Below are 542,907 nucleotides of genomic sequence, written 5' to 3' on the forward strand. Positions count from 1 at the left end.
CTCATCAGTTAACTAAGTGGTGTGGTGACGTTTGTCATTTGTGAGTCTTTGCTTAAAGGACTCAGCAAGGAGCAGGAGAGAAGACCAGAAGCCCATGACATGACAAATTACAGGGTTTTAGAAAACTGCTAAATATCTAGTGAATGTGGGGGGGAGGGCAAAAGTCAGATTCATATTCTGATTGGCTTAGGTATTTTTGAGTCTTCAAACTTGATCTTTTCTATTCTCGTAAGAAATTCTTTTCTTTGATCAAGATTTTCTATTTTCAATTCATGTACATGTCCTCTGCCAAACTGGTTAATAAATTCAGCGATAAGAATATTTACTGACATTTATTTAGCTCTCACTGTGTGCCAGGCCTTTTTACATGCATTTCCACATTTACACCTCTCAACAGTTCTGTAAGGGAGTGACTAATTACCATCCGCATTTTAAAGATGCAGAAAGTTTAAGTAACTTCCTCGAGGTCAAACATCTGGTTAGTGGCTGAGCTGGGTTTGAACCCAGGCCATGGAACCCCCGAGTTGTTCATAATGTTGCTAATTTAGGTACCACTCTCAAGCCAAGAGAGCTTGTTCTTATTGTTCTTTTTTTTATTTAATCAAAATGCTTTATCTGAATATAAAAGTCATATATTTGGTGTAAATTAATACAAATTTAAACAAATCTTGATTCAAACTTGTTCCAAAAGCTATATATGCACCTGATAATATAAAGGCAAATAAATCTGAATACCTCTATTTCAACAGAGTGATGCCCAGAGGCTGCTCAGCTAGAAAACGTTTTATGCTATCTCTATGCGCCCTAAAATAACATGGGAAGGGCGAGGGAGACGGAAATTTTGACTAACATTCTCTAAAGAACAATTTTAAAAATATAAATTACTTTATTTCCAACATAGATATGTATGTAACTTCTCAAATACAGAACCTGGCACAACATAGTATGTGTTGGATAAATAAATGGATGGACTTTTTTTTTTGCATCAGTACTTTAAGAGAACACACTGAAAGTTATTTCAGACTATAATCTGCTTGACACAGTAGTGTATTGTTCTGATGATCATTTCATAAAACCACCTCCAAAACACTGTATATTTTATATTCAGAAACTTGCTTTCATTGTGTCCTGTCTGAAATCTTATAACCTTTTCCAAAGAATGCCTTGTACTTGCGCTTTGCTCTGAAAGTTTGACAATGTTCTTTGGCCAAAAGCAATAAAGTTCTGATTTGGCTTTGAGTTTATTAGGCCCGAGCCTAGCCCTCCTGAGAGGGACTTGTCTCCAAATTGCCTTCCTCCATGGGTGGTGCTCCTGCTCCCATCCTAGCCCTAACTGCTCACCCAATCAAAACTTCAGGCAGTTCTAGAGTGTCACAAAGAACACCTAATAAACCAATTCACCAGGCAGTTAATGGCTGATAATAGCTTTATGTGTGGCCCCTCAGTGATATGTCTCTGCCACTTAAAGACTCTGACTGGGTATTGTCTTAATTCAGATTAGTTGTGGCTCACAAGGGCTGTGGCTGAGGGGAGTATGGAGGCATGGAAGTAATGCAGAAGCCCTTCCCAGAGCTTCTTTGTGTTCTATAAAGATCTATTCAAGCTATAAAGAAAAACAGCGTGCTGGGGCCAGCCTGGTGGCACACTGGCTAAGTTCGCACATTCTGCTTCAGCGGCCCAGGGTTGGCTGGCTGGGATCCCGGGTGCAGACCCAGGCACCGCTTGGCAAGCCATACTGTGGCAGGCATCCCACATATAAAGTAGAGGAAGATGGGCATGGATGTTAGCTCAGGACCAGTCTTCCTCAGCAAAAAGAGGAGGACTGGCAGCAGATGTTAGCTCAGGGCAAATCTTCCTAAAAAAAAAAAAGAAAGAAAGAAAGATAAAAAGAAAAACAGCATGCTTATAAAGAATTAGGCACAAAGGGAGACTAGACCTTGTGGTCGGAAAGGCCTTCTGAACCTAGAGAGTCAGACACCCCATCTCAAACGCCCCTTGTAAGTTACATCTTTGCCTCAAGGTATCCTTTCAAAAAAAAATCACTTTAAAATGGCAGTTGTCTGGAAAGATTATACATTGACGTAAATAGTGTCACCTAGCAAACAGCCATCTTGAGAGAACACAATAGATAAATTTGCCAACACAGTGGACATAAAACAGAAACTACAAAGCCAGGTGTGCAAGAAATACCACATTGCCTTCTTTTCTCTAAACCCACTTGTTTCAGGCAGAGTCTAAACAGGAAACCTTCAAATATTTACTGACAGAGATAATTGAACGCGAGGAATTGGTAACACAGGTAATAGAAGAACTCAGAAGCTAAACAAGGGTTGGTGAGGTAATCCAGAAATTAGCAAGCGCAGCCTCTAGCTGGAGAAATAAAGAAGGCAGCAGGGTTACTGGAGCCCAGGCGCCGGGAGCCTGGCCAGCCAGGTAGGAGCTGCTGCCAGAGGAGAGACAGCCACTGCCAAAGAAGCCATCTATGGCAGGGAAAATGTACCAGAGATTCTCCTCTCCCCCTGCCCTCCAATATCCTGCCAGTGCCTTCCATTTAGCCAAACCTAGACACCAGCTGCCATGAGAGCCAGGGAAACAGGCTACAGGGGTCAGCCCCCCTGTAACACAGGGGCAAATAGGGGAAGGGCACAGAATGTGAATCCCGGGGAAAACAGGCCCCAGATCAACACATCATTTTATTTCACTTTCAAGTCTTCAGTCTTTCTTAAGGTTTTTCCCCGCTCCCTTGGGTAGGATCAAAGTTCCAAGAGCATACGCCATGCCAGGTCACAGGTAGGTGGTAATGGCAGGGAGTAGGAAGAGGTCCTTTGGTTTATACTCATCTGTCCACAGAGGTTTCTATTGTCCCTTCCCAGAGCTGCCACCTACAGCTACAGGCTGCAGTACACAACATGTCCATAGATGGGATGGTCACTACCCTAAACACCTACCCTAACACTTGGTCCCTCCATTCAGCTCTTTCCTGTTCCAGGACCACACTTGGAGCCAGAGAATATTTCTAAGCTGTGGGACCATCCTGCTAAGCCTCACATTATCACTTATTTACATTTGGGGTCCTATATCAAATATAATATAGGCAGGTTAAAAGTAAAAAGATGGAAAAAAGATATATCATGGAAACATTGTTGAAAACAAAGCAAGAGTAGTTACACTAATATTAGACAAAGTGGACTTCAGAGCAAGGAAGATTACCAGAGATGGGAAGGGACATTATATAAGGCTAAAATGGTCAGTGTACCCAGAAGACCAATGTATGTACACCAAACAGCAAAGCTGGAAGAATGTAAAAGACAGGCTGATAGAACTAAACAGAGAAATAGGCAAAGATACAATTATAGTTGAAGACTTCAACACCCCTCTGTTAACAATTCATGGAAGAACTAGACAATAAATCAGCAAAGATCAACAACACCATCAATCAACAAGATGTAATTGACATCTATGGGACACTCCATCCAAGAACAGAAGAAGGCCCAATCTTTTCAAAGCCCATGGATATACCAAGAGAGACCACATCCTGGTTCATAAAACAGATCTTGACAAATTTAAAAGAATTGAAATCATACATAGTGTCTTCTCCAGCTACAATGAAATCAAACTAGAAATCAAAACCAGAAAGATAACAGGAAAATGGCCAAACACTTGGAACAAAACAACAAACTTCTAAATAATCCACAAGTCAAAGAGGAAATCTCAAAAGAAATCAAAAAATACATTTATTTAACTGAGTGAAAATGAAAATATGACATGTCAAAATGTGTGGGACACAGGTAAAGCAGTGCTGAGAGGGAAATTTGTAGCACTAAATGTGTACCATAGAAAAGAGGAAAATCTCAGATCAATAATCTAGGCTCCTATCTCAAGAACCTAAAAGAAGAACAGCAGAATAAACCCAAAGCAAGCAGAAGGGAAGAAATAAAGATAAGAGCAGAAATAAATGAAACTGAAACAAAAAAAGACATAGAAAATGAATGAAACAGAAAGCCGGTTCTTTGAAAGAATCAAGAAAGCTGACAAACCTCTAGCAAAACTGACTAAGAAAAAAAGAAAGAAGTCTCAAATGACCAATATCAGGAATGAAACAGAGGATGTTATCACAGACCCTGCAGATGTTAAAAAGATAATAAGGAAATACTATGAACAACTCTATACTCATAAATTTGACAACTTAGATGAAATAGACCAATTCCTTGAAAAATACCCACAACTCACCAATATGAAATAGTAATATGAACAACCCTATAACTGTAAAGGGAATGTAATTTATAATTTTAAAACATCAGTTTGGATCCCGGGTGCAGACATGGCACTGCTTGTCAAGCCACGCTGTGGTGGGCATCCCACATGTAAAGTGGAGGAGGATGGGCACAGATGTTGGCTCAGGGCCAGTCTTCCTCAGCAAAAGAGAGGAGGATTGGCAGCAGATATTAGCTCAGGGCTAATCTAAATAAATAAATAAATAAATAAAACTTCAAAAAAAGCAATTTCTGGGCCTAGAGAACTCTACCATACATTTAAAGGAAAATTAACACCAGCTCTGCACAACCTCTTCCAGAAAATAGAATAGGAGTGAACACTTCTTAATTTATTTTATGAGGCTAATATTATTCTGATACCAAAGTGAGAAAAAGACATTATTAAAAAAGAAATCTAGGGCTGGCTAGGTGGTACAGTGGTTAAGTTTGGTGTGTTGTGTTTCAGCAGCCCAGGTTCACGAGTTCAGATCCTGGGTGTGGACCTCATCACTCATCAAGCCATTCTGTGGTGGTGACCCACATACAAAATAGAGGACGATTGGCACAGATATCAGCTCAGGGCCAATCTTCCTTCAAGCAAAAAGAGGAAGATTGGCAACAGATGTTAGCTCAGGGCTGGTCTCCCTCACACACAAAAAAATGGGGGAACTCTACAGACAAATATCCCTCAAGAATATAGATGCAAAACTCCTCAACAAAATATTAGCAAACAGAATTCAGCAATATATTTTTAAAAGTATATACCGTGACAAAGTAGTGAGTTTATTCCAGGGGTGCTAGACTGATTTGATATTCAAAAACCAATCAATGTTATTCACCATAGTAACAGACTATAAAGGAAAATTTGTGTGATCTCATCAATTAATAGAGAAAAGGCATTTGACAAAATTCAACACCCACTCATGATAAAACACACACACACACACACACACACAAAAATGGGAATAAAGAGGAAGTTCCTCACTTTGATAAAGAGCATCTATGAAATAGCTACAGCTGATATTATACTTAATGGTGAAAGACTAAATGCTTTCCCCTAACATCGGGTTTACTCTTACCACTCATTTAAATGGTGTTGGAATTTCTAGCCGGTACAATAAAGCAAGAAAAGGCACACAGATTGGAATGGAAGAAGTAAAACTGACTCTATTTGCAGATGACTGGATTGTTTATCCAGAAAATCCCAAGAAATCTACCAAAAAAACAAGAACAAAAACAACAAAACACTCCTAGAATGATTTAGTGAGTTCATCAAGGTCACAAGATACAAGATTAACATACAAAAATCTAATGTATTTCTATGTAACAGTAATGACTATGTGGAAACCAAAATTAAAAATACAGTATGACTTACAAACACTCAAAAAAGAGAACTATTTAGGTATAAATGTGAGCAAAGAAGTAAAGGACTTGTATGCTTAAAACTACAAAGTGTTGATGAAAGAAATCAAAGATGGAAAGAAATGGAGAAACATACTGTGTGTGTGGATTGGAAGACTCAACCTAGTAAAGATGTCAGTGCCCCCCAAATGAAACCCCAAGAGATTTAATTTAATCCCTATCAAAATCCCCACAAGGTTCTTTTGTAGACACAGATGAGCTTATTGTATAATTTATATGGAAAGACACAATCCCCAGAACCGCTAAAACAATCTTAACAAAGAATGAAGTGGGAAGACTCAGTCTACTGCATTGTAAGACTTACTATATAACACTGTTGCAAATGAGACCAGCGGAACACAATAGAGAACCCGGAAACAGATTCACAAAGATTTACCAAACTGATTCTCCACATAGAAGCAAAAGCAATTCAATGGAGGAAAGATAGCCTTTCCAAGAAATACTGCTGGAGCAATCGGACATCTACAGGCCAAAAAAAAAATGAACTTCAACCTAAGTCTCACACTTTATACAAAAATTAACTCAAAGTAAATTATGGACTTAAATGCAAACCATAAAACTATAAAACTTGTAGAAAAAGACAAACTTAGACACAACATAAACAGCATGATTCATAAAAGGAAAAATTGGACTTAATTAAAAGTAAAAACATTTGCTCAGCTAAAAATCCTAAGAGGATCAAGAGACAGGCTGAAGACTGGGAGAAAATATTTTCAGACTGTGTATCTAACGAAAAAAGTAGTATCTAGAATATATAACAAATGTCTTAAAACTCAACAGTAAAAAGAGCAAATAATCCAATTAAAAATAGGCAAAAGATATGAAAAGATATTTCACTGAAGAGGATATATAGATGGCTAATAAGCACATGAAAAGATATCCAAGATCATCAGCCATTAAGGAAATGCAAAGTAAAACCGCAAGGAGATACTACACAACTATCATAATGGCTAAAATAAGACATAATGACAACACCAGATGCTGGTGAGGGTGTGGAGAAACTGAATCACTCATGCATTGCTAGTAAGAATGTAAAGTGGCCCAGCCATTCTAGAAAGCAGTTAGGAAAAACACTCTGGAAAAAATTAAACATGCAGCTACATAGGACCCAGCAACTACATTCCTGAGCATTTTATCCAGAGAAAGGAAAACTTACATTCATCCAACAACCTGTACGCAAATGCTCACAGATTTCATAATAATAATTCTCAGCTTTATTCGTCATAGTCAAAAACGAGAAACAGCCCAGATGTCCTGCAGTGGGTGAATGGTTAAACTGTGGCGCATCCAGACGGTGGAATACCACTCAGCAGTAAAAAGCAACAAACTATCGATACATGCAGCAACCTGGATGAAGCTCTGGAGAAGTAGGCTGAGAGAAAACAATCTCAAAAGGCTATAAATGGTCTGATTTCATTTATGGAGCATTCTTAAAATGAGGAAATTATAGAAATGGAGACAGATTAGTGGTTGCCAGGGGTTAAAGGAGACGGAAGGAATGGGGTGGGAAGGAAGTGGATCTGGCTGCAAAGGGTTACCGTGAGGGATGCTCGTGGCTGAGTGTTCTGTATCATGGTGTGATATTGCACTATAGTTATCAATGGGGAAAATTGGGTAAAGGGTACAGGGGATGTCTGTATTATTTCCTATAACTGCATGTGTACATAGAATCATCTCAAAGTAAAACGGTTTTAGAAATTGGAGAAGTATAAAAGCAACACATCTGCATATTTAGAAAATATCTCTAGAAGTATACCCAAGAAGCGGAAAATATTAGTTGTCTCTAGGGAGGAAGACTTGATGGCTGTGGCCCAGGGGTGGGAGGTAAACCTTTTACTGTATATTCTTTTGTGTGTTTTGAATTTTGAACTATGCAAAATTAATGCCTATTCAAAAATTAAATTTTAAGTATCAATTTTAAAATTCCTCAGCCAATCAAAGCGTGATGCTTTCCAACTGTTAACAGTCTTAATTAGTCTGTTAACTTCCTATTCAGAAATTACGTGAAGTGGCTTTTCTTACCTTTCTAATCGTTTAAGTAACCTATTGCAGTATGGCAACTTCTTCTTCTTCCCAGACACTTAGCCAAAATCTTTATTTTTTTAAAATTATGATTCACTTCTATATACTCATTCTTTTCCAGAATAAAAAGGAGTTCCTGGAAAAAAAACATTGTTCTTATTTGTTCCTATTGCTGTGAACTATTTGCACATTTATGGATCCGCTGGAGCAGGCTTGACATCCTACCTTGCTATGGAATTACTTTACAAGATACCATGTGATAAAATAGAGACAGCATGGACTTTGAAATCATACAGTCCAGGATTTCTAGCCAGATATTGTTCAAATTATTTAACCGACCTAACCCTGCTTGTTTCCTCATCTATAACACAAACATAACACTATCCATTTTTTCCAGATTGTGTTGAGTATTAATACAACCTGTATACAGTGCCTGAGATGTGGTAGTGGCTCAAGAGCTAAAATTATTGAAAGAAAAGTTTAGTTGCAAAAAACAGAGGTCCACCAAAGTAACTAAGGGTGGGGTTATTTTATGGACACACTTCTCAGAAAACAAGGGCAGGAAACAAAGTACAGGTGACCTTGTGGAAACTTACAAGTCAGCCAGAGCCTAGAGTCTTTCTCTCTGTCTATCAGAGGCCTTATGGTCTGTCTCTTGTTATATTCGACTTCTCCTCCAAGAACAATATTGGGGATAGAGACTCCTGCAACAGGGGAAGCACAGGGAGTGGGAGTCTGCAGGAGGGGCACCTAACCTCACCTTGAAGAAGTCACTCTTTCTTTTTTTTTTTTTTTGAGGAAGATTAGCCCTGAGCTAACCATTGCCAATCCTCCTGTTTTTGCTGAGGAAGACTGGCCCTGAGCTAACATCCATGCCCATCTTTCTCTACTTTATATGTGGGACGCCTGCCACAGCATGGCTTGCCAGATGGTGCCATTTCCGCACCTGGCATCTAGACCCGTGAACCCAGGGCTGCCAAAGCAGAAGGTGCGCACTTAACCGCTGCGCCACGGGGCCAGCCCCGCAGAAGCCACTCTTTAACATAATACCATGATGATGCTCTTCTTGTACAGAGGAGACATCTTTAGAATATTGGAGACATGAGGGAAGGTCATCTTTTCTGTTATAATATGGCAGATGCATATTGTTTTCTGTAGATCCTCGTGCTTCTATTTATAGTCATTGCTGGGGAAATGTTTTCTAAGGGTACCTATGAATGTATGTTCCTCAGCACAATATTTAAAACTGTAGTTCTCTGCCTTCTTCAGCGATCCATATCCCCCTTCTTGTTCAGTTTGTCTTGAAGGTATTTCTGGCATTCAACCCATTCATTGAATTGCTCTTGTTTAGCATCTGTTTCCACCTCTAAAATGTAAGCTCCGTGAAGGGAGAGATTTTTATCCCTTTTATTCACTGCTGTATTTCCTAGCATCTTAAATGTTCCTGGAACATATTAACCAATTGATAAATGTTTGCTGAGTGGATAAAAGAATTCCTGAACTTTACCTCCATTTTCTCATTCATCATAAACAGAGACTCTTCCTTTGTTGATTAAATATATCTCAGTCCTTCAGAAATCATATACTATATTCCAGTAATTCTAGATTTACTTCTCAAATTTCCTTTCAGAGTTGTCCTTCTGTGGTCTTTAAACTTTTCTCCATTTAATTTTTTGTTAACTCAGGATATCTGATGAAAAATCACTTCCACAACTCTGGACCACAAATTATACTTTTTAAAAATTTAATGGCTGTACAGTTGTTAGGCCGTTGAGTCTCAACTCCAAACCCACCACCCTTCTTCACTCTGCTGTGCAATATTTCTGCTTTGCCTGGTGAGCTCTGCCAGTAGGGGGCACTAGAGGGAGACTGGAAAACAGGAGGAGGTAGTAAGGACTGTAAAACAGGAGGAGGAAGTAGGGACTTGCTGCTTCCTGGTTTGCTTTTTGGGCCACCTGCCAGTGTCAGCACAGTAAAACTTCCTCACCCCAGTAGCAGGAGTCGTTCCAGTTTTCAATTTTTCCCCCACCCTTCCCACCACCAGCGCTGCCAACCTCCGAGGTCTGAGTCCAGCTCTCTGAACTTCCGGGTTCCAAGAACCCCAACTACCCTCCTTCCTCCCTTGGTCACCCCAGTCCTAGGGTGTTTCCTGTAGTTTCTGACTCCCTGTTACCTCAAGGTTCCCTTTTTGCCTTCCAGTCCCCATGAGCACCAGCAGTTAAAATGAATTGTACCTTCTCCTTTGCAAATCTCAGAGAGAGAGAGAGTCGAGTCTGAAACAGGAGGAAGCTACCACATAGATTACACCTGGGACACACAAAGTAGCCCTACTCGCAACATGTAAACCACCCTTAATAAAAGCGACCGCAGTTCTCACATTTCCCTCTCTCCTTCTTATCTTGGGTAATTTCTTTCATTACAAGCAAACTTCCAATGTCAGAGAATTGTCAGCTGCATAGCCACCTAGCCAAATAAGACAACAAATCAATCTGAGCCCATTTGAACAGGTGTGTTCCTATTAAACCAGTTGATTAACGTTGTATCTACAAGTGCATGCGTGCACCTTAATTGAGGACGGTACTAACAAAAGCCACACTTCTGTAAGACATTAAACTGGTGCACATTAAATCAAACTTCTAAATATATAGGTGACATTTCCTTGATGTTTCCATATTTCTGTATTGCTTCCATAGCTACACGTGTTAGATGCATTTCTGAAATACTGTAGGTAAAGAATACATTTTTAAGATACAACTTTTACTCTAAGTTTCCAGTTGCCATTTCGAAGTCCTCACAATAATATGTAATAACTCTCACATTCACTTCCCAAAGTATGCTGCCCTTGTCGATGTAAAATTTGCATGTTCTTAGTTCTTACTTCAAACTATAATTTAGTCAAAAGAACAGTCAAATCACAGAACTTTCATATGCTCATTTCAATAATAGTACACATATGCTAATGTGCACCACACAAGCGATTTTCATGTCTTAGACTCCTTTTAATTCTACAGGATTTTTATATTGAAGTAACCATCCTACCGAAGTATGCAGCAGAATTCATGACTAGAAGACTCACAGAGACAGAATGATATGGATCCCGATGTTCACTAATCTTAGTCTCATTACATTCATTTATGAAAAAGATAGACTTATTATAAGACCGGACTCTCCTTCTTCTGTTGTACATGACAAAAATTTTGAAGGGTTGTTGAAATGTAGGTAATTATGAAGGATAAACTTGTATTCAAAAAGTATCATACACTTTCTTTTCTCTCATCCTATGCTATAGTTTGTGATTTTTCCAACTATAAAGATCAACTTATCCATTCCCTGGAAAAATTCAGTACCCAAAGTCACACAAGAAGAATTTGGAGTAGAAAGTCCATTTAATCACTTCTCAAGGGAAATATTTCTTCCTGGTAGAGAAACCAATTTGATATGAGAAGCCTGCTTATTTAGGATTTGGGTAAGAACTTCAGATGCCATGATAGGTTTGGGCAGACCATCCAGGTCCCTTTGTTGGCCCGTTTGGACCTCTCCTTCCTGGGCAGTGCAGAAGACAACAGCCCTAAATTTTTCCCAAGTCTGAATTTTCACTCTTCCAAGCTACCTTTTCTGTTCTTTGAACGTTTAAGTATTACTTAGAAAAGACACCTGAGTGTCTTATTATGGAGCGAGCCTCTCTGTATTAAGCTCTTTCTTAACATCTGACTGCTTCTGGCCTTGTAAGGAAGTGGTACCTCCACCCACCACAATTTAGTGAGTTTAATCAACATGTTATCATGGTAAGTACCATTAGCAAACAGTCGGGTGGCTGTGACTTCCTTATAAGGCATTGTGATTTTGCACTATCACTTTATTGATTATTTTTGAAACTTAAGCCCATCCTTAATGACTCATCAGCCCAGAAATCATAAATCTGCTGTTTGGTTCCTGTGTTCTTTAGTAACGTAGCCATCTCAGAGACACTACATTTTTAACCCTATCGTAGTGACCAGGCAAATGAAAACTTTTGTTTCTCAGTACTAAATCATCAGAGTCAGACAGAAGAATGGTTCTTAAAATTATACTGTGTGTGCTTGAGGTTGGTCCTCAAGTCAAACCTGGTGTGTGTGTGTGTGTGTGTATAAGCGGGAGGCTGAGAGAGGAGAGGAGAGGAGAGCAAGAGAGAGGTTGCTGATCGTCCTTTCTTCTCTAAAACCTAGCATACCTTTATCATATCTCTGTAGTCACAATTTTTGTTCTTGCTTTTCCACAGCTACAAATCCTGGACTAGCAACTTTCTTTGTTCGTACCTCTTGGGAACATACCTGTGACATACAATCAATATCTTCATGGTCCAGATTCTTTGCTCCCTCGAATCTCCTAGCCCCCAGGATACTCAGCACAGGATTGCCGAGCATGGAGCAATGTCTCACCAATCTTTGAGGTCTTGTGGAAGGCATAGGTCAGCCCCATAGCTTTTTTTTCTCTTTTATCATTAACATCATTCAGGGCTGATGCATAGTAAGTGCACAATAAATGTTGAAGGAAGGAAAGAAGGAAGGAAGGAAAATTTTGCAAATTATTTGGCAAAAAACTGGGCACTTATGTTTTAAGACACGGTATAAAGAGATCTGAGGCAAGGGAATCCCAATACTTAGACTATCAGAAACAAGACTTTGCCATTTTATATGTGTGGGGTTGGGGGAGGGCCAGGAATACTAACACCCATGAGATTGGTGATGGTAAAGATGATGGAGATGATGATGATAATGATGATAATTCTTACTTAAAACTTACTGATTTTTAACTGGAGGACTTAAAGAAATGAGACAAGAACAAAAATATTGATTGGCTATAATAATGTTACTTACAATTATTTACAGGAAATGCTTGCTATCTAAGCCAGGTTACTTTGTAATATGATAATGACGACAAACACTATTAAATGTATAATATTACTTTTATTATAATTTTATCCTGTTAGAATATTAATCTGTATCTACTTCTTCTTAGTTGTCATGTAGTACGATGTTATGTTCATTTAGAATGTGGCATGCTTAGGACTTTAAAAGACTAAAAGTCTTTAAAAGAATCAAAGGAAATAATGCATCTATTTGCAGAAAAATGTATTTTCCCTGGTTTTGTTGAATAAGTTGCTACTTAATTATTCATGTCCTCAAATCAGATTGAATTATCTTTATAATCAGCCTTGGAAAACAAGTGCTGTTTTGTTTAAATTAACAGGCAAATTGATAGCTTAGAAATGTAACAATTTCTTATAAATGATACATACACAGATTATCAGAACCAACACAAATTAATAGCTGTCAGTGCAGAGGGGGACATGATTTGCTTTTTCTGAAATTTACAAAAAGTTTTTGGGTAAGACCTGAAACCATAAAACTTCTGGAAGAAAATATAAGCAGTACATTCTTTGACATCAGACTTAAAAGGATCTTTTTGAATACTATGTCTACTCAGACAAGGGAAACAAAAGACAAAATAAACAAGTGGGACTTCATCAGACTAAAGAGCTTCTAGAAGGCAAAGGGAACCAAGATCAAAATGAAAAAACAACCCACCAAATGGGAGAAAATATTTGCAAATCATATATCCAATAAGGGATTAATCTCCATAATATGTAAAGAACTCACACAAATCAACTATAAAAAAACAAGCAACCCAATCAAAAAGTGGGCAGAGGATATGAACAGAAATTTTTCCAAAGAAGATATACAGATGGCCAACAGGCACATGAAAAGATGTTCACATCACTAATCAGGGAAAGACAAGTCAAAACTATACTTACGTATCATCTTATGTCCATTAGAATGGCTATAATCATGAAGACAAAAGCCAAATTTTGGAAAAGTTGCAATGAAATAGGAATCCTCATTCACTGCTGGTGGGAATGCAAACTGGTGCAGCCACTGTGGAAAACAGTATGGAGAATTTTCAAAAAATTAAAAATAGAAATACCATATGACCCAGCTATCCCACTGCTGGGTATTTATCCAAAGAACTTGAAATCAACAATACAGAGAAATTTATGCACCCCTATGTTTATTGCAGCATTATTCGCAATAGTCAAGATGTGGAAGCAACCCAAGTGCCTATCGACTGATGATTGGATAAAGATGATGTGGTATATATATACAATGAAATACTACTTGGCCATAAAAAGGGACAAAATCATCCCATTTGCAACCACATGGATGTACCTTGAGGGCATTACGTTAAGCGAAATAAGCCAGACAGAGAAAGACAAACACCATATGATTTTGCTCATATGTGGAATATAAACAAACTTATGGACAAAGAGAACAATTTAGTGGTTACTGGGGGAAGGAAGGTGGAGGGTGGGCACAAGGGTTGAAGGGGCACACTTATATAATGTCTGACAAATATTAATGTACAACTGAAATTTCACAATGTTATAAACTGTTATGGCCACAATAAAAAAAAATTTTGTCCTTAATATTCTTAAATTTTATATAATATGCCTAAATGTGGCTTTTTCTTTATTTCTCATGTTTGTCACTCTATAGTTGTTTTCACACTGAAAAAGTTCATCTTTAAGTTTAGGAAATATTAACCCCTCTCTGTTTTTATTTCTCTTTCTTTCTGGGACTCCTAATATCCAAATGTTAGCCCTTCTACTTATCGCCTCCATATTACTTAGCTTTTCTATTTTCCATGTCATTATCTTTTCATGTTTCCTTCTGGGAGAGTGCCTCAGTCAAATTTTCCATTATATTAATTAATTCCTCAGCTGTAACAATTCTACTTTTTACCTCTCCTCTTGTGCTCTTTATTTCAACAACTAAATTTTTTTACACATAATATTTCTCTTTGGTTCTTTACTTACATTTTTTATTATTGTTTCATATTGTTAATATCTTTCCTTATCCATTTTAGTATATTTATAATGCTTACTTTGAATCCTTGTCTCATGAGTTGTAAAACTTATTCTTTTGATGGACTCTAATCCAGCTTGCCGTTTCCTTTTGAAATAGCTGTGCTCCTCAGATATCTCCTTATTTTAACCTATCAGTTAACATTTCTCTTGGGGTATTCATTACTCTGTCCAGCAACTTATGGAGGAAGGCCAAGTGTCAATCTCCAGTCTGGCTCAGATGTGATGACCCTAGATTGTTCATGGGGCAGGAGGGAGGTGTGAGCCTCAAAGTGGAAGGAGTGCCTTAAGCACCAGCAAACTCTTAGTTTGTGTCACCGATCCTGGATCTTTGGGTGAGGAGGAGGGGAAGAGAAGAAGTGACTATCCAAGGCCTATCAATCTCCACATGTTTTTGAAGCTCCTAACCAGCTTTTGTGCTGCCAAGATTTTACACCTGCATCTGTGTAGATTCTGGCACCATAACGGCCCTGAGGCAAAGTAGAGAATAATGGTAGCCAGAGTGGCATGCCCTAGACTAGGGCCATCATTCCCTCACACAACAGTTCCATACAGCCCTCAGTCTTCCCAGGAGTTTCTCAGTTTCATGTCTACCTTAATGTTTCTGTCTAGTTTCACTGGAATTGATCTTGGCAGGGTGGGGTGGTGATCTTGTGGTACAGTAGTAGAGTGTCTTGGTAGGATTGGAAGGGGTGATTAAAACTTAACGTACTCAAACTCTGTAGAAAATCTTTTGTGATGCTCCAAGGGCTTCATGAAAGTTATTAAAATTTTGTATAGGCCCACAGTGATAAGAAGATGCCTGACTGCAATGTGCTGATAATAGCATTATGGAACTTTCAGGAATGTAAATGGTATTCCATGGTAAAATATATTAAAGAGAGAGATTGGAAATGGTAATTGAATACATACCACCAAAAAATCTTGCTGTATGTTTGTTTTATCTCTTCTATCTGAGCCACAGGAATCTGTTGTTTTTCCAATCTAGACAGAGAAAATTCTTTAAGATAGCATCATACAGTATGATCTGTTTGTAAGCCACACAGCACCCCAAATTTGTCTGGAAAAATTTGCTTTGGCTGCTCTGACACACAGCAATGCCAACGCCTTTCTTCCTTTATTAGTGCAGGGCAGCTAAACTTATGCTTTGAAAACAAGTAATCCTCAAATCTCGGTCGTTTCACACCATACATGTTAATTTCTCCCTCATGTTATAGTCACAGTGAAATGCTGTGAAATGCTCTTCTTCATATCGTCATTCAAGGACATAGTCTGATGCACCCTCCACCACCCAACACATGGCAGGGGAAGAGAGTGAAAGGACGTCTTATATCTGCTCTTCTGTGCCTTGGCACTGAGGTGGCACCTGCCCCTGATGCTCAAAGCTCATTCGCTAGAACGAGCCAAATTTCCACATCTGCCTGCACGAGGCCTGGAAAATGTTGTTTTCTATGTACCTGAAAGGAGAGGAGAACTGGATATTGATGAGCACTAGTAATGTCTACCGCGTGTCTTAAACGCCATGTCAGCACGTCAGTGATATAAGCTTGGTTTCCCAGATGACACATTGTTCAGATTCTCCCCTTGTTTTTCTTATTCTTCCTTTTCTCTTTTTTTTCACTAGATTACTTCTTCCTCATCCCTTATAAATGTGTTTCCCAAGGTTCATTTACAGCCTTATATTACCTTTCTTAGATACTATCGTTCTTGAAGATTTAAGAATCCTCCACCATGGTGTCTCCCATAGTTCCTTAAGTACAGAAGTTTAATAAGTATTGAATGATTGGTGAACTAATTAAATATCAGCTTAAAGCTAAACAGTGATTTTAGAAATTGTATATTTAGTGAACATGTTTAGCAATCTTTCACACCTAATAGTAGAAATCTTCAGGCTTCTACCTCCTCTTCCTCATATTTCTTCCCTCTCCACCTTTTTTTCACCTTAACATCTTAACTTTACTATTTCAGAAAGTATTAATTCTACAGTGAGCTCCGTCCCTTGATGAACCAGAGTTTGTGAGTAATGAAAGCATGGCAATATTTAAATTATGAAAAAGGAGACAAGAAGAGAAAAGACAGTATTATATTTTATTTCCTGGTATTAAATCATAGAATGACTATCTTCATTTTTAGTTGTCTCTAATTAGTGTTACACAAATAATGCTAACTTCATTGCCAAAATAATTTTGGAGCAGCATTCATTTTATTTAGCATCTTCAATTAGAAGCTATTCAAAAGTGGTGTTTTTAAACAAATAGTAGCAACTTCTAGGGCTAGAGGACCAAAACAAACTGATTTTTAAAATATCACAAGTTATTTTTATTAAAAGCCTTTCATGTGAATATGTAGGTAATTCCAGAAACAAGATTGCTCATTGATTCATTTGGGAAAATGTTTATTGAACACCAACTGTGCTTTAGGCATCTTGTTCATAAACTGACTTTGAAACTCTGATGTCCAGATACCAATGAACAGATTCCAAAAAAATCTATCTAATCCCCTTAGATGGATTTAAATTCGTACATTTCTCTGTGTGTAATATGTCTGTGTGAATATATATACATAGACATATGCATCTGCATCCATATCTGCATGGAGGGGGACAGAGAGAGGCAGACGATCAGGGCTGCTATTCTTGCTGGTTGTCATTGGGTTCCATGGGCTAGGAACAACTTTTTTCTTGATTTTCTTTTTGGTATTTAGTCCAAAAATGTATCCAAGGGAAACTATGATTCTATATGGAATTAGAGACAAAATTTTCACTCTATGCCAAACATTTTTATAGAAAATCTTTTTTACATAAATCAGGTTCATTTTCAACTAACATATATTGAGTGCCTACTCTGAATGCCTACCATAGTGCTAAATGATTTATATGTCTTTTATATGTTTTATAAAGAGCCAAAAAACAGTACCTGATATACAAAAAATACTGTGTGTCTGCTATTATGAATTTTTACAGATTTATTGAAGTATAATTAAAATACAACAAATTGCACTTATTCAAAAAGTATAATTTGATAAGTATTATGTACACCCTTGTGAAGCAAGATAATGAGGATATCCATGAACTCCACAAGTTGCCTTGTGCCTCTGTCATCCTTCTCTACCACACCTCTCTGCACCAGCACCCCACCCCCAACCCAGGCAACCAGTGATCTGCTTTCTGCCGTTAGATTTGTTTTTGCATTCGAAAATTTTATATACATGGAATGATACAGTATGCATTCTTTTTTGCCTGGCTTCTTACACTCAGCGTAATTATGTGGAGACTCATTCGTGTTGCTGTGGGTATCTATAGTTTGTTCTATTTTAATACTGAGTAGTATTCCATGGTATGGATAAATCATAATTTGTTTATCCATTCACCAATTTATGGACATTACAAATAAAGCTGCTATGAACATTCATGTTCAAGTATTTGTGTGCATATACTTTCCTTTGTCTTGGGTGGGTATCTAGGAGTGGAATAAGTCATATGATAGGTATATGTTTAATTTTTAAAGAAGTTGTCAAACATTTTTCCAAAGTAGTCATACCATTTTACATTCCCCCCAGCAGTGTATGAGGGTTCCAGTTGTTCTGCTTCTTTGCCAACACTTAGTATAATCAGTATTTTAATTTTACTCATTTTAACAAGGGTGTAGTGGTATCTCGCTGTGAGTCTAATTTGTATTTCCCTAATGATGTTATGCATTTTTCATATGCTTATTTGCCATCTACATGTCTCTGTCGTGAAGTATATATTGAAATATTCTGTAAATCTGGGTGAAGATTATAGGAGTGTTTATCCTTTATACTATTTTATTTTCACAATATTTTGAAAGTCTGAAATTTTTTTCTGAATAAAAAGGTAAAAAATTGTTATAAATGTGGTCACAAATTATTATAAATATTAACAAGTCATCTTTAAGGATATTATATATATATAATATTAAATAATAGTTTAAACCCAAACAATGTTAACAAAGATCAAGAGGCGGAGGAGGACAGGTATGAAGAAATAAAAACATAGAAAACTTCTCATCTGTTGAAGTGGACCGAGTCAAAAAAGTCAGCTTCAATCTTGACTTGTATAATTAGAGAGCTATTCATTCAACACAAGTACCAACAAGAAGTGAAAACCATTTAAATCAGTGCAGGTGACAAAAGAACCGTGTTCCTTATACAGAAAGGCAAAGAACACAGGACATGGCATCAAAACATAAAAGTGAAAACCTTAAAGCAAGATGACAGACCAAACAAACATTAGAGTCACACAAAGATCTCTTGAGACCTGGGAAAATGTTCAAAACATAATGTTGAGTAAAATGCGTAAGATATAAAATCTACTCAGACTGACCTCAATTATGTTAAACACACGCATATATATTCAGCATAGAAAAAAGGATGGAAGTAAGCACATCAAAGTAGTTGTCTTTGGATGGTGGAACTGTGTATAATTTTTATTTTCTTAATTATAATTTGTGTTTTTTCAAAATTGTCTGTGGTAAGCATGAAATACTTTTCTACCAAAAATATGTTGTTTTTTAAAAAGAAAAATATAACTTTCCATCTCTCCCTGTTTCTAGAGCTAAATCTGATTAAATGGTGCATGAAATGACATCAAGACCCTCTGCCTAACATTTTTCATGAAAAATGTAAGTCTGCCCCACGGGCAACATTGCTGAGGTAACAAGTTTTATTACTTAAGTTGTTTTACCTGGAACGCTATCCCTCACATCAATTTTAGTTTCATCTTGGGTATATAAAAGGTCATATCAAGAAGTTACAGGAGTAAACATTAATGTCAGCCAGTTTTGATTAAAGTGGAGAACTTTCTCCCATTTCAGAGGACTTAGAGGAGGGGAGTTTTCCTTCATATTTACAATTGCTGTTTGTACTCTTAAATGCTTTGGGATCACTGCCAGCAGTGTCCCCTTCTTCTTTATGGATTCACAAAGGCAGCAGAGAGCAGAGATTAAGAGCATGGACTCTGGAGACAGATGATCTGGACTTGAGCCCTGGCCCTTGAGCAAGTTAGTGAATATCTTTGTGCGCTAGTTCCTCATCTGGGAGATGGGGATGAGAATAATAGTGCGTACCTTATAGTTATTTCGAGAATGTAATGAATTAACATTTGTAGCATGCTCTGAACAGTGCCTGGTATATCGTGAGTGCTATAGAAGTCTTAATTGAATAGATAAAATTTACTCTAACTAAATTATAGGCTATGGCACTTCCATCTTCCTCCGGTCTTTTGTCTCCCATAGTAACATGAAATACTATTTCTGTATCTTGTCATAGACAGAATTGGGAAACACGTTGTCTTTCTCCATTGGGCTCCTGATCCCTTTTGACCTCTGAATCTTCCAGATATAGTGATTTTCAATCCTTTCTTGATCCTCCATCACCTCATCAAAAGCCACCTTCCCCCATGGATCTTGCTTCCCTGCAGCCTTGCTCTCTGCTTTCCAGAATCATGGCTGAGGATAGGCTCCACACTAACTTATTTTCATGCCATTCCTTTGCACAGGGCCTCGCTGGAGACAATGTCTCAATCCTATGTATCCAGATGGTGTGACATAGGACATTGCTCAGAGGGATTTTAACAAGTGTGCTGAGAGAAAATGTGTTCTGAGCTCCTATAAAGTCAGGAAATATGCTGGGTCTAGCAAAATTAACCTATGCAATTTCGAAGACTCTATAATATGCTAATGTGTATGTCCTAATGGGGAGGGCAAAGTGTGCAGCGTTTCTCAAACTCATTTGACTAGTGGAAACTTTTATTTTCTCCTTATATTCTTATAAACTCATGGAAGAGTTGGCAGAACACCACTTTGAAAAATGCTGCCTTTACTGAAAGGAGGGACACTCTGTGGTGAAAACATCCCACAGTCTTGTGGGAAAGAAATGTTTCTGAAGGCACCATTCAAATTATACCATTTTGCCTTGGTGGCCAGAAATGATTCGACACCAAATGGCGGAAGTAATTCAATCCCCTCATTCTGCCGCAGGCCTTCATGCATGCACTCATTCTACAGATACTTATGGGGGCCCGCGACGCGCCAGGAGCTGTTCCTGATGAGCACTCCTGCCTTTGTTTCCATGGTTGCGACCACACAGTCTTACACAGTAGCTCACAAGGACTATGTGCTGAAGACCAGAAAATATGAATCAGACGTTCAGGTAAGAGACTTTCTCCTTCCTTTGGGGCTCTAAAGAGCAGAACTAGCCCCTAGATGTAGATGGATGGTGAAGGAACTAAAGAGTAGTGTGAGTTCCGCTTGGTCCACTCTTCACGGTACACTCTTTTGGTGTCCTTGGCAGCCTTCATTCAGTCTTCAATACAAGAGCTGTACAACTTAGAGTCCAATACGATGCAAGGGCTGATAATAAGAACAATGATGAAAATAGAAAATATTTGCTATGTTAAGCACTTTATATATATTAAATCTACTTTCACTCTACTTGAGGGGCTAAGTATTTTCCTGCCCTGGGTTGAAATCTCAGGCAGATCCCATAATAATTTTTAGAATCTTAATAAGGTAAGTCCTCTAATCTCTTCTAGGCACAAGAATATTCTCATTTTAATAATTAAAATGTTCAGCTCAGTGTAATAATTGTTCCAAACTTTCTTCTGAGTTAGCGCTCCTTCCCTGTCCCAGCATGGGCAGCTCCTCGTGTCCTCACTACAGAGCTGGAGTGATGGTAGGAGAAGCCAGAGACAGAAAAGCTCTACTTGGCTGCACAGACACCACCTCCAGGACCCTTCCGGCCAGATGGATCCCCAGGACCGATTCTTTCTCTGTGAAGCTCCCCAAAGACACTGCTGCTGGGGCCCTTACCTGTGATGCTGGCAATGCCTCACCCCAACTGGTCTTCATGATTCCTCCCTCATGCCCTGGGCATCTACTTGGTGGTCTATCTCCTTTATGATGTGAGTAATTAAACGAGGAGACCATTCTACTGAGGTGGCTCTAAGGCCTTGGTAGCCTACATAAGCAAACAAAAACCTAAGCCAAAGTCAATTCCTGTAAATGCATTTGTTTGTAGAAAAGGAAATTTAAGAACAAATAATCACAAACAGCCAGCTGTTTTCCCAAATACGGCAACCGCTTAAGCTATAGCCAATCAATAAGATCCTTGCTTTGCTTCCAGGTCTGCGCTATAAGAGCCTTTCTCCCGACCTCCTGTCCACACAGCACTCCTGACCACTTCCGGTTTGGCACTGCCCAGTTCCAATCGATGTTTGCTTAAATAAACTCCTGAAAATTTTAATGTGCCTCAGTTTACCCTTTAACAGTGGATATCACATTGTCCTTTCGGATAAGGATTCTTAACATCCTTAGAGTTCACCTCTGGTCCATGAGAAACATTTGTGCTTTTTTGCCAGTCAGCAGTAGAAGTGTATTGTGCCTCCAGTGCAGCTCTTTTCTTTCAGCTCTGCCACCTCAGGCCTCAGCAGCCACAGCCTCTCACACAGTCTTTATGTGCCTCAGCTGTAGGGGCTCACCTTATGCCCTCCCAATGATTCTCTTGAAAATCCCTTTCTCATTTAGGTAACGCTTCCAGAAGAAGCATTACCCACTCTTCACTACGGTGGGGCTGCCTGGTCCTCCAACAACTTTCTTCACATAAATTCTCTTTAAAAACAATCCTTTCTTTCAACCTATGCGCGGTAGGTACTGGGCTTGAAGTTTGCAGTCATTGATCACTTTTTTTGCAGGTACTGCATCAATGGTCTATTGAATACCTTGCTACAAAACGCAGAGATACTTTGAACTTATTGCTTTGTTCCAGGTCTTTGGGGATTTGTGAAAACTGAAGTAGAGAGTGTCACTTTAACATCCTGGTACACAACCAGTGTCTGATTTTAAATGACAGAGGTTCTCTGATTATTCACTAGATTCTAGTGACTAGGATATAACCATCATGAAAGCAAGGATTTTTGTCTTTTTTTTAAAGGGCTATATATTCCCAGCTCCTAGAATAATGCCTGACACAAAGTAGGAGCTCAACGAAGTTTTGTTAAATGCACGTGTCATTTTACACATAAGTAAACTGAGGCTTAGAAAAGGTAACTAACTTGTCCAAGCTCATTCAGCTAGTAAACCATGGAGCCGTGATTTGAATAATTAGTGACAGAAAGCAATTAATGGTAATCATATGTGTTGTACTTAAGCTTTTCTTTTAAGTATACTTCTGTGATGTTATATGGAACTATTTGCACAGAGGTTTAAAATTCATCTTATTTTCATGGAAATCTTCTGGAGTTTGGCCACCCTGTATTTCAGATACTCATGCTCGTGCATCATTCTGACTACATAACTGAACCTTGGATGGCCACACTGCCATCTGGTGTTCAATATATGAATTGCAAGTTGAATGTCCCTGTATTATAGCCTTTAGGGTCATGGTTTTCTAACCTTAACATTCGTTAACTCATCTAATCTTCACAATTACCCTACAAAAGAGATACTATTTGCATACCCATTTTATGGATGATTTATACTGTGGCGGGACCAGGACTTGACCCCAGGTTTCTAGCTCCAAACTTTGCTCTTTATTATATTCTACCACTTCTCTGATATAGGAGCATTCAAGACTTTCAGATTCAGAAACCCACTCCTGAGTAAGCCATATAACTATTTTAGATAACCATGGTATGTAAGAGGGTAGATTTGACTAAAATATGAATCATGCACAGCATACAGAAGAGTTATTCATACCTATTTTCTTCCTTCCTTCCAAGATCAAGGTGTGGACAGGTTTGGTTTCTTCTAACGGCTCTATCCTCGGCCTCCAGATGACTGCCTTCTCACTCTGTCCTCGGAGGGTCTCCCCTAGGTCTATGCATGGTCTGTGTCCTAATATCCTCTTCTTATAAGGACATCAGTCATATTGGATTAGGAGCCACCCATACGACCTCGTTTTATCTTAATTACCTATTTAAAGACCCTGTCTCCAATAGTCACATTGTGAGGTACTAGAGTTAGGACCTCAACATATGGACCCAGGGGACACAATTCAGCCCATGACGATTATATCCCATTTTAAGAGAATATTATAGGGGCCGGCTCCGTGGCCGAGTGATTAAGTTCGCGCCCTCTGCTTCGGCGGCCCAGGGTTCAGATCTTGGGTGCGGACATGGCACTGCTCATCAGGCCACGTTGAGGCGGCATCCCATGTGCCACAACTAGAAGGACCACAACTAAAATATACAACTATATACTGGGCGGATTTGGGGAGAAAAAGCAGAAAGAAAAAAAAAGATTGGCAACAGTTGTTAGCTCAGATGCCAATCTTTAAAAAAAAGAAAAAAAAAGAGAATATTATAAATCAACTCACTCTATTTCAGTTAGGCTAAACATCTTAGGATATCTGCTTCCTCACTGTTCTACAGCCTGCTTGTTGTCATTGTATGGGGTGACTGGTATCTCTAGCAGCTGTCTAGCTGATGCTTCGAGGATGAAATTCAAAATCACTTTATTATTTACTCACATCATTTTTCTTCCTCATTTGTTAGTATTTTACTACTAATTTAAGTGAGAAAAATTATAATCTGGGGTTTCACTAACCATAATGAAACCTACTCTTTAATATTTATTATCTCCAGTTCAATAAACACTATGCAAGAATGCATGTGATATTGTTATAAAACAATGAACCGCAGGGAAACGTTTGCCTCATTACTTTATAGTTATTCCTTCTAAAGTTAATATTTCACTACCTGAATGGTTTGGAAGAGAACAACTCTCCTTTACTGAATCAGGAAATTTGATTATTACACATCATTAATCTAATGTCAAAGCACATTTAAAAAAAAATGAGTAGGTCAAACATTCTTAGTGAGACCAACTTTTAGTGCTGTACTCATTATTTTCATAATGCTTATATCTCTAAAATGCCTTGAAATTTACAGGGCATTTTCACATAGTTTTTTGTTTTTTAAAAAATTCTCATAATTACTATTTGAAGTAAGTGCTCTTACTCTCATTTACAGATGAAGAAATTGAGGCTCAGAAAGGTTTTTGTAACATATTCAGGGACATAGTTAATAAGCAGCAGAGCTAGGACTAACCTTGTGCCTGATTCTAATCCAGAGCCAGCCAGCCTATTTTAAAGGCTTTCCTAATAGCCATGCTAATGTCAATTTCTAAATTATCTTTCTTTCCCAAGAGATGCCTTCACGAGAAAAGAATTTCATGGTCAAATATATATGGGGAACACTGTCTATTAAATTCCCCTTTGGACGAATCACAAACTTATCATTTTTAAAGGCTGCGAGGTCTCCTGCATTAATGAAGCCTATTTAACTTTGTTTAATCTAAGCGTATTCCCAGATTTAATTAATTATTGAACTTTCCCCCCCAAGTAATTGCTACTAACATACAGAGGACCTGCGTTAATAACTGTTCTAAATGAACAGCTTATCATCAACCATTCAAAAAGGCCTTGTGCTACTATACTACATGTGGACAGGCTGTATTTCAGATGAAAGTTTAGCAAAAATTAGAGAAAGAAAGAGGTCTTGAAAGAATAAAAAGAAGTATATGCTTTTGTTTCTTAGTTCTTAGTCAAAAGGACTTGCTACACTATAAATACTGTGAAAAGAAGACCCATTTCTAGACTCTTTTGTGAGACGTGGAGTGCAGTCTACTATCAAAAGTATGTGTTTGATGGAGAAAAACAGCATTAACTTCTCAAGTCAGTTTTATGAACTGTCAACAATCTTTTACCAGAAAATTGAAAAAATTAAACCTATTTTTCTGCTTAGCAAGTAGCATGGCACTGGGGTATTCTGATGCAGAAAGATTGCTTGGAAAACTGCCATTTGTTTAAGGGACTTTCAGTTTAAGGGACTTCTCAACATTATCACTCAAGGACTTGACCAATGTCCCATGTAGAATTTCTTAAAGGGCCACATTGATGCTAATAATGTACCAGAGGGTCTTCAAATATTTTAGAAAATAAGTTATCCTGCAATTGGGGAGAGGAATAATTACTTTCTATGGTACTTTTTTGACTTAAAAAATCAATTCTCTTTTTTCTCTTTCTGTTCAGCCTCATTCACCTACTTTTATTGATCCAAGCTCCTTGCTCAGAACTATACAGTAAAGAAATTGCAAAAGTCAGGCAGTGTGGGTAGAAACGGATAGGGTGATATAGATCATCGTCAGTGTAACGAAAGCACTGGGACATTTGGACAACCACAAACACAATCCACCACGCAGATGCTTTTTAATCTGACAGATTCTGCTCTCCTCTCCCTCCACCAAAGTGGAACAGAAAACTGAAAGCTAAAACTTCTATGACACCACATTTTGGTCAGGTCTTTTGGATGAATATTCCATGCTGGGCACCAGATTGTGTTCTTAGCTCCATGAATCTTCCATGAGTGATTAACTCTGCTTGTGATAAAAGTCCAAAAGAATTTTGAACAATTCGATTTTTCTCTAAACATTTAGTTCTTGCCTCCATGAAGGCTCACATGTACACACATACACACACACACACAAACACAGAGTTTACTAAATTATTGCCCTTTCCAAAAATGCTGTTCATTGGTAAGAGGATTTGAAAACCCAGCAGCCAGACAGGAAGTCTGAAAACAACTTGCAAACCATCAAATTATAGCAAACTTGGATTCAATCCTATAGCTTTGAATCCTACTACTCTCATCCCCGAAGATCAGGAATTTCACCTTACTGGTGAAATTCAACTGGTATAGTGGAAAGAGACATTAGCCTATTGTAAACTGCCACCTTTGAATTGCTCTCACAGTGAAATTTTTACTAAAAGTGAACTTGTATCATTCGAATAAATAAATCCTAACACTCGCTAAGGCTGAAATGTCTTAAATGGCCTTTCATCTTTTCCCTTACATTAGCCTAGGGGTATCTCTTCAGCTGTTCTATGGTATTGAGGAAATAATAGTATCTTATTCGTGTGTGCTTTACAATTTACCGAGCGCTCTCCCATGTATCATCTTATTGTTGCTTATCATAAAAAGCCTGGTAAACCAGAAAAAGTAGCTGTTATTGTCATTTTACCTATAAGGCAACTGAGGTTAAAGGAGGGTGACCAATTTGCCCAGCGTCACATACCAGTAAAAGATAGGGCTAAGGCAGACAGGCCTCCAAGATTTTCATCCAGTTCCCTTCCCATAACCACAATACAGTCAAAGAGTTTAGATGTAGGCTGGATAAATAAAAGGCAAAACCGAGCTCTATTTCTTGAATGAAGAACTCCTCTCACCCAGTCAAGCTACCAGAATTTCTGTGCACTAACTAAAATACTTCTTCTAATTTGGAAAATACATTGTCAATAATTGCCTCATGAATTACGAAAACCAAATGATATTCCCTGAGAACTACAGCCACTCAGCAAGGTTAGAAAGTTAACTAATAAACAGTGAGAGAGCTCGTCATTGAGAGATGGTTCTGGGAGACAAAAGTGCACAGGAGTTGGGGCACCCGAATTCTTTTTCTAGCTTTGTCACTGACTTACTCTGTTTTCTCTGGCAAATTGTCTGGATGTCATTTTCCTTATCTGTCAAGTAAGAATAATAATACATGCCCTGCTAACCTCCCAGGGCCCTCTGAAAAACTTGGTAAAGTAACTTATAATGAAGTTGAAAACAGTATGCCTCTATCCAAATGAAAGGCCTGTAGTTGAGGTCCTTGACCAGAACTTCAGCTTTTTAAACCATGTGAATAATAAATAGGCTTAGCCTTTTTTAATTGTGTATTTTATTTCTGGTAAAATGTGTAACATTCATAAAAACATAATTAAATAATTCTATGTTGTAATGGCTGCTCCCAGCAACTCTGATTTCGCTTGTACTTTTCTTTTTAATAAAGATGGCTTTGAAGGTGAGATGTATCCTCAAGAGAATTTTTAATGGCTCATCTGCAGTTTGAGGAGAGTGAAGCAAGAATCAAAAATTGGGCAGATTTTGATCCAAACAGATTTTGCAGTAAGCTAGTCCCTTCAAACTGAAAACAGAAACAGGAAAGCTAGAGATCTATTCTGTATAGTTTTGGCAGTCAACTTTTTAGTACTGCAAGTAGGACAATGAGGTAAGGAAACCATTTTCCCATTCATACTAGTGTAATGTCTTTCTCTATAAGATTCCAGACAGGTGTAATAACTTCGTACACGGATTACAAAAGGCTGTTAGTGAGAGAACTCATTTTTACTATAATACCACTTGCTAAGCTCTAATTAGGTGCAAAAAGCACTGTTCAACTTTCAGATCTCTATCTGAGAAAGGCTTGAGGGTGTGTGATAAAATTTAGAAGTGATTTGATACATAGAAATTTTCAAAACTAGAGACTTTTTAAGGGTGGAAAATGGCAAATAATGGAATTAAATTTGTTAAGGAGTTTATGGAGCAGGATATTAACACCAAATGGTCTACTTCACTTTTTACTTTTTAAGCCATATTTATAGCTACTTTAAATTTTATTTATTTACTTTTACTTTATTTACTTTGCAAAAAATTTTGATATTTGGAATGAATATCATGCCTTCATCTGAATTTGGGTACTGAGACTCAGGTAGATTTAAAAAACTTGCTTATCACACAGATAGCAATGAACAGAATTAGGAGTCGAGATCTTTCTCCTACCCCACGTTGTATCCCTTTATAACTTTTGACCCCATAACTCCACTTCTTGTAATTTACTGCAAGGAAATAATTTATCAGAAGAAAACAAGCTGATTGGAAAGAAGAAGATGGAATTTAAGCACACTACAGTAAGGGATATTTAAACAAATTTTGGTAGATCACTGAATAGACTATTACACATATTGTAAAAATGATGAGATTTCCCATTAATGAAAGCTGAACTCATGCAATTTATCTACACCTCCTTCCCAAACCACTCTAAAAGGACAAGAAAAGAATAAAAAATAATAAACCACAGAGTCTGAATGAAAAGAACATCAGATGAGAGATGTCAACAGATTTTTGGAAAGAAGAAAGCACACAACATTGTGTTATTGGATTTGAAAAGCAGAGGCAACTGCAACTGCAGTCACTACAGATGGGGACACCAAAGAACAGCAAACCAGGCACTCCAAGAAACGCCAGAGGGCTTGGGCATGTAGTACTGGGGTGGCAGGATGGGAGGGTTTTGGGGGAAATGCTGTGTAGCAGATGCCAGTGCTTTTCTATTCAACATCTATTTCTCACCCAGCCCCTTACATGCTCACCCTTCCTCCTTCCTGGGGTGATGCTGAGTCCTTTCTGCATGTGACCACGAGGCCATGTGATTCAGAGGAAGACAGGGGCATAGCTTCTGGGAAACACGGAGCATGCGCAGGAAAGCAGAGGAAGCAAGTTTAGGGAGAAGTCAGCCCAGATTGGAGCAGAAGAGCAGGAGATTCTGTTAATGTGAGTTCTGCCTGGCAGCACAAAAAAGATTATTTGGAGAGCACTTTGGTTTTTAGAATGTTCAGTTTAGTAAAGTTACAAATTAAAAATTCCTAGGCGCTTAAGTTGACTTGAAGATAACATTATTCTCTTTGTAACTTTAGCAAATTTTAATCACTTTCGAGGAATCCTTTTATTAGCATTCAGTCTCACGAGCTTGGTTCATGATACTTGTTTAAGCATTTTAAACGCTTTAAATGTCTACAAATATTCCAAAGTGCTCATATAATTCTTATAAATCTAATAAATTAAGTGTGATTTCAACTTAAAATTATACATCTTCAAATTGGAATCATAAGTTTCAGCTGTTAAATCCAGTTGACCAAGTTTTCTTTTTTATAATCACATTGGATAAAAAAAATGCAGAGATTCCTTAACACAAAAAAATATTGTTAAAGTTTGATTCCCTTAAATATTCCTCTACTTAATGCTAAATCTTCTCCAGGTTAAAAGACAATTCTTTCCTACTAAGAAAAAAATTGTTACCCACCACCGAAATATTGGCGTTACCATTCCATGTCATTTTTGTGGCCACCTTTTCAGCTTGTTCAAAGTTTATGTTCAGAGAAGACCTTGTCCTGGGCAAGAACTGGATTCTGGCCTTCTACATTGATAGGACTTACTGAGCACTGTTTATAGTCGCTATATTAAGCACTCTGTGACATAATGAAGGTTTTAAGTAGTTTGCATCTCTTCGATTGGAAATTACATTACGTAATTTTTCTGTCTACTCATAGAAGTCTTTGAGCCTACCACCTCCATCTAGCTGGCTACACGACTTGATTGGATTTAGCATTTCTTTGGTCCTTCTTAAAGTATAAATATCTTCCTGCCTAACTTTAAAAACTGAACTTTATGAATGCTTCATTCATTTCAAATTTTTCCTAACTGACAGGACCACACAACTCTTAGGAAGAGTAAGATGACATCGGATTGATTTCTGAGTATCTGCCATTGTTTTTTTCTAGTTTTGTGGGCCCACCCTCTAAAGTCATTTACTGACAAGAAACAGAAAGGAGATATTCAGGAGGAAAAAAATGGAACCAGAGGTTATCTGTTATGTTGAAAATAATATTGAACTCTGCTTTCATATCTACTGGAGAATTTGAAGAACTTGCAATACGTATACTGAATGAAAACCAACAAAACAATTAAGTCCAAGAAGAAACAAATATTGCATAAGGAAGGAAACAAACATAGGCTACTACTTGGCTCAGCAATAACCAATATTTACATCGCCACTAATACTGTAAGCACTGATTAATGATTTAACAATATTATAATATTAGAGGGCAGGAAAAAAGTAGAATTTAGAAAGTTAAACTCTTACTTGCCATAACAAGAAATCAATTGATAAATCAGAACAAAGATGTATAAGATTATTATATAAAAATGTGGAGGCAAATATCTAAAGAAAAAGCTAGAAAACTGGTAAGGAGTTGCCTTTAGAAAATGAGACTTGGGGCAGGGGTGCATAGAGGTCAAAGAAAAAAAGAGGCCGGAAACTGAAGCTCTTTTGTTACATTTTTAGTAACATTTGACCTAATGTGTATATATTACTTTAAGAAAAATTTTAAATAAAATGCCAGAATTTTAAAGTGACAATTATGAACATTATAAATACTATGTAACATGGGAAAATGTCATCTAATATGGAGTGAAGAACCTACGAAAAGCAAAATTGTATGTTTATGGCACAATGATTACAACTACATAAAAAAGCCTAAGAATGATAACTGGAAGAGACCATGGAAAATGAAAAGTTTTATTAGGGTAATGAGATAATAAATGACTGAAAACATTTTTTTAACTTCATATTATATTATTAGCTTGACATCACCACTTTATTTTGAAAAGCTTTTACAGCTTACAGAATAATATTTTCGAATACACACTTTATTGGGGATTCATTTAGGATGAAAACCATCCCCGTCTCCAGTAGTTTATACTCCATTGTTATGAAATTCTTTAAGCCTCCCAGCCAGCGCCAGCCCAGGCACAGTTATGAAGTCACCATTTTTTGCCTTGCCTACCTTCCCCTTTAAGTGCCTCTTCCTGCCCCAACCTTATTCTGTTCCTTATATGCCACAATAACACACCACCATCTAGTTCCTCAGAGAAGTCTCCTAGGATGCCAACTGTCTCCTGTGGTTTTCTCATGGGACTTACATGTTGCCGTTTTTTTTCAACTACAAGATTCTCTTCGGTGTGATTTTCTATTGTGGGAGTGCCCTAGATTGTGAACGTGTCCCCGTCACAAGTTTTTGCATTAGCTTCTTTTTACGGACCTATAGGGCTTATCAAGATGACGAGCAGGCAGGAGACTTTACAGTCCTGATTCACAGACTGGGCAGAGCCCTTCCTGCTCTCCCCTTTATGAATGGAGCCTGGTTCCAGCAACTTGCTATGCGTATAGTCTGCAACCTCAACCCCTATTCTACCTCAAGAGTACCCTTAACCATAGCTCACGTTGACCAAACAAATAATCCCTGAAAAATCAGGGATTGAGATCCCCTTTGAATCCTTTGAATGGAAAGACTTCAAGCTTGATTTAGCTGTTGATTTCTTTTGTATCTCTGATACCTTCTGGTTTTAATTTCTTGCTTTTAAGCTGTTATATGCACTTCCAAAATAAATATTTTATCCAGAATTTTTAAGTGTTTGGAATGGAAGAGTTAATTACTCAGTCATTTTGCCATGGACTCTATGATTGCTTTAGAGCGCTTGGTGTCCACCAGCCAGTGAATTCCCTGAAGAGGGGAAATAGGACGTTTCATACTTGTATCACCAGGGCTTAGCACAGTAGCTGGTTTATCGAGGCACTCAGCACACAGTTGGTGAAGGAATGCCTGTTCTCTGATGACTGTGAGAAAAGCATTTGATTAATTATGGGGCTAATGGCCAGATTAATGAGGTAGGCCTTCCCAGGACATTTGCATTTTAAAAGGGGCTATGTATGTGTTTCACCAGGGAGTTCATTGAGCTTTCTTAATGATTTTTTTCCCCATAGGATCTCCAATGTTGACATTTCAGGTGCTAGATCTAGCAAGTAGGGAGATATTTTAAGCAGATAAATTCCTCTCAAATTCCCACGACTTAACTTGGCAAGCAACTTTTCTGCTTATGGAGTAGTAGTCTTCTGGCCCAACTCGGTAATACTGAGGTCATCTGATTCCTATGGAGTTACTCCACTTTCTTACAGATGGTTGTTGTTGTTGTTGTTAAAATGAATTATAACCACGTGTTATGATAAAATGATATGAGGTCTACCCTTTCTCATAGAGTGACACAGATTTAATTGTGGTTGCAGCATTGGTCAGAATATAGAGGGCAGAAGACAAGGAAAAGAACTTTCTTAGAATCACAACATTGTAGACTGTAAGAGAGAGGTCAGAATCCAGGTGATCATTTTACAGATGTTGGTTTAAACGACCAGTCAAAGGTAACAATGCATATGTAGTAGGAATATGGCACACAGTCTATACACTCAAAGATTTCCCCTTACACTCATCTGCTTTTACACAGTCTATAGGACTACATAATGCATATGCATACTGGTTATACATTTTTTTCTTGATGCAAAAACATTTACATAACTATATTTCATTTTGTTTAGACTAATATGAAAAATAGTTTGCATTTACAATATCAACCAATATTCACAACTAAATGCATTCTGGGTAATAAAGGGAAGCCATTACATAAATATTTTAATGTTGATAATTCTCAAAATTACCATTATGAATATTGTAGCATTAACTGTATTAGCAGTAATTTCCTCAAAAGAGCATCTGGGAGCAAGAGGGAGTAGTAATGGTCATCAGTACTGTTAACTTTTTTCAGTTATGTTATCTACCTAAATTAGTGTTCAAAAAACACCTGTTGACTATGATGAAGAGGGAGGGAGTGATAGTAGAAGGGAGTTGGTGATAGCAGAAGAAATGGTTAAGGTTCTAGAATTCGGAGGAAGAAGGGAAGGAAAAGCAAGTTTATACACATTTTGTGATGAAGGGGCCTCATGCCAACCCTGTGGATGCAGACAGTCTGGAGCATCGTTAGTCTCTCAGATAGCCAGTAGCAGAACTGAGATTCAAACCCAGCTCTCCTTTCTTAGTCCCTTATTCTATCCTTTATTGGAATGACTTTGCTCTTTCCTCAAGAAGCTTTGAAAAAGTGTAGAGAAAGCCATTATAACCAGGCAGTTCAATATACGTGTTTTTACATGCACACGTTTCGTTGCCAAAGATGGAATTAAAGCATCTCTTCGGTGCTCTGTCCTCCTGCCCAGCCTGTGGACTGAGCACATGGCGGGATGTCAGTCACGTGATCCCAAGCTGGACATTTACTGTTTCTTACAGAGACTTCTGAAACAACTCCATGCTTTCCATGAGTTCTGACTCTCTCAATTTTCACATTTTTAAAGTGATTGCATTTCCCACAGGGGAAGCAGACTCTGTTCTCTTCCAGTCTGAGTACTATTGTGTGCCTTATTATCTCTTTGCGGCTTTTCCATCTTTCCCACTGGGAGGGAGGTATGGCATATGGAAGTTTCAAAAAGGTTTCTAAATGACCAATGAAGAATCAGTTATTCACAATTGTGGTGAACTTAGGACTCTCAGGTCTCATTTTATTATCGCGAATTTTGAGCCAGGCATTATAGGATAAATTGGCATTTATATGTATGGTGAAATAGACAGTCCTTAATTATTGGGCTTCCAATTTCTTCACATCAGCAATGACGCTTTTTGACAACACAATAGTAGACCTCATGTTCTTTTATTCTCTCCCCCTCTTCTTCTCTCTCTTCTCCTCATTTTTCCATCCATCCATCCATCCATCTACCTTTATCGCTGAGCTTTCTATTCAGCATTGGCTAGCTTGACAAAAATCTAATTTTTAAAAGGAGCAAAACACTTTCAGAAGGCACACTGGTTTTTTTCTTTAAAAAAATCATCCTCCCATGTTGAAGCACCTTACATAGAATGATAAAGAAATAGCTCACTTTCCTCACCGAGATACATCCTTATAAGTGCTTTAAAATGAGTATCTAAACTGTACATCCATTATCCCACCAGGGTCACACAACTGTATCATTCACACCACAACAATATGAGACAGATGAGTGGGAGGGCAGGCTTGAGTTTATTTTGTTAAATATTGCGGGTTTTTATTTTTTAACCCTGCTTTAAGAAGGACTCTATTGTCTTATTTTGAAGATTTTTTAAAAGTGAAAGATGCCAGAATAACCTTGATTTTTTTTCTTTTTTTTGGTTTGTCAGATTGTTACTGTGCAGGCTGTTCCCGTGATAACAAGAGTAACCATAAAAGAGTATTGGGAGCTGTCTAGAACATCCTTGACTGCAAAAATGCTGAAATACCATTGAAAACAGAGGCCTGGTTGGCATTTGGACTATACAACTCTATCACAACAAAAGAATACAAATAATGCTTCAAATTTGTCCTTCCTTTTACAGTTTACCAAATTACCATTTCATTTGATCCGGACAACACTGCACTGTAGGCAGGACTGGCATTGTTAATGTCATTTAAAAAATATAACTGTGATGAGAAGACATGGGCTTCTTTTCTTCTTCCTCCTTCCCCTTTCCTTCTTGTCAAAGGAAAGTAACAACAACAACAAAAAGTGATGCCCAGTTTGAAAATGAAGGAGAAATCACTTCTCAATAAAAAAATTATTCCCAAATAGGAAATTAAAATATAAATTGTCATCAACAAAACTAGACGACACTTGTAACCTCCACCACAACATATGAGGAAGAGCTGAAAAGTGCAGTCAAGGTCAACCAGGAAGATGGCTAGAGAGGATGCTTACAGCTCCTGGTCTCAGATAAAGTCATTAGACCAAAAGACTCCAAAATAAATGGCATAATCTGAGGCGCAAAACCAACTCCTTGTCTGAAACAATGGAAATGGGGTGAGTGTGGCAGCAGGGAATTTTCTAGCTACTGCCTGGTACCACAGAGTAGCAGGAGAAGCAAAGCCAAAGGAGGAAATAGAGACATCTCGCATTTACAAGAAGCAGTCTGCAGACAAGGTGCAGGGGAGGAAAGAGACTCCAAAGGTTAGTGGCCCTGCAGCTGCCAATCTTTGTTCGCTGGAGAGAATAAAAGGCTAAAGCAGCTCTCTTAGACCCACAATCCTGCCACACATAGCTTCACTGTAACCCAGAAAGAATTGTGTTAGCCCACATGCTGCCCTACCCACCATATGAATTTATATCAAATAGGTGAGCCAAGAAGAAACTTACCTCATTTACAGATGAGTGGTAACTGAGAATGAAACTGCACAGTGTTCATACAAAAACACGCCAAGAAAAGGAGGAAATGAACAGGAGAAACAGTAGCAGATAAAACCATTCAACAGAAAAAATGAATCCACCGAGCACATGACATATGTGACCAAATATAGTATCATAACTCAAAGAACTTAAGGAAACAAAAAGTTCATACAAAGATATAAAGTCATCAGAAACACCACAGCAAAACAAGCAAAGGAAGTGGAAAGCTTTCTTCATCTTGACTAACGAGGGGTTCAAAATGTAGCATTTAAATTGACTAGCACGTAACAAAGACACAAACATATTCATAGGTATACAGTTAAACACAAGAAGAACCAAGGAACTAACACAATCAAAACTAAAACTGTGCAGTAGAGAAAAGGGTATAAAGAAGTATACTAATTGGACATTGCTCATAGCTGGGAATCAAAAGCAAATTAAATATATAATTCAAAATCACACTTAAGAAGAAAACGACTAGTCGAAAAAAGGCAACTATAGCAAACACAGATAATATAATGCAAGTGCAGCGTACATTGTTCATTAGTTATGTGTTACCCATCCCTCTGCCCCTGCATGCCCCCCTCCCTTTCCTATCAGAACCCTGATGTTGGTCATATGTCCATCCTTTCGTCACACAATCACACGCCTTAGGTTAGTGGTTAACTGAGGGTGACTCTGCCCCCTAGTGGACATTTGGTAACGTGTGGACACACTGTTGACTCAATTTGGGGGTATGCTACTGGCATTTAGGGTAAAGGCCAGGATGAGGACACTGGTTCCAGGTCAATGTCCTGGATGTGAGCTTTCAGGCCCTACCATAGGCAATTACCAAGGCTTTGCCTGGCAGCTTCATGGGGGAACGCCCTCCCCACACACAGTCTTCCAAGGCAGTTGCAGTCAACGACTCAGGCCCCCAGGGGCCAGCATGCTGCCATGCATATCTGCATTCCTAGCCGAGGCACTTTTATTCGGAGGCCTCCTTATCAGGGGACCTTGGCTGCAACATTTTTCAGACATCTACTTATGGGCTACGGGAAGAGTGAGGGCTTGACCAAAAAGCTCTCCAGTTTTTTTCCACTCCTAGCCCTTACTCATCTCTCTGCCCCCAGTCCCCTGGGTTCATAAAACGCAGGAAACTTTTGTTCAGTGCTCCTTACCATCCTTTAGATTTTAGTTTCATAAATACTTTCGTATAATTTAATGTTCTTAAATAGAAAATGTATTCGTGAGACAATTTCCCACACCTGCACTGCATGTCATTTGATTGACCCTTGCTCAGTGCCCTTCCATGGTGGGGGAAAGGGAACAGTGAAGAGCCAGAATAACTTTCCTCTTTGGCCTCTTGCTTATGTTATTACAGTAAGTAAATAAAGACTTGTTATTTTCATTTTGGCTCATTGTCTTGATTGACACCAATCCTTGCAACTTGGCATAGGGATACTGCCAAACATCCTACAACGCGCTGACAGCCTTCCACAATGAAGAATTATCTGGTAAAAAATATCAACAGTGCTGAAGCTTTTGGGATAACCTGACCCCATCACCATCTCCAGGGCCACTGAGTTCATGAAATTCTCGTGGAGAATGTTATTCATCTAGGTGTAGACATATGACCAAATAAGTTAGCCCAGTCACACTGAAGTGAAAGACTCACTATTCCAGGGTTGAGAGAGAATTTTCCTCAATTTTTGTTGTGTTGGACATAAACAAGGAAACAGGTAGCCCTGTCACTGGCAGCCATCTTGCAAACATGAGGGAAACAACTTTGGGATAGCTTATACTATGCTAGAGGGGAGAGGGAGAGAACCTGGGTCCTTGATGTCATAATGGCTGATAGAACTGTGGAGCCCACTCCTCCTTCAGACCTTCAGAAATGTGTAATAATAAATTTCCTTATGATTTTAAGCCAGTTTCAATTGGAGCTTTTCTTATTTGCAATGAAAAGTATTGTTACAAAAAGATAAAAAAACTAAAAATAAAAACAGAAAGCATAACCTAAAAGCAAAGATACAGTATATATATAAATAGACTAATGTATTAAATAAGAGGAATTCTAAAATTGAAGCACAAACCAAAACCCACTATATACTATACTAAAATAAAATACCTAAACAAAGTGACGCAAACATAAAAAATTTAAAAATGGATACAGGTATAATATGCAGATGAAAGCCAAAATAAAACACAGGTCATAATCTTAGTATTTGACATTTTAAACTATAGGGCAAAAGCATCCAATGAGATCAAAAAAAAGATATTGTTGTAATGATAAAGATAAAACTCACAATGGAAATCTAACAGTCGTGAATTTATATGCAACAGGAAACAGCCACATACTATATAGAAAAAAGTAAAAACTGATAAAAAAAGGAGAAACTGACAGAAATCCCTAAGTGGGAAGTTTAATTTACCTCTCTCTCAAGTCATGACTAAGCATGTGGACCAAAGGAAAAGCAGGTTACAGAAAATCTAAATACATTTAACTAATTAATTAAGATATAATTTATATATAGTATAATAGATTTTAGATAGCCCTTCATTCTCTGAAAAAGAGACTAGAACGTCCACAAAAATTGACCCATATAAAGAAAACTTTACATGGCAATAATTTGGTACCCATGATTCTCTACAAAGGGAGAGCTGTTTCTACTTCGACTCCTTATCAGAAGAGATTCCAGAAGTAGTGTAAAAATTGTCCCCGTGGGCAAGAACAGCAGCTGTTTGTGAAAGCTCCATGTACAGGGGAAGAATTAGAGAAGCTAGAGAGGGAACGGCTGGGCCACCACAGAAGTGATCCTAACTTTAGAACAATAAATACAGGTAGTCTACATTATAAAGATCAAGTGATGTAAAATTAATGAACTCTATATGTAAGGCAAACTTTGATAAGCACACAAGACTGAGAACTTTATACCAAACAAGGTACAGGACAAAAATGTAAAGCCTTAGTTCAAACTGGCCTGAAGCTAGATACTAGTAGGCATGTAGATCAGAGTCAGCAGAACCTGGAGGGAATCTGGGCGGCCCTGACCAAAACAGACTTTTCTCTTGTCTATAGTTTTAATTAGATATTTCTTGAAGAACTAAACATTTAACTTTTCTCCCATAATTGCCATCTAAAGCCCGTTGGCTCCATGTATGTTAAGCACACTGCTGCATGTTCTCTGTCCTGTTACTGTCTTCCTTCTGCCTCCATTTCCTGCTTAAAGGAAACATGAGACTTTTCTCCTGAACTCGATTGGTAGAACATCCCAAAAACATTTGCTAGCAGTTGAGAACGGACTATGAGAGCTTGTCAGGACCAGAGCAGCAGAATCTGCTGGCACTAGACTTCAAGGGCAAAGTTAGCTCTGAGTTCAGATGCAGGGTGTTTAAGGGTGAAAAGATTGAACAATGCACTATGAAGACTAACATCCTGGGATGACTGGGCCATTCCTCAAACTGGGCTTTCTCAGCTCTTTGCTGGTTGGAGGATTAGGTGGCAAGAAGGAATCTTCTAGTATTTAAAAAAACAAACAAACAAAAAAACATACTTTCTCAGGATAAAGTGAGAAACAGATGCTTCAGTCAAACTTCCACTAAACAGTGGTAACTATAATTTCTTGCTCTGATATGAAAGACTTTTTTTTCGTTCTGGAAAATGATTCTAAGATTCTTGCAAATAAGACTGTCCAGTTTAGTGACTATAGTGAGATCATAGTTCTTGAATAACAATGGAAAAAGTGAGTTGTACTGACCTTTCTAGTTAATTTCCGTGGAAAGCAATATATTGCAATATGTATGGCCAATAACAATAAATTGTATTTAACAATCTAAGACAAGCATTGTTTAATACTGAAACAGTTTTCCTCATTATTTCTACTTTGAAAGCTAAAAGGAAGTAGATCAAGAAGAGAAATAAAAAATTATTTGCCATTTAAGTCACTCTCTGATTCAGGAAATAAAATATTTTAATTCAGTTCCACTTAAAAAATAAAAATAGTTTCCTTACTCCCACAATGAGCACATTAACCACATTTCCACATACAGAAAGCTTAGATACAGCCAGCTGTTTACAAGACATGTCTCCATATAATACATTTACATTCATGTGAAGTATACGAACATACAGTTGTATGTATTTATGACTTTTGCATCTGGTACCTTCTAAAACTAACACGTAATATACTTATTTTCTAAAAGTCAGTACATATATGATGATTTAAGGTTAGGAGAGTCTCTTTTGAAGAATTTTAATAGTTATATTCATACAAGAATTCAATAATTTTTCTAAACATAAGCTTCAAACTAAAGCTTTAGGAATGTAAGTTATCTGACCGGCAATGCACAGAATTCTTAGGTTGTGCTGTTTGGTTTACGGTTTATTTCAAGTGGTCTGTAACTATTTGTGCATTAAGGGAAAAAAAGCACCAAGGATAATAAATATTTTTTCACATCATAGGTAAAATCATAACACAATGATCTTAATTTTCCTTCAAAATCTAATCATTTGAAAAGAGCATTTATTTCAAATGCTTCATATTTAAGCTTTCTTAGTGAGATCAACTGATACACCGGAGATAAGAATGGAAATGGTAAAAACAGGTGCTATACATAATATCTACTAACTACAGAATTCAGATATTCTTCTCACGTTGACGATTTCCATTTTTGAACTGAGTTCCTTAGATGTAAAAAGAATTCTGAAAGTAAGCATAACATTTATGAACTTGTCAACCATATCTCTTAAAAGGAAACTCTAAAGATGTCTTTCTTGCCAATATATGAAGCAAAATTTTCCTGATGAGCAAAAGCACCTTATGGTAAGGAAATATATAAAGAAAATATTTTCTAAAAATTAATATACAAATTTGTGTGCATAAAAGTATAGTTATCCCAGCTGTATATGTAATAATATTAAATAATGCACAATAAAAAAATTCGAAGCACTGATTGAAAAAATAACTCATATGCTAACACTCCAGTTATTAAATATTGCAGTATATGTAACTGTAACAATTGGGAGAAAAAAACGCTTTCTAATCTAAATGGTCAATGAAATCTCTTTGGAAATATACCTATTACAAGTTCCCAATATGTAATCCTGGCCATCAAATTTCAATCCAAGCTATAGTTTTTCACAGCCAACATGCAATCCCATGAAAATGAAAGTGTGTACAGAGGCTACCTCACAGATTCTTCAGTAAATAGCATCACTGGTGTGACAGTGGTACAGGCCAGCTGAGCTTTATGTTCCTTTTCTTTACCACAGGCACATGGTAAACACCACGTTAAGAATGACAGATCTTCATCACCATAAGTTTTGCCATTTATAAAATGCTAAATAAACATTGTTTTCAACATTTCCAGATCATGACGAAAGTTCTGTACCTACATATATACAAAGCATTCTCTAGATTTAACCTATTTTTTAATGAAGACAGAGATGTATAAAGAGAAACCATAAATTACTTGCTTTGACAGTTTTCAGTGAACGTTTATTACACGTCTTTTTCTACTGAACACATGATTTTTATAAGTATAAGGAGTTCCAGCTTCTGCTAAAAAGATTTCATTTCTTCTTCCCAGTGCTTTTTTTGTGTTCATGCATTTCTGTTTTGCTAGTAATACTCTTTCTCCGAGATGAGGTATTAGGAACAACTGCACTAGAAGGTCCACTGGTGGCTGTACAAAAAAATAAAAACTATTGCTTAGATTTTCACAAGCAATCCAAGTTCAAGTAATACTGCTAAATAACAAAATAAGTCATCTTGTGTTAGAATTGTGATGTAAATGAAACATTGTAAACATGTAATATAGCATTTTTAACTTTTTACTTTTTAGAATTTGACACCAATACAGAAAAGTAATGCCAACGGGCTGTGTTCACAAATTTCTCTTTTCACTTTACATTCTTCTTAGGAGACTAATTTTTTTCATCATTTTTAACTACCATCTATTATGCTAATGACTTCAAATTTATACTTCTGGCCCAGGCCTTTTCCCTCACCTCAAGATCTGTATATTGTGTATATCCTACTAGAAATCTCTACATAGATATCTCACAGGAAACACAAACTTAACAGGTTTAAAACTGAACTCATCATTTTCCCTATAAACACCTATTTTCTCCTATCATTCCTATCTCACCATTCTCTAAAAAGCTAAAATGTTAGGCAACTAGAAACGTTCTTGACTTAGGACTCATCCTTCAACATCCAAACCAACATCAAGCCCTAATGAGTTATCAAAAAGTTATTCTAAACCGAGTTACATTCTGGTATGGAAGGGTAACCTACAGTCAGATCAACTGTCCTGCAGGTAACAAGTATAAACTCTAGATAAAATAGGAAAAACAACTACCCAAAGACACTGAAGAGCGAATAAAAGCAGGCATATACCGGACAAGAATCAATACTTGGAAGAAGGAAACAACATGGGATGAGTCCTCCTTGCCCTCTCTACCCCTGCCCTTTTTTAAAGCTTTTGGCCTAAGGACAGGATCCAGTCTGCATCATGTGGAATAGCTAAAACTCCAACATAAAACTCAGTCTTACTAGCATGAAGAACCAGAAGACAAGTACTAGGGCAGTTATAGTTTCTGGAAAGTCAAGAGAGAAATCCCAAAAAGGAGAGCCCTCAGTTCTTTGTATAAACCCTGATCCAAGTTATGGAGTGAGCAGAGTGAGCTCCAAGAAGTCTAGATAAGGCTAAAAGAAGTGAAGTGAAATTTGAGCTGCCAACCACTTCAAGGGACACAGTTTTGCAAACTGAGCTCAGCCAAGGTTAACTCTTTGCTTTAAAAAAACCAAAGCAACCCAATACTCTTTGGAGGAATATAACAGAATCTAGAGTTTCTACAACATATCATTGACAATGTCTAAAGCACAATAAAAAATTACTCAAAATATGAAAAAGTAGGAAAACATCTTTCTTCTTGAGAGTGGGTAAATTGACAGACTAATCCTGAAATCAGCCAGATTAACAGGGACAAGAATTTTAAAGCAACTATTTTAACTATACTCAAGAACAAAGGAAAATATGCTTATAATGAATAAAAACATAGGAAATCTCCAAAGAAAAAAAATAATCAACAATACTGTCTAAAATTAACGAATAAATATCTGAAATAAAAATTCACTGAATGGGTTTAACAGCAGAATGGAGACGGCAGGTAAAAGTGAACATCAACCAGGATTATTACCTAAAAAAAAATCCTAAGCATGCCATAGTCCAACAGCTGAGAACCAAAGAGAAAGGGAAAACATTGAAAGCAGGCAGAGTAAAATAACCCATTAACCACCACAGACATGGGAACAATTCAGATTAACAAAGACTTCTCATCAGAAACAATGGGAACCAGAAGACAGTGGAACAACATCTTTAAAATACTGAAAGAAAAAACTTTCTTCCCAGAACTTTTCCAGCAAAACTACCTTTCAAGAATGAAAGTGAAATAAAGATGTTTCAAACAATAACAGACCTGCAGTATAAGAAATGCTAAAATATTCAGGTTGAAAGCAAATGAAATTAGATGGAAACAAACACTTAGAAGAAGGAATGAAAAGCATCAAAAATGGCAAATATGTGGATAAATAAAAGACTTTTTTCTCCTCTTAATTTCTTTAAAATACATATGACTGTCTAAAGCAAACACGATAACATTGTATATCGCTCTTACAATATATGTAGAAGTGACATATATGGGTAACTTTGTGTAAAGGATGGGAGGAGGGGAAGGTAAATGAACCTATACAGTTGCAAGGCTTCTACATTTCACTCTAAGTGGTATAAAATTAATTCTAAGTAGACCACGGGAAGTTAGAGATGTATATTTACAGTTACATTAAAAAGATAATACATCATGATCAAGTGGGTTTCATTCCAGGGATGCAGGGATGGTTCAACATCCTCAAATCTGTAGCTGCATACACTGATTATTTAGAAATGTACAAGGTTTAAATCTCTTTAAGATACTGTGTCTGATTTATAAGGCCTGGTAATCTGACAAAGCTATAATCAGGTATAACAGATCAAATCAGTGGTATAGAGTGTCATCAGAGCTCTTGTTTTGAAAATCATATAAATACATCATCAGTGGAGGGGGTTCGGCTATAGTATAATAACAATAGCAGCAAACATTTAGTGAGTGTTTACCATGTGTGCCAAGTACTTCATATGTTACTGCATTCACTTCTGACAACTTAAAAAACGGGTACTATTTCTCTGATTTTATGACTATGAAACCAAGGATCAGAGAGGTTAAGTAACGTGCCCACGGTCATATAGCTAATAAGTAGCAGAGCTGAGATTTTAATCTACACCCCTCTGACTCCCAAGCACAAACTCTTAACCAAAAGAATATTTGAGAGGACTAAAAGGAGGAAAAGAATGAAGACATCTGCACTGAGGAGACAGTCAAAGCCTTGCAGCGATATGGAATTGAAGTTATATGGAAGAAAAAAGGCATAGGGTAAGAAAAAAATGAAGAGTTGATGGTCCCTGTCTGGGCTAAGAAAGTAGAAAGAAGAAGAACCATCAAACAAAAAGATAGACAAATCAGATAAATGGAATGAACACCAATACAGAGTAATATCTTGGAGGTCAAGATAAGAGAACATTTCAGGAAGGATCAATGACACAACCAATTATGCCAAGAACTTAAAACAGAAAAAAGCTAATAAAAGATCGTTGAATTTGGTAGTCATACCTTCAGACTGAGAATGGAGATACTAAAATACTGTAAAGAAAGAAAAAAAATCTTCATATATAAAGATGCCTAAGCTCAACAGAAAAACAAAAGAAGACAGTCCATAAATTAGTTTGGAAAAAAGTGTAAATATGAAACATATTTTATTAACAGATGCAGGGGGAGACAATCAATAGAGGAAAAATACAAACATATCAAAAGGCTACAATGATAGATTTTTAACCCCTAGGATCATTACACTCTAGGAGGATCATTACACCTCCTAGAGTGCAATGATCCTACTTAAAAACAGATTTTACACTTAAAAAGCAAGCTATTAATATCTGTATCTAATTGATATACAGAATATACAAATTCCCATACACTTCTAACCTGGTTTGCTGCTTGCTTTAGTACTCTTTAAGGTAGCTGGTGGTGTTGGGAGGATCTTTGCAGGTGTATATGTATTTAAAGATACTTTTCGTCTCATTACTGGACTGGAACGTGAAGTTGTAGAGGCTGAAAAAAAAATAAACAAACATAATAATTCAGCAATTTCCTGCCAATTCTATCTTTACATTTTAGAAGATTTCTTTTGACATATTTAGTGGCCCTATGAATACACATAATAACAGGAGAAGACAGACTAGGTTTGTAGAGTAAACTCAGCAAAACCATCTTTGCTATAAAAAGTTCTCTAATGCTCTTGACCAAATAAATGTTCTGTTTATATTGAAACAATTAGCATTTAACAGTATTCACCAAAGGAATACCAACAGGAATAGAGCAATAGACTTAATTTTATTCTGTCCTGATAGAAACTCAGATTCTTAAAGGATGGCAGAGAACTGACGGCATAGTTTTATTGCTAGTAACAGAAGACAAAGAATCCCAAATTGTTTCTCTCAAAAATACCAAGTAGCGATTCAAGGACAGTTCATCTGTAAACACAATGGTCTACTAAACTATCATATTTAAGAATAAACTAACCAGATTACAAGTAAGTAGGTAAATCAGATTGTCTCCCTGTCTTCCTATATTACCCAGCTGAGATTCATTTTCATGCAAGGGAATTTTAAAGACATTTTTTTCTCTTTCTGATCAAAGTGGGGAGACTGAGAGGTGTGAAAAGGAAAAGTAGGGATAATCTTAAGTATGGAATCCTCTGGGGAACGATAGGCCAGAGTAGGGGAGCTATTGGCATGAGTTTCTGGATCCTTCAACAAAGAGAGGTGGGGAGATAACAAAAACAGATTTGCCTATTTTTGCAATTTTGGAAGAGGACTTGAGAGCAATAAAACAGTGTGTCTCTGAAAAACCATTATGTGGGACAATTATGGCAAATGTGCCTTAGGTGGTTGATATCTACACTATAGGAACATAAATTCCACTGGCAGAAGCTCAAAGTAGTCACTAATGAAATAATCTAAAAGTGACGAAAAAGTCCCTAAAACATCATATGAAGCACTAACTTCACCATTACTCAGCTCTTTCCTGCTTGCATTTTTTTATCCTATGCTGTTAACTTCTACCTCTAACTTACCCAATTAGTATTTTCACATCTTTTCCCCGAATCTGATCTTGTCAGTGCCCCACTGTAAGCCATCTACTAGTTACCACATATTGATTAATTTTGTCCTAGGTGAGGAAAAAAACTTTCTGAATGACAGAAGATTAACAATGTCTTCTCCCTTATTATAAACACCACAAAATCAATATAGTTCTATATTATGATGCTACTTCCTTGACAATTCAAGAAATTAAGTATAAATAATGTAAATATACTGAGATTACTAAATATTAATTCTGCAGTTACACTATAAAATACAGGATTCAGATACTTCCATCATAATTGGCACCATATTTTCTTTAATATTCAAAAAGAACGAAAAAACGATACACTTTAGAAGATCTGCTAACTAACACTAACTAGTTGATTTCCTCAATAGTGTCTTTCTAATATTTTTCTTGAAACCGTAAACTTTTCTCAAGTGAAATCTTAAACAAAATGGATCAAAGCAGACACTCCAGTTGAAGCAGCCATGGAAGACACAAGATTTAACCATTCAGCATCCTTCTCTTCCTCATGGAACTTCCAAAAGCTCTTGGGAATAAAGACCAACAAACTGAATTAACTCCAAGGTTTATCCAATTCTGTGAATTGCATTAACGACATTTACTTTCTCATTTAGTTTCCTTAGTAAGTAATGACATGAAATTTTAAGACAGCTAGAGGGATTGGGGTACAACTTGCATCCACAATACAGAGAAGAGCTAATCAGAACTGGAGAAAGAATTTAACATCCTCAATTAATGTAACTCAATAATACACTCTGGTGAATTGAATTCACTAACCACAGAAATGAAGCCTTCATAAAATAACAGCACCACAGAAAACCCCTTGGAAGATTATCTTTTCATAAATATCCCACCAAAATTCTCTTTCCAAAACAAATAGACATCAGTACTGCTGCTATTACCTTTAAGTCATTCACTGAAAATCTTCTAAATTCTAAATAGCATTGTTATCTACCCTAAGTTCTTATTTACTAATTAGAATCTTTCTTTAATCTCTGTTTTAAGATTACAAATCTCTGCTCCAAGGAAGCAGTGAAACATCAAGTATAAAAAGGAGTAAAAGGGTGAATGAGAATTTATTCAGGTTCTCTACTGCATTCTGGGGAGCAGGACTATCCATTCTATCAGCTAATAGAGAATAAAAGGAGATGAACATCCTTCATTTTCCTGACTTGGACTTGAAAGCTTGGAGAAGTTATTTCATCTGGAGTGTTATCAATTCTCAGAATCAGGCACATTCATAAGCAAATTCTGAAATTCAAACTTATTTCCCAAAACCATTCCTAAAGTGAAATATTTTAAAAGAGTCACACCAAGATACCTATCACCATTGATGATTGAAAGCAGAAGACAATGTGAATAGAACTCTCTAGAATAATACAGTGTGGTAGCCCAAGAAATGGAAGAGAATAACAAGACATGAAAGTGGCTTTCATTCCAAGACCTCCAATTTTAATCTTAGGAGAAATACATTTACAGCATTCTCCTTACAAAAACGAGAATGGTACAGAGAAAGTCTGTAGCTTTCCTAAGAGATGACTAGGACTAGCAAGACTCTTAACTCTAAGAAGAACACTCTCTCCCAAAACTAACGTTTCCTAAACTGGAAATTCTAACATGCCAAAAGATCCTATAGAGCTGAAAATGACAACAGCCAGCTGACTGCTCACATCTAAAAGGGGAGCCTTGAACAATTCTCAAGACAATGGCCCTAGAATAGAGCTACAAGATGCATAAAAGTGTTACCCAAAAAAGTATTTTCTCAAAAAATAAACTCTGGAAAATCTGGGAATACAGGTTTCCTTACAGAAGAACCTTAGCTGTTTATATACTAATGTGACAATATCTCTCCAAAGGGAGGTGGGATAGGATACACACTTTCCAAAACATACTTAGCCATGAACCCCTTTTCTTCACACACACAAATTAACCTCTTCAGAATATTTTCTGAAGAATACCATTTGAAAAACATTGTCCTAATTTGCTCTCTTTAGCCAAGAGCTCTTTCTGAATCAATATGACTTACTTACCAAAAGTAGTGAGGGGATGGGCAGGTGTGCATGTGTAGGTTAATGCAGACTGATATTTTGTAATTTTTAAAAAGTTTACTATAAAATCACATACAGTAGGAACGTGAAAAAAGACTGTGACTCTCTATTATGTTGCTGACTTCTATTGCTGGGTCTTAGATTTTTTGTTTTTCTTTTCGTAAGAAAAAAGTTTTCTGGGAGTCAAGAAAAGTGGTGCATTGCATATTCCACCAAAGAATTACAAATAATATTCTTTTTCACCCCTTTCTCTCCTAAAACTCTATTCACTACCACTACTTGAGTTTATATTTTTGTAATTCTTTTTATATTCAGATAATGTCTACTGCCCCCAAATCAAATAATAATTTTTCCTACAAATTTCAGGAGTCTTCCGTGGAACTTCACTTGATGGAGAAGCAATGGAGGCAAGAAAGTCATCCACCTGCTTTAAAGACAGGGCATTGTGAAGAGTTTCTAGAGGACAAATAGATGGCACCATGGAATACAATTCAAAGCCTGGAAAAAAAACAAAAATGAGAAAAAAGTTGGATATTTAAAAATCATTATTTAGAAAGGAAGAAGACCATTACTTAGAACTGGACAGTTTAGGTCTTTTCAATCTATCACATGCAAACACACGAATCTCTGAAGTCATGACACCAGATGCTATGCAGTATGCGGTTGGAACAAGATGTGACAAAGATTTGATTTTAAACGTAATCACATAGTACAGCATGCACACAATTTCATTCTATATTTTGGTAAAATCTAAGAATAACACTTAAAGAAAACAACCTGGGGGAAAGACAGAAAAAATACAATTTTTCAGTTTTTACTTTTTAAAATCAGGTCTATTTGACAGGTGAATAAGGGGATACCAAGATGTGTCCCTGATGCCAGGATGCTAAAGGTAACTTCTTGTTGAAAAACAATTACGTAATTACGCATGAAGAGTGATTTTAAATACTTTTCCAGTCATACCAAGGCCAACCACACTCTCTAGTGCAATCCCATAACATTCATTCATTTATGCTGAAATTAAAATTCCAAAATGTATTTCACCTACCTTTATTGAATTAACACAGTAATTCTATTGGAAATTGCTAAGCTGAGTAAAGTCAGGCCAAGTAAAAAGCAAAATACAAAATACAAATATGTTTGCATTCAACAATGGCACAAAAATTTCATGAAACAAACCATGCTGATATGTAATACCATCAGTGAAACAAAAGCGCTTAAACACAGTTTTAAAAACAAATACAATATAGGTTCTTTGCTTTTTATAAAAATTGCCTGTTCATTTAAACTTTATTCAACTGAATGGCTTTTAAAATTGCTTCATATACAACCAAAATAACAAGTCTTTCTGCATCTACTTCCAAAAATTCAAACTAATTTTCCTCCAAAGGAAATACTTTTGATATGTAAATTAAGGTTGTATATGAAATCTAATATTATTAATTAAAAAGTAAAAATTAAACTCTCTTCTTCAATAGGCATCTGCTCATTTTTAATACTGACTGATATTTATTTAATTTTGGGAGGAAATATTGACCTAAGAACTGCCTGAGTCTTAGCTGGAATAGGGAAACTTGGTTAAAAGAGAATCTAATCTTCCTATGAAAAGAACCAAAGGATTTACAAAACCGGTATGTTTGATTTTCAGGTACAAACCACAGCATGACAGAACATTACATATATTTAAAAAGAAAAACAAAAGACAACTAGAACCATAATAGCAGCTAAAGCACCTACGTTAAGCACTAAAGAAATTAGGCTTGCACAAGTATTGCATTTTTTTAAAGTACCAGATTCATGCAAATAAGCGCAAACCCTTTCTTTGCATTACAATTACACTAAACTTAACAATATGGTTTTTTATCCTTTCCTCAGAATATTTACAAGTCTTTTGAAACAACTATTTTCTTGCATTTGCCTGTTAGATTTTACAACAGGCAAATGACAATATAATTGAGTTCCTCTGGACTATGTTTTTTTCCATTTATCTTTAGTAAACTTTTTCTTTAATGCACAATGAAAGGGTTAGCGCAGCAATTTAAAAAGCCACCCTGCTGTCATGTTTAGAAGCTATAAAAACATACCACTGGAGCCTAGAAATTCCACAGAGGAAACGGACCAGCACCTATAGAGGTGTAGGTGTTCTGCACAGAGGCCCAGAAAATAAGGTAAAGCACTGTCAGAAGATACTTGTTTCACCATGTTCCTTGAACTAAAGATGAAGGGAGGGTAAGTCCATGATATGTGTTAAGATGGAAACAACATGAAAGTTAGGGGAAATAAAAAGTGAAAGAAAGAGTCAAATGACAATTCATAGGACAGATAAGACAACATAATATATAAAAAAAGAAAAAAGAAATCTTGAAAACCCAAAAGAAGTATTTCTAGAGTTGAAAGGAATGCATTTTACATGCATTAAGTCACACAATGAGTGGAAAATCCACATTTTTTTTTAAAGCCTAAACCAAAGGAATATAAAATTAGTCTATTTTCTGTTAAATTTAACAAAAGCATTTTTGTTCTTTTGTTTTTTAGCTTCAGTAAACATAGATTTCTCCTACATAAAACTTGCAATACTGGCTATAAACACATAAGCATTCTGCACAAAAACTATAGTCAGTTTTAAACCTGCAATGTCTCTTCTGAGAATTGTGTGACTTCTGTTTTTCTTGTGACTTCAGTTTTTCTTCTAGAGGTTCTTATGCATATGGGTTCTTTAGAAGCTGCAGCTGTATCAAATAAGGATCTTTTTCTTCTTCAAAGAGTAGCATTTAAACAGCTACAATGAAGGGAAAGCACATTAAGCTTTACAGCTAAATTTTCTCTCGTGGAGGATGAGATCTTCTTACTCCACCTTCAAGAAGTATTATGAAGTGCACTGTCATTGAGCTGTGCTGTTAAAGGGTCCGGATCGGGGAGAATGACTATAAACTTGTGTCCAATCCTTTAGCTTCATAAATGTTTTTGAAAGACCCGACTTGAGTTTTTGAAAGACTTATTTGCAGTTAAAAAGAAAAAAAGTTCCAGGAATAAAAGTACCTTCAATCTGAATAAAAGCAAAAATTTGTATGTTTTCTTTTAAATTCTTTGATCTTATTATGTAAAAATGATCAGTAAATACTCCCTCTTGCCCCATAAGAACAAGCCATATGTAAAGAAGCTGTAATAATGCAACAATTCAGTTTATAAATAATGGCCACGAAACACTTTCCTGTTCAGCCTTGAAAATTCAATTTAATTGAATCAGCTTTCTAGATTTTTAACTTAGTCTTCTTCCCATCAGGAGTTCTCCAAATTTTAATAAAAGCAGTGGTACCAAAAGGAATTGGTCGCTTAACAGCAAACCATACTGCCACATGAGGACAAAGTGAATGCTGGGTGAAGTTTTCAGAGTGCTCCAGATCGAGTCGGGTTTTGCTTTAGACACAGAGCCAGGGATAAAAGAATGTTACACAGTGAAATCTGCACTCCCTGCTTCCCAAGAATTTTTCAAAGATACATCTTATTTTGCTATTTGACAAGTGTGGCTCTATAACTTTGTTAAACAGCTCAATAAAATAAACGTGATCAGAAAAGAAATCAGGCATGAAAAAACATTAAAATTATTAAGAATTAAGAAGAAAATAAAGAATATCAGTTGTTATATTTTTAAAATTTGTATAAACTGATCACTTGAGAAATTAGATGGAATTTTCAGCTGCTAATCTAGTATTAAAACTCATCATCATTGTGGTCATCTAAAAGTTTGATGAGTAGTATTAAATTACTGTGTAAATTACAGCTAAAAAAGGGAGCTGGACAGTATCAGTACTTTGGGTAAATAATACGGTGGAGTCGTATGCCAATTGAAATTAAGGACAGAGAAATGATGATACTGCATATCCCACATTTTGAAATTAAAAAAAATAAAAAAGGATGAAGCAGGGAGTATCTTTTAAAATAAAAGCAAAACGTACCATTGGTTGGGTGTCGAGCAAATGAGATAGAAAACCTTTTAACAGCAGAACCGCGTGTGGCGTCTGAGAAAGAGAAAAACAGGTACCTGAAATTCGTAACAGCTACCAAAAGAAGGACACTTAAAAAAAGAGGGAAAAACAAATATATAAGGAGGTTAGAATTAGGTGACATGCAGAAGGGACAATGAGAGAGGGTAATAAGCCAAATACTGGTTAGAAGAAGTAAAATGGCTTGATGATAGAGGCAGTGTTTAATGAAATATACAAAAAAAAGAAAAGCAGGATGAGCTGGCAATTCTAGTAAACCCATGTTTTACTGACTAAAGTAAATTTGTAGATACATGAGAAAAAGTTTTAAATAAAGCTAATTCTGAAAGGGCTAATAAATACACTTATTAACAAAAGGGATAAGCTTCCACGAGTCTCAAAAGACATTCTGAATATTAAAACTGAAGGTATATTAACAATGGTGAGAGCATCTCCTTCAACTAGTGATCCTAACATATTCTCATCCTAGAATTATTTTTATAAAAAATTGCCAATATGATATTTTCTTCTACTTATAAACATTCTATTCACATCATTTTATTTAGATCAATACCAGTAAGTAAAATAAGGGTTAACAATGAGCAAATGTTGAAAAGATCAAAGAAACATTTATTCTTTGTAATATAGCTTATCAACTATCTAAAAGAATACACATCATGCAGTTCTAAATTTCACATTTCAGAAAACTACTAACTGAACAAGTACCGTAAGTCTAACTACAATTAACTGTTTGATGAAACATGATTCCAAGCTGTGGATAGTAAAGCACTGATAGTCATTTAGGCAAACGGTGCTAGGATTCCACTTGTATCAGTCAGTGGCCTTAGGCTTGCCTTTGAGAAATACTGTATGTTCATGGGTGTGTGCATGGGTGTAGGTATGAATCTGTGTGTGCACGTGTGCACATACCATCTATGCAGCCAGAAGAGGTCAGCTTTTTACGATGAGTACGAGCATAATCCTGTAGGTTAGGTGCGCTTGAAGAACCCCCGAGCACCGAGGTGCTAAACAGGCCCGCACAGTGAGACCCTGATGGGAGTTAGAGAAAATACATACAACAACGGGTGTTCTTCCATTCACATTGGGAATTCATGCAGCATGCAATAACTTGGCTCTTACCACACATATTTGGCAGTGCCTTGAACAGGCTCACAATTTGCTTGTAACATCAATTTTAATACAACCACTACTACCATTTATCATATGCACAAATGGGGGTATTTAACACTGGACGAAACGTTGTCTTTGAAAAAATAACATGCCCATACAATAATTAGACATATACATATTAAAAGCATTAAAAACACTACCATAGAAATTAATTTAGGATGATAAAGGACTCTGTCAATCATTTTGCATGAGCAGACAGATGAGGTCATATAAAAAAACCTCTCCTAGCACAAATTAAGTCATATTAAATCAATATTTTTGAATGTATTTCTGTAAATGAAGAATCTTTTCTGATGCCCTTGAATTAAGAATTATCAATATATGTTATGAAATAAGGCAAATCTAAGCTTACTTATTTGTGAGAAGATCAGGTAAAAATAATTTCTTTTAGGTCATCCAGGCCTAAATCACTTTAAATTTCCAATACTTAAATGACTTAAGATCTTAAAGATCCCAGTGAAATACGTTATTTGAAAATACAACACAGCCAATATAAATTGATGCTTAATTTGTAGCAAAAGTCTTTACATCCAAGCAAAACTTTTACCACTGGGTAAGGATTAAATCAGCTTCCATGAAATACATTATGATACATGAAGGAAAGAGTAATATATATACACATATACATATTTCTGGCAAGATACTGCGGGAATATTAAAAGCTATCAACATAAGCTATATGTAATTAACTAAAGAAAGATCTTCAAGTATGTTGGCATCAATGGACAGTTCATATACTGAGTATAGAGATCATAATGCATACATAGCTGAAACATAATGAAATTTACTTATGCTTTTATTAAATCTATTTAGACAACTATTTACAGAAAATAATATGCCATTACCTCATATAGTTTATCAACAATGAGCTTAAAACCAAATATGTTTAGAAAGGTCTTTTTCAATGTTGCTTTGTTTGAATGTTAGCCAAGAGCTAATTATATTCTATAGGTCAACAAAGGGTAACAGTACCACTGTGCATTAGTTTTGCTTTGGTTCTCCTTAAGAGATGACAGAAAATTAATATACCCAAACAGGATGTGAAACACTACCACTTACAATGTTTTTTTAATCGGAAAAGTAGGAAGTTCTTTTTTGTATGCAATAGCATATTTTCATCTTTATCAATTGGGAAAAATGAAAATTTAAACATGCTGGGATTTTAATTTATAAAATATAAGATTAAAAGCTAGAATTGGCCATTGGACTAAGTAGTTTACATTATAGGCATTCAAAAGCATTATAAAACAAAATTAAATGTTATTTCTTGTTCATTTTATCAAAACTTTATTGTATATTTCCAGTTGTATAACTCAAAATGAACATTAAATAATAACTAAAGCATAGCATTTGGTCATGCTTTCACCACTGAAGAGTTTTACATGTGTGCAAATAGTGAGTTTAAGAAGATTTGGAATACAATTTCCTTTAGACCACATACCTACAGTAGGGTTCTGCTTCTGTTCCACAAGAGTTCTTGGTGTTCGCAGGTAATTAGCATTTTCAGATACAACCTGCACAAGGAAAGCAAAATAAATGAGGTAAAACAGTAAAATAACTTCAAAAGTCATTCTTCATTTGCAGCCTGTTCCAGACAGACAAAGGTTAATAAGCTGTATGATAATTATTAGTAGAAATACATAAAACATGAAAGATCATGCAAGATCCCCTTCTGAAGGGAGTCCATTTCATATGAGGTCCTTGCAATGAAGTGGTGAGAAGCAGGCATTCAGAATGAAATATCATGTATGAAACAAGACAGATGAAAAGAAACAATAGACTGATATAATTTCACTCCCTCTTAAAAGAAGCCAAATTCCCACTCTTATTAAACAGCTCCTGTATTTGAAGGGGGGAAAAAACAATCACAAACAAAAGAAAAGACAGACAGAGACTGTTGAGGTCACCATACAATTACTGATCCATGCACGGGCTTTATCAGAGTAACCTTTAAATATTCACAGCCTTAATGGATACCATAATCCCTTTTCCTATAATCAAATGCATTATATTTCCAAAAGGAAATTGCTGAAATTCTGGGAAAAGTCATGTGTAACAGCAGACCTTCCATTGTAAAAAAAACCAACCAACCAAACAAACAAAAAACATAGTATTTTAAGTTTCCAAATGTCATCACAGAAAGTCCTTCTGAAGCTATTTCATTCTGACCATATTTTTGTGGGCACACATACATTGCCCCCCCTTATCTTAGAGAGAGCATTAAAATATCATACAACTCAGAAACTATCATACTGTATGTATCCCTTAAATCAGACAGTTCCAGATAATGGAAAAGTGAGGGACAGAACGATCAGTATTCGATGTATCCTGCTAATTAACACAGAGCCACATCAATTTTGATATTTTAAAACACGTTCACATTCTCAGCAAATTCCAAATGGAATCTAATTTTTCAATTATGAGGGAAAAGATTATTAAATTTTCTTACCATCAAATTATGTAATTTTGTTTCTCAATGTTTTAAAGGACAACTAAGCCAAAGAAAGATTTCTGTCCTTTTTAAAAAATTTTATTAACAAGCTAAAGTTCCAGGAGTGTACAATTTATTAATTTTTAAATCCTGGATATTTAAAACCCTCCCAGTAAAAATGCTAAACACATGCAATGTAAGCGGTTTCCTTCCCTCAAATATTGTCAGATATCACAAGCATTTTTAAATGAACTCTAAATTTAAAAACAGAAGGATTTACTCTGATGTAAAATATAAGGGATTAGATGTCCTCAAAGACAGCTGTTTGTTGCTCTGAATGCGGGGAGGAAAAATGTTTAATGAAGTAAAGTTTAAAAACCTGTTGCCATGAGCCAAAAATACTGGATGTGAAAGCCAATGATTTGGGGGAGACAGGGGAAGAAGTGATTTGTTCCCCTGATCTGCGTCTTCGACGCCCAGTACCCACACCACTGGTATAATGCAGCCAGGTACCAGTACCCTCTGGGCTAGACACACTCAGGGGGCTCTCTTCCTGGAAGTGAGAAAAGGGGGCAAAAAAAAAAAAAAAAAAAAAAAAAGCAGAGCATGCAAAGTTAGATACAACAGAGCCAAATGATCAGAAAGAAAAAAAAATACAGTTTGTTTGCATTTGCTTATCAATTTTTTAAAAAAACTATTAAACAGTAATTTGGGAGCTAACTATTTCAATATTTGAGAAATTGATAGGAATGACATAAATCTAATTATATGTGCTATTATGAGAATTACCTTATTATCTTAAATATACAAAATATTTATACTGCTTAATAGTTGTCCCTTCTCTCTTAAAACCAGAAAGATTTTAACAATTTTCTATCGTAGCAATTTTTTAAATATGGAAAATATTTTGTTTAATTTTAGATATTCAAAAGGCTTTGTGTGATATTGAGTAAACTTTTCAATCCAAAGCACTAAAGAATCGTGCAAACAGTTGAAGAGATTTCAATGTATATAACAGAAAAGAAAATCTGTCTGCCAGACATAAAAAAAAAATTAGAGATCATAAGATGGATTCAAATTGCACTTGTTTACACTTCCAAGCTATCTACTTGTTTATCCCCTCCAAAGATTATTTATAGAGTTCAATAGGCAAAACATGCAGCAAACATTCTCATTTTCCATGTTTGCATGTTCAGGTTTCAGACAGTGAGGAGAGAGTAAAATCTACTTGCACAAAATGAAGAGAATAGTCTTTTTCTCTGTGTGTCTTTTGGAAGTACAAACTTCTGATATCCATGGAGATGGTGGACGCTGGAAAAAGTCTTCAAGGTTTTACTTGAATAATTTACCTTATGGAAGTAAAAGTTTAGCATGGCATAGAAATAATCTCTTGAAAGCAACTATTTAAGTATTTATGAGAAAAAAGTTTATAAATGTGTTCTGCGTTTTAAGAGTTAACAAAGGGCAGTGATTTTGTTGAAGATTTTACAAATACAGATGAGTTGCAAAATGAAGACTCAATACATTTGGCTCTATCAGTGTTATAGGCTTTTTGGAGAACAGAAGAAGGTTTAATGGTGAAATTCTGAACAATTTGATTAATTAATCACAGATTGCTTTGTTCAACGACATCAAAATCACTGCCCTCACACAAATGGTAGTTTAGGTTATATTAATATGTCATTTCCTGATTTTCTGAAATTAAAGATACCTGAACATAACCCCATGTTTCTCATTTTTAAATTAAGCTATAACAGAAGAAATAATCCCCAATTCTACAGGTGTTAATCATCCTCTTTTATAATTTAAAATATCTATCATGTTCACAGGAACACTAATTAGTATACAATTTCCATTATAAAATTACAACAATCTATTTTATTTATGGATGTTTCTATATATATAATTATCAAATTGGGGCACATATATATTTGGAATGTGAGAATCATTAGGCACTTATGTTTGTATAATTTGGGGCTATAGAAATGAGCATAATTCTTTGTTGTTTATACTCTTACTCACCAACTGCTGGATAATGTTATAACTAACTCTTAAGACTTGGCATATTTAATTATCAACAAAAAATATTTTTCTAGTATAAAAATTGATGGTTCTTTCTATCTTAAAGTTAAATTCTTTCTTTATACTTTTAACTCGAGCATTTAGAAAACATTTATAAGCACTGATCTCAATCAGTGCTGGGAGAATCATACTATAGAGAATATAAATAACCCAAAATAAAGGTATTTAAAGTATAAAAATGTACACAGATGTTAAAGATTTACTTAACAAGCTTCATTCCAACTATTCAACTTTCCTTTTAAACATCATTTTAGTAGTTATTTAAATGTTATTCTATTAGTGAACATAAGAATTAGCATGTAATTTAACTGTAGATCATAATACAAAGGTAAATTTTTCAACTATATCATCACATTTTTGAATTCCTATACTGACTTCTGCCATCAGGCTAACAACTTAGAATTTCATAGTGTGAGCTACAGTGCGACTGGAACCAGCTGTTGCTGAAGCACCTCCGGCGATTCTTCTCTACTTTAACCAAAAACTATTCCTGATCCATTAAATCAGACTTTCAAAAAAGTTCTTTATTAGAATAACCTAAAGCGACAAGACAAAAAAATTGGATCAATTCTTAGAAAGGCCTTATTTTACAATTTCTATTCCATTTTGTTATGAAAACTATACATAAAGCTCCAAATTCTAAAAACTAATCTCTATATTTTCTAACTACCTCTATATTTTTTAAAATTTGAAAAACAAAGTTGACAATTAAAAATCTGGTACGTTCCCAAACTCCTTTATTAAAGCTGTATTTTCTTTTCTGTTTTATTAAAATATAGTCAGTTTACTTTATGAAAAACATGCGCTCACATATACACATACTTCATTTGTAGCCATCTTCCTAGATCTTGGAAGTGGAGACTTCCTGTGTATATGAATTGGCTCTGATACCATAGGTTTGAACAATATCACAGCTCGATCAACCTCATCTTTTTTAGAAGTATGTGGTTCGTCATCATTATCAATTTTAAAAGATCTCCTGCCTTCATTCTGTGGGCAAAGAACACAACATATAAAATTCAGGTAAAATAACAATCTCTTCTGATGGACAAATTCAACCATCAATTGGTATAGTCACTTGAACTACATATCCAAGTTTGTTTATTCAAATGAATATTAACTGAATTCTTACAATAGCCCAGTATTATTCTGAATATTTTGGGACAGATGATAGAGTTCTCAACTTCAAGAAATACATATACTCTATGGAGAAATTAAACAATAAAATGACAATAAAAAGCCATTAAAAAAAAGTGCTTAATTAAATTTCATCAAATGCCCAAATAAATAAGCAATAATAATAAATGCCAGCAAGAAACAGTAGAGCTCAGTTTTGTTACACAGGAATGAACCCGAGCACAAAGTAAAACGGCATCTGAATTTATAAATTTTAGAGTGTTTAAATTCTATTCCAAATATTTCTAACAAACGTGATGACTGCATACGTAAATAACAATCATTTGACGACTCACTAAACATTTAATGAGTGTGTACCACATGCCAGGACACACATGAATAAGACACAATCCCAGACTGCAAGGATCTCACACTATGGTAGAGGAGATAGAAAACTTAAAAAAACTTATACCCTTCTATAATAGAATGGATAAACTGGGGCATAGTCATACAATAAAACACATATTTTAAAGCAGTAAGAATGGACAAACGAAAACTAAATAAAATTACATCAATGAATCTCCCACACATAACATTAGCCAAAAAGAAGCCAAGCAGAAGTACATAAAAACCCTCATCAAACTAAGAGGTATAGAAAATAAAGAGGAATTTCTTTAACCGGATAAGGGATATCTAAAAACTTGAAACAATCATCACAGTTAATAATAAATCATTGAAGGACAAGTGTGCCCACTATCACTAAATCTACTCAACATTTTACTGGACAGCTGTCGTTATTCAGGGATACGATCATAAACATAGAAAATCTAAATGACTATGGATAAATTATCAGAATGAATACAGCATGTAGTAAGATTACCAGTTATAAAATCTTTATACAAAAATGAGTTAAGATTCAATATCACAAAAACTAACAGAAAATGAAATTTAAATAAACCATTTACAACAGCATAAAAATACAAAGAATTTAGGAATTAATCTGACAAAGAAGTACAAGACATAAAAAAAATCTTAAATTTTATCAAAAAGATATAAAGAATAGCTAAATAAATTCAGAGATATATCAAGTCCTTGGACTAGAAGATTCAATACTGGAAAAGTGTTATTCTCTCAAAATTGATCTGCAGAGTTTATGTAAGCTCAATCAAAATCACAGAAAGTTTTCTTCGGAACATTACCTTTCGCTTTAGTTTGGTAATGAACAAGGATGCTTAGTGTCAACGCTTCTATTCAACACCATACTATCCAAATGGCCAAGATATATGAAAAGGTGCTAATCCTTACTCGTCATGAAGAAAATGTAAATTTAAACCACAATGATATCACTACATACCCCCGAAAATAGCTACATTAAAAACAATGATCACACCAAGTGCTGACAAGGACATGGCAGTATCTTTAGAAAAACTATTTGGAAAACTATCTGACTACATCTTTTAAACTTGAACATACACATACCCTATGACCTAGCAATTTTACTCCTAGATATTATTTCCAAAAGAAATGTGTACATATGTTCACCAAAAGACCTGTATAAGAATGCTCATAAAAGCATTCATCTTCATAGCTTGAATTGGAAACAAATCAAGTGATCATCAAAGTGGAATAGATCAACACATTGCACTACATTTATTTAATGAAATCCTACATGGCAACAAAAATGAAGAACAAATTGGATGAATACCACAAACATAATGAAAAAAAAGAAGTCAAACCTACCCCCACCAAAAAAAAAAAGCAAGCATTTTGTGATTCCATTTATATAAAGTTCAAAAATAGGCAAAATTAATCTATCATGCTAGAAATCATGATAGTAGGTAACTTTGGGGAGAAGACAGGGAGGTTGTGATAGGGAGGGGCACACGTAGGTCTTCTGGAATGATGATATTGCTCTGTCTATGACCTGGCTGGTTGTTTTACAATTGTGTTCATTTTGTGATATATCATTAAGCTATATATTTATGATTTAGGTACTTTTATCAATATGTATTATAACTTGGTAAAAAAGTTTTAAGTTGTGTACATATTTAATTTTGTAAGGTTATTATAATGACTAAAATGCAATAATGCATGCCAAGTGCTTAGTAGAGTGTTCAGCATGGACTAGTCCTCAAGGAAATCTACAACCAAAACCAAAACCAAAACTATAGTTATTCATTCTAAATAATGCTCTTAAAAATCCAAAGACTCTACATAGACAGTAAAATTCTAATATGCCTAAAATGTTGTCTACTCAAATCATATGTAAGATAAATTTAAACTATCTTGCTAATTAGTAGTTGAGATAAGAATTACAGTACATAATAGAAAATTCTTACAGAAACCTCATGAAAATCTAGAACTGTAGTAACCAAGTACTGAGAGTTTCACCTTAATTACCTCTCTTGAAGCTGGTCTATATCCATAGCCAGATGGTAAATTTTTGTCTTCTTCACATCCTTTGGCTCCTGGACTAAAGTGTAATTCAACATGAAATCGTTCCTCTGAGGAAAGATCCTAAAAAATATTGTAGAACATTTTTAAATCTAGAAACTTCAAGCTATTTATTTACCTCTGGTAACACATGCAAATTGAGAACTCCTTTACCTTGTTAGGATCCTCATAAAGCATGATGACAATCTGAGTCATGTAGTTGAGCTCATTGACAACATTCAAATAATCCATAGCTCGTTTCCACTGTTCATCCTTTGATTCCTGAACAAAAAGTGTAAGGTAAGCATTTCCTCATATTGCATTAAAGTCATTTTATTTTCATTATGGTATTTGTTTAATCCTGAGTGATACCACACAAATTAGATGAATACTTATATGCACAATCTGTCAAAATATCTCCACTATATTTGTGTCAATAAATTACTTAAGCTTAAGTAAATTATTTAAGAAATCTCTTACCAGTAGTATTAGAAACTGTAGTGGTAACTTTTTTTAAATAGCTTATAGAAAGCAAAAATAAAGTATCTCTTGGAATATGATACCCACTATTGAATTCTGAGGATGAGGGGCAGTTGTCAACCTTAAGTCCCAAAGTACCTATAGTATCATGCTTCATAAACAGAAGACTATCCTGTAGGAGTAGTGCTATTTTTCCCACCATCATATAGTCCATAAATGGAACACACGCCTATCTGTAAATATCCCTCATTACACTGCAGTGATATTTTCAAACACTCAGCAGGAAGAGACATATGTAGATTCTATTAATCTTACCATCTCCTTCACCACTCCTCCAACTTCATTTAAAGAATCATTGGTCTTTAAACATGTAATTATACTGCATCAGAACTGAAAGGGATCTTAGAGAACACGTACTACAATTCTAGGTAGAAAATTCTATCTGAAAAGGTAAAACTACTCAAGTACATGTAAAGTCTATAGTCAATAGTCAACAGGGTCTACTTAGACCTTATGTACATCACAGATAACCTTCCTTCATTTCGTATATGTCATAAGCATTACAAATATATAAGAGCATCCAAAATTTTTGTTATACAATAAGAATATACAATATTTTGGACTTGAGTATACAAAGTACCTTGTTTGAAAAAATAAAATTTGGTATGTAAAAGCCCAAACTTACAAGACCACATGCTGACTACTTACTTAAAAAAACAAAATTCAGCATATATTTCCTTTTTAAATTTAGACATTGTACATCCCTGAGGAAGCATTCTCCTTTTGAAGCTTTTGGAACAGTAAAGTTAAATCAATTATCATGTAATTTGTATAATTACATATATTCTTACCCTCATTTCAACAAATGGCTATTCATACCTCTAAACACTCCAATGCCAAGCCAGCTATTCCTACTCAAAGCAACACCCTAGAGTAAAAATTGCATCTGTGTGTTTGGTGTGTCTGCCTGTGTCTGTGTTTAGAGAAAGGATGCATGCAAAGATGTATAGTTACGCATCGCTTAACAGGGATACGTTCTGAGAAATGTGTCATTAGGTGATTTTGTCCCTGTGTGAACATCACAGAGTGTACTTACACAAACCTATATGGTATGGGCTATTACACAGCTAGGTTATATGGTGGTGCAGTGTGTGAATGTATAAGTTTTTTTCAAAATTGATAAGATAAAACATAAATTAGCATAGCATTGCATTTCACTAGATGTAAATTACTAAATGATGGGTTTAAATTAAATGCTAAAAATTTTCAATAGGTGAAAAGATCTATTAGACTTTGTGATACTACATTATTAATTAGAATGTCATCTAATATCTAATTCAGTGTTGTAGCTAGAGATTTTGCTAGGTCTGCTCTAATGAACAGATAAAATTAAATAATATATTGCAGTATTTTCTGGAACAATCAATTTACAAGAATCCATAAAAATCTTTTTTTTTATTAAGGCTCACTAAATATATTCCCTGAAATCTTGCTTATAATCTTATTTCCTTAATACCTTTTGAAGAAAACCTATTATGAATATAATACATTTATATTTATTTACCTAGTCCACACAGAAAAACGAAAAATTTCAACTTGGAAGAGACTGAACAAGACTTTAAGTATGTTAGTTACAGGGTCTTAATAAGGATAATAAGAGCTGGAATAATGAATTGTAGTTCAAATAAATTAATTTTCTTAAAATTACAAAAGAAGATATCATTTTGGTATAGACTTTAATTTTCACTTTAGCAAAAACACATATTTTCTTTTGTCCTGGAAGCACAGATTTGTTTTTTTGGAAGCACAGATTTTTAAAAGAATGGAGTTACTCAGCTTTCATTTTAGAAATGCAGTCGAATGCAATATATACTCAACAAGTTCTGGTTCTACTGCCACCACTCCAGTCCTAACCATATCATCTTTCTTCAGATCATTGCACAGTTTCCTAACTGGTTTCTCCTCATATCACTCCTGCCTAGCTATTGTCCACACAGCAACTAAAGCCACTCACTTCTCTGCTTAAAACCTTTCAATGACCTCCTAATCCTCTGAGGAGCCCCAAGGCACTGGCCCTCCAAACTCATCTGTTGCCACTTTATCCATCACTCACATTATGCTCCAACCAGAGGCCTCCTATTGGTTCGTATATCCTCCATGTTCTTTCCACCTTCTAAATAAGTGCAAGAAGGTCAAAGGGGACCATTTAAGAGATATAGCTCTCCTCCCTAAAAACAATTCCATCATTACTACTGGATATATAAACTTTTGCCTTGCTAAATAACTGTCATTTTTTTTCACTCACTAGTTCTTTTATTAAAGCTCCACTAATCCACATATGTATGCAAGGGATGTCACTTTGCTATTCCTTAATGGGACAGAGAAGAAATCAAAGCAAGAGGAAAGAACATATAAATTGGAAAATTTGATGGAAATAGACCACTGAAATAGTTTTATGGTAACTTTAATAATAGCTATTCATCAAGGCCCAATAATAAGACTGTTTAGAATAAAAACACATAGACCAAATCCGTTATACATTTTACTTTCCTTTATTTAAAAAGTATATAACAAAGCTGAACTAATTTTCTTTTTCTTTTCTTTTTTTTTTTTAAAAGATTGGCACCGGGGCTAACAACTGTTGCCAATCTTTTTTTTTTTTTTCTGCTTTATCTCCCCAAACCCCTCCTGTACATAGTTTGTATATCTTAGTTGCAGCCCCTTCTAGCTGTGGGACGTGGGACGCTGCCTCAACGTGGCCTGACGAGCGGTGCCATGTCCGTGCCCAGGATCCGAACCATGGGCCGCCGCAGCGAAGCGCGTGAACTTAACCACTCGGCCAGCGAGCCGGCCCCTAATTTTCCTATAAAGATCACTTTTTTTTTTTTTTGAGGAAGATTAGCCCTGAGCTAACTACTGCCAATCTCCTCTTTTTTGCTGAGGAACACTGGCCCTGAGGTAACATCCATGCCCATCTTCCTCTACTTTATATGTAGGACGCCTATCACAGAATGGCTTTTGCCAAGTGGTGCCATGTCTGCACCTGGGATCCGAACCGGCAAACCCTGGGCCGCCGAGAAGCTGAATGTGTGAACTTAACTGCTGCGCCACTGGGCTGGCCCCTGAAGATCATTTTTTATAGATGTACAAGAACCCCAGCCGAGGTCCCAGCTTACAGCCCGTATCAAATACCAGACATGAGAGGAAAGCATTTATGATTCAAGCCCCAGTCACTACTGGACTGCAACCTCATGAGAGACTCAAAACAAAACTCCCTAAGTGATCAGTCAAGCCTTTAAACTGAGAAATAAAAATAAAATGACTATGTTTTGCTTTACACCAATAAGCTTTAGTGTAAGATTCATTACATAACACTAGATAAGAGGCACAATGTCAACCAAACACCAAGTCCTGTCAATTTTAACCCCCAAATAACTCAAATTCATCAGATTCTCTTTATCTCACTGCCATCAGCCTATAACATCACCTAAAATATTTTATATTATCACTTGCTTAAATGAATCTTCTCCAAAGGGAAGAGAACATGTCTTTATCCCCAACATCTACCATAGAGCTTGGTATATAGTAGACCCTTGATAAATGATGAATTATTAAAGTTGCCCAATAAAAACTGGTGTTTGTGATTTGGTTACAAATTCAAGGAAACATATTTGTTAAGTAGACTGGAATAATTTATTCTACTTACATTGCATAAGGCACCATAGCGAAGAATAGATAGTAAAGAATGTACATGACTTTCGCTGGTGAAATATAATCTGGTACGGACATGACGCTCAGGAGACAGAACACCTCTGGAATACCTAAAGTTAGAAGCAGACAGTGTTAAAATATAACCATACAGTCAAAACTTAAGTTTGAAATTATTTTGTAAAATGGAATTTAATCTTACTAGAAATTAAAAAAACATAAGTAAACCTATCACTCTTCCAACCACAATTGAGGAGTTATCTTAGTAGATATTCCTCTAACATGAAGATAACTGGAACTAACTGGGACCTCTGAGATTAGTCAAAGAAGAGCTAACATTAGTCAAGTTCACTGTAAAGAGGTCATTCTAACCACTCTATTAGCAATGACAGAAGCTCACAGACATTTATGCTGCTGAATGGAGTACACACTGATGCCCATGTGAATGATGACACATATCCCCTTTCCTTGTTCACCTCAGTTTTTCCCCCAATTTGGAGCAAAAAAGGAACCTTGGATGAAAGTTAACTCTTAGGAATACCTAGGTAATCCTTATTTCCACAGTGTGCCAAATGACACACTCCTGCTTTCTTCATAGAAATGTTAAAAACTAATTTAGATTTGAAGTATGTAAAAATAGATGCCTATAGTTTAAATACCAGTACAGTCTCTTACACAGGATGGAGTTTATTTACAGTGTCATCATCTTGTGTCCTCTGAAGGTCTGAGCGAATTTTTCTAACTAGAGGAGTACAGTAGCCTTTGGCAATCTCCAGTTTTTCAGCTTTAGTTATACCATATTCCTGAGCAGAAAATACATGATATTAGAAAAAGAGTATAACCACAAAGAGCTCTAACAAATGTACTGCTAAGTTAAAGAATTCTAGTGAGAGACAAATACTTTTATTAAGCCTTTTTTGAACATTATACAACATCTAGTTTACATTTCTGCAACTGCAAGTATACTACTCCCAAAACTATTAAGTATAATTGGAAAGATTTTTTGGTGGAACTTTGAGTTTCTTGGAAAAAGCAAGTAATTTCTGAGGAGGGGAGGAGGAATGGATGAAGCAATCTTTATGGACAGTAGTTCAACTCAATTGGAAGGTTTACATGTAACAATCCTAAAAGAAAGATGGATTAAGGACACAAACACTGACGCACAAAACAGTCAATAAACATACGGTAAGAAATATAAATTGAAAGCATGAGATTTTCTCTATCCAAATGTCAAAGAATAATAAGGCTAACACATTACTTAAAAGCCTTTAGCCAGTACTTTTAAAGCTTTAACTAGTGGTGAGCAAAAAATAGCATGAAATTATCAAATTTAATGGTCTATAATCATTACCAGTTAATTAAATTTATAAGGAATTACAGTCTGAAGTGTCAAGAAAACATAGTATTATAATAATAATAAAAATTACAGTTCAGAGGGGTAGATTAGAAAATGACCTGATATTTAAAGAGAAAAATCTGTGGTGTATGTAGAAGGGAAGGGAGGGGAATGAGGAAGAGAGCAGAAGGTAGGGTCGAAGGATAGAGAGGGAAAGAAGGGAGAGTCAAGAGAAAGAGGGAAGAAATAGGCCTACCCTTTCTCTCCAAGTTCATTCTGGGATATCTGAATTTAAAGGCTACTTCCTGCTATCAGTTACTTCCCAGATGGCAAAGTCAGTACAGATAAGAGATCTCAAAACCGCCTATTAAAGAAAAGCTGACAGATTACAGAATGAAGACCTATGAAAATGGAACTTCTTGGGGTCAATTACCTTAAACTAATGTTTGGATGGTTCAATAATCTCACCAGCAGAAATGAATGTGAATTGGGAGTGCAAAAGGGATATATATGTAACTGTCTATGTGTAAATAAAAGGAAAATGTTGAAATTAAAAATCATCAGGGGATTATAAATCATTATGACCTCAATAAAATTATTTTTAAAAAAATCATCTGGGGAAATTTGTTGTTATTAGCAAGGTGTGAGGAAACAGGTACTCTCATACACTGTTCGTCTGGAAGAAAATTGGTAAAAGATTTCTGTAGCTACAGCAATAGTCTTGAGTGCATGTAAAGACATGTATAAAGACAGTGAAAGAAATTAAAAGAATCCAGATTTCTAAATAGGAGAAATTAGTTAAATAAATTATTATTACATCACACCATTCGGCCATTAGGAATAATGATACTTATTAGCTTTACTGATATGCAAAGAAGTTCTTGATGCTAAGTGAAGGAAAAAAAAAAATCAAGCTGTAAAACAGTATGCTTTTCCTGGTTCCATTTTTGCAAAGAATACATTTGTTATATATACGAAATTATGAGAAAAATTATATCTGCATGAATTTAAGGGAAAAGGCCTTTAAGAATTTTCCAAAACACTGAAATATTTTTCTCTAGCTGGTAATGTCAGTGATTTTTTTTTGCTATATACATTTTCTCATTTTACAACAAAGATATATTACTTTTGTGATAAAGAAATCTTTCTCTTCAACACAGTGACATATTTTGTCCATCTGCCACCACCAACTAGGACAAACAATTAATTGTTAGATATCCAAGTTCTGATACGTAATTACAATATTTCTGCCATAAACAGAACTGATTAACATACCAGATGAAGCTATTTGAAAGCTTATTATGTGGTGATATTTAACAAGCATCTCATTGGACTTTATATGGCAAATGCTATTATAAAGAATTCTCTGCATTTCACAGCCTACAAATTACAAAGAAAATGGTCTTCAAACTTCAATAAATGTGTGCCATCTCAATTAAGAGAATCTTAATACCAAATTTAGTCTTAGTTCTTATCTACCACAATACCATTGTCCACCATACTATTGTGACTATTTTAAAGTATCATTTTTAAACCAAGGCCTCTATTTTTTGAGAAATGAGACTACTTAAAAAGTGAAGAGTTGACTCTATCGCAGCAAAAATACCTCTCATAATTAAAATCAGTTTGTTAAAATAACTAAAAAGTAATAAATCATGTTTGTCATAGTTAAGCTTAGATATGATTAGAATTACATAATTCGCATAGTATATATATGAGAATTAATCAATTAAGAGTGGAAAAGGAGTTTTTAGAGGCACAGCAATACTGTGAAGTACACCAGAACACATATACATTTTTCTTGCATGGATAGTGGTACTCTTTTAATCTAAATTAGTATATTTTAAACAAGTCAAAACTTTACAATATTTGACTGAGTCATCAAGTCTCTAAGCTTGCAATAGTCTTTATTTAGAACTAAGTGCAAAATTTTCATTTTTTCCATTACAAACTATAGTCTCATTACAATTACTGTAAATATGTTTATAATTTTTAGTTACTTGTTCAGTGATTGAAAATGCCTACATTTTGTCCATGGTTTTGGATTTATGAAGGGTAAAGTAACAAAGCAAAATAACACTTACTGAACTGAATTAAACACTCCATTAAAAAAAGAACAAACCCCAAGTTTTTGCCAGAATAAGGAATATCAAACCAAAAAGTTATAGAGGTAAATCCCAAGTTGTCCTCTCAATTTATAACCTCAGAACTCTAGGAAAGCACATAAAAAGATCTCTGCTTTTAAAGTTATAAATTTACCAAAATTTAACTATGAATTTACCAAAAATAAGACACTGATTCTTGGAAGCTTGGCATAATGTTGTCTGAAGAGTCCCGAGATTTCAAAGATAAATAATTTATCCAAGAAAAATAATTTTGGAGATGTCTTCAAATAAGTTCTCAGACTTATTTGTGAAAATCTAACCTAATTGCATCAAAAGACAATTACTGTAACAGAGACTGAGAAGAGTTGAGCATGACGAATTACTTTAAAAGACACAAATAATGTCTCAAATCTTCCCTAACCATTCTTACCTTTGGTGTGTCTTCTAATTATAATACTTTAAAAATTCATTATAAATATTTAGCTTACAAAGAAATGGTAAGAAATTTCCTTAGCTACATAAGCAATACACCTGAAATATACACAAAGTAAGTAGAAAACCCCATTGACAACTGAGTATTCTTTTGAGCCCAACTTTTAGAAACCAACTTTCCAATCTCATTTCTAGAACAGTTAGCATACGTAACTAAGAAGGAAGAGGTAAGAGATTAAATAAGCCATGCAACAACAGACGTGATTATACTAACAAATCATTTGTGTATTTATTTAGCCACTGAGTAGGTCATACATTTAGATAGACTGACAGCCTACCTTGAAAAATGCACATAGCCATCATAAAAATTTAAGAGGGTCTTATGTTTACAACTTACCTGCTAAAAAGTATACTTTTAAATAATCTTCACTGTAAGAATAGTACAACAGGATGCACTGAGCCTGGACTAACGTCAAAGCAATCCAAAACAATGAAAAAGATCAGGGTCTTATTTATGCTTCCAATGCAAACTAATTATATGTTTACCGGAATTAACAGCAACCATTCTCAGAATCGTTAATAAGAAAAATCTGAATGAATCTTCTATCTTGAATTTCATAACAAAGATGGATGCTGATTCAGTAACTTTACTGAATGAGTTATAATCAAATAAGTGTCAACTCAATGATGTAGCTAAACTTGAGTTCTGCACAATTTAGTGTGTTCACTTTGATGGTAATCTTAAAATATCTTATCTGTTATAAAAAGAAAACCTTTTATTGTGTGAAACAAAATTTGTTTTTTGCAGAATAAAACTTCTCCTCCATTTAGAAAGCAAAAGAAGTTGTCAGAGAATAAGTCCTTGTTTTCTAAGTAAGTGTACAGTGAGGCCCAAAGACATAGTCTTGAAGTCTGAGATATTTTTATCCTGTCTTTTAAAAACAATTCCTGTTTGCAAATCACTGGTTCACATAATATACCTAAAATTGTCTATATTATATATCTGACCAAACAAATAAGTAGTTGCTCTTTTATGCTGTAAGAATAAGCTTATCTTTAACATGTATACAAATAACTATAAGAAAGTTGTGTACTGTTCAAATTCCCAGTTTTCCAGTCTGTAGTTTTTCCTGGACTTTCTGTGAATATTAGAAAAGGGACATTGATATTATTTTAACCATTTTTACATATGAATATTTTTAAGTGAGGTTACTTTTGTTCATAATCTTTATACTTTTCAAGTATTTCATTCTTTCCTGCTTTTCAACTTTGGTTCACAGTTGGAATGTCTGATATACTCCAAGATCCCCTTTACAATATCCAAATAATCTTTTAGTAATTGAGTTGAAAAATGGCCCCAAAAGGGCATCTGGAACTATTTTCTTCTAACATATCCCTTATCTCAACTTGTCTTGTCACTTGCCTCTTTATTATCAATCTGATTCTCTGCCTAATTGCATTTCAGTTATTTGAATTCTGGTTTCACCCTTTATTTTTATTCTTCTATAATGAAAATACCCAGGACGCACCCCCCCCCCCCAAATAACCACTTACATCTTGACCTCTAAATATTATTTTCAAAATATGTTCACATAAAGGGAAAAAACTTGCAAAATTTACACAGGGCCACAACTACCTTTTCCTCCCTCTCTGCACACATTTCCATAGCATAGAGCCGGTAGGTGCACAACAGGTGCCCAATAAATACTTAATTGATTTATTCCATCCTGTTTTCAGTTGTTTTGATTGTTACTATATTGTTCTTTAGGAGTATCAATTCTTAAATTTTAAAAAGCCACTACAATCAAATGATTAAGAAATCAAATAATGATTTAATATAACAAAAAGTTTAAAATGTAAATTCAGAATTACTTACTTTCCTTTTTAAAGTTACGGGTTTTTTAGGGACATGAAAACCAACTATCTTTTATCCACCAACAGACATTTTAAAAGCATCCATACAGCACTTTAAGAAAATTGATTCCTAGAAATCACTTACCTGAGGGATAACAATATCTGCTAAAGCTTTCGAAAGTCTATATAATTCCATTGTGTTTTCTAATTTCAAGGAACCATTATGCTGGACATCATATTTTATACAGTCATATATGTCAGGGATTTTACTAATGTCATATCTTCCATTCTTTGTTTTAAAGTCTTTCTCCAACTTGGACCATCTACGTAGCATAAGCTCTAACGTCTCACTATGGTAAAGCTGAATATCTAAAACAACATAATATTTTTAGTATATTAAACTCAAAAATAAGATTAAGAATATATATTAAAAAGTTGATAACTGGAAACTTTTTTAAACATCAAAGGTAAGATTGTTAAGAAACTAGGAAATGTTATCACAGGCATATACTATTAGCAAGCATATATTTTGTAGGCTTGAATAAACGCATAAACACATGGGTTAGGAACTGGGTTTATAAAAGATTTTTCCATATGTTACATACTTCAATAATAAGAAAAAGAACTACAACAATTATAACAAAACTCTTTTAAGCTAATACATTTTCAATTCTGAATTTTAAATACCATCATTTTAATTTGATTCACATAACTAACAGAATAGACAGACTGTCTTTAGCAGAAAGGAACCTTAGAAATTAAACAGTTCAAAGGATCAATTTTTACCAGTAAGAAATCCAAGATGCCAAAGTTGCCCAAGTTATTAACCAAGCTAGTCTCAGAGCCAGAGCCCAGATCACCTTCCTTTTGCTTGCTCCGTCTTATTATGCTTCCTATTTGCTGCTTAACTGTATGGCAATGCTACATAATTAATCAAATGAGTGTTTTAGTATATCTTTCATGCTACCACAGATAAAAGCAACTCTAACTTAGCTTTTATTCTTTTGCAAGATATATATTAATTCATATTACTCCTAGATATAGTATGAGAGTCTTGATTTCTTAAGATTGGTGCATCTTATTTTAGGATATTTATAGTAATTAGACAGTAAAATTTGTTCTATGCTCTAAGAAAAACATAGTATTTACCTGATGATTTGGGATCTTCCATTCGATGTCTGATTTGAGAAGTTAAACTTTGTATCAATGAATAAACTTTGTCACAGGTCTTCACAGGATTTTTAATTAAATGCATTGATTTGATAAGAGAAATGCTTCCAGATGGAGTAAGCTACAAATGAGTAAAGTACAAATATTATGTCTGGTTATGCCCAATTGTCCAAGAGAACAACATACAAAATTTTCCAGTAGCTAGAGAATAATTCCATACCACAAACTAAGATAACCTCCCAAATAAGTAATAAGATCAAGGAGGAAGTAAAAACCTCAGAATTTCATGTTAAAAACATACTAAACTTTAGCAACATTAAAAACATACTAAACCTTAGCAACATTAGATTATCCACAGGAAAGGTTTAGCAGAAGTACTCTAATTTATGATGAGATTTTATTCTAACTTACAATGACAATTTGCTGACTCACTTCATATGTACAAATATGGTTCTAACCATTTGACACATATTTACATGCAATAACCCCAAGACTCTATTACTATCATCATCTTTTTCCACATAGAGTACTTAGAGGTTAAGCAACTTGTCCAAGATCAAACCACTAGCACATGAAGAGTGGGATAAAAAAGCAAGTAGTCTGGCTATAGAGCTGGTGCTCTTAACCACCATGCTAATGCCTTTGTGATGAGATTTCCCCAAGTCAACAAAAGCCATTAATGACAACAGTTTCAAATTTAAGTTTTGACACTTAGCTTGTTAAGTTATTTAACCCCATGAAATAAGTTTCTACAAATATAAAAAATGTAAAGTGGAATTCTGATTCTTATTATGGTAAACTAGGTAGCTGGGACCAATCTAACCATTGAAGATAAGTAAAGATCCTGGGCAAAGAACTTCTATACTTCTGCTTTAAGGAATCTGAGAGATAAGATGGTAAAGAATTACATAATCAAAACTCATAGGTCAGTGATCCAGAGAGTGATCCTGAATAGACAGCAGAGGAGTGGAGTAAAGCATTAATAGCCTTGTTAGGTTAAAGAGTGAAGTCCAAGGTTCCCAAAGGTGGAACTCTGGTAAACTCTCTGCATTTAGGGTTCAAAAAAATGAGGGTGAATAAGAAGCAAACCAATCCACTGACAAACTGCAGACCAGGTTCAAAGAAACTGTTGGCCCAGAAAGATCTGTTCTCAAACTGGATTAAGGCAACCTTAGATTGCTGTGTCCATAGGTACATAGCAGGAACAAATAAAAAGCCTTAATGGAAGATGATAATATAATCTTAAGCTCATTTTATTTCCACAAACAAATAAAATATACACCCATAATTAAAGATATTCAGGCACACAAGAAAACAGGACATCATCAATGCCAATAGGCAGAACAAACAACAGAAACAGAACCAAAGAGACTCTAGGTGTTAGAATTATCAAAATCTAAAAGGTGAGGAGACTTCCTATGTTCAAGAAGATAAAACATCAGAAATCATCAAAGAACTACAAACTACTAAAAAATGACAATGAATTATACAAAAAAAGTATGCAAATAGAAATTCTAGAATTGAAAAATACACTGGCTGATTTTAAAGCACATTAGATATAGCCAAGACAGATTTAGTAAATTGGAAGACTGGTTATGAGATGTTATCCAGAATAAAGCATAGAGACAAAAAGGATGAAAAAAACCAAAAGGATAAGAGAAGAGAAAATTCTAACAAATATATTTTAGGAGACCCAGAAGAAGATAACAGAAGCAATATTTTTTTTTTTAAAAACTTTCCCAAACTGAAATCACAGATCCAAGAATCCTAATAAACTACCAGCAAGATGAATTAAAAATCAATCTACATGTAGACATACAATAGAAAAACTGCTGAAGACCAAAGATAAAAACAAAATGTTAAAAGTGCCAGAGGAGTTATTTAAAAAGATTATCTTCAAAGGGGCAACAGTAAGATCAACAGATGACTTCTCAAGGGAAACACTGGAAACTAGAAGATAGTCAAACAACACTTTCAATGCAATGAAAGAAAATAAATGCCATCCTAGAATGCTATACTCAGTGAAAATATCCTGTAAGAGTAAAGTTGAAATAAAAACATCTTCAGACAAACAAAACATAATTCACTACCAGTAGACTGATACTAACAGAATTACTATATTTTTCTTCAGACAGAGAAAAATGATCTTAAATGGAAACTCTAAAATTCAGAAAGAATAAAAGGTATTTAAGAGGGCAAATTAATGGGTAAAGCTAAATGAATATTGCTTGCATAAAAGAATAATAATAAGTGATATACTGTGAGGTTTAAAACATACGGAATTAAAATAAACAATATAAATAGCACATAAGTTGCAAGCTGGAAAAATGTTGCAATGATTTTAGGCCCTGCTGCTAAATGTAAGGTCCAAAGACTAGCAGCATTGGCAAGAACAGGAAGTTTATTAGAAATGCAGAATCTCAGCCCCTTCCCCCGATGTGATGAATCAAAATCTACATTTTTAACAAGATCCCAGATGCTTCTGATGCAAGCTAAAGTCTAAAAAGCACTCTAGAGTCCCTGCATTGTCCAGGAGGAGAGTAAAAACATGACATAAACATTCGACTTTCAGAAGTCACTGAAGCCTACTGTTATCTCTAGGGTAACAACCAACAAATAGTAAAGTCCAAAACAATTTTCAAAGTAACAGAGAAATAAGTAAATAAATAAAAAGTAACAATTCCAATGAAGCATGAGAAAAAAATTAAAGCAGGCAGTACAAATATATAGCACTTAAAAAGATAAAAGATTCATATATAAATTTATCAGTAATTTATACTATAAATGGGATAATTGCCCTAAGATTTTCATGACAAATTTTTTGAAAACTATATGCAGATTTTAAGAGATATACCTAAAAATATAGTTTCAGAAAGATTGAAAGTAAAAAGATATACTATGAAAACACCAAATAAAAGGAAAAAAACTGTTGTAGCTATATTAATCTCAGACAAACTAAACTTTGAGGTAAAAAGCACTGATTGAAATCTATCAATTCTAAATTTGTATGCATCTATTAGTCAACCCAAACGAGTGATATATATTTAAAAAAAAAAAAAGTTGATTTTATTCTAGGAACCAAGGTAGCTTCATATCCCCCAAAATCACACGACGTAACAGATGAAAAGAAAATATGACAAAATTCAATAACTTTTCATGATAAAAACTCTCAGCAAAATAGGAACAGAATGGAATTTCCTTATTCTGAAAAAAAGTAGCTATGACAAAATCTACAGAAAACATCACACTTAATGGACAAGTGTTAAAAGCTTTCTCTTTGAGAACATGGACAAGAAAAGAAACGCCATTTTAATTCTGTTTTGAAGGTGCTAGTTTTTGAAGTAAGGCAAGAAAAAGAAAAAATGTAAGGATTGGAAAGAAAAAAAATCTGTGGATATGCTGTAAAGGATCAAAAAAATCTCCAAATTATTAAGTTAATAAATTAGTTCAATAATTTATAAAATAGAACACAGGTCAACTCTTATGGACTTCGGTGGGAGCGTAAACTGGTTCAACGACTTTGGGAAGCAGTTTGACATGACCTACTATTACCAAAACATAAGCATACTGCGGGTCACAATAATTCCACTCTGAGAATATGCCCAGGAGAAAAGCATGTTGATATGCACTAGGAGGCCTACAAGGACTTTCACAGCAGTATTAATCATAATAGCCCAAAATTATAACAGTAGTAGAAAGCATACATAAATTGTAGTACATTCATAAAATAGAACACGGGTCGACAATCTATGACCTGCAGGCCAAAGGAGGCCTGTGGCATGGCCCATTAGCTAAGAATAGTTATTACTTTTTTTTTTTGAGGAAGATTAGCCCTGAGCTAACAGCACCACCAATCCTCTTCTTTTTGCTGAGCAAGATTGGCCCTGAGCTAACATTCGTGCCCATCTTCCTCCACTTTTTATATGTGGGACGCCTGCCACAGCATGGCTTGATAAGTGGTGAATAGGTCCGTGCCCAGGATCCAAATTGGTGAAGCCTGAGCCGCCGAAGTGGAGTGTGTGAACTTAACTGCTGCATCACTCAGCCAGCCCCAGTTTTTACATTTTTAAACGGTAGTCAAAAAAAAAAGGAATATGCAAGAAGAGAACATGTTACCTGCAAAGCCTAAAGTATTTACCATCTGGTCTTTTAAAGAAACAGTTTGCCAATCCCTGAAATAAAATACTACATAGAAACGATTAATAACTAACTAAGGAAATTCTCAAAAATATAGATGAGTTTCACAAACATAGTATCGACCAAAAGCAGACAGACATAAAAGAAAGCATTTTATTATATGAAGCTTAAAAACAACCAAAATTGAGACTAAAGTAGTCAGAAATGCATACTTATCCAAATAAGTATTCTGGATATTATAAGGCTACAAAAAAGAGCAACATAAAAATTCAGTACAGTAGTTACTTCCAGGAGATAGGGAAGGGGCTGCAATTGGGAAGGGGCGCACAGGGGCTAGAGTTATTTCACACTTCTACTTCTCCAGGGGGACAGCGATTACATGAGATTTGCTTTATAATACAATAAGTTCTAAGTTTATGGTTTACACATTTTATGTGTGCATAATATTTCACAGTGTAAAAGAATTTGCTAAGACTCACCTTTTCATAATCTTCAGCAGTAAAATCCCTGTCTTTCTGAAGTATTTCATGAAGTCTTGCTTTCACACGTTGCTGACAACTGCTCAGTGAGTCACTATCGCTATCCAAAAGACCATTCATATTCGCACTTTTCACCATTTGAACAAGAATGGGTGTGAGCTCTCCTTCTAGAGCTAAGAGCCCCTAGATATATTTTAAAAAGCCAACACAGATTTAAAAATTAGTATGTGAAATAACAAAAAGTATCATCATAATTATTGATACAAGCTGAATGTCATAAGGTATAAGCTATTTATAATATATAAACTGTATTAATAATAAAGTTTATCACTGGCAGTCAGGGCTTTAGTTTGAAGTTTCAAATTTGGAATTTTTAAATACTGCCTTAGTAAAAATCTTTTAAAGTGCAATATTAGATGAAAATTCTAGAAAACATTTATTTATACCTTTGCAAAAGCAGCTGCAGTCATCTGGACTCGACCTTCATCAGAGGCATATATTTTGAGGTCATGTCGGTAGGTACTATGTAATCTAAGTAAACCACAACCGGGAAATCCTGCATAATCTCCTGAAAAGAAATCCTCAAATCACTTAAGCTATATTTTTACCTCACTGTATTTCTATAAATATTTACTAACATCCTCGAAATAAATGAGGATTAGAAAATACAATGTATGAATTTCACCCAATTAAAGAAACCTCAAAATTTACCTTGACCTCCAGGATACATACACCTGAAAGCTCTTCCAAGTTCCTCAGCCTGGACTCTGCCTGCAGGGGTTAGTTCTCCTCCCCATTTTAGAACCAAAAGCAAGGATGGTTCTTCTCTTCGGCTGTCTAAGACACGTGAATGGATAAAGCAAACGTCAAGTTTATTTCTTTTAAACAGACATGTTTCAAGGTTAATTTTTTCTTTGTGCTCTCTTCTGCAGTGGAATATGGCCCTTATGTAAATTACTTTGTTCCTTAAACATACCCGTCTTTCTAGGCTGTTGCTTCTGTCAGAAATACCCCTTGCTCCACCTGTTAAAATCTTAGTAAGATTTCAAAATCTCTTCCACACTTTGGGAAGAAGGCTCTTTTCCCAGTTTTCTGAAAGGAAGTATTGCCTCTCCCTTCCCTGCTCTCACAGTGGTATGAAAGCCACGGCATTTGTCCAGTATATTTAATTTAGTTGTGCTAGGTAGCTAGATTAAGCACTCCTTGAGGACAGGGTCCAGATCTTGTCTTTATAGCAAGGGCCTCCTGCAGTGCTGTTACATAAAAGATACTGTTAGCTGAGGTACAGAAGATATACACATTTTTATGATTAGGAATCAGAAATTTGCATAATTTTTAGGTAGATGTGAGATGACAGAGCCTAATATGTATTACAATTTAAATTTATGGGTGAGATATACAATAAAATGTAGCCAAGAGCAGCTTTTTAAATTTGGAATTGTGGAATCTCTGTATGTCCTAGATTAAAGTAATTTTCTCAGACATAGGAGAAGTACCATAAGTGAATGAGTTTCTATACTTAATTTTGACTTGCCCTTTATCACAGCCTAAGATCTTTGTTGGGTTACAGAAAGAAAGACAATTTAAAAATAAACCATATAAGCGCTAAAGAGTTTAATGATAATTCATTAACAGTGATAGAAAAATCACCCTTTCCCCTGGGGTTAGTTAGCAGTTGTATGTGCTCTACCATGTAGGCCAATACTAATTTATGGAAAGACATTTAATTGGCTTTTTAATGACAGTTATTTAAAGAATGTTTTTGATCACAGACATTAAGATATAGGAAATTAATCTGCACTGTTATTAATCACAGATTGTGATAAGAGAGCAACATGTCAAATTTTAAAATAAATATATAAAGGTCAACATAATCAAACTTGTGTTTGCAGTGAAGATAATCACTAAAATTTTGCTACTATAAATAATGCCATTGATCAATCTTTCCCTATCTGATTACTTCCTTGGGGTAGATTCTTCTAAGAAAAATTAAGGTCAAAGCATATGAATATTTTTTGAAGTTCTGACACATACATATATTGCCAAATTACTTTTCAAAGAGTTATTTCAATTTATACACCTACCAGTAGACTGAAATCCTGTCTCATTAGCATTCTTCATTACCAGTTTGAAAAAAGAATAAAATACTTTGCCGATGTCATAGGCAAGAGTGATTGATTACAAATACTGTTATCATTATTTTATTGTGCATCTGCATCTCTCCATGAAACGGCTCCTCCAACCCCTGCCCATTTTTCTTTTGAAAGGTAGATAAATTTATGGACTTTTGTGCTGACTGCTCTTAGGAGACTAATTTTATTTAAGTGCTTAGTCTGATTTATTGGGTGGAAGAAAATATCCATTTTAGAAACACATTGATTGTATATTTTTTCATATAGTCTTTTCATACTTTTTGAGCTTTATTCTGTATACTCTGCCCTCTTATACCAAAAGAGGAAGAAAGGGACCCATTAAGTAACATCTAGTTATAAATAAATAAACTTTCTCAAACAACCTCAGAGTAAAAGGGAAGCCAAAAGCAGTTTTCAAAATAATAAAATCTATCCTTTACTTAAAGGATACAGAATCTATACTTTATTTAAAAGATAGAAGGCACAGTTAACAAAACTCCACTTTACTTTTCCTTTATTCAGCATGCCAGTCCGTAAACTATTAGACAGAACAAAGCCCAAAGATAATCAACGATGAGTAGCAAGTCCCTACATGTAATTAAAACACAACAGGCATTAATAATGACATACCTTCCTCTTCACTAGATGTTTTAGGACAACCATGAGGGAGATAGGTTAACTGGACCTTACGATTTATTCCAGAAAAATGGCCATACCTGAAAAATGGCAAGGAGAATGGACAATATTCAGTAAGCGTTCAATGTGAACTCCTAAAGAAAAGCTCAAATCCATCTTAAATATTAATGTCCCCTTCTGTTTGTAATTACCTTGTTGAATTCTTCAAAATATACTAGCAGAAAATCTGTACCATAGCTAGTCATTCTAACCCCATTAAAAATGAAAACACAAAAAAGTTTCTCTACAAAACTTAGACAATTTTGAAGATATGACAAAGTATAGAAATATATAAAAACATAAATGTATGTGTGCTTAAAAAATAAAGGAAATAGGGGGCTGGGCCCATGGCCTAGTGGTTAAGTTCGCACACTCCACTGCAGGTGGCCCAGTGTTTTGTTGGTTCGAATCCTGGGTGTGGACATGGCACTGCTCATCAAACCACGCTGAGGCAGCATCCCACATGCCACAACCAGAAGGACCCACAACGAAGAATATACAACTATGTACCAGGGGGCTTTGGGGAGAAAAAGGAAAAAAAGAAAATCTTTAAAAAAAAAAATAAATAAAGGAAATAAGATTGTAAGTGGCCAAATTACGTAAAGCTTATAACAGGAATACTGGTGGTACCAATTTCACTTGATTAAAACATCAACATTGTTTTTTATTCAAGCAGCACTGAATCTGTGGTCATGTTAGTAATGTGGCCTTCAGTCTAAGTAGCACTTTAGAGGAGATCCAAATTTTGATCTTCTCACCAAAATTAAAAGTAAAACTAAAACAATAACCTTCAGTACAACAATCTATTTTCACACTGGTGAAAATAAAAATCTCATTAGAGTTTCACTAATTTCTCTTCAGCTACAGTGATAAGAGCAAACAGATCAAACTGTGAAGGAAATTAACATGAAAAGTCACACATACCAAAAAAGAGTACTACAAGTAGTTAGCAAAATTAAGGATTTAAAAAAGATACTCACATCTCTAACACGGTCTTAAGTTGTTCAAGTTTTGACTTGTTTTCTTCAATTTCAGAATCATTATTTTGCCCCAGCTCCATAAGAAGTTGTCGTGCAATATCCAGCACTTCCTACAAAATAAATTAATAAACAATTGAATTTTTATATAACTTTTCCATTAGCAATTTAAAACTCAGTAAGAAATCAAATGCACTTGCCTGTAATTGTTTTGGCTTTTTGAGTTTTAATTTCCCAGATTTATATCCATCACACTTTTCAAAAAGATCAAAAAATCTTGTAAAAAAGACAGAGCACTGTTAGTTGTTTGCAATAATTAATATTACCACCATATACATAAAAAAATCAGTTATAATAAATGACAGATATGGAACTCAGGGGTCTAGGGATTTCAAATACTGTGTGTCATCTTTTACTATACCATGTTGCTCCTCTACTTTGAATGATAAAACTTAGTATTTTCCTAAACCATATCAAACTAATAATCACTAGATTATTTTTAAAAGTTTACTCATGATGGAAATTGAACATATGATTATAATACAAAATATATTCTCTGAAGTCACTATATACACATAAATATTTTAAAAATACATTTCCACACATATTTAATAGCTCAGGTTTTCAAATTTTATTATCTCCAAATCAAATACCGAATAGAAATAACATAAACTTTCATTCCACCAATTTTCTTCTGGAAGGTTGAGAGGTTAATGACTCTCAGAAAGCAATGTAAGAGAATAATAAACTAAGATTAAACAGCACACCTTTACAATAATAAATGAAAGCCTGGTCAGAGTGATGATCATCTACGGATACTGCCACAATAATTTTCAGATGCTGATATATACAATTATTTTAAATGGGTTTTGTTTGCATCCAGTGGTTTAAATATTAATGGCCATGAAATGGTGGTAAACAGCTTTTCTATATATGTATTAATCAAAATAGCTAATCACCTATCAGAAATCTTAAATTATCTCCTGAGTGTTAAATTATTCCCCTTAAAACATACTTTTGATGCCTCACTTCCATTTTCATTTTTTGTTTTGGTGTTCGATCCCCGTGACGTATGACAGCTATGACACATCTAAGTTCCATCCTAAAATAAAAAAAAAATATGTTCTCAATTTTCTAACAAAGATTTGTGTTGTATAATTCAAATTAACGCAACATCTCGTTATTTAAAGCTATCTTTTACCATTTCAAGATCTTCCCCATGAGAATAGTACTTGTAACAACCAGTCCATTTTATCAAATCAAATCCTAAAAAGAATTTAAGAAGCTGGAGGGGGAGTAATATTAAGCTATACAATATCTGCTTCTTCTCTGGAAATAACTATGCTAACTCTGAGATAAAAGGAAATGGACTGCAATCCCAAAACTTGATTAAATACTTGTCCTGTAGATCACTATAGACTGAGAGTTCAATAAATCCAAACAAAATTAAGCTTTATTGATAGGTGCTATATTTACTTTGCCCATGTAAGAAGAACAAGTATTTCAAACTCAAATTACTAGAGGATAAAACTGTCCTAGGAAGAATGCTAGGGTATAATTTAGTGTTTGCCAAACTGAGCCTCGGAATACAACCCTGAAGGATTTTAATAAGTTATCCCCCAAAATTTGTGTTAAGTAAGTTTGGAAATACTGGTTTAAAAACAAAATTAAATATTTTTGGTCCTCCCTCACCCTAATCAGGACTTGTTCAGAATACTTAAAATGATAATGTAAATCTCTAAGCTGTAAATATGAAGCATTTGGTAAGTTTCAAGTAGTAATTTTCACTAGTTGAATGTTATGAAACACTTTGACAATATTGGTCTAATTAACCTACCTCAAGATATAATTATATTTTTTCTTTACATGCTGAGAGCACCAAAGTTGTGTGACCACTGACTATGAACCTTTAAGTAATATACCTGTTGGCACCTCCTTTATTTTTATAGCTTAATTCAATAGTTCTACAATTATCCAAGCATTTTCCAGGATTTTATTTGTAACAACAGAAAAGATTTTTAGTCTAGACGGACTCCTATAAAAACATATAATCTATTTCTCTACCTGCAAAGTGAATCATATACAACATACACAATAAAGTGTCTAATAATCATTCAGAAATTTAACCTTTATTGTAACAGCATAGACTGATGGGGAAAACCCAAGCAGTTTCTAAATTAAAATATTCAAACTTACATAGTTCCAGAAGTAGTTGGTACAATTGGGATATCTTCAGCTTCTAAGGGTATTGACCATGGGATATGAAATTGTGGAGCAAGCTCTCGCATTACAATATTGCTTTAAGACAAAAAGAAAAAAATTAAAAATTAGTTCATTTTAGAACAAAACTGGATATTTAATGACAAATGATAGAGAGCCATAAGAGTGAAAGTCAAAGTATCGAGTGATGATAACAGCACATAAAAAGCAACCTAAAGAATCAATCCTGATCAAGAAAAATTAGATCAGCAGTTCTAAATTGATGTATCAGAACATACTAATGGGATGTCATGAATTTGGAATTAGTTACTTATTTACTTTAGTTTTAAAAACATAAATCACACTGGATTCAAATAAATCACTATAATTGCATCATATCTACTTACATAGATTCTGAAACCCAGGACTGTCTCCTCTGCGTGGCCACTGATCATTTCTTACTAGTTTATTGATCACCTATAAAGCTATTCTAAATACCATTGCTCTTTTTTTTTAACAAATTTCTATTATATTTTACTAAAATGTTAACAGTGAAGACATGCTTAAATACATAAAACATTTTTTATTTTATTTAAATTTAGCATTTATTCATGCTGACATTTAGTAAGCTCTTCCAAATTTCAGGTTAAGGGTAAGTTCACGAATCTTTGAAATATACTATAAAAGCTGACTCCAATTATTAAAATACATTTTAAAGCGTAAGTTTCTTATGGCTTTGTCATTTTTACTTTGAAATGGTTTAAAATAGCTTGTCTTGTGAGTCTTCTAAATCAAGGTATAAGAAAACAGGTCAAAGAAAATAAAGATGGCATTCTCATATGCAATAATTTCTCTTACATTCACCTGATAATCTAATGAGATTATCTTTAAGTAACACATGCTTGTAGAAAGCAGCATCATTCAAAAGAATCCTGAATTCCAAATATTTCTATTTTACTCTGGTTACTTATTTTATGAATGTTAATTTTGTGCCATTAAGTAAAAGAATGAAATTTTCTGAACTATAATTATATAGCAAAAACTTCAGAAGGGACCTGCCCAGTGGCGTAGTGGTTGGGTTCACGCGTTCCGTTTTGGTGGCCCAGGGTTTGCAGGTTTGGATCCTGGGTGCAGATCTAGCACCACTCATCAACCGATGCTGTGGTGGTGTCCCACATACAAAATAGAGGAAAACTGGCACAGATGTTAGCTCAGGGACAATCTTCCTCAAGCAAAAAGAGGAAACAGCTGATAGCTCAGGGCAAATCTTTCTTGTAAAAAAAAAAAATTTAGGAGCAAAGTAATCTAATAAATCAGCTGTTTTTATTAATAATCACTTTATAAATCACTGCTACAGCATTCCTAAATCTATGAAGTTAAAATTCTTTTAAGGCTTTATCTATACTGGTCATAAACTAATCTGTCTTTGATAACCCAAAGTATAAGCCAGGATTTGGCATCATCTTTGGGGATGTAATTTTATGAACACTAATTTCTACTCTAGAGTGCTTACACAAAATCTTATCATCTGACATTTACAATTATTTGGTTTCTGAATAAACAGTGTTCATTAGCTATAACAATGGTAAAGAGGAAAAAATATAGAGAAAAAAATTCTTACCCAAGTATTTTTGCACAATCATCATAATACTTCATGGAATTTTTCACAAAACTGAAGCCATTGACATCACAGACATAGGACTGTCCATTGGCCCGTAACAAATCAAAGCCACAAACTGTTTGCTATTTAAAATAAATTATAAACTTTAAAGTACCATTTGAATTAGGATTCACAGTTTTCCAGTCTTATTGGAACATATCAAATTATATAAATGGCTAAAAGTGTACTACCGGTTATTAGTTTACTTCATAATAAGTAAAAAATGAAAGAAATTACTTACTTATAACCTGAATACTCTGAAAATATATAACACATGCCATATGATTATTTAACTTTCTTACTGTGAAGCAGATGTAGAATAAAGCTTAAGAGACAAGAGAGGCCACAAACATAACATATGGTATCAAGAAGCTCTTCAGTTAGCATTTCATTAAAAAATAAAAGTAAAAAATTTTAAAGACTTTGATAAACTTTGTGCTTGTAGAAATTATATCCCTTTAATCTAAAAAGACATATCTCAAAAGAAATGTCAAATTATCCCTATTAATCTTTTAAATCCTGACAACCACATCTTTTAAACCCCACAACTACACCTGTGAGCACCCCAAACAAATTTACTTTATTTGGGAGAAGAAAACAGTTGAAAGGTATGAATTTCCTGCTCAGGCTCCAGGAATTTTCTAATCTTCTACATTTTCTATTCAAATCATCACATATTACTACTATTACTACAATGTGATTTAAGTCTGGTATTACAAAATTTAAATGACTTATATAAAGTTATTAAAATACATTTTCAGGCTAATATTCCTTCTGTAAAAGAGACTTCAAATTATTAAGACACAAAGAATTTATTATTTAATAACCATTAATATACACCAGTCTTTAAGTTACATATCAGAGGCAAGGCTTCCGAAAGGTAATTTATCCTTAATTAGATGCAAGCAGTACTACTCCTATTTAAATCTTTACTAAACGGTAGTAAAAACCTAACAATATAGATTAATTGAAGGAATTAGTCAAATGTGAGAAGTAAAAAGTTTTCTTTGAGAAATGTATTTGTATTGCTTTCACGCACATATTTTATCACAAAATAGGACAAAGGATCAATTGCCAAGGCTAGAAGACTACTGAGGAATTTTTATTCAACAAAAATATCGTTTATCAATTCTATGAGTAAATAATACTTGTAACCAGTTTTGTTTTTAATATGCTAAACAATACCCCTAAAAACTGGTTAACTCTACTGTTCTAGTTAAGTTTTCCTCTGTAATTTTAATTTCTGAATAAAATGGACAAAGTCCCTTTTATATAATACAAAAAGAATATAGAGAAACAAAGGCCTTCATTTATTATACATTTTTATTACTGGCACAATAAGAATCCTTTGAAAAGTACATAACTCATTCAGATGTACCACTCTCATTTTCTCAGCTTACTTCTCCAATTTTAAGCCCAAATCTCTTTTACTCAAAAAAGAGAATTAGAATTCCTTTTACAAAGGTCTATATGGCCTGTATAAAATTCCTTTTACAAAGGTCTATATGGCCTGTATAACATCTTACCTTAAACGCAAGGCAGACTTTCCAAGCAATTAATTTCTCTCGTGCATTAAGAATAACAGGGTATCTTACTTCTTTTCCTTCACTATCTCGTTCCACCTTGCCATCGAGTGCTGGAGATTTTCGAGCTTCGGCATGGGCATAATCTGGACCCACTGTATAAACCTTTCATGGAAATTAAACGTATATTTTATTTAAAAATATCTATATAAAAATACAGCAGACAACAAATTCAAAGGAAAGAATAATCAATAAAAAATACTTTAGTTTCCAGACTATTCTTTCACACATTTTTCCATTTTACACGCCAAAATTTTCAATACACTGAAAGAGGTTATAAGTAACTAATTTCATGGCAAAACTGGTAAAGTGAGGTTTCATTCTTTACAGAAAGTTATACCAAGCATTATGAGGAAATACTAGGATATAGATGATGTGATCCCTCTCAAATTGCTTTTAGTTTAACAGAAGAAAGGTACAAATAATCACAAAAACATTTTAGATGGAAATAACTGCCAAAAAAAAGATTAAAAAAGGAGTGGGGGGAGGTGAGGGACAGCATGAATTCAAAGGCAGACAGGAAACGGAAAGGCACTCTAAACAAAGGTAATAAACACAGACGGAGGCAGACGCATGAAACAGCATGACATATTCAGGTAAGAGTAAGTTATTTGGTATGGTTTACACTGTAAGAAACAAGGTCCATAGGACAGAAAGAAGGCAGATTGTGAAATATCTTGTATGCCAGCCTTATGAATCTGATTGTTATCCTGTGGTCAATGAGGATCCACAAGAGAATTTTTAAGAAGAGGTTCACGATCAGGTTTACACCCTTAGAAAGAACACTCTGTGTAGACAGAGCCTGGTTGAAGGTAAAGCAATTAAGACCTTATTTTTCACCAACAGAAATCACAAATATTTTTATATCACACTACAGTTGCTGCAGATCTCAAAAAACATTTAAGTTAATCAATGCTTGGAAACTGAGGTGGCTATTAGACCCTTTACCCACTATATTTTGTTACTTAATGTCCTTTCAAAGAAGCATACATATTATTGTATCACAAAATTGGTTTTTAAATATTTTGATAACTACACTTCTACAAAATTTGTCTCCTTTGTAATCCTGTATGTTTTATTTTAAGCATTTGGGAACATTATTCTAAAAAAAGGGTCCACAGGCTTCAGATTGCCAAAGGCATTCACAGTCCAAAAGAGATTAAGAATCTCTTGTTAAAAAGAAAGAGATACAGAGTAGAGGTTAGGGATAGCTAATTAAAGGGTAATCTCTTTTTCTGAGATCATTGGTAAACTCTAAATACAAAATTAAAATATACTCTGATCAATCTTACCTTAACATCAGTACCATCTGTGGGCATAAACTCTTCATATATATATGAGCCTGTTTTCCGTACATTGCTTTCTGGGGAATAAACACTACTTCTACTGCCAATCTGAAAATCAAAGATGTCCATCAATATGACAACTACATTATTCCCCTCATTTTTATAATATAACCCTTTAACCATCTATTTCCATACTAGATATTTCCAAAAATTTTTTCAACCCACAAATATTTAACAAAACTTACTATGTAGTTGATCCTATGTTATTTTCTGCTCTAATTGTAACTTACGTGTTAAACAGCATAAAAAACAATGAACACTAAGAATAATGTTTCTAAGATTCAACCATGTTGCTGCATGTAACTCTAGTTTGTTCATTTTTACTACTATAGAATTTTCCATATATAGTGTATGGTATAAATACACCATAATTCTGTCATTCTCCTATCAATGTATATTTAGGTTGCTTCCTAAGCTTTAGCTAGTAGAACAATGTTGCTTTGAATATTCTTAGAAGTGTCCCTGTGGCACATGTGTGCAAGAGCGTTTCTAAGGTCTATACTAGAAGTGGAATCGCTAGGTGATAGAATATGCTCATATCCAATTTACAAAGATAATGCCAAAATCTTTTATAAACTGTTTTAACAATTTAGTTTCTCCAGCAATGTATAAGAGTTCTCACTGCTCCATATCTTTGTCTATATTTGGTATTGTCAGACTTCTTAATATTTGCCGCTCTCATGGATTTAAAATTGTGTTCTTACTTCACATTTCTATGGTTGTTTGTAAGTGTATATACATTTTTAAACCTGATATAATGCTAAATTACATTCCTAAGAGGCTATACTAATTTACATTTCTGCCAGGTTGGATTTGTGCTTGTTTTCTATCTCAATCTTTTTGATCTTTGCTAATCCAAAAAAGTAATTCAATGTTATTATCTTTTAGACTTGATTTGCATTTATTTTACTATCGGTGCAATTTTGAGCATACTTTTATGTATATAAAATTTATCAGTATTACTTCTATGAACTACCTATTTTGGGGACCATTTTTCTAAAAGACTGCTGATCTTTATCTGAAATTTCTTTTTTTTTATTATTTATTTTTTTATTTTATTTTTTTTTCTGCTTTATTTCCCCAAATCCCCCTGGTACATAGTTGTATATCTTAGTTGCAGGTCCTTCTAGTTGTGGCATGTGGGACGCCGCTTCAACGTGGCCTGACGAGTGGTGCTATGTCCACAACTAGGATCTGAACCGAAACCCTGGAGCACTGCAGCGGAACCTGCAAACTTAAACACTCAGCCACAGGGCCGGCCCGTTTTTTTTTATTTTTATTTTTTATTTTTTTTTCCTGAATTTCTTATATAACAGATACATAAATGCAAAGTAGAAGGAAAATCAAGTAATTTTCTTGGTATTCTGTAGGTACCAATTTTGCATAAACAACACTGTGTAACCAAAACAATGCTTTGCTTTTCTAACAAAGTATATCAACTTTATTAATTTATCTCTAAATGATACATTCTTATTTAAATGCAGTATTATTAAATACTTGATTGCCTTTAGTAAAATTCATACAACAATGTATCAAGAACAACATTCACTAGGATAACAAAGGTTACCTTTCGAAAAAGCCTTTGACTTCCACCACCAGCAGACGTTGGATAATAAATGTAAACATTGTGATCTTCCGCACTGACTGGCTTTTCTACAAATGGCTTTTGGAAAACCTCTCCATTTACTTCTACATGATCTTCCCCTTCAATCAGATTGCATTCTATAAATCAAACATAATAGCAAGAAAAGTTACAGATTGTACATTATCTAGATATAATATTATTGAGGATTTTTATACTAGAATATTGATTACAAAGAAAAGTAATAGTGGATAATGTACTGATTTGATTTGAATCAAAACTATTTATGCAAACAACATTTATGATATATCGCATTAGGAACTATAGTTGTTTTTCAAAATCTTATGGACCTGCCATTTCACCCTATCATCCCACAGAATTCAAGGTGAGATACGAAATGATGCCAATAGGAAAAACTGAGAAATAATTCCATAATGCTATCATCTTCTGAAAAACATATGGGATCATTCATAACATAGATGCCATAAAACATGAAACTATTTAGTTGGAAAAGTAACCTATATGCAGAGTAAATAAGCGATCCAACCGGGAAGTCAATTTTTCACCTTGAGACAAACAAGAAAAGTTTCCTGTTACAGATAATAAATGCTTTACCTGGATTTTACCAGAAGTTTCTTTAAGGTACAATCAAGTCATCAAAATTCACGAAAATATTATCAGAATCTTAGATCTTAAGATAGAAAAGGCTTTTGTAGATTAAGTTATGTATAGTTTAGGAGCTATGTTTTGGATTACCAGGAAAATGAAGCCAAAGGTATTTGAAAATACTAATAGATAGTAATATTTCAAAATTCCTAGTCATTAGAAATTTAATCACAGCATCCCAGCATGAAGTTACTAAGATGTAGTTCAACAGTCATAGATGAATCACTTGTTTACCCCCAATCAATACAAATATTCAAATATGTAATTTAAAAATTCTTTGATTCTCAGAGATACGTCAAATGTAGACCAAACAAAAATAGGACATACAACTCCTAAATTATTAGCTAGCCTTTTAGTTTGTAGTGTCACATTTTAACTAAATATAATGCATGTTTATTTGGATCATTAAAAAAAACCTGAATAGAACACTATGGCTTCTTTAAGTACATGGGAAGTGGTTCAAAAGTATGTTGTGTGACAGAAGGTACCCTGCTTACAATCTCTTACTCTTACCTTTGGGATTATTTGGGTCGCGGTTCAAAATTGCATAACGAGGAAGTAAGATACCTTCAGCTTGAAGAATACTATATACTTCTCTCCTGAAGGAAAAGGAAAACATCCTTATTATTTTATTGGTCTATTTCACAATAAGTATATTATTGTACTGTTCATAAAGTATATTACTACTGTTCTACCACTAAAAAAGGCATGTATACTCTTTTTATTTTTTAAATAAACAAATTAAGTCATTTAAAATATTGAAAAAAGGTATTCTAAGGAAATACTCAGCAATTAGAACAAAATTGTATGCACAATACATTTTGTGGAATATTAAAATACTAATTTTTAAAACTGGGAATGTAAATGTATAAGAAAATGGTTAAAAAAAGTTGCTATACTGCAATGACAGAATATTACCTAACCATTAAAAACCTTATACTCTACAAATTTGGGAAAATTTTCACAGTATTATAAAAGTGATCCTAATTTTGTAAAATGCAAATATATGTATGTATTGCTTTCTATATGAAAAAATATGGTAGATGTAATGGCAGAGTTAAACACATGTCTTTATGCTTTTATTTTCCAAACTTCTTGAAATGAATATGCATTTATATATGTGTGTACATATTTATATTTATAATATGCAAACCTAGGAAAAATGTTTTAAAATTTTAGATATTAATAATGTTACTATCTGGAAGAAGAGAAAAAAATAAGAGAAGTACAAAAAAACTATAAAGCCTTATCTCTATAAAGCATTTTAATATATATAACCTTATATTGTAATGCTAACACACAAATAGAATGTTGGTGAAATCAGAAAGGTTCTCATCAGCGTGAAACATCAATTAAATCAAATACACAAATACATTCATATTTTACAATTTCTCTTAGAAATCCCTGCTTCTGGCCTGTTAAATGAATGCAAAGATATATAGCGAAATATTTTTCAAAATGGTTACACTTCACCATTAAAAAAAATTTAGTTAAATGAGTAAAGCCCTAATTTCATTATCAGTCACATGATAGAACAATTGTTCATAATTTTTAATGATTTAGTAGGCTCTGGAAATTAAACCTGGTTTAAGTCTTTGTCCCACTACTTGCGGAACTACTTGTAACTTTGGACAAATTGACATTCCTGATTCTCAAGTTTCTACATCTGTAAAACTGTGTATAAATACCTATATCTAAGTATCATTTCAAGGATACCATGAATTAATGTATATGAAAACACCTGATGTCATGTCAGCTTATAGATACTAAATAAATGTTAATTTTCCTTCCTTTAATTTAGTCAACTTCACCACTCACCTATCTTGTATGAGATACTGCATATTCAAGTCATTGATTACAAATGGATTCCTGAGTTTTGCATAGGCAACTGCTTTGTCCAGTGGAAATCCTAAGAACACATATTATTAACATATTCTGTACAATCTTAAGGTAAGTTGACATCTATAACTTTACCAACTTGAATTTACACCACTTCCCATAAAAGATTAACTTCATCATGCATATAACTGCTGTCTATATAAAGCATGGAATAAAACATACATAAAACTTGATTTAACTTTAGCTATTAAAAAATCCTATTTTTCCTAGTTAATTTGATTGATAAGGCACAGCAACCCAGTGGTTATATAACCAAATTTAGAGCACTGACATGTTAGTCACTGCCTGTTTATTCAGTCACTTGACAGAAGGTAAGATTAACTCATATACAAACAGAAATCTATACACATAAGTGTATCACAGTCACCTGATGATTTTTAAAAAATATATACAATTCTTCTTAAGTATTTCGATGCTTATACATATAAATGAGCTGCTAATTCAAAGAATTTATGCATCTTTAAAAATAGCAGCAAAAACAAAAATCAATTCATACAACAAATACACTTAAAATATAAAATATATGAGTAGAATCATGCTTGCTGTTACTAGGTCAATGTTAAGATATCAAAAGTTAACTCCCTCAAATTTCTAGACTTTGGTAAAGTTACTAATTACAATGAAAACAAATTGAAGGGCAGATATAGCAAGAAGAAATCCAAAAAACAATCTAAAGAATTTTAATGATTATACTTCACTCTCTGTTTTGACACTAAAAATCTCCAATCTTATCCATCAATACATATTATTAAGAGAGGCAGTGTACCATGGAGGTTAAGAGCATAAACCAGGGTTCAAATCCTGGCTCCATCTTTCACTAGCTATGTGACCTTGGGCAAACTTAATTTAACATCTCTTGGCACCTGATTCCTGGCTATAAACGGATATTATACCAATCTTCTGTAGTAGAGCTTTTGAGGAATTAAATAAGAGTGTATATAAAACAGCACAACACCTGGCATAGTAAGTGCTCAATAAATGTTAACTATTATTATTCCTTTAATGACAATATTTTAATGAAGGAAAAGGGTAAAAATCAGCAAGCACGCATAACTTTAGCATTTAACTATAGCACACTAGAGTACACCTGTAAAGACACTGTATTTTGTAGTATTATCAGAATAATTAGTAGAGGAAATACTAAAGTATATTGAATTTAAAAAACAAACAGAAAGCTACGTCAGTTAAAAATTTACTGCTAAATTCCTGTTAGTTTTTAAGATTTAAACAGAAGTACTCCATACCAAGAATCATTGGCCACAAATTACAAACCCTTCAAGTTTCATAAAGACTCTCAGAAGAATTCAACACTTGTAAAGACGTTTCAACGTCTATGAATCGAAGCCTCCTAACAGGATTCAGCAAATTGGAAACAGCTACACAGTCAGTTCCTGCTTTTGTTGTTGTTGTTACAGAGGAACTTTTTCCTTACCAAGAGGTAGCACATGGGATGTGACCTTAGATAGCACCTAGTTCCTACAGGCAAACAGCTCTTATTGGAAGAACCATATTGTAGTAAGGGAAGAACACCTTACCCTCAAGGATAAGCAAATTTTAAGATTCTCTGAAATGAGGGATTCAGTCTGTAAGGACCAGGGTCTTGGCTTCTTTATGAAATAATGAAAATCAACATAGGCTATGGGAGCACAAAAAGTCTCAGCCACGTTCCATCCCCTTCTTGCTGATGGAGATGCTTCTTGGACACCTAACTAAAGCGAGACTTTAACACAGCTCAGGACTACATATTTTGAGAACAATTTAATATGAATACATTTATAATTGAGCACACATCTTTTAAATTATAGTTCTTAGTGAGAAATCCACTTAATTCACAGATTCTTCTAACTTTTCAGGTATACACTTAACAATAAGTTTGATTAGTGGACTTTACTATGAACTAATACTTTACTATCAAGTCATACTTAAGCTTAATTGACATTTCAGTTTGATTTATAAATGATAGCAAGTAAAATCTAAAATTCAAATATTGAGTTCGTAAGAAATAAAGTATGAATATGTGTATGAGGAATGATAGAACATTTTCTACATGGCAAAAGCATAGGGGATTAAAATACTCAAGAATTTATCCTAAGAAATTTAGAGTTGAAAACAAAGATATACATTCAAAGAGTTCATCACAACCTTTTTTTTTAATATTGAAAACTGGAAACCACCTGTTGGCTATCGGTTAAATATGTTATAGTATATCCACACAACGATACACTACAACGCCATTAAAAATCAAGTTTTTGAAGAATGATATGGAGGGGAAAAAACCTCATGATATAATTAGTGAAAAAATTAAATATATATTATAGTACTAAATTTGTTTTTATAAAACAGACAGAGGGGCCGGCCCAGTGGCACAGCAGTTAAGTGTGCACATTCTGCCTTGGCGGCCCAGGGTTTGCCGGTTCAGATCCCAGGTGCAGACATGGCACCTCTTGGCAAAAGCCATCCTGTGGTAGACGTCCCACATACAAAGTAGAAGATGGGCATGGATGTTAGCTCAGGGCCAGTCTTCCTCAGTGAAAAGAGGAGGACTGGCAGCAGTTAGCTCAGGGCTAATCTTCCTCAAAAAAAAAACAAAACAAAAACCCACACATAGAGGGGCCAGTCCACTGATGCAGTGGTTAAGTTTGCATGTTCTGCTTCAGTGGCCCGAGGTTTGCTGGTTCAGGGTTTGGATCCCGGGTGCAGATCTATGCAATGCTTATCAAGCCATGCTGTGGCAGGCGTCCCACATATAAAGTAGAGGACGATGGGCATGGATGTTAGCTCAGGGCCAGTCTTCCTCAGCAAAAGGGGGAGGATAGGTGGCAGATGTTAGATTGGGGCTAACCTTCCTCAAAAAAGAAAAAAAAAACCACATAGGCAAAAAGACTGGAAAGATATATATCGAAATAACATCACCTATCTGTGACAGTGGGTGAGTTTAAATTTATTTTTCTATTTTACCTAATATTCTACAATTAATATGTATTAGTTTTATAATCAGAAATGATAAAGGAGTTTCCCTCCCCATTCTTTAATACCTTTAGAATGGAAAGAAATAAGACAATCGCATAAAGGCCAGTTTTCCACTGGTTCATTCAAAATAACATCCTCCTCAAATACTACTACTGTGATGTATTTAAATAAGGAGATCCGTTCAAGAATTTCCTTCATTGGTTTGGATTTGGATTTCTTTGCCATGGAACATATTCCAACCACAATCTGCCTTTCCGGTGGCTAAAACAGAAAAGAAACAAAAACTCAGGTTGACTTCACAAGAACTCCAAAGTACAGCAATCTTACATCTTTCTGAGAAGTAGATGAGGCATGTCATGAATCAATAAAAGTAACACATCAACCAAAAAAGGCATTTTTCAAAATTATGTCATTGTTATAGTAAACAAGCTTTCTACAAAAGTGTGGAAAAAATTTTAAAACAAAAAAACTTTCAGATGTCGTTACTATTTTCATTCAGATTTCAAACTTAAACAAGTACTCCTTCTTTAACTGTCTCTAGCATTTATTTACCTTCCTCACACTAGAAAGGGGCAAATAAGGGCAAGATTGTATCTAATCTAAGTAAAAAGGCCAATAAAAGTGAGAAAAAATTATCTTGCCTAAAATATGATGTTGTTCTGACTACAAAGCTATACAGTATTAAACTATTTTTGTAGATTGAGCTTGAATATTAGGTGGTCACCAATGACAACTTGGAAGGAAATTTTGGAGAAAGCCACATTGCTAACAGAGGTGTCAATGTTCTTTGACAACCTAATCGTCATACTCGATATTCCTGTTTAATGGTGTTGGTCATCTCTTGTACCCACGTTACAGCTCAAAGGCCATGATTTAGCCTGAAACTAAAAAAAGCAGGATATAGAAATAATAACTTATGAGTAGCTCAAGGGTTTATAAAATTACTTAAGATTCATTCTGAGGTCTTTGCAGTTAGGTGCTTAGAGTTTTATCGAATATCTAAAGCGTGACCAGTTTTTCATTTCAATTCTCTCTCCTCCATGATATTTTATATATTTCCTATGACATTATAATCTTGCTCAAAAGTATTTTACCAGACTTTATGTTATTATAAATCTAAGAATAAAATTGGATATAACATCAGAATTAAATCGTTATTCTTCTTCAGCTGAGAACTATATTTCTTCACTGCCTCCTCTAACTCATATGAAATTTAGAGTTCAAATTGGTATTGGATTTGACTGTAAATCAAACAGACCGTAAATCCTAACCTCCCTGGTTAACCTGTAATCCTATAAAACCTCCCTTTTATGTTTCCTTACTCAATTTTTTTCTGATCAAAAGCCTCGACATAGCTCATTATGATGTTCCTAAAGTAGATTTCTCCAAATAAAAGAACTCAACCTAACATTTCATGCTGCTTTACAGTTAAAATAAAAAGACTAATATGTTAAGTTTTGTTTACTAACTATAGATCTACTCAATGAATATCTGTTCATTGGCTAAGATAAACTGGAAACATTCAAGTTTAAAATGTACAAATAAACCTATATTAAGACAAAATTAGAGAACATTCCTATTAGGTAAAACCTCAGAAGCATGAAAATAATTTTTTAAGCAGATCTAAGTTATTTTATTAGATTTAATGTCTAAAATAGAATTTACATCTTTGAAATCTTAAAAACAGGAGAATGATCTGGGACAAATCATTTTACCAATCTATAGGTCAAATGAACTATATCAAGTTCCTCAAAAGTGACAACTATGTATCCTGAATGCAAACTCAATATAATTAGTACCAATATTCCAAGAACTATGCTAAGTGCTAGCGAGTTAGATATACAGAAACAACCTGTTCTCAAAATACTTTGACTCTAAAGGGGAACACAGTATTGATACAGTACATTATGATACATGGAATACAAGTATAGATGTCAAGGTATAGAAACAGTACTGAGGAAGAAGTGTTTGAGTTTCTCACGGAGAAAAGAGCAGGAGAGGGGGAAGAGTGAACAACACGAAATCTGAGCAGGGTTTTGAAGAATGAAAAACAATTCATAAGGCACCCAAAAATAAGGGCATTTCATAGAGATGAAGAAGTACCTACAACAGCATGGCGGTGTGGTACAATGGGATGGAACATGAGGGGAAAAAAATTTGATATTGCTAAAACATAAAGGGTAGAAGGGATGAGAGACAACTACAGTTCTAGATATAAACGAGAGAGAAAAGTTCTTATACGTAAGAAGGCTGGACTTGATTTAGCAGTAGTGTTCACAGTGTGTTCAGAAGACCCCTAGAGAAAAAGGGCAAGGGTAGCAGAGCCTGAGCCCGTAGTACTTTCTCGTCTAAGTCAGCCAGAGAAGCTCTGCTTTTATGTTTTACTTACTGGACTTCTAGATAAGACTTAAGATGAAGAAAAATTTTGGCTGGTAAGATAAGCTTGAAAATCATTATTTTTTTCCTGGGGTGAAGTGGGTGGGTAGGATAGGTTTTAAATGAGTGACAGTTTGATTTGCATTTCAGACATGTGTAACTGCATTGTGAAAAGTGTTGGTAAATAACTATGAAAAAGAATTTAAAGAGTTATCTAATAACTATTTTTGGTTTGTTTTTATTACTTTTACCAAATATAAAGGTTTTCGTTTTTTGTTTTTTTTAAAGATTTTACTTTTCCTTTTTCTCCCCAAAGCCCCCAGGTACATAGTTGTGTATTTTTAGTTGTAGGTCCTTCTAGTTGTGGCAGGTGGAATGCCGCCTTCAGCATGGCTTGATGAGTGGTGCTATGTCCGCACCTAAGATACGGACCGGCGAAACCCTGGGCCACCGAAGGGGAGTGCAGGAACTTAACCACTCGGCCATGGGGCTAGCCCCAGGTTTTTGTTTTTAAAACAAAATTCTCTTTCCAATTGGAAATAAGAAAAACAAATATATTATAAGTTTATATTTTAAATCAGTTCTCAGAATAAAGCAATCTCTACTTATAAAGGGAAAATGATGATGAAAAAGCAAAAGCTTGGGCTAATGTAACTATAGCAAAACGAACATAATAAATGTGTGTTATTCCTAAAGATCCTGTATGGATATACACTCTAACAGATGACATCAGAAAGAGAACAAGACTTACACACACACACCTGTAGATACCTGAGTAGCCTCTCCTTCTGACCACACAGTTTAAAGACTACTGAATAGTTAAAAAACAGGGATATCCTCATGTCAACCACCACTTGTGCTGACAACATGACAAACCTAATGAGGCTGGTTAAGTAGTCCTTCTTTAGTATCTTTAAAATTATTTCCTTCTACTTCTTTATCTTGACCTATTTGTTACGTCCTTTTATACACAAGAAAAGCTTTTGATTTATAGCCACTTTTTCTACCCAAGTCTGTGTCATGCTAGGCACATCACTGAAAGATACCAAAATAGGCCCATTAAACAACTTAAAAGTCTAACCCTCAACTGTATTTCTTCATACACCATAGATTCAGTAATGTTACTCATGAAAGAAAATATGCTTTTTCAGTTTAAAATATTTCCAACAAATTTCTATGTGAGAAAAACATCTTCACAATTTCAGATAATAGTATTAATTCACGTTAACAGTGATCAGTAAAGTCTATCTCTTACTGGTCTTCTCTCACCAAACAAGCAAACACTTACAGACTCATCCTCTTCCTCCTCATCTTCATCTGCATGGTGGAAGAAATGTCGATAATTTCCAGGGTTTATTTCTGTATCTTCAGGCCCAACAAAGAATCTGGGGGCTTCACTCATTTTTATTTCATTTGATAGAAATATAATTTAAATGTGCTATACTAAAATGGCTTCTAAATAAACAGCTGCAGAAGAAAGCATTCTCTCTATACTAGCTGACACATAGGTCTGCTGCAGCTTGCTTCTGCTTATACAGCCACTTGAAAATTGTGATGACAGTTAGTTGGCAAACATTCTTTCCTTCTCAAATATCATTGCTTCATTGTTGATGCAGCTTAAAAGACAAAGACAGTAAGGCTATTGCTTTCATGAGTTGATACAGCAATCTTTTTACCTAAAATGAAATGAAAGAAATAATTTTGGAGACAGTACTTTAAAATATTCATGTAAAAATAATTTTAAATGACACTTGTAAAATCAGTATCAACAACTTGACGCATACCTCCAAAACACATTTTTTCCATAAAATTAAGAAATTAAGACTCTGATCTTCAGTAACATACATCTTAGCAATTTGACAAATTGATACAAAATAACAACTACACACTAAATTTCTCAAGCCCAAAAATATCTAACAAATTAGAAGAAAATTATTCAAATTATAACAAAATTATGTTAAAAGCTACATCCCTCTGTACATAGGTCAGTAATATCTGAATGGAATGGAAAAGAATAAAATGTAATGTGGGTTTAAAAACCATTGCCAGCTATACATTAACCTGAAATTATATTAAATCAATTTTAGAAAGGCTTCAATTTATAAAAGTTCAGTTTGTAAACAGGTTTTTTAAGGAAAATAACCATTTGGCTTTCTGGTCTCATATATTAATCAACAAAAGAAGATCAGAACAAAAAGTAGATTTCATTATAACAGCAGCTCTCAAACTTTTAGAAGTCAAAGACTCTCTGGCAAATCTAATAAAATCTATGGGTCCTCTCCTCAGAAAAAAAATGCACATGTGCACTAAATCCTACAAGCAATTGTTTGTCATTGACTGACATCCAAACTCTTCCACATAAACCGATGTCCATGAACATCAGTTTAAGAATTAACATATAACAGTGATACAACCTCAAAATATTTTTTACTAAAGCTGTTTACATATACGTGTTCCTTGCTCATATTAGAACTAATTACCTACCAAGACTACATATCAAATGCTTCCTTTGATTACTGGTAATATAAGAAATTACTTGATCAAATATTCTTAAGAAGAGTTGAATGATATGCAAGATACAATTGAAAAGCATAACTCCAAAAGTCCTATTCCTAAAGATCTAATTCTAGTTTAACTGGGGGCTTCCTATGAAACATGAAAACTAGTTTACCCATCCAGGCTTGATTTTATCCATCTTTATAATTAAAATTACACAGTGTTATGAAATTTAAAACAGTTTGTGAGTAAAGAATAAAAGTAGAAATAATTCATTTTACAAATCAATGCCTTCATGTGTGTGGTGACGGACTGTAATCAGTCTTTGGGCGGTGAACATGATATAATCTACACAGAAATCAAAATACAACGATGTACACTTGAAATTTATATAATGTTATAAACCAACGTTACCACAATTAAAAACTAAGTAAATAAATGCCCTTCACTCCTACTCCCTTTGCACTGTTTTATATATACAAGATGCTTGCTGAAAAAGAACAACAAAAGCTTTCAATTGCTATAAAACTTGATGGCAGCGTATAAGCTGACCTCAGTTCTGGTTTTGTTATCAAACACCCTTTGGTTTCTTTTTACTTTCTTACTCCTCCCATCTAAAAACAGCTCTAATATTTCAATAGTGGGAAGGGCACAACTTTTGGAGTCAGATATACTTATTTAAATCTGTCACTATGTAACAGGCAAATTATGCTAGTTTCTCTAGGTCTCAGTGTCTTCATCTGTAAAAAAAGGGGATATCATAACACCCTGTAATTCCGTGACGACTGAGTAGCTTAAGTGTTTAGCATATACTAAACACTCAATAAACCTCAGCTTCTACAGGCACTCTATAAACCAAGCTCCTAATGTAATGTGCAAAACTAACAGAATGAATATTGCTGATTATTTATTGAAGTGAATATATTTATTCAACAAATACTTTTCACTTGTTATAGAAGGCACAGTATTGAGTGCTGATGATATAAAATCACAGTAAACATGGCCCTTTTTCTCGTTTTATAAATGCTTAAAGTACATAACGTCCATCATTTCATTATAATTAAACCAAATACAGTTTATGCATATAGCATTTCCACATTATTCAACATTTTGATCAAACTACATCCTTGGTCATGAATTCCAAAATATGTAATTATTTAGCCTTAAAGATATTGCATTATTCAAACAACAGACTTGAGTCTGTCTTCTGGGATGCTTGTAAAAACTCATGTTACTAAACCTACCACAAATTTTCTGAAGCATTTCCTAACTAGAGAATCTATATTTTAACAAATGGATGTGCGGCCAGGTTTGGGAGTCTCTTTAAATCTGTGCCAAAGAAAAATACTACCTAACCCTGATTTCTAAATTTGAAATTTGTACCATGCTACTAAAGTATCCACACTCAAAGCAGTGGTTCTCAAACTTTCACAAGCATCAGAAATCACCTGGAGGGCTTGCTAAAACACTGAACTAAAAAGACTGGGAGTCGGGGTCGTTAGTCTGCTTTCCTGAAAGTTCCAAGGTGATACTGATGCTGCTGGTCAGGGAATCACACTTTGAAAACCATTGCTCTACACTTTGACAAAACTTAGAAACTTTTCTCATAATTGCTCAGCTCTGTGTCCTTAACTAAGTTATTGAAACTCTCCAGTCACCATCTGTAAAATGGAATGATAAATCTCATAGATTGTTTTGAAGATTAAATGACAATCAGACACCAGAGCAATTAGCACATGGTAAGGACTCAGTAAATGTTAGCTGTTTATATATCATGTTAGCTGTTGCTCTAAGACAGATTTCTGAGCTAAACTAAACTGGCACAGAACAAATACAAACAATTCCATTTAGAATGTACCTATTCACCTCCCGTGTAATGAAGCCACAGAAACTTCTCTTTGCCACTGCTGCTGCTAAAGACCTCATTAAACTTTTTTTCCAGTCTTACCACACTGCTTGAGACTCTCATGGACACCAGTGCCTGAAATAAACAGTCATCTCCTTCACATCTTTAATGGTCATGGTCAAAGCTACCTAATTCTTAAAACGACACCTTGGATCATCCATCGGTCCAATGTAGTGTTCAGAACCACCTCCCTTACCTAAACTTAAAATCTTTGCAAGCCATCACTGTAGCCCTTTCTATAGGTTCTCAGGAGCCCAACTATGAACTAGTAAATCTCTGCTCCCCAAATCAGAGAAAATAGGAGTCCCAGCTTCTGCTGCTCAGCCTGAACACAGACACACAACCAGTTTTCCTGAAATCCTAAAAGCATTTTCCAGTGGAAACACTTAAAAATGGTGACTCCTTTCCAGGGATCCATTACTACAGCTACATAATAGGTTATTAAATAGGCTTCTGCAGGGTGGCAAAGGCAGCCAAGCATCATTTACAAAATTATTTATACAAAAAGGACCATGCCAAGTTCCACACAATTTTCACATTAATTTCTTTCTTTCTTCAAACATTCATGCAATATCTTTTTGCTGAGTCTGCTTTTCCTTCTAACTGGAATTCACTACTCTCCTTGAAAGTTCCTATTTCTCCCTCAATAACCAACTGGGAAGTCCTCAGTGAATGCTTTTCTGACAACTATCACACCTCTGCCAGTCCCAAACACACATCAGCACCCTCTCTCATCTTCTATGTTCCACAAAGCATTCTGGAGTATCCAAATTATCTGTTTCCATTAGAGTTAGGGTTTTTCCTCTCCAGCTTTTTATTATGAAAAAATTTCAAATATTCAGAAAAGTTGAAAGAACAGTTCACTATAAACACCCATCTACCCAGCAACAGACTCAACAATTACTAACATTTTGCCATATTTACTCTCTATTTATACATACACATACCACGTTTGCTGTACCATTTGAAGGTTGCAGACATCAACACATTTCCTAAATACTTTAGTATGCATCTCCTAAAAAGGACATCCCCCTACATAACAATATCATTCCCACTTAAGAAAATTAATAGTTCCATAATACTATTTATATGTAGTTGGTTGTGTGGGAGCTTTTGGAGAACAAGGACCTACTTTATCTATCTTCCCAGCACTTACTTGGTGCACAGTACCTACTTGGGTGATCAATAAATGTTCTGCCAATTGTCCAGTTTAAACAAATAATAGTTTAAATAAATAAACTGAACAATTAAATAAAATGAGAATAATAATCTAATATACCTCACGGAATTGTTGAGGTGTATGGGAGATAACATGTAAAACACTTGGCACGGTTAATGGCAGTTATCGTTATTCTGTTTGCCTGAAACAAAAACTTTATTTTTCACTGAAGAATTTTCAAAAGCAAAACAAAACCCTATGCCAGTGTGGAGTAAGGATGCTGGGTGCTAAATCAGCCACATTTCCTATCTCCACGGCTAAGCCTCCCAGCACGCTAAAGCAAGACTAGTGTTACCCACACGACTACAAAGGTCGCAAACTCCCAGGAAGTCGCCGAGAACCCAGTAAGTGAGATGCAATGGTCGCCACCTGGCTCGAAGCGCGCGAGCAGGCAACCCTCTCCAACCGCTGAGGGGCGGCAGCGACCTGCAGCCTCCGTCCTGACACTGGAATGCTGCAACGCGTGGAGCCTTTGTTCTTTGGCAGTGGGGGTGGAGGCGCAGAGGAGCAAAGAGATAAAGACTGAGGAATGAAAATAAAAATAGCCACCTCTGTCCGCAGCAGTGCCCAAACTCGAGGTTGCCTACGCGGGTGGAGCGAGCTCGCAGCCTGGAGTACCAGAAGCAGCTCGACAGTTCCCTGCCAGCTGAGCTGAACCCTCTGGCTTCTCAACCCCAAGAAATGAAATAGGGAAGCAAGGGAGGAGCAGGAGGAGGGGAAATGAAGAGGCGACAAGATGCTCCGGACTGTGCTGTCACTCCTCCACGCCCACACTGCCCTCCGCTCCGGCGCTGGCGCTCAGAGGAGTGCGTGCCGAGGCGCCGCACAGCCGCCCGGAGACCAAATCACCGCCCAGCAAGGGCCGCCAACCTGGGGCGACCAGGTTCCGCGTGTCAGGGCTCCTTCGGGCTCGGGGCTCTCACCTGCCACGCTGCGGTCGCCACGCGAGCTGCTGGAGATGGCCGAGCCCTTGCAGGTCTCGGCTTCTCCGTTAATGCCGGGGGCGGTAGGGAGGTGTGGGTCAAGAGACTCCAGCTGTGAGCGTGGACGTGGGTCTCCCCTCTTCAGCAGCTGCTGAAGGACCACACAGAGGGACCTCTGCACCGCACTACTACATCTAGCCAAGCTTGGGCACGCCTCTTTTTCGCCCGCCTTCGGTCTCCCACGCAAACCTCACCGGGCGGAACAACTTCCGGCAGAAGCCAAACGATCCACTCTAATTTTCCGTGACCCAAGCGCTCCAGTCCCCATAAGTACCCACCTCTTAACGGCACGGGTAGTTCCGCTTCCGGCAGCATCAGATAAGTCGCGAGAGGAAGCTTAAATTCTGTCGCTTGCATTTAGGACCACTTCGGTGAGTGGTCGTTCTGGTGTGCTTTGTCATACCTAATGATTTTTAAAGTGAGGCGTGACCTGACAATTTCAAAACCATTCGCGTCGCCTAGCCTAAGGAAGGGTGGAATTGACTCCGGATATTTGCGCAGGCGCCCGTGGGGCGGGAGGGCCTTGCTAGGGCGTTGCGGTGTCCCGAGGCAGCTGAGCAGAAAAGGGGCGAGTTCAGTTGTCGGGCTTGGGGAGATGCCGACTCGGTGGAACCGGGTTTTACTTAATGGTCGTTTTCCTGCTTGTGCTAAGTTTAACTGGACCTTGCCCTTAAGAATTAGTTAATGGGCCAACTAAACGCTCTGTTAATGCTCCCTCGCAATTAATGTAGCGTCCGAGACTTTGAGCAAATTCAAAAGTTGATTGCGGCACTTGGCTGATACTAAAGGATTCTCCCCCTTACTTTATCACAGTTGTCATTTAATCTGAAATATTACGCTTTCCCCCAAATTAAAATCTGTGGAGGGGAGAAACGCGAGCTCAGGGAGAATCTTGTCTCGTAGTTTTAAGGGAAAAGGACACTATCTCCGTGTGGGTTTTTATTGAATGAGAGTTTCTGAACCAAAGTAGACATAATTTTCAAAATGGAAATTCATTTATCACATGGGGCTTTGTGTGTATGCGTATGGAGATGAAGGCATTTTAAACGATTTTGTACGTTGAAGTGAAACATTGTAGAGAAATGTCTACTGTATTTAGATTTCCCAGTCTTTGGCCTTACGTAAAATTGTGTTCTTCCATATTTCAGAGATTGAAATAGAATAATTGAGAAGTAAAAATTTTGATCCCAAATTAACATGTTTATTGAAATATTAACAGATTTTAAGTTGGAAGAAATGCGTATTATAGCCTTTTAGAGGCTTAAATTGGTAGCCATGATGGGTTTTGCCCTTAGTGAAACAGTTAAATCCTGATTTTAAAGTGGTGACTGTCTTTATTGCACATACAGGATAAAATTACTAAGGGAATTAAATAATAAGTATTTACACGAGTATTTATTGATTTTATGTGATGCCGTACAGGGACATTGTGTAAAAAGCTCAACCAGATATGATCCTGACATTTCCTCTTGCATAACTGGAAGTTGCAACGTGCGACCTTCACTATCTTTCTTACTCCAGTGTGTTTTAATACACAAGCAATTATTATTTTAACAAAACTTATTGAAAATATGCGCATATCCAAAGAAGGCCTAATATAATCTTCATTTTTATAATTCAAACCATTTAACTCTCCCAATCATTTAATAATATTTGGGTATAGGAAGATAGTTTATTTATGTTGGTTCCAAATATTACAGCTTAAAACCATTTTCTCATATTAAATACTTAAATAGACGGTTTCCAGGGAACAAATGGTGAATATACTTTGAAAAGAAAAGACTACTGGTTCCTTAAGTTATTACCGTACGTAAATAACAAATATTAGCAGCAAACTTTAGCCATCTACTTAAAAGCTAATTTTTTGTGAACTGATTTTTCTTTCTTACACAGTTTTTCACTTGTCCTTGTCATCTGTCATTACTGCCAGAACTAGAAGCTTAGACTATAATCTCATTATAAAGTATACAACTTTTGAGTCTTCTGGGTTTTGTCGTTACCCATAAAACATTATAAACATTGCAATAAAACATTAGTTACAATTAATGAAAGGAATGAGATTTTTAAGGCTTTTTCTTTATACAGATTTTGAGAAAAGAAAGGGTTCTGTGTTACTTTGAGCGGCTTCATATGGATGATAATACTTAAATATTTTAACAGTGATTATCTATTGCTTTACCATTTGCAAAGCACTTTTCAAATCCATTATCTTAGTGATCCACATAATTGTGAAAAAGGAGGGATAAGTATTGTCCTTTTTCCAAACGTGGATACTGAAGCCTAGGTATGTCACCCCCTAGAAATTCTGACTCCTAAAAGCCTTACTACCTTTTTAAGCACATCCTACTTGTAGTGCCATGTATATGCTAGAGAAGTTATGTTTTCTGAAGCGAAGTAATAGTTATCTTTGGAACACGTGGTCTTTTTTAGTTCAGTGCTCCCCCTCCTGTCAGGAAATGCAAGTAATTCTTTATTCATTCACAAGTAGTTGAATGTCCACAGCATCCCAGACACCGTGTGAAACAATGTAAACATTAAAAATTAATAAGACCTTCTCATTCCTCATTTATAATCTATTTATTACAAAAAACACTTTATAACTTTTCTAGCAGAGGCCTGAACCAAGTATTATGAAAGCTAAGGATGACAAATAATTATTAGTGTAGCAGGGGGAAAAAACGTGAAATTTGAAGCAGCAGAGACCAAGGTTCAGATGTCAGCACAGGCACTCTCTTAACTGTGTTGCCTTGAGTAAAATGGATAATTTCTCTGAACCTCCATTTTTGTATCTACTCAATGGATGTAAGACTCGTACCTACTCCATAGGATGTGAGGATCATCGCATAAAGTACTGTATAAAGTTCTCAATTAAAGAATTGCTTTTGTAGTTATTTAAAAGATTTCAAAAATTTTTTAAAAATTATTTCCTCTCCCTATAGTTTTGGCTTTTCGAGATGTCATATACATAGTAGCAAATAATATGTTAGCCTTTCGTATCTGGCTTCTTTCACTTAGCATGATGATCTTGAGATTCATCTGTATTGTTAGGTGTGTTAGTAGTTTGTTCCTTATCAATGCTGACTAGTATTCCACAGAGTGGATCTACCACAATTTGTTTATCCGTTCACTAGTTGATAAACATTTGGATTGTTTTCAGGTTTTGGCTCTTATGAATAAAGCTTCCAGAAACATTCATATATAGATTTCTGTGTGGACCTATACTTTCCTTTCTCTTGGGTTAAAACTGTTTTCCAACATATTTGCACTAGTTTGTATTTTCGCCAGCAATGCTCTGCACCTTGGTAGTACTTAGTATTCTTAGATTTTCTTTTGTTGTTCTTTGCCATTTTGATGGATGTGTAGTGGTAGCTTATTGTGGTTGTAATTTACATTTTTCATTGTCTAATGGTATTGAGCATCTTTTCGTGTGTTTATTTGCTAACCATATCTTCTTTGATGAAGTGTGTGTTCAAATCTTTTTCCCATTCTTTGAATTGGATTGTTTTCTTATTATTGAGCTTTGAGAGTTCTTTATAAATTCTGGACACAATTTATTATAATGTGTACTACAAATATTTTCTCAAACTGTGATTTCTCTTTTTATTTTCTTAACAGTATCTTTATAAGAACAAAAGTTTTAATTTTTTCTTTTATGGATGGTTCTTTTTGTTTGCTGTCTAGGAACCTAAGCTCACAAAGATTTTCTTTTTTGTTGTCTTCTAGAATTCTATAGTTTTAGATTTTATATTTAGGTCTATGCCCCATGATGAGTTAATTTTTACAGATGGTGCTCATTATCAATTGAAGTTCATCTTTTTTCATTTAGATAGATAGTTGTTCCAGCATCATTTGTTGTAAGTACTATCCTTTCTCTATTGAATTACCTTGGTACCTTTGTTGAAAATCAATTTGCCATTTCTATGTAGCTCTGTTTCTGGACATTCTATTTCTGTTCCATAGATCAATGGCTATCATTTTGCCAATACCACACAGTTGTGATTACTATAGTGTTAAAGGAAGTCTTGAAACCAGGTACTGTGAAATTCTTCAACTATGTTCTTGTTTTTCAAACTTTTTTAGCTATTCTAAGTCCTTTGGTTTTCCATGTCAACTTTAGAATCAGCTTGTCAGTTTCTACAAAAGAGCTTGCTGGGGTTCCAACTGCGTTGCATTAATTCTGTAGATCAGTTTGCAGAGAACTCACATTTTAGTGAGTTTATCCAGCTTTTTCTCTTTGTTAGGGTGGAAGTGACTGTTTTTCCAGCTTTCAGCATTCTAGACAGAAGATTATATTGGAATTCTTTTCATGCTATTTCAGAAAGGAATAATTTGCTTACATTGTTGAGTATTATAATTTACCAATTTCAAGCTAAGTTAACCTTTTTTTTTTTTTTAATACTTTTTGGTGAGGAAGATTGGCCCTGAGCTAACATCTGTTGCTGCTCTTCCTCTTTTTTTTTTTCCCTCCTCAAAGCCCCAGCACATAGTTGTATATCCTAGTCATAAGTCATTCTAATTCTTCTGTGTGGGTTGCTGCCACAGCATGGCTTGATGACCAGTGTGTAGGTCCGTGCCCAGGATCTGAACCAGCAAACCTAGCCCACTGAAATAGAGTTCACGAATTTAACCACTCGGCCATGGGGTGGCCCCTAAGTTAATCCTTTGAAGTCTTTTTCTTATCTGGAAAATGGGAGGTTGAATCACAATCTCCAGGCTTCCTTTCAGTTCTTTAGCCAAGATCTAATTTTTCTGTGCATGATGTGATATATTTAATTTTTCAAAAATCTGATCATATTTCTTTACTTCTTGAAAATTAAATATATTTGTATTATCCTTTGCTATGTTATATTTCTGTGAAAGATGCCAGGGAATGGAAATAATGAAATAAACTGACCCTCCTGTTAATAATAATTAGTCTTTCACATTAGAAAGCCTTACTTCATGAACTTATTGGAAGCTAGAAATACATATCACCAAGCATGATGTATATGATTTAAGAAGTGTAAAAATTAATTTTGCAAAGAGAAAAATCAAATAGGAAACCTCATTCTTTTGTGAAGTTACCTCTTGCCTTTTTTCTTTATTTAGGAAGTGCTTGGAAAACAGAAATGAGGAGTTGACCTTGTAGGTCCTTTTGCGTTAGACACTTAGAGAACTTGGTGAATGTTAAAAAAGTGAAACACCCATGTAGGGACTACCCAGATCCCACCTCCAGATAATGAAATAGATCATTAATCATACTCCAGAAGCCCCCTTTCTTTCCTTTCCTAGTCACTACTCTTCCCTCATCCCCAAACCACAAGTATGCTTTTTAAAACTTTATATTATAATCTGGTTTAAACCACAAATTAGGAAAGGAACATAATCCCCTAATTTCTCTCTGGGTATATGTGTTTGAAAATATAAAAATTAATTAAAATAAATGTATAGGTGTTTATACTAATGTGAAAATTAGATTGATTCTATAAAATATATTCATTATTATCTTCAAGACTGCTATGTTCATAGGGATATAAGGACGTATAAGTATGGTCCATTCCTAAAGGATATTATGGTGAATATAACTCTAAACTTGACCTTTCCTTCCTCCTTTCCTCTTCTCTTAGTGGAAGAGATCAAAAGACTAATGCCTCTGTTTGTGAGTTGGATCCTGTTCCCTACTGCTGTCTCAGGAACTTTCTTCCATCAGTCATAATTTCTCTCCTTCTTGTTTCCAGTAGTCTCTAGAAGCCCTTACCTTAGCATAAAGCTTTTCAGGTCATTCTCTTCTTGAAAGCAAAACAATCTCTCTTTAAAAATTTTTTTAATTGTAGTAAAATCACATAACATAAAATTTAGCATCTTTTTTTTTTATCATGAATGATATCAGGTAGGAATTCAACTTTTTATTCTAAATTGATAGTCAATTTTTCATAAAATGCTATTTCTCTATTAGTTATACCATAAATTTTCATATATAAATGTTTGTTTCTAAACGCTCTATTCTTTCATGAAACTCTTCTTATATTTATATTAATAATATACCATTTTATTACTATAACTTTATAGTATAACTTGATATCAAAAAGTTGCTTTTTTTAATCCCTGAAACATTTCCTTGGCTTCATTTCTCTATATATACTTACAGAGAAACTTTAGATTCAACTTGTTAAATTTTATTTTCAAAAAAGACATTGGGATATTTGTTGATTCATCTTAACTATTTCTAAGTGTACAGTTCAGTGGCATTAAGTACATTCACATTGTTGTGCAGCCATCAGCAGAACTCTTTTCACCTTACATAACCGAAACTAGGTACTCTTTAAACAGTAACTCCTCCATTACTCCCAACCCTCTAGTGCCTGGCAACCACCATTCTACTGTCTGTCTCTATGAATTTATCTACTCTAGGTACCTCATATAAGTGGAATTATACAGTCTTTGTCTTCTTGTGACTTGGTGACTTGGCTTATTTCACTTAACATAATGTCCTCAAGGTTCATCCATTTTGTAGTATTGTGTCAGAATTTCCTTCCCCTTTAAGGCTGAATAAATACTCCGTTGTATGTATATACCACATTTTGCTTAGCCATTCATCCATCTATGGAGGCTTAGGTTGCTTCTACCTTTTGGCTGTTGTGAATAATGCTGCTATGAACCTGAGTGTCAAAACAATCTTTTAACCCTACTAGAATGTAACTCCATAAGGGTTAAGAGGATATGTGTTTTGTTCGTTATTGCATTTCCAGTGTTGTCTGACAAGTAGCAGGTAGCCAATAATATTTTTTAGATCAATGGATGGGCCTCATATTTGTCTCTAGCAACTGTCTTGTAGTTTCTTGCCTTCAAACTAAATTTAAGCTTACTAAATTCACTTTCTTGATGCCTCTTCATTCCTTACCTCATTGCAGACTAGTTTCCACCTGCCCTGCTCTACTATAACTATTGCCAAAACACTAGACACATTTTACTTCTTATATCACTTAACCTCTCCTCTGCTTGGCACATAAGAACTCTTTATTCCCTAGGCTTCTGTGGTTAGAACCTCTTCTAGCTTTTTTCCTATCTCTCTAGCTATTCTCATGCCCATGAGGGATTTACAATATGTTTGGGAGAGAGACATATAAATTAGTAGGCTCAATAAGATGTAGATTTTATAAAAGTTGGTACATGTTACTGTGAGTTTACCAAGAAAGGTGTGCACAATTCTTCAGTTCTGCTTGAGAAGAAATAGATGTGGTCAGGAGAGAATCATAGGTGAGTGAACTCATTAATGTGAATGTTAAAGGATAAGGATATGTACACTGCTCTTCTTACTCGGTACACTTTCCATGAGCTCCTTCCTCCACTGCCTTTACTTCATCTACCGTCCACATGCTGAGTTCATCCGTGAGCTGAATACAACATGTTCAATGTCATCTTTCTCCCTAAGCCAGAACTTCAGAAGTGATCCCAGACTCTTCTTTTCATACACTCCACACATCCAGTCAGTCACAGTTATCAAAAATATCTATCCATTTCCACTAACACTGCTTTGACTCAGAATTTCATCATTTTTTCCTTACTTAGGCAGTAGTCCCTTAATTGACCTGTACTGGTCTTCCTATCTCTTCTTCCCAGTCTATATTTCATATTGGTGAAGAATGGACTTTGTGGAATAGAAATATGATATATAACTCCTACTTATTCTTCAAAATTCAGGTTATCCCGGGTGGGGGTGGTCAGAGAAGGCACTCTGTATGAAACAACACCTAACCAGGGTTTTGAAAGATGAGTAGGGTTGGAGAGGTGGGGATGAGTTCTATTCCAGGCAAAAGTACCAATAAAAAGGTGTGAGCACACTGCACAGAATGGTTGAAGAACTATGGAGATTTGTATAACTGGAGCTTAGAGTCTGGGTCAAGAATGCCAAGAGATAAGTATGGAAGTATTGGTAAAAATCAAATCTTAAAAAATCTTGTATACTGACTGAAGTGTTTAGATATCGTCAGGAATATCAGAAGGCCATTATTTCAAGTCAGGTTAGTATTTTGATAAGACTTGATTTTAGGATGACCTCTGTGGCTGCAGTGAGGAGAGGGACAAAACTAGACAGGAGAAGCAAGGTCAGATACAAAGTGAGTCTGAACACAGTGGCCCTGGAGTGAAGTCCAAGCTTCCACCTCATCCAAAATGCTTTGCCTCCCTCCCTAAGTGCATCTGGGTGTCTGCACATCTGTTTTAATACTAGTTTTCTTTGCATATTCTGTCATAACACCATTCTATACTGTATAAATGCTGATTTACTCCTCTGTGCCTGTCCTTACACCATAAGCTCCTTGAGGGCAGGGATTTCCTCTTTGATAGGAATACAATAACTTTGTATTTCTATCACCTAGTACATATAACAATTTAAGGACTTGGTAAATGAATGAACAAACAAATAAAAAGACATATGGATGAATGGGCAAACAACTATAGTGGAGGGTAAAACACGGAAAGTTCTACAAAGGTGCAAAGAAGGTCAGTGGAGGTCAAGATCACTTCAGATTCAGAAATCATGGAAGACTTGCTTCACTGAGGAGCTAGAGCTTGATTTTGAGAGATGGGTAAGACTTAATCAGGTAGAATTGGATTGTTATGCCACTCAAGGGAAAAGTGATGACATAAACCAAGGTACAGAGAATGGTTGGGATTTGGCCAAAGGCGTATAAAGGAGACTGTTGAGAGAAGAAGCTGTAAGGCTTGTGTTGTGCCAGGTGGTAGACACTAGGCTAAATAGTTTAGACTTAAGTCAGTAAGCAGTGGAGATGCCCAGGGGCAGTCTCATAGTGTCTACCCTGTCAGGTAAATCATTTGGAAAATAAAAATGTGCTAAGGATGATTGATAATCTAAATAAGTTTCAAGGTAACTATGGCAAGCAAATAATCACCCCTTTAAGTGTTCTCTTCTTTACTGAGCCAAGCCAGCTGACCCTTATAAAAAATATAAGGTGAGAATAACACACTTGTGAAAGGACTTGTGAAATAATGAAAATATGTAGAAGTTTTCTGACTTTTATGTTTTCTGCCACTAGAAGAATCTCTCCCTTGATGATGACAAAAATAAGAAACCAAAAACCTCAAAGAGCTGTCTTCAAAATTTTGTTTAGTGATTTCTTCTACTCCTTGACCTTTCGTACTATAGGCTTACTCTGAGAGGAATGAATTACTCTATTGTGATCCATTTTCAATTATTCAAAAATTAAGGGCTGGAAAGTGGAGAGATTAATTTCAGTAAATAGACTTTCTGAAGATGAATCTGTGTGCATGTATTGTAAGTAGGAAAGCAAAGACTGTCCTAATGGCACAGATGCTTGAATGTACTGAGGGCTTCATTGTGTATTGAGTAATTAGATAAAGATTTTCTGGTATCCCCAGTGCTATAGACTGAATGTTTGTGTCCCCCTAAAATTCTTATGTTGAGATCCTAACCCCTAATATGATGGTATTAGGAGATGGGACCTTTGATAGGTAATTAGGTCATGAGGATGGAGCCCTCATGAATGGGATTAGTGCCCTTATGAAAGAGAGGGTAGGGAGTTCCCTAGCCTCTTCTGCCATGTGAGGATGTAGCAAATGGGCCCTCTATGAATCAGAAAGCAAGCTCTCACCAGACACTGAATCTGCTGGCTTGTTCTTGGGCTTCTCAGCCTCCAGAACTGAAAAATAAATGTTTATTGTTAATAAGCCACCCAGTCCATGGTATATTGTTATAGTGGCCTAAATGGACTAAGACACCCCAGAGAAGGAAAATGGGGGGAGGGGGATTGTGGGAATTTAGAAGAGAGAGATTTTTAAGTATAAGAGCAAAATATGAACATCACTGGTTTATGCAGACATTCATGTTTTCCAGTGGCGAGTTTTTTTCTGTCAGTTGCAATTACCTACAACCCTCTGTGTTTTGGGACGTCTTCTTCCTCTGAGGTATGAGACTTTGGTCTTTTGCTCCTGGAAGCTTTTTAGAGGCCTGAAAAGACTTCCCCTCCTCTTTTCTTTTTAAGGTCCTTCGGGAGATTTTGCAACCTTTACTGGTCTCTGAAAGGAAGGCAATAAAGGATTTTATCTTTTTTTTTAATAAACCTCATCTTTCTACAGATATTATGCTCCCAGCTGGCTTGGATGGGATGTTCAAGGATTTCTTTTAGATGATTTAGAACATTGATGATACCAAAAGCCATTAAGGGAAAACAATAATTTGGAGTCATATATAGTATGTTATAATATTAAAGAATGTAGACCACAGTGATTTAATCTAAACTGAGAAAGGGCAGGTCTTTCTGTGCCTTGCACTTGGGAGAGCTTGTGTCGCTATAGCCTAGAGATGAAAATAGGACACAGAGAAAAATGATTTTGGCTTGTTTGTTGGTTTGTTTTTTAACAGTTGAGGAGGATTAATACATAGCTAGAATGACAGGCAGGCAAATGTAGACTGACATAATCTATATCCCCTACTTGAAACCACATGAGCCTTCCTGAATTGAAAATTGATGAATCTCTTCGTCTCTTGGCAGAGGAAAGGATGACATGAAAGTAAAGGCATCAAGGGGTCCTAAGTGACAGATTGGGAAGGAGGGGGGTTAGTGTTTCACCACAGATAGTTTGAAAACACTTAAGATTTGGGGCAACATGAAACTGGAAAACAATAAAAGCAGCTACAGGACAGGACTGAAGATACACATGGTAAAATCTCTTGATGCCTTTACTATTTCCAATTAGGGGTTATTATGACTATAAAACGTCTGTGAACATTTTTGTACACACCTTTTGATAGTCATATGCTCATTTCACTGAGATGCAAACTTAAAAGTAGAATTACCACCCTTTGGGTAGTCATATGTTAGTTTTAGAGGAAACTGTTGCTTTCCCAAGATGGCTGTAGCATTTTACACTCCCACGGACGATGTGTGAGTTTCATTTGTTACCTGTCCTCACGCCGCCTCGTGTTGTTTTTCATTTTAGCCTTTCTGATAGTGTGTAGTTATAAGTCATTGTGGCTTTAATTTGCATTGCCCTGAGGAGTAATGGTGTTGAGCACATTTTCACTTGCTTGTTAACCATTTAAATATTCTCTTTTTTGAAGTGCCATGTAAGATTTCCCCCATTTTTTAAATTGGGTTTTTATCCTTTCCTTTTTGATTTGTGGTAGTACTTTATATATGCTCCGTATGAGTGCTTTGTTAGACGTCTATATTAAAGATAGCTTCCCTCAGTCTGTGGATTACCCCTTTCCTTTCTTAGTGGTATCTTTTGATGAACAGGTTTTAATTTTGATGAAGTCGAATTTGTTACAAATTTTTTTCTTTTATGGCTAGTGTTTTTTGTGTCCAGTTTAAGAAATCTTTGCTTTTCCCAAGATTTTGAAGATCTTTTCCTATATTTTCTTCCAGAAGCTCTATAGTTTACCTTTCACATTTAGGTTTATGATTTGTCTGGAATTAATTTTGTGGAAGATGTAGGTAGATGATCAAGATTCATTTTTTCCTATACAGATATACAATTGTTCCAACATTGTTTATTGAAAAGACCATTTCTTCCCCCATCGTATTGATGCCTTTGTTGTAAATTAATTGACTATATACATGTGAATTTAATTATGGACTCCCTGTTCTGTTTCATTGACCTATTTGTCTATCCTTATGCCAATACTTTGCTGTCTTATTTACTGTAGTTTTATTGAAAGTCTTCAGTCTGATTCATTCATTTCTGAGATGTTTTAGAAACTGTGAATAGCTACATTTGTTTGATTTGGGGTTACATCCATCTATTATAAAATGAAAAAATTCATATATTTAATATTTGATTGAAAGTGTATTAAACTTAGAACAAACTAATGGGTTTTTTTAGGTTATGCTAGGACAGAATTAGCTTTGTAGAACCTTTGCTTTTAAAATGTCATATACTTTATGCTAACCTAAGATTAAGGGATGTTAGAAATGTACTGATATTCTCACTGGAAATTATCAAAAGATCAGAAAGATTGTTATTGACTATGCCAAATGCTCTATGATAGGGGAAAAGACTTAATTTAAGCCATAGTTCATAGGCACAGTCTATTCTGCATTATTCTAACATTCCCTCTGCAGTGATGTGCTCTTTTAGCCTCATCGCTGCATCTTCTAGTCATCAGAAAACATCCTTATTGTTTTTAGAAATTCAAAATTTTAGGCATTTATATTACTCAGTGTCCTAGCAGGAAATAGAAGATATACCTTGCTGGGATTTTAAAGAAATTTAATAAAGCTCCTATTTACAGACATATGGACAGGGTCAAAGAAACCAACATGGCATCTGGAGACTAGCAACAGCAGGACATAGTTACCACCTCTGGGGCTAGAGCAGCAGGAAGAAATGATGTTACAGACTTCCAGTGAGAAGTAGAGACATGGAATATGGGCTACCTGACAGGAGCTATGGTTGTAGAAGGTTGCAGCTTAAACCAAGGAAGAACTCAGGAAATAAATATCCTGACCTCTTTTTTCTGCATTCTGATTGCCTGCTGGTGCCTCCTTTTGGACAAGTCCAACCAGAAAACTATAAGTGCAATCTGTAAGAGTCAGTCTCCTAGGGCATAGCAGCAGGGAGGAAAAGGCCAAAAATGGATCTGGATGGGTGGGGGTGTTGGCAAACAGAATAACTAGCACAGAATAGTTCCTTTCAACTGAAAATATGAAAGAGGGTTTTTTCTTCTTAAAGTAGTGGTGGCTTCCTATATTACTTAGGATCTAAAAATAGAGAAGTTTTGCTTTGGCTAGTGCAGCCAGATTTTTCTTTATAACATACAGAAAGTACGCACAGGACCAAAAATCGCTTCTGTTCAAGAAAAAGCAGCTTATGTGTATTTCAGAAGAGTGTATGAGATCTAGCATAGCTAAACATCTTCTCTGTCATTTATCATGTGAACATTTTTAAAGTGTATCTTTCTCATAAATGATTTGAATAGTTTTTTTTTTGCATTTTGCAATGACCATGAATATATTTAGAAGTAATATAAAACTACATTTCTCCCCTTATAACTTATCATTTATTTAAATGTCACATCACAGAACCATTCTATGTAAGTAACATTTCAATTGATGATAATGAGAGACTTTAAGCAAAATTTTTTTGAAGTGTTCTTTTTCATTTCCTTTTTTCTCCAGTATGTGGAAGTTTTTCAGAATTTCTTATCACATGGAAGGAGACAAGATAATTTGTCATGATGTATCTCAAAAATAGCACTTGAATATTTTAGTTCATATACAGCACACTGTTCCTTTTCTGTACTACAATTATCTCTGTCACAGATAATATTCTGGGAATGTGCAACTCATTTGTAAGGAGAAATATGACAGAAGCCTGAACTGAAATAGCAACTGAATTAGTTTATCATTTAAATTATATCTTTAAATACCTTTTACCTAGGTTCACGATGGTCCGTAGTGGAAAAAATGGTGACCTTCATCTTAAACAGATTGCTTATTATAAACGAACTGGTGAATATCATCCAACTACTCTTCCCAGTGAGAGAAGTGGCATAAGAAGAGCAGCAAAAAAATTTGTCTTCAAAGGTAAAATTAATGCCCCAAATCATGAGTATAGAGTTAATAGAGATGCTTCTCTATGTGTGTTCCATGTTTAATTCTGAGAATTTCTGTAGTAGTTGGCTGTTGCTTAACAATTATCAGTTCAACTGATGATGCCACTCAGTCAAAAGCAAAATAAAAATCACACTGAAGCTAACTGAAGCCCAGTAAGCATGAAAGGGCATTTAAAAATCACAGACAAATGATACCATGAGAAAACCAAAACACTTCCCTAAATTAACCTCTCCTGCCGCTGTCCTCAGATGGTTTCTACTCTAATGGTGCACTTTCAAGCACTCACGTCACTATCAGTGAAGAACTTATCTGATGCTTAATAGAAAATGCTGGCAAAGTTAACTTGTTTGTTTACTATATTTATTTCTGTGGTCCCCCTCCCCCACTGCTATTAAACATTCTCAGAATTACATTTGTTTTTGAACCCCTGAATGGATTAAATCTTTGAAAGGCACAGTGAAATATTTCTCTTGAAAGATTATGATAATTTTTCCCTCTCTCTCCTCCTCCTTCAAAGAGGAAGAAAAGTTTGGGATGAGATAAGCCGGAAATACAGTCACCAGATAACTAAATGAATGTTGGTGTTGTGAGTGGGAGTTTTGCCTATAGGTACAGAATCAGGCTTCTTCAGAGCAGGTTAAGAAAATTCTAAGATAGTAAGTAAATACCTGCTCATTTCTCCCTGTGTACACCCCTTCCAATAACTCCCTTATGCTTAAGAACAGGCACACCTATTACCTCTTAAACTAAAATGAGCATTCATTCATTTATTTAATCATTTACGTACCAAATGTTTACCGAGTTCCTACTGTGTGCCAGTCATACTTTAGGCCTTGGGGATTCACTGATGAATAATATAGATGAGATTCCTGCCCTCAAGTTGCTTACCTTGTAATTCAAATAAGGAATGTTCCACTCAGCATGTGCTTAATTAAGCATATTAGTAGCTTAAAGGTGTATTCTGGCATTTGGATAGTTCCCTCATCCGCACTGGAGAGCTGCTGGTTCTCTGTCTGCCCTGGTTGCTTCCCAGCTGTCGGTTCTTCTCAGGTCTCCTCCAAAAGAAAGCAGAATTGCCGTGAGGATTAAGGTTCTCCCACTTTCTGACTTTACCAACCCCACCTCCTACTCAAATTTAGAAAAACTTAAGGGAGGTGGTGGCTTACACAAATGCATTTATGGTGAAATACTGTTTCGGAAAATTTATTCCTGAAGTTGCTTGTCTGTGCATAATCCATTTGCTAATTCATGACATTTTTAGGAGATGCCTGCAAGCATTTTTCTAGTTTGAGTACTCCCATTGAAAGATAATTTCATACTCCTATAGTTATTATTATGTGCTTTGATGAACAAGCTAGCTCTGCTTATATTGATAGCTACAAAATTATAGCAGTTAGTGCTCCTCCTACATATCTAGTAAGTAGCAGCTGAGGACTTGTCAGATTGTATGGGAGCATGATTACAAATAAATATTCTGTCTTAGAGGGAAAAAAGTTTTTAATAAAAAAAATCTTCTGTTTCGAAGATAAGGCTATCTTAAAACTATATAAATCTCTAAAAATTGCAACTATATCTTTTTGGTATCGTTTATTCCAGAAAAAAAGCTGTTTTATGTTGGAAAAGACAGAAAACAAAATCGTTTGGTAATTGTTTCAGAAGAAGAAAAAAAGAAAGTCCTAAGAGAATGCCATGAAAATGACTCTGGAGCCCATCATGGCATATCGAGAACCCTTACTCTAGTGGAATCCACTTACTATTGGACTTCTGTGACCAATGATGTCAAACAGTGGGTATGGCTTATGTATTTAGAATATTTTGAATAATGTCTTTGTAATAGGTAAACAAATTCATTATTGCTCCTGATTTACTCTGGGTAGCACCTCTCAGTAAGTACTTTTTGTATGGGTTTTTAAAAGGAGTTTTATTTCCCTTTAGAATTCTTCTTAAAATCACTAATGTGTAATTTGGACTAGAACAAAGCATTATTTAAAGATTTTAAAATACCATATTTAGATTGGAGATTTTTTTGATCCAGATTTTGATCACTGAACTCTTTTGTGTAGGCAGAATTTAAAGGGGAATGAAATTCACCTTTGACTAAATCATTCCTTTTTGATGGCAGTCATCTTTTCTTGACAGGAGAATGTGTTCATAATAAGTCAGGCCCAGGGCGTGCTCTCATCTTTTATGCCTATTTCATCTTGATATAGAAAATGTCAAATATGACAGAAACTCAGAACCAATTAAATGCAAAATCAAGTTGTGAAGATGATGAAATCAGTCTGAGATTTGTAACTTAATAATCCATTAGGACCTTCAGCTTCTTCTAATAGAAAATTCACCTAGGAATTCTGCGATTCTTGCTAGTAGGTCAACTGATCTCCACTCTTTCTCATGTACTCTATATGGCACATGGTAGGAATTCCTTGGTATGTATGTCAGATCCCTTCAATAATTGTAATAGTGCATCAAAAAGACTGTCATTTCAGGCATAAAGAATTAAACCAACTTTTAACAAGGTATCTTTTATGAGTGCTCAGTTTATGAGTCTATGCAGGTATTCTAAAGACCTCGATATTTATATTTGCCTTTAGAACGTGCCACACGTTCCTTTACAAGCATTCAGTGAAATCTTTGTCATTAAGAATGGGTATGATTTTTGGAAATAACCGGAGGTTATTTGTGCATAAGTTGGAAAATTAAAATTTTGATCAAAAGTAACTGTAATGCAATAAGATCATTTTTAAAATTTTCTTCAGGAGTTGGTTTGAAAGTAGTTTCCAAAGGGGAATTCCAGAAATATGTTGAGCAATGGCAGCATCCATAAGTTGATCAGTTGATCTCTTCTCACGTAAATGAAAGCTCCCTGACAGCATGGGGTTTGTTTTTGTTCATTCTCTTTTCCTGGGACCTAAAGGAATTTCTGGCATCTATAAATATTGTTTGAATAAAATTATGTTTTAATAAGTATTATTGGAATAGGTAAATGAATGAACTTACTACAGTGATAACTTTAAAAGAAAAAATCTTTTCATTATGGAAATTAGTGTATATTCATATACTGATTTAAAATTTATAGCAAACTTGTTTTAAGATCTATTCATTTAATAAATATTTATCGAATATAAACCGGAATTAATTCCACGTGAGTAATGCTCCTTAAGATGATCATTGAATAGTAATAGCAAGTAATATTTGCTATTATTTTCTGAATAGAAGCTTTTATTCTATTCTGAGAATAGTCCAAAAGTTTCTCCTTCAAAACGCAAAGTACTATTAACCATTTTAAAGTTTAGATTTATAAGACTGCTTTTATTATGTTGACTATATTAACATTTGTGTATCCTTTCTTTATTGTGTGCCTGTTTTATAGGTATATGCTTGTCAGCATTGTCAAGTGGCAAAAAATACAGTTATTCTAGCACCCAAACAGCACCTTCTCAAGGTGGAAAATCCATGGAGCATAGTTACTGTTGATCTAATGGGCCCATTTCATACAAGCAACAGAAGTCATGTGTATGCTATAATCATGACAGATTTGTTCACAAAATGGGTTGTGATTTTGCCTCTATGTGATGTTTCAGCATCAGAAATTTCTAAAGCTATTATCAATATATTTTTCTTATATGGACCTCCTCAGAAAATAATAATGGACCAAAGAGATGAGTTCATTCATCAGGTAAGACAAATAAACTACCTAGGTCTAGGAGCATATTTTACTCACCTTTCGGTGCCCAGCACACCTGTGCATTTTAGGGTGCTTAATAAGTTTCGATAAATTTCTACAGATATAGAGATTTAATATTGTATAGTACAAACGTAGTTGGACTGGAAATTAAGGGACCAGAATTTTAGTACTTATTGTGCCACTAAGTATTTGTAAACCTATCTTCAGGTTTCCTCAAACTAAAATAAGGAGGTTGGACCAACCAAATAATCTTTGTTTACTTCTAGCTTAAAAATTCTATGATTGATATGTAGAGGGAGAATTGACTACATAGAGAAATGCATCATGTTCATGAATGAGAATATTCAATATTGAAAAGTATGAATTTTTTCCCAAATCAAAATTAATTTATGTAATTAATGAATTTCTAATCAGCATTAAAAAGGAGGGAGCTTTTTCTCTTGTCCTGGGCTTTTTCCACATTAAAGTTAACCTGAAAAAATAAGCAGTCTAGAATATATACGAAAATTCTAAAAAAGGAATATAATAACTACTACCCTTAAGGCATATTTAAAAATTTTTATAATTGACAGGGTACTGGTATAAGAAAAACTCAGAGGGAGCTGGACTGTCTTGGTTCACAGCACCTTTGATATCTCAGTCCGAAAGAAATTCTAAAGTTATATTTATTAAGTAGTTAGGTCTTGTGTCAGGGAGTCCCTAAGATTATCTCCAGGTTTTATGGTTTACTAAGAGTACTCAGCAAATGGTTATACTCATGGCTAAGATTTAATATAATAAAAGGATGCAAAGAAAAGGCTCCTGGGGAGAAGTCCAGGGGAAACCAGGAACAACTTTCCAAGATAGCATCTCCCAGTGGAATCACACAAGACTGGTTTAATTCTCTCAGCAAGAAGTTGTAGCAGCACATGTAAAATGTTATCTACCAGGAAAGCTCATTAGAAGCTCAGTGCCTAGGATTTTTACTGGGGGCTGGTTACATACACACACTCTGCCTGGCATGTGGCAAAATTCTAGACTCCCAAAGAAAAGAAGGTGTTCAGCATAAAGTGCTGGTTCGTATAAACAGTTTAGGCACAGTGAGCCACCCTTATCAGTTAGGGAATGGTGGAAACCCTCCTGAAATCCAAGTTCCCGGACACTGGCCAAGGGCCAGCCTTGTAAGCAGGCCTTTCAAAGGATAGCAGCCCCAGGTCTGCTATGTTAACTGTTTTGTGCACAGGTCCAAACAACTAAATAAGTATTTACATCCTAACTACTTAACCGTTAAAAAAAATAATACTCATAAATTGAAAGAAAAAATATTTTTATTTCATTCTTAGGTAAACACAATTACTTACTAATGGGATGTGTGTATGTACCTGTTGACCACTACTCAATTTCTCAAACCTTGGGATGAAACTGAATGCTCATTTCCTGTTTTACATTGATTTTTACAGAGTTGCTCTTTATCACAGCATCTACTGAAAAACAAGTTCTGTAAAGATAAGACATCAAAAGGAATGTAGCCTTATCTAATGTTGAAACTGTAAACTACCTTTAGCTAGTAGTTTTCAAGGTGTCCAGTAGATGTTAAGGGGGCCCCTTGGCAGAGTTTGGTAAGCCTGGTTAAAATGATAGAGCTGGCATCACAAATGAGTGGAGTAGGGAAGGATTATTTAATAAATTTAGTTAACAATTGGCATAGGTAACAGCTTCCTAATTGACTTTTTTTTATAATCTCTAGAGATGGAGGTAACATTCTAAGCTTAGGAACAGTGATATGAATTTCAGTGGAAAAATCACTAAATTTGGCTGCATATAAATTAGAAACTTACGTGTGGTAAAATAGCCAAAACATATAAAGGCCAAGAAATAGACAAGCAAAAATAAAGCAAATCCATGCAGGAAAGGGCTAATGTCTTTACTATAAAATATTCAAACAAATTAAAACATTTAGTCAATGGCAAAAACATAATTTGCAAGAGAGAATAAAAATAATAAACATGGAAAAATGTTCAAATTCAATAGTAATGAGTAATGCAACTTAAGACCATTTTTTGCTTATCTTATCAGCAAAAATAGTAATAACATCAAATAGACTCTAGGTAAATTATATAGCCTTCCATTACTGGTAACATTATAACTTGAAGCTAACTCTTTTGTAAAGCAGTTTGCAAAAAGTCCACTAAGAGCTATTTATATTTTTGTCTTTTTGTTAGCAATCCTATTGCTAACAATTTTTTCTAAGGAACTTATCCAAAGAATAGAGATAATTTTTTTATGATGCTATTTACCACAATGCTATTTATATTATTCAGAGACAGGAAACAACCTGAATATCCAAAAAAAGGAAGTATTTCAGAAAAATATGTCTAGCCACATGATGAAATATTTGTTGCCATTAAAAATGATGCTTACAAGGAAACAGAAGTAACACGAACAATGTTTACCACATTAAGTTAAAAATTTAGATAAAGAATTTTATTACATAATGTTATATATACATATATTTACATAGATAACTGTGTAAAAGATATATAAAAGTAAAATAAAAATCCTTAAGATTACCAAGGAGTTTTTTTTAAAGAATGATGAGATTATAGATTTTTACTTAATTTTTGAGTTTATATGTGTTATTGTTCCCCCCTTTTATAGTTTTTAGTGATTAAAATATACATAATCATTTATTGCTTTGTGATATAAATTGCTAGTTCTTAGCAATAACTCATTCTCCTAGCCTTCCAAACGTAGAAGGCCAGCCTTCGAGCCTCCTGCAGGTAGACAAGGCCAAGGAACTAGATTTAGCCAAAGAAATTAAGTGGATAGATGTGTGCCACTTTCCGCCTGAGGTAGTGAAAACCTCATGCTCAGTTCTTCAGTCTCCGTGTCTTACTCTTTCTCTGGGGGGTTGACTGAATATTCCAGATATTACGCTGTAAGGTGGTGGAATTTCTCTCATCCAGGATTGTTCACCTAAAGGGGAACAGTTGCCTTGGAGAGACTGACCTCCAGCTGACTTGCAGAAGCAAGCAGTAAAACTGTTGCGTTAAGCCACTAGGACTTGACTGTACTTGGTACCTGCAGCATAATCTTGCCTGCCTTGACTGACACAGCAGTGGTCTGCAAAATGGGACGTGTAAGACAATCCAGTTTGTGGGAATGGCAATATTAAAACTTCTATTCATATTTCTTTTTTATCTAATAAGAAAGAAATGAAGATTTACTGATAATGTGTGCAGATTGATAATAGCATCCTGAATCAACAAGGCAGATTGTTGTGTGTCACACCGGTATGCGAAGGTATCCTGAGAGAAAAGTGAACATGTAGGCATCTGCGGTGGTTCCCTCACTCATTCTTTTGTTTTCAACAGTAATTGAATTTATGGATATCACCTGGTTTTCACCAGACTACTCCCCCACAGAATAGCCAGGTAGCTTAATTTTCTTGCAGTGAAATACGATAATACCAATAATGCGATCGCCTGTCAACCACAAGAAAATGATAGAGCTGACACTTCTAAACTTCTGGTACTGGCTCTTTCATAGACACATTAATGAGATGAAAACAAATATGAACAAGTCAGATCTGATGGGAAATTGGCCACCAAAATTCAAAATTATCAAGGAAACTATTTGAAATATTGATTTGCTTCCACCTTTATTAATGAAGAGCGTCACCCTAAGTACGTAGAGTGCTTCAAGATAGTAGATAAGGACAATATGAAGCCCTTATGAATTGCCAGTAGTTTTTGCAGTCTACTTAAAGTCTTGTGATAATAAGCCCAAGACTGAAAATTTTACGAAAGGTAACAATAAAAAGCCTCTGTATGAGGTTTAATGATATCAAAAAACTAAAAAGCACATATGATTGAGACAGTTTGTTCTATTCGCTATGATTTAAATGGCTTATATATTACACAGAAAGCATAATGGTGACGAAATAAAATGTTTTCTTTTGTCAGCAAATACTGACAGAAAATGCTACTAAAGTGTTGAAATAAGATTAGAATATTTTACACAATGTGGGAGATTTGTTACACAGTTGGATGAAAATACAGATGTTGCCAACACAGCTTAGAGTATTTGTTAAAGTGTTTCAATAAAATGCACAAAGAACTTTTTGTAAACCTCTCAAGGAAAGAGAATAAATGTTTTCAAAGGAAAAATTACTTCTTTAATTTAAAAAATATGTCTTATGGAAAACCAAAATTGTAACCACTCATGGAATATCTGTTTTGATGGGGAGAAAAAAGGCTGTTGGCGTCAAGATAGTAAGGTAGGATCTCACAAATGGACTCATTGGATCATTTCTAGGCAGTCTCTTGAAGCAAAGAAGTTGAAGGCTTTTCCAGAGGTCAGTAGTTTAAAACCCTTGATTATGACCTTGGATTAAGGCTGACCCAAATGACACCAATTTCTGGGATTTCTTTTTAATTGCTTTTAAATTAAAAGGAGGCAGCCTAAATTGGCACATATATTAGCTAGGAATTGGATTCAGCTGCAAGTAATAGAAAACTCCTGTCTTCCTCTCGATATGTAAACTCCAATAGGGGTTTATTTTATACTTAGGTAAAAGAAGGCCAGGCTGTCCAAGGTTGGAAAGGTAATGGAATGTCATTGGGAACCCATGCTTCCAGCTCTCTGCTTCTCCATCTGTGAGATGTGATTCTCAGTTTTGTGCTTACAATATGGCTGCCAGAGCCCATGCCACAAAGTCTACATTTCAGAAAGAAAGAAGGGGGAGAGCAATGGGCAAAAAAAGCTTGCAACAGCTGAGTCTGCCCAACAACTTTTAAAAGCCCAACTTCCACTTTTTGGCTAGAACTTTATCATGACCACCACTACCTGCAAGGGAGCTTGGGAAATGTGATTTTGTTTTTATTCATTTTTTCCTAATTTATTAGCTTTACCTTTTTAGTTACTCTGATACTACTTGTCTTACAATTAAGCAACAAGAAATATAATAGTCTTCCTTTTTTTTGTTTTTTGAGGAAGATTAGCCCTGAGCTACCTACTGTCAATCCTCCTCTTTTTGCTGAGGAAGACTGGCCCTGAGCTAACATCCATGCCCATCTTCCTCTACTTTATACGTGGGACGCCTACCACAGCATGGCTTTTTTGCCAAGCGGTGCCATGTCCGCACCCAGGATCCGCACAGGCGAACCCCAGGCTGCCGAGAAGCGGAATGTGAGAACTTAACTTCTGTGCCACCGGGCTGGCCCCTATAATAGTCTTCTTTTAAAAATCAAGTTGATCAGCCAAAAGTTTACCCAGTTAAAACTAATAAGAAATAAGTCTGACGAATAAGGTAGGAAAAATAAGTTATTTTACATTTAACAGGCTTACTGTTGGAAGTTTTCTAAACTTGTTTTGACTTCTTTTAGGCCTTGCACATACTAAATACAAAAACAACAATAATGGTAACATTAAATGTTATAAAGTGCTTACTACTTGGCCAAGAATTGTTTTAAGTGCTTTACAAACATTTACTCAGTTAATCCTCGAAAGAGTCCTGGGTAGAATTTTCCTCATTTGGCAGTTGAGGAAACAGGTTTAGTGACGTGGCTATGGTCACATAGCTGTTAACTGGATTATGTGACTTAGTGTTTATTTGAGAAACTGTCTACTGAATTAAAATGTTATTTGAACACAGAGTTGGTGTTAAATTCTGTTCTTCCATTTCCTTGTTGTGTGTGTGTCTCTGGCAAGGCACTTAACCTTAAAGCTTCATTTAGCTTTTTATCTTCAAAATTGGGTTAATAATGCCCCATAAGATCGTTGTAAGCTATAATGACAGTAATGTAAAACATTGTGTGTTGACTAGCACATAATAAGGACTCAATAAATGGTGATCGCTGTTTTAAACAAAATATGTATGTTTTTATATAGAATGGCTATGGTGAATGAAAAAGGCAAGATTTAAATTCTTTTGAAAACTTAGAGTCAAGGGAAAAATAAAATACAAATTTTAAAGTCAGCTTTGTTTTATATATTTTGCAGATCAATGTTGAACTTCGTGGATTGTTTGGCACAAAGCAAATTGTAATTTCTCATGCCTCCCAAACTGTGAATCCAACTGAAAGTACACCCAGCACCATCAAAACGTTTCTCTCCAAGTACTGTGCCGACCACCCAGACAACTGGGACGACCACCTGTCAGCCGTTTCATTTGCCTTCAATGTGACTCACGTGGTATGTGCCTTTATACAGTTCTCTGCTTTTGAGTTATGACTATTTCTTGGCTAGACAAATGTTTTATTAAAAATTGTTTATTTTCCTTAAAACAGGAGTCTACTAAAAACACACCATATTTTCAAATGTTTAATCGAAATCCTTGTGTGCCTGAGACTTCAGATATTCTTCGAGAAGTGGATGGTGATAATACAAGTATGTTTGCCAGAATTCTAGGTGCAATTAAAGAAGCTGATAAAATAATGGAGAATAAGACAACTTCAGCAGACCAGGTGATTCTATTTAATAGAAAACTATAAAAATCTATGCAGTGATTTTTTTAATTTCAGCATATATACACACACAGATGCACTTAACACATACATGCACATACGTATGTTGTTAAACCAAATTTTTTTCTGTCAAATTCTGCTTGTCTTGATTAAACAGTATTCTTATTAGCTGTGACATTCTGAGAGACAATAATGGGAAAGCCATGTATTTTGGAATCAAGTAGGGCTGAATTCAAATCCCTAGTCTTATTGCTTTCCAGTTGTTTGACTTGGGCAAATTACTTAACCTATCTCAATTTACCTTCTTTGTAAAGTTGGGATAATAATACTGACTTTGGAATATCATTTTAAGAATTAAATGGAATTCATGCCTACTTTTTATAGCATCTCAGTAAATAACCATTTTGTTATAATATTACTATCTGCATTTACCTTCAAGAAACTGTACCTCTTTCATCCTTTTGTTCTCTCTCTTTTTTTTGTAGATGGAGGACAACAATTTTGATGAACTAAATAAAAGCAAAATCATTGTTAAAAAGAAACCAAAGCAATTAAATCCATTTCATCTAAAAGTGGGTCATGAAGTTTTAAGACAAAGGAAGAATTGGTGGAAGGATGGTCGTTTTCAGTCCGAATGGGTTGGTCCTTGTGTCATAGATTATATTACAGAAAGTGGATGTGCAGTTCTGAGAGACAACACTGGGACTAGACTTAAAAGACCTATCAAAATGTCCCACCTTAAGCCGTATGTGAGAGAATCCAGTGAACAAGGTAAATATCTGTCACTTCTCCACATTTTTACTTTCTTTGACTGAGAAGTTAAAAATATAAGAAATTCTCCCTCCTTTAGTTAGGTTTTCTTTTCCTTTCTCATTTTTATAAAATTTGGTACAGTTTTAGATACCAGGTGGTCTGATTTATTAGAATGTCTCTTCTGAACTGTCAGGCTTGTAAGAGATTTTATTTTGATTTCTAATGCACTTTCCTTACACTTTTCCACAGTTCATGTGGGAGATAATGAACCTGTTCCACAGAAAGAAGAATTACATCTTCTCTGTTTTCACTTTTGCAATATTTTATTAGTCACTTTGTGCCTCATTTTAGCATGAAAAACAGCAATTAAGAAAATTAATGCCCAAAACAAACATACTATCCAGAATCCTGTTGTGAGATAAATATATTAGGGAACTTAAAAAATGTGATTAATTTTTAATAATCTATTATTGCATCATAGGTCATGGTGGGTACAGGGGAGGGTACCGAGTGGGATGTGCTCAGAATGCTCGAAGGTGCTAAAAGAAGTGATCGCACCCTAAATAAGGTTGTACTTGCCCCAAAATATGGTTTTGAACAGTCAAGATATTGTGATCTCTCTAACCCTTTCTTTTCATAGACTGGAGCTAAATGACATCTTCCCATAGCTGTCATATTAAATCCCACTTTACTGAGACTCTTTTATTTGGTCCTATTGTATCTGCTCCCTAAAATTTCTCTGGGGTAGATAACTGAGAGGGAGTTAATTGGTACCTTAGCCAGTTAATTTTGCCTTTTCTATAGAGAAAGATAAATCATGCATATTATTTGAATATGAGTAACAATTAATGGAAGATACAATTCAGTACATTTTTAAACAATATAAACAACTGAGTTATTCAACAGGCTTTTAAGTAAATAATAATTACAAAAGCAACAACAACAGATACCTACACATACCCTGTTTTTTAGGATATGAAGCCCTTGGTGGCTGCTGAGTAACAGCTCAACTCTGCCTCTGATCTGTGTCACTACTGTTGTCTTAAAAGCTTTTAGTGCCTTTCCTTATGCTGTGACAGACCCACTTGCTCTAGTGGTAAACTTATCTTGGACCGTTCTAATTCTGAAAGCTCACAGTACCTTCATTCTCTTTGTTAGATGATGAGTGTTTTCATTCCCCAGGTGCCTCTTCTCAGTTCTGAGCTACCCTTTATAATTTCTCCCTTCTGCAAGTTAAGTAGAAAAAAAAAGATTATACCTGTTGTCCTTTCTTCTTTAGCCTGATTCTCCCCTTAATCTTTAGCATTCAGGATTTGCTCCCTTCTAATGTGTTAACCTTCTTTAATTAATACAGAATTTACATATAAAATGTTGCTGTATCAGGATCTGTTTCAACATTTTGCGATTTGCTCTTGCCAAAGACTTTCTTAGAAAAGAGGCCAAACATTTTGCTACTCCTGCATATTTTGGAATCCAGTTGAGTAGAACAGTTTCTAAACAGAGACAATATAATTTTTGCATCATGCTTGAATTCTCTGCAGATATTTCTTCCAGTAATAGGAAGGAAATTGCAATATTAGTACTGGTTTACATATAAGGAACCTGAGATTGATAGGTCAAATTGTTTTTTCTGGTTAACCGAAGGAAGTACCGATCTGGCCTTCCTGCGATCTAGGTCGTGATTACTATTTGGTTCTTTTGTGTTGCTCTTATTTGCAGAAATTCAAAACAAATGTGATTTCTGCCATCTTTTCTTCAGTATCATATATTTTCCTGAAAATGTTCACCTCAGGAGCTGATTTTAAATAGTCCTTGAACTGAATTTAAGGCAAACAAAATGTGTTACAATAAGCATCCCGTTTTTTTATTTGACGTAAATTTGGATGAACTTTAGCCAAAAGAACTATGAGTTTGTCTGTCTGTGCTTGTCAGTGCTACTCTTACCAGCCTTGAGATTTCGTAGCTGTATTAAAGACTCACTGTCCAAAGCAGATATGCTTCTGTTGCCAACTTCTTATCCATTCTTATCTAGAACATGATGTGGAGAGAGCACATTCGGTACTAGGTCTGTAATTTTCTCATTGCTATGTTAGGCAGGCCTGTTTGTCATTTTGTCTAGTTTAATGCCAGGCACCTTTTCAGGACGATTTTAACAAGAAATTTTATGGCATACCATAGTGTCTCTTTGCAATCATAATGTTCCCCTTTGAAAGGAAAAATGTTATTGACCCATTATTGTATCTGACATAGATTTTGAGTAGTTTTATGTGTGTGTGTGTTTGTTTTGTTTTGGGTAGGAGTTATTGTGATAGATTTGTGTCTGCCTCCTGTAAAGGTTTGAGTCTGATTTTCCTTCACAGAAAAACAAGTGAAATGTTTTTCATTATTTTGTAAGTTTTCTATTGCTGCCATAACATTACCACAAATGTAGTGACTTAAAACAACACAAGTTTATCATCTTACAGTTCTGCAGCTTGGAAGTCCAACATAGGTCTCACTGGACTAAAATCAAGGCATTGGCAGGGCCATGTTCCTTTTGGAAGCTCTGGAAAAGAATCTGATTCCTTGCCTTTTACACCTTCTAGAGGCTGCTCACATTGCTCGGCTTGTGGCCCTCTTCCTCTGTCTTCAAAGCCAGCAGTGGCGGATAGAGTCCTTCTCACAGCGTGTCTCCCCAACTTCCTCTTCTTCTTCTCTCTTCCATATTTAAGGACCCTTGTCCTTGGGCCTACCCAGATAATCTCCCTATTTTAAGGTCAGCTAGTTAGCAACCTTAATTCCATCACTACCCCAATTCTCCTTTGCCATGTAAGATGACTTATTCCCAGGTTCCAGGGGTTAGTACATGGACGTCTTTAGGGGACCATTATGCTGCCTACCACAGTTATGGTCCACATGCATGAAACAAAACAAAGCTTAGTCCTATATTATCCAGCCCGTGATCTTGGCTTTATTATTAATATAGTTTAGACAAAGAGCCTCCCTTTGGCCTCGTAGTTATCTAATCTCTAAACTAATAATTCAGTTCTCTGTTAGTATTGGTTACCTCTTATAATGACAATTATATAGTATCAAGTTATAGTTATTAGTTGTTATTTTATCATGAGAAAGGATGTACTAGTGTGGCAACACATTCTGATAGTTTTAGGATTATCAGGCCATACATAGGATTACTCTAGTGACCCGCCTGCAGAGTAAGAAAACTAAGAATTCTGAAACTTTGTACTTTTCTTTCTATTTGAAGAAATAAATTAATCTAAATCAGACTTTTCTGAGGCTTTGATTTTAACTTTTCTCCGTAGGGAAATTTAAAAATGTATTTCTCAATGTCATTATTTTACTCCTTAAAACTACAGAAGGAGAAGTATGTCAAAACTGCTGAAAAAATTTCCTGTAATGTCTTGAAAATATCTCCATTTTTAGGAAAGTAAAAACTTAATTCATGCCTGAGTGGTTAAGTTCACACACTCCGCTTCAGAGTCCCAGGGTTTCGTCGGTTCGGATCCTGGGTGTGTACCTAGCACCACTCCTCAAGCCATGCTGAGGCGGTGTCCCACATAGCAGAACCAGAAGGACCTACAAATAGAATATACAACCATGTACTGGTGGGCTTTGGGGAGAAGAAGAAGAAAAATAAAAAGATTAGCAACAAATGTTAGCTCAGGGTCAATCTTTAAAAAAAAAATTATTCCATCTGGTCAAAACTGAAATAGTACTTTCATCAAACAGATGTCATAGTCATAACTAAATCAATAGAATGAGAAAAGAAAAATACTTCAGTAAAGTCTATAGTGTAATGTGACTGAGTGGAGAAGTCCTTTAATATGGTGTTGGTTTACCTCTGTCATAATCTGTCTTGAGGGCAAAAATCTGTCTTGTTCTTTTCTATATGTCTAACTCAGAATTAATCTGAATCAGTACTGTCCTATAAATGTATAATACAAAACTTATGTAATATATAATTTTAAATTTTCTAGTATCCACACTAAAAAATTACAAATAGTTGAAAATAACTCTAATAATATATTTTATATAACCCAGTGTATCTAAAATATTATCTCAACATGTACATTAGGCCTCAAGAATCTTTTTTCTGGTTTTCTTTGGTTTTTTGTGCTTTTTTGACGTTAAAGAGCATTTCTCTTTCTTCCAGCATTTACCGGACCGTAGTAGGAGTTAAAACATATTTGACCTTTCTGAATGAATGAGAATTTTGTTTTTTTCTACACAATCAATGCTGAAATCTCCAGAGTAATTTTCCATTGCATATAAAGTAATTTGTGTAGAATTTGCCCTCTATGGTTTTATTATAATAAAGTACTTTAAAGTTTATCACTCATTTAAAAGAAAAAGTATGTGTGTGTATATACTCAGATATATATGTGTGTATAAATACACTTATATAGAAGCTCTCCTCTTACAAATGAGGTTGGTAAAGTCCATTTGTTTCTAAGTCCCTTGTAACTAGAAGATTCTTAAGCTCCAGGTCTGTGAATGCATTTCCAGCAAATAAAAATGGTAACTTCTAAGAGCTTTACATATATGCATATTTTCCCAGTTGATATATGTTTCCTAGACATATTTTTCTAAAATAGACCTGCTTCATCTGTTTGGAAAAAAAATTTTGAGATAGAAAACTTCCTTCATCAAAAATCTCTGTAAGAATATTTGGAAATACCTTAAGTGCTGTGGTACGTGCTGTCACGGATACTTTGCAGCATTGTTCAGGCCTTGAATCTATGGACTTCTCCATGGCTTATTAGAAAAATTTCATCAGCAACACTTTCACCATACCTAACCTTTTTAAGTTCACTTATAAACTACTACCTAGCATTCTCCGGTATTAACAGGCCAACAGCAAACTTTGGTGTTAAAAGTCTAGCAACACATTCGAAAAGTATTTCAATTTCATTGACCATTTCTCTTCCTTCTTGCTGCTATTGCACATAGCACTTCTCATGGGCTACATGATTTTTCTTTATCTTTCATAATTATGCCTCTTGTCCAGCAATTCATCCCATACTAACATAACAAAATTCATTGTCTTACCACCTTCAATTATCCATATTTTTATTTCTGTCATAAATATGTGTATTTCTTAACAGCATTTTCAATGTAGTTATTACTTTTGCATTCATAAGAATTGGTGGGATTAAACTTAGAAAACTTCTCAAAACTAAAATACCAAGAATACTTTGATGAAGAACCAAATAGGCAAAACTAAATGTCCTCACAAGCCCGAGTCCACTTGTGCCATCTGTTGGTAGAGAGCGTAGCTTGGATTCATCTAGTGAAGTTTGTAAATTGAAAGTTCTTAAATGTATAAAATTCTGGGAGTGGAATAGGCCCAAGTGAGCTTTTCACATAGTATGAGGATGGCTAGAGTTGGCTCATGTTCCAGAATATTTGTCTGCTCTGAGAAACTTTCATTGATCTCCAATTTAAATGGGCAATTAATCTTCCTTTTGTTAATTCTCGAACTAAAATTTGAGGACTCTTTAAGCTATTAAAATCTTCAAGAAAATCTGTTAATGTTTTGGGAGAAAATCCAGAAAGAGAAGGCAGGATCCAGGAGGTTAATCAGCTGTGGTGGAAGAGTTCCTTGTAATGAATTAAATGTCAGGTAGGGAGGAATCCTTTTATCTACATTAACCTTTATTTATAAAGATGCTACTGCTTTATCAGTTTAACATTCACTTTGAGCATTTTTTTTCCTTGTAGTGATGATAAATTTGCTCAAAATAGAATAAAATGCTGACAAGAGAAATTTCTTGTCAATATTTCAGTATGGAGTTAGCTACACCTTACAAGTTTATAAGTATTTTGTATTAAGTTAGACTTAAATAAGCTGAGCTTTTAAAACTACTTTACTGCAGCCTACCTGCTTACACATTCCTATCATATAAGACTGATTCTAGAAACTTTATCTTCATTTTAGTTTATGACTTTATATTGTAACAATTTGACATTATTGTCCTAATATGGGTTCTATAAAGATTGGAAAATTATCTAAAGTTGTAAATGTAAGGATTCAGTAATTCTTTTGTTAAAATATCTTTTAAGACCCCATTAATTCACCCAAAAATGCTTTGCAAAAGCATATTTAAGGATACCAACATTAAAAATATAGTTTTATAACTTTGTTTTTAATCTATACCATAATCCTGAGCCCCTTCCTTGCCCACACCTACCAAAGACAGGTCAAAGAAACAGGAAAACTTGACTCTTTTAAAATCCTTGGTCTTTCCTGAATTCTATATATATGTACTGTCAAGCTTATATATCATTTTACTTATTCTTTGGCATGTATATTTATTTAGTAGATAGGAGAACCCACCAGAAGTTAAACTTGATGGTTAATTTTTATTACTTGGAATTTTGTTCCACATTTAACATTGTTTAATTCTTTTTAATGATGTTTGATTATAATTCTAAAAGGCAAACTTATGATGTTTCTTCCTTCAGACAGTCTTTATCTCCTGCAAGGTTCAGTAGTGGCAGATCATGACTACATTGGATTGCCTGAAATTCCAGTTGGAGCATACCAAGCCAGTATTCTGGTAGAAGATGCAACTATTGGTGTAGTCGAGAATGAATTACTGACATCAAGCAAGGATCGTGAACTACTAGAATACAGAAATGCCAAAATCTCTCCATTGATAGAGGATCATAGTACTCTTGAAAAGCAGACTTTCAGTCTTTTGGACTCTTCAAACCTTGAGTACTTAACTTAGCAAATAACGAAATTCATTTAAAGTTCTTCTTTAGAATTATAACTCCTTGAATCTTGATATCTTTTCCATTAAAAAAGGTTGTATAGAAGACGTATCTTTACACACTCTTAGTGACAAATCCTAAAGGTTTATTTTATAACTATTTATTTATGTAAAGTTGTGCCACGTTTGAATGTCAGTGCATATATATAAAGGCAAAGGAAGTATATAATATATAGAATTTACTTTTTCTTCTAAAAAGAGAACAGGCAAAGCATGCTTGCTTCTTAAGAAGTAAACTAAATTCCAGCTCAGAACTCTCAAATCTTTGTGTGGTATTGATCCATGTTTTCAGTTTTAATTTTTTTTTAATATTCCCCCTTTTAAAAAATAAGTTTGAACTACCTAGAATGAGATTAATAAATATTTATTAAACCATAACAATGAATTAAGTGAAACTTCTTTGTATCATTGAAACTTCTAAACACAGTATTGTAGGAAAATATTTAGAGTTGTTTAATGAGGTCTTACAGGATACTGGTACTTTTACCTTGTTGGACAGGCGTAGGATTAGAATCTGAAACTGTATGTTCATTTGAAAACATTTGTGCATTTCCATAATATGTATTAAAGCCAAAAGCATCCATTAATAAGATTTTTTCTGCAATCATAAAAAAGTAAATAACGATAAAATAATGTCAAAGATTTTCAACTATAATTCCTATGATATGTTTATCTTCATTCAACAATATTTGTTATAAAGCACTTTGAAGCATACCGTGGGAAAATCAAAAGATGAGTCAGATGTGTGCCTCATCCTCATGAGGGACTTACAGTCTGGTGAGGAATATAGACCATATAAGCCATGTACAATGCAGACAAGAAGTTACTTGCTACATTCCATAAGAGAAGGACAAATAATGTACTTAAGGAGGCAAAAAAGAAAGGTTGTTTATGAATAGGAAACTTAGGTTTATGCTTATGGAAGAAGGATCATTTGAGTTTGACCTTGAAGAATGTATAGGATTTGGTGAAAGAGTACAAAAGAATTAGAGGAGAAGAAATGCAGAGAAACAGAAGAGTATTGTAATGATTCACAAAAGGGCAGGGATTTTTGTTGTCCACAGTGCCTTGGGCGTAAAGTGAAGTAGTGAGGAACAGATCAGGCTGAAAAGGGAAGGAGGAAACATTGAAGGGCTTTGAATAGGATTATGGGTTGAATTGTTTCCCTCCCTCAAATTCATAAGTTGAAGTCCTAACCTGTAATACATCAGAATGTGACCTTATTTGGAAATAAGATTATTGCAGATACTAACGTTAGTTAAGGTGAGATCGCAGTGGATTAGAGTGGGGCCCTAATTCAGTATGACTCATGTCCTTATGAAAGGGACAGATTTGGACACAGACTCAGGGAGAATGCCATGTGAAGATGAAGGCAGAAATTGGGGTGATTCTTCTGTAAGCCAAGGAATGCCAAAGATTACCAACAAACCACGGAAACTGTGAGTGAGGCGTGGAACAGATCCTTTCTCACAGCCCTCAGAAGGAACCAACCCTGTCAGCACCTTCGTCTCAGATTTGGAGTCTCCAGAACTGTGAGAGAGTAAGTGTCTTTTGTTTAAACCACCACATTTGTAGCATTTTGTTACAGCAGCTCTAGCAAAGGGCTAAATTATTTTTTATTTTCTGAGAGCTATTGGAGGTCTTTGTATAGGTGTCATGATCAGAACTTGTTTTAGGAAATTTAACGTGGCAGCTAGTAAAGAATTGATTGAAGATGAGGGAAGAAAAACATGAGGATTAGTTGATAGGATTTGCAGCGATGATGAGTAATAGAAACCTGAACTATTCTGGGAGCCTTAGTAATGAATGGAGCATATCTTAAGATCTACAGAGTATCTCACATATTTTATGTGTCAACCATACTGAACAGTGAGCGTGATACTGAAAATGGAGACCTATATTACAATTACTAATTTAAGAAGAAAGATTTAAATTATGTTTGATGTAGGCTAAGTGATAGTGATTGGGGGAAAGAAATCAATCTAGGACCTTGTCTTATACCACAGACCACATAAATCCAGATAGAATTCCAGAAAGAAACCTTAAGAAAGCATGGTTGTCTCAAACAGTGATACCTATCTTGCTTCCATCAGCAGGACAAAGTTCATGATGGAGTCATTTTGGACGCTCTCTTTGGTAAATATAAGTAGTAATTGTCCTTTTCTTAGCTCAAGTGAAGTAACTTTCAATGATTATCTGACTCAAAATCAGCCTCTTTCCGTTATAAGAGGATAATTAGTGAGTCATTTTAGAATGACAATTTCTAAGCATTTTTTTAAAAATTCTGCCTCTCCTAAATAATTTCTCATCAAACAGACCTTTATCCTGTGTGCATCAGTAATGTTGGGCTATGCTGTGCTGGGTCTACAAACAATCCTCAAATCTTAGTGGCTTGAAACAACAGCGAATCCTCTTGGTTCATTAAGGGCTTGGTTCCATTTTCATGCTCCCTCCAAGATGCAGGCTGAGGGAGCCTCACCCTGCCACCATGGCAAGGGGAGAAGATGGTGCACTGAGCACCAGCTCTGAAGAGACTTGCTGTGAAGTTATGCACATCCTTCCCACTCACATTATAATGGTCAAACCTAGTCACACACTGCTCATGGGTATGGGTTTCTTTTTGTGGTGATGACAATATTCTCAAGTTAGTGATGATGGTTGCATAACTCTGAAAATACTAAAATCCACTGAATTGTAAACTTTAAAAGGGTGAATTTTATAGTTTGAGAATCATCTCAATAAAACTGTCATAAAAAGAGTCTAAACCAAAGCTTACCAAAAAAACTAGCCTCATAGCCACGCCTAAAACCAAAGGACAGGAAGTACCATCCTACTATATTCCTCGAAGGAGGAAAAGCAAAACATTGGTGGATAGCTGTAATAGCTGCCGTTTTCACCTTTGTTTGCAAGTTCTGTTCTAGGCCATGTATGATGAAAGTTATTTTTACTTCCTGATAAATATCCAGCATAAGCTATTCAAATAAAATGCTGATTTTATTACTGAAATCTCAGGATTCTAATGTAGAGATTCCACATACAGATTTTAAGTAAACAAATACAGAAAATACCCACCAATTATATACACACTCATGGTCCTGTCTTTAATGTTTGCAGGACCCAGTCAAGAGCAAAAATGAAAGTCCACATGCCATATACCTAAATATTTAAAAGGTGTAAATCAAGCTAACAAGCTATTCCTGCCTCAGCAAATACACCTTCTTAAGTTTACTAGAATTCTTGGACTTCTCAAGCTTTTAAGTTTGGGCAAAGTGGGGAGAGCTGGTCTCAGAGAGCCCTCTGTGTCCCAACGCCATCCTCTCCCAAGAACAACCTACCCCGGCTCGTGTAGACACACCCCTTCCCAGCTCAGGCCTTTGCAATGTGCTCTCCAGCTTTCTGTCCACCCTCCTGGGGCAGACCAGGAAGGCTTGGAAGAAGTTCTCCAGGGGAGGAAGGGCATGTCCATGGGCCTTGTGGTCTTCTCACCCTGCAGGGAGGGACATATGCTTTAGTGAGACCTTCACCTTCAAGCAAAGGGTCCAGAGTGGGTCCCTCTTGCCTGGATTTAAGGGAGATTTTCTATAAGATAAGTGTATAGTAAAATTTGGACCAAAAAAATCCAGACATGTCTTTATGAGGTTTTGTATGCCATCTTGTGGTATTTTTATGAACAGTTAAAATATGACACAAAAGGAAATTGAGATGCTGAAATACACAATAAAGAAAAAATACATTTTGAATAGTTTCCTGGTTTGAAAAGTTATTTTTAAATATCATGATTAACATTTCAAGTGTAAAATTTTCTTACATTACCATCTAAAAAAAGTAAGATTTATAAAAGAAAACTTATTACATGTTTGGCTATGGGATTGATTCATATACTCAACATGTATTAAACACCTACTGTGTCCCAGGTCCTGTTCTGGCACTGAGGTTACATTAGTGAGAGACAGAAATCCCTGCCCTCCTAGAGTTTACGTTCAATAGGGTGGTGGAATAGTGACCGGTAATTCATAATGACTACATTTCTTTACTTACATCCAATCTTAAAGTCTCATTGATAGCCTTTTGCACAGACATCTTGTTAGGATCCCTACCTCAAGCTTTGAAAAGCATGAGTATTCTGTTCCACTTTTTTGACTGTGTAGAAAGTTGTAACGTTTCATTCAGAGGTCTAAAAAGGACTGGGTCACTTCCAGTTGGAGTTTCTAATCATTATAATTAATAATTAAAAACCAAAATAAGCATTTAAAAAGCAAACTCGTTTCCTACGAATGCATTTATTTGAAAGGGAAATACTGGCTCTGTGTAGTGCTGCAGCTGATATTTAGCAGGCGAAGATCAGTTCAATGCCATCAAACTAAAAAGTATCTAAATTGGCAGTTTGCCCTGAGCTTGAGGCTTAAGGCAGATGATTCTTCTGCTTCTTCTAACCCTTCGACGTCCTCCTAACCTCCTTCCTTACTTCCTCAACCTGTCCATGCCACCTCCTTTGTGTACCCACCCACAATCTTGTTTAAAAGTTAAGGAGCACTGGATCCAGGGGACTTCCTTTTCTGACCACGTCATTGTCCAAACTTTGAAGGTCCTTGTGAGGAGCAAACCATGAAGAGAGCCATTTCCTTGGCCTGCTGGGTAGCTGGAGGAGACCAAATAGCTGATGACAAGCTCACTCCTCTCTTCTACATCCCAATGAAGCTCACTCTCTTAGTTCCGAAAGAAGAAGCCCTAGAAATTGAAGTGGAGAATGGAGGAGAAACCAAAGGAAAAGGACTCTGACTTCTCTCCTTCCCCTCTACCATTTTCATATGGTAGTGGAGAGAAAAATACAAAAAGATGGGTCTCTTCTTCCAATAGAATGTTTTCCTATTGCATAGTAATGTATATATCACAGTCTACAGTTTCTGGGCAGTATTTTATTCTCGGTTTTTGCTCTTTCCGTTTAGAATTCCATCCTGACAAATATACACATATATTATTCATTTTTCAATTTTATTTGGTAAATAAACAGTGATAAAATAATCATAGTGGTGGTTTATATGACTCAGTCACAGCCAGAAGCAAATCAGTGGCAAATCTTCCTAGGCTTTGAGAATAGGACTTAGAGTCAGTCCCCTATTAAGCCATACTGATCACAGACTATGTTTAATAATCACTCATTTTACCTGAGCTAGATAATGTGTTATGGGTTAAAGGGCTAATGGTTTCTTTTTATGTAACATGAAAAGGAATAAAATCCAGAATACATTAAAAAAAAAAAAGCCTATAACTCAACACACAAAAAGATAACTCAATTTAAAAATAGGCAAAGGACTTGATTATATATTCCTCCAAAGAAGATCTACAAATGGCCAATAAGCACATGAAAAGATACTCAACACCATTCGTCATTAGGGAAATGCAAATTAAAACCGCAATGAGATACTACTTCACATCGACTAGAATGGCTCTAACAAAAAAAACCCCAGAAAAATAACTAGTGTTGGTGAGAATGTGGAGAAGTTGGAAACCCTCGTACATTGCTGATAGGAGTGTAAAATCCTGTGGCCACTATGGAAAACAGTTTGGCTGTTCCTCAAAAAGCTAAACACAGAATTACCATATGACCCAGCAATTCCACTCCTAGGTATATACCCAAAGGAACTGAAAGCAGGGACTGAAATAGATACTTATACATCAACGTTTATAGTAGGATTATTCACAACAGCCAAAAGGTGGAAACAACTTAAGTGTCCATCAACAGATGAATGGATAACAAAATGTGGTATATACATATGGTAGAATATTTTTCGGCCATCAAAAGGAACGAAGTTCTGAATGATGCTACAACATAATCGAACCTTGAAGACATTATGCTAAGTGAAATAAATCACACACAAAAGGACAAATATTGTATGATTTCACTTATATGAAACATCTAGACTAGGCAAATCATAGAGACAGAAAGTAGATTAGTGGTTACCAGGGCCTAGAGGAAGGGAAATTGGGAGTTAATTCTTAATGGTTGCAAATTTTCTGTTTGAAGTAATGAAAAGTTTTGGAACTAGATAGTGGTGATGGTTGCACAACATTGTGAATGTAATTAGTGTCACTACTGTACACTTCAAATGGTTAAAATGGCAACTTTTATGTTTTTTATATATATATTTATTTACCACAATTTTTAAGACAATGTAATATACCAAAAACTCTTGTTATTCACTTTAAAGAGGTGAATTGTATGGTATGTGAGTTATATCTCAATAGAGCTGTTTAAAAAAATTTGTGGGATGCAGCTCAAATTGTGCTTACAGGAAAATTCATGACTTACGCGCTCCCATTGGAAAAAAATAAAGGTTATAAAGTAATGAGCTAAGTATCCAATTTAATGTGATATAAAAAGAACAAGTGAATAAGCCCAAAGAAAATAGATTTGAAATCATTAAGATAATAGAAATTAATGGAATAGAAAATAAACATAAAATGACCTGATGAACTGAACCAAAAGTTGCTTATTTGAAAACACTAATAAATTGAGACTAATCTAGCAAGCCTAATAAAAAAAATAAACCTAAAGAATTTATAAATAAACAATATTGTGATATAAAAAGCATCAGAACCACATATATGCAGATATTTAAAAGACAGAATATTACTTTATTCCAATAAGTTTGAAAGCTTAATAAAATGGATACATTCTAGATAAATTTAACCTGTAAAAGTGGTTCAAGAAAAGACAATAAGCCAGATGATTTCGTCAAACATTTATAACAAAATTTAAGGAATATCTAATTTTAATCTTACACAAATTATTCCTAGTGTAGAAACGGAGGAACACTCCTTAAATCTTGTCATCAGGGTGGCGTAATCTTGATAGCAAAATCTGCAAAGGATAGAATGAGAAAGGAAAACAAAAGATCATTCTCTCATGAACACAAAGACCTAAAAGGAAAATTATCAAACTGAATCCAGCGGCCGAGAACAATATTCTTTATAACCAAATTGAGTGGATCTCAAAAATGCAAGTTTGATTTAATGTTAGAAAAGCAATCATACAATTAACAACTACAATTCTGAGATCTGACGAGAAAGAAATAAAACACACAAAACAGTTTTAACTGAAGACAATTTAAGGAACTGTTTAAGGAAAGATTAATGGAACCCACAAGGGATGGTGGGACATTTGGTGACCAGCAACAGCCAGAAACCTCTAGGCCTGAAGGGGCAAGGAGAGGAAATGCCCAGTGAGAGATGGGATTATGGAAGAGGGTTTAACCATCAGTATTTGTAGCCATAGAGGAATGCAACCTCTGCCAGAACCATAACAGTTCAGAACTGTGACAACTGCTGCCCAAACTGTGACCAATGGGGAGTACCACCCTCCCATCTCCCGCCAATGCCTCTCATTTCAGCCCCCATGGGAAGCCTGGGACAAGGGAGCTTGGGGATGCAAGCAGTAAAGATCAGCATCCTAGGAAACAGAGCAGAAAAGGGCAGAGAAGGGATTTGGGGGGGGGGGGGGGGTGGGGGCGGCAAGTCGAAAATAGCAAAACCATATGATCAGATGTTAAAAAATAAGTTACATAATCAGCTAGTTGGCAAATGTTTTCTGCCAAGAGCTATCTAGATAGTAAATATTTTCAGCTTTGCAGGCCATACAGTTTCTGTTGGAACTTACACAATTCTGCCATTGCTGTGTGAAAGCAGCTATATATACTAAGCAAATGGGTGTGGTTGTTTTCCAATAAACTTGTATTTACAAAAGTAAAAATTGTTGTTTGGATCTGGCCTGTGGGAGCCGTAGCTCATCAATCCTTGATCTAGTAGATACAGAAAAATATTTGCTGTATGTTAACATTCATTTGAAATTTTTAAAAAATCAACTCTTGACAAACTCAGGAGGGTATTTCCTTTTCCTGATAAAGTGTACGTGATTAAGGAAAAAAATCTATGGTAAGCATTTACACTTAATGAAGAAAACATTGAAAGTATTCTCTTTAAGATCATGAGCAAGACAAGTATCACTGCTATTATACTGGAGGCTCTAGGCAGCATATTAAGACAAGACAAGAGGGAGTCATAAGAATTAGAAAACTGATCTTATCTTCAATAGTTATAATTGTCCACATAAAGAACTAATATAAATCAGTATGAACAAAGATAATATAAAAACGGGCAAAAGTCTTGAATGGGTGCTTAATAAAAGAGAAAAGCCAAATGGCTCCTGCAAATATCTTTTACTTACCCCTGTATACCAACTCTCCATTCTTCTTCACTCTGTGCTCTGCCAAGGATCCTGGCTTCTGTGGACTAACATCAGCAGGGTTCCCATTCCTTCTGACTTCTAGTGGGATTTGGCCAATGGAGATTCCTGGCAGAAGATCAGAAGGAGGAAGGAAAATGAAGTTGAGATATTTGTTCTCGTTGTTCCCTTCCTCACTGTGGTGGTTTTCTTTCAACCAAAGACCCTGCTTTACAAGACTCTATTCTTCTGGGTTTCCAGTAATTTCTCCCTCTTCTTGTCCTTTTGGATCTAGGAATGGAAACAGCTCTATTGCTGACAGTCTGGGTCCTCCTACACCCCATATACTTGGTCCCTTTGATTATCCTAACTTGTCATTTCTTCCTTCTTGGAATCCTGATACAGCCAATAAGCATATTAAAATATGCCCAATCTCATTAATAGCCAGAAAAAAATACAAACTAAAATCATTATTAGAGGTGATTTAAACCCTACCAGATAGGGAATAATTAGAGATATTAGCAAGGATATAGAGAAGACAATATAGTTATACATTATTGGTAAGTGTATAAATTGATAGAACTATTTTGGAAAAACAATTTAACATTATATAGCAAAGTTGAAGATGCACCAGCCTATAATCCAGTAATTTTGCACCAGGTTCAAGAATATGTTTATAGGAGGAGTTTTTGTAATAGCAAAACATTGGAGTCAAAATAGATATCAATAGATAGTATCATATTCATACAATGGAATACTATATAGCAGTTAAAATGAATAAATTCCAGCTACAAAAAGAACCAAAAAGCATGGATGAATTCAGGAACACAATAGGGAGCAGAAAAATCAACTTATGGAGGAAGGTAACACGTGGGCAAAGTTTTGAAGAAAGTGAGAAAAGGACCCATGTGTCTACCTCAGGGAAGAGCATTCCAGAGAGAAGAAACAGCAAGTGCAAAGGTGATGAAGTGTTTCTGTGTCTGGTGTTTTGAGGAATAGTAAGGGACCCAGGATACTGAAAACACAGTTAAGAGGAATATAAGGAGATCAGAGAGGTAAGGGGTAGAATAAATTGTTTCAGGCCTTGTAGGCCATTGTATGGACCCTGTTTTTAGTCTGAATAACATTCAAGCTCACTGAAGATATTTGAGAAGAGTGACATGATCTGATTTGTTTTGTTAGATAATCGCTCTGGAAGCTGGAACGAGAACGGACTGAGAAAGGGCAGTGGAGGACTCGTTAGGAGGCTGTGGCAATACTTCAGGTGAGAGTGGATGACGGCATTGGTAGCAATAGAGGTGGTGGAACTGGTTACTATCTGTTTTATACATATATATAATTTTTTTTTTGATGAAGATTAGCCGTGAGCTAACACTTGCTGCCAATTCTCCTCTTTTTGCTGAGGAAGACTGGCCCTGAGCCAACATCCATGCCCATCTTCCACTACTTTATATGTGGGATGCCTACCACAGCATGGCTTGCCAAGCGGTGCCATGTCCACACCTGGGAACCAAACCAGCGAACCCCATGCCTCCGAAGCGGAACGTGCGAGCTTAACCGCTGAGCCACTGGGCCGGCCCCACTATCTGTTATATTTTGAAGCTAGATTAGACAAAATTTGCTGACACTGGATGTAGGCATTTAGAGGAAGAGAGGAGTCCATGATGACTCTAAACATTTTAGGCTTGCAGACCTGGAAGAAGGATAGAGCCGCGGCTAAGTGAGATAAGGAAGACTAGGAGGAGCGGGTTTGGAAAAGAAAAGAGAAGTTCAGGTTTGATCACGTTGAGTTTGAGAATCTTACCATACATTCAAGTGGAGGTATTCGGTAGATATTTGAATATAAGAGTCTGGAGTTCAGGGGATGCGATTTCAGTATTCATCTATGCACAGTTCAGAACTCTCCAAAATAAAACTTTAATTAATATGTTCCCTTTGGGGGAGGCCAAGGCGTTCTCTTGGCTGCAGAGATCTGCGCTTGCCGTTGACCTGCCACACTTGTTAATCATTGCTGAGGCAGCAATCCAGAGCATCTGGTGATTGATTAGACAGCCTCCGTGGCATTATTTATATTACCTGGCAGAGCAAACAGATGCTCTAGCAAGTTTCCTAGCTTTATGAATGACAACAGCAGAGCATTTGTCCCTTTTCCCCCTTTTGATGGATGTAGCTAATGCTAACAGCACATTTAAGGGACTACAAATAGAGCAGGCAAGTTCTCAAGAATTGCATTCTCATCTGCCAGTGGAAACTGAATGAGGCAGAACATGAGTCTCTGCTGTAACGTATGATTTTGCAATCACATAGTACTTTGTCTTTGCTAAGGAATTTACAATCCAATGTAATTTATATAGATTTTCTGAGGTTGTTCCAATATCACTTTCCTTGTTTTACCTCAATTGGCAATTTGAAAACTGGAGAGAGGAGCACTTTTTTTTTTCCAGAATAAGCATCAGAAATTTTTTGGAATATCTTCTATTCCACCTCACAAACTTGAAGTCGTTAGCCCGTAATTCTAAGACTTCCTTTGAATTTCTGTCAGTGAATAATAGAACTGAAAAGTCTTAGCATTGTACGTAATTTTACTAAGATACCTACATTATCAAGGTCATTGGGATAGAGGGCTTTGCTGAAGCAATATGACATTTCATTTCACTCAGAGGAAGTTGTGTTTGGTTCCAGGGGCGAAGAGTTTTATTCCAACTGTGATGTATGTCTGGAAAACTAGAGGAGACAGAGTGGGCACTGAAGGCAGTGAAGAAGCAGAAAGCTGACTATTTTCTGTTCTTCACACACACATTCAGCCCTTTCCATACTAGCTTCACATCTCTCCCTACTGGGAGGCCTTCTATCCCTCAGGTTTTGAATCTTAGAGACTGAGGCTCCCCGAGCTGAGGCTTCCTCAGAGGTAGAGCGTAGATCTACCTTAGCATGAGGGATTTATCCACGGCAAGAGGACACCACCAGGTAGGGAGATTCTACACACAATAAAAATTTTCCCATATCTGTGAGACTCTCCCTAAGCAAAGAAGGCAATGTTGCAGGACACCGTGGGGAAGGGTATACAGCTGGCCTAAGCAGGCCATCTACAGCGTGTTTTCACAAGTGTGAAGCTGGGCGATTACTTAATGAGGCCCTTGGTAGTAGTAGGAATGATTCAGTATTTGGAGGAGCCAAGACTCAATTTTGGAAGCCATGAAGGCATTTTGGGGCACAGCAGCATTATGGTCCAGCTGTGACTGGAAGTCTTCAAGCCTTGGGGATGGACGATGGTTCATCCGTCTTGAAAATCATTTTACAGTTTTTCTAAAAAGAGCTTTCTTGAGATATAATTCACATACCATAAAATTCATTCATTTAAAATGAAAATTCAATGGCTTTTAGTAGTCACAAAATTGTGATTTTAATCATTTAGTACAGAAACTTTAATTGTAAACTGCTTGAAACCAGCTGTGCTGAGGGGTGGCAGGAGAGAGGGGAACAGAGCAACACCTGTCAGCTGCACTCTCCTATTTCATACTGTATTCTGCCCATCATCTGGCCTCTGCTTCCATGGGATCTGTGCCCACCTCTTTGTAATCTTTCTCCAGGGCTGCCAGGTCCCCCAGGACCTCAGAGAAGTCTGCTTCCTCCATGACTTCCCCCATGTATCAGGGCACGAATGTTCACCTTGCATAGGTGAGATTGAACTTATGGTCCAGGCGTGCCCAGGCCTTGGTGAGGGCAGTGGTGTTGCCCAGCATACACATGGCCCACTGAATATTGCTCATGTTTCCCCCAGGGATGACAGCTGGGGGGCTGGTAGTTGATGCCCACCTTAAATCCACTTGAGCTCCAATTCACAAACTGGATGGTGTGCTTGGTCTCGATGGTGGGGACAGCCGCGTTGACATCTTCAGGACGGGTCCCCCCATACAACATGCAGCAGGCATGTACTTCCCATGGCAAGGGTCATACTTGACCATCTGGTTTGCTAGCTAGAAGTAGGCATTGGTGGTCTTGGCCGCTGACAGCTGCTTGTAGTAGACATTCTTGGTTGAGATGACCAGGCATAGGTAGCCAGGGGGAAGTAGATGTGGGGGTAGGGACCAGGTTGGTTGGGAATTCCATCAAGTCCACTTTCAGGGCCCCATCAAATCGATGGGAGGTGGTGATGGTGGACATGATCTGCCCAATCCCACAACTGAGGTCAGTGTACATGGGCCGTTGGACAACCAGGTTGTGCCCACATATGTCGTAGGTGGCTTCCTTATCTACCATGAAGGCACAGTCATAATTTTGTGTATTGTGTGAGTGGTCAGGATGGAGTTGTAGGGGGTCCACTATGGCTTTAGAAACATGGGAGACTGGGTAAATGGCAAATTTGAGCTTAGACTTTGTGCCACATTCTACCAAGTGCTGCTTCATGAGCAGAGACACAAACCCAGAGCTGGTGCTGCACTGAAGCTGTGGAAGATGAGGAAGCCTCACAGCCCCATGCAGAAATCTGCCAGTTTTTGGATCCGGTCCAGGACTAGGTCAATGATCTCCTTGCCAATGATGTAATGGCCTTTGGCATAATTATTGGCTGTATATTTCTTCCCGGTGACCATCTACTCTGAGTAGAAGAGCTGCCTATATGTCCCGTGTGCACTCTATTGACTGCGGTGGCTCCAGGTCCACAGACCCTGCTTTGGGCATGTGCTGGCTAGCCCCAATCTCCCCGAAGAATGTCTTGAAGGAGTCATCCCCACCAGCAGTGGTTTTGTCACTCGGCATTTGACCACTGGGCTAAATTCCATGTTCAAGGCAGTACAATTCCCAGGAGGCATTACCAATCTGGACTTCTACCTACCACACGTGGACAAACTTGCACTGGCGCATAGCGGTCACCACCTGACTGTGCACTGTGCTCCCACCTTCTCTCAGTCTAAAGCCAAGTGCCCAACTTTGTTGTTTATTTTTTGGTTGAACCTGATTTTAATTTACTCTTATTTCTTAAAATGGCAATAGATTAACAAAATATGCAAATGATTTTGAATAACACTATATATGTTTATTTTTTGCCTCCTAAAGTGCTCATGTTAAAAAATAGCTAAACAATTTCATGATTTCCTGTTCTCTGGTTAGAGAATAGTGACTCTGTCAGCGGAGAGGACATAGATACTGTCAGTATCTGACACATGACGTTCCAGAAATTTTCAAATACCTAGAAGCTTGGCATGATGCAGAAAAAAAATTGGATGACTAGCAGCATATTAAATTATTCTTCTTGAAAACAGAGCCATCATTCACTGAATAGCTCCTCTTTTATGAGTGCACAAATCCATGCAAATTTTTACTAAGTTTTACCACCAGATGTCAGCCATTCACTGTGTTGGTTGTAACTCTCTGAAGAAATCTTTATGAGGAATGTACGTATGTGGCTCCTTCATCTATCCTTCCCTCTGTCTCTCTTTCACTCCTTCCCGCTGTGACTGCCTACCAATCAATCATCTATTGATCTATCATCTATTTATTTACTTATAATGCACATATCAATTCTAATCTATCTAAATAATAATAGGGATATACTAGGTATTTTAAGGCAAATACAATAAAGAGTTTAAATATTTACATATAGAAATATGAAAATGAAACTAAAATGTTTTCTAAACTTTGGTCTGGAATTCACGCTCTTTTCAGCTTATGAACTTCCCGACCAGTGTAATATTTTGCCACCTTTGTTTTATAACATACTTACAACTGTCACCCAGAACCTTTGAATTTTGGAACTTTTATTAGATTCTTGATACTCTGGAATTATATTCTTACTGGAAGAGTATCAATACTTGATTTTAAGAAAGGCTCCAAGGTGATTAAAAAACTAATTAATCGTTGGAAAACTTTGCAAAGAGAATTTTTCCCTACCAACAACTTGTTTTATTTTTTTTCTATCAAATGCCTTCTTGAGCATTAACACATACCTTTTATGATCCCTCACTCCAAACTTTGCCTGGCTCTACTTCCATCACTGAGCTTAACACAGTAAATTTATGCTTTCTTTTCCCTCTAGACTGTGAGCTACTCGGGTTTAGGAGCTTAGCAAGTGTCTATTGATGAATGAATTTTATTCCCTAAACATGGACTGTACCCAGATGATAGAGGATTGTTGGTTGCCTACTCAGCAACCATTTTCTTCTATCTTTCCTTCCCACCCAAGTTTTGCTTAGGTATCTAGCACTTCTCTTGTGGAGCAATGGGACTTCGGGCAAGTTGATTCCACTCAAGCTTCATGCACAGGCCTGAGCGGTCTAAAAATTCTCCCCTTCTGTTTGTTAAGGATTAGCTCAGAAATGATCACGTGATGCATGTTAGGGAGAATTTTCTTAGAAATTTCAAGGAAAATGTTCCTCATTCCTGAAAGACGGGACTACAAGGAAGACTGGTGGATGAATCTTTGTAAATCCATTTTCATTTTTGAAAAACAAATAAAAAACCTAATGTTCGTATGTTGCTCAACCATATAAATATGGGGAGACTAGGGGAGTCTCTCTCAAATTTTCAGCCTCCTACTACATCATCTTTCATATCATGAAGAAAGAACATTCTAGAGAATGAACCAACACAAAGGAAAACAGCTGGGAGAGAGAGAAAGTCTTGATGTTATCCTTTGTGTCCCTACAGCCTCTTACCCTAGGATTTTTATGAGCCAAAGAGCCAATAAATTTCTCTCTTATTTTATGCGTTTATAACCTAACGAGATAAGAGTTTTGATAGGGGAAGTCTGTCTAGTCAGTTGGAAAAATGTCTAGAAGCTGAAAGGGCAGTAAGGGCATGGCCATTTGAGAAAGAAGTTGAATATGGCTTCCTTTTGGAGTGAAGACAGTGGGGAGAGTTGGTGAAGTAGGGGTGAGGTAGGAGTGAGATGAGGCTGGAGAAGTAAGCAGGCCTCTGGGATAGAAGTCTTCTTGGTGTTCACCTTCTTTTCTGAGTTGAAACAGAAAATCCAGTGCCTTAGTGAAATTCTTAAAGATTTCTCTGAATTTTATGACTGTTGGGAACTATAACAAATTGGAATTCATCACAATTAAAAACTTTTCTTTGAAAAACAAAGTTGAGAGAATGATAAGATAACCCATATACTGGGATAAAATATTTGCAAATCAAATATCTGATAAATGACATTTGTCCGATGTAAATAAAGAACAACACCCCATTTCCTAAGAGTTTGGACTAACTTGAGATTTTGTTACAAGTATAAGTTGTTCTTTTCTTTGTCCTGTTCAATAGAGAAAGTAATTTTTTTTTAACTTTTACTAACAGGTCTCAGTTAAACCAACATATATGATAAAATCAAGTATATTAAATGCAGTTAAGTTCAAATTCCTCCTTTGGTTTTGAAACCCTTCTTGTTGCACCAACCTGCCTTTCCAGCCCACCTACCACTGCTCCCCTAACCTGCTCTGAGCTCTAGCCCTGCTGTTAACCCCTAATATGACCAGCATCGTCCCTTAGCCTGCCTCTCCCTTTCTCAGCATCACCTGCCTTATGAAAACTCAGTGCTCTTCTATCTATCAGCGGTTTGATAGCATTTTGCATGTACTTCTCTTATACTTTATACTTCAATCATTTATAGGCTTATTTTAGCTCCCTTGCTAGATTACAATCCCTCAAGGGCAAGACTGTGCTTTTTTTATCTTCGTATTTGGCATGTAATGAAGCTCAATCAGTACTGTTGAATGAATCCTTTGCCTTTCCATATTTATTTTTTAATTGGATTATCTGAGTACATAGTTTATTACAGATGTGAGAATTGTGGTTGCATTTTTAAGAAAGGAACACTTCCCTTCTAATGGTGGCCAACCAAGGCTCAGAACAAGGTCTTAGAGATTTGTAATGCTTAAAGATTTCTGTGAATTCTGTGACTTCTGGGAAATATAATAGTGTAAGAGAAAATAAACTGAAAAATTAAAGTGCCAGAAGCTCAGTCAACCTAAAGAGGTATTGGGATTAGTATAATTAGAGTGATCAATTCCTTTCTTTTGGCCTCTTTTTTTTAAAAAAAAATTAATATGTGTAACAGAGTACCCAGCCAGGGATTACATTTCTGTTTTTCTCTTCTTCAATAAGAGAAAAAATATACACACCACTCGAATGTAAATCCTAGGACAGCTGGGCTATTGCCCTTCAAAACTCTGTCACCAGAACTTGAGTTTTTTTGCTTGTTAGACATTCAGAAGTGCTTACTAAATAACAAACAGGTGTCAAAAATCACCTTTGAATCATGGAAGGAAGCTTCCCTGGCTAGGTCAGGTTGGGACACTTAACACTCAGCAAGGAGTCTCTCTTAGAAAGAGATTGAGGGCCAACAGCCAGCCCCAGTCTCTGGTAAAGAAGGGCTGATGGATTACTCACAGTAGCCGAGATGCGGAAACAAACTAAATGTCCATTGACTGATGAAGGGACAAGAAAAATGTGGGATAAACATACAATAGAATACTATTCAGCCTTTAAAAAGAAGGAAATCTTGCCATATGTGACAACATGGATGAACCAGAGGAAATTATGATAAGTGAAATAAGCCAGTCACGGAAGGACAAATTTTATGTTTCCACTTAAAGAGATATCTAAAATTGTCAAACTCATAGAAGCAGAGTGTAGAATGGTGGTTTCCAGAAGCTGAAGGGAGGGAGAAGTGGGGAGTTGCTATTCAACAGATATGTAGCTTTAGTTATGCAAGCTGAATAAGTTCTAGAGATCTGCTTTACAACATTGTGCCTATAGATAACAAAACTGTATTCTACACTTAAAATTTTGTTTAGAGGGTAGATCTCGTGTTAAGTATTCTTACTACCCTCAACAAAAGAAGAAGAAGATGGGCTAAAGGAACTCTGTGAGTTTTGAGGGTTTAAGAGGAAAAACGGACCTCTAGTGTAGATTATAGGGAGGGAAGGCGGGTAGGTGATGGTTCTGCATCTATGAGACATAGAAATAAGGATCAGCCCTGACCCAGGACTCCTGGGCCTATCAGCACCTGAGAATGTGGCTGTGTGTATAACTACAAGTGTCCAGTGCTAAAAACTTTGGCCCTCAGAGGCCAAGCAACAACTCTCTTAGGACTGGAATGGAGAACAATCTTCAACAGCAACATCATGAGGCAGCAAGAAGGAATCACAGCATGGATGAATCAGACTTGAATATGCTCCCGCTGTGTCTGCAAACCTGCTGATTCCATGCCCCATATTCCCCTTTTGGATTAGGATTTTTCTGACCACTCCAGAGAAGGAAAGGAGGGAGAAGCCTATCATCAAAAGGCTGATAGCTGGCTTTCTGTCAATAAGAAAGGTAAGACTTGAGCAATTAAGTAGCATGATAAAAGGTATTTGACCATATTTGTACTATAAGTTTGGGGAGCATGTCATATTCGTTATAAATAAAATGAGGGAATTCTTTTATGCTCTTGAGTAGATGCTGCCAATATTTCTTGGGGTAAGAGTCAGTAAGACTCCCAGTCATTTTCAGAAGAATGCCAGCTAATATATGAAGACAAAATGATAGAATTAGAAAATCATCATTTAAGAACTCCCCCAAAATTATGGACTCAGGAAAAGATCATCAATGGACACCAAAACCATTGGGCAAAACATTGTTAGGGAACAGGCTATTCACATGGTCTTAAAGTGTTCTCTCTCAGAAATACTTCTAAAGACAAAGTGGAAATGAAACACACGTAGTGGAGAGATTTGTTGGACACCATCTTACTTAAGTGATCAACTTTAGCATCTCCAATAATGGGGCAAATTGACATCACGTGCCTTCTAATATGAGCGAGTGGGAGGTAGGCAACATCACAGTCATGAATCAATCATGAGGAAACAGATGAAGCCACACTGTGAGACCTTGTACAAGACAATTGGCTTGGACTCTTAAAAAAATGTTTTTGAAGAAAAAAATGTCAGGGGAATTACTTTAGATTAAAGGAGACAAAAGAGATGTGATAAATACATTGTGTGAATCTTAATTGGATGGTGGATCAAAAATAGAAAACTCCAAAGGGCATGTGGTGTCATTGGAGGTTTGAATGTGGACTACATATTGGTTGATATTAAGGAACCAATGTTAAATTCTTGAGTCAAATAATGGTTTTGTGGTTATGTAGGGGAATGCCTAGTTCTTAGGTGATACGTGTTGAAGTGTTTAGTGTAAAGGTTATGATGTCCTCAACTTATTTTCAAATGGTTCAGCAAAAGTAAGTAGATTAGAGGGAGTGTGGGTGTGCATATGTGTGTGCACACGTGAGAAAGAGAAAGCAAATAGAGGAAGATTCTCATCTCTGGTGAATCTAAGTGAAGGGTATGTGGTGTTCACTGTAATAGTCTTCAATATTTCTACAGCTTTGAAATTTTCAAAGGAAAAAGTGGAGACAAAAGAATAATAATTTGCTTGTGTGTTTATTTTGAAATGAACTGGATTGATGGAACCAAAGGTTTATCTTTTTACAACTAAGGCAACTACCTCTTTTATTGATTGGAAGCTTCCTGTTTACGTCAGCCTTGGTTGAGTGGAAATCACAGTATAAATACAACTTTTAGGCCTCAAATCTCTGCTCTTGGTCCTTTGTATATTTTTTATTGTCACTATTATTGTGATAAGTCAAAGTTGAACATTTCTTTTTGTATTCAGTATTGTTTGTGGGAATTTGAGGCTATCTTGATTTACACATAGGTATGACAATCATTCAATGTCCCTCTTTAATGTAATAAACACCACACAAATAGCTATTTCAGCAAACCCCTTTATCTGAGAAATACTATGGTTAAGTGGCTGTAACATAGCAGTAGTGAATATCTATTTTTTATTCCTAGAATCTACCCTTATTCAACTGGCAATGGTATCTGAAGTTTTCTTGGGGAAATGAATTTTTTTTTTTTGAGGAAGATTAGCTCTGAGCTAACTACTGCCAATTCTCCTCTTTTTGCTGAGGAAGCCTGGCCCTGAGCTAACATCCTTGCCCATCTTCCTCTATTTTATATATGGGATGCCTACCACAGCATGGCGTGCCAAGCGGTGCCATGTCTGCACCCGGGATCTGAACCTTCGAATCCCAGGCCGCCGAGAAGTGGAACGTGAGAACTTAACCGCTGCACCACCGGGCCGGCCCCCGGGGAATGAATTCTTTAGAAATCATTAGTGTGGTTGCTGTGGGAAGTGACTCTGCCCTGGTTCCACGCATCACACTTTCCCTGCCCAGAGTGACTGAGGTTAGTACATGTGAATATCAGGCCAGTTAGTCAACATAGTGGAACACTTTAGAAAGAGAAGCTAGCTATCTCAGAGTTAATGCTGGTAGGATTTAAACCTAGACCTGCTAGTTGCCACCTTTGTTACCACATATGTGGAAAGTCTGCATGAAAGTGAATCCTATATAGAAGAAAGCCAGACTGACGGACGGAGGGAAGCAGAATCCTGATAGCATCATTTGAATCTCTGGATGTAGCCATGCCTGGGTTTTTCAGTTATGTGAATCAATAAATAATAACTTTTTCTTGATAAATTATTAATTCTTATTATTTTCATGATTATTTATTATATCATCAATTCCTAATAAGTAAGAATTGTTCTTAAACCTTCTTGAATTGAGTCATAATTTATGACTAAAGAAGTCTGACTAATACAATGGTATATAAAATAATCAAATCTAGGGGCTGGCCCAGTGGCGTAGTGGTTAGTTTGTGCACTTTGCTTTGGCAACCTGGAGTTCACAGGTTCTGATCCTGGGCACGGACCATCACTCGTCAAGCCATGCTGTAGTGGCTTCCCACATAAAAAAAAAAAGAGGGAGATTGGCACAGATGTTAGCTCAGTGACAATCTTCCTCAAGTAAAAAGAGGAAGATTGGCAACAGATGTTAGCTCAGGGTCAATCTTCCTCACCAAAAAAAAAAAAAAAAAAAAAAAATTCAAATCTAGAACTTGAAATTTCTGCTCTTTTTGATCTTAACCCAGTGTTCTTTCCAAACTCAATTTTGGTGATGACTGGGTCATACTATTGAATAACACTGTCTCCTTATTTAGCAGTGAGTTGTAAGAACTAGTATAATTGTGTCATTTCATCCACATGCATGCTTATCCCTCAGTTCCTGGACAAAGTATTTTCTTAATGACATAGAGAATGATATGGTATAGTAGAGGAAATAAATAGAGCATTCTCAAGTGCCTGGTTTATTCATTTTAGGAGAGTACATATGATGAAATGCATTTTTGCTCAAAAATGGAGAGTCCTGTCTTCTATTGTCAAATTTGTTTTTATAAACTCTTGTCTATTTCCTATTCTATCTTGGTACATCTTAACTTGAGCACTTTATTATGAAGTCTTCATTGGTAAACCCCTTCTCTACGATGGTACGGTGTGTACTCAATTTTAGAGCACAGAAAATACCTGTCCTTGTTTCGTTCCTGTAGTTTGCACATATGATTGACATCTTTGTGCTTTGGTGTTTCAAAAATTTTAAGGCTACAAGGGGGAGTACATTTATTATCATCAATATATTCTCTAGAATGAATATGCTCCCTTAATTAAATCATGATGCTAGAAAAACATACCAGATAGCTTTGGTTGATTCTTGCCTTTAGATGTGATTAAAAAAATGTCTATCACGATGATCTGCGGAAGACATCACTTGCATTTTGCCTTTGATGCTTTTTTAAAGAAGATTATAGGGAGGCCCCTAGTAGCCTTTCTATGCATCTAAGTTATTTCCCCTGGTGGGATACTCACTGTTAGAGGACTAAAGGGAGAAGCTGCTGGTAGGTAAGTTCTGGCCCTGAAGGTAACTTGCATCTGAGTTTTTTGTGATCTGGGTTTGATGACCTGGGATTAATGACTTCTGGGCCTAACCATTACTCTACAGCGACCACATTTTTGAGAAAATGGTCTTGTGTGCCTAATAATTTGTTTTAAGGCTCAGCTATTCTCTGTAGGACTGTGTTTTTGGAGATGGCCCATGCAATACCTGGATCCAAATCACCAGGGGTGCTTCTTAGAAATGTAGATCTCTGGGCCCACCCAGTGTAGTGAATCAGAAACTCTAGGAATGGGACAGTCAGTTTTCTTAAAACAAATACCCCTAGTTAATTCTTATACTCACTGAAGCCTGAGAAGTAATGCTATCGGCTACATCCACTTTGACTTACATCAATTTTGAGCTACTAGGTAGGTGACGGTCTGGAGAATAAGCCCTAATACTAAGACTATGGCTTCCCTTGTCATTCAGCTTCTTAAATATTCAATTATATAACATCTGAGTGAGAGTTTAAAGATGAATGGGAAGTTCTGACGAAGAATATGCTGATTTAATAAACTAAGGAAGAAAGCTTAGAAGATTTTATGCATATGATAATTCAGGGCCAACTCAGTGAATGATAAAGCTATTCTTTTAACTCTCCCAAATAATATTCTCTAGATAATTTAATGCAAAAAAAAATCAGAGCACAGCTGTTTACCTTTGCCTTTTTACTAAGTTAATTATGCCTATTTTAATTATCAATTTAAAACATTGAACAATTAAGGCACTCAGATCTTAGTACCAATGGTCATATCAAAACATTTCAGACCTATTTTCCCTCTCTAAGAATCTGCAAACTATAATTTATGTGAAAATCTAGCTATACATTTGTAGTAACAGGCAAAGTAGAACAGCCATTCTCAAAGACAGGATTTTCAACTCTGCCTGCGCGTTAGAATTACTCTGAGAAATTTAAAACATGACCTATATCAATATGTTACTGTAAGCCGACTAAGTCAGGATCTCTGGAGGTAGTGCCCAATTTTTCTTACATTCTACTGTGATTCTACTGTGAAGCCAGGAATGGGATCCACTCCTTTAGGCACTTCCCAGACAGTGCAATCTCTGACTGACTCAATAAACGATGTTCAGCTAAGAACAATAATCCATAGAGAGATTGCCTGAAGTCAATGCAGTTCATTCATTTCCTGTCTACCATCTTTAATTAAGCCAGGTTGGTAGAATAGGGGGGGGGCGGTGTACTAGGACAGGATTGTAACACCCCAGCACACTTTCTTTTTCTGAATTTCCTTATTATAATGCTATTTGCTAATATTAGGCATATCGTGCCACATGCTATATTAAGGAACGTATGTAAGAGACTTGCCAAAATGCATTTGTCTCTCTATGGATATTGTTGAAGATTTTAATTACACAACTTGGTGCTATCTTTCAGAAGATACAAGGGAGCAAATTTTTCTCGTCTTACTATTAGGAATTCTAAACTTTAATGGATTCATGAATTATGTAACGAATTAGGTTTTATTTAATGAGCCACTAGAAAGTTTGGAGCCAAATTTTCTCTCCATGAGCAGGTGTCATAGGAATTATTCCTATATTAATTTTTCCATTTTTATCCTTGTTGTACTTTTTTCTTTCTCACCTCCTTATAATTTATCATTTTGACCTATTTTTTTTTGCATCCATTGAGCCATTGTAAAATTGTTTAGGAATAAGATTAGGTGTACAAAACATTAAAAAATGTAGCTAATGGAGATGATGATCAAATATTGCACCAAAAAAGATGGCTTTAGTGCAAGTTAACTAATTTACTCAATGTAAGAAAACTTGAACAGCATCAAAGCCAACCTGGAAAATAAGTGTCTTGCACTAATTCTGACGTTAAAATAAAAATATGTCAGATGCAGTGAGCAGGCACACCTACATCAGAATAATGATGTTGTGATTCTACCTTTACATATTTACCACTGATACAGTGAAAGAAGCAGAAAAGAGTAGTCAGAGGGAGGAAAAATGTATCTTCATTTGAGAGGGAAGATCACAGGAATCAAAAAAAGATCAAGTTTGTACCTGGGGAGGATGCTCAAATAAGAAGGTGAGGTGAACATATGAGAAGTGATAAATCTTTCAATCAGATTCTCTTTGCTATCAATTATGAGGGGAAAAAAATCTGGGTTACGTTTTTTAAATGACATAGCTGGAAGACATTATATTTTTGCAAAGTAGCCTGCATTGTTTTCATGATTGGTCAATTACATCTCTGATATCTCAACTACTAAGATGCCTGCACTGTAAGTAGGCATTTTGAAGAAAGGGCTCTAGAGTCTGATTATTACAAAAAGGAAAGTTATCAGGTTCTTACTAAATTGCATTGATGGATTATGAAAAAGGTGTTTTAAAAGTAAATTTGTAGTCACTATAAGAGATGAATATTTCTATGAATACACAGGAATTTAGCTGAAATTATTCTTTAAAAAGAAAACTATGAGTAGTAACCTACACTGATGAATTTATTTGCATATGTAATTTGAGACACAGGTTTCCTCTCAGCTATGATCACCTTTTATTCAAGTATTTACCTTCTGATTGATATACAGGCAAACACTCTCGTTGAATCATCAGAGAGCCTGATTTTACACATGTATGTAAGCTCTTAGGCTGGTTTTTAATTTGTATCAGCTACATAACAAAATATCTTCTTGATTTTAATACAATACAACACATTTCTTTTGGTTGAAGACATTGAGTAGGTTTCACTCAATCTGTGGTTTATGTAATTATTACAAAAGTATACAAAACCCTGGACATATGCAAAAATTGGCAAAATACACTCTGACAGCTAATGCTCTGAAAACACTTTATTACACAAATTACATTCAGATTCTGAAAATAGTGTTCTAACAGTGTAACCATCTAAAAATAAGACATCCCAAAAACACACCAACTAAAGAAGAAAATTTAAAAAAAAGAATTTAAATAGAGACTTTTTTCTTTCCCTTGTTGCAATATAATGTTAGTGATTTTAAAAAAATAGAAGAAGATTTAGCAGCTTCGTCGTCGTGTAGCACAAAGTTTCTCTTTACTGCCACAGGCTGAGAATGCTGAACAGGAAAGGCACCAAAGAAAGACACTGGCAATGGAAGTGCTATTGGGAAAAGACTGTGTCCAAGCAGAGAATGGGGCTATTTACACCTACAGAAAAGTCTCAAAATGTAAATGAGCAAAGCTTCCATCATTAAATTAGTAACGTGATGGAAGAAGAGGACTGTTTCTCTATTCTATGTTCAGATAAAGACAATGGCACTGTTATGAACTTTTAGGAAACTCCTCAACCAGAAACAGAAGCCAACTAAACCAAAACGAAGTAAATAAAATGTGTACAGTCCCACACAGACTAGTACAGTTTACAATTAAATACACAAAACTCTAATCGTGCTAAAGGGAAAGGAACCTGGCATTCTTGGTAAATCTCATCAACTAAATCAAAGCCCAGTTTTCAGGAGGAGGAAGGTGCAGGTGCGGGCAGAGGTGCTGAATATTCTTCTTCTGATTCACTTCCGTCATCCTCATCTTTCTCCTGGTCACTCCCCTCGGTGCTGAGCCGGTCAAACCCTTTCCGACTGTAGCCTTTACGGCTCGCAAAGAAATTTCCGAGGTTTAAGCCTCCACTTCCTTTTCCTGAAGAAAACAAACAATGACATAGAATTGAGGTAAAGTTTGCACAAAGGATTCTCAGTTTCCTTGTAAGTTCTTAAATGGTAAACAAAGTTGGAAGGTGGGGATGGGAAAGGGTAGATATTAGTTAAAAAATAAAAAAAGACTGACATACAGAGAGACTTATCCTACAGAGTTGGAAAGATATTACTCCATAGACTTGGGAAAAAACAAAGCTCCCCAGGATTATGTGTTTCTGCAGGATTATTTCAGATTCACTTTTCACCTCCTGCTTTGTCCAGGCTCTCTGGAATTGGCATCCCATGAGCAGCTCTTCATTTCAATGACTTTATGGAAAGGTCATCTTCACTCTGACAAGTACTGACATGCTGACAGGAGTGACAGGAAATTTACTGAAGACAAATGAAGCCAGATAAAAGGCAGGCGAAGAGAATTAGATAATATAGAATGGCAAGATGGGCAAAATGAAACTAGGAAATTTGCTGCCGTAGCCACGCCTTCGGTTTAGTTTATGGTTTGCATTCTGTACTTAAACACTGGGGGATGCTATGCTGAACACAAGGAGTTTAATTTTCAGAGAGAAAATAAGAAATCTCTCCTTGCTCTTTAAAAGACATGAGCTTGTTGACTTTGAACCAAACGTGAACGATTCTAAAAGGTCACAGGCATACCTCTGAGTCTTCCCAGTACTCTTCCTGAACTTGCCTCGACTTTGTGTTCAGACTCTGCTAGAAAAAGACGGCACATTTCAAAATGAGTCCCAATCACCCTCCTCAATCCATGGGCTCAACTTTCAATACAAAATCAGGAATTCATAAATGATAACAAGGCCTGGCTCTTGTCTGTATGCAATTCTAAGGAAAAAGAGGCAACATATTATTGTGATGTCTATAAGGGCCAGAGCTGGGTTTGACACCTGCCTGTGTCTCTTACAGGCTGTCCAATCTCCATGAATTACTTCTCTGAGCCTCAGTTTTCTCCTCTGAGACAAGAGGGATCACTGACAATCCCTATCTATCTGTAAGGTTTAGATGGGCTACTGTATGTGACGTGCTTAGAACCGTGCCTGGTGCATACAGAGTAAATGCTCAATAAATATTAGTTATTTTTATTAGGACAAAATTAAGTTATCAATAATTTGTAAATTTGGAAGCTTTGCTTAGTACAAATATTGGGAATATTTGTCTTAGGCTTTAGTCTTTCTATTAAGAACAGTGCGTGTCCTGCTTGAGAAAGCTTTCGATCCATGTACGTTATCTCCCCGTTATATAAGACTTAAGTGAAGGCAAAGGACCTGACCCCGTGAGGGACCCAAGTGCTCCTCATGGGGCTGCCCATCCCCATGAAGGATCAACTTTCTTTCCTTATAGGGAAGCAGAACTCCTGATGGACTTCACTTCATTTCTTCCCTTGCTGTATATCTCTCTGCACTTTTTGCCCTGGCTTCCAACATTCCTTAGGGGAAGCAAGGCTCATGGTTCTCCTAAAAGTCTCTAACCAGGAGTGAAGGCAGCATCCTGGAGAAAGCTAGCAGGTGGACGACAGAGGGAAAGCAGAGGAGTGCGTGGGGAGAGACAGGCAAGCAGGAAAGAAGAATCTGAAAAAACTGTTAGAAAGCCAACAAATTAGACTGTAAGTTCTACAAGGATGCAGGACAGTCTTCAGTTGGTTTTGCATCCCCTGTGCCTAGCACAGTGTCTGATGTGGAGCTGACATGTATTAAGGGTGTTCTGAATAAATGGAAGGTCTTTTATGAGGGTTACTAAAAACCCTCAAAGATTGGATAAGATCTATCAAGAACAAATGTTGAAAAAATATGAGAGGCTGATCTACTTTTAGAATTAAATGCAGAGATTGAGCCATATGGAACTGCAATTTTTCTAAATAAAACATGATTGAATAATTTCATATTGTTCATAGTTTCATAATTTCATATGGTTTGACACGGGTCTCTGCCTGCCCATCACATTCCTGTAGACTCAGAATTCTGTAACAGTGCCATGTCACACGTGCTTAACAGCAAACAGGAGAGACTTGCCAGCCACTCCTCGACTCCCCAGCCACTCCTCCTTCCAGTGTGAGTTGATTACCAACATTCCTGCTACCTGCCCCCAGGCGCCACGTGTTCCTGATATTCTGTGTGTTTATTACCGCTCTTACCACCCTCAATTACTACTTTCATGTGTCATCTATTCTGTGAGCTCCTCTTAATTATTCATTCTTCTAACAACTATTTATTGAAGCCCTAGTGCCAGGAACTGTTATTTGTGCTGAGGATACCTCAGTAAACAAGTAAACATACAAGATTCTTGCTCCTTTGAAGCTTCCATCTAACTCCATGAAGATAATGACTACATTTATCTTTGCTCCTGCTTACCACAGTTCCATACCCATAACAGGGTCTCAATAGAAGTCTTTTTTGGGAAGAGTTAACTGTATTTTTGCAGAGCTTTATTGACTGCAGATGAAAAACAAAAGAAAGTCCTAGAAAAATTTCCTTTCACAACGTATTAAATTGAATCGTCTGGTTTTTGTTTCTGTGTCATGGCTTTGCCGTGGGCACTGAATCCCCGCCATGGCCGCCTTGGCCTGAAAGAGGATCAGATGCTGTTTCTTGATCAAATGCTACCTCCCACCTTGGTCTATGGATTCCATCCCAGACGCAGCTGTAGACTCTTGCCTTAGGACCTGGGGACCCAGCCAAGGGACAGCTCCTGAGATGTGAGAATCATGGGTTGGATTATTTGTTTATTTATTTGGATGCCCTGAAGGGAACTCAGCTCCTGGGTTCTATACTATAATAATGATTTACTAAAATATCGACTCCAGTATTGGACCCTGCCTTCTTTGGTTAGGGAAGGCCAAAAGCCAAAATTATGACTATTTAAAAACTACCAAATAGTTTGTTATAGAATAGTTGGTTTCCTGAGAAAGCTAAGGTTTAAGACAAGTATCTTTTATGTCTTCTTATGACTTTTATTACTTTATTACCAATGATTATTCCTCACAATCATTGGTGGTATTAATTGAGTACTTACTAGGTGCCAGGTACAGTGATAAATACTTTATGTACATTATTTTACTTAATCCTCACGTGACCTTGTGAGTATTTTATCTCCACTGTATAGAGGAAACTGTGGCTTAGAGAGATTAAGTAACTTGCCCAAGGTCATGTAGCTAAGAGCTAGAGCCAGGACGAGGGGGGAAATTACAACTCCCAATAACTGAGGCAGGTATGTTGAGGACTGGGCTTGTTTCTGATAGCAGGGGTCTCTGCCTTCCTGACCCTTCAGCTAATTTCTACTGACTCTACTTATCTACATAGTTTCATATGGAGACATTAATTAGGCTTAAGTCAATTGCTAAAAGGCAATATTAAAGGTTATATTTTAACCTAACTATCCAAATTTCTAAGGCTTCGGATATATTTTCTACTGTGATACTAACTACAGACAGTATTTGGAACATAGACAATAACGTCAAAAAAGGTAGAGAGCACTTAAGAAGAACACTGATAAAAATCACAACCGAAGTTTGAGGATAAGGTCAAACACTCTTTCAAAGGTAGGTTCCAAGTTCAAGGGGCTCATTTTACTTGCCTCCAAAGGCCCTTGATTTTTTCCACCGAATAAATATGGCAATGGCCAGCAGGACAACCACCGGAATAACCAGAAGGGTTGTAATGAGAACAACGGGCACTCCCGAGCCTGGCTCTTTGATCAGTTTCTGTTTCTCTTGCATCTTCTGCAATTCTGAGGAGGCGGGTTTGTTCTCCATTTTGGTTTCAACAACTGCCTCGGATTCTTCAGGGAAAGAAGAGTTCACAATATTCAACTGACTCAAAGATGCCAAGACCGCCCCCTCCCACCCCTACCCAGTCAGATCAACAAATGCTCCCAAAGAACTTGTTGAGTTAATGCACGTGGGGCTCATGTTTCAATAACTGAATCTATCAAGCTGGCAGCAGGTACTGTGATTAGAAATTTCCACTGAATGGTTTTTCACCTTAAATTGATTTTCTTTGGTTCTATGCTTTATTCCCTCTTTAGCGATAATTCTACAAAAAATATATCCTCCTTTCATATTTTTTCAAAATTAAAATCAACAGGCAGCATGGTGTACGGGACAGAATTGGTATGCACACTGGAGTCAAACGAATCTGGGCTCCAATCCCAGTTCTCCTACACAACAAGCTGTATAACTTTGGGCAAGTTACTTAAATGATCAGGCCCTTAATAACCTCATCTGTGAAACTGTGATAACAATGCCTCCTTCATAAAACTGCTGAGTGTAAATGCTGTCATCAAGAAGGTGCTTAATAAGCATTTGCTTCCTTGTATCTTTAGTTTATGAATCTCTTTCAATAAATTATTGGTACATCATATGCACAATTGCAAGATTACAAACTGGAAAATGGAACTGTGTCCTTTCGAGGTTCATTTCTACAGTTCCCAGGAAACTGTAAGTGCACACGGATGCACTGTATATCCTTTGGTTGTTGATGAAAATAACTTAGACAACTATTCTGTGATATTGGCACATACTGGGTAGATATCAGGCCTAAAGTACTGTTGCAGAAACTGATGCAATGAAGTCATATAAGCTGCTGCGGGGATCTTAATAACTACTGACTTGAAAATGAGGTTGACCCCTGAGACACTCTTGTCCCAAGAAACCTGTGTGTGTTTGTACAAAAATCCTAGTGTGCAAAGGTCAGTAGTTACAACCATCTTTGCCAAAAGGCTCACAAGGTTTCTGGAACTTCAATTTCTTGGTGTGCCCTTCTGCCCTGTGGTACAGAGTACATCATACGGCCTCATGGAAATTTTGATAGAATGACAGGCAAAGGTGGTTTAACATCATCAGGAAAATCTTCGGTTAATGTTTAACGTGGGTAGACACAGCTTAGCAGCTTGCTGGAACACATCTCCAAGGAATCATTTCTCAAATTACTTAAGATACTGTAAACACAATTTATAATACACACAAATGGAAGTGTTTGTGTGCCTAGAAGTTTGGAACTCTTTGCTTCAACGTTCTGAGCCAGCCTCCTTCATGGTCTCAATTATATCTATTGAGCACTTACACTGTTTCAAGCATTGATCTCATTTAATCAACACACCAAGCCTATGAGTAGGCACTATTATTATCACCATTTTACAGATGGCCCCATGGTCTTCATTTCCTTCCCTGGGCTATGGTTAAGGGGAGACCGTTGTTTGTCTTCTTATGCCCACTGGAGTGGCTCTTGAAACTTCAGCGGGAGAGAAGGAAAGGGATTGGTTCTGAGAGCTACATGGTTCAAATTTAACCTTTAGTCTCAGTTTCCAAGAGGAATATAAGTGCGATCTTACTCTTCCTGACTGCTGTTTTGTCTTTTTCTTCATCACTGTATAAAAGGTATATAAACTGTTCTGTATTTAAGCTCATTCTATATTTAAGCAGGAAAATAATAATAAATAAATGACAAGAATGAAAAAAATATAGGCCAAAGATGTAGATTTGTGGTCAAGAACTTGTTGCCTTCGAAGAAGGGTTTGTTTCTATTTGAAGGTGACTATAACCAGAGTAATTACATAGCAATTTCTACCCATTATTTAGTAGGTTTCCCTACACCTAAGACAACGGCTATATCAGCTCATATCTAGTTTCCTTCACAAGACAGAGCCAGGACTGGGATCCATTAAAAGGAAAGAACTATGAAGTAGGTGATAGACTACAAGAATCAGTTTAGCATTCATAGAAAGTGGGCTGAGAATGAGGTAATGAACTTGCTGAGATACACACATTGTGCTTTAGAAATTCTTGATTTCCACACCCCTTCTGGTACTCAGAGTGTCATCTGCTAAAAATACTTGAACATTCTAACTTTGGAACCAGCTGAAGTATGTTTAGATTTTAAAAGATGCTCTACGTTTTAAAGAAAGAGGATAAAAATTTTAAATTTCTCAGTCTAAAAAAAAAAAGCAAAATTGCTGTTCTTCTCAGGAGCCTTTGTAAGTGGAATAAAAAGCCTGAAAAATAGTTAGCATTTAAGATTCTAAGAATTTCACTCAAAGCATAAAGAACAATCCTAATTCTGCCACTTCTACTTTTTTTTTTTTTTTTTTGTGCTGAGGAAGATCTGCCCTGAGCTAACATATGTGCCAATCTTCCTCTATTTTGTATGTGGGTTGCTGCCACAGCATGGCTGCCAATGAGCGGTGTAGGTCTGCGCCCGGGAACCGAACCTGGGCCGCCAAAGCAGAGTGTGCCAAATTTAACCACTAGGCAACAGGGCTGGCCTCACTTTTACTTTTTATCCTAAATTCTTTAACTGAAAACCCTGGCAATCTGGAGCATCCCTGATGAAGGAGTGAAGAAGCTCTAACATTAGCCAGGACCCAAGACTTCTGGAAGATAGGACATACCCATATGACATTCTTCTACCATATAAGATGCCAGATGTATTCCATCTAGAACAAAAATGCTTCAAACAAGCTCTTCTGGCACCTTTGCAGATAGTTAGAGGTAAAAATAATTTTGAAAAGCTGATGTATAAGAAGTTTTCTTCCTTCTTCCTTAAAGCAATGCATTTCTAAAGGGAGGCTAGGTGCACTGCTGTATGAGCTCACACATGCGAGCATGCTCAGATCTCTCTCCCCTTGACAGAAGGGGAGAAGCCCAGAGACCATTTGGAATTGGAATTACTAGGACAGGAGAGGAGGGATAGTTCTAATAGCAACACAGTGATTATTGCCCAGTTCATCACAGAACTGAGGGCTGAAGGTTTTAGATGGCTTCTAGCATGTAACATTTTAGAAGACATGAAATGTGCATATAGAACCAATGAGATTACTCTTTTTTTTTTTTTAATGCGACGTGCTTCCTCTACAATGTGTTGTTCTCTGTCAGGCCTAAGACGCTAACTGCACCGAGAGTTTCTTTTTATTTTCTTGAGACTGATTCGCCATCATCTTTTATTGTAAGTGGTGAGGGAAGGGGGAACCCTACGCTTTTGATGGGATATTGGCATATCTGTTTTATGCCTGGTAACTTTGTTTGAAAATTTAAATCCCTTTCATAAGTTTCTTATCACAAATTCTCTTATCCCTGCAACTCCCTGAGAACACAACACTGGTTCTGAAACCCTGTTATTACTGATCTGTTATGTGATCATTCACAGTGTGGATGAGTATCATTGGAGGTTCCTCGAAATTGGAAATTTACAATGAACTTGATCTACAGGGCTGTTAAAGCCGGGATGGTGTTTCTCCCCTTTTTTGATAAGAAGTGCTTTAAATTAAGCTTCTGGGTTTTGACAAAAGATAAACTCTTGGAGATCCAGCATGATTTATACTCCTTTTTGTAATAAGAAAGGTTTAATGGGAGTCATATGGGTTCAAAGCAGAACAGAACAACTTCATGTGAGTTTGGATATTCCTAACTAGTAAAATGGGACTGTCATGACAAAATGTTTCAATCAAATTTACTACTTGAACTTCTGGGTTCTGCCACAAAGTTGGGAGGTTTTCCAACCAAATAGACTCAGTGGTGTGCACTGATGAGAAAGGAAATGGCCTACAGGAAAGCTTGTTCATTCTTCACTGGCCAGTCAAGATGAGGTCAGTGGGGTTGGGATGTTCTCAACAGGTCAACCAGTACAGTCTAGAATTTTTTGGTGGATCTGTTTAAACAGAATGGTTCATGTTGAAATCCCAGAGGTTTCAGACTAAACTACAACCATTCCCAACCTGTAGTTCTTGGAAGAATTTGTGGTGAATGAATTGGGGGTATTCATCTCCCCTCAGCAGTACAGTAAGAGCAGTTAGGGGCACAGGATTTGGTACCAAACAGACTTTAGTTTAAAACCCAGCTCTACCACTTACCATCTAGTAATGGCTTGGTAGTAATTCTGATCCTCCATTCCTCATATGTAAAATGGGGATAATAGTAATTATCACTTGATTGGCGTAAGGATTAAACGTGATAATTTTTGTATAGCCACAGTTTGTGCTCCATAAGTGACAGCTATTATTAATAACAATAACTTTCCCAATATCTTTATTCCAGGACAAACAGAATTTATCAATAATTCTATATATAACAATGATAGAAAAATAGGGGATCAGGAATCTTCTTCAATATAGTAGTGTGCTATGAATGCCACTCAGTAGTGTCACCTGGGTAGAATCTCTACAAATGCCAAACAATTGCTATTTATTTATTTTATAATATTGTCTTACCCCTTTCAACCTTGAGCCGGCTATATTTTCTTATCTGCCTACATAAAATCCCTAAGCTCCCCCTTGGTTCTTGCTTCTTTTCATCTTTTTTCCACCTGCTTTCATGAGAAAGGAAAACAAGTAAGCCTAGGGTTAAGTCTGAGTATCTAGGTGAATCATTTGTAAAGCAACTAATAAAGGAATCACTTTGCTACTTAAACATTAGGAGCACTTCTAGTGAGTTCTTAACCATACATGACCATGTCAGATAGTAGAAAATAGTAGAAATATTTCTGCAGATAGTAGAAAATCTGTCTGCAGATACAGAAAATACGCAAATAGAAGCTGATCCTAGGAAAGGGAGAAAATAATCCGACTGAGATTCCAAATGAACCCAGTGGCTGCTTCTCAGTAGCTAACACATTTCCCCATTCCTAATAATATATACCAATGATATACTTATTTCTATATATGTGTATGGATATGTATGTGTACACACACACACTCCTTATAGGCTCTAAGTGTCTCGCAGTCAAGCAGTTTCATTTCCCTTGAACCTGCTAGAGTGCCTTACACAAGATGGCCCTCGGTAAATGATGAGGGTTGAATGGTGCAAAGATAGGAGCTTAGGGAGCAGCTAATCTTTTCAGTTCCTTATAGTATTTACTCATCAAAGATATTTTTCACTCCTTTAGAGTAGAGACCATTAAGAAAGGCCTTTTCCAGTATGCTAGACAGTATTTTTCTGCTTACCTGGGGTTAATGTACTTCCTAAAGTGACTGACTGACTTTTTTCCTCTCTGAAATGTCTCTGGCCCACTCATTACAGATTTCTTACATCCTCAATCACTTTCCATCACTTGAAATCAGTGAATTTGAGCTCATTATTACTACTCCATTTATCAGAAAAAGCAGTGGCAACATGCAGGTTTAAAGGCTCAGTACATAGCAGAAGTTACGGATAATTTACCAGATTATATTTTATTTTTAGCCTGATAATTTTTTAAGTGCAGTCAAGAGCCATAAAAGAACTCAACACAAATAGCCTTGGGTTTCAGTGATAAGAGTAATCTGACCAACCTTTGATTTCCTGGACCTCAATGCCAGCCTTTTTAACTGATCGATGCTCCACTCCTGTAACATAGCACAGCAAGGAGACAGGAAATCAGAATCCCCAAAAAGAACATTTGAAAACTTAATTTTGATATTAACTTTACTCAGTAGAAAATATTTCCTTAACTTACCAAATACATTACAATAATAGAAAACAATTTAATACAAAGCCCTAATAATATTTCAAAGGTCTTCATCTTTAGAGTGAGCTTTTCCTTGTGGAGTTCATAATACTGTATTATTTCTGAAATATCAATTAGTTCTGTTTTCATGTGGACATAGACTGATTACCAGTTCTACTATGTTTCGATTAATAGTCTTCTAGTTGACATAAATGGATCTGATTAGTTAAATACTAGAATGCAAATACATAGGACACTTATTAAGCCTTTGATGGTGGTCTTACTGTTCCAAAGGTACCATTTTCCAGATTTATTATTTGGTTGCACTCTGGACTATGCAGAGGACTTTTCTATTTTGAAGCTGAATGCTATATTACAGCACTTGTCATCAGGGGATGTATCAAACCTCTTGGGAAGCCTTTCCAAAATATACTTATTATCATTCTTCCTTTTTCTATAGATCTTGAGTGGGGCCTGGCCATATGTATTTAAAAATCCTCTCCAGGTGACTCAGATATTCATCTCTGTTGAGTACCAACCACTAGGGTGGTATAAAGAGCCTCAGACTGGAATCTTAATGAGTTCAAGTATTATATTCCTATCTGCAAAATGAATAAATTGGCTAGATTTCTGAAATCTTTTCCATCTTGAAATGTACTTATTCATTTTTTTATTCTGAAAGCCTGGGTTTAGTCATCCAGTTGGGAATTATCCATCTCTCTCTTTGCTTTCCTGTCTGCCCACACCTACTGGTTCCTCTTTGTGGGGGAGCCACGCTTGCAAGAGGCATGCGAAGTTACTGCTGGAGTAGAATAGCCCACGATTGCGCTGGGTCTTTATTACAAAAGAGCAAAAGATACTCAAAGGACAATTCTGAAGATAGCAATTATCAAATACTTGGGCTCCAAGACCTGTATGGCATCTGATTAAAGTTTTTGAACTCTTGATTTCACTTTTCTTTGTTATAATTTGTATTTTTCCCTTGTGGTAATTTGCATTTTTCCTTGTTACAATTAATATTTCTTATCTTCCTCAAGTCCATATGTCCTTATTATTTCTCTATCTAAAATGGCTTACTGCAGCTCAAATTTATCATCCTGAACTCTTTTCTTTAACTGTGTCTTCTCCTATGGAGCCTGCCATATTTTCAAAGCATCTCTGGACATTGTGGTTTGTGGCCTACTAAGCACTCACTGCTCTTCAACTTAGAAAACTTACTTTTTTTTCATTTGCTGAGGAAGATTAGCCCTGAGATAACATCTGTTGTCAATCTTCCTCTTTTTGTATGTGAGCTGCCACCACAGCATGGCCACTGACAGACAAGTGATGTAGGTCCACACTCGGGAACCAAACCTGGGCTGCTGAAGCGGAACACACTGAACTAACCACTAGGCCACCAGGGCTGGCCCAAAACTTACATTTTTAGTATGTTATCAGAGGCTAGGTTAGTATACTTTTTAAGAATTAGAAGTAATGTCCAAATTGCATTAGAAAATCCCCAAATTAGCTGGCTTGATCCTGACAGAGAAACTCTTCTGTTCCCAGACATACTTTCAAGTGACACGAAAATAGCAGTTGAGTATTTTGAGCAAGCTGAAGCCTAAAGCGGAAATTCAGAGTGCTTCCTGTTTGGGATAACACGTGTCTGACACAGAAGCTGGCAGGAAGATGCTCAGCAGCTACTGAGAGCTGAAGAGCCACATGTGGCATGATGCTCATGTGGAAACCAGTCAGCCCCCTGCTTTGCCAAAGCCATCTCCTCCCTCTGGAACTAAGTTGGAATTAACACCAGCTTTCAACGTAGTAGACATTACTTCAGGCATCAAGAATTTCCTGTGGAATATCTGTGGAAACAAGGGGATAACTGCCAGGAAAAAAGAAGATGTTTCTCTCCACTTCTAAAATTAATTTAATCCCCCAAATTAATACCAATAAAACTAAGGAAAAATGTAGACAAAAATACTGTACAAAGCATACTTTCAGTCGAAGTGAACTTCCACACGGTGTTGGTGTGAGCATCTCCAACATACACAGTCCCGTCTTCAGATGCAGTAATGTCATGAGGCATGTCAAAGTGCTGCCCAAATGAGAAGCAGACGTTAGAGGGGAGCCTCTATTTGAATTCTTCATGAAAAGGCAGAAAAACAAAGCAAAGCACACCACAAGCAACAAGCATATGTATTACACCAAAGAAACAATAATTTCCATCAAACCAACTCTAGGCTAAGGAAAATCATGCCGTCATTCTCTGGGCACTCACTCTGCCAGGCATAATTCTGTGCATTGGGAAATGCTAAGGGACCCTCATCACTGACTTTCAAGACTTCTAAAAGGTAAACATGTACAAGTAGATTATTTGTTTTTTACAGTCTTATTTTCTTGGGGCTGCATTATCTACCTATTTCTTTACATTTAGTTTTAAATTTCTTTATATTTACTTTTGCCTTCATGCTTCTTCTACGTTTTAATCACTACATTTAATAGAATTTGTGTTTTAATCTACACAAGTAAAAAAGGCTGAGTGTTAACTTTTGTTATTATTCCCACGAAGCTTCATGTGCAACCTTAACAACTATTTGTACATTACTGATAAGAGGAGTCATTTCAAAGATTCCCAGCATTTAGATTATTTCCAAAATGCATCCTAGCAGATATGCAGCAACGTGGGGTTTAATACTCTGAAGCCCAGTGTTTGCAATATTTTCCGTAAGCAAAGGAAACAAATTGAGCGTTACCTCCAAGTACTTCCTCAGGTTTTGTACCTACTTAGACACTTGGTGTTTCTGACTGTCTTTCTTCATGACATGCTTCCATTTCAAATCATCACCATCTCAGTCATGAGGACACAGGAGATAGGGGTGTACTTTATGTGACTTTCTCATGGTCACCAAGCTAGCTCCTGGAAGAGCAGCCTTAAAATGCTGTGCTGCTGCCATTTCAATCTGTCTACTGGAGCCTCCATAGGTGCCTCATGCCTGCCAGTTGGCAGGACGTGGATGATGTTTTCATCTTCGAGGCCAGCAGGGCTGCCTGAATACACAGTTCTCAAAAATATGACCACTGAGTATGAACAGGAGCATTATGCCGACTGTGGGCTTATCAGCCAGCATCTGCCCACTCCGGTTTGCTGAGTACAAAGGGCGCTAATGAGGCAAACTACTGTTCTTAGCCCCCGTTAGGAGGGGCACAATCCATGCTTGGAGATACTATCACGCTTTCAAAAGCAGCAACAATTTTTCACATCGAAAAGAAAAATGAGACAGCCTTGCCAAGGAGGCTCATTCCTTCATAGTCTCAAATGAGCTGTGACACATGTGCAGGACAAGGACAGAGGGCCAGAAATCAAAATGTTGCCTTGTTGAAATCTCACAAGCCTGTCATTAAATGTTCATATTTATTTGGGGTTCAGCTAATGGGTGGCAACAGACTTGCAAATTACAGGCAGCTCCTCTTCTATACCAAAATGTTCTTGGAAACTGCTTAGTAAAATATATGGTTGTAAAGTGCTTCATATTTTCTGATAGGAAAAATATTATAAAAGGTGGGGGGATAAAGGTGAGGGAGGAATGTGTGAACTCTTCATGAGGTAAGGACTTTGCTTTAAATAAATCACACTATATCATCAATTCAAGGCTACAATAGCGATAAACCTCTATCCGTGGTCCTCAAACTGATCCAGGGAGACAATGGTTCTGTTGGAAATACTTTGGGGCCATCGGAAGGGTTCAGGCGGAGGCTCAGAGGATGGGACTTTGGGACCTCCTTTCCTACTGCAATCAGAGGCACCCAACTGTAGTCTTTTTAATGAACTATTCTACTGCTTTGTCATTTGAAATAGAAAATTCTGTTGCAAGCTTTGGGGTTTCAGAGTTGAACAGATTGAAAGAACTTCTAATCCAGGCTTTGCAAACTCTTCTCTTGAGGTACCCCTCCCCAGAAAAATAAAAGTGACAAGAAAGAAGAACGATGGCATCCTCCTGGGGCATTTGGTGACATAGCCCAGAGCAACCTGCCCTCAAAATTTTCTAATTTTGTCTTCGAAATTCATAAGGAATTTGTGTTCTCTGTATCATAACTATGTTTACTTTAACACAAAATCATGTTTGAACTTACTTAATATTAAGTAAATAGTTCTTTAAGAAGTCGCACCAAGTTTATGTTGTGGCTTAAAATATCCTTTGGCGTACCAATGTGTACCTCAGGGGATTAAAAGGCTACACACATTTTATAGTTAGAAAGACCTGGGTAGCTTTGGATAAGTAATTTAACTTATGTGAACATTTCAGCTCAAATATTGTCAAATATTTCCATTTTAATCTCCATCTTTAAAGCTGGAAAAACAACACGAATCTGGGCTTACTGTTCTTTTCTTTCTTTTTTTTTTTTTCGTGTGGAAGGATGGGGATCATTTCCTTCTTTTTCCACATGAGCTGCCTTGCAGAAGACAGAAGACAAAAAATGCCAGCCTGAAGGGTGTGTGTGAGAGCAGACGATAAGGACTCTGAGTTTTTCCTGTGATTATGGGGGAAGAACTTTGGGGGTCAACTGTGCATCTTTTGCCCTCACAGCTTTTTGACACCATCTGATAGAACCATCTTCTTTATTGTCCTATATCTCAGCTTCCCTGCACAGACAAGAAGATGGAGCTCATACATTCTGACATAAAAACGTCTAAAGAATCTAACAGAAGAGGGAGAACTGAACTATGTGAGGAGATAACTAGTGGACAGGCACAAACAGAGGCATAGACACATTATGTAAAACTTGACATTTGACTTAGAAGAAGAATTGCTTCTTATATAGAAGTCAACACATCATATTATTTTCTTCACCCAAACTTAATCTTCATGACGATAATCTAATTAAATGAAAATTCTGAGAGATTCATAAACTGATTTCAGTATACTGAGTCAACACAGAACAAACCCTTATGTTTTGGTGTAATACCAAGTCTTATTTATTGACAGGAAAAGCAAAGTTCATCCTGAGTTAGACTCTCTTTTCCAGTTTGCTGCATTGACCCATATATTGTGACTCATTCATTGCTGAATGTCGGACGAATGCTGATATTTAGGCATAATGCTTTCTGAAATTTTAATTCAGGGCTGTTCATATTTTCATGAGAGAAAGGCTCATTTAGAATCTAGCCTCTTGCTTAGCACTTAGTTTTGATTTCTAGATGCATATTTGAATTAAAAGTTAATATCCTGGTTGACACAGTATGTTATTATTAAAAGAACAACCAAGGCAAACACGGCACTAATAAAAGTGAAGACCCGAACGATGGTTAAGTACCTCATTTTCTTTATCAACAGACAGGAAGAGGTTCGCTCAAAGGCGCAAAAACAACGAAGATCAGCTAATCAATAAGGATCTGAAACACTACTGAAGTAAAATATATATGATCAATGTAATAACTTCTTTCTGAAGGGCTACTATGATTTGATATTTGATTGCTTATTGCTTTTCAGGTGAAATACTTCTGTGAAAAGTCCTATTTGTTTTATATGAGTAGAAACTCAAGCAAAGGAATTTGTGTTGGAATCTTTAGTTCAAATTCAGTTGGTCCAACTCAGATCCTGTAACTTTTGCTAAAACTCAACTGAGGAAGAGGCTTTGTCTTGTTCTGTTCATTACATCCTTAGTACCTAACATACTCGAGGTAAAATAAATACCTTGAGAATGAATTTTGATAAACCCCAGACTAGCTGTCAGTATTCTAACAGACTAATTTCTAAAATAATGAGGTATTTTAAAGTTTTTTTTTAATTTAGCAAATTTGGTGTCTTAAAGAATACTATAAATGAGTTAAGAGTATGGAGATACACTTTGTTCAGTGGCTTATGATAGCTGTATTTTGATTCAAGTAAAGCCAATAAATCTTTACATGTCTTGAAAAATAATTTTATTTGCAGTATTTTAGCAGGCTGAGTTTTCCAAAATAGATGTACAACAAGCACATTCAGGCAGTGTATGTGAACATTCTGATCCTTCTGGCAATCATATTTCAGGCAAAGTAAATTGAGGAAACAGAAGGACTATGAGCATATGAACCACAGTCACTGTGTTTGTAAAAAGCACTGTTAAAATAAACAGTGGTAAACCATTTGTGAAGCCAAAACTAGCCTTTAGTTTCTCATCTAAACCAAGTCTTTAGGACTTGAATAAATTCCAGGAAGTGCTATTTTCAAGTCTTGTTGCTCAGTGTAGTCATAGCATAAAAAAAGCAAACAAGATTTCTGTTGGATTTAAGAGAAGTATAAAAGTACAGTTTAACATATTGTGGTATCTTCTCTAGTTGGAAGAAACTAGAAAAAGACATTTTTTTTGGTATTTTAGCTACAGTGAATTTAAACCTGCTACGGTGTGCAAAGTCTCCTAAGAACCCTAGAACTGCATACAGTGTTAATTTGCATTGGAAGAAACTGATTTAGGAACAGACAAGGACATTTATTCTAAATAAAACATAGGAGTAGGGCACTCCCATCAACCTAGCTAAGAAAGTTGTCATTTCTCCTTAAAGTTTTTCTAAATTCAAGTACAAATTGAATGCCAAGATTCGTATTTTAGTTTTATTCTCAGGAAAATGTAAACCTAGGCAATGTAGGTAAATACCTTGCGCACTGGCTTGAAGACATCTATAATTTCCCCACTGGAAAAGTTCATCACAAATCCTTGTACTGGTTTTTGGTCCCCAAAGTAAGGCTTCCCATTTACGGCAAAGAGCAAACCTGTGACGACAGATCCAGTTAAACTTTCTTTAAAATATGGAGAAGACTGGCCTTCAAATATATGCATGTACATCACACAGATAGTGAATGTAGGGTGACCTGGTCCCTACAACTAACAACGAAAGTAGAACAGAAACTATCTAGCAAATGTCTCTTCCTGAGTAATAAGATGAAGAGCAAACAAGTTATGGGACTAGTCTCCTTGTAACAGGAAAACCAGAAGCTGCAAGGCCTTCCACTTCGGAAGCCAGTAGAAATCAGGAATGCATAGATATAGATATAGGCAATAGGAATAAGAGACATAGAAAGATAGATATCACAGGCATCTTAAATAGCTGTTAGGAAGAGTCAGGTTATTTAAGCTAATCATTTTGGGGTATCAGATCTTTAAAAAAAATATGTAATGTCTGCTATAGCTACAAGGAGAATCAGAGAAAAACATGCAAAGAAAGTAAGTGAAGTTATAGTATAAATAGAAGAATGATCTTATTTTAAACAACTGAAGTTAGAACATGTGAGATGCACATTTTAGATTATCAAAGACATATTTTTTCCGAATTAAAAAATTTAGACCATCTTTTTTATATTAGTTCCATGAATTCTCTTTGTAGTAAAATTACATTTCTTAGTATAGTAGTGTTTATCCAAAATAATGGAAACTGTGATGTTTTGGTTAAATAAATACTTCAGATGATTGAATACTATGTCTTAAAGAATTAAAACACAATAAAATATACACAACACTAAAGTGGTATTGAAGATCTTTGTATCTTTCTTTAAGGATTTCAGGATAGGGTTCTTTAGCATATCATACTAAGAAAAAAGACAACACTATCAACATCAATTACTATTCTGCAATATTGTAGAGAATTCCAATTATAATACGCTTTGTCTTTTGCTTAGATTCTGTTTTTAACTAGATAACCTCTCATCTTCTCTCCTGATGTTTTTCTCTTCATGTTTGATTTATTTTTATTTGTTACAAACACGATCATCTTCTTTATCAAACAAACGGTCTTGCCAAATTTATTCTTTGAACATGAGGTAAAAACCAACATGAGAATTTCTCTTTCAGTGACATTAATGAGAATCTTTTATTACCTTTTTACTGATTTTGGGAGGAACCAAACTTGCTCCCTATCCACTCACCTGAGTCCCTTTATTCCACATCCTAAATAAACTGGGAGCTACTTAGGAAGATAGTAGCCATATGCAACTTTAACAAGAAACAAATAGTATAGTGATGACTATAAATAGACAATGCTACTTTAATAAAGGTATAGATATATTTAATGAAATGTATTGCAAAAACCATATGTAAATTTTAGAAATATATTTTCAGTTGTTTGGTATTCATGATTTAAAGAAATCTTATGCCATTATTTTGTAACGTGAATTAAGTGGATCTTAAGTTTGGATTATTTTTCCGATTTTCTTCAAGTCAAGAAAATCTATTCTGAAAATGTGAAAAACAATTCCAGATTTTATTTCTGGAACTGATCATTCTTCCTGACATTTAGACACACACTTTACTTACTTTCCATATTTACTTTAAAAAAAAAAATAGCCACCACTTTTTAAAAAAATGTGAAGCAGAAGTATTTTGAATACTGATTTTATCAGACACACACCATCTGTTGATGATGTGTGAAGACATAATGTTAGCCATTTATTAACTGGAGAAAATGATCATAATTAAGGAAAAATGGAAATCAATGTTTGGGAACAATTTTTTAATTCATTACAAACATTTGTTAAATCTTTTCAAATTCTTCGTTATTTCAAAGATATATAAAGAACAATGGCACTTCAGTTGAAAATGATTTACAATGAAGTACCAGTTTTAAAATATTTTAAGATCTGATATATAAGGCATCTTTAACCCTTTAATAAGAAAAAATTCACAGAAAGAGGATATTACGATAAGACAATTTTTAAGGATAGAGTATAGTATGACAAAACACAAAAAATAAATTAAGATGAAATACCTGGTATATACGAAATTGCAAATACATTTCTTCCAAATGATGCATGCTTAATCTCTCGCACAAATTCTTTGGTGTCAGTTTTAAAACACTGGATCCGACCATTTTCCCGGTCGGCCACACATAATTGGCCCAAATGAGGCACAAGGGCCAAGCTGTGAGGAACCCTGAACTGGCCTGGTTTAGGATTGCTCTCAGAAGACTCTACAGAACAAGGAAAAACCTCAGGTAAACCATTTGTAAAATCACCCAAATCACTCTTAACGTTTTCTAATTTTTCAAATTCATGATAGTAAATGATTAAATACCTGGAACCAGTGGAAAAATAAGGTAAAGCAGTTTATATGTTTATTCCATAATATCGCTTACCCATAAACACATTGCAGATTTTCTCCCTATGTGGATAAAGTATTTTTTGGGTAGAAGCATTCTTTTCCCTCTCATAAGACTGTGTTTGTGTGTGTGTGAAGAGCCGACTGGATTCATTCGGAGGCCCTGTTTTCCTCACTGCAGGGGACAATTACATCCTCAAGAATGTGAGGGGTGGCCATTCTCTTGTCCTAGTGATACTGGCTAAGAATTACAATTAGAGATCAAGAGTCTTACTGAGTACCTTCTCCCCACTGTGTGATGAACCTTCCAGTTGGTGAAAACTGCACAATCCGACTGTTGCAGTAACCATCTGATACAAAGATGGTCCCAGTGTTTGGATCTACAGCCACATCGGTGGGTTGACAGAAGTGATTCTGGTCACTGCCTGGTTGCATGCTTCTTCCCAGGATCAACAGAGGGCCTTCTTTACTGTTTGGATCCAGTTTGAACACCTTTTTAAAAAGGAACAAAAGCCTTACCCACTTTGCATGAATAATAGTGACACACACCTACCTGCCTAAGACCACTTTCACAGACAATTAGAGTAAGTTCCCAGAAACGTATTTAAAAGAGGATACTTTTTAGAATGGGTTGCGACTCTAGAAATCATCTGGTGTGATCCCTTCATTTGATAAGTGAGGCCTATAGAGATGAAGTGATCTGCTCAATGTGGTCCAGGTAGTTAGTGGTGAAGAGAGACTAGTACATGGATGTCCTGTTCTACCCACCCCGACCCTTCCTTTTTGTCTTTCCTTAGCTAATAGTGCCATGCTCTCCAGATAATACATGAGCAATAAATGTTTACTGAGATGATGTTTGAAGAGTTCTGTAACTATGTCTTTTGAGTTCCAGTTTCTTTTTTTCTATTTTTCTTAGTTCTTTGCCACCTATTCATAAAACAGTATTAAATGTGACTTGTCTTTTGAGGGAAAGACCTTATGACTATTCTGTGATTAAAATATAACTTCTTTTAAAAAGGACAAAAATTTGATGTATTATATATATACATGTATGTACTAGAGACCTTGCCTCAATTTATAGAAGATTAAGGTGGCTTAGGAAAGAAAATATAAAACACAAGGGACAAAATAGAACTAAGGCCTGGGGACAAACGAAAGAAAAGCAAATGCGGAAAGCCAAGAAGGAGGTGGTGGGCCTTACGGTCATGAGAGTAAAGCTTCACATCTGGCCCTAAGCTTTCTGCCAGCCCACAGGAGAAGGGTAACTTGATCATTTACATAGTAGCTATCCTAGCAGTGGGTTCTAAAACAAAAATGTTAGATGTGACCTCTCCATTTTCTTGTTATAAACTTACTGGGTCACGGGAAAAGACCCAGACAACTCCAGATCATAACTCCATAAAATTCTGTTTCAATAACTGCCAAATGGAAGATTACCTGATGGAGAGCCACGTCTGTGACCCAATAATTTCCATCTTTGTCTACGCTCAAGCCATGTGGCAAGTAAAACCTGCAAAATAAAAATAAGTGTCTTAATTACATACTGGTTCCCAAAGCACAAATAAGAGGAATTTTTTGGCTAATTAATCCATAAAGGCAATATAAATTTATAAATTGATAAATGTATACCTGCATTACTATAGAAAAGATCAAAAGAACTGTCAAATGAAAATACTTGTTATAAGAGAGACCTCTTTGTGACAAATCTTACATGGTATTTAATCATTTTAAAATCTACAAATGAAGCCTATATACAAATTACAAATATTTATTATAAAGTATGGTATCTTAGAATAAACAACACAAATAACACCAATTTAAACACAAGCCCTAAGATCATAAATATTAACATCTTAGAATGTGCATGTGCATAAAACAAATTGCCTAGAGAAAAATAAATGGATTTATGTAGTTTGAATAGTTTAAATATACTCCAAGGTAATGTAATGCTGCATTAATATAAAATATTAAATATATGACTCAAAAGCTTTAAGAGTGCCTACTAAAGACAGTAGAACCCAAAGAAAACAACTTTCAGCAGATATGGGCTGTGCTCATCTAAGCAAAGTGAAGTGGTTTGCTGCATAGTCATTACAGAAGGTTAATCTATTTAACAAATCAATTGGAATGTTCTGGGTAAGAGAACTGTAAACTAATGTAGACAGAGGCTCACAAGCTTAAGGAACTTGGACAGGCTTAACAGACACAGGGACAACATCTTACTTAATGTGGGTGTGGTCAAATGACACTGGACAATCCACAAGCTATGTTTGTCAGACTGTAGCCTTAACATGGTGTTGGCACCACACATTTTTTTTTTTTTCCAGGAGCCAAGACTGTAACTCCCTGACCTTGACTAATTAACTGAACTAGATCTCTGTTTGGGAGACTGACTGTGAGGGTTATGATTTGCTTTTGACATCGACACCCCACTGTTGGCCACGTTGATTTAGCAGCAGTTGCTCTGTTTTTCCCTTTAATTCCTTTCTGGAATGGGAATGCTTCTGATTAATGGGTAGAACACGAAAGAGACAGGTTCAAACACACCGAGTTGTGGAGCTGGTATTAGAATTTGGCTCCTGATTCACCATCTTAGAATCCTATAAAAAATCTAAGTATTACCATTTCCATAAGCAGCTGCATTCAAAGCCGACGGCCTCCCCCCTTCAAAGAAGCTGCTGTCCCTGTGCCTAAGCAGATGGAGTAGGGCATAGTTTCTGAAGCTGCCAGGTTAAAATGGTTGAGGACACTGTAAACAGGTGCCCCGTTCTTTCAATGACCATGAATATCAGCCAACTTTTTTTTTTGCCAAATGCCATCTAGGAATAAGACCAAATAATGAGTGGCTTTCAAAGCCCAATTACCTATGCATGCTAAGGAAAGCTAAAAATGGCATTTATTTAGTCTTCACTTTGAGATAGGAAGAGAGAAGCCTTTTTTCTTAACGATGACTATTAAATGAGTTTGCTTATATAATTTTTCTGCTGAAGAATTTTTTTTTAAATCTTCAGATCTAGCTGACCAGCAACGCACTTCAATAGCTACATGTAGCAGGGACTCTCTGGAGCTTGACTACCTATTAGAATTGCCTGGGCAGCTTTAAAGTACCATTTTGATGCCTGGGCCCCACCTCAGACTAAATCTGAATGTAATGCTTTTGAAGCTGCCCAGGTAATTCTACTGTTCAGTCAGGGTTTCGAACCACCCATTTAGAAAATGAAAGATAGGATGGCCCAATTAGTCTCCTGCTTTCTTAAGCTGCGCTTTCCCACCACTACTGTACAACACACTCTTTCTAAGACCAGACCCAATGACACACCTTACACCCAATACATGTAGTACAAGCCTGAATGACAATATAAGTGATTTAACTCACAGATTTTTTCCACTGGACTGGAGGACTGCAGCATTATTTGGATCTATGACAAGAATAGTATCTTCTTCAATTGGCCCGAGTCCTCTTTGCTGGTACACAAACTTGCTGTCAAAAGAGCTAAAAAAAAAAATGCATTAAAATAGAAAATAAACCAATGAGAAACTCCAATGAACTTGAGAAACGCAGACCACTCACTTGAGATTCTAAATACAGAATCAAGGGAAGAGCTCAGATGTATCTGACTTCACTCTTTGTCCTTGATGGTTCAGCGTCTTGGATCACACACACACCATTGGCCTGTAGAACTGTGCTGCTCAGAGCGGTCAGCAGAGCAGCAGCAGGAAAAGTGCTGGAGAGGCAGGGTCTCAGACCCACCGGATCTGAACCTGCACTTTCACAAGATCTCCAGGTGATTCACATTCACACGAGCGTTTGAGAAACGCTATCCTGAACTCTCTAACTAATTTTTTTTAAAGCTCCTCAAAATATTTCAATTCCATAGTTACTTTCTTTTAAAATATAAAAGAAAACATAACATTGTTTAACCTCTGTAATGATAAGGAAAATGTAAATGATAGGAGGAAGGGTAGTGATCAAAAATATGTTTGCTATTGTACTTGCTATAGGTACAAAATGCAAATACATATTATAAGGATATAGAACAGAATGTTGAAAATATTTCAAAAATATAAAACATAACTGATTCTTGAAACAAAAATATGCTGAGACATAAAACCTTTTTCATGTAACAGCTTTTCTATAAGTACAAAACGGACAACTATGTGATAATTAATATAAAACTAAAACAAATATGGCAATTTCCGCTTTTTAACTCTGTACCTTGCAGGTTATTATAAAATATTATGAACATATATATTTATATATATGTATTTTTTTCCATTTATATTTCTATCTAAATTATTAGTTTTATCTTTCCTAAAATTGACAACTATCACAGACATTGTACTTATTTCAATTCCTGTTTGGAAATTATTTAGGATAAAGGACAAAGATAAATTCTTCTAATCTAAGGTTATGTAACAGAGAGGTAAATATACAAAGCACCAAGAGACCAACTTATATTTTCAAAAATAAAGAACTGGATCAGCACATAGTTGAACCATATGTGTGTGTGCATAAAATATATATATTTTGCCAGAAGAAGTCAATGGATGATCAACGAATATTTCTGTAAAATAGAATTTCCTTTACAGAATCAGACAAGGATGTGAAAACAATCTATTAATATTTTGTAGTTCAACCGTATAAGCAAAAGAAGAATCTGAATAACATTAAATATTTATGGAGATATATTTGCAATCTAGACAGGCGACAGATTGCTCAAATCTGTCATACACTTATTGATTAATTGGTTGATATTTTTATGGAACTTATGTAGAGTACCACTAGGAGAAAAAAGATTTCAAAATTACATTTTCTTGCCATTAAAAATATATATCACACAATTACTTGCGCTTCTTGACTTTACAGTCTTCGGGGTATATTTTTCCTGAAAGATAACAATAAGTCCCTGAAGTAGTTCTTATTAATGACGCACTCAATTGAATACAAAATATTGATTCAGCTTGTAAGCTAAAACTTAAGTAATACTTTACATATGCCATTATGTGTAGTTAAAACCACACAGCAGTACCTAGAAACAAAATACATAAGTTTATGAAATGGAAGTAACGTCACTAACAAAGCAGATTTTATGACATTCATGGGATGATTATTAAATTGAAATGTGAAATTTTATTGGATAGAAACAATGTAAGAATATACAAGGTCTTATTAAATCAGAGTAAAGGGCAAAGATGAAGTAACTCTTTCTTAATACTATGAAACGCCAGAGTTTGCCCTGTATCTGAAACTCTATTTCAATATGAATTTCTGTACTAAAAACATAACTATTCTTCTAGAAGACAGAGTATTGGAATCAACCATGAATGGTCTCTATTTTTTTTCTAACTTGTCTGCGATATTGGATAACATAAGTCCAGCATGTCTAAGGCTCATAGTATGCTAAAAGTTCTACATTCATGTGAAACAGGATGAAGTTGCTTCATTTATGATCTCTTTTAAGGCTTATATTCCTCATTATTCAGAAACATTTCAGTGCTTTGTAATGGCAATCTAAATAATGTGAGAATAATGCTTTCCTTGACCGTAAGGAGTTAAAATCTGTTTTCTCTTTTTTTTCAGTTGAAATTTTGAGATAATTGTAGATTCACATGCAGTTGCAAGAAATAACATGGAGAGATTCCATGTACACTTTACCCAGTTTCCTCACTGATAGCACTTTGCACAACTATAGTACAATATTATATCCAGGATGTTGATGTTAATATAATCCACGGATCAGATTTAGATTTCCCTTTCCCTTTTGTATTTCCTAAAATTTTCATTTATTCTTGCAGTTTATTTGCTTGGGCATGGAATATACTAGTACATTACTTCTCTACTCCACCCCTACCTAGGAGTTAGTAATATGGAAAGTTACTAAATCCTCATCACTTACTAAGTGCTTTCCACTTCATATGTAGATAGTGTTCTGATTCACCATTGACAGCTAACGCTAGTGGCAGTCCAATCATATATCCTGATAAAACTGGAGCCTATCAGACCTCAGCACACCTAACTCCACATCTCCTCTTATTTGCAAAATGACAAACCATACAGGAAGCCTGGAATATTTACTTGCTCATGATTTCCCCAAGAAATGGGTTGGAGTAATTCTGTAAGATAACTGCCCCTTTGGTTTGTCTTGTCATTCACTTAAATAATCTCCATCAGCCCTAAATCTCTGGTCCGACTATTTTAGGAAATACATTCTTATGACTTATTGATGGGGAGAAAGTAGAAAGGCGATCCCATCCACCGCACCAGAAGCATACATTGAACTCCTATAAACTTAAAGCATGTTTTTTATAGCTTCAGCTTATTTCTCCAGATATTGGAATATTTCAAAATGTAAACTCTAACTTAAATTACTCACTGGCAGCCATGAAAGTTCAGGGTCAAGGACCTGAAATGTTGGTCTTGGCTTCCAAGAAAACAAGCTCCCTTAAGGAAGAAATATAAACAAGCCAGACCCACAGTCCTTACGCCAGTCAGGTCGAATGAAGATGTTGCAGCTGATGAGCAGGTAAGGGAAAAACATCCTTTATCAATGGTACTGTTCTGCACTGCCCACAAATGTAGAAAAAAATGCATCAAGCAGCTGATGCTTTACTGTCACAAACACAATTTGTGTGTGGGTGTCTATACTTACAATTTAGAAATGTCAAGTTTCTAGTGGTGGTAATAAATAGTAAAAAAAACTAATTTGAGCATCATCCTCTTTTATTTTATTATCCACCTTTTGGTGGTATTACAGTAAATTGTGAAATAGAAACTGAAGGAACGAAGAGGAAAATACGTAACAAAACTAAATAAGCTACAGAGTGAATAAATCAGATTTTTACAATAAAAAATTGGATACTTAGAAAATATCAGATCTCTCAACTTATCAAGCTCTCTCTCTCAGTATCTTATTACAATGTAACAACCAATAATTTTGGTTTCTTTTAGGGTTTTTTGCTATCACAAATTACCCTCATGTCATTAGTGTGTACAGAGGGCATTTTATTTGATGCTTAAGATCAGCAACTTTTCCTATCTTTACAGCTTTATGATTATTATTCATAGTATTCCTACACTTCGTCTGTATCCATTAAGGATCTCAGTGATTAGGCAAGTTCTTGAATTTAATGATTATAGAGAATCTGTTCATTTAACCACCACCTCTCAAAACAAAGAAGAAAAAAATAACACAAAGTAAACAAAACATAAAAAAACAAAAACCAAAGATGACACTCTACTTATATTAGCATTATTTAAACATATTAATTTACTTCAATAACATAAATAACAAATAATAAAATAATAGAATTCTTTGGAAGATTATAGCTTTAAAAGGAATTAACTACAACAAAATAGGCCCAACTATTTCACTGAAAATCTTTTGTGATACCCTTTGATAGACATCTATATGTTTAAACTGACAGCATCAAGGGATATTCGATCATTCAATTGATTGGTGGACCTAGTCCTAATCCTTCCACTTGGGATAGCTGGAGCTTCAGGCAATGAACAGCTGGCCGCTGGTAGTTACACGCAGCAAGTAATAAAAGAAATTGATGTCTTTTTCTTAAATGGGAAAATCACACACAGACACACATTAAATCTGTGAAATAAAGTAGTTTATAAACTCTCTTATAATTCAAAAAAGGTAACCCTTGAACAGTTCACAAATGGATGTCAGATTACAGAGCTGGATACATCGTTGCTATAGCAAACTGTCTATGCAGCGTTCTAAAGCAGCTACCCCACATTTTACGCTGTGGAGAGGTCTTTATTTCAACCACATTTAACTTTTTACAGGATATAATAATCCCCTGCACATTTCACACAGTGCCTGGAGCTCTGCTGATTTTTGTTTGCTTCTCTGAAAAAGCACTCAGCCGAAAAGGCTGAACAGCAGCCTGTGGGCCGGAATTCATCAGTTCTTTATTTTAGCAGTTTGAATGCCCCATTAATGATTTTGCACATTAGCAGCTAATCAAACAGTTTAGATAAGGCTGAGAAGAAACGCTTTGCTATACTCACACAAACAAAAAGAACTAGAGTAAGGAGAAAATAAACTTCTGGGCCATCAATCAAAATTAAGGGAATGCAAAATAAATAACAGCAACTGAAGAAAGAAGTAAAATATAATTCTCTAATTATACAAATTAAGAAGCTGGAGAAGGAACCATAGGTTTTCAAGTGAGAAAATAAGTGGACATGTACCCTCAATGTTAGGAAAGCAAAGACATATCATACAAAGGCCAGAGACTTTAAATGGGATATAATTTAATACTATGTTGAAAACACTTCTGAATATATATACACATTCCAAAAAATCCCTGTGAGGAGGAAAAGAGGTGGGCAGTCAAAGAAACCAGCATGACTATTTACGGCCCTGATAGACCTAGCATCAGAGACATCACAAATAGGGATGAAAAGAACAAAGAACCAGGTATGACACAACCGGCTCTGTTCGGGCCCCGAGGCCCCTGGGGACAAGTCACTTAACAAAGTGCCTTTTGTTACTCAACAGAATGAGGCACTTATTAAAGCCCTCATTTTTTGGACTAGGGTATTGAGAGTTAGAGAGTTCAAATGTCTTGATGCAGGTCTCAAAGCTAGGAAATGGTAACCAAGATTCAAACCCAGGTCTCCTGTCTTTGAAAATGTGGTTTTCTCTTACAAAGACTGACCTCACTAGACTGGAGAATCTCTTTGCCAGTTATCAAATTTACTTGGATATGTAGATGAGATGGAAAAATAGTCAGATAACCAAGAAAAATTAGAGAAAGTAACAGAAAACTGGAAGAAAATGGCTCAAGTAAAACGGCAAATGGCAACAGGAGAGAGAAAGGCAGAATATGGCAACATTCTTTTTCTAGAACTCCTTACACTGTTGTCTCAGATATGAAGGTACTAAGGTGCCACTCAGTCACCTTGAGTTCTGTTTTCCAGGCCCAATTAACTCTTAAGGTATGAACGAAGTTGCAGATGTAGAAGCAGAACCTCGAGCTGATATCTTAACTGAGACTCTGGAAAATTAATGAGGCAATTCTGAAACTGATTTTTCTGAAAGTTAGGAAGCAGACAGGTTTCTGAAACAAGAGATCTTGGCAAAATTCCATACAGCATTGATGAAGAGACAGTTTGTGAGCTCTTTGGCGAGTAGGTGGGACAAGGTTCCCAGAAGACCACATCTTTAAGAACAAAACTTGCTAAACCAACTATTCAACTACTAAAATTTTATAAACATTTATGAAGATATGAAAGGCATGCTCACCAAACAGACTTAAGATGTGGCTGGGAAGGACAGCATATTCTCTGCTTAATTAAGAATAAAATAATGTCTGTAAATTGAAGCAAGGCTAAATCTAATGAAGTGAAATGTTATTGGAATAAAATCCTGAATTCAATATTTTAAAAACACTGCATAAGTACAAATTTCCAGTAAAAAATTGAGCACAATTTTATGAAATACATTTGGAGATCTTAGTAGATTATAAATTCAACACAAGGCTGTTGAAGAAAAGTGAATACAACCTTTTTATATTGACAGATACCTAAAATACACATCAAATACAGTAACTGCATTGCTGGTCAGATAATACATTAGGTGCTGTGGCCACTTCTCAACCAAACACTTTAAAGAGCTGAGAAACCAGAGCACCTTCAGATGAAAGAATCATGTCAGCATGAAGACTGGTTGAGGGCCTGGGGGATATTTGGTCTGGAGAAGATAACAGTTTCTTCAAATATGCAAATAATTGACATGGATAAATGGGAATGAATTCATCCTGCATTAGGCTGTCATGAAGCTGGAGTTATAGGACTCAGATTTGAGTTTAACATAATTAAGAACTTTATAACTTCTAGATGAGTCCCATAATTAGAAAGTATGTCTCATATCTAGGGAATTTCTTGGCACGGAAAGAGTTCAAGCATTGGATGACTGTGGAAGATTTTTTTTAAAAATTTTTTTTGAGGAAGATCAGCCCTCAGCTAACATCTGCCAATCCTCCTCTTTTTGCTGAGGAAGACTGGCCCTGAGCTAACATCCTGTCCATCTTCCTCTACTTTATATGTGGGACACCTGCCACAGCATGGCTTGCCAAGTGATGCCATGTCTGTACCCGGAATCCAAACTGGCGAACCCTGGGCTGCCGAAGAGGAATGCGCGAACTTAACCACTGCGCCACCGGGCAGGCTCCTGTGGAAGATTTTGTAAAGAAAGAGAAGTTTGCATTGGGTGGGAGGTTGGAGATGAGCTCTCTGGTGGACATTTGCTATTCTGGGTGCCCAATGTCTACTGCCCTATGTTGTGCTAAGGGAACTTCAATTTTTCTTTAGTTGAACCAACATTCTGAGCCTTGCTCTCAGCCCATTTGCTTTGGATGATGTCAACTCCACTCTAACATTCCACGGACAGAACAAAAAACTTACACTAAGCCAAAGAGTGGATTTAATTCCTCTGCCCACAAGGACTGGTTCAGGGATGGAGGAGACAGGACCTAAGTCAGACCAAAGAATGCTAAAAGACTCAATGTCAGGATTTTCTGTTGAGCTATCAGGGACATAGACTATCTTTTCTGTGAGACAAGTGCGACAATGTGATTCTGAAGCTGCAAGGCAGGAGGGGGATCAATCAAACCCTAGGAATGGAGCCAACCAGGAGAAAATAGATTGAGAAGTGGATCCTGGTGATGTCATTTGGGCTACCATACGCTTGAAGTTTTCACTTATACTAACTACTAAAAGACCTCTTTTCTTAAGCCAGTTCATTTTGCGTTTTCTCTCTTTTTGGTAACAGAAAGAATCCCAAGTGACAGTGACTTCCAAGATCCCTTCCAACTCCATGTGAAGAAATGATAATTGACATACAGGAAACAACTTTTAACATCTAAAAATCAGGGGTAAAACCCACGGTTTAGTTAAGTGGGTTTGTGATGTGAGTCCTGCAGAGTAGAACCTCAACCACAGCTGAGATTAAAAAAAGAATGGCCAAGAAGCAGGCCTTTGATAGTGGCCTGAGTTAATAATAATCCCTAATTAATTCTCAGTAGTCAAAGCTCTTTTGATATCATCAAATCAACTGCCTTTAATAAGTGCTATTCTCTTCCTTCCTACCTGATAGCTCTGATTTTAAGACAGAGACCCAGGAACAGCTGTTACTGAGGCAGGAGCTACTGAGCCCCTGCTGGGGGGCATTTAGACTTTAAAGAGCTCTAGCTGACAGGCTGCCCTAACACCAGGGCAGACAAAAGGCTCTTTAAGTTTCATTACACCCTGCTGGTAATAGGCATTTCCTATTTCAGAGAGAAGAAGCTTCTTAAAGTGGCCATACTGAAGTAAGGGGCAGACAGCAAGGAAAATGGAAATCAAATTGAGAAAGGGAGTGACAATCATCTTTCAGGAGGCTAAGTGGTTTATTATTATTATTATTTTGGTTTTCATGCTTACTTAGCACGGTTAAGTAGAAGAGTAAGGGCTGATCAGGGCTATCAGGAAGGAAAGAAGAGAATAGTACTCATTAAAGGCAGTTGATTTGATGATATCAAAAGAGCTTTGGCTACTGAGAATTAATTAGGGATTATTATTAACTCCAAGAACTTTCTGATGCTTAAAGAGTGATCACCTCCTAAGAACCAGGGGCTTCAGGGTCCTTAGATTTGATTCAGAGCAAGCTCTGGTCTTAGGGAACCTACAATTATGTGAATACAAGAGATATCAGGATGGGAAAGATTCCAAGGAAAATTAATATATGATTTCTCACTACTCCATCCAAACAGTGGTAGTGTAGGGGATCAGAACTTGCCACCCCAAAAAGAGTCTCTTTGGCTTGATTATTTTTAAGGACAAAGACTCTGAAAGAAACTTCGACCGTCTCCCTAACTGCCTAAAAGAATTGAAGACAGAAGGCCTGTTCCAGGAAGGAGGTACTACCATAAAATAGCTATAGTATAATACAAATGAGGTATGATAGCAAGCCCATTTTTATCAAAGTTCTGTCTCTCAGGTCACATTGTCTATAGATGGATCAGCAAACACTTATTTATCAAACATCTGCATTTCCATCTCCATGTAAATTGCCTTCCTCCCTCTAAAGTCCCAAACCACTACCCCCAACATCCTCTGTCTTTAGCTGAAGATGGTATTTAAGGTGGTGGTTTTGGCCATTCTGGCAAGTTACTCAGTTTTCCTGGGGTTCTCCCATGTATACATGATATTAAACTTTGCAATTTTATAAAATATGCAATTTGCATGTTATTAAACTTTGTTGCAATTAAACAGTTGCAACAAGAATGCAATTTCCACTCAAACTTTAATTTCCATTGTCTTTCACCAGCACATCATAAATTCTACAGGAAGATGCTTTTTCTTTGTAGAATCTTTGGATATTTAACGAGGGAGAAGAAAAACTATCTACTTTGTCTATTTATATGTGACTTATGCATGTGGGAAGGATGGTCATGCATGACCATTCAAAGAACAGAACCCACAAATCCGAATCTATTTGCCTAAAAATTAACTAACAGAGTAATCCACTTGTAGTTCTCTTCATGAATAATAAAGCAAAGAGTGGTTGAAAGCAGAGATCTGAGTGCCAGAAGAGAATTTCCTCACAACCACGGATTGCAAAGGATGCAACATCGCCAACAGGCAACACAAGAGAGGCAGAAGGAAAGAGAGATAAAAATATTCTTATATCTGAAAGATAAAGATAAAGAAGAAAGAAACAGATTTAATGAGTTATATTAGCACTTCTGCTCTAAAGAAGTCTTACTTTTTTTAAATTGAAGTTTAGCTCACATAGAATATTATGTTAGTGTCAGGTGTACAACATAGTGATTTGACATTTATATACATTACGAAATGATCACCACGAGAAGTCTAGTAACCATCTGTCACCATACAAATTTATTACAATATTATTGACTATATTCCCTATGCTGTATATTACATCTCATAATTTATTTATTTTATACCTGGAAGTTTGTGCCTCTTAACTCCCTTCACCTATTTTACCCATACCCCCACCTCCCTCCCCTCTGGCGACCACCAGTTGGTTCTCTGTATCTATGAGTCTGTTTCTGTTTTGTTTTGTTTGTTCATTTGTTTTGTTTTTTAGATTCAACATATAAGTCTTCCATTTTTAACAACACTCCTTTGTTGGTGTCATTTATCAGAGTAACACACCAGGGCTTTGGCAATGAAACTGGAAGCTATTTACACATAATACTAGCTATCTAGATGAAAGCTAGATGCCAGGAAAAAGCAGTTCTTCAACTAGGACTGCCATAAAAGTCACAGAAAATATTCTTATGTGGCTTTTGTTTCATAGTCTTGTGTCATTTCCTATCCCAAGCTGGCCTTTACTGATCCCTTTTTCTATTAAATGATTCCAGCCTCTGCTGTTTACTTGGAATGAATATCACATTAAAATGGAAAACTGGACTTTGTCCAATTTAGTTTTAGCTAGCAGAAACAGTATCAATGGGAGAAAATGATGCTGCAATTTTCTCCTCTGGTAAAATGTGGCTAGAAATCCATCCAGAAAATACAGCAATATTCATTAAAATGAAGAAAATATACTACAATGAATAGTAATAGTTTGCTTTTAAAAGCACTTGTTAAAATGCCATTAGATGCTCAATAATGAACAAGATGATGTAACAGAGATGTATGAATAGGAATGCTGAGTTCAATTGTTTGCTTTGAACTCTGAAGTGTTATCTTTCTCAGATTCCATTTTCAAGTGTGACAACTGGAAAAGACAATTAAATAGTAATGAAGTTGCCAATCTAGTTTGAAATGCGGATTGAATTCCGTTTTCAACTGCACAAAGAAAACTACATACATGTATAAGTGACTCAGCACGTGCAGCATAAGTTTGATCAACATCTCTGAAAATGGAGGAAAATAACAGCTGAATTATATACATGGGTCCTCAATTTTCCAAATGAGATCCTGTAACTGTACTCTTGAAAGGAGATTTGTTACACTTAATTATAAGATACTTGAAAATTTACCTTCATATGTAAATTTGTGATAAAACAAATGAAAAATGGATATTCATTACTCAGGAGAATTAAGATAATCTGCTAAATTTTGGAGCAAGCTTTTAGGAACAGCATCATGGGAATGTGCTCACAGTCCTCTAAAAGGCAATATCCCAAAGTGCATACGTGGGCCAGCTCTGGAGTCAGATGGATAGAAACTGAAGCCTGGCTTTCTCACTTACCAACTGTGAAACTTGGGGCAAAACACTTACCTTCTCTTGGTTTCTTCATCTGTAAACTGTGAGTGAGGATGACAATAATAGTGCCTAACTGCTGTGAGGCAATTTATGTAACCATTTTGAACAGTGACAGGCCCACAGTAAACACCCAATAAATGTTAGACATTTTTACCAAAAATCTCTATAAGAAAATGGAAGATAGAATGAAAGGTTGTAAAGAGAAAACCAGAGGAAAAAGCAGGACTATGAGTCCTAGTGTTATTCTTAACTTTGGTGCTCATGAAAAGAGCAAATTTGAGTAACAAAATTAATCTATATGAAAATGTGAAGGCCAAGGTACTGACTACTGCTACACATAGGGTGGCCAAACTGTTCCTACCACAATCTCCAGGACGCTCATCGTTATCACTGCCATGGAGCAGCCTGACGGAAAAGGAGAGTCCAATGGCCTTAGAATGGTTCTGTACCATTCTAACAAGGTGCCTTATTGTAGTGAACTAATAACTTTTCCTAGTTGATCATTTATCATGATGCACTTTCTTTGAAGTCTTGAAATGTCTCAGCAATGTAGTGTCTTAACTGCCTTTTATATTATTCTCCTTAGGAAGGTGGAGGTAGCTTCGAGGAGGAGGGAGAAAAATGATAAGTAGGCAGACTCACAGATTGTTATTGCATTCTGTCCATAAACTAGTTCCTGAAACCATTTTAATCATTTTAAAATGCACAAGACTTCCCCTCTGGTACTTATCACACTCATACGTTAAGAGAACAATTATGTTTTGCCCATAAAAATCAAGTTCAAAAAGAACCTTGATAGTTCTCTCACCATTTTTCTTGGTGTAATGAAAAGTGATGCATGCTATTTTTTTTTTTTTTTAAGGAAGATTAGCCCTGAGCTAACATCCACTGCCAAGCCGCCTCTTTTCGCTAAGGAAGATTGGCCCTGAACTAACATCTGTGCTTATCCTCCTCTATTTTATATGTGAGACGTCTGCCACAGCATGGCTTGATAAGCCATACATAGGTCCGCTCTTGCGAACCAAAACTGGCGAACCCTAGGCTGTGGAAGCAGAGCGCATGAACTTAACCACTATGCCACCGGGCCGCCCCGTGATGCATGTTGTTTTTATTTTCATTTACTGGTCGAAGGAAAAATATTACTTACTTTCCATCCCAGACATGGTCACCTCTGTGGAAAATCACCAGGTTATTCTGAAGGTCCAGAGCCACCCCAGAAACCTGGCCTGGTAACAAGTATACTCCAGGCCAATCCAGTGCCTCTTCTACATGGAAATCTAAAAGATAAAGACATACATTTAGTGTAAAAGGGAAAGCCAGTATAACCTCACGAAGATTCACAATGGTTATAAGAAACTCATGCAGTAATGTCACTAGATGCAAAGAAAAAAAAATAAAGCCGTGCTCTACATACAATATACCGCATGCACATGCCAAGTAGCTTTCGGAGCTATGAAATAAAGTGACTGTGAACTTGTTTCCTGTTTATTAGATGCCTGTATAACCGGCTTCCCCTTAAGTCATTAAAGAGCAAATTTGAGACTGCCTTCTTCATGACAAGATTCTTATTTTAAATCAGTATCTTTGGAAAATATGGCAACATGGATGACATCTTTCTAATACAAAGCTTTCAAATGTTGTAAATAAATAGCAACCATGGGCAATAAGCCTGTGTGTGTCTGTGTATCTGTCTGTCTCTCATCTAAATTCTGTGTAAATTCTGAATGTTGACTATACATTAGACCCTATAAGATTATTGCTTATCCCTTGTACAAGGAACTATATAACATACTCATCCCATTTCTCCTAACTTCAGTGTTGCTGTAACAATGGGAATGGAGAGACACTCTCTCTCACTGCTTGTATTTCACAGTGTCCTAACAATAGAAAGGAAAAATAGCAGAAACTTTGTGACCGAATGATTTCCAAATTCTTCTAATTTCTGATCAGAATACGTTTATCCTTAGAGAATACCAAGGTTCATTTGTGCTGATCCCTTTTATAAACACGCTCACGAATAAAGAGGTTTGATGTATGGGGTAGCTATACTGAGGATATAAAGCTCTGAAGATATTGTGCAATCTATTGTATCAGCGTCAATATTTCTGTCTCTCTTGAATGTTTCATCTCAACAGAGATGCTGAGAAGTAGAAAAGCAGCAATTCTAGCCTCATTTCTCCTTTCCACCCTCTGGAGGATGTGGCAACATACAGTGAAATCCTCAAAGTTAGGCATTAAAGACTGGAGGAAGAAACGGAAGCACAGGGCTTGTCTAATCAGCCTCTGAAAACTTCAGATGAAGTCGGTGTGAGGATAAACACTTTTAAATAATTCTCTCAACTACACAAAAGGAAACAGTACCTTTTCCCTCCAAATATTTTTACCTTTGCACATTGAATTTTTTTCTTTAATAAAAATTAACAAAACATAGCACAATCAATAGGATGCCTAGATCAATTCTGCCCACAACCTTTGTTGAAGCATTTTCAGCAAATACTCCCTAAGCGTATTGTCTATGTAAGGCATTATGTTAGATTCTGGGAACGCAAAGAAATAAAACATGGTTTTTGGCTTTGAGGAACTCATAGGATAAAATGAGAAAAAACAGAAACCAAATACTCATGACACAACGTAGTGCAGGAACACAGGAGAGTGTCCATGATCCTTCCTGAGGCGTGGCTGGGAGAGGGTAGGGTTAAGGTCAGACCTGGGAAGTTTCCTAGAGGAAAAGATATTTGTGTTTGCACTTAAAGATAACAGGGGGTTCATCGAGTATAGATGTGGGCAGAGAATATTTTGGTCAGAAAGAGTAAAAGCGAGCATGTTTATAATTGCAGAATGTGTTTCAAGATCTTTAAGAAATCTGGAAGGGATATCTGTATATGTCAGGTGTAGTTTGGGGAATGAGAGCAGGATTAACAGACCCAGAAATCTAGTGTAGCCTGGAAAATGTATTGTATATTACACGAAGAAGTATGGATTTAACAATGAATGAATGTAGTTCTCAGTTGTGCTGTCTTGATCTATACTTTGATTAATTTTGAGGCATGCTGCAAGTACTTTATTAGTAGCAGCAAAGCCCAGAGTTTGGGAATGATTTACTTTTGAAATATATTAGAGCACATGAGAATGTCATTCTCACTCACGTGTGTTGTGATATGCCTTCTCGAGCTGGAGAGAAGGGGGGCAGAGTTACAGCTGGCGTGCCTTTGCAAACAATTCTAGGCACAGCAGTGGATGTGAATGGGGCTGCTCAGATGAACAGCATTCATCATCTATCACGCTTGTCTTAACAGGAAAAAAGGACGCAAATTGCTGCTACCGGCGATTGGGAGCCACTGAAGGTTTTTAAGCATAGGGTGACATAATTAAAACTGTGTTTTTGAAAGTGAACTCTGGAAATAGGGTATAAGCATAATAATTAGAGATGTCTAGATAGATCAACAGATGGATAAATCATTCCTCAAAGAAAATGTTTTAGATTATTTGAAAGTTGCTTGAATCTCAGGTTGTACGTCATTCATTCTCGTCTCAGTTATAGCTAGTCCATTTGGTAGTCATCATTCTATACCCATTTACCAGCTCCTGAAGATTCTAGATGGGATTCAAGGGAACCTCAAACCTTGTGACAATATAGATATTTAATTGCTTTCACCAGATTCTCAGAGACCAGAACCACTACAACTAGATGGAATTTCTTGAGGACTAGAGATCATGTCTTATTCCCTATTTTGTCACCAAGTCTTGCACAAGGCCTGGCCCACTGTAATAGCCTAATTAATGCACTAAACTGCACTCTATGCTCCAGTTTCTATTATGCCATCAACTAGCATTTAAACATCCTTATAATTTCATAATTCACTTGTGCTATTTCTTTTTAGCCCTAGCACTGTGCTAATTGGCTAATTATTTTCATTAAGGGCAATAAACAAATATCACGTTTCTGGAACCTTTCTATTCAGTGGTCTACCACCAGGTAGAGGAAGCTAGGTGCTCATAAAAGAGCAGAGATACTAATTCTGATAGAAAATATGCAATGGCCAAAATAAATATATTGTTCTGGGGTCAAATGTGAATTTCATAAAGTACTGAAAATATTGATTAAAGAACTGAATAAAGAACTTTAATCTGGCCATGAATGATCCCAATTATCACTGACCTTAGATTGGTAAGCACTCCAAAGTCTGCACAAGGTCTTGACTAATAGGTTATTAACAACCTATTTTGTCACATATAAGAATCCTTTTAGGTTGGAAATTTTCAAGAAGGAAAAGTAGAATAAATATCTAGGACATATTTATTAAACATATACTTTCGGTGAATTTTCAAAACAGTTAAGGTGGTATGTAAGGAAATATATAAGCAGGCTAACACTATGAGCAACTTGGCTGTTCCAATACTGAGTGAACGCAAAGGAGAGCTATTTTGTGCCTGGCAAGACTGTTTGGAGAAATTATATTAAATTATTTTTAATTTCATTTAAAAATATGACTGCACACTTATTAAGATTACCTAGGCAAAATTTCAAAACTTTCGGAATTTAAGCCTCTGTGTTAACTAGGAATTCTAAAATAGTTAAAGGAAAACTGAGTTCATATCCTCTTCTGTGAATATTAGCTCAGTTAAGTGATGTTTTTGCTTCCAGTGTCACCATTTTTTCACTATTAGGTAGTTAAAGGCTATTCCCTTTAAGATTAAATGATCAAGAATCAGTGCAGTCATTTAGGACTAGTGGTGTACGTATATGGAATTAATACTGATGTTTTTCCAATCCCTGCCCACGTCTACATGAGAATCACAAAATGCTAGAATAGTGTTGGCTCATCCCAGATCATTTTCTCATTACACAGGAAAGAAACAGTAGGCTTGGGCCAGACTTCAGTCATCAATATCAAGGATGATTATTTTCTAATCCGCAATTAAGGAATATTTCAAATACTTATTAAAGAAATTGTATGATAAAATGTATGTGGGTTCTAACTTAAACTTAACATTTTCAATCAGGGACAAGTTAAAAATTCGAGTTCAGATTCCTCTAGCTTTTACTTAAGAAGTGATTCAGTATATGACTAATGTTGTAGACTTACAGTTTTAATTTGAAAATTCAATACAAATCTTGCATATGACCCTCAGCAAGCCATTCCCAACTCTAAGTATCAGCTGCTCTAAATTCAGATATCAAATGATAGGATTATTTCAGAAGAATCTTTGCATTCACTATAAATAAAAGGAAATGTGCAACCTCATATTCTGCCAAATATTTAGGAAAAAAAGTTACTACTTTCAGAAAAAATCAAACATTACTATTAAAATTGTACCAATAAATTACTTGAAGGATTTATTTAAGCTAAACTTTTCCAAGAAAACGATTAATGTTAGTAATCAATGCTGCTTTCATATGAAATTATTAATAAGCATTTAAAAGGGCATTCATTTATCTGTGTTACATAAAGACTAATAAAATCAGATAAAGTTGAAAAAAAAAGAATTCCAAACCCAGAACTATGACTTAACTTGAGTGTAACAAATTTCTTCCTATTTAATCTTAAGGAAAAGATCCTGATGAAAATCACAAGAAGACTTCAACAACAAGAACAAAATGTAATGGTTGCTTTTTCTGCACTTGTAAATTCTCATCTAGCGATGAAAAGATGCCTTATTTTGGTCGGGGATTGTTATTCATCAGAAGTGCCAGCAATAACTATAATTAACTAAAACTATAGGAGAAATATTTATACCTAAGTCAGAAAGAAAACAAGAATTAATTATAATGTTTCACTTAATGGGAGCGAAGTGAGGAAGAGACGTAAGACAACTAGGAGCTCAGAAGCATTCACAGAATTTCTTCTCTTTTTAAAATTTAATTGCAAATGAGATCTTCATCTTGGTTAAACTGTTTGGATACTGACTGAGAAAGTATGATCAAAGGTAATCTATTCCTAGAGTTCTCATGATTGTAGATGAGGTGATGGGATGATTGGACAAAACCAGTCTATCTATCCATCAATCATCTACCTCCCAATCTATAATTTTATTTACTGTGAAAAACAGAATAATGAAGTGATTAAAAATCAAGACTTGGAGCAAGTCTGCCTGGCTTTAAATCTTGGTTCCTTGGGCTGTGGCACTTTGGGCACTTGACTTAACCTTTTTATGCCTCAGTTTCTTCCTCTCTAAATGGGTTTATAAATAGCGTTGTTATGATGATTAAATGAGTTAATGCATCTAAAACACTTAGCCTGGTTCATAGTAAGGGGTATGTATGTGTTTGTTTTTATTATTCTCTTCCCCTCCAGAGATGAAAATTCAGCCCACTGATTGCCTTATTTTACCCTGGGAATTCTATTGACCCTAGAGGTAAGCATATGAATGAAATATGTTAAAAGTATGGACACTGAGTTAGGTAAAAGTTGTCCATAGAAATTAAGTGAAATCTAAATGTATGATAAAAATATTTACAGACCCTGTGAGTGCTCTTATCTGACGGGAAGCAGCACACAAATGCATATTTTCTGATGTCCAGAGGTGTGCAATATATGCTCAGTTGGGCTTCCATATGCTAGCAAATAGTAGTCCAGTCAAACTTGCTAGTGAGAATAGCTATCTGTAGTTTTAAATTTATTTTCCAACGAGTCTAGTTTCCAGAAGGCTACTAGAATAAAGACTAAGGTTTTGTTTCTAATCTATTAATGCTGTCTTAATATAGATATCAAACCAATGGTGGAAATCAAACTATGTTGTGTAAAAAGGAATGCAATTGCATCTCAATTTACCAAGATGAATATTTTCATACTGTATATCATGTATCACACGATCACTGTAAGTGATCAGAATTGAAGAGCCACAAACTCTCATTATGACAGAACAGTGCTATGTCATTTTCTGAATGTATCAAATTAGAGTGTCAAATTTTGCAGCATGCCTACACATTGCAAGAAAATTCTCTCATGGATGCTGCTTAAGTTAAAGTAGATAATATTTGGTTCTACTACTTTGGTGTTTAAATTTTTGAAATATTAATCCAATGTGACATTGATGGTAAGAATTATTATAATTATTAACATATTATAATATTTATTAAATGCTTTCTATGTGCCAGAAACTGTTTAAAGCATTTTCCATGTATTATGTGGAATACATGGAAATATTATTTGACCCTCACTTTAACCCTATGAGGATGGTACTGTTATAATCCTCATTTTACAGATGAGAAAACTAAAGCCCAGAGAATCTTTTTAAAATCTTGCTTAGGGACCACATAATAAGTGGTGCAGCTTGGATTCAAAGCCAGGAAGTCAAGCTCCAGGGTCTGAAGAGTTCCACATCATACTTCCTCCATGCAGTGGTTTTCAAATTTTATTTGGGCCAAATGGAGAACCGTTCCAGGGCAAGCTGTATTGTGAGTATACTCGTGCATGCACACACGCGTGCTTGAGCATGTATGGTGGGAGGCTGTAACTACTACTTATGCTTGAGGCATGCCCTTTCTAACAACAGTTTGAAAACCTCTGGTTTAGACTACAGCTGAGCCTGTCCAGGAAGTTTCTCTGTTTCTAACGCTGTTTTTACAACTATTGGGAGGAGAGTTTTCAGAATAGATTCACCAAAAGTTATGAAGATAAGATCTAAAAAAGAGGCTATTTTCAGATGTTTGCACTCTTAGAGACACACTGAAGACACCATACTTAACCATCTTGTTCCTGGGAATGCTAAAGACTTTCTCAGCTCTGCAGAGCTGGAAGATGTTATTCTATTGCGCTCTTCATGCAGCTTGTGCCCATTGATACTCAACTCATACTGAGGTGGAGAACTCAACTTTAAAGGCAGTTGCCAGGGGGTGGCACCCAGTGGAATTCAGACCAGTCTAAAGGTCCACAAAATGGTGTTGCTTTTGAAACCCTCAGGTAGTGCTGGGCCTACCACACAAAGTCACACCTGTATTTCTGAGTTGATGCAATAATTTCACCTTCAAATCCTCAAATCAGCTGGATGGGAACCATTCCCATACTGCAGTTCCAAAATAAGGGTCCGTTAATGAAATCTAAAGTGCTGCTGAAACCGCCACTGTATTGGGTTGTGCTAGTGCCATGAAGTGAGGACATCAGCACAGGGTCCTGAGTGGAAGCCTCCAGCTTCTACGCAGTGAGGGCCCAGAGCTCCACGGAGGGTATCTGAACTGGGCTAGCAAGTTAGCCCAGCTGATCGAGCACAAGTGTATTGAAACGTAAAGAACTAGAAGGTGCATATCAGTCCAAGCTTTAAATTCAGACTCTGCGACCTCAATCAAATGGGTTAACTTCTCCAGGTTTCAGTTTCTTCACTTGAAAATTAATAATAGGTCTCAAAGATACATGAAATGAGTAGGAGCTATAAAAATAAACAACACAACAGCCTTATATTTTCTTTTAATAATAATCTCCTATGAAAAGCTACTTTCTTCTTTGCAGCTAATACTACTCCTTATAGCAAATTAGGCACTTAGAGAGACAGATAATTGCTCCAGATCATCAGGGTCCCATTCTGAGCTTCACCTGGAATAAAGAAAGGGTATGAGAGAAACAATGGAAGACAATCCATCAAATTTATTCCCCTTGCTCATAGTCTAGGAAATATACATGGATTAGACTACTAATAGATTTTATCAGGGCAATACGTGCTAATAACTTTCTACTTTCTGTTTTGCAAGTGGAAGCTTCCTGTGGATAGGTCTTCGTCTGGCTTACACAAAGTAATGAAGCATCTTCAATTAAAGTTAGATATTACATTGTGTTATGATCAACAGTGAAAGAAACTGAAAAGAAAAAGACTTTTAGAAATAGCTTACCTAAATATGAGTTTTGCTATCTTGCATTTAATTTTAAAAAAGGTTTTGAATCAGAGTAGTGAAATAACACTAAAATAAATCATTTCAGAAAGAAAATACATGCACATTTCCATTCTATAATTAGGATTTGTGCTATATGTTTCTATGACTCATTATTTTATTTACTTTGGTGGCATTCACTCATGTATTTAAAATGGAAGGAAACTTCCTGAACCAGATCCTGGAGAAATATTTTTTTTCTTCTGGGCACTACCATTTTGACCACCCCGGAAGGTATGAGGAGATTTGGCAAGTAAATGTATTTCGGGTATTTTAAGCATTTCTTTCTTTGAAAAACTAAGTAGGTTTCAGGGATACAACGCCTTAAGTCAAATTATGATTTTTACACTGACACTTATGACGCCTATAAGTCATCATGTCATTATTCCAAATCCAAGAGCAACAAAGAGAAGTCATGGAATAAAGCATGCCTCAACTCCAACACTTCACATTGGAATAGAATTGGATTCTTACCCAAGAGGCCCCTTTTGCCTTTTACATTTCCATGTTGTTTGGATTACAATTTACTGTCCTTAATACAGAGGTTCAGACAGACACTCCAGTCTATTTATGAAATGGATAGGGACATGATAAACTGCAGATTTCTAGGCACCATACTCAGGATATCCATTCATTTCTTTTTTGGTAGGATTCAGAACTCCAGATCTTTCATAAGCACCCCGGGTGATTCTAGTGCAAGGAGGTCCAGGGACCACCTCTTGAGAAACACAGTTTCGTTAGATGAATTTAGAATGAGTTAAGTGGGGCTGATTCTGTTTACATATGAAGAAGTAAAAATCTGGGTTCCAGTTAACATTTTACAGAGACTATTAGGCCAGTCCCAATGGACAATACTTGAAACTTCTGTGTGAGCAAAAGAAAGTGCATGCTAATTTTTTCAATTATAAATAAAAATCTGCTGGGTGTTGAATAATTTATGGCTTCCTGCAAAGCTGTATTTGAAAACATCAAGCTGGCAGCCTGCGCCATTCCAGCCCACACATAGACAGCTGCCATGCACGCATATCCGTTACTCTTTTGGAGATCATCTCCACATGCTGTATTATCTGGCTTTCCACATTAGCAAGTAACGTGAAACACAATCAATATCACAGAGGCCACAATACAATTAAAAACAAAGGGAGGCATCTATAGCTTGCTGGCACAGAAACCTGAAGGGAATAAAGTATTGTCCTCTAATTATGGAAGCCAATCCTGGTTAGAAATAAAGATAAATCTGACAGTTACTGACTTGCAGGAGGTCCCTCCAGAAATAACTATCCAACTTTCCAATTAAGATAGTAATTGATAATGGAACTTAAGAAATCAAAGTCATAAAAACGGTTACATTTTACAAGTCAATTAGATGAGAATGTCTGAAGTATAAAGATTCTTTTGAGAGAAATTTAATTACCTTAAAAGAAGATAGTGTATAAGCATTTTATACACTGTGACTTTATATGTCAGGTTTTGAATTTTCAGTTTCTTTCCATCGAGTAAAACAGAGAAAGTTGATTTGGTAAGAATTTGTTACCCTGAACTGCATATGCCCTCTCCAACATAATTCAAACATTTTCAGTCCTAGTAATTCTGGCTCACAAATTGAACAGAATTTATGTAGTATCGGACCAAAACAAAAACTCCTCAAAGGTGGTATCTGATAATCCAAATCTGAGTAACATTTTTTCTAATGAGAAGTCCTTTTTTATTGATGAGTTTTTTTCACTCATTAATTTTTATTCCCTTCAGATTTTGCTAATGTGGATTGTAGCATTTCATATTGTACTCTTTAAAAAAAGCCCTAAACGCACCTCCTGTGTGTTCTGGTTCCCAGGTGCCTTCACCAGGTAGGGGCTGCGGTACTGAGATAACTCTGCTCTCTGTTGGCCTCAAAGTAGATTCTAGTCTGTGGAATTTGTGAATTCTGTCTCTGACAAGAATAGCATTGCCCCTGTCCTCATGCTCTGCACTCTCTCTGGCATCAGATCGACCGAGATCCTTCTTTTGGACTACATTTGCAATCTCAGCTACCAGGTCTGACTCTGATTCTGCCTTTTCTGTAGGGTTATATTTATGCACATGAACAACATCTTCCCTTTCTCCTAGCAGCTTGGAAAGCAGTGAATAGAAATCACCTGTGGAAAAAAGAGAAGAGATAAGGGGTGGAGGGTTGATAAGAGTGCAAAATTTACAAAATTTTGTGCCTTAAAAATCAGTGAGAGAGAAGGTTGCTCTCAGACTTTCAAGGATGGGGGAGAAAAAAAGAGATGATTTTCCAGAACAATGAAAAAATAATATGCTTCACATTTGATTTGATATACCACCTGTTTTGTTCTGTTATCTCAGGAGTCAACAATGCTAGATAACCTCCATTAATATGTTAGTAGAGACAAAATAATGCATATGTGATTGCATGGCACATTTCAATAAACTGTCACAGGATAATTGTACTGGTTTGGAAGTTAGAGTTGATCAGATTTCTAAAATAAAATATTATCAACAGTTATATCAGAAAACAGCTATCTTTACAGGAAAACTCTTTGAAGTTGTCTTTAAAAGTCTATTAAAGAGTAATCCACAAGAAATTAAATATATATTCTTGAGCAGGTGCTGTAAAACACACAAGAAATCTACCAGATATGCATCTACTTGGCAATTTGAAAACCCAAGTTTTATTATTATTATTTTGTTAGCAGTGCTATTGTAAGTAGTTCCAGTTGTTTATTTTAAACAAGAAATGAACAAATTCCAGAAAAATAATTTTTTGAGAAAAGAATACTTTTTCTCTTTTTAAGATTGGCACCTGAGCTAACATCTCTTGCCAATCTTCTTTTTTTCTTCTTCTTCTTCTCTCCAAAGCCCCCCAGTACATAGTTGTATAGTCTAGTTAGGGGTCCTTCTGGCTCTGCTATGTGGGATGCTGCCTCAGCATGGCCTGAGAAGCAGTGCCATGTTAGGGCCCAGGATCCGAACTGGTGAAACCCTGGGCTGGCGAAACCCTGGGCCACTGAAGCGGAGTGCGCGAAATTAACCATATGGCCACAGGGCCAGCCCCGGGAAAAGAATACTTTTAGATCAGTTTCAAACAAAAGAGAAGATTTGCACAAACTAATATCACTGAAGTAATTCATCACTAAAATGTATTTCATGTCTTCCTGTACTAAGAAGTAAACTTGGATATAATAATCTAATTCCATCAAAAATTATTTATAAAATATTATGACAGATGTAAAATATGACTATGAAAAGTTCATGAAGCATTTTAATCCTCATTATTTACATCTATGGCTTCAAATCCATTTACATCAATTGTGTGAATGGGAAACATATTATTCTCAGTGGAAACATAAATTCGCTTTCCTAAGTCAAACTCAAAGGTAACCTACAGCTCTGCCTTTTCCTCACCCTATTCTAAGTGCTACTAATGAAATTACTTATGACTATGGGGTCTGATTGCTTAAGTTTTAATTACATTTACAGCATGACCATATAATATTTATAAAATCTTTTTTATGACCATTAGGAAATGAAAATGATAACTGGTTTAGCCATGATACATTCCACTAAAGAATATATTATTAAGAAATTGCTGCAAGGGGATATGAAGTCTTTCCAAAATGATGCTAAGAGATCCTGTCATGTTTACAAATAGTCTTGGTTTAATGATTCAAAGTAGGTTTTCAATTCTTGCCCATAAAAGCAGCTTCTCCCAGGTGAAATCTTCAATCAGAAAATAATTACCAAGTAATAGGGCCAATCTCAGTAAAATGAACAAAGCAAATTATAACTCAACCACATGTGTTAGGCCACAGTGGCATTCTGCCTCACAGAAGAGAAATTAATCCATTACTGAGAAATTCTCCTACCCCACACACTAAACATAGTTTAATACGCTGTTGTACAATGAAACATTTTATATACAAAATAAAACACAAGATTATTTCAGGGACAGATAAAAAAACATCACCTTAAAACCTGAATCCATGTCATTATGCTAACATTGATGGCGGAACACAGGCTCAGAACTATGCACGGTTATTCAGGTTTGTCAGCAAAAATCTAAAAGCTGTGATAAAATACTAAATGCAGAGCACTCCAGATCCTTTGAAATTCTCATTTGCAATTATCATTGGGGTTAGGAAAACAAAAATTTGGCAATGTAACAGGCTTGGCTGCACACAGATTGCACTGGCCTTGTGAGACCATAGCTTTAGAGCTGCAGCATCTCATCTACAGAGGTTACATGTGAGAGAGACAGACCACTAGATGGCTATCTCTTACATTCTTACGCACAAACTAGAAAGATTTTTTTTCCTCTTCTGGCGTATTGGATATATGGAATACCGAAATGTTAACCATTTTTCTTAGTCATATTAAGATCTTGATTTAGGAAATAAACCTAACCTTGAGTGCAATGGATGGAATAGAATATAAATGGAGGAAGTTGGATGGTCTCTACCCGAGTCTTACCTCTCAATATTCCTTTCTTTCTTTTCAGTTTGTTACAGCCAGATTGGACTTTTACTTCCTTGAATGTCAACTCTAAAATGTTGTTTCTTCTTCCTGGGACATTCTCTCCCCAGAAATCAACTAGTTCCTCAACTTTCAGATCTCACTTAGGCATCACTTACATCCAAGAAGCCTTCCTTGACAATGAAATTAGGGACCTTTGCTATGTGCACCTACAGCCCTCCACTCTTTCCCTGAATTGTTATTACCTAATGTCTGGTCTGTATTTCACACTAATGTTCAAATCCAACCCTGATACTTCATAGCTGTTTTGTGCCTTTAAGCAAGTTACTTAACCTTATAAAGTAGATTAACGATAACTACCTCTAAGAATTGTTTTGTGGATTTAAAGAAGATAGTTAATGTAATATGCCCAGTCCAGTGTATATCATAAAGTAGGTATCACTAAATTGTAGCTATTATAATTACTAACGAAAGAGATATAAACTCTAGTGGCAACATGCATCTGCTTCAATCTATTGTTTATCTAAAAATTTACACATCAGTTCCTATTTTGTATTGAAGTATTGGGATTTCCATAATGGAAAACAAGCCCCCTTTAAGTTTACAGCCCTCTATTTGCTCAAGTCACTATGGCTGCCATTGGGATTTGCTGCCTGGCTTTGCCAAAGGAGGTTGTATCTGCACTTGCTCTCATTTGTTTTAGTCTATGTTTGGAGAAAGAATTATCCCTCCTCCAGTGTTCTGGATGCCAGCCCTTCCAGTGGCCCCCAGAGCCTTTGCTACCTGCTTTCTTTTCTTTTCTGTTACTACCTCTCTGCAAAAGACTTAACTCACAGGCTATAAACACTCACTTTGGGCTTATCTTCAGTGGTCATGGAGGCAAGAAGAGATCCTCTGACACAGTATGTCTTTCAAGCTTTCCCATCTTTCCTCTTCCTTTAACAAGTTCCAACGCTGTCTAAAAGAGTTTTCTGTGATAATGGAAATATTCTGTACCTGTGCTGTCCAATATGATAGCCACTAGGCACGTGGGGCTACTGAGTACTTGCAACGTGGCCAGTGCGACTGAGGAACTTAATTTTTAATTTTACTTACTTTTAATAAATTTATATTCAAATTTAAATAGCTGCATGTGGTTAGTGTCTACCATGTTGGATAGTGTAGGGCTACAAGCTGCTCTATCCTTCCTCACATGCTTTTCTTTCCCTACATCAAAGGCATTTGCTTTCACTTCCCACTTCACCCTTGTATGGCTTCTGCCTGAGTTGCTCAAGAGCTCTTAGTTGCCAAAGCTAACAGACTCTTCATCTTGAGCCCCTGGTGGCATGTGGCACTGTTGAAAGTCCCTTCAGAAACTCTCTCCTTATAACACTGTTCTTCTCAGATCTTCTCTGCCTGTCATCGTTGCTTCCTCCTATTCTGACCCACAAATGAAACGTTGGTGTCTTCTGAGGTCTATCCCAGGCTTACTTTTTTTCTCTGGCTATGACCTCTTCCTACTAAGTGATCTCAGCCACTCACAAGGCTTAAGCTGCTATTTCCAGACAAATACTCCCAAATCTGAAGCTCTCCTAGTACCAAACTGGTATATAAAACTGCCTTCTGGAAATTTCCACTTGGATTGGATGTCTGTTTTATAGGAATTTTGAACTCAAGAAGTCTAAAACAGAGCTCTTAATCTTCTCCCCATACTTTAACTTTTTTGTAGTGTCTTTCTCGGTGATGAAACTCTTTTGGGTCAATTAATCCAGAAAACTGGATTTGTCCCTCTCTCACTAGTGAATCACAGAATCAACTGATTCGTCGATGCTGATTTGTCAACATCGTTTTTTCCCTCCCTACCACCAGCACCCATTTGAGATTCTTATCATCCTATGACTAGCATGCTGAAAGACTCTTCTCTTTCCTCTAAACAGATCCTCATCCCTGCCTTCAGTGTCAAAACCTGTTTGGAATGGTATAAAAGCTGCTCTACATTTGTGCAACTGACTGGTGACCTCTGGTAGCCCGCTTTCCCTGGACACTCCTCGGTTATCTCACCTTTTCCTCAGCTCTGTCAATCTATGTGTTTCTGGGTGGTAGCCTCTAATTCTTTCTGGATCCCACTGCTAAGGGAACCACATCATTTAGTCCCCAAACTGGGGCACATTTGAGAAGGAAAAGGGTGTTGTTAATATTTATACTAGGCATAAACTGGTACAGTCCTGGAAAAATTCGGATGTATAGTTATCCTACCTATTGTTGACAGAGATAACATATAAAGAAATACTTTTAAAACTACAAATGACAATAATAGTAATAGCCGCTAATATTTTTTGAGAGCTTAGCATGAATGTCACTTTACTGAATGCTTCATACCATTTAACATGTTTAATCTCCATGAAATACTTAGAGTCCTTACTTTGGATGAGGAAACTCATGGCACAGCTGGTAGGAAACTGAACTGGGGTTCAAAGGATACAGCCTGATTGAGGAGCATCCCTTCTAACTGATAACTAGACTGGATTCAGGTTCCCCGCTCCTTTCTGTACTGGCCAATATACTCTTTCCTGTGAATTCGCCTCAGACCTGTCAATCTTACTATATTTAAAATTTTTTTTCTTTTTAAATTAATAGTCTTCTGAGCTCAGGTTTTGGGTTTATTCTTTAACCAAACAAGTTTATTTTTGTCCTATCCTGGCTTGTCTTCTTCTTACAACAAAGGATACTTATAGTCAAGTCCATACATACATACTACAGTGATTTGCACAAAACTGGCCTAAAGAAAAATGACTGATTTTCTTTGGTCTGAAAAAATAGAAGAGTTTTCTGTTCTTTTCAATAGTTTTCACTTACCACTGGCAATATACCTTACATGTATGATCAAATTCTATAAAGATGTTCTAAAAATGTCTTCTGTACATTAAAATTATCTGGGAAGGGACAAGTGGTAAGGTATAAATGTGATTTTATACAAAAAAATAAAAACCTCTCATTTCTCATTCATTGTTATATTTCCAGGGATTAGTATTGTTCCTATTATAGCAGATATTCAATAAATGATTCTGGAATGAATAATTTGTTACAAACGTCACTCCTTGCTTTTGCATCAGTAAAGATCAAAGTAGTTCTTTGATGATTTTAGGCTGCAGTGAGTACTGTTTCTTTCTTTTCCTCACTCAAACTTTGATTCTCATCTTATGAAATGCAGACATGCTCTAGGCTTTTAACTAATTTGGCTGAGTGGGTTTGGTATATGGAAAATACAACTGTAGTAGCAGCTAATGTGTCAGGAAAAGGAACACAGCATAGCACAAGAGAATCTAAAATACTACTGATTAAACGCTAGCTTTGTAAGTTGTGTGCTTGTATTAACTACTGCAAGGCTCAATGCGCATTTTTCTATTTAGTGGGGTCACTCACTATTCCCTGCCACCAGCATGGAAATTTCTCTGGTTTACTTTCAGGAATATGGTGAGATCACACCAAAATAGATGGAAACTTACATTGAAAAATTGGCCCCTGAGTTGTTTTATATTTTTAATAAAATGCTTTAAGATTATTGAATGAAAAAATAAGTATTTCCACATTTAGATAGCAAAAAATCTTAATTGTGGCAGGCATTTTTATTTTAAAAAGGATCAAAACCTCTTGGTAATCTTTCAGAATATAAACTCCCATTTCCCACACAAATCACTAGTGCTTCATTACCTAAAACAAACAGCTCTTGTTACTGCTGATTGCTCTGTGATTTCTATGGTACATGCAGAGTAAATAGGATGCTCATCAGCAGTTTAACTACTGACAAAATATGCCAAGTAACCAAGCTAATGAGGTTACAACCATGCAACACAACTGATTAGCAAGAGGAATACGAGAAATGGAGAAATAAAAGCATTTCTTTTTAGATTTTAATATTTTGGCTTATGACTCCATCATAGCTGATGGTTAAAGCTGATTTGGTTTATTTACTGTTTATCTGTTACGAACCCAAAACATTTAATCTACTAGTCTTAGAGAAATAAAAGACCTGATCATGATGACCAGCTCAAGGATCACAAATAAAATGAACTTTATCATTTTTCCCTCTTAGAGGACTCATCTGATTGAAAAACAATCAGAAACGGGCTTTTCTTCTTTTTTTAAGAAGATGAGACAAATATAAAAAAGAAGTTAGGAGATGATGGCTTTTGCACCTATCAGGCACACAAATCTGTATCAGAAAGCTCAACCACATGATAAACGATCATTCACATCTGCCTATTCTGTTATTAGAAAACTAATTCAAAACAGCATCCGCTCAGCTTCCCAGAGCCTTGAGGGGTATTTAGAATTGTGTTTGATAGATGAGCTCAATAAATAAAGACTTGTGAGCTGCTCATAAATCATAACAAACCGATAAATTTGTAGTGAATGGGAATACAAACAAGAACTGTATCTTCTTTAACCAGCAAAGTGGCATTAAGAGTACTCGGAATTAGCTAAGAAGATGTTATTACAATCATTGGTACTTTATTAGGGGATGAAGGGAATATCCTATTTTGAACAAAGCAAAGAAATAGAAATTTTAGCCACTAAGCCAAGCCTTTGTTTCACTCCTCTCATAAATGGTTTACCAACTGTTACTTTAACAAGCTTTAACAGTAGACTACTGTCTTTTTACCTTGCAACCTTGTTCCCTTGATTCTGCTTATTTGATAAAACATGCCAATGGTAATTCACTTTTGTTAGCATAAAACCACTGTGAAATTATTCTGTTTCACAGAAGGTGTCTGAAGACCTTTAACTATCTGGGGTCATGGAGTGTTTTCCCTCTACAAATTGTATTTTTGTCATATTCTCCCTGCCTTGGGAATATAGTAGCTCATGCTGACCTTTGAGTAGAAAGATTGATTACACGAGGGCACAAAGACTACAATGAGAAGAGTTTGGAGCAAACTGAATAAAACATGTTAAAGGTTCTTTCTGCAGCAAAATAAATGCTGTCCAGAGCATAATGCACAATAACAAGGACATCTTGGTATTGTAGATTTGGACTTTCAATTCTGCCTTGAGTTTTTTTAAGACATTGAATCTTCCCAATACAACTGACATAAATTTCAATACTACATCTATTCTTTGAATTTTAAAGGAGAGAAACACTCAAATTCAGAACTCTTAAATGTAGTTGTATAGATCCTTGCTTGCAGCTGGTAAGGCTTTTAGTTTCGGCCCATATTCCTTGTGTAAACAATGTTAATAGAAAGCTCAGGTTGTACCTTTGGTGTAGTGAACATATAGAAGAAATCATAATGCATAAGAAATAAAAAGAATGTACAAAACATGCTTTGGTTTCTTCAAAGTGCCAACCACAACATATAAATGAGGGATGTGTGTGTATGTCTGCTCTGGAAAACCTCAATGCCACTGTCCTCATTCTGCATAGTCTCCTAGGATTCATTTCCTCCACCCCAAATCACTGTCTGATTGGGTTCTATTGTTTAACTTATTGTACTTAGCATGTACATAGGTAATTCTTTACTTACAATGTTTTCAAAAGATGGTGACATTTCAGTTTGTTTTGAATATCCCTTAGTATTTTTCTGCATGGAGGCAGACAATCAACTCACTCACAGATAAGCTCAGCTATAGGCAAATAGGCTGTTTTGCAAAGCAGTATGGGCAGGAATACACACATGCAGCCATTAAAAATTCCACTTGCCAATAATTTTTATAGTTGGGGAAAATATTCAAGATATAATACGGTTAAAAGAGAATACAAAACTGTGCATACGTTATGATCTAAATACTGTCAAAATAATGTGCCTATATGTATAATATATGTTTCACGCACAGATGTCTGTATACACCCATATTTCTAGGGATTATGGGTGATTTTATTTGTTTCTTCATACTTTTGTAATTTCCATATCTTCTACAATGAATATTATTTTAAAAAATCAGTCAAGCATTATTTTAAAAAAATTCCTGCAGAATTAATTAAAGCCTCATTAAAATGTTTCCCCTTGCTGCATGATCCAGGACAACCTGATAGGTCGAGCTGTCATAGAATGAGGCTCTTCTGGTGTCTCTGTGATTAAATCTTTTGAGATAGAGTCCGAGATACATTTGCTTTATACCAAATTTTGTTCTAGAGAGAGCAGATGTAGACATGGATACGGTGGAAGGTCAGCATGTTTGTGAGGAAGCACAGGCTGGGCCACATGGATTCACACGACTCACATGTCTCTTTCAAACTCTAGTTAATTTCCAATCAAGATTAACATTCTGGCAAAAATTAACAGCTAACAATTTTAGTGATTAGAATTGCAAAGAAAATAAAATACTTATATTTCTCCTGGAGAAACTGAGTATTAGATAAATCTGTACTAAATAGATGACTGGTCTGCTTTGAATTTTTTTCCTCCATGTTGGTACCTACCAGAAGTAGTAGTAGTAAGTATCTACTACTTCCTGTCCATTCGTGGCAGTTACATTTGTTTTTTTTTTCACCTTACGGAATATGAGTATGTCTCTTTCTTTTTTTTTACTATCTTAATAAAGGTCGTCCCTTCTTTCCAACATAGCATTTATTATATATCTTGACCTTTATGTTCCTATCTGCTTTCCAATGTATTAAGATAAGAAGTAAAAAAATACGCACGTTGTTTGCATCATTTAGGTAGAACTACCTCTATTAGTTTGTTGATGGGTAGAGAGCTTGCCTTTGAGGGCATGTCCTCTAATATTTTTGAGTCTTTTCCTTCCTGCCCCTCAACAGTTCCATTTCCAATGGGGGTTTGGCATCTTCTGTGTGACCAACATAGATGCCGTCTGTCAGCTTGTGGCTAGCACAACTGAAATAATTCAAGGCTTTTATTTATTGGGGATTTAAAATATTAAAAGAATCAATACAACCTGGAGGACTACTTGAATGTAAATAGTTTTGCCCATAACAGCAAAATAAGGCAAAGTGTTAAGTTTAAGGGTTTACTTTAAAAATCAGCATATATGGCATAATTTATTTGAATAATTAGAGCCCTTCTATTAGCTACTTGGTCAATTTAACTCCCTAGGGAATGAATACAAATAGACATTTGGGCAAACAAATATCTCTGAAAAAAATGGGATACTCTCTCAGTAATGAGTAGATTTGCCCTGTGTATTGCAAGGAAATAGATGGATCTCATTAGCAAATCAAATGGACTCTGTACAAATATGCATTTAATATATTTCTATATTTCTCTATAGATTCTAGGCCAGTGGTCCCCAAAGACCACTAGAATAATACACAGGCTACACTGGTCATTGAAATGGCTTTTGGTGAGGTATTTGTCTTCATATACATTCTGATAAACCCACTAATTTCAACTTACAAATACCACAGCCTATTTTCTGCAGTATAAAAATTGAGTCAAAATAATGCTTTTTTTCTTCCCAAGTTAAATCACTTTATAGCATTTTTATAAGTAGAAGGAAACAGTAACTACAGGAAAATAATTTCTTATGAGTCCATAGTAATTTTCTCTGGAACCAGTAAGACTTTGGGTATATTTAAACTTTTTAATACTATATATATGTTATCAAACAGGAAAGGGTAAATCAATGGCAAAATATGAAACTATTTTAAATGATTTGGCTTGTAGGCAGATATGATACCCCCTAAATCCAATGATCTGGAAAGAACAGGTTAAATCTAACATTTAAGATTCCTCTGCTAACAAAACCTTTGGGCTTCTCATCTTCCAGAGTTTTCAATGTCTCCCTTGATCAACTCAATTAGCTTCAAAAGGAAACACAGTCCACCCTCAGTTTTCGTAGAAACTCACCATTTCACAAGATGCACCTACTAATTGGTGGTCTCATTCCATGCGATATCACATATGTTCATATTAGGAAATGTATTCTAAAATGCCTCCAATTATTTCCACGACGTACATTTCAAACAGTGTGTGCAATGTCAAAATAATTCATTTTAAGTCTGAACAAATTTCAGTAAAATTATATTAAACACTGTTAATACTACATATTTAGGCTGCAATTACTGACTTCCTTACAAATATATACACAGAGTTGATAAATTTAGCTATTTTAAATTATATTCAATAGTTTAGTATGAACCATTTAGTATAAACTAGTATGAAATCATCTCCCTTTTTCGACTTAAACACAAAAATAGAAACAATTTTGAGCTAACTTGTATTTTTTTAAAGACCACTTTGTTAGAATGAGATGTTATGAACTATAATTTATATAAATTACATTTATATTATATAAATTATATACAATTTATATAACTTAAAACCTGTTATATCACAGTTTACCCTATTCCCCTTTCAGAGTGCATTTTTTTCTTTCAAAAAGACTAGATACTTTAATTTTGCAAAGACTATTAATGCAAGAGTGATACCTCCGACCTAGACCTAAGAGAATACATTTTGAAGATTTATAATAGTGGTCTACAATATCCAAAGAGTCAGAAATTTCTCTATGTTGCTAAAAGAAAAATCTTACCTATTTCCTGTACACTTTATGTTATCATTAGAAATGTGTTTGCATTAACATTAAACTAACATTTCAAGATATATCACACGTAGGCCAAAAACGACTCGATGAGATAACATACTCGAACACCTAAGACAAAATACTATCTTCCAAACAACTGGCAAGAAACCAAGATTCAGGGGAATAGTTTTTCAGTGACAGCACATGCAGTATATGCCACAAAGCATCAAGTATCACCACTTCAAATAAAGAGAACAGAGGAAGAATGATGCTTTCTTAGCTCAGCAGACAGCAACTTAACACAAAATTACAAATGCCTAAGACGATAATCCCTCCTACCTTACTGAAGGCAGAGAAGAATGACTTAAGAGAGATGCAGGTTTAACTCTTGATTTCTTTTTTCTTGAACCTCAAATATAGTTAATAAACACATCATACAAAACACACAAGAATTCAAATAGTAAAGGTCATAAGATCTCAAAAGCAGCCCACTGATTGTTTCTACTAATTCTATTTGCACTTCTTTGCACTATATTTAAAAGTTACAATATTAAATAAACTAAAACAAAGACAGAAAAATCTAATGGGGCTAAATTACACTAACGACTTTTACTTTCAAAGCTCAAGTGCAACAATTGATGATTTTCTCATGAATTACATATTATATAAAAACAGCAACACATAGGTTTGGAGACTGATAAAGAAAGTCCTAAAATATCTCAATAACTTTAAAGTTTGGTTGCCTATTTGGGTAATGAATAATTTTACAGGCCTAGTTACAGAAGTAAGCATACATACCCTGTTCTAACACTTCTTCTTCTTGTTTTGGCTGTTGTAGTGAAGTCTTATCTTTGTTCTCTGTTTCTGTAAAGGGTTAAAAAAGTCAAGCATAAATTTGCAGTATGTATTACATACTTTAAATAGTTTACTGGAAATATGCCATCAATATATAAATATTTTCAGGGTCTTATGTTTCATAAAAACAACAGTATTAAGAATTTATACGGTAGAAACGCTCTAATTCTCACACAAACTCCAGCACAACCACCTTTACCAGTCTTCTGACTTAATAACTAGATCAACTACTCTTTCAGTAATATATACACAACACAGAATTTTAAAAATGCTTTAAAACTGCTTGCATTTGTTTTTTGTTTTTTTAAAAGTGAATTTATTAATATTTTAAGAACATTTTAAGGCACATTCTATAAATATATTAGGAACTTAAATAAATGACCTGACTGCTATGTTAACATCTTTCATAAAATTTCCAATAGAAAGAAATAAGAAGTTGCTCTGGCATTTTAAGATTGAACTTGTAAAACTCAGTAGTTTCAGCATACTTCATCCAATAAAATGGGATGTGGATTTTTGAAATTTTAAACTAAAGAAACGACAATCAATATGACCATTTTGCAGATGAACAGCAATTTAAAGAACTCTTCTGAGAATGACACCAAAAAGGCCAACACTAATAATGCCTCATAAATCAAGAATCATTCTGTGCTTGAAGAGGCCCATTAAACAGATAATTTGGGGTATGGTTGGACATGATAACCATTTTCATTGGCAAACTCTAGGAATCCTTAGAACATGCTGTATAAATTCATAAATTGCATAGTCGTTACCAGTCATGGGAGGAATGAAATGGAGAAACCAGAAAACATGAATTAAATGAAGAAAGATCTACATTTATGGAACTGATACCAAAACTAATCTGTTTCATCGCTAACTGGGATTTTTCACTTTAACTGTTTTGATGAGGGAACATCAGGAAGGGAGCTAGGGTACAAAAGAGGGAAAAGGGAATCAGATTATGTGTTCATGTGGATTGTTTGACAGAAGGAGGACGATTTTAAATATTAATCATATAGTCAAGTGAGACACATAAGAAAATATAAAATACAAAATCCTATGTTCCTTTAAATTCAACACCAATTTTACCTTTGTGATGTCCATGCATCATAACCATGTCGGACTTCACAGGAATTGGAATATTGGCCTCTGGGGGGATGGTTCTGAACATTTCTGGAGCTACATTCTGGGTACAGGTCATGAAAGAAACTGCGTGCTTGGCTTCCATGTAATACATAATGTATAAGTTGCACATTTCATCACTAGATGTGCCACTGCAGGCAAAAAAAAAAAAAAAGTAGACACAACAAATCAGCCATTCACATAAAACACATTCTTAACGCAAGAAAAATGCAACCAGTAAATCTGCCAGCCAATGGATTCAAAGGTGGAAATACTGTGCATTTATTTTATAGCTTTCATTAAAAGCCATCACAGTTTTCAACATCAAAAGCACATTGTCAAAGGCATATTTCCACTTAATAATGGAGTATCCATTTGCAGTCACTCCATGGTTATTACCAAATACCGCAGATGGAAATGGCATTTAAGTAGTAGCGAGATACTTTCTTTCCTCTTCTACATCCTTTTATTCTTGAATCCTTCTTTCATTTGCTAAAACTCATGGATTGGGCAAAGTTTTTTTCTCATGGGAAATCTTAATTATTTACTTAACAGTAAAATTCAGAACACTTCAACAGAAATATCATATATTATTTACAAGTCTTTAAAAATGGCTTTTTCCATTTAACCCTGAAAGCCTGAGATCTTGGTTTTGGTAGCTGCCTCCTTTCTCGTGGTCAGATAAATCAAGAATCATGGTTGATACTAAGACATTATAAATGTGTCCCTGACAGCTGACTCGGCACCTTGGCTTCTATAGTGAGGAAGTGATTAAGCAAAGAATACCTCAGGAATGATAGAAAATAAAATCAGCTCTCATATCTTCTAAGGGCTCAGACCTGACTGGGGGGGGGGGGGTGTGGAGGTGTGCAGTACAAGTGAATGACACAATGTTCAAACTAGATTTTAAAACAATGGGATGGCCATTTCCAAGAAAAAAGTTCCAAATAATATAAATTATGCCTACTAGTCTATTAAATGACTTCCTCTTCCTCAATTCACATGGGTTACTATGTATCGCATTCTCATCACTATTATTAGGAAGGAATTATTTAGGTACACCTTCACAAACTTTTATATACTAAGGGAGTTTGGGTAAAGGAACATTTCCTTTTTAGTATTAGTTCTGACAATTTTTAGCAAGCCTTTACTAATAAAAAAACAAGCTATGAAGTGGACTATTTACTGTACAGAAATACGTCAGTGTTGATTTTTCCAGCAATGTCATGCGGCACTCACTTCCTCTCCATAGCAACACTAATGACATCAGTAAGGGAAGGAAAAAAAATAAAAAAGTTTTTCTAAACAGGAATGTGGTTTCTCTAAGCTCTGAAAATGGAGAGCCCCTGAGAGACCACAGGAATGAGCCCTTGCCATAAGCAGCTCTGTGTATGCTTTAAAAAATCATTTGGCTTCTCGCTCTCTGAATCTGATACCTGTCAGCGTAATTGCCTCTCCCATGAAATATAAGCAAATAGTGAAGTGAAATCCCAAACAAACACCTGTTCGCCACACATATCTTCACGTGTCAAAACACCATTCCTAAGAATTACATTTTAACAGCCTTGGAGTAGCTGCGAAAATTATGTGCAATAAAAGGAATGGCTGGTGCCAAAGTAATAAGCCAGAGCCTCTCACCATATTACCTCCCCTCCCCCCATTCAAAATGAGGAAAAATGTATAGATCAAGAGAGAGGAAAGGAATTTAAGTGTGGCTGTAGCTTAGAAAACTTAGAATCATTGTGCAGGGAGAGAAAGCAAAATAATTATGCAAGCTTCTCAAATTAATGAAAGGAAAAAATTTAATAAATGTATATAACAATAATTGAAGCTGGCAACTAATCCTTGGACAGATCTTTCCATATTTTACTGTTTAAAAACATCATGCCCATGTTCATGTCTAAACACATGTGATTTTGTGAGACAGCCTAATCAGCTCATCAATATAGTTCATTTAAGGTACTGATTCTACCATGCAAAATTGAGCTGATCAAATAATTTCAGAATCTTTGCTATCACAAAGAAAATTTCATTCAAGAGCTGAAGAGAAAGAAAAGAGTCATACTTCACTCCTTTCCATCTATACTTGAACTTGTAGTCAAGGTAACTCTGAGCTCCTATCTGACAGAGAAACTAACATCGCCTAAACATGTTAGGACTCAAATCATCCTTGGTATCAGCAACACACTTTGCCTATTTCATTCCACATTCATTTTTCTTTCACTCAAAAAAAAAAAATCTGACTTTAAACCAAACTGCTTTCTGTATTCCTAAGAGAGAATTCCTACACATCTATCCTTATTTTCCATAGAGCACAACATATGCAATTCACCTCTGTCAATCTAACGATTATTAACATGAGAAAGTATAGGAGATTGTGTCCACATGTCTGCCCTGGCTCTGTCGAGCAGCCCTTTAAACATTCCCTAATGCCAATATGATTTCCTAAATGATGACTACTGGCATCACTTACATTCTAAAATCACAGTGGTGCATTTCCTTCATCTCCATCCATAATAAAGTGCTTATGTGATAACTATTTCTTTTATACCAGCCAGCTTTAAATCTAGACAAAGTGTGGTGAGCCTGAAAATAGCAAGCCCTCAAAAGCTATTTGTTGAATGAAAGAAGAATGCATAATCTATCTTAATAAATGTTTACAACCTATTACGGCATAACCTGTTACCCCTAATATATCATACTGCTGAGTCAGGTCAATTTTACAAACTCAACTGATTATAGCATTTCACAGCATTTCTGAAAAATACTTATATCTATCTGTTTATCTATGTATCATGTTCTATGAGGGTCTTTACAAAAATATATTATTTCATATGATAAAGATATGTAATAAAGATTTAAGAAAGTACCAAGTATTCTGAAATGTATAATTAAAAGAAACCATATATTGTCGGACACCATGACCATGTTTCAGCCAGTGATACTGCACTTTGATGATTCCCTCATGCCTGGCTCCTGCCCCTTACACTCAACAGATGCCAGGCTGAAAAATAACCAATGGTGAGTAATACTAATTTTGGAAAGAAATATGAAAACTCCAATGAAGGTATTTCACAAAACTTTGAATTGTTTCTTAAGAGGTTTCATGGTGCTTTTAAACTTATACATTAAGGAGTTATTAATCACATAACTTTATATTTGCATATAATACACTTTAAAATGTTGCTTAAAGTGCTATGCTTGGTTTCGATGAATATTCATTAGACATTCTCATATGTACATGAAATAACTGGTTCCAAATGAAAAATATGACACAGAAAATTGATCAAATAGGTAAATATGGTCTACCAATTCTCAAGAATTAATTTTAAGTTTTAGCATACAAACTTTTAGGCAAATTAGCTGACTTAATCAAATTGATTTTTGTTGGGGCCGGCCCCGTGACCGAGTGGTTAAGTTCACTCGCTCTGCTTCAGTGGCCCAGGGTTTCTGCTGGTTCGGATCCTGGGCGCGGAAATGGCACTGCTCATCAAGCTACACTGAGGCGGTGTCCCACATGCCACACCTAGAAGGACCCATAACTAAAAACATACAACTATGTACTGGGGGGATTTGGGGAGAAAAAGCAGAAAAAAAAAAGAATATTGGCAACAGTTGTTAGCTCAGGTGCCAATCTTTACAAAAAAAAATTGCTTTTTGTTGTTGTAGTTTAAACTTGACTAAACACTTGAAATAAATTTAGAGAAGTGTCATGTTGCGTATAAAATATATAATGTAGTCAGGCACAAAATATTGCTTCTTCATATATTAACTGGTATTATGTTGTCAGTATACACACCGGTGCAACTGTGTCTAAGATATATTACCATATTTACTATTTAAAAAGAAATATTATATATATGAATTTAAAAAGGTACCATTAAGTAAATTGATTAATATGTCTTGTCTTAAACCATCTATTTTTTAATGGTTGTATTTTGAGATGAATTGCTTGTCTGGGAAAATCGATCCTTATTTTTTAAGGTGATTTTTATTAGAACTATGATTGTTCTATCCAAGCAAAGTTTTCTCCAGTCCTAAAATTTCTACCTTAATATAGAGTTAAGCTCGGATTGGGTGGAAAAATCACTCAACTGAAAATTTTCCCAGTAGGATACAATTTTGCTGTAAAACCTAGTTTTCAGGTGGCTGCATAATAAGAAGGTTGAAAACTTGAAGCTGATGGGGCCAGCCCAGTGGTGTAGTGGTTAAATTCATGCTCTTTGCTTCTGCGGTCGGGGGTTCACTGGTTTGTATCCCGCACGCGGATCTACGCACCGCTTATCAGGCCATGCTGTGGCAGGCATCCCTTATATAAAATAGAGGAAGATGGGCACAGATGTTAGCTCAGGGCCAATCTTCCTTAGCAAAAAGAGGAGGACTGGTGGCAGATATTAGCTCAGGGCTAATCTCCATCAAAAAAACCCAAAAAACCAAAAAAACAAAACCCTTGAAGCTGATGGTTCTTCCAGTGTCTGGAGGGGGCATCTACTGGCCCCATAAGACCTTTGGATAAGTGGGATTTGTATCTAAGTCAGCTTCATGCTCAGGATTCAAACTCATGCCCAGTGGGAGTGCATGTTTGTGTAGGTGAGTTGGGGATTCAGTGGGAAGGGAGGAGAGGGAGAGGAGATTTACAGAGTATCACTTAATTTAATAGACATCATAAAATACTAGCTTTCTTTTTTTACTGGTTAAACTCTCAACTGTGATTCTATAGTACCCTATGGAAGTGGTATCTATCATTTTACAAAACAGATGCATTGCTGTTACTACTTTTCTAAAACTAAAAAGCATATTAAATGCTATAGGAATGCTAAGCATTATTATGAGGATTTTATTAATATTTAAATTTATCCAAACCTGTCTTATTAGTTTATCATTCTACTGGAAAAAAATTGCTTCTTTAGTATAAATTAAGTATTCAGAATATGGACTCGCCAAATAACGTAATTGCCTATAACTTCTTTCTATTTCATTTGTACTACAAAATGGATTTTCCTTTAGCCCACATGAGATTTACAAAAAGACAGACTGGTATAATCATTTGGATGTATTATTTTAAAGCAAAATGCATACTTTAAAAAAGATTAGAATTATTCTGGACTCATGAAACTGAAAGAGGCCTCCAGAGATCACTCTGGCCTCTCATGCTGGTCCTGTAACAAGTCATTAACTTCTCCGGTTGATATTGCCTCACAGAGGATTCTCAAAGGACAGCATCTGGCCAACTTACAAGGCCCTCCTGCCCCCCATTTTAAAGGGAGCTCTAACCAAAACATTCTACTTATTCCACACTTGAACTTGTAAACTAATACATACGATGTGTTGAAAGGGATTTTTTTTACAATTTTGTTTATCTATTTCAAAGGTTAATAAAATAACCCATAGCATTTATGTAAAGTTCCTCGGGCTCTACACTAACATAAAACCAAGGTCAGCTGATCAATACCCTGCGAATCCTATTACTTCATGTAGAAAGACTGTGAAGAAGTGAATTGTCAGACTCTTTCCTTCAAATCTAATTAAGTCTACTTTGTCAATCTTTTCTTATTACCGTTTTGTGCAATTCCATAATTTTATTGTTTTTCTCAAATTTCTTGTCCAAATTTGTCAAATCTATCAAAAAGCAAAGCTGTTGGAAACATCTTTTTTAATATAAATTGATCATTTTTTCTATTCTAAACATATATTTTCTACCTTTAGCCTCAAAATTGATGCTTATTAATATAAAAATCCTTTTAGACTGACATACAAAATCCTATTCCACCATCTCAAAGGCCCTTTTTTTCTGTTACCTACATCAGTACCTTTTCTTTTTCCCATGACAGCCAACAGTTCTTCTTGTCATCATACGAATTACCTCCAGTGCATCTAATGCATATTTTCAGATGCCTACTTTCTATAATTTCTCTTTGATCAAAAGATAAAATGGTTTAAAACTCCAGCTTCCAGGTAGCATCAGTAAATATTTTATAACCTAGTTTAACATGGAAAGGAGGCTTCTTGGTTCTTTCTAACTAACAAGACGATAAGAAACTATCTTTCATTTTTAATTTAGGCATACCTTTTTTGAAAGAATTCACAGTGCTTTGAAAATTTTACTTATTTCAAAGAGGCTCAGTATTTTGAAAATTATTTCAAAGTCCAACATCCTGTTTTGCAAAAGTGCTGCATCTTATCATCCTCATTGGGTAGACAAAATAACTAGAAAACATTGAATACATATAAGTTTCAACAGGCAGAAAAACCCATGGCTCTGAGTAATTAATGGACACCACCAAATGCAGAACCCATATATCTGCCTAAATTTAAACACAGGGCTAAAGGACATTTGAGGAAAAACAATTCACAATCATTATATTTTTCTTTATTAAAGTGAGTCTGAGGAAGTAATATGCACTCTTGAGGTAAGTATAATATAGAGGTGTGATACTGAGGGTCTTGAATAAGCAGGAAGAAAGGAAACGTGAAAAAATAAGCACATGTTCTCGAGTTTACCCAAATCGATCAGTTCTAAAATGATACAGTGCTACATACTTTCTTGCAATTGTTCATACTGGGAAAAAAATGTGGAATTCATTCATAAAGATAACTGTCACCTATAATCATGCCTTGTTCCAATAAAATCTTTTTCTATAGTGGAATTTGCAGAATCATACCCAATGTGCGTGGCTTCTGTCCTTCCTTCACCAGTGAACACACATCTTGCTGCCAGTATGTCACCAAAACTGACATCTACTGGGTGTTCCACAGGGTAGAAAGCCTGCCAAGAAGACAAACAATGATTCATTAAAAGGATCAGTAAAACCCAGAACCACATGCTTTAATAACTCAAGGCTTGGAACACCGTGGGTAGAGGATGAAGACACACACATACACACAGTTCACCACCACATTTAGAAATATTAAGAGTATCAATAAGAAAACCATCAAGTTGGAAGTTGTAAAAAAGGAGGCTATACACTGCTTGGATATACAGTAAAGCTCGATTTAGAGATGCTTAGCGGTCAGAGAAATTTACAAGGGTTTTATGAGGTTTTTTTAAATTACTATCTGCTGAGTAATATTTTTTCTCTCAAACTTAAACTAGACTCTACACACCTGTGGCAGCTGGGGGCTCTGACGTCCAATCAGTGTCCACTGTCCATTTCTTACTCTGTAGCCACTTACTACCTTACCTGTAATGAGCACAAATGATAATCATGTAATAAGGTATTAGAAAAATAAAAGGCATTATTTGCTTTCCCATTTCAAAATAAAATGTGAATATTTTCAGAACCCCCAATGCTAGCTATTTTATGAAAACAGTATGATGAAAAAACATACAGAATTTCAAAGTACTGTGCAAACTTCTTTTAGTGAAACAGATTTAAGGTCAAATATAATTTACATTTTACATTTATGGAAATGGCAAGCACAGTGGTAAATATTCATAATTTAACATGTAGTTTAAAGTTCTTACCTAAATGGTGAGTGTGAACTCTATAGGCAAAAACATGCATTGGGTACTTTTTATAATGGCATGAAAGGTCAGAATTCACCACTGTGAGAAATGAAAACACAGAAAAAAGTCACTATTCAAGTGGAAGATAACATCATTCTTGTCTAAAAGTATGTTTAGAGTATTCACAGGATGCTAGGCATGGGGGTTTGCCTATGAAGTAAACATGCGCTCATGAACTCAGCAGACATTAACCACTTATTGTGTGCCAGCCACTTTACTAACACGAGTTAAGAACCCTTTGTCCTCACATTTTAGTTCATTCATAGACAAAATGACTAGGGCCAAACCAAAATACCGTGTCAGTGAAAACATAGGCTTAATTTGTTACTTTTACCAGGGAATTTATGCAGTTGAAAAAGCTTGAAATTTGGTTTTTATTTTTAGAACAAAAGGATCTTTGAAAAATTGGTCGCAAACACCTAAGATAACTCAACTGACAGTGCCTGTTGAAAACGGACCATTTCATACTCTCCCTTCCTTATAGTCTAACACATAGTAGTAATTCAATAAATATGTCTGATAATAAGCAAATGAACAGTAACAATGACTATACTTGTTACTAACTTTAAAAGATTCCCAGTAAAAATAAATGGGTAATTCAGTAGCCCCCCTTTGTCAGGGGGATCCGTTCAAGACTCCCAGTGGATGCCTGAAACTGAGGGTAGTAGTGAACGTTGTATATACTATGTTTTTCCTATACATACATATTCGAGGTGCGACAGCAAATCTAGCACACATTTCTTTTTTCTTCTTCACAATTTCACGGATAGAAGATTCATCCTCACCGTAGTTCTTAGCAACCTCAGCATATGATTTTTTTCTTTCCTTATTAAGTTGAGAACTTTCACCTTTTCACTTAAAGCCTTCTCTTTGGCATATTCAAACTGCCAGCATCACTACTCCTGAGCTTTGGGGACATTACTAAGTAAAATAAAGGTCACTTGAACACAAGCACTGTGATACTCCCACAGCCAATCTGATAACCTAGACAGCTACTAAGTGACTAACTGGCAGGTAGGGTATACAGCATGGATACATTAGACAAAAGAATGATTCACCTCCTGGGGTGGGACGGAGTTGGACTGCTCAAGATTTCATCATGCTACTCAGAATACGTGCAATTTAAAACTTATGAATTGTTTATTTCTGGAATTTTCCATCTAATATTTTTGGACCATGGGTTCACAGCAGGTAACTGAAAGCATGGAAAGCGAAACTGCGGATAAGGGGGGACTACTGTACTTAATATGGCACTTTCATCGGAGGGTCACATACATCAGTAAATAACAGTATACTTATTCCAATAGCTTTTTGTAAGTTTAGGAGAATCAGCTATTATTATCCTTATTAAAATGGGGAAATAAGCCCAGTATATCTACATTAAAAGACTGGGTCGGTATTGCATTTGCTAGCTTCTTGATTTTGAACCTGATATTCTCTACAGTAGTTCATGCCACCGTATGTTATGATGTTTGTCTTTGGCATCTAAGGAATGGATGATTGATTTGCACCATACTCAAGATTTATTCTTTAATTTGTATAACTCACTACCTACTCATGGGCTTAATTCTTAGCATCTCAATAAAATAATGGAAATAATAAACCATTGGCTTGAAATAGTACAAAAACCTATTTTAAATCCAAGGATAATAAAGAATTGGTTTGTTTTTTCAGGGACTCAAAAATATTGGCCATTCAAAAATTTATAAGAAATATACTGTAAATCCATTCCTATAGATTAGTTGTGAGGTAATGGTAAATACTCAAAGATAATTACTCACCTTTCTCTCCTGCTGGTATAACAGTGTCAAGAGCCATCATAAGGTACATGCCAGCAATTAAAGGCTGTCTGCAGAAAACAGCAATATTTATCTCAATGATTTGAAAAGGTAAAACTATTACCTTGGAAAAATAAGATATACTTCAATACACTGGTCTGTAAAACATAATTCTTGTGAAAATTAAAACAAAATAACATGGAAAAAGACATAGAATATATATATTTTTTCCTAAAAATAACTTATTTTCTTGGGCAAATAGGTAAACAGACATTTTTACGGCACAGTGAATGTGGGAGGCAGTCTCTAAATGGCTCCTGTGTGATTAATTGTATGTGTCAACTTGACCAGGCTATAGTGCACAGTTGCTTGGTCAAACACTAGCCTGGACGTTCCTATGAAAGTATTTTTTAGATATGATTAATATTTAAATCATTGACTTTGAGTAAAGCAGATCACCATCTACAGTGTGGGTGGGTCTCTTAAAAAGAAAAGGCTGAGGTCCCTCAAAGAGGAAGGAATTCTGCCTCCAGACTGCCTTTGGACCTAAAACTGCAACACTGACTCCGCCAGAATTGCCAGCCTGCCAGCCTTCCTTACAGATTTCAGAATTGCCAGCCCCTATATTCGTGCGAGCCAATTCCTTAAAGTAAATGTCTCTCTCTTTCTGTGTCTATGTATACGCATATAAAAAGCATCTATTGGTTCAGTTTCTCTGGAGATCCCTGACTGATATGGCTCCCACTGATTCCTGGCTCTGACACTGATGCCCTTGTCTAATCCTCTTTCCTTGAGCGTGGGGTGGACCTAGTAATTTCTTATTTCTAACAAACAGAATACGGCAAAAGTGATTTCATTTTTTTATCATAGGAGTCACAGTATGAAAATTTGTGGCAACTATTTTCTTCACTTATCAGACTTGTATATTATTCAGTAACTTCTGAGACTAGGCTGCAAAAAGACTCTGGCTTCCATCTTACATGCCCTCTCATTTCTCCCTTGCTTGCTGTGATGGACACCAGCTGCCATGTTGCGAGCTGCCCTGTTTAGAGCCCACATGGCAAGGAAACGAGGCAGTACCCCAGCCAATAGCCAGGAAGGAAATGAATTCTGTCAGTAGCCATGAGAGCCATCTTAGAAGTGGCTCCTCCTGGGCTGAGCCCCTAGATGACTGAAACCCTGGCTGAGACTTTGACTGCAGCCTTTGTGTGAGACCAGCAGCCACGGCACTCAGCTAAGCTGTGCCCAGCTTCCTGACATACAGGAAACTGAGACAATAAATATTTGTTGTCTAGGCCACTAAGTTTAGGGTAATTTGTTGTATAGCGGATTTCCTACTTTTAAGTTCTCAAAGATCTTAAAGTTGCCACTCCACTAGGATAACTGGAAGTACTTACGGCAGGCGTGTGAGGTGTAAGGACACACCAGAACAGTCCTTGTGATTATCTGAAAACATACAAAATTCACATCTTAAATAGGAAAATGTGAAAAATAGATTTCAAACTAATAAATTTTTTTTTTTTTTTGAGGAAGATTAACCCTGAGCTAACTACTGCCAGTCCTCCTATTTTTTGCTGAAGAAGCCTGGCCCTGAGCTAACATCCATGCCCATCTTCCTCTACTTTATACGTGGGACGCCTACCACAGCAAGGCGTGCCAAGCAGTACCATTTCCGCACCCAGGATCTGAACCGGCAAACCCCGGGCCACAGATACGGAACGTGCGCACTTAACTGCTGTGCCACTGGGCTGGCCTCTTAAACTAATAAATTTTAAATGATTATAACTCAATACTCAATAATTCAATGTTCCATTGGGCTCCAAACAACTAGCTTTTCTACTTTTCAAAAACTGAAGCAGTACATAATTTGGGCTTTTTACCATTTTTAGAGTCTGCAATGTCTCAAATTTATGTGTAGGAATCACCTTCTTGGGTTTCTAAGCCTGGCTTATTCCCACCATCTAAACAGAAACCTGCTGCTCATTCTTTTTCCACCCTAACGTTGTGAAAAGCTCTGAGTATCTCTTTATCTTTGCCAAGGACACTTCAGAGACGGCTTACAAATCCTCTCTCTCCCTTCTTCCTTTGCCTTCCCCAAGTCGAAGGTAAAAATTTAAATTACCCATCGAAATTCTTATCTCTGTTGAACTTGCAGATCTCTCACCACGTAGACATGACTATACTCCTTCCTTTGATTTCTGTAGATGTTAAATGCTTTCTACTTCACATTTTATTCTAAGTCATTATAAAACTTAATATCTCAATTTTGAGAGTTGATTTTAATATAAATAATTATTGCATGTTTCTGTGTGCAAGATTGATAGATTTATACTAGAAATTAAGAAGTGAAGTGTACTAATAAATAATAGCAGATGGAAGGGGTTTTTTTAAGAGAATTTTTTTCTTTCAGATGTAATTCTCATGAGAAAAGCAAAAGTAGTTTCATATAGAAATACATAATAACAGGTAACTTAACTAACAAGATATGTATTTTAATTTATCATAGATAAAGTTTAGAAAGAAAGTATAACACATCATATTTAATACTTTGGTAATGAAACACAAAGGAAATTTCTCTGTATAGTATCAAGCTAGATCTTAACAAAGATAGTACAAAAATAAATTCAATGATAAACATTTTATATTTAATCAGTTGGGGGGGGTTTTTGGTCATTTATAAAGTGATCTCTAGCCAATCTCCTAAGTCAATTTCAAAGAGGTGCTTTTCCACAATAATTTCAGTGAGTTCTTTTTTTTTAAATTTCAATTGAGTTTTAAAGAAATAAGGAGAAAAAATAATAATAAATAACAACCACAGGTTTTTCTTCATTTTTGCCTATGCTTTTAAATATAGAAAAGATAACAGAGTACTGCTTTTTAATTTATTTAAAAAAATTTTATTTTTGAGAACAAGGTTTCCTAAATGTAATGCATGAGATTTAGTAAATATTTAGTAGTATTTAGTAAATACTACTTTCAAAATGATTAGCCAATGACTTTACCCAGAATTATATAAATATCTCAACTGATCAAAAGAGAATGGTGGAAAGTATACTCTTCATTCACACCAAATGGATTCTAAACTCCAGAGACTCACCTAATTAGTTTAGTTGATTTCAGGAAACATTTCTCATGGGTATAAAAGACATCATACCTATCCTATAAGGTTATTTTGAGAAATGATAATCATCCACTCATTCAATTAATATTTATTGAGCAATCACTATATTCAGGCATGGTTCTATACAGTGGGAATACGGTGAAAAATAATATATTCAAGTTTCCTGCTTTCATGGTGCTTATGTTCTAATGGGAGTGGAGAGATAAGGAAATGGGGTAGGAGGGATAGGGAAAAACAAAACACCAAATATATCAACAAGATAATGTCACTCAGTGAACTCAAAAGGATAATGTGATTGGGTAGCTATTTTATCTACTGTGGTTCAGGAAGGATGGAGTGGCCATTAGGCTGGAGACCTAGGCTGGCCATCAGGCCAGGCAGAGTGTGGTAAGAGTGTGAGTTTCACTCTCTCTGCAAAGAAGCCACTGGAAGATTTTAAGCAGCGGAGTGACAGGATCACTGCTTTAGACAGGATAATGTCTAAAATATATATAAATATACTTTATGCCAGTTCATCTGGCACTTACAGATTAGTTACTAATTAGTGAATGTCAGGTTTTGTTATTTTTTGCTTTAATTAACAATACTGAGTTTCCCTCATACAATGTCCATTCAAGCAAAAGGGTCAACGTGCAATGAGAATTGTCTCTTGGTTTTACATTACATCTTTGCATTGAAAGAATCAAGTGAATCACATTTTGATATCCAACTTGGCTGATATTCTTTACCATGACTTAAAAAAAATTAAATGGGAGAAATTAATAAATAAGTTAACACATTTCAGGAACTATTAAAGAAGTTTATCATTAAAGCTGAAATGGGTCACTAAATTAAAAGGAGCAGGAAGGTTACTAAGAGTAACATGCCAGCTATTGACAGTAACGGTGCATCCTCTTGTTAGATAATGTTCTTTATTAGAATGGTCCAAATTGAATAGCTTTTTACTCAAAAAAAAAAGAACAGAAATAAGTTAAAAACAAATTTTAATTTAAAGACATGTTATACCCATACTTATCAAAGTTTTCTCCAAATTAAGTAATGGCCATTGCTACATGAGTGTTGTCTATTTGCTTCCCTCCAGAGTTTTAAAAGTGAGCCACGGTCTCACCACTCACTCCACTGAAATTACATAGTACCAGGTTTTCATTTGATCCCACATGTTTATCAACTACATGCCACATCCTATAAGAAAGTCAAGGACATCACACAATAATAACAAAACAGCTAAAAATTCAAGTAGTAATATGAGACGATCAACACATTCTGGAGAGAAATATACTGAACTTCTGACTTACATATTATAATATAATGACTTAAGGGAAAATTGAATTTGAGAGACTCTAAGTTTTGCCTTATAGAATGTAAATCTTAAATGGGCAGAAGGCTGGTGAATATACAAAGATCCAAAGTGAAAATCTCGCTTGTTTTACAAAAAACTTCAGAAATCAAAATATACAGAAATTTTAAGTGAAGAGATACACATAAAAACCACACCAGATAGAGTTTCTGAGTCATGGCTGAAGGAATTTGTTTACATCAAATTTATCTGGTCAATTTGATCCATTGAATCATCAATAAACAAGGCATTTCTAAAAACTATGCTGTGGGTGTGCGCGTGGGTGTATGAGCATGTAAATAGGCTTTAAATTATGGAAAACACTTTAGATTATCATCATTATTTAACCATGGGGTGACAGAATACAATTCTAACTGTGTGATTTTAAGAAAGTCTGTTATTTACTAATGGATAAATACACATTTTAACAAAGGCATTTTAGTTGAACCAAATTCTAGAAGTTATCTCAATGTAAATACTCATAAAGTATATTTATATACATTTTAGACATTATTAAGAGTCACTTGTTATTCACATATTCACTATTTCAGAATCAAATTTTGTTATTATAAATGACTGTGATCTCTTAGTATGACTTTCTACAGTTTGACCTGAAGAGCCCATGTGCTTGCATATACACAGAGTGAGAAGTTCCAGCAAGAGCAACTTGAACTCCTTCAGAGAAGGTGGGCTAGGGTCTGGAGGGCTCCTGGATTCACAGCTATTCCTACAGCAAGTGGCAGCTTTGGAGAGAAGCATATTTCAGCCTAGTGTTTGGTGTGAAGACTATGATCTTCTAACTCCAACGTGATCCTTGCCACAGTGATGCATGGTTATTTCCACAACCTATACACTGATCTTACAGCTGGTGAACTCAGGAACTTCAGCTACTTCTGCATATTTTACTGATGATTTCCAGTGTGCTATGACTTTGCCTGCCCTTCTATTGTAACACAGTGCTTCAGCCACAAGATATGAAGCCTCATAAGAATTAATTCATTTCAATTCACTTGGCTATATATGAAATCTGTCTCTGACATGCATCATCACAAAAATGGATGGCACTTAAAAGGCTTATTATCATAAAGAAATAACATCAATGCTTCCTTCTGCTAATATTTTACCACATAAGAGGAAAAAATGAAATCAGAACTGACATAGTTAAGAAATTGTACAGAAAATGAACTCAGAATATCAAAATCTATCCTAGCTGAAGAAGGTGTCCATAAAGACTGATTCTGTGACTAGAATGAAAGAAAACAGGAGAGAGAAGAAGAAATAGATGGAAAAGTCATTGCAGGGCAGAAGCAGAGAATGGATCTCATAGCTTAAAAAAAGATGGGACCAGTAATGAGTCAAATCACTAAAATGGGCTGAAATTATAGGATTGAATTTGTCTGAATGAAAGGTAGACTAGGAAGTGGACTATTCCTCTGATTTATATTTCAGTATAAATATTGTGCATTTCCAATGTACAACATGTAAGATTCACTGGGTGGAAATTTTGGAATTAATCTGGGTATTTTAATCACACACAGTTATCTGACCATAGTGACTTAAAAGATCATCATCAGTTTTCAACCAGGTGCTCACTGAGTTCCTTTGTCTAAAATGAGTAGGATACACAAGGTTATCTATTTAATGCTTAGTAGATTAGTATTTATGATCAATATTGATCCCCCTAAGATAAACTGCAGTCTATAAATGAGATAATCTCTGTAAAGAACGTAGCTAATAACACAGGAATAGAAGAAATGGGGAGAGGAACATGGGACTATTAAATGAGTAAAGAGATGGTTTAAAAAAAGGAATTAGCATTAAAATGGTATGTTAAAGATATTGCACAAAATAGATATTCTCAAAATGGGAACAGAAATGGTGATTTCAGAAGGGTCTGGACTAGGTAAACACAGAACAGAGTCACCAGTGAAATTAAGAAATTTTAGCAAGACATAAACACCACGTTCTGGCTAAAACGAAAGTCTTGGCTTATGGACCATAGGACCATGAAGAAGCTCATAATGCATTGTTTCAAGGTCCTTCTATGACTTTTAGTATTAAAGTTCCCCTTAACTAGACCTAAGACAATCTGCTTCTTTCTGAGTTCTGTGCCAGAAGTCAGTTCAACAGGATCTTATGTTTGTAGAAAAGAGAGTGAGGCCATTTTTATATTGATATTGAAATTGTTGTTTTAAACTACATTTGTTCACTAATCCTGTACTACCGTCATCATGCAAAAATCCTGACAGCTCTTCTTTCCAGGTAGCTTAATTTATCTTATTTTAGTTTTCTTATTCCAAAGTAAAGCCATTCTCTTCTTCATTGGACTGGGCTGTAGCTTCACTCTCTCTCAAGGTACACTGGTGAATACTTGACTTTTAGCCATTAATGTTCTGTCTATTTACAGAGGATCAAACCGACATTCCTGTTAAAGGGATCTTTCATGATTGCTGTTCTCTTTCAGTAAGACATAATTTTAGCATAAAGGATTTCAAGATATGGAGATGAAATTTCATAGGTATTTATGACATGGAGAAGCATATTTCATTATATGTCATTATATTCTATTATAATGTCATATGTATATAATGGAAGCTTTTGTAATGGTGAAGCTATTAACAGGGAAAAGTTAAAAGAATTATTTTTAAAAAGAAATGTAAAGTAACAAAGTCTAATAATGCCTTAGCAGCACATCACAGCATAGAACAGTACTGCAGTACTGGTGGTTGAGTGGTAAAACCTATAAAGAGTAGTCTGATAATGAAAGAAACAAGTATTTCCAGACACTGGATGAGACTTGAAAATAGCATTCATTCAGAACCTAATCTTGAACAAGATGAAAACTGGATGACCACTCCACATGGGTCTCAGCTTACCCTTTTCGAGAAATTGCTCTCCTCTGCTTAGGCAGAGATATATAACCACAGTAAGGTATTCTATCAAATATATAGACTCATAGAATTTCAGAACTGAAAGGGACCCTGCAGATGATGGAGTTCAACTCTTGCTCTTTATAGATAGGGAAAAAGAGGCTACAGAGATTGAGTGTTAGCCAGAGCAATTCAGCTAATTTTTGACACACGTGGGTATCAAATCTAATTCTCAATGTTAGTATTTAGTAAACATACTTAAAAAAAAAAGATTTCTATTTCTCAGAGACTTCCAAGGCATTTTATCTATGAAATATCCTGAAGCTAAGATAAAGGAATTAAGCAAGAATGGATAAGTAACCAGTGGTACTAAGGACATCCATTTAAGTAGGAAGTTCACTTCTCTTAATGGGAGATGAATGCATGGGATATGAGGTTATCCATTCCAAACTATTTAGCTTGCTTTTCTAATAATAGCTTGTAGTTCCTGCTGGGGTTCATAGCTAAGTAGTAAAGTAAGTATGTGGAATGATGCATGATAATAACCTAATACATCTTGGATCCTTAGAAGTCTGTCAGTTTCTCCTAATCTTTCCCTCTAGAGATAGCTCTCTACACTTCATGAGCTCATCTTGTCCTGGTTGTTTCCTACTTCAATAAAAGGATAGGTTAACCATTGATCCTGAGGGAAACAATGTATTGTTATAAACTAAATCCCACTAATTGGAAAAGTCCTTCAGATAGACAGTGGTAGAGTGGATTTCAATTCACTACTCTCTCCTAGGAAGGTAAAGGTGGAGGATAAAGCACACCCATTATCTACTGTCCCAACCACAGTTTGGGATAATGTATCCTTTCCTTATGGAAATACTGAAAAAGCATGCCTGGAACCACTGCCAAGTCTTATGAAAAATAGAGAAGTAACATCTTCAATATCAAAAAACGAACTTTAGAAAATTTATAAGCAAATAGTTATAAACTGTATCAAATCCTTCTACCCTCTCAAAGTCTTCTCAACATAATTTAAAGATACCTTTTGGACTTTCTCCCTCTCTTGAACAAACAAAAATGAATCAAGGATATCACATTACACACCAATAATTTTGCAATAATCTATGTACATAGATATTGTAATAACTCTTGTACTATTAAGCTGCTATATCTTTACCTTATAGTTCTTTGTTCTAAATTAACAACAATAAATTAATTGGACAGATGATGTTTTGCTGAGATTAAATCATCGCTCCCACGGTGACCAAAAACAGGAGATTACTTGGGGATTCATTTCTAACGTCAGGGAAAATTTCATATAGTCAAAATAACTGGGAAAATCCTTTAGGAGAGTGGAGAGTGAGGTCTCTTAATAAATCCAACACGGCCAGTTTCCTTAGCGTTGGAACAGATTGCTGTCAATTGTTTCGGTTGGGCCACGTTGTTAAAAAAAAAAAGTTATTTCTATTCAGTTGGACTGTGCTGTTATATTAAAAAAAGGTTATTTCTGTACATTTGAAACCCTGAACAGCAGAGAGATGGACGCCAGCACAAGAGACAAATAGGAAACAGTGGCAGGCACAGCAGATTGGGGTCATCTCATGTTCACTGTGGGCACAAGCACGCTGAGTGGAAGCCTGGTTTTAATGAAGTTAAGACACAGCTCCTTGATTGTTTTTTTGGTACCACCTGGATTATAAATTCAGGTCCTGGTCACCTGACAGTACTCAGTAAAAAGATGATCCTTCAAATGAACCAGAAAATGCATACATTAAAGTTTTTTATTAGAGTTTCTTTAAAACAAAAACTGAGTCATCAAATTTCTTGTAGAGAATTCACAGATCCCTGAAAGCATATTTTCAGAATATCAGGACTCTCCAGTTACAGATACACTGATATAAAATAGTCTCTAGTCAAAAAGCACTAACACTTTAAGCTGTCACGGCAAACGTGTATCTGCTTAGCAAATATAACTGAAATCGGGGCACTGTTAATATATGATACAAACTGCACAGAAGTTTTCCTGGAGGCTGTTGAAAGCTGGCTTAGCAGATGAGCTTCGGTGCTAAACACACCAGCACTATGGAAAAAAAAAATCTTCAAAAAAGAATTCCTTTTGAAGCTGTCACTGCAGCAAGTTCGCCTCATTTGATTTTGTATTCACTGCTATGGGACTAGAAATTACTAGCTTCCATTTGTCCTGTGGCAAGGAAGAGAAAATGCATTTATCCATCCTGCAAGAAGACGACTTTCACAAGTGACGGCCTGTGCGGTTCCCAGAAGAGATCAAATGGAAGGCAGGCAGGCAGGCTCACCAATGTGCTTTTATAATCGCTGTGTGTGTGGAGGATGTTATGGCACGACTAATGTCAGAGTACTTTCCTGTTTCCATCTTTTATGAATGCAAAAAAAAAAAAAAAGAATCGACAGCCAGGCTTACGGTCTACACTATTTCTTCTCTCAGAATTACGAACCTGCTCCAGAATCATACTTCTAAGGAAGTAAAATGAAAAGCCAAAATCCACCAATCCTAGGTAAATACAATATTTTTTAAAACATGGCACTGGGTTTTCAAATTATTGATTGGTTTTTGAACTTTCTGTTGAACTATAAAACACAGAAAAGTGCACAAATCGGAAGGTACAGCTTCAGGAATATTAACAAACTAACATAGACGTGGAGCCAGAACCCAGATCAAGAAGCAAAAACTCTCCACTTCCGTCCCCTTCCTGAGGCCTTAAGGTTTAAATCTTTATGTTTATGTACATAACATATTTAAACATTTGTCTTTCTGAAGGAGTTGTGTTTTGGCTAAGACCAGGCACATTTAACTAGCATGTCCACTACCTTCATGGACTTTGGTGGGACACTTTTAAATAATATACCCACTTACTAAAATTATTTATTTTTTTAATTTCCCCTTTCTCCCAGTGAAAAGTCCTATCAGTCACTTTTTACTTCTGTATCTCTGTTTTTAATATATATTCACTTCTAAAATGATAATCTAAATTTCCTTTTGCATTCTCTCAATTATTGTCTGTTCTCTCCACTGAAGGCAGAATATACCTGCAAAAGTATAGGAACCACAGAGAAAGTACTGGATAAAACAAGTAATGGAATAAAAAGGGATTTCAAGAGTTTTGACCAAAGAAACTGTTTTAAACGCAATTTGAAATATAAAGCTCAAAGCATGTTTCACATATAAAATGCTCTAGTATAAATTTTTGAATTGTCTTGAGGGTATGTTTTTATATATATATAAAAGGTTTATCTTTCACTCCCTTTGGAATTCTCAACTATTTTGTGCAACAAGGTGTTTTCCCTCTTTTACTTTAACTGAAACCTCTAAATGCTCATGAATGACAAAGAGAGGATAACCGAGCAGCAACACCATCCTATTTTGTTTTGAAAACAGAAAATTTATATTCTGCAAAAGCTGTAATTTAATTGGAAAATATATTTTTTGAAGCTCAAACAAAAATCAGTGGCTACATTTTCAACCCAATTATCCTCATCAACTTAAAATACTATTGTAGGGGCTGGCCCCGCGGCTGAGTGGTTAACTTGTGTGCTCCACTTCAGCAGCCCAGAGTTGGCCTGTTTGTATCTCGCCTGTGGACCTACACACATCTCATCAAGCCACACTGTGGTGGCATCCCACACGGAAGAACCAGAATGACCTACAGCTAGGATATAGAACTATGTACCTGGGCTTTGGGGAGGGGAAAAAACAAAGAAAAAGGATAATTGGCAACAGATGTTAGCTCAAGGCCAATCTTCCTCACTAAAAATAGCATACCTTTTAAAAAAAATACCATTGTGTATTGTGTTTTGGTTCTTCAAGGAAAAAATAAATCCAAAGTATCTAATTACACATAATTATGAACGCTTGAGGTTCTTGCTATTAATGAGGGAATGCATTTTTTAACAATATAGTTCATATATTTGATTTAGCATTAATTTGCAGTCATTCAATATGTTTATGTTGCAACATGGTATGAGAATTAATAAAGTAATAGTTATAAAGCACTTCTGGATTGTAGTATACAAATGCTAGTAGTAGTATACAAATGCTAAATATCATTACTACATTAATGGAAAAACACTGAAACCCCTCAGTGACCCAAATTATCTCTCAAAATTCCCTCAGACCTTAAGCAAGTCTTTACACCGTAAGGTAAAGGGTCAGTGCAGAAGGGTCTGTGTTTACAGGTCCGACTTTACTCTCCTTTCAGTTACTAATAGGTGGTACATTACATGTAAGTTGGGAAAACAAGGAAAAGGAATACCTGTGAAGAAATGGGGCTAGAAAAATGTAGGTGAGGAGAAATGTCCCCACAAGAAGAAACACTTTTGAAAGTTTTCAAAGATGGAGAAAAGAAGAATTAATACGTAAAGAGAAGAAATGGAGAGCAGGATGGTTTCCAAATTGGATGAAGAGGAGGGTAGTGTTTCTGTTGGAAGAAACTGGGAGGTTAGAAGGATCTCTTCTGGGCCTAGAGGAGGTTGGATTTTATTTTTCTAACACAATATTTTGTAAATATTATTAAATGTTATATTTGAATGGTTTTCATCAAATGTCTCTTGGTCATGTATTTATTTAGAGTATCTTTTCCATTTTGCAAGTAAGACAGTCAACTAACATAAAAAGGAATTAACAGTAAATGGGAAACGGAATGTGCATTTTTCTTTCAGTTAAAAATGAAATGTTATCTGCTGTTAATTTAAGTGGATTAATTAGCTGATGGCTATGTAGCCCTGACCAGCTTCAAAAAAGCAGTTAATAATTATGAGTGATTAAAAAAGCATGAGTTGCAAAGGGGCAAGTGAAGGTAAAGTATAAGGCTTTCTCGAGAAACAACTAGAAAATAAACACAAAATGTGAAAAACTAAATGGTATAACGAAAGCTTTTTTCTAAAAAAAGGTAACACTTTTTAAGCTAAATTTATTTTTAAATTTAAGTTAAATTACTTTTTATTGAAGCTAAATATTATATTGTTCAATGTTAAATCACTTTTAAAAACACAACCACCACATTTTAAGGGATAAAGAACATTCTGAATATATTCTTTAAAAAAGAAATGATACTGCAGTGCTTTACATATCTTCTCATAACCAAATGAATGAAAATGTAATTCCTGATACTTAATGACCATATTTAGGTATTAAAATAAACAGGTGTCCCATGGAATGAATGAGATGAATAAGGATCATTAGTCTTCCATACGGAAGATGATTAACGAAGTTGAAATGCAGGAAGCTAGAGAATCAGGGAGCTCACATTTATGTCAAGAGATTGGCGACAGCAAAAAAATACTGCAGGATAATAGGCTTCTTTGGATCATTTGAGAGGTACTGAATAGTCCTAAAATCATTCCTATGACTCACATCAAGCTGCTTGTGTGTAATGAAGGTTAGAGAAGAACATGAAGAACATCCGATTACAATTATTCTGAAATCAGTGGGATTATCAAGCAACCTGATTTAGAAATAGCCCTACATGGTAAGGGAGGTGGATTACTTCATGCTTCAGAATGAAAAGGCATAAATGAGATGAGGTAAAGATCTCCAATCTTTATTCATATTTATTCTATTGTGCATGAATGAGCTCATTCCTCTCTGTTCCTACAGGTTCAAAGGACTTTTAGAAACACTGACTCCATTATTTGTTTTATATAGTTGGCATGTGAACTTTGGCACATAAGGTAACTAGAAATTCCACACAAATTCAATTCTTTTAGTTTTTAATAGCATCGGACTAGTAGCTATACTACCGTAGGCAACTCACTTAACCTTTCCGACCAAATGGAGGACTTCTGTGAAACAGAGGTCTGGGCTAGAGGATCCCTTCTAGTCACACGGTTCTCATTCTATCATCCCAAAGACTCAGTGTCTGGCGTTAAAAACAAGTGCTTTACAAATGAATTAGTACACAACACATAAGATCTATGGTTTTTACTCCTTTCTTTTCAGTAGAAAAGAAAAAGAAAAGTCATGGTTTCCTTTTCAACAATGTCTTCTCAGCCATGTTTCAATCTCAGCCCTTAGGCTTGAAAAGGCCTTAAGAGGCTATAGAAAAAGTGAAAAAGTTAAGAATGAAAAAGAAAATTGATAGAATAACCAGATAGTAACTAAATGCATGTTCTTTCAAAGCTCCCCTTTTCTTAAGAGCATTGAGATTTAATTATACTTATTCTGGTAAATCGCAAATTATTCTGCTCGTGTCTCATGCCCCAGGAGATGGCCCTGACACACCTACAGTAAGGGGAAAAAAAATGTAGAAGTAATTTCAATGGTTACTAAAGAAATTTGAGCCTCAGTTGTCAAACTTTAGTTTGCATTAAAACCAACCCAGGAGCCGGTTAAAATTTCAGAATCCTGGGCTCATTGGTGTGCTGGTAACAAACCGGCTCTGAAAAAAACATGCACTTGTGTGTACATATAAATTTATTATAGTTTTTATTAATATAAAAATGTGTGGCACACAATTTATAAATAATAATAAAATATATAATAGTCTTTATTGTAAATTCCATTTAACCAGTTGAATTTCACAAAATTCTTTTGTTAACTTTTGCTGAACCAACCCATGGTTGTAACTGATGAGTGAGTAGTTCAGACATGAATGTTTGTTGATATTCTTGTTTATGGAAACAACAAAGACATATGTTGGAACTGCACTTGCTAGTCAACAATGTCAGCAAAACCTTTGCTGTATTGGATAATAGTTTTTGAATAGTGGAAGACTATTTCCTCAAATTTTTGGGCTATTCACAATAATCTGCATTACTAACATCTTTTCCACCATTTTCTTAAATCTAAACAACCAACAAAATAATTTATCACCGATATGCAGAATTTGTCAATTTCCATGGCGTCAATTTTCCTACCACGGTTGATTTCAAGCTACCAATATGACATCACCGAACACTGGGTTGGGAAGACATGAGCAGTTAACACATCATTTCAAAAATAGTATTCCCCTATTTTTAGACAATAGACGTAAACACCCTCAAGAGCACAGATAATAGTAAAATGCAGTAAAATAATTAGGAGATGATGATTTTTGAGTTTTTACTGCCTTTATTTTTAATGATGGCTATAATTAACAATCAGCTCACAAAGTATCTGAAAATTAACAGTTGGCTCTCGTGAGCAAACATGAGCCAGCTTCAGTGCACCACTGGCTAGCCTCTACTTTCAGTGTATCTGATTCCCGGTTAGAACGAGGAATTTTCATTTTAAAAAGCACCCCAAGGAGATTTTGGTGCAGGTGGTCCTCAGATCCAACCTTGAGAAATCCTGACTTAGACTATGTACTTTAGAGGTAATTCTACTAAGACCTTCCAGCTAATTATAATCTTTTTAATGAACAATAAGAGGAGTTCCTTTGTTTAAGTAAACACTGGGCAAAATTTTTCAAGTGTGAAAGCATCTAGCATAGGTAATGACATGGGGCTCTCACATTCACTGTGGACTGTAAATTGGAAAAACTGTTTTGTCAGGTAATTTGGTGGAATCCGTTACGGTTTAAACACTCCATGACCCAAAAATCCCATTTCTAGGAATCTCCCCTGCAGCCACAATACATGGTTACCGAAAACATTTCTAACATTAAAGTTCACTGCGGCATTGCTTGTAAGAGCAAAAAACTCGGAACTTAAACGTCTTTATTAGGGAACAGGATATATAAATTATAGTATATCCACCCAACAGATTACTAGGCAGCCATTATGAATAATGGAAGAGCTTTAGATGTGCTGCCTTAGAAATATGCCCAGGGTAAATTGTAAAATTAAAAAAAACAGCAGACGCAGATCTGTGGAGAGTGTGATCTGATTTTTGTCCAAAAAACAAAAACGTGCATATATACATATCTGTGGTTTCTGTGTGTATATGGAAATATTGGGAGAAGCACGTGAACAGTTGGCAGATAAAAATGGTAGTTACCTGGAGGTCAGGGTGGAGGGAGAATGGGAAGTGGGATTGAAAAGGGTATTATACATTTTTTTTCTTTTTTAATCTATATACCTTTTCTTTAATGGCTTTATTGAGACATAATTCACATACCATACAATTCACCCCTCTCAAGTGTACAATTCAATGGTTTTTAGTATATTCACAGATATGTGCAACCATCACCGCATACTATAGATTTTTGAAATAGTAAAGTATGATGAGTGATTTATTTTTTTACTTTTCTTTTTAATGTTTTTCTGTATTTTCCAAAAGATGAAAAATAAAGTTTGGGAGAGATTATTTTAATGGGAAACAAATCCAAATGCAAACAACAGCCTCCATATTTGCAATTTCAAAGGAGATTCTTAAACATGTAAAGTAATCCAGGATGTTTGAAAATACATAGGTTTAAATACCCCGATCCACAGTGTCCCTCGCTTTGCAGAGCAGTGAGTAAAAGCAGGCTTGGCATATCTCTCTGGAAAGCGTGCAGGAGGAAGCTCCTCACAGATTTTGAAAAGACACCAGAGGAAGCAACGGCGAGCAATCTTCCGCCCAGTTTCCCACTATCTCCACGATCGGGTATCCGGGAGCCAAGAGCACTCCAATGCTTACACTGAAGTCAGAGTAGTCTGCTTTATACTGGAATGAAATAATTTTAAGTGTAGCTGCCTTGCCACTGATCTATGCTCCATCTTGTTCAAAAATGCATTAGCAAGGGATTTTTCCTGGGCTCACAATTTCAAAGCTTTTCCAATAGCTTCCTGGCAGTAGTCTTGTAAGAGGCAGAGATGCAGCAGGAGTCACAGTGGAATCAGAATCCCTCTGGAGTCCTCTGTTTTCTTTTCTGCCTGCCATTGTTCCATTCCCTCACGCTCGCTCTACTACTCCTTCCGTTGTGGTGAATCAGGAACCCCTGTGTCTGTACGTGTATGAGTGTGGAGAGTGTATGCATCAATGCGCGCCCTAGGTCGGTAACACTCCCTGTCTGGAACTAAGCTATTCAGAAGCCACACCTAAATGGGTCACAGCCAGAATGGAATAACACCAAGAGGGCAAGGAGAAATCAAATCTGAAGGTCACCAAGTCCAGGCACTAGTGTTTCCATGATTTTACTCAAAAAGGGCTTCAATTCAGAGTCTGTTTGTTCTAAATTTACAAACAATTAAAGGAAATGTAGCTACCTAGATTCCACATTTAAAGCATCAATTTAGAACAAGGGAGAAGGATGCTTATAGGAAATCAATCTGGCAACATGAAATGTCTTTCTAAAAACTAGGTGTGGTCTTGCCTGCCTCTCAACCTCCTCTCTCACTGCACAGTCTGCGTACTGGCTCACGTGATTACAATCACTGTTTTAGTTTTACTTTATTTGCCCCCGTTGGATGGTGAGCTATTTGTTCTTACTCATCTTTGCCTCCATGCAGTGCTCTGCTTGAATTAAAATGAACTGGAGTGGTAGCTTGACAACAGAGGAAGCCTTAGAAAAGCAGACAGAAGAAGGCAACAAGCCCAGGAACACGTGAAAACTCTACTCCTAAAATTTTGAGGGAAATCATTGTGCAGTTGTTGATATTCAGGATGATATCTCAAAATTATGAAGAAAAGGGGAAGGGGGATAAGGGGGACAACTAACATTTATTGCCAGACTGCTCTATGTTGGGCACAGCTGTAGGCATTTAACATCCACCATCTATTTTAATGTCCTAAGACATGTAACGTATTTGGGAAAGATTTCTGTCCAAAATGATTTAAAGTTATAGTACTTAAAGAGTTAAAAGCTTAGCTTTCTGGTAGACTTGGCTATTGAAGATGATTAATACTCCAAGGGTTCTAACTAGAGGTTTATGATCTGATTTTACTAATAGAACCCCAGAAATGTAGAGATTAAACTTAGAGCTCGTGTGAGTGGAAAACAGGATCCCCAGGTTTCGTGCATCTCATTTAGAATATAAGTAAATAAACACCCACTACAAGGAACATGAATCTTTTAGCTATAGTCCTAGAACATGCTAAAATGTAGGTGTACTTTGAGGGCTGTGACGGAGGGATGGAAGCACGCTCTGGATGTGTGTATGGTATGCGTGTGTGCTGTGTGTGTATGTGCATGCGTGTGTAATCTGCATCCTCGATAATACCTGCTAGTTTTCCTATATGTACCAAGTGCTTAAGGCCAGTAAGTAGTTTCTAGCTTGGAAATTTTGCCAACTCAAAGACAGTCAGAGCTTATGCACTTGGGAGGGGATCCTCACCTCCATTTTTAGAATATCACTTCCAACTTCAGTTGGTGACTGCATGGGTTTTCCAGTTTGAGAAATGAGCTATTGTTGGAGACTAGTAAGCTAATGCCAGAAATTCTGGAAAGAAGAGGCTAGTTTTCTTAAGATTCTCCTGGGCCAAAACATCCAGAAGAAATGTGGTGAATTTCTGCAACAATCTCAGGAGAGATTTCTCTTTGGAATGAGACTTTATTAAAAAAAAAGGTGGCCAAAAAAACAAAGGACCAGGAGGAATCCCTAGCTCCCACTATTCAAATTTCCTTAAGGGCAGGGTTTTGGTCTTGTAGTTTATCTTTCTGTAACTAAACTATGAATAACAAACTGCTGTGGAGAACAGGAAACAGAGCCTAACTAGGAAACTTCTACTGGCAACGTGACAGACGTGAACACAGTACAAAACTATGTTTAGACACAGAGTCTAAACATAACGAGGAATTACAACGCCCTTGAAAAGTAACCAACATACTCTTTATATTATAGGCAACTATGACAAAAGGTTGCATTTGGGGGAATTTACATCACCCTGAAGCCTTTCATAGGGGCTATAATGATACTAGCGAAACCAGCAAACAGTTCGCCACAGATGATTAAGTAGCTAGGAACTAAAGTTTTTTTCCCTTTTTGCAATTACTGAATACAGCTTTCAGTTGTTCCCCCACTCATTGTTTACTGTGCTGCTTAGGCAATACGCTACCTGACTCCCCCTGGGTTCCCATAGATAACATCTCCCTGGAGCCTGGGTCACCACGGTAATGGGTGTGTGAGCTATTTTTCAGGAATTAGAAGCCCTTGTCCACCTCAGGCCAGTTGAGACCACCAACCCATCAACTGGGTCCTCGCAGATGTCTGATAAGTGATTTTTTGACATCAAGAGGCTAAAAACTCCACCCTCAGATCATGCTAATGCCACCATTTTGTGAACATGTGGCCTTTGAAGAGGCATGAAGTTTGACTACACTTGTGCAGATCAACTACCTCATCGCTCCTCACCTCCAATCATCTATCTCCACACTTCAGACCACCTTGCCCCCTATACCATAAATATCCGAGTCCCCATTTTCGAGGAAGCGGACTTGAGACTCATTCTCTCACTTCCTCATGTGGCTGCCTTGTGATTAAACCCTCTCTCTGCTGCAATCTCACTGTCTCGGCGTTTGGCTTTCTAGGCAGCGGGCAAAAACGAACCTGGTGAGTTACACTAGCTAACACTTGTTGAGTACTTACCAGGTACCTTTACATGAACCATTATGATCCCATTTCATAGATAAGGAGGAAAGCGAGGTTTAGAAACTTGGTGAGGGAAACAGCAAGTGCCACTGCCATGCCATCTGGTCTTAGAGTTTGATCACCCAACCCTTGTACTATGCTATTGCTTACATAGGAGATACTCATTTCTAATTAGATTACATTCTGTTTTCTATGGAATATTAATTTATAAAAAGCGAAGAAGCCTACATTACAAAGAAACCTCATTCTGGCTTCCTGAATCCCAATTCTGGCTCACTCTGGCCACCTAAAGCCCCAATCCTTTCTTCAAAAGGCTAGTAGCTTTTCCGCACACTCAAGCCTGAGGCTGAAGTGAAAATCGGATCAGGTTACTTCTTGGCTGATAAGCACTCTGAGTGCTTTCAGAATTAAGTCCTAACAAGGATCTTTAAGATCTGGTCCCCACCTTTCACCTCTCTTCTCATTTCTTGCCACTTCTCCCTTTGCATTTCACACTCCAGTAACGCCAAATTACCAGGAGTTCCCTGTGGACGTGAGGCTTTTCACTCCCCTGTGTCTATGCACATGCTTTATCTTTGTCTGGAATGTGTCTTCCTCCGGCCCCTGCCTACCTGGGGGCTCCAGATCATCATTTGAATCCTTGCTCTGGTTCCACCTTCTATGAAGCCTTTCCCAGACGATGTCCCTCTCCCCTTCTAGGCAGACCTATATGCTCTGCCTTTCCACAGCCTCATAGCTGGTATGCATTTCTATCACTGCCTGTAAACGCAATGTTTCTGTGCTTGTCTCTCATGCTAGAATATACCAAACTCCCGTGGGCAGGAAGATTAGTATACCCGGCACTAGCACAGGTTTCACACTATGATTGACAGGGCATTGGCTGTTTTTAAATGATGCTTTTACAGCTTCATATTCTGCGCAATTTCCAAAACAAACAAAAACCGAAACCAAACATTTCATGTAACCCCACAGAACTCACTTTAAAATCACATCCAATCTTTTCCTACTGCTAGAGATCCCAGGCCAAGATGTACCCAGCTGGCTCCAGGCTATGTTCTCTCTAGCACTTGACCACATTCCAACAAAGTTTTTAGAAGATGTTTTGCCTTGGCTGTGGGTGCTTTATTAAGGAAAAGTCCTAGGCTTCTCAGCTCTCTAAAGCCTTCCCTGTGTGGAAAGATGCTCATATCCTTAAGCCAAACATTTTCCTGCTTTTCAGTAGAGTGCAGTAATTTCCTTGTAGTGTTAGTCTGCTGTCGAGCTACACTTTATCTACTTAAAAGTATCATTAGTAGTTTTAACATCAAGTTCAAATCTTCACTGACACTAATATGATTATATAGGGGTTTGTGTGTGTAAAAATATATACATATATAATACATATATAACATGCATATTTTCTAATCATTAGAGGATATGATGATATAATTATTTTCCACTTCTAGGTGCATCTGGAGATAAGTGTGTGATCACCATACAGAACCTTTTTACAGTATAAGTCACCCCTCATGGTAAATCAGGCACGTGGAGATTTACATGAACTCTTTTTTGTCAGGAGGCTCTGAGTGGGAATGTAGCACACTGACAGGTCCTGAAGGACTTAACATAGTGCTTCTATGTGTGCAATTTAAAAATTATAAAGATCATGTTATAACATTCTAAAGGAAAAAACCCACACAATCCCGTCTTTCATGCTTATTGACTGTTTCCTTTTTTTCCTCGTTCCTTATAATCCCTGGAAACATACAGCATACACATAGTTTTACGTAATCTGTATAAAATTTTATGATTTGCTATTTTTGTTGTTATATCATTTTTTAACTAGTCTCCTATTAAGGGACATTTGTTAACTTTCCAGTATTTCATATTAATAGTTAATGGTGCATAAATAACTGTGGGTAGGTAGCTCACTTAAAAAAAAACAAACAAACTCTTTCTTTAGGATAAAACCCTAGAGCAAGATTTTAATGTTCTATATAAAATGTCTATAAATACGGTAAAGTTGCTTTCCAAAACATTGCCTTAATTTATAAAGCCCCCCAAACTGTACCAGATTCATCCAAAACCTGGAAGTCCTGGGTTTTATAATTCAATCTCCACTCACCCCAAATTTATTAAATGTAAAATGCTCTCTCATTGTTTTAGTCAGATTTGATATTTTCCCATGCGTTTATTTAAGCCATGTATAGCTTAAGGCACAAGATAATATCTAATGTTACTGAATGAATTACAGGGTAAAATTTTTTGTTTACATTTTTATTACATTACTATAAAGTTTATGAATTACAGCACTAGTAATCTTTTTACCTCATACCTCGCACATATCTTCTTTCAGAAAAATGGTGCTCAAAAAAGTGAAAATTGAAAAATTGCTATATAAAGTTTCTCATCTGTCTCTTATAGTAAACAATAACTACATATTTATATATTAAAATATCAGCACTATTTATTACCCCTAGATTAAACATAAATTAAAAATGAAATTAATTCCTCATCAGTAATAAATTAATTTAAATGAAATTATTACAGTAGTATACTAGAAACCAGTACACATCGCCCATTTTCCCTGGGTATCAACGCAGTATCTGTTAGGAGGTACTACAAAGCTAAGAGGAATTAGGGTGGAAAGTCTAGGCCAGGATTCTATAGAAGGATGGAGAGTGGGGACAGGCTGTGTGTGTGGGTATGACCAGCCACTTTAGTTGTGGTGGTTTGTCTTTTTCCAAAAATTAGACTCTTGTGAATGCTTTGGAAGTCAGCAGTCTTCGAATCTGCCTGTTCCACTGACCCCAACATGGGAAATTCTTAGAGCAGATATTTTTTTCTTTGTTTGTCAAACACAAATATTATTTATTCCTTTGTTGTCAACAGAACCTTATCTCAGCACTACAGACAGTTAACAATTTAAGATTAGTTTCTGTTCCAAAAATGGAAAAATATTTGTATATAACTCAAAACATATTTTTAATATAAAAACAAGTTTTATTTGGAAGTTAGGTTTACGGGCTGGTCCCCAGGAACTTGTTTAACTGATAATATATCTGACTGCAGTACTCATTATAACTCTTCAGTTACATAAAATTATTCTTCCCAACATCTTTTTCAGAGGGAGACTGCATTTACTGTCCCAGTACTGAATGCCAACAATCTATGGAACCTCTCACCACATGGGCGATCTTTGCAAAGCCCCAGAGGATATTTCACTTCCAGGGATGGACATGTACTTCTAGACTTAGTTGCCAGATAGAAAGTTAATGTGTCTGGAGAGGGAAATGTATCAGGTTAGTTAGTAGAATATAATGTTAAATTAGAGAACTTGGGGGAATATGTATAAGTCAGCAAAACAGAGTGAAAAAGCTGACAAACCAAGGAGAAGACTGCCTATTAATATTTACACTCCCGTGAACACAAGTGTGAACCTGGAATGCAGCTGGAGTTTGACTAAATGCAGCAGAAGGAATAATAAGCACCAGTCTCGGTTGCCTTGGGAACAGGGCCCCTTCCTCATGTTAATGCTTCTATAATAAGAAAAGGAGCATCTAAATGAACTGCGTAGCAATCACGGATAGAGCAACAGGTTCTAGGGGGGTGTTCAGCAGTGTCTAAGGAGTAGGTGGGGTCTGTGCATTAGTGCAGTGGCGAATGGACAGTTCATGAAATGGAAAATTTAGTTTACAGATAAAGCACTGACATGAGCCTGAGTGAGAACCTCCCTGGTATTGTAAAACTTGTTGACTCTCCCAATGGCTGTCTTATAGTAATGTAAATAAATTACCAGTCCTTATTCTTTCTGACAACGCTGCTTGGAAGGAAGGGGCAGGCATATAAGACAATATATTGGAAAACAAAAGAACTCTAATGTCAGCATAAGAGAAAGTACAGTAGGATATGTAAGAGAATATAACTTTCAAGATAAAAGTCATCTCTTCAATCATCCCCAAATTAAGCGAATCAAAAGCAGTTGTTTCCTAGTGGATAGAGAGTGTGGTCAATTCTTCATTTTATTATCTGTATAATAGTGCATATATTTTAAGCAATATAGTATTAAAAGTTGTGCTTAGTTCTAACATTTCAAAACTTACCTCTAAAAGCACTAATATCCCCATAGTGTACTTGTAGTACGAAGTATTTACTTCCAGTCTCTCCTCCAACTCTGAATCCAACACCTAAAGATTTACAAAAGAAAATAAATTAATAGTTTAGAAATGGAAGTCCAAAATGGAGCTAATCTCAGGTTGCTGATCTATGAAATCCAAAGGGAAATAAAATAGCATATAACATATGAAATTATATGAAAATAAAAATAAACTAGGCATTCACTGAAAATTTCTAATATAATCTATCACTCCTTCTCAAAGTTCTCATAGAATTGTCTATATAGTTCCTACTTCAGAACCAGAGTAATCACTTACGCTTTAAGATAAAGGACAATTCACTGATTTTGAAAGAAACAGAACAAAATAAAACAAAACAAAATTCTGTCCTTGTAGGTTATATACAGACATACATAAGCCCATTCTTTAATTTTATTATTTTTATTTTCCTATTGAATATATGAAATAGACCTCTTAGGAGCTTCTCAGAGCAATTACTTTTCTTCCTGCATGATAACAGGTACCTGCAAAAATGTCATTGATGAAGCCACTTACCAACTGGATTACAAAGTCCAGTGTGTCAATAAATTTTTGGTATCTGAAGGATTCCTAATAGTCTTACTACTAATAGAATTTGCTAGCAAGCTAAAAAAAATCTATAGAGAAAATATCCATAGGCAGAAAAAAAATTTTTTTCTATCTGTTCCACTAATGGATCTTAAAAATGTCAACAAATCCATGACAGACCCTCCCCCGCCATTAGTTTCCAAATGTGTTTGGCAGTGGCTGCCTGGTAAAGTAAAGAGAGGATTCTGAGGTTCATTTGAAGCAAAGCAAAACAGACATCAATCAGAGAGCTGGCATGAGCTAGGGAGGCCAGAGAGGAACATGTGCATCACAAGACACCATCCCTGAACCACGGCAGACCTATTCTGAAAGAGAACTGCCCATTCCCTTTGATATTAAGACACATCAGGGAACAAAAGAGAGTCTGGCAATTTACTCACACACTGGAAGCTATGAACAGTTTAGAGGTGAAGTCAGATAGCCAGCTGAGGTTTGGCATCTTATTAAATACCCAGGTTCCAGGACTATAAAAAAAAAAAAATCTGTTTGCTGAAACAGCAATTTATTTAATTCCTAGCTCTCTTGGCTCAGGAAATGCTCCTGCTGTCAAGAACCAATGTGCCTTAGGCCAAAGGTGGCTTGAGGTATACTTGGCTGTTTTCTACCTAAACTGTTGTGTGGGCAAATTACTTACCAAAGAGGGACAGAGAAAGAGTAACTACCCAAATGAAAGCTTTCACCACAAAGCTGGTGATACAGGTATTATTTAGTGTGAAACTGCAAAATGGAACTTTGTCAAAAACTGTTGGAAAGAACATCTAAGAAAAAGTACTTCAGAATCAGAAATTATGTAGTTTAATATAAGACTATCCAAGAGGCTTCAGACGTACCTTTGGGGAGTCTGGTAGGGGGAGCATTTCTTGCCCAGGCATAGAGAATATTGGCTTTGTCTGTACAGACCCCTTCATCACAAAACCTGAAGAAAAAAAGAAAGCAGCTATAAATGAAGATTCAAGTAGTAAAATTCATAAATCACTCACGATGAGGGGAAGGGACGGGGAAGGTATTTGAAAGCAAAGTAAGGAAAAGTACGTCAATATATCATCATTATAGTCATATCAGCTCTAAGATCCTAATGAAGACTAAAGCAAAGAAGAATTTTACATGTGAACAAGGCACACATAAAGGCAGACTTTTTGTTTGTTGCCTGAGGTGAAACAATCCTGTGAGGGAGATGTACAATTTATAATTTGATATGTGAAATATACTCTACGTAATCAGGTAGAAAAGTAAGCATTACATAGAGAGTGCAGATAAACCAAAGCTAACACAGTGGAAATCTGGAAGCGGACTAAAAGAAACGTCATACACGTTTCCCTGTGGGGAATCAGTGTTATCAATAAAACTTTGGCCACAGCAACAAAGAGTACACAGTGCCCACGTTCAGTAGGGAAAACAATAGAAGCATAGCCCACTTACAGGGTTCTTGGCGTTATGACTACTGGTTGATGACTATTGGTTGTGCCATTTGTAAGTTGTTTTATTTTGTGCAAATCTTAACCTTACTGAGCCTCAGTTTTCTCCTTTGTAAAGCAAGGCTAGTTATATTTACCTTATATACTTACCTTATATTTATATTCTAAAAATCAAATGAGATAGAAGTGAAAGCACTTTACAAACCTCAAAGCACTATATCAGGGTAATGCATTATTTAACAAAATATTCACTTTATCTAAAGATTCACTGTTTAGAGGCAATGTTGTAGGATGAAAGGAGCTCAGGCAGGAAGACATATCTGGAGTGGAATCCCAGAAACTGCCCTTAACAGCTGCGTATCTTGGGCATGCTATGCGTCTTCAGAGGCTCTTCCTGTGTGGAAGCCTCTCTGATGGGGCTGCGGTAACATGTGTGAGACACCCAGGATGGTAACTAGCACACTGGTATCTACACTGAAAGATCCAGTTTCATGAATGGTAAACTGTCTGACTCCAAACTACACCTTTTTTCACAATGCACTATATCTCTTAGTTTGTTCTGTTATAGAATTGGATTTGTTGAAAACACTATTAGGTGACATTTTTAAATTGCATTTATATATTTGTGTTTGGGGAAACTGGCACCAAGCAAGGTCAGAGTCAGGAGTTTAGGCAGATCTGAAATGTCTGAGGACTTTCAAGGACAAGAACAAATACAGCTTCTTGGCTAGGAGGTTGGCTCACATAGGAGAAAATGTGCACTGTCCATGGCCTGGAAGGGAAGTGAGGGTAGACCATGCTGGCTTCCCAAACAGGTTAAAAACTGAGGCTAGAAACCCGGAGAACAGCCAGGCCTCAGGTAAGAAAACTACCGGTAAGAGGTACCTTCATACTCAGAGACAGGGACTTCTAAGATGTTTCCTGCTTATAGCGAGAATGGTCTGAGAGGATAGGCAGTAAGTGCAGACAACTGTTATCCGTCTGAATACAGGGGTGAGGGACTGGGAACCAGGAGGTCCCTAAGGTTATGATACTGGCTCAACACAAGGTTGACCTAAGGGAAGCCATACTGTAGAAAAGAAACCATATTGTAACTTTGAATGACCTCTGATTAACTAACCCAGACACGCTCTGTAGATTTCATGGCTCCTCCCAGCTGCTCTAAGTTGATAACTTTGTTCTTCTGAGTTCCTTAGGAATGTGATAAACCCCGGGCAGAGAGTCTATGTTGATAGCCATCATCAAGGACAACTGAAAGATCAGGGTATAAGGGCGTTCCTCTGGTCTCTGATGCATATCCCATAAAAAAAAACCAAAAGACTATCAGGAACTAAGAACAGAGTCTGCCCCTACCTGGAGATCAGATGGAGGCCCCACTGGTATTAGGTCTGTTTTTCAGGGACTGTTAAAATTTTGGTTGTCTATACTTCTTATCCTTCTAGTCAGATTGATTATAAAATGTGACTTTAGATGTTGTTCTGAAACTGTTGAGCAAGCTATAAAATTCTAATAATGCAAAATATCAACCTGAAGCCAGGAACAATAGAATATTTCCAAATGAGTGCTAAACAGTTTTATTCCTCTAACCCAGATCTACACCCCAATTCAGCAGGAGGTAGTTAGATACAGTCATCACCCCAAATTCCTCAAGTATGAGGAATGACCAAGGAACAGGAGGGATTGAAACTGGAAAAAAGTTAGCCATTGATAATTAAGTAGCTAGGAACCAAAGTTTTTTTTCCCTTTTTGTAATTACTGATTATAGCTTTTAGTTGTTCCCCCACTCATTGTTTACTGTGCTGTTTAGGCAACAAGCTATCTGACTCCCACTAGGTTCCTATAGATAACATCTCCCTGGAGCCTGGATCACCATGGTAATGGGTGTGTGAGCTATTTTTCAGGAATTAGAACCCCTTGTCCACTTTAGGCCAGTTGAGACCACCAATCCATCAACTGGGTCCATGTAGATGTCCAATAAGTGACCTTTTGAAGTCAAGAGGCTAAAAACTCCACCCTCAGATCATGCTCATGCAGCCATTTTGTGAACATGTGTCTTATGAAGAGGCATGGAGTGTGACTACGCTTGTGCAGATCATCAATTACCTCATCGCTCCTCACTTCTAATCATCTATCTCCACATTTCAGACCACCTTGCCCCTTACCCCATAAAAATCCCTGAGTCCCCATTTTCAAGGAAGCAGATTTGAGACTCATTCTCTCACTTCCTCACATGGCTGCCTTGTGATTAAAACCCTCTCTCTGCTGTAATCTTGTCGTCTCAGTGTTGGGTTTTCCAGGCTGCAGTCAAAAAATGAACCCGGTGCAGTAACAGTTATGGTCAGTAAATGCTCTTGCTTCTACAAATCAGGCTGCAGAAAGAGACTGGGTAATGTGCAATGTAAAACACATCAACCAGTGGTTTCTTACTGTTCACTGTCAAGAACAATATACTTAGGATGAAGGATCATTACCATGTAAGATTTGTGTCTGTGACATCCTCGTGCCAAGTGTGCTAAAAGGCTTAGGGTATTGGACAGTGCCCAAAAGCAAAATTTTCCTCTTTCGCCTCACGCTATAATAGTTTAAGAAATGAGATTGTCAGATGTGATGAACTTTGTATCTCACTGCTGTGAGCTACTAAAATTTAAAGATCTGGGTGGCAATTTTCATAGCTTTCAACAAAGATCATAAATATACAAGCGCCTAACATCAATGTGATGACAGTCTTAGGTTAAACAAGATAATTGTTTCCTCTGATAGGGAAGTCAATTCAGTCTATGACTAGAAAGAATCAGAATGAAATATAACAGAGAAAACTGGTTTAGCAAATTTTTGTAAGCTACATATTTGATTATGTCATTTGCTGGCTCAAAATTTTTCAAATGCATCCCAAAAATAACATCAAGATAAAGTCCAAACATTGTAGCATAACACATAAGGCCTTTCATGATCTTGGGCCTTGTTATAGCTCCAGAAAAAGCCCCTTTTTCATCATGCCAAGCTGCTACCAGTTTCTAATCCCTCGCTTTTCCACTGTTCCCTCTGCTGCAAAACTCCTTCCCCAGCTGTCTGAAGCTCCTTCCCCAAACTTGCACTCACCTTCTCCTTCAAGGTTCACTTCCAGTCTGCCTCCTCAGGACGCTTTCTCTGAGCCCCACCCCATCCAACTTCCACTCTTTAACCACAGAACTCGTCCTAAGCATCAGCTGACTTATCTCCTCTCCAACCAGACTATGTGCACTTTGAGGTTTGGGGTCTTATCTTTCATCCTGTACTCCCAGCACCGGCAGCCCTGCCTGGCATTTAGTAAATATTCAAGACGTGTTCGGAGAAGTTAACTTGTAAGTAAGTTTTTAACTTTTCATATATAAACACTTAAAGAATTGAATTGGCCTGAATTTTACTTTACCAAGTATAACAACATTTTTCAAAATTTTAGTTAAAAAGTTTTAGGGGCCAGCCCTGATGGCCTAATGGTTAAAGTTTGGCATGCTCTGCTTTGGTGCCCTGGGTTTGGTTCCCGGGCACGTAACCACACTACTCGTCTGTCAGTAGCCATGCTGTGGCAACATCTCACAAAGCAGAACCAGAATAACTTACAACTAGAATATACCACTATGTACTGGGGCATGGGGAGGGGGAAAAAAAAGGGAAGAAGATTGGCAACATAAGTTAGCTCAGGGTGAATCTTTGCGAGCCAAAAAAAAAAATGTTTTAACTAAAACACTAAATAAAAATAAATTTGAATTATTATTTGCCTGGTATTTTGTACAAATCAGCTTACCTTCACTCTCATAAGAACACTGCAAGCAGGTTATACATTACAGCTGAATAAGCTCAGAGAGTTTAAGTAACTTCCAAAAGTCACACAGCTAAGCCATGATTCAAAGCTCTGGCTGTCACATTCCCTTATATCTCTATTCACGATGCTGATTTATGGGCAGAGAAGGATTTTATATGAGATAAGCTTTGATGGCTACTATCACATCTGAACTAAGTTGAAAGTTGTATATGCAATGGTGAAATCAAATTCTAGATAAAATAAGTTCTTTTGACTTATTAGCAAAGAGTCAATGATTTTAAATGTTATTCTCTCATCAGGTCTGGTAAAAAACAAAAAAAAGAGCTTCAAAAGCAAACTTTGGTTTGATTTTTAAAATCGTGTTTTATAATTTTTTAAAAAATATATTAAACTCAAGACTGAGTAAACAATGATTGACTGGAGGGCCCTGGGATATTTGAAACTAATCCTAAAACTTAATGAGTGAGAGGACTAAATGAAGAAGAGAAACAAGAGGCCAAGAAAAATGAGTCCTAGACTGGAGGATACAATGGAGTGGCAAAGAATTTTTGGATAAAACCCCTGCACTTTTTCATTTTCAGATTTCCATTTCCCTCTTTAAATGAAAATAGAATCATATTTTCTCCACATAAAATGACCAACAAGGTGGTATTGCATACTTTGGCTTTCCAAAAAGAATCCTACAAAAATAGAGAGGATTTTTCCTATTCTTATTAATAACAAGAGTCTTAAGGCTAGGAAGCAAAGTAACCTTTGATCAATGGCTGTTGTAATTTCAGGCTTCATCAACCAGGTTTCTTATTCTTATAATTCTAGCAGCTTCTCCTAAACACTCCTCCAGATTAAGCCAATTAATTGTGAAAAGATTCACAGAGCTCCCTCGTGGTATCTTAGTATTCATAGTAAAAATGATGAGAATTAACATTTAAAAATAAAACTCTTTTAGATTCTTGGACCTTTGCTATAGAACCTTTCCACCTCTAATCCATGGGGAAACCATTCAGATGGCATGAATATTTTCAGACTATGCCAGCCACTGAAAAGTGCTAGCCTGTCAGTTTGAATTATCCAAATAAAGCATGACTGACCGTTAAAGTACTCTCTGGTTGTATCTGTTAAAGGCTACTTAGAATCCAAGGTTACTCAGGCAAGATAAGAACTGACAAGTCATTTCTGCTTTTGGCAAAAAAAAAAAAAAAAGTTTTTTTTTAATGAAATTGTCATGCCCTCAAGTTAAGTCTGTAGGGTCTTAAATTTCAATTTTAATGCGTTAACTATCTAACAGACCCACAGGAAAATTAATCCAAAGTTAGAAAGTTTCTTTAAGAAACACAACAGAAAATCAATGGTAGACATGGAATATCCTTAACTTTCAATTGTATGAGCCCGTATGAGTCAGGTATGCAAATTTCATTAACTGCTCTATAAACCCACAGAACATGTTTTCCAATTCAGACAAATCTGATGTGAATTTCAAAGCAATGGTATGCATTAACATAGTAATTAGAAGGATACTTAATGGGAAAGCTAAATAAGAGTGGTGATTAAAAGGCACCAGCCTGATAAACAGCACTACAATATCCTCTCCCTCCCACCCCACCAACCACACCATGAGATTAGAGAGGCCATAAAGTTCCCAAGGGCAGAGGGTGTGTCTGTTTTGTCCACACCAAATTCTCAGTGCCAAACAAAATGATTGGCACATAGTGGATGGTTAATAAATATTCTATTAATAAATAAATAAGGATGATAGCTACCATTTATTAAGTACTACTATGTGCCAGGCACTGCACCAACCACATTACTTACTTCTCTTCACTTACTTTTCGTGATGACCCAATCACGAGGTATTACTAGCTCATTTTACAGATGAGGAAACAGACCAATATAGGTTAAATAATTTAACCAATGGTTATCACAACAATCACAAGTCGTAGAGCTGAGATTTGAACCCAGGATGCTCTGATATCAAAGTTCTGGCTCTAGATTAAATGTTACAGCACTGCCCAATAATACTGTTACTCTGTTTAACGTAAATACTAGACTTGTGAGGACAGAATAATGTTCAAAATTATGTAATGTTTGTTTCTGTTAAATTGTCAAACAGTTACAACCATGCCATTCTGTTTCATAAAAGTGACTCTACCAAGAATTTGTCAGTTGCTAAGGGAACGCCTATCAATATTTCTAATCCAGCCACCTAAAAATCAGCCAAGGAATATGATAATTGGAGACTAGAAGTTAGAACAAGATGCTAACTGTATTTTAACGAAGATCCTTTATACTATCCTGATATGCAGTATAAGAATCTATAACAGTATTAAAGTAGAAAAAGGAAATGGATACAATTAATTTTAGCCCAGCAGAAATTTATGTCTCAACTTTGCTATACACTCAAAGACACATTTTATTGTGCTTAAAACAAGAGACAGCACAGATTTTGGAGACTGTGTTATTTCTATTTATACACACAAGAATGTTGAGTATGTTTAACTTTGAAAGTTTCATTATGGCAGAAGAAACAAAGAGGGGACTTCAGAAGACACACTGTGAACCTTGCTGTATAGTGTATAGATGACAGGTAGCTAGGATATGGAGAGGGTGCATAAAGACAGCATATGCAATACCATTCTCAACCAAAGAATCATTATCACCATAAGAGAGGCAACAAAGCTGTGGTGTTATCTGGAAAACAACATCACCTAAAACAACAGTCATTGAAATGAGCAACCAAGCAGGATGTCACATACAGGCTTCTATACATATATATATTTATATATGTTAGCTACTTTTCTCTTTCCCCTCATCAGCATCTGTAACCCTGTGGAGATAGTGGCATTTAAGAAGACACAGCAGGTGGTTAATAAATAGAAGCAGTTGAAAAGGATTTAAGCTAAAGCTTCATAGGATGGGAAAGCACTACGGCTTTAGCTGGAGAATGATTCCAAGTTACAACAGCTGGAAATAGCCTCATTTAACCAGCTGGGAGCCTTCTTTTCAAAAAGGATCCAACAACCTGTAGAGGCCATCTTTGATTTGTAAAGAGTAGTTAGTTATAAGCGCCATTAGAAGTAGTTTTCAAAGCCAATATTAATTACTAAGACTAAACATAATAATTTTAGCTCTACGTAGAAGATCACGTGCAAGGCAGGATACATACGAAGCCCATTTACTTTAATCACTCGATATTGTGAACACAGTCTTGGTTTGCCTTAAGCCCTAAGTCCTGTACTCAGCAGAATAGAAAGTGGACAAGTCTATACAATCTCACGCTACAAAAAGAGAGCTCTCCAGAATTCCCTCAAATGCCCAATTCGTATGAACAAAATATCACGATTTTCAAAGCCTGAAACTCTGCATAGCTAACCACTCATTTTTTTTTTAAAAAAAGATTGTTAGAGTAAAAATAGAATAAAGGTAATCATAGAACAGATAAATGCAATGTTTCAATTTCCAAGATCTCCTAAAATTTACCATCTTTTAGTGGAGAGGAGTAACAGGTTTTTTATATCTAAAATACCCAGTTTTCAGCACTTCATTTCCTTACTGACCCCCAAAAGCCCCCAAAAGCATCTGCTCACTTATGGCTCATATTCAGCCAACAAAGCTGGGGGACTCAGAATTGCTACACTTTGCATTAAGTGTGCAAGCACAGAGGCCAACAAATCATGCTATTGCTATGCTCGCTCCAATCTTGGTGTTATTACTCTCTGTTGGTCCCCAGATGCGGTTGTCTCCTCCTTTAAAAGCCTGGGAAAGAAGGTATGAGGGTGACATCTGACAGGTACTAATGCCTTCTTGAGATGGCCCAGCAGAGCCCGTGCTTTTCCATCAGCTGGTCCTTATTTGCATCCTCAAGAGGTATGTTAATTTGGAATTGAGCACCAGGCCCACTCTAACTATAAAGGGACCACCCCACAGTATATTAAAAGGCTCACATCAATGTATGCAATTTAAATGCACACGCATATAATTAACTAGACACATTACCAGTGTGAGCTGCTAATCTGGAATGAGACACAAAAGACTGGAATATGTGGAGAGGAAAAAAACTTTAAAATTAAAATGGCTGCATAATGAAAACTGCTTCATGCTGCGTCTACTATTTTCATGTAAACGTAATATAACTGTAAATATATTTTAATGAACAGTAGAAAGAGGCAATTACAAAGAGCAAAGGAGGGCAGCACAACCCTGAAACATCATCAGAATAGCTCTTTGCCTTCATATGAAAAGTGCTGCCTGAAGACAGGGGATGAATTATAACTTCATAATTTCAGGGGAAAAACGTTTACTTTATTAGAGACACATCTCCATTTGCCAACCTGCTGGCAGTGAAAATAGAACATTCAAGTGAAAACAGGAGGAAATCCTCGCCACCAGAAAAGAGAGGAAATCCGAGCTTGATGTTTTGATGTTAAAATATCCTATTAGCTTTTCCTTCTTTCGCTAAAACAGCTTTGTATTCCCAAAAAGATTTCCCTAGAGTGAATGAGTTCTTGATATTCTTAAGCATCAAAAACCATTATGGGTATCAAAACCAAAAATAGATGTGAAAGCTTGAGAATCTTCATTTAAGTACTGTCTATATCTTGGAGCAACTGAAGAAAAGATATTCAACCGTAAAATGAGTGTGATAAATTCCATGGCTCAAACATTTTAGAAAAATAATGCAAGGCTTTTGACACTGACAGATTTTTGTTATTAGTAGTATAACTCAGGTGGGAGGATAAGAGGCTAGCAGTTGGAAAACATCCGCTGACTGTCTCCAGGGCTGAGCCTGTGTGGCTCTGTGGGTAGGGAGCAGAGGATGTTTTTGTGAAGCAACTGAAAAGTTCAGCACATGAAATATCCTGTGAGCTCTAATTCTTTAAAGACTCATGGATTTGCCAATATTGAGAGAGAAAAAGTCTACATCGTCTTTAAAAGGAGAATAAGGCTGGACTGTGAAAGTCAGAGTCACCAGAAAAGTTTTACTTAATGCGTATCTCCCAGTTTGCAAATTGAACAGATCCTACATATATATATATATAAAAGATCCTACTTTTAAATGTTAAATGGACACTTTGGTCTTGGCTAAAAGAAGATGAATAATAGTATCAATTATCATCCTTGTTTATTGTTATAAAGTTAATTATAACAAACCTATAAAGTGGGAATATGGGTTGCAAGGCAGATTTTAAAAACCCATTTAACATAACATGGGTATAATGTCACTAAGAATTCTAATTATTCAGTGATGCAACTGAATGGCAAAATGCTGCTTGAGTTGATTCAACCAGTACACATCTCCAACTCCTTATAATGATGCCTTTCCAATCTGACTCAGCATTTGCACGCAATTTATATTCACAGAATTATGGAATTTCAGAGTATAGAGGAGTTCTATAAATGATCAAGTGATAGTCTCTTCATAAAATGAAGAAACTGAGGCCAGTCCACCTGGGATAAGTAATTTACTGAGGGAATGCAACCAGTTACTTCACTAGTCTTTCACTCTACTATCTATACTGCTTTTTTGAGTAATAATTTTAGCAAAATAATATGCATAGCAATTACTTTACTCAAAATTGCTGTTTTCACTTTCACTTACATTTTTTTTTTTTTTTTTTTTAGGATGATTAGCCCTGAGCTAACATCTGCCACCAATCCTCCTGTTTTTGCTGAGGAAGGTTGGCCCTGAGCTAACATTGGTGCCCATCTTCCTCCACTTTATATGTGGGACGCCTGCCACTGCATGGCTTGCCATGCAGCGCCATGTCTGCACCCGGGATCCGAACCAGCAAACCCCGGGGCCGCCAAAACATAATGTGCGCACTTAACCGCCGCACCACCGGGCCGGCCCCCACTTACATTTTTCTTTGACTTCTCTCTCTCCCCAACTTGGAAGTCTTTTGGAAAATATATTTTATAGACTTAATTTCAAAATAGTATATTTAAGAATGTTAATATTTTAAAAGGCCCAAAAAGATGTTTGCTCTGATATTCTCTTAACATGAGAACAGTAAACTAGGCTTAGTTTGTTTTATATCTTTTTTCTTCACAATTAGAACCATAATAACATTTAAGTGATGTTCTATTTTTTCACTCATTCTCTTTAACCAACGTGAAGCTAAAGCAGGTTTTAAAAGTTTACATCCCTTCTAGCTGTTTTCACTAATTCTAACCCAAAGGTAAATACTGCTAATTTCAGAAGAAATATTTTTTAAACATAAAAACCAAAGGATGTGATTTGCTGAATAATATTCAGAAAAGCTGTCACAGAATAATCTTTTAATCTCAGAATTTTATTTGCAAAAATTTACTGAAGAGCAAAAACTGGAATGTTGATATCAGAGTACTAACTGTGCTTTGCTGACTCCATTTTTATATAAACTCAGTCCTGTGCGTTCCTATGTGATATGCCCCTTTATTAAATAACTTAAGCCTATTAACAAATGCTTTGATGGTACTTGCTCCATGGAGATTTCCACTAATTGCCCTGTGCTTTTAACAGTTCCAAATACATATTACAATTGTTTATTATAAAAATGACTAGAGAGCAGTTGCTGCGTGCCTTGCATTAGCCTAATGGATATTAGGATGCACAGAGAAAGGTCTATCAGTCTACGTGATTATGCAGGAACAGGACCACAAAACAGATCCCTTCCTGACGCAAAGCAGGACATACTAGTCAATTTGGACTGTTCAATACGTCTGTGTATAGGTGCAAAACGTGAGGCTTAAAATGCCCAGTTCTTTTCAAAGTTCACTGATCTTCATGAACACCAAAGAACAAAATAAAAAAGAAGATCTCAAGCCATAATTATGCTGCAAGCTTCTGGGGATAGAAAACATAGCTATTTATCTTACAACCTCCTATAGCATCTGCTGCAGTTCTGGCATATAACAGGATTTTAAATAGATATTTATTGACTGTTCATGACATGATATTAAGACTCACCACAGTGATTAAAATAAATTCTAAAACTGCAACAGATACTTGAATAAATTGGAGGCATTGTAGTGAAATGGAAATAACTTTGGATTTGGAACCAGATAACCTAGGGTTCAATCCTGGTCTGACACTAACCAGCTGTGTTACCATGAGCAAGTAACCAAATCTCTGAGTTGCAGGCTCCTTGTCTGTAAAGTGGGGATAATAATTCCTGTTTTGCAGATACAATAGGATAAAACAAAATGTGTATACAGATCACCTGGCAGTGTCTGGACAAAGGAGTGTTCAATGAACACAGCCATGGTGCTCTTTGGGTTGAATTACGAACTTAAAAAAAATAAACATCAGCCTATCTATTAGCTAAATTTTCAGTCTTTCTTTACAAGCCATCTACACCTTGAAACACTATCTCTGACAACAGACATTATTTATTAAGTCAGTGACCAAAGACTGATGGATGTACTCCATAGCAGATGAAATAACTGTGATAATCAAACCATGATAACCACATCACGCTCGTTTCTAAAAAAGAAATATTCTGTCTATTTATTAATCAGTTGTGAAATATTCGCACAGATGCACTTGTACTTAAAAAAACCACACACACCTTTTCTACATGCCTTTGTATTATCAATGCATTATACCTTACCAGTAACTTCCAGTGGACGAGGGCATATTGCAACCAAAAAGTAACATATGATGGACAGTATCCATGCTGGCACGAGGTTTGAAGTCAACTGTTAGGAGAAAATGATACATGCATGTGAATACAGGTTACACTTCTGTGCACAAATGTCACGAGAGAACACATCATTCAACAGTTTGAATAGCTGTATAACAAAGATGCTTTGATGCTCTTATGTAGAATGCCCTGGTTGTAAAAGTTATCTTATTCCTTAAGATGAGTATGATTTGATAATTGAATAGTAAACTACTATGTAAAAGAGAAAATAATAATTAATAGGCCGAATATTACACATACACACACATTATTTAATGGGAGATGCCTCTTAAAGTGATGAGAGCATTATTATGTGTGTATAAAATGAAAGCTCCAGGCTCTATCTGCAAGATATATTTCCTTCCAGATTTCAGTAGAGTGCTGAGTATCATAAAACACCGCACAACATTGCACTGAAACAGAAGCCACAGTGACTGGTCAAAATGCGAACAAAGGATTCATAACACAAATTATTACCACCTTAAAATAACAGGAGTCACTGACATGTGATATGGAGAAAACAATTTACCAGAAAAGTGGAAAACGTATCTTTACAAAAACACAGAAGAGGGAAAATTACAGTTCTGGATGAGCATTGTGCACTTGTTAAAGGCACAGTGAAACTTACACAATGTCATTTCTGTTTTTCTCCTAATAATAGAGGTTGAAAGACGTTAAAATAAACAAAAGTCAGTTTGGAGGTAAAAAAAAAATTAAAGATAAGTGATACTATTATCTATGGTCAGTATTGAGTATGGCTCCTTTTCTGGCTTGGGTTTGGCTCATCCTCTTTTCTTCAGCATTCAAAGTGTTGTCCTACCAGGGCTGTTTAGAAGTCACCTTTCCACATAAAAATGCTAAATACCCTCAAATGATCTTAAGTCTCAGGTGCGTGCAAAATTGCATCTTTTAGCTCTTTTTGTCTGCCTGATAAAATTAACAAAACATCATTTATTGCTAAAATAAGCATCTGAGATATGAGTATTTATAAAATAAAAAGATGTCCTACATCAAATGATAGCACCATGACTTGCAAAGTGTGGTTGATCAGAAAACATGGGGCACCTACTATGAGCCATCTTGACTCACGACTTTCAGGGGAAATAAAAACCTTCCATTTACTGCACTGAAAATAAGAATTTAAAGCCTAAAAATCACATCTTGAGATTTTCATATACCATTTAAAAAACTAACAAAGAAAGGATGGCTGAAAAATGGACTTGATATAACTTGAAGCATTGTTTTTTATTACCAAGGATTACAGTAATCCTAGAAGATCGAAGAAGATACTTTGGAAGGAAAGAATCAATTGGGAGTTGCAACAGTTCACAAATCATAGAAAATCATATTGTTACCAAGCCTAAGTTTGTTAGCAAGAGAAACAGAAGGAAGAAGAGGGATTCTGTCTCCATAGACTCATTTTCCTCCAGCTGAGCACAGGATTTCCTTCCTCCCTTCCAGAATCCTCTCAGGGGATCATTCCTGGCAGAAGGAAAATTGAAAAAACCCTGAGGTGTGAGTACCTGGCCTTCATTTGTCTTTTATTTACTTTAAATTTATTTGGTATGTGATACAATTTGTTAGCTTATATTCATTTTTATTAAACGGCTTACATCACTCTGTGGACATCTACAACTTTGGTCTGACTGAATCCACCTCCCACTCTGTTTTTTTTTTTTTTAATATCACTCTGCCAGTCCATGAGGAGTTTATCACACAAGAGGCTGACTCCTCTGCTTTTTCAGAACCTACGTGGATGATCACATGGTTCCATCTCCCTTAGATTTCTTTTATTATGGGTGGATTATATAACAGATTTCCTAAGATTCAATCATTCTGGGAACTTTGGTAATAAACCAACATGGCCAAGTGCATTTTACCAAGAATTAAACTGTTGGATGCAGAACAATCTGAGTTTGAGGTGTCACCTAAAAATCCAGATGGACTATCCAGCAGAAGATTGGAATTATGTGACTCTTGTTGAAAAAAGAATTACATGTTTGAAAATCACTCAAAAATTGAACTCTGAAGCCATGAGGGTGGACAAAAGCACGAGAAGCGAAATTAAGAACCATAGAGAAGGCTCAGGACGGAGTTTTAGGGAAAATCCTGAGCTGTCAGGATCTGTGCAGGAGACTCCAACAGTGTCTTTTGTATATTAATGCAGTGTGTGTACCGCTGTGAAAAAAGGCAAAAAATTTTTTGGAACAAGAGTGGGCTGTCATTAAATTTATAAAATAAAATATTAATGAGCAAAAGATTCAAGTAAGGACAGGGAGGAAACCTGTGGGGAGAGGAAGAGAGCACGAAGACAATAACATACAATCTCCATGGTTTTTCTTTAGGAAAGAAAGCCAAATATTTTGCCTGAGCCCCTGCTTATGCAAGAGGATCTTCTCATTGTCCTTTGTAAAGGGCAAAAAATTATTCCAAGTATAACTTCTCTAGCCATTTTTTGAATTTTTTCTCATTCTGACATACTATTTTAAGAACTCTTATTTGCTCCACATTGAACTTTCACTAGATATGTAATTTAGTTTCTATAATGACAAACAAATCAATATCTTTAAGTGATGGTAAAAGGACATTCCTCAGAGTTCTCTCTCATAAAAACTTACTCTCACTGACTCACACATTCTTCTAGAAACTCAAGGTCTAATTTAAACGTTAAGTAAATTATTGGTACAGGGTGAAAACAAGCAACTAATCATCTTTTTCATATCGTAAAAAGAGTATATAGAAGTTTATATAATTATAGCTCAAAGTGAAATTCACTGCAGGTTGAAATGAAAAGCCCCTCCAACAAAAGGAATATCATATCAAAATGTAAATCTAAAACAAACAGTGGACGCTACAAAATAAAGCAGGATTTGGACAATTTCATTGAAGGGCTTGCCGTCAGTGATGGGGAGGGGTCAACTGGGAAAAGATTAGGTCGACAGGTTCATTTCCTGGGTTTGCTCCATTCCTGCTTATTATGCCCGGCTTTTGCAAAACAAGACCCCACCCCTAGTGAATAAGAATAAGGTCTGTTGAGCACAAGATACATACATGACTATGCTGGAGATTTCAACACTACACAAAACAGAATGTGGAAAAATACTTAAAATCACTTCTTAGAAAAATTCCCCCTTCTTTCTTTTTCTCCCATCATACACCAAAGAAATAAAATCCAAGGGGAAGAGAGCCAGAGGATAATAATGAAAACACTATATTTAAGGGCCAATTCTGACAGGCAGAATAAACAAAGTCAGCCTTAGGATGGCGACAAACAGGCAAAAACACAGCCTTGTGGGAATACTATATCTGATAAGATTAAAAGCGCCACGACTCTTCTGACTCAATAATAAGATGACAGTTGCTTAAGTGGAACTGGTACTTCAGTCTCAATGGGTGTTAACAGTTCAGATTGCCTGATGTATAAGATCAGAGAAAATTTTACAGGCAAGTAAGTGTGAATAAGTCCTGGGAACCAAATACTTTTGAAAGACTAAGACTCCAGAAATAGTGACTCACGCACATTAATTAAAAGGAAATATGATGACACTGAAAGTGCATAGGTTGGACGATTTCTCAAAGGATAATGTCACCTGAAATGAAAGACTTGAAAGTATGTGTGTGGGTGACATATTGAGTAGAGAGATAACTAGGTCTATTTTCCGGAGTTCAAAGCAAAATTTGTTGTAAGTGCATGAGGTTGTTCAGGATTTATGGCCTCTTTTAGCTAACATCAGACTACAATCAGAGCCATAAAATTCTTTAAGAATGTGACCTAGGAGAGAACTTCATTTAGCACTTGGCTTTCTCTCCAGTTTTCCTTTCCAAGAGGATATCCAGGTCTGCATGTCAATTTTGATGTATCTGCCAGATCCAGGATGTGGAAAGATTTCAAAGAACCCGTGTAGTCAAGTGGAGGAACGAGTGATTTAGGAGATATCCATGTACATATAACCAACCCTAAATTACCACTGGAAATGGGAGGAACACCCTTTTTCGGTAAAGATACACAGTAGAGGGATATTATAGACCACGAATAACTAACCTATTGAACAAAAATGAACTGACTTGCAAATACAAGTTTGGATCTCCAGAACTTAGGCATTCTAGAATTGTTGCCTGTATATATCATTAAAGACAATTATTAACTTTGTTTCTTTTTTCCTCCCAGTGGAATCATACAGCAATAATAGTTTATTTCGTATACTAGGGATATTTTTAAATGTTTTTAAACAATTTTCACGAACAATACTTTGCAGTTAGTGTTATGCATTAGAATTACCCTTTGGAGCTTGTTAAAAATACAAGTGCTCAGTCCATCTTAGATTAGTCCCGCCCCTTCCCCCATCAATATCTCCACAGGTCATTCCAGCCGAGTCTATCCATGAAAAGTTTCACAGGTGAAATCACAGGTGATTCTGATTACAGTCAACATTTTTAGTGGCTGAATATATTCTATATCAGCATAATCAGAGTTTAGTTAACTCATCTTAGTTGCACTGCTCTTTTCAATGTACAGGATAAACAGTAAAAGCAAGGTTTCTTTTAAAATAAACTTATGAAACGACTTTCTCAAGGTAAAAACTAGTTGATCCTTTAGAATTGTTTTATTAAAAGATCAATGGAAGCCTGCATCACATCATGCAATTTTAGCCGTATCACCTAAAATTGTTTTAGGGCTAAGGTCTGAGGTAGGCACACAATTAGAGCCTCTGGTGATTACGTTCATGTCTATGATAGAACTGGTGTTCTAATATTGTTAGAGCTTTCAAGCCATATTCAATACTGAGAGAATAAAGAGGCGTAAGGTTCAAGAAACAATAATGTAAAAGAGTTTTCATAATTTAAAAACATTACAGGCTCAAAATCTTAATACCACTCCCATAAACATTTCTTTGTTTCCAAAAGATAAAGATTATACTTCAAAAACCATTCATAGGAACTGAAGATAATGCTCTAAATTGCCATTTAAGTGTAGGCTATGACCAACCTTAATGGTCATACACCTGCAGTGGGGCCAGAAGGTTCAGATAAATGTAAAGCTCACAGCAGTTTCGTCCATTTGGCAGCATGTTAAAACCCACAGCAATGGCATATTATATTATCTTTCACCAGCTTTCCACATGACCATAAAGCAATTCTACTCTAAAATAAGACCTTTTGCTTGAACATTTTTAATCAGAAAGTTTAACAGAGAAATTGTCGTTAACTCTTGCTAGCATGGACAATGATATATGATTCAGAAAGAATCCATAACGAGGTTTATGAGGACTTTAAGCTGCTGTTGCCAAATTAACCAAGAAATATGACACTTGAGCAAGCCTATAAATTGAAGGCAAATTCAAAATAAAATAATCCTTACCTCTGAATAAAGGAATTTCAGCATAAAAAAGAATTAAACTTCCAGATGATATACCTTTTAAATTTGAACTTTTTGGTATATGCCAGAGCCAACTAGATAATCAATAAATAGACTTTATCTGCCAGGCTATGCAAGATAAAACAGCATAAGCGTCATTAAGCTCTTTTTCGTAATGTCATCTCTATAATAATCCTCTATTAATTTCCCACAGAATCAACTCCATGTCCCCGCTCTTGCCTTTTAAGGCCATGCATAATATTGCACCAGTCTCCTAGGCCACCACATTTCCAACATGACAACCCCCAATGTCCACTCTTCACTCACATGAGGCAGCCTCCTCACTTAATAACCACAACCATCAACACTGTCTTAGGGCTTACCCTGGGCCAGGCTCGTTTACTTCTCACAACGATCCTAAGAGTCTGGTCCTTTTCCTCTCAAATAGATTGAAGTCGTCCCTACTCAAAGAGCTGAAATGGCTACTTCAAAATGACTGTCAAATGCCATGAACCCCTCTCCACTAAAGGACATTTACACATCAAATCTGATTCAAACCTGGGCTTTCTGAGTTGCTCATTTTCCTGGGAGTGGGGGAGGGGGTAGCATTTTGACATTATTGCATTAACACAGCTATGTCAACACGTCAGTTACTTTTCGGTGATCTCTAGTTGTATTTAACTGAAGACATTCCTCTCAGCTTTATAAAATATAATGAAATGGTTCCTACTCCTCCCCCTCCCTTTTTTATTTCCTGAGTAAACCCTGGGGGTTATTACTTTGGAAATGTGAGTATTTAGGTGACCAAAAGATGGAGGACACTCAAGAAATACTCCAGGACAGAGTACATAGCAACAGCTTCTCCTTCATGATTAGGACCAAGCAAATTAGGTTTTAGCCACTCCTCAGAGACCTCTAGGATAGTGTATCTTATTTGTGCTATCTCAGCTCTCTCCAAGTAGCTTCACAAAGAAACTACAACAGCTTCCGAGGACACCTGCTGGAAGGTACTCAACAGTCATGTGGAAGACAGAGACTGAATTATTCATGTCGGAGAAAATCCTAGGTGAAGAGAAAAGGGAAAGGATGTGCAGTCAACTAATTGGAGAGAGAGTGATTGCTTGGAGGTGGGGACTCATATACACGCACAAACACACACACACACGTACAAACACACACACATCCTTCTATTTACTGCTGTCAAAGCCATAAAGTATGGATATATGAGCACTGTACCCTGCCAGACCTCGGTCTTTATAGTCACACTCTGTAGTGACCCATAAGAATGATCAAAATTAAATTGTTCCTGCAGTTTTTGAAGTATCCCAACATCGCTGGATCATGTACTTTGTTTAAGAAAGGTCACATTTGGAAGTATTCAGGTCTAATTGTGCTATTCTCCAGGAGAAATTGTTCTACATTCAAGAGAGAAGTCCAAGAAAATGAAAAGCAATGAATCATTAGATTAATTTCATCTATTTCTAAATTCAGTGGCTTCTATGTCATTTGTATAGCGCAATGTGATAGATAGGGCCCTGCCATCATTCACTAAGGAAAAGACACATTTATTTACTGGTCATCCATGTGAAGGAAAGCAAGTGGATGAAGATGACAGTCAAATTTCTTGGCTGAGTGGGCTGCTGTCAGAGCCAATTCCTCTGAGTGTCTGTAAAACACCTTTTAGACAGCATCACAGTTCGGTGGTCAAATGCAGATTTTATCATACCTTCACCCGTTCCAACTCTGTGATTTCTTGTCAAAACAACAAACAAAAGCAATGCTCTAGGGAAAGCTATAATCTTGTTCAAAATATAAAAATTATACTTATCTTCATTATAGTATTTCCCCAAATACCTACTTTAATTCACATTTAACAATTCAATACAGACATATAACACATCAAGCACGTTGTGTGTGCTCATATGTAACAAGACAGGCATATGCACATATAAATTCCATGACAATTGTGATGGTATCTTCTCAAAATTAAGAAGCGTGTTTATCTAAAATGAGTTACATAATTAGTCACACAAGCATAAAGCCAAAATTATGAATTATTCAAATGCAGCTTTGGCTTTTAACGCCATCAAGAGAGCTTGTTTTAGTCCTAATAAGCAATCTGAATTGTACTCTACCTTTTACGATTTTTTTCAGGAATTTGAAAAGCAAAAGGAGAAAGTCCTTTTCACATACCATAACATTTGTATTCTTGTCTTCTAGAATTCTGCCAGCCTGTGATTTCCTTGAATTTGTATCATACCTCACATCCCTGTTGCCTAGTCCAATAACTAGCACACAGCAGAATTTTAAGTTTGCTGAATTTATGAACAAGTGGCTTTGCTTAAAAAATAACTATTCCCTTATCTTCAAACAAGAGTATAACTTAAAGCAAAAAAGTAAACTGATTATTCAACATGTTGCCTTAGAAAATGGCCAAACACTTTCTTACTGCTCACACACGTATTAAGCAAGTAACTATTGAGTCCCTACCACATCCTGTGGCACATATCCTGCTGGCATTCAAAAATTTTAAAGACACACATAATGAAAGCAGAAGGGAGAAAATGATAAGTGTTTTAAGAAAAGAATGAACAAAGCACTATAGGTCTTTACAAGTCTTCATTTTCAACCATATCTAATCTTATGATCAGGCACCCTGACACCCAGAATTGGGGACAATCCACAAAAAGGCTAAAGCTTCATTCATGGAAAAGCCTTGGTTACCCCACAAGGAAAACTTTCACTTGGGAATCTGCAAAAGCCATGTATGATCACCCTCCCAACATACAACCTATATATTCAAGCCCTTTTTCCTCTGCGAATATTCAAGTCTTCATGTGTATTTTGTAAGATGGTTTGAAGTTTGTTTTACTTTTTGGCAGAACTGACCAGAGCGTTCCCAGTAGGGAGTGAAGGTAAGGGAATGAAAGAATAATTGTGTTTGATGTGAGGACGACAGAGAAGTACTGTTGCTGTATTTCAGTTCCATCTATCCACTTGATAACTTCTTCCCTCTCTCCCCTGTAACCACTATCCTCACACCCAAATCTGTTATGATTTAAATGGCATACAAGTCGGGTAACACATAGCTAGTAAAAAGCTTGGGCATGTCCTTACCCTCTCCAACCCTCTGTTTCCTTTTCTGTAAAATGGATTAAATATGCTTAGTGTTCAGTATCTTGGTGTCTGGCAAGTCCTTAGTAAAAGATGGCTGGTGGTGGGCTAATTATATGCACAAGGATTCTGTACAAACTATTGTCCTAACACTTGATTAAATCACAGACGTAGATGTCCCTATCTCTGTTTCTCTAGGTATAAAATGGGGCTACCTACAGGATTGTCCTTAGAACTAATGAGATAATACATAGAAAATCGCCCTTACTTATTCCCTTACAAAATGATTCATTGGTACTTCTCTTTGGTTTTCAACTTTCCAGTTCTAATTTGCCTACACCTAAACTTCTGTGGTTGCAGGATCATGCAAACAACCACCACCACAAATCACCTGGGGGGTAGTATGTTAAAGGACTCACACTGAAGATGAAGCAACCCTGTTTTGAATGGATGACAAAATCTTTAATACTGCAATCCTCTCAGCAATAAAGAAGAAATACTGAAAATAGTTACTAATCTTATAAGATCCTTTAAGGACCTTAGAACTTGGAACACTTTAATCTTAAAAGACAGTTACATAAGAAAACGCAGAAAAGTTTAGCACCCTGGTTCTAATATAGCACTTCATGTGTTTTCTGTGAATATTTTTCTTGACCGAATATATTCACTTGTACTTCTCAATTTTAAATTAAGCGAAGGCAAACACATTTGTATAAGGAGAGGAGTAACACATTCCAGGATATATATAGTCCTTAGAGTGACCAGTTCTGAAATCATATACTACCACTAACTTCCAGAAACAAACCAGTTACCTATTAATGTGAGACCTGGAATATTGCTCTGAAACATGACTACCATATTTACACAGGTGTGGAGAGTGGCCTTCTCTTTGAAACAGGAGGACTCAAGTCTACCCCTGAACTAGGACAAAGAAAATATAAAATTAGTAAAGAAAAAACTTCATGTAAAATTCCTTTTTTATGAGTAAATATTATTTTCCCCCTAGGCTGCCACACACTCGAATGTGAAATTGAGGAAGTCTTTATTGTTAATATTCCACCCTTCCTAACTTTTTTCTTGGTAATGTTCAGTTATTATACAAAGTAAAAATAGTTAGGCAATGCTCAAGTTCCCAAGGTCTGGCTTTCATTTTTTAGGAATTAACTACAGAGCAAATTTTGTTTAGAGAGTGTTGTTACAGGTTGTATTTTCTGTCATGATTGCCACCAAAGTGTATGAAAGAAAATAATAAATGCACATTGCTCTGGCTTTGCAGGTCTATAACGTATATTCCTGTGGGGAGTACCTCATGAAAATTCATCCTCAGATGGCCCCAAGGCTACTGTAGACATTTTACAATTCACATAATAGCCATTTCAGACTGCCCACTTGAAGATTAGTTTCAAGGGACCCAAGTATAATTCTCATTACCCTCACTTTCTCTCCAAAATCAACATCTCAAACCAGAAAAGTGAAGGAGGAGGAGAGAGATGACAAATCAATGAATAATTTGCCAATCACACCTCTTTCCTAAAGAGTTAAAAGTCTGTCACAAGGGATGTTTAAATTCAAACAAGAGAGATGAAAATAAATGGTGCTTCATCACTTTTCTTATCTGATTTAAAGGCTCAGCTGGGGAAGGCCCTGACATTTAAGAGTTCTCTTATTTTATAATATAGACAACAGGACTGATGTTCCTTCCTTTCTCCCTCCCTCCTTCCTTCTCTTGTTTCCTTCTCTCCTTCCTTTCTCTGTCCTTCCTTCCTTCCCCCGCTTCCTTCCTTCCTATCCATCTACCTGCCTGACAGGCAACAATCGTACATTCCCCGATGTTGATTCTAAGTGCAGTCGATTGATAGCATGAACCAGGAGGTAAATATACAGTCTGTTGAGTGGAGCGGAATTAAACACCTAGTCACAGACAGAAAGCCAATACTCTGCAAATGGGACCACACGGTATCGGGGGACATTGACCTCTGCATGCAACTCCTTAACTACTACTACTCATGAATCTCTCCAGATACAGTTTGTAATCTTGTTTCTCAGTAGCTCTCTCTAGTTTGTTTCTGCATTAGGCATGATAAATGCATTTTAGAAACTGACAGTAAAAGATTAATAAGCTATGACCATCAAAGAGAACTTTTCACTTATTTCAAATAGCTGCCCTCCCTTCAACTGCCCACCCCCAACAGCATCCAATTAATACTTACTCACGAAGGCTTCCTCATCCATTGGCAAACGCATCGACATGCAGAAGTACGTATCAGACTGTTAAAGAAAGAAAGATACAAAATCTGAATTAAATTGTTGCCGGTAAAGAATAATAACTAGTGAAAGCATGGCCTCTATGGTCAAAAAAGAACTACTGGTCCAGTGAGGTGAAGTTGCTGCCAAACGCTGGGTGTCAGGTGAATGGAAGGGCTAAGTCTAGAACTCAGGTACCCTAACGTTTTTCTAAGACTCTTTCCTAAACAGCTTCAAATCCTACTTGTAAAACCAATTATCATGAGCGATCTTTCTAGTATTGTCATGGTTAAGAGGCAACGTTTTAGATGCTTCTATAAGAAGAGTGAAACAATAATGCATTTGATTTAAAAATGGTAGGAGCTCGTTTTGACCACCTTTGCTATTTCCATAATTAAATATTTAATTCCCTGAAATCACTTTGTGACTGTCCAAAATATTAATTAGAGAAGTACAATGAATAAAAGTTGGTCTTAAAATATATTATTATATTTTGGTTGTTCTCCATTATTTTAAAATTTTTATGCAGTACACTGAAGAAATCAACATTAATTCAAGTTATTCTTTCTTTTCCAGTTGTTAGTTATAAGAGACTAATCTCTTGTCTATCTAAATGGCCATTTTTCCACTACGAAATATATTAATATCAAGAATTTTTAGTGATAAAACTTCCAATTTAAGCAGAATGGGGTTCTGTTGATCTATGCATTCCACTTCCTTAATGGAAATCCATATGCGGTGAAGTACATGCTATGGTTGATAATATACCCAATACAAATAGAGACTGAACTCATTTAATAATTCATACTTCACGGAGTGTCACTGCATAGTGCTAGAATCAAGAGACACCACAAACATGGGTAGAGACCATTTGGCTTTCTCCAAACCTACTGGTTAGCACTGAAAACCTGTGAAATTTGCATCATTTTTTACTTCTGAGTTGGGTGGGAAGCAAAGAGGTTCAAATATACACCAAACGAGTATCTTAAAATTTGAAAATTTACGGAAATATGATTCAGTCCTCATTACTACTTTGTATATGCAAACTGGTTTCATTTCTGAAAAAACTTTATAATTACTTAGATTCACCCTTATTTTGATAAGAAGGAATGGGCTGGGAAAGGTTGAAGGCTGCACAGTAAGGAGGTTAAGCCACATAAATGCTTAGAGGTGTGAACTGTGTATCCAAAACCCAAGAACTATTTTGGCAAAATAATGCTCAGAGATCTTACAATCACACACAAAACTGCTCATAAATATTTTTCCAAGCTCTGAATTACCAGTGTTACAAAACATATCTACTCTGTTCTAACGTAAATAATCATAAACTCAAGATTCTTTTCTATGTGATCATCCTGAGCTATGAGTAATTCAGCACTGGAAGATATTTAGTGGCTTCAATAGCTGCTGCTGCTACTATTACTATTTCTAGTCAACAATTATTGAATGCTTATTATGGCCAGGCGTGGTTCTCAATGTTTTATTTGTCTTATACCTTTAATAACCAAAACAATCCAATGTGGTAGATAGATACTACTATGAACTCCATTTTAAAGACGATAAGAATAATAACTACATTTATCGGGAGCTTATTATATGCCAGCATTGCTCTAAGCACTTTACATGTGTGCACTTAATCTTCAAAACACATTCCTATGATGGTAGATACTAGTATTACCCCCATTTTACAGATGAGGAAACTAAGGCAAACCAAGGTTAAGTAACTTTACAGTTTGTTCCAGCCAAAACGTGCTAATAGGTAGATAGGCTCCTAAATCCCTTTCTCAGTTACTTTAGAAAACTGGCAATTATAAATCTTTTCTCTGCCTCTTTGAGATGTAAATCTTCTACCACCCGGAACTGTCTTCTCACATCCAAGGGGAGAATTCAGCTCTTGTTCTCAGTTAGCGGATACCTTGCTCTAACTCACATCACTGTCTCCTGTCATAAAGATAAGAGAGGTTTGTTCTTCCTCTGGATAAGTCTCAATTAACAAACCCAGATGGCCTAGTCACGGGGACCAACTCCCCTTAACACCTGTCAGAGCCTCTACCTTAGCACCTCCCAAACTTTGAAAGGTCTCTTGCCTCTTGTTTCGGCAAAGTCGAACTCAGTTCACACTAGACCCCCTTTCCTATTACAATAGTTATTACTGAAGAAAATCTGTCCTTATCACTTTAACTAGTGTCCACCTGGTTTACCCTGGACACTAGCAAGTGCAGCAGCTGCGATCTGAACATAGGCAGTCTGACAAATGCATTATAGATCATTAAAAGCAATGTGAACAATTAAAGACTTAAAAGCAAATATAAACACAAAAGTAAATTTAAAGTAGCTAAGCATATATTTATAACAAGAAAGGATCCAAAGGTTGCAACAAAATGCAAACCAAACAGAAGTTCTTCTAAATCTGGACTTACAGTTTTTGGCTTTATTTTATCTTTGAGTTTATTATAAGCTACCTCAAGCTGCTTTTGGAAAAGACAAGTTATAGGCATAAATAGATATATCAAATCCAGGAAGTTGGTTCTTTTGATAAAAAGAAAAAAAACTAAGCACAATGATTACATATACCGAATAAAGGAAACTACTATTTATACTCAGAATTGATCAGATCCATATTGTAATTCTTGCTCTTATCATCAGCTGTGCAATTTAAACTGACAGAATAACTTGGAAATGTCTTTTTTCTATCAATTTATATTTCTTGGCTTGTAACTTCTCTAATGATGAGAATGTGTTCAGATTTCAACTGTTTCTTTCCTGTTTTGTTAAGAAGAGGTTTTTTGTTGTTGTTGTTGTGAGGAAGACTGGCCCTGAGCTAATATCTGTGCCAATCTTCTTCTGTTTCGTATATGGGACACCATCACAGCATGGCTTGATAAGTGGTGTGTGGGTCTGCGCCCAGGATCCGAACCCGCAAACCTTGGGTGGTGGAAGTGGAGCATGCAAACTTAACCATTATGCCACCAGGCCGACCCCTAAAGACATATTTTTAATTAAAAAAAAAAAAGGAAGAAGAGATGAGGAAGATCCTCTGCATAATAACCAGTACCCTGCAAAATTGTTTTGGGAGAGCAAAGTCTATATTAGACATTGTATCAATGGTCTACCATGCGCCATCATCCTCTGATTTAGGATTTTACTTATGCCCCATTTTCAAGATAAAGAATAATTCTGTTAGAAGAAAAGATGGTAAAACGTTTTTTTTTCCTAAAAAGGAGCACATTAAAAAAATACAGTGTGCATCAAATCAATAATTAGCCTTTAGCTGAAAGCTCTGAAGACCACAGTTCAATAGAACAGAGAATAGCAAAAGGTAATTTATTCTCTTCTCTCCAACTGTAAAAGGGATCAGTGATTTTGTTCTGGAGTATTCTGGTACCATAGTTTGGTTTCTAGAATTAAGTCAAGAGCTCAGGATCTAATGTAAAGAAGATATACTCCCAAGGGGTCATTTACACGATCAATTGGAGAAGCCAAATCCTAAAGATGACTCAGGGCCAAGTTCTGTCTCCCTTAGGCCGGCTGAGGATGAACAAGCACTTTTTTTGTATTACTTCATTTTCTTCTCACAGTTACATTGTGAGTGGGTCTAATGGGGCCTATGTCTTTTTTACAGAAATGGCAACTGACTCACAGAAAGGGTTATTGAGCTACTACCTAAGGCCACCCAGCTAGTCAGCATCACAGTTAGGACAAAAACTCTTCATGTTTATGCGTTGAAGATCATTAGAGATAATTATACACCTTTCTTGCCATTAAATTTTAATCTAGATAAAATTGTGATTCTGAAGAGTCTTTCAACCTTCACACCTCTGTTTTTCTAACTATGAGACTAAATCCAATATTTTAAATAAAATTTAAGGCTCTTCATAAGTCAATGAATAATGTGGTGTTGTTTTTTCTCTTTTTACAAGATATGTAATTTGTTGAAGAATGAATTGGACAATAGCCTTTGGCAACTATTAAAAGCTCATTACAGGATGAGGAAAGATAGATTCTTTAGGTGATTACAAAATACTGTTTCATTAATGCATGTTAATTTCTACAGGAGGTCACGAAGACTGGAAAGTTACCTCAAATTTAAATTCCGGCTGTAAGCAGTCGTCAGTTTAAGAATTTAAAACTATAATAATGTGTAATCACATAGTTAACTACAACCAACCCTGTGATTGAGAAACTCTTTTTTAAAAAAGGAAAGCCTCCTGAGGCAACAATATCAAGAAAACCGGAATGACGCATTTCTCAAAGTAATAAAATCACTACATCATTGATATGAGCAAGTAACCAGCTGTATTTTTCCTTTCTGCAGTATGAACACCAAGAATACTATTTAACAATACTCTGATTAGATAAATATAATCCTGCAACCTCTGTCATTTAACAATACAAAAAAAATTCAAATGATTTAAACATACTGTCAGTACTTAACATATGATATCTTGCAAAAGGGAGAATATTTTTTGATCCTTCTACTTTATTCTGGAAGTTTTCCATCATAGTTATTTTCCATGATAATGCCACCAGGTAGGAATTACAGACACTGTTTTAAAGATGGAAAAACTCAAGTCCAAGAAGGTAAGTAACTTGTTTATGATTTTAAAAAAATTCTCAAAACTGATGAAATGGAATTTGAACCCAGTTCACTAAAGCACTCCTCTTTCCACTATACAAAGACAGTGACTAAAAGGTTGTTTTTCAAATCTTTAATATTTGAAGGGGAAATATCAGTTCTTAGACACAATTTTAGTTGTTTGCTTAATTAATGGGAGAAATAAAGGAATCAAAGACATAAAACTTAACAAGAAGTTTTAGTCCAAGTCCTCTAAACTTTCAATAGCACCTGAGAACGTTTCTTGAAACCTTGTTGACAACCTGCAACTAGATTAGAGCCACAGCTATTTAATTTTGTCATCACTTTGTTTCTGCAAAGTAAAACTATTTGAAAACACATCCATAACTCAGATCAATGTTTCTCTCTACTACATTCTGAAGACATAAAAACAGCACCTTACTGCCCATTATAATAGTTTCTTCATTTGAACACACTGTCCTAGAAAGGATGCTTCTATAATTCAACCCAAACTACCAGTACAACCTTTCACAATTTTCCATATATCATCGCCATGAATCCTCTTTGCCTCTCTGTGGGAAGAACACTGTATCTGAGCTGGGTGCCAGGGGACTGTCTGTAAAATACTGTGAATTCAAACTGCTAACATAAGGCTCAGATGTATAAAAAGGGAGAAATAACGTGAATCTACGCAGTCTTGTCTCCCAGTGTTATGTGTTATGGCACATCAGCCAAATCTGAATCAAGAGGGATAGGATATTGCTGATGCCTCTTTACTGCTGCTATTGGGAACTCGCCAAGAAAAGCACATTTTTCTGACAAAAGAAGATAGTGTGGTAGACATGAAAAAAAATTTGCTTATTACTAGAGAACTCCTATTATATTCTATGATTACCCATTTAAACCAAGAATTCTCATGTAGACAATAGTGTTCAGTAACATCTTGCTTACATTATTTAAGAAAAAAGTATTCTTATTTCGATTTAGTCATTTGTGAGACCGAGATGCAGTGGTTTCTACGGAGTAAGTAGTTAATAAAATCAACTGATATTTAAATTAATATGGGACAAACAAAACCATCTGTATACTATTACATGTGAAAACTGTGCACATAAAACCAGTAATTTTTGTTCTGGGAAACCAGAGGTACCATTCAGATTCGAGTGTGGAGCGCTACGATTCGATCCTGATTGCATAATATGCTCGTTGCCCTTTTATTGTTCAGGCTTAAAGAATCCCCATAGGCGACCTTTCTTAAGAAGACTATTCAATGCATTGACATGAACAGGTGTACAAACAGACAACATGACCCAGTTTTACCTGGATATGGCCCTTTTGCTTATTTCTGTGGCTATTTGCAAACTGGTTGTTCTCTGTAAACAGGCCATAACCCATAGAAATTTTATATTGCGTATAATCTGGGCCCTGGTAACTTTTCTCAGTCATCCCTTGTTCAATAACTAGAGCAGTGGGAGCATCTCATGGTGGCAATGGTGACTTTGTGCCTTAGAGTAGTTGCTCAAAAAGTAGGTAGTAACTTCTCTGCTAACCCAGATCACGCACCCTTTAAATCCGATCCAGACTAACCATGAAGGATCCAGAAAGCCCGACATTTTCACCCAGTACTCACTCTGGGTTTAAACAACTTGAGTTCTGCAAAGAACTAACGGAAATCTCTGGGACTGACAGTAGTGCTGCCAGACCATAAGAGAAAAGTCCAGACAGTGATCAGACCTCTTTGACATGAATTTTGGTTCTGAGAGGAGGAAAGCAATAGGAAAATTATTTTTCAAAGTTTTCTTTTAATCGACCCACATAGATAGAATCAAATTGCTATTTCCCCAAGTAATTTTAATACATGCATGGTAAGCTTATCCTGACTCAGTGGTGTCTGTACTTTCAACCTCATCCTAGAATAGAAGAAAGCTAGGGCAAAGGAAAACTATACCAAAGCATAAGTGATTTTCTGGAGCGAAAAATTCAGGTTTAAAAAATCCACCTCAGGCCAGCCTGTTGGCACAGTGGTTAAGTGTGCACGTTCCGCTTCTCGGCAGCCCAGGGTTCACTGGTTCGGATCCCGGGTGCGGACACTGCACCGCTTGGCAAAAGCCATGCTGTGGTAGGCGTTCCACATATAGAGCAGAGGAAGATGGGCATGGATGTTAGCTCAGGGCCAGTCTTCCTCAGCAAAAAGAGGAGGATTGGCAGTAGTTAGCTCAGGGCTAATCTTCCTCAAAAAAAAAAAACAAAAAAAAACGAAGCTTTAAAAAAATCCACCTCTCTGAAAACAGAACTTAAAGATAATTACAGATAAAATTCCTGGAACTGTCACTTTTGGTTGAAGTCTATCCCAATTTCCCTTTTCCTGTTCCTATCTCTTACCACATAAATAAAAGATACGTTGCCTATTTACATTTATTAAGCTCTAGAAGAAACAGTCATAGAGAAGATTTTATGTTAAAATATTCCTAAATGACAAAAGGGAGTATTCTCCAAAATGCTTCATTCTTCTCCTTACTATTATGCTAAGCTCCCTCCCGACCAACTTTTTGGATGTTTATCCCAACCTAGAATGTAATCTTGTTCTAACAATGTCTGCTAGTATCCTAAGGATTTAGAATAATATCTGGCACACTGGAAGCTCTATAAATATTTTTTGAATTTTGCTTGTACGTTCTTCTTTTGGTGGCAGTAAACTCACAGTTTAAGAAACCTGTACTGTAGATGCCGCCTAATTAGGGTTTTATACAGCATCACTTTTCCATATGAATTTTATCCTTCAGTTGATTCATCCCCGAATCCCATTTGCATTTTTAAACTATAATTACACTGTGGCTGATGATGACAAGATTCTCAATGCCAAGTAGTTCAAATGGAAGCTACTTTCCTGGCAAGGGCTCTTCTTTGGGAATTACAAATCTGTATGAGCAAATGACGAAGGAAAAAATATTTTGGTGAGGGAACATCTGTCTTAGAGCTTTCACACACCTTCACTTAAGAGTAAACAAAAAGGAGCACACTAATAATTATCTACAATTAATCGCTTGTGCACAACAGGTGGTGACAGTGACGGGTCCTCCTTGGCTTCCTGGCTACGAGGAGTCATGTCAGGGGAAACTACTATTCTGAACAGAGGTTGCTGATAAGCTCTGCCACTCACCTTTCCTAAGCTTAAGCCAATGGTTTTTGTTTTTCATCAAGTTTCCCTGAATATGGAAGCAGTCAATTCTCTGAATCTCATGCCAACATTAACTAGTCACACCCATGTTCCTCTCTCTTAGCACAGATGACTGGAAACTGACTATATTTATCAAACCTGCTTGAAGACACTTCAGAACAGAAAAGGCCCCACAATCACTACTCTGAACACCGCATTTTTATGCTAAGTGGCTTATATTTGATTCTGGGACAAAATAGCACTGTAGAAGAGAAGTTCTAGACTTGAAATGTCTGTCAACTACTTTACTACTTGAGTAGCATTCTGTTCTCTTGGAGTTTAAAATGAACCATTAGAAAACAAAGTGGTCTACACAACTTCTGTTCTTTCTGGGTCTATTCTCATGTATCTGGCCATAGTCATCTATACTTTCCTTACCTTTAAATCTCTCTTAATGCCTGTGTAGAAATCCATTCTTCCACCCATTCATTCATTCATTCAATAAACATATATGTTGAGGAACTCCCATGAACCAGACACTGTACTAAACTCATAAAACTGTAAGAAAAAGTAGACGTCTTAGTCCTCACAGAGTTTACAGTCAACTAGTATAAGACAAATAATCACACAAGTATGTGTTAAATTTTACTGTTTCAAATGATACACAGGAGAAGTATAGGTTGCTACAAGAGCCAGGAATTCAGGGGCAATGATCTTGGTGAAGGGGGGTTTGCAACGTTTGAGGCAGAGGAAACAGCATTTTCAAAGATCCTGTAATTAGAGAGAACTTGGTTTGACTGAGAAAAACAAAAGCCAATACATATGGACGGGGGTGGGGGTGGGGGGAACATGTTTTACCTTGGACTGGAAAAGATGCGGCACATAATGCAGGGACTTGTTGTCTATGTGAAGGACTTTGGTTGTTTTGTTTTTCTTAAGAGCAACAGAAAGCCAATGAATTTTTCTGTAGGAAACTGACACGGAGGCTAGAATTAACTAGATGAGACCAGTACAAAGGCCATGTAGTTGTTCAAGAAAAGTGATGACACTAGCTTGAAACTGGGTGATGGGAGCAGAGAAGGATAGAAGAGGACAGATTCTGGAGACATTTAGAAGGGTAAAATAGACATGACTCAGAATGGATTCAAATGGAAGGTAAGGAGGCAGTGTTGAGGAAGATTCCCAGAATTTTGGCTTGTATAACTGAATGCACTGATGTCAGCATTCATTGACATAAAATACAAGAAGACAGGCTTGAAGAAGATGATGAATTTGGCACTGGATATGCTGAATTTAAGAAGCTTTTGAAAAAATCTACATATAAATGTCAAATGGGCAATTGGGTCAAAGGTCTGGAGTGCAGAAGAAAGATTTGGCTTAGAGATATAAACTTATATGACTTGAAAATTGAGTGGTAACTGGGCAGTGTGGATGTGGAGGAGGCTACTTTCTGAGAGCAGAGAGTAAAACAGAAAAGAGAACTGACAGAGCTCTGAAGTGGTTGGTCAAAGAAAGAGCAGCTAGGGAGTTTAGAGAAAAGCCAGGAGAGTGTTATATCATAGAAGCTAAAAGAAAAGAATGTTTCAAGGAGGGCGTAGTTGATAATGTCACTAATCAAAATCCATATGTTAGCAGTGTTCTCATAGGGACGGCTACAATTCAATACCAACATTTGGACATCTACTTTTTTGTTTGTTAATATCCTTAACTTATTTTACGGAACTTGGTTCTTCCCTGTAGCTCCTCCTACAAGGACTATGACTGTGGCTACTCTGGTCTCACGACTCAGGGTCTTCTCAAGGCTCTGTAAAGCTCCAGCCAAACTCACTGCCCAAGTTACCTGCAGCCTCTCTAGTGCCGTCATCCACACTGCCTCCCAATAAAGAACACCTGCAGCAACAGTACATAGCAGAGTCACCAAAACGTTCTCCCACCAGCTCTGGTGGTGATGGTCTGAGGGCCTAGGGCCACTTGGGAAACAGGAAAGCAGGAAAGAACATCAATGAAAAGAAAAATGAAAAAACAAACAATAACAACAGCAACAAAAACCAGACGAAGATTTAGAAGGTTGAAGAAAAAAGATGGGTCAATGTCAACTAAAAAATTTCCAAATATTCAAAATAAAATAATATAAGGAAAAATTATTTGAAGCAATACTGCTATTATATAAGCTCCAACAGAGTGTACTGCCAGAAGTAATGACTCTCTGTGGGTCCTGATTTCCAACCTGGGAAACTACTGTCCCATAGACTAGTGGTGTCAACACAAATCTAGGAGTCTGAATGCCTGATTTACCCTGTCAGCACACAGTGATTTTAATTTCTTGTAATGTATTAAGAACTAATGAGGTGGTATACTATAAAAGTGCATACTTTTCACCTAAAAAAGTTAGAAAAGAGCAAATACTACAATTTTAAAATGGGCAACTTTAGTAATCCAACAGGCTTTAGCATACTTGTATAAATGTTACAGATCTGGACAAGGCTTCGATTCTTCAGGTATTACGTATTTGTAAGGAGACTAATATTTTGAAAATATTAAGCTATTGTATTCACATTCCTCTCCCAAATAAATCACAATTGGTTCCTGAGAAACCATTCTGGTATTATGGCCCCAAGGAAGGGGGCAGGGCTAATGCTAGCTAGGAAAGGGAGAGAACACCGCATGGCAGAATACCCTTCCAGACAGGAACAGGAAATAAAAGAAAGTCTCTGGCCAAGGGGAAGTCAATTTCATAGTCACAGATGAGTTGTCAGGGTTGATACCAATTAAAGGAACAGAGTCCATGGACCACATTCACCTCTTCCACTGCCCAAGGCCATTCATGTAAGATCACCCCTATTCATATACCCAGATATTATCCTGACAAATAAAAAATGGAGAGGAAGGAAAACAGCTCAATCAAAAATTGAGCTTATTGTCTTGAATCTGAAGAGAGTGAGATACTTTCAACTGATACTTTTAAGGTTTTCTTCCCTTGCCACCCAGAGAGTCAGGGGCTTAAGAAGATAAATTGAATCAGTTTTAAAAATTAAAATCTTTATTTTCTTTGCATACTTTAAGAATAGTGTGTAAATTGTGACTCTTCACAGACAAGCAAAGAACAATTTGCAAATTAATGTACTATTTGCACTTTTAGTATTTGTTACGCACTGATAACTGGCATTAGCAGAGTGTACAATTGCCTGATAGGTTTCCTGTGGAAGAAATGTAAAGCATGAAAATAATCTTGTAAAGCTCAAATATATTTACGTACTTATGGCAACTATTAGCAGAATTTTTCACCTGAAAGATGATTAACTTTTTATTTCATTGCTAGTCATGCTTAAAATTGGTACAAAGATTCCAAGAAAGCAAAATGGTGACGCATAGTTAGGGTTATGAAACTGTTTATCAGAAACAGTCCTTTTGCCTTAGAGTGAATTGAGCATACGGTCACCAGGACATATCACAAAAACCATACCACCCCACATATATGTGATCTCAGTCATATGCAAGAGATCCTAAAAAATGTTTATGATTACTGAGAATGAATTTGGTTACAAACTACAGAAGGTCAACTCAAAATGGCTTAAACTAACAGAGATAAAGTCTCTCACATAATAAGAAGCCCAGAAGTAGGACAGATGCAGGAATGGTTATTTCATCCAGGAACTCAACAATGTCATCAAGGACCTAGGTTCTTTCCATATTTCAGCTTTGTCATATTCAGTATATTGCCTTTCATCTGTAGGATTCTTTCTGCATAATGGCAAGATGGTTGCAGCAGCTTCCAGTATCATATTCTCACAAAGCAATTCCCAAAGGCCAGCAGAAGGAAAGTCTCTTCTTTAAGTTCCTTTTCAAGAGTGAAACTTTCCCAGAAGCACTTCGCCTCCAGCAGAATCCCCTCCACATCTAAATGGCCAGAACTGTATCACATGCCTAGCTCTAAACCAATCATTAGCAAGGGAAAAAGAATTACCATGATTGGCTTAGTCTAATCAAGATTCACTTTCTGGGTTAGGGAAGGCCAAGGCTGGAACAAAAGAGGGGTTCAGTTAGCAAGAAAGAAGGGGAGGAGATATCTGTAGAGTAGGCAACCAATAGGTCCTGACAGTACATTTCTGAAAACAAAACCCAAACCCTCATGATTCTAAATTTAACCAGTGGTAGATAATCTTTGGGCAATACATTTCAATGTATTAATGTGCAATGTTCAGAATTTTTGGAATCCTTGTCTTCTTGTCTAATAAAATAACTATGTCAATTAAATATATACTCAAGTAGACATTTCTGCTGCATCTCTTAGCTAGATGCCGAGACACACTAAGATACAAGGGCCAACAAGAGATAAAATGCCAACTCCCAGGTCAGCAAGCCTGATGATCTTGAGGGAAATAGAGATGGAAAGCCATTCAATTCTAAGATAAATGAAGACAACTGTGGCTTCTGAAAAATGAGACTTTTTTCATCAAAAGAAGAGGTACAACAGGCACGGGATACTTATGTTTAATGATGAAGTCATATATTTAAGTATAATGATCAACGGCAAAGTCATTCTGCTTCTCTCCACCTCTCTCACAGTGATTCCGTGACCTATTCATTTTCCTTAGATGTCTAAGTCATAAAGAAAATATTACAACAGATTTGCATCCTTTGCCTTGAACTTCTAACAGGAACTATAAAATCAAATATAAAAATATTCTTTGGAACGCTCTTTGCTTTTCCTTTGCACATCATAAACATCTTTGTTTCAACATTAGGGAGTTATAACAAAGCTCCTTGTTTGCTAGTCTGTCTCCTGTTACTGGACTGTATTTTAAGGGCTGGACCCTTGGTTTACTTTTGTTTGTATTCCCAAAGATCACCTGGCACAAAAACTGGGTATGCAGTCAACGTTGGTTGAATTAGTTTTTAAATTTTGTTAGGTTACATGACTAATAATCTTCCATAAAGGGCCTATTCTTACAGAAATAGCTCCAGAGCATTGAGTCATTTTTTCCTTTAAGGATTTTATTTGTGCTTATTTTTAAGACTACCAAAGCAAATTTATCCCACTGTAATTTTCCAACTTCCATTGAAAGACAATATTAATAATTCAAGCAAAGGAACGATTCTATAAAGGTTGTCTTCTCTTTGTATCTAAGCTCCCAGGGGTGGATATTTGTCATATAGTTAATGGAGTTATTATAATGAACCAAATAGCTGTAGAAATTGCAAATGTCTGTTTTCCAGATATGTTTTTTACTTGTCATCAATTCATTTTGCATTATAAACATAAACACTGCACTTCAGTATTTTAAGCTAGCTTGGAAAATTCCTAATATTAAATGAAAAAGTAAATTCAATGCTTTAAAATCAGCTTTATTTTCTTATGTTTTCTCAGACTTACACACACACACATAAACACAGACAGAGAATGATAAGAACAATATAACTAAACAAATCTAAATTATCATTACATGATTACGTTTCCATAGTCAGTGGCCCTTAGTAGGTGTTACAAGAAAATCTGACCTTTTATATACAACAGTTATTCAACATGACCTGTATAAACAATATAAACTGAATTTAAGACTGATCATGTAACTTGTGGGGTAAAGTTTTTTTAATAGAAGTATTTACACTGACAAATTCATAAGGAATGACACGATTAGAATACTCAGCATATGCAACTTCTAATGAATCTAGGCAATGATCATCTAAAGAATCAACCGTGGCTGCTAAAACCAATAGGTGAAAACTTGATAGGAAACTTTATAATGGATTAATCAATCTCACAATTCCAATTTAATAAGTAGGATTAAAATTACAAGAAGAGAGACAATCAGACATTACATGCCTCCTGTTGGTAGCATATAACATCACCTATGAAACTCTTGACAAAAACTTGAACCCAAATCTAATCAAGCCTTTAGATGTACCAGTACAGGAAACACAAAAGACAGAGGGACATGTTAAATGATATTCTAGTGATGCAACCAGCAAAACCTAGAATGCAGAAAACTCTTTAGAACAAATACCTTGTTTTCTTCACAAATAAATTACAAGGAAAAAGAAAGAGACAAAAAGAATTTCAAGACTCTGTGTAAAAGAGAGATATCAACCAGATTTACCCCATGGACTACATTTAGATCCTGATGCAAACAAACCAACACTTTAAAAATATAACAATCAGAGAAATTTGACACTTGACTAGATATTCGATGATATAAGGGTAATAATGGTGATTATGATTATGTTTAAAAATGAAGTACTTATCTTTTAAAAATACATACTGAGATACTGTAAGCGAGATGAAATGAAATGATTTCCAGCAGATGCCTCAAAATAATTCAGTGTGTGTGCTGGGGGAGGATATAGGTAAGGCAAGATTGACCATGAGTTGATCATCGTTGATGTGTATGTGGGAGTTCATAACATACTATACAAGACTTTTAATTTTGTGTATATTAGAAGTACAGTTTGTCCCTAAGAATCTTTATTACCAACCTGCCAACCAATTAATGCAACCACCAACAAACTGAACAAGTATACATTGATTCTATATACATTTTTCTCCCGGGACATAAAAATAGATACAAAAAATTCTCTTCCTTCAGAAATTTTAGACTCTAATGAAGGAGATAAGCCTACCATAGGAAACAGTGAAGTGTTAAGCTTTGGGTTAAAGGCTAGAAGAACGATGGGAGTTCAGAGCAGGGAGAGATCAGAAGGGAGGGCATGGTCCTGGATAGGACCTGTCCGGGGGCAGAGAGGGAAGGCCTTTTGTCTGGGCCCAACATTCAGAGGGCATTTTCCCCTAACAATCTTACACAGAGAGTGAGAGAGACAAAGAGGATTGAAAAAAGATGACATTTACCTTACAACTTTCAGCTTGTGTTCAGATCCCACCACTTGTAATGCACAGACTTAATACATTTTACAAATCTTGTAATTTTCTTGGGAATGGCACTGTATATTGCACTGTATCATTTCTATAATGAAAGTATTAATTTGTTATATGTAATATTTAAAATATATCAGTCAAGGTTCCTTTAGGAAACAGAAGGCACCAATAAAGGGGGCAATTGAGGAAAATTTAACCAAGGAACCAAGGACAAAGCTGTGAGTGAGGTTAAGGGAAGCACATAATGGATGTTGAAACACCCTAGGGATTTATAAAGTAGCAAGCTGTTACCACTCAAAGACATATTAGGCAAGAAGAGGAAGAGTTATCAAAACCAGAAACTGCTTTCGCCACAGGAGAAGATGACAGGAGCTACGGCATAGGGAGAGAAACCAGTCACTGTCAACCTAGTATCCAACAGAAAAGGAGCCAAAGAAATAAATACTCTGACCTCATCTTCTTGCTTCCCAGTCTTCTGCCAGTTCCTCCCACTGACTAAAGCCAAGTGGAAACCAGCGAGCAACAGAGCTTACTGATGGCATCCATAAAAGTCAGCCTCCTGGAGCCCGGAGTGGGCTGGAGAAGAGTGGAAAGTACATCTGGAGGGGCCAATGGAGAATATCCAGGGTGTAGAATACATCCCTGCTTTTATACTCTTGCTTTGGCATTTCCTAATATTTAAAAAATGATAAAATGGAAGCCTCAAAAATAAAAGGAAGCAACCTAGGCTTCTCTTAGCATCTGAGAGGCCCTAAACAGAGAAGCTGAGTCTTCACGTAGGAGGAGAAGAATTCAGATAAACAAAGGTAAGAGGAAGACCCTCTGAGCTGAAAAATTAGTTTAAACAAAAACCAGAGATGGGAGCAACCATGGCGGAAGCAGAGACAGTGTAGTAATTAGACTAAAAGGCAAAGAGTGACATTTTTAAGGAGGTTCTGAGAAAGGAAACTGGATAGACTGAGCAAAGCCAGATAATGAAAGGGTTTGGGAGATAAGAATTTAGATTTGATCTGTTTAGATGTGACGTTAGTCACGGCAAGTAAGTGACGTGTAGGGCATGAAATCCTGAGTGGTGTCCTTTAGGAACAACACTTTGATGGAACTGAGAATGAGCAATGAGGATACAGTGGGAGGCGGAAGGCAGTGGAGTCTGGAACCAAATCAGGATGTGTTGCTATCAACCTGGGTTAAGTCCGTACGGGAGAGCAGCAGTGGAAATCCATCCATTCATTCAGCTATATGTCCCATGTGTCTACCCATCCCGTAAATGTATACTGAGTCTACTACTGCCAGACCCTGGACTAGACAGGTGAGCAGAAACAGATGTGTTCCCTGCCCTCACATAGTCTGCAGTCTGGAGAGGAAACAGGGGCATGAACTGAGTAACAACAGGAACGAACGTAAAGGTGCGTTTGTGAAGGGTCCCCTGAAAAAGGCATGAGGTGCTGCGAGAGCTTTGACAGCTCTCTGAAAGGTGGGGGTCGGGGTGGGAGGGATGGGCGAAAGGGAGGTGGTCAGGAAAAGCTTCTCTAAGAAAATGATGCTCAGGCTGAGATCTGAAAGCTGGGAAGGCATTACCCAGGGCAGACAGGAGGCAAGAACAGGCACAGCAAGGACAGGGCGAGGGCAAAGCCTGGAGAGGGAGTGTAGGAAGCACAGGGAATGAAGGGAACCAGCGTCGCTGGACAGAGAGGAAAAGGGACGAATGTGAAAGACATTCCAAAGGAAGAAATAAAAAGAACTGTAGACAGAATTTATACTACTAAGGAAGTAAAACAGTCTAATGGGGTTCCAACAGTTTTAACCAAGATGAGATGTTTAACTGCCTACTGAATCTGTTATTTGCTAATGTGCTTTTGCCTTGACCAAAGAACACAACCAATAAATATCTATTCTCAGCAAATATTCACTAGGCACTCTGCAAGGCACTGAGAATATAGCCTTAACTAGATAAACAATCGTTATTACATCATAGGGGTCATCAGCAAACTTGCTTTCCTAAACGTACCCAAGAGCAGAAGAAACAGCTAAGCACAGATTCAAGGAAGATCTATTAATCATTGAATACTTACTGAGTGGCTTCTATGTGCAAGCCACAATACAAAATACTGTGCAAACAGCATCTTGTCTGCAGCACAGGTAATGAGCTGGCTTCTTTTAAATATAGATTGTGATTTTTTTTGCTCAGTATGAGAATAAAGTGACAAAAATATGCACGAAGATGAATAAGATGGAGTCACTGGTTTCAGAAGCCCTTTAGTGTGAGAGATTTAAAACATGAAAATGAGTCGCTGTGAGCGACAATAAAATAGGTCTGTAAGAGTGGTACAAATTATTATGGCACTTGGATCAGATCAGTCTGAGGGAATCAGGAAGGTTCATAGGGAAGGAAACACTTATTCTGTAACTTAATAAATGATGTCTGATTTCACTCGGTGAAGATACAGGGCAAGGAAACTATAACAGGCAGAGACAATAACATCAGGAGGTTCCGCGGCTCTACCTGTAGGAACAACAAACAGACAAAGCGTGGTAGAAAACGGGAGAATTCAGGAAGGAGCAATGCAGGGAACAGAAATTAAAGTGACTCTGATGGGGACCATAGGGCAGAGAATTGAAAAACAAGAATACGGACTAGGAAATATATTTGGTCAGAACGAGGAGTTGCTGAAGATTTTTGAGTAGGAGAATAGCATTATCAGAGATGATTGTTAAGAAAATTATAGGGACTGAGAAACATCATAACATAACAGTGAAAAAAGCACAGGGTCTGAAGCCAGCCTGCCTGAGTTAGAGTCCAGACTCCCCCACAGCTACGACTAGCAATAAAAAGGAACAGACTACTGATCAAGACAAGTTCAGGGGCGAATCTCAAAAGCACCATGCTGAGTGAAACAAGCCAGATGCTAAAGACTATATACTGTTGTGATTACGCTCATATATAAATCTAGAAAAGGCCAAACTACCATGACAGAGAGATCAGTAGTTATCAGGGCTGGGGGATGAGGGAAGGAATGAAGGGAGCACAAAGGGGCACAAGGGAACATTTTGGGGTGATGGAAATGTTCTTCATCATGTCTTGGTGGCAGTTACAGAACTGCATATATTTATCAGCATTCATCGAATTATACACTTAAAATTAGTGAATTTTTATTTTCTAGTAAATTATATCTCAAATAAGCCAATAAAAATGAAAAAATCATGCAAGCAAAAAGTTAGCAGTTGAAATTAAAACAATGAACTTAAGAACATTTCTTACACAGGAAGAGCATGGCAGCAGGGGACTCAACTTGCGATAAATGAGGAGGCGTAAAAATACTACAGTCACTGGTATGTGCGTGTTGTGTGTGCGTGTGTGCACATGTGCATGCATGTGTGTGTTTGGGAGTATTGGGAAGGGGCAGTGAATACTCTGGTATGAAGATACTTTCCTTCCCTTAAAAAAAATTTCTTTCAACTAGTCTTTATTGGACACCCAGCATTGTTTCTTAGGCCCAGGGAGTACAATAGTGAACAAGACAGACAACTCTTTTCTCTCAAGGAACTTACATTCTTGACAGTACATCTCAAAGAAAGATAGAGCGGGGATGATATTTCAATGAAGAGACATGAAATGGAGATTCGTTCCTGGGGTGATGAATACTCAGGTGGAATTCAGACTTCTTCTGACCCACGGAAGTATTATTGTAAACTAAGGCTAGCTAACAAGGCTCTTCGTTGCAATACACAATAGATTAGGTACATTATAGTGACTGCTGTATACTGGTGTCACAATGGTGATGTAAGATTATTTCATAAAGGCCCAGGAAAGAAAATTATGTGGCAGATTAATATTTAGAAAGGTAAGAGTTGGAAAAATCATTTCAATCTTGTTTACATTTCAATATCCTGCAAAATTACTTTCAAAAATTTTATATTTGCCTGAATTAACTCTACTAATACTAAAAGTGTGCTGATATATTTGGATTTCGCTTGTAGGTTTGAATATACCTTGAAGAAAAAATTCACTCTCAGTCAATGATTTCCTGCACTGACTACCACAATGAAGAGAAAAGGTCATTCTTAATTGAATTAATGTTCTCCTTCATAACAGAGTGATTCACAGGTTTGCAAATCTCTATTCTCTATAAAGTTCTTAACCGCAATAAATAGGTTCTGGAAGATTTATTTAAAAAATGGAAGGGAACTATCTTGGATTCATATATCTGTGAACTTTTTTTGGACAACTGACATTTCTGGATCTTGGGGAATATATGTTGAGGAAAGAAGGGAAGTGGGGAAATAAATACACGGTCTTCCAGTAAACTTGGGGTCTTCCAACAGCAGCAGACGTGAAAGCATTAAACAGCGCTAGATTTGGCTTTTATTTGCTTCTGTGGTGCTTCAGATCTCTCTGGCTACAGCAGAAAGTTTTCAGGTCACCGCAAACCAAAGTGAAAAAGGAATATTGTGGGTAGTAACTGTATGAAATATCTTATTTATTTCAAGAGACTGCTGCCATAATTGATTGAAGGACAAAAAGTCCCCTTACACGGAGCAGCCGTGGGCTTCCAGACCCATGCTTACTGTGCTGATTGAATAAATGATAGGTAGAAGATGGAACAGTATATACCTCTGGCAGAGTCAAAGAATTCATGTTGAGTAAGATATATTTTTTACTCTCAACTCTGAGCTATTTAGGGCAGGAACTTAATTTCCTCACCCCTGAGCACAATTTTCTCCATTTTGTTTTATGGAGCGGTTATGACAGCAGAAAAACAATACAGAGACTATTTGTTAACTTCTAAACTTGTTTGACCCTACTACAGTCACCTCTTTAATACTTGCATTTCCCCAGGCTACCAATCTATCTTCTTTACATTTACTGCGTCTGCCTTCAAAGTCTGAGGCACGGAGTTGAAACCACATCAGTAAAATATCGGTGAATATTGCCTGAGCATTTATGAAAAATACATTAAGGAGATAAAATTAATATTTTAACATATCCAAAATGGAGAAGCTAAATATTATAACTAATAACATCAACTGTAGAAATAGTGAGGTAAACACAGAATTTGCATTTTCACAGCAAAATGATCATTCATTTGGAAGCAAATAATTTAACCATAGTTCAGTACAGCTTAGGACATGAAATAATTTTTATTTCTATAAGAGTGAAGGCTGAAATATTTTAGTGGTATTTTTCTGCTTGTATTTAATTTGGTGTCAGTTTTTGTTAAGAGTCTTTTGTTTTGTTTTGGATTCTATTTCCAAAGTAAAACATTTAAAAAGAATCAAGAAAAGCTTTTTCAGTTATACATAAAATTATTAAATACAGTGTTGAAGTGTTAACTGTGTGCACATCTGAATCTATAAAAGGAAATACTCCAATCTCTCAGAAACATCATTTGCCCTTTGTAAATCGATGTTGCCATGGCAAATGTTTTCACTTAATACTGGATTAGCTGAGGACGGGAGTATGACACAATGTACAGCAGCAATGTACTCTCTATTTTTATATACCTTCCTCTTTAAAACTGCTCTCAGGTTTGCTGGATGGGGTGACTTTTGCATGCTAAGACAGAGCTACTCCTTTAATGTTGTCCCTTTATACATGATTAAGGAGAATACATTATCTGTGAAAAGCAATCGGTGCCTTGAAAGAGTATGTTCTGCACTTTTGCTTAAAGAATGCAACATTCACGGGGAATTGTTCCAAATGCTCCTTGTGAATAGGGTTATTGAAATATTAATTCAGACTTCATAAATCTGAAAATAAGTGAAACAAAGAGGATTCTTCTGGTGGCTAATAAGTGCAAAGAGAATCACTTTTCTTGCTAATGTGGACAGATATGCATGGTTGCCTTCCACAAATATCTTTAGACCGACTATAACAGAAGAATGACCCCCTACAAATCTGGCTCTATTTGTTTCCAAGCATGTACCAAATTTCCCAAGTTCTTTAATTAATCAGGCTCTCTTAATAGCACTGCTGCAAAGCAGAGGAATGGGAATTAAAAATTTATCAATTAGAGGCATTGTGTGGAAAACCCCTCTGAAGATTTCTAGAACATGAGGGGTTTATATCAGAAGGGTAGAAGATCCTTTTTGTTGGTATTCTTTTTATTCGTGATATTGCTTATTTATTCCATTACTAATTTTTAGCAATTACAAAATAATAGGTGATCTTTTTAATGATAAAACAACTTTGATGTATACCAAAAAATCTGCTGTCATCCTCCTCCATTGCTACCTTTCCAAGGGAACCAGTGTTTACACCTTAATGTGCCTCCTTCCAACTTCCAACTTCTCCATGCCCATACCAAAATATACAACCAGACAGACACATATATATAGGGATTTTGTTACTATTTATTTTTCTTAAGAAGGGATCACAGTCTGCACACGACTCTGCACTTTGCTTCTCTCACTTAATACACAATGACAATACTTCTAGGGCAAGACACATAGATCTATCTGTCTTTCACCTATTGCATAATATTCTATAGAATGATCTCTCACAATTTTAAGGATACGAGTACTGTTACTTTAAAAGATAATTCCAGATAACTTTCCTAAAAAGCTTGCGGCAATGCACCCTCCCACCAACAATGTATGAGACCGTTCATATCTTTTCATCCTTAAAAGCTCTGTATAATATAGCCATTTTATTTTTTGCCAAATAAATGGAAGAAAAAATATGGTATCTTGTTTTTTCCTTTAATTTTAATTTCTATGATTGTTAACAGGGTTGAACTTTGTTCATTCTGTTACTTTTACATTGAATTTCTTCATTTACTTTTGTTTTGGGTTGCTTGTCTTAGCAGTAGTCTTTGGGACCTCTCTTTTTTACATGGTGTATTAGCCTTTTTTCTGTCATATGTGTTTTTACTCATACTCAGTCTGTTCTTGGTCAAATACTTCTCATTTTTAAAAGTTTGTGTGTGTGTGTGTGTATACGTGTGTATAAATATATATATATATATATATATATATATACATATAATCTTTTTACCTTTCCAGTCTCTTCTACAGTTAGCAGTCTGTTCAGTATTTTAAAGATCCTTTTAGGTCAATTTGGATGGCTAAGTATTTTCTAGCGAATCATCCATTTCCTCAACACTATAAAATTTACCAACACAGAGTTGTAAATAATAGTCTAACATTTTTCCTTTACTCTTTCTAATACTTAATAATGTATAATTTTTTGCACTTTTTATCCTTAGTTAGGCTTGCCATGAGCTTATCCATTTTAATGAATGTTTCAAAAAAATGGTTTCTTATTTTGTTTATACCTTTCTATTTTTAACCTATTTTAATAATTTCAGCTTTTATCTTTATTCTTCCTTTTCACCAATTTGACTGCTCTTTTCCTCATTTTTTAAGTGAATATTTATATACTTTTACTTTTATTCTACTTTTTCTCTATAAAAGAATTTAAGGCTACCAATTTTTCTCTGATTACTGCTTTAGCTGGGTCTCATGGGGTTTTGTTATCATGTATGTTCCTTGCCATTACCCTCTAGATAACTTATAACTGCAATTTTTATTTTTCTCCTGGTCTCAGGGGTTGTGTAGAAGAAGGGTCCTTCATTTTGGGTAGGCAAGTTTCCCATGACATCTTTTCATGGTCTATTTCTAGTACTATTGGATTATTATCAGAGGATGAGAGCTATAAAACTCTAATTATTGTAATCAACTTGTTTCTTAATGTCTAGTTATATGATTTTTAAATAAATGTTCTATATAGATTCAAAAAGAATGTATATCTCTTCCTAAATTGTAAAATTTTCTATCTATATAGATATTAAATTATATTTACTATATGTTATATATTAAATTATTCTGTTGATTGAAATATTCAAATGCTTTATACACTTCTCTTTTGAAGTCTATTTGATACTACCAATAACCCCTCCATAATTGTATTTTAATCAACTTTACTTTGAATTTTTGTTTTATATGATTGGCAGTGATGGTCTTTGGTGCCTAAAGGTATATAATCACTCTCTTAGTAAATTGTACCTACTAGGGTTTTTTTTATTATTATTATTGCTAGATTCTCTCAAAGACAAAATTATGAGCTGAGGTTCTGATTACTTCATCTGTTTACAGCACTATTTCTAGAATGGTGCTTTTATAGGGATCTAAATACGTTTACAAATCTCTCTTTCTACCCATTGAACTACACTCTTAAAATCCTACTGCCTCCACAAAGATGTTCCTAACCAAGCAAGAGAGAAATGCAGATTCTGATCTGCTTCTATAATGTGCTTTACAAAATTACGATTGCAGTGCTCACTAAAGTATTGTTGTTGGAGTCATCCTCTGCTTTCTCAACATGATCCTCTGTAATTCTTTATTTCAACAATTCTAAGATATTATATTGTTCTTGCCTTCACTCATGTACTTCAGGGCAGAAATAACAATAACTAAAATTTCCTGAGTGGCACTGGGCTTTACACATATTAATTCACTTAACTACAATCCTATCAGATGGGAACTATCATTCTCCCCATTTTACAGAGGAAGACACCGAAGCTCATTAAGGTTTAAGTATCATCTTGCCTGAGATTTTGCAGCCAGCAAAAAAGAGGCAGAACCAGAGTTCTGAATTGTTTTATACCTACAATCACTTATAACAGGAATGAGGTATGAGAGAGGAGTGGAAAGACTGCAGGAAAAATGAAGAGCTTTAGAGGTCGCTCTAACGTTTTTGGTTTTAAATGTGAGGGGGCTGGGAAGCTCTTAAAGGGCATTTGGAGAAAGGTGATGTGATCTGACTTCTGTTTTAACAGAATTCCTGTGGTTGCTGTATGGAGCACAGACGCTTGAGACACAGGGTATAAGGCAGATGAGTTAGGAGAGCTATTGTAATAGTCCAGGAAAGAGAGGATGGTGCTTGGGTCAGAGTGGGAAGATGGGTATGATGAGAAAGGAATGGATTCTGGATATATTTGGAAGGAAGAAGCAATAGAATTTGCTAGCATATTGTTTATGGGGTGTGAGAAAACAGAGCCAAGAAAGACTCTTGCGTATTTGGCCTAGAGGAGCTATAACACAGGAATTGTCATTTACTGAGATGCAGAAGCCTGAAATACAGTATTCCAAATAAGAGAACTCTTGTTCATGACCATTTACTTATGAAAACTGAATAGGTAACTAAGGAACAAAGATCAAAGTGCTGTTAACCTTGCATTGGTATTTTTATTCTCTATGTTCTGTAAGTCAGAGACACAGTTCATGAGATGCCAAAGGTTAAATCCATCTATTAGCCTACATGGTATATGCAATGGTTTCGATCAGGAATCAGGAGACTACAGCCTGTGGTGGCTGCCTGTTTCAGTAAATAAAGTTTCTGATTGGAACACAGCCAAGCCATTCATTTACATACTGTCTATGGCTGCTTTCCAACTACAGCAGTTGCAACTGAGACAGTATGGCTAGCAAGCCAAAAAGATCTACTACCTGACTCTTTAAAGAATAATTTGCTTAGATTTAGAAAGGAAAAATTCAAAATTGTGTTAAAATCAGCTAAACCAGGTTGATTGCAAGGTGTCTTTTAACAGCCAGGAGATAAGGACTATCCTACCAGAATTCAGATTAGTAGCACTTCTTTCTAGATGGACATGACAAAATATAAGAAAAAAGTAATTCAAGGATTTAGGATGGAGCCAGTAACCTATATTTTGTTTGTTTAACAGAAGGAAGCTTGTATTTTACAATATATGTGTAATAAAAAATATAGATGTGTGTGTGTACACACACCTGCACACATTAAACTATATATAGAAACATTCTCTAGGAAACACATAAGTCATTAACAGACTGGCAGCACAGAATTATGAAATGAGCATAGGTCTCAAATTCATATAGATCTGTATTTAAATCCTTGTTCTTCTATTTTCTGACTATTTGGCTATGGACAAGTTATTTAATCTCCCTGAGTTTCAATTTCTCACATAAAAAGTGGGAATAATAGAACCTTGAACACAGAATTTTTATGAGAATTAATGAGTCATTGCTTGTAAGCTGCCTAATTCAGTGGCGTTATATAAGGAGCACTCAATAAAGTGTTTTCTCCTTTAAAAATACGCTAGAAAAAGCAAAACCGAACAAAAAGAACTCTAAATCTTATTGAAAAAATAGGTGGTCATAAGGGAGTCACTTATACTGTACTTACTTTTTCTAACATTCTCAAGTATCATGTTAATTCACAAATATCAAAAAGTAATCGAAAATAAAAGTCTCCTTTCTGTTTCTCATTTTTAATAAAGGGAAAATGGTCGATACATATTTGCAGCTGTGAACCCAGATTCATGACATATTTAGAGTATTCTAACAGAGGAAAACAGTGCTAATAGTTCAGTCATATCTTCCCTAAGTGGACATTAAAGAGGTTTTAGTGAAAATAAAGAGCAGGCATCATAACTTAAACAATTAGCAACGAACTACATGCGACTTCAACTGGCCATTTACAACATCCACTTCACGTTTTCGTATTCTACTTAACTCATATAATTGGGCCTTGCTGATGAAGCAAGAAGAGAATTATACAGATAAATACAAGTTCAGATGAAGTATCTTAAATGACACCAATCCTGAGCTTTCAAAATAAAAAAGTGGAAAAAATTTAATGTGAGGCAGCTAAGTAAATAAAACAAGGGCCTGGTGACTGTCCTTGCGAATAATCATCGAATTTTCTTTGCTAGTGGCTTCTCCATTGGTAAAATGGGTAATACCAATTCCTCAGTTTGGGAGGGGGAAGGGTATAGCATTTTAATTTCTTTTGCTGTTCTCTTTCCAAATCTTGGAATTTAATAAACATTGCCTAAGTCTTTCTAAATGAAAAGCAAATGCTAGTCCAGAATTAGCACATTTCTTTTTTTTTTTCCTGCTTTTTCTCCCCCAGTACACAGTTGTATATTTTAGTTGTGGGTCCTTCTAGTTATGGCATGTGGGATGCCGCCTCAGCATGGCCTGACAAATGGTGCCATGTCCGCACCCAGGATCTGAACCAGCGAAACCCTGGGCTCCCAAAGCGGAGCACACGAACTTAACCACTCGGCCACCAGGCCGGCCCAGGACATTTCTTGATTTTCCTCCTTCAGTAGCAAGCAAGATCACCATGCTCCTTTTATTTTTTGTGAAGGGAGAGAAAACTAAGAATAGAGGAAAAAGAAACACTAAAAGTCATGACTCATTTTCATTCTGAGACGATGGTTTAACACAATCAATCTTCACCTATGGTCTTTTTCTTGTAGCAACAAAAATACACTGGTGCAAGAGTGGCTACTGGAGCCACCACTTCTGTCTTTTCACACTCATGGCCTCACAATTCTTCTTCACATCTTCCAGGCAGTTCCTCTCAATTAAATGGACTTGCCTCAAAAAGTAAACCCATGTGCCATGTTTGTTCTAGTGCACAGACTGTATTGGAAGAGGGTGAAGCACGCAGTGGCAGACAGGTCAAAGGACTAGAGACGCAGGATGGAACGTGGCCACGGACCACAGAGAAGGAGTCAGGGAATCCACGGGGGTTCAAGATGCACAAACTCTGAAGTCAGGTGAGGCTCTTCTCTGGGCATTTCCTAGCAATCACCTAGCTGCTTCAGGAAGAGCTTGGATGAATTTTCTCCTAGGAGTACAACAGATAATGTTCTCCTGGTGTCCAGAAGGCTGCTGGTGCCCACAGATTAATTTTCTCCTCTTGTGGAATGAGGCTTAACCTGAAAGTCACGCTAGCCTGTCAGGGGAAATGAAAGAATGAAGAATGGGAGAGTGGGGTGTCTCTTTTCCTTTCCTTTCCTTTTTTTTTTTTTTTTTTTGGTGAGGAAGACTGACCCTGAGCTAACAGCTGTGCCAATCTTCCTCTATTTTGTATGTGGGACACTGACACAGTACGGCTTGATGAGTGGTGTATAGGTCCACGCCTGGGATCCGAACCTGTGAAACCCAAGCCACCAAAGTTGAGCGCACAAACTTAACCACTATGCCACCAGGCTGGCCCCAGAATTTTTATTTTTTAGAAATGCAAATATTGGGGCATTCTAAACTCAAGAAAAATAAGGCACTACAGCAATTCTGCATTTAACTTGTATATTACCTCTTTGATAAATAGAAATCCTATGCAAATGCTATTTATAAGTGATGTTACGATAATGGCTTGATATTTGAAAACTGATTTCTTAAACAGGTACAGTAAGAAAAGCCTATGGGGGCCGGCCCCGTGGCGGAGTGGTTAAGTTCGCACGCTCTGCTTCAGCAGCCCAGGGCTTTACCAGTTCGACTCCTGGGCGCAGACATGGCACCGCTCATCAGGCCATGCTGAGGTGGCGTCCCACATGTCACAAGTAGAAGGACCCACAACTAAAAATACACAACTATGTACCAGGGGGCTTTGGGAGAAAAAGGAAAAATAAAATCTTTAAAAAAGAAAAGCCTATGAAAGCTGAATTCTTATCACATGATTATATATGCATTGTGCAGGCAAGGGGAAGCTCTTCCTTCTTCTGTTAGAAAATGAAAAAGTTAAAATATCTTGGTAAAAATTTTCTAATGATTATTCATATTTAAAGAAAAAAGCAAAGAGAAACACTGTGGGAAGCTTTTGAAAAAATTTCATAGGAGTATTTTGTTCATTCTGGTTTTATTTCAATGACTATACCCTTTCATCATTATTTTAAAACAAGTGAAAACTTAAGACTCTAATTTCAGGTTTTTCAACTTGTTGCTCTGGGGTATCTGATGCGATCTTTCAACTCAGAATTGTTTCATTTCCTGGTGTTGCTGGTGATAGATAATTTGTGTTGAGGAACACAAGAGAAGGCTGCTTTCTAATTTCAAAGCTTGATCTCTGACACTTCAAAAGACAAACACAGAATGAGACAAGAATTTGCAAGAGGTTCAGAAAGGAAAAAGTGAATTCCTCCGTAGTTCTCAAACTGCTTCCAAAATATGGGAAGAAAATGATTACACTAATGACAGCCTAACACATCCTGATGGAAAGAAATTCAATTATTTATAGTTTCAAGATACTAGGTTCAACAGAAATATTTAATTTTATAAAATTATATTTTTTACAAATTAGTTTACATTTGTACGTCCTTAAGCCAAGACTGCAGAGGACCTAAGCTGAACAAACAGTAATAAACAAAATGCTGTGTAAACATAGGATTTGAAAGGACTTACATCAGATAAGAGTGACTTTTTCATAAAGTTAATGTACAAAGTCCTCAGCAAAGTGAAGAAATCCACGCTGATTTCAAACTAATATAAAAAAAATTAAGGCTCCATACTGATGCAACTGCTTTTGATAATTTCTTTTCTATACAGCGTAAAAGATATAGAAGAACATTGAGAAAAACATATCCATACTCAGTGTTCCTTCATTCTCCGATCATAAGGGCCATTTTTAATGGAAATAACTTCTGAAGAATAAGCACACTGAAAGATTTGCTTCCTTGCTTACTTTTTCTAGGTTTCTCTTGCCCAGGTTTTTACTTCTATTTGTCTTCATTTAGCTACTTTCCTCTTCTTCAAAATTATTGCAATGTCTTACCTCCTCCTTGAAGTCATTACTGAGAGCATAACGGTTGGTAATTTCTTTCTCATCTTAAGGTTCATTCACATTTCCCTCAACACATATATAATAGCAATATGAGTTCACATTTTCTGAGACTTACCACGTGCAGGGCAATTGAACATGCCGCTAGCATAACTACTCTGCTCAGTCCTCAGAACAACCCTGGACAGGCACCATTATTCTCCTGATCACAGATGAAGGAGCAGGACTAGCTGGTTAAGAAACACACCTGAGTTGACACGGCAAGAGCTGGGACAAGAATGCCGTCAGCCTGGCCCCAAAGCCTACATTCTAACCCAGCTCGACTTAGCTTAGATTGAGACGATAAACCTTATGTAAAATCATTGTACTTATGCCTCATTTAGTTTATTTTAAAATCAAACCCCCATGGGATAGTTAACACATCCAACTGATGATAGCACCTTACTATGACCATGAACTGGCAGTTTATCTAATTGTTTTGTTTGTCAATATGAGAGTTGGCAACAGCAAAAGCCGGAAGAGTCCCTGGTGAGAAAGGGAATCAAAGGAGGAAGAAAAAGTGCTAAAAGAAGAGTCTCTAAATATCACCTCTTCACAGCTCTGCTAGATTTGAAGCCAGTGCCATCAGACACCAGATCTGCTTACTTTCCCTCGATTCCAGGCTACTCAAAAGCTACTTACTCTTCTCCCTCATCTTCCCAACTCCTGAAAAAATACTAATTAATGAAAAATGTATGAAAGAGGATGGAAATAACTTCTTAAAATTTCAAGTCAGAGAAGAGAAAGAGTGCACACACTTTGGTTATAAAATTGATATTGCAATAGATAATAAACTACTTTCCCCAGACTATCCAGAGCTCGTTTAATGGGAGCAATTTTACTTATTTATTTATTTTTTTAATTTTTGGTGAGGAAGATTGGCCCTGAGCTAACATCTGTTGCCAATCTTCCTCTTTTTACTTGAGGAAGATTCGCCCTGAGCTAACATCTGTTGCCAATCTTCCTCATTTTACTTGAGGAAGATTCGCCTGAGCTAACATCTGCTGCCAATCTTCCTCTTTTTACTTGAGGAAGATTCGCCCTGAGCTAACATCTGCACCAATCCTCCTCTATTTTTTATGTGGGTCACTGCCACAGCACTGCCACTGATGAGTGGTGTAGGTCAGGGCCTGGGAGCCAAAGTGGAGTGCACTAAACTTAACAACTAGGCCCCAAGGCCAACCCCATTAATGGGAGAAATTTTTAAAGGCTGTTCTGAAGTCCACAGTATGGCAGAATGGACTACAGCTCTGAGGCCTGACATGACTGGCTATTCTTTGGTTAGACACTAATGTAGACCTGTATTTCATCTGCAAAATTATGGAGTTGTAATATCTATATTATAGCTAAGGTTCTCTTCACCTCTATCCTGCGTCTGTTTGCTTCTCTATTTCAGCCTACTTAACAATCTCAAGTTTCCCAAGGAAAGGATTTACATCAGATTTATTGAGGTATCTTTCATTATTGCCAAAACTTAAAATGTATTTTATAAAAAAATTCTGTTGAGTGAATATGTCTTTAACCAGCTTGGTCTGCCTCAGTTACCAACTCAAGCTCTGAGTCCTCAGTTCCTTCTTTCTTTAAATTTGTTGTTCTTCTTGACCTTCTGCCATTTAAAAAAAATATATGTATTCTAACTCCTCAATGCATTTCCTTGTTTTTATGTTTCCTCTCTCTTTTTTTCTTCTATGATTTGTTAGATGTTCTGCTCTTCATAGTATAATTATTGTTAATTTTTCCCCTTTATTTTTGTTCTTGATCATTCTAGTCTCTTGAATATTTTTTGTCACTCTTTTTATTCCCTTCCACCTTTTCTTTCTTTCCTCTAACACTTTCTCCTTTTTCTTTCCTTGCCTTTTTATCTCCTTTCCTCTTAACGACGTGTTTTAAATTCAGTTTCATCTGCATTTTAAGAAAAGAATACTTTCTTCACCAAAAGTGCTCCTGGTATCACAGCTCTAAGCTCCCTCACCAAGAACGCCAAGTTCAGGAGGAAAGGGGTTCTGGGGCTTCCACATCCTTCTCTTCCCGGATTTACTCAATGGGCATATAACTATCATTTCTCACGAAGGGCTACAAGTATATGACCTATATGTCAGCCGGATCAAGTCAGTAAATACTCATGGCATGTGATCTATAGAGAGTGATGGAGGAAAGCGGAAGAGACATTCAACAACCAGTTCTGAGCTGATCAGGCAGAACAACTGAATCTCTTACTCAGTTAGGTAGTTTCAGCTACAAGTCAGAGAAAACCCAACTCAACCTGGTGGAAACAAGAAAGGCTAACATAACTGAGAACTTCCTGAGTAGCAATGTCACCAAGTCCCTCTCTCCTTTCAGTCTCTCTGCAATGCCCTCTATGGCATTAGTTTTATTCCAGGCATGGTTCCTGTCACGAACTCAGAAGACCCGAGAACTAAAGACAGGTCTTTTGCTCACATGCAGCAGAAAATTGCATCCACAGCAAAGGTCCTAAGATTTGATTGCACTGGTCTAGGTCACACACATTCTTGTGGAAGGGGAGGTGCTACGCAGCCATTTGCTAATCCTAGGCCATGTGCTCCCCCTCTGGATCCTTGGTAGACAGCTCCCGGGAACCACATGGTATCCGGGAAGGAGCAACAAGGGATTGCATGCTGGGAATGCAACCAGCAAAAGTCCACTGCATGAGACAAAGCACAACACAGATAGTGCAAAATGACGTCATAATTTATTTAATGTATGTTCTTTTTCCATGGAGTTATTTTGATAATTATAAAATTATAAAAATGAGTTATAGCCACCAGAAGGACCTACAACTGGAATATACAGCTATGTACTGGGGGGCTTTGGGGAAAAGAAAAGGAAGAAAAAAAAAAGAAGATAGGCAACAGATGTTAGCTCAGGTGCCAATCTTTCAAAAAAAAAAGAGTTAAACATTTTATTTTATGAAAATGGAGCTCCTCTACGCTCTTTTATAATCAATTCCTCTAGGAACTCTTTCTGAGAATATTGACCCGAACACAGTTACCTATTAATATTATTGTTAAGTAATTTAAATGTTATTACTGTGAAATTATGAGAAGAAAACACAACAGAATAATGTATCACAACAAAAAACTATCTGAAAAAATAATATTCTTAACGGGAAAGACTGCTTAGAGATCAATTAATGGATTTGTTGTGTTTTTTTTAAGTAATATAAAGTCAGTTTAAGCAATAGGGGGAAAAATAACTTTTAAAAGTGAGAAGAGACAAGAAGAAACACACTTCACAAGTGAGCAACTGCCATTCTCTCCTATTCCCAATCTCATTACACTTCTTTTGACTAAATACTAACTAAAGAGCTTATGGAACTAAAGGCCAGAACACTAACAACTAAACATACAGAAAAGTCATCTTAGTCATTGATCATTTGGGGATGGGCAGGGGTGGGGGGTGAGGGTCACTTTTACAATAGTGAAGTAGTTCTTTATAGATCGTTAGATAATACACAGGAACTCAAATAAAGGAATGTCAATCCTAGTCCCCCCACAAAGGACCATGTGTATTTTCCAGAGCTTCTAGATGTCAGTTTCAAAGGAATTCTCCTCAATAAGTAGAATACTTTTATTTTCTCAGTATTTAAAAAAAAGAAAAGAAAAATAGAATGTTCTCTGCAACAATGAGTCATCAGCCACTGCAGCTCTGTGACACCCAGGTCTGTCCATGTCTCTGCAGCCCTTCAAAGGAAGACGGCTATCTTTTCACGGCATGCATAAACCCCTGCACTGCCTGGCTGCACAGCATAATTAATTCTGGCCTTTTTATGCTTAATGAAACACCTTGCACACATGACAGCAGTGGGTTTGAGCTTCTTGTGTGTAACTAAAATAGGAAATCCCTAGCAACAACCTAGTTCTACTCAAAAGGCTCTATAAGTCATGCTTTTATGAGGTCTGCCATTATTTCTGCAAAATATCTCTCTTATCACAAGAAAACCGTGCTAAAGAAACCTCACAATCAACCACCTGTATGAACAGTTTTCTTAACTTTTAAAAGTGTAGAATGTTTTGTTTTTCAAGTTCTTGGCAATAACCACATGCTTTTATTTCTCAACTTGTGGCTGTGAGAGAAGGGTATTTAAACAAGGTAATCTCTTAGATGTAACTGCTCGATATCATTCCCCTTTATTAGAATAATTTTTCAAATATTAATACATACTTACATGCTGCATTACAGAGGCTATTACTCCACTGAGAATTCCAAATCATAAATATTCAAGGTTCCATTTCAAAACACAAATAACAATTTGAGCAAACTTTTTAAAAAGAAAGTTAACTGAAAGACTTACCTTGAAAGATTTATTCCTCTTTATAACACTCAACTATTCTGGCCCTATCTGAGGAGTCTTGAAAGCAAATGCCTACTTTAAAAGAAGTTACTCCTGCTGTAAAATCACTTTCTTTCCTTTAATTATGGATTGTATACAGAAAAGTAAATAATGAAATAGAGAATTTCTCTCACCTGTTTAGGTGTGACTCCAGGCATGCGAATATCCAATGCAAAATCTGATGAATCAATAGGAATGACTGGTCTGGTGGTACCAAGACATTCATTGGAAAATGGTCTGGTAGTTTCTTTAAACCTTAAAAAAGAAGGTAATTTCAATATTTTTGAACATAATGGAATCTTGACATGAGAAAAAAAAAGGAATTCTAGGACTTTGAGATTAAAAATTATTGACTTAGACCCAATGAAAAGATGTGATGACTATATAATGCTCTAAAACATACTCAGAGTTGCATTTGATTGTCCAAAAGCAATATATGCCCAACTTGTAAACAAAATATAATCAAAGCAACCTAGCAGGCTACATTTACAACTTGATTCAATAAAATCTTGTCAAAATATATACTTGTTTCTAGTTAATGAAAAGAGAGAATTAATAAATTAGAAATTATCACTGGCCTGCCAATATTCTAATGGCAAAAATATTAACTAAGACCCAGTAAAATTTTTGCAACTATTTTATGAGTGTCCAGTATTTCTAGTCAGAAACAAAAAAACAACAATAATATTGCTAAAAGGCAGAGTTGAATGGGGGGGAGGAACGACTGTGATGTGAATTACAAATATACAAGTGCATAAATATTTAATATGGTAATTATGAGGAGTGTGTATACAGCTCAATGTTTTCTCCTGATCTATGACAGTCCATGATCTGCTTCTCCCCATCACTTGTCTTGATATTTTATTCTTTGAGCTGTTATAAACAAGAAGGCATTCAAGTCTAAATGACTATATTGCAGTTTCTGAAACATTTCCCCAAGAGGGAGCGATTAGTATTGGAAATCACAACTTCTAATTGGAGTTTCGAAAGCCAGTGCAGCTTGGTTACAAAACAGTGGGCTTCTTCTGTCAAGGGGACTTTACAAGAACTTACTGTGCTAAAATTCCAAGTCGTTTCAGCAAAGTAAATCAACCTTGTATATTTCTCCAACACTCTGGTTCGTAAAAGTGATTACCTTTTTCAACAGCATGCACAGAAACCATCCAAACAACATTTCGCCTGTTCAAAAAAAAAAACACAAAACACCCACCTCTTAAAGACAGAAAGTGGGCTTCTGAAACCCAAACAGCTGCTCTGAAAAACAAGGAGGAGAACTAGCAGGCTACGAAGGCCAGCCATGTCCACGCCGCTCCGGCCCCGCCGGGAGGGGACCGGGCAGCGCAGCGCTGGGCTGGGGCCGGCGGTCGGGCAGCGGCAGCTACTTCATGGCCGGGGCGCGGCGGGCGTCCTGCGGCGGCCACACACCATCTGCCTGCGAGAGCAGCGAGCTGGACGAGGCGAGGTGCCTGGATCACGAGCGGCAGGCAGAAACCCGTGGGAAGGCGGTACTTTTGTCCGGTCGGCAAGCGGAAGCTTTCCTCCCTCCAGAGCAGCTATTTCGCCCTGGTGCTGGGGCTAGACGTGCGGGTTCCTTACGGCTCGGGAATGACAGGGGCTGTGAGGCATATCACACAAACCCGCGTCAGTCATCATTCAGAACCTGCAAAAAATAGAAGCAGATAATGGATGACTAACACATTACAGCATTTGTCCTCAGCAAATCCCAGTTGAGGTTCTTTAATACAATAGTAGTTTCACAAGCTTGAGCCCAAGCCTGGAAAATGCTGGTCTGTTGATCTCCCTCCCCTACGACCAGACCCCAAGATTTCACAAACCCTCACTGCCCCTGTTCTACCTTTTGCTCCGTCTTCCTCCCTCACACCCACTCTCTTCTTTTCTTTTCCTACTTCTTCCCCCCTTTCCCTCACATCCGCCCCCCTCTCTGGATTTCTTCTCCTTACTTCCTATATCACTCCTTTCTATCATCAAAAACGCGCTTAATACCTCTGCGGAATGTAAACAAAGTTACTCACACAAATGACAGGCTAAGGCACAGGAAAGAAAACAACTAAGAGGCAGAGACAAAGCACTTGGATACAACAGTAATCAGATAGAAAAAGACTTGGAGAACAAAGGCATCATATATATGCATCACAGAGCTACAGATCTAAAAGGAAGATACCGCCCCCCCCCCCCCCCCCCGCCAGGAATGATCACCACAGAAGAAATTGCCAAGTTCTCAATTATTTTAAAACAAACCCAAATGTACAGCTAATGTGATAGATGAAACGTAAATGCCTATCTAAAAATCCTGCATCCAACATACAAAATAATAATTTCTTACTAATAAGGCATGCCTCCCAAAAGACATTCTTTCCTAAAGTTTGGAGATTTACAATGCAATGCAATGAGAAACAGTAGGGAGAATCTCAGCTAGCCCCCAAAGGACTTTTATCACAAACCGTATGATGGAGAACTTCACATTCATATAAATGAGAGGCCATGCAGAAGGAGTGCAACATCTCAACATTTTATGAAGAGGACTCAACTAGGCTAAATGTTAAAATATGCATGTTTGACTTGTGGTGCTGAACATATTTCAGACTGTGTATCAAGTTTGTAAATTTTAGTCAGAAGGCATTATTTTAAAATGTATCATTTGCAATGTAAAGATACCTCCAAAGAAAAAGATTCTTTAAAGGTTTATTTTAATCACTAATTACAAACATTGTCGGGAAATCTCAAATAAATCCATTGGCCAGATGAATAATGGTAAAAAGCAAAAATTAGTAAGATGATATAGAAGTGCTCCATAATAATACATTAGCCTCTAAATTATCCTCTGGAAGTCACAAGATAGTGAAGCTAATCTAAAAAAAACAAAAGCAAACCAAAAAAAAACCCCGAAACTAAAACAAAGAAAAAAGCATGAACTAAAATTAAATGTGAAGACTTCATGGTCAATGCTTTCTAGAAGAAACAGACCTTGAACCAAATATAAACATAACATGATTGAAAATCCAGCCAACCCAAGGATGCTTGAGGTTCACCAGCACCCAAGGACCACAGTTAATTTACATAAGCAATGACATTTTTAAAAGACTGATGATATTTGTTTGAACTTTCCCTTTGGCTTGCTCTTTGAACTTTCAGCAACAAAACCCTTCAGCTTTGTCTGATTCCAGGGGGTAAGGGAAAGAACTCCTTATGAGGGAAGAGAAACAGTTGGCCTGAAGGCTATGCTATTGCCTTTGCTAGCACCAACGTATAATCTCGTCTAATGACAACACTTAACACTCCCCAAAGTTCTTTTTTTAAAAAAGAATATATGTGAAGAAAGGATTATATTTTATTGTTTCATGCAGGACAGGATTCAAGGACAGTCCTTCCAGCTGGCAGGGAGATTTGGTATTATACAAACACTTGAAAACAAATTTAGTATTAAAATTCTCTAACAGGAACGCATCCTTAAGTACTAGCCTTTGAAAAAAAATTCCGCTTATCTCTTTGATTGATTTTATTAGCTTTGATGTCCCTAAACCGCCCACTAAAAGAAAAGGGAACTGAAGTTGTGGGTAGAAGCAAAGTTGATATTTGCAGCCATGAACAGAACAAAAGGGCTTAAAGGAATGAAAGCTAATTATGCCTCTTGGTTCTTGATGCCTCGTAAACAAAATCCAAGTCATTATATGAAGAAAATCATGTCTAACTATTTCATTTGTTATTTTACAATTCCTGATAACTGTGGAATATATAATATTAAAATCTCGGTAGTCTTCTTATTTAGGATTTTTAAAATTCAAAATATATTTCCCTGAGAGAATTGATTCACTCATCCAGAAGACACACCTCATTTCATATTCTGTACAAAATATTGTAATATATGTTGGGGTTTTATAAAATTAAAAGAGAATATAGTCCACTAAGGGAGATGAGGACTTGATATAATTAATATTAGGTATGTTTAGAATGTATTAGAAAGGACTCAGGGAATTTTGAGGAAGGAAAGATCATTTCAACCTTCAAGAAGAGGGTAATAAAAGCGAGAAAGGTAAAGCCGTCCTCAGTGGAAGAGGTTGGAAGGGGTTGGGTTTCCACTGTGGGAGATGGACATGCGCATTCCATGTGCAGGGAAGGGCAGGCGAACAGAAGCCCAGGTGGGGAGCAGAGGATGTGTTTGAAAAACAAGCAATAAATGTTCTGCCTCCCAGACTCAAGCTGCACACTCAGATTTACTACTTTATTTGTAATACAAAGCAAATATTCTGTTTACATATCTATAAATTCTTCAGTAAGAATGATATATAGTTTATACCTGTAAGAATATTAATTCCAGAAGCAGTACTATTAGGCAGTAAGTACAGCCTAATTAGAGGACCATAAAACCAACTTGGCTTTTACAAAGTGGGCAGTCCATTTCTTCTAATTTTCATTTGAAAAAAGAAAACAAAAACAAAGTTGAAATTTGTAATTGGTCAAAGAATCAAATAAAGATATTGGTCATTCATTCATTGATCATTTATTCAACAAGAGAGAAACAGTATGGTATAATGGCTAAAAGCTTGTATACTGAAGAAAAACCGCCTAGACTCCTGGCTCCACCAGTTCTTAGTCTTGTGAAACTGGGCAAGTACCAAGCCTCTCCTTGCTTCAGTTTCCTCATCTACAAAACGGAAATAACCCTATTACCTATCTCATAGGGTTGTTACAAGGAATCAATGAATTAATAGCCTTGAACCAGTGCCACACACATAATAAACGTTTGTTATTACTGTTGTTGTAACAAATATTTACTGAGTGCCTAAGACTATCTTAATGCTGGGGATGGTGATAATCAGGACAAGCTCCCACTCTTATAGCAATTACTTTCTAGTGGGAGAAAAAACAAATAAAAATAACTGCTAAATTATAAATTCTATTATCTTTTAAGGAGATTTTACGTGCTTTCCTAGAATGACTTGCGATTAAACTGATTAAAGGATGCACATCCGTTCACATAGCAATTAGACTCTAGGGATTTATTTTTGGGCAAAAATTGAACAAGGCCACAAATATGTTTCTAAGGATATTTACTAGCATTGTTCATATTAACAAAGAACTGGATGTTTATATAGCAAAGAACTGGAATCAATTTAAATGCCATCAATAGGAGATGGTAAAAACATCATTTTTGTTGGACACAAAAACTTGAATACTATGCATACCTTTTAAAACGGACAAGATGCATCTATTTTTGTGGGCAAGGTCACATTCTATGACATATTTTTTTCTTTTTGCATAATCTTAAAAAATGTTTAAACAATCTCAAACTTACAGACATGTTGCAAGTACAGTATAAAGAACTCTTTTTCTTTAATCATTTGAAAGTAAATTGGTGACCTGATGCCTTATTGCCCCTGAATATTTTAGTGTATATTTCCTAAAGTACATTCCACTACATAACCACCATACAGCCATCAAAATAAAAATATCCACACTGACACATTACTATCATCTAATCCTCAGTCTCCAAACTTTGCCAACTGTCCCAGTAATGTGCTTGAGAGAAGAAGAATCCTGTTCAGAATCAAGCGTTGAATGTAAAGTTGTCATGACTCTAGTCTTCTTCACTTTGGAGCAGTTTCTCAGTCTGTCTTTAATTTTTATGACCTTGATCGTATTGAAGATTACAGGCCAGTTATTTTGCAGCATGTCTCTCAATTAGAGTCTGTTTCCTCTCGACTAGATTCAGGTTATTTAGCTCTGGCCAGAATATTGCAGAAACGATGCTGTGTTCTCACTGCATCTGTGTTAGCTGTCCATTCCTGCATATCAAATCACCCCAAAACTTAGTGGTCGAAAACACTGAACATTATCTTGCATAGTTTCTGAGCATCAGGAAAAAGAGTGGTTTAGCTAGGTGGTTATTTCATGAGGTTGCAGTCTCTCATGAGGCTGCAATCAAGATATTGGCAAGGGCTGCAGTCATCTGACGGCTTAACTGGGGCTGGAGGATTTACTTGCCAAGTGGCTCACTCACATAGCTGGCAAATTAGTGCTGGCTGTTGGCAGAAATGTTTCCTCACTATGTGACCCTCTATGTAGGGCTTCTTGAGTGTTCTCACAACATGGCAGCTGGCTTCTGCCACAGTGAGCAGTATCTTTTAGGACCTAGCATCAGAAGTCACACACCATCATTTCTGTAATATCCTATCAGTTACACAAGTCAGCTTCATTCAGTGTGGACAAAGACTACCCACCGGCATGAATACTAGGGGTGAGGATCATCTTCTTGGAAGCTGGCTGCCTACCACAACATCTGATTAGATGGCATGCAATTTTGATTTGTCTCATTACTGTTGATGTTAACTTTGATCTTTTGATTAAGCTGGTGTCTTCCAGGCTTTTCCACTGTAAAGTTACTATTTTTCCCTTAGTAACTAATGCTATTTCTTTTGGTGGAGAGGTTATTTTTGACTTTATAAATACTCCATTTTTTAGCAAAATTTCATTTTATTAATTTATTACATCATAATAGACTCTTGGTGTCCTATTTTATTCAATGGATTTTAATGTCATTAATTGTATTTATTTATATTACTTACTTTGACTCTCAAATTGCCTCAGTTGTGGCCCCTTCAGGCTAGGTTTTGTGTCCTTTTGACACGCCCAGCATCCTTTAAGCACTTCCTTGCTTTTTGCCTCCTCTCCCAGCTGGGCTCAAAACCCTGCACCAGGCCTTTCTCTTTGTGCTATCTTCCTCCCACATGGTCGTTGTTGACACTTTACTCTGGGCTGCCCACACACGTGGATGCCATCTTCACCTGTTTGGGCTGTGACACCCCATGCCAGGCCATCAACCCTACCACGCTGATGCCCTCCTTACTCCACATGTGCTCCAAAGCCCATGCCAGGCCACTCTTCCTGAATGCCTACCTTGCTCTGCCCCATATAATACCTTTAGGACTGAATAGTTTAGGAAGAGAAAAGAAAGACATTAATTTTTAAAAAATCAAATTATAGAACAGTATACACATGCATTTAAAAATCTGAAGTAATATAACTCAACTGTATTTGTATTGGTTTTCTATGGAGATAGGTAGAAAAGAAAGGGGAACTTTCACTTTCCATTTATACACTTACAGTCTTTCAGTTTTCACAAGCTTATATTACTTCTGTAACCAGAAGAAAATAGGGATATATATATTTTCAATATTTTATTGAATGTGGCTCTACAGATTTCAATTTATATGTTAATTTCTATCTGTTAGGTGATGTTCTGAAAAATGGATAACTCTCCTTCTTTTGCTTGGCAAGAACTTTAAAAACTAAATTTTATGGTGGTTATATAGCTGTAATGCAGGGTTTCTCAAGCTTAGCACTAGCAACATTTTGGGCTGGATAATTTTTCGTTGTAGGGGACTGTTCTGTGCATTACGGGATATTTAACAGCATCACTGGACTCTACCCACTAGACACCAGTAACACTTCCTTCAGTTGTGACAACTAAAAATGTCTCCAGACAGTCGCCCTAGTTGAGAATCACTGTTGAAATATGTTTCATTAAAGATGAAGTTTAATTTGTAAATCAAATGTGATGTAATTCCCTTGAAATATATACAACGAGACATATATCGCTAGGTAAGTGTTTGCCAATACGGAGCTTCTAAAGAATGGGAAAGTAATAATCATAACAGCAAGTAACATTTATTGACTTATACACCGGGCATTAACTTTATGCATATTGTCTCATGGAATTTTTAAGACTTTGAGGCACCGGTTATTATTCCCATTTTATAGATGAAGGATCTAAGGCTTAGGAAAATTAATTAACTTGCTCTGATTATACAATGGTAGAGCAAGGATTCAAATCCTGGCTTATGGAATGCAGAATCTGTTCTCTTAACTTATATTCTTCAACACAAAACAGACTTTGCACATTCACACAGGATGTTTTCTTCAAGTATAACAAATAGGCAAATCGTCCAACTATCATTTTATTGTAAAATAGTAATAGCCAATGTTTATTGAGCAATTACTATGTGCTAGGCACTGTGGTAATAAGCATTGTACATAGATTAGCTCATCTGAATCCTCAAGGCAACTCTGTGGAATTCGTACCACTATCGTTCCCATTTTACTGAAGTGGAAACTGGACACAGAGAATTGGTAACTTGCCCTGGGTACACAGCCAGGATATAAACACAGGCAATCTGACGCCACAGTTGAAGCCCTTAGCTACTCAGCTATAAATGTCATCTAGTCATTTTTTCATTCACATATTAGGAAGCACTGACATTTCTTCTACAACCTTACTAACATTACTTATTTCACTAACTCAGAAGTAACAAGCTAAAGATCTACGATTAGGGTCCAAATCTGGTCTAAAAGTAGGTTTTGTTTGGCTTGCAAGAATTTTTCCCAACTCCTCTCCTGAATTTCAATCCTGAGTAAACATTTCAAAATGAAAAGATTTCACATAAAGAGTCTCTTGAAGTGTTGTAAAATCTTGCATCACTGGACCTACATTTCCACATGGCAATAGTTATCTGAGCCAAGTAGCATCTTCCTTTTTAGACAGGGTCAGCAATCTAAAGACTGCCACAGTCCCCACTGCTCCCTATTTACTCTCCAATCCTCAGGCCAGGAGTAACTGTTGAAACTGCCATTCATCACTGAGGTACAACTGTCATCATCTGTCTGTCCATTTGTTTTTTATACATTTGGCCAGCTTATGTCATTAGTGTTGTGATCCCAGAGATACCCTTTTTTTTATGTAAAAGGCAAACTTCATCCTATATGTAGCATAGAGTTTGACACATTTAGATATACTAAGTTGCTGCTGCTTCTCTTTTTTCCTAAGGCTCTCTTCATTAGCAAGACACCCAAACTGAATGGCATTTCCTGCATGTCAATTGGTTTGCGACTCATCTCTTGTAACATGGAGCCAATTTGAGGTATCCTTCCCTTGCAAGTCAAAGTTGGCTGGGTACCTATTAGAATATATATGTTAAAAAATCTCAGGGGTGCCATTCAGCATATGATTCTACAGCAATAAGAACTTGCCAAGAGTAACAAATTTTATTATATTTTTTTGCTTTCCATGATCAGTACCAGATGCCCTTTAAATACGTACTTTAGTCATCAAATTGTCCAGTCCTGTAAATACTTCCATGGGGAAAAAAACAAGAGACATTATTCTTAATTAGATTTCTCAGCTTTGACGAATACAAATGTTACTTCATAACACATGTATCTAAATTCAGGGCTAGCATATTTTAATGCAAGATAAAACAGATCCCTGAGTTCCAATCAGCATACGTCTTTTCATTCTAAGGACTGCACTGGTAAGTTCTCAGGAGACTAGTGCACTGCACAGAAAAGCATGAACTATTACGGATGAAGTCAGAGCGGTAGAACGGCTCCTTTGTATGCTAGTCATTTGCCCACCAGGTATCTTATTTATTTATAAGCTCAGAACGTCACATAGAATTTTGTTTCAGAAGTAGAGCACAAAGCACTCTGTAGCCATCACCTCCTTTCTCCTTGAAACAGACTTGAGCAGGGAGGAGCCGGTCATCAGCCCCGTCCTGCAGAGACATTTAGCGAGGCGGAGAACCCTCTGTGATTTCTCTCCCAACTCGTGAGGCAAGTCAGAGATGAGGGCCTAAATTTACTGGCTATCTCCTCAATGCGCCACTTCACAAATCAATACACTCTCTTTTTCCTCTTCAGTGAAGTTTTCGAGGAACTAGTTTGAAACTAAGACCCAAGACCTGACTAAATTTCAAATGTCTGGTTTGTTTTTTTTCAATAAAGTGCGAATCATTGAATGAGCCACTGATTTAGATATGGAAAGACCTTTCGTATTAACTTTGTAATGCTTCCTTTGTGGGTCTCTGCATTATTTTCTTCTACTTTTAAGAACAAGTTGGTCTAGAATGGAGGGTGGGAGGGTATTGCATTTAAGTGCAAATATTTAGTGCCAGGCACCGGCTTTAGATGAATGTGGTCCGAAAGTGGGGATCTGCCTTTCCTACTGTCTTTCCTGCAATTAATCAACACATTTTTTTTATGAGATGTCCTCTTTTGCAGGGATTTTTTTCCCTGTTTATGATTTCACATCGTTAGGTATAGTTATTCCGGAAGCATTTTAAGACATGTTTTGTTAAATGCCTCCCAGTGACTTCAGAGGCAGGAGCTATTAACTTCACATGAAACCTGGCTCAGATCCATAACACTGCAGTTACAAAATAAGTATTCTTTTTCCTGATAAGAAAAAATCTACAGGAAATGTCTAGATTTTCACTCCAAAATAACTCTTGTGCTACTCACACAGAAGCATTTTCTCCACAGCAGAATCAATTTCAAATGATTCTTATGTTTTCCATTTCCAATGTTCAAATCCTTACAATAAAATGCCCATAAACGTACCCTTTTGTATTATAAAAGTTTTGCTATCCTTTTCTTTAAGCCTCTCAGCTGTATAATTACAGTACTTAAAGTGGAATCTATAATCATATAATGCTATTATATAATTGAAAAACTTATGGGAATTTTTCTTAAAGATCACGAAAGAATGTCAAAATATTCTCTCATTTATATAATTCTGCTCAATTGAGTTTATAGTAACCTAGAGGGAGTGTATAAAATATACTCCACAAACTGCCCCTCAATCCATCTTAACTATATAATTTGAAAGTCATTAACAAAAGGAACACAGTTGCTTAAAAACATTTTAATGTCTTTTAGTTCAGGCTAGAGAGGCTACAATAAAATTTAGCTTAATCATAAGAAGACAATTTGAATTTTTAAATATGCAATTCAACATTGAAAGAAGTACAATGTACTGAAGTAGCTTATATTCAGATATTTTAATTTCTAGTCTATAGTAATAATAGTTTTCTTTGATCTGTGTCCCCAAACTCCCCACGAATGATCAATGAAGAGCTTCATAATTTTCTTCTGGCTGAAAAGGATCAAAGCATTCTCATGTTTGCTAGAACTCTTTGATACTGCTACACAAACAGGTGGTGAATTTATTTCATAGCTATGAAACTGGTTCTTGCTGTCTCGAGCTTTGGAAGAAGTGGGTTATTTTAACAAGATGCTTATGGACTGGCTTGCTCTTCCCCAATTTTTAATCTTCTTAACAAGGTTTCCCATAGCGATTTGCACTACACCCTGGAACTGAAACGAAAGCTGAAAAAAGATGAGGCCCATGATCCTCCCGGCTTGAGAGAATATACCGAGTGTGGTCCCAGTGGTATCATTCCAAGGAACCGACCATGCCCAGTTGATTTTATTTGCCTTCTCTCTCCAATTATTGAAGGTATATGCCCGAAACTTGACTTATATCATAACTAAAAGTTGAGTTTTTAGGTCACAGAAAAATGTGGAAAAGCCAAAATGTGTTTGCCAATTTTAACAAAAAGAAAGCAACCCACAGGCAGTATAATATGGAGAATTGGTTCCCATCTTTGAAGTACAAAAATCTCTTCTTAAAATCACAAGATTTCATGGACCTATACACTATAATAATGTTATTATTAATAATTAAAGTAATATTCAATAATTACTGAGTATGTGCTATATGCCAGGCAGCATTTTAAGTACTTTTTCCTGTATTATTTCATTTAGTTCTCACAACAACCTACGATCTATGTATAGTATCATCTCTATTTTACAGATGAAGAAATAGAGGCACGGGGAGATTAAGGAACTTGCTTGACATTGACATTGGCTGATTTCAGAGGCAAGAGCTATTAACAGCCAGGCTACACTTGATGGAAGCTGTACTTCTGGGATTTGTTTATTAAGAAAACATGTAGAGCCCAAATAAACTATTGCCGATGCAGTAGTGCTTTTAAATGAATATGTGGTATTTTATGCCACTTACAACTAAAGTCCATAGTACGCGTAAGTGGAAGACATGTTCACATTGCACAACTCTTGCCTCTTGCCAGTGGTTCGAGGTTTCACCGCAAATCTCCCTCCCCCAGTGGGTTCTGACCCAATAGGTGGAGACCACGGTATAAAATGGAGGGTGCAGACTTGAACTTAAAATCAGAAATCATGGTTCTAAGTCCCATTTTAGGGATTCATTTCACATTTCTGGTCTTTGCTTCCCTCCTGTATAAATAGCGGGTATTGATAACTGCACTAAGGGGTACAGGGAGAAACAAAATACTCTGACAAACAAATTCTGAAAAGAGTGAAATGCCATAGAAATATAAGTTCTTATTAGTGATGCAGGTTCAGCTTGATCAATCGATAAAATTTTAAGTATTCCTTTTACTTTTTAAAATTTCACACTATTCATTCTGAATCTACTAACGTTCAGAGTACTATGATATCTTCAGATGGCAGAGAGTGTACAATTATCACTGAAGAGTAAGGAAAAAAACTGAAAAATCCAAATTCAAACACTCTTCCTAACACTAAAAATAAAAGCAAAAACAGTAACTGTCATTCAGCAAAAAATCATTTGAAGCGCGCACCACTGATCAGGAATAACAATTTATATTTCAAGGGAATTACCAACGTTCTGCCAAGATTATTAGGAAACATTTATTGGGTACGGGTACTGGCACTGACAGGTATTGTATGTCACTGCCTTAAGTTTGTGGTACAAGACTTAAGGAAACTAGATAGAAGGCAGGCTCTCAGAACCAACAGCCCAAAGAAACCAGATGGAGAGGTAAATAACACGCATTTGTATTCCAAAAGCACTTAGATACTTTCTGGAAAAAAAGAAATATAAAATGGTAGACCCAATTAGGTGCTTGGGATTTAAACGTGACAAATAGATCCTTCTAGTAACACTTGCCTATGTCTTTATAAGAGTATTGATAAGAAATGTAAGTTATTGTTACCAAAGCATTTTAAAGATGAAATGTGCTATATGACTAAGGACTACACAAGTACTAAATGCTATATGAGTAATCAGTTTTACTACTATTTACTTGATTCTATTGAATTTAATATATATTCCGAAAAGAGAGATTATGTGAATTGCTTTGCTGAAAGATGGTTCTTTTGGAATGGATTTTCTTTTTCAGCTTTTGAAACAGAATTTTAAAAGTTGGTAGATATGCACAAATTTTACTTTTTAAAAATTTGCTTCCCATTATAATGAATATCGATTATCATAAAGTTAAATCTCTCTTTCAAATAGTAAAGAAATCATGCAGATAAAAAAACTTTGGTCATGATACAGCTAACTCATGACAATATATAAAACTTGATAAAGCAAATTACTGGATTACTTCCAGTCCAGTAATTCCACCGAAAGACTGTTATCTCTTTTGAAATGGCATATTCCTAAAGATTTGGTAAATATAGAAACCAAATAGAAAAAATAGGACCTTAAGCCTTTAAATGTAGTATTCGTAAAGGTGCAACGCTATAGATTTCATAGCGATCATATTTATTGTTACTTTAAAACACATTAAGGTCATCATCAAACATTTTAAAATTCTATTGACAAAATAAAACTATAAAATAATCAGTGGCTCCCATAATCAGCCCTGAGGTACATCGGAATGTACTTAAAAGAAGCTGATCATTTTATCTTTCAATATGATTTTCAGGGAAATTTATGTCTCTATTAATGCATTAAAAATTAATGACCCATGCTTGACTGACCGGTCGTTTCCACCAACGTAATGGTTGGCAGCTGATCGCTTTGTTGATTCAGGGATGGATACCAACTGGGAAGGCAGCTTCTAGATTGGTCGTGCTGGTATACATCTAGAAAATACCGTACTTATTACTGCTCTTGTGGCATGGTGGAATTTGTATTTTATTTTATGATATCTTCATCCATGATTAAAGAAAAGATAAACTGAATGACAGAAATGAAAGAATGATATTGTTAAATATGAGTGAAGTTAATTCAAACATAATGGGCAAATATACTTTATTTGATCAGTTAAGTCAAGATTAAGAAAAAAGGTGAAATTTCTTCCTCTATAAATAGTAATATAGCATTAACATGTGCTGTCCTTGTCTTAAACTCAAAGCCACAGAGCTGTTTTAAGATATTAAAAAATACTATTAATTGTTTCACTCTGATTTAGCCAAATTAACATTTTAAGATGGCCTACTTTATTTCTTGTCCCCAAAACTTTGTAATTGTCTTGTTATCTTTTCATAAAATATCAAAAATTTGCTGGCTATCAAAGAGGTCAACATCTTTTATCAGTAAGTTTTATCTTAACCAAAGGCTAATTTTAAAGAAGAAAAATAAATGGATTAAGCAGTATTAATTTGCCTAAAAGAGAATAAAACTGTCATAAATTTTCCTTTTCATTTTGATATTTAAATCACTATTGGTATTACATTATAATGAGATAAAGGTTCATTAAGGCAGCCTTTGTTATGTAAAAACACAACACACTAGAGGAGAAATTCTTTATTGAGTTACAATTACCCTCCAAGGATACAGCAAATGAGATATCATTAAAATAGTTAAGTTTAATTATGCAACATGTTCCAATACATCCTCAAAATACATATGCACACAACCTAAGCATTTCACTCACTCCGGAAAACTTCTGAATCTTTCTCCTAAGGAGAAGGTCAACATTAATAAAATTATAGAAAAAAATCTCAGGAGAAGCAATCACGCTTTTATGCACATAAAACAGTATTTTCTAAACTAATTGGAGAGAGCACCTGACTAATGAGCAGAGTTCTCCCCATACATTCAGCTAAGGTTCTCTCAATTCCACATTCCTACTGCTCCATGCCAACCCAATCAGCACATTACTCTTCTTTTTGCCTTCCTTTAATGGAACTTGCTAATTTGAGTTTCCTGTTTCTTCATATTTGCCTCACAAATTAAATTTATTTGAACCCAAGACTTAACGGTAGTCAATGGCTGCTGCTGCTCTTCTTTCTACCTCTACATTTCTTTTTTCTCTATTCTTCATATCAAGATTTCCCAAGGAAATTTCTGATTTCTGGAGGGCACTATATCTGCTGTAAAGGAGACACACCTCAGTTTCCCACAACTAGGTAACTAGTGTCCCAGCTGGGTAGGGAAGTTGCAAGTACTGTCCACATATTGGAAATGTGAGTTCCTTTAACCAATGAAAGGGGAACAGAAGTGAACTGTGTCAATCCAAGCTGAAGATTTCAAAGCCTTTGCCGTAATTCACTGCACTTTTTCCCTCTTTTCCTTCTCTGTTCCCTACAGAAATACCCCGCGACCCCTTCTACTCAGTGACCGGAGATGCTCAGAGGGGGGCTGCTTCATCGGCCTGAGCTCAGACACTCCCTGAGGAAGGTAGAGGGCAAGAAAAGGAACAGCCCCGCGATAGGGACTTGAATTTAGAAATTACCCAAAAGTTACTTGAAAAGAGAATGTTAAAGCAGAAGAATCTCTAACTCTAATGGGCAAATTTAAGTACTTTGCAACTACCCAGGAGGATGGGGGTTATGATAAAATTTATATGAATTACAAAGAAGAAAGGGTGTGAATTTCAAGACACACTTCTGTGCCTCATCCGACCCAGGGCACTATGATTGCTAAGGCCTCAGACTCATCTCCAGTTAGAAAAAAGCTCTTTTTTTTTTTTTAATCCAGTGAGACTGGAGCTTCCTCCCACCCGTTCCAACACTGACATACTCAATAAATGTTAAGCAAACGAATGGGAACAAGAGATACAAAGAAATACATCACATAGTTCTCCAGGGTATCAGAGCAAAATTTGAGAAAAATTATACGTATCAAATTTGGATATATATCAAGGTTTAGAAAGAGGAAATAAACTTTTTAAAATGATTTTTAAAATCAAAGTAGTATATACACATAGTTAAAAGTGAAACAGTACTAAAATCCTACGATGAAAACAGCAGTCCTCTGACCAACTACCCCAAGACCTGCTCCTCAGATGCAACTCCTGGCCACTCTTAGCATATTCTGGTATTTTCCTTCATTTTTCCAAATGTGTTGATGTTCTGATTTACCGATCCACAGTTCTATTCATTATCTATTGACTTCTTACTTTGGCAGATGAAGATTTAAGTCTCAAACCTCCCTTCCCATCCCACCAGCTTTTCAATAGACATATCATAATTTTTAATAAAATCAATATTTAAATTGTTCATGCTATATAAATATTGTTCTCTACTGAGCCAAGTAACTGTCCTATGATTGTTACCTTTCTTGTATCTTTTTTTATTTTCACTAGAGTTCAGGAACTACAACATGGTTCCTGAACCACGTTTGGAAAATCTTTATTTTAGCTTCATCCTTCATTGTGTTTGGCTGAACATAGATTTACAAGATGACAATCCTTTCTTCTAAGAATTTTAAGGGTATTACTCTATCTTCTTTCCTATAACCCTGTTTTTGAGAAGTCAGGTACAATTCTGATTTTTCATAATTTATCTGTGATCTCTCTCAATCTTTCTCTTCCCCCACCCCCACTCTGGAAGGTTTTAAAATTTTCTCTTTAGCTTCCTGTTCTGAACTTTTAGCAATGTGCCTTAATATGACTCTTTCCTCATTCGTTCTCCTGAGCGTGTCTCATTCATCTTGCTAGGTCATTTTAACTGAAGACTTATGAACTACTCTATTGACTAATATTCTTGTGTATTTCTTTGATCATTTTTTTCCTTCAACTCTCTGTATCTTTTTTAGAACTCCTCATATTTGGATGTTGGAGCTGCTGGAATGAGCCTCAAACTTTCCTACCATTCCTTTCTGTTGCCTCTCTGTTTTGTTTTCATGCTTTCTTAGAGATTTCCTCAACTTTACCTTTCAATTTTTTCTATTTCCTAGTTTCAGCTTTTTCTATTCTCTATTGCGTTCTACACTGTTTGTTCCAGCTGAGTTCCTTTTTCTTTTTTTCTTTTCGAATTCTCCCTTTCCAATCAGACATCTCCTAAATTCCCCTTACACCCAAAGCAGATTTTCAATTCTCAAGAAGAATCTGCTCATCTCCTGAAAGGGTGAAATATGCTGCCAGTGTTCTGGAAGCAGGGCAGGGAGAGGAGGTGGGAACAGACTCACATTAATATGTTTTAGTCCCCTAGAGCATCCTTACTTTCCATGGTACTAGTACCACCAAGGCTTGAATCTCTCATGTGATCTTTGAGGCCGATCAGCGTGCTACTCATAGGCTGCTTCTCGAAGGCACTTAGTTGAAACAGCTCCTTCTATCCCAAGTCTGTTAACAGTCCTCTTCTTTCCACTTTCCAAATATGTATTAATCTCTTACTTACTGTGGAATATCTCCTATTCTTTTTATCTTTGCAGGTTTATAACTTTTTAAATTCCTTTTCAATCCTTTTTGGAGGGATTTGGGGAGGTAAAGGAGATAAAAGTCACGTACTCAGGCTGCTGCATGGAACCTGAAGTCCCAGAAATACAACTTTAAAGTAGATTATCTGAAGATTATCTAGTTCAATTCCCTCATCTAATAGCTGAGGAAAGAAACAAAGGTAGGTTAAGTGCTCTGCTCAGCGTTCCTCCTCGAAGTTCAGAGCAGCACCAGGGATCAAATATCTCCTGTCTATTAGTCCAGTGCTTCTTTGATTCCAACTGAAAGTCTTTCTAAGAAAAGCATTTTGTTGGCCTTCTGGATAAGAGACAAGAAATATACCACTGAACTATCCATTAATTACATAACTAAAAAGAAAAGTAATAACCAGGGGAGCATACAGTGCATGCTGTATATCAAAACTAATAAGCACCAAGGCATTGAGAGAATGGGAGATCCCTGAGGGCTAGGACGATTTCATAAGTCTCCATGCGGCAGCTGAGATTTGCATTAGACCTTCCAGCAGGAGCTCCAGGTAAGGGGTGAACAAGGGCGGTATGCTGGCAGAGGATCTATGTCAGAGGCAGTGAGGGATCAGTGCTTCACAGACTTTCACCAAGGCCACTCTCATGAAAGGGAAAATCCACTCCTTCAGTGTGTCCCTTTCTTGTCCCACATTCTGACAAGTGCCCAGGACACACAAACCACCAGAATCACTGCTTGCTCTTGTGGACTCTGTGCATCTGTATAAACCAACAGGATTATGCTGACTCTTACTCTCTGTAGTTTGTACTGTGGAATCAATTGGTAGTTTTTCCTTTTTTATTATAGTTAGATTACCTGATAGCCATTTTCAAACTATACACCCTGAAATTTATGACACAGTTTCAGTATTTCTAGGTAAGACACTGTGTTTAAGGGCTCAAACAATAATTATAGGACAAAAATATGACTCGGTGAGGTAGAATTTTAAAAATTCAATTGAATGGCATTTACTTTTTCATGTCATAAGTCAAAAGAAATCAGAAAGTATGAGGAAACACTTCTTGATAACCAATAAAAGCTTAAAACAAAATATTCAATATTTGTCTTTCTCAGGAAGACAGCTAAGTGTTTAACTTTAAATAGTAAGACAGTTGTAGAATGAAGCAGCAATTATATTTGTTGTTGTTGGTATTTCAAGGCAGTTTTTGTGGCTAAAATATCACCAAACCTCCACTACTCGATGACCTTGGCATACACACTGCCTCTTTTAATGGAAAAAGGCTAGTTTCTGTTTAATTTTGTCAACCTAGGTATAAAGGAGTACCTGGATATTTCAAAATAAAACAAACGTTTTCAATAAATGAGGCATAAACAAAAAGCACTTAATCCATGGCAAAAAATTTCCGTACACTTCCTCCTAATTTTTTTGTTGCTTATCTAATTCCACTGAAACTGTGGGAATATTGAGAGATTTAAAATACGTGTGCTTTAGCTATTTGTTCAGGATTGGGATGGGAGTCCCCGCTACCTAGAATTAGACTATATTTTGATGAAATTACAGCTTAATGGAAGAGAAGTAAAGAGGTAGATTATTCAAACCTCTTCAGATTTAGCAACAGAAATAGACCCAAGTATCTCATAACTGTGGATTCACTAATGGTCAAGAAATATTTCTGAATTTGCCCTTGAAGCCAGCTAATTCAAGTCTATGCAAGCTTGCTCTGCCAAAGAACTTTCCAGCACTCACTCTAATTATAAGTATTGAAAGGAGAACAACAAAAGTTATTCTTGTCTTTCTTACTTCATAAGGATTCTGGAGGACGATATTCATGAAAAGCTTCTACATCTATTACTTTACATCTATTACTGCTCCAAAAAGTCCAATCTTGCACCAACTTGCAGTATCAAAGTCTGCTCTGTGTCCACCTGCTGAGCTACTCCAAAGCATTTCTGAAAGGTCAAAAAGAGAACTAGAAGATGGGACTATCTTGGAGCTTGTTTCTGAAGCAAAATTAGACTAGATAAGTAAAGTCATAAGCTTGTCTGGCCCAAGAATCCTCTGACTGACTGTAGGATCTGTGGAGTTTAAAAAAATATATATCAATGCTTAAGTCCCGACCTACTCAGTCAGCACCTCTGGGGATGGGCAAGGTATGTGTAATTTTAAAAAGTTCTCCGAGTTAAGAACTTCTACTCTCCGGGTCAACGCTGTTCTCACTGAAGCTTATCTGCTCAGGTCTAGATGGATCAGGTCAGAGGCATAGCCAGGAAGCTGTTTCCAGCAGAAAGTCTTTGGGATTCAGGTCACCTCTGGTCTTCGTCAATCTGAGCTTGATTCCTGCAACCCCAGAAAACGCTTTTCAAATTCTAGAATCACCCAGGAGCTTAAAAATGCAGATTCCAGGGTCTACATTTACTGATTCAGATTTAGTAGCTTTGAGTAAGGCCTTGGAATATGTATTGTCTGATGTAGGTGAAGTGAAGAACAATTTTGAAAATCTAGGAGTTTTGATCGCTCTGCAACAGGTAGGGCATTCCTGGTTCTTGCAGAAGTCTGAACATCATCTTAAATTTGATGCATAATAATCTGTCCTACTGGTAAGATCCCCAAACCAACAGGACCTCCTCAGGGCCATGTGAAACCAAAGTCTCTTATTCCCATGAACTTCTCCCTCCTTGGCCTTCCTTCCTTGGGTCTTCACTGTCTTTGGCCAACCACATCTAGGCTGGTCTGCAACAGAGGGTGCACCGAAGAACCATTCCACTAACCTAACATTCTGTGTTCTGTTTCTAAATGTGCTATCTGGATGAAGAGAAAAAGCTCAGAGGCTACCATGAGGGCATAGGCGGGATTTTGATGTGGGAGGAAAACCGGACAACATAACTAGATAGTCTTCTAGTTCCAGTTCCCCGCCCCCACCCTCTTCAATAATGATACACTGAAATCTCATGAAATCAATGGGTGAGACTGAAACACAGGAAGAAGACAAGAGAAGGCCTCGTGAGTACATAGTGTATGCACTTCAGTTCTTCCTGACCCCTACTTAGTCCAGACCACGGTATATTCAAGGATGAGTAAAGCCTTTAGAGTCATCTCCTGGCACATGGCAAGAGTAGAGGCTTTATATGGACCAAAAGGAACACGAGATGTGAGAAAGTGCACCACCTTGCAGAATTACAGAGAACTCACCATTTATTTTGCACACCTTTATTCATTTTCCATACAATATTTTTGTTCCCTGAAGGCAGGAAACCATTCTATTAGCTGAATGACAATAAGGTAAATTTCAGTATTTGTCTAATCAGCTAAAATGTTAAAAACAAATCAATACAAATCCAAATATATGTTATGATAGCTGATAAATACCAAAGGGACAGACAACTGACAAATGACTTGCTAATTAGAAGCTAATTTACATATGTCTACTCTGAAGGCAATAATATTTTTTCTGGAAAATGGTGTGTACATTAATGACTTTTATATGATAAAAATGTGTTCAAATTTCTATCCAAAACTGAAACTATTTTAAGGTAAAGAAAACTATTTCTTAAACTAAATGACTAAAAATAGAACCAAAAAGAGAATTCTCATTCATAAAAGTGCTAAATTTCTTTAGGGTAGCATCTATACCATCAATAAATTGCACAAACAGCACTAATTTCCACAAAAGTTTACAGTGCTAATTCTCAGCTTTGGGAATCTGTGAAGACATCACACATTTGTGCTTATGAACAATGCCTCCCAAATGTAATCGAGGCCTCTCTCTTCCTACCATCTTTTTTTTTAAAGATTGGCAGCTGAGCTAACATCTGTTGGCAATCTTCTTTTTTTCCTTCTTCTTCTTCTTCTTCTTCTCCCCAAAGCCCCCCAGTACATAGTTGTGTATTCTAGTTGTGAGTGCCTCTGGTTGTGCTATGTGGGACACCACCTCAGCATGGCTTGATGATCAGTGCCATGGCCCTGCCCAGGATCCAAACTGGTGAAATGCCAGGCTGCCGAAATGGAGCGGGTGAACTTGACCATTTGGCCACAGGGCTGGCCCCTCTTCCTACCATCTTAAAGTTCCTGCTGTTAGCTATTTCTAGGCCTAGTTTTCTTGACTATTTCTGTTATCACAACACTTCAACAAGGAGTAACTGGCTTTTTGGTACTTTGCCAAAATCCTTACACATAGTTTTGATGCACTACCAATGCCATGTATACAAAGAAGGTCCTTGGCAAAATAAATAAGCAATAGACTAGGAACAAAACGGTCAGTACAATAATCCACTAAAATGTTAATCTTGATAGTAATGAACTGGTTGTTGGCCAACTGTGACTGACTAATTCAATTACCTGCCTGATGATAATGAAGTTAAATCCTTACTCCTCCCCTTTCTTTACCCTTCCTTGTCAATGCCCCCGCCTTCAAAATACATATTGCACATAGTGTAGACCTGTTAAGTTTATTGTGTCCATGGTCAATGACTTCACCACCACCAAGTGCTTCGGAACATGAGCCCTGGCTCACAAAAGGGATTTAATAGGAGCATGTGCCTAGATCAGACACTGATCAGTCAATCACCATTTCTAGAAAATTAAACAGTGGCACACCATGCATCAACAGCTACCAGATGTGTATATAATGGGCAACATCAACAATATGCCATTGGATCTCTGGGGCCCCTTCCAGCTAAGGCCTAAGATTTTGATTCTGTGGTTCCAGTCAAACAATTAACACTCTAGTAATTTATATCTCTATCATGGTAATAACATATAAGTCATACAACACGGCTGGCAGACTTTTTATTGCAGCACGATAATGCTCTCGTTCCTTGAGCAATGACTATACGGTGATGTTCTGCCACTTCTTCGTTCACTGCCACATCTCTAGCACCCAGAATAATGCCTGACAAATAACAGGAGCTCAAAAATATTTCTTGAATAAATGAATGAATAAATCAGGGCTTTATTGCCTCGTGACAATCCTATGAGCTAGGTTTTATTATTAGCTTATGAGATAAGTGGGAAAACTGATGCATACGAGGCTAAGCACATGTTCCAGTTTTTTCAGCTATTAATGGAAAAGCCAGGACTTGAAACCAAGTCTTGTAGGACCCAGATCTGTAAGATGCCAGAGCCTGCCCATGAAACCACCGCACACATCACCTCTCACAATGAGAGGCCCGCACCACAAGGAACTCTCCTCTCCTCTCCTTCCCAAATGGAAGGAAGCTCTTCCTCCTACTGTTCGGAATTACCAGGACACTTTATTTGTTCTTCCCTTAGGGTTCTGATCAATTCTTTCTTCATTTTATTGAAAGGAAGGGGAACTACCATTTATTAAACAGCTATCATGTTCCAAGCACCACAGGGGTGCTTTCAGGAATGTGACTTTATTTGTACTTTCTCATGATCTATTGGGTGAGCACTTTATTTTATCCCCCATTTAGGGAACGAAGAAAATGAGAGTGAAATCATTTGTCACTATTTCCCAAACTGGCCCAATAATAAGAATAATTGGGGAATGGGGGGGTTAAAAAAGTAGCAGGCCCTACTCTAAATCTTTTGACTCAGAATGTTCAGGCGAGAAGCCTAAATTTGCCTGACTCCCAAGTTAACTGCTAACCCTTCAGGGCAGGAGCCACAGGTTAGACATCTCTGTTCCCCTCACATCCCAGGCCCCGATAGTGTCTAATCCTTCTAAAACACAAAAGTTTATAAGGTACATTCACATGATTCCCCAAAATAATCAAGAAGCAAGCATAACAAGTATCAGTGTCCTCTTCCTTTTTTTTTCTTTTTTTGGAGGAAGATTAGCCCTGAGCTAACATCCGTGCCCATCCTCCTCCACTTTATATGTGGGACGCCTACTGCAGCATGGCGTGCCAAGTGGTGCCATGTCTGCACCCAGGATCCGAACCCGCAAACCCCAGGCCACCAAAGAGGACCGTGTGCACTTAACCGCTGCTCCACCAGACCGGCGCCATTGTGTCCTCTTCTTATAGATGGGAAAAGTAAAGCACAGATTCTATGGCTCCTGGTTAAAGGAAAAAAAAGGGGGGAGAAAAGGAAGGCAACAGAGAGAGAGAAAGAGAACATATTTGATAATTTAAAAAAATCTACCCAGTCCTTCTTCTATTCAGGCATATCCTCCTTCTGACACTCACAGTGGGAAATCATTCTATATATTCAGCAAATCCCAGCAGGAAGCAAGAGGTTAAAAGGATCACATAGGCTATTTGGAACCAGCCCCTAAAAAAACAGTATTTTTCATTGGCGATAATCAATCAAATCTTCACCATTTCTTATTCTCCCTATTACAGAACTGGTGTTCTGTAAGATAAATTCTCAAAATAGGGCATTGTGGAAGGATTTGTAGGATGTGGTATATATTTAAAGAGAAAACTCCATAATTCTCTGACCGATTTCAGCTTTAATTGAGTTTCTTTAAGATATTTCCAGTTAAATAAGTTTTCCTAGAAAAATTTTGCCCCTTATCATCTAAAGCACTCTCACTGGAATAGTCTTTGGAAGTAGTTTAGCGAGTGGAATGATATTAACCTAAATGTAATTTTACTATCTTTAGCTCACTCAAGTAGATAAATTTTCACAGCATGAGGGATAAAAAAATCTAATTTTCTTTTGAATTTTATTGTAATTTTTTCTTCCTCAATAAACAAAGGGTTGAGTCCTAAGCACCAAACAAACAAAAAAAAAGATTTTATAATAATCCCAGTGACAGCATGCCCAGTCCAAAAAAAGTGAACTTGCTCCTCTTAGTTGGCAAGGAAACTTGGAGAGGGGAAAACAACCCCAGAATTTGGAAAAGAGTTTCTTAATATGAAGTGAGATGCTGGGCTCTAAAATCTGAGTACCTTATACCCTTTGAGCGAAGGGTGATTAAAACTGTGTGTTTAGAAGCTCAGTATAGCAGGACTTGGGAGAAAGAGGAAGAATCATCTACCTCTGAGAGGTGGAATTAGAGCAGGAGCACCAAATACATCCTTTCAGTCTTGAAAGCTGTGCCCCATGTACGCTGTGGCCCCACTCCCCAAGCTGTAGCTAACTGGCCACATGCCTTCACTGAGCCAGTCCAAATATCTCTCCCTGGGAATTTGAAATTGGGAAAATGAGATGTTAGTTGAGTTGAAAATTCATGTGGAATCAGGGCCAAATTGACATCAGGGTAAGCCAAAGTGAAGCCATGGGCAAGCTGAAGTGAGAAAAGAGCAGAGAAGCCAGAACACCACTTTGCAAATCAAAAGAGAAGAATGGGGCAGACACAGAGAAGTGATAGAAACCAGGCAACACCGTGTGTGTAACCTTGGTTCCTGACTGTCCTCTTCTATCTCCAAAGTCCTAGCACATTTCCTGCCCTATTCAGGTATGTCCATGAAGTGGCTTGCTCTTTCATTTATATAAACACTTTTATTTGTGATAATTTGAGTGGGTTCTATTCCTTGAAACTGAACAGCCTTGACTAAGACAGGTAGCCTCACGGAGGAAGTGATTTCTGAGCTAAACACCAGGTGTTCACCAGGTGGCCAGTGGAGAAAAAGTATCCCAAATAGAGGGAACAGCCTATAGGTCATCTCTGAGGCAGAAGAGAGCAAGTTGAGTTCTAACTAAGAGTAGTTAAGTACAACCAGAGTGAGGACACTGGAAGGAGGGAGGAGCAGGAAATAAGGCTGGAGACAAGCACAGGCGCCAATGCACAAAGGACCATGTGATCCATGCCTAGGTATTTCGTCTTTATCTTGTAGGTGATGGGATCAGAAGCGTGTCGTAGAAGATCACTCTGGTTGTGATGTGGAGGCTGAAGTGGAGAAGGCTGAGGGCAAGACCGGAGGCAGGACCCCAGAGAGAAAGTGAGTGTCTGAAGGGTAGCTTTATGTGTCATTATGATTTCCACCAACAGAGGCTATTCTAAGGGAGGAGGAAAAGGAAAAAAAGCATCAACCTGGTGCTAAGAAGCAAGTCAGCACAACACCCTGTGAAATGAAAGAGTCTTGTAGCTTGGCCAGTGGTACAGTCGTACAGCATTCCACCCTTGAGGCCCGATGTTTTAAAGAAACCACTACCGCCTAAGGGCTTGCTGATCCATACGCAAATGCACTACCAAATGTGACCTAGTTCATGATAAAATATAGATCACAAAAGAAGCTCACACTTTGAAATATCGCACAATTTCACACTTCATTTCCCCACTTCTCATACTCATTTATTAATTTCCCATCATAACATGAAGACATATCAAGCTTTAGTTCCTTTAGGAAACATGGCACCTTTCATAAAGCCTGATAAAAGCATTAATAATTAAAGACCGACTTTGAAAGAAGGGCATCTAAAACTCTGGCACGATGTTTTTGTGTTATTCGGTAATACAAAAGGAAAACAAGCGTACCCCTGAACAAATGCAAGCTATGGATGTTCTGATCTTAATTAGTTTCGATAAGAGGACAAACCAAATCCCCAAATACTTAAATGGATGGAAATGGAGCTGTCAGGTTGGATGACAATCTAGGCTGTGGATACAATAAACTTCCTACCTTATCAGTAATTTCTCTTACACAAGAATGTAGAAAGTAGACATTACATTTACAACACACAGCTGTTACTACTGCAACTGACCACAAAACACCACTTTAACATTAAGCTTTGACTCTTGAATTTTTCTCTTTCCACACTTAAAATGCCTGTCAGCTGTCTTCATTTATGGATGGATCCCCATGCTTAAACTGCAGCTGATCACGGTTTGCTTCCTCCGTCATTCCTGGTACCACTGGAGTGCAGCATCCTAACCACATCTGGAAGGCTGTGTGTTGGAAGCCATTCTTTACATCCCCTTAGTTACAAACAGCTATGATAGTACTTCTTTTTATCCTTGCTGCTCAGTGAGTGGTCCACCCATTGAAGCTTGAGCATCACCTGTGAGCTTATTAGAAAAAGACAGTCTCAGGCCCCATGCAAGAATAACTGAATTAGAATCTGCATTTTATCAAGATCCCCAGGTGATCTTGTGATGTTTGAGAAGCACTGCCAAATATTTCTGGAAAACATAGCTGAGGAGAGTCTGACTACACCTGAGATCTGATCTCATTTTCTTTGCTAGTCCAGAGAAATGGCTTCCAAGGCCTGTATGTAAAAACTACTGCCATTTGCCTTGAGTGGGACACTCTAAGAAGGTGACATGTGCTATGAAAACATAAACTTTAAAGTCAGAGAGATCTGAGTTCAAATCTAAGCTCTGCTACTCATATGCTGTGGGGCCCCGGGCAAGTTGCTTAACCATACTATTGAGGCTTTTCTCTCTTTTCCCTTGAGTTGAAGGGACCATTAGGGTTTTGTTTGTTTGTTTTGGTTTTGGGGGTTTTTTTTAGATCTTTGTAGACTCACATGCAGTTGGAAGAAATAATACAGAGAGATCCCACATACCCTTCACCAATTTCCCCCAATGGTATATTTAGTGCAATAGCACGACGAGGAAATCTGTTCTCCATCTCTTACAAGTTTGTCATTTCAAGAATGTTATATAAACAGAATCATATAGTGATTCTGAGATTGGCTTTTTCACTTTGTATAATTCCCTTGAGATCCATCCAAGTTCTTCCGCGTATCAATAATTCATTCGTTTTTACTGCTGAGTTTTATTTCATGGTATAGATACACCGCAGTTTGTTTATTCACCTTTTGAAGGACATTTGGGTTGTTTCCAGTTTTTGTCTTCTACAAGAAATGCTGCTGTGAACAGGCATGTACAGGCTTTTGTGTAAACATGAATTTCCATTTGTCTGGGATAAATGCTCAAGAATGCACTTGCTGGGTCATATGGTCATCTTGTGAGAAACCATCATACTCTTTTCCAGAGTGGCTGTGCCATCTTAGATTCCCAGTAACAATGTATGAGGGATCTAGTTCTCTACATTCTTGCCAAATTTCAGCCCGTATAATAGGTATGTAATGATATCTCATTGTGCTTTTAATTTGCATTTCCCTAATGGGTAACGATGTTGAGCATCTTTTCATGTGCTTATTTGTCATCTTTTTCAGTAAAGTATCTCTTCATGCCTTTTGTCCATTTTCTAATTGGACTGCTTGTTTATTTACCATTGAATTTTGAGAGCTTGTTATATATTCTGGATACAAGGCCTTTGTCAGAAATGTGGTTTGCAAATATTTTCTTCCAGTCTGTAGCTTGTCTTTATATTCTCTTCACAGCATCGTCCGCAGAGCAAAAGTTTTTCGTTTTAATGAGGTCCAATTCATCCATTTTTCCTTTTATGGATTGTGCTTCTAGTGTCAAGTCTAAGAACTTTTCACCTAGACTTAGGTCCTGAAGATTTTCTCCAACATTTTTTTCTAAAAGTTTTATAGTTTTATGTTTGACATTTAACTCTGTGATCCATTTTGAGATCGTTTTTGCATAAGCTGTGAGATCTAGGTTGAAGGGTTTTTTTGGATTTTTTTTTGCCTTTGAATGTCTATTTCTTTCAACCATCAGTTTTGAGATGCACCCCCTACTTAGTAGTAACTTTGCAAGGAGGAAAAAAATCGAGTTATTACACTAAATGTACATATCAAATGTAAGAAACCACCATTCTAGAAACATTAAATTGTTTTATCATGTGTTAGGTCACATTTGGTGGTACACCTGCTCATGGGTCAGCAAGCCCTCAGGTGGTAGTGGTTTCTTTAAAACATCAGGCCTGAAGGTAGGACACTGTATAACCTTGCCACTGACCAAGCTGCAAGACTCCTTCTCTTCATCTGGCCTTGTACGGACTCGTTCCTTAGGATCACGTTGATGCATTTTTCTTCTTTCTCCTCCCTTAGAATAGTCCCTGACGGTAGAATAAGAATGTTTCTAAGTTCTGGCAAATTACCTAAATCCTAATATCACTGTGCATAACCCATGGAGAAGTTATGTCTGGCTCAAAGTCTGACTCATTAAAGACATTCAGTAAAGCCTGTGATTTAATTGTTTGCTTTTTCTCACATTCCTAATTGTTTTGATTCAGTAAGAAATACATTAATCCATTACACTGTTGTTGTTTAAGACTTAAAACAACATAGCAATACTTGAAATAAATTATGAAAGATCACCTCACACAACACCCCATATCAATCCCATTTTCTTAAAGTAACTTCTACTAATTTTACATGCATTCTTCAGTCTCTTTTCTATGCATTTATATATATATGGATAAACATATTCATAAATTTAGGTTGTATTTTGTGAAATCAAATGATCAATATTTTTTTGTGTGTGTTTTTACTCATTTTTAATTCCCTCCCCCATCCTGAGATGAGTTGCATCATGGTCTCATTTTTGTCAGTAACCTTTGAATCCATCGAAAATATATTTTTGTGTATGGCATGCAATAAGAATCAACTTTTATTTTTCACAAATAATTACCCAATTTTGTGTATGGCCATATTAAATTCTATCTAGACAGTCTTGACACAGGCTATGTACCCAGATATATGTAAGCATATTTTCCAGATGTTTATTCTGTTTCATTGATTTAACTATCCATATTTTTGTTTTGGTCAGGTTTTAACTTTATAATGAGTACCTTTTGACATCTAACAATTTAAGTTCCTCATGACTTATCTGTAATATTTTGTTGGCTACTATTATCTCCAGCTTATTTTTCAAGACAAATTAATGAATCTATATTTTCAAGTTCAAAAAAAAAATCCCAGTGAGATTTTGATTATGATCAAATTTATAAATACTTTTAGGGGGTGCTCTATATTTTTGCAACTGTTCATTGATGTCCTTCAGGAAAATTACGAAATGCAGACTGAGAGAAATGGTTGACAATGCTCTCTAAACACACAACAAAAGTGCCACAATCTTCAAAGGACAGAAAAACCAGACTGCACATGTTTTCATAACTACTTAGTCTTGATTTTTTTTAATAATGAAGAAATAATGATCCTTATGCTACAAAGTGGAGAAACAACAGTGTGTGTGTGTGTGTGTGTGTGTGTGTTTGTGTGTGTAGGAGTTTGAGGGTGAGCAGGTGGAGATGGTAGAGAAAACAAGGCTTGATTCTGAGTCCTAGAATATATAAACAACCAGTGCGCCATCATTGCAAGTGCAGAGGACAACTGCCATAATAAATGCAAAGCAAAAATATTTAATCTGGAAAAAGAGATAGTATTAAGCCAGCAATTATGCTAAATACAATTTGTTAACATGAGTTGCCTGAAAGAATTAAGCAATCTTCACTCCAAATAACTGAATTTTAATGAAGCTTATTATGTGTGTTATTCCTTGTTTCTATGCCTGTTTGTTTACTATTCACAATGACAAATTATTTTTTTTTTAAAAAAGGCTCAATGACACACTATTCCTGTACTGAAAGGGACAAGGTAAATAAGTAAAGAGTATGTTTATTCTCATCTTTCAACAATTAAACTGGCTTAGTTATTAAGTGAAGACATCCACCTGTAACAGAGACCACTAGCCTTATAATGTTGCCTTTCCCACCACCTTCATCACCAGAACTCTAATTTTTAGCTTGTCATATTGCTGCTCAGTTAAAGGATGACACACTCCCGTCTCAACTGCAGATAGGTAAGATCATGTGGCAAAGTTTTGTTTGTGTGTCCTTCTTTGCTCCTTTTTCTATCCTGCTGGTTAAAGGGGGCATGCGATGACTGGAGATCGAACAGCTGTCCTGGACCATGAGGACAGGGGTTATAATCATAAAGATGGAAGAGCAGTGAGCGGAGGGAGCCTGTGTCCCTGATGAACATATGGAGAAGCCATACCACCTTAGCCCCAAAACTCCTTCATTTGTGATATAAAGTAACTTCTATCTTATTTTCATTTGTTTTATGTAGCTGAATCCAATCCCAAATTATATACCACTACTGCCCAGTAAGATGAAAGTTTGCGAGACTCAGTATATTAAACTACTTTTTTATAAAAATTTCTCTTTAAATTATTATCATTATAAAAATTCACTGTGTACAAGTCAATATATTTTAATCAAAGAATTTTGATGTCAAAAAGTTTCTAAGACAAAATAGATAATCATTATTTTCTCCAGAATTTGCTTTGTCCATGTTGTTTCCATCAATATCAAGATTTTTGAATAGAAACAAAAAATGTATTTATAAAAGTCATGAACAACAAATAAAGGTAATCTAATTTTCTTTCCTTTGAAGCACCATCATTGAAAAATAGTCTAGATCAGTGTTGTTTCAAAGAAAAGACAGTATACTAATTTTAAAGTATATTAATTTTACATATAAAATCATATATATTAATTTTAATTTACATATGTGTATAATATTTGAATTTATATTTTTCCTATTTTACTGCTCTAGTTAGAACCTCTAGGACAATGGTGAACAGAAGCAGTGAGAGTAGACACGTTTCATTTCTGACTGTAAAGGGAACACATCTAACGTTTCAGCATCAAGGACGACATTTGTTGTGGGTCTTGGGTAGACATTCTCTATCTGGTTAGGAAAGCTACCATCTATTTCTAGTTTGCTAAGAGTTTTTATTACGACAGGACACTGGATTATATCAAACACTTTCTGTGAAATCATTCAGAAAATAATGTTTTTTTCTCCCTTAATCTATTAATGTGGAGAACTACCTTAATAGATTTTCTGATGTCAAGCCACTCTTGACATTGAGTCTAACGCACTGAATAAAACTCATTTCGTCATGATGCATGTTTTAAATACATGGCTGGATTCAGTTTTCATTATTGTACTCAGGATTTTTGCATCTAATTTTATAAATGAGATTTGCTTTTAATTTTCTCTTATTATACTCCCTTCTCTGGTTTTGACATCAAGGTTATTCAAGCCTTACAAAATGACTTGGGAAGCAAACATTTTTCCAGTCTATAGATCAGTTTGTACAAGACTGGAATTGTTCACAGAACTTTCCTATAAAAATGTTTAGGCCTTTTGGGATTTTTGGTAAATAAGTTTTTAACAACTGATTGAATCCCTTTAACGGGTATAGACCTTTGCAATTTTCTATTTCTTCTCCAGTTAGTTCTGTTGAAATAGTTTCCCAAGACTGTGTCCATTTTGACAGTTTTATTGATAATTTCCAGTAGTAAAAAGAGCAGGGAATTTAAAGAACCTAGGTTAAACTCCCAATTCCATCATTTACTAGGCATTTTACTCCAGGCAAGCCACAAATACTCTGAATCTCCTCCCTCATTTACAGACCATACATAATAATATCTAGCTCAAAGAGGTCTCAGAAGTATATTTAATTGTTTCATAGTGTATTGAAAGCCCTGTAGACTACATGACATTATACTCTTAGAAGGTATTACTCTAAAACACAAATAAATAAAATAATTATGATAATGCTACCACTGTGGCTTTTGGTAATGGTGTTAGGTGGTAGGAATTCTAATTGTAGACTCTCAGAGATGGAAGGGCAAATAGTAAGAATCCATCATCAGTTAGGCTGTAGGCACACCTAAAAGACCAGAAAGCCACTCCATCACAAGGCAGCCCTCTGTCTTCGGAGAGCTGCATCGTTTAAAAATTCTTTATGCTGAGCTAAAGATCCTACTCCCAACAGCCTACACAAATTTGGTCTACTTTTTGTTTTTCTTAGAGAAAATTTAAGTCTTTGATATGACAATCTTAAAATATTTGAAGCCAACTATAAAAGTCCTCCTAAATCTTCTTGCAGATAATGAGATGGAATACAGATTTAGAATCAAGACAGAGCAGTTTGAATGGTGGTTTTGCTAAGTGACAGCTGTGTGACTTTGAAGAAGTTAATTATTGTTATCGCACTTCATCCAAACAATACTAAATTGTCTGTATAGTGGAGATATTAATGAACTTGCAGAGCTGAGGGCATTAAATGAGATACAATGTCAGGGCCGTGGCAGTGTGTTTCCTAGATAATTCATTCCTCTTCTTTCATTTCCCACTCTGGCCAACATTCTTGGAAAGAGTTTCCATTTATCCAAAGCCCTCTTAAACTGTGGTTTCTGAAAATAAAAAAAAAAAATCTGAGGAAGTGTCCCTGTACCCTGAGTGGTCATTAAAATAGTTCATGTTCACATCAGACTTTTTATCTGGTACCTATTAGAATTCTAATGATCCTTCTATGCTATACAGCTTTACCATCCTTTAATTATGCAGTTGCTTCTTTGACCAAATACAGAAGTCTACACTATTGCATTAAATTTCACTCATTTTGCTCCAACTCATCTCAAATGCTTGAGACCTTAATTCCCTAATCAAATGTATCTGCTGTTCCTCCCAGCTTTTTAGCATATGACGCTGTGATTAGCTTGATGGACAAAACCGAATTAAAGGATTCCCTCCTTCATTGATTAGCATTTGATAAAATTTTTCAGCCAAATTTTGACAAAACTTTTTTTCTTTTGAGGAAGATTAGCCCTGAGCTAACATCTGCCACAAATCTTTCTCTTTTTGCTGAGGAAGACTGGCCCTGAGCTAACAACCGTGCCTGTCCCGTCTCCCTCTACTGTATATGTGGGATGCTTGCCACAGCATGGCTTGACAAGTGGTGCACAGGGCCACACTCAGGATCCAAACTGGGAAACCATGGGCCGCCAAAGCAGAATGTGTGAACTTAACTGCTGCGCCACCAGGCTGACAAAACTTTTTGGTAAAACCTTTAATCCACCTTCCTGTTCTACCATCAAACCCATACTTCACTACATTTTCTGCTGATCTATGTTTTTTCCATTCATTTACAAAAGATCTTTATTCTTTTATTGAGAATCCTGTCTTCAAATGTTATCATTTAAGTTCACTTAAAATCTTCTAATATATTGACTTAAATAATAACACTTTTCAACTAGGCCATGATATGTAGAGTGGCTGTTTTTTAAGAAAAATATTGCCATAAACCAATTTTTTTCATATTTTTGTTTGTTTAATGCCAAACTTTCTCCTAAAGACTTTCCTCCTTTAATCCTGATATTTTATTTCTAAATCTAGGAATAGAGAGGTGCTATAGCCTGAAAGTTTGTGTCCCCTGCCCAATTCATATGTTGAAATCCTAACCCCCAATGTGATGGTATTAGGAGGTGAGACCTTGGGTAGATGATTAGGTCATAAGGGCAGAGCCCTCACAAATGAGATTAGTGTTCTTATAAAAGAGACACTGGGGAGCTCCCTAGTCCCTTCCTCTATGCGAGGATGTAACGTGAAGACGGCCATCTACGAATCAGGAGATGGGTTCTCACCAGACACCGCTGGTGCTGTGATCTTAGACTTCCCGGCCTCCAGAACTGGGAGAAACAAACTTCTATTGTTTATAAGCCACCCAGTCTACAGTATTCTGTCATAGCAGCCCAAATGGACTAAGACAAGAGGCTTTGATCTATTTTCTTCTCTGATACTATTCTGCATTCATTCTGAGATTCTCATTCCCCACTCCCATCTACAAATTGACGAAGAACTGTATTACACTTAGAGTCACATGGACATCAAGAAGGATATTAAATCTAGACCAAAAGTGTCTCCCTTTCTTTAGTAACTCCTTTTTGAAACCAAAAGAGATAATGAAGGTTTGTGGATGTTTTTGAGAGACAGAAATAGGGTGTTACGATCACTTAAAAATAGTTAAGTTTCAGTTTTTTTAGTTTCAGTTTTAGTATTTGGTTTAGGAAGCTACATCTAAGGGAGCTGATGCTGCCCTGGTTCATCTCTCCAGTTACAGACAAGGGTGGCTGTGAGACTCGGCAAGGGAGAAAAGAGTTAAGCAGCAGCAGGAGGGTGCACCAATCATTTATTTTATAAATATTCATGCATTTATTCAATAAATAATTTCTAAGTGCTTAAAATATGTCATTGACAAAACAAAGATCCCAGTCCTCATGCAGCTTACATTCTAGCAGAAAAATGGACAATAAACACACAAAATAAGTTAATAATATTATATGTTAGAAGGTGATAATCACCATGGAAAAAAGAAAAAGGGAAGCACCGTAATAGAGAGTAGGTCTGCTGAGGTGAGGTGTGGGGTAAGATGCGAGACCATAAAGGTGACATTTGACCAAGACTCATAGGCCGTCAGGGAGTTAGCCTAGTGGCTATCTGTGGATATCTCCAGGAAGATGAAAGAGCTGGAGCTAAGCAACCACAAGGAGGCAAATGTGGTTGAATCAAGTGAGGGAGTGGATCAGACAGGTAATGGAAAAGGGATCTGCAGGGCTCTGTAGGTCTCTGCAAGGACTTTGCTTTGCACCCTTCAGCTAGCAGTCAAATGGAGAGTCACTGTAAAATCTGAGAATGATATGACTGGATTTCCATTTTAAAAGGATCACTTTGGCTGCTTTATGAAGAATAGACTAGGGGGGAAGGGAGTGGCAAGGATATAAGCAAGGAAAGTATATTATATAATTGTTTTGTGCTCTAATCCGGGTGGTTCAGTCCAGGGTGGCAGCAGCTGAAATAACAAGTGGCTGGATTCTGGATATATTTTGAAGGTAGGGAAAATAGGATATCCTAATGGATTGCGTATCAGATGTGAGGGACTTTGATTAGAAAAGATCTCAACCAGGAGAGGTAAAGGAGAGACAAGAAACAAATAGATAGGGTTGCAGAACACCCAGGGACAGATCTAGAAATGAATATTGACTAGTTCTTGCTCTTCACCCCAGCTAGTGACTAAAACCCATGACCCTTTAACATGATAAAGAATATACTCTAACGAAAAAGAGAACACTCCCTTTAGAGATGCCTCTGAAGCCAGACAAGTTGTTTCAAAATTGATATGCAGTATAGTGAATCCCCTTGGTTTTCTTTTCAAAATGTAAAGAAGAGGAAGAGGGAAAAATATGATGATAAAATACAGTACAAACCTTGAAGATTGATATCATCCACAGCTACAGGCGGAAGATATTTTGCAGTGCTATTTTTTACAATAGCATCTATGTTTTATAGGTCAAACTAAAGAAGACTTGTTCTGTCTTACACCATATTTAATGCCCTCTGTATCCCAGAATGCCAAAACATCTCTCTCTGTGAACTGTCACATCTCTGGCTGATGGCAGCTTTGCCCTGGAAGCAGTGATCATTAAGCGGATCTGCTATAGAGCCTAGAAGTGAACAAGGAGGGCAAGGGAAAGTGATAATAAAGAATGAAGTGGGAGAGATAATATTAAATCTGATAGGGAAGTATTTATTACACTCTTTAATTATAATAAACACGTACATTTAAAGGTGATGGGTTTTTTGCCCTTTTTAGAAAAAAAAAATGTAGATTTGTGTATGGCTAATTTACTTTTTCCTTCCTTTTTTCTTTTTGTTCCAGTAGCCTGATCATAGAGTGTTATACTTTGCCAACAGCTCTCCTGGGGAAGAAGATTTTTTAGAAACCAAAAAGCTGTAGAGACCAGCACCCATCTGCTCCTGCACTACCAGCATCAAGTCAATGATGTTTATAACTCCTTTCACAGTAATAAAGTATCTGCTCAGTGATTAAGAATTCAAAATACAGTAAAACAAAACCAAACAAATGGTCCTCATGTAAGAAGCATCATAAGTAATAAGTTTGGACAAAATGCAGTGTCTGCCAAAACGAAGAAAAGCAACATGTTTTATGGGCAGAGCACTGAGGTGTATATTTAAAGATCTAGTGTCTAGTCAAGACTAGCAGTAGACATTTTTTCTTCTGAAAAACTCTGATCATATTACTGTTAAATCATTTGTTTGATGTCTTACTAATTCAACATTGCCTTCTAGCTGCTGCCTTCTATCCTGCAATTTCAGCAACTGATTGAAGTTCTACTGGAACTGTTATATCATCATGAAAGAGGGATGTCATCAGTGTCAATCCAAGAATCTCTTCTCAACCCCACCAACCCAAACCTCTATATAACTTTTCATCTTAAGCCTCTGTATTTTAAAGACGAGAAGAGGGATGCTCTCCACAACTTATTCGCCAAATGCACCAACTGGCACAATTACCTAAACAACAGACTTTTACTTTCAGCCACTCAATGTGTTTCAAAAGTACTAGGAATGGAAATGCCTCCCACACAGACAGGCTTTCTATGGAGTTTAACTCTTTCCAATAATAAATCCCTGAAATTTCAGGGGACGAGAAACAATGATTCTCCACGGAATCCTTGAATATAAACTTTGAATACAACTGGAATCAGTTTTGATAGAAAGTAAATGAAATTTCACATGGAGAGGACTTCTGGGATGCTAGTAATGTTCTATTTCTTGACCTGGGTGGTGTTTCTATAGGAATTTATAGCTATTCTTGAAACCATCTAGGCTTAATGCATGCATCTGTATGCGTGATATATATCACAATAAAAAAAAAGTAATGAAAGTTTCTTTAACAGTCTTTAGGAATTCAAATACTTGCATGTGCTTCTGAGATTCAGGGAGTTGGAGGTGATATTTCAAGGATTATTCCAGACCTCTGATTCTGTACTTATTACATAAAGTCAATCCATCACTGTCAACTCTCCATATTAAAGAATAGTCAAAGGAGAAAAACCAGAAACTCTTCCATCTTAATCAAGACTTTTAAGCAAGAACTAAGGACATTCATGCTATATATATGTGTAATCACTAATGGATTAAACTATGAAGCAGAAGCTGCAACTCTGCCTTCTCCTCAACCTTTTCTTTCTTATTTTTATTTACTCATCATGGACAGAAACTCATTATGGAGCAACTATTCCCTATGAACTCACAATAAACTAAAACAAAACAAAAGCAGACACCTACGTTGAGAGGACAATTACAATGATGCTAGTTTCTCTTTCAAATAATAAGAATTCTCATTCAACCAAGACCTTAGGAATTTAAATGTTTCTCTGCCACACATGAAGAAGGCAAGAGTTAAAAAATAAATCATACTTATATATTTCTTCCCTTCTTTCCATTATATTCAGCTGAATTTATCTTTTTACTGTCTAGTAATTAATACTTTAGAAGGAACAATATAAAAATGGTCTTTAAAAGTAGCTTTTTTTACAAAAAAAATATACTTAAGCATTTATGTTGTTTATATTCTTTCTCTTTTAGGGAGTAATTCATGTCCAAAGAATATAATGGCCAATCTTTAAGACTGGTATGATTAAAAATGGTGAAATCATATGTAGACTTAGAAAGAGTTTGCCAGAAATAATGGGAAAATGCCATGATGTTTTACAATGACTGCTAATCTGTAAATCGAAGAGAATTTTCTAACAAATGGAAGAGATAGTGAACAGTTTTAAAACTGTAAGAATGGGGGACGGCCCAGTGGCGCAGAGGCTAAGTGCGCACGTTCCGCTTCTCAGTGGCCTGGGGTTTGCCGGTTCAGATCCCAGGTGCGGACAAGGCCCACTTGGCAAGCCATGCTGGGGTAGGCCTCCCACATATAAAGTAGAGGAAGATGGGCAGGAAGATGGGCACGGATGTGCGTTCAGGGCCAGTCTTCCTCAGCAAAAAGAGGAGGATTGGCAGATGTTAGCTCAAGGCTAGTCTTCCTCAAAAAAAAAAAAAAAAAAAAAAAACTGTAAGAATGAACTTACTATGACCAATTTCTATCCATCACAGGAGTGGGCAAACAAATAAAAGCATGTATAACTAAATATTCAAAATGTAATTTTCTTTTTAAATGTTGCTTTAAAATGTTTAAAGCTTTTTCCTTGAAAAATTACAAACATCACCACTGATTCCCATAAATGCATGATGACATCATCCACATAAAATATTTCTTTAGGGCCATGGCAATTTTCTCAGTGTTAAATTATAATTTAAGGTGAGCCACAAAATTGATTGCATTATAATGAATCATACAGATCTTCAAATGACTTATCCAATTTCACTTTGCGGTCTAAAAGAGCATATATAATTATATTGTTTTTTCTACATGTCTCTTTGTTTCTTCCGATTAATTCTAAATGTGGTTCAGAATCTTGCTTTCTTTGGTTAAGAAAAATATAAATAGTGAAAGAGAGGAATCTGGTTATTAATGTACCTTTTACATTTTATTTAATTTACCAGAATGCATTGTTGCTTAAATTAATCCCTTATATTACATTTTTTGCTTTCATTTAATTGCTTAGGTATTAGAAAGGAGAGGAGTATATTTGTGGATTGAAATTATCATAAGAGCACTGTAAGATTAAAGAATCTATTAATATGGTTAAAAAATACAACACAGTTATTTGACACTTATTTGCTTCAGACAGTGTGTCAACCCCCAGGAAAACAAACATGAATAAAATGATGCTTACCTGGCTTTTACTGGGGCAGGCAGAGGTGGCATATTGGATGGAGATGAAAGACAAATATTGCAAGGCAGTGTGAGAACACCTATAATAGAATCAGATACATGTTGTGTGGTACTAAGAGGATGAAGCAAGGGGATGGTGGAAGCACTAGAAAAGCCTTCTAAAATATGTGATAATTACTGAATTCTTAATAGGCAGTAAGAAAGTGGAGGTGTATTAGGGAATGACAGTCCATCTGTATCTCTGCCATATCCCTGGGGAGGGAGAAGAGGTATAGTGTGAAACTGGCTTCAGCTCTGGGTACAAGGAAAGCTGTGAGTGCAGCCAGGCTATTATGAATCTGCAGGCTAGAGTGAGGGGGGGAAAGGCACGAGAAGGAAGAAACAGCTCCTTCTTTCTTATCATTCAGGTTTCAGTTTCCCTGAAGGTGAGTGGCCTTCCCTCACCCCCAATACAATATTGCACAGCTCTGTCTCACTGCTCTCCGTCTTGGCCTATTCCTAGTGAACATTTTCACTTGGTCGAGATGTTTATTGTTCACCTTTCTCACAGGATGTTAAGTTTCATGAGAGTGAGCTGTACTTCTACCCCCAGCATCAGGTCTGGCATATAGCAGGCACTCGATACTATTGTTGAAGGGGGGAATTAAAAGAGAGAGGAAAAGGAGAGAAGAATGTAAAGAGTGGTCCACATTAAAAAAAAACAGAATTTGAGAACAATAAACCACTGTCTCAGATATCACCCACGGCACCAATCCCTCAGCTGCCCCAGAAACCATTTCCTACAAAAAAGTTCAAAGAGAACATTTCGAAAGGACTATGCCTGCTACATATTCTACATATTGCAAAAGCTTGCCAGATTGAAAGCCAGAACATCAGTTGCGTTTTACACATATTGCTATTTCAATTGAAAGTGAAAAAAATACATCTTTAATGGGGAACATTATAATTGAGAGTTTATTCAAATAGGTAGCTTGTTTCAACATAAAATATTAATCTTTCCAATAATCATACTTGTAAGTAAGAAATGGAGTACTATTGTGTGAACCATGAGTTTAAATTCCTATCCTCAGCACTTAAATTTTTTCACAAACATCCTTATATTAATCTGCCTTTTTTGCATTTTACTGCTGTTATGTTCAAAAATTCAATCTCCTAGACAAATGGCAATTCAAAAACACAATTCAAGTGATATATTATCCCAACTACAAATGTATATTTGCCCATTCAGATTTTTTTAATTCAAATTTTGCAACAGCTGTTATATAATACAAAACACATACTCTGCTTTCTCAACAACTAAAACATATAGCATTTATACAATCTCTCATCCTTTCTCTGAAACACTTAAAGCATATTTTTAATTTAAATTAAATCACACAGAAGAGTTACTTATGCTATTTTCTTTGACATTAACTTGAATATTTTAATCATATTCAATGTATCTTGTAGGTTAAAAGTAAAATGTCATGAGCCTCATTACTTAAATTCCATATATAAAAACCATCTTTGCCCGAAATATTTTGAAATATTCAAGGCAACACTGTACTGAGTATTACCGCTCAGCAAAAATTAAATTTCTTTTGGTTTTATAATTCCCCCAACATTTGGGAGTTTCTTCCAGTTTTAGTATACTTTTATCTATTTCATCTTTAGAGATGTGAATCTTGCAAAAAGAAAAGATGAAAATTATGAATGTTCTTGTTTATAAAGAATCTCCTCTGAATGATTTACAGACACAATTCCCATAACAATGAAGTTTTTTCAGTGTGACAAGCCAGCCACCACCAATGACAGATATACTCTTTAATGAGTCCGCAGCTGAGTAAATTTCTTTAAGTGAACCCAAATCCCATCCTCCATGAATAGATGGTTATTGGTTATTGCTTAGTTTGTACATATTCATTGAAGCCAAGATGCACACTCATGAAAAGAGAAGGGATCAGCTGCATGACTCTGGGCGCGTCCTATAAACCCCGGCAATACCATCCATTAAACAGGTTATTGTGAGGGCTAGATGCGGCAATATATATAAGAATGCCTTAAAAATTATAAAGTTCATATTATTATCAGTAACGATTAAAACAATGTGAAGCATGTCGTTGATCTCTCTTTCCCTTCCGTGTAAGATCTGAACCACAAGGGGGAAAAATACAGAGAATGAAAAACAAACAGAAACGGCTCCTTTGCCCTGGTCCCTGGATACAATGTACGCAGCACTGAACGCACGGTAAGTAGCTAGATAGCATCTTCTCATGCCCCAGTTAATGTAATTGCCTCCTAACTCGTCTCCCTGCTTTTGCCCTTGCCACCTTATAATCTGTTCTTGGGACACAGCAATCACAGCGAGCCTTTCTTAAAAGGTAAAGCAGTTCATATTACTCCTCTGCTTAACACCCCTCCACAGCTTCTCATCTCTGCCAGGGTAAAAGCGAGAGACCTTAGGCTGGCATGCAAGGCGCTACAAAACCAGTCTCCCCACCCCCTACCCCACCCGGTGGGTCTCTCCTCCCTCCACCCTCTCCCCTGTTCCTTGTCCTCTAGGCACACCGGCCTCCTTGCTGGTCTTTACACAGGCATGCTCCCACTTCAGGGTCTCTTGCTGTTTCCTCTACCTAGAATATTCTCACTCCACGTATCCATATGGTTTCCTCTCTCGCTCACCTTTGGATCTTTGCTCAATTGTCATCTTCTCAATGAGATCTTCCCTGACATCCATATTTAAAATTGCAACCTTCGCCACGCTCATGGCAACCACTATACTACCACTCCAAAGGGTTTAGTCTCAGTACAATATGACCTCTTTACTTACTACTTTGTTTAATTTCTGACTGTAAGCTCCATGAGAGCAGGGATTTTTGTATGCTTTGTTCACTGTTGTACCCCCAATACCTAGCACAGTGCCTGCACACAGCAAAACAAGAGTAAATATTTGTTAAATTAACGGATATGCAAATTTCATATCATATATGTGTGTGAGCCGCCTGTAAACTACAATAGTATAACAAACTCTCTTGAACTCAGGTTCAAGCTAAATGCTCCAAAAAGAAGGTGAAAAGATTACACAACTAATGAGGAACAAGAGTGAGATTTTTCTCTTGTTAAAACTCATCACAAAACAAAATAAACCAAAACATGCCTAGTGTATCAAATAATTGGCATTAAACTCAGGAAAGTTCAAACATATTTGTCAAACCTTTTGTTTAACCAAATATCAATGTAGCATTAAAGAACACATTTCAAATCTATCTTTGATTAAAATTTAAAAAAACAAAAAAAGGGAATCATTTAATGTCAAACATAGTCAGTAATTAAATTAATTACATATGCCTTTGATTCTCCTCTACATGAAATCAAGATTGCTACTAAAACACGTAGGAGTCTTCAGTACTTCTGCGTTTTGCTCCCACAAACACATAATGATAACGTTTGTATTTTGACCATTATACTAGAACAGCTTATTGGACAATCACAAATAGCTCCTTGTAGGATCTGTTCGCAGAAAGTGTGGGTCCCTGAAGACAGCAGTGGGGAACCCAGCATCCTTCACCTCGGTAATTCTGGGCTCCACTCATCAGAATGTGAAGAAACCAAGTCTCTACCTGCCTTTCAAGTACTGATGGCAAAGAAATCAAATACTTAAAAAAAGAAACTAATTTCTTCTAGGAAATCAAAATCTTGCAAACAAGATCTGGCAAAATTATGATTTTTACAATAGCTATTTCAGGATTAAGCTCATTGAGTCTTGATGCCAAACATACTTTTATGACATTTTATCTCAATGGCCACATCAAAGCAGAGAGGTGGAGTTGTCATTCATACCATGTTCAACCCCCACAAAGTGTTCACCCCCTTCCCTGATCTCCTGTAGTACTGACGACATGTAGGTCACAAGTTCTGTACTCTAACTATTTCTTGTATATCCATATTGTTTCTACACAAGAGCCCCTTGAGGACAGAAATCTTCAAATAATAAATACTCAGTTTGATGAGAATGAATCTCTGTTTATAACATCATCAAAGAAAAGCAAAAAGATTTATAAATAATGGGAAGCACAGCTGTAGGCACTGACGTGATACAATCAGTCCTCGCATCTACCTTTCCCCAACCAACAGAAGGTGAACAGAAGGACTCCTGGCAAAGAAATGATCCCCACAAAATCTGCCTTTAGAATGCTGAGCTTCTCATTTATCCACTTTATCTCCCTCTTTAGGTGTCCAATGCATTGCTATTTTTGTTGTTATATTAATTGATGTTTTCAGGTATTGACTAAATGCCAAGTAAATCATTCAATTTTTTCAAACATTTTTCTTTTAATTTAATAATATAGTTGACAAAGTTATTATCGTCATGTTACAGGTGAGGGAACAGTGGCCTAAGTGAAGTTATGTAACTTTAACTTATTCAAAGGGACAGAAAGTCTCAAAGAAAAGACAACGCCAGGAGTGTCTGACTCAAAGCCTGTTGGTGATGTGCCTAGTTGTGTGGTTTATACATTTTCATGCGAATGAGTTTCCCATGACTTGTTCCTTCAACCAGTTCTTGCAAGGAAGTTGTATATCTAATTACAGAATAAAGGGCAGTATATAAGAATAAAGGAAAATGGGGATAACGTTTGGGAGAAAGAGGACACGCAAGCCCCTGAAACTACACAGGACCAGCTTGGCCTTGTCCTAGCTGTGGGAATGGGTCAATGTCCGGCCTGAACACAATAGAGAGCCCAGAAATAAACGCATACATACATCGTCAATTAATTTATGACAAAGAAGCCAAGAATATACACTGAAGAAAGGACATTCTCTCCAATAAATGGTGCTGGGAAAAGTGGACAGCCACACACAAAAGAATGATCTTACTCCATACATACAACTTAACTCAAAATAGGTTAAAGACTTGATCATAAGACCTGAAACCATAAAACTCCTAGAAGAAAACATGGCCAGTAAGCTCCTTGACATTGGTCTTGGAGATGATTTTTTGAATTTGACACCAAGAGCAAAAGCAGCAAAGGCAAAATAAACAAGTGGGGCTACCAGCAAAGTAAAAAGCTTCTGCACAGCAAAGAAATAATCAACAAAATGAAAAGGCAACCTACCGAATGGGAGAAAATAATTGCAATAAAGGGCTGATAAGGAGCTAATATCCAAAATATATAAAGAACTCATACAACTCAATAGCAAAAAACCAATAAAAAAAAAACAATTAAAAAATGGGCAGAAGATCTGAATAGATATTTTCCAAAGAAGACATACAGATGGCCAAAGGGAAAAGACACTCAACATCACTAATAATCAGAAAAATGCAAATCAAAACCACATGAGAGATCACCTCACACATGTGAGAATGGCTATCATCCCAAAGACAAAGAATAACAAGTGTTGGTCCAGGGGTAGAGAAAAGGGAATCTTCGTGCACCGTTGGTGGGAACGTAAACTAGTGCAGCCACTATGGAAAACAGTATGGATGTTCCTCAAGAAATTGAAAAGAGAACTACCATATGATACAGAAACTCAACTTCTGGGTATTTATCCAAAGAAAACAAAAACATTTATTTGAAAAGACATATGCACCCCCATGTTCACTGCAGCATTATTTACAATAGCTAAGATAAGGAAACAACCTAAGAGTCCATCTATGGATGAATGGATAAAGAAATTGTGGTACGCACACACACACACACACACACACACACACACACACACAGGAATATTATTCAGCCAATAAAAAAAGAACAAAATCTTGCCATTTGCAACAACATGGATGGACCTCGATGGCATTATATTAAGTGAAATAAGTCAGAGAAAGATAAATACCGTATGATCTCTCTTATATGTGAAATCTAATAAAAACAAAAAACAACCTCATAAGATACAGAGAACAGATTGGTGGTTGCCAGAGGCAGGGAGTAGGGGAGGCAAGAGAAATGGGTGAACATTTTTTATTTTTTATTTTAAATAAATTATTTAAAAAATAAAAAGCCTGGGTTTCAAAGGAATGCAGAATTTTGATCCCACTGGTTACTAAGGCGGCAGGATGAAAACACAGAACATGCCATAGGAAAGGCAAATGACTGGAGGAGGGTGTACAGTAGTGTGTGTATAAAAGGGAGAGAGAGGAAGAGAATACTTCCTATAAAAATGATAATACTATAACAGAATGCCATGAAATTCATTTAGCATCTTGACACACTTTAAAAATTGTATCACATTAGCACAGCAGTAAATTTTTTCCAGTTAAAGCGAATACTGTATGGGAAAGAATCATCATTACTGTTAGATATTTACTATGTGCCAACAGTGTTACCCAGGGAAATACACAAACTACACCCACTGGGCTTAAAAACCGTATGAAATACAGTTGCATTATTCATAACATCATGATACAAACAATTAATCTTAGCTATTGATCAATATATTTCTATTCCACACACATAGATATATACACATTTTGGCAATTACCTATAAAAAACTCAAGCTAATTCCTCAAAGATTTAATCCATGCTGAAATGTGTCCTTAAAAAAGCTGATGGCATACTTTGTAAAGAAGAGCTCAGTAATGAAGGGTCATACTTAAAAGATATGCATATGAAGCTACATTTCTCACATCTTTCCTACGTTTTCAAAATCGAATAATAAGTGTGATATTTTTAACAGGTAATTTTCACTTTCTTTGCATAGAATAGAAATATCAGAAGCTTCATGCTTACATAAAGGATTACAAGATTACATAAATGTATTCGATATAAAGGTTTCCAGGAGGTTTATTTAAAAAATGACTAGAAGAAATGGAATCGAGATTAGAAACCAAAAGAACAGGGTTTAGTCCAGGCTCTGCCACCAACTAGCTATGTGACCTTGATCTAACGACCTTGAAGAATGTCCAATCTATGGCCTCCAAAGCAGCCAAAATTTCAACTGACCAGAGCTGACACGGAAGTTGAAACTTATCCTTCCCTGGGCTACTAACTTAACTTCTCTGAGCTTCATATTCTGAACCATAAATTGAGAGTTGGCTTCTGAGTTACCTCGAACCCTAAGACTCTCAGATGACCAAAAAACCAGAGTGAGAGGTTGAACACGTGATAAAAGCATTGTTCCTATAAAATCTGTGAGGCTCCTTTATAGCCTCCATTTTTTTGAAAGGCAAAAATGCTTAATTTGCCATGCATAGTATTCTTAATTAATAGAAGACAAGTATTATTCAGCAATATAGACAGGGCAAATAGGCAAGGGCCACATTCGTGGCAACTTGCATATTTGATGGTGTCAAATTACCAGTGAGGATGTGAATTGACTAAGACGATTTAAATGCTCCTTATGGAGGTAAATCTGATTTCTAACATTATCAAATCCCCTAAAAAGACCCCATCACTTGAACTTAATGATCAGGACTTTCTAGGATATCTTCTCACTAGAGGAATTTCAGGTAATAGGGAGAGTCATGAAGAAAACAAGCAGTTATGAGTTCGATATCTAAAAAAAACATGAAAAAGCTAATAAACAATGATGAAAGTGATCCAACAATATGTTTTGATGGTGAGGTGCCATGCCCTATATAAAATATTGAGGTACAGCACAGTGACAAACTAAGCAACAACCCAGCAGACACTGTAGTTCTACAGAAAGATCTAGCCAAATGGTAGAAACAATCTCACTCTAATGATTTCCATCTTCTTGTAGTGGAAGACGAAGAAAAGATACATAAAAAGACTATGTTACTCTTACATGAGAAAAGAGGGATGCAGATATAGATATAAATAGTGCTAGGCAAGGGTCATATTCAAAATATTAAACAACTGGTACTATAGGCATTGATCAATCAGAATGAATGCCAACCATACAACCAGTACAGTCACATCACTGCATGGCAGCTGGACACACGCCTGGGTTACAGACAGAAATATTTACCAAGTAGATTGAAAGAAATTTACGTATGTTATGTTGTTAGATCAGTAAAATATTGACCCATCTCCCTGGTACAATACCAGGGCCCAGAAAGAAGGACTACGTAAATTTTTTCTAGATTCTAAAGATTTCTAAAGGTAACACACACACACAGTCTGTATAAATCTGGATAAAAGATAAGGTATATTCTGAATTATTTCTCACAAGTACAATTTTATAAAAACAAAAAGCTCCCATCTGCTGATTTTTGGCTCTTTTATTTAAAGACTACATATTAAAGATCCAAAGGGGGCAATTGTTTACATGAATATATTCTCAAAATTTAGCAACTTTGTTAATTATAACCATTTAAAGCTTAGCCTGAAAAAACTAATTGAAATGAAATAAAAAGGATTAGCCTAAATTGGATTACCCCCAAAATCTTTTGTACATATGACTTTTAGCCAAAATTTGGAGAATCCAACCTCTATCACAGGGTCGTATCTTTATATTAGTAATCGTTTACTTTTACTGAGCGCTTAACATGTGCTAAGCTATCTGAATTGTTATATACCTTTGTCTTTCAAATAACCCCATGAGATAGGAATTTCTTATCTGCAAATGCAGTTGATTAAGTTATACATATTTTCAGACTTGGTTCAGAGCCATGTCATAATACTTTGGAGATTACAAAGCTTCCTTTGTTTTTGTTTTATATTTTTAATAAGGGGCAAACCAAGAAAAGACCAACGATCAAACAAACAATCAAGGCCACAGGTGCAGTCAGCATGGATTCAGCTCCAAACCCAAATCCAACCCAAACCCAAACATTTGCCTCTCCATTTCCATCTACTATGAACCAGGGAGCTACATTTATTGAGCACCTTCTACGTGCCAGACATTGTTAGATGCAGTTCAATCATGTAACCGTCACCACTGCCCTAGATGTGTATTACTAGCCCCATTTTACAGACAAGAAAACTGAAGCTCAGAGAAGCTAAGTAACTTGCACTAGGCAGTCAGAGAACAGACAGTAGATCGCGGCTCTGATGGTGGACCGGGTCCCCAGTGGTTTCTACAGCACAGACACAACTGATATTCAAAGTTACTACGAGAGGCAATCAAGACGAGGTAAATGTGTAGTCAATATAGTGCATCCAAAGAGAAAGGGAAGTGACTAGAACATTTTAGAAAAAATTGACAACAGTTCCAAAAGAAAAATATTACAATAAATATCAATTTACCATATGCTAATATTTGTTTTTTTATCTAATTTACTCAGTGTTGTCCAACAGTGGTTTTTATGTCAAACTGTTAGTGATCTCCAAAAGATACTGTATCTTATAGTTTACATTCCACTGGAATCCTAGCTATAAAAAAATACATTTCATGAAAACAGATTTGGGATATTCCAAATTTGTAAACATTTTCTAAAAGTAATAACATTTAGTTATAATGTTCAGTCATTATTTGTATTAGGATATAATTAAAAATAAGAGAATAAAACTATTAGAATATAATCAGGACTGTGTCATAAAAACAAGTTCCACTAAGATTTTATCTTGTTTTATTTTCCAAGGATCATAATGTCTCAAATACCTATATCGTCCTTCTAGGGAAGTAAAAAATGGCTTTTTGAAAGAGAATAGAAAAGAGAAGAACTGAACAGTTCTTGACTTTCATTCCTTTTATAATATATTCCAACCAAACAAACTGGCTCAGAACATTTTTTACTTATCAAGCAATAAGCTTAAACTTAAATATTTTTTCAGCATACTTTTCTTTAAAAAGTAGTAAAAATTAAGGACATTCAAAGGAAAATTTTTCATGTACGGTTGACTGGCATATAAAAGCATCATACACCACTGTGTTCTAAATTCAGGTTACTCATCACATTCCTTGAACGATGCCATCATTGAAGAAGATGAGGAGCAACTAATTTTAACTTTCTCAAGACAGAATACTTTCTGTTATAGTCTTTGAATTTCCTAATCCAACAGACAGAAAGAGGTCGGAGGTCTGCATTTTCCATTCCAAGAGTGTCAGTTACTTTGTAAAAGCTGTCAAGGAGCATAGAATTACCAGCTAGAACATTCAGAAACAAATTTGTATCCTTAAGGATTGCAGTCCCAACAGAGGGCTAATCCCATTACCCCAGGAAAGGTTCGAGGGTGACTGTCTAAATGGATTGTAAGAGGTAGGCAATGGCTGGTGCATCTCAAATATGTTCTCTAGAGAGGGCACCAGCAGCTCGTAGTGCCCTCAAATGTTTTTCTTCTCAAATTTAAAAAAAATTTACATCTACAGCCATCCAAATGCTTGTTTTATACCAAACCCACCAAGAAAGCAATTTAAATTGTTATTAATTATGACAAACGATGAACAATGACAAGATCCTGGACATCCATTCCTCCTCAAGTCCCGTGTATCAGAAGGCTAAAACATTACATATAAAGGGGACATTACCTATTTAGGAAGAAAACTTCTCATTCTACATAAATACTTAGCTTAAAAGTTACTCCAGTTTACAAGGAAGTATGTGGAGTAACAAGTTTTCATGTAAAAGTACCTATTGAAAGAAGCATTAAATAATTTTTAACAAAATAAAATTTTATTACATTATTTTAAATCTCCAGATGACAAGACACTTGTAGAGATTTAGTAAAAATAACAAGTGATAACAGCAACTAAGATTTTTTGAGCTCTTAATCTGTAACAATCAGTTTGCAAACATTGTATTCTTATTTTCATCTTAAATTGTGAAAAAGAAGGATTTATTGGGTTAAGTAATTAATCCAAAATTACAACACTAGAAAATGGTAGAGGCAGAATTCAAACCCAGGCTTTTACACAGCATGAATCACTTTCACAAACAATCTCATGTATTTCTCCTAATACTCTAACTCTAGAAAGTAGTATTTTTCTCATATAAATTCTTATTCCTGTGGTGAAACTGTGACTCAGAGATGTTCCATGACTTGGCTATGTTCACACAGCTTGTCCTCCTGGAGCTCAAACACCAGGCCAGTGTCTCATGACTCCACATTATATGGTCTTTCCAGCATAGCACGCTGCCATTAAAACCTGGCATTCGATATTCGATCTCATACACAGACGTAAATAGCCAGGTTCCTATTAAGATCGTCCATGATTCTCTTCTGAGTCTATTCTCCTGAGCTATTAAGAACATATTTGATTTGGGTAATATTTAACTTCTCACCCAAAGCTTAGGTCTAAAATTTGCAATGGTGAAGGAGAGATAACAGTATTATAGAATCTAAAACCAACTGTGTCTAGGGAGATCCATTATCCAAGTTTTCTCCTGGGAAGTTCTATAAGGAAATGTTTAATTTTTAAAATAAAACTATCAGTATTTAGTTCATATCTTTAAAAATGACTTAAATTAGATTTTCTTTTTCTGTTAACTTACAGAAGAGGCTGATACATTACAGGTCTGGAGCCTGCAGGGCTCCCTTAGAGCAAAATGCTCAGGTAGAAGAGGCCCTTCCTCTCCAGCTGTTGAGTCTCTTGGATCTGAGGAAGCCCACAGGCCTCTCAGCAAATCAGAACCTGGATCAGTAGTGGGTAGTTTCCTATGTCCTGACCATTTCAGCATCCCGCAGGATCTAACGGCATCTAGACACAGGTTTTTAGGTCTAGCAACAATATGCTAACTACATGGATTATAACACAAAAATGTTTATTCAGAGTGAGTCGTTATTCCAGAAAGCTTACATTTCTTAATAAAAAAAGGTCAAAAGAGCTCATGAATTTTTAAGTGATTTATTTCTACTCTCATAAAATGAATTAGGAAATGCTGTCATCCATATTTAATACTGCTTTGAAGCCTCCTTTTCCTCACTAAAAAAAAACCCCAGCGTATATTAAGCAGGAAGCATAAAAACTTTCACAAATAGAGTAGTTCCAGCAAAACAGTAAACTGAATAACAGGATAAGTAACCAGATGCCAGCTATCACAGTTAGACACAGTACCAATGAGTTATGCTCAGCTTTTTAATATTGCAAGTGTTGGGAAAACATTTAAAGACAAAAACTTGGAGATTCTATATTTGGTATGAGTTTAAATACACAATGAATATTTATCCTAGTGACTATTATAAATGACAACTTCCATTTGTTCAGAGAAGGAACAAGATAAAGCAGTGTAGCTATAAAGTTTTAGCTGGATTCATTATAAAATTCTATGCTCCGTAGGTTTATTAAAACGTTAGAGAAATAAATACTACAGATTTAGAAATGTTTGCAGAACGCTCCTCCCATGGAATATCTATTTGACTTCATATACTATGCTCATGAACACTCATCTCTTATTTTCCTAAATATTTATGGATAACATAGTCCTTAACTCAACAGCATTTTTTCTTGGCATAGCTCTTCTTCCAGATGCAGCATCAAGTATGGTCCTGAATTAAGGATCAAGAAGCATCCTTAATGCTGCTTCCCTAAACCATCTGCCAGGTTTGTGGGTTTTTAATAAACCAAATGTCATCTTAAATGTTTCCATCTCCAATGCTCCTACCCACAATAAAATAAAAGTATTGTTAAATTAATTTAATGCTTAATAAACTAGAGACACACAAAGAAAAGATTAAATAATGAAAGTATTCTTCTCAGTAGAGACAGGGTAGAACGGCTATTTCATGGTCAGAGTCTATTTGACTGAGTTAATTCCCTTTCTGTAACTGGATTATCACAAGTTCAGACTCTGCTTTACATAAGAATAGGTCTATTAAAATTAAACTATGAGCATGAATGTAAGGGTTTATAGTAAACTTAAAGTCAGGACCACTGAAGTTTAGAGCTTGATTCTGGGTCATTTTCAGTTTCTTTCTTCATGCCCACCCTTGGAAAAAAAAAAAAATGCCCAGGAGAAAAAGAGAGGATCCGTAACTCTAATTCCTAGTCAAGTGTGCCCTAAGATTACTTGGTTTTAATTGCTCACTCTGATTGTAGTTTGACATCTGCTCCACTGTTCCCTCCAGGAATCAAGTCACAGATGCAAGAAAGCCTGAATCGCCCAGTTGTTCAGTCTTTCATGTCTAATTAATTTCCACACCAAAGTTCTATGTGATGGTTACACACTTAAAATGAAATATTTTAAAGTAAAAAAAGCTATTTTAAGCTTTGATTTTTAAAATTAAGGGAATAATATACCATTAATTCCTAGCTACATTCAAAAAAATATTTTTTTAGGGGCTGGCCCCTGTGGCCGAGTGGTTAAGTTCGCGCGCTCCGCTGCAGGAGGCCCAGTGTTTCGTTGGTTCGAATCCTGGGCGCGGACATGGCACTGCTCATCAAACCACGCTGAGGCGGCATCCCACATACCACAGCTAGAAGAATCCACAACGAAGAATATACAACTATGTACCGGGGGGCTTTGGGGAGAAAAAGGAAATAATAAAATCTTTAAAAAATATATATATATTTTTTAATTCTCTTGTAACTCTCTTCCCTAAAGTTTAGTAAGATTTTATAGCAACTTATGACTCCATTTCAACTCAATGTTGCTAAATAAACATTGTGATTCTATTCTGATGAGCAACAACTTCTCACATTCTTAAAACTCTTCAGTGATAAAATTCATAAATGTCAGGGATCTAATTCTGAAAAGGCTAACACTTATTCCTTAGTATTTTCTCTTATCTATTGTCCCCGTGACTCTATACTCTTCATTCATCTTCCCCTTCCCCCACCAAAATTTTCCATTTCACAGAGATAACTTTCGAGAATTTTTTCTTCTCAATATTGTATATTTCTCTAAAAATTAACTCTATCACACCCATTTGAAAAAGTTTAAATACCCATTACCCATTATTCAGAAATTATGCAAACTTGGCAGTGGGAAAACAGAGAGCAATTTGGCTAGCTGAAGAACCTTAAATTTGGTCGTCCAATGTTATCCTGTATTTACATTACACATCCAGCCATTGTATTTTCTGACTGTGTTCAGAGGAGATAAACATATTAAACGTAAACATCAAATATGCTGCAGTTTTTGTAACCTGATTTTGGCATTCAGTGTTTAATAATCCAGGAGCCTTAAGAAATGGAAGTGATGCTGGGCTTCTCTTCACTTCAGAGAAGTCTTGGTGTTAGTGTCTATTGGGGATTCATTAATCTTGGGGCTTAGAATCTAATCTGGCCTCTCAGTGAACCACACTATAAAGAACTGAGCATTTGATTTGTACAAAGTACCTTAAACACATTTATTTTCTTCATAAAGTTTTCTAACCCCACCTCTTTTATTCCTGTGACTTCAGGCACTGACCCTGCCCACAGCCTATTTCTGCTCTATCAAAACTCTTAGATTGGACACCTTTACATATTGAAACTTGCTCAAATTAAACCCCTTTGGCAGTCTGGAGTTAGACTCTCCTAGAAGCCAGGGCCATAATCACGTAAGTTACTGAGCCCTGTAGAAATTAAAAGAAATCAACTAATTTGGGGTGGGGAAGACCTGTAGGGGAGCTCTCATACCCTATCACACATCAGCCATTACACCAAACAGGAAGAGAGGAACACTTGCATCTTGACAGGAAGCAAAACTACTTGGCAACTGAAGGAAGATTTCTCTCCCCACCTGGCAACAGCCCAGCCAATGAGAAATGCCAAAGCCCAGCCAATGAGAAGCGGTTGCCATACTGAACTGTTACTTTCTCCCAACAGACTTTCCTTTAGAACAGCTTCTCTCTACTCCTCCCTTTTCTCTACAAAATGAAGTTCCCCTCCTTCGTTTTCTGGAATTTCCTATGATTCGCCATAGCATGCACATCCTGAATTCTTTTGGTTATTCCCAAATAAACTCATTTTGAGGATAAAATAACAGGAAAGTTTGTTTTTTAATTGACAGCCCCAATCCTCCCCGCTCCCAACCTGCCTGAGCAGGTGGGTCCAGCATGTCTTCACCTGCTGGGGAATGGGAAGTCAGGCGCAGCCTTCCTGGACCAGATCGTGGTCACACTCTTGGTCTGTGTCTCTTGTCCACCTCAGTTTTTTCTGCAGCACCCAATTACTGATGCTCATGCCACTGTCCCAATTTCTGTTCCTACTCTCACTTTCTATGATCCATTTTGCCTTTTGGATTTTAAAACAAGTAACATTGAGTATAGACTTTAAGAACTTAGGAGACTAAGAGAAAAAGAAAGACTAAAAATGACCAACACTAAATATGTATGACCCAGAATGAATTCAAATCAGCAAAAATCTAGATGGGCTAACGCTGCTAATGGCATTGGGACACGGGAGAATGTAAGGAACATCAGGAGCGGGGCAGACACTCCTGCCCTCCCTTATCTTATGCTTTCTCCCATACTTAATACTTCATCTCTTAAGCTGAACGTTCTTCCAACTTGTTTCATCTACTCCCCCTCCTTCAATCTTTCCATCTTGTTTAATGCAATATGTTTTAGTATAAAACATTTTTAATTATATTTTCTAATACTGGTGTCATCTAACACAGCAGATCATGCATTGTCAACCACTTTTTTTTACTTTTAGACTGGACATAACAAAAGAACAAGTTTCAATCAATGTCACTCAATTTGCTCTTTGCGTAATAGGTTAATTGACCACTAGAGTGAAAGGAAGCAGTGAAATAATAGTTTAAGATTTTAAGCAAAGATAAGAATTTTAAATAAGAAAAGACAAAGGAAATTTTAAAGGAACAGGCAAAAGTATACTAACACATCATCTCTCTATAGAAAAAGTAGGTGAGGGGCCGGCCCCGTGGCGCAGCGGTTAAGTTCGCACATTCTGCTTCTCGGCGGTACCCGGGGTTCACGGGTTGGGATCCCGGGTAGGGACATGGCGCTGCTTGGCACACCATGCTGTGGCAGGCGTCCCACATATAAAGTAGAGGAAGATGGGCACGGATGTTAGCTCAGGGCCAGTCTTCCTCAGCAAAAAAGTGGAGGACTGGCAGTAGTTAGCTCAGGGCTAATCTTCCTCAAAAAGAAAAAGAAAAAGAAAAAGTAGGTGAATGGTTAATAGCTTAAACAGAAAACCACGTAGCATGCTGAAGCGCAAATATAGTGATAAAATCTCAATGGCTCTACGTAACTAATGTTTATGGAGTGTTAACTATGTGCCAGGAACTGTCTACACATGTAAGCCTCACTTAGTGACTGCCAGATTTAAAAAAGAAAAAAACTAAGGAGGACAATTTGAAGAAATAGTACAGCTAATTTTTTAAAAAAGGATAAAGGAAAGTGTGATGCAATTTTAAAAAGACAAGGAAAAAAAGAAAAATTAAAAAGTCTCAAAACTATTTCAAGAAACAAAAATAGCTAAGGAAAGCAAAATAATAGTTTATCATATATAAAAAAGGAGGGTCTGTTATTGGGCCATCTCAGACCTATTTTCACCCTCCATCTTCCTAACGCAACACTCTCTAGAACCTTACTCGTTGCTTGGAGCTTATTTGGAGCCTCTACACGGATTTGAGATACACTTTTAAAAATGCATCATTACATTAGTTAACTTTCTTTGCTGTGTGTTTGAATGGATTGCACATCTTAAATGTATAATGTAATGTGTTTTAACAAACTACACACCTGTGTAACCATCAGGTCAGTAGGCATCTTCCACTCCAATCAATCTCCACACCCCCCCTTGGCAACCTCTATTCCTCTTTTTCACCCTATGTATGTTTTCCCTGTATTTAACTTTCTATAGACATTTTTCACAACTGCTCAGATAGACTGCAAGCTGCTTATCAACACAAACTTTTTTCAGAGTTGGTAGGGACTCCAGCCCTTCCAGCCCACAAAGAAACAAAGAACCAGAGACAGACGGGGTAAAGCCTGAGACTAAGACAAGGGAACTCACACTCCCTCAGGCCTGTGACCTTCTGTCATGTTTGAAGGTAGGAGTGTCACTTTTCCATCCCATTCAATATCTAGCTCAGGGACTTAGAAATCCCTTTTAACTGGAAAAAAACAAAAGTTAATGAGATGAAACTTCTTTTCCACTAAGGACTATCTGTACTCACCTTATCTCTCAGTTGCCCATCAGCCTCTAGACTGGACATGGGTGGAGGGACCCAGCTGGGCAAATGTGGCAGGGAGTCTGTGTTCCGGCAAAGGTGGCTGTGTGTGCGTAAGTGTCTGCTCCCTGCCCAATCCCTCCGGAGTGTAACCGCCCTTCTCAGCAACTCTTCCCTCTTTTTAGTTTACTCTCTCATTGTGAGACCATCTTCTCAGTCTCCTCTGCTGCCCCTTCCTTGGGTTTCATTAGAGGGGCTGGGGGTGGGGGAGATATTTACTCTTCACACTCAGGGCAGTTCTAGGAGCTGGGTGAGTTTAAGTGGCACGAGAGTACTGTTCTCTGGAGCAAGTCTGGCCCAAGTAATCTCATCCACCTACAGGATTAGCCGGGTCATTTTAGGCAGTTTCCTCATTTGCAAAATAAGGTAATAATAATAACAATAGTGCTTTCTTCATAGAGTTGCTGTGAGAATGAAATGAGAAAGTGCTCGGAAAAGTGTCTGGCACACAGTACGTACTCAATAAATGTTGGATGTTATTAACCAAACGACATCTGATGAAGTTCTCTGAAGGTCCATATTATACATATAATTATAATAAGATGGGAGTTTGCAATGTAAACTATATTACATAGAAAAATGTCAAGAGGGAATAAGGAGGTTAGAAGGAAGAAACAGGTTGGGAAAGAAGACAGTGCAACTAGAGCAGAAACGTAAGCAATGAGCGTACATTCAGGGGGTCTGGGGCTCCCCTTAATTTGGGAACTCCCTCCTCTGAACGTCTGCAGCACTTTGCTTACAGTACTTATGCTAGTCTGTTCTATCGAAATTATTCACTTCCTTCCCCTTATGAGAATGTAGCCTCCTTTGGATAAATGTTTACTACATAAACTAAAATGCATTTTAAATAACTAAAGTTAAAACTCTTTTTCTTCCTTCCTTCTTCCCACTCCTTACCTTGAAAAATTCCAAGCTCGAATAGAGGTGATCATATATTCAAACAAAATGAGAAGCTAACTCAAAGGTTATCATTTAAGTTTTCTGGTAACAGAAGATGATAAACTTCTATACATTCACAATTATTTTCCTTCTTTTCTGTTGGTTCAACTCCAAAAGTCATCGTATTTTTCACTCCAACTATGAAGTGATTAGCTTTATGAATTTAATCTTCAAATTCTTGCCAAAGTCTCAAAAGTCACTCTTGCCCTTTACCATAAGTGGATTTCCATGGGAACCATAGCAATGAGCGTATGCCAGGGGCCTTCAGAATGTTTTTCAACCTAATTCCTTTATTCTTTGTTCTAACATTCTGTGAGCAATAGTCTAATTCACTTGGTTTCCCCCATAAGTTCTACATAGCATATTTTTCATTCTGGCAATCATAATTATTTATCCATTTGGACAGCGAAGGAGGAACTCAAATCAGTTTTCCGTTATTTAATTATATATAGAATTCAGGTTATTATGCATGATACATGTGTATTCTTTTACAAATCTAGAGTATGTGTTTGCACAAGTATGATACATTTCAAAATATATTTCTAGGACAATGAAATAATTTTTTTTCTTTTTCTTTTTAAATATGTCATTGTTTCTGTGCTGCCGGTGTCTTAAATCTATGTTTTTTCTACATAAGAATCAACCTACATTCACTTATCTGTATCAAAATTGGATGAGCATAAATTTCTATCCATTTCTTATCCTGATATCTAAATAATGATGTGCATTTATCAAAATCTATTTCTAACAGTTATAAATATACAAAATTTTTAAAATTAGAATATTCTCCCAAACTATTTTAGTGTTGGGTTTAGGAGGCAGCATACTAGTGTTTTTATTTGTAACTAGTGCTCGCATCAATTGTTCAAAACATATAACTCTTGATTTGAAATCATCTCTAACAACCTCGCTAAAAAACAAAATGCTCCATTAGCTCAATTTGTTTAGAAACTTGAACTTTTTAAGATGGAGTGATTTTATTTTATGCTCTAAATATCTTATCCAGAAAAAGGAAGTGGTAGATTTAAAAATACATATTTATTAATGAATATTTCACTAAGTTGGACACTGCCACGAAGACCCTTATATATTATATGTCATTTTTCATAAATCATTCAGCAGCTTCAGCAAGAGGAATATACTCAATGTAAACTGTAAACTGGCTCATGTGATGACCAGGAAATTCCGTGTGACCACCCTCTCCAAGCCGACCGAAGGCAGATGGTGCCGATGTGTTCACCTGAGAGAAGTGTTGACCACAGAGTATCTGCCAATCAAACACTTGGGGAAGAAATGAGCTCCATCTGTGTTTTAATTACTACAGCAAAACCATCCAGTGTAACTGCCAGAGCTGCACATTTTCACAGAGTACAAGAGACAGAGCACGTACTTTCTTTCATAAATGAAAGTAGAAGTTGCCTTATATGGTACGGGCCAAAAAAAACAGAAATAAATGCGCGCTGTCAATTAAGAACAAAATCTAGTAACAGAATGAATATCCTCTCAAAAATACTTCTATTTTACTGCAGCTGTGTTCTACTCTTTCTCTAATGTATATAAAATAATTGTATATGTAACAGTGAAGAGGTGAGACATGAAAGTAAAACAATATCCAAGTATTTTGGACACCTAAAAGTAATCCTACTAAAATTCAAATTCATTTTTTCAAAATGAGAAAATTTACAAAGTTATACACATATAAATTTATATTATTATATTTTTATAATTACATATTATATATTTATTACATTTGTTAACATATTCTTATATTCATATTATTTTAAAATTTTATTTTATTCAAAGAAACACCTGAACTTTCGAAACTTTTCCAGCAAATGTCACCCTTTTCATTTTCTCCCAAACAATATTAGGTTGTTTTGTTGTTGCTGCTGTTCTATTTTGTTTTGCTGTTTGCTATGATTCTCATGTGTGAGTTTATTCCAGGACTCGCCTTACTTTATCACTGCATGAACAGAAAATATGAGAGAACAGATATAACTTACTTTGCACTTCCACCCTGGCGGGTTTCAGAGGCTCTCAAGACTGGGACACGCGCGCAAGCAGTAACGAATACAGGAAGGGATTAAAGGAAAGAGCTCACCTTTGTCTTTCCATTTTGTATTCTCCCAACTCAGTCTTCTCTCCCACCGTCTCAGTAGTACCAAGTATTCAGCATCAATGATTAGAGAGAAAGTTCAGAGATTCATACCAATGTCAAAAGATTCAGTTATGTTTTGAAGTTTGAGAAGAGGTATGAGTATGCACAAATATTGACAAGGAAAAGATTTCTAAACTCTAAATGTGCATCATAACAAAATAAATTCACTCATCCAATAAGCATGTATCAAGTCCTTATGATATGCTGAGAGTTGGCGTATAAAGATGAATAAAGATGGCACTGCCCTAAAGTATCTCAGAGTCTAGCTAAGTGGCCAACCCCATAAACAATTGAACACCAAAGAGGGCCACACATATGAGAGGACGTATGAACAAGATGCATGATGGGTGGCAGAGAGGAGGGAAGAATTAATCTTGTTGGGATTTGGAGAGACTTTCAGAGGGATAAGTGGGCTTTTCACTGGCACAAATGAGGCAGAGGGGAAGACAATACCAGACAGGGAGCAGCACGAGGAAAGGAAGGGACACTTGACGATTCATAATGCTTCCTCCTGCCTACTTATCTCTTGGGAATGGTGATCTATAGCGTCAAAGGCTACCAAGAGGTTATTTGGGATAAGGTCTGACAAGGGTATTTTACATTTAGCCATTTGATAGCTATTAGTGACTTTTTACAGAATAGTTAAAGTTTGAAGTACGCTGAAATGAGTGAATGAGAAGTGAAGTGGATAGCAGTTTGAATGAATGAGAAACGAAGAAATAGGTAGCAGTTTGGCAGTGAAAGGAGAGAGAGGAAGAAGGAGAAGGGGAGTGGGAGGGGAAGAGAGAGGAGGAGGCAGAGGCGCAGGGAGAGGTGGAAGGGGAGGAGGAGGGCGTGCGGGAGACGGAGGGGGGGAAAAGGGAGGGAGATGGGTGAGCGTCTTGAAGACGAGACAGGTGGGAAGAAGGTTTAAGATTTCAGTATGTTGAAACATGACAGAAATAGCTGTTCTTGGTGACATTTTCTAGAAGTTTGGCTTATTTTTATAATTAACTGAAGAATTATGCTTCTTTTTACATTTAATAATCAGAAAAGTTTATACAATCATATAGAAAAAACTTATCCGTTGCTAAAATAATCCAGTTTATTTTTTCCTTATTCAAATTATCCCTAAGACTTCATACTATCTACCTTCTCATAATTTTATTTCTCATTTGTATCCCAGAACAAGTAGTGACAAGACAGTTACTGTATGTCACCTTTTCATAGCATTGGTAAAGACTTGGTCTTGCCTTGCGTCAATTTTCAGATTTATTATGGAATTCAGATATCAATTCATTATCAGACTCCCATAAGCATGGTAATTCAGAATTGAGTGTATTAAGAGAAACACTTCCAAAATGTTCTAAAAACACAAAATTTTAGAAATAGGTCAAAGATCACCATTATAACTCCAAAATCACCACGATTTTATAAATATCAGAACCTTTATGATTGATCCTCAATTAAACACTGCCTCATCCCCCTACCAAGGGTAACTAGGTAACCAATCCAATACTGACAATGAAAGTTTCCAATACTTGGTTTGCTATTTTTTCCTTTTTTTTAATTGTAAATTTTTACAATACTAGAAGCCACGTCAATTCTTTGCCTTGCTCCAACAAATTGTGATTATTTTTTAAAGAAAATGTGTTTTCCATATAACGTTATTTATTACACCAAATTACTAAATTTGGAGTAGGACAAAATGCATTGTATTCTTTGTTATATTGCTACATGAAAGGTTTTTTTCCCCCACACAAGTAAATGCATATGACTTGATAGATTTATCATTGCAGCCAACAGTCCAATTAAAAAAATGGTGAGGAGGCAGCTATAATCCACTACAGCAATGGATAAAAGTTTCAGAAAATAATAGATCCTTTATATGGAGGGGGGAAAGGGGAAATTTTAAAATAAGAATAAAAGAAGAACCTTGAGGAATGACAGATGAGCGAAAGTATATTCTTTGACATTCATAACCCTTGGAAACTAAAAAGTGACTCAAGGATACCAAAAACCAACCAAGGGAAACTATTTTACACTTCACTGAAAACAATCAGGAAATATCGCACAAGGTTTTATAATCTGCTATATAGATACTCTATCCTGTCAGCTGTTTGGGAAAAAAAAAACTTTGGAGTTATCCATAGTCCTCTCTTTCTTTCATATGTCAATCCTTCAGCAAACCCTCTCCACTCTACCTTCAGAATATATTCAGAATCTGATCTCTTGTCTCCATTGCTCCCCTGGTCCTTATCACCTCTCACCAAGGTTATTACAGTGACTCCCAACTGATCTCTCCACTTCCACTCCTGGCCCCTTAGAGTCTAGTTTCAAACGAGCAGACAAGGTGAGCCTTGTGAAAGGCAAGTCAGACCGAGTTACTTCCATGTTTCAACCTCCCAGTGGTTTCAGGACCTAGAAGGCCCTGAACAATCTGGTTCCTGTCACCTGTCTGACCTCATCCCTGGCTACTCTCACCCTCATTCACCCCACTCCAGACACAGTGACCTCTTTGCTGTTACTCAAACACGTCTGGCACACACCTGCCCCAAGGCCTGCACCCCTGCTCCTCCCTATGGCTGAAGCACTCTCCCTGCAGCCCTCTGCATGGTTTGTCACCTCCTTTAGGTCTCTGTTCAAATGTAAGCCTCAGTGAGTCATTCTCTGACCACCCAAACTAAAATTGCAAATACCCCATCACTTCCTACCTCTACTTCCTGCTTTATTATTCTACTTAGTGCTAACCATCCTCTAACAGCCAATAGATTCTAATTATTTGTTTAATTTCAGTCTTCCCTCACTAGAATGTAAACTCCACAAAGGTAGAAATTTTTGTTTGTAGATAAATAGCACATAGTTGATTTACAAAAAATATTTCTTGAATGAATCAAATCAGATATTTTAGGGAGTAGACAGCTGGTAACAACACATAAATCTCTTCATTGCCTGTACGGTGGTTAAAGTTTAGCCTGGTCTAAGTTTTATGAGTTTTCTTTACAACTCATGTTTTAGGTGAAAAATCCCATAACAAGCTACCTCTGAGGAACAGTCGTAACTTTAAATGAAGACTTGAAACCAAAAAATCAAAAATAAGAGATAAAAGCAAATGGCAGTGTCAATCATTTGAGTCTATCCCTAAATAAGCAGAAGAAATTAACGAGATTATCTCTGATGCCCACAAACACTGGCAAAACATCTAAAGCCCCTTTATTTAAGGCTCCCTGATGCCAGTAAAGAAAGCTTTTGAAGGGACAAGGGCATGCAGTTAAAGACTATATAAAGTAGAAAATATAATTTCATAACCAAAATAATTCATAATGCGTTCTTGGACTTTCTTTGCAAACATGACTAAAATAATTCAGTTTGAGGCCCACTGACTGCTCCAAACATGCTAATCCCAATATTCCTAATTAGCAGCAAGCAAACACGATACACTACACATTATCTCTTTCACCAATGCTCCATGTTATTATTAGGCCTGGAGTTATCTGAGGGTAATTAATGTTTCTGCAGTACACAAATCTCAAGTTGAGTTTACTAGATTTCCACTGGCAAATACGAGTAAAAGCAGTGTCCTCTTTCTATTGTCTTTCCCAGAACACCTACATAGCATGACGTCAGAGAAAGCATGCTCCCAAGTTTGGTCAAATGTGCACTTACTATTGAAGAGACTTGAAAGGCACATGAAAACATTTCAGGAATTCAGGGGACATCTCTCTTCGAACTAAAGTCTGCCCAAGACTGAAATCATCAACTCACCTCAAAACTTGCCTCCTTCAGTTTTCCTCATTTCTTCTTATCTCCTCAACTCTGTCATTGAGGATTAGAGCAAAGTCCTCTTTAACTACTTGTCCCTCCTTTCCCACATGCAATCAGTTGCCAAATCCTATAGATTCTATCAGTGGATAGTTTCCTACATCTTTTTCTTTGACTTTCACAGCTAGCAAGTCCTTAGTTCTCAACTGCATGACTGCAGTATCCATTCAACTGGCATTCTTGTCTCTGTTCTCTCCACGACCTGATCGATTATTCTTTCATGCACTGTTGTCAACTGTCGTCTGTCCATCTGTCTGTTCTCTCCGCTACAAGATTAAAGGCAACCCCAATCTGCTGTTCTTCTGCTTAAAGAATTTCAATGGCTCCTTATTTCCCACTGAATTAGATATAGATCCCTTGGCCTAGAAGTCAAGGCCCTCTCTAACAATGCCCCACCCTACCACCCAGTCTTATCTACTAGTTAATTTCACTTTAGGAAGTGCAGTCATCTTATCTCCCAAAACACCTGCAGTCATTCTCTTCAAGTCCCTAGAGCACTTGTGGTATCAAGAAATTCACTTATTCATCCATTCAACAAATACTTATTTATCACCTAACATGTGCTAAACATTCTCAGAGCTGGAGATGTAGCAGCAAATCAAACAAAGGTTCCTGCCCTCATGGAACTTCTGGTTCTGGTGGGGAAAGACAGAAAATAAATTTAATCAATATGAAAAATATATATTCTGTTAGACATTGATAAGTGCTAAGAAGAAGAAAAAAAAACAAGAAGTTAGGGAGTTAGGAATTGTTGGGGTGCAGTGAGGTGCGGTCAGCTCATAATTTTAAATAGAGTGTTCAGTACAGGTTTCAAAAGAAGCAAAGACCTGAAGGAGGTGGCAGCATGGGCCCTGCTGATATCTGCAGGAAGACCACTCCAGGGGGCAAGGGCAAATAGAAAGACCCAAAGTGGGAAACGTGTTTGGCTTATGATATAGAGAGTGTAGAAATAAAGTCCAAAGGAGAGACAAAGGAGGCAGTAGTTTTTTCAGGACTTGACTTTTACTCTGAATAAGATAAAAAGCCATTGGAGGGTTTTGAGGAGTGAAGAGACATGATCTGACACAATTTAAAAGAATCACTTTGGCCACTATATTGAGATTAGACTGCAGAAGCTGAAGACAAGTCAAGGGTTGTTGCCAGAATCTAAACAAGAGCTAATGACGACTTGGACTTGAGTGGGAGTAGTGGAGGTGATGAAAAGTGGTCATATTCTGGATAGATTTTGAGAGTAGACCCAACAGGATATGAAATATAACAGCAAGAGAGGAGGAAAGGATAACTCCAAGAGTTTTGACCTGAGCAACTAAAACAGTGCTGTACAAAAGAAATATAATGGGAGCCACACATAGAATTTTTAATTTTCTGATAGTCATGTTTAAAAAAGTAAAAGGACATGGATAAAATCACTTTTTAAAATATATCTTTAGCCCAACAAAATAAAATATTATTTCAACAACTAATCAACATAAAAATTAGTAAGATATTTTATACTTTTTTTCAAACTAAGTCTTTGAAATCTAGTGTGTATTTTACATTTACAGCACATCTTAATTTGGACTAGTCACATCTGAGTGCTCAAAAGCCACATATGGTTAGTGGCTATTATATTGAGATAGTGCAGAACTAGAATGATGAAGTGTTTTTTTCTTTCTTATTTGTAATGGGGATACTAAATGTAATAGGGATACTAGCTATAGTTTAAATTATAATAACAAGTCATGGGAGGCAATCCAATGTTCACTAATAAGGGTAGTAATAAATTATGGTACAACCAAGTAGCTACCAAAAACTAGGTTTCTAAAGAATATTTAAGAGTATAAAAAACACTTTCACTGAAAATGATGGGGTGGGGTAAGGTGGGAGGTTAAAGAAAGAAAACAGTATACACAAAATGATCTCATGAGTGGTGGGGAGAAATAAGCATACATACTCACATGAGCCTGGAAAGACATATACCAAAATGTTACCATTGATTATTTCTGGGATAACTGATATAGGAAAGACTGTAGGAAGAGAAGGTTTGGCACACGGGGATGATTAGGAGTTTTGGACATACTATGTTTAGGATGCCTATTAGCTACCTCAAGCAGAAATATGTTGTCTAGAGTTCAAGAGAGACGTTCAGATCAATAATATGAATTTGGAAACTGTCAGCGTATGATGGAATTTGAAGCCAAGAGATTGTATGAGATCACTAAGAAGGTAAGTTTCTCAGAGAACAAACTAGGACCAAGGACTGCATCCTTGGATACTCCAACTTTTAGAGGAAGAGTCAGGAAGATGATGAAGAATCAGCAAACAAGACTGGGAAGAACAGCAAGTTATGTTGTGGAAACCAGAAGAAGGCGGTACTTGCAGGAGTAGAGAATGAACACCTGTTTCAAATGTTACTGAAAGTCAAGTGTGAAAAGGACTGAAAACTGCCCACAGTGTTGACCTGAAAGCCACTCATGACCCTGACATAAGCAGTTCTGGTGGAGAGATGGGTTCCAAAAGACTGGGTTCAAGAGAGACCCGGAGGAAATGAACTGCAGACAAGTGCATGGACCACATTTGAAAAGATCTGCTGTGAAGGAGGCAAAGAAATAGGGGTATTTGTATCAGTGTGCTATTATATCCCTTGTTTTCTCATCTCACCTCTCCTACTATAATGTTAAGTTCCTTGCAGCAGGGAATGCCTTAATTCTCTGAGCCCAATATTGCTTTCGCAGCAAAGAACTAAAAATGTGTGTCAAGCAGCAATATAGTGATTTTACACAGGTTGGCAGACTGACTGCTGAGGTAAACTACTAGATTAACATGAGAGTTAATTCATGATTCCAATAATGAATACAAGAAAACCTCAACTCAGGGTAAACACCTCTCAAAAGTAACTGCAATATGATAATTACTGGCTGTCAGGAAGCTTAAGCATAAATTTCTGGGCAACTCAGTGAAAGCTTTCATCAGGAATGATCTTTTTCTTTCTGCCAAATCCCACGTTTAAAAACTACTAACTCTTGCATTTCTTTGACATTACTGCAAAGATAAAAAATCCCAAATATTGAAACTTCAGGCAGATAACCAGTGAGATATCTGCTATGACACAAAAAGACTGGAAACCAAATCAATACAGGAGACTGTTACAATGAAAAATATACTGACTAGAAAAATCAATTCTTCTTCAAATTTTCAACATTTTACTAAGTCTGGACAAATTTCAAGCTATTGTTTCTCACAATCAGTCTTTCAACAATGGTTCAACCTAACTGGAAAATCCTCATAGAGCTTACCTGTTAGGAGGTAATTCTGAGTAACTCTCAAGTCTAATATACGCCAATTCTTGGCATAAGAGTGTCTTCCTTTTTAAGTCTCACTGTGAAAACACAAATTGTTTCTGAATAGGATGTACGCACTTCATTTTAAAAAAAAGTTTGGCACCCGAGATTGAGAAATGATGGCCAGAGAATGGGCAGGATAGTGGAACAGTTGCACTGATGTCAAAGAAATGTAAGGTTCTGAGGTTTTTAAACTTAGGTTTTAACTAGTTGAAAAGGATAAACTAGTAATTTAGTGCAGAAATGTCAATGTGTAAATATGGCCATCTATTTTTATCACCATAAAATGCTTAATAAAACACTCAGAATAATTCTGCTGGTGCAGCTTCTCTACCTTATCCTATTGACTTAACAAACCTCCAGTTTCCCAGCACAATCTCAGTGTTCTGTTTCACTTCCCTTTTTCCTGGTTTGCAAAGTCTATCTTCAATTTCTTCTCTCTATAGCCAACCAGGACCCTTCCCTCTGCCCACTCTCTCCTTTAATTTTACCCACCTTCTACCCATCAGAAGGAAACACTGATGAACATACAATCAAGAGTCTGAAGCCAGAGAAAATGAGGGGCAGAGGCCTCAGCGTGTAGCACAATCCTTTACACTCAGTAGAGGTTCCATAAACAGGAGTTGGTCGCTTAGAATAAATGTTACAGGGAGCCTACAGGAAGATGGAAACAAGAGTAAAGAGAGGGACTAAGAGAGGAATCGTAAAGTAACTCTGTGTACGTGAGTGTGTGCGTGCTGCGTGTCTGGGTGTATGAGAAAGAGGAAAAGACATTCTACGATGGAAAGAACACAAGAGAAAGATATATGAGTTTTAAAGTCAGGCAAGTGGAACTAAGAGAGGTGGGGGGATAAAAAGCTTAACGAGCTAAAAATAGGTCTGCCATCAAGTAAATACCTCAGTTCATTTAGAATTTTAGGAAAAATTTACTTTTCAGTTGAAAGCAAATAAAATGAATTTATCAAATCCCAACTGGAATTTACCACTTGGCAAAAATTACCATGCAAATAAAACCATAATAGTTATTAAGTGATAAGAAAGCTATCCTCATATAGAGTCCTACTCTTAGTGGAAACTCCTTGAAATTCAAGATCACATTGTCCTTTGATTAATTCTGCATGGTGCATAGTGCACCGGCATGCACGTGAGAACATTCAATAGTAATTACTGAGATTGCATTTTGATTGAAGAGGACACGACTGACCTTTGTCAATAAGGGAAACAATGCCGCCTGACTCCTGTCATACTCTAATATTCCAATTGGTAAGTCATATTTCTCTATCATTCTCTCCTGAGACTCTCGGGAAAATTTTGAGCTTACATTGTGGTATGTATTTGCCATTCAAGGGTTTGAATTTATGAAAATTTTTGGGTTGGTGAGCTCATTCCCATCCTTAAGAATATTGAAAGCTGACCTGATGGTCTCCAGTTGCCTCCCCTCTCCTGCCTCCTTGGCTGGGAGAAAAAGCATCTATTTCCCAGCATGGCTGTGGCTAAAACCCAGGAACCAACCTCCTGCCCCCAACACAGGCTTACCTTTTGTAAAGTCATCTAGGACAGACAGTAAGCACCACGCAAGGGAGGCAGTTCTCTCTGAGCTTTCCCACCTCCTGGCTATTCCTACAAAGCAGTGGTCACAGCAAACCCCCTGCAAAAGATGGCAGGTATCCGTCCCCTGCCTTCATACCCTTTAAGGTGTTGCTGCTCAAACTTTCTTCTCCTTATTTGCCTCAGGACACAGATTTTGCTTGCAGAATGGGTACCCTTTATTTCCACTAATCAGCATGCCAAAGCAGGCTATCTTAAAGGAGTTAATGAAAAAACTGGTCCAGTTATAGAATCTCACTTCCATAGCAGAAATCCGGAGAATAAGGGGCATTCCACAAATTAAAATAACAACTGTATTCATAAATCATTTCAATAATTACCTTTCTTTTTCTAAGTTTCACCCATTTTAAAGATGGAGTCAAATTAAAGCGACAATAAATTAAAGGAAAACAACTGAATGCAACATCAGTAAGGAAAATGAACTGAGCCTGTGGTGGTTCTCTGATCTGCAAAGCCTTTGGAGCAGGAAAGACTTACGATAACTTCCTAGTTCCATCACTTACTTGCTGATTGTCTTTACCCCCAGTCCTGGGAAAATCCCCCTAGATATAAAACTCTGAGCTGGCTTTCAAAATAGTCAATGAGAAATCATAACAATCTTTGAAGCTTTTGATTTTGAAGTCTCCATCTTATCTACCACCCACTGACCAAATATGATTCAGAACCTCAAAACTCTCATCTCCATTAGTTCCTTTATCTCTGATTTCTCTCAATGATAAACTTTTAAGATAATTTTTAACAAAGTTAAAGGATCAGTAAAGCAACTGAGCCAGTTCAAAATGATTTAAAGATTAAAACAGTCTCTTCTATCACAGAGAAGGCAGCTGCTCTGTGAAGTTTTTTTTTTTTAAGGAAACAGATTTAATCTCTAATTGATCAGAGCTGGGGAAATTCAGTATTAAACTGAATATTCTACATACATGTTAAAAAATGTTTAAAGGTATTTGGGTTTTATTTATTTATATTAGCACTTGAAATGGTCTATACTACTGATAGATAAAAGAAACTAAATATTGAAGTGAGTTTAATATATGCATACAGAAATTCCTTCAACTAAATATATATTTTTATTTATAGAGATATTTTCTATAGAGGCACGGCTATTTTGTTGTTTATCAAACAGTGTAACCAGCTGATTTTAATTTTTCACTTCATTGTCAAGTAACATCTCTCCTTTAATGATATTTTGATTGACAAATAAATCCCATGATGGCATAAAACCAGATCTCATTTTTAGATAGAATTCCAAGATTGTTTTACCCCTCTGGTACCTAAAAGAATCAACGTCAAAATAATTACTTCTTGTAAAGAAATGAGTCTTCCACAAACCCTTGTTGTGTTCTAAGCAAGGGTCTCAAGCTACTGTTCAGTTTTCCTCCAGAAAGTGATTCCAACAACAAAAAGAAATACAAGCAGGAAACAGCTGGTTTTCTTCCCATCTCCTTTCCTTGCGAATCACAGCAAAACGTAATTTTAGGCTTTCTGTCCAAACGTAATATGCTAGAGTAGTTTCTCCCCTGCATCTTTTACCACTACTGTTTAGTTTAGCAAAGAAGGTTTAAAAACTGTATGGATGGACCCATGTGCCACGAATCGTCTCAGATTTATGATAAACACGGGATGTGAACGATAAAAGAAACTATTTTTGCAGCTGTTGGCCTCAAGTCCTGCACCACTGATTATGGTAATATATGGTGCCTTTTCTGGGAAAGCAGGTAGAGCATACCTGCCAGATTCATCTGCTGGATCTTGTGACTCATACAGCTTAACACCAGATCAATGAACGACAGTGTTAGTCAAAACTCAGGGTTACTAGATCTCACGTTTGGGTCTCTAGTGGCCCAGCTATTACCTTTCAGTTTCTAAAGAAACCTAGGCTCATTCACCTAGGCGTTAACTAATGGAATTTTTGCAATCCCAAATCAGCTTTGTTTAATTAACTTCATCTGATGTGAGCCCCTCACTAAAATATTAAACCGACAATAGTGTCACTTTCTAAGGTTCACATCTGTATCTCAGAGTTTTGAACATTTGAGATGGTGAAACGTTTCTTTCTAATCTGATTTTCCCTCATTAATTATCTTGAGGCATTTTAATATCCTTGGGGATGACTGCATGCACCGAATTAGGTCAAAATTTCATGGTTTCTATTGGCAATCATCAGTTTGACTTATAGGTGTCAGTAAAAATATCTGGTTTGTGAACTTAATGTTGATAGAATTAGCCACGTTTTGTAATCTTTCTCTGGTGGGCAGAATAATGGTCCCCAAAGATGTCCGTATCCTAAACCCCAAAACTTGTGAAGACTTCGCAGATGTGATTAAAGTTATGGACCTTAAAATGGGCAGATTATCCTGCGTTATCCAGGTGGGCCCAATCTAATCACATGAATCTTTAAAGTGGAGGAAATTTCCCGGCTGTGGAGAACCAGAGAGGTGGCCACACGAGGATTCAGTCTGCATTTGGTAGCTGTGAGGACGAAGGAGAGTGGCCATGAGCCAAGAAATGCAGGTGACCCCTAGAAGCTGGAAAAGACAAGGAAATGGAAGCTCCTCCAGAGTCTCCAGAAAGGAATGTAGCCCTGCTGACATCATGAATTTTCAGTCCACTGAGACCTGTGTCAGGCTTCTAACCAACAGAGCTAGAAGATAATAAATCTGTATTCTTTAAACAACCAATTTGCAGTAATATGCTGCAGGAACAAAAGAAAACTATTACACTTCCTAATTATTATACTGTTTAAATCACCCCTTTTGTGGGAGAAAAATAGGTTTAAAAGCCGACTAAGAAAAAATGCTCAATGGGCATATGTGCACCGTGACAGATGGCAACTAGACTTTTGGTGGGGAACATGATGTAGTCTATACAGAAGGTGAAATATAATGATGTACGCTTGAAATTTATAGTGTTATAAATCAATATTACCACAATAAGAAAGAAAAAAAAAGTGTTCAGCATCAACTAGTGAATGTGCTGGCATGAAAATGAAAATGATCTGTGAAAGTGTGGGTGTCCAGGTTCCCGCCCTGGCTCTGCCATTAAAGGGACAGAGAAAATGAGGCAAAGCATGTAACCAAGCCCTCATGGAAGCTTGAGCTTCTCTCCTATCACTGGACAAAATGTTTATTTCTAGGTCCATTCCCCATACAGCTTCCTCTAATTCTTTTGGCTGCTGGTTTGATTTAACTTGTTGTTCTAGTGAGAACAAAGTGATCCTTTTTCCGCCATATTTCATCGTCTCATGCTGGTAAAGTCTACAGACCTGGCATTTCCCTATTTCAGCAAGAACAAGTTTAAGTATCTGTAAAACTTAAAACATTCTTAATATGGCGTAAAAATAAAATGAAAACTCTCCTAAACCAATTTTTAAAACCACCCCATCTAAAACTGCTTCCAACCACTTCCTGACTCAAGCATGAAAGAAACTGTAATCTTTATAGCACACTCGCTACAAACTGCTATTTGTACTGGTGAAGTCAGCAGGAGAATATGTTCATGGGTATCTCAAGGGTTCAAAATTACAGAAGTATTTTTTTATTATTATTATAAAGAGTTAGGAACTCAATAGATTAAATTATATCAGCCAAAACATTAATACAACAAAGAGCAAAACCCTGATAGAATACATCCTAGGATAATAGTCTTCTTTTCAACACAAGCATTATGAAAGTGTTTCATTAAAAGGGCTTTAAAAAGCATGAAAATAGTTTATATTGACTCAATTTCTTTAACTTTTAACTTACCATAACCTAAATTATTATCATAATTTCTATTTTTCAGGAATTTTTAAAGCAATTAACTAGCAAGTTTTCAAACACACAAACAGGACTAAGCATGCAAAATAGTAAAGAAATTAAAAGTGGAAGCACTTTAGCATGTTTTTAGCATAGAAAGGAATTCACAAAATAAGCATTCATGATATTTAAAATAAGACAGATATCCTCATGTACAAGTAACTAAATTTAAGATCTTTAACCTTTTTAAAGATTATACTCTCTCACAACTGTATTTCTCACTGCCTCTTTATAGAAAGGTAAATGAAAAGTATCATCAGTCCACTAACACAATCTTACACAAAAACAAAGCAAAGTTAGACAGGAGGATATATTCTAGAAGACTCCAAAAATGCAAGAAACAAAATGGCAATTTTAACCAACATTTCTCTAGAAATGGACAGTCTAAACCATTTACTGACATCTCAAAAAAGCCATCTGTGTACCTCCTACACAGAATAAAGGTTCAGCTACTTAAAGAAATGGGAGAGTTCCCCATCCCACCCACTCCACTCATTCTTTTTTCTCTTGCAAAGTTATCTATTAATTAATTAGAAACTGCCTTTACCCACTACCTCCATTGAAACACAGCATTACATTCTTCACAGAATATGCTGAGATAGTCCCCTGGAACTCAAGAAGAGGAAATAAATGCACGACTAACGTTGTCATATGGACAGAACTCTCAGAATGGAGAGATTCAGAAGTAGGGTGGTAGAGAGAAACCCGTCTTGTGTGCCTCATCATTTATAGTTTACAGTAGGAAAACTGAAACAGAAAACTAACTTTTCAAGGGAAATATTCATTCCTGGCTCTTCTATTTGAATGTTGTAAGTAGTTCCACAGTATTCTTTTCACAAAGCTGAACACAGCAGGCTTATCCTAAGAAGTATAGACATGTATTAAAAGAAAACTTTTATGAAGCACTAATTTCATTTATCACAATAAGAGGAGCATTATTTTTACTATCAAATTGTGAGATATTTTGAAAAACATCAAAAGTATAAAACAATGGTCACCAATATACTTTAAACTTCATACATCTCCTCATAACTAAATCTTTGTCCTACAGTGTAAGTTTTAATTTCTCTAACATGCAAATTCTCAACCTAACTTGGCCCTTCTTTCTAATAACATCTTCCCATATCATCTTAGACCTTTCAAATGTTAATATTGCTTAAGTTGGATAAAATATATACAGTATCAAAAAATACATAATTCACACACTTCAAAAACAGCCCCATTTTCCCTGTGACACCTGTCAAAACATTTTCAGGAATTTATATATTTCAAATAGTTTGAAATAAGACGCTCTACTGTATTTGCTATTGCTTACCAGGGAGAGTAGCAGGCATTACATTGTGCATTCACAGTTATTTTTATAAGCTTACCCCACGTGCATGTGTGTGTGTGCACGCACACACACACACTTCAAGTACAAACTGTAAGTCTGTTCTAGCTAATTGGCTGAAATGCTGCCATACACTATGATTTCAGTCAGTAATGTATCTTGGAGAGCAAGAAGCCAGTCATACATCTGAAACAATAATAGAGGCATTTAGCAATTCTCTGATATGCAAAACAAGGCACTTACCTTCCATTTCTAGGGACATCTGAAATCGCACTGGAAACCGAGCAACGAGAGAGGGGCTTTATTACGGGGTGAATCATCCCCACGTAAATGCTCTGAACAACCCCTGTATGCATACTGACATCATCAGGAGAGACTTGGAGGCAGAGGATACTATGGTAACCAAGCAATGTGCTGGGAGACAGAAGCCTTTAATTGCTTTAACAACTTCCTGGGGCTCCAGCTACCAGGCTTGGATTTGCTAAGTAGGAAATGAAGGTTGTCACAGAAGCGGTGAGTGTGACACAGAGCAAGGGGACTCAATGAATTCTGAATCTGTTCATTGCGATGTGACTTTTTAATGACAAATGTCATTACATGATTCCATTAGCAATATTCCTCTCACAGCTGAAGCTCTGACGAAGCCACAGGTCAATAAATAATGCTCCCAGGTAGCAATAGTGTAAGTATTCATAGATGGTTTTCTCATTTAACAAGCATTAATATTATTGCATTACAAACATCCTTTTCCTTGAGGGGGAATACTTGAATCTTTTTGAAAACAAAGCTCACATCTGTGCCTTCGGAGGTCAGCGTAGTGATAACAATGAAAACTGATTCCCTCTATTTACTTCTCCAGAAGGCGGCAACTGCCCATTCCATTTATCTCCAAGCTCCAGGAAAGCCTTGCCAATACATCACTTATCCAGAAAACACCTCCAGCAAAATGCCTAATGATGACACCCAGATAAACTCAGAAGAAATCTGCCAGTCTTCCTCCTCCAGTCTCCTTGATTGTCTCTTCTATCACACGCAGAATTACTCCTACTTCTCACAACCCCCAAACCTACACCAATTTCAATCTTCCCTTTGAACTAGTTGTCCTCCCCTGCATCTGTCACCCACGTTCATAGGAATACAACCCCTCTTACAAATACCAGGTTTTAAAGTAATTGCTTAAAATAACAATGTTTCAACATCAAACTGAGTCTCTAACAATATATCATGCTTATTTGATCAGATGTGACGCTTTAATAAGTATATAATTTATCATCTGTACTGTGAAAACTATTGTTTTCTTCTCCATGAATATTGGATTGACATGTTTTTAAACAATACCGTGGTCTAATTTTTCTACTGCAAATACCGTAATTGTAAAGATAAGCAAGTAACTTGGCAGATCCTCTTTAAGATATTCATAACACAATAAAAAATGAAGGTTGTCCTTGTGTACTGTATACTTAGATCCAAGTTATTTCAAAGAAACTATTATTATCTCTATTTCAATTTAGATGAAGCTAAGCCCGCCTTTTAATGTTTCCCTTGTGAGTAAACAGCGTACAAATGTATAGCAATAATACTGCTTACAAAAATAGTAAAATGGAATACAGCAGCACCAGACTGACAATCTGGAGAAATGGAGAGAATTTTAACCTAATGGACTTTTCACTACCATAGAGGTTAGGGAGAATTCTGAAAGAAGAGTAAAGTCAGCCCTCACAAAAACCATGATAATTCAGTTTTCCTTAACCTAGGTAAAGTGAAAAAGCTTTGCAACAGAAGGAAATTACTCCTATCCTTTCACTTGTTCTTCCTGAGGTCCTGAGTTTGAGAAGCAAAACATGAAAAGTTTACCACTATATAAGTGAAAATAGCATATATATGCAAAGGTTACTGTGATGCAAGTGAAAATAGTGAATATATATACAAACACGCACACACATACATATATACAGTATATGTGTGATTCAAATTTTAAAATAAATGTATTTATTTATATGAATATGCACTTAAAAATGTCTAGAAAATAAACACCCAATGACTAGGAGTGATTATTTCTGGCAGTTTCCATTATATAGACTGAGAGAGTCCTCCAATGTTTATATTATATATTTTTAAGCTTTGAGAAGTTTTTTTTTTTAACCACGGATATGAATTACTATTGTAATTTGAAAAATGGAAATTCATCTAAATGTGTTCTGAACTTGCAATCCTGGTTTACCTGCTCTCAGAGAAGACCAATGACAGCTTCAGTGGACTAGCTCCTAACATACTAGCCAGACTATTTCCAGGTTGTTTCAAACTTTCTTACTAGGGAGACAATCCACTGTCTAAAGAGAATTAGGATGAGAAAAGCAAATAAAGATTATCTAGACAACACACACACTAAAAGGAGCAGGTGTATCGACTTTTCCAGAGAGGCGACGATCATAAGGAATAATCCAACAGTAAAGCTAGTTTGTTGTGTGTTTTTAAAAAAGGTGCAGTTTAAAAAAGAGCCTATCCAAAAATAAGACCAAACCTAGAGGTCTCTGACCACTACAAAAGGCTGAAGGGAATCAAAAAGACCACCAGCAAGAAATGGAAATCAAGTGTCAGTAAGACAAATGGCCCCAGATGGCCAAATTATGTGTCCTGCTAAAGATGCTAGCTTTAGAGAAAAGGGGTCTAATTTCCCCAACCTCCATGCCTTAATTCCAGGCTTCATTTAGTTTTTATTCTCCTCTTGATCTACAAAAACAGCTCAATGTGTCATGTTCTTATCAGTGTTCTATTTTTTCTTGCCGCTCCACTAGATTTTTGATTGGTACAATCTCACCACCTTCTTAGAGAAGATCATAAGCTCTTTCCTGAATTGATAGCTTCATGCAAAAATCAGCACCTCCTTTCCTCAGATTCCAAGGATAGCACAGAGAGGCCCTGTGAAGCACACACCAACATTATTAGGTCCCTCACAGCACAGAGCAAGGAGCAGGGACAAAATCTGGCCAACACCACCACCAGCTCCACCAGCTCTGACAGACTCTTGCTGAATAACTGCATACCTCCTTTATCTCTCCTAAATTTCAGAAAATCCATTTCTTATCTCCCAGCAGATCCCACGGCTTCCCAGACATCCATAAAATATTGTAATTTCTCAAACCGAAAGGAAACAAAAGTTAGATGGTCAAAATACACTTTCACAAGAAAAAAAAAAAAGATGTAGCACGTTTCCCAAAGAAATTACTCCTTGACTGTCAAATCTTATAAATCTCATCTAACTCCCACGCAACCACCTTAATCCTTAAATTGAAGTGTGGGGTTCAATAAGGCCCTGAGCCTAACTTGTTTCTTAAACTAAAGTAAATTCATGTTGGCAAGTTTCAATTCAGGAGCAAATGAGGATTAAAGTGCCACTTCTAAGGGGATGTTTGGCCAGGATTTCTAAAGCATTGACCAGTCAGCTACAGTGGCCAGCTTGTCTCCTCCTCCATTATTTTTCTGATGATAAGGCAAAACGCTCTTAATCCTAAACTAGCCTTGCCTCATAATTTATTTTGAACCTCCTCCTAGCCCAGATGAGCAACATTCTTGGCTCCTCTAGCCTTGATACAACACTTCTCCTAATTCCAGTTAAGCATATCATAAGTACTGAAAAACAACAGTGGTATGTGGGATTTTACTATCGGCATTTGGGTTTAAATTTGTTAATTAAAACAAATTCATACTGATTTAATGAAAAAGTATCACAAGAACTCCCAATGGCAAAAGGGTTCTAACTCCCCATCACCCTTACATCCAGTCTTGCTCCTCATTGTTCCAGGCCCACAGTTGTCCCTGTAGTCTCTCTAACTTCAGGTCTGGCTCCTTTAATCATTCTGTGCATCACTCTGTCCTCGATGCGTCTTCACTGAACATTGCCTTGACCAGGTTACCACAAAACTCCGAAGTCCTAAAAGGCTCCCCCTGCAGCCACTGAATCAGCAGATTTCACAGCTTCGAGGTAAGGCTTACATCCGGACACCTTGAGCTACAGCTAACTAAACAATCTGGTACACTGATATGTTTCCCTCCTACAGGCCTTTGCTCTTATTGTCTCCGCCTCCTGGAATCACACACCTACCTCCCCGTTCCGCCCAATATCTTCTTGTCTCTCCTCCATACCAATCCAAACCCTACCACCATTCCAGACCCACCTATTCCATCAGGGATCAGTTCCTCTTCCGAGATTCCAGTGTCCTCCACCTTGCTAACTACATTTAAAACATTCTATTGCCTCGTTATTATCATGTACTTGATTTCCATACTCCCTTTAATCTTCTGAAAGGTAGAGACACGATCTATATTTACCTCTTATTCCCTACATAGCACAATGCATTACATTTGGCATTCACTCAATAAATACATGAATACATGAAGATAAAATTTGTGTCCTAATTTTTGTCACTTTTCCAAAGTGTTTAAGATTAAATTATTTCACTTAATCTTTGAAACAACCTAGTGTGGTAGGGTAAGGTACAACTGGATTTCACTTTCAGAAATGAAAATAAATAACAGAGGCTCAAAATGGTGCTGTTATTTCTCTTGTGTCACAGTTTCTAGGTCTCCTGTTCCCCAGCTTGCTCCCTACATGGACCTCTACTGTTTCTAATGGCAGCCAGAAAGGAGGTGCTCTCATATTGCCCCATAGTGAATCCACTGTTTCTGAAGAATTAAGGGCAGAATGGCCTTAATTTTTCTTCCTTACCAGTGACCCATGGCATAGTCAATCATATCACCATAATATTCTCAAGGCAAATTCTGCGGCTTGGGAGAAATATCTCATTACCTATTTCTCTTCTCTATATCTAGCTACCATCCTACCTTCTTGGGGAAAAGAAAGTATCTTGTCTCACTGATTCAGTTACTCTGGACAAGTCCTTGACTTTTGTAAACATCAGTTCCTCATTTTCAAAAAGAGAAGAACAAGAGTACTACCCCAAATATTGTAGCTATGAAGATAAAGATGATGCATAAAGTACTGGCACATCAAAAGCTCTTGATAAACAACAGCTATTACAATTAATAATAATGAACAAAACCACAGAGAATTGGATTTACCACTTATTTTGAAAGGCTTCATTTGTATTCTGGAAGAGAGTTGTAACTGGCTGATGAAGCAGAAATTGGCCAAGTAAAGGCCTTTAGGAGCTTGAATAATTAAGTGAGAGCCTTAATATTTTTGGTGTTTAAAAGGAAGGTGTTGGTTCTTTCCAGTCCGACATTCTATGTGCTACGAAAGCATTCTATAGCAATCCTTTCATTTCTCCCACACAAATACCTGCCCTCTTCCGCAACCAAGCCCAGCTGAGTGCCCAATGGGTGGGTACTTCTCTTAGTCCATGTAATAGACTGAAATTACTCAACGTTTTATCCTTAAAGAATTTTAATTTTGCTTTCATTTAAAGATCCAAGACTAGATCCTTATACTACCTCTGAATTCACCCAAGTCAATTAACTTTAATGTTTTCCCAAAACCAAATACCGATTATAAATCTTTCAATATTTTGAACCAAAAAGTCAAAGGAATTACAGATGATAGCTTACTCTAATACCAAAAACTTACTTCGACATTTCATGATTCTAATTTTGATTATAATTCCCGGAGGAAGCACTGGATTAAGTTCTAATATATTTTTTCTAAAGGAGTCAGTTTAAGATAAGTTCCCATTTTAGTCTCTCAATTAGTGGAACTTTAAAATACCTTTTCCCTAGGACACAAATACAGAACTTAAAGGGAAATCTGGAGCATTTGTATGACTCTAAGCATAGACATTATTTTCGTGAAATAAAAGGAAGCATAAGAGGGGTTAAAGATGATGCCTGCAGCCTAAGAAGACCAACAGAGCTGAAAGGGTCTGACAGCAGGATGTGGGTTATAACCCTTCTGAATGAAATCCTTTTGTGCAAGGGTCTTGAAAAGGGCATCCAGGCAGGACTTGTGTGTGTCTGGATTTAAATTACTCAACTGGTCACTTCCACAATGCTAAGATTCCATCTGTTTGACTAAGGCAGGTTTACCAACAGTTCCCAAATGATGTCAATAGCTTCTAAAACATCAAATGCAGCAACACACACCAAAGGTCCTACATAAAAAGCATCGATAACTTCTCCCTCTATAATCTGCTGGGTGTGACCTATTATGCACTGGATTATCCCATTTTAATCAACTGCCCTAGTTCTCTTTTTCTTTTTTTCTCTTTTCCCAAAAAGCTGAAACACACTCATACAATTTAACGATACATATTACAAGACTACTTGTTTTAGCCTATAGTATATCTGGTTAAAACAATATAAATGGTCCAGCTTCAGCACCACATTTTGCATGGAGGGTGGGGGATGGGGCGGAATGGCACAGAGGTGGAACTATTCTAGTCAGTAGGGCCAAGTACAACCAAAGCATTACTCATATTATTAACACAAACTGGCAAAAAGAAAGCTGTCACTGTAACTATTGTCAAGTAATAAATGCTCAGAAAACAGCATGTATATAAAAAGGAAGGACCCAAGCCAGGTGGAAAATTCCATCTGGGTTCAAAACCATGGATTCTAGCCCTTTGGTTTCATTGTTTTTCCCAAGCAGTAAGGGATTGAATGCATTCTTGTAAAATATTAATCATGCGTGTCTTGGGCACTGAGTCGAAAAGGAAAAGGGACGAGAAGAGAAGCCAAGGATATTAAAGTATAAAGTGATCAGGACCAGCTCCTGTCTAACAATGCTGTGGAAACAATAACTGCCGGCCAGGGACTCAAAGGAAGTTCTAAGAACTCAGCACAGCCCCCTCCCTCCCGTTAATGTCCCGACCTTCAACTGTGGAAAGGGAAGCACTGTTGCACAGTCTTTTAGAGCACGCACTGGGGCTAAATCCGAGCTCTGCCACCTCCAATCTCTGTGATCTATGCAAGATACTTAACTTCCCTGGGCCTCACTTTTGTCACTTACAACATTAACGAAAGAATACTCACACCCCTGAAGGGTGTCGAGAGCACTTCTAGGAGCCACACGCAGCTCCAGGTAGTGTTGAACAAGCCGTACAAGGCCACCGCTGTCACAGAGCTTACATTATGGGTTGGAAGATAAAACAATAAACAAATAAAGGGGCCGGCCCGGTGGCGTAGTGGTTAAGTTCACCTGCTGCGCCTCGGTGGCTCCGAGTTCACAGGTTCAGATCCCAGGTGTGGACCTAGCACCACTTGTCAAGCCACACTGTGGCACCATCCTACATAAAACAGAGAAAGATTGGCACAGATGTTAGCTCAGTGACCATCTTCCTCAAGCAAAAAGAGGAAGATTGGCAACAGATGTTAGCTCAGGGCCAATCTTCCTCACAAACAAAACGAAACAAAACAAAAACAATAAACAAATAAATAACATAATTTTATATATATACAGAAAAGGGCTGTGAAGAAACATATCACAGGACAGTGAGAGAAGACACCGGATGGAGGAGGATGGCTTAGATACAGTTGTCAGAGAAAAACCTCAGTCGCAGAAGAAATGACATTTGAATAAGGAGAAGGAGCAAGATGCATAAAATAACAGAACAGAGCCCTCCAGGCATAGAGATCAGCAAGAACAAAGGTCCCAAGATGGAAATGAGCTTAGAATGTTCAAGGAAAATAAAGAGGCCCATTGTGGCTGGAGGATAGTGAGCGATAAGCTTAGACACCTATTAGACAATTAAGTGAAGGAGCCAAGTAATAAATAAATGGAGCTTGGGGTAGAGGACAGAGCTGGAAATATAAATTTGGGAGTCACCTACTTCACACAAATCTCTGCACAGCACCCAGCACAGTGCCTGAGCATTATGATCATGGATAAACAATGTCTCCACTCGCGCTTTTCAAGTAACTGAATTGACATTCGCATTTGGGAGACCGTCAGTAAAACAGAAAGAGGACAGAAGTCTGGCGGGGCTGGATCAGCTCAGGCAGAACGAATATGTTGCAGATTGAGTGCCTACTTCTACAATATTGTAGGAATTCCTGGCATTGTGTGTTGAGCAGGATTCTGAGGTCAAGTATGAGCCTGTGTAACAACGCATTCTATTATGTACCAAATACATAAACGGTAGCAAATTTTCAAGGCTCTGAAATTGGTAGTTTTTGTTCACTATAAGTTTCATTTAAATTTGGGGGGGTACTTACTTCTCATAATAATAATATAAATTAGATACCATTACTATCCCTATTTTATAGTTAAGAAATCTGAGGCTTAGAGAGAATAATTTATTTGCCCAAGGTGACCAGCTTTCAAATAGTTAAAACTGAGAACCACATCTGGGTGTTTCTAACTCTCAAGACCATGCTCCTCCCCACTGTGATATATACACATGTAAATCTGCTAAATAAGCTCCTTATTTGTATTCCCCTAACTGCACTTTAAGGGTCTTTCCAGCTGAGCCTAGTACATCTGGCTCCAGGAGGAAATGTCTTGTACAATCATCACCCTCATTCTGGCAGGTTCTCTGGTTTCTAAATTCTAATGTTGCATTCTGAAGAAAGCATGCAGGCACAATTCTCTTCCGTGTTGATGTTAGTGGAAAACATCCTATTTGTTAAAATGCCAAATCCTATTTGATTTAGTGATTAGGTCATCTTGTAAACGAAGCTGACTTAACGTTAGCAACCGTCAAAGTTTCAAGTTATTTTAACCGTCACCTCCCTATTCTTCATCACCTACAGTACTCTTCAGCTCACAACTTCTCATCTAGCTGCATCTAAAAATACACACAAGTACACTTTATCAAATTAAGTTATTGCTATTGCTGTTATTGTTACCTCACCACACAACAGCAGATATCATATACTTCGACTAAAGAATAGGAATTTTTAGGAATTTAGTCCTAAAGAATAGGAGTTTTAATTTTAAGGATTCTAGGGCAGTAAGAAGTAAAAACTCTTGTACAGGTTACAGACTAACCACAACATAGGCAGAAAAGCTAAAACATACTTAGCCCTGAATTATCTTGTCCTTTCTCTCCACCCTCACGCTTTCCTTCCCACCAGTTTTCTGTGAGTGCTTCACCACAGGAAAAAAGTAAGCCATGAGCTACATTGATTTGATTCCAGTAAACTAACCGGAATTTGAATTTTTATTAGCAAGAGCCATAGGCAAGAGCAACAGTACACTATACCTACCAGAGTGGTTAGTTTTATTCATGAACCCATGCTGGGCTAAGGAAAAAAAAAAGAAGAAAAAAGCTAACTTCAAAGCATTTTTGAAAGATGATTAACTCTCTAACCACAAATGAGAATCCCAAGCTACTTTGATATGTGAGCATTTTTAGTACTAAATTTAAAGAAAGGACATCTCTGATACAAGTTTAACCATTAAAAAAAAATCCAATAATATACTTCTTTTGCATCTTGAAAACCAGTAATTACCTAAGGGAATAAACAAAATTAGAACTCAGCCTCAGAAATTAAGCCTTAAATGCAAAGCACACAAACAATATTCCTCCCTTATCCTCCAGCTTGGTGGCAAAATGCCAGCTCTTATATGTTCTGTCCAGGAAATACAGCTCTTCACAGTCACCCACTCCACAAGGTACTGTGGGCATTCATCAAGCTGCGTATACATCTTCATCTCAAAAATTTAACTGAGTTTAAACCGGAGTGTTATCCAATGTACAAACGTGGCACATCATTGCAAAGACTACAGTTGTACAAAAACTTGTGCCAATACTTAATTTGAAACTAACATTGACAATAATCTAAAATTGCTAATCTTGGAGCCCTGAGAAATCTTTGCTATTTACACAGAGTATGTCATGGTCTATCTTCACACAAAAATTGAGAATTATTTTCACACAAGAATTGAGTGTGTATGATTCTTAAAGGTTGTGTGAAAATAGGCCAAGGAATATACTGTATAAATTTCAAGAGAAAATAGAAATTAGAGGCATACCTTGGAGATATCGTGGGTTTGGTTCCAGACCACTGAAATAAAGCAAGTCACATGAATTTTTTGGCTTTCCAGTGCATATAAAAGTTATGTTGGGGCCGGCCCTGTGGCTGAGTGGTTAAGTTCACCTGCTCTGCTTGAGCAGCCTAGGGTTTTGCCGGTTCGGGTCCTGGGCAGGGACATGGCACCCATCAGGCCATGCTGAGGTGGCGTCTTACATACCACAACTAGAAGGACCCACAACTAAAAAAATATATACAACTAGGTACTTGGGGGACTTGGGGAGAAAAAGCAGAAAGAAAAACAGAAGATTGGCAACAGTTGTTAGCTCAGGTGCCAATCTTTAAAAAAAAAAGTTATGTTTATACTATACTGTAGGCTATTAAGTGTGCAGTAGCATTAAGTCTAAAAAACAATGTACATACCTTAATTAAAAAATACTTTATTGTAGGGGCCAGCCCTGTGGCCAAGCAGTTAAAGTTCCACATGCCCTGCTTCAGCAGCCCAGGTTCATGTTTTCAGATCCCAGGCGCAGACCTACTCCACTCATTAGCCATGCTGTGGAGGCATCCCACATACAAAATAGAGGAAGATTGTACAGATGTTAGCTCTGGGCTAATATTCCTCAAAAAAAAAAAAAAGAGAGAGAGAGGAAGACTGGTAACAGATGTTAGCTCAGGGCTAATCTTCCTCAGCAAAATAAAAATACTTTATTGCTAAAAAATGCTAACCATCACTTCAGCCTTCAGCAAGTCGTAATCTTTTTGCTGGTGGAGGATCTTGCTTCACTGTTGATGGCTGCTGACTAGTCAGGGTGGTGGCTGCTGAAGGCTGAGGTGGGTGTGGCAATTTCTTAAAATAAGACAACAATAAAGTTTGCCGCATCGATTGACTCTTCCTTTCATAAACGATTTCTGTGTAGCATGTGACGCTGTTTGACAGCATTTTTACCCACAGCAGAACTTCTTTCAAAATTGGAGTCAATCATCTCAAACCCTGCTGCTGTTATATCAACCAAATTTATGTAATGGTCTAAATCCTTTGTTGTCATTTAGACAATGTTCACAGCACCCAATCAGCAGGAGTAGATTCCATCTCAAGAAACTACTTTCTTTGCTCATCGATAAGAAGCAACTCCTCATCTGTTAAAGTTTTATCGTGAGATTGCAGCAATTCAGCCACATCTTCAGCATTCACCTCTAATTCTAGTTCTCTTTCTATTTCCACACATCTGCAGCTACTTCCTCCACCAAAGTCTTGAACCTCTCAAAGTGATTCATGATGGCTGGAATCAACTTCTTCCAAACTCCTGTAAATGTTGATATTTTGACGTCTTCCTATGAATCATGAATATTCTTAATGCTTTTAGAATAGTGAATCCTTTCCAGAAGGTTTTCAATTTACTTTGCCCAGATCTATCAGAGGAACCACTGTCTATGGCAGCTGTAGCCTGATGAAATATATTTCTTTAATAGTAAGACTTGAAAGTTGAAATTACTCCTTGATCCATGGGCTACAGAATGGATGCTGTGTTAGCAGGCATGAAAACAACATTAATCTCCTTGCATATCTCCATCAGAGCTCTTGGGTGGCCAGGAGCATTGTCAATGAGCAGTAATATTTTGAAAGGAATCTTTATTTCTGAGCGGTAGGTCTCAACAGTGGGCTTAAAGTATTCAGTAAATCATGTTGTAAACAGGTGTGCTGTCATCCAGGCTTTGTTGTTCCATTTATAGAGCACAGAGTAGATTTAGCATAATATTTAAGGGCCCTAGGATTTTCAGAACAGTAAATGAGCATTGGTGTCAGCTTAAAGTCACCAGCTGCATTAGCTCCTAACAGGAGAGTCAGCCCATCCTTTGAAGCTTTGAAGACAGGCATTGACTTTTCCTCTCTAGCTATGAAAGTCCTAGATGGCGTCTTCTTCCAAAATAAGGCTGTTTCATCTACACTGAAAATCTGTTGTTTAGTGTAACCACCATCATTAATGATCTTAGCTAGATCTTCTGGATAACTTGCTCCAGCTTCTACATCAGCACTTGCTGCTTTACCTTGCACTTCCATGTTATAGAGATGGCTTCTTTCCTTAAACCTCATGAACCAACCTGTGGTAGCTTCAAACTTTTCTTCTGTGGCTTCCTCACCTCTCAGCCTTCAGAGAATTAAAGAGAGTTAGGGCCTTGCTGCAGATGAGGCTTTGGTTTAAGTGAATGTTGTGGCTGGATCTTCTATCCAGACCACTAAAATTTTCTCCACATCAGCAATAAGGCTGTTGTGCTTGCTTATCATTCATGTGTTCACTGGAGTAGCACTTTACATTTCCTTAAAAAATTTTTCCTTTGCATTCACAACTTGGCTAGCTGTTTGGCACAAGAGGCCCAGCTTTCAGCCTATCTGCTTTTGACAAGCCTTCCTCACTAAGCTTATCCATTTCTAGCTTTTGATTTAAACTGAAAGACATCTGACTCTTGCTTTCATTTGAACACTTAGAGGCCATTGTAGGGTTACTAATTTCAATATTGTTGCATCTCAGGGAAAAGAGAGACCCAAGGAGTGGGAGAGAGAGGGGAGAATGGCTAGTCAGTGGATCAGTCAGAATACACACAACATTTATTGTTTTCCATCTTATATGGGTGTGGTTCATTGGACCCCAAAACAATTACTATATTAACATCAAAGATCACTGATCTCAGATCATCATAACAAATATAATAATAATGAAATATTGCAAGAATTACCAGAATGTGTCACAGAGACACAAAATGAGAAAGTGCTGTTGGAAAAATGGTGCCAGTAGACTTGCTCAATGCAGAGTTGTCACAGACCTTCAATTTATTAAAAAATGCACTATCTACAATAAAGCAAAGCTCGATAAAGTGAGGTATGTCTGTACTAAGAAGAAAAGTGAGTGGATTAAAATGTGTGGTTCTTCGTAACAGTGGCCCAAAGATAGGAGAAAGGTGAAAATACATGACACAATGTACTTTCAATGGCTTTTCACATGTAAATATATTAGATCTGATATTATTTATTGAAATAGTACTTGTATTTACCAATCTGAATACATTTAAATATTCTTAAAACCTAAATGCTGTAATATTACAATTTTCTCTTTTCTCTCCTACCAAATTAACACATCTCTATCAATAACTACTTGGAAAAATATGCAAGGCAATCTCAAAAAGAATTACTGTGCTTCATTATGCAAGATGAAAATGCAGCTTTTAAAAAATATTCTGTCTGACATTCAGTTCTGTATGCTGCTACAGCAGGTCAAAAGCCATTAGCCACCTGCTGAAAATACACACTAGGAAATAAAATGTCCTTCAAAATTATTTTGCATACAGTATTCTCAAAGTAAAATGGGTAAGGTTATATTCCAAATGTTTAAAAATGTGATGCCTCAAAAAGAAATACACTCACCATGCCAGAAATTAATTTCAAAATAAGATTTAATAAGGATCATATAATTTAGAAAATTCACATTGGATAGAGACAGCACCACATCTACTATGAGAGACATGAATACATAAAATAACCAACCAGTTCAACAATATATGGTATTCTTGTCTCCTTTCCAATAAAAGTGACAGACTCAATATGATTCCTGGGATTCTTAGGATATTCTCTCTTACCATTCAACAGTCTTCTGGGGACTGACCCAACAGTCTTTTTATATCTTTAAGACATTCTACAAGTCTATTCGCACAGAAGAAGCAAAACACCAGCCCCTGTGCTACTGCACATAAAGAAGTCACAACTCTGCCTTGTATAACATTTTGAAACTTGGCAATGAAGTGTATAGCTCTCTAACATTAACCTATTAATAGGTTCTATCAGCAATTATTAGATAACTGGTCACTTGGCACTTCGTACAACCAGATACTAAGCTAAGTGCCTGACATATCTTAACGCATTTAATCCTCATAACAACTTCATGATGTAGGTAATATCCTATTGCCATTTTACAAATAGGGAAACCAAGGCACAAAGAGGTTAAGCAACTTGCTCAGAGTTACAGAGATAGCAGGTGGTTATGTTTCAATGAGACAAACTTACAGTGTAGAGAATATGAGGTTTCGAATGTGATGAACAACTGAGAGAAGGAAATTGAAGGAAGTGAAAGTAAAAGGAGAATCAAATAAAAAGATGGAAGAGAGACGAATGCTTTCTCTCATTATTTTCTCTAATCTTCTCTGCACCTAACAAACTATTGCGCCTAATACACAAAATAACGAGGTAACAGAATTGTAACTAGGTTTGCAAGAGCAAAGATGCCTCCTAGTTAAACCCAGGAAGCTCAAATTTTCTTGCCTTACTTAAAAGATGGATTTTTGCTGTCTGGAACTGCAAATACGGAATCTCACTGCCCAACTCTGAGATGACACCTGATGAATAAATACACATTTTGGTAGCACGTCAGATTCACAGGCTGTAGAGGCACAGCTGGGTCTGTAAGAGTCCTAGTTTACTGACCTATAAACGTGGTTCCTAACATGGATCAAGGGCAAGCCCTGGAAACTGACTTCATGAAGGGTCAGTGGGATTCACTGTTAGTTCTAGAGGTTTCACTCCGCTGCTGTCGCCCTTGCTGACTTCACCCAGTCTAAACTTGTTTGTAGGAAATCTTAAACTGGCTCCCCAATGTAAACGCCCAGTGTCCCTTCCAAGGGCCATGATCCAAAATCTCTCATCAGATCATGGGAGTTTTTGCTGATGCCATTGGGTAATTGGATGTTGACTGATTAATCAAAAGACATTTCTCCCTTAAACAAAACATTGTAGGCCTCTAAATCTTCAGGTGTAAATTAAACAAAGTCTTGGTTAACAAGGCATGAATTCAAACTGGATGCTTCCATCAAAATAGAGATTCGAAAATATTTCAGGAAAAAATTCACTAAACTCTCTGATAATAAGATTGGAAAAGATTCCCTTTTCCACACCCAGAACAAAGGAAATGGAATCCCTGCTTTAACTGGAGACTGTTGCTATTTATTTTATGGATAAAGGCCAAATTATGCATATTTTTGTGACTTCAGTTAAGAATCAAGGTCAATCACCAGATTCTCTCCCACATCAACACAGCAGCAGCATAAATACAGATCTTCCTTATCCCTTTCACGGTGATTTTTTAAATTCAGTTTTTCCTCTCAGAGCAGCTAAGATTTCTTCGTTTGTCAAAAGGGTAGCCATTAAGAAAATCACTTAGCTAATAAACAAGGAAATTAGCTAGCAAGCCTGATACAAAGCAGATAGTAACAACACTAACGGCAATCTGTACACACAAATTAAGGCACTAAAGAGTTGCTCTGATAAGCACTTTTAAACTGTTCGTGGCACTCAAAAAGCTGAGCATGACCAGTATTAGAGGGTCAGACGGCAGTTTACAACTTTTCTTCTTGTCTCACTTGGTTCCCACAAAAATTGCAATCATAAGTTTTGAGTTTTATCTGCAGAGAAAGCAGTTGAAAGACGAAACAGAAACAGTATCAGTGTAGGATAACTCTTCTCCCTTTTCAACCACTTTTCTGTATCTTCTTTTATTTGTCACTGTTTGAAGGAACCAGCTAAGGCTTGTTTAAGTTTGAGAAAAGCCACAAAACCTAAGTAAACAGCACAATGGAAACAGGACTTGTGAATCTTATGAAAGTCAGTGCCAGATTTTGAAGCACATGGTTATCAAACAAAAAAATAACATCAGAATTTTCAGAGTTACATTTTACATATTTTGTATATTTTACATATTTTATATATTTTTTAAAGTTGATAATCTTCATTTATTATATACACACAGTAATTTTTTTGGTGGGGAATAACATAACTAAAGAACTGTAAATTTCATATTTAATCAAAATGTTTTCTGCAAAAATTAAATTTTCCTTAAAAATCTATGTTGAAAATAATACAGATGAGAAAGAATCTGCTACTTTAATAATACTAATATTTTCTCTCTGATTTTAAAGTAGGAAAGAAAAATCTCCATGATTTAATCACTTCTGACAAAACACTTGAAATGCTTTAAATTAAACCCCAGATTTAATAATTCCTCCCTTCAGTTTGTTGAAGATGCATCTAAATCAGCAAGAACCTACTTTTGCCAATTCATTCCAGGAAAACATTCATTTCCACCTGCCCAAATCACACTTCTGCTCCTGGCTGGAGCCATTCCTGGCCTTCATTATCGTGTATAATTTTTAAAGGAAGAAAGTCTTGCCTCCTCCCTCATCTGCCTGGGACCTCGTCAGCACAGTCAGCACTGCACGACCCTCAATATTCCAGAAATAGAAGATAACCAGTAACAGTAATTCATGTTTGAATGATCATTTAAATTAGCTTTATACAACAGAAAGTTAGAGTCTCATCAAGGGGAAACTGGCCAAGGATAAATAAACCACTTCAAGTACATTATAAATTCAAAAGTATTACATAAGTAATGAATTTTATTTAAAATTCCCCAATAAAGAAATCAGTGGATATATGAATACGTTTAATGAATTTTTAAAAAGGAAGAAAATACGCACTTAGTTTGTTAAACCAGAATTCTCAGGTAAATATAATACAGTATATTCAGTATGTTTTACATATTGCTGAATTTAAAAGTTTTAAATTCTAAATGTAAAAAAATCTGCTCCAATTCTAATCATTTTACAAAATTGATAAGTTAATTTTGTATATGAATCTAGGACAAAAGTGTTGCTATAATTACTTAACACATTTAATATTTTAAAAACTTTTTAAAAATCTTTTACTAAGTTCAGTTTTTAAAATGAGAAAGAATATTACTATATCACTGCTACTGAGCTTCAAAATAAAACCAGTACTTACTGTACTTAATATACTAAACTATATAATATACATGTATATAATATACTTAAAACACTGCACTTAACCAACAAGTGTTTTAGTTAAAGATTTTCCAATAGTTTCAAAATTTTTAAAATTTCCATTTATAAGAAGCTTTTGATTTAAACATCAAAAACAGGAAAGCCTAGACTCTTCAGACTTAGTTCAATTTATATAGATATTTAAATATGTATCTTTGTGTTTCTTCCAGGTATTTTATTTATTTACTTATTTATTTATTTATTTATTTTGAGGAAGATTGACCTGAGCTAACATCCGTGCCCATCTTCCTCTACTTTATATGTGGGACACCTGCCACAGCATGGCTTGCCAAGCGGTACCATGTCGGCACACGGGATCCGAACTGGCAAACCGCAGGCCACCGAAGGGGAAGTTGTGCACTTAACCGCTGTGCCACCAGGCCAGCCCCACTTCCAGGTATTTTAAAAGCAAAGAATCAGGTGTTCTAAAAAAGGCCACAATTCAGAAAAGTTATCTTGCATAATTTTTAAAGGAAGAAAGAAAAAAGTAGGCCTAAGACATTATTTTAGTGTAGCAAGAAAAGAAGATATTCTCTTAGGAATCCAAGATTCCTAACTGACTATGACACCAAAGGGGAGATTTTTTAGAGAAAAAAAAAATTATTTCCGTGTTACTTGATTAATACTAAACTCCCCTTGGCAGCACTCAACTTAGTAGCTATTTGAGACTTTGTGTTACTTTTTTTTCCTAAGAGGGCTACAGAAAGCACACGTCCTGCTCATAATCAAATTGTCAGTCAGTGTGAGACCTTCAAAAGTCTCAAAAACCGAGAAGCGGTATTCTGGTTTTCAAGAATAAACCAATGGTAATTGTGTGTTACAAAGTTTTCACTTGATGAAACTATGGTTTGCAGGGGTCCTTTAAATAGGGAGCACCTATAATGTATTTAGAAGAAATTTCAAATTACAAAAACCACATTTGCCATCAAATTATGTTAGTACCCTGCCCCCATTCCAACTCTTCATAATGGCACTCAGTGGAAAATGACTCATCATGTATCATACGGTTTTGAAAGTGCAGGAGAGTGTACACCAACTGCCCGTGACGCAATCAAAAAGAACTTAACAGTCACCTGCTTGGTAAACAGATAAAGAAAAAGGCTTGTACAATTGCCAAGTGTTTTTTCACAAATACATTCACTTCCTGGAACTTGGTAAATGTTTGTTTTGAAAGTAACCTTAGTCTTTTCATATGCCCTTTATCACTATTGGATTGGAGAGCAATATATGACAATAAAGATTTCATTTACCTGTAATATTTTTCTCAACATTCTGATTTTGGCATTACTGTTGTAACCTCCCACCCCCTCTGATATATACAGAAACCCACATATGTACATATATAAATGTTAACTTTCACATATCTGAAGTGAATTTCCTAAGTTTCCTACATATTGTGTTTAAATATAAATTATAACCCCAAAACAATAAATGGTTCTAATCTCCATTCATGGGAAAAAAGGTCAGATAGTTGCTCAAATACTCTGCTGTAAGAAACACAATTCTATTAATAATCAATTTATTATTCTCTTCCTTATTAGCATGGGTACAACTTCTCTCCATGTTTGCATATTGCCCAGTAAAAATGTCAATTGCTGTTGTGTTTCAGCAATACTCAGTGTAATGGAGCATACCCAAAAGCAAATGTTCACTCCAACTACACTTTCCTTCAAGAAACTCCTAGCATGTCCTAGATAAAACCCAGGAGACAAGCCAGCTGAAGTTACCTGGTTATATATCACAGACTGGATGTTTTACAACTAATTGACAGGGTATCTGGGGTTGAAGGAAGGGCATTTACCCTCTCACTTGCAATTAGAAACAAATCCCAAATAAAGTTTAGGTAATCTATCTAAAAGGGTTTTTGTTTGTTTGCATTTTAATTTATTTTATTTTTTGCCTTGGTAACACTTGGCAAATGTTGAAAACAGAAAAATCCACTGGAGAAAAGGTAGTTGCAAAAGAAACAACATACAACGGGGTTAATAGCTTTAACACGTAAACAAGTCTTACAAATAGAAAAGAGGAACCACATCAGATTAACCCTGACAGGTAGAAATACACATGCTCAACAGTCATATAAAAAATGCTCAAGTCACCAATACAAATTAAAATAAATGATTACAATTCTCCACTACCCAAATTGGCAGTAAAAACAACAACAACAACAACAAACTCATTCCAGGACAGGCAATAGGTGTTCTCATAGACCAGTACAGAAATAGAAAACCCACATAGTCTTTCTAAAGGACAATTTGGCACATAAGGATCAAACACCTTTTAAAATGTTCATACCCTTTTACTTAACTTTACTTCTAGGGATTTATTTTGGGAAAATAAATAGAGATAGGCAAAGGATTAATCTAAAAGTGTTTTCATCAGTGCCATTATTAATCGCAAAAAAAGAATATTCTAAGACCCCAGTAATAGAGGATTGGCACGGGCATAAAATAAAAAGGCAATGCAGCTACTTAGAAAGCAGCTGTAAAAGAATATTTAGTGATATGAGGAAATGTTCACTATTTAATGCTCAGTGAGAAAAACTGCAGATCATAAAACAGAACGATCATTATGATCCTAATTTTACGCCTCCCAGTTTTGTATCTGTTTGTTCGTGTGTGTGCATATATGCACTGACAGAACAGAACTGCTGACACACAAACAAATTATATCAGTGCTTAACTCAGAGTGGTAAAATAATGGGTAATTTTTAAAATACTGTCATCTTTGTGCTTTTTTTTGCATTTGCCAATATTCCATAAAGAACAAATATACTTCAAGAAATAATGGGGGAAAACCGTAATTACGCAGAAATATAAAACTGTGTAACTTCTTAGAGAGGTGATACTCAGTTTTTGATAACTAGAATGACGCTGTTCAGAATAATGAAAATAATGTTCCTGTAAGAGGCTAAGAGAGACTCTTTGCTCATAGAAATGAAGAGAGTGGCATCATTTCTCCTCCTGGCAAAAGCAGCCATATGAAGCAGCCTTACATAATCTAATACCACATTATTTAGATAGGCCTTCCACCCTATCACTTAGAGATACACCCAGGATAACAGTCAAATCACCCTCATGAACCAGAGGCTTAGATGAAGCTACTGTCAAAGTAAAATAAGCATCAAGATGGCCAGGAGACCCACCGTGATCTTTGTACATCTATAAAACGGAGGTAACAGCACTATCAATCCTAGAGGCAGTCTTTCAGGCAAATAACTGCCCATTTCTCGAGGTAATATTAATATTGTTTTTATATCAACAACAAAAATTCATGGCATATTCTATAATAACTACGATGTATTAGTTCCTATAATCTAGTATATTGTACACTACATTTTGGATCATCTGTATTTGAAAGGTTCTATTTTCTACCTGTGCACTGAGCTTATAAGTAGGCTTAACAAGTTGCAGTTAAGCTGATTATTTTGCACATGAAGCTATGACTACAATTTCCTGAATAAAGAAATATCAATCAACAAATATCTACTGAGCATCTTCCATGTTCCAAGAATTATGTCAAGTACTGATAGAAAATATTCTTAAGTACGGGCAAATCATTCCCCAGATCATATAGAAGATAAGGAAACTGTATTTTCCCAAAATTTAGTCTAATGATGATTACTATTTATGAATATGAATAATTAGCTAACCCTTATAGTTGTCTTGTTTGTTCTCTAACTGAAAACATTTTATTATAACACCATTTTAGTAAGTTTTGCTTTTTTATTGTAGTAAAATATACATAACCTAAAATTGACCTTTTAAACCATTTTTAGGTGTAAAGTTCAGTTGCATTAAGTACATTCACATTGTCTTGCAACCATCACCACCATCCATCTCCAGAACTATTTCTTCATCCCAAACTGAAACTCTGTACCTATTACTTTCCCACTTGAGAAGAGAAATCATTCCCCATTCTCTGGCCCCACCCACCTAGCACTTGGCAACTACCATTGTATTTTCTCTCTCTATGAATTTGACCACTTTAAGTACCTCGTGTAAGTGGAATCATACAACACTTGTCCTTTTGTGCCTAGCTTATTTCACTTAGCATAATGTCTTTAAGGTTCACCAATGCTGTTGCACGTTCAAAACTTTATTCTTTCCTAATACTGAATAATATTGCATATTATTATTCCACACTTTGTTTATCCATTCATCCATTAATGGACGTTTGAGGTATTTCCAGCTTTTGGCTATTGTGAATTACACTGCTATGAACACTGGTGTACAAGTATTCAAGTCCTACTTACAAATCTTTTGTGAATGTACTCAGAAGTGGAATTGCTAGATGAGTTTTGCTTTTTAAAGTTCCAACTTTCAATAAACATGCCTTTTGAGTTTGTAAAAGTCAATATCATCAAATTCTGTCTCCAGACTGAATTTTTAACAGCAAAACAACTATTTTATTCCCTTTCATTGTATGCTTTAAAAACAGCAGTTAAGGGGCCGGCCTGGTGGCATAGTAGCTAAGTTTTCGCACTCCACTTTGGCAGCTCAGGGATCACGAGTTTGGATTCCGGGCACAAACCTACACACTGCTCATCCAGCCATGCTGTGGCAGTGTCCTACACACAAAATGGAGGAAGATTGGCACAGATGTTAGCCCAGCAACAATCTTCCTCAAGCCAAAAAAGCAAGATTGGCAACCAACGTTAGCTCAGCGCCAATTTTCCTTGTCAAAAGAGAAACCTAGTTAAAAATAAAAGTATTTTTGGGGTCAGCCCCAGTGGCCTAGTGGTGAAGTTCAGCATGTTCGGCATCAGCGGCCTGGGTTCAGTTCCTGAGTGTGGACCTACACTGCTCTGTTAGCAGCCATGATGTGCTAGCAGCCCACATGCTAAAAAATAGAGGAAGATTGGCATAGATGTTAGCTCAGTGCAAATCTTCCTTAGCAAGAAAATAAAAAAATAAAAAATAAAATAAAAGTACTTTTCATACCTATGACTTAAAGGTAAATCTCCCAATAATGCCTGTGTTAGACAATTTTTCTGTAGTGAAATGCATCACTCTTTGATAATGTCATCCACAAATATTCTTCCTGTTTCCCCACACCTTCTAGCCTCTGTCCTTGAGTGTCAAGCATCAGGGCACTTAACCACCAAACCATTCTGTCCTTGTAGGCGCTATGTTCCCCTTCAACTATTAACACATCTTTATCTCCCACTTCCAGATAGCACACACATATTTTAATAATACCACCACAATGCTCATAATATTGTTGTTAAACTACTAGTTAATTAATGGAAAGAATTCCAGCCAAATGGAATAAGAACAAAGCAACATGTTTTAGATAAAATTATGACCCTCCCTCAACACAATATTTCATTTCATACCATCATAAAAACCAGAAGTGACACAGTTGGCCCATAATACAGATAGTACCATCTGTTACTCAGTGGTGTTACAAAAGGATCCCACTATATTTTTCAAAAATTAACGTGAGGATTCTACTCACATTAATATGTGATTAGCTTTTTAAATTATGTAAATAAGGTATTTCATCACTGTTGTGAGTGGAAATATAATCTAGAGATACAAAGTCACCATTTTAGAATTCCTAACTGTGAATTACTGACCACTTGGGAAGAGAAATGTAGTTTCTACCAAAAAGAAAGAGAGTTATTATGCCTTGCATACAATCCATAACTTTAAGACACCAGAGGCATGATGAAGTTATTAAAGTCTGACAAAGTAAAGACCATAATAACTCACTGCCACCTTCATCAAAGCCGGAGAGTTATGGAGTAGATGAAGGGTAATTACCCTTCAAGTACAGTATGTGGGCAGTTTCTTATTATAAATTTTTATCTTTAATACATAAATTGTCACACTTTGTTAACAAACAATTTAAAGCAGGCTGAATGATGTGATTAAATTATAAAAGAAAATTATTTCATATCTGTTCATTTCTTATCCAAGACATCAAATGTATGATTTCTGTTACTGGGGTCCAGTGATTGGTACTGAAGTCAATCAGAGCTGTGGAAGTGCAAATTATCTGAAATAGGACTCTCCTCAAGTATTTTTCCAGCGAGGAAGAGCAAAAGATTTTTCACAGATGTGATAAAATGTTAGTACTTAAATCAAAAACTAATGAATCTATTTTGCCAAATCTGTCAACACTGACAGTAGCAACCTTGAAATATCTGTAATATATGTATCATTTAATAAATTTTGACTCATGCACTCACTATACATGCTCAATCATGACTTAGAGAACTCCAGTTCCTTAGATGGGGGGGCTCTAAATAAATACTGAAAATATTCAACATTTCCTGAGAATATCTAACATTTTTATCTTTGTAAGGCCCTATAATTAACTGAATTTTCCATTCATTCACCAAGAAATTCACACCTTTAAAGGAGCTACTGGCCCCCCAGGAGTATCATAAAAAATGGATTTCTTGGGGTCAGCCCCTTGGTGTAGCAGTTAAGTTCGCACATTCCACTTTGGCAGCCTGGGGTTCGCCGGCTTAGATACCAGTGTGGACATGGCACCACTTGGCAAGCCATGCTGTGGTAAGCGTCCCACATATAAAGTAAGAGGAAGATGGGCACGGATGTTAGCTCAGGGCCAGTCTTCCTCAGCAAAAAGAAGAGGATTGGCAGCATATGTTAGCTCAGGGCTAATCTTCCTCCAAAAAAAAAAAAAAATGGGATTTCTTTCCTAAGAGCTGCAAAATACTTCTCTTCCAGGAGTAAAGCTGACTGAGGTTTTCTCCGGGCTGAGTTTAGGCACTGAGAATAGAAAGAGGCATATTTTCAGTACCTTTTACAGAGCCCAGGAAGTTTGTCCCAACCATGAGCCATTCCCAGAACGTGACCTCCAAGTAGCACAGGATAGTGTTGACTATCTTTAGAACCAGACTGGACATATGCCCAGGTTAGAAGAGCTCTGTGGGTCTGACAGGGCCTAGAAATACAAATACCCAGAACTTCATCTATTCCTCTTCTGCCAGCTCCCCATCCCAACTAAAATAGGTTCAAAATGTGGATTGTAAATTATTTCCAGGAGGATAAATAAAATACTAAAGATGAAGCATTTCTCCCTGGCCTTTACACCAGCATAATGATTTCTAAACTAAGGGAAGATTTTAAGCGAAATTCAAATCATTATAATTCAATAGCACTGATGAACATCCTTAATTTACACACCTCAGAAGGAAGAGTAAGATCATTTTCTGCTTCCAGAGGTGCTACCTCATTGGGCCATAAGGGTCAAATGTGTCGGCTAGGAATTATCAATATTATTACTAATTATAATCATACTTTGCTTGGTAGCTTTCTTTTGCAGTCATATGCTGCATGAAAACACATCATATATGCAATGGACCACATATACAAGTCCCATAAGATTAGTATCATATAGCTTAGGTGTGTAGTAGGCTATGCCATCTAGGTTTTTATAAGCACCGTAGGGAAGAAAGAAACTTTCCTCTACCCTTCTGGGTTCTTCTGGCTGGTCTAAGAATTAAACTGATATGAAATACATTAACAGGAGAAAAACAAACAGAAATTTAATAACATGGATACATGGGAGAAACCCAAGAAAACTGAGTAACTCACCAAAATGGCTGAAGCTCTCACCTTAAACACCACCCTCAGTTAACGACAGAAGAAAATGTTGGGGGTGGGGAGAGTCAGGGACTTCAAAGGGAAGGAAGGCAATTCATAGGTAGGTAAAAAGGAGCAAATATTGGAAAACAAGTGTTTGGCCACACAGAAACAGAAGAACACAGAGGGGAGCCCAACAAACAGACTTTTCTAGGTCCCTCCCTGTCTACTACGTAGTTCATGTTATGCTAAGGTGATAGCTCAATTCTTGAGACAAGGTTTTTATCTGAATTCTTTTAGACATTTAAGTGGGAGGTAATAAGAAAAACTTTCTGAGCCTTTTGTTTCTTCAAAATAATCAGCCTAAAATAATCCGCATGTTAAAGAGACACATTTTGGGGTGGCAAATTTTGTTCCCCTTTGGTGCACTCTATGCTGTTCACACAATGACAAAATAGCCTAACGCATTTCTCAGAACGCATCCCAATCGTTAAGCAATGCATAACTGTATATAACTTTTGATGTAGAAATCATTACAATATATTCTTGACCTTTATACTATGTATCGAAAGAGCAGTAATTTACTTGTTCTTGTTCAGAGTAAATTATTGATTTGCTACTGACTATGCTCAGAGTGAGGATTAATGAAGTAAGATGTACAGTTGTAAAGAATTTGCAGCCTAGTTCCTCCTAACCCCCAATTTTAAACTAAAAAACTGCCATGCACCTAAATTGAAAGGTAAGTTTTAATTTCTACATATTTAGAAATTATAATACATTTCCACATTTTCTCCATGAATGACTCAGAATTTAATTCCTAAAATCCGCTGGTTTGTAATCATTCCCTTCAATATTCAGAAGTTCATAGAGCCGAAAGAAGTAACATAAGAAGGACTCAGAAACTGTTAATAGCAACAATTTAGAAAATAAGACTAAATAGAGAGTGAGAAAAATTGTTTTCAATATTAATAAGAGCTTACATTTAATCACTGCTAACTAAATGCTGGGAACCCTTCAAAGTCCTTTTACAAGTATTAACTCATTCAATGCTTACAAAAACCCTATAAAATGAGTAATATCAATTTAGCCATTTTGCAGATAGAAAACTGAAGCACAGACAGTTTAAGTAAGTGTAAGTGAGTGGAACTCAATCTGGCTACAGAACCTATAGGCTTAACTGATATAGGCTCGGCGAGCTGAGGAGTCAAAAGAAGGATTTCTTGGACTTTCAAGGTCTGGCAGTAGTGCTCTTTTATTGAGAGAACAGTATGGAATAGCAGGGGCAAAGGACCCATGGGCAGTACAGAGCTGCAAGAATGGGGACAGGACCCATGGGCAGTAAGAGCTGCAATGTGTTGAGGGTGAGAGCTAAATTTATAAGGCATAGATGTGTGAGTTATTTCTTTACAAGACAAAGGAAAGATCATGAAAAAAATTGTTAAAATGGTATCAGTGCAGGTTGGGTCTGGTTATTGGGTGGCCCTATAACTTTAGGTAAGAATCAGATCGGATTCAGTCAGGACATCCTATGCTTCCCGGGGGATGATACAGATCAGTATGTAGGGCAGGACACCTTGGGCTTCTCTCCCTGGGGCAGCCTTGATCCTCATCATTAACCATGACACAAAACTGCCTCCTTTAAAGCTTCTTGTTTTTCCCATCTTAGTTCCTTCTCTGCAAATGAATGTGTTTGCTGTATACTTGACTCAAGAATGGAGTAGCAAGTTTACAAAAAGTAACTTTTGTTTTACTATACTTTTGCTAACGAGTTCTACAAATTCTATTAATTACTAAAAATAGCTTCATATAAATGATCCAAATATTAAAGATTATAAATTTGTTTAAAGTTCATCATCTTTGGCTCAATCTGAAATAAAAGGGACATATTTAAAAATAAATTATTTAGTGCATATATAACCACTTGAAAGAATGACTTTAAAAATGTAAACAGCACAGTGAGAACTCTAAATGCCACATCCCAAACCCCATTTGCTTTCAAAGTTCCAGAACCAAATTTTCAGCTAGGGAAGACAGCTTTTGGATGCTTAAGGGCACCACATATTCAATACTCTTATCATTTTCCTCAAGCTAACACTTTCTAAAGACACTTTTGCCTTGTTTAATGACATCACTTAACCCATAAAGAAGCTCAACACTTTCTTTGACCCTGCTTTTCCACCCCCTCAATCCAATCGTTCAGTCACAAAATTCCAATAATTGTCTCTCAAATGTCCTGAAACTATCACCTTCCTCCATTCCTGTATTCACGGATCTGGTTCTTAGCCCCACCTTCCTACCCTCCTGATCCTGTAAGACAACAGCTTCTACCAGGTTGCTTTTCCTCTGCCTTGTTCCTTATTTAATCAGTCCCCCACATATCTACCAGAATTCTCTTCTAAAACACAAAGTTTTAAATGTCTTTAACAGTTTCCAATTGTTTATAGCAGAGGTTCCAAACTCTGAGTGTATTAGATTCACTTGGAGGGCTTGTTAAAACAAACACGAGCCCTCCCTTTCCAATTCAAAGGACTGGGGTGGGCCCCAAGGATCTGTATTTCCTACGGTTTCTTAGGTGTTGCTAATGCTGCTGGACCAACACCGCACTTCGGTTTCTCAGTCAGGGCTGTGCATTAAAACTACTTGGGGAAGTTTTACAAAATGCCCTGCCACACCCTAAACCAATTACATGCAGGCATTGATTGTTTTGTTTTAATCCTCCAAGTGACTCTGATTTGCAGAACATTGTATACAGTATTGTATACTTCAAATTTGTTAGGACGGTTGAACTTAAGTGTTCTCACCAAACACACAAAAAATGGTAACTATATGAGGCGATGGATGTGTTAATTAGTTTGACTGTGGTGATCATTTCACAGTGTATACATACAATAAAATATCAAGTTGTATGTCTTAGATATATGTGATGAGGATTTTAGGCTGGTTAATTTTAAAAACTGCAGACGAGAAGGAGGCTCCGAGGAGTGCAATTTGCTTGCCTTTTGAAGAGAGACATTTGCATTTGTGAAGGAAGTCTCCATCTGTGGGGGGTGCCTCCCTCTCGACACCAGGAGGAAGGTGGGATGGCCTTATCTCTGGAAACTCTTAATGGGGAAGGCAAGGACTTAAGTTGTTTACTGTCTGGCAACCTCATGTAACTGACTGCCCCCCCAACATCCTCTTTTGTCTTTAGCTGAAGATAATATTCAAGCAGTGGCTTCTGCCATTTACTTAATCCGGTTTGATTCTTATCTAAAAGTTATAGGACCACCCAATAACCAGAACCTACCGGCACTGATATCATTTTAACAACTTTTTTACATATTCTTTCCTTTGTCTTGTAAAGAGATAACTCACATACCTATGCCTTAAATTTAGCCTTACTCTCCATCCATGTGTGCAGCAGCACCAGCGGCAGCAGAAGCTCTGACTGCCCGTGGGTCCTGTCCCCATACTATTCTCTAAATAAAAGAGCACTACTGCCAGACGTTGAGAGTCCAAGAAATCTTTCTTTCGACTCCTCAGCTCACCGACCCCGCATCATATACATTCTTTATTTGTCAATTATACCTTAATAAAGCTGGGGGAAAAAAGAAATTTAACCAGATGTCTTCTATTTTTATTGGCTAAATCTGGCAACCCTACCCACATTTTCAATTCAAACTGGGCCCTACAAATTAGGTAACCGGTCCTGATCATGGCAACAAATTTAAACATTCATTTCATAAGGCAAATGGAGGAACTGAGTAATATATGACCCCAGCTGAGATCAGACTGAGTGAAAAGCTTTCTGACTTTTTCTTTGAGCATCTTCCTTTCCTGCCCTCGCACTCCCCACATAAACACATCCTGATGTACAACTTTCCTGCCAAGTTTCCATCTGTGCGAAGGTGTAAAAGTGGTGCTGCCAACAAGGAAATAAAAACTTGGAAATGAAGGCTCATTAGAGATTCAGATACAATCAACAATATGGAGAGTATAACAGAAAGAAAGAAAACTTAAATAAGGAAGATTTTTCACAAAAGCACAATTTCTTTAAAAAAAAAAAAAAAAGACGACATGTTGCCTGTACCAATATCACTGGTAATAAATAAAATTAAAGACAGACAGACAGACAGAGAGAAAGAGAGCAAGTGCTGGGAATATAGAACTCAATTGATTCTGCTTTCTCCTACCTGGAACTTAAAAACCTAATATTGACTTTGCAAATGTTTCTAAACCCTGTGATGCTATTTTCATTTTAAAATATTATGTTTGAAAGGTTTGTATCCACTTCTCAATAAATATAGATGTTTTTCCTTCAAGTGTGTTTCTGAAATAAGGGTTGGATTTTTTTCTTTCTTTTTTATAGCTGTCTATCATATATATTATTTGTGTCTACTTCAAACTCATTTTGCAATAAAGGATTTCAAAATCTTCTCTCCTTCCTCTGGGGGAATAACAAAGGGTGAAACAAACAAAGAAGATGACTTTATATAATCCTTTCATTTCAGATCCTGGCTCCTTCCTGCTATGAACTTCATGGCAGGGCTTCACTTTACTGCGCTTCAGATACAGACAAGATGAAAGAAGCTCTTACATCTTATAAAGAGCAAGTTCACCTTTGGTGTAAATGTTGGAGAAGTGTGAAGAATGATTTAATCTTTGAAGAAAATATAATGTGTTCTGAAGTGTTCAAGTTTGAAATTCTGCAAATGTTTAGCTCCCAAGAATATCAATTTCACAAGTAGGAGTTACAGCAATCTATCCTTCATCAGTTCAATGCTTAAGGCTTGAAGCAAGAAGACTGGGGTAGGTAACAGACAAGAGCATGGATGAGGGCAGCAGACCACTGGCTTCAGATCCCAGCTCAGCCACTTATGAACCCTATGACCTTGGGCAAGTTTCTTAGGCTCTTGGTACATCACCCACATACGGGGGATGATAATAACAATATCTATTTCATAGTGTCGCTGTAAGCATTAAAAGGCACAGTTCTTAGAACAGCGCCTAGTCCACAAAAGCACCATGGAAGTGCTGTTATTAGTTTAGTACTAAAAATATTTCTGGGTTTAATCTACAAATGAAACGCCCTGTATATAACAGCTAACCTTCTCACTTATTTTTCCTGGCATGCATAATGGAGATTGTTTTAAAGAAGAGTGTTATTTTGTCTTTTATTCCCTATCAAGAATCAGAGCTTGTAGAAAGCCAAACCTATTTTACAAATATAGCCTGGTTGAGAGACACTACAACATACAAAGAGCAGTGCAGGAGACACCTAAGACATGGACTAAAGTCCTGGTTCACAGTTAAGCTGTGACTGCATTTTAGCATTTAGTTCTTTTCTCATCTGTAAAATGAGACGATTCCCATCGAATTTCTAATACTTCTTGCAGAACTAAAACTTCTGATTTTGTAACTTTGAACATTATTATTGAACTTGTCAGAAAGGAATCTGGTGAACTCCTACTTATCAAAGGGCCTTCTTGGGGCAGTTTTTCTTGGAATTCTCCTTCTCCAGGCTCTCGTACTACAAAATTTATCATCCTGTACTGTATATACTCCCCACCCATCCAAAGCCAGGCAATAAAATAATCCCAATGTTAAATGACCAGAAAACCAAGAATGAAGAATTAGTTAAAGCTCCCTTTACTAGTTGAGCTGGGCAGAAAAATCAATAATACCTATAAGTGCAGAATGTAATGTTTTTATCCATATTAACAAATATTATACTATTCTGATGACAGATTTTTGGAGCTGGTAGAGATCTCAGAGTAGTGCTTCTCAACCTGGGGCAATTTTACCCCCAGGAGACATACGACAATGTATGAAGTCATTTTTGGTCATCACAGCTAGGGGAGGGCACTGGCATTGAGTGGGGAGAAGCCAGGGAGGCTGCTAAATATCCTCCAATGCACAGGATAGCCCCCCACAACAAAGAACTCCCTGCCCCAGATTGTTAAAAGCACTGAGGCTTGGAAACTCTGCCCTGGAGCAATGGTTTTCCATAGGGGCAGTACTGCCTCCAGAGGGCGATTTGGAAATCCAGTCATCAGAGTTGGTGTGAGGTTGGCGTGGCATTAGTCGGCAGGGGCCCAGAGATACATCATGCAATGTGCAAGACAGTCCTTCTGAATGAAGTACTGTACCATATCCTACTCAACTTTCAAATGTCCCACAAATGACATAGGTGATAAACCTGTTTATGATTATCTAAGCCTAGAACCTAATTCCATTTTACATACAAACACAAAGAAATTTTTGCACAGTTTAATAACTCCTGTGTTTAGAAAGGAAACTGTGCAAAGCAAGAGAAGACAGTATTTTGTTTGATTTGGAACTTTGCCGACAGTTGCTCAACATTCAGGAAAAATAACATCACCAACAACAATGCCATTCATAGTATTTGAGTGGCCAATACTACCAAGACATCAACCTGCAATTGTGGGCTCACAGACACCGTTATTCTACGTAGAGGCATAAGCCTCCGAATACTTCATTACGTCTTCCCGTTGTAATGGAAACTTAGCATTTACATATTAAAATATATATTATTTTATTATAAACTACTTGATTTGTATTGCTCTTTTGTATTACAGTTAGGGGATATATACACACATATATTTTATTTATGCATGAAGGCAGGTTATATTAGACGTGAAACTCATTTCATGGTAGTAAAGAGGACACTACAAAACATGCTATAAAAAGGAGGCCATGGATCCAATAGGGTTTGAGAATCTTTGCTTTATTGATTACCTCATTCAACTCCTTCATTTTATAAAAGTCAAGCTGGAGGCCCACAGAGGAGCCCAGGGTCGTCTGATGGGAAGTCCAGGAGGTCTCCACTACAGATCATTCTCTTCTATTGTGATCTTAGATCCATGTTATCCATAGATCACCAAGTACTGGGGACTGTCTAATTCAAATTCACACCAAGTATTCCCTCCAACCATACACTGACCTGTACAGCATCAACATATAGCATCTTACCATGGGAACCACAACAAGGACAAACTGAGAAAATTGTCATTGCCAACCCATTGGAAAACTAAACTTCATTCGTTCAGCTGTTTGTCTATACAATCTTGCATGTAAAAACAAAGTGAATGAAAATGAGAATGAGTCATTTCAGAGGTTTCTAATTTGGCAAAATTAAATCACCACAGGTCTAGAATTTCTTGTGGAACAAAATGCCACAGACCAGGCTTTGGAAGGGAACAACAACAATAATCTAGTTGAGCAGTCCTACAACTCATTTCATCCATTCATATGGGGTCTAGTTTTCATCTCACTCTAAATGCCAGGGAGACCAAATGTCTGTTCTGATTACTCTGACTCCTTAATGTAATTTTTGGTAATATTACAATCTCCTTCCTGAAACCTCAATTTTCCCTCTTGTTTACTTGTGAGGCAAAAATTAATTGAGTGCTTCTTGTTTAAAACACTGTACAGAATGAAAGCTCTAGAGAATTATAAAGTAGAAGACAAACTGTCTGCTTTTGACAATGTTACTACCTCAAAGAGGAGACAGAACAAATACAAACATATAAACACAAGTACAGGGCAAAATCAAGGAGACTGCAGAAGAGCAATATGCAAGTACTAGAGGGGAAAATGGAACAAATACAAAGAAAAGAATATGTGGGGAGCCGAGAAGCTGAAAGGCAATCCTCCCAGGTCTCCTTTGAATTTTCTGTGATGCAGGCTTTCTCCTTTGAACTTTTTCCATCTAGTTGGGGGTCCAAGAGGTGCTTCTGAGTACTTCATTATGTCTTCTCGTGTAATTGTAACTAAGCATTTACATATTGAAATACATATTATTTTATTATAAACTACTTGATTTGTATCGCCCTTTTATATTACAGTTACGGATTTTATATATATATACACATATATACATATATATATATATATATATATTTTTTTTTTTTTTAACCAGCTATCCAATCTGCTTACGCCAAGATGGCACAATGCCATTCAAGTGTTAAGTCACAATTAACACAGTGACTGCCTCCAGAAGAAATGACTGCAGGTCTCCCAAGGGCAGAGAGACATTTGGGAGATGACCTTTCATTGACAGCACCACAGAAGAAATAAACAGAACTATCCCATATTAATCTCTGACATAGCAAAACAACTTTCTCTCTTTTTTATTTTCATCTATAAAAATGGAAAAAGATAACTTCAATGACCTCTATTTTGTAGGGGAAATAAAAGAGGGGCTAAACCAATTTGCTCTCTATTTATGAGAGAAAATAAAAGACCTCACATAAGAAACAGAGACATTTCCTGTTCCTCACATATTCAAATATAAATCACTTACCTCTTAGCTGAAAGGCTGTTTTCTGAATGTGCACTTTTCCCACAGATCCTTTCTGGGAACAAAAAGCCTCATTTGGGCTCATTTTTTAAATTCTCTAGTAGAAACAGGTTTCTCACCCTTACTCAGACAATTACGTCACTCTATTCAGAAACCCTCACTTAAACACTTGATTTTTCTCCACCTAAAGTTTTATTCATTCATCTAAAATTTAGAGAATACTCACTATGTTTCAGACAGCATTCTAAAAACCCCAGCCCAATAAAGCTTCAATTTCAGTGGGGACAGACAATAAGGGGAAAAATGTTTAAGTAAATTATATAATATGTTAGACAATAACAAGTTCTATGAGGAAAAAAAGAGAGCAAGGCAAAGGGATCAAGAATTAGAGGTGAAGGTTTGCAAACTTCGAGTAGTCCAGGTAGGTGTCAATGAGAAAGTGACTCGAACAGTCTTCAGTTCACAGAAAAACCCTTTTCCCTCTCATGTCATCTGTGTTGCTTCACTTTTTCCATTTTCACATTACTATTTTTATTGCTACATAGTAATTTTGAAAAAGCTCTACTTCAACTAAGATGAAGTTCCATGCAAAGAAAACTGCCCTACAATATAAACATTTCTCCTCTCTCTCCCACACAAACTTTTCTGCACACCCACAAAAACAAGTTAGAAAACAGGAGAAAGAGGGAAGAAGCGCCCATTCACAAAATTATTTAAAACAACAAAAAACCCTTAATATGTAAGAATAACCCTAATAAGAAAAATAACCTTAATAAGAAATGTGAGATACAAACAAAGAAAATCAACAAAATTTTGCTGATAGCAACAATTGCAGTTAAGCAACAATGGAAAATACATATTGTTACCCAGTATGAGAAAACTAAATACTGTAAAGAGTTATTTCTCCCAAAATTAATTGCTAATTTTAATGTAATTCCATTAAAAATCTCAAGGTGGAAGAGAACAATGCTAACATCATTGAACAGTGGTTCTTAAACCTGGACACATATCAGAATCCGTCAGGGAGTTTTCTCAGAACACACACGCCTGTGTCCCACCTTAGACTTAACTAAATTATAAGTTGCAAAGATGACGTATATTTTGCCAAAGCTTCCAGATAATTCTGACACACAACACTGGTTAAGAATCAATGATCAGGAATAATAAATGAGAAGAAAGCTAATCAAAAGAAAAAGAATGATTAGAAAGTACAACTTACCAGTCATTACAACCTATTTTCAAGCTACAAAAATGAGATCAATGTGGTACTTGAAGAAAAATAGACATACATATCATTGGAGAAGCATAAACTTATAAACTTCTCAGGAAATCTTGCTCAGTATTTACACAGGATAAAAGAAAAATCACAAATCAATGGGGAAGAAATAGGCTGTGCTCTAAATTATTCTAAGAAAAGTGGAGAAGGGATCAAATTTCAATTATACCTCATACTACACAGATCTACACACTCACACGCACACACACACACAACCAGGTGGATTAAAAAATTAAAGGGAAGGGGGGCCGGCCCGGTGGCGCAGCAGTTAAGTGCACACACACTGCTTTGGCGGCCTGGGGTTCACCAGTTCGGATCCCAGGTGCAGACATGGCACCGCTAGGCATGCCATGCTGTGGTAGGCATCCCACATATAAAGTGGAGGAGGATGGGCATGGATGTTAGCTCAGGGCCAGTCTTCCTCAGCAAAAAGAGGAGGATTGGCAGCAGTTAGCTCAGGGCTAATCTTCCTCAAAAAAAAAAATTAAAGGGAAGGGAGGGGGGACAGAGAAACAGACATTTAAACAATGATATAAAAAGAAAATTTAGGTCATTTCTACCAGATCACTTGAAAGGAGAAAAAGGGGCAACAGACATGGAGCCACAAATTAGATTAAAATGCAAATGGTGAGTCAACAGATGAGAGATTACAAAACAATAAGCACAGTATGATTCTATTCTCCAGTCAAAGGACTGACCCAGAAAGCAGGAACACCAAGAAAGTGCACCTCACTTGGGGTTGCCAAGGTGATCAGGCCTAGAACCAAAGGAGAGCTCCCAGAGTTGGAACATGGACTCTCTGAAACCAGAAAAACCAGACTGTCGAGCTAATGACTGACCCAAAGGCTCATGGTGCCGCTGAGACAAGAGGTGAGAAAATTGTCCTAAAGAGGACAAGATAGAGAGAGAAAGAGAGAAAGAAAAGAGGGAGACTTTAAGAAACAAAGGTTTGGCTGAGGCCACTTATGTCCACATTCAGGCGGCCAGGCCAGTCCAGTTCCAGCCCGTCTAATTTTCCACAGAGACTCAAGAAAGTCCCATCCTGTCCCATCCCTTCGTGGTTGCCAAAATGTTACCAGCACATTGGGTTCTTGTTGTCCCCCAGGATGGAAATCAAGAGAGACAACAAACCGGAGTAGAAAAGTAAAAGTTTATTAGCTGGTGCACAGGAAAGGCACACGAGAACCAGTGAAGAAAGGAAAGGGGCAGGTGACCAGCTCATTAGGGAACAAGACTGTGGGTCTTTTATTAGGCAAAGGTTGCGGGGGGGGGGGACCTTGTCATGCATGTAGAGCTGGGGTTGTGCTTGCACCTGCGATATCACATAGCATGCTACTGATACATGCAATGCACACATCAGTAGCATGCTAGCTCTCCACCCCGGGGGTGATTTTTACTATGGTAAGGTGGCTAGGGTCACCTTCAGTGGACTCCCGGGTGCTAGGGCGCATGCATAAACCCGGGAACGTCGCGAGGCTGCGGCATGTGGATCATGGTGGCCTCTATCTGATTCTCCTAGCTTGTCGATTGGTTAGGGGCCTCATCTTGTTAGGAACAACCTAAATGTCCAACAGCAGAATTCTTGCAACACTTTTTTTCCTACTAAACATATCCATGCTCTTTGAGATAAATCCAAAGCTACAAAACATAAAGGACATCCACCATCCCATCAGATCAGAGACACCAGATTTTAAAACATTTCTATTTCACCCAGAATTAGCAAGATATTAAAAAAAGGAAAAAAAGTTTTTAAAAAGTTCTAAGTGGACAGCATGCTAAATGAAATAAACCAGTTACAAAAAGTCAAATACTATATGATTCCCTTTATGAGGTTTCCACAGTACTCAAATTCACAGCAACATAAAGTAGAATGCTGGATACCAGGGCTGGGGGGAGGAAGATGTGGAAAGTTGGTGACTAAGGGGTATAGAGTTTCAGTTTTGCAAGATAAAAGAGTTTTGGAGATCGGTTGCACAACAATGTGAATATTCTTAACACTAGTAAACTGTATACTTAAAAATGGTTAAGACGATAAACTTTGTGACTTTTTACATTTAAAAGATAGGTAAAAATTCTTAAAAGTAACAAAAACTGCTTCATATTACATCAAATTACCAATACTAATGATCAGAGCATAGTGTCATATTGACAGCCGAGTTTTAAAAATTTTTTTCAGGCCAAATTCCATTCAACTAAATTATCTAGAGTCTGATAAAAGTGGCATTTTAAATCAGTGGGGAAGAAATAACTATTGAATTAATGGTGCTGAACTAATTTGTATAATCTATGTAAAAAATACACATTTAGATATTTACAGCATGACATACATAAAATTCAATTCCAGAACTAAATAGGTAAGATGTTAAATTACTAAATGTGAAATTATAAAGCAACTAGAATAAAAATATAGGTAAATATTACCTGATCTTAGATTGAGAATATTTTTATAAAAGTAAAAATACTAGGAGCCAGCCCAGTGCCATAGTGGTTGGGGTTGTGTGCTGTGCTTCGGTGACCTGGGGTTCACAGGTTTAGATCCTGGGCACAAACCTACACACCACTCATCATCAAGCCATGCAGTGGCAGCATCCCACACACTAACTAGAGGAAGATCAGCACAGATATTAGCTTAGGGCCAATCTTCCTCAGCAAAACAATAAAGAAAGAAAGAAAAAAAAAATTATGGAGAAGATAAATGTTGAATTTTCTTCAATAATTGTAATAACTGAAATATACAAAAATGAAAGATCATATCTCCCATTAAAAAAAAAAAAAACCCACCACTACAAAACCAGAAGGCAAACAGAAAAAAAAAGATTTGCAAAATATCTGATAATAGGATGATAACCTTAATATATAAATAGATATTGTGTCAACATATAAAGAACAAGTATCAGATATAAATGTAGAAGTCACAAAAGAACAAATAAAAAATTTTAAATGGCCCATATCCATGTGAAAAACTATACAACCTCAATAGTAATTAAGGAAACAGCAAGAACTAAAGCTACAGACTACTTCTCCGTGTTATATGTTATATGTCCAGTGTCTTATTTCATCTCCCACAACTGTTTGAGGTACAAAGAAAAATTTTCCACATGAGAAATCTGAGTCACAAAAGGTCACATCCCTTCAGAGCTGCGGTCTTAATCACCACACTACACTGCCTCCACGAACAAAAGGAAAAAGGAGATACCTTTGTACTCTATCAAATGTCATCCAGGGCAGCCCTCAACAATCTAGGCCCTCAAAAATGCCCCACAGTCTGTTTTAGTACGGCCTGCAAGCTACGACTGACCAGTTTTTATATTTTTAAACTGTGGAAAAAAATTAAAACAAGCATTAATATTTTGTGACATGTGAAAATTATATGACTTTTACATTCCAATGTCCATAAATAAAGTTGCATGTACTGTCTATGGCTGCTTTCATGCTGTAAAGGCAGAGTTAAGTAGTTGCAACAGAGATTGTATGTGGTCTGCAAAGCCTAAACTATTTACCCCATTGGCCCTTTATAGAAAATGTTTTCCGACTCCCGATATGGGATGTGGTAAACTGGGCTCTCTTCTACACTGTCACTGTAAACGGCAATTAAATAAGATGCACAGCAAGAACTTTTTATTTTCATAATTGTTGAGCCAGTACTTTTGGTTTATCACAAAGAAGTGTAAAATTCACCTAAGTTTTAATGTAAAACATATTGTTGCAGCAGTGTGACCCCAGGAAGTCTGACACCAGACCCTAAGCTCAGGGCCAGGAGCAGCGTGAGGGCCACACTTCAAGAAGGACTCCAAAGAGAATAAGACAGCTTTTCAGGTTTATCAAGTAACATCCATTAAAACCAGTATTCCTGAAGTCCTATTATTCGGAACTATCAAACAAAATCTTCAAGTTATTACTACCAAGTTATAATATATTTATTTAAAAAGACTTTTTTCTTAGGTTGAACCATACGAAACTACAGATATTCTAGGTTTACAATACATTAATATCATGAAATCAAAAGGTGGACACAGATTAAACAAAATCCATCCTGAGTATGGATGAACCCAAAATGGACAGTTTACTTTCAGCAAAATAACACATCTGTCACATGAATTAATGTCATTACTTGAATTTTATTGGTTTCAAAGTTTTGTTGGCATTTAATTTATAAATCTGTTTTATTTTATAACTGTGTAAGTGCTATAAACTAAGACATTTACTCCACACTGGAATATATTTATGTAACATTATGACAAACATAGTTAAGTCAAACTGGAAGTAAGTGAGGATGTTTTCCTTTGAAAGGAGCCTATGTATTTCACAAGTCTGAGAAAAATGCATGTGTCTCGGGAATTGCATAAGCCTCCTAGCACATAATTTTGAGACATAAACAAATCGCAATCCCCTTTTGCTCTACCTCACAAGCTGGGAGTTGATGGACAGAGCACAATCACCAGGATGAAGAGGAGGGCAAAGGAAAGACCACTGCCACACGCCTTCACATGCAAAGCCCTTCACATTTGTGAGCCTCAATTTTCTCTTCCGTGAAACAGGGATAATGAATTGCCTTGCAAGGTTATAGAAAGCATTAGAGGGACTCTAGGTTAGGTATACAACATATAATAAGAATAGCATCTAATATTTACTAAGCAGTTGACCATGTGCCAGGCATTTTGTATGCATCTTATACGCATATAACATTTTATATGCCTCACCTCAAAGAATAATTACAACCACCACACTATATGAAATAGGTACTAGCATATCCCTGTTTTAAAAGAAGATAAAGCGTACGTACTGAGAGGGTCGGTAATTTGTCCAAGGTCACACAGCTAGTAAGAGACAGATCCAAGACTTGACCCAAATGTCTAATGCCAGAAAGCTGCTTTTCTTCTCCTCTATACAAATTATCTCAATAAATGAGAGCAATTAATTTGGTACCAATGTCCATAGTTTACTAGAATGAAAACACATAAATATCTCTTCTTTTAAACCCAGCCCCAGACCTTCTAATGCACCACAGCCTCTGAGCGGGCTACAGAGCCACTCGGTCATAAACCCTTCCAGGACGCTATTTTCCAGTTGGCATTAGGCTTCTCTTTATAAAAACCGGGGTATACAGTCTAATTTTATTTTTGACAGGCTTCAAAATTCTAGCTGACAGCAGTGTAAACATCAATTTCCTCTTCTTCTCAGGATGCTAAAAGGTCCCTCCCCCAGACTTTCCTCCCTTTGTGTTTCTGTAGTTGAAAACTCTAGACTAAGCCACCAGGCATGAGTACACGGTGCTTACGGGAAGGAGCCAAAAACATTGTCACCACTAAGTTTGTCGTACAAGTGAAAAACTGCTTGGTTAACATTACAAAGTTGGTGAGCTGAAACCCCAGAAGGGTTACGCTTTAAAAAAGAAAACTGGGAGCCAGCCCAGTGGCGCAGTGGTTAAGTTCACACATTCCACTTTGGCAGCCTGGGGTTTGCCGGTTCAGATCCCAGGTGCGAACCTACACACTGCTTGTCAAGCCATGCTGTGGCAGGCGTCCCACATATAAAGCAGAGGAAGATGGGTAGGGATGTTAGCTCAGGGCCAGTCTTCCTCGGCAAAAAGAGGAGGATTGGTGGCAGATGTTAGCTCAGGGCTAATCTTCCTCAAATAAATAAATAAATAAATAAATAAAACAAAACTACAGTCATCCCTCGCATCCACAGGGTATTGGTTCTAGGACACCCACGGATAGCAATATCCACGATGCTCACGACCCTTACATAAAATGGCACCATATTTGCATATAACCTACGCACATCCTCCTGTATACTTCAAATCACATCGAGGTTACGTATAATACCCCCACAACGTAAATGCCATGGAAATAGTTGTTATACTGTATTGTTTAGGGGATAATGACAAGAAAAAAGTCTGTAGATGTTCAGTGCAGAAGCAGCCATTGTAAGCTTCTGCATTCGCCATTGGTTAAATCCGCAAATGCAGAGGGGACTGCTCTTCCTCCCATCCTCTATGCTTCCCCTGCTTCGAATGTAGCACTGACGACAAAGATTTTCAATTTCATTCCCGCCTGGCAACCGAGTTTATTTTCATTTCTAAAAGGCATCCTAAATAATTATTATAAGAGAATTCTAATCTTTAGACATGGAAAAAAAAGCTATTAGGTGATATAGTTCCCAACCACCCTTAAGCCTTACCCCTCTGAAATGGACTATGCACTGTACTGAAAAATAAAGGTTTTAAATTGCTACAGGGCCTAACTTTTTTGGAGAGAATCTAAAATGGCCACCAGGAGTTTATAACTCCCAAAAAGCTTAACCAAAACTCCATGGCTTTTTATTTTACTACACAGCTGCAACCTTCAAATGGTTCCACTGTACAAAATACTTTATTATATGAACAAGCTAAAAAATCAAGTTTAAAAACAAATGTAAAGGCCTCTGAGAACCAAAGCAAGTGTTACTGCCTTGGGAAAAACAAACAGGAGAGACACTATTAAAGCCACTTTTCAGAGTCTATAGAGAGTGTTTGGGGAAATGATGGACTATTATTAAAATATGATTAGGTATGAATTTGAGTGGACAACGTTGACAGTAATAATAGTAGTTGTCGCCATCAGGGTAGTTGTAGCAGTAACAGTGATTGATGGGGAGGAGTGCTTGCCATGGGCCAGCCTCCATTCTAAGTGCACTTCATGATCAGCTTATTTATTCCCCTGGGATGCAGGCCCCCACACCACAAACTGTGGATTCAAATCCTGGCCCCACCACTAATACCTATGTGACCTTGAGCAAATTATTTTAACCTCTGTGCACCTCATTTTCCTTATTTATAAATAAAGATAACAGTAGCTACCTCACAGGGTTGTTGTGAGAATTAAATGTGTTAAAAATATGGGACGTGCTTAGAACTATGTCTGGCGTATAATAAATACCATAAAGGCCAGTTATTAATCTTTATGATTATTTGATGTCAGAGATGAGGAAACAGGCAGAGAGAGGGTAAGTCTCTTCTCTAAAGTCATACAGATGGTAAATGTCAGTCCTGGGGTTTGAACCCAAGGCTGTCTGACTTTCAAGTCCATACCTTTAACCACCTTGAAAAAACCCCTGTAGTTTTCAAGTATATGTATTTCTTATATTTATACCTCAGGAAAAGTGTACGGAATTCACCAAATAAGACAACTGGTGTAATGAGCTTATCAACTGCACTGGAACCTAGTGGCCAAGCACTCGGGGGTCAAATAACCTCTCCTGGACGCTGACATTACACAAAACACCAGATGGTCCCAGGTGTGGCGTGAAGCTCGTGTTTTAGGGAGAAAGAATATACATGTAAATATTTTAACTTGGACCAACAATGGAAGATTGCAAAAATAAAAACATCCAAAAGAACATTGAAAACAGCCAGAAACAAGGTCTTTCCCAACTCTGAGAATAAATACACTTCTTTAAAATGTCCTGCCCTAACCCCCACCCCCTCACCTGCCCTCCACCCCACTCCTCACCCCATGAAATTTTCTATCCAGCACGTTCTCTCTTCAACACATTTTTTGGCTGATGTCATCATTTCAGTAACTGTTTTGACCTTCCGGTATTTATGTTTAGAAGGGAAAATATTTGTCAAAAACTTTACTTAAGAACAAGGAAGAATCAAAATTTGCAGACGGTGAAGCTTAAGGTAGCAATAAATTTAATCTCCTGTCCATTATTTTATCCTTTTCATATAACTTTTTCACTCTTTTATAATTTCATATAACTTTTTCACTCTTTTATAGTTTCTATTAGATTTGGAAGATTAAGATCAAAACGTTTTTTTCTCCGGGTAATATCTACTTGATAGGCTACCAAGGGGAAATTTGTTTCTACAATAACAATGAAACCTGAATAACAACAATAACACAATGAAACCTTGTCTTTTTCTGTAAAAAATTTTTTACAAAAAATATAAGCAGAAAAAACAACCTATGGCCATTTTTCCTTTAGTGAAAATCTTGATGCAACAATAATAATGAAGCAAATTAATGAAAGCTCAACAATTAAAAACCTTCTCTACCACATAGTTATTTGGAATGTGGGAGCTGTGCTAAGAAAACTCTTCTGGTTGACAAAAAAAATAGCCACTTTTTCAGGTAAAGGTCAAGTGTTCAATTTCTATTCACTAAATCTGAATTACTTTCTACAATAGGTTTCTCAAATGTGATCTATGTGCCAGATTGTTAGAAAATAAAAGATGGTTACACTTTTAAACTGATCAGCCAAGTACACAGGAGAATACCACCACACCAGCTGCAGGTACCTCCCTCAATGTCCCTAAAGCAAAGGCTGCCCTAAATGCTAGGATAAGAGGCCATATGAAAACTAATGCATGCTCACCAGACAAAACAGACCATATTTTTTTTCTTTTTTCTTTTTTCTTTTTTTGCTGAGGAAGATTGGCCCTGACCTAACATCTGTTGCGAATTTTCCTCTTTCTGCATTCGAGCCGCTGCCTGCCACCACAGTATGGCCACTGACAGACTAACAGTGCAGGTCTGCACCTAGGAACCCAGTCTGGGCCACAGAAGTAGAGTACACCAACCTTAACCACCATGCCACTAGGCCTGGCCCCAAAATGGACCATCTTAATGCCAAATCTGATAAAACTCTACAAGAGATGCACTTAGGTATTCTCCAACATCACCACGTAAAAATGTATCAAATTCTTCCCTGCGCTATCAAAAAAGAACAAAACAAAAACAAACAAAAAAGAAACTCATGAGAAAAAAACAATATAACATCAATGAGTTTTTTTAGTCTCATTTAGTCTAAGAGAAGAGTGAGTTTTATCAATCAAGCCTGGGGCATCTAATAAGATAAAAACCACAGACCTTTGTGGGTATTTACCAGAGAGGGGTCAGTCTGTGTCATAGGACACATGTGGCCTTCTAGAAAGTCAAAAGGAAGTTTGCTGGGCCAAAAAACCAATTGAAGAAATTAGACTTTTCACACAAAAAAAGTCCACATAAAGATTATATGAATAGGGCCAGCCCAGTGGCGCATCGGTTAAGTGCACACTTTCTGCTTCCGCAGCCTGGGGTTTGCCGGTTCAGATTCCAGGTGCAGACATGGCACCGCTTGACAAGCCATGCTGTGGTAGGCGTCCACATATAAAGTAGAGAAAGATGGGCACAGATGTTAGCTCAGGGCCAGTCTTCCTCAGCAAAAAGAGGAGGATTGGCAGCAGATGTTAGCTCAAAACTAATCTTCCTCAAAAAAAAAAAACATTATATGAATAAGCACAAGGATTACATATTTTTTTCCACTCTCATCAGTACAATAACTGAATGTACTATTAAAATTTGGAAGAAAAGTTATTGGGTTCTTTTGTTCTTTCTCTTGGCTGGCCCTCTCTGCTCTAATTTATACCAGTTTGAAGTTAACAGGACTTGCAGAACTCTAAAATAAGCATATATGAACAACCAGAATTTCACATGTAACTTTTACCAAGTATTCATTTATTTTTCCCTGTATCACACAGGAAAGTAGCTCTTACATACAGAATTCATCCCTCTATGAATCATTCTAGTAATACAGACCACGGTCATGCGCCGCATAACGACATTTTGGTCAACGGAGGACCGCATATACAACAGTGGTCCCACAAGATTAGCACCAAAAGGCTAGGTGTGTAGTAGGCTATACCATTTAGGTTTGTGTAAGTGTATTCTATGATGTCCATACAATGACAAAATCTCGTAAGGACAGATTTCTCAGAATGTATCCTTGTCGTTCAGTGAAACATGATTGTAATTTACCATGTTTGTGACTACCCTTTCTTGTAAGTGTATTGAATCATGCTGATACGGGTTGAATTGCGTCCCCTAAAAAGATGTTAAAATCTTAATTGACATCTAGTACTTGTGAATGTGACCTTATTTGGAAATAAGGTCTTTGCAGATGATCAAATTAAGATTAGCTCATTAGGGTGGGCTGCAATCCAATGACTCTGTCCTTATAAAAAGGGGAAACATGGATGGGAGTCATAGAGGAAAGGCAATGTGAAGACACAGGGAGAATTCCATCTACAAGCCCAGGAACTCCTGGGGCTACCAGAAGCTAAGGGAGAGAATTAGAACAGATTCTCCTTCACAGCTCTCAGAGGGTACCAACCCTGCTAAATGCATGGATCCCACAGCCTCCAGAACTATGAGACAACAAATTTCTGTGGTTTAAGTCACTCAGTTTGTGGTCTTTTGTTACAGCAGCCCTAGGAAACTAAACATATCATGGACTGAGCTGTTCCAAGCTTGCATAATAGGGCTGGAAGCTCAAGAAGCCTCACAGAATTCCTGCAGCACACATGGGATTCTGCACTACGGGAACCGGGGTGAGAAACTTGCAATTTAGATGAGGATATGAAACATACCCATCAAAAATATTAAAAATAATGTCTTGCATTTGTTTAAAACACATTTTCTCAGGGCCGGCCCCGTGGCTAAGTTCACGCGCTCCGCTTCTGTGGCCCAGGGTTTCGCCGGTTCGAGTCCTGGGCGTGGACATGGCACCGCTCATCAGGCCTTGCTGAGGCAGCATCCCACATGCCACAACTAGAAGGACCCACAACTAAAAGTACACAGCTATGTGCCAGGGGGCTTTGGAGAGAGAAAAAGGAAAAAGAAAATCTTAAAAAAAAAAACATTTTCTGTGTTTTACTTTATTTACTCCTCACAACCACACTGTGAACGAAATAGGGGAGGCTCATTACCTCATCTTACCGATAAGAAACTGGAACCTCAGAGAGTGGCATGTTGGCCAGTGTCACATATACACATGGCAGAGCTAGTATTAGTGCCAAATCTTTTCTGGGAGGAAAGAATAGAATCATAAATATTCTAACTCGAAACAACAATAGCACTTCAAAGTAGTGCCCTTCAGCGACTGAAGGAAGAAAGACAAAAACAATATCACACATATCAAGTAGGCTGAGAGGCTCAGTGACCCAGGTGAGGTGGAATAAATGAGAAGAAACTGGTAGAAAGGGTAACCCATAACTTGTGAACTCAACCTTGAAGGAAGAGATGGAAATAGACTAATAGAAAAGGAAGAGGCACCGTGGTGAATACATGTAACAGTAAGGAGAAAACAATACGCTATGTGGAAGCCTAAACAAATACTGGAGGAAGGCCTTCAAATGACTAATTGGAGAAATCCAGAGAGTTGTAACGGGAAATGCAGTTAAGATAAGGGAGGGGCCCTTTCACCGGGCTGATCAAAGGGTCATCATTGACATGATGGACGTGCAGTTAGCTACCTCTGTCAACTTTCTAGCAAGATGTGATGTGAAGGAAGCTGTTCCAGTAGCCGTGTTAAAAACAGTTTAATGGCCAAGCAACCAGGGATTACAGCTGGTGCAGTGTGCGGCTTTGAAAAACCAGTCGTGATTATAGAGAACATAATGACTCTATCTACATCCTTCAAGTTTCAGCTACTAGCAAGACATCCTTGACACCTTTCTTTCTTCCCTGCCTTCCATACTTCTAGACAAGCGGATAATGGCCTTCCTGGTATTCTTTGAGGGTGTGGGGTCCTTGTTCCAGCCTCACGACTTTCTACTCGTTCCTGCTGCTTGGTAGAGGATTTTTACATGGTTAGCTCGCCCACTTCATTTGGGTCTTTGTTCAAATGCCACCTCTTCAGAAAGGTCTTTCTGGACTACTCTGTATGAGAAGACCCTCCCCTGTCATTCTCCATTCCCTTATACTGCTCCATTTTTCTTTACAGGACTTACTATTACCTGAAATTATATTTACTCTTTTACTTATTGGTTAGCTGTCACTCCCATTAATGCATAAACTCCATGAGTACAGGGATCTAGCACATCTTGTTCACAGCTGTATTCCCAGAGCCTGACACAAAGCTTGGCATAAAGTAGGGACTCATTATGTATTTGTTGAATGAATAAAAGAAAATCTCATCTTATTCCCAAATACAATTGAAGTTATCCCCTAAAACACTTTTTAGTCCATCTTCACTGCCGCTTCCCAGTATATACAACAGCCTAGGATCTCCTGTCATTTCTGCTTGGATTAATGCAGCAGCCACCCAACTTCTTCCCACTGCCCCCCTGAGGCCCCCTCCAATTCATTCCACTACAGATGATCTTATCAAAACACAAATCTCATGGAGTCACCAGCCCCTACTTAAAATACTCTCCATGGTGTTTAAGATAAAGACTAAATTCTCATTGTGGCCAGGAAGACCCTATATGGACTGGCCCCAGCCTAGGTGTCCAGCCTCATCTCCAGTCGCCCCTTGATTCTCCTCAGTCACCTGATTTCACTCTGCTCCTTTCTGTCGCAGGGCCTCTGCACCAACTTCCCTCTGCCGTCTGCACCGCTCTTCTTCGCACCCGCTCTCAAATTCTCCTACTCACGCTTCAGATATCAATCAAGTGTCACCTCCTCTGTTATACCAGCCCACAAAACTGTATTGCTCTATTCAGAGCATTTACCTCTGTTTGTAATCAGGTGATTACTAATGGCCATGTTTTTTTCTTAATTAATGATTGTCTACATCTTGGACTCTTCGCTCCATGATAGCAGAGACCTTGAATTTTTGCTCACTAGCAAATCTCTAGGGTCAAGAATAGTGCTTGGCACATGGCTGGCCGCGAATAAATATTTGTTGAATAAGTGAAAGAAGGCACCCTATTAGAAACCAAAGAGCTAGCAGTCAATATCAAATACACAGATATAAAAACTTTCCACAAATACGTAAGTAAAGCTAAGGACAAAAATATTAATGAAAATCTATAATATGATGACGAGCTGCTATTAAAACAGAAGGGGAAGGGAAGCCTAGGACAATGCAGACTTTGAAACAGCACTGACTAGAGACTGGAAAAGCATGGAACCAAGAAAGTCTGTTTCATTAAGGAAGTAGACAAGAACCAGCTCAAACAATCTGCTAGAACCACCTAGTTATGACTTAAGTAATGACAGAACTAGGTGAAAGGTTACATTTACATATCCTATTAACAACTCCTTGACTCATCAGTCTCTCTGGAAACATTCATATCTGCAAAGAAACCATTCAAACTTTCCTTCTCCTTGGCATTTTCCTTTATGAAAATTCTCCAAAAAGTCCTTACTCCCCTGGAAAATGTTTTAAGGACATTTCGCTGTGGTCAATTAGGCATACAGTAATAGCTAAGTGAGGCAAGGGCCATGCAGGAAATGGCATATAATAGAAAGAACCCACTTTGCTCCTGATTAAAGTCACTCATGTGCGACTTGAGGAAATGTACACACTAAAAAGTTCTGGGCACCACAGGAAATCTCAGGTTAAAGGACAAGGCCTAATTTGTAACCCTCATTGTTACTGTTTTAATCACCTAACACTAGAATCCACATAACTCTAAATTCTCTGGGAGAAAGAAAGAGCTTATTAGTTTATGTTTATTTGTATTTCCTTATTTCAGGCTTCTTTTAAAAGAAACTGTGACACTGATGTGCGTGAAAAGCAATCTAGTATAATTTCCTTTGATTTGAACCCATCAGTGACTCATGCAATAAACAGCACGTCCCCTCGGTTTGTTTCTGAGGCAGGCACACCAACAGTTCCAACGCAGAGTCCAGTTTTACTGGAGCCAGCCTTCCCAGATGATTTACCACACGCTGCCTGAGCAAGGACAGCATGAAACTGGTGAAAATTCTGATCTTCAGAAACACAACAGACAAGGATTATTTCCAATTTCATGCTGTTTATATGAAGAGAATGGAGGCACAAGGAAATGCAAGCCTGTAGCATACACTGATAAAAACTGTGGCAGACAAAACAGAAAGGGGAAAATGAAAGCACACTCGCTGAACAACTGACATTACCAGATTTAGGAGGGCGGGGAGGGGAGAATGTAGAGGGATAACCCACCTCTTCCACCCCCCTCAGAAACAAGATTTTTAAATTCGCAATTTAAAAAAAGACATTTAGCAAAGTAGTGTTGAAACACTACATGGTGTAAAACCTCACTAATTGAGGAATTTATGCATAGGACTCAACATTGGTACAAACCCTAATAGCACATGACCTTGGCTGTCTCAGAATTTACTGAGACTTGAGGAGCATCTGTGAAAATATGGGTTTGTTGATGCGATTAGTAGTGTAAACAAGAGGTCTATGTATAACCTACACAAGTTTCCTTTAAACACTATAGAAGCTTCTAGATATGCACAATTATCATTCTACTTCAAAATTAACATCTCTTTATAAATGTTTTCCTCAAAAGAGTTCTAAAAGTAACACCCTCAGCAGGTTTTGGGTTATATATATAAGCACTTAAAAATAATTCAAGTTTTGAAATATTCTAAAACTCAGATTTTTAAAAGTTTGAATTAGTCTTTATATGAGTAAAATCTTATTGCACTACAAATAGGTACTATTTTAAAGCAAATTTCTTCTGGCATACGTAAATGAAATTCTTACTATCTGAAATGTTTTATAGTGCAATTTTTTTTTTTTTTTATTTTTTTTAAAGATTTTATTTTTTCCTTTTTCTCCCCAAAGCCCCCCGGTGCATAGTTGTGAATTTTTTGTTGTGGGTTCTTTTAGTTGTGGCATGTGGGACGCTGCCTCAGCGTGGTCTGATGAGCAGTGCCATGTCCGCGCCCAGGATTCGAACTAACGAAACACTGGGCCGCCTGCAGCGGAGCGCGCGAACTTAACCACTCGGCCACGGGGCCAGCCCCTATAGTGCAATTTTTAGCCATGGAAATAGCAGGTGGTAGTATGATTCTTCCACGGCCTCCGCCTTCACTTTTTAAAATTTCTACCACTGTCCTTTGTTTTGCTCATGTTGTAACGACATGACTAGCAGTCAACACAATGCAGGTAGAAAACTGTCCTTTGTGGCTGCAGCTGCTGTTGGCTGGACCTACAGAATGACAGAAAGACTGTTGTGCTTTCACTTCCCAGAACTGTGGTCCATGCCCTCCTCAAAACCAGCTTCTCCCATCTGATAGGGAAGCAGATCTGCTGCTTTTATTGTTTCTTGAATTTTCCCCCACCTCTGCTGGATCTCTTAAAGTTGCACTTTGAAGTACTACTTGTTTTTCTCTTTGAGTCCAGTTCCCCCTTTTCTCGAGGCTGTCCTCTTAAACTCCCCAAACAAGAGCAATGTGGAAAGCTTGTTCCTGTCCTCCATCCTTTTTGTGAGTTCGGGCAGCACAGCTGGGCTGCAGCAGGCGCTCCCTGGGTGCTGGTGGACTGGCTGTGTTCCAGAACTTCCCCGCGAATGTGCCGCTCTGGTTCTTTCACGCTAAGCATGGCTAGCAGATAAAGCTGAAGACAGTGTTCAGAAGTTCAAGCTCCTTTGGGCACAGATCCTAATCTGACAATCACACGTGATTTGGAGGAATGCCATATATACATGGAACTTCTGCTGCCACATGGCTCCAGTCTGCCCAGTCTCCAAACCGACACTGTAGATAATTTTCTACTTCTTTTTTTCTCAACAGACCTGAACAGTACTGATAAACTGTACTGATTATCCAAACTGAAATATTTCCTTTGTATACAAGAACTCCTATGAACCCAACACAAAAACAAGCATCATTTTTATGCTGTCAAAATCAACAACTTCTACCACCTGTACTCACCCAACAACACACAAAAAAAACTGAAGCTTTAAACCGGCAACGTCCCATACAACTTTCTGCAACAATAGAAATGTTCTATATCTGCTCTGCCCACTACAGTAGCCACTAGTCACATATGGCTATTAAGCGCTAGACATGTGGCTAGTGAGACTAAAGAATTAACATTTTTTATTTTTTAATAAATAATTAATTTAAACAAATTTAAACAAACAATGTGGCTAGTAGCTTTAAAGAAAGTAAAGGATCCAAGATTTTGCCCCACTTGCAGTCGAACAAATAAGCATTATTTGTTTCATGGATACTGGAAGAAGACATGAGATTCCCAGGTCAGAGACATAAACGACATTACTCACAGAAACAGCAGTAGCAGGAGTATCAGCATGGTTGTCCCAGTTCCCTGAAGCCCAACTGTCATAGTACAATGGGAAGAGGGCAGGAGATACCTGTGAACTCAATAATTTGCATTACAGAAGGGGAACTCTGAGCTTAGAGTACCCAAATCTTTTGTACTTGACAGTAAGCCTACCTGCCCTTCACTCCAGAGGGAAAGACTACCTAGGTCTATCTTCCAAATGTCCCTGAAAACATAGTCTGGAATGAAAGCAATCACTGTCTCTGCTAACAAGACGTGCAGAAACCTGAGTGACTAATGGAAAAATATCTCCCAACAGTAGACGTATCATCTCTCTCTGAAATCCACCCATCTCTCTCCATCCAGCTTGAACACCTGCTTCTAGCCATACTTATTTCTTGCTAGGACCATTGCAACAGCTTTCTAAATGGTTTTCCTGCTTCTGCTACAGCTTCTTCCCAGGCATTCTTCATGCAGTGGGCAGAATGCATTTTGTAAGCAAAAATCTAAGTATATAATTCTTTGTTTCAATCTTTCACGTCACCTGCTGCTTTTAGGATTAAGCCAATCCTCCTTAGCAAGTTCCAAAAGGCCCTGAATGATGTGGCCCTGCCCCTCCCTGTAGGCACTTCCCTCACCTCTCCTTGTAAGATGCATTCCTTTAGCCACACTAAACTTCGTGCATTTCCTTAAATGCAGAGGTCATAAAGTGGTGGCCCTGGGTTGAATTCCAACTATAAATGTGTCCGGTTTGGCCCGCACAATAGTTTAAAAAGCATTTGGGCCATTTCACATTTTGGGAGATTTCACATTTATAAAATATGAATTCTAAGCTCCTCTTAAAAAACCGGGGCATCTGGCAACACTTGGCCTGCTTCCCAAGCTCAGAACACTTGGCTGGAGCTGAGTATCTACTGTTCCCTTTAGACAAAGCCTGGCTTCTCCAGGTTGCCACACCTCTCCCTCCTGCTCTCATTTATTTATTCTCTTACATTATCTACCTGACTTCCATTCTAATGCATCATGCGCTGTTCCCCTTGGTCTGGAACACTCTTCAGTCCTCCAGCCTCTTCAGCTGCTATCACTCATTCTTCAGGTCTTAGTGTATTCGTGGGAAGTCTTCTCTGACCACCACCAACCCCAACAAGTATGAGATGATGCACTGAATGACACCCACCCACCCAGGCCCCCACCATCCCATCTGTCTGTCTTCTGTGGTTCTCAGCATTAGTCCCATCATGACATGAATCGCATGAGATTGTAATTTTCTGTTTACAAGTATGCATCCCTCCTCAGACTTTTAGGTCATACGAGAGTGACTATGATTGTCTTGTACACCATTGTGTGCCAGTACTAGGAAAAGGCCCAACACATAGCAGAAGTTCAATAAACAATTCTCGAATAAATAAATGAAATAAAAGTTAGCTGAGGAATGGCTAATGCAAAATATTTGGGGGGGGTGTATATTTATGTTTTTATGTATTTATTTATTTATTTTCTAAATTTGGACCTTTGAAATGTCATCTCCCCATCCCCAAGAAAGTCAAACAACCACTTGAATAGTAGGTATGTACTAAATAAGAGGCAATATGCTAAGCTCTTCACATCCATTAGCTCATTTAATCCTTACGATAGTACTTGAGCTAAGTACTTTCATGATTCCCATTTTAAAGATGAGAAAATTGAGGACTTGGGAGTTTAAGTAACTTGCCCAGGGTTATAGGACTAGTAAATACCTGGGGAGGATTCAAATCCAGGCCCATGAGAAACCAAAGCCAAAATTTTTAATCATACATAATTTACAAATGTGAGATTTTTAATGTGCCCTAGGTGATAAGAGACCTCAGAGGGTAAGGAGAAACCACAGAACTATTTATCAGGCAATCAGAATTATAGTTCTACCACTGCTACCAACTAGCTGTTCAACCTTGGATATTCTCTACATCAGTCAGCATATTGTAGGAGATAGAGATGACCAAAACTTGTTCCAGAAAACTTGAGAGCACACGACACCACCAACTTTATTCAGAACCCTTTTTAAAGCTACTTGTATGTAGTTTTAACAAGTAGCTTTTATTGGCTCAAGGAGTTAAAGGGGTGAGGAAAGTTTCTACACAAGAAACTTTTTGGCTTGATATTCACGACTATTACACCAAATCACACAGTCCGAGGGCAATGACAGGATCTTTACTCTCATTTCACAAACAAAGGTACTGAGCAACAAGGCCAAGAGTGGAGTTAACTTCACATCCCTCAGGCTGCCCCTCAGCTGGCCTGCCTCGCGGCATGAGCTGAATCCAAGCTCTCAAAGCCCGCCGGTATGTAAAACCTAAGAAATTCTCCCAGGATCCAGCAGATGGATGAATTCTTCCCAGGAGCAGGAAAAGCATTGACGATGTCACTGAGTCACACCAAATGCAACCTAGGCTGGTCAATCTTTTCCAGGTGGAATTCTTGCCCCTTCTTTGCGCCATGACAACTCTTAAAAGATGGTTAAAAGAAAACTCCCATTAAGAATCTTGGAACTTTTTAAGTCAAATTTCCAGAGTCACTCCAAGGCCCACTAAGACTTTAAGTGTTGAAATTTCGACTTATTAAAAATATTCCATTCAATCTCTGGGGTTTTTTTCTAGGCATTATAATATAATTTCCTTTCTCAAGGAGTTGGGAAAAAGTTGTATATGGGCATCACAAATTGACTTATTGACCTTAGTTAGAATTGAAATTTCTACAGCTTTTAACATTTGATTACCACATCACACATGTATGGTCGCCTTCCTGAGCTTTCATCCTAATAATACAGAATTCACTTTATTTCCAAGTATGCCTCCCATTTGATGAAGTAGAAGCATTTGAAATGTTATTTCAGAAAACAACGGCTTAGCTAAATCTGCTATTTGTTCCAATCTATTAAACAGATTCACCAAATAACGATCTTATAGGACCTTTGATAATGTATTCTTGACATCATTCTACTTGCCATACATAGTCACTAGAAAATATTTGATGTTCACATAAATAGGGGCCAGCCCGGTGGCGCAGCAGTTAAGTTCGCACATTCCGCTTCTCAGCGGCCAGGGTTTGCAGACCTGGATCCCAGGTGTGGACATGGCACCGCATGGCAAAAGCTATGCTGTGGTAGGCGTCCCACATATAAAGTAGAGGAAGATGGGCACAGATGTTAGCTCAGGGCCAGTCTTCCTCAGCAAAAAGAGGAGGATTGACAGTAGTTAGCTCGGGGCTGATCTTCCTCAAAAAAAAAAAAAAAAAGGTGAAATAAAAATATTAGTTTCTAAGTTAGATTGGAAGTCCCTTTAGGACAAGGAATATATTCTATATTTTTCTATCTTTAGAAGCACATAGCACAATGCATTGCACAATACAGGAACTCAGAAAAGTCTGGACTCAGCTATTCAACATCAAGTCTAAAGCTGAGGGGCCGACCCATGGCCGAGTGGTTAAGTTCCCACGCTCTGCTTCTGCCGCCCAGGGTTTCACCAGTTTGGATCCTGGGCGTGGACATGGCACCACTCATCAGGCCACAGTGAGGCGGCATCCCACATGCCACAACTAGAAGGACCCACAACTAAAATATACAACTATATACTGGGGGGATCTGGAGAGTAAAAAAGCAGAAAAAAAAAAAAAAAGATCGGCAACAGTTGTTAGCTCAGGTGCCAATCTTCAAGGGAAAAAAAAAGTCTAAAGCTGACTTTCTTGGGCCATTTACTTGCTGTCTTCATAAAGTAATTTAAATGGTGCTAACAACGCTTCTTGTGCCTGAGATTTTAAACTGAACATTTAGAAAGGATAGGGTACATGTCATTTGTTTGGGCTAAATGTCTGAACTTACTTTACTAGAATAAAGGTCTACTTCCTGAATTATTAAAATTAGAAGCAAAATTAAATTTGCACTTAAGATGAAAAAGTGATTGTAAAGATTGGCAAACATCTGAAGCAAACGCAGTTCTTATTTCCAAAGACTGGGGCCAATAACGTTCTTCTGCTATTTGAATTCTCACGGCCACAGAAAGATGTAAGGCCCAGCTTTGCACATAGGGTTCGACAAGAAAGAGACAATTTCAACTCTGAACACTAATGACCAAATCCAGACATACGAGTCTTTTATCCCAATAAAGCTATTGGCCAAAACACCTAAAGAGACATAATCACATCTCAGCCGAAGGACGTGAACTCAGACGATCAGAACACAGGACCTGCCATAAGGCAGCTTCGCAAGACCAGAGACCACGGCTCAAAATCAAGCAATACACCCAGGTCATCCCGCTGGATCGTCACAACGACCCTCAGCGGTGGGCAGAGCAGACGCACATTTTGCAGGGGAGAACACAGAGCGTCCCAGAGGCCACAAGGATGGGAAAGTGACTGAAACCAGACATAAATCCCAATTTAACTCCAAGTGGTGGCTACTTTCCATCCTGCCTCTGCGATCACCCTTCGCCGGCGTGTTACACTCTGTCTGGCAAGAGCGGCAGGAAGGAGAGCAGCGCCGGACAGGGCGGGAGAGAAGAGGAGGGAATTTCCACCGCTTCCCGGCACTGGCCGGGCTCAGGCACCCCAGGGCGCTCCTCCGCTCCGGCCCCTCTCTCCGCGCGGCGGCCCCGACTTCCCCCCAAAACTAGTCCTGGGGGCGGGCCGGGGTACGGAGGAGGCTTTCCCAGCGTTACGGAGAGTTCTCCAAGTTGAGGGTAGAAAGGGCGAATGAGCAATGTCCCCATAGGGTGAGGGCGCATGGAGAGGTGCGAAGGTGAGAAGGACAGGAGGGGAGGGTGACATCTCGCGAATTGGCCAAGGTCGGGGGATGGGGAGGTCAGAGGTCTGGGGAGCGCGAGGAAGCCTCAGTCCCCGAGACCCTCCCGGGCCGCGGCGCTGGATTCCCCGCGACCCGAGCAGCCCGGGAGGAAATCAAAAACCGCCTCGCGCGCCGGGAAGCGGAGGGAGGCGCGGCAGCAGGATCCCCGTCGCGGCCCAGCATCCGCCCAACTTCTCGAGCCCCCTCCCCGCTCCCGCCCTCACCCTGGCCCTGCCCGCCCCGCGGCGCCGGCGGCACCAACCTGCGCGGCGGCGGGCACGGTCCGGGACGGAAGCCGGCGGCGGCGGGCGGCGGGCGGCGGGCGGCGGGCGGAGTTAGTTAGGAGGCTCCGCTCCGGGGGCGGGGACAGGCTGAGCACGCGGCGGCCGCCGCGGCGGCGGGGGCTCCCTCCTCCTGCGCGCGGGCCCAGCCCGGCCGCCGCTCGCCCTCGACTCCTGGGGACAGCTCGCAGGCTCCCCCCCCGAACGGCTCCCGGCCGCCCCCGAGCCCACCCCGCTCCCGCCGCCTCCGCTCCGCCCCTGCTCCCTCGGGTGCGGGGCCCGCGGGCGTTGGGAACGAGGTCCCTGCAGAGTCACCTCCTGGCCGCGCGCAGCGTCCTGGGGTTTCCCTGCGGGAATCGCTTGTCGTGGGTGTTTGGACTCACGTGCGGGTACGGGGTGGCCAAGAGCTGGAACTCTCGCCCGTGAGCTCCGGGGAAGGGGGTGAAGGCCGGACCTGAAAGTCGCCCTCTGCTCCGCCCGAGTCCCCAAAAGCAACCCTACGAGGTGGCCACGCCGGCTGCCCGGAGAGAGGCCCAGGAAAATGTCTGACTCTTCCTCCGCCCAGCGCGGGGCTGGGAGGACATTTCCCGGGAGAACCAAAGACCCCTCCCCCCTGCTACCGCCTCGGGTTGGGGACTCTGGCGAAGAGAATATGCAGAACTGGCAGGCGGGGCACCAGGCTGGAACCTGTGGAAAAGGTGTAATCTCCGTTCACATACACACCCCTGCTCTGTCCCTGGATTCGGGCCACCTCGCTCAGGTCTTCGCAGTGCTTCTCTGCCCGCATCCCAGGCCCGGGGGCACCCCCTTTCCTAGCTTTGCTTCCCACCTCTGTCTGCACATCTCTTTTTTCGAAACCTTTTAAAGCCCGCAGCGCGCCCGGGGCGCACATCTGACCACTTCGCCGCTAAACTGCAGGCAGGGAACCCAGGAGCCAACCCCCTCCCCGCCTCACCCCAAAGCAGGAGCAAAAAGGGAGCTGGGGATCTGGGAAGTTCCCGCCGGAGGTTTTAGACCCAAGTGGCTTATACTGTGCATTACTGACCCCACACACAGATTGATACGTGTTAAATTCGAGGGCAGGTGTTCGCCAGTGCCTTTACCTCCCTGCAAGTAACCTCGGGTGTGTCCGCCGCGCCTTTTCCCTCAGAGCCAGCCACTTTTCATCTCCTGAAGTCTCATCCTCCCTTCCCCCAACTTCTCCTCTCCCAGCTCAGCACGGATCCCCGCTGCAGTGCACTGGTCTTTCCAGGCACCTCCTCCTACTGGGGTCTTCAGGTTGGGGGATGGGGACAGGAGCAGGCTGGGAAGAGGGACGCTGAAGAAGATGAGGACGGAGAAGCCAGCGGACTGAGGGCAAGGAAGAAAAGTGCAAACCGAATGAGTACTCAGAAAAGGAGCTGTAATGAAAGAGGCAAAGCCCTCCAGCCATAGGGAAACTTCCAGAAAGAAAATCCATTTCTTCGTAGGGAAACCACGGATGCTTGCCGTGGCTAGATTGGAAAATTGGGACCGCCTCCCAACAGAATTCCCAGTGAGCAGTGGCGAGTCAAGGATAAACGTCAGGACTTGGAGCATGTCTGGCCCGCGCCACCTCCCAACCTAAATTCCAAGGAAGGCTGATGACCCCAAGCTCTTGGCCGGTAATGAGCAATTCATGTTGGGAAGTGATGGTCACTGACAAGATGCAAGAAAACAGAGCTGGGTCAGTTTACATTGTCGATCCCGCTGTGCTTTAGGTATCCCTCCCTCCTGGTCTGCGTTATTAACTAAAGCAAGCACTTGGGACCCTCCCTTAAATAAGAAGTCATTTTTGGAGAGAGGAGAAGGACATGGGGAAGGACAGGAGTCCTAAGGCTTATTTTTAAGTTCAGTTCAGTGCATTTTTATGTCAAGATAATTTTCCTGTTCAGTGGGTGACCACAATTTTACCTTAAAATGTGAGAGAATGGATGGCACAACACTTCCAGTGTTGCCTAATGGCAACCTTCGCACATCCTCGAGGTCCTAGTGGGCACAGCCACAGCTTCAGCTGTGCTGACAGAGAGCCAGTGTGCGTGAGGAAACCAGCACTAAGCCAAGAGCTCAGACGTTCCAGCCTCCGGCCATGCCAGTCCAGCCACTGAGCGCAAGCTCCACATGTACTTATGGAGAGGAGCCAAACGCCCCCACTTCGTGGGTGAGAAGACTCCTTTCTCCTGGCCTCAGGGCTCCAGCTCACCTGAGGATGACTCTGCACTCTAGAAGTGTCGTTACAAAGCCAGTCCTTAGTGTCCCAGTTTTACTTTTGTAAAGATTACCTCCAATTTAATTATAATATCTCCTTTTCTTCCCTTACTTCCTCTAGGGCACAAAAGGCTAAGCCATGGAAAGTTCAAGAGTCTGGAAGAGACCTGCCTGAGTAAAAAGTTTCTCCTTCTCTTCTCATTAAGAGGAAAGTCATCTCTCAAACGGAACCTTATTAAACTTACATCCTTTCTGAATATGGTAATCCCTCTGCATCTATTAGTTATTTTAATTTTATATTCCTGGTACAATCTGATTCCAAAAAGTGTCCAGTCAGCTGATGGGGATAAAGGATCTACTTTTTTCCTGGGAAAAATTCTAGTGGCCAAAAAGAATGGAAGAGTTTATTTAGAGCCAGTAGAATTGGTCTCAGGCAGTGTTAAGACGGAGATGGACATTCCTCAGTAAACCTCGCCTTTTTTTCAATTTGCCTTCACAGCAGCCTTGTCCACCTAATACTGCCAGTTCTCCAAGCCAGTCCACCTCAAACAGAAGTGTTAGGGACTTTGGGTGCTGTTGCCTACTAGTGTTTGTCTTGGAAAAGTGACATTTTGAGTAGAAATGACAGAGTAAAGGAAGATCCATGGAGAATCTTTCCTATACTCCTCATTTGCAGACTTTTCTGGTAGTCATTTCATTGTAAAAATGGGTCCGGTGGCGAGCAGGCTTCTTTAAAAAGAAAGAAAATTGTGCTCTTCCTCATTCCACAGCACTTCAAATAGGGTCTAAGGGCACCCAACCTGGAATGAGAACAGGTTACATTCAAATCGTAGAGTAAGCTTCAAATTGGTTATATCAAACAGTCGAATTTGCTTATGCATATTCATAACGATAAGAGAAAATATTAATTTCAATTTACAAGTCGTCAAAAAGCACCTGTGGGCCACATAATGAATAGCCCCGTGTTAAAGTAATACATGTTTGTTCTTTCACAAATAAATTTTCCTCTGAAATATAGACATCTGTCATGGAGTCAATTATCTTGCACAGCATGTGCTATAAAAGCACATAAAAGAAATAATATAGTACATTGCTTATTTGAAAGTGATCAGGAATATGCAGCTCCATGCTGGCATGTCTTTAATTTCATGGTGTTAAGAAAAAACTATAGGAGTATGAAATAGCAAACCCTTTCCTACTGGAGTACTAATTCAATTACCTATCATGATATATATGGGAGGAAAAATTTTCCCCCTTAACTGGCAGAAACACTATGGGACTATTTGCTTGTCTTCCTCTACTAAACCCTGTAGAGAAAACCATAAACATGAAGTTTCCTTTGAAAACAAAAGGATCATCACACTCTGATCAGCTCCAGGGGTGTGCAGAAGAACAAGGCCAGAAATGGCATTCTAAGGACATAAATTATCATTTAAATGAGACTAGACTTTTATGAAATTTATGCATCAAATAGACCTCAAGATTTGAAAAGTGCAATAAGAGGTAGTTAGGCCCAAACTTCCTTGATGTAATGCAAATGCGAAAATTCTTTTTCTTTTCCCAGGCAGACTCCTATTCTCCCCTGTTTCACTGCGCGATGCACACATAAATAAAATATCAAAATATTTTGCAGAAAGCTCTGCCAGGTTAAGTACACAGAGCCTTCTGGAATACCTCATATTACTTTCTCTTGTGATACTTTAAAATAGACTTGAAAAAAATTCTTAAGAGGAATATTTTAATAGCTTCCCAGAGAGTAGAATGTATTATCATTACAGTACAAAGGGCACCACTCATTTTTAATTCTTGGCTCCACAGGTCTTCCTTGCCCAGACTTTGCTTGACACTTGCAGGGCCTGATTATGATTCATATATCCCCCCCTTCCCCAGGAATTGGTCTCTCTAATTTCACACAATCCCCTTATTCAGAGGAGAAAAGTACATTTCGGTCCTAGTGGCTTGACATAGTGATTCTCAATCCTGACTTCACATTAAAATCATCAGGGGAGCTTTAAAAATCTTTAAAAATCCTGGTGCCTCAACCTGGCCTCAGACCAAATGATCAAGACTCTCTGGGGGTGGAGCCTGAGAATAGGTGTTCATTTAATTCCCTAAGAGGTTTTTATGTGCAGTCAGGGTAGCCACTGGTAGAGTATAAACATCTAGCAAATAAAAATAAACAGATTCTTTTTTAATGAATGACTTAATCTGAACGAATCTACCTGTTAGGTGCAGTTTTTTACTATTTTTAATCTAGAAAATTAGTTTGATTTTCCATGTGATGTTCTCTCTACCTAGCTTTCTGGCTAAGACAGCAAGGCTGGCTCACAAGGAAATTCCATGACCTCCCCTCATTTTGGTGGATTTGTTACTGAAATCAAAGCCATAGATCACTGCAGGAAAACAGACTTGGGGGAAATCGAACCTTCTAACTCTTACATTCCCACAAGTCACCCCCTTGAGCTGTTAAACCATTAACCAATTTAGCAGTTAAAAAACAGATACATGCTTTTATTAATTCTTTCTATAAAGCCCAAGGTTTAGAAACAAAATAATTACTAGGAGAACCCCAGTTGTCCCATCATCAATTTTATGTAGATTCAGCACCAATGAAGAAGCAAATGTTTGATTCTGAAAAAAGTGTTAAAGTGCTGCTGGCAATTTCACATAAGTAGTTAATACTTTGAATATGCTTGTGGAATGAAAATAATCTAACCCCAAAGAGAATACATGATGGGTTTTATATGTGTCGCTTAATGACAGGGATATGTTCTGAGAAATGCATTGTTGGGCGGTTTCCTCCTTGTGCAAACATTATAGAGTGCCCTTACACAAACCTATATGGTATAGCCTACTACGCATCTGGGCTATATGGTACCAGCCTTATGGGACCACTGTTGTATGTGTGGTCTGTTGTTGACTGAAACGTCGTCATGCAGCACATGACTATATTGGAGAAGTTAAATAAGCTAATAGTGTTTGAATGGACAATAGAGATTATAAGGTCAAGTAAAGTCTAAGGAATACTGCTTTTCTTCACTGCCTTATTTGGAGAGGTTACTAGCAGTGTAAAAAGTTGGTATAGTAGAGATGAAGGCTAGAATACCACTGAATCACTAGAAATTTCTGGAAATTAGTGTCTCCAAGGCTACTCCACAAGTTTTGATTTTTTTCCAATAAAAAATTCAGTTAATTTCTCACCAGATGGACTAATTTAATTTCCTAATAAAAAGTGGGAATGCCATGTATTTTTCAAGCTACAAGTATACAAAAAGTTGTTAGTACATGTAAATGAAATTAGAAGGACTGATAGATTCTTTGAAAATATTTGAGTGTATGATCTCAATTTTGTTGAATTAAAAAAAAAGAATCATTATACTTTTCTGGATTTTCCAAAATAAGCATGTAATACATTTAGTGTTGGAATAATGATCAGTGTTATTTTCAAAAGGCATAATCTGCATCCTTTCTCATAGCATTCTGTTTCTTTTCAGAGCCTTGAAAACTGAAAATGAAGTATATTTGCTACCCAAATAGTTTTCTTTCTCATCATATTTGTATTTTCTTTTCATTTTGCAGCTGGAGATTTGCATCTCTATTTTAGGTTGTTAGTGGCATGGCATTAGAGATTTGGTTTCAACAAGAAAAGTCCCCAATTGTATAAAGAATGACATAGATTTTCCGATCATATTTAGCAGTAAAAAAAAAACCACATAAAGGTGTTGAAAATTTTTGTTCTTATAGTGAATAGAAGAAAAGCTTTTCAAAGTAGCATACAGGAAGTCAGAATACCCAATTCTCATTATTGTGCACCTATTGCTAATGACTTGTGTGACATGCACATCACTTCTCCTCTCTGGGTCTCAGTGTTTCCAATACACAGTGAGGGGTTGGCCTGGAGAACTGCAAGTTTCCTTAAAAATAACATGAGATTATCCTATGAAAAAAGTAATGCAAAAATTAATGCAAGGAACTGCTTTGAGCTTAGACCCATATGTTTCTGAAATATTGGTGGCTACAAGAAACAACTCTTTTAAAACACCAGCATTTTCTTGATGCTCGGGCAACCAGGCACTATGCTGTTGCTCTTGGTGGAGGGTGTGGTGCTGGGAGGAGGCACCGGTGGGCATTTTTCCCCTCCTGAGATGAAGGCCTGAACCTCCTTAGGAAAGGACACCTGAGACACTGAATGCCTGAATACCTGAAGCAGGTATGGAGGGACTGGTCAAAGTGTACTCTAGTCAGTGGCAGCCACATTGGTGCCAGCAGAACAATCAGAGAGAGATGGTCAGTAGGAGGATTGTGATGTTGTGGGTACTGGTAATGGACTCTGTGCACAGCAATAACGAATATCCAAGTTTAAGTCTCCCTGTCTGCATTGTATCCATTTTTCTCATCCCCATATCCTATCTTTGCTGAGTTTTGGAGAATGAAGGGAAGGGTGTGGGTCAATTCTTAGGGCAAAGCAGTGAGAGGCACCTGCAGCAGCAGGGAAGTGATGGTGGTGTGATCTGCAGAGCAGCCAGGGGGAGCAGCGCAGAAGGAGAGGGAAGGAGGAATCCCAGGACTGATTTGTGGAATATGTAATGATCCTTACATTGTCTGGGAAGGGGGATGTGGTAAAAGGCAGCCCTTCCTATCAATCTAACTAGATGGAGGATTGTATTACAGTCATGCACCACGTTTTGGTCAACAACCAAACCACATACACGACAAGCAGTCACATTAGATTAGTACCATATAGCCTAGGTGTGTAGTAGGCTATACCATCTAGGTCTGTGTCAGTACTGTAAAGGAGGAATAAATTTTCCTCTGCCCTTCTGGGTTCATCTGGGCTAGTCTAAGAATTAACTTGACATGAGACAGATTAACAGGAGAAAAACAAAAGTTTAATAACATGTATACATGGGAGAAACCCAGGAAAACTAAGTAGCTTGCCAAAGTGGCCAAAGCCCTCACCTTAAATACCATCCTCAGCCAAAGACAGAAGAAGATGCTGGGAGTAGGGAGAGTCAGGGACTTCAAAGGGAAGAAAGGCAATTCACAAGTAGCTGAAAAGTAGCAAATATTTGGAAAACAAGTGTTTGGCCACAGAGAAACAGAAGAACACAGACGGGAGCCCAATAAACAAGCTTTTCTAGCTTCCTCCCAGTCTGTCACCTAGCTCATGTTGTGCTAAGGTGAGACCTCCCTTCCTGAGACATGTATTTTTATCGGAATTCTTTTACACAGTTAAGGGAGAGGTAACAAGAAAAACTTTCTGAGTCTTTGTTTCTTCAAAATAATCAACCTTATGTTAAAAAGACACATTTTGAGGTGGCAAATTTTGTTCCTCTGTAGTCTGCTCTATGATGTTCGCACAATGGTGAAGTCACCTAATGAAACGTTTCTCAGAACGCAACCATCATGAAGCAATGCATGACTGTACTGTTTGAATATTAAAGAGAAGGCATCTGAGGGTGAGATTATCGAGGGCATTTGGGTTACAAGAGATCTCCTATTTGTTGAATGTTTACTATATGTCAGGCACTGTGCTATGCCCCTCACTTATTGCGTGCTGCTGTCTTCTTAGAAAAAAAAAATTAGAGAAATATACTGAATTAAATGATAGTTCTCATCCTTTCTTACCATGGCTGCTCCCTTAATCATCGCTTCATGGCTATACATTAATAAGTATGTGGCTTTTGTTTTTCATTTCACAAGTTCTAAATAATCCATTTTGGTAGGCAGAATAATGGCTTCCAAAGACGTCCACACCCTAATTCTCAGAACCTGTGAATATGTTACCTTACTTGGCAAAAGGGACTTTGCAGATGTGATTAAGGTTGAGGACTTTGAGATGGGGAGATTTTCTTGCATTATCTGAGAGGGCCCTGTCTAATCATGTGAGTCCTTCAAAGTGGATGAGGATGGCAGGAAAGTTGGTCAGAAAGATTCAATGATGGAAGAAGAAGCAGAAGAGATGAGACATAAGAAAGACTAAACTGCCATTTCTGAGTTTGAAAACAAAACAAAGGAGACCACAAGCCAAGGAATGAAAGTGGGTCTAGAAGCTGAAAATGACCCCTGGTCAACAGCCAGCAAGGAAACAGGGTCCTCAGTCCTACGACCCCATGAAACTAAAGTCTACCAGCAACCTAAATGAGCAGGAATATAGAAACCCCCCCACAGCCTCCAGAAAAAAATGCAGTCCTGCCAACACTTTGATTTTGGCCTGGTGAAACCCACTTTGGACTCTCATCTATAGAATTATAAAATAAAAAACTTGTGTATTCTAAGATGCTAAGTTAATGGTAACTTGTTACAACAGCAGTAGAAAAGCAATACATCCAATAAATCTTGAATAAATGCTAAGACCCATGCCTTGTCACCTTTGGTTCTCAGTATCTTGTGTGGGATTGACATTTAGCTTGAATAAATATTGGATGAAGAAAGAAAGATAAAAAGGAGGGAGAGAGAGAGTATTTTAGGTACCTGGACTCCAACTTCAATGTACATGTGTGGGGTCTTCCCCACACCAAAAGGCAATTCTAGGACACAGCAAGGTGTCTGAGAATTTAACTCAGTTGAACTCAATTCTGACGCCATCTACCTGGAGATAGCATCAGATTCTACAGGTAAAGGGGTTAGTCTCGCAAGATTGCCTTCCGCTTCAGAGGCCAATCACAACCCCAGGTTGTTACTGGGCTTCCGACCCACTGATTACAAATTGGAGGTTCCACCGACCCTCTCCAACTCAGGATGCCAATTGTAAGTCCAGGTTGTTACCTATATGTCTGATCAACTGGCTATAAATCAGAAGTTCCCACAATCCCCTCCTTAGGTTTGATTAATTTGCTAGAATGCTTCATAGAACTAAGGAAACCAATTTATTACAAAGGATGTTAAATGATACAAATCAACAGCCAGATGAAGCCATACATAGGGTGGCCAAGGCCACAAACAAAGGAGCTTCTGTCCTTGTGGAGCTTGGGGACAGGCACAGTGGTGTGTGGAAGCATTCCGGCTTCCCAGTCTGGAAGCTCTTCAAACACCTTCCTTTTGGGTTTTTATGGAGGCTTCATTACATACTATTAATTGATTAACTTATTGGCCATTGATAATTGGCATTGATTCAACCACAAGCCCCCGTCCCTTCCCCAGAAATCAAGGGGTAGGACTGAAAGTTCCAACCCTCTAATCACAGTTGGTTCCCCTGGCAGCCAGCTCTCATCCTTAGGTGCTTTCCAAAAGTCACCTCATTAACATAAACCTAGTTGTGGTGGAAAGGGCCTTGTTATGAATAACAAGACACCCATTCCAACTTTACTACAGCTCTGAGGTATTTTCAGGAACTGAGAACAAGAGAGCAAACATTATAACAAAAGATGCTGCCATTGCTCTTACTGCTCAGGAGATTCCATGGGTTTTGGGAGCTGTGAGCCAGGAACTGTGAATGAAAACTAAATATACATGAGAAATATATTTTGGTCATCTGAATGACCAAATATAAATATTTCTCATTATAAATCATGATACCATAGGGAGACATATCATGAGTTTTCATTTTCCGTAAATATTTTGGGGAAAGTGAAAGAGAAATTCTATAACTCATAAGAGAATCAGCGATAAGTATGAAATTGGTGAGACAGAAGAGGAGTGGAATGAAAGGTCAACATGTTGCAGTTCACATTTGGAGAGCCTTATTGCATTGTAGGGAAGGAAAATTTTCCTATCCTTCTATGTTCTTTTGGCTGGTCTATTAATTAAATTGACATAAGACAGATTAACAGGAGCAAAATTAATTTAATTACATACGTACAGGAGCCCTACAAAGACAATAGAGCCTCCCTGACAGTCAGGCCATTGAGGCTGGTATGCCATTCGAGCTAAGAAGAAGGGGGTTGGGGTCTGGGACCACAAAGGGAAGGAAGACAATTCACAGGATGAAGGGAAGAATAAGTGTTTGGTAAACAAATGTTTGTCATGCCATGCAGAAATAAGCAGGCCTTGCTAAGGTCCCCCGAGTCTACCACGCCTAGCTCATATTTTTTGTAGTTATCTTTTGTGATTGTTCTCTTTCTGGAACATGCCCTTTATCTAAATTCTTTTAGGCAGGTAAGGGGGAGATAAAAGAACTCTTCCTCAGTCTTTTGGGCTTTAATTGACTTCAGCTTAAAGTAATCCACATGCCAAAGCAGCACATTTTGGGGAGGCTAGTGCTGAACCCCTTCATCATCGTACTTCTGAGTAGATGAAAGTTTGTGGCTGAGCATGCCTCTACAGTTTGCACCCTCTTTTGCGTCTACCAAGTCACCTTTGTCAAAAAACCTAGGCAGAAGACTTTCAGAATTGTTGTTCTTTCATTCCAAATCCACGTAACAGTTTTAGTGCGTTGTTGATTTGCAGAGTTTATCCTCTGGGGTTGCTAGTACAAAATTTACTCTTCTTGTAATCTTACCCAAATGAGTCATGAATCTCACCACACATGTATTTCCTTATATGCCCACTATGATCACCCTAGATCAAGTCCTTATTATTTGTTTTCAACTTGTGAAATATATCACAACTACCGAAGATTTATAAAATGTACCTATAACATTAAATAATAGCAAAATAAGCTCAGATATACATGCCAAGTTTAAGAAATAGAATATTGCCAGAGCCTCAGAAAGGTCCTGTGCGTCCCTCCTCAGTCATGCATTCCCCCTTTCCCCAAAAGTAAATAACATCCTGAACTTTATTATCATCCCCTTACCATTCCTCACAGGTTTTCCACATTTGTATGTATTCCTAAACAAAAATATAGTTGTTTTATATGTTTTTGAAATTTATAAAAATGAAATATGCTGTCAAAACAATTCACAAGAGACTTCATATATGTATACACACATGGATAAATATTTAATGTGTATATATATAATTAACAAGGTAATATATAAAATTCTCTTGTGAATTGTTTTTTTCCGGTCAACATTATATTTCGCAGGTTCTTACATGTTGATGGAGCTGTAGTTCACTCATTTTCGTTGCTCCGTATGAATATACTACAGTGTATTTCTTCTACTGTTAATGAATATTTGAGAGGATTTTACTGATACAAATAATACTGCAGGAAACATTCATATCCATATCTTCTCATCCATATGTGAAGAGTTTCTTTAGGGATTATGCCAAGGAGCAGAATTGCTGGGCAGTGGAATATGTGCCTGTGCAGCTCTACCAGGTAATGCCAAATTGTTTTCCAAAGTGGTTGCACTAATTTCATCCTCATTACTTTTCTAATTAAAAAGACTCTTAACTGATGTTTCTGCCTTCAGTTTTTTCTAAATCAGTCTATCCTATCCACTACGGTTAGCCTGGTCTTCCTAAAGTGCTACTTTCAACATGTATTTTCCTCACCTCCTAAACACTAATTTTACTCAAGAACTTACTATAGCAAGTTCTATATGCTTGCTGTATAGATGTTGTCTGCATCAACAAATCCAAACTCTTTAGACACCTTCTCAAGGGCCTTCATATTCGCCACTTCTCAACGAAAACTCTTTGTGCTAAATAGGCTGATCTTTGTAGTTTTTTCCCACTTAATACATGTTCTTTTTTCACCTTTGAGCTTTTGCTCCTAAAACCTCCCTGCCCAGAATCCATCCCTTTCCTCTCTTCTTCCTAAATACTACCCATTCTTCAAAGCCTGTTGATATCTTTCTTTTCTATAATGCTTTTCATGGCTAATTCCATCTGCATTCCTTGAAGTCTCCTGGCACTGAGTATGTTATTCAGTCATTCATTAAAGTACAATTTGGGGGTTCGTATTATAGTCACGCATCACTTAACGATGGGCATACATTCTGAGAAATGTGTCATTAGGCGGTTTCGTGTTGTGCAAACATCATAGAATATACTCACATAAACTAGATGGTATAGCCTACCATGCACCTAGGCTATATGGTACTAATCTTATGAGACCGCCATCATAGATGCAGTCCATCGTCGACTAAAACATCGTTGTGCTGGGCATGACTATATATGAATTCATGATATATGTAAGGGGAAAAGGCCAGGGCCCTAAGAAAGATAAGGAGCTCGCTTTCAGAACAATATGCCCATCAATTATGCATCATTCTTCAATCAAAAGCTGGATGCCAGTTTGTCATTGGTGCTTGAAGATGGAATCAAGGGTTATCTGGTAAGTTGGACCTGATCGTCACCTCTGTCCCCTTCAATGTATGATTCTGTTGGTCTATGACTTGCCGTGAGAGATCTTTCATGGGGAGACCTCTCCACTCTGACGCCAGCCTTCTTTCCCTCCTTTATCTCTCACCAGGCACTAACAGGACCCTTTACTCTGGTCCAGTTGATCTTCTTCCTATCTTCCAAACTCACTCTCCTAGCCTATTTCCAAGCCACTGCTTGCGCACCTCCCTCTATGCAGAGGACCTCAACACTCTACCTGCTGAGCTAAGTGCTCTCCATCCTTCTAGAACTATCTAGGAAGCCTTTCCAGGCCATCTTAGCTGACTATGATCCTCTTCTCTCAAAGAATTTTTCATGCTCAACATGTATTGCCTTATACAGTTAGCTATTTTTTTATGTATAAACATCAAAATCAAGAACCATAACAAACTCAGCTGAGCAGTGTCTTTAACAGCGATATTATTCAAAAACTAGCTCTTGATTGACATATGATGGATACTGCTGAAATAACTCCGATTCTGGTTTCTATTTTGGTTTTATAGATAGCAGATACACTTTGCATTCAAAGAAGATTATATTTCTTATGCTGGATTTACTCACACCAGCAAGATTTATGCTTGAATTCTTAACTGGAATATTGTTTTGTGATGTTTTTTCCTTTGCCAGTCCACTAGTATTAAATACAGAATGAAAATCAAGTTTTGGGACACAGACAATGCATGGATGTTGCCAGACTTGTGTGTGTACCCACAATAGGAATACTTGACATCTGTGATATTTCAATATGATATAGGTCCATTATTTCTCAACTCATCTTTAAGCTTTTTGAACTTTTTCTATTGTTGTTTTCTTTGTGTAAGACTTGAGAAAGATCTGCTTCTAATGCAAGGTGGTTTGACCCAGGAGTACTGAAAAATCATATCTTAGTTTTCAAATCTTAGTATTTTTTGATGCATAAATTTTCTTTTAAGCTTAGCCTCATTTAAATGCTAATGTCTGTTTTCGTGCGGCCAGTTTCTTGTTCTCGTCATATATCCTCAAAGCTGATCTGAGTGTGGAGATTCCATTCACTTCAAAGGAAACTTCACGCTTGGATCCTCTCCACAGGGGTGCTCAGACTAAGACAAGAAATGATCGCTATAGCTTCTTTCCCCTTGCATCTGTGAGGAAAATAAAATAAAAAGAAAGATTTCCCAATGTACTTAACGTTCTAAGTAATTGAATCAGTGCTGTATGCTGGAGCATTCATACTCTAATGCTTGTTCACAATCTTAAAGAGCCTTTTTAAAACTGGGACATTAAAGGTAAGTCAACATGGTAAAATATTCTAGTGTACCTATTACTTTCAAACAAACAGTATACTATGTTATTACTCTCATGTGCATATATTGGGAATGGTCTCATGCTGTGGGAGATAATTGACTACACGACAAATAGACATACTTTCCATGCAAAAAATATTTTAAAGAGAGGACAAAATATATTACCTTAATGTGGTCATATATAGTAGCTACCTATTAAATGTCCAATAGGTATTTTTCAGTGATTAGTAAATTGCAATTAATCTTTTCTTCATTTGCTATCTTGGATCTTAAAATTCCTTTTTTCTGCTTTTGTTGGGAGTCTTAGAACATGGATGATCTAGAGCTCATCAGTTTGGCAACGGGAAATGACTATTGAAATTGCCAGTACTCTTTATCCTCAAAAATGAGGCATTTTCCTTTAGTTTAATATTCATAATTAAAAACTTTTTTCTTTTCCAATATTGATATGACTTAAGAAGACTGTTTAGGTGTAACCAAACTCAGCCTGAATTGGAAAAGTAGTAATAAATATTGCTATCCTTTGATTTTTCCTTATAATTTGTAAGCCACTTTCACATCATTACTGTATTTGAAACTCACAAAAATTCTCTGAAATGAAATTAATTTATCTTCTCCTTTTTACACATGGGGGAACTCAGGATTAGATAAATCAAAATCTCACTGAGGGACTTAACGGGTCTAGAAAGGAGTGGAGTTTGGATTCTAACCCTTATTTTGTTCCTTCTAACCCCGAACTCTTGACCGTACGTTGCTTCCTGTGAATGGTAGATTGCTGCCTGTGACTAGACATTGTGTACTGTACTATACATTGCAGCCTCCTTTGATAGGGCTATTCAAAGGAGAACATTTGAATCTTGTTTTTATTCTAATAACTACTTTGTGTAAACAACTGGCTCTTCCTGTGTTTTAGGTGAAGAAGTGGCATGTTTTATAATAAAAATATAAGCACAGTTTATTAAAGAATACAACCTAATGCACAGAGTGTTGTCTACTGGCACTTAATCTATATCAAAAATAATCATAATAACTATGTTAGATGTTTGGGTAATAATGCCAAAGGGATACTGTTACGGGCATTTTTTCTCTCCCTCCCCTGGGATAATCTGGTTTAACAGATTCTTATAAAGTAATAATAAAGCCTATATATTTATAATGAATTTATCACCTAATTCATCTTAATAATAAAAGGGCTACTACCATCTCCCTTTGGACTTGCATGGAATTTTGAGATAAGAAAGAACACATGGTTTCTAAGATGCTTTATTAATATCTCTGTTTTGTATTCATATTATGGGTCCTCATTTATTTGCATCTAACTTTATACACTAGACCTCAGACTAGAACAATTTCTTATTTCTTTTCTCAGGGGTTAGGCAGTATTCAAAAAGATGAATTAACTAATTCATGCATGAATTCTTTGCCTTTGTACATTTCTAGTGTCTAAAAGAATTTCAACCAAGTGTCCACAGGGCTAATTCATTCATCCATTCATTCTTTATCCAGCAAATATGTGTTGAACACCTACTATGTGCTAGTTACTTTGTTCTAGTAGCCAGGAAACACTAGCTGAACTATCGAAGCAAACAATTTGTTCTAACAGAGCAGTGGCTGGCAAAAATGTGGTCCCTAGAACTCTGGGGGTCTCTTACACTTTCTGGGCCGGTCCATGAAGTCAAACTACTTTAATAAAAACACTAAGACATTATTTGTCCTTTTCACTGTGTTGTTGTTGCAATGATCGTGCTAAAGAAATGATGGGTAAAACTGCTGGTTCCTCAATATGAATCTAGTCAGTGGCCCCAAATTGTATTAATAATCATTCTCTTTTTCATAGCCACGCACTCACATTAAAAACAAATTAATTCCATTTTCACTTAAGAATGTCAACGATGTACCAGTAACAAATAACTTTATTACATTTAATACTTGAATGCCCATTTTTTTCATGTTCAGTACGACCAAATGCAAAGCACTCATGAAGTACTTCTGCATACTCAGGGACTATTGTCACAAGGAAAAACACTTGTGCAGTTGTTGGAGTTGTGAGCTGAAATAGCTGCTTTTTCCATGCGATACTATTTTTACTTGAAAAAAATTGGCAGAGAAAATGTAGTTATGTAGACTTACATGTTTGGCAGATATTTTCTAGAAAATGAACTCTGTGGGCCTGTGATTTCAAGGAAAATAAATAACAGTATTTGTTGCCAATGATAAATACCAAAATCTGAAACAAAAATTAGAATTTTGGAAAACTTGTATTTGCCAATGCTTAAAGACTTTTTTAAAGTTCAGTGATACTAACAAATGTAATTTTTTTAATATCGTATGATGAAATGTGTCAACATTTGGAAGATTTGCATAACCCAGTGAACAATAGTTTTCAAATGACTCTATGATGTTACTGAACCGTTCTTGGGTAAAAGATTCTTTTAAAATGCAAGATGGACTAGTTGATTTTAATGTGAAAAGTTGTGGAGTGTTTTACGTGTTGATTAGATCCTGTTGATTGATTGTGATGTTGAATTCTTCTATATTCATGCTGATTTTCTGTCTAGTTGTTCTAGTCATTGCTGAAAGAGGGATGTTGAAGTCTCCAACTATTGTTGGGGATTTGTCTATTTCTCCTGCAACATTTCTTTTTTGTTTTCTGACTATTCACCTGCAAACCTTTCCTCAAAAAAAAAAAAAAAGCAAAAAGGATGATTAATACAGAATTTAGGATGATAGGCTGTATTGTTAGAGGAAATTATTATTTTTTTAAAGATTGGTCCCTGAGCTAACATCTCTTGCCAATCTTGTTTGTCTTCTTCTTCTTCTCCTCAAAGCCCCCCCGTACATAGTTGTATATTCTAGTTGTAGGTCGTTCTGGTTGTGCTATGTGGGATGTCGTCTCAGCATGGTCTGATGAGCTGTGCTAGGTCTGCGTCCAGGATCCAAACCAGCGACACCTTTGGCCACCAAAGCGGAGAGTGGGAACTTGGCCATGGGGCCAACTCCCCTCGTTAGAGGAAATTATTGTCAAGATTCTAAGTTCTATTTTGAGTGGTGGATTTGCTTTGTTTATAACAACGTCAAAATTAACTAGCTAACTAAAAGAGGATCATGAATGAAACAATGATGAGAATATGTACTGAACTAAAGATTACAATTTATCCAGTTTTGTGCACCTGAGTTCCAGTGAGAAAGAAAGAACAAAAGCCGGAGAGAGGGGCCGGCCAGTGGCGTAGCAGTTAAGTTCATGCACTCTGCTTTGGCGGCCCGGGGTTCACTGGTTTGGATCCTGGGTCTAGACCTACGCAGCACTCATCAAGCCATGCTGTGGCAGGTGTCCCACATGTAAAACAGAGGAAGATGGGCACAGATGTTAGCTCAGGGCCAATCTTCCTCAGCAAAAAGAGGAGGATTAGCAGTGGATATTAGCTCAGGGCTAATCGTCCTCAAAAAAAAAGGAGAGAGAAATGTGTTGCACATAGCACATGATAGTACATGCATGCTGAAGAACCTTGCTATTCGAGCAGTGAATATTATATTCATGTTAGAATGGGCAATTTTGTTTCAGCAAAAATCATCTGTCACATTAAGTCAATGTCAAGAATTTAAATTTTATTTTTTGTTTATATTTACTTTATAACTTTCAATTTCAATTTAATAGTTGTCCAAGTGCTTATGCAATGGAATTTCCATTTAGTTTTTAGTTTATGTTATATTGGAGATAATTTAAGTAAGCATTGGAGAGTCCGTGAAATTATTTTCACTTCAAGAGGATTCTGTTCTTCACCTGTAGGAGGCACTGCGCTGTCTCCCAAGCGCTCCTTTCCCAGGTTCCTTTATTCCAGAGATTCTCAAAGTGAAATTCAGAGACGGCTGAGCGATGCCGAGATGCTTTCAGGTTTATGCCACACAACCTATGAAAGATCCCACAATTAGTGAAGTTAGACTATAATAAAACAGTTATTTGTCTTTATCACTCTCACTCACAAATGTACAGCAGAGTTTTCCAGAATCTATATGGCATGTGATAGATTAACTGTAGAAGCAGATAGAGAAGCCAGAATTTACATTTAATTCTGCCTATTGTCAGACAGCAAAGAGATTTGTGAAAATGTAAATAATTACATTCTTCTCCCCAAATTTCTTTCATTGTAGAAAAAAATAGGGTATTTTTTCATAAATACCTTATTAGTGTTACCATGTAATGGGTTTATGATGGTTAGTTTTTAAATGAACTAATAAATAAATATTTACAATTTTCTCAGTTTTGCTTTCTAATGCGATAAATATCAACAGATATTATTCACCTAAACAAAAGTTCTTTGGGGTTCTCAATAATTTTTAAGAGTATGAAGCGATGCGGAGACCAAGACCTTTGAGAACAGCTGCTTTAAACCATCTCCTCTTATTTTTATAGTCTAACTAGGACTACACTGAAATTCGGAAGACATGAAATACTGTCATGTCTCACACTGTATTGAGCAGCTGGGAATTTATACGTAACTGAGAGGAAACGGGAAGCACAGAAGATTGTCAAGGTGACAGGCTCATGAGAGCACTCGGAGGCAGACTCTCAGCTGAGAGAAAGTAGGTGAGCAGGTGTATATTATTGGATAGGTAGCTGGTTAAAACCTGTGGAATTTCTGGAAGAATAAGCTCAGAATTTTCACATGAATGGCATAAAAGAACACCAAATAGAGCAGGAGAGGAGGAAACAAGAGAATGTGGCCATGGGTGTCTGTCCTTCGTTTGCAAGTTGCTGTGCTTTACATGACCTGTGACGACCTGAGGAGTGATGTCTGGTGGAGGGGCTCTGGTCGATTTGGCTGGAGGCCCAGGACGTTGAAAGCGGGATGGCATTTTTGTTTAAAATATGTGCAAGTGTGCATACAAAGTGGAGGATGCTCAGATCTCTGTCAGATACATACAAATCACTCTCCATAAGCTCCTGGAAAAAACTGCATCTACTAGATAATCTCTATTTCAATATTTGATAAAAAATGCAATGTCTGGTTCTTTCTCTTTTTATTGGCATTCATGTCACTGCAATGACATGAGCCATATTTTAGGCATTAATAAAAGTTTCTCATCCTTTGCTTAAATCCCTTGGGGATAGAAACCTGAATAATAAACTCAACAAAAAACACATTTTTAAAGGAAATTGTACCATCTGTGGAGGATTGGACGATGAAACCTGTGAAATACATATATAAATATATATATTTTAAAATCTAATATTAGCTTAAAGCTTTTTATTTCATGAAACTAGTTAGCAGCATCATTATTCCACGCCCTGCTTTTTGGCCCCTCAGCTTCATTGTTTCCTCAGAAAAAATAGACACAGTTCATTTTATAAAGACCTGGAATATTTTTACACCCATACATCGTTCTTCATGTAATCGACAAACTGCTTGTAACTCAGAAATGTTTAAAAAGAAATTCTGCTGCCTTAGGTACTTTGTCAGTAAACTCCGGTCACCTTATCGTGTTTTATGTATCTGCCTCACACAGATATTTGCTTTAGGCATATAAAGAGCACCCACCTAACAGAATGTATGGCAGGCTATCTGAGGCCACAGCATATGCAAAGCTTGCCACTTTTCTCTGTCCTCAACTCAGGCTGTCATTCTCTTTTGTTTGGTATCTTGGAAAGAATATGCCAATGTCTCTACTTTTTTCTTGCTCTTCTGAGGTATGAAATTACAGAAATTATCTTATTTCAACAGAAGACACTGCTGGCAACAAGAAAGCATGAAAACATTCAAAGATGTCTTTTAAGGATGGAAGTTATCCCATAAGTTCCTGCAGGTTTAAGAACAGTTCGTGATGTTTTCTCTGGCAATTTCTCACCCTTGCCCTCCATCCTCCCCTCAACCTACCCCCTAGTAGCTCATCCTACATTTCATTGCTTCTAGTAGAAGAAGAATCCTGCCGAGATCCAGATTCTCCGTCCATCAGGGCACAGTTCTCATAAATTGATGTGCTGACCCACTAATGTTAAGGAGAGGAACAAATTGATTCTTTTTTTTTTGATGGGGAGAGGAAGATTACCCCTGAGCTAACATCTACTGCAATTTTCCTCTATTTTGTATGTGGGACACTGCCACAGCATGGCTTGATGAGTGGTGTGTAGGTCTGACCCTGGGATCCGAACCTGCGAACTCTGAGCCACGGAAGTGGAGCACACAAACTTAACCACTAGGCCACCAGGCCAGCCCCCAGATTGATTTTAAAAGTTAATAATCTACAAACCATACCAATTCCAAACTAGTGTTTAGGATTTCTATATTCTATTGCATTTTTGTGTCTGCACAAGTAAAGCATAGCAGAAAAAGTTGAGCAGTGTTGGAATGAGCTAAAGAAGAGGATGCAATACTTCTCATCTCTAATATCTACCGTTAACAATTGGAACAAAAATTTTTTCTGTGCAGCAGCTAATATGGTAGTATTCACAATTCCCCTTTCCTTTAAAATGCACTCAAAGGAAAACAAAAACAATTATATGGAAACAATTTGGGAAATGAGGAGATATTTAAAAAACATTTGATATTGAATTATAATTGCCCATCCAATAAAATGCTTTACTTTCTGCCTCTTGTTTATATATATTTTTATATTCTAGTCTCATAAGCTCGATTTAGGTGGATGGACTTGACAGTTATTGTCTTGATATTATACTCTTCCCCAATTATTTGAGAAAAGAAAGATGCTTTCACTTAGACAAAAAGTTCAATTGGTCCTGAAATCTTTTTGTTAAAAGATCATCAAAAGCTTCATCAGCAACTTGTTCCTGCCTGGGTCCAGTTTTTTTCACATATTGTCCATCAAAACTATGGATCATCTTTTATTTTTGTTAAGAAAATTCAAGTTTATCTTGTTTTAGTCAACATGGTGAGGCATTCATCAAGAATGCCCACAAGAGGTGATTCATTTCAAAAACATAGCTCTAAATTAACTTTGGGGCTTGAAAACTAAAGTACTATGGAGATCACTACTGTTTACTGGCAAAGTTAAATAAAATGGTGACATGTTATGGTAACACACTCTGCTCAATCAGAGGCTTGTTAATGTAACTTAGTTGTGTATGAATGTGTGTGTGTGTGTGTGTGTGTGTGTGTGAATAATGAAAATGTAAGTGGCTTTGCATAGTCTGTAAATTTTCACTCATTCATTATTTTTTCATACATTTTTTTTTTAACTAAAAGCCAATAACCCTTATGTTGATATTCCAAATGAACCAAAACTGTGCTTTTTCTTGTTGGCTGAGGGCTTGGATTTACAGTGGGCTTTTTGATGCACTTTGTTTTTAAAGTTCAATTCTTTCTTTCTTTTGGAAAATAGTTGAGAGATAAAACTTATCTTGCTTTAAGTGGAAGGGCCAATTCAACTCCAATGTCAACCAACATTTATGGAGTGCTTGTGAGTGAAAGAAATCGCTGTGGAGTTGTGTAGGGGACAATAGCAAGAGCATTGTAGTTAGATGCCTACACATAAAGCCTGGCTCCATCTTTACTGCGTGTGTGAATCTGGGCAAGTTATTGAACTCTTTGTTCCCCTATTTTGTCATTTGTAAAATGGAGCTAATAATAGAACCTACTTCTTATGGTTGTGGTAAAGATTAGATGAGATAATGCATTTAAAGTGCTTAGCAGACCATCTGATACATAACTGTCCAGTATGCCATGTCCAGACTGAATGTTTGTGTCCTCCCAAAATTCACGTGTTGAAACCAAATCCCCAACGTGATGGTATTTGGAGGTGGGGCCTTTGGAAGGTGATTAGATCATGTGGGCACTAATCCTATTATAAAAGAAACCCCAGAGAGCTCCCTTGCTTCTTCCTCCAGGTGAAGACACAGTGAGAGGAGAGCCATCTATAAATCAGAAAGCAAATCCTCACTAGACACTAAATCTGCTGATCACTTAATCTTGGACTTTCCAGCTCCCAGATCCATAGAAGTAAATTTCTGTTGTTTACAGGCAACCCAGTCTGTGGTATTTTTGTTAAAGCAGGCTGAAGGAACTAGGACAAGTAAGTATAAATTATAATAATGTTATATAGAATTGTGGATATTATTATTATTATGAAAAAGACTGAGTTCCTACTATCCAAGAGTTTAGTACAGTGAGAGTAGTGAAGTGACAGGGGCAGCCAAATATACAGCAGACTAATATCCTATAGACCAAGAGTCACCTACATTAGATGAGGAACAAATAAGTGCAATTAGAGGACAAAGAGATCCTGAGAAGGTGGTGTGGAGGAAACAAAAGTTGCAAATGTGCCTAAGGAATGGGTAGATCATTGACAGAAGGAGAAGCAGAAGAAATACATTCCAGAAAAAAAGAGAGACTATAAATTAGAATAAGGAAGGTATTTATAGAATTGGGGCAAACACAATTTATGTGGCTAGAACACATGGTGTTGTCACAATAGAGTGGACATTCCTGGTGTCAGTCTTGAGAAGAAAAGAAAATAATACTCTGAAGTTGGTCCCCAGGGAAGGCAAGAGAGAAAACACTTATCTCTCTTTGGGTCCCACTGTCTTGGCCTCTTCCTGAGGAGGCCTTTTATCCAGATGCGTGCTCCCAAATGCTGTTGGTTTCTATGTTGATGGTCTAGTAAGCCAAGAAGAGGGGACCCCGTCGTGGGCCATAAACTGAAGATGAGTCAATTATATTGCAAATCAGGCCCTCCAATTACACATACCTCTGGAATGTTTTTCTCTTTCATTAGCCTCTAGCCTTCAGTAAAGTCAGATTTAAATATTTGAGCCCTGTTTCTGGTGTGCTACATGTGCAAAGGAGGTATCTACTTGTTTGTACAGGGTAAATGGTACAGGTAAAGCAGAGTTTCTTCCCATGTAGTGGAAGAATTAGTCTTAGAAGGCAATGAGATTCCTGCCTTGAGCTCACAGAGGCACGAAAAAAAGAATAAGATTCTTAGAAAATTTGAAATGGTGGGTAGATACTGGAATAGAAATTTGCTTCAGAGGGCTTTGGTTGTCTTTGTCATTCAGGTGGATGGCAAAGTTACTAAGAGTAAGGATGACAGGTGTGGGTTAGGGGCCTTGAGATGCATTTTCAAACAGTTGCTGTGGCAAGTGCAATAGGGAATCAGTTAGAGTTAAATAAAAGAATAGCTGAGTAGCACTTGGGACCCAGCTGAGGACTCTAATCCACTGCAATTAAAAAAAAAGAAAGACAGCCAAAGAGAGAACCCTATTCTTTATATTACTAACAAAGAAGGTGAAGTTATAAAGCAGCCTTTTCTGGAGGAGCTCAGTTTAAAGCCTAAAAGGAGGAAAATATTATCAATAGTAATCAAGGATGATGTTTAAGAGGTATAATAACAGAGTATAGTTTTCAGTTGAGACCAAGGAGTACACATGTTTGCCGTACATTTAAGTGAATTTTTAAAATAAGATAATTTAAAATGAACTGGCAAAGTCCATTGAACAAACAATTAAGTTACTTAATGGTCTGTGCCTTTGTTTAATTGGCTAATTTCTGAAGATACTCTACTGTAGGTTATAGGCAATTTTGGGAGGATAATAGGTATAATGAAACAAGTAGCGGGAATATGAAAAAAATTAAATACAATTAACCAATTGAGATATAAGTGTGATAATTAAAATCAGTCATTGAATTTAAAGGTGGGATAAAAGTTTTATAGCTTATTGTTTCTATTAATTGTGCTTTACTTTTCCTAAAATTTTAGAAGCAGTGCTGTGGACTGTGAGCATAACTGCGAATAAAAAGTCATGGAAATAATCAGGAAATAATAGTCTACTTTACAGTTCCTCTGTGATTTCACTTATTAGCCAGGGAGCAGGAGCTGTTATCCGCTGCCGTGCTAACCTCATGAACTGATTTTGGAAGTAAGCCTGGCTTCATGATTCGGAGATTCAGAGATATTTTGTGGCACATCATAGGACCTGGAAGCCTGCCATTATTCAGTCATTCACTGTAGGGACTGAAGGCACTAAAATTTTTAAGAGAAGCCTATTAAAATGAATCTTGGTGAAAAAAAAAAAACCCACCCTGAGAATGAGGAAGAACTACGTGTTCATTTTCCAGCTGTGATGCAGAGCAAAGCTCTTTGTAGAGAGAGAGTGAGAGGCAGAAATCAAGAAAGTGGGTACTGATAGAGAGAGTGGAGGAGAATCAAAGGCAAATTCTACTTCACGTTTTTTCCTAGAATGGGAAATATTAAGGGTGTTTTAGAATTCTTTTGCTAACATAAGAATGTCAGCAAGCATATCCTTCAGTATATATTGTTAAATTCTCCATGTGATTTCTTTTAGTGTCTTAAAAGTCATTCTTTAGGAAAAAATTATTCTTAATGAAGAAAAAGAACCAGTTTTTCACTCAAGTTTTCTACTTTAAATATTAAAAAAACCCATCATAACTGAAAATTAGGACTAAAACAAAAGTTGTAATTTAACCCAATTGCACTGTATAAGTCATGCAGAAGCTTATGCTTTTGGAGAATCACTTCGCTAAAATCCGATTTTTTTTCAAAGAATAGTATCACTTCTATTTTAAGGTTGTTGAATATGCATCATTTTACCCTTCTGACATCTTATTATAAAATGTTTAAAAAATAAAGAAAAGTCAAGGGCCAGCCCTGGTGGCTCAGTGGTTAAGTTCAGAGCACTCTGCTTTGGTGGCCCAGGTTCCATTCCCGGGCGCAGACCTACGTCACTTATCTGTGAGTGGTCATCCTGCAGCGGCAGGTCACATGCAAAGAGAAGAAGACTGGCAATGGATGTTAGCTTTGGGTGAATCTTCCTCAGGAAAACAAACATATATATATATGTTGAAAGAAAAAATGTACAGTAAAACCCACATCTAGATTCTACAATTAGCGTGTTGCTGTTTTTGCTTTATTATATACCTACTCATCTACCCATACTTCTGTCCATCCATTGTTCTATGTTTTTTTTTGAGCTCTGCATCCTTTTATAAAATAGGAGAGGAATTACTAGTATGTATGTATATTTTGAGACAATCAGGAGGATCGTAAAAATATTTTGTATTTTTCAGAGGATGTCTCTTAGGATTCTATCAGCTTCCTATTGCTGCTGTAAAAAATTACACAAATTTACAGACTTAAAACAACACAAATTTATTTATCTTAGAGTTCTGGAGTTCAGAAATCTGAAATAAGTCTTAAATCAAGATGTGAGCAAAGCTGCATTCCTCGAGACTTTAGAGGAAATTCTAGCTTTTAAAGGATCCCTTCGTTCCTTGGCTCATGGCCCCTTCCTCTAACTTCAAAGTACATCGCTCCAACCTTTTCTTCCATCCTTAAATCTTCTCTCTCAACTCTGGTCTTCCTGCCTCCCTGTAATAAGGACCTTTGCGATTACACTGAGCCCGCCCAGATAATCCAGAACAATCTCCCTATCTTAAAGTAATTAATGTAATCACATCTGCAAAATCCCTTTTGCTTTGTTGGGTAACATTGTCACAGATTCTAGGGATCTGAATGTGGACATCCTTGGGAAGCTATGATTCAGTTTACTGCAGGACATTGCAGTCTTTACTGTGTGTTTGGCTATTAGCATCCCTTAGTACCTGAGGGAAACATATGCTGAGTTTAATTCTTTATCTGTTTAGCCCATTCTACGAAATAAATAATCCTCTCTTATGAATGGCTCTTACCATATGAGACAGCAAAAGCATCAGTAATCTACCATTCTTCATGATCAAAAAGTTGCACTGTCATTTTATGTACCAATAAAAAAGAAAACATTGCCGAATAAACTGATTCACTACCTAATGTAAGGTGCATCCTGACCCTGATTTACAATGTGATAAGATATGTCTTAAAACACATGAAATATTTGATATGCTGGTTCCAGTGGACTACATGGCACAGAGATGGCCCAAGAAGTTCCTTCCTTTTCCATTAACAGTAGGACTATTACCAAGTTGCTATTTCAAGTAGGAAAATCTGGTTCTGTTAAAAGGCAGTGTTGAAAGAAATCCCCTAAGTGACTTAGTGCTTGCAATGAGTAAATATATGCACATTTCCACTTTAAGTCATATTTAGCAATTTCCTTTATTCCAGTACTCTGGATACTAAAAGTAAAAATACTAGTCCTGCTAAGACCACGTCTTTTGAAGATGGACCTATTATTTTGTACCTGCCAGTGATAAAATGAGAGTGCAATCATCTACAGCATGCATTAGATACCTAAAGGGCATCAAAGTAATTAAGTCTACATTATTTAACTAAAGCTTCCAGATCTCTGGGTTGACAGTTACTTCATAGCAAGGATGGATAGGAATGGAACAGAAACACAATTTTCTTTAAATAAAAAAAGCAAATAGGCTGCATCTTGATGGTCCTTATCTGCATTTCACATTTATCGTCTCAGGAGAAATTATTCCAGCACACAGCAAAAGACCTTGTGTTTTCATTATTTTCTGCCAACAACCTCTCTCTCTTTTCTGGGAGAAACATCTAAAGTTAATAGAGATAAAACCTATTTTCTTCCAACTGTATTTTTTCAGATTTTTCAATATTCAATTAAGAAAGGGCAAAAGTTGCAGACCACCTCGGAGGAACACTGTTAGACTACTTTGAATTTTTTCCCTCATAATGATATTTCTCAACTTGAATTGTGAAAAGAAACCTTATATTGCTCACTCAGGCTATGACACAATGATAATGCTTCTGAATTCTAGAAAAACTTAAAACAAAAAAGAAGATTCTCCTTTTTCAGGGTTCTGTACTGTGGAGGGCTCCCCTACTACATTCAAGAATGTTTCTGAAAGTTCTTCAAGGCAAGAAGTAGAGTTTAAGCCTTATAATTTCTTGTCTATTGCAATGAGTAGCGTGATTTGAGATATAGGTCTCCTGAGTAAAGACCACCTGAAAATGTAGCTTTCTTTCCTAGCCCAACCAAGAGGAAGGAGAATCATAGAGTGTTTAAGCTAGTGAGAACTGTAGACTTAATCTAGTCCCTAATTCTTAATTTTACAGATTAAGGAACCATAGCCCTGTTGTAGATCAACTTCTCCATCTGGGGGCAAATTCTTATTTATTTAATGTTCAATTTCTTTTAGGTTTTGGGTCTACAGAGCTAAGCTAACTTGTGACTCTAAATCAAGGCTACTACCTAGCATTCAAGCCACCAGACATACTGAGACAGATTTTGTTTATTTATTTTACACTTTCTAGAAGAAAATATCTGCTGCAGAAATTTCACTAGCTGAGAGCTATAGGCAGCAGAGTTGAAAGCACTTATTCTTTGGGAATGATATACAAGTAACTTCTGTGAAAAATGATTTTTTTTTTCTCTCCCTCAGAATTCATTTGAACACGAGACTAAAAAAAATTATTTGGCTGTACAACTTCATGGCTTCCAATGTAAATATCCTTCTTCTTACTGAAAAGCAAAATATATTTCCAAAGACCTGGACTTTTGTGTCTAAGAAGTTCAGAGCCTGAGCAAAAGGGAACTGGGCAGCTGAGGTCCTTCTTGGGTTTAGGGTAACGTGTTCGTGAGCCCTTGACTTCCTGTTCTGAGGGTAGAAATTGCTAAGAATTGTCTCTCACATTGTAACAGTGTGACACAAACAAATTTGAGATTTGTAGCTTAAACATCTTTTTTGGGAACCCTACAGCAGCATTTGCTAAACTTGTTTTCCCTCTGCAACAAAATGTAACCATAGTATTCACATACGAGTCACAGTCCCCAGGTACATCCAGCTTGTGGGCTGCCCTGTGGCCAACAGAGGCCAAAAGGACTGCACCTCCATATTCCTGGCACGGAGTTGTAACTCTTCTTTCTCTCCTACTCAAGAAAGCACATGGAATATTAACTACACGAGAATATTGGGGAAAACATTGGCTCTCCTATAATTTATTTTTAGAAATTATTCCTAAACCTTGATATTTTATTATACAGAATACTTCACATCTGATAGAGACAAAACGTTTCAGAGCATTATGGCTGAGAATAACTTCTCTGCAGCATCCACTGATTTGATCACGAAAAAGGTTAGGAATGCAAACGATAGATTTTATTTCATTTTTCTTTCAGCGCTCTAATTTTTTAAAAGGTAACAGTTAAATTATTCAAAGATCAGAGTGATATAAATAGATACACACTGGGAAGTCTCATTTTCTCATCTGTTCTTGTTAACCCACTTCCCTTTCTTGCCCTTTTTGGTAAGGATGTGTCTTTGGGTTCTTATTTGTGTTTCTTCACGTAAATACAAGCATACACAAATGCATATTCTTACTTTACCCCTTTCCTTTCACAAATAAAGGCTACTATATTCATTGTTCTGCATCATGGTTCTTTTTTAAATTAATAATCTATCCTGGGTACTCTATATCATATACTGTGATAATATATCACTACACAGAATATATGTATGTGTATACATGCATATATATTTCTTTTTCACAGCTACATAGTCTATGTCATAAGCTATTTGATCAGTTCAATATTGATGGACACGAGATAATTCCAGTCTTTTGCTGTTATAAATAATGCTGCTGCAAATCACCTTGTATATATGTTATTTTGTACGTAAGTGATATAAATATCCTCTTATTAAAAACAGGAATCGTTTCAAATGACAGGGGTTTTGGTGTCCAAGAAGTTCAGAATCTGAAAAATGAAAAGGAATCCTGGCAGTCCAAGCCCATCTTGGGTTCAGGATAGCACAGACTCTCAGAGGTGGGTTTTCTGGTTCAAAGGATAAATAAATTTGTAATTTTTATGTGTTGCAAAATTTCCTTCCTTAAAGTTATAACAGTAACATAGGAGTTCAAAGTTGTCAAACTTTTTTATTTTTTGCCAATCTGGTAGATGAAAAATAATATCTCAGTATACTTTTCATTTGCATTTACCTTGTTATGGGTGAAATTAAGTATCCTTTTATATGTTGGTTTAAGAGCCAATCATATTTGCTTTCCTGTGAACTGTCCAGTCAAATCACGTGCCTGTTTTTATTGATTGTTGGTCATCTTTATATGGAGTTCAAGGAGCCCTGCATATATTAGGAGAGTAGCTGTCTGTAATATGAAGTGCAAATATTCTTTTCCAGTATGTTTGTTTGTTTAGTGACCTAGCTTATGGCTTAACTCATCCACATTTACTTCTGAAGCTCTTCTTTGCAGGGGCTCCAGCTTTTCCTAATTTTTCCACCTTTGCTTTGGACCCCATGATCTCCAACCTCCTGCATCAATTGTCTTTCTCCATCTCAAATGTCTCCCTAGTTACTAGAAGTTACGGAGCTACCCTCAGTGCATAAACATATTTACGTATCTCCCAAATTAAAAACATAAAACATCTTTCCTTTATCTTACATTGCCCTTACTTCTATACTCTTTCTTTTATAGCCAAGTTTCTCCATAGAAGAGTTTTCACTCCATGTCTCCATTGTGTCTTTCCACAGTTCTAAGCTTTGGCTTTTGCCTTGTAACACACCCAATTCTATGACTTTACAAATGGTCCCCTGGTTCTCAAATGATTGTGTTCTTGCCCCTCTCCACCTATTTCATCTCTCCTGCAGAATTTGACACTTCAATCCCTCTTTATTGACAGAATTTTCTCCTTTGTTTGTTTTCATGATATTTTCCCCTTTGTATTCTGTACATTTTCTACTCAGCCCTCATATTCTTCTTTGGTGTCCTCGTTATACATGTTCAAGCATTTAATTATTACACTGATGTCAAAGCCTCCTAAATCTATGTCTACAAACCAGACCCCTGGCTTCCAAGGTCCAGATATACCTATCTAAATGCTTCATTGTGGATGGACCACAGACACCTCTCCCTCCTTCCTCTGCTTCTTTTTTTTTTTTTTTAAGATTTTTAAAAAAATTTTTCCTTTTTCTCTCCAAAGCCCCCTGGTACATAGTTGTATATTTTTAGTTGTGGGTCCTTCTAGCTGTGGTGTGTGGGATGCTGCCTCAACATGGCTTGATGAGCGGTGCCATGTCTTCACCCAGGATTCGAACCTGCGAATCCCTGGGCCGCCAAAACAGAGCACATGAACTTAACCACTTGGCCACGGGGCCGGCCCCCTCCTCTGCTTCTTTCTACCCACTCCCTTCTATATCTTGGATGACTTTGATCAAGTTAAGACCTTGATGCTAACACCTTTGCATCTTGATTTACTAATATTTAAAGTGGGATCTGTAACGTTACCTACCTCATAGAGTTATGATAAGGATTAAACAGGAAAATAGACACAGAACATTGACAACTAACAATCCTTCATATTTCCTCCTCTCCTTATTAATATTATAATTATTATTAATACTATAATTACCATTAGTGGTTTTCAAAATTTTGTTCAAGACTCTCCTTGTCTGGGAAGTTGTTAGTGGCAAGGACTCTGCTGACAATGATTTTGCTTTCAAGGAGTATAAGTCTAGTTGAGAAAACAGGTAAGAGAACAAATCATTCTTGTAATATGTGAAAAGTGCTAAGTTAGAGGTAAGCCACGCATTGCAAAGGCTAGCAATGTGTCTGGCACATAGTAGGTGTTCAGTAAATGTTTGTAGAAGAAATGTTTATAATCTGGTAATTACTACCATCACAATACATGTGAAAAGAATATAATATCCTTAAAACTACAGGCCATGATTTAGAAATCTATTTAATTTCCATGATAGTAAGATGTGCTAATATTGAACTTGATTACTTGGTTTCATCCTAGTGTTTGTGGGGAATATTTGAGAAGAAATTTAAGTTGTAATTTCTCTCTTTTTGTAGAAATAAAAAAATTTCTATCCCAAGATAGTCAGAACCTTTGGATTTGTAATAAATGATGACAAGTTAAACAACCAGACATTTTTTTCTATCAGCCCTTAAAGGATTTCTTTAGCCCTGAAATTAGTGTCAAAAATCATTAATGTTGTAATTTGTTAGAGAAGAAATTTTACATTATCTTGAATGAATGGCATTTCTTCCCCCTTTGCCATATCCTTTATATTCACTTACTTTTCACGTCTCTAGATCAAGAAAACAAAAGACACTCTACAGCAAAGGTTCTCAGCATATCTCATAAATAAGATCTTATGAAAACCAAATAAACTGAAACAGAAAAAGAGGCATATGTCTATGCCTAAATGCTCTAAAGCCATCTGAATTTCTCTTTAAGTCCTAGGGTTTATTTTCATGTCTGTAATGTAATATAAACAGAGAAATATGGTTTTATGACCATTGCCTTATTGTTATTTCACATTTACCAACACTGGAAAGCATAATCTATGTGTTGATAGTTTATCTTTGAAGTATAAATCATTCAATATTTTCAGGGTAGAAGTCGTATGGTTTAGAGTCCCAAGAAAATCACATTAGCATTCCATCTTTATAATAAATGACTGGGGTTTATTATTCCATTGACCTATGGAGACACTTTAGAGAATTAATGTACTGTACTGCATCTGTTATATACTAGGCTTGACATGTATAAATATTCTGAAAAATTACTCAGTTAGCTGGATCGTTTAACAGATTTAACAATAATGATAATCCTTTTGGCAAATACTTGTTAATATTGGCTAAATATTTGTTCAAATCTTTGTTAAATATGTATGCAATTTGTGTACCGTGGTATCTGAAAGAAAGATTAAAACAATCATATTTCTGTAACAAGTTATTACATCTCCAGTGTCTGGTGTATGTGAAGGGATTCCTATTTTCCTTAATCTCTAAGATTCCATTGACTATCTTGACCCTGAACTAAAACCAGATATGATGCCTGGCACTATATCATATTTAATGCTAGACTCCAGTTCAGAAACAAATTAGACCCTTGGCTTGAAGTTCAAATGGTAATTTCCTGTCTGAGGCTTAACATGAAGAATCATATGATCTGTTCAAGTTGAGGATACTGATATCCCATGGAAAGTAGAGTTCTCCTTGTTTGTTTTCAAGTAGACAACAAATTATTTTCATATTGTTAAAGAATATTTAAAATTAGAAATAAAATGGAATTATGGAATTATGCTTTTTCCTCTACTTCCAGATAAGAAGGAAATCAAATCTCCCTATTACTTCTCAATTCTAAAACGCTGACATTGGACAACAGCAATACATGTAACTCCAAATATTGGATGTCAGAGTTACAGTAGTAATTTGAGGTTTAAGCAATATGCTGAAATGGCAATCATTCTAGTCTGGTGTGTGTATGTGCACCTGCATGTGTGTGTGGGGGGTTCAAATCCACTGGGTCCAATCTAAAATGTATTACCTCTCTTTAACATTTCCTAGGGGAAAAAACGGACCTAAATTTTAAATAAAGAAATAGACGTAATTAGATATGAAATCTTGAGTCGGGTCTCTAGTAATTTCAAAGTTTATGATATAGTCATGTAACTTTGGAGGTTACAATAATTATTATCTTACTAACTGATAGCCCAGACACCATCTTTAAGTGAATGTTGTTTGGCATAATTTTAGCTTTTTTCTCACAACAATATGTCAAAGGACGGAACGCTAGGCAGAATAGGGGAGGCCAATGAACTCCTTGACAGCAGGAGCATATCTTTCCTTCTTTTGAAAGTTAAAAAGTCCCATGGTTTCAACCAAATTTCTCTAACGCTCTGTACATCATGGGCTTTAAATAAATAATTTCAATGTACCTAATATGAAAACAGAAGGTAAAAATTCTAGAATTTGTCTCCTACAATCAATTCTTATTATGAAGATGGGAGGCTATGGAATATCCTTATAAAAACCTATTTTTCCTGCTCATTTTCTAAGGAAGTTTTGCAGGTTTTCTATTTGTGATCACTAAAGTCATGCTTACCTGTTCAGGAGCAGAAACACTGAATAATTGATCTGAGTGTAACTTTTCCTTATACTCGTACAAACCTGGGTTGACATAATCGGTGGATACTTCGTATTCATCACACTTACGGTACTATTAGTCTAACTCAGGGTTTCTCAATCCTGGAACTTGTGACAATTAGGACCATAAAATTCTTTGCCATAGAAGCATGTCCTGTTCATTGTGATATGTTCAGTAGCATCCCAGGCCTTTACCCACTAGGTGCCAGCAACACTATCCCAGTTGTGACAAATCACCCTCAGTTGAGAACTACTGCCCTAATTGATTGGTTTGATGATAATTTACATTTTGAATGTTTCTGTTGCCAAATATGTATGTGACCTCTTCATGGGCCTGTGTTTCTTGAGTCATATGTGTAAGATAATTCTGGACCTATACATCTTCACAGGGCAATGCATCCCAGTAAAGATATAGATAAAGAAATGTAGTCTCCTAGTGAAAATGTGCTGTGTTCATGTTGTGTAGAGTCACAAGATATCTTTCTTTGTTTATAGAAGAGTCAGGATTATAAGTAAAGCCCTCTGCACAGTCACTCACACATAAAAAACAACTAATAAATTACAGCTACTTTTGTTGTTGCACTTTTATTATTAATAAATTGTAGAACTGTACATTCTCTTCACCCCTGAAGTCTGGAGTATCACCACATTTGTCACGTGCCCTTTGGCCTACCTAAGATCATTTAAGTGTTCTAACCAGCCAACTTACTAATAAAGTTAACTTGCCTTTCCTCTGCCCAATGACAAATTGAAAATGGAGGAATTTCCATTAAGAACATAATAAATGGAGTTTTTCTGCTAGAGCCACAGTAGTTTTCTTATAAAGTCATTGAATTTAAGAGTAGAGAGTTCAGCTTTCTAGGGATATTTTCTAATTTCTTAGGCTACTTAAGATGGCCTTAGAAGCATTGTCAATCACCCAAACTCAGCAGCATGCCCTAGATTTTCTAATTGGCTGAGCCTGGTGTATAGTATAGGCTGAATAAATATTTGCTGGGGAGGGAATGAATGATTGAATATTTGCACTTTTCTGTCTAAGATTGATTTAAAACTAAAGAAATTTCATAATAACTTAATGGCATATATGGTTTTTGCCATTCATCTCCATGTCGGAGCATTTAACTGAGTCTAGGGTGCCAGGGGCAGGGTAAAAAATTCAGATTCACAGGTTTTCTTTGGCCTCATTGCCTTTTTGCTTCCATTTATGTCATAATAACATATATCAGTCACTGCTGGGAGTGGGGCAGGGGTTGGAGTGGTATATTCAGAAGCAATAGTAACTTCTGGATTGAGAGTTATTGTTAGTTTGTCTCTTAGCACAGGTGAAATAAACCTTGCTACAAACCTTTACTGAGCGATGGCAACAACTTAATTTTTCTAAAGGAACAATGAAAGTGAAAAACAATGAAAGTACAAAAGTATACTCTTTGTCATCTTATATATGAAAGCATATGAGACTATACTTCAGAAGAAAGAATACCGTTTTGTATGGAAAAGAAGTATACTTATAGTTCTTAAACTAGGAAAGCACGTTTCATGGAAGCAACCTATCTCTAATTGAAATGTTATTCTAGATGGTTTCTTAAATGCATTAACATTTTCACTTACATCTCATTCCTTGAGATAAGTCAAATGTCAAAAGTTATGTTTAAGGGCTGGTACAGCGGCATAGTTGTTAAGTTTGCGCACTCTGATTTGGTGGCCCAGGGTTCACAGGTTCAGATCCTGGGTGGGGACCTACACATCACCCATCAAGCCATGCTGTGGCAGCATCCCACATGCAAAATGGGAGAATACTGGCACAGATATTAGCTCAGGGCCAATCTTCCCCACCAATAGAATAAAATAAAATAAAATAAAATATTTGAAAAAACATTTGTTTTTATACACATGAATGTGTGTGTGTGTGTGTATTCTAAGGTTTCACTCTCTAACTTTATAGTTTTCTTCTTTAAGCCTTTGCCACCAGCTAAACTAAATAGATGTGAAAGAAAGTGGTGAGGGGCTCCGTTAACAACTCTCGAAAGATAGCCATAAGGATTAAATGAAATTTTTGTTTGTTTATTTTTTTTCAGTGACGCACATAATACAAGGTCCGGCACATAATATGAATTTTAGTAAATATTACTCTATGTCAGTTGTAGCTCTGCCCTTTAACTGGGATAGTGCCTCCTGTTTATGTGGGCAAGGAGGAAGCACAGTTTTAGAAACATGTTTTTTGCCTTGGCGTAAAGTCTTTTCCTTTCATTTTCTCAACCTTCATTACGTCAATTGGAATATAGGAACAGGAAAGCAAAATGAACCCTACTTTTAATAAAATGTACTTCTATTTCATTACATTGAACATTAAAATAGAAAAACCAATAATGATAAAGTTAAGAATAGGGAGAATACTCAGTATTCTTCCATGCAGGCATCATAGTCTCCAGTCCCAGTTATTGCAGGCACACCATCACTCAGGCATGACTGTCCACATCAGCCAACTTGGGAGAACATGCTACAGTGTTCATCTGGTCAGGGATGGCTCACATATTCCAGGTGTGTAGACAGAGTGGGAGTTAAAAACAATGGCCATTTCCTTTACTAAGTTTTCCCTAACTGTTGATAAGAAGTTTACTGTAGAGTGAACTTTCATGGATAGCTATCCATGCTCCTTTTTCTCGATTTTCCTTTTTCTTCTTTCAAGCCAGAAGACAAGGCAAGGCCAGGGCCAAAACCTGACTCATTTGACAACAAACCACTCTTAGATTTAGAGAGTTTATTACTTACATAGACTGAAAAAGGAAGAGTAACTAAAGATTCCAGCTGCCAGGTCTTATTCAGACACACCGAAAAGAATGCCACCAAAACCAAAGGAGTTGAAGGACTGGATTGCACATCGTGGGATACTCCACTGCTGAGCAGCCACTGTTAGACTGTCGCTAAGCGGTTTCATAGTCCGCCATTATACCCTGAAGGAAGCGGGGCAGAAATCCTCTACTTCATCAGAATCCCAGAGGCCATGAGAAACTGTCTCATGCCAGCCTCCTGGGGAAGATAGAAAGGCAGGTGGGAGATGGCCCCCAGGTATTGCCTCACCAGCCTCCCATTCGCACCTGTTCTGGGAGGATCACAAGGCATTCTGCCCCTGCTCAGAGAGGCTCCAGTTCAAGCCTTTGCCTGTGTGGCTCATGTGGATCTGTGCAAAGTCGCCAGGGCACCAGGGAGGAGCCATTCTCCTACATTGCCTAATTCTTTTTTTTTTTTTTTACAAACTACCTGCTAGGATGTATTATTTGTATCCTTTTTTCCTTATACAAACACAAAGGCGGATGATACTCTTAGTTTGTAACCTGGGCAGGGATATAAATTTTATCATCCTCAAAACTTGGATGGAAAAACTTTTACAATCTACCATTAAAACAAATTATATTTGCCTATAAAGCCCCTATTCTTCGGGGATGGCTAGAAATTCAGTTTCAGTCAGTAATGTGACTCCCTTTCCTTCAGGGTCATGCTAAAGTGCAAGAGTTTGAAGCAGTCTCAAAGAGGAGAGAAGGAGAGACAGTATTCTCAACTTTGCTACTCTCTGGTCAGTGCAGATACCCTTCGACTCTTTCTCCTAAGGAGTCTAAGCTCCTTCGACTCTTTACCTGCCCTGCTTGTGCATGGGATCTGTGATGAGGTCGTCAGTTTCAGCCTAGTTTGCAGCTTTTCTGAGGGGTTAGGGGAGATACCCAACCATTCTTCAGGGCCCTGCCAGCTACCCTGGGTGCAATCTCTGCTATTTCCCTAAGTCCACCAAAACCTCTTTCCCATACCTTTCTCTTTTGAAATTTCCTCCCCACCCTGCCCCTCCTCATGAGTTGATCAACACAGTCTATTGTGAAACGGATTTTAGGAACACCATATTCTCCTTTTTAGGAGTGGGTGTGAATGAACTGCAAGCTAAAACCAGTAAGTATTTTTTTTTTTTTTATTAACTTCCCTGTTAAACATGTTAAATCATCAACAGATCACGTGGAGCAGGAGTGACACACTTAGAGAGAGTTGACCTCAGCCCAAAAGTTTCTGATGTTTCCCTAGCATTTGCCAAATACATGAACATCTCTAGGACTCAAAACTTAGCATTATGTGTCATTTTTAGAGGTATGCCAATGACTCATGGAAACGTTATTCAATCCGCTGTTTTTATCTCCAGATTTTTCTATTCTTCTTTAATTACTTGAGAAGAAAATGTTGATTGTGACATCTTAAAGCAAGGCCTCACCCTAATTTATTTCTATTTACTGCTAATTGTGTCAGCTCAGTGGTTACACTGGATATTTAATTGTCTTCATGCTGAGAGTGGGGTCAATATAATTATGGGCTAAGAGGTGGGATTGAGATGATAGATAACTTTATAAGGACAGTCTACTCAGGTGTGTGTATAGATGCAGTCAAGACTTTCAAATTAAAACAGGTAACAGATTTCAACTTGTAGGCTGGTGGCCAAGTACCAATAATGAGGAGATAAAGAGAGACCTAGGCCAAGGGTGAAATGCTTATGGGTGTGGAGAGGTTCAGGAACAAAGTCCTGCCAGATGCTAGTCCTGTCTTTCCAGATCTTGTTCAGCAACTTTCACTGAGGGCTGCAAACAGGGTCAATCCATCTAGGAAATACTGGTTGAGTTGGCCACTACATAAAACGGGATGCCTCTGCCTCCTACAAGTGGAGGTTTGGAATTTGTCCTGCTTCTAGAAGCTGAGGGTCCCTGAGTTGACACCCTAAGGATCTGCCTGATCACCATATTGCAGCTTTCTTTTCAACCTGCACTGTGATATACTCACATCAGCAGATGCTCTATTTGCGTTACAAGTACCCATCTGGAATACAGCCCTAACACCAGCTCACTTATTTGGAGCCTGAATATCTTGGTTATCTCATAATATTCTTGCTTCCTGCACCTGTGGTTACTGGTTCATATCTTTTTCTCAACCAGAATTGTCACCCACAGCCTAGAAACTCGTGTCTCCTATGTCCCTTGCCTGTTAGGTGTTAGTTCTGGTCTGGTTGGAGTCAGAGTTCACCCTGACGCTTTGGAAACATGGTTCAGAGTGTTGGTCACTCTTTGAGCCATGAACCCTGGTCTTTCCTGAACCTCTCTTCCTGACTCCATTTCCCCAGCAGACATCATTAATAGAAGTCTTGGCGTATTTCATGACTAAGCCCACATGGACTGTGTCCCCGTGATTTATTGGCTGGCAACCACTCTAGCTGGAATGAAACTCAGGAATCACACTGAGAGGATCAATCTGCTTCAATTTGTGCAAAAGTAGAGGGTTTTGATTAAAAAAAATTACTTGTAGTTCACAAAACCTCCTATCATAAACACTTTTTCTTTAGAGATTATTTCAGGAGAAAATTTCAAAATAGTGTCCATGCCGAGAAAATTCATTGTTTTCTCACCAGGGAGAAAGGTGAAGAAAGATCAGGACAAGGACAAGACTGGTTCTCAGCTTCCTCCCACATTCCCCTTAAGCCACTAACAATCTAAAAACCTAAGACTCATCTCCAACGTGTAGCCACAGATTTAAACTACTCTCCAGTGATCCCGGTACTTGCAGTGGATGCTAAGATATGGAGATGTCAATTAGGAGTTTTAGAGGCACAGGTTTTGTTTTAAGGACATTGAGACTCTCACTTGCTTATGTGTTCAGACTCAGTTAACTGTTTAATTTTCACCAGATTTGGCTGGTCCAGATGTTTCCCTTGTACTGGCAGGCTCACCGCCAGTTAACGAAGCATCTCAGCTCCTGAATCTCTCCTGCCACTCACTCTGACAAGTTGGAGAGGGAAAGGCTGCCTGCAGATGGTGTTTCAAGTGTGTACAACACAGTGGGTTCCAAACACATGGGTGTTTTTTTTGCATTGCCAAAACTTACTGTGCTCTCACACGTAGTAGACTGCATCTGATAAAAAGAGGCCAATTTATAAGCAGGGTTTTATGATTAAAGGGGAAAATATTGGCTTTCTTTGCTAAGGAGTAAATTTAAATTGAGCCCTATGGAGAAGAGAGAAAGAAAGAGTTACTAATTTTATGGGTGAGCCCCCCTGGCCTAGTGGTGAAGTTTAGCACACTACTTCAATAGCCCAGGTTCCATTCCTGGATGCAGACCTACATCATTCGTCAATGGCCATCCTGTGGTGGTGGCTCACACACAAAAAGAGGAAGATTGGCAACGGATGTTAGCTCAGGGTGAATTTTCCTCAGCAACAAGAGGAAGATTGGCATTAGATGTTAGCTCAGGGTTAATCATCCTCAGCCAAAAAAAAAAAAAAGAGTTAATAATTTTAAAGAGGCTGCTTGTCCTGGACCCTCTTTTTGCCACTTTATTTCACTTGTGTAGGAGGTCTCACTGGTGTGGCTGTGTCAGATCACCAGTAACTGTGATTGTGGACAATGGCACCAAAAGCCTTTGTAATTGCATTGGTTCCCTGTTCCCTTTAGTTCTCTTTAGGCTTTTCATTGGTTGCAGCTATTGTTCCCTCACCAACTGCAAAGAGATGAATGTTAACTTCCATGTTGAATGAGGGGCTCAAAGTTGGAACGCAGATTTGTATAACAGGCAACACAAATTTGTATCAAAGACCTGTTTTGAGAAAGAATTGTTATGAAAGTTGGGGATGCCTGGGCCAACAGAAATTTAAGTTTTGGGGAAAAATAGGTATTCCTGGTTCTCTGTGAACTGAGAGCTCCTCAGAGATCTCCCCTATGTTTAGCCCAGTGCCTTGTTTACAGTAGGCTCTCAAAAAATGTTTGGGTGTATAAATAAGGGAGTGAGTGACATTGTCTAACACAAGGATTATGCTGAATTTAGAATAGATGAATTTTACCTTTCTTGTCTAATGGTCTCTTTGGAGAGTAAAACAATAAAAGTAAAATGGAAAAATTCTAGAAAGAGGATGAAGAAGGTGACTATTTAGACTGATACTCATTTTAGAGATAATAATGATGATATTTATTTAGTATTTACCATGCCAAGCATTGTGCTGAGGGTTGAACATAGCATGTCTCATTTAATCCTCCTAACAATGCTATAAATAGGTACTAGCACATTTTATAGATAAGGAAATTGAGGCACAGAGAGATCACACAACTAGTTAAGTGTTGAAGCCAGGATTAAACCCAGGCCACCTGACTCGCTGTTCCTCATTTGCTACTTTGGCTGTTCCTCAAGCTCAAAGAGGTTGAATGACATATCCAAGGCTATCTCAGGATGGGGTCTCAAACTTCATCTCTTGATTTCCCATCCCATTGCATTTTCTCCTACAACATATTTTTGGTGGGGGGTGGGGAGGAGGAAGATTGTCCCTGAGCTAACATCTGTGCCAAACTTCCTCTATTTTTTCTGTATGTAGGATGCTGCCACAGTGTGACTTGATGAGCAGTGTGTAGGTCCGTGCTCGGGATCTGAATCCACGAACCCTGGGCTGCTGAATGGAGCACACTAACTTAACCACTACTCCACCAGGCCAGCCCCTACAACACATTTTTTAAGATTAAAAAAACCTTTCCTGTAACATATATGCCTCAAACTACAAGGTAAATTGCAGAAATAACTGGTGAAATGGTGGTGGTGTTGTGGTACATCAGTTAGGATGCTGTCAGCAACAAGTAATAGGAAATCCTGATTCAGCTGGTTTAAACAATAAATAAAATGTATTATTCTCAAAATAAGCAGCCCCAAAGTTGGGTGGTGTTGCAAAATAATCGAAGTACACTGACGCTCTTACAAATATTTATTGTACTAAACATTTATTAGTGAGCAAGTGAATGAAAAGAGTTCACGTAATCTGTTGTCTAGGCTTGAGGAAGTCCCAACTTCCTACCCTTTTAGCATCTCGATCACCATTGTGTATGAAAGAGTCATTGAAGGCAATTGCCAATATTCCTGAGACAAGATTCTGCCATGCTTACAGCTGGCTGCAGACAACCAGAATTCTAGATTCCATAGGGACTATGAGACTAGGGTCTATCTTGTTTAGGAATTTAGCTTGGAGTAAAATCCCAAGTAGTATAGGCTTCTGACCTTGCTAGATTCTTATTCTCTATTCATGCAAGAGTAGGTGTCTATAAAATAATTTTAGCTAATCCACATAGCTTGAATACCTTTAATTTCACCAGTAACAGCCCAATTTTAACATTCATCATGCTAGTCACCTGGCTGCTATTTTTATCACTAAAAGCCCTTTGCTGACATTTAGTATGCTAATCAGCCAAGTATGGGTTATTGAGCAAGATACAGGTAACAGAAGTGCTTGTAATAGTCCTTCTGGAGCATAGACTTCCTGATGAGAATGCCAGCAGCCCACTCCTGTGTTCTTAGTTGCCATGTTCTTTGACCATTCCTGGACAGAGAATCTTTGGTGAGAATGCTTAGAGCTCAACTCAAGCTACATTCACATAACATCACAATGTATGTGCTGAAGTGTTTTAAAGTAAATTCTAGTAATTATAACAGGTGGCTTCCAGATTGGTTAATTCAGCAATTAAATGAAATCCTCAAGAACCCAAGCTCTTCTGGTTTCTGCCCTACTGTCTGACTCTGTCCTTGACAAGCACCCCTAAGGGGGAGATGATGGCTGCCCAAGTTCTAGATGTCATCACATGCAGACTTGACACCATGTAAGAGAATACGGGGAGGGGGATGACTAATGGACATCCCTCTGTGTGCTCCTGTTCTCAACAGCAAGGAAACTTCACCTAGAAGCCACTCAGCAGATTTCCCCTCATCTGATGGGCCAGAATGGTGTTGCATATTCATTTTTAAGCCAATCGCCGGGAAGGAAAATGGGATTTTTTTTGACATTGGTAAACTTTATAAGGACTTAACTCCAAGTCAACTGAGAAGGAGTAGGAAAACATTAGAGCTTCACAAACAATCATGAATAGGAAAGAGGTAGTTGGGAAGGCAAGATCCACTACGTGTGGAATAATTATTTCTTCTTTTTAAATGTGACTGCTTTATCTTTAAGGGCAATGTTCACCTTTATTTTACCCTTTATCCCACCTTCTCCCTTAGTCCCAGCTCTCTTTGTTCCTTTCTGGGTCGGTTTCTCTGTGCTGCTGCTGTATTCCCATTCACTGAGTCTTCAGTTAATGCCCCAACATCTTGGATTAGGGGAAGGAAGTTGCAGCTTTAATGAGCATTTCTAGCTTTGATAGTTAACCTAGAGTCATTTCAGGCTCCCTGATGTACTCTCATCTCAGTGCATACTGTTTATCCTGTTAAATCTGGGATGAATTCTTCAGGGAATGTTCCTGATGTGAGAACATAGAGGCTAGAGGAAGACTTGCCAGGGCATTCTAATCCCTGAAGCCATCCCTTACGCATGCTACTGTCAGGTCACTTGCTTCCTTTCCCTCTCCAGTCAGAATCTCACTCAAAACAAGTGCTTGACATTTTTCAAAAAATGATGTTTGATTTCAAGTGATCACCTCCTATGTATTCCTCTCCCCCTGGCTAGTTTTAAGATGAAAGAAATCACAGGGTGTTTTAAAAGCAAACTAGAGAGCTTGTGTCAGAGGATAAGGGCATATTCACTAAATATTTACTTCTCCAACGTCTTTAGAGAGAAGAAAGTGGAGACTTGCATAAGTCAAGAATTGGTTTTTAAGAAACAACAGAAAATCAAGTAAACTTTGCATGGATTATAGAACTAGTTCTTAAAAGCTTAGGCTCATTTAATGCAAAAAAAGCAGCAGGTATAGACGGCAAGGGTTCAAGATTATTAAGAAGGTGCAGTCGGGAAAATAAAAGTAGATTTAGTTAGCATTTTTTCAACTTCATTTTATACGAGTCTGATTCAGAGTTAGTGACTAGAAAACATAAATAACATTTAAGAAAGTCTAAATATACTATGTATTGTGTCTTAACATTCACACATTGCAGAAGGTTGTCTGTTTCTACTACCTCATACAATACCTTCCCATCATGCCTTTATTTCCTCTCTGCTGTAAGGTCATTCTTCTCCCTTTGCCCAATCCCACGCCCCCACACCCCACTTACACACACAAAGCAGACACACACATACAAACTTGCTTCCCTTCTGTAATATCTAGTTTCCTCAATGGCATCACCATTCTCCAAGTTCCTAGTCTTGAAAATGTTTTTCTCTCTTCCTCTTTCAAGTGTCACAACCAATTATTGACAAGTCCTGCAGATTCTACCCCAAAATACCACTTGCTTCAATTTCTCATCTCTTTCCTTTATTACTTTCTTCCTTTCCATTACTATTACACTCAGAATTTTGCCATAAACTCCCAGTGGGATTCCTTGCCTCTGGCTTGTTTCTTCCAATCTATCTTTCACACTGCTGCTGCCAGAACATTCTTCCTATAGGACAACTCTATAGACATGCTGCACAGCTCATGAGACTCTGCAGATACTTGAAGATTTCCTCAATTGTCCCTCTTTGCCTGAAGAATTTTAATCCCCCAGTATGGCATCCGTACTCTATTCACCAACTACATTCACCACCCTCATCTCCTTATGTAATCCCTTCAATCATTCTACTCTCAGGCCACTAGTCACTATTTTTACCTCTTTGCCTTTGTTCTCTTACTATAAACACTGTCCCTGCAATCTCTTATGTCAAGATGCTTCCCATCTTTCAAGGTCTGGTTCAGATGTCACTTCTTCCATGATGCCTTTCCTTGTCACCTTCTGTCCCTCTTTAACAACTTCTCCAGATCCCCTCCCCACAAAGAACTTTATCAGCATTCCTGTTATAGTACTTATCATAGTCTATTCTGAGTTGTAGTTGGTTATATCTGTCTTCTTCATCAATCTGTTATTGTTTAACGTGGTGCTTCACAAATAGCTTGGTTGTTGCATTGGGTTGAATTTGGGAGCTGATGCTACATCCTATTAGTTTATTTAATGCAGAATCCAATAGAGTGTAGTATTTTAATTTCCATAGAGCCCAAAGATTAGGGCAAAGCCCCATGCAGAATGAAAGTCATAATATTTCTCTTAAATCCCACTATGATTTTTTTTGAGGAAGATTAGCCCTGAGCTAACATTTGCAGCCAACCCTCCTCTTTTTGCTTAGGAAGACTGGCCCTGAGCTAACATCTGTGCCCATCTTCCTCTACTTTATAAGTAGGATGCCTGCTACAGCATGGCTTGAGGAGTGGTGTGTAGGTCCATGCCCGGGATCTGAACTGGTGGACCCCAAGCTGCCGAAGCAGAGTGTGCGAATTTAACCGCTGCAACTGAACCAGCCCCATCCACTCTGATTTTTTATGTGCATAATGACAGAACACCCTTTATACTCTACTCTAACTTTTCCTTTTCCTTCCTATGTGCTTTCTGCATCTCCTAAACTAACTTTCTTACCTGAGCTCCTTATACCAATACTTAACAATTTCCCTCTTTCTCTGCATATTTGTGTACCTATTTCTGTGCTGTGCTGGATGACTTTGACTTTTGCTTCCCCAGTATCATTCTCCCTTCATCCAGTAAGAGAAACTGATTTTTTTTGGAGGATGGTTAGCATTAGGAATACGCCCATGACCCAGTTCTGGTGAATCATATTGTAGCTCCATGGGCACAGTGATGAGGTTGGGCCCAATTTGATGGGCATGGGTCCCGTGAAACTCCAACATGGTACTAAAATTTTGATGATTGGAATAGAAAAGTTCTCTTTTTGATGAGATTGCTAAAGTGATGAGATCTAAGCCTAGAGCCGTGGTTGACTCTCTCCAGTCCTCCAGGAAGAGCTGACCTGAATGAAATCATCACAGAGGAAAGCAGACCCAAAAGATGGAGAGACACCAAATGCTGAGGACGCCATATGAGCCTTTGGAACCAGCTTTTGGTTTATACCAGCCAATACATTTTCATTTTAACTAAGCTGGTTTGAGCTAGATTTTCTTCCCATGTAGCCAAGAGTCCCTACTCTTACATATACCAAAGGTAGGCTTCCTCTCCAGGGCATTCCTCTTAGCCTTTCTCTTTTTCATTGGTCTTATAAAATTTCACCCCCTACGCACCCAAATCTTTTATGAAAGATGTTTAAAAAAAAGAATAATAATAATTATACCTGTATTATATAGCTTTTCTGAGGGTCAAATAAATGTAAAATGCTTGAAATAGTACTTGGCATATTGTACCAAGTTAATGTAAACTATTGTCATCTCCATCATCATCATAATCATTTTCATGTTATTCATGACAATGATCAGATCACACAAGTAGGGACTTAAATCCACTGAAACTTCAATTTCAAGAAACATTTATTTGTGAATTGACTTTTATTTGGCCAGGATATCACATCTTGGCACATTCTACATTGTTATTTGCCTGAACAAGTTTCTACGTTTGGTAGTGCATTCCTCTTTTAAAAATATAGTATGAAGATCATGCCTATCAACTCTGCTCTTGGCAGACACATACCAAAGAATATCACAGAATTCCATTTGTGACTGTCCTTGGCCCATAACATTTGTACTGTGAATTTGTATATCCCTTGAAAATGGTTGAGAAGACTATTTCTTTCATTTTGCATATAAAAGAAATGATGACAAAAGAGCGTATGATTTCTCAGTGGCAATCGTTTAACAGGGGTGGGACATTTGTCTTTAGATTTCTAATCCAGGAAGTGAGTAATTATCTCTTAAAACATTTCAGTATGATCCTTTTCTTAGTACAAAATTGTTTTGATTTGGAATTAAGTTCCCTGAGTTCTAGTTTTCGCTCTGACATTAATTCACTGAGCAATTCCGAGCAGACCATGGAATCTCTGTTGGCCACAGTTTCCTCATCTGCAAAACGAAGAATTTACGTTCTACATTTAATGTGCATTCCAACCTGAAAATTCTCTAAATTCCTTTCAAAGGAGGATTTATCATCAACACATTTTAGAATCCCTGTTGTCCACAAGACAGAAGAGCTGCAGAGAGAGGCACTGAACTTCTTTCTTCAAGTATGCAGACAATATTCAATTTGTAAGATTCAGTTGGAAGAAATAAAGAAGAATAGATGTATCATGCAAAAGAGTTTAGATCAATTTAAAGTGAGAGCTTAAAGGTGGCAAGTTCAGTTCATTCTAGTAAAATATAAGCTAATTAAAGGGAGAGCTAAGACCCAAATTGGGAAAAAGGTGATGAACTGTCCCATCACCCAGCACAGCAATTGGGAAAAGAGATCGGTGAGTAGGACAGAAGTCAGTGAAATTATCGTCTTGTGCTAGAGGAAGGTGAGGAGAGGCACATTTACTTCTACCGAGAATTACTACTGGTGCATTTATTAGGCACTACACTCGTGTCCAGAACTGATGAGGGCTCTGAGAGAGACGAGGATTTTTGCCCATGTCTCACTCCTGAGGTGCACCCAGGCTGTATAACTTGGCAGCCATTCTGAGTCAGAGCTCTTTTCTCCAAATTAGCTCTTGGACAAACACACACAAAAGATTTATTTCTTTCGGGCCCGTGTTAATTAAATGCAGTCAAAGTGAAATCAATTCCTTCTCAAAGTGACAGGCTTGCTGCCCATGAGAAGAGCTGCAGCAACTAGCTTGGACGTAGCGATTCAAAGCACTTATTTCCCTACTGAGTTACTTGTAGCCAGCAGTTTAGTAGATAAATAGATGGATGGATGGGTTTAGATTTAGATTTAGATATACAGATAGATATAGTTATATAGACATTTATAGATATATATGTTATGGACAGAATTGTGTCCCCTCAAAATTCATATGTTGAAGCCCTAACCCCCAATGTGACAGGATTTGGAGATAGGGACTTTAGGGGGCAAATTAAGGTTAAATGAAGTCATAAGGGTGGGGCTCTAATCTGAAAGACTGAGGTCCTAACAAGAAGATGAAAAGACATCAGAGATCTCTCTCTCTCTGCTTGTACAGAGAAGGTGCCATGTGAGGACACAGTGAGAAAGTGGCTGTAAGCAAGCCAGGAAGAGCGCTGTCAGCAGAAAGCAGCCCTGAAGGTTCCTTGGTCTTGGACTTCTGGCCTCCAGAACTGTGAGAAAATAAATGTTTAAATCACTCAGTTTGTGGTATCTTGTTATGGCAGCCTGAGCAGACTAGTACATGTATATACCTATTTCTTTCTATCTATCTATCTATCTATCTATCTATCTATCTATCTATCTCGTTACATTGTCTTATATGATTGAAAACTTGGCTCAACCCATTTTCTTTGCTTATTCTGTTCTCAATTTTTCTATATTTAGCACCTCGTGGTGGGGTGTATCTGTACTCTGATTTTTAATTCTGAAATGAGGAACACAGTTCCCAAAAGAATATCCTATAATTCAATGTGCTGTCACTCTGGTGAGTGGTTCTCAACCTAAGGGCTAATATTAGCATCACCCAGGAAGCTTTTCCAAGCTTTAAAACTAGACACACTCTCTTTGGGGTTTATCAGAGCTTCAGAAGAGAAATGGGATGTGAGTTGTTTGAAATAGCTCATCTGCTAGTGTCTGCCCAGGATGTCTTTTCTCCTTCCTCCTCTAACTTCAGGAGGAGAATAACACACCGAGCTGTTAGTATTCCCAAATCATAATCTTTGAGGGTTTATTATGTCATTTAAATATGTGTTCTATCTCCCCAATCAAATCTCTTGAGTTTAGGTCTATGGTTTCAATTTTTATATTTCTAGTACTTACCCCAGTGCTTTAGAAGGTAAGAGATAATCTCTTGGGTGTGGAACAAACTCTTTCGGCTTATCATGGCAACTCCTATTCAAGGGACTTTTTAGAATTATTCTGGATCAAGAGGATTAACAGTGCCACATGCTAGAACAGGGCTTTCCAGAATCATATGCTCGTATTACCTGAATTATCATCTACTGTCTGTTTTTACACCTACTCCACTCTTCTCAGTCTATTCTCAACATAGCATCAAGGATGATCCTTTAAAAACATTTGCAGTGGGGGCCGGCCCTGTGGCCGAGTGGTTAAGTCCGCGCGCTCTGCTGCAGGTGGCCCAGTGTTTCGTCGGTTCGAATCCTGGGTGGGAACATGGCACCGCTCATCGAGCCATGCTGAGGCGGCGTCCCACATGCCACAACTAGAAGGACTCACAACTAAGAATATACAACTATGTACTGGGTGGCTTAGGGGAGAAAAAGGAAAAAAATAAAATCTTAAAAAAAAAAAAATCTGCAGTGGCTCTCATTTTACTCAAAGTAAAAGCCAAAGTCCTTACATTGTCCTATAAGTAGAGTGACCCACTGTTTGTTTGCCTGGGATAGCCCCAGTTTATGCACGCCTCTTTGGTGTAATTATTAAAGAAACATGTCCTCTTTTACCCTAATAAGTGTCCCAGATTGTATGATAAATTATACAGTCGCCCACCTAGAAGGCCCTACATGATCTGACTCCCCGTATCTCTCTGATCTCCTCTCTTGCTCTTCTCTAGCCACACTGGCCGCCCTACTGATCCTCCCACATGCCAGCCCCTCCTGCGTTAGGGCTTCTGTTCTATCTCTGCCCTCGACGTGGAACGCTCTTCCCCAGATAGCTCCTTGGCCCACTCCCTCACCTTCTCCAAGTCTGCTCAGATCTCACCTTCTCAAAGAGGTCACCGCTGGCCACCTGCTTAATATCTGTAGAATGAACAACTGAATACTGAATATTTTTCCTTAAGTTGATCCCTTTTTTCTCTTGAAGATCTACTTCAATCTTAGTATTAACAAATTATCCATTAAAACGGGCATGATATATATGTTTTCCAATATACAATCCTCGTGTTTGTATTAAAGTAAATACATTAAAAGTCGAGTAAAAGTAAAAGAAAAATGTTCTGTGTAAAATTATCACATGACCGCTAGCAGCGTGTACACTGGATTTTATGGAACAGTGTATGAAACCTTTGTGAAACTCTGCTATCCACAGTTCTGAGAACCAGGGGCTCTGTGTTTATGCGGAAACGTCCTAGGATCCCCCACTCGATATGGAGTGAGTTTCAGTTTACTGTTTGTGGTTGAACATGTCTCCCCAGATCTTCCTAGCAGGCGTATTGTATCTCCTCGGGCCCCAAAAGAGCACACTCTAGTACATCTTAATAGATGTTGACACCCCACTTGCAAGTTCATTATATCACCAGTCTTTCAAAATTCAGGGGTTTTATTCCAGCTACTAGGTAATTTGATTCTTTCTTACTTGCTTGGCGCAACCACTAACCCCTTATCTGGCTTGTTGTTTTTATTGTTGAATTGGCCAATCAATCTTAATTACATTCAGCTGTCTGACCCTTTCTAGGCTTTTATGCTATAAGTTTCAAAATTAGGAATCTAATCTAGACTTTAAGAAATTAAAAATCTCAGATCTGGGAAATTAGAAGCTATGTGTAGGAATCCATTTGGAATAAAAGTGAAGAAAATAGAGAATAAATAGCTAGCTCACGACATTAAAAAAATGAGAGTGGAGGGCATTATAGAAATGGAAAATAATGAAACTGATTTTCACTTATTTGAGTCAATTCCAGTTTGAACTAGAAAGGAATTGTCATTTAGAAAGCTAAAATTATCTGAAAGTATGTTTCTTTTCCCTAAATCATGTTAGAAAGTGCAGTTTGAGCAAGGCATTTTGATTGTAACAATATAGAAAGAAACTGAAATATAAGAAGAGATCTGTCTAAATTTATTAGAAGCACTTTTAAAAAGAATCTAGGTTCATTGTAAATGTTTAAAGAAATACGCTGTACTAGAAATGGCCCAAATCTCTAATGTGTTGCTTTTAATTACTGGCATTGTAAGCACATATTTTTTAGCTATTCCACAACTATCACTACAATAGCGAAGTATTTTAACACTGTTATTGAGGTTAAATAAGTATAAATAAAATGTTACAAAATATAAAGAATCGAGTAATATCCCCAGATAGAATTCCATTATTTCCAAAACTAGAACTCCCTTATCAGTAACAAATGAACATACTCTGCAGAGAAACTACAAAGCTCTGATAAAAACACTCACAATAGGGGCTGGCCCAATGGCACAGCAGTTAAGTTTACGTGCTCCGCTTTGGTGGCCCAGGGTTCGTGGGTTCAGATCCCAGGTGCAGACCTACGTACTGCTCCTCAAACCATGCTGTGGTGGGCGTCCCACATGTCAAGTAGAGGAAGACGGGCACAGATGTTAGCTCAGGGCTGATCCTCCTCAGTAAAAAGAGGAGGATTGGCAGTGAATGTTAGCTCAGGGCTAATCTTCCTCAAAAAAAAAAATAATAAAAGAAAAAAACCCACTCACAATAGCATAAAATATTTTGTGATATCTAAGCCACATTTAGGGTCATTACTTGTCTGTTTAGCATATCCCTCTTTGGAGGACCAGCTCTTCCTACCTTTGCAGAACTTCTCTCTGTTTCCCTCCCACCCGCATCCCAACTATCACCACATGGTCTGAATTGGAGCTTCCTTTCTTCCAAACTGACCTGGCCTCACTGACTTTACTGATGAGTCAGAGGCCGACACTTCAATAGTACGTTTTAGAGAAGTTTCAGACTAAGGCTAGGTTGAGAAAGAATCAAGAATGGTAGAAAAGAAAGTCTTCTTTTTGATGGAGAATCTGAAATGATGTGAACCCAGAGCTTGCTGCCAATATTCAAGTCCCATACAGCATGGAAAGACTTACCTGCCATAGGAGAAATTAAGCGGTGGCTAGATACAGAAAGAAGCAGAGATCAGAGAGTAAAAGAATCTCCAAGATGTGTCAGTCCCTGCTCTAGCCATGCTTCCCCTTTCATTTGTTACCAGTTAATGATGTCTCTATTTATACCCTAAGTTAGTTCAAGTCAAGTTTCTCCATTTGAAATGAAGAGTCCTAACACACATCCTGACCTATTTAGAAATTGTACAGGTGTGTGTGTGTACAAGTTCCCCCAAATGGGAGGATGATTAATTAATGCAAGTCTAATCTTTTTACTTACTTGAAATTTTTAATAAGATTTTAGACAATCAAGAAAAAGTGGCTTAAAAAAAATCTGTTGTGAGATTGGCCCCATGGCCGAGTGGTTAAAGTCCTCGGCGCTCTGCTTTTGGCAGGGTTAGATCCTGGGTGCAGACCTACTCCATTCATCAGCCATGCTGTGGAGGCATCCCACATATAAAGCAGAGGAAGATTGACACAGATGTTAGCTCAGGGCGAATCTTCCTCAAAAAAAAAAAAAAATCTGTTGTGCAAAGGAGTCCAGTATAACAAGTGTGATAATAAAACAGTTTTTTCTTTTACAAAAACAAACTTCTGATCTTTAATCAATGATCCACTTATCCAGAGTCCAAAAATAACAAAATAATTTGGATAATAACTATGTCCTTTGTAATGGAATTTGATCTCTCTCTCTTTCCATGGAATAATTGGTAGAATGTTTTCTCTTATTTCCTGTTCTGCTACCTGAAAATATTCCTCCCAGTTCACATAAATGAAAGTCTTTCAAATAAGATCACAGCAGGTCTTGAGCCCCTACTTATAGACTTTGACAATAGCTCACTGAGTGCCTACCCTGTCTTGCATGAGAGCAAGGACTGTGTGTGTTTATTTTGTGTAGCCATAGGCCCTAATGCACTGTGCTATGTACTGTGTACTAGTAGTTAGTAAAAAAATGCCTGTTAAATGAATGAGTGAATGGAAGATTGGCGAATACTAGACAACTCATTTTTGCTCAGAAAGAATTTTAATTCTCTCATCCTACTGCCTCTAACTGCATTTGTAATTCCTTCTTTAGGAGGCACATGTACTAATAGTTTATAAGTGGTAAAAACAGACGTTTGTTGTTTTCTGCGTTGCTTCCTTCTTGCTATAAAAAACAAAACAAAACAAAAAAAAGAAAAGCAAGAAGATAGATAAGAAAGAAAAAGAAAAAGGAAAAGCCATACCCTGCACTCTGGGTTTATTTACAGTCTCTCTGTGAGCTGGAAGGAGAGACGTTGTGGAGTTGATGGATTGGCAAGAGCTGGTACCAGATGTTGACAACGACAGGTGCATAATAAAATCACCCTTTGTGGTTTTCCTTCAGAATTCTAAATATATTTGGAAATAAGGGAAACATCTGCTTGATATTTCTTTCATTGATGGTCTGCTATAGCTTTTTGAACTATGATTAAAAAAAAATTGGGGGCATTATTTTAGTGACATTGTAAGTGCTTCATCTAAATGTTCTTCACAAGCACAATTCTAGCACATGTTTTGATGCCATTTCACTCACTAAATGGCTACATTGTTTCTTACATTCCTGCCCATCTGTCTTTTGGTTCAGAGCAAAGTCATGAACACTTAATAAAAATGGAACAACCCTATATATTATGATTTTAATATTGCAAAATTGTGCTGAACCAGAGTCACCAGGTGGTTAGCATTCTTTTTCCTATAGCCTGGCCTGTGGTTACCACAGTGGTGACAGCCGGTGACACAGTTCTTGCTAGCTGAGTTACGGATACATATGAAAGCCATATGAAAAGTAACATCTGATATTTGGAGTCAATGGCTTCCCCATAACCCTCAGTGGTGCTCCTTCGAGGAGCATTGTGACCTGACCTTCAAGGTTGAATAGTTTCTCTCTCGTCTGTTCCGTTTTGAAGTCTCTAAGGAAGCCCATATGGAAAAAAGTTAGCAGCAACTCCAATGGCATATGAGCTCAGTTTGTCCAAGGGAATGAATGGATAAATGGAAATCTTCCTCAGAATTCATAGTGCACGGACAAGTGTGAAAGACTGGGTCACTGGTCTCTCCTGGATGGCATACTGTAGCAGGTGCAGACTGAGTCTGGGCTGGAGTGGGAGAGAAAGAGAGACGAGCTCTACTGTACCTAACAGAGGAAACCCTGATGCTTCTCTCATATTTCCAAGACAATTAATATTCATATAACTCCCAGAGTCCAGTGCTCTACTCCCTTTCCTTAGCTTCATCAGAATGTGTTACATGTGGTCAAGAAAGCCTTGTTTAACACAAATTTTACCCCACATTTTGAAGCATAATGAAACGAGTGTCAGGGGTTGTGGGTGGTGCGTATTATTTAATGTTTCAGGTCATTAGTTCTTTTTTTAAATTTGTTTGTAAGATTGGCCCTGAGCTAACATCTGTTGCCAATCTTTTTTTTTCCCTCCCCAAAGCCCCAGTACCTAGTTGTTTATCCTAGTTGTAAGTCATTCTAGCTCTTCCATGTGGGATGTCGATTCAGCATGGCTTGATGAGCGGTGTGTAGGTCCGCATCCAGGGTTCAAACCGGCTAACCCTGGGCCGCTGAAGCGGAGCACGCAAACTTAACCACTTGGCCACAGGGCCGGCCCCAAGGTCATCAGTTCTTAACCTGAACACAGTGTGGAAAAATTTGGGGGCATTTCCAAGTTAGTAGAAAAGAATCTGTAACACTGGTGGTAAGTCTATGAGAAATAAAAACAGCTTGAATTGGCCTCTTTAAGACTTTTCAAGCCTTCCTTTTCCCATATTAGTCTCTGCTGCAAAATCTTTGTGTTGGCCTCATTGGCCCCCAGCCAGGGATCCCTGAGCTGAAATCTAGGTTTGAGCTTTATGAGTTGTGAATCCCCTGACAAGACATTCAAAAGTTGGAATGAATGAGTATGTGTGCTTTTGAGCATATTTCTGGCAAGATTTTCATAGCTTTCAGCAAATCATCAGAAATAATAAGAAAAATAAAAGGAGGTTAAAAAACAACTACCTTGGTATTAAAGAATTGCCTTTCATTTTTTTCTGCCTTCAGCGGTAAAGTAACTTCATACATTTCCTTTGATGCTTTCTACTGAGATTGCTTTCAGGAAGGGACTTCATATTTATCGTTAACACTTTAGTACGAATATTAACTTATTATTTCTCAGGAATAGTTACTCTTTTTTTTTGTTTCATTTCTGAATGTAGAGCCAGAAATGCTATTGCCTGTTTAAGGATCATCAAGCTTTAGGAGGTGAAAGAGGCAATGCTTTTGGGTAGGAAAATTTTCTAGGTTGGTTGAAATCATAAAACCACATTCTAGAAGACTATAGAACTTATAAAACCCATACAATTCTATTTTATTCTGCTTTCTCAACTCCCACATTCTATTTTTCCTGGGGAGTTGAGAAAGCATCTTTGTGTTGTGAAATAGTGCTGACTTGGAGGTGGCTAGCTTTGGCTTTATTTCCTGGATCCACCACTTACTAGTGGTGTTACTGTGGGTAATATACTTAATCTCTCTGAGCTTCAATGTCATTGTCCAAAATGGCAGCTAACAGTACTTCCATTACGGGGCTGTGAGGATTAGTAGTAATTTATGCAGTATGCTGTACCACTCAATAGATGATGGCCACAGTGGATGGAGATAATACAACACATGGAGAAACGAAACCGTAAGGGAGAAGAAAGACTGCAATAGTAATAGTAATAAGCTTTAGTAAGTGTTTTACATGTATTTAATTTAATAAGTGTTTTACATGTGAGGCTTGTTTAAGCCTCACAATAACTCAATTATTGCCCCTATTTCGCAGATGAAGGACTGAGGCGAAAGTGGCTCAGCAACTTGCTCAAGGCTCCTCAGCTGGCAGCTGGTGGAGCAGGTGAAATCAGGGAGCGGTCTCCAGAGCCCGATCTTAACCTCCAGGCCAGCCTGCCTCCCCTGGCATGATAACAGACACGGGTGTGGGGTGTACTCCACTTCGCTTTTATGAAAGACCTACATTAGTATCTGTTTTCACTAACCCAAAGAAATCCGAAGAGGATTTTTGCTTTTACAAAAAATGGCAAAAAGCAAAAACAGCTTTTGTGTTGCAGTGAGCCATTATAGAGGCTAAGCAGTCAAGCATACTGTCATATTTCAAGCCTTCGCATCAGCCACATCATCCACAGCAGATGATGAACCTTGACCTTGGACATGGAGGCAGGCAGACATAAAAGGTGTAGATGTCAGTGACCTGCCTGCCCTGATGGGTTCAGACGACAATGAGATGTTGATAGATGACTCTCTTCCTCTCTCTCCTACACCCCATCTCCTGTACCTTCCACCACCCCAACCTCTGATGGCTGAGCCCAACACCCCATCACCACCACTGCCACCACTCAGCCTTCCTGTGTGCTTGCTGGTTTCCCAATTCTGGTAAGTGAGACTACACTGTACAGACATTATTTCTACTGTTGATGAAAATAATCCATAAAGAATCTATAAATGAAAATTGAGATGAGTTTATTATGAGCTAGATCTGAGGACTAGCTTAGCTTAGGGCCTTCCTTCCCCAACGAAAGAAGGGCACCAAAGAAGTGGGGGTGTACGGAGTGGTTATATACCATCGAAGAGCACGTATCACATATGATTGAAATGTCCCTTTTACAATAGTCATGAGATTGCCCTGTCGGTACAGCGATTGATGGACACAGCAGGAAGCAGGTCTGTGGCCTCAAGCTGGGTGGGGTCACAGGGTGGGTGCAGCAATCAGTTCCTAGCCGAGGGAGAGATGCTTATCCTTAAGGAAATGCCAATGTGGGGGAAGCTGCCTCTTTATCTTAAGGGCATTTGTTCTTGTCTCTGGGACATAGCAAATGCTTAAGGCAGATGTACAATGCATGCTCAACAGCCATATTAGGCTCTTTCGGGAAAACAAGATCAGGCTGAATTAGGTTTACACCAAAAGGCTTCCTAATATACTCCAGTATATCCTATTGCTTGCCATTTGTTTGTCACTACTTTATATAGGCTGTGTATTTATCATATCATTCCTGCTTTTACTACATGTTAGTGTTATTTAGGTGCTATGTGTTATTTGGTATGATTTGGTAGATTATTTTTTGGGTCTGAGAAAGCTCAAAATTTTTTCCTATGTAGATAAATGCTTCTTCACTTTACACCATTGCAGTTTACGAGAGGTTCCCTAGGAATGCTCTACTTTCAGACAGCAGGGAAACCTGTATGTGTTTGAGGATCTTCAGCTTTGATGACATTTGACTTTGTATTTTTGTGACATCCAGAAATGTAAATTCATAGACTTTCATTGATATACTCAACATTATCTTGTCGACAAGTTTTCCCCTGATATTAAAAGAGGATTTTTCCCTTAATGTTTGTTTTTCAGCTTAGTAAACAGATAAAAACCCAACTTACGTGAAGTCCATTATGTTCCAGGCATTGTACGTAGCTCATTAGCCTTGAAGAATTCACAGTTCTAGATGAAGAAACATATACAGAAACACATAATTTAAATATAAATATAGTAAGCAATAAAACATTAGGTGTATTTGGGGTGCTGTAGGAATAGAAGAAAGGAAGCCTTTGACCAACCTGGGAAAATAGGGATGCTTCCTAGAGGAGATGACCATAGTAAGTCTTGTTGAATAGGTAAGAACCAGCCAAACCAAGGGGGGGGGGGCGGTCCCTAGCAGATGGAATAGGAGGAGCAAAAGCGTGGAGGCAGAAAACAGCATGGGGCATAGGAGGCAAGGGGGTGGAGACACAATTGCAAGCAGTTAAGTTTTGCCCGACTTAGCAAAACTGTGACAGGACCAGGCATGTGGAGCTCAGGGCATGGACTGCCACCCACCTCCCTCCCCGCCCCACACTGGATAGGCTGGTTGGTTGGCTGTCATTCTGTAGATGATAGAACCACAGAAGGGTTAAGAAGGTGTAAAATGGTCAGATCTCCCTCTAGCTTTACTCTGGGGAATGGAGAGGAGAAGGTGGCAGGGTTTATCTCTTGCATACCTTTTTATCAACCAATATCCTTTGCAGAAATCTTTTTATTTTTTTTTCCTATCTTCTCCCTCCCTGACTTTTGTTTCTACAATCCAATGGAGAGATCAGAATTTAGTAACCAAACGCAGTAACTTATGATAGCTTCTGCCCCTTCTATTCTTTTTTTATTCCTTCTTTTGTATGTTGAATCTGATTTATTCAAACTTCCATTTTATAGTTGTGTCTGAGTGAGTCTCATTCTCTGACTAGCCCTGGAGACCTGGCCTTTAGGGTCCTGGGCTTTACCAGATATTCTGTTGGAATTCTCCCAGAAGTGGAATCAGAATCCCCAAATCCCGAATCTGAAAATTGTCTGTATTGTTTGAAGGAAAGCCTAGAAAAATGTTGGAGCCAAAGAATTTGGGAGAGTCATGTGACGAGATACGAGAGAGGATCTGCTCTTCATAAGTAGAAAGCCTGAGTTCCCTGGAATGGAGAGAGTGAAGTGGGCTGATTGATACATAAGGCTCATTGTTAGTAAAGCTCCTAGTTAGCTCCTCAACTGTCTTTCTTAATTACATAGGGGACAGATATGGAAACTCGTCCCCCTCGTACAGTTCAATTCTGCATGTAGAGCAGTGATTCTCCAGGAGGATGAAGGGCACAATCAAAACCAACTCTGGGCCTTTTTCAAACACAGAGTGTTGTGGACACTCTGAAGCTCTCTCCTTCCCCATTCCGCAACTCCCCCCCCCCCCCCCCCACCCCCCGCCGCCGCAATGAAAGTTACTGCAAAGTGAGTTACCAGTGCTGTTAGGGGAGTGTCACATCCTGCAGGTGCAGCTAGGTAAGTGAAAGGTTGAGAACTACTGCAGGCATCCTCTGGTGTGCAGGGAAACTACGGGCGAGATTATACAAAGCTGGCAGCCACGTTTTTTCCAGTTCCCACTGTCAGCTGTGTTTTCTTTTGTGACAAAGAATTGGTAAATTACAGTCTGTCATAAATCAAAGGCTGTTCTCTTACTTCCTCCAGTGTCTAGGAGGCAAGGACTACGTCTTATTTTTCTTTCTGTTCCCATTGCCTCGCTCAGTGCCTGGTACAGAACAACTGCCCAACAAATATACTGTAAAATGAGTGAGAAATGACCTTGGGAGGGAGCTGAGCAGAAAGACAAGGACTTTATAAACTTCTAATTATTTAAAACACTGCATTTTCCTACCCAAATATTTGAATTGGGCCTTTTATATATTAAAGATTTGGCTTATTTGGTAATTATTATTCTGTTACCTCAGACTTAGAAAACCTAGAATTATGAATAAAAGTAATTTGAGGTCTCTCAGCCACTGCTGATTTTTCAAATACTTTCCTTCCCTACAACAAATAATATACTTTAGGGCATGTCTTTTTCCCCAATGGGTTTTTTTTTAAAAATTTATCTTGATGAACAAAACAACAATAATTTGACAGTGAAGACATTTAAATCATGCACTTTAGTGCAATTCCCAGAGCTAGAGAAGACAGGCCACTGTGATTGAAGCAATGGATTGAATCTCCGCTGCCAGATGGCAGTTGAAATATAATGGGCTTACAGCCGTCAGCCACAGCTAGAGGTTTGCACGCAAAGGGTAAGCCTTTCAGTGATGGAAAATGGAAAGCTGGGTGGTTACTTGAAATTCCTGCATTGTTTCTAGTGGCTTGTAAAGGCTGAGGGAAAACTCCATCCGTGCAAATTCTGTTTAGGATAGTATTTGTAAGGGAGCGGCATGCATGTACTGCGTGCATCCTGATCCTATTGTTATTTTCTATAGGTGCTGTTTGATTTTTAAACACATGCCTCGGAAATCAGAACTAGCATTGTATTTCTCAATCTATGATATTTGCATGATTTTGTTCTAATCGTTCTTGAAAAACATACCATCAGTGAGAAATGGCTTCCCACAGCCCCAAAGTTTTTAAGCATGGGATTTCAAAATTTTCTCTAGTGCCTGATTTGATTTTCCTTGTGCTGTAAGCTACACTTCGTTCAGGGCAAAAGTCCTTTACATTTCCTGCTCTGTGTCAGAATCGCCCTGAAATAATATAATACTTGATAGGATGAAGCTGTTCTCCATGTTTCTATAACTTCTGTTAGAGAATGCATCTGGATCCATTCAACCATGTTCAATGTTTTTAAATGCCAAATGAGCTTCCGAAGAGCCCCTTGAGGAAGGAGGGATGACATTTGCCTTGCTCTGCTAATATCAACTCAGGGAGAAGAATCTCTCTGGAAACACATTCATCCTGATAAACATGATGATAGGGAAAATTTTTGTTTAAGCATTGGCGGCATGTATTTACTGCTATATCTGTATACGCACTGTCAGGTCGCATAAAACAGACCATAACAGAAGACAGTTGCAGGGAATAGGTTATGTAATGAGATCAAGCCAATAAAAGTCTGGCATCCAGCTGTAATTCTACTAACAGCGTGGAGAGTCTGCTTATCCACCCAAGTCAAGGATATTTTTTTTCTTTTTGGTCACTGTTCGTGAAATTACATTGTTATCCCCTTCAGCTGTTCAATGAGCCACTAGTAAGAAGAATAAAATGTATAAAAATGGGAGGAAAAGGAGAAAGGCCTCAGGCTGTAGAATTTATGGCTGGAGAACTCAAGATTTTTATGCAGGTAAATTTCCTAAATAGAAAAGGACCACAGAGTCTTGAGCCATTCAGAAATAAATATGCTGTTCTAAGTTTATGATGTTTACAAAACCCTATAGTATTGTAGCTCTCGTTCTCACAAATATAGGACACTCAGCTTTAGAACAGCCTGAAAAATCATTCAAATGAGGGAGATAGCAAAAACTACTGAAGCAGGGATTCCTTAAGTGTAAGTTAGTAGGTTTTCAATCACTTTAGTTTCACAATTTGACACTATTAAGGCTAATATATAGGTGCCTGCCAGCATGGTGACCATTAAGAATCTATCAGTATTTCCATTATAAATCCCATTTTTCAGGGGTTAATAACTTGGTCATAAAAATTCACTGCAGGCTGAAATCAAGTCTTGAAGGGAAATCTCTTCCCTTAATCCCAACAGAGGAGTCTGCTCACGTTTCTGAGATGAAGATGGTCAGAGCAGCAAAGGCAGAATATGTATCAGCTTTCATTTCTGAAAATTTAGCGTCAATCTTGGTGCTGTCAGATGCGGTGATATGTACTGGTATTTTGTTTGTTTGTTGGCTTGCTTTTTCTCCCCCTTCTCCTCCTCCTCCTTTTTTTGTATCATGGTCCTGGGTGGAAGTTGGTCCTTCCAACCTGATCGACATATGGACTTTGATCAGGGGAGAAAGAGCAAGGAAGTCAGAGTTGGACATACATCCTGCGGAAAATAAGCTCTGAGCTTTTCCTTCTGGCTCCCTATAATCTTTTCAGCATTGAAACATTCTGCACAGAAACATTATAAGTATGTTCAATAAGTTGGGAAAGCTGTAAGCCCTTACTTTGTGGCTAAGTGAGAAAATTGATCTATCATCTCACAAACTTTTTTGACTAACCAGCAAAGTATTTATTGACTTTCTCTACATTTATGAAATGCATAGTAGCTACAAAGGGGTGCCATATTGCTATAGCGAAACTAGTGAGGAATTAAATAATTCTAAATTTTCTCATTGCCTGATATCTTTTAGCTCTAGCTTAGTTTCTTTCAGGGCCTAACTCTCTGGCATATTCTGATAGGCAAGGGCTAGTCTACCTTTGGAACAAACTACTTTGTTTACAGTTATGTGCTGCTGAAAGTTCCTCTTCTCTTTTCCCGTGGTGAAAACAGTCAACTTACCCTTCACTGTAGACCACTGAACGATTCAAACTGTTATGGAGCTTCTTTCCATGCAGGCTTACAGGCGATTAGCAGAAGAGAAAGGAAAAGCACTCAGATTTAACTGTGAGAAATCAGGGCAGGATAATCCCAAATATTCTGTACTGAATTTGGTAGGAGAATTAAGGAATTGCTGACACATACTGATTTCTAGAAGCATAAACATTCTTAGCTCCAGCCCAGAGCTTTCCATTGGTGAGCATGAAATTTTGATGTGTGTGTTCCCGCCATCTCCTCCTTTTGGTGCCAGGTCCCGGCTTACAGGTTTCTTTTTTTCTGCATATTTGATGCTGCCGTGCCTCACGTTGCTCCCCTGGACACTTCCTAACTACCCTGGCAAGCCTGCCTCAAGTTTCAGACACTGAGGCATCTGGTGTGCCTTGCTGCCCCCTACTGGTGACCAAAGACGGTTGGGCTCAGGTCTTCAAGATGATCTTAGATTTTTTTTTTTAAAGATTGGCACCTGAGCAAACATCTGTTGCTAATCTCCCTTATTTTTCTTTTCTTCTTCTTCTACCCAAAGCCCCCCAGTACATAGTTGTATATTCTAACTGTAGGTCCTTCTGGTTGTGGCATGTGGGACACCACCTCAGCATGGCCTGATGAGCAGTGCCATGTCCGTGCCAAGGAGCGAACCTGTGAAACCCTGGGCTGCCGAAGTGAAGCGCGTGAACCTAACCACTTGACCACAGGGTGGCCTCTGATCTTAGATCTTTTAAATTGATGCCAACATTTGAAAGGTATTTCTTATGCAAGCTTTTAATAAAATTTTTTTAAAAGTTATGTAAACATTATGTAGTGATTATTACTTTATTATTAGTGGTTTTGTTTTGTAAATGTTTAGTTTGACTTTGTTTTCCTTCATGAATTTATAAGGAATTTCTTCAGTTTTTTTCATGATCTTTTTCTAACATTGGCACTACACAACTGGAAGTACAAGGCAAAGTTTTCTACCAGAATTGTGCAAAGATTTTTTATCTTTGTACGCTTAAACCAAAGATTGATTTCTTATGGCTTTGAATGTAGTTCTTTCTCTAAATTGAAAACGTACATATTGGATTTGCATATCGCTTCCTCAAAACAGATTTATTTATTTATTTTTGTTTTAATGGAGTACGAGTCTGCCTGGGCTGCCATAACAAAATACCATGGACTGGGCGGCTTGAACACAGAAATTTATTCTCACAGTTCTGGAGGCTGGAAGTTCCAGATCAAAGTCTGGCAGGGCTGGTTTCTGGTGCAGACTCTTCTCCTGGCTTGAGATGGCCGCCTTCTTGATCCTTGCGTGGTGCAGAGACCGAGCTCTGGTGTCTCTTCCTCTTCTAATAAGGGCACCAGCCCTATCGAGTTAGGACTCTACCCTATGACCTCATTGAACCTCTGTCACCTCCTCAGAGGCCCTGTCGCCAAATGCAGTCACGTGGGGGGTTAGGTCTTCAATGTATGAATTTGGGAGGAAAAAAACAGAAAAAATGTTTATATGTAGATTTTAATAATCCAACTGGTTTTAAATTAATCGAATTATTTATTTTTAAAAAGTCACATACCATGGGCTAAGAATAAATGGGAATAGGATTGGTATTAGAATGATAAGGCATGATCCTCACCCCAGTGAACTGATAGCACAACTGAAAAAATGGACTAAAATCAAGACTAACACAAGGAAAAACAATGAGTGCAAAGCACAAAATCATCCTACTGTCTTTAATTACAAAAGAAGTGCTGGGTGTGAGCTGGAGTAACCAGAGAAAGCTTCTAGAAAGAAATTGTGTTTAGCCTCCTACTGAAGGATGACTAAGCTTTTATGAACTTTGGGGGATGGGTAAGAGGAAGACTCTTTTACCACAAGGAAGGCCCTGGGTTCAGAATAAATACGAAATATGCAGTGCCATTTAAGGAGCCTGGCCTGGCTGTCAGAGAGGACATTTAAAGGCCTTCTACAACAAAATGTTATTGTTTAATACTCGCTGAGTATCCACAGAGTGCTGGTTCAGAATACACATGACATGGTCTTTGTTCTTTGGATGCTTGCAATCGAAGACCATAAATACTCCAGTCTGACAGCTTGGTGCTTTCAGAATTTGCTTAAATCACCTGATATCTTTCCACCAGGCCACTGCTCCTAACTAGAGCAGTGGGTTATGTGTCTTGGGCTGAAGCGAGCCACAAAGAGTCATTAACGGTGGGCTTTTAAAAAACCAAAACTGTTCCTTCCTTTGGTTCTTTCTTTGGTCGAGTGCCTGGTGGGCCCAAAATAATTTCAGAGCATCCAGTGCAGCCCTTAGCCATTCCAGAGGGCAGGGTTGGAAACGCAGATTGGTTTGAAAACCTTGATATTTAATACTTTCTGAGGTGTCTCTGCTAGTTCCTCTCAGTAGTTCATTTACTCATTCCTCCAACCATGGGGAAAACAGGCCTGAAAACACCAATTCACAACACTGAACTATGAATGTTAAAGACACATGAGCTCAATGTACCAGCAACACCTTTGGGCAAAATCTGTCAACCGTGGACACTGACATATTCCTAATTATATAATCTCTGATCATCTAAATGCCCTGGGTTGATCAATAACAACAGAAAATATCACCACAATCAAAATAAGTCTATAATTTAAACCGGATTCTCTGCTACCATCAGGCAAAAGTTCGTGTGTGTGTGTTTTTAAGTCATTGTGAGGTAAATCCTATCGCCAGGATCTGGTCTGAAGGGAAAGTGCCGCTGAAATTTGGCTTTGACTTTGTCTCTTATTTCAAAACCATTTTCCTCCCTCTGGGGACCCTCTTCCCAACCCAGGTTCCTGCATTTCCCTTGTGCTGTCACTCCTACTCTCCTTCATCCATCAAAGGAAAGTGTCTGTTATCAGTCCTGTAAAACCAGTATGAATTTAAGTCATGGTGCTGTCTCTCTCCAGGGGATTTATATTTTTGGATTTACCTATAATTTTGAAATAAATGCCTTTGTCACCTGTAAGAGAAGCTTCAGGCATGAGCATAGCCAAGAAAAGTGTTTTTGAAGTCAAGGGGACTTTCTGTTGCTTTGAAATCACACAGAAGAGCTAGCAGTCAACTTTATTGAGAAGATTGGTATCTAAATTGTAAAAGTATCTCAAAGTTAGGGATTTTATGTAAAATACAAGGTTCAAATGACAATTAAGGGACTTATTACAAAAGTATTTTGGAGATGGGAAAATAAAACTAACATTTATTGGCTATCTATAATAGGCCAGGCAATGTGTCAGGTGTCCTCACACTTCTTCAGGTCATTTAAAGCTGCTGGCAATTCTGTAAACTCTTCACCCCATTTTCCATTGAGGAAACAAAGTTCTGGAGGTTAACTAAGTTTCACAAATATCCCGATGCTAGCAAATGATGGAGCCGTGTCTCTCTGGCTTTGAAGTCCATTATTTTAGGGCAGGGGAGAGAGAAGTTGTCAGAGTACGTGACATTTGATCACGTGATTTAGTTTGCTCTATTAAAAATTTGATTTGAACATTTTGAATTGAACTCCTTTGATCACAGGATGGCATGTACTTCGCACCACACCACCTTGCTGGGTTTTAGTATACAGAGTCAAGATGAATTACCTCCCGAAAGATGTTGCAATTAATCTCTGCAATCAGAAATTGTCAATATAAGAGGACAGTAAGGCCATAATGCAAAGATTACAACATTTTCTCAGAATTGCCTCATATATAGTTGGCATATATTACTCTCCAGCTAACCTCTGGATATGAATATTTCTGTGCTAATTGAAAGTAAGCCAGCCGAATTCAATCCACACAATCATATGGGTGGAGTAATCACATATCTTGAACCAAAAACTGGGATGCATCAGTGGACCGAACATTTGAAATTATGACTGTCCCATTATATGCTGAATATTACAGTTAGCCTATTAGGGGTTAAAGAGGCTAATTTTGTATTTCTTCTCAATTAAATTTAACTGTAGATTCACTTGAGAATGTGTTTTAATGCTTTGCTGAGTGAATCTGCCCACTTTTTAATTTTATTGAGAAATAAAGAGAAAATTAGGTAGTAAATAGACAGAAACTATCACTTTACTATCAATTTATAGAGCAAAACCTGACTTAGTGACCTATTTGCCAAGCTCATTTTCTTAGGAAATACATAGACCACCTTGGAGTTCTTCACTTCTTCAAACGGCATCTTGGAATTCTTAACAGTAAGAATGCCTAAGCACTATAGTGAAGGGAATTAAAAACAAATCTTATTGATGTCAACAAATACACTGACTTATTTTTGAATAAAAGCCATCTATTGAACCAAGGCCAGTATGAAACCCCATTTTTGTGCTGGAAGCCCATTTTGTATATCACTTTCAAAAGAGTTTACAGTATAAATTGTGATTGATTTTCCCAAACTCTTTAAGAAGTTACATTAAATCAAGGTGAATAATAACAATAAAGCTTGTAAACTTAAAAATAGATTTTCTTTAGGTGTATGCTTTAGAGTGCATTATTGATCAACTGTTTTATCAGAAATATTAATCTACAAAAATAATAGAAAATATATTGTTAACTCAATTATTCAATCTAATATGAAGATAATACAGCTCTTTGCTTTGCCTATTTTCTGTCTGGTTACCTGCCCTTGAGTGATCCTTTCTGTTTATAATGATCATGACCAGAGATTGTATAGGAAAATGCAAGAATATAGGAATTTACTCCAGGCTTAATCTATCTATCCTTGCATGTGATGGTGGTAGGGAAACAAATAGGAACCTAGGTATATACTGTGGTACTTGAGTTTTCTGAGGATTCATTTGTACATGTTATTTATACTCTCAATTTGGCATAAATAAAATTGAAGCTCTGACAATGTAATTTATAAAACTGATCCATGCCACCAAGAAAGTGGGTTCCGTTAAAATGTATTTTAAAACGTTAAGACAAAATATTCCTGCCATCTTTAAAAAATAGACTTTGACTGATTTGGAAGTGCCCAGGTTACTTCAAAGGGAATCTTTAGTAGTCTATGGAAAGTAACATTTATAACAGCTAGAAACTCAAAGGAAAGGGAACTAGGGAGAAGCACATTCAATAATTTCCAAGGTAACATGGATGCGTACTGTGTCTGCTTCTTTCATCTCATTTCTTAGTGCCATGGCCTTTCAAGGAAGAAAATAATGTATTCTTCACAGAAAAAAATGCGGAGAAGGCAGTGTAAGAAAGACATACTTTGAGAACTAATTGAAGTGCTCTTGAGGCAAGTTAATGCTTTTCTGCCAATAACTTGTGTGCAAGTACAGAATAGATTTTCAATTCCTCTTCCAAGGCCCCCCAAACTGGGATACAATGACTGAAAAAACAAGAATTGTTCTGGCATTTTTAAAACATCAAAAATACTTTATGTGAGTTATTTTTTTCTTAGCAGAGAAGAGGAAAATCAAGATCAGTTAGTTTATAGTCACGTTTAAAGCTGGGTGTGAGGTGGGCACTGCAGTGGCCACAATGGCCAGTAGAGGACAATGAACTGGAATGGGTTGGGAGCAGGGTGTGTACCAAGACTGGCTCAAAACTCTCCTGCGTGATGTGAACTAGACAGCTGAGAGATCCAACAGAGAGGAAGAAATCATCACCAGGATCAAAAGAGACCGGAACAGGGGAAACTTGGAAAGCTGCTGTGACAAAGTCAAGGATAAGAAGCCGTTTCCCCCTGGTTGGGTATCTGGTCATGAAGCAGAGAACAGCATGTCATTAAGAATTTGATTAGGATTAAATACCCTCTGGCAATTTACTTACAAAGTGGCTCTTGCAGCCCTGGGCCACGATATTCTTGCATGAACCACTGAGAAGTCTCATTACAAAATACCAAATAAATTCTTTAAAAAAGGAAGAAAAAAGAAATTAAAATGATCTTTTGCCAAAAATATAGGTGAAAGTAGCGTACAGCTTTTTTGTTTGTTTACTAGTGAGATTGAATATTTTCCATACTTTTTTCCAATTTTATTTTTTCCCCTTCAGTTGACTACAATGACTTATCTTTAGTAAATATTTTTTTCCTCCTGTTTACTGATCGTATATTATATGTAAAGTAGGGTGCCAATGTTATGGAAAGGAGGCAGTGGAGAAATAAAAAAATATGACAAATTTCTTCTCTTAAAGTCATGGGGAGAACAGCATGTGTAGAATAATGTGGAAGAGAGAAGGAAGAGAATGGGGCATGTTAAATGCAGACACGCTTCGAAGCAGCTAAGCGTCAAGGTCCTAACCAGAACCATCAGTGAGGGGCACTCAAACTTTTCCTTTGAATTCTGTCCCAATGGTCAATGTTGGAGAATTATCACTGGATCTAGGGGCAGAAGAGCAGGCCAGATGGAAGATTCAAGAAGCCCTATGAGACTCAGTGAATGCTTTTTAACAAGTTTTCCTGTTGGCTCATGAGTTTAAAATGGAAAGAAAATTTCAGGCTTGACTTCAGATGAGATAAAACAGTGTTCTGGCAAGGGGGCCTGAAAAGGGCTCAGCTGGGGCTCCTGCCTTCATTCGGGATGTGTTCACAGTGGATACTCCTAAAGCCACTGGCTGAGGGTTTTTCCATTTTAGGGAAAGCAAACTTTGTGCTGAGTAGAGGAGACATTTTATCCTAAGTTGTACCCTCCCTCTGGGCTTTGACAGTGTGCCCAGCCTTCAGCAGGGAGAGTCAAGTTTGGTTACCTCCCCGCAGTCTTTGATTAATGAGCAGAACCATTCATCCTTTTCATGACCATGTTAGTGACTTTCTCAAGGGCTCTCAACTGGAGAAGTCAGCAGATGGCTGGGAAATACCCACCTGCTGTTTCCAGTCGATATGAGACTTGTTAAGCTGGTTCTTCCAGGAATCTCATGTGGACAAGAGAAGCCACCATGCTACTTTGTGCACATTTTCAAAATCCCTTTTTTGCTCTTGGTTCAACTATCAAATTGTTGAATGGCTTAAGTGAAATATTTTGCAGTTCCCCTCTCTGAGATAAAACTAGTTGGACACTCATATGAAGAGAAAAAGAATAATATAGGTTTAGTAGTAATCCATCTATCAATAATTCTCTGAGTTAAGAATTGGATGGTGGACAGAGTGCTTAGATTATTTTCCTGGATGTTTCATTTATTTATCGCCACGGTGATGCTGGGTTTTCCAATGAACTACTCTGAATTATAGTTTCCTTTAATCTGCAAAATGGGGATTAAAACAGCAAGCCAGCATACTTCACTGGGATTGTAAAGATCTAAGAAGCCTGAATAAATGAAAGAGTTTACAAACTATAAGCATGATACAGCCGTGAAGACTGATCACCGTGCAGACCACCTGCTATGTCCCTGACACAGCTGTAGGTGCCTTGGAAGACACACAATAGATAAAAGGTGTGGCTCCTTCCCTCAACGTTTGCATGGTCCAGAAAATGAGAGCAGCACAAGACAATATCTGGTCAAGACCTAAGGGGGATGCCGCTGAAGAAGTGTCATCGGAGTTTAGAGAAGAATGAGATGAACAAGGGTTAATGTACAGATTGGCATATGGAAGAGGTGAGCACTGAGTTGCACTTTGAAAAAGGGAAATGGGAGAGTTGAGAGGACTGATAATAAAAGAAGCTGAAAAGGACTTAAATGTCTAAGTTCAACTCTTTCCCAAAAATGTCTGCTACATACACTGTCAAACTCCTTATATATAAGTGAACACTTTCCGAACCTGGGAACTCTTCCCTGACCCTCCCTAATGGAGCTGATCACTCTCTCCCCTAGTGGTTCCTATCCTTGAAAAATACACATTTACATTATTGAAAGTATCTCATTGTGTCGAAACAGTGGCGTGAGTAAGTATCGTCTTTGAAATGACACAGACATGGGTTCTGGTCTCAGCTTTACTGCTAATTGGCTCCCTGACTTTGGGCAAATCATTTACCCTTTACCCCTGAGCAAGGCCTCAGGTCTTCCATTTGTTAGCTGGAAATGATAATAACAACACAGAGTTTTTCTGAGTATTAAATAAGGAATAGTGTCTCAATGAGTCCTGCATGTAGTGAACAATTCAAAAATGACATCCATTGTTAATTTTTATGGATCTGTTGCCCTCTTTAGATGGTGTGGAGCTCTCATTATGCTTTTCTTCAGAGGCTAGCACTACCATGAGCCCAGGCACATAGTAGGCACTGGATAAATATTTGAGCCAAAATGAGCATTCAAGATAGAGAAGGCATTTTAGGAAATGGCAGCAGCAAAGACAAAGAAATAGACGGAGAGATAATCTGTATAATAGTAGTGGAGGTGGGGGTGAAAAAGAGAGATAATGAGATAATTCCTCTCATCTGATCAGAGGAAAGAGTTATACAGGAGAATAAATTATGCTGGATGGATCGAGCGGCACAGGGAGAGGAGGACCTGGCCTAGGAGGTTGAATTTGCTGTGATGCGTAATAGGGAATCAGTTTTTTGAGGAGTGACATGAGGAAAATGCTGAGTAAATCGATTAAGACTTTCATGGCCCGATAAGCAAATTATTTTTAGAATAATAGATATACCACTATGTTCCTTTATGACTGTAATTTGTTGCCTTCTTACTTGATTGTAAGAGGAACAAGTCAATATTTTTCTCTTGGATCCCAGTTTTTAAAGAAAAAAGAAACATTTTTCTTTCTAGATATGGCTGTGTAGAGAGAACGCCTTCACATCAGTGAAAGTGCTCCCTTCTGAAGACATTGAAGGATGTCTTAACGATAATGATTAATGACTTTAAAAAACCTATAAATCTTTGAGGAATGAACAAACCACTATTAGAACCATATGTTGCCTTCATTCTTTGCATGGAAGTTCCATGAAAGTCACTGGGAGTTCAGTGGAATGATGAAGGGAAGCATATGGCACTAGATCTGAATTAAATTAATAACAGTATGAAAACACAGTTAAATAGTGATAATCCCCCTTGTTATCCAGCTTTTTTCTTTTTCAAACAACCTCGTGGTGTATAGTTAAGCACCAAAAAGACTCTTGTTAAATGGAGAGAGCCGACGTGTGAGGAGAAACCATGTGGCACATCTTTTGAAACAAGCTGAAGAGGCAGTGATTTGGGGCTTCCTTGCTCAGGACTGCCATGGAGTCACTTAGAGATCAAAAAAAGAGCTGAAACCTGACTATGCTATAGGCACTCCATCTGGCTCTGTCCCACACTGTTGCCATAGCCACCCATCTCCTAGCAACAATGAATAGCATTTTCTTGTCTCTAAAGTGACAAAGCACATGAGTGAAAAATATAAATGTAATCACAATAGGCTAATAATCTGAGGGGCGATCTCCTGGTTAAAGTTCACTGTGAAGACCTCCACGAATCTTTTCACAATCCTATCTCTCCTGTGATGGATTTTGATAAGAAAATGCCTTGGCTCAAATTGGGGCAGCCTGATGGCTTGCTATTGAATGTAAAGATTACAAATATCATTACATAGAACATGATAAGGGGGAACTTTATTTTAAAAAGTGGAAAAACACAATTATCAGTTTGAATAACCCAATCATCATTATCTAGAACTCTGGCTAGGATGGACTGGGAGTAGAAAAACCCCGGCCTTGGGTCTGAGAAGAAGGAATATTCCATCCTAATACATTCAGGTTCAAACAATCCATTAGCAGCCTTTGCGATGAGCAATGAGTCTTGACTGAGGTCACTAATCAGAAGCAGTAAAGAAGCAGAAATAAAGACAAAAGGAAAAGGCTATATACGTCACGCTTGTCCTTGAGGCAAAGTGAAAAACAAACTGACACTTCTTAGAGGAGATTTAGTTGTTTATTTCTAAACGTTTGTATCATATTTCAAATAATCTTTATTTAAATATTCTGCCAAAAGAAACCCACTGAGATGCCAGCCTCTTTTTTTTAAAAAAAGTTATAGCCTTGGATCCTAATAAACCTTGCTTTTATACTGACCCATGTGCATAAAATGAGAACTCAGAAGAGTTTAGACACCTACAGAGATGTTAGTAAAGAAAAAATCAATGCCAATCTTCATTTTAAAATGCCATTTTGTCTATTATTTACTAGTTCCATCAGCTATATCCCGTGACCCACTTCCCCTTTAGAAATGAAAATATATATTTCACGGTTTGAATATTGCTTTCCTGATTTTGCATCAGAATCTCTGCATTTGGTAAATGTCAATGAAAGATGCACACTGTGGGAAGCGGATTCAGGAATGTCACTGAGAGATTTCACTAGAGAGGAAGTGGAGCATCGAAACCACGTTGTCTCCAAGATGAAATAAATAATCCCCACACCTAGGCAGGCCATTATAATGTGTTTACACATTACATGCAGAGCTTCGCTTCGCAGTGCTAACTGCTTTGTGAAAGGAAAATCCTCCTGAAATTAAATAATCAAAGAAGATAGGTGAGTGCTGATTTTGTGAAATAAACAGTGATTGAGGAAAGAAGAAAAACCAGCAGGACTCAGCGTGAAGCAAATTAATTCATGTTGGAGATTTACTCTCCTGAAGAAATTAAATTGCCCACTTCCTAATCAGTACAGTTCTTGGCATGCCGTTTCTTTCTCTTTCTTCCTAAATTTGTTTCATGTTAGAGCCCCTTAATTTTTCACTTCACTATTTTTAAAATTACAGTTTGAAGCTCCCGTTCTTTGCATGGTTCTGTGAAGTTCGGCACTCAGTCAGTTTCTTTACCATTTATTTGTTTTGGAAAAGAAAATTCTTTTCCAATCATCTCACTTGTTTATTTTATTTGCCTCTGCTCCAGAGGAGAATATAAGGAGAGGCTGTGGCTACTGCATCTTTTCTGCTTGTACTGATTTAATGGCTCCAGGGATAAGCATGTTTTCATTACACTAATTTGGAACCACTGAAGGCAAACCATATCTTAGTGTCCATTCACAGTATATGGCTGCTCAGTGTAAATACAGATTGCTGGGCTCTTTCCTTATTCTTCTCGTCCTGTTGCAAAAGGAAAAAAAAAGCACAAAATGTTGTTCTTCCAGTTAATTCTGCACACAGTGAAAGATGTCAACACACATTAAACTGAAAGCACATTTGAGAAGACACGCAGAACTTTGCAAATGCCATTGCTGTTTGTAGAGCTTTGAGCTGGAGGGGATATCATATGTTTTTCAATCTGTTTTTTACTCTTCTGCTGTCTTAAAATAAACCATGTAATTCTTGTTCTTGGCCTTAGAATGAGAGTTATGCCATCAGTCTGTTGTGATTCATTTGCTAAAATATTCTGGTGATGAATATCTCTTCCTTCCTGTAATAGCTATTGTGGTGTCACTTTTGCCTAAGGGAAGCCATTGTGTCTCTTGGAGGGCAGACAAGTAGGAAAGGGCAGGTATGTGGCACAAGCACTGGGTGATGATCAAAGCTCGTAAGGTTTCATTTGAAGCCTATCTCCCTTATAGGCACAGTTGGCTGACGGGAAAATTCCATGGGCACCACCTGCATACCAACTTTGATGTCAAATGGTGAGAGCACATTTCTAAAAGTAAGGTACTGGAACATGGCCATGCCTTAGAGTTGAAGCCAATATTACACTTTGCTCTCTAAGTTATGTATGTGAAAGTAGTTTTTGTATGACTAACACGCCCAGGCAGTCTTCTACCTGACATGTCTGGATTTGACTGGTTTTCAGAAAGGGATGAGTATGGTATCAGTGTCTTTGGGGTATTAATTACAGCTTCTTGTAACCATCAGAAGACAAAAGGTCTACCCTGAATATCTAAACAGCTGGGTTATTGCCAGATATTTCGATTACTAAAGGTAAGAGAGAGACTCTTTTTGGCTCTTGGTGGAAATTGAGTCAGTTGTTGCCACTGTGGTTTGAAGGTGTTTTGATATTGTAAAAGATCATCCTCCTGGCCTGAAATGGTTGGTGGGAGGCAGCCCTTGAGGAATGAATGAGAAGTGGTGAAATAAAAAATCGAAATCAGAAAGGGCTTGGTCAGCCATTGGTCTTTGAATGCCAGTTCCTTCTATTTTGAAAATAATCTCACATTGGAAATAGAGCTTGAAATAAGGGCAATAGAGTACAGGTTTCAAAAGAAGAAGAGATAAAAAATTTCCAGGCCTGATGTAAGGCTATTGAGATAATTATGTCTGGCATCTGTGACACATGGACCCTAATGAACCCACACCAGATAGTGGTTAGAACAAAAGGTGAAGGGTAGAATGAACCTCAGTCCCTAATTTAGTTAAAGTTAGTATCTATAACAAATAAACTCCCAAATTTCAGTGCTTAACGTAATAGAAATTTATTTCTCCTTCTCATTATAGTCCAATGTAGATGTTTCAGTTAGGCAAGAGTCTTTCCTCAATATAATGATTCAGAGACCCAGGCTCCTTCCATCTCGTGGCTCTACCATCAGTAAGGGCCTCAGACTTTTCTGATTCAGCTAGTGAAAGGAGATTTAAAAAATATCATGGAGAAGGTGCACCTACTTCTTATGCTCTTTGGCCCAGAAGTCATACTCACCACTTCTATTCATGTTCCTTTGGCGAGAAGTAGTCATACAGCTTCAGCGAGATGCAAAAAGAGATGGGAAATATTGCCAGTAATAATCTCATACAATGCAAAGTGAAGGCTAAATTTTGGTGAACAGCCAGCTGGCAAATGTGTTTCAGCATAGTTGGAAGGGGAAGAACTCTTTGGGTCTCATATGGGAAAGTGCTTTATTACAAATGTGTGAAGGGCAAGGGCAAGCCTAATATATGCTAGTACATCACATAGGCAGATATAATAAATTAAAGTTTTATCCTAGAAGAAAATATAATGAGTTAGATTCTAGAAAAGACTAGAGGTTCCATTAGCATTTTCAGCAGTACCAATATAAAATATGATGAAGCAAAGGCTGAATAGCTGGATCAAGCCTTACCAGAAAGGTTTTGGGGATTGAGGGTTGGGGGGAATACGTACATTTATAAGACAGGAGTTTGTGATCTTTTGCAGGGTATTCTAAAAAAGGAAAACATTTCTGTTTCAAATGGTGTCTAGCTTGGAGTACTTGCCGTTGCTTCCCCAATATTTCCACTAAATGTCGTTAGAAACCCAGAAGAAGATAGAACTTACTACTGAAAGCTAAGATTATCAGAAAAGCTAATGTCAAAATCTGGGATATGTTTTATGAAATATGAGGAAGCTAGAGCTGGATTGGGGAAAAAATAGCTAGGTTACATGTTTATCCTGACCTCTACCCACCAGAAAATTGTTCAGGTAGCCCTTTAATGTGTGGATTCTGCTTTTTTTTTTTTTTTTGAAAGATTGGCACCTGAGCTAACAACTGTTGCCAATATTTTTTTTTCTGCTTTTTTCTCCCCAAATTCCCCCAGTACATAGTTGTATATTCTAGTTGTGGTCCTTCTAGTGGTGGCACGTGGGATGCCGCCTCAACGTAGCCTGACGAGTGGTGCCATGTCCGCACCCAGGATCCGAACCAGCGAAACCCTGGGCCACCACAGTGGAGCGTGCAAACTTAACCACTCGGCCACAGGGCCGGCCCCTGGATGCTGCTTTTTAAGGTGGCTCAAATGCTTGTCCTTGCTTCATCTTTTCATCCAGAAAGAGAGAGAGGAATTAAGAGTGCTCATTGGATCCTGGTTGATAAAGAAAAGTGGAACATAGAAAGAAAAAGCTTTCCAATCCAATCCACACTGGATGCTGATATTTTTATAAACTTTATTAAATCAGAAAACCAGGCAGGGGAGGTGGTAGAAAATTCTACTTTGGTACAAAAGAGCTGCATTATAAGGTCTGTGAGGCACCAGGATTGGGCTAAAGCTGTGCACATCAAAATGCTTGCCTACCGCAGATCTGAGGAGGGAATACAGCCAGCATCTGTGGTCTCCTTGTAGGTAGATGATGAGCCTGGGTAAATGTTTCTCTTTCGAAAGATGAAGAAGAGAAGTGTGGGGAGAGAAAGGGTTTACTGCCTGGAGTAGAATTACTGGGTCCTGGGCTATACCTATAAATACATGTTCAGCTTTAGTAAATATCACCAACCAGTTTCCCAAAGTAGTTGTACTCCCACCAGCAGTGTATGGGAATTGCAGTTGCTCTATATCCTTGTCAACTCTTAGCATTTTCTGTCTTTTTAGTTTTAGTCATTCTGTAGGATGTGCAGTGGTATCTCATTGTAGTTTTCTTTTTTGGGGGATCAGGGGGAGATTAGCCCTGAGCTAACATCTGCACCAATCCTCCTCTCTCTCTCTTTTTCTTTTTTTGCTGAGGAAGATTGACCCTGAGCTAACATCTGTGCCCATCTTCCTCTCCTTTATATGTGGGATGCCTGCCACAGCATGACTTGATAAGCGATGTGTAGGTCTGCACCTGGGATCCAAACCAGTGAACCCTGGGCCACTGAAGTGGAGCATGGGAACTTAACCGCTGTACCACCTCATTGTAGTTTTAATTTGTTTTTCCCTCATGACTAATGAAGTAGAGCATGTCTGATGAATTAACAGGGCAATCTCTAAGAGACTAAGGAACCAGCTGGGAGAATATCTCATCCATGGGTAAATTCAAAATATTTCACAACCAGTAAGACGTAGCATTGGCCACTCAGAACACTGGCTTGGAGTGTGAGGTGAGGTCCTGCCAGCCCTGCCCGTGACATGTGCTGACTCCTCGTTGCTGGAATATTGCCAGGTTTGAGGGGTCCTGGAGGAGGGTGTGGGCGAGTTGGTTGGGGAGGTGGGAGGAGGCACTCAGAGTCACAGCACAGCAGCCCCGTGCAGCTCTTGCAGATCGTTTCAGTATTTAATTAACTGCTTTACTGTAGTGATGTATACCAGCTGAATATCAGCCATACCTCATCCTAAGGAAAGAGAGCAGCAGACCTACAAGAGTAATCAAATGGGGGGTGAGGGGAGAAGCAGTTTTGGGTACAGTACAGTAATGTGTTCAGTGTGTCTGAGTACAGGATGGAGAGGTTTGGGGCAAAGACTGAAGGATTATAATCAAAAACAGAAAGAAATATTTTACTAAAAACTCTCCAAGATTTTATGGAAGGAGAGTCATGATTCGGTATACTCTTTATAGAAGGATAAACCAAAAGGAGATGATTTACTCTCAATTTTGTTTTGACATCTTGAATCCATTACTTTAGGTTCCAGTAGGAGATGTTGGTGTTCAGTGCATAACGGATGGGGCAGAACAGAAAAAAGTCATGTGCACTCTGCTACAGCTCCACAGACTTGTTACCGAGCTCACGTGAGAAACTCCTCCTGACTGTCAGAAGCAATTAGAGGCAGACTTATCAGCGGGCCAGAGGACCTTCACAAACAGGTTGAGCAGAGAGCCAAGGCTACATTTGTTTGTTTCCTTTCTTTTCATCATTGTGAAAAAAATAAGAAATATAAAATTAACAATTTTAACTGTTTATAAGTGTACAGTTTGGTGGCATTAAGTATATTCACATTGTTGTGCAATCATTGTCACCATCCTTCTCAAGAACTGTTTCATCTTCCCAAACCGAAGCTCTTTGCCCGTTAAGCAGTAACTCCCTATTCTCCTCCCCTCCAGCCCTCAGCAGCCAGCATTCTACTTTCTGTCTCTATGAATTTAACTACTCTAGGTACCTCATGTAAGTGGAATCATACAATGTTTGTCCTTTTGTGTCTGGTTTATTTCACTTAGCATAATGTCTCCAAGATTCACCCATGTTGCAGCCTATGTCAGAACTTCATTCCTTTTTAAGTCTAAATAAAATTCCCTTGTCTGCATACACCGCAATTTCTTTATCCATTCATTTGTTGATGAACATTTGGGTTGTTTCTACCTTTTGCCTATTGTGAATAATACTGCTGTGAACCCTGATGTACAAACATCTGGTTGAGTCAGGGCTACATTTTTATGACTGAGCTAATATAGCTCTGAGGCAGTGGGGTTGGAAGTGGATGTGGGCCTTTCCCGGGGTGTTATTGTTACTCTCTGTCCACATCTATAATATAATAATAATTGCTAACCTTTTCTAGGTGCTTACTATATGTTTTAAGTGTTTAAGACACAGTTTTAAGTATGTTACCGGTATCATACCATCTAAATCTCAAAACAAACCTATAATATAGGTATATATTTATGTTTTAAATATAAAAAATAAATTTTCATATTACATTTATAGTTATTTAATATATTTAAATTTATAGCTTTATTATATGTAAATATAAAGTATGCCTATGTTATATATAAACATAAAGTAGGTAAATATAACATAATATTTTATAGGGAAGGACATTTTTTCATGGAGGATTTTGCCCAAGGTCGCACAGCTAGTGTGTGCCTACGTGTGCTGGTCCTTTCTTTGGCTTAGAGGTGTCGTAGGTCTGATGGAGATCTCAAGCCCAAGTTACATGCTACATCTCCAGGTTTGCATTAGCGTTAATTCAGCAACCCCCAATAATAAGAGGAATTTTGCCTCCATGCCTTCAGTTTTCTTTTATGAACAGCATCTTCTGGAACCCAGGGCGGGGACTGGATATCCATGAGTCTACTAGTCAAATACTATCAAATATTCTCAAAACTATCACAATCCTCAACAGACCGCTTGACTCCATAGGTCCCTGCCCAAGGGAGGCAACTGTGGGAAAATAGGCACAGATCCCAAATTCCTCGTCTGTAACCCTTGGGACCCGCTGTGTTTCAGAATTTAAAAAAAAAATTTTTTGTTTAGTTTTTAAAAATAAATTCTGAAAATCCCCAGTGGAAATTGGACATCATCTTAAATTCAAATTTTTAGTATTTCCACAACAAAATGTATAACTATTCATACGACATGAGATTAATTCAGCTTATAAATAAGCTTATGCCAGTTCCAGCTAGTTATTGTTGCCAAATGAGTTTCGATGCCAAATAATAAGCATACGTTTAAGTTTTCAGAACTTTAGAATTTTGCCATTGGGATAAGGGCTTGTGGAACTATACACTGAAGTGAGGATGGCCCGAGCCTGCCTTCCCCGGAGTCAGCTGTGCTCTGCCCAGAAGGCCAGGTAAACCATGGCCTTTGGAGCTGGTTTCATTCAGTGGCAGATACAGGTTTCGTGCAGCCTGAAACTTAATTTGATGGGACCCCATATAAGAAAAAGAATATAAAATTACAAATAGAAAAGTATGCATGAAAATGAGTATTTATTTAGAATAATAAATCACAACAAATTAAAATTTTTTGGGTTTTGCTAAGGAAGATTTGCCCTGAGCTGACATCCATTGCCAATTTTCCTCTTTTTTTTGCTGGAGGAAGATTAGCCCTGAACAAACATCTGTGCCAATATTCATCTATTTTGTATGTGGATTGCTGCTGCAGCATGGCTGATGAGTGATGTAAGTCCATGCTAGGGATCCGAACCCGCGAACCCAGGATGCCAAAGCAGAGTGCGCCAAACTTAACCACTCCATCACAGGGCAGCCCCAATTTTTTTAAAAAAACAGCTAACAAGTATCACAAATATTTTCTTTTGATTTATGATTTTGGCTTCAACTTGGATACTTTCTTCTTGATACATTTAAATTTTAGTATGCTCAATAATTCTGAAAAAATGAAAAAGGAATCTAAAATTGAGGAATATACAAGAGCAAGTCAAATGTACTCCAGAATTAGTGCTATGCTGTAATGGGCTACTTAATCATGTAATCAAATTACTCATATAATAGACATCGAATAAACAAGTATAGGAACTTGGTCATAGAAATACATGTCTCTTCAGGGCATTTTGGTACCTTGGTAGCATTTTTTTCTTTTTCAAGGAAAACTTTATTTGTATAAACCCCATAATTACTCCTGTTGCATTTTTGCAGGTAATATGGCAAAGTGATTTATTTCAGCTCTTTTTTTTAATTGTGCTAACATTGGCTTATAACTTTATCTAAATTTCTAGTGTACCTCGTATTTCAATTTCTGTATAGACTACATCATGTTCACCACCCAAAGATTAATTATCATCCGTCGCCACACATGTGCCCTGTCACCACTTTTGCCCTCTTCCCTCCCTGCTTTCCTGCTGGTAACCACCAATCTAATCTCTGTATCTATGTGTTTGTTTGTTGTTCTTGTTGTTAATCTTCTGCTTATGAGTGAAATCATAGATTGACTTTTTCTGTCTGACTTATTTCGCTTAGCATAGTACCCTCAAGGTCCATCCATGTTGTCCCAAATGGCAAGATTTCAGCTCTTTTTAGAGCTGACATTTCATCTGAAACCTCTGATCTTCATCAGGACAGTACATTACATATACTAGGATGTGATCTAATACATTGGAATTAATAAAACATGTGACTTTACATTTGTTTACACATTGGTTTTTTTGTAGCACTGCTTCAGGTTTATGACCTACAAATTCAGGAATTCTGATAAATTCTTTTTTGGACCATTCCATAAAAGTGTGCGTTTATAATTGCATATGCTGTATTATTGGTTATATTTCCAACATGAGAAAACTTCAGTCTTGATCAGTCATTGATGAGAATTTGTTCCTCTTGTTACAATTCTATATGTCTGATGGTTAGGAGAACTTTCCATAAACTAGGTTCTGGCTCTGGATTTTCAATCCTCATTTTTCCACTACTCATATAGTTAAGTCACAATAAAACCTTAGACCTTGTACTTTTCCTGCGGAGGAATCCTCATTTAGCCATTTCTGGAAGCCATCTGCATTAGGATGACGGGCAATGCACAAACCTATGTAGATACACATGTCGCTGGGAACCACACTACACCCCTATTGAATGAATTTGCATCTCAGATTTCCTTTTGCTGGTTCTCAATATGCTCATGGCTACTTCAGTGCCACCAAACACAGAGGGCAGTGTGATGGCAGCAAAGTCGGAGTGGAAAGGGACAATGGTATTAATTGGTTGCGATTAAAATATTTATCTTGCAAATTTTAGAATACAAAGAATCATATGAACGCCTCACTAAAACCTCTCAGGGCCATGAAAGTGCGCAGGAAAGTGGAGGACTCTGAAGGTGAAGCTTCATTAGCTTCACAAAAATCTTCCTATCTTCCTGCTGTATGAAAAATGTAGACTGTTGGGCCCTTGCTGGAGTAGTCTGCAATTTGTATTTGAACATTCCAATTTTCTCAGGTCATGAGAAATGTGAACAGTTGGAGTGAACGAATCCTTTTACAGCTATTCAGAGCTGAAATGGGCCACACGGGCCCATCCAAAGCTCAGTGGCAGACAGTGCACCAGCTCTCCTTTGGGAAACACAGGGACTGCTGGGAAGCATATTATGACGTTAAGAGAATGGTGATGGAGGCAGAATCCTGGCACCACTACTTTATTGCTGTATAGCCTTGGGCCCCAGTTTCCTCATCTGTAAAATAAGACAAGACTACTGACCTCAAAGGGTTTTGTGAGGATTAAAAAAAATATTGCGTGTTAGATGTTTAGCATTGTCACTGGCACATGTTAGGCATTCAATAAACACTAGTTAAATATAAATGGAAGGAAAGAGTTCAGGACAAAGGCCTGTTCACATTGCCACATTTTTGTTTTTTTCCAGCCAATGTTATGACTGAATTTCTCAACTTTTTGATGAAAGTAGTCTTCTAATAAAAGCATGATTGTGATTCATAAAGATAAAAGCTTGCATTATGTTCACTAATAATATCAGATCACTAAAATCTTGCACAACTTGAAGAGCCCATGCCTGGTTATCAGAGGCTGTCAGTGGTGACAGGGTGAGTGTGCGCCTATGAAATTATGCTGCTGCTGTGGATGAGGTGGGAAGAATTTTCCTGCTTTGGATTTTGATTAACTTTGAATCACAAATGGATACAGCATTTAGTTGCATTATTGCACCCTGCTTGCTTTTAACACTCACTGGTCCCTGTGTGTGGGAAAGCACTATTCAAGGCCTTAGCACCCCAACTCAGACACTGCATTTGAACAAAGACTGGAGAAAAATGACTGAAAATAAAAGCAAAATTGACCAAACTGATAGCATTTTACAAATGATATAAAAGCAGAGCAGAAAATATAAGAAAACCTCTTTTCTCTAATAACACCTACATATGACAAAAATTCTAAAACACGCCTTAGTCTTCTTTTAATACATGGAACATGTACTATGTTGAGGGTACAATTTTAAACAGGTTTTCTATCTGTCTGTCTGTCTATCTATCTACCTATGAAATGGGATCACATCACAGCAAGGTCATTAGCATATCTAGGTGGGAGCAGGCTGCTAGAATCTGCAGTGTTTGGTGTGAACAGTATTTGAGCTAAGCTTGCACTTTGGGAGTTTTTACCTAGTTAATCTGTAACTTTGCTCTATGATTCTAGTGTTTCTGTTATAGCTACCGCCTCAGGAGAGGGGTGGTACATACATAGCTGCCATCTTTGTCCCTCTCCACACATTACTTACTTTACAAAATAGCAATCCTTGTAAAAGCAAACCTAAAATGGAAGGGTAGTAACGCTGGGTCCTTTTCCTTCCTGGTTCTTTCAAATAGCCTTCCAGAGAACAGTGGTGAAACAATTCTGTTAAAATTTCTTGTTCTACTGTTGCTGGAGGAGCTGTCTCTGTAGTAGGATCACAGACTAGAGGTAGCTTGAGAAAGATTTTACCTACCGTTTACATAGAGCCGTTCAGAGAACAGAAAGGTGATAGAAGCGTCTTCCTCTTGACACCTTGTACCTATTTCCCATGCTTTCAAACTGTAAAACAATGGTCCAAATACTCATTGGAAAATAAATGTATCATGATTAAAAAAAGACTTGTATAGGGGCCGGCCTGGTGGTGTAGTGGTTACGTTTGCACCCTTCACTTCAGTGGCCTGGGTTTGCCAGTTCGGATCCTGGGCGTGAACCTACTCACCACTTATCAAGCCATGCTGTGGCAGGTGTCCCACATATCAGGTAGAGGAAGATGGGCATGGATGTTAGCTCAGGCCCACTCTTCCTCAGAAAAACAAAAAAAGTCTTGCATTTATTGGGGCTCTTTTTTTAAATAAGATCCAATCACAGAAGAGACATGAATCAAATTATGGTTGAGACATAGGTAAAGCAGGATCCACCTGTACGGATTTATGTGTAGATTAAGTAATAGAAAACTGAAGTTTGGTTGCATAACATGGCAGAATTATATATTTAAGAAATTTATGAATTGTTCTTAAAATATTTTGTAGATAATTATAAATTTAAAATTGTTAAATAAGCAATTTATCAATTGTGGTATTTGTGAATTAAGAAATTAAGAAAAAATGCTTTTAGAAACGTCTATTTACAGATCAAGAAGTTGTGCTTCAAGTTCTTTGGGTACTGCTTCATTAATTAACTAATGGATTAATTCAAGAAACATTCAAGTCAGTCAGTTTCAAACCAGTTCTGCTCCGTCCACTACAATTACTGAGGAAAATATACTAGCTTTGTTCAGAGGCGAGGCCAAGTGTGGAATGTGCGCTCTTGAGTCCGTGTAAGTGGAGCAGCAGCTGAAGAGTAAGCCGGAGCTCCGTCTTCTGTTTTCCACGCGTTTATCTATAGTCAAGTGAAAATTCAAAGCGTTCTTGACATACTCTAGTCTTTAGAGAGAGATCTACGCTTCAGCCTCCATTCTTTCCTCTTTCACTGCCTCCCTACCCAAAATCCCCGCTTCCACTTTCCCCACCAACCCCAGGCGTTTGAATTCTGCTGTGAGTGAAGCACGTTCATTTAGTGAGAGAGAGGAGGAAAGATAAGCGCTCTCACCTGCAGGTCTCCCATTCCTTTGGGTCTCTTGAACGATCTCTCTTTTGGATCTTTTCTCTCTCTCCTTTCCCAAGAGGTGCAGTCAGATGCTGCAGGGCTGCTCTGCCACGGGACCTCCCCTCCCAAGCCCCCCCGGAGACCACCCGCTGGGAGACGTGGTAGAACCTAGGTAAGGGTGGCTTATAGCACACTGTGTACCCGGAGGGCCAAAGAGGCCTCAAAATTCACCTAGGCTGGCCGAGATGTAAGATAACCCAGAGGTTTGGGGCTGTGGTCTTAACTGGTAATTAAGAATTCATTTGCCTCGACTGCTGTGCACCCGACTTCTTGGGCATCCATGCAGGTGGCAGGGTTTGGGGATTGGGGATTCTGGGCCTGTGTCTCTCCTCATTAGGGACACAGCTAATGCAAGGCAGGCACGTTGTGCTTGGCATGTCAGCTTTCCCCTCATCCTCTTTTTGTGACTAATATCTACTTTGGTGCCCAATATTCTCATGGTCTCTTTTTCTCAGATCATTAAGACCAACTTTTAGATAAGAATCTGGTAACTTAAGATTTCTGAGTTATAACTTATAACTAGACCATAGCTTAAACCTTTGATTATTTTGAAATTTACATGTAATACACAAAATAACAAATTTTCAGATTTTAGGCATCTGCATCCTGTGGTGTAAGGAAGAGTTTTGGAAGCCTTGTCTCACTTCATAGAAGGTTCCTTAGCCATGGGTAGAGGTGAAGGGTAGAGCACTTGGCTGCTGCTGCCCCAGAGCATGTGAATCACTTTGTTGCTTAGTGCACAGGGCAGCATCCTTTATAGGTGAGAATTTCATAAGTGCTGTATGAAGGATGATGGTAAAGCTACCTCCTACCTTTATCAGGCATTCCATGCTGGTTGCAAACAATGTTATTGAGTAAAAATCTCACCACTTACCAGTGACTTTGTAATAAAAACATCTTGTAGCAAGCTGGAAACAAATACTTTACCTTCCTCCTTGTGCTTATTTGGTACCAACCTGCAGAGGCATATTCATATTGTGGAAATTACTTGTAGCTCTGAATACGTGTGGTTCTGGTCTTTGAGTTCACCAGAAAACTCCTGGTCTTTCAGGATACCTAGACAGTATTCTTTGTCCTCTCTGTAAAACAATTTTCCCCCCAGCAACTTTGTAGTGTTGGTTGTTAAGATAAGAGTGACTCCATTTGGAATATTGCAATCTGTTTAAAATCATGACTTAATTTTCTGGCACAGTGTGAGGGCGGCCTGGCTACAACATCTGTTGCTCCTCTGATGGCCAGGATTGAGTCAACCAATTTTTAGTTGGGTAACTCTTCCTGAATTTACAGTCTAGAATTACTTTAAGGTGTGGGTTTCACAATGATCAATGAAAATGAAATTAATTTTCCCTATATAATGGCTCTTTGAAGGCAGACCTTTGTGTGGAAAAGAACATAACGTGAACCAAGATATGGAAAATTTCTTTATTTGTTTTTGTTTTTTAATTGGCCATATCCCTTCTCTACATTGCCTTGGCAATGTTGGGAATGTTGGCTCATTAGCTCCATGTCTACTTGCAGAAGCTTGTCAGTCAATTCTATGTAGTTGTCAGCTCCCAGACAGGGCTGCCTGCCAGGCGCAACAGAGTACCATTTACCCTCAGTGCAGAAGGTCTATGGTACTTGACTGTGGGCACTCCAGTAACTGATGGTAGACTGACAGCACATGTCTGGCATTGTAGAGGTGAGGCAGGCACCTTACAGAGTCTGAGCTTGAGGGAGGAGGGATGGTTTGTGAAAAGAACCACCTCATGGGAAATCTTTCAAGAGAGCCTTACAGCAAGTTTGTTGATTGATTAATTGATTGATTCATCCATTTATGCACTCAATAAATATTTCTTATGTGCCTCTTTTGTGTTAGCATATTGAGAGGTATTATGTGTGAACACTCAGCCTTTTGTGACTTCATTCGTGAATTGAGAACCCAACTTTTCTACAAAACTGTCCAGGATTCAAATTTGTAACCTGTCCCTAAAACACTCATGGATTTGAATCTGGAATTAATCTTGAAGATTAGCCTTCCAGCTATGCTTCCACTTTCTCTTAGTCTTGATTTTCTTCTTCCAACTAACATATGGATGGTTGTGAATCTCAACTCCACATTCTTATTACTTGTAATAAGCTTGAGATGAATCAGTGTGTGAGGGGACAGGTCTTTAAAATTATGTTGATGACAGGTAAAAGAAAGAAGTCAAGTGATTAAGTTTGTATTTAACACAGTTGAAAAGGCTTGGTAATCATTAGGAAAGCTTTCTGCTCTTAGCTTTATTCTGGGTAAGAACTGGATGTGTTTTGGGTGTAGGTGAGGTAATTGCTCTGGAATATCAGAGTATTCCTCTGTGCGTTGTAGCATTCAGAGATGTGGTATACTTCAGTAAGCTGAAATTGCTAAGAAAATTATTACAGGGAACCAAATTCTTGGCACCTGGAATCAGATGATCACATTGTTTTGAAAGATGGATAAATCAAGAAAAGAAGACTTAGAATGGTTTTGAAGTTATACTTGCTGTCTGCAACATGCACCAACCATTTGAGCTTGCTTCTAGCCCCCATCAGGTCCCTTCAATCCTCCATGAATTCTGGTCTCACTGTCTGCTGGAAAGAGGGTAGCACATGATTTGTATCTGAGCTAACATGATTTGTATCTGAGCTAACTAATAACAGATTTGAATTAGACATCTGTTTTACTGTCAGTCTTTTGAGGGGCTTAGAAATTATAAGTCAACAGTCAAGTATTACTGAATTTATCCAATATGTGGAGATAGGTGAGATTCTTCAAGACTTTGGCAAGACACTTACCGTAACTGTTGTAGGTCTCAGCCTCATATGTGAAGGCATTTAACTGAATGGGAGAAGAGACCTCAACTAAAATGCCACGAAGGACCTGGTATTTGAATGAAACTGGCCTAAAGTAAGAATAGGGCATGGTGGGGATTGTGGTAAACCAGACCAGTGCATTTCAAACTATCTGTGTGGATTCAACAGACATAGGATTAGTTTGCCAACTTGCTAAAACAATTTCTTAAAGCTGAATCTCAATTTCTGTAGTTCACTTGTTGCAGACCATTATCAGTTCATGGACTGACACTGGTCAGTGGATGAGACAGAAAGAGGGCTAAGGATAATAAAATTCAGACGTTTTAAAAATTTGTACAGACCAGATAAAATCTATCTTCAGGCAAATCTGACCTGCAGTGTGACCTCTGGATTAGGTAATGACTGGGCAACTTTTAATTTATTACATTCCGTAATTTTGTCAGTTTTTCCTGTACTGTGTAAAGCTAGTCTAAGTCTTTTAATGTTTAATTTCCCTTATGACCTGTATTCAACACCTCATGCCACTCCCGACTAATCCTGTATTTTTTAAGAATTCATTTAACTTCTCATGTAAGTTTTCCCATCTTGTAAAATCGAAAGTACAGTGACATAATTTTCTAATTTACTGGCATTTATTTATTTAGGCACTCACATGTAAACATTTCTCCAGGAAATCTCTTTAAATGGAATTTTCTTAACTTCTTCAATATGGTGGATAGAACTGTACCCTCACTGTATGATTTTAGGTCATCATTTTGAACATAATTTAGTAATGTCCTAATGGGCTATGTCAGTTGTCTTTCCAGAAAACGGCCTCAGGCTGCTTTTTTTGCATCAACTAAAGATTTTGGATTTTTGTCTTGGAAGTAATGAGGAGCCAATGAAAGATTTATGCAGAACCATGAGAGAATCAGAGTTGTATTTTAGAAAAGGTCATTATGGCAGCCATTTGGGGCATGGGCTTTTAGAGGGTAAGATAAGAGACTAGGTATTGTGAGAAATAAAACATTAAGATACTTTGATCAAAGTATACAATGTATATAATGTATATAGTCCAAAATTAACAGGTAAAAGAAAAGAATTGAAAAATTCCTCTCATAACAAACCTGAAACCATTTAGTAATAATAGTTAATTCACTATATTCAGCTTAAGAAATCAAGTTAGAAAATTTACTTGTCTCATTCTGCTTTCATGTTTTAAGGGATGGAGACATTTACATGAGAAGTTAAACAATTTTTTAAAAAGTGCAGGCTGAGTGTGGAATGGCATTAGCATCTTGGACTCTGTTGCAGTAAACTAGGCAAAATAGTAGAAAGAGGTTACTAAGACACTGGCTGTGGAGGTAGAGAAGAGAGAGTGGATTTGGAGGTTCAAGAACCATGAAAGAGGTAGGATCAATAGGATTCAGTATTCACTTGGATGTGAAGGTTGAAGGAGAGGGAAATGTCCAGGATACCTCCTGGCTTGGGTACCTAGGTGTATGATATTGCTCTTTTGGAACATAAGGACTAGAAGAGGAGGAACAAGTATGCAGAGGGAATAGAGAAGATGAGGTATTAATTCTGGAGACGTTGAGTAGGAGGTAACTGTTGGACATTGCAGTAAGGATGTCCTGGGGGCAGTAAGAGACACAGATCAAGAAATCAGGAAAGAAAGCTGAACTGGAAGGTAATTCTAGGAGTCATTAGCTCCCAGGTAATGGTTGCAGCCATAAATTTGGACGAGTTCACTTATCTTATGAGTAAATGTTGCATGAGGAAAGCAGAAGGCCAAGGACGCAACACAGAGGAACATAAATAATAACTGGGTAGTATAGTAGATAGCTCTGTTGGAACCAGATTTTCCTCTACTAGCTTGAGTGAATTAACCCCTCAATCTCGGTTTCTCATCTATAAAATGAGGGTAAGTGATGTCTACTCTTAGGATATTTTAAGCGGTTATCAGGATAATTAGAAATAACATTACATTCCTATGCCAGTGTCCAGGATATGTAGCTATTGTCAGCATCTTCTTCATCATTATCATCACTACTAATCAAGATTGTTGTAACTAGGTGACAAGGTATAACAAATAGCCCTGAGTGAAGACAAAGATGATGTCTCGAAGAAACTCCTGGGTTTTAGTGTTTTGATATTGGCATACTCAAAGAGCATTTTTGCTATTTACTCTTTCCCAACTACTTTAGGATAGTTAAAATGACTGGAAATATATTATTACAACACTTTTGTCTACATACGTTACATGGGTATCATAAAAATAGAGCATCAAATAAGCAAAAAAGACAAAAAGTTTACTGTAGATTGTTACAGCACAAATATTATCTGTATCAAAGATAGGAAAATATTCTCTCTCTATAGAATAAAAAAGCAAGTACCAGATGGAAAGTGTTTAATTTCTTTTTATTGGTAAGTGTGGGAGATGCCCTCCTTTGTCACCAGTATTTCTTTCCTTCTATATTTACCATATCCATGAATAAATATCGATCTACATTCTCCTAGGCATACAAGCATGAAACCTTAGAGTCATCCTAGTATGGTTAGTGATGGAGATCAGGGCAGGCTGCCTCTAAATATGCCAAAGTGGCATATTGATTATTTTGAATTAGTTACTTGAGAAATAGCCAATGCAAGAAGAACACTCTGACACTCCTTTGTCCCCCAGAAAGCAGGAAAACAATCTCCCATGTGAAAGGTACCCTCCCCGTGCCAGGAGATAGAAAGACATCCTTATCACCAGAAACAGAAAATTCAGGGCTGAGAAGGTTGTATAAACAAAACTTGTTACTTCTTTACTAATTTACTACCCCAAGCCCAAACTTCTTTATTGTGTCAATTCTTCACAAATTTATTATTTCTTTGTCTAAAAGGCATAAAAGCTGCCTCTATTGGTCACTGCTCTGAGCCTCATATCTTTGGAGTTCCTGTACGTATGAAATTAAATTTGTGTTTTTTCTCTCTTGTTTAGATATCTTGTGTCGATTTAATTATCAGACCAGATGAAATAACCAAGGCAGGCAGGGGGAAGTTTTCTCCTCTCTAACAGTAGTAAAGAGAAAGAAGCTGGGGCCAGTCCTGTGGTCAAGTGGTTAAGTTTGCACACTCTGCTTCAGTGGCCCAGGGTTCACCAGTTCCGATCCTGGGCACAGACCTACTCACTGCTCATCAAGCCACGCTGTGGTGGCATCCCACATAGAAGAACTAGAAGGACTTACAACTAGGATGTACAACTATGTACTGGGACTTTGGGGAGAAAAAAAAAAGAGGAAGATTGGCAACAGATGTTAGCTCAGGGCCAAGCTTCCTAACAACAACAACTGAAAGGCTTATCAATCAAAGGAAATATATCCAGCTTGATGCACAGAGTTTAGGATGCTTCCCTATAGAATAGTTTGTACTGAAGCCTGTCACTTTTCACAAACCAACAGCTGTGGTAACCTGACAGCTAGAAGGCAAGCAATGCTTGTGCAAGGTCAGCACATTCCGGGGACACATGGGCACTTCTTCAGAGAGGAAGCTAGTCAACTTCATTTGCAAGAGGGAGGAAGGCTTGTAAATGTTTTAGCACTTTAGTAATCTGACTTGAGTGGATTAAGTCATGCAAACTTGTTTATTACTGAAGAATATCTGAAGAACTCATTGAAGGTTCAGGGATAAACCACAAAGTTGGTTAGAAAATAAGACCCTCAGGAAGATTTATTGAACTGGGGTTATTCTGCCTAAAGCATGAAAAGCTAGTGAGAAATTTAATAACTGTCTATTTCTATCTACATTGCTTTTACAGGTTAAAAGAGTAATGTATGCTTGTATTAAAAAATTCAAGTGATAAAGAAATGTATATGCACAGAGGGAAGGATGACCCTGTCATCCCCCAGCAACAACCACCAATGATATATGTCTATTCTTCCACACATGCACATATCAATATTAATAATGCTCTTAATTAATAATGACATTCAAGTTCATAGCTTCTCAGATTGATGGGGGAGGAGGGGAAGGGAGATAGGAAAGGTGTTACACTCATTCTAGAGCTGGAAACAACAGTAAAAGATTTGATGAGCGTTGTTCTCTATGACCAAAGACATATTGGTTTGGAGCGAGGAAGAAAAGTTGTGTCTCTAAGAATGTGGAGACAGCAGATGCCTTCCCTATTTCCTATATTCTGTTCTGTGTGGAGGGAAAGGGTAGAGTTCACACCAACTGGTAGATCTCAAGCCATGTCTTGGTTCCTGGGGCAGACATTTGGTTGGCTAACCACACACACATTCCCAACCTCCATCTCTGTCGTCCACCTCCCAGAGGCTAGAAATCCACATACTCCTTTTGGCTAGAGGTAACCAAAAGATCTATTCTAAAGTCTGCTGAGGGAAGGGTTAAATGCAGTTTGTACAAACTGCTTTCCCTCTTCTTCCTACCTTGAACACAGCATGATATGAAACTGTAGTGGCCATCTTGAGATCATGAAGTAAGAAGATTGATGGAGACCAACACGCTCGAGATAGAAAGCCGAAAGACAGGAAGAGCCTGGACTCCTGACAGCATTTTTGAACAGCAGTAAAAATGTCAAAACCACATAACTCTAGATGTTTTGGTTGTGGAAAAATAACCCCAATTTGTTTAAGCCACTGTCAGTTGGGATTTCTGTTACTCGTAGCTGGAAGCATTCCTAACTGACACAATGTCAAAGCCATTTTTCATATCTGCCTGGACAATACTGATGGATAGAATCTCAGTGTCAATATCTTTAGGGATTGGAATCAAGTATCTTGTAGGCCCAAGAAATATATCAAATAAAATCTTTAGTTCCAGATTAGAAACCTGTTAGAGAGTGTTGACAGTTCTTTTCTTGGATATCCTGCTGTCTCAGGGACACACATCAGAGATAAAATTGTCTTGGAGCTATCTAAAAATACCTATTAGAGACCCATGGGCCAGTATTTGCACAGGGAACAGAATAGCACCCACTCTGGAGTCAGAAAGTGCCAGGTTGGACCTGGTACCAAAAATTACTATTTCTAACAAAAGTATCCATCTAATGAACATGAAATTGAGGCGCTGTGGCTTTTGTTCATATTGTGAGTTATTCTAGCTTTGTGGTTAAAAAAGCAGACTATGAGGTTGAACTGCCTGGGTTTTTACTCTATCACTTCCCCACTGTGAGTCCTTGGGTGAACTAACCTCTTTGTGCCCCTGTTGCCTCACATGCAAATTGGACAGAATTATAGTACCTACTGCACAGGATTTCGACAAGGATTCAATGAAGTGATACTATAAATTCCCTAGAAAGGTGCCTGATCGTCTGTAAGTGGTAGGTCTACTTGTAATGCTGTTGTTTCTTAGCCTGGTGCCTCTCCCATGAAGAATGCCCATTAGCGTGAGCTGTTACTCTAATTCATTCTCTCCAAAATTTGCTGTAGTATTTTTGGAGGCTGTAAGTAAGAAATTTAAAAATCATGCCAAGTATATTTTATCAGAGTGCTCTTGTTGCATTTTTGCATTAAGCTCACTTAATACTTTTATAGATTACTGCTCCTGCCCTGCCTTCATATAATCTATTTGTTCTTTTAAAAAATCTCTACAAAGCAGTTTAGAGGGTGCTCTGGATGACTTCCTACTTACGACAATTCAGCCCGAACTGGCTTTAGTATTGCCTCCTTGCCCAAGGCCCCAGCCATAGGTGCTCTGTGGGCAGCCAATAAGTTGGATCACCATACAATTTATTGTCCAAACTGGGCCATTTTTGATAGGGAGCGTGAGTGCTAGCAATAAAGAACCAGAGCTGTAGGAGTAAACCTGGTTTTACGGTCCCTAAATGACTCCCCGCTTTCAGGTACAATTGTTTCGGGAAACTCTCCGAGCTCTGCCCACCACACCCTTACAGACCCTTTTGTTAGCTTCCAGTTTTTGAGTGACAGATTTATTTTGCCTGGGTTCAGGAAGTCTCCGAAGGGGACAATTTGGGAGGAGGCAGGAGCAGAAATTCCTCATACTGCATCACAGGGAATGTCCTTCCTGGAAAAGGGCATAATAAAATAGCTAAAAATAATATATAGTAACATTTTCATTTGCTTTGTAAACTTTTCAAAGTGTTTTCTTTCAGCTCCACATTTGTGAGGTCCTCTTGGACCCGTCAGTCAGTTTGGGCTGCTATAACAAATACCATAGACTGAGCGGCTTAAACAACAAACATTGTTTCTCACAGTTCTGGAGGCCGGGAAGTACAAGATCAAGGTGCTGGTAGATGCTTTGTCTGGTGAGACCCCTCTTCCTGGTGTGCAAATGGCCATCTTCTTGCTGTATCCTTACACGGTGAGGGAGAGAGAAAGAGAGAGAGAGAGAAGGATGGGGGCAAGTGCCAGGGAGAGGGTGAGCGTGAGGGAGAGAGCGAGCTCTCTAGCATATCTTCTTCTAAGGGCGTTAATCCCAGTCATGAGGGCTCTGCCCTCATGACCCAATCACTTCCCAAAGGCCCCACCTCCCAATACTATCACATTGAGGGGTAGGATTTCAACATATGAATTTCGAGGGGACACAAACATTCAGTCCATAACACTGACCTTATCAACTTCTTCATTATTCCATACACAAACACCTTGCTCCAGCCAAAATGTTTTATTTATTGTTCTGCAAACATACTGCTTGCATTTCTATCTGTAACATTGTATACAGCTGGTCTCTGCATTTATTACCCTCTCCCATATGAGAAAGTATTCTCATAAACTTACTATATTTACAGTGTTTACAGAAATAATTCATTGCCACTGCTTGTCATCATAATCATATAACTTGGCAACATAGACGCCCCCAAATGACAAATTAGAATAAGAGTTCTTCTCCCATATTAAATCAATCTTATCATATAGTTTCCTAATTTTTCTTAGCAATTAGGTTTATGATCCAGTAACAAACAGGTGGATTTTTTTTTTAATAAACAGCTGGATTTTTTTCCTCCTTTCTCCTTATAGAGGATTACATTTCTGAAATTTTTGATGTGGTCTTTATGTTGGAATTTATTACTTGGAAGGCAAAAGTAAAGATTATATGATTTGTTCCTGCTATTGGAATAATGAGTGGCAGTGATAAAAAGTAGTTTGTGTCACTCTGCCCATTAAGAGTATTCAGTATGGTCATATATATATATATATATATATGAATATGGCCCAGGCTCTCCTCAGCCCTTTTCCTCTTCTTTTTGGCCTGACTTCCATCCATACCAAACTGAAGCCCTGGAAGTTGAAAACTGACTTACAGTGGCCAGTAGAGCTCTCTTGACTGTGCAACCTCCCAGAGTGATAAAACTATACTACATGAGAGTATTGAATAATTTGTTTAACATGGAAGGTGATTTGAAAATACGAAAAAGTTTTACCTCCTTCTTAATCTCTAGTTACCAGGATAAGTTAAAAATCCCTACTTAAAGGTGCTTTTTACAGACTACTTACAGCATTACACAGTGTATAATTTCTTTCAGGCTTCTGCCTAGTGATTTAGTCACTACTAATTTATTTAGTCACGTGTCTAGAATTAAACCTCTGTCATTAACTCAATTCCATTTCAAGTTTGCTCAAAATTTTATTATGATCAGGTGGTAAATTTTAGAAAACCTTTCTTTCTCCGTCTATGGAGATGACCATACGGTTTTTCTTCCTTAATCTGTTAATGTGTTTAGTTGCCATACTAGGTTTTCTAATTCAAACCATCCTTGAATTCGTGGAATAAATATAACTTAGTCACAAGTATTTTTTTTGACGTCAGTGGAATAAATATAATTTAGTCACAAGTATTTTTTTTGACGTCAGTTTGCTAATGTTTCTATATCTATGTTTATAAATGAGATTATCTCATAACCTTATACTGTCCTTGTCTGGGTTTTTAATTAATCACTGTTTCTTCTCCAGGCACCTGCAATGGCTTAATATCATATACAGCCAGATTAGACCTACAACTTTATCTTCGACCTGTATAACATTTCAGAAACTGTCCTTAGAGTTCAAGGTGTCGTAAGGGGTGATTGCAATTATGATTATATTGCTAAGTATTATTATATTGCTATTAATTAATAAGGAAGAGTAAAAAGAGCCTCATATCTAAAAGAACTAAAAGTTAGAAAATCCAGGGTGTCTGGTTCTCACTCTAATATTTACTAACTGTGTGGACTTAAATAACAGGAGAATTTTATGGTGAGTTATGCATTTTAAAAATATGATTCTATTGTGAGTGTAGAAGAGGGACTGACAAGGAAGCAATGAAAACAGGCTGGTTGGGAAGCTGTTGCAATAGTTTAAGCAACAATAAGACCCTGAACTAAGACCATACTAATGGAGATGATGAGACGGTGCAGACGTAGATCTCTTGGCCACAGTTAATCTTCACAATCTGCCCCTTACTTCTAGTGGGATTTAGACAGACATAGATCCAAATGGTGGTTTTGTCAGTTACTAGTGGTTTGTTTTTATGCTGCACATAATTCAATATCTTTGAGCATTGCTTTATTCATGCAATATAGATATAACAGTATCTGTCTCAATTAAGCCATTATGAAATTAACTAGAAAATTCTAGATAAAGTTCCTATCATAATGCCTGAAAGATAGCATCTACTCAATAAATTAAAAAGGAAACTGTTTTGAATTATAATAATACTATTCAGATCCTTGATGTACTTTAGCCAAGGTGGAGTGAAAAGAGAGACGAAAGGAGGCAGAAAATTTGGATTCTAATCCAGCTCTGCCACTAAATAGTGATTTATCTTGGGAAAGTTGGGCTTCAGGGTTCTAACTTGTAAAATGAAGAGTTTGTACTCAGAGTTTGTAAATAGTGCAGGTTCCACCAGTGAGTCACAGTAGTTGTCTAGCTGGGAGCCATGCTTTTCAAAGAAATCAGAAAACAAGCTACTCTTCCTCAAACCCTGTGACCTGCCATTTCTTTCCAGTCCCTCCTCTCACAGGTTGTCTGTGTATAATTGAGATGCTAGTCATAACCTTGAATTGTTTCAGTTAAACATGTTTCTTTCCGGCCTAAACTTTTCCAATGTTCTTCATTTTGTCTGTACCGGTGAACTGGGATGATCCGTGGTGGATCTGAACCTCTTCTGCCACATCGATGACTCCGTGGAGGACATCCTGCAGGTGCAGACCAAGATGATAGCAACTGGGGCCGGCCTCATGGCCGAGTGGTTAAGTTCGTGTGCTCTGCTTTGGCAGCCCAGGGTTTCACCAGCTGGAATCCTGGGCACACACATGGCACCGCTCATCAGGCCATGCTGAGGCGGCATCCCACATGCCACAACTAGAAGGACCTACAACTAAAAATACACAACTGTGTACCAGGGGGCTTTGGGAGAAAAAGGAAAAATAAAATCTTTAAAAAAAAAAAAAGATGATAGCAACCTGTAGGACCATGCCAACGCACTGGCACCTCCTCACCCTTAGTTGCTCAAGGCTCTGTTTTCTTGACTCCTTTGTGTTTTTAAAAAAACAGTGGTGTTGGTTCTTTGGCTTCTTGCCACCTCCTCCTTGTTCTTTTGGTATTTCTCCACCCCAATAAACAGTTGCTTGAATTTATAAATATGAAAGAGTCAGTTATACTGGAAAAGATATTTCCCAAGTTCTTTTCAAATGTAAGGACTTTATTCTAAAATCATTCGGGAAAAGCTCCTTCTAGAATTAAAATAGATGGTCAGCTTGATGTTTAATTGGAGAATTGATCCTTTTCTTCTTCATAAATGAAAAGGTAATGCTTATTTCAAGAGCAGAAATAAAGTCATGTTTGTCATAAAAGATATCTCTGAGATTTAAAAGCTAAAATTAAGGAGGTTACAATTGTTCTCAAAGTGGGAATAGTTATTAAAAATGTATGTCTTATAGACAAATTGTTCTTTAAAAAATTAAATGTTCACTCCTGCAAAAATGAGAAGGCAAGATTAAAATGAAGGCTTGATCGACCTTCCAAGTACTAAAAGACATCCTTTTATCATTCTTTTAAGAAGTTGGAGATATTCTTACAGGGCACCAGGCACAGTTTAAAAATTAGGTCTGAGAGCCAGGTGTTAGAAGATGAATGTGTCATGGTTGAGTTAAGTGTCAGCTACATCTCTTCTCGTCTCAATTAAACACCTCACTAAACCTGCTGGCAGAGCCTGAGCCACTTCATCACACACTCTTCCTCTCATGAGTAATCCCAGCAAATGGCACTCTGCTCATCCTCAAGGGGTGTGAGAGAGGTCTGGGAGGGCGTGTGTGCTGTGTGCGCCCCATGTGAGGAATGGCATGTGAGGGTCAGCTACGGAAATTAGCAGGTTTGGGGGAAGCTGGGTCAAGAGCATGCAAATATATACACAAAACTCTCTCTTAGATAAGAACAGAACACGCTGGAAAAGTGTAGAACAGGAAGCATGGTGAGCTTTTGGTACAGTGATCAACATATTACAAGGTATTTTTGGCAGGAGAATATTAAACTTCACAGACTCCTAACCACTTAGTCAATTGTTATCAGTTTATGACACTGATGGTAATTTTAGTCGAGTTGATAAGTTAGGCAGACCAGCAATCCATTTCTCTTGAACCACTACAAAGCCCTACATGGTTATAATTTTCTCTTCACGTTTACCATGACCCAGGGTTGAATGACATTGTCATTCTCATTTCCTTCAGTATCACCCATCCAAACATTAGTACTCTGGTAATGGAAAGAGAATGGCTTTTAAGAATTACAAGGTTATGAAATTTCATCTGCTCAACATAGGATAAGTAGATATAAATATATGAATACTACTTTGGTCTATAAAGCATGGAAATTATGGTTAGCATTTTCACTGTTGCTGTATTCAAGAAAAAAATAGTTTCCATTATAGTTATCTAATTTAATACTAATATGAAATGGTTTATTGAATATGATATAATGTTTCATATGCTTTTTTTTTTGCTGAGGAAGATTCACCCTGAGCTAACATCTGCTGCCAATCCTCTTTTTCTGCTGGAGGAAGGTTAGCCTTGAGCTAATATCTGTGCCAATCTTCCTCTATTTTTTTGTATGTGGGACACCTCCACAGTTTGGCTGGTGAGTGGAGTAAGTCCATACCTGGATCTGAACCCAGGAACCTGGGCCACCAAAGTGGAGCACGCAGAACCTTAACCACTTGGCCACAGGGCTGGGCCCTTGTATGTTTTAATTAATTATTCCTTTAAAAAAGTGTCTATCTTCCAAATAGACCATAAACTCTTGGAAAGTAGGAGAAAGACTGTATTTTATTCATCACAGGGTCTAGCAATAAACAGATACTCAATAAACATTAATTGAAGGAGTGAATGAAGTTTACCAGATTCCTTTTTAATAAATTAACATGAATACTTACTATGTGTTAGGCTGTACAAATCTTATTTCATTTGTTCCTAAAGGCCACTGTAACCCCTAGGTTCTTTTATTGTTTATAATTTAGGGAAAAAAGAAAAGAAGGCCTAGCGGGACAAGAATATGCCTAGTGTCATAGCTAGTGAGGGTTGCAGTCAGGATTTGAACCCAGGTCTTCCTAACTTCATAGTTAGAGCTGAGATTTCCAGTTAGAATAACACTTAAAACACACACACACATATTTTGAGAAAGTGTTTCTTTTATTAATCAAAAAGAAAGGCTTGATACTACTTTTTGTACAAATGTGAACGCAACATGAAATTTGGACCAATGGTGCTTGGGAAGTTGGTACTTTTAAAATCCTACGGCCTTTAGATAGTGAAGATCTTTTTAGTTACACAGCTGAAGTTATTGTTCTGTATAAAACAGGTTTGGGCAGAAGAACCTGCTGATTCTAAGTATGCGCCCAGGAGGATGGGCTGAGTCAGAGCTCGCTGACCTTCTCAAAATGGTCTGTCGGCTAGACTTCACGATGAGTCACCTAAGGGAAAATCACCCACTGTATTTTGTTAACGGAAAATTTGTCATTGTGGTTTTAATTGAAAGATTAAAAGGGATAAACGAGAGCACTTCAGTCTTGAACGTCTGTGTGATTTAGGCTTCCAGGCCTCAGAGACTTCTCCCAGGCAGACAAAGAAGGCAAGGCCTGGTCAAGAGATCCTGCCTTTGTATGATTTCCCCATGCAGCAAGCTGTGAGACAAGGATTCAAGTGCAAGAGGTTTATTCAAGGTCATCCCAGGCAACAGCAGCAGGCGAGTGGGTGAGTTAGGGAAGGAAAGGAAACCAATAAGGAGTTTATCATCAAGGAAGTGGGGCTCATTCTCTTGGGGAAATTCCAGGAGGCCCTGCAGAAGGAGCACCTCAAGTTATTCCACCTGAGGGGCAAGCAAGCTGAGCTGTTCTGTCCACCACTCTCTCTTTCGTCAATGGCTGATGGCTACTTCTGAGATCAGTAACCGGCACTTCCTGCTTGCTAGGAGGGGGCCAAGCTTTTGCTTATCGCCAGAGTCACAGGTGTTTTCAGTGAGTGGCCTTTGGTGTGCAGAAGTGAGTGCTGAGGGAATATGGCTACATACCTTAGCACCAGTTACAGCGATGGTGGTAAAAATAATGCCCAACCGTGTCTACAGCTGTTTAAAATTTACTGAGAATTGTCAGAAGCAATGTGATCTTGGTTTTCTTTCTCACAGCCATGCTGTGAAGTCAGGACAGATACTGTCATTCATATTTTACAGAAGAGGAAATGGAGGGATGAAGTGTGTTGCCCATGGTTACATAGATTGTAAATATCAGGGCTGGAGCAACAGGTGAACTCTTTTGACTTAACGTTCATTGGGCTTTCTGTTCCACTGTGTTGCAATGGAGTGGCATATACAATTATATCGTATGTGTCATCATACTATAAAACTGCCTTCCTTCAAAGGGGGTTTAGCAAGATGTGGAAACTCTCATCCAAAGGAAGATGACTTAAAAAAAAACAGAATAGATACTCTGATTAGGTACTTCCTATGCTTTGCTGGGACATTGTGGAGACTCAAACAATTGAAGTTTGCCATTTGGGTGGTATCTTCTACCTTATTGTAGGAGAGAAGCATAGATAAATGAGAAATTAAGGAAGAGAGTTTAATGAATACCAAGCGTAAGTGAAAAAGAAATAGAGACCTAAAGGAAGAAACAACAAAGAGAAAGAAAAGGGCACTGAGGCAAGTGTTATCAACCTGAATTAAATGTTTCCATTCCAAACCTTTTCCTTCTCCCCCTTTAATAACTTCAGTATGTATATCAGATAGTCAATCAAATTTTGACAATTGAAATTCACTAAATCATTTGACCTGCTGACTAAAGCACCAACTCTATTTCTGATTTCATACCTAGTGTTAGACACAGCACAACTGTGTTTATTCAATATTTATATAGAACGAACATAGATGTTATTTAAAGACTTCAATGAGTATCAATTTCAAGTAGCATATGCGATATTTATTGTGAACATTTTTTAAGTCCCCATAATTATTCATTTTGGAAATGCTATGTAATTTTAATTGCACAGATTACTAAAAAATCCATTTGCGACATGAGTAATATTTTGAAAGATATTAATGTGCTTTTTCTGTTATTTTTCTTGGTAGAGACCTTCCAACTAGTCCACTTGAGGCATCCATCTCTCTGGGAGATTAAGCTATCCAGTTAATATTCAGCTTTTGACATGCAAAATAGGATTGCACAGAAAGTTAATATCATTGAGAATAGATTTTCTAAATTCCTTTGATTTCCTCTGTTGCCATATTAACAACAGAGTTTCTTGTACCATGGTGTTAATATGCTACCATAACAACAGAGCTGGAGGCCTCAGCCTTTGTCCATCATGGGGCTTAGATGGAGCCTGGGAGAAGGCAGCTAGGATATAAGAGATGTAAATGAAAAGTTGTCTTTCTGGCCCTGCAATATTATAAGAAGAATAAGAGAGAGAAGGGCCAGGAGCAGAGATATTTAGATGTCTGCCCAGATTTTCACTTATTTGGACTTGGCCTGGAGAGTGACACATACATTAGTAAGTGAGGATATTATAGGGATAGAAGAGGACTCTTGTTTCCCACATCAACTGTCCACACTGACACAGATTGCAGTCATATTCAAGTAAGTTTGATGGTCTCTAGCATGACCAGTCACTCAGGTCCTGATGTTTAGCTTTCCCCACCTATACTTGTTTACCGTGAGGTGTAGATATGAGTCTAATTTAGCAGCTTTCCAGAGGGGTTTGGTGCAGCAGTGGCAAGATGGCTCCATAGCTGAGTGAACAGCCTGAGCTGGGGCTGAATGGGAGTCCAAAGCAGACCTCCGGTGGGTTCAAAGTAGAAGCTTAAGTGGGTTCTGGGTAGCCAGGAACAATCAGCAGGAGCATCACTTGAGCCAAGAGAACTAAACTCAAATTTAAAAGTTTCCAGGCTTCTGCACTGGAGGCCCACAGGCATGAGATCAGACAGATCAGGCATATCACCCAAGGACCAGAGGATGAAAAGATAGCATAAAGATCCCATAGGTCCCCAACACCACAATGTCATGTAACAAAGTTTCCACACCTCTCCACTCGTATATCCATTCACCTCCTATGGATCAAAGAAGAGGGAAAGCGAGATTATCTAAGAGAAAGAACATTTTTTATTTTTTATCCCATGAAGACTATGCACCACCTAAAGGGACTGTTAAAATTTTGTATTTTATTAAGCTTTAAACAATTGGCTGTTTAGTTCACTTGTTTCCTGCTTAGTTAGCAGAGGACGGGGGCCAGGGAATCAAAAGGAAGAGCGCATCATCTACAGACAAAATGAAGACATTATTTGCTCGGCACTTCCAAAACGTGGTGTGATTTAATGTCTTCTATTCTGATATATTCATGTTCTTTGACATATAAATCTCTTAACCCTTAGAGGTGGGGATATCAAATTGGCCTTTCCTCTTCATTTTACCTCTGCAATATTTCTAAATGCCATTTGCCCTGTCTCTCCTGCTATCACCCTAGTCCGGATCTCTTCTTACCTCACTTAGACCACGTCTTCTCACTTGCTTCCTCAGTTCATGTCTTCCCACTCCTGTCCATCTACAGGCTGTTGCCATGTGAATTTTACTGAAGAACGCCTTATATTTTGTCATTTGTCTGCTCCAAAATCTTCTTGCCTAAAAAACAAATTTCACGTCCCTCAGACTGGGATTTGGGATTTTCTTGGACAGGACCTCACTCCACCAATGGATTCCTGTAGGATTTCTGGAACAGTATGCATGTCCCTCTGTTTTGTCTTTGTGTGGACTGGCTCTACTTCCTGAAATGTCCTTCCTTTCCATCTGTATAGGTCCCTACACTCTGCAAATTCAAGCTTTAGAACAAATGCTACCTCTTCCAGAAACTCCTTCCTGAGGTGTTCAGGCAAAAATAATTTTTGCTACCTGGTCTCAGCATTGTTTGCACAGTCAATATCAGTATATTACTCTTATCACCCTTAGTAGACTATATCCTTTACATGCCTTGCTCATGACAAATGTTCAAAATACATTGATTTTTTTTAGAATGATTAAAGGGAGGCAATATATCTCTTCAACTGTAACACCAAATTAGTAAAATTAAATATCTTTGTATTATTTACTATACATGGACACTGAGTGATTTCTAAGAGGTACAAATTAAATAAAAATAATTTCTTATGCCATGTAGCACATCTATAAATGTTGTTGCTGATAAGTTGAATGGCAATGTGCGAAAAGTCATTGCAAACTCTAATAGTTGGAGCCTATCCCAAGGCCTATAAATATCTAAAGAGGACTCTTGAAGACTGAAGGATGGTTTTAATGGAACACACTGTTACATGTAGATTATATAAACACATGATTTTAAAAATACAAAATTAGAATCTTGTTTATAGTTCTCTACCCACTGGATCTTAGCACATTCTTTATTTCCAAACCACTTGAAAAGAAACAAATGAAAACTTATATAACATGAATGAATTTTGATATTTTTGATCCCATGTACTTTTTTCATAGAAAAGTTTTCTTACTTTGAGTCACCATGGGTAATATTTATTCTGATGGTGAACATGTTTTCAACATAATTAATATCCTATAATTTCAGAGTGGGAGGCGGACTATTGGATTTCACATATTAAAATTGTTTGATTTTCCATCTCTTTAAAATTTATTTGAAATGTAGACATTCTCATTGATTTTTGTCTCCACAGTCTATATTCCAAGGACACTGTGTATTTTGGATCTAAATAGTGTTTTCTTTCTCTTTAATTCTGTCTTTGTGGAATAGGAAAGTTTGGACGGCAAATAAAATGGAATTTTTAGGCATCCCTATAAACTGTAAAAAATAGGGTCAATGAACTGAATAAATATTCCTTAGACATTTGAGATCCTTTGTACACTTAGAATTCTTGTGTGCTAAGGAAATCTTTAGAATAGAGGACCTGCCTAAGGAGAGGGAAATAATTCTTTTCTTTCTGTAATCTTCCCCATCTTCTGTTCCTACTTCAAACAAGATTTGAAAACAAGAAACTTAATTAAATAATCTAATTTGAAAATTACAAAAAGAATACAAAAAAGGAAATCTCTGTATTTCAAATATAATTAATTCTTGGCATCAGGGACACCCCAAAGGGAACCAATTTTAATCAGTGTCTCAAGATGATCCAGCTCAAGAGTAGTATTACATTTTCACAGACTAAACAACAAGAAAATGGCCTCTCTGACAAAAATGTGTGTGTGTGAGTATTTTTAAAGACAGATTGGGAAACTGGCTTCTCATGATGTGCATTTCGCCACAACCCAGAAGTCATTCCTTGCCCTTCATGCTCCAATGGAAGGAGACAGGAAGGAATGCCACTTCTAAGACCTCTACGTTCCTCTCTTCTTCAGCACACATCCATTGACAGCCCCTCACATCTCATGTCCCTCCATTTGGTTTATATACACACTGTGACTGTTTTTTGGGCTACTTGAGTGGGTATATTTGTTTGGTAGAACTGATGAGCCTTGACCCCATAAAAACTGTATTGGGATGACACAAAACACAATCGTTTTCAAATCCAGTAATTTTACAGCCAATTAAGAGACTCTTTAGAGAAAACATAATACATTTTGTCAAGCTAAAAAATTCAGTGATTCGTATGAATGCCTGTCCCTGTTTTGTTGTTGTTCTTTTACGTTTCCATCTTTTGAGAATGGCCCACCAGCCAAGGATACATCTGCAAAGCAAATATTGTAGACCGATACTGTGTAATGTTTTTATTACATGGTTAGTTTAGATATCTTTCCTTTCCCTAGTGTAACATTTGGATAATTAGTTGCTTGCCTTCCGAAATTTAGATTCTAATTCACTCTTTAAATCTAGCTAAGAGGAAATTTAAGTTAAAATGATAAACATGGTATCTCACATATACTAATTAAGTTGTCTTAACAAAAAAAGATGGCTTGCATGTGTATCTGTTTTAACATGTTTCCTCAACACTGTTGCAGTGGTATGTAATTTTAATGTAAAATAGTCCCCTTTGCAGGGAATTGAGCCTGCTGCTGGATCTTTAAATTTTCAGTGTCTGTTGTCATAGCAACCAGAATTGACTCTGGTTCCCACTGTGTTCAACATAAATTAATTTAAAGACATAGCATTTGAAATAGTTTAGTCAATTTTAAGTCGGTATCTGGCTAGGCCTCAGTTTTCAGTGCTATTTTATATTTAAAATATCTTTAAAATGTGTTCATTTTATGCTAATTAGACTTATTTGTAGGATTCAGTGACTTAAATGTGATTTAAGAAAAATACTGGAAAACTAGTTCCTGAATTGTTTGTGAGATGGAAGCTTCTAATAATGTAAAGGGTATTTCCTTTTTTAAAACACTGGAATGATATTGATTGCCTTGCCCAAATACCTGATATTATTTGAATAGATAGGCTTGATGTTACCTAAATAAATCCTCATTTTGCATGCTTTAGTCAAAGATCCCTCAGGCTCTGTACTCAGATAATCTCCTAGCAGAAGAAAGCTGGATATCTTCTGCCACTTTTTATGCCTAATCAGTCCCTATTACCTGGAGGAGACATGGATTTTCTCATTAAATAATTCTAACCAGCTTTAAAATATTTTTGCTTGTGTAACCTTTAGGGCATTTGGTTTTCCAGGTAGACACAGTTAGGAGACCAAAGAAGTAATGTATATATAACTATTTTGGGGAGGTTCAAACTTGTCCTGCTTTCTTTTTTTGACCTAGGGAATTTTTACAGCTAAAGCTACAGCATTTGTTAAGTGAATTTTTATTCTTTTATACTCTTTTTATAAAAGCAAATATATGGAGGTAGACTAAACATTGCAATAGATATGAAAACTTAAGGAAGAGAGAAGCTGTGATGTTTTTCATAATAATATATATTAATATTTTTATTATAGGAAAAGATTTTCAATATTTTCTAATAGTTCTTATTTATCCAATAAAAGATATTACACCTCATTTCTGAGGAATGACTTTGTTTTTCATGGTGCTGTTGAGCTTTATGTCATACTCCTCTGATCACAGGAAATATTATGGCTACTATGTATAAAAAATACACATTTAAAAATTTCTTCTTTTCTTTTCAGAACAAGTTATGTTTTTTTCTGAAATGGTCGTATTTCTTCGAACCATTTAATTCCAACTTGAAGTCACTTGAACCATAATCCTTCACTTTTGGATTTAAAAGGATAGATGAGCTTGTGGGATTTCGGAAGCCCTGACTTCATATTTCTTCTGAAATTAGAAAGAACTCTGTACATTAAATATTTAGAACTTTAGTTATACACATAAAACTCAGCTGCTACATCAGCCTAAGGTCGTTTTCTACCTTGCTATGTTGATATAAACCAGAATAAGAAATTTAAGGAAAGACAGGAATCTGTCGCAGCCCTGTGTGACTCATCGATGCCCACCAGACAGTGTCATTAATAAACCAGCAGAGACAACACATCTGAAATTCACTGCTCCCAAGGGGATTTGTTCTGTGAGATATATATATATATATATTTATATATAAAATAAAAATGTGGAAGTCTGAAATTATTCTGTTTGACATAAATCCCATGAACGCCTGTCTCTAGATGAGCATGCCATCAATCATTAGGCCAAATCTTCTTTTACTGATTATTATAAGTAAATTTGAAAATTTCTCTCTAGATACAATTGAGAACACATTTTTGAAAGAAGAGTGGGAATTCCTTAAATAATAAACAATACTTGGGAATTAAAAACAGTCATAATTTAGTGTGACAATGTGACCCATAATTCAAGGTTTGATATGAATGGAATGTGATACAGTTTTAATGACCAGCAGAGGTAAAAGTTAATGATGGAGAGAAGAATCTACAGGAAGTTTCTGGGCTGAGATACTATTTTCTCCAAATTATTCTTTCTTCCATCCTGAGAAGCTTAAATTCGATATAGTGACACAGATTCAGAGAGTTGGGGAAAACAGGAGTCACTTTCATAAGGCGTTATCATGAGGCTTGTGACCAGAGCTATACTCTTCCCTAATCTGAGCATTCTATGCTAATGAACTCTGTCTGAAATGCAAGGGGCTTCAAGACTCATATGACTATTACAGTTATCCTGAAATGGATTTATTCCTTGCAGCTCTGTTCATATTGCATGGTCATAAACAAAATAAATTATAGAGTAGGAGTAATGTTTTGAAAAGTATTACTGTACCTCTCTCTCTCTCTTCCTCACCCTCGTTTCTCTTTTTGTCCTCGTCAGCTTCAGCAGTCCAAATGTCTAGGGAGAGATCAGAGTTTGTTGGAAAAGGAATGCAAAGACATAATAAATAGCTTCTGTTTTGCCACGTAAGATTATAAAGGAACACAATAGCCAGGCAATTGTCTTAAGACAGGATTTCTCAATTTTCTTTATCCTCCCCCTGCTCTTAGTAGTTCAGGTATTAAGTTTGTAGAACTCTACTTGTGGCATTCTTCTGTAGAATAGAGACGTTTCCCCTTCTGCCTTTGATAATGAAGCCACAAGATGGTTCTTAATGACACAGGGAGAAGGATATAAACTACAGGCAGTACGATACCCTTTCCTGGCCTGAGAATTTTTTTAGAGATTGCCAAGAAAGTAAGAAGAAGGGTTTCTTCTGTCCAAGCTAAAGTCTAGAGGGTGTGAGATAAGTCAGAGAGTACCAGTAGGTTTGGGAGTGGAGAATGTAGGGAGGGATACGGGGCAGTGGAAGGTGTCATCTTGCTCCTTATTTGGGACTCTGAAATGTGGTCAGCTTTCTGTTTGTATCTGTACCATCTTGGACGCTGGGCCACATCTGTGAGATTGCTCAGCGATCAGGAAGGAGTCTGTGAAGCTCAGGGTCCCAGAGTGGCAATAATGCAGAGTTGAGCCAGCAAGTCTATCATAGCTGCAGAACCTGATGTTGAACCAATGGACCTAGAGGCTGGAAGAAGAATGTGGCAATACTTGAGAGTCAGTAGGAAAGGGAGTTGAGGTGAGGCCCAGTCAGCCTCTGTCCTGCCAATGGCAGATAAGAGTTCCATTAAACACAAGCTTTAGTTGTGAGTGCCAGAATGGGCAGCTGCATTCATGTAGACATCCTAGGATGATATCTGGGATGTCATCCCAAAGATCAGAGGACCCTGTGCCTGAGGACCTTGATCCTTCTCTGCCACAAGGTCAGCCAATTGATGCCACCATACATCTAGGCATCACCTTGGGAAAAGAACCCAAGAAAAGGGAGAATGTTTGGGAAATAGCATTTTTTATCCAAGAAAGATTGAACACTGCTACCTTTAGAAACTACTTAGATTTTCAGATTGGACTGAGTTTAACACTGAATTCAAATGTCTCTTCTCTCTTTCTGTTTGCCCCATTCCCCCTCACCTTTCTTTCTCTAGGATTCCAATTACTATGTGTCCCAAGTTCGTGGAGGCTTTGCTCATTATCTTTTCAATCATGCTTCCCTCTGTGCTTCAGTATGGATAATTTCTTTTGACTGTCTTCAAGTTCACTGATTTTTTCTTCTATTATATCTTCTATTATATCTGATCTATTATGAATTTCATCCATTGAATTTTTTCCATTTAAAGATATTTATTTATTTTAAAATTTCCAAATCTGTTCTGAAATTCCATATCTCTTTGCCTACTATATGCAATTTTTCTTATAGATTATGTAATGTTTATTGCAGTTATTTTGAAGTTGTCTACTAATTTTAACATCTGGTTTGTCTTTGTCTAGCAACTATTTTTTTTCTCTTGACTATGGGTCATATTTTTCAATTTGTTCATATGTCTGTCCACATTGATTGCATATTGGATGTTGTATTGACACATCATAGAGACTCTGGATTATATTATCTTATTGTCTTCCTCTGAAGAGTGTAATTTTTTTTTCTATCAGGAGGTTTAATTGTTGGCAAGTCACACTTAGTCCTGGTTTGTAGTTTTGTTGTTTTTTTTTAAGGAAGATTAGCCCTGAGCTAACATCTGCCACCAGGCCTCCTCTTTTCGCTGAGGAAGACTGGCCCTGAGCTAGCATCCATGCCCATCTTCCTCTACTTTATATGTGGGATTCCTGCCACAGCATGGCTTGACAAAAGGTGTGTAAGTCCATGCCTGGGATCTGAACTGGCAAACCCCAGGCTGCTGAAGCAGAATGTGTAAACTTAACCACTGTACCACCTGGCCGGCTCCCTGGTTTGTAGTTTTTAATCTTAAAATGTGGTGCTTCTGGGACTTTAATGGAAATCCTGACGTGTTTATCAATCCACTCTTACTTGGCAGAGCTCTAATTTCAAAATCTGACTGTGCATTCACTGAAGTTTCTTCTAACTGTTGCCTTTCCCCAATACTGTATATATCTGCAGTTTAGGAGTCAGTCAAGGATCTGAGTGGTGTTATACATAGATTTGGGGCTTTTCTCATTTGTTACTCTCCTTTACAGAATTTCCCCCTCTCAACTTCTAGCCACTCTGGCAGCCCCTGAGTGTCTCCCCTGACTCCTCAAGCTAATGTTTTGCTCAAGTTCTATCTACCCTGGGCTGTAGACTGGGAAGTGCCATTAGGGGAAAAGCATATAAGTGTGGATCTCCAACAATGTGGTTCTCCTCTTTCAAAGATGGAATCTCCTTTAGTTTGTGATGATTTTGTCACTCTTCCGTGGCTTCAAACAGTAGTTCTTTTCCACAGAGTTTCTAGTTGTTACCAACAGGAGGGCTAGTCTGATATAAGCTACTTCACCTTTATTGAAAGCCAGAATTCCTAAAGTGAGAATGACCTGCAGTGGAGAAGACAAGGAGGAATGGTTGGAGATAAGGTTCGAAATAGAAACAAAAGCTTAATCCTGGAGGGCTTTGTAGGCCTTGGCAAGGAGGTTGACATTATCCTGAGCATTATATAGGATTAGAGAATTTTAAGGAGTTACTCAATTTCATTTAAAGATACAGTAGTAGTTCTACATGAAAATATGGTAAATAATAGTATTGATAGTTCTATATGGAAATAGATAGTAAATAATAATTAGTAGTGTTTATTAATCATAAAATATATGGTGAAGGCAGTAATAGGTGACATACATGAAACTGCATAATAGGGAGTAATACTGATGACTTACTCACCAAGCAAGGATGCTCACCAATTGACTTATTAGAAAACAAAAGAGGGATAGTTATGTCTTTAAAAAATGAGATTCTTTTGATAACTGAGGTACAATCCCTCATTCATTCATTTATTGAGTACTTCTTAGTTACTGTTCTCAGTGCTAGGGATACAAAAGTGAATAAATACATTCTTTGGAGAAACATAAGATAAGTCTACGTGATTTTGACATAGACTTTGTAGTCTTTGACATATCCCAAATAAAGTCAGAGCCTTACTTTCTCAGTGAGATCTGATAATTGAACATTTCTTTAGCTTCCTTCACTAATGATCAAATTCTAACCCTAAGTTACAGAAGAAAAACACAGTGGGAAGAACCCTTCAATCATGGATACAAAACGGCAATAAAAATTCCTTTTAATTTGAGTTCCAGTTTAACTAAGTTAATTACCATTTTTGTGTTTCCAAAGATTACTTCTGACAGCATAGGCTACTTCACATTTCTTCTGGCAAAATGATAAGCTAGGGTTGTAGTTTATCCGTTAATGTTTTAGTCTCACTAAGGAGACTGAAAACAATTTAAATTAAGCAGAAATCCTGCTGTCAGTTCCAGAATGAAAACCATGTGCCTTCTAAGGAAAATCTCTGAGGTTGCTTTTGTGTGTGTGAGCTCAAAAGCCAGCAGCCAAATAATAAAACTAAAAGGAATATTTACAGACCCATTTCACGCAAATGTATTCTCTATGTTTGTCAGGGAGTCCTACTTAACTTTTTTATTTCAGGGCTTTGGCTGAATTCTGAATAAACAGTGCACATCCACGTGGGAGCAATGAGGATGAACTGTAGCATCTGGTATGACTTTAAAAATAACTTCCCACTTATATAACTGAGATTTCACCAAAGATCAATGAGATTTTTCAAGTCTGAGACCCAAGGTTGGATAGCTTGAAATAGTTCCTTTGGAAGCTGTTGATTCATGGAGCACTGCTATTTTGAAAGAAAAACATTCCTACCCAAGAAACAGATGTTAACAGACCAGGGCCCTAGAGTCATAGCTCTAGTTTACTAAGATCAGAGTTGGTGTTCTCAGCTTCATTTACAATCATTAAGAGCCTTTTATTTTAATTACTTCTCTATTCATCTCATACCAGGCATTTCTTCTAGTCTGTACAAAATGTCAACTTAAGTTGGGTGGGCCGGACTGCATTCACAATTCGCCGTCCAGCCAGTGTGCTTAGTTACAACATAGAATGGTGCCCACCAGCTCATTCTTTCTGGATGACAATGTTATTCATGATATTGTATGCTTCTGAAATAAAAACCCCTTTTTTTCCTTTAGCAGCCGAGCCCTGTGCTACTTTTGAAATACGATATTGTAGCACTGTCTTTAGCTTTTCAGCTCTGGGGAGCTGTGGAATATGCTGAAATCAGGACTTATTGTGGACCATCTAAAAAAATATTCATCTGGGTTCTCTTTTAAACTTTCTTTGGAGGGTGCTTTTCTTCAACAAGAAAAGTATCTGTAAGTGGAAAGTACTTTCCAAAGAATTCTGAGAATTGACGTGTCACAGTCAATGTCCCACCATCTCTGATAAATAAGAGCTTTCTAAATATTAAATTATAAAGCCAAGTGTATAACAGTGGATGTTAGTCATAGGCCCTTAGGCTATACTTTTTTAGGGGGCATGCATAGGATTAAAAAGTGGGTGCCCATACTTATTTCTTGACAAATCATAAGATAATTCTATGACATGTCCCCTTTTCTGGTGTTCCTCTTTCCAATTCTCTATCCTCAGTGGCATATGAACTTGCTGCTCCCGTGAAATGAATCTGAGGTTCAGGGGAAACTGAATTCCTGGAACTGATGTATACTTTAAAAGAAAGGTTTGTAAAGGTCTGCCTGCACATACCATCAAAAAGTAAGAAATATTGGCCGGCCCAGTGGCGCAGTGGTTAAGTGCGCACGTTCCGCTTTGGCGGCCTGGGGTTTGCCACTTCGGATCCCTGGTGCGGACATGGCACCGCTTGGCAAAAGCCATGCTTGATAGGCATCCCACGTATAAAGTAGAGGAAGATAGGCATGGATGTTAGCTCAGAGCCTGTCTTCCTCAGCGAAAATAAGGAGGATTGGCAGCAGTTAGCTCAGGGCTAATCTTCCTAAAAAAAAAAAAAAAAGAAAGAAAGAAAAAGGGGGAGAGCACATATTTTGAAGGCTGTAGTGGTATGCAGCACATATTTATGGTCTGTCATTCCATCATCTGGTCATTAGCAGCTGATTTAGCTGTTACAGTAGTTTTTGATAATTCCTGTCTCTTTGGAGTTCTAGGAAAATAATTTGTGCATCCTAATTGGCCATCTTTGCCATATTTCTTTGAATTATGCAAATTTTAGTCATTCCTATACCCAGAATAATCAAATTACTATGCTAATAAAAACAGACTGCATATGCTTAGGCCACGGACTCCACTTTCATGTGCTACAAGAAATGCTGTTGCTTTCCTAAATCAGATGAAATGTAATAAAGAATTCTGTTCATGCAGAAGGAAATAGGCCATGACAAATTTTAGAGAAGCATTATGCAATGTGGAAAAGAATGGGGCAAGAAATCAAGGAAATAGGTTTGATAAAATACTCACTGGAGTAAACTTAGAAAACATCTTCCACCTCTTTTAGTTGAATATACGTATATATTTAAACATTTCAATAAACATCAGTTAATACTAGTTTACTTTTTGGTTTTATATTATACCCCTAATATGTGCACAGAACTCTGTTGAAAGAACACAGACATAGTTAAAACTGGGATCCACAATGCAACATTCAAGCCAGTGCCCAAATTTACATGTTCTCTGGGTGACTGGCTGTGCAAAATATTGTTTGATTTGGCAGATTCCCTCCAAGATCTCTTAGAACTTTGATAATAGCTAAATGATGGCATATAGCTGTTAGCCATCTATGAAACTATGAGGTTATTGTAATGGAAATTAACTAAGAAATGACTTACATTAACTTTGTCATTAAATTGCATGAGAGAACTGAAATTTTCCATGCTGACCCAATCCCCATTTCTGTATGGCTTTCTCTTTACCTGGTGGATTGTCTTCTTGCTTCATCTTTTCCATGATTATCTGATACCTGCTCTTAAGGCAGCCCTTCCAGCCTTCCAAATCAATATTTTATATTCCCCATGTGTTCCAGGCCTCCTGGGTTATTTTGAGTCCATTGCTTCCACTTTGTGCCATTATGAAGAGAAAAACTGGAGACACAGTGAATTCTTTTTTTGCATCTTAATATTTTTATATTTTCTGTTTCTATTGAAAATTTACCATCTCATCAAATAAAATGCAATACAGTTTACAAAGTCGAACCAAACCCAGCATATTCACATATGGTAATTCCTTTCTGAATATTTCTTCTATCCTTCAATTTGTAACAGGGTGTTCTGATTGAGTCTGCTAAGATTCATCAATGCTATTTGTGTGCAGTTTGACAAACTCTCTCTCTTTAGCCCCTATCCCAGAGGTAATTTTTTTTCTTTCTCTGTGCTCTGTGCAGGCAAAGACTTCTCAGCTGTCAAAGAATCGTTGGGGATGCTATCAGCCTCTTGAGAGAAATATTTCTTTATGCAAAGAAATGATCTGTCAGGGTAGGCTAGACTCAGCAGCAAACCCTAGTAGTGGTTGACCCATCACATCAAAAATGCTAGCATTACCTGTGTGCGTAGGGAAGGGGATAAATGTGAAAGAACCATATTTCTAGGTCTCCAGCCCCTCTGCTCCTGTGCTAAAAAAGACTAGGTGAGGAGCGCCAGGAGTGAGTAACAGTGAAGGGAAATGCTTCTCAAACTTTAGCAGGCATGAGAATCACCTGGAGGGCTTGTTAAAACAGAATTCTGAGATATATGGCCAGAG

At 37.2% G+C, this 542,907-nt stretch overlaps 3 protein-coding genes, 2 long non-coding RNA genes and 1 pseudogene across 81 annotated transcripts; 2 read left to right on the top strand and 4 right to left on the bottom strand.

Annotated features, from left to right (window-relative positions):
* Window positions 1-12,754: 12,754 nt before the first annotated feature.
* LOC139046299 (uncharacterized) lies at window positions 12,755-35,694 on the bottom strand. The gene is made up of 3 exons (XR_011506142.1): window positions 35,289-35,694; window positions 15,511-15,582; window positions 12,755-13,612 (listed from the first exon to the last, which is right to left on the bottom strand). It is a non-coding gene; the product is annotated as an uncharacterized lncRNA (long non-coding RNA).
* Window positions 35,695-39,253: 3,559 nt separating this feature from the next.
* Window positions 39,254-103,300, bottom strand: PPIP5K2 (diphosphoinositol pentakisphosphate kinase 2). Of its 26 annotated transcripts, none has more exons than XM_070517636.1 (32): window positions 103,161-103,300; window positions 97,905-98,292; window positions 94,306-94,501; window positions 91,190-91,280; window positions 89,885-89,970; window positions 88,691-88,845; window positions 87,070-87,171; window positions 85,721-85,882; window positions 84,156-84,277; window positions 82,532-82,633; window positions 81,351-81,437; window positions 80,536-80,611; window positions 80,339-80,448; window positions 79,314-79,399; window positions 77,263-77,388; window positions 76,998-77,116; window positions 76,552-76,734; window positions 71,915-72,056; window positions 70,911-71,134; window positions 65,714-65,841; window positions 65,037-65,151; window positions 61,025-61,132; window positions 60,818-60,934; window positions 58,124-58,291; window positions 55,599-55,772; window positions 54,230-54,302; window positions 52,529-52,648; window positions 51,572-51,634; window positions 49,700-49,759; window positions 47,973-48,113; window positions 44,383-44,508; window positions 39,254-40,985 (listed from the first exon to the last, which is right to left on the bottom strand). In XM_070517636.1, exons 2-32 carry the CDS (start codon window positions 98,016-98,018, stop codon window positions 40,873-40,875), a joined length of 3,789 nt encoding a protein of 1,262 aa, XP_070373737.1. In that variant the 5' UTR covers window positions 98,019-98,292; window positions 103,161-103,300; the 3' UTR covers window positions 39,254-40,872. The 26 variants fall into 26 exon arrangements, 24 of the variants coding, with proteins under 24 accessions (XP_070373737.1, XP_014696688.1, XP_070373736.1 ...); XM_014841202.3 differs by having other exon boundaries at window positions 76,998-77,119; XM_070517635.1 differs by having other exon boundaries at window positions 76,998-77,119; window positions 80,339-80,444; window positions 80,532-80,611.
* A 132-nt stretch (window positions 103,301-103,432) lies between these two features.
* On the top strand, window positions 103,433-134,841 carry GIN1 (gypsy retrotransposon integrase 1). Of its 3 annotated transcripts, none has more exons than XM_014841203.3 (8): window positions 103,433-103,591; window positions 116,622-116,767; window positions 118,394-118,587; window positions 120,171-120,476; window positions 126,468-126,659; window positions 126,755-126,931; window positions 127,417-127,702; window positions 134,150-134,841. In XM_014841203.3, the coding sequence occupies exons 2-8, from the start codon at window positions 116,629-116,631 to the stop codon at window positions 134,416-134,418; spliced, it is 1,563 nt and encodes a 520-aa protein (XP_014696689.1). In that variant the 5' UTR covers window positions 103,433-103,591; window positions 116,622-116,628; the 3' UTR covers window positions 134,419-134,841. The 3 variants fall into 3 exon arrangements, with proteins under 3 accessions (XP_014696689.1, XP_070373799.1, XP_044636005.1); XM_044780070.2 differs by having other exon boundaries at window positions 103,516-103,591; window positions 118,394-118,583; XM_070517698.1 differs by lacking the exon at window positions 120,171-120,476.
* A 1,029-nt stretch (window positions 134,842-135,870) lies between these two features.
* On the top strand, window positions 135,871-170,242 carry LOC139046203 (uncharacterized). The gene is made up of 3 exons (XR_011505927.1): window positions 135,871-136,000; window positions 143,864-143,945; window positions 170,107-170,242. It is a non-coding gene; the product is annotated as an uncharacterized lncRNA (long non-coding RNA).
* Window positions 146,078-147,589, bottom strand: LOC106831153 (tubulin alpha-3 chain pseudogene; annotated as a pseudogene).
* On the bottom strand, window positions 158,288-432,420 carry PAM (peptidylglycine alpha-amidating monooxygenase). Of its 50 annotated transcripts, none has more exons than XM_070517655.1 (26): window positions 432,284-432,420; window positions 305,755-306,204; window positions 304,679-304,799; window positions 271,971-272,028; window positions 261,219-261,306; window positions 249,246-249,331; window positions 247,777-247,860; window positions 226,308-226,356; window positions 224,914-224,981; window positions 223,091-223,171; window positions 222,730-222,806; window positions 222,288-222,391; window positions 215,593-215,777; window positions 214,447-214,512; window positions 202,524-202,847; window positions 192,997-193,126; window positions 180,986-181,102; window positions 179,047-179,119; window positions 177,891-178,101; window positions 177,281-177,481; window positions 175,177-175,292; window positions 170,539-170,638; window positions 168,407-168,460; window positions 162,722-162,925; window positions 159,794-159,847; window positions 158,288-159,125 (listed from the first exon to the last, which is right to left on the bottom strand). In XM_070517655.1, the coding sequence occupies exons 2-26, from the start codon at window positions 305,841-305,843 to the stop codon at window positions 158,944-158,946; spliced, it is 2,922 nt and encodes a 973-aa protein (XP_070373756.1). In that variant the 5' UTR covers window positions 305,844-306,204; window positions 432,284-432,420; the 3' UTR covers window positions 158,288-158,943. The 50 variants fall into 50 exon arrangements, with proteins under 50 accessions (XP_070373756.1, XP_070373750.1, XP_070373755.1 ...); XM_070517649.1 differs by having other exon boundaries at window positions 159,794-159,850; XM_070517654.1 differs by lacking the exon at window positions 432,284-432,420 and adding an exon at window positions 431,882-432,047.
* Window positions 432,421-542,907: the final 110,487 nt, after the last annotated feature.

The sequence above is a fragment of the Equus asinus genome, chromosome 9, assembly GCF_041296235.1.
Source record: "Equus asinus isolate D_3611 breed Donkey chromosome 9, EquAss-T2T_v2, whole genome shotgun sequence".
Lineage (NCBI taxonomy): Eukaryota > Metazoa > Chordata > Mammalia > Perissodactyla > Equidae > Equus > Equus asinus.

Excerpts from the sequence above, each read along its gene's own strand:
- PPIP5K2 (XM_014841202.3), bottom strand. The coding sequence starts at position 98,018 with ATGAGTGAAGCCCCCAGATTCTTTGTTGGGCCTGAAGATACAGAAATA. Across the intron at positions 82,634-84,155 it reads GATTGTGCAAAAATACTTGG|CAATATTGTAATGCGAGAGC; the intron begins GTAAGAATTTTT and ends TTTGTCTTAAAG. Across the intron at positions 65,842-70,910 it reads CAGATATTGTTATCCCTCAG|GAATATGGTATAACTAAAGC; the intron begins GTAAGTGATTTC and ends TTTTCTGCTCAG.
- GIN1 (XM_014841203.3), top strand. The coding sequence starts at position 116,629 with ATGGTCCGTAGTGGAAAAAATGGTGACCTTCATCTTAAACAGATTGCT. Across the intron at positions 116,768-118,393 it reads AAAAAAATTTGTCTTCAAAG|AAAAAAAGCTGTTTTATGTT; the intron begins GTAAAATTAATG and ends CGTTTATTCCAG. Across the intron at positions 127,703-134,149 it reads GAGAGAATCCAGTGAACAAG|ACAGTCTTTATCTCCTGCAA; the intron begins GTAAATATCTGT and ends TTCTTCCTTCAG.
- PAM (XM_070517649.1), bottom strand. The coding sequence starts at position 305,843 with ATGGCTGGCCTTCGTAGCCTGCTAGTTCTCCTCCTTGTTTTTCAGAGC. Across the intron at positions 168,461-170,538 it reads GAAGTTCACTTCGACTGAAA|GAGTGGAGCATCGATCAGTT; the intron begins GTATGCTTTGTA and ends GCTATGTTACAG. Across the intron at positions 159,126-159,793 it reads AGTACTGGGAAGACTCAGAG|GAAAAGGAAGTGGAGGCTTA; the intron begins GTATGCCTGTGA and ends TGTTTTCTTCAG.